The 576,716-nt window shown below is 40.1% G+C and overlaps 3 protein-coding genes and 1 long non-coding RNA gene across 5 annotated transcripts; 3 read left to right on the forward strand and 1 right to left on the reverse strand.

The window, feature by feature from the left end:
• Positions 1-2,361: 2,361 nt before the first annotated feature.
• Positions 2,362-2,831, forward strand: LOC137503017 (uncharacterized). Its single transcript, XR_011018990.1, has 3 exons — positions 2,362-2,393; positions 2,483-2,577; positions 2,679-2,831. It is a non-coding gene; the product is annotated as an uncharacterized lncRNA (long non-coding RNA).
• A 53,849-nt stretch (positions 2,832-56,680) lies between these two features.
• On the reverse strand, positions 56,681-290,764 carry LOC137503027 (inversin-like). 2 transcript variants are annotated; one of them, XM_068230409.1, is made up of 4 exons: positions 289,987-290,764; positions 97,585-97,735; positions 78,062-78,182; positions 56,681-58,375 (listed from the first exon to the last, which is right to left on the reverse strand). In XM_068230409.1, the coding sequence occupies exons 1-4, from the start codon at positions 290,045-290,047 to the stop codon at positions 56,933-56,935; spliced, it is 1,776 nt and encodes a 591-aa protein (XP_068086510.1). In that variant the 5' UTR covers positions 290,048-290,764; the 3' UTR covers positions 56,681-56,932. The 2 variants fall into 2 exon arrangements, with proteins under 2 accessions (XP_068086510.1, XP_068086511.1); XM_068230410.1 differs by lacking the exon at positions 289,987-290,764 and adding an exon at positions 162,032-162,124.
• On the forward strand, positions 288,164-343,211 carry LOC136885785 (ankyrin-3). The gene is made up of 4 exons (XM_067158522.2): positions 288,164-288,252; positions 293,296-293,421; positions 295,917-296,037; positions 340,251-343,211. The coding sequence occupies exons 3-4, from the start codon at positions 295,918-295,920 to the stop codon at positions 342,711-342,713; spliced, it is 2,583 nt and encodes an 860-aa protein (XP_067014623.2). The 5' UTR covers positions 288,164-288,252; positions 293,296-293,421; position 295,917; the 3' UTR covers positions 342,714-343,211.
• Positions 343,212-488,805: 145,594 nt separating this feature from the next.
• On the forward strand, positions 488,806-492,196 carry LOC136885500 (putative nuclease HARBI1). The gene is made up of 3 exons (XM_067158092.2): positions 488,806-488,885; positions 489,030-489,316; positions 491,545-492,196. Exons 1-3 carry the CDS (start codon positions 488,836-488,838, stop codon positions 492,138-492,140), a joined length of 933 nt encoding a protein of 310 aa, XP_067014193.2. The 5' UTR covers positions 488,806-488,835; the 3' UTR covers positions 492,141-492,196.
• Positions 492,197-576,716: the final 84,520 nt, after the last annotated feature.

The following is a 576,716-nucleotide window of genomic DNA, read 5'->3' on the forward strand; positions in this document are numbered from 1 at the left end:
ACTTCGATACGGTTTGTAGACTTAACCTTTGTGTATTCCTGTTGACGTGTATGTAATATATTTCTGTGTGTGTATTCTTACAGTGTAGTTTCGGTTTAGTCCGAAAAGTAATAGGAAATTTCAAGAAGGGAGTTGAGTTTTCTACACCAGGTAAACGCCGGAAGCATGAACATCCAGTGACCGGCATAGACAGTTTGTCTAAGGAAGCGATAGCAAGGTTTATTTATGATAAATTACATAAATGTAAGGTGACTTCATAAGGAATCTATTGCAACATTATTTATAGAAATTGGCACGCAGGTCAGATAAGCTCCTAGAAATGTTTTGTGCATGTATTGTCATACAGCTCTTTTGAGTCCCTTGTAACTCTCTTTTTTCTTCCCACAGGAGAAGTAGTAACTGTAAGAAAGGTTTTCGATCACATGAAAGCAAATTATGACACTTATTTGTACAAGGGCTCTGAAACATCATTAAGAAGAATTTTGAAGGCCATGGGGTTTGTGTGGAGTCAAGGTGATCCCTATGCGTATGTTAAAGAAAATGAAGACATTTGTTTTAAGAGATCCTGTTTTCTGAGAGAATACATGCATAATAAGGACAGTGAGAAACCAAAACCTGTTGTTTTCTTGGATGAGACTTGGATTTTTATGAATGGTGAATATATATGTTATATATTACATGTTATATATTACATTTTATATTAAAAAATCTTGGAATAATATATCTTCATCAAGTGTCTTTGGTTTCAATTGTGCATTTCTCTTTCAGGGTCACCCACATACTCCTGGAATAAACCACACAAATCTGGACATGATGTTCAAGGAGTAATTCGTCGACCTGTGTGAGGGAGGAAGACTGGTTATTGTTCATGCTGGAACGAAAGATGACTTTGTACCTGGTATGTTCTTACTTTATTTTACTTCATTTTATTATAGTGAGCTGATCTCTCTTTACATAGTTATGAGGGTATTTAGGGTTTGTAGTACGGATGTGGGGGGGGGGCACATAAGTCTCTGATAAGACCCCAACTTAAGTACAGTTCCTGTGTATGAGACCCTCACTAGGATTACTTGATTTGAGAACTGGAAAAGTTCAAAAGACAGAAGCACGATTTGTTGTGGGTGATTTCTGACAAAAGAGTAGCGTTACAAAAATTTTGTCAAGTTTGGGCTGGGAAGACTTGGGTGAAAGGAGACGAGTTGCTGGACTAAGTGGTATGTTCTGAGCTGTCGGTGGATAGGTGGTGTGGAATGACATTGGTAGACGAATACGTTTCGGTGGTATTTTAAAAGTGGGTAAGATCACAGTACAGTGATAAAGTTGATGAAAAGTGGGGCAAATATTTCTTTCTTTTTTAAGAAGGGAGTTAGGGATTGGAGTAATTTACCAAGGGAGATGTTCAATAAATTTCCAAATTCTTTGCAATTATTGAAGAAAATACTAGGCCTATCCCTGAAACTACATCTTCCACCTGGGCGACTGTCCCAAGTACAGATCAGTGGTGACTGATTGATTGAAATTGACTGGCACTAGATCGGAAGTGGCATTATAACTTACCGCTCATTGAGCTCTGTACGTGGTTTTTGATTTTGACTTCTCCACTGTTAAGGGATCTCTTGGTTATTAAAAAGACTTGCATGTATTCACTTTAGGCCAATGATTACTCAGTGTATTTTCATATAATATTACTGGATATTTGTATCAGTAAATTACTTGTATTGTAGGCCTATTTATTATGTTTATTCTGCATTCGACAATCTCCACCTGAATCAGTGCTTGATACCTGACTGTTAAACACCTTCCAAGCTTCTTATTTCTTACTGCCTGATATAGGTTCAGTGTTCGCAGCAATTACATTTGTTCTAAGGTATTGAAATGGGTGTTTATACTTATATCTTTAATGCAAGTGATCGTGGACTTCTAATCCAGATATAGGCCTACTAATGGAGATACATTCATGAGAGATGTTACGATAAAGTAGTGTAAGTAGTAATTCATTGACTTCATCATCAGGTGACTTTGCTACATAGTAGTTGGTTTCACTTAAAATCAGACAGCTTTTTGTATCATTCAACAGAAATCACATTTTTTATTAATAGGCCTATCCTTGAAGAGGGTTGATCTCATATTTTTAGGGAATACTTTTTTTAGAAGAAATAACTTCATACTAAAAGTTAAAATTCTTACAGGTGCTGATTTGATATTTGCTACAAACTTGAAGAGAAATCAGGTGCTATGAACAGCGAGAAATTTCAGATGTGGGTGTGAAGACGCAATTAATCGTAGGATTAAGAAATATAGGACCCTGTGTTATTGTAATGGATAATGCACCATATCACTGTAAGCTTGTTGAGAATCAACCAACAACGAAATGGAGGAAGGATCAATTAGTGGTAATTATACTTAATTGAATATTTCCTTCTACTGAATGATGTTTAATGATGTTACAGAAATTAATTTTTATTTTTCCTTTAATTTACAGTCATGGTTAAGGCAGAATGGAGTTTCTCCACCAGAAAATGCTACAAAAGATGAGCTGCAAAGGTTGTGTAATATGAATCGAAGTCACTTAAAGAGGTACAGAAGCACGTAAACATAAGTTTAGATATTGTTGTTTACACTCGTGTATTTGACTTTCATGTATGCATAACAATATTTCTCTGTTTCTTTAAAACCAGGTACATTGTTGACGAGATGCTGCACAGTGAAGGCCATACTGTCTTACGACTTCCTCCATACCACTCATTTTTCAATGCCATCGAATTTGTATGGTCTGTGGCAAAACAGTATTATAACAAAACAGTGGCTTCAAGACCTGGTCACGGATTGGACAGAGCTACAGCTGTGTGGAAAGAATCTCTTGATCAGGTAGGCCAAGTGGAAATGTTATTTATTGGATATAGGCAAGTGGAGTTTACTTGTCAGGTTGTGATACTTCAATATATCTTATAGGTGACAGCAGAGATGTGGAGAAATGAAGTGAAACACACTGAGAAGAAGATTGTCGAGTTCTACAATAATGAGGTGAGAGGTCTTTCTGAAGTGGAGGAACTAGTCATTCATCATGGAAGCAGTGAATCAGAGGAGGAAGATGAAGATGAAGATGAAGAAGAAGAAGAAGAAGAAGAAGAAGAAAGAAGAGAAGCCGAGGAGTTAGCTGTACCATTGTAAGAGCCATTCCATGAGATTAAGAATGTTATAACTTTGCTGGGAAATAATACATTTCTGATTGCCCCGTCCTTTCTGATATAACGAAGTTACATTTCAAAATTGTGGGAATTGTGTATCTACTTGTTACAGGGCGGTATAGATGTGCAGGTGGGGATCAGTGTCCAATCGGAGTGGAATTATCTAGGTTTTTTTTGAGACATCGAGGTGCTGGAATTTAGTCCTGCAGGAGCTCTTTTATGTGTCAGTAAATCTACTGACATGAGGCTGAGCACCTTCAAATACCACCGCACTGAGCTTGGCCCTGCCAAGTTGGGTTCAGAAGGCCAGCGCCTCGACCGTCTGAGCCACTCAGCCAGGTGTGGAGGCTAGAGAGCTGAGTTTAAGTAATTGTCGAACGTCAACTAGTTATAAAGATACTGATTGATCAAACTAATACAGTAATTAGAATAACCTAATTGACTACCTACTTACAACCTAGGTACTTTGGAATTGTGTTCTATCTTTTTAACACTGCAAATAAATCCATGTATTGTTTAAAACTCCCTGTAAGAAGAGGACAGTGGATGCGAATAGGTATTATTTTCAAATGAGCTGAGCTCGAGAGTCCATTATAGCATACGATTTTTTCAGTGTACCATGACTCTGTATGTATTGCTTCAGAGGAAGTTCGGCTCCCCGCCAATGTCCAGTGTACCGATAATGAACCGTGTGTGTGTTGTGTCTCACTGATCCATGACTGCGTACGATTCTTTCAGTGTGCCATGATTCACTGTGGCTCGCTGCAGCGAAAGCTCGACTCCCCGCCAGTGTCCAGTGTGCCTATAAGGAGCCGTGTGTGTCGTGTGGCTCACTGAGCCGTGATTGTGCATGATTTGTGTGCCGTGAGCTTGCCGTTCCTGTGAATCGATTCACTCGGACACTTGAATGAATCGATACACTGCTTCGAATCATGCACTCAGTAGCCTACACTAGTAGAGGTACATAGTACATTACCATTAAGATAGATAGCATTGCAAAGTAATTCGTCTTTACCATAATAATAATAATAATAATAATAATAATAATAATAATAATAATAATAATAATAATAATAATAATAATAATAATCGTACGGCCTCAGCTACCATGTGCAGACATTTCAAGTTGACGCCATCTGGCTGTCTGCTCGTCAATTTTGACGTTCCGTTATACTCTAGGCCCACTAGATGGCAGACCGAGTAAACCGAAACTCTCTTGGGCGTCTGTGGCTGAGATTTAATGAATTTTGTCGGGTAAACACCAAATGTGTCACCAGAGATCTTTTACATGCCGACATCGTACGACATGAAGTGTCGAATGGACTTTTTTCTGCCCTTCAAAAATCCGACTACCTCTGCCGGGTTTGAACCCGCTATCTTGGGATTCGGAGGCCGTCACTCTACCACTGATCCACAGAGGCAGCTGTCTTTACCATGAAATACATCGTCGTCGTACATGACTGAATTACTATCAATATATCTTAGAGAAACTGTAATGTACATGAAACCGAAATTGAGTTTAATTTCCACGATACATTCTTCCTATATAAAGGAGACCATGTAGCTTATCCACCTTCATTTCAGCCACATAAATATTCAGCAAAAATTGCAAAATCACATTAAAGGACAAATACAATTTTTTAAGTAGAAATAGTCTGGAACATAGATTAGTGAGGTTGGACATCCTGCCCGTCATCATTCAGGAGTCGCTGTTGAACATACTGTACTTGTCAAAACTAGTAAGTTTCCCTTTTACACAATAATAGTGAAATGTTGATGAAGACGACATACACCCAGCCCCCGTGCCAGAGAAATTAACCAACGGTGGTTCAAATTCCCCACCCTGTTGAGAATCAAACCCACACCCTGTGACCAAAGGCCAGCACGCTAACCATTTAGCCATGGGGCCAGACAATAATAGTGAAAAAGCATGTTCACTGCAGCTATTGTTGACAGGATATTTCTTCTCTTTAAAGAACAGTGAGTACCACGAATTAATATCCTGTTTTGTTGATTCCTGTAAACTTTGTATGTACGGTTTTGGTTCGCCAGTTCCTAGCGTATCTACTGAATGAAAACTTTGTAGACCAATGGATTCAGTTTTATGTTTATTGCCTTCAGTCGTCACGACAGTTTTTTCAATGACAACAGTCGCTCAATTACAAATCCTGTCGAACCTAACCTAACCCTGCGACAATCAGTGGTTTTCGATGGATCACTACCTAACCGGTCATTATAATTTGTTTTCGGTGGATCACAACCAAACCTGTCCCTATCAGTGGTTTTCGGAAGAATACAGTGGTTTTGTCACAAGTCAATACAGACTCTTGAATCAATGTGTGAAAATGGGAAAGTGTAGAAAACCCTCTTCAGGAATGCCAATCTCTAAGTCCATAGTCTTTTCAGCGTTGTCACACAGCTGAAATTCACTTTAGAAGTAATTGTAAAAAGTCGTATATAGGCTCTACAGATACATAGTACATTACCAATTCCATCTCGATTGCTATGATACGCACACTGCATAGCGGTTTTGCTCTATAGATAAATCATATTATAGTGAAAAAAAATTTGTTTAAAAAAAATATCTGTCTGGCATGAAGGTCCAGAAAGAAAATACTTTCATTGGAATTCTTATTTATGTGCTCACCACCCTAGTAGGTTTAAATAAACCTTATAAATACGTTGTAAGACCCATTCTCGAATATGGATCTGCATGTTGGTTTAATAAATTCCCTAGAGAAAGTTCAAAGAAGAGCGATGCGTTTCATAACTGGGAATAGAAGGAATACCATTAATTGGGAAAGTCTTGAATCTAGAAGAACTAGAGCTCGCTTGTGTGGTCTTTATAAGAGCTATACGGGAAGGGCTGCTTGGAGTTGTATTAGGAATAGGTTATAACCTCCCTCATACTTATCGAGAAATTATCATAAGCATAAAATTAGGGCCAGAAACCAGCATACGGATGTGGGCAAGTTTTCCTTCGTCAACAGGACCATAAGGGATTGGAATAAATTACCTGCGGCAGTCTTTGATAGATTCCCTTCTGGTATCAAGTCATTTAAGAAGACCATTTGTGTAAAATGAAAAGTAAAAGTTGTAAATTACGGGCACTGAATTTGTGATTTTCTGCTTGGTTTCGATTGTGAAACTGGGAGGCTTTTTCTTGTGGTATTCTCTTTCCAGGGAAGTGCTTGCTGTACTCATGTTTTTGTAATTGTTGTTGTTCTTGGTTAATTAACAATGCTTTTAACTTTATTTTATCATCACTTGTAACGTTAAGCTAGTAGTAAGCTCAATCTATAGTTTTGTAAGCCATAGTAGCAAGTATTGGACATAATTAAATTGTGTATGAAACTGTACATGATGCTGGATTTAGAATGACTAGTAGTATTTCTTGTAATATTTTTTTCCATGGAATTCCTTTTTGTACTTGAGTTGTTGTAGTTGTTGGGTAGTATGATTTAACTTTATTATCACTTGTAGTGTTAAGCTAGTAGTAAGTTCAATCTACAGTATTGTAATTTGTAGTGTTAAGTACTGGAAATACTTAAGTTGTGTGTGAATATGTATATAATGACACTGGATTTAGAAAGTTAAATTAGTAGTATTTCTTGCTTGTTGTAATGTTGTTGTTGTTGTAGGGTAATTACGGTTTAACTTCACTTTATTATCACTTATAATGTTAAGCTAGTAGTAAGGTCAACCTATAATAATGTAAGCCAAATTGTTAAGCACTGTAAATACTTAAGTTGTGTGTGAATTTGTATATGATGTTGCTCGATTTAGAATATCAAACTAGCAGTAATTCTTGTTATATTTTCCTTCCATATATCTGCTTCTTGTACTCTTGTTGTTTGTTTGTTTGTTTGTTTGTTTGTTTGTTTGTTTGTTTGTTTGTTTGTTTGTTTGTTTGTTTGTTGTAGTTGGGTAATTATGTTAACTTTATTATCACATTACTGTAAGTGACCGTTGCCACCGGGGTATTTCCCATTTGCAATTTATTATTAATAATAATAATAATAATAATAATAATAATAATAATAATAATAATGAGTGACAGAGGTTTAACGTAATTTGGAAGGAATGTTTTGCGTATGATAAATGAGTACCGGTACCAGTTAACTATTGGGGGCAAAGGCGGTCATGCGTTGAGCTAACCATTCCACCCCACCCCACCAAGTGCCAACGTCATGGATAGTGGAAGCCTTCACCTTCCCCCCTTCCAATGGCTTTCATGGTTTGTACGAAGATGACTTTGCTTTTTGCTTTTTAAATATTAGTATTCATGTTTATTATGTTTGTTTATTCATACCCCTGCTTTGTAATTCAGTGACCATGGAATGGCTCTAAATGTTGTAAATTATATTTATATTTACTTGTATTTATTTCCTTTTTCCTTATTGCACACGTTTGTTGTTGTTATTATTATTATTACTACTACATATCGCTTAACATGTAAACAAACTAATATTTAATGCAGTAAATAATGCTTATCTCTTCGGATTCATTTCTTCGTTGCATATTCGTTTTGCTATGACAACATGACTTTTTTATGATATAAATAAATATAAAATAAAAGTATTTCTTCCCAAACATATTTGTTATACATGCACCAATCAGAGAACCAACTAGGGAAGTACCTCTTACTAAGGTGCATAATGTTTTTGCATACATGTATAATTGAAGAATTGAAGATCCATATACAGGTAAGTGGGTCGCCCATGTGGTAGGCCTATTACGCGTCATAGGAAACTGAGTGAACTGGCTGTGCAGTTTGATCACATTGCTGTTAGCTTGGTTTCAGGAGATGGTGATGTATTCGAACCCCACAGTTGGCAGGTCTGAAGTTTTTTTTGCCCGTCATTTTCATTTCAGGCTAGTGCTGTGTCTGTACGCTTATTTACATTTTAAATACTAGCCCTCTTTCCTATCCAATTCTTGCATCACAACCTGTCTTCATGTGATTTAAGCCAATATATATGTAAAAATCTGGTAATGTTGTTTGACTCATAGTGCTCCTGTACATTGGTTTCCGTAATGTTGAAAGCTTGAGATACACCAACTTGTAAGCTGAAAATATGTTTAAAATGCCAAATGCCGAAAACCGTAAAAGTTCTTAGTGGGATGTAAAGCTGTTAGCATTATTATTAAAAGGAAGGACATATGTCTTATGTGGTAAGTCCTTGAACTTGCAGAAATCGCAATGAATTATTCAATCTATATTCCCTCCCCCCTAACTTTAAGAATGCAGTTATAGTAATGCATACATCAGAATCAGAATAAAGGCAGGAAATGTTTAACATTATTTTAAGCGAGTGAAGGAGAGAATGTATGACTAGCTCAGGTTGGCGGATTCGAGTTCGGCGGTATTTGAAAGTGCTCAAATACTCCAGCCTCATGTCTAGATCTACTGGTACATAAAGAACTCTTGCGGGACGAAATACTGGCACCTCGGTGTATGTGAAAACGATAGAAGTAGATAGTAGAACTAATATTCAATTCTGCAGTGAGCTTGAAAGCTGACCTAATTTCCGTTCACGTAGCTTGGCACATTAGTATTCCTATATGTTTCCTGATAACCGTGAAGATATAACCAGCCTGCAGGCTGAAAATATGCCCAATCTCTCTCCTTAGGCTACTGGTTACTGGTATTGAAGGGAGAAGGAAATGTTCGCGCAAAAGAAAGGGAAGTCATTGGACTTTCGAAAATCACACTGCAAAGACTTATTAAACAAATTGCATCGTTTAACACGCCCCTATTTTCAAGAATATGGTTATAGTACGCCTACTGCACATCAAAATACAGATATATGTAACATTAATTTGAGTGAGAAATGGTGTTTATTTCCTAAATTTCTCATTGAGCGTGGAAACCGACTTAATTATGAATATCTTGATTTATTTCATCTTAACTTTTATCATTTACTAGGGTAGGGAAACATTTATTATCGGTGTTTACATTGAGGTTAGTTTGTTATGGTTATGTCTGATGATTTTAATATGTAACCAGGCAGGTTGGCAGCAGTGATCAGCCATTAAAAAAAGAGAAAAGAAGAGCATCGGGCGGCGATATTTACTTTCTGTGGTATTTCGTTACGTGGCGATTACTATAAAGAGTGTAGCACTGAGGTTTGCGATGTAAGATGGCGGATGACAGCTGACAAAAAGCGCGTGAGTTTGTTTGCTAAACAAGAGCACGTGGAATTTTTCAATTTGCCGCCACCACATTTCAAAGGTATCTAGTTAAAGATGGCAGCACGGGGCTCTCTTGATTAAAGATGGCGGATGACAGCTAACAGAACTTTTCAAATTGCCCGCTACTACATGTCATAAAGAGGGCAGCACGGTGTTCTGTGGATGAAAGATGGCGGATGACAGCTGACGAAATTGCCCGCATGATAGCAGCACAGTGTTCTAATGATTAAATATGGCGGATAACAGTTGTCAAAAAAGCACGTGGCTTTGTTTGCAAGCAAGAGCACATAGAATTTTTCAAATTGCCGCCACCACATTTCAAAGGTATCTAGCTAAAGACTGCAGCACTGAGGTTTGTGATGCAAGATGGCGGATGACAGCTGGCAGAAAATAGCACGTGAATTTGTTTCCAAACAAGAGCACGTGGAATTTGTTTCCAAACAAGAGCACGTGGAATTTGCCGCCACCACATTTCAAATGTAAGTAGCTAAAGAGAGCAGCACGGTGCTCTCTAGATTAAATATGGCGGATGATAGCTGTCAAAAAAGCGCATGGGTTTGTTTCCGAACAAGGGAATGTAGAATTTTTCAAATTGCCGCCACCACATTTCAAAGGTATCTAGCTAAAGAGTGCAGCACTGAGGTTTGTGATGCAAGATGGTGGATGATAGCTGTCAGAAAAAAGCACGTGAGTTTGTTTAAGAGGGCAGCACGGTGCTCTCTAGATTAAAGATGGCTGCTGTCAAAAAGCATTTTTCAAATTATCCGCCACCACATTTCAAAGGTAAGTAGCTAAAGAGGGCAGCACTGTGCTCTATAGATTAAAGATGGCGGATGACAGCTGTCAAAAAAGCACGTGGATTTGTTTATCTCACGCTAGTGAGGTTAAGTTGGTAGCACTAAGGTTTAGGCCCGCCATGATGGCAGCACTGCGGATGACAGGTTACGAATTTGCAGCTACTGCGATAAAGAGGGGCAGCACGGTGCTCTGTAGTTTAAAGATGGCGGATGACAGCTGTCAAAAAAGCACGTGGCTTTGTTTACCACGCGCTAGTTAGGTTAAGTTGGTACTACTGAGGTTTAGGCCTGTCAAGATGGCAGTACTGAGGTTAGCGATGCGTTGTTGTCTGTCAAAAAGCACGTGGCTGTCAAAAACACGTGGATTTGTTTACCTCGCGCTAGTTAGGTTAAGTTGGTACTACTGAGATTTAGGCCCGTCAAGATGGCAGTACTGAGGTTAGCGATGCGTTGTTGTCGATGATAGCTGTCAAAAAGCATGTGGCTTTGTTTACAAATTCAAATTTCCCGCGGGTGGTGGGGGAGGCCTCTGGCTGTGGTGGTGGTGGAGGAGGCCTCCGGGAGGCCTCTGGCTGTGGTGGTGGTGGAGGAGGCATCTGGGAGGCCTCTAGCTGTGGTGGCGGTGGAGGTGGCCTCTGGGAGCCCGCGGTGGAGGTGGCGCCCGAACCCGCTTATTATACTACTATTGATGTACCTGGCGTTTCGTACGAGGCCTTTTCCTGTTCCTGAACGGCCCAATTTTTCTCATTTTTCTCTCCAATCCCTTTTCTGTCAATACATGACCCAGGCATTCAGCAGAGTTTGGTGCGAACCGACATTTCTTGAATTGGCAGGTAAGTCCATGAATCCTTATCCCCTCTGATATTCTAGCTGGGTATTCCAAATGGTCCGAAAACGTCTTGCTGTACACGAGGATGTCGTCCAGATAGACTTGGCAGAATCCTCCTGTGTATCCGGACAAGACTTCGTCCATCAAACGCATAAAGGTGGCTGGAGCATTTTTATGACAAAATGGCATGACTCTGAACAGATAGAGTCCTCTTGGGTGGAAAAAGCAATCATTGGTCGAGACTCTTCTTCGACTTCTACTTGTTAGTAGCCAGAGTTAAAATCTAGGGTACTGAAGACGTTTGCCCCATTCACTTGCTTTATCAGATGGTGAAGATCCGGCATAGAGTATGCATCCGATAAAGTCTTGTTATTTACCTGACGTAGCTCCACACAAAGTCCATTTTTCTTCTTAGGTAGTACTATTTGTGAAGCCCACCCTGACACTGAAGGTTCAATCAATCCTTGGTTCTCCATTTCCTTGACTATTTTACTGCAAATTTTCGTTTACCTGGGTTATATGGGTAGGACCTTTGTTTAACTGGGGCATTATCCTTACAAATTATTTTATGTTTTACCATTGTGGTAAATCCGATTCTATCAGTAATGACCTCAGTGATTTTATTTAGCAACTTCTCAAGGTCTTCCTTCTCCACCCTCAACAGTCCTGTTTCCAGTTCCTTTTCTTTGCAAGTTGCTTTACGTCGCACCGACACAGATAGGTCCTATGGCGACAATGGGACAGGAAAGGGCTAGGAATGGGAAGGAAGCGGCCATGGCCTTAATTAAGGTACAGCCCCAGCATTTGCCTTGCGTGGAAATGGGAAACCACGGAAAACCATCTTCAGGGCTGCCGACAGCGGGGTTCGAACCCACTATCTCTCGAATATTGGCCGCACTTAAGCGACTGCAGCTATCCAGCTCGGTTGTTTCCAGTTCAGCCAATACATTAGTTTCTAACGTTTCCGACTCAATGGCTTTATTTTCAACCCATGCCAACCTAATTATGTTTCTATTACCATATAATATTCCATTGGCTGTATAATTTATCACTACCCCATATTTAGCTAAGAAGCCGTAACCTAATATTATGTCAGGTATCAAATCCTTGACATCCCTCATCGGTATATCCATGACTTCAGTAGAGCACTTGGCCTGAAGAACGGTACAAACCTCAATATGGTAATGCATGTGATGGGGTGGACAAGGTTCATCATCACTACAGATTTGACCAAGATGTTTAACTTCTAGCCAGGTGTTATGTATTTGGGGCTTTTCCATTCTTCCGGAAACCTCCTTACCATTTCTCGAACGTCCCAAGCTAGTCTTCCGGGCATTGGCCTGTCAATATGTCCGGCCTGCCCGCATCGGTAGCATTTCCGTGGTTCCTCCGCTGTTGACGTTTTCGTTTTTGAGGCATGGTGACTTGTTTCTTCGTCTAATTTTGCTGCGATGTGACGGAGCTCTTCAAAGGTTTTCGATTGTGCCAGCTTAACAAGCGATTAAACCTTACCATGTAACAGTTCAATTATATAAGGGATGCTCGTATCAATATTTTCCCTTTCATGGACTCGCTTAAAGAGCTGGAGTTTTTTAATTACGAAAGCTCGTGCTCTCATTCCACTGTGTTGCGCTTCAATTAGGAACTTCTTTTGTACCGAAGATTTGACAGACTCCGAGTCAAATCTCTGGACATATTATTTCTTAAATTACTCCCAGTCGAGGCTGAGTCCTTTAATATTCTGCCGCAAACACCCTGCTAACGCTTTTAGCTGCTGGATGACAATTTGCAAGTATATATCCGTAGGTATATTTGTCCTACCCAGTAGAGGCTCCGATGCCCTTAGAAATACTTTAGGACACTCCTCGAATATCTCATGAAATTCCGGTAGACTGTCTTTGATTACTCTGGGATCGACCGGTAATCCAAGGGGGAGGTCCATACCTCTGCTAGATTGACCACTGCCTACAGAAATGATTTTCTCCAGTGTTCAAATTTTGCTGTTAACCTCGGATTCAATCTTCGTAAATATTTGGCCTACTTCGGTTTTAAAACTCTTGGGTTCCCACTCGAATTCTCCAATCTTCTCCTCGACTTTGTTTTCCAAGGTGTACATATGACTTACTACTTTATCTGCAGCCAATTCAGCGCTGCTGATTTTGCCTTTAATTTTTGAAATGTCTGTTTCAGATATTTGAGTCAGAAATTGATTCGGCCCTTTATTTCTTGAGACTGGGCCTCAATTTTCCCTTCGAGTTTTTCAGATTGGGTTTCGATGTTTATAGACTGGGGCTCTATCAAACCAGTTAGTTGTGCAAGCATAATGCTTACGCGGTCGTTGGTTTCCTTCTCCGAGGTGACATCGAAGTCGAAACTGCCAGGGTCCTCCTCGTTTTCTATCAAATCCTGACGCAGCCTCTCTTGTAACTCCGCCTTGCTTCCAGCCGTCGGCAAACCTCGGGATGCCAGCGCCTTCCGTAAAGTTACCACGGTAATTTGATCAATCTTCATCGCTGAGTTTCGAAAGTCCTGTCGCGGTCGCCAATGTATCGTTCTCAATATGGATTTCTTTACGAAAGGAAAATATCACACGAGAACACGTTTACTTCTTTATGTCACTACGATACATATACTGTTCGCTACATTCGTCCTTTTTTCTATTTTCACACTTGAGTTATCTTTTTATTTCCTAAAAACAATCGCTCTTTTTTTTAAACAATCTACAAAGAATATATACATGATTCACATCACTGACCTATTGTTGATGTTTCTTGGCACCATATTGGAAGTGTGTGTGTTCATACGTCCATTGCTATGTCACAAGTCCTCAAAAACCTGTCTACTGGTACATTGATCATCGTAAACTGAGCATGCTAATATATAAGCAGAAAAGTATATGTACGTTATACGTCCAGGGATACAAAACATTTATATACATTAGCACAATTTATAGATCATCGTAACTCCTATTATGTTATCCATTATATTAAATACGATTATTGAAGGTTTTACCAAAATTAGGATATCGGACCTACGACATATTGGCACCCACATTCGAGGACTGCCTGCACTGCTCTTGTCAGCCAAAGAGGGCAAGTTGGAGGCGGTGAGGTACCTGGTGGAGAAGGGAGGTATGAGTGAGGAGGTACTGGGCAGTGCCCTTGTAAAATCTGCATAGTGGGGCCACCTCGAAATAGTGACCTACCTCACCTCACTAGACCCCACTATTCTCAATGTTAAGACTAGTGATGGTCGCACTCCACTACATCTGGCTGCTCAATCTGGTCACGTTGAAGTAGTGAACTACCTCACCACACTAGACCCCACTATTCGCAATGTTAAGACTAGTGATGGCCTCACTCCACTACATCAGGCTGCTCAATCTGGTCACGTTGAAGTAGTGAACTACCTCACCTCACTAGACCCCACTATTCTCAATGTTAAGACTAGTGATGGCCTCACTCCACTACATCAGGCTGCTCAATCTGGTCACGTTGAAGTAGTGAACTACCTCACCACACTAGACCCCTCTTGTCTCAATGTTAAGACTAGTGATGGCCTCACTCCACTACACCTGGCTACATGGTGGGGTCACCTTGAGGAAGTGAAGCACCTCACCACACTGGACACCACTAGTCTCAAAGCTAAGGCTAGTTATGGTTATACTCCTCTGGCCCTTGCTAAAGATTATGATCACCATGAGGTGGTACACTTCCTAGAACAGTGCTCACCGAACAAGTAGTTTACTTGGAACGCATGGCAACAGTATTCTTGTGTCTCTCCCTCTATCAGCAGTACAGTTGCCAGCTGCTGCTTGGAGGTAGGGTGGGTCTCGTTCTATGCTCTCTGGAGGATCAGTGCTACAACAGTGAGGGATCCTACCATAGAAAGGCTCAGGTAACAGTAACTGTGTTGTGTCTTCACCCGGAAGTGGGTGGTCATCTATGCTAAGGTTTGTACCTATGTAAATAAATTATTGTAAGGTATTGAAATGAAAACCTACAACTAGTTTTCCAGTCTTTGGCCGGGTCAGAGATGTAATGATTGAACCATATATAGGCTATTATTACAATGGCGTCGCCTCTCCCAAGGTGATATATTAATTACTGATAAATGCTATGAAATGATAATGGAGAGTGTTGCTGGAATGAAAGATGATAGGAAAAACCGGAGTACCCGGAGGAAAACCTGTCCCACCTCTGCCTTGTTATTGTAAGGTATTAAAACTGTTAAATGTGAATTGTGTAGGCCCAGTCCCACCTTCATTGTGATTAAATTAACAGCCCGCTATCTCCTTTGATCTTGAGGAGTGTGGACCATATGATGCCTTCTGATTCATTGGGATTTGATACAGCAGTAGCTGGTGTCAGCAGTGAGTTAGTATCGTCAGAGGGGAGGATACAGTGTATTTTTTCCATTAAAGTTGCCTGAAACTTGGGATTACAAAGAAATAGAGCACTTGTACACGCCCTGTTGTCTTATAATCTAATTTGTTTCTTTAATTTCTTTAATTGTTAACAAACCGAGGTACTTTTAGTGGTCTGTATATATTTGCCTCCCCCACTTCTAAATCACATTTGCCACTCCTAGCTATTAGAAGGATAAGACTGTATATAGTGTCCTTGAGAGAAGATGGATTAAAGACAATTGAAGTGAAATACGTACCTCGATCTCACATAGGTTAGTGGTCTTAAGATGAAACACAGGCAAAGAAAATTGAAAACTGTACTTCAGTTATTCATCACACAGAAGACACTCAAGCAATTCGGTGTTCCTTTTGTAATATGCGTGATTTGCCACCACTCCAATTCATTCAGTTTCAATAGTTAGCAGCAAAGTACCGATGTTTAGGAAGACGGTGGTATTCTTCCACAACCTGGGAGAAGTTCAGGAATACACAGAATTATTTTACCTAAACCGAAATCCAAACCCCATTGTGCAACAGCCCTAAGGGCCGTGGTCAACAAAGCGACCGGTGCTCAGCCAAAAACCTGCAGATAATGATGTGTCGTGTCTTCTAGACTACTAACCGCCTCTGTCGTTGTTCTAGACTTTCTAGACCGGAGCTTCTATAGCTCCTCGATTGTAATGAAGTAGGCTGTGTGGTCCTTGAACCAGCTCTCAGATCCAGGTAAAATTTCTGACCTGGCCGGTAATTGAACGCGGGGCCTCCGGGAAAAAGGCACTTGCTCTAACCCTATACCACGGGCCGGCTGAACTATATACATCTAGTCTAGATTATTCAGTACCTGAATTAATGCCTTCATAATTGTTGGAATTATTTTTTAAGCAGCGGTGAAATTGCAGATGGAAGCAAGTGGTTTTGTTACCAGTGCATGAGAAACAGTTATTCACTTGTCGCAGTGAATGAAATGTGGTTCTACTAGGGTATAAAATCAGCCCTCAAATTAAAAACCATGTTGTGAGATTTATCACGTAATATTTATCAAAATAATTAATGACCTCAATAATCTTATCGCGATAGGAATACCCTTTGCAGTAAGTATTCGGCAAGCATAGTTTGCGTTGCTGTAGACTCGTGTCTTTGCCCTGAATTCCTGCAATGGAGGTCAGCTGCGTGTACCCCATACCAGTCCTCCTGCCATTCCGAAATTTCTGTCAATACAGGGGAACGAACCCGTGTCCCTGAAGACGGCAGCTGGTAGTGCTAACGGAGACAGACAGTTTAGTTTTAGTGAAAGAATTGATTCCAAATCGCACGGGGAGCTGACGGCAGTCGTACTGGCGTAAGTACAGACGCAAACGACCAACGTCATAACAGGCCGGTCGCCGCCACAAACTGTACGAAACTCGGGTCGATCACTAGTTAAACTTCTAGACATCTTCGATAGACAAAAGTGTTCTAAATATACGACGGCCACCCGCATTATGCGATTCAATATAACTCTACTTGCAACAAGTCATTTGCGAGCCTTCCCCCAAGAAATGGCTCATCTGATTCCTTGATGCATTTATGAATAACCGTGGTATTGGAAAAAGAGTGTGCCACCTTCAGTCAGTCTCCACTGATCTGCATTCAGGACAGGCACCCAGGTGGCAGGTTCACAATTAGGTACTTGCCTAGAATTTTCTTAAATTTATCGGAGAAGTCCCTTGATAAACCATTCGAATCCCTAACTCCTCTTCCCCATAACGAATATTTGCCCAAATTTGTCCTCTTGACGTCGAACATTATCTTCATGTTGTGTGCAAGATCAGATGAAAACAGAACTTGCTGATTGTTTTACGTTCAGGATCTCCTTTACATGTCGCCACATGATCACCTCCAAATAACACGTGCATATTAATACCTCGGTCATGGCTATGGCATCTCCAATACTATGAGCAATCTGAACCAAAGTCGTCTTTGCGCGCTGGCCAGTCTACCATTCGTTTTACAACGCACCGGCACGAACAGGTCTTATGGTGACAATGTGGCAGAAATGGAAGTAAGCCTTACCTTAAGTTTGTTACTGTGGAAACTAAAAAACCACAGAAAGTATTCAAGTACAAAATAAAACTAATTGGACGCATTTACAGTGATCAGAGAAAAATGATTACTCAATATTCTACAATGTGATCAGTAAAATTACAGTTATCACAGAACGCGAGTCTTTGAATAATCACTGATATTGTTTTCACATGAAGATGGAATGATACCAGTGGCGGCTCGTGGATATCAGCAGTGGGGAGTGCGCCTTACTTTCATAATTCCACAAATATCTCAAGTTCTTCAAACCATGTTATCAAGATACACACTTCGAACACTATACGGCGCAATGCATATGCAATTGTTTTGATTATGATGTTGATTATTATTATTATTATTATTATTATTATTATTATTATTATTATTATTATTATTATTATTGTTATTATTATTATCTGCCTGTTCTTGTCCACTATCGAATAATGTTTACGAATAGTTTCACTGTAGTGATCACTTAAACAAGACACGACATTGACTATACCAAGCATTTCAAAATCCATGGTACTATTGATATCACCCCTGTGGTGATCCATTTATCTCCTTTCCTAGAACGGGAGAATAGCAGGCAAGGAAAACAGTAAAAGGTTTCTGAGATATCACTTCCACATATCCGCGGGTTCTTGTTATATAATTTTTTTTTCTAGTTGTTTTACGTCGCACCGACACAGATAGGTCTTACGGCAACGATGGGACAGGAAAGGGCAAGGAGTGGGAAGGAAGCGGCCGTGGCCTTAATTACGGTATAACCCCAGCATTTGCCTGGTGTGAAAATGGGAAACCACGGAAGACCATTTTCAGGGCTGCCGACAGTGGGGTTCGAACCTACTATCTCCCGAATACTGAATACTGGCCGCACTTAAGCGACTGCAGCTATCGAGCTCCGTTTGTTATATAGTCACGAGAATTAATTTGTCTTTGGCAAGCCCTATTTTCATTGTCATTTTTCTTGGCCTCCAATTTTTTCAACAAGAAGTCTACCACACTCCTTCAGTTCGACTTTCTACTCGATAGAAAGAGAAGAAAACGTTAGTTCTTTAATATGTTCGACGGTAATCATACTGTACGAAGTGCAAACATAACACTACGACTACATATATATCACAACCTTTCTCCTAATTTCCCCTTTTCAGTCACCTCACGAGATCATTCATCAACACAAAGCTAAACATCGCGCTCTCCAGTGAGTATGGCCAACATGAGTCAAGTGCGAGAAGACAATAGTTACAATCGTTACTCGTTTCGTTAGTTAATAGTCCTAAAAATTACAAGACTATTTTAAATATATACCGACACATTTAACTCAGGTAAGTGCCTGAGTAAAGTAGTTCCTATTTTTAGGAGAGAAATGGCACAAACTGACCCCTGTTAAAAAGAAATAAAATCACCAATGTTTCGGGTAGGTTGGCTACAACGATAGGCCGCGGCAGAAACGCGCCGGAATCTCCGCTGGAACAGCACGTCTCCACTCTGGCTCTGATTGGCTCCCTCAAGGCCAGTCAAGCGAGACTCGGAGTATTTGGTCCGCTATGAGAGAGCGCCCTCCTGCGCAGGGCCAGCAGCGTATCGGGCCGCAGTACAGTACAACTCGCGCCCTTGATTAGAATCTTATAGTAAAATATAAAATATTTCCCTTGTTAACATTTAAGATTAAAATTCCCGAATTTAAAGGAACCCCGTGGGGGGCGTGCGCCTTAGCGCCTCCCAAACGAGCCGCCACTGAATGATACCAAAGTTTGCAAGGGAAATACATTATTACATTTCATGCATACAAACATTAAGTATCTATCATCGCTAGCTGAGACTAAACACACATTCAAAATGATAGCTCCCGAGCAAAATTAGAATGTCACTTTCGAGTTTTCAGGGTAACTTACTCAAATAGGGAAGTGGAAATGCCTTAATCCGTTCACCGTCACGTGTTTATTCTCGACGACGTGGGGGTGGTATTCCCTGCCTGCAGTATGGGGCGAGTACAAGGGAGACCAGTGACTGTCAACTTGGGAGGCTGCGTTAGCGACCACGGTTCCGCTAGCTGAGTCTGGCTCCTCCACGGTTTGAGAGTCCTCCCTTTCTTTTGCCGATAAATTCACTTCGCTCCACTTTCCCTCTGATTAGTGTTAATACAGGATGGTTCCCCAGTTGTACTTCCTCTTAAAACAATAATCACCACCACCACACGATTACCTAAATCTCAACAAACCGCGAGTAAATGAACGAGTGCTGGGGCTCTAAAGCTCTCCATGTGATGAATATCGATTACTTCAATGTAACGTTTACACTTTTATTTTCAGAAGTAAATTACGAGTAGAAGTTACTAAAACATTCTGATCGTTACAAGTAATTCAATTACTTCCCAATTCCGCAAGCAATTCATCAATTTAATACTCGTGCTCCTTTCAAAGACTGGCTTTTAACCAGGACAATGCAGCACGCAGGTGGAATGGACCGTTGTATCTCCTGCGTGGTGTAGGAAGACGAGTGATATCTTACAGAACTCGAGTTGGGGTATCTCAAGACATCAGTGCTGTCCATTGCAGTTATAAGTAAACAAACGATATTGAATATTAAGAAACCATGGAGCAATGAAGACATGTCCAGAGAAAACAAGGGATTCACTGTGCGTCAGAAGAGACCAAGACTTGACCAAGTGATATCAGTCAGGGAGTCTGTCATGAGTTTTGCCTTTGGTTGCCTGTAGTAATCTGTCAGTGATCCCCGGATCCTCTGCCATGAGCAAAACTATCTCTTCCTCTCGTTCAGTTACTTGACTGATACAGAAACTCTGCTATTCACAGCCCACCCACTGCCTGTGACTGATCAACGAAATGCCTTCCCTCCAACTCCCTTGCTCATGGATTGGTGTACGTTATAGAACCTCGTATCACACGGCCAATATTAAGTTCATGATCCGAGCGAGTGTTTCCATTATTCGTGTCAGAATCATTTATAGGAAGGGGAGTTAGGGATTGGAATAACTTACCAAGGGAGACGTTCAATAAATTTCGGATTTCTTTGAAATCATTTATGAAAAGGTTAGGGAAACAACACATAGGGAATCTGCCACCTGGGCGACTGCCCTAAATGCAGATCAGTATTGATTGATTGATTGATTGATTGATTGATTGATTGATTGATTGATTGATTGATTGATTGATTGATTGATTGATTGATTGATTGATTGATTGATTGATTGATTACATTCGAGTAATATAACACGAAAATAAACTATGTGGACCATTACGGGAGTTACAAGTAGTTCATTATATTCTAAGTGGTTAAAACAAGCAATTGTCGTACCTGCTCAATGTCCGCTGTGCTATGAATATCTTCTTTTCATTGTGATGTATGACTGCTGCTTTCAAAAGATGAGTGCCTCGTGCATTAAAAATGCACCAGAACTTGCAGTTTCTTCAACGTTTGTTAGATGAACACATCTGGAGATACTTGGTAGTTCTTAATCCTCTCTCGGCAAGAAAAGATCTACACACTTTTCTGATGTACTTTGTTATTACTGGTACCGTAATGTGAGTTATTTTAAGAAGTACAGTCATACCCGCGGTGTGGAACAGTTTACTACCATCGCCTTTCTTGTGACCACTCTGAGGATATTTAAAATATGTTTGTTCTTGTAACGGCCAAACGTGCAGAGTAAAATTTAAATTCCGCTCATTGTCAAATTACGACGAATGAAATGTATTTTTAGGGTGCTTAAACACCTATGTTGCCCGTTAGCTACGCCACGGCCATCTTGATATATAGAGGCCTGCTACCAATAGTTGTGACGCCGTCGCGTGTAATTCCTATCTTGCTGATACGATACTTTTTCTCACAATGTGGCAAAGAAAATGCAATAATAAGCCTATAAACACATAACATCGAAGAAACACTATCAAAAGAATACATACGACAAATATATTATTTATGAATAACTATTAAAGAAAATATTTCCCAAAATATCACAGATCTTGGTCACAACACTCATTAACTCAGCAGCACATACCCACTTGTCACAAGTTCTTCAACTTTCATTATTAAAACATTGAAAGAAACATCCCTACGATTTCTACTGTTTAAAAATGCATCATTGAATCAGGTGCTAAGGTCTCAGTTAATGTGTAGCTCTCCACAACAAATTAAAAATAGTATAATGGTCACTAGGCAAACTGTTGCTGTCTCAAATGACATTATATTACATTTATTTGAGCACATAGTCTTGAAGGTCATTCTGAAAATTACCCTCTCTCCTTTCTTCTGGCGATTTTCGTTTGGCAGGTGTCGGTTGAGAAATATATGACGGTTACCCAGGAAGTATAGCTGTCACAGCATCGTCAGTTAATTTTGGCTTTACCCTAGGCACAGTTAAAACTGAACAGTCTGATCTTTTTGGAGTGTCAACTCGAATAATGTGATTTTCGGAAAAATGTTTGATACAGACAGAGGCATATATTGGGATCAAGATTAGCTCGGTGTATAGCATGAATCCATTTAGCTCGCTTCTCCTTATGCTAGGAAACGCAAATGTTGAGATAGTCACCTCCTTGTTTGAACGGTAATTGGATGTACATCCAGGCACACTACGCCTTCGTCCCGTTTTGCAAAAAGGAGCATACATTACACTAACACATTATAATAATAATCATAATTAAATAATAAGCTTTAGAGTACTTAAAATTCATAATAGCTCAGTGAATTCACCTATCCTATCACATAACCTACGAATACTTCCTAACACTACGCTCCCGAAATTACAATGCTATAGTACTTAACACATACTACTGCTGAAAATACGTCTTTTACTGATGCGTTTTCATACAGTTGTCACTTGGAAACACCTCTAATAACGTTCAAATAACAACAACGTGCTACCAAACCACCACGAGAACAAGACTCGTACCTCCATACAATGCACTAAAAGGCTGACGTCATCACTATGGAACTGTCATGTGTAGCAGGCCGGAGTTTTGAGTTGGCCGTGGCTACGCCTGTTCAAGCGCCTAATACTTGAAGATTTCTAGTTGGTCGGCCGAGAGAGGTAGAAATATCCTGAAGTTACACCCGGCAGTTACCTGTCGTTACAGAATTGAGACTCACACATAGGCCTACAAATACCCTGAAACCTCTATTTAACAAGGGGTGCTCAGCCGAGGTGGTAAACACGCCCTCATGTCACTCGGAAGGGCGTGGGTTCGATTCTCGTCCAGGAAGTCGAGAAATTTGGTAAACGAAACGGCACATGGGCCAGAAGTTCACACAGTCTCCTCAAAAAATGAGTAGGATGTTAATTCTTGGGCCCAAAGGCGGCCGGGCGTACCTCACATAGAGCGCTCCTCCATAGACCTTCATGGCTCTCAGGTGAGGACTTAATACAACATCCGCCTCCATAGCTGAGTGGTCACCGGCGAGGACGTCAGTTGAGAGAAACCTGTGTTCGATTCCTAGCCGGGGTGGGATTTTAACAGATTCTGGTTAATTCCTTGGATTGAGGGCTCAATACTCACAACGCATGCGGTGGATACCCGCCAGTAAAACAGTTCTTAATACATTCGCGAACCACCAAGAAGAAGTAGCAGTAATTAGAGTGACTATTTTAGCAAATAGATACTCGTCCCCTTTTTACGTATTGTATTAAATTTTCCATCTCTGCAGAAAATATTTCGATTTCTTCATAAACTGCTGAACTAGTAGACACATCGTCCTGCACTATTGTGGTGTATATCCTAATCATAGTAGCTAACCCGCTGCCCTATTCACTGCATTCACCTGTTTGATTTTGTGTCAATAATTCTGTAGTTGCCTGGCCAAAAATTCTGTTCTTCCTGCCAACGTACTTCACTTATACCAACTATATCTAACTTTACTCCGTCAATTTTCCTCTTCAGATTCTTTAGCCTATCGCAATGATTCAAACTCTTAACATTCCACGCTCCGACCCGATGAATGTCAGTATTAATCTTCCTGATGATTGCCCCCTCTCGTGTAGTTCCCTACCGCAGATTCGAATGGAGGACTATTTTACCTTCGGAAGAAAAATAAGAAATAAGTTATGCATTTTCTCGGTCATTACTTTCGACTTTAGTTTCCCGTTGCTTTCATCCTTGTAGGAGTATCAACATAGCTAAGGCATGTTAAAATGCCACGTCAGACTCCCGTCCTTGCAACTTGCGAAAGGCTGGTGCCCTCTTTTCGATCCACTATTCTTTAGTCTGGTTTCTTGACAGACACCCATCCAATATGGTTGCGCCTACGTCTCGGCTATCTGCTTCAACGGGACGCGTGAGGTCACGTGGTTCACAGGGGAGGATGATGTTGGTAGAGTTTGAAAATCACGGCAAGTAGACAATTCTACCAACATGACGGGCTGAGTGGGTTCCAGTGGTGGAGGGCAGCACTAATCAGAAAGAAAAGTCCGTCACTTCTAAAAATAAAGGTATCGGCAAAAGAACGGGAAGCCTAATACTGTCGGGGTCGGAAAAGAACGAGAGTTGACCAAGGGAGGTCGGACAGGGTAGCTTGGTACAAGTAAGTGGAAGTAACGCCAGGATTCAGCTAAGGGTCCCTTGGTCGCCAACACAACCTCGCCCCTGGGGCCCCTTTTAGTCGCCTCTTGCAACATCCTGTTTAACTATTACTACTTTGCTGAAGACTAAGAAACTAGGAATGCAGGGGAAGTCCCGATAGCCTGGGTGACTGCCTGGTCTTCCACTGTGGGTGGGGATGGCATCTCCTGCCTCTTGCAGAAAGCCACTGAAAGGGGAACCTCATGGTCTCTCAACTTGGAAGCATGGGTTGCCGTTCACAGGTCCTCTAGCTGAGTCTGACTGCTGGCTCCTCGTTCTTATCTATCGCATCTGAGTTCCGTTAGTCTACTCCAATAATTTTATGTTTCCTTTCTTTAGCCGATACCGTCACTGACTGGAGAGAAGAGAAGAGGTTGGTCTTCCAACTAGCATCACGTCACTTGACACCAGAGTATTATTATTCCAGGTCTCAGTGAGCTCAGCAGTTTTACGGTGCTGCCCCTATGTGCTCACTATTACGTGTTTCTGTTGCGGGAGTTACGTAGTTTTAGCTAGATGAAGAAAGGTAATTAAACACAAACACTCAATCCCCGAGCAGTCAAAATCCCCGGTGTGACCTGAACCTCTGAAATGATGTCCCAGGTTTAAGCTACGAGCACCAGCCGCCTCCAATTCACCAGTTGTCGTGTTGCCGAGGTGCATCGGAAAGGACGTAGGTTCGATTCCCAGTAGGGGTTAATTTTCCTGGCCTAGCCTACGGCCACACGCGCGTATTTTCACGTGGAGTTTCTGCGCGAATGGATCACAGAAAGTTGGACGAATCCGGCCAGTCACAGCGAGATATCCCGCCGCGTCTGCATGAGAATGTGCCCGGGTCCATTCCTTGGCTGGTTTCCACGCTAGCGTTTGAGCATTTTCTCGCCGTACGAGCTGCTCTAGTATTAGGTAACCCACCTCTAGCGAACTGTGCGTTATAAAACAGGGTCAGCGTGGCCTGTACTCCGACCGACCAACCGAGCAGAGGAGGGCTGCCCACGGCTCTACGCCCCTGTATTCGAGAGACAGGCTGGTCCCCGCCGTCGGCTGTCTTGAGAATGGTTTTCCGTGGTTTTCCATTCCTCTGCACTAAGGGGAATGCCCTAATGACCTAGGAGACGGCGTTATCGTGTAGGAGGCCCGCCGTCCCTTTCAGGGAGTAGCAGTAGTAGTTATACAACAGTCTACATCACTTTCCTAGTGCTATTAGGAATATAGTATATTTTTAGACAGTCGTACGATAATTTTGGAGGATCAACACTACCCATGGCCTGTCCAGTTCGATGTCACTAACTCAGTACGTTCTTATTTAATGTTCATAATTACTACACACTCAGGTCTTGCTGCAAGTACTGTTCCCTGTAACACGCAGTACACGCAGATGATGGCCACCTTCGTCGGAGGATCTGCCTTACAAGACACCTTCTACTCCTCCACGAGCCTTCATATCTTCGATGTATTATTGTTATTATTATCATTATCTACATCGCACAGTATATAATATTTTACGCCATGTGTATTATCAGTCGCCGAATAAGCGAGAAATTTCCCTCCTAACAGGCGAGTTACGAGTCCTGCAGTTCAATGGCATTACGTACAAACTGCACTGAAGATCTCCGGAATTATCGCTCCACGCTAAAAATGTACACAACATAAATGATTCCTATAGCTTTTGTTACCGACAGTTTTTCGATAGAATTAGATAACTGAGAATTTGTTGAAGAAATGTAATAATGACGAACATGTGTGTTATAATCATGAATAGAACATAAAGTGCACTTCAACAGTCTGCATAGCCTGTGCTCGAGTTACGGACTGGAAATACTTTATAAACAAAATGTAACCTAATATAGAATTCGCCGTACGCAGTCTAGTGGCGAGTCTCTCAACCCTCTTGACGCATGTGCACCGTTCAGTCTGCAATCCTCTGTGAATTTACTAAACACCTCCACAATGCTGTATTTGGAACCAGTTCCGTGGTCTCGTTTAGTTCTATACCTACTATCTTTATCGTTAGAAACTGAGTCTGGGTCTCCCTCAACTTCCCTTACCCTCCATGACTGAGTCCATTATTCTCTTAGGTATCCTATCTTCCTCCATTAGTCTCACATGACCCTAACCGTCGAGTCGGTCAACGCGTACGCCTACATCCATTGATTTCATTACTAACTTTGTTTTCATCTCCTTATTCAGCGGACCTTCCTGCCATTGTTCCCACATATTCGTATTAGCGACCTTTCTCACTACTTTCATGTCTGTTATTTCTAATTTATGAATAACATACCCAGCTTTCACTCACGTACAGCAGACAGTTTCTTTCGGGTGCTGACTTCCTTCTGGCACTCGCTTCACCCGGAAAGACATGGGTTCAATTCCCCGTCAGGATGTCGAAATGATATTTCCACTTCCGAACATTCACATGGGCCTGAGGTTAACTCAGCCTACAACAACAATGAGTACCAGGTTAAGAGGTAACCACTCTACGCCACCTCACCCCTCCAAGGGCCTTCAGTCTCACGTACTATGTAAGATACTGCCATCCTGGGAGAACACACATCCTAAACACTTGAAATGATTTACCTGTGCCAGTTTTGTATTCCCTATCTGATATTCAATTCTCTTAGAACTTTTCCATACTGACATTACTTTTCTCTTGAACCTGTTTTCAAGTTTCCACGAACCTACTACGCTGGCGTAGGTGATACTCCCACGTGGGCGACTAAGGGATGATTGAATTAGAAACCTGAGACTACTTGTAATTAGTACAATCGCTCGAAGAACACCATGGGTTCGCCCTTACTTGCGAGTAGTACCACTATGTTCGGTACACAATAGGTTTCTAATTAGTCGCAGCGGAGTGTAAATCAGTATGGGTTTTACATTATCCGTGATTCATGCCATTGTGAGAAACACCAGGGTCGGGGCGTTGCCTGTGATTAGTAATGCTATATGAGCTACACCGTGGGTCTGCGTTGCTTGTGGTTAATACCAACTATATGAGGAATACTACGGGATAGTTCGAGTCCCTGTGATAAGTACTCCTATGTGAGGGACACCATGGGTTTGCGTTGCATTAGACTGGAGCCTTAATGTGAGGAACAGCATAGGTCTGCGATACTTCTGGGTATTACACTACCTGTACTAGAATGTGCGGAACACAATAAGTGTACGTTACTCGTGATTAGTACCACTACATGAGAAATACCATGGTTCTTACTTTCCTAGCGATAAGTACCATTATGAGAGACCGTTGTCCTAGATGTTGGACCCCTTTAGACAACAAGCGCCATCCATTCAGGATTGTGCCTTGGAAGCAGCCCCTTTGTCAGTATATACTGCTGGGAATGTGGGGCATTGCAGGTCAAATCCACTGATTGTTTTGAGTTCATGATCATTTTTATTCGTTTCTGGATTCAGTCGATTCATTTCGGAATTAATTGTAACTTTCAATATTGCGAGTTGGATCCGATGATCAGTTTGAATTCATATTTAGCCATGCATTCTTCATCATCATTTTTTAATTCTGGTCAGTTGATAAGTTTTGTACTTTTAAATTGTCATTACATTTCGTCTCATTCCGTGTTATTAGGGGCTGATGACCTAGGTGTTAGGCCCCTTTAAACAACAACCATCATCATCATCATTTTCAACTTTCTAGATTGCAGGCTTTCGGCGCAGTCTGCCATTGGAAGACCTAGTAGTCGGATTAGCCCAGACTGCTTACTACATTGCCACCTAAATGAATCTCTCCCTGCCACTTTATACCTTTCAGTAGATGAACCGTATAAACTATGAACAACGAAGGTGAAGGATTACAGCCGGGCTGAGTAGCTCAGACGGTTAAGGTGCTGGCTTTCTTAGCCCAACTTGGCAGGTTCGATCCTGACTCAGTCCGTTGGTATACGAAAGTGCTTAAATACGTCAGCCCCGTGTCGGCAGATTTACAGGTACGTGAGAGACCTCCTGCGGAACGAAATACCGGCACCTCGGCGTCTCCACAAACCGTTAAAGTAGTTCGTGAGTCGTGAAAGCAATAACATAATTATTCAAAGATTGCAACTTTGCCTGACTCCTGTAAGATACTTGAACAAGAACTCATTCTCCTCCCTGTAGCCCAATACCTTTGATTGCTGGAAGTCCTAAAGCGTAAAGGAACGTTTTGAGATGTTAGAGAGGTAGGCCCAAGGAAACGAGCAGCTCTGCACTCCATCATTCACCGTCCTGAGGATGATTTTCCGTGGTTTCCCGTTTTAACTTCCAGGTAAATGCCGGGCCACCTCCTTACCCAGTTTCATTTCACCGTCATCAACTCCTCCACTGCCATATAATATCCATTCAGCTCGTAGCAGGACCCCGTGATAAACATACACACATATTATATTTCGTGAGGGTATCTTCTTATTCCTGGTATTTTCCCAACATTACTTGGGTTTCCAGTTTAACGGGCAGATGTCACCATCATGTGGAGGGCGTGTCTTCAATATCTGCTAACTTTTAAAAAGGCGACTGGAGGGGGAACCATAGGGTCCCCTATCTGATTCCACTCACTTGATCCAGGCTCTGCGCTAGGTCAGCTCTTGTTCTCTGGCTTTAGAATTTTAAACTGGGGACATCTTTCTTTTAACGTCTTTGCCCTTGCCTTTCATTTGCCGACAGGGTACCTTCACTGCTCTTCCGATTGGTGCTCAAGTATAATGTTCTATACCGTGGTTCGAGTCCCGCTGGCAGGATAGGAGAGGTGGTGGCACACCACTAGATTGCTTGCCAAAAGTCTGGGTTCAATTCCAAACCTCTCCTCCGTCTTCGCACCCTGTGGATTGGGGAGGTAGAGTTACACCAACGGTATCCCCGGCCTGTCGTAAGAGGCAACTAAACGGGGCCCCAGGGGCAAGTAACTTGGGTGCGTGGTTTGACGATTACGGGGCCCTTACCTGAGTCCTCGAATTGTTTCCACTTACTTGTACCAGGCTCCTCATCTTCATCTATCCTATTCGACCTCTCTTGGTCAACTTTTCTTATCGACTTTATTAATGTGTACGGGGCCTGTGGAGTCTTTAGTTCTCACGTCCTGGCTTCTCTTTTGTCGATACCTTCATTTTTTGAAATGTCATTTCGAACTTCCATTAGTGTGCGTATTCTAATCTGTTCAGATGATGCGGAGTTCCCTGCTCAGCCAGGGGTGTAATGTTAGGGCCTGCAGGGCCTGCGCAGTTCCCTTGTCCTCAACCAGACCTTTCTCCTGCTCAGCCAGGGGCGTAATGTTAGGGCCTGCGCAGTTCCCTTGTCCTTGACCAGACCTTTCTCCTGCTCAGCCAGGGGCGTAATGTTAGGGCCTCGCAGACTCCTTTAGCCTTATGTCACTCTGGACGGAAATGGTCAAGGCGATTTTGTAGAATCAGCCTAAAGAGTTTGTTTTACAATTTGTACGTAGAGAAATTGCCATCTAGCAGCAGTTTGACTCTAATACAGCACGGCCGTCTCTCGCAACACCAATACGCTCCTCACAAGAGCTGCACCAAATTATTGAAAAACAATCACGGCAATGAAAACTGTTACGAAAATATGAATGGAAAGTGATACTTTCTTAATGTACATTGCATCTGAGATCGAATTATGCGCATATTTTTCACATCATTTAACTTTCATCACACATTTCTTCGACAACAATGTATAAAGCAAATAAGAAGTAGGTCTAATAACACTCAGTCAATTCAGTTTCGAACGAGCTCTCGTAATAATAGGCTTATTAAATCTGCTGTTTGATATTTTTCACACTTTATCTAAACAGTATTTGATTTAATTTTGTTGGCATATTTTGGTGTTATAGTAGAATATTATAAGTGAAACTTCGGTGTAGAGTACAAAATATAGGGTAGTACCGTAGTTACTGAAATGTGAAACCAATTTTAAGTACTAACAACCAAGTGGTGTATATGTAGTTTAACAGGAGAAAAACAAATAGAACCTATTGAGCATTATTTATTATTATTATTATTATTATTATTATACCCCTTTGTACTATTAATAATCTTACAGAAGTGAATAGAAAATTATATTTTTATGATGTGTATTGCATCTGAGATCGTATTATGCACAGATTTTTGGGGGAAATTTAACTTTTATCTTACATTTATTCCACAAGGATGTATAAAGCAAATAATAAATTAGGATTGCCACTGCACTTTTGATCACTTCACAAGAATTGAAGCATCATATGATCCAAAAGTAAAAAGCTACTCGTTAAAAGACACTGAATTAATAAAAAATGAAGCAAATAAATCGCCACTAAATATGCCAATGAAACATTATTACTTACACATGTTTGTTAGTGTTTTAGTATATTTGACAATATATTTCACAATATCTACCTGCTGTTATTAAATTTATAACAGTTGTTCGTATGTTTTACATTTTATTTGAGGGGCCCGTATCACATTCTTTACGTGACTTTCCTGCTGTGGGACTGTGGAGTGACAAGAGGAACGAGGTGAGTGTATTTTCAGGACGGGTCTAATGATGAGTAATGATGAGCGATGCAGCGATTTGTGAGTCACAGTGCGATTTGATACCGTGATTATTTTATGTCAGTGATTTTTAACCGTGACGTTATCACAATCACTGGACAGCCCATGCTGCTTCTTACTTGCAGCTTGCATTCACGAGAGGGCCTTGTAACAGTAACTATCTCTCTATGCTAATATTTTTAAGGAAATCAGTCACCTAAGCTTGCATTTTGGTTGCAGTGCAGAACACGACCGTTGCCAATTTATTTCTAGGCGTATAAACATAACACTTTTTGCGTCTACTATAAGTTTGTTTTTGGACATACTGAAATCCAACCAATAAGTCAACAACAACAAAAGAGTTAGGACCAACACTGGCACAAGTCGTGTCCTGTAGCGTAATCGATTGTTTGGTATGTGCTAGAGAATAAAAATGAGCACATAATGATGGATAACTCTGTTCTCAGCCACCTAAAGGTGAGGTTAGGGTTGCCACTGTACCATTGACAAATTCAACAAGTATTGAAGCATCATATGATCGAAAAGTAAAAAGCTACTTGTTAAAAGAAACTAAATTAATCAAAAACAGAACAAATAAATCGCCATTAAATATGCCAATGACATTATTATTTACACATGTTTGTTAGTACGGTATTCTAGGCGAATCTCGTAACGCGCCTTAAAAATAATCCCACACTAACGAGTCAACATGACAAATCCCTAAAATTGATATTACAAACGATGACGAATACTACCAAGGTTTTAAGTAATTTTTATATTCGGAGCCCAATTTTTGTAAATACTCTATACCGTACTGAATTTATTTGAAAAACAAATTACCAATATCATGGTGATGCTCCTCCCTTCGCGTGGATAGATATCGGGCCAGCGAGGAAGATAGCCGGTGAGAGGAAGTGTGCTGGTGATACTTCCCCTTCTTGCTCGGTGTTCTGGCGACCTACAGTTCACCCGAAATATTGTTATAACTGGAGATTATAATTGTAACCACTAAGCCAGGCACGTAGGCTCTTAAAATAGTAAAAGTAGGCATGTCATTAGGCACTAACGTGTAAAATAGGCAAAAAGTAGGAATGAAAAGTTACTTTTAATTTAATGTCACACTCGATTACTATAAAAGGAATTTACAACAAACAACGTTTCAATGTTTTCCGGTAACAGTCTCGTTCTCCTGACATGCAGAATGTTTTTGTACTGAGAGAAAGATCTCTCAGCATCACATGAAGTGATCGGACATAACTTCAATGAAGCCACTTCATCTGGTTCCATTGTTTCATATACCTCACCTCGGAGGATCTGGCTAGTTTTACCATCGCTTTCCATGTCCGCATGACGCCTATCGAACTTTTCGCTGACAGCGGCTACCTTCGCAGAGGTTCAGTCGAAACTTCCCCTGACTTCTTCCACAATCCTAAATTACTCCACCAGGGGCATTCCACTCTTCTCCAACTCGGTGATTGCTCCCGCCAGCTTGTTGAAGTTCGCCTTCAGGAATGCCCGGTCGGACGGAACCGATGGGCAGGACAAGGCTTTCTTAGCTGCTCTTATGCAGACAGCATTCTCTTCATCCATGGCCTGAATGACCTGCATGCAGGACAATGCTTTTTTAGCTTCTCTTATGCAGACACCACCCTCTTCATCCATGGCCTGAATGATCTGCAGGCAGCACAAGGCTTTTTAGCTTCTCTTATGAGGACAGCATCCTCTTCATCCATGGCCTGAATGACCTGCATGCAGGACAATGCTTTTTTAGCTTCTCTTATGCAGACAGCATCCTCTTCATCCATGGCCTGAATGATCTGCAGGCAGCACAAGGCTTTTTAGCTTCTCTTATGCAGATAGCATCCTCTTCATCCATGGCCTGAATGACCTGCATGCAGGACAATGCTTTTTTAGCTTCTCTTATGCAGACAGCATCCTCTTCATCCATGGCCTGAATGATCTGCAGGCAGCACAAGGCTTTTTAGCTTCTCTTATGCAGACAGCATCCTCTTCATCCATGGCCTGAATGACCTGCATGCAGGACAAGGCTTTCTTAGCTTCTCTTATGCAGACAGCATTCTCTTCATCCATGGCCTGAATGACCTGCATGCAGGACAAGGCTTTTAAGCTTCTCTTATGCAGACAGCATCCTCTTCATCCCTGACCTGAATGACCTGCAAGCACTGGGCAACTGTCAGGACAGTGCAATAAAATCATCAAAATTTGAACAGTAGTGAACCCAATTATCATTCACAGAGAAGATTGAAAGATAGGCTGAATCATCAACATCATAGGTGTTCTGTCATCCGGCAGGTCAAATCATGGCTGTGACCTCCATATCTCTCCATCTTGTACCCTCGTCTTCACTTCTGCATAACCACCACTGAAATGGTAATGGACCTCTGTATAGGTTGAATCTAACTTGGTATTTACTGCTATAAAATTACTCTTTAAACTTACCAATAACTACGATGACTGCAGGTAATTCTTCCGTAGAGCTGAGGGACATGGTATTACATTGATCGTGTATTTATTTAAATTCTTTGAATGTTGGATGCTCCAGTTTATGCAGGGGAACATTAGCTCCCACCATTGCAGTGCATAGATCTCAAGAAAATTGTTGCCGTTCACTGTTCACAGTGGACTGGTAGAAAGGCTGTGTTGATACAGCTTTCTGTAATCGTGTCAGATACATCTCAGCATTTCTATGTTGATCTATACGTGTTTTTTTCGCATTTGATCTGAAAAGTAATTAAATTGGCGTAAATTACAATATTCCTATACATTAATTTCCTACAGTTGGGCTAACTGGCAATAACACTTAGTATATATCTAGAAATTCCATTGGGAAAATAAAAATCTATTAGTGATGATGTGTCCAGAAGTACAAAACTTTAAAATAGGAACAAGGGAATTCTTAATATACATGGAAATACAGTATGTCCTGAAAAATTCTAAAGTTATAAGTTGCCAGTATCGTGCCAAGTTCACCGGGTGAAAGAAATAAATAGAAATGATGTGAAACGATACCTGAGTAGCGTAGGGGAGAGATCCTTCCTTTATGCTTGTCAGGGATCCACCAAGCTGCCCCCAGCCGTACGCTTACTTATATAGAGGAATTAAAACGAAGGCACTATAATTCTCATATTTGTGAAAATTTTGTTTGTTACTATTCGCCGGCTTCGGTCAGCCGGGCCAGTCTTGAAGACTATTTTCTGTTGCCTACAATAGATTCTGCATCGTGTGTGCCCACAAGGCTGCCACCCTCGTTGAAAATGAGAAAACCGCGTAAATTGAAACTGTAGTGGCATGCGCCCGTAACCTTACTTTTTGTCACAAATAAGCAAGACTCTAGAGGGGTTGCTAGAGGCTTGATCCCTAACCTAGTAGCTTACGTCCCCCAGACTCTCTTTGCTTGACCCCCAGCACAACGGTCTCTAACCGGACCTTACCAATCCAGACCAACGGTCTTTTCATTGGCCTGGTCTTGTAAATATAGTCTTGACAACCTTCTAAAACACACTGTGACATCGTCCTATCCGCACCACATTGGACCTGCAATCTGTGTTTCGCGAAGGCTTAGCAGAAGCGTAGTAAAGTTCACTAGATCCTACACATAGAGCTGGTGAATGTTACTCACGATATTTTCTTAAAATTGCATTTCAGTTCTAAATCTATATTTGCACAGGAAATCAATCACAGTTCAGAACACCGAATTTTAATTGTCATCCACTACCGGCGTTCTAAATCCTCGCTCAGTAATTATATGATTATTGAAAGTTCTCTACTAATACAGCCTTGCAACAATACAACTTGTCACAGTACATAAATTAATTGGCCTATAAATGCTACAATGAAATGCATCCACAGAGCAATCGTTCAGCAAAGCGCCATGATACAGAGGAGCTATTGAAAGTGATGAAACCTGCAGTAGTGACGTGGAAAGTGTGGTTAACGAAACAACGACGCTTCCGGAAGTTATGATGGATGAAACTCCTGGTGAGTTTCGGTTAATTATAATATATCTCTGGTATGTAAGCATCCAGTGATTATTGTAGGAAAGATCGTCCTTTCTTTGTTACACCAATGAGCGCAGTTAGAACAGGGGGATGCACTAATACTATTTTTACATCCATGTGGTAAGAATTGCTAAACAATTGTTTGTCACTTAACTATATTACTCAATTTTTGGTATGGATTTTACCAGAAATTCGTGCATAGTAACCAATATTTCCAAAGTGGCGAGGTGGTAGTCTGTTCATTGCATGAAAGACAGGCAACAATGTACAAGGAGTCGATGTTCACCCTCATTTTGTACCTTCCTCTCAGATGTATTTGGGACTTAGTGTAATGCAATTTATGTGTCAACCTGGCATCCTTTCAAATAGAGTTAAAGTCGCGGAATTCAACTGTCGTGTTCAACAATATTCTTGAAAGTATTTCGTTGTGGGATTCAGAAACAGTATGGCTTTGGAAATAAGGAATTCGGAGAACTAGGAAGTGCTTTGCTAGATAACTTAGTTTTACCAGATAATTTATTGTACCCAGGGATGCAGCGGTGCTGGAACGCACCGGAACGGAGTCTGAAACCTATTTCCCCTTTAATTGGCTGAATATTCTTTGTTTTATAAGATGTTGATGTTGTAAATGCCCCGCATTATTTCAAAGGCCCATAGTGAACAACCTGTGTACCTAATCAGTGCTGCCAACTGTATTTCTACCTACACCGCTTCATACATCTCTGGAATGTGCGATAATGATTATCACTTCAAACTGCCGAGTGTGACAGAACATATTATTTTAAATTAACGAATAAAATACTGGTCATTTTCAGTAGCGTGAAAATAATAAAAATTGTACCGTAATAAGAACCAAGAGATTTCCTTACACATAACACAACTGATATTTAATAATAGATAGCAGGCAAGGAATAGTTAATTATAATTAATATCATCAAGCGAAATAGATATGCATCTCACCGGGCGAGTTGGTCGTGCGGTTAGGAGCGCGCGGCTGTGAGCTGGCATCCGGGAGATAGTGAGTTCTAACCCCACTGTCTCCTGCCGTGAAGATGGTTTACCGTGGTTTCCCATTTTTACACCAGGGAAATGCTGGGGCTGTACCTTAATTAAGGCCACGGCCACTTCCTTCGCATGCCTAGGCTTTCCCTGTCCCCTCGTCGCCATAAGACCTATCTGTGTCGGTGCGACGTAAAGCAACTAGCAGAAAAAGAAGATATGTACCTCGTATGAAAATCTACAAATACTAAACCAAGTGGTTAAGAAGCTAATACTACAAGCAGTAACGTTTCCTTGTTTCCTTTTTATGTATACGTAGGTCCCACTTGGGTTAAGGAGTTCATTAATAATTCTAGGAAATCATCATTACAGTTAGGTTACCATTTAAATTTCACAACTATATCTCTTTCTTTTCTAAAAAAATAATGCAAACGTATACTTTTTTCAAGGTAGCCTCTGTATGAGAGGAAACATTTCATAAAATAAAATAACAAACGGACGGACTGTGAGGTATCTGGAGAATCTGCTCACCAAAGAAAGGTTAGTGCTGATGGCCACGTGGTTAATGTAAGTGTTTTAAATTCAGATGCCAGTACTAGCTCTAATTGTGAATTTACTTCCTTAGCTTCTCTACGTGAAAGTTCAAAATGCTCGACTGCCCAACAATCAGCAAATTTCTTGAATGCATACGCTTGGCTGTTTATAGAAGCTCAGAGAACTGTCTGTAAAGTATGTTTGAAGGAAGAAGGAAAATCAGTGCTCCACGTTTCTAAGGAATGGGTGAACACTGGGATTACGTATTATGGAAGCAAAACAGCGGAACAGCAAACATCAGTGAGGAACAACATACTTTATCATAAAAAGTCAAAGTCACATAGAACATTCTCAGAAAAAGTTAACCTTTACCAATTCCAATTTGTCAGCAACTTAGTAAACAGTACGCAAATACCAATAAAGTTTTTCGTACAGCAGACAGTGTAGCAAGAATGCATTTCATATAACAAATACCCTGATTTAATAGATCAACGGGCAGACAATGGTTTGGGTATGGGTGTGACTCCAGAGTCGTTCAGCATCTGCCAGTATAATGAACTGTGTCAGTTCAGAAATGCAAAATTAAAAAGGGCTATGCAAGGAAATAAATGCATCCGATTCTAAATTGTCGATTTTTATTGATGAATCCACAACAAATCCTCCAAAATAGGTTTATATCCGTGCATCGTTCAGTGGTGATTAACCAATAATATTATTCTTTAAATTGTTTGAACTGGGGTGTGATTCTTCTGAAAATGTGCTTATATTCTAGTGGTCCCTCGCATTAAATTTTAGAAAAAATATCGGTTGGTGTATGTAGTGATGGTGCGAGTTCTATGATCGGTAGAAAATCTGGTGCGCTGAAATTACTGTGTCGGAAGTACCCTAATAGTATCGAGTGGAATAGAACAGATCTGAGTGTTGGTAATACCGTAAACTCAGTTAATGCATTTGAGATTTTTCATGGAAACCTAAAAAAATCAGTACCAATTACAGGTCTGTGCAAACGAGTTTGGACTGCAAATAGCAAAAGTAGGGAGAATTTTAGTCTGTGCGCTGGGTAGCTTCATCTCAAATAGCTGTTGAGACGATTGCAAAGAGTTACAAAGCTCTGTATGAACATTTTATAATGGCATCAGATGATCACAATCGCAGTTGCGAAGAGTGTTTAATGTATACAGGTCTCTCTGTTTTCTTATTTGTTCACAAGAGTTTGTGTTTAATCTAGCACTACTAACTGATGATTTTGATGAAGTTGGAATAATTTCATAGTTTTTGCTGAAAGATTCTACTAGTCTAACTGATATCTCCTACAGAATAATTCATAGAAGCATTCGTGCTATTCAAAGAGTGCGAGAATGTCCTGGAAAACATTTGAATGGAACTGAAATTGCCAAACAGAATGGGAATATTCGAGATGTGCCACTTTAAAAAGATCCATTTATGTGGTGAAAAATCATGATACATTTCTCCATAGACTGTCTGAGAAACTGAAATCTAGATTGCCGACAATAATTTTCTCCAACTGTAATTCTCAAAGTGTTGTTGAAAATACAACAGAGTTCAAAGCACTGATTGAACTAATCCAAGTACCGGAACATTTTACATGGCCAGTAGATGTAGATATACGGTGGCGTGAGGAAGGGAACAAATTTCCATAACTACGTGGAAGGGTCTGCCTATCATTCGACAAGTTTCGTGAAGACGTTAGGAACTTCATAGACAGTAATGGTTAATGTGTGAAAGACAAGTTGAATATAGCTAAACTGGCAATATCAACATTGCCAGTAACTAGTGCTCACTATGAAAGGGGTTTTATCACTTTGAACACGATCACGATACCATCCAGGAATTGTCTGTTGATTGAAAATATATCTAGTTCGATGTTCATCAACGCATTAAGGCCACCGGTCCACTTCTGGGATCCAACACCTTACTGACAAGAATGGATGCTGAAACATAGAACGGCTGAAGACACAAAAATCAGACAACGTCATCTTCAAGAAAATGAAAGATACAAGATTCTTTGGAAGATCTTATGAATGTTTGAATGTTATGACTGTTTGTAAATAATTTTTCATATGAAATGTTCATGACAAAGTCTGTGCATCTTTTATGTTATGTTGTGTTATGCTATGTAGAACTGCATTATCAGTGAGATATTTTTGTTTACAGATAGGTTTTATGGCGACAATGGAATAGGAGTGGAAAGGAAGCGGGCACGGCCTGGTATAAAAATGGGAAACCATCTACAGGGCTGCCAAAAGTGGAGTTCGAACCCACTATCTCCAGAATGCAAGCTCACAGCTGCGCGCCCCTAACCGCGTGGCCAACTCGTTCGGTATAGGTCAGATAAGTTGGAATTGAACTTTTATGAGAATTTGAACATTTTATTTATTAATGAATTGCTATTATTATTATTATTATTATTATTATTATTATTATTATTATTATTATTATTATTAAAGGTACTGTAGAAAATGAATAATATATATAAAAACGAATTGATGATGCTAGTGGTAAATATACAGTATATTAATATGGAAACCAATTACAAATTACACAACTATTTGAATTAAAGATCAATCCTTGAGTTAAGATAACAAAACACAATAATTATTCTAATGTCTTGCTATAACCGTGCTGTGCACTTTACTTGCCCTTCTGATTTTGCATTTTATTAAAATAAACAGTGATATTAGTTGTCTTAAAATATATTTAAATAATTAACTAATTTAATCCATTGTATTATCTTCCTGTTTTAATTGGTCCACCCCCTTCTAAGCAACCCGTTACACGAATGTTCATATTCAATTTTATCATTTCTTCAGAGGGTCTGAAAGCTATTTCTGTTACCACTACAGCCCTGATTGTACCAATACCGGACAACATGAGATTTTCCTATCCATACGGCTAAAGGGGGGAGACCCAGCTTAACAAAGGAAAATAGAAGGTTAATATTCATTCAATTGTCAAATATGCTACAATTGTTGTTGACAATTCCTACACATATCTTAGTGTTGGCGTGCTTCCTGGCAACCGGACGCAACTTCAATAATGTCAGAATTTTAATAATTTTAATATTTTAAAATAAAATGTTCAAAATTTCGCGCCTTTTCAACAAGATATCACTGTTTCCCTTATAAATTCCGAGTTTATAAGAATTTTCGTACTTTTCCTTTTCTAAAGTGTGTATCAAACCTCCAGCTACAAAATGAACCTCAATCATTAACATAGACTGTAATTCGGATTTTTTGTTGGGTTTTTATTCCGAGCGCCAGAAAATATTAATATTTTTTGTAAATAAATATGTTATATAAAATCTAATTTCAATCCCATTGATCTGAATGAGGTACAGATTGTAGTACACCATGGGAGGAAACTCTGAAAAATTCATAATTATCCGTGAAACAGTAAGGGAGTTATGAAGGAAACCGTTAAAAAGGCGGGAAATTTTGAACATTTTATTTTGAAATGTTGTAATTAGAATTTTGACATTATTGAAGTTGCTTCTGATTGCTCTGAAGCATGCCAATACTGGGTTATGTGCAGCATTTGTCAGCTACGTTTGTAGCATATATAACAATCGAATGAATATTGGCCTATTTTCCCTGTGTTAAGCTAGGTCTCCCCCCTTAATGTGACTAACTTTTCACTAACATATTGCCACTTGTATCGTTCTTGGCGCACTGGCGTGTTGTTTGTAATTTATCACTGTTTGACAGTAAATAGTCTTACATTGTAATGATATTCGAAGAAAAATTCACTGAAAAATTTACCCAGCAAGGTAATGGCATGAGAGCTGATAAGGATAACAAGTATTGAAAACAAATTGACCTGCCGTCTGTATTGAGGTTTTATTTTATGCTATTTGTTCGGGGCTTCGGCCTAGAAAGATCTTTTGTCCCTGGTTGCACCACATGTTAGGAACCTGCGTGTATTTGGAAATTGCGGAACTGTAGAGTGTTGAATGTGAGGAAAGGAACGTTAAGGACGACACAGATACCCAGTCCCCGATCCAGGGATATTATTCATTTACAATTAAAACCGATGATCCGGCCGGGAATCGAACCTGGGGCCGCCGGATGACAGGCGGGCGCGTTGCCCCTACACCGCGGAGCCGGACTGTGTTGATGTTACTCTCTGCGCCCCTTATCAATCAAATTCTGAGCTGTCAGTGAGGCGTAAATGGAACTCTTAATGCACTCAAAGTTGAGGGTCCGCAGTGTTAAGTAGCACCATATATTTCACACGCTTTGGGCCTGTACCGCAACGGTTATCACGGTCGTTTTGGAGTTAAAAGCCATGAGTTTCTAATCCAGGCGGCTTCAATAATTTTTTACTGCGTAGTGGACTCACCTCATCGCCGATATCTCCAAGAAATGGAAATTAACCGCATACACATAACCTTCATATTTTCAACTACTACCATAGGTTGTGGATAGCCAGCTAATTGCTCTCTATTGTCAGCTGATACCCCGATGACGTCACGTTGCACAGCTGTTTCAACTGGCGCATGTCCTCGTAATATTTAAAATTCTTCCAGAAAGTCCTGGTCCTTCATCCCCTCATTTCTCCTCCTTTGCACTAGTGTATACAATCCAGGCTTCGCTCATATGCAAGTCATAGGGCGAGCTTGACTGTGCTAACGAGAACACGTACGTGTCTTTCGCTCCGCTGTACCTCTCCTCTCCAGGCGAACTCTACTTCCTAAGTGCAAGCCAGGCAACTGTATTTGTTGGTACACTTCCGAAGGAGCAATTGTCAGAGCTGAGCACTTCTCAGTGCTCGCTTTTCTCTTTCAGGATTTTATTTCAGGAGGACCAGGATGACTTCGGTGGACAAAGAGACGGACTGGGACGTCTACAGGGACGGGTGAGAACCTCCTGACTGCTTCGCGTTCCGAGAGATCTCCGCCACCCCGGTGGACCCGGCTCTCCTCATGTACTACAGGCCGGAGAAGGACGCAGCCACTGAGCGGGTCAATGTCCTGCACATGATGCGCCACCCCGTGTCCAAGGGGGCCAGGATCTCCCCTACGCAGCACGTTGAGAGCTTCCTCCTGGAGGCTTAATCATCAGGGACCACAGGCAGGAGCGCCTGGACAATATCGCGAGGGATCTCTCTCAGGTATACAAGGTCATCAGGCCGCCAGGCAGAGACGACACTCCAGGGATGTTCGACGCCTACAAATGGAGGCGCTTTACCAGCACGGCCGCCATCCAGACGGACAGGAGGAACCGATGGACGAGGAATAAGGCGGTTAATGTCGACTTAGTCCTCACGTCCACGCCGGAGACCAGTGACGCCACCACGAAGGTTGAGCATGCCACCCCCTGGTGCCGCGACTGTGCGACCCAGGCTGAGCGGCTCGGAACTGCGAAGTGGACGCAGACCGCTCCTCCAAGGACCACCTTCACGAAGTGGTCGCTGACGCAGGCCCAGCAGGAAGGGCCTGTTACCCGGGCGCAATCCAGGAAAGCGCCCGCGAAGATGGATTGCAGCACAACAGTGGAGCAGGACGCCCCCTGGCGTTCTGAGGCAGCTGTCGAGGCCCAACCTGCCAGCATGTCTGTCGAGCTGCAGATCTCGATGTGCGCCCCACAGGACCGGGAACGCAGTCGAGTGTTAGCACCGATGGACACCGCCGCAGCCAACCAGGAGAAGGAATAAGACGGCGACGCAGCGGAGCCAGCAGCTGCCCGGGGTCACCAGGCCAGGAGGAGAGCCACCAGGACAGGGCCTCTTCCCCTGCCGAGAAGAAACCCCCGGGAAGAAGACGACGCCAGACCAGGAAGAAGAAGGCGACGCCGGCCCATCAGGAGAGAGCCGTCCAGCCGCAACCCTGGACTGCTCCCAGGACAGCAGTCCAACGAGGAGCCAATCAGGAGAGGACCTCACCGGGTAGTGGCAGTCAGGTGAGATTAAAACGTCCCCCTCAGCAGCTCTTGCAGTATTTCCGCTGTCTGAGGTGGGCCACCGGCAGGAGAGGTGTGGGCTCCAAGTGAAGTGCAACCGTTGTGGGGGTGATCACCACTACACGGCCTGCGCAACACTTAAGGAGGCGCCGGTGTGCGCCAACTGCGCGGGGGGGTAACCCGGCCTCCCATCACAGTTGCCCAGTCTACCGGGCCATAGCGCGGGCAGAGAGGAAGGAGGCCCGACGTCATGACCCACCCCCTTCTAGGAGTCCCGCCTCGGCGGGCTTGGCCTCATTCTCCGGGATCGGAAACTGTGTACGATGGACCCCAAGGAGGTGGTGCCGTGCGGCGGGCCCTAGCGGTACTCGACGCATGGCTCCGCAGCCGGCAAGGCCCGCGCTGGTCACGGCAGTGCCCAGACGGACTGATCCCCTGGCAGATGGAACGACTAGACTACGGTTCATGGATTGCTGGTGCATGATACATTTTCTTAACTATCACTGGACCTTTTTCCAACCCACATCCTTACATGTGCTATCACAAGATGTCAGGTTTTACATGTAGGCTATTTCTCTTGTCTGCCTATGTGGTTTTTCCCTGACCCTTCAATACCATACTTCAACACCACCTTACCTAACACAAACTCTTGCCGTGGTAACGTGTCTGACATGGAAACCGGCAGATACTCCTTGTATCACTTCCCACTCTTCCCTGCTATCTCTCTCTTCTTATAAATAATAGCAAGTCGGAGGCCATGTAGATTGAGTCGATGGTCACGCGGAAGGGAGCGATTTCTGGGGCCTCCCCGAATGAAAAAAAATCATTCCTTGTCAGTATGCATCGGATCAGCTCGGAACTGGAACCTATTTCCACTCCGTCTACACGACGGCTCTTTACTTCATTCTACTTGAAGACTCTTCATTGACCCAGGTAGGGGGAGAGATCTGTCAACTTACTGGGTAAGCTGGTTCTTCCCAGTTTAGTTCTTTCTTATAAAGTTTTATTCGTAATCTATAATCTTCATTTTTTCCGTATTGACGAACTATACAATTATAAATAGGAAAGGATAAGGACTGAGAAGGTGGAATTCCTTTCGTATTTATAAAAGTTTTATTCTATATTGTCACTTTTCCTGAAGTGTTAGATGATCCTGGGGACCCTAATCCATAGACTGGTAAAATTTTCTGCTCTCCTTTATTTTTTTAAATCTTCGATTTGTGCCTTCAACCTAAATGCATACTATAGAACTCTAAGACTTTGCCTGTCGTGTCGATGCGCCGAACTTAGTGGGTTCCGTTCTTCCACTTTTTTTTTTGAACTGTTCGAGCATCTGTATTGTATGTGGTCATGTTGGCTGGACTGTTGTGTCATGGCTACTCTTATAAACAGTGTGTGACATTTCGCTTTTGAAAATGTTCCGATCTTACTGTAATTTCCCTAATTCTCAGTTATTTATTCACTGCGAGTATTTAAATTGTCGGTTCTTTTCTATTATTTGAAGAAGGAAAGGTTACTTCTCTGGTTATCGATCTTTCGTGTTTTCAGGTACCTAGGCTTTGTTATTGTTAAATTTTAAATTGTAAATTTTCTTTAACGATGTGCTACCCCTTCGGATTATTACTTCTTATTACGCATCGTTTAATTATATTTATCCTCCAGGCGAGGTTATTTTTCAAGTTTATATAACAGTCCCAACTATTCTTAATTTTTGCTTTAAAATGTCTTGTTCCATGTTAAAAACACTAATGATTGTTATTAATTTAATTTAATACTCATTGAAATATTTCGTTCATTCCTTTGTACATCAACGGATCCCCTTTGATACCAAATGGCCCTAGGAATAGTTACATGCTTCCACTCCTTTTTCTTGAATATTCTTGCAATTATACGTCTATTTTATCCTACCCCCTCTGTATGACCTATCAAAAATCACCATAGTACCTCAGAGGGTAAGGGAAGTAGAGGGACACCCAGACTCAGTTTCTAACGATAAAGATAGAAGTAAACGTGGCCACATAACTGGTTACATATAAACGAATGTGGAGGTGCTCAGTACATTCACAGAGGGTTACAGACTGAACGCCGCGCATGCGTCAAGAGGGACGTGAGACTCGCCACTAGAAAACGTACGGAGAATTCTATATTAGGTTAAGTTTTGTTTATAAAGTATTTCCAGTCCGTAACTTGAGCACAGGCTATGCAGGCTGTTGAAGTGCACTTTATGTTGTATTCATAACTATAACACAGATATTCGTCATTATTACGTTTCTTCAACAAACTCTCAGTTGTCTCCGGAAATATCAATTCTATCGAAAAACTGTAGGTAGCAAGAGCTATAGGAATTATTTTCCAGTCATTTTTGTTGTATACATTTTTTACAGTGGAGCGATAATTCTGGAGATATTTAGTGCAGTTCGTACGTAGTGTCAATGAGCTGCAGAACTCGTAACTCGCCTGTTAGGAGGGAAATTTCCAGCTTATTCGGCGACCGATAATACATATGGCGTAAAATATAATATACAGTGCGATGGAAATAATAATAATAATAATAATAATAATAATAATAATAATAATAATAATAATAATAATAATAATAATAATTATTATTATTATTATTATTATTATTATTATTATTATTATTATTATTATGGAGGCTCATGGAGGAGTGGAAGTTGTCCTGATGGTTGTCTTGTAAGGCCGACATCTTCCGTGCACTATGTGTTAAAGGGAACAGTACTAGCAGCAGGACCTGAGTGTGTAGTAATTATGAACATTTAATAAGAACGTACTGAGTTAGTGACATCCCGCGTGCTCCTACATCATACACTGAAAGAAAATCCGCCAACTCATGGGTCGTTATGATCCTCCAAAATTATCGTTTCACTGTCTAATATTTATGAAGACTGTTACAATGCTAGAACGTTCTCATTTCGTCCCTGATGGGGACGGCGGGCCTTCTGGACGGTAACGCCAGGAGATGCTCGGAGAAGGTGAGGAGGTTGGCGGCCATGGCCTATACTAGGAACTGTCCCGGCATTCGCCGTAGTGCAGGAAAATGGAAAACCACGGTAAAACATTCTCAGGACAGCCGACGGTGGGAACCAGCCCCTATCCGTTTCCCGAATACAGAGCCGTGCCACCCCTCCTCTGCTCGGTTGGTCGGTCGGAGTGCAGAGCTGTCGAACCACGGACCAGCCATGGCCACCTGAAGGCCAGCCGACCTTGTTTTATAACAATTAAAAGCTCCGAAGGTAACTGACAGTTCGGTAGACGTGTTTTGTCTAGTACTAGAGCAGCTAGTGCGGCGAGAAAATGCTCAAACGCTAGCGTGGAAATCAACGAACGAATGGACCCGGTCGCATTCTCCAGCGGGTGACTTTGAAGACGCTGTGACTGGCCAGACTCGTCCAAGTTACTGTGATGCATACACGCAGAAACTCCACGTAAGAACACGCACGTGTGGCCGTAGCCTAACCCAGCAAAATTAACCCCTACCCGACTGGGAATCGAACGCGGACCCTCTGAACAGGCCATTCAGCCGAGGAGCCGGCCAAGCTCACCACTGAGTGGACAGAGTGGTTACGAGGTACTCGTGTGCCCCTCCGAGAATGGAAATCTTGTTTCTGAAAGTGTTCCACTTCCTGATGGGGAATCGAACCCAAGTCCTTCGTGATGCACCTCGGCTAGGCAGCCCGCAACATAACAACTAGCGAATTGAAGGTGGATGGAGCTCGGAGCTTCAACACGAGACTTCACTTCAGAACTCCGGGTCGCGTCGGGGAATTTAACTGCTTGGGGAAAGAGTTTTTGTGTTCGTCTTAAATCACCTTTCTTCATCTAGCTGCAACTACGTAATAATAATAACAACCTATCCTCTCCTGTCAGTGACGGTATCGGCTAAAGAAAGGAAACATAGACCAACGGAGCTCAGATGCGATAGATGAGAACGAGGAGCCTGCAGTCAGACTCAGCTATCAAACCCGTGAACGCCAACCCATGCTTCCACGTTCCCTTTCAGAGGTATTTTGCACGAGGCAGGAGATACCATCCCCACCCACAGGGGAAGACCAGACAGTCTCACTCACGTGTCGGCGAGCGTTCGGGACTTCCCCTGCATTTCCAGTTGGTTAAGGGGCCCATAGACGTGCAATATTATTGCGCAAAATGGATTGTACAATATATTGTTAGCTGCCTATAGACGTAAAATATTATTGCACAAAAGTCGAATTTGTGCAATAAATAGAATCGTGTGGAGATAATATTGATAGTTGTGCAATATATTGTGCAAAGCGGTCATAGACGTACAATATGCGTTGCAATATATAGTCAGTCCATGTCGGTATTTTATTTGGTGATTATATTGAGTGACACTGATCTTTGCTGCGTTTTGATCGCCGTGGGCGTAAGTGCCAAAAAGAAGCAGAAACGGAAAAGAAGTACAAGGGCGAAACAGTGGTTTCTAGACAGAGAAAAGTACACTCATGAAAATGTACTCAATGAACCGAGAAAATGGGAGCCAAATGATTTTCGTAACTTTCTGCGCATGAATGTTGAATTGTATGATGAACTCCTCGCTTTGCTCTTAACGTCCCACAGAGCCGAAAGGCCATGGTACACTTCGATAAACTCCAAAATAAACTTTTTCTCCTCCTTTATGCCTGCCATCACGATACCTTTCTCCAACGCTTGTTGATACCAACTGGCGGGAGGACGGGATATTGCACAACCCTTCAATATTAAATACACACTATCAATTTTATTGCACAAACCCCGATATTGCGCAATAATATTGCACGTCTATGGGACCCTTTAGTCTCCAGCACAGTAGTAGTAGTTAAACAGGAGGCGACTAAAAGGGGAGTTTTTCATTTTCACGCCATTCCCGTTCTTTTGCTGATACCTTCGTTTATCGAAGTGTCTTCCATTTTCCGTCTGATTAGTGTTAATAGAGGATGGTTGCACAACACCACCACCACCACCGCATGTTGTTTTTGAAGTTACTATAATTTCATCAAATATGTTTAACAAAACCCCTCTAAGCCCGCCATGTTGCTAGAATAGCCATAGTTCAACCCAATGGCACCGCGCGACTCATATCAAAGTGTTAGCACACTAGTTTGTAGCAAAAATGGATAAAAACAATGTATTGGTATTAAAGCTTAAATGGAAGCGAGCATTTTTAGAATTTGCACAAATCAATCCTGTATGTATATCTGCATATATTACTTCTTGTAACACAGCTCTATCCGGCGATTTTGGGCAGCATAAATGTCTCTAACAAAATCATGGAAACCCAGATTGTTCGTACAGCTTTTAAGAAGGTTCTTCTCATTTTAAATTAATGGCAATTCTGATCATTTTTCTTGTATTTGCGTACTTTTTAAATAACTTTTATCTGTTTCATTGCCGAGAAGTATCGTTCGGCAGAGGTAATAGTAGCAGAAAAAGTCAAAATTAAAGAACAGTGTTTGGTAATGCCACATTTAATCCTGAACATGTTAAATATTTACAAAGTTCTAGTATGCAGGACTTCTTGAACTCTGTTGATGCGCAGATGGCTGAAAATTCAGTTTTGAGTACCAGGACGCTCAAGTAGCTACCATATGATTTAACCTGAGACTCAAATTGTCGAGCAGGAAAAGAGGCGATGTATTTTTCAAACAAGTCACAATCCAATAGCGAAAGAAATTCTAGCTTATTTAGTTCGGGAAAACTGGTAGGTTGGGTGTCGAACTATTGTATCACTACTTCAAAATGCAGTCTCAGTATTATTTCTGTTTGTCAGTTTTCACATCACCAACTCGCTGCATTTTATCTTTAACTTCATTTTCATCCGATAAAACTTAAGAACGCTCGTTTGTGCACTACTTCCAAAACAAATGAAATTGATCACGTTTGTCATTCAAAAATCTTTTTAATTCATCGTACTTGAGAGCACAATATCTTTATGCCAATGATTTTAGTTTGTAAAATGTTGAAGAAGATTTATGCTTGGCTCCTAAAAAGCAGCTCTTGATTCACCAGGACACAAGCAACATCTATTAGGAAACAATATTCTTCGGGGTTGTTGGGGGGGGGGGGGGCGAAGACCACTCAGCCCTGCGTGGCAATCGTCACTGTCCTACATTGCCTCCGAAATGTTATTAGTTCTGAGAAGAAAGAGATAGCAGGGAGGAGTGGGAAATTACCTGCCTGTCCTCATGTCAGCCATGCTACCAGGCAGGTTTATGTTTGTAAGGTGGTATTGATTAAAGGTCAGGGAAATCCACATCGGCGGAAAAGAAAGAGCCTACATGTAAAATCTGACTGTATTGTGATAGCGCATGGAGTCGTCCAGAGGTTGTGTGAGTTAGGAATATGTGTCATGCAAACATAACCATTTCCTTGCTTTATCAAGCCGGGTGTGGCTCGGGTCCACTAGCGTCCGGGCTTTGGGCCACGGATTGGTCCCACGGTGCAGTAGTCACTAGTCTCTGGTACCAAGTCTCCGTGTGGAGAAGGGGATTAAGAGCCAAGCCTTACGTGGTGTAAGGGGCTATCTTCTTCCGCCTGCCGATGTCCCTCTCGTGTGGTGTTACTGGTACACACTCGTCACTGCCGGGTGCGGCTTGGGTCCACTACCGTCCGGGCTTTGGTCTTGAGTTTGGTCCCACGGTCCAGCAGCCAGTGGTCCCTGGCGCCGAGTCTCCATGTGGAGAAGGAATTAAGAGCCAAACCTTACGTGGTGTAAGGGGCTACCTTCTTCCGCCTGCCGATGTCCCTCTCGTGCGGTGTTACTGGTACACACTTGCCGCTACAGAATTGTACCTGTACTAAGTTTATTAAATAGAGAATATTTACAGAACGTCCACTAGAGTGCAGGCATGCTCGTCTGCTCTCGTGTCCAGGATTCAACCTACATTGTAGAAACAGCATAGTAATACAGGAAAGTGAATTGGTACTACTTCCTCATTATAGGGTGCGGGCTGGTTTTCCGCTCCCATGTCTCTGTTGGAGGGCTGAGGTGGATTGATTCGTCCTTTGCCGTCTGGCTGCACTGTCACCGTCTTGTTGTGTTTCTGTCAATCCATCCTCGTCCGGGTCCCTCGGGATGAAGAAAGCTGTAACCATAAGAACATATATACCGGTACATAGTTACCTAGTGTCTGCAGTGTTGTGTATGTTGTGTAGCTTAGGGTGGCGGCCGGCCTTCATCCTCCTTCCTCCTAACCCTGTAGCTGAACAGAATGTGCTTCGGTATGGGGTACTTGTTGTAAAGATCGAGGTTTAATCGTCCTATCTCCCTAACTAGTGAACTGATCTTATTACGCCATGACTTGTTGTACATTCACAGTGTTTGTTTGCGGATGTCTTTTCGGGCGTGCGTTCGCTATTTTGTAGAGGTGCCGTAGTCATGTGTCTCTAGAAAGTTTAGCCGATGCTCGTATGCGTTTGTGTTGTACGTTTTCCAGCGTATCCAGTTTCGTCATCGTAGTGTAACCTCACGCAGGGGCTGCATACATGATTATTGGCCTAATTAAGGCCTTATACATGTTTATGGGTACCTTTGTGTTTATAATGGGCTTTTTGTTCAGTATTGGATGCAGCAGGCTTAGTCTTAGGTATACTTTTCTCTGGATGGCTTTAATGTGCTGGAGAATGGTAAGCTTTCTATTTAGGACTACTTCCAGGTATTTATCTTTGTCCTGCCATTAAATGGGTTTAGCGGCTTATTATTGGTTGACCTGTGTGTGCGTCTGTTCTTTCTCGTGAACAGCACAGCTTGGCACTTGTCAACATTGGCCTTAATGCGCCATTTAGTTAGCCAGGGCTCGAGAGTTCGTAGTGCTACTTGTATATTCTTCCGAGTGTACGCTAGCTGAGGGTGTTGAACTGTGATGGCAGTGTTGTCAGCGTGGAGGTGTGTGGGAGTAAGTTCCGCTGACGGCATGTCGTTCGTTATAGGACGAACAGGATTGGGCCTATAAGGGACCTTGGCTCTAAACCTTGTGCTCAATAGTGTATTGTGGATGTCTACTTGGAACTGCCGGCCCTCCAGATAAGACTTTGATAGTCTTATATAACGGGGGTGGAATTGTAGGTCTATTAGTTTCGCTAGAAGGCCTTCGTGCCAGACTCTGTCGAATGCTCTCTGAATATCAAGGAGAACTAAACCCGCGTCCCTTGCTTATTGAAGCCGTTGTAGTTTGTTCTAAGAACCGCGTAAGCAGTTTGGGGGGCAGAATGCCCGTTCTCAAAGCCAAATTGTTCGCTGCGTATTATTCCATTTTCCTTGTTGTTATATATGCATGCCCTCTTATATTTTCAGTAGTATTTTCTCGAATATTTTATTGAGGGCGTCTAGAAGACTGATTGGTCTGTAGTTGTTAGGGTCTGACTTGTCTTTGTCTGGTTTTCCGAATACGAGTATCCTAGCCCGTTTCCACTGTTCAGCCTAGTATTCAAGCCTGAACATTACACTGAAGATGCTGGTAAGTGGGGTATGGACTTTGAGGGTTAATTTCTTATTATAATTTTCTGGATCTCTTGGGGTTGATTTTGTGTATATTTGTCCTCTTAATCTTAGGAGGTACGTTTTCGAGGAACTCTGCTATCTTTGCCTCAGCTTGTCTGGTAAAGGCAGGGTCACACGGTGTTACGTTAGGGGTGAATGCCGCCTCAAGCGAGTCTGCTAAGACCTCAGCTTTGTCGGAGTCTCGTATACCAGACCGTTTGGTCCGTTAGTGGTAGGGATTATGTGTGGTTCTCGTGTGAAGTGTCGCGATAAATTCCACATCGGCCTGGTATTAGGGCCACTTCACACTAGGCGACCAGAATCGGCTACAGAGTAGCTCAGGTGAATTCCGTGTCGCCGGCCGCGTTACTTAGCCGCCTTCCCCGGCCTGGTGACAGTTTTGATAATGAGTTCTCAGGCAGAGGAGTGCCTCTTGCTGCTCTTATTATAGTCGGCAAGAAAGAAGGAAAGCTTGTAGTTTTTATTCACACCCTATGTTCAAAGATAGTTTGGAAAAAGTACTTTTCTATAAACTGTCCAATGATTTATGTGATGATGTTACCAAGTTCTTTTTTTACTTACCGGTACTTCATTTTTCTCTGTAGATTACTGAGAAGACGGTAATGTAGAGTTGTTAGTACACACAGCCGCATTTTGAAAATTAATGGTTGATTCCCTTCAACGCTCATTTTTAAAGTAAAATCAAGAACGCTCGCAACAAGGTGCCTTAAATATCGTTCTATCCACAACATAATAATTAAAAAATGCCTGCCTCTCCTTGTATTGGCAAAATCTCCATTATCTTCTTATTCTGCCGGGCCTTTTCTCAATCAGTTGAGGTCGGCACCTTATGTGGATCTGACCCAAATCCACGGAGCGATATTTTCACTATTGCGTGTATCTGTGATAGTTGGTAGTGTGGTGTGTTGTGTACAGACGAACAAAAGCACCCAGTCCCCGAGGCAGTGGCTTTAACCATACGATAGTGAGCTCGAACTCTACTGTCGGCAGTCCTGAAGATGGTTTCCCATTTTCACACCAGGCAAAGCTGGGGCTGTACTGTAATTAAGAACAAGGTCGCTTCCTATATCTTAATTACAAAGCTCGTTTCTTTCCTGGGATGTTCTTTCTTTGAAGTCGCCAAAAAACTGTCATTACTATAGCCTACTCGTCACAGTTTAAGTTCCATATGGATGCTGCTCAGTTTGTGTAAGTACTGAATGTGATACATTTATTTAGTGCAGTTTGTAATATTCTGAAACGGAATACGTAACGGGAAGGAACTTGAAATGCACAATGACACTGAAGGGTGTTTTGAATGGAACGCAAAGAGGACGAGTAGCTGGGCTACACAGTCGCCTAGTGTGAAGATTCCAATACAAAACAATGGTTCACCAGCTGTCGCCAGCCGGGGTTGAGGAATTTGCCTCGGCGACCGGTAGCGGGAGTGAGCTACTGCAAGGTCAGTCGCCGGGCTTCTTTCTGTAGCTCGGCTACTGAGTAGCCCAGTGTGAAGAGCTCCATTTGAAACAATGTTCCACAACCACGGGCGGCTAGTCGTCGATTCCAGTCGCCTAGTGTGAAGCGGCCATTACTGTCGAATAGACTTAATTTGTTGTGACCTGCATTCCTGTAGATGGGTTTGTATTTCTGCATTGAGCTATATTTCATTTCGCGATCGTGACCACGATGGAATCGCGCCAAGCTGCGCCTGTGACTATAACGCCTACGTAATAATTCCTTAACGTGAGCCGGAATTTCGAAGTGAGGGTAGTCTTTTGGTTTGTGTACTGGAATGTTCGCGGTGGCAGCTGTTTGGATTGCCTCTACTAGGGTTTTCACTGCTTCGTCAACTTGGCCCGAGTTTTCTAATAGCATGCCCTCTTTCTCCTGTAGTAATGTATCCATTTTGCATTAAAATTTAGACCATTTGGCTGCTTTGTAATTAAGCCTTCGTTTGGGGTTATTTTCGTATTCCTCAGGTGTATCATCCAATGTGAATAGCACTGGTTGGTGCCTCGACCCTAGGTCATTTATTGTGGTCTTTGAGTATTGTAATAGGGCTATGTCGAGAATTGTCCTTCGGGTGCTAAGAACGTGTGTTCGTCGGGGGCTGTTACCACGTATTCCTGTGATATCATGTGGTTGTACAACGTTATACCCTCAGCATTAGACTTTAGAGAGCCCCAGCTAGCATGTTTAGAAATGAAGTCTCCTCCGAGAATTGTGTATCTGCTTAACCCTAGTACACTTTAGATATATTTCGTGGTTAAGCTTTTTGGGCTGACGTATGCAGAGATGACATTACTTAGTGTCCCTCGCACTGTCATGCTAATTCCACATGCTTTTCGCGCTACAAGTTCTTGTAAGTCTAGCTCCATTATGTTTCTTAGCAGGAATGCCACGCCTCCTCCAATGGGATTAGCTTTATCACGTTTGTGAACACTGTAGATCTCATGATGAATTTCAACTCCGGTGGGAGGAAAGTTTCTGGTAGGAGTGCTACGTGTATCAAATTCGCAGCTAGGAAGGCTTCGAGTTCAGTTTTGTGGGTCCTGATGCCCTGATGGTTCCAGATGAGAACTCGAAGCCCGTGCGTGTTGGTATTATTATTACTACTGCGGTGTTCAGCCATTATGGGTTACAGAGGCCCGAGATAAGATTCGCTATCTCACCGAGCCAGGGCATGGACAGAGTTACGGCTAGTGCCCTCAACAACATAGCTCCTGTACTTAGGTCTGTGTTGAGGTTCAAGGTCGGGATGATGGTTTTCAAGAACTGGTCTATCCTTTCCCTGAACGTTCTCCCCTCCATGCTCCCTGCAGGTAGTTGCATAGTTGCACCTGGTTGAGTGTGGCTGTTGCTGGTGATGAGGTGGGTGAGAAGGGTATCGCGGGTGCCGTTTCAATAGTGGCAGGTTTCCTGTCGTTCCTGCAGGATTACAGCTGGCCACGGGGGCCCTGGGGCAGCAGTTTGCGTGGCCTTCACCTGCCTTTTGGAGGGGCTGGATCTTCTGATTGGTGTTTTTTTTTGCTTGGGGACTTGGCTTGGACGGTGGTGGTGGGCAGCTGGGCTGAGGTTCACCTTCCGTCCTTGGGGTTTGCAATTTGAGTCTGCCTGCGCCTGAAGGGCCTGGTTTGCTTCAGGGGCCTTTGGGACCTGAAGGGTCAGTTTTACCTGAAGGGCCTGTTTGGGCTTTAGGGTTGCCACGCTTGTCACCCTTTGTATTGAAATGCGGCTGGGACATTCTTTGTAATTAGCCGCATGTTCGTTCCGTGGGGACAGTCGCGAGACGGGTGGGGGGGTGGCGCATCTCCGACATCTGCGCTCCAGTCTGCACGCCGCACCTGAATGCCCATGCCTCTGACACGCTCCACATTGGGGGCGGCACGGCTTGACCGTCACCAGCATTTATTATAGGAGGCGCATTTTCCCCAGGTTGTCCGCCACGGAAAGCAGGAATAGGGTGCCTTTGCTAGGCCTACTCCCTGTTCGCATCCGCGACACAGCATAGCGCGAGGAGCGCCTAACCGATGTCCTCGGCAGAGTAATAAGTTATTGGGCGTCCTCACTACGAACCACGTGGCCGTACTTGTACAAACTTTACAATCATGCCCTTCACCACTCGAACGACGGTCTCGTAGCTCTTACCCCTACTGCTTCATGCACGTCGTATTTAGGCTTGCGGTAGCACTTTAATGGGCTCAATTTCCATTGCTTTGAGGTCGTCTGTGTAGACCGTAAGGGTTGGGGGTTAGTAGAACTGGATGACCATCCTCGATTAACACTTATCAGAGGAAAAATGGAGAAGATCAGACGCTTGGAAAAGTGAAAGCGTCGGCAAAAGGAGATGACTCCCCAGGACTCGAAAACCTCATACAGTGGAGGTTACAGAGGAACCTCACACAAGTAACGCCAGACTCAGCTAGCGGAACGGTGGTCGCCAACCCTTATATTCGCCTTATACTACAGGCAGGGAATAAAGCCACCATGTGGTCGAGAATGGAATCGGAATAAACAACCAACGGTGAACAGGTTAAGGCATTTCCACTCCCCTATTTGAATAAGTTATCCGGAAAATAATGAAAACTTGAAAGGGGCATTCTAATTTTGCTCGGGAGCTATCATTTCGAATGTCTGTTTAGTCTCACGTAGCGATGATAGCCACTTAATGTCACTATGATAAAAAGCACAAAAAGGAGTAATGTATTTCTCCTTGCAGACTTTGATATCATTCCATCCCCTTGTGAAGAAAGTCAGTGATTCTCTGAAGACGCGCGTTCTGTGAAGTAATTGTACTTTTACTGAATAAATTTTGAAGAAGTATTTAGGTAATAATGTTTTCTCCCATAACTGTAATTGAGCCCATTTACCTTCAATTTGCATGCACCTTTCCCATCACTGCTCACTTGCAGCATTACTAAAAGGTTTCCACTGAGTGAGTAACCACGTAGCTGTCGGGAGAAAAAGAGATCAGCAGACTTAAATATTGTTTTCCATGATTTCCAATTTCCATACCAGGCAATCGAAGGTCAGCGACTTCCTTCCCTATTCCATTGTCGGCATAAGACCTGGCCGTGTGTGCGACGTAAAACAATGGAAAATATACGTAAGTTGGCCCACGTGGAAATTCGTCCTTGGCTCAGATTGCGCATAGAACTTGAGGTTCCATGGTCCTGATCAAGATATTAACAACCAGGTGGTATTTGAAGGTGTTCAAGTGATATATCGACTCCTAAACGGAAAACAATCAGCAAGTTATGATTTCATCCGATTTCGCACACAATATGAAGAAAAACTCTGAATTCAAGAGGGCAAATATTCAATTAGAGGAAGTGGAGTTAGGGATTAGAAAAATTTACCAAGGGATATGTCCGATAAGTTTTAGAAAATTCTAGGTAAACATCTAGTAATGGACCTGCAATCAGTGCGACTGCCTTAATGCAAATCAGCGGCACTCTACTTTCCCAATATCACGGGTATTTCCAAATGCATCAAGGAATCCAATGAGGCACTTCTTGGGGGAAGACTCACCAACGATTTGTTGCAAGTAGAGTTAAAATGTTTATATTGAATCGGATAACGCGGGTGATCATGGCGTATTTAGAGCACTTTTAGCTATCAAAGATGCTAGAAAAGCAATTAGTGACACACGCAACTTTCGTACGGGAACAATAATTGTTTGTGATGACAGGCCTGTTATGACATTGGTAGATTTCCTCATGTATATAGCTCATTATGACAGCTGTCAGCTCCCTCCTTTCAGGCCATGTGAAGTTGAAACCAGTCCTGAGCTTTCGCTAAAACTATGGTAGCATAACGGTTTACACTATTAGAAAATGTCATCAGGGACACGGGTTTGATTCATGGTATATGTTGTTAAATGGTACATGCAGCTTGAAATGAGCTGCAGCCCTTGAGGGCGAGAACACGAGTTTACAGAAACGGCTTTTCAAACTGTGTGTGCCAATTACTTACTGCAAAGGGTGTTTTTATCATAAGATGATTGAGGTCTTCAATTATTATTTTGATAAATATTATTAGATTAAACTAAAAACAGGGTTTCCAATTTCACATCTGATTTTATACTCTAGTAGAATCTCATTCCATGCACTGGAACAAATGGATCATAGCCTGTCCCATCCTTTGTTAACACAGCCACTTGCTTCCACCTTCACTTTCACGCGTTTCAAAAGTAATTCATACATTTTTGGAGGGATCAATGCAGGAGCTACTGGAAGTGTGATTGTAGTGCAGAGAAGGCAAAACATGCAAATAACCAAAAGAAGAATGAATTGGCAGATTGCCTTCTAGACAACTTATGTACAGTCTTCCAAGTTTCTCATCTGTGCCTCATCTTAAACCCACTTACCTGTGTGAGATCAGGCTACATATTTTTTTACCAGTTTCTTTAACAGCAACTTTTCTCAAGGCCACTTACCTGGATGAACTATGGTGCTGACTATCCACATTGTCTTCAGCTTGTAGAGCAGCTTCAACCACTTAATTAGACGATACTGTACAAGTAGGTTACTCTACTCAACTCCCAATTAGAAATAATCATGTGGTCTACACTCCTCAGGAACAAAGAAGACAGTGAGCTGCTAATTTAATCACAAGGAAAATGGGACTGGGGTCAACACTAACTCACATTTAACCATTTTATTACAACAATTTATTTACATTGGTATAAAAAACTTAGCACAATCATTTTCTTCCAGGTCACAACACAGCACAGAGTTCTTTGTTAACAGCAGGATCCCTTACTGTTGTAGCACTGATCCTCCAGAGAGAAGGAAGGGCTCCTCCTCACCTCCAAGGCACATGTAGCAACTGTACTGCAGATAGAGGGAGACACACTAGATTGGTGTTGTCATGTGTTCCAAGTAATTTACTTGTTCAGTGAGCACTACTCTAGGAAGTGTACAACCTCATGGTGATCAAACCATTTAGCAAGGGCCAGAGGAGTGTTACCATCACCATCCTTGACATTGAGACTAGTGGTGTCTAATGTGGCAAGGTACTTTACTACTTCAAGGTGACCATACTCTGCAGCCATATGTAGTGGAGTGCGACCATTACTAGCCTTACCATTGAGACTAGTAGGGTCTAGTGTGGTGAGGTACTGCACTGCTTCAAGGTGACCATTAAGTGCAGCCAGCTGTAGTGGAGTGCAACCATCACTAGCCTTACCATTGAGACTAGTGGGGTCTAGTGTGGTGAGGTACTTAATTACTTTAAGGTGACCACACTCTGCAGCCACATGTAATAGAGTGTCACCACATTTAGTCTTTACATTGAGACTAGTGGGGTCTAGTGTGGTGAGGTACCTCACTATATCGAGGTGACCCCACTGAGCAGCTTTTACAAGAGCAGTACCCAGCAACTGCCCAGTAATACCTCCCTCCTCCACCAGGTACCTCACCACATCCACGTGGCCCTCTTTTGCTGCCAAGAGCAGTGCAGGCACTCCTTGCCTGTGGGTGCCAATGTTTACATCAATGTCACTCCTTCCAAAGGAGAGACAGTCCTCTCGACCCTGATTTTTTTCCTCTTCTACCAGAGCCTTCACGACATGCAGCTGTCCCCTCTCTGCAGCATGGTTCAATGCGGTGTGCTTCCAGTTCCCACAGGGATTTCTTGCAAGAAGGAAATGCACCACACTGACATACCCCTGATCAGCTGCCCAATTTAGAGTTTGCTGAAGGATTTCATGACTTCGCTCATACTGGGCGAGCGGTTCCTTCCACCACGGACCTTCCTCTCTGTCCCGCCACTCCCTCTCTCTCTGGCGAGAACGTTTCTCTCTCATCTCACACGCCAATTCTCGCTGCTGAACAACCTTCTCTCTGTGCCTACAAGCTCTCTCCATCTTCTCTTCTCTCTTCTTACATGCTCTCTCCACCTCATATTCTCTCTTCTTATAGGCTCTCTGCACCTCCTCTTCTCTCTTCTTCCATGCTTTCTCCAACTCCTCCTCTCTCTTCTTACATGCTCTCTCCAATTCCTCTTCTCTCTCCTTACATGCTCTCTCCAATTCCTCTTCTCTCTCCTTACATGCTCTCTCCAACTCCTCTTCTCTCTCCTTACATGCTCTCTGCACCTCCTCTTCTCTCTTCTTACATGCTCTCTCCACCTCCTTTACTTTCTTCTTAAATGTCCCCTCTCTTCGTTCTATCACCATCTCCCTCTTTTTCAGTACTTCTTCCCACATACTCAGGCTGTTCTCTGTCTCCTTAAGTCTCCTCTCCAATTCTTCCACCACCCTGGTGTCTTCTTTAAGCTGCAACTCCCTCATCTCCACATGTTCCACCAGTGATCCATAGAGTGCCGCACACAGTTCACACTGAGTCTGGAACACACAATAACACCACAAATTAACAGACAGTCCTCTTATGAGCCACACCAAATGGGATCAATTATAGCGACACTGACCACCATAAAAAATACCTGAAGAGATATTGATTCACCTACGAAGTGCTGGAGACATAGCAAACATATTATAATTTTCCAGAAACTCACTAGGTCAGCTGAGTAACACTGTAGCCAGGTTGTGAATAAAGAAATAAAGATAGAAAGGAAGAATGGAGGAAAGAAAAAGCATTGTACGCTAAATTGGTGAATTAAAAAGTTGAAGCTATTTGTACTGTATAGGCCTCGCCTGTCATTTTGAATAACACAGTGCCTACGTTTCACATTAAACTATCTGTATTTCCCAAAGCTGCCCAATGAATGTTTATTTTCAGGATTTTTACTACGTATAAATTAGGTATGATGATAATTTCTGTAGATTTGTTTGTGACAGTGACTGATATCTTAAAGATTGTTTTTAAAGCTATTGTTATATGTTTAAGTTTTAGATTATTCTGTTTCAAGTTTATTAAACTTTGTCCTTGTGGCAGCTCAGTTTGTCTAGGAAATAGTTGATCCACTTAAATTAATAATCAAATTAAGTGATAATGGTAAGTATTCACATAGATATGTACACAATTCCAACTGTTACCGGGACTGTCACTAATCAACCTAGGAACTTCAGAAACTGTATTCAATACTAATCTCTGTCAGTTTGGACATTTTCCTTTTCACCCCAAGTTGTTGGAGGCTGAGACTGGAACTCTCTATGTATTCTACGCTATTATCAATTACTTTTACGTGCTACCCTCTCCCCTACTGACCATAGGATTATTACTGGTATATGTACTGTATTACAGTATTCTTTCACAGATGGTAATATGAGTAGCAGGTTTTGCTGAAATAGGTCCTGTGATTTAGGTGGACATGTGAAACAACCTCCACCCTCACACACAAATTATTTACAATATATAAAGATGTAAATTTATGAAGGGGAATCAACAATAATAACAGAAGAGACACTACGTGCTGCCATATACAAAAAAAGCAGTTAGTAATGTAATTTGTCACAATATTGAGGCTTCCTGAGCTGTTTGTTCTCAGAGAATTTCAGCTTTTCTTTTCCCTCAACCTATAGTATCACAAAAATTCAAATAGATTCCCAGCAACAAAGGGGGTGAAAAGCTAATAGGCTACAACAGATAAGGTAGCCTCTTTGATCTTAAATTGAGCTTATACCCAATTACAACATTTGTAACACATATTTTAGATGGGAAACAGCTTCCTACTGAAATAGACTCGAATCGATTTATGTTTACAATTCCTATGGCCAACGTCCTCTATTTGCTTTTCAAGCTCCTAAAAGTTATGAAAATTATTATCAAGCCCTTCTACAGAGGATATACTTACGTCAAGTGTCCACTGCTGCACGTGTCTCAGCATTTCTAGGCACCACTTCACTGTGCTCTTGTTCTTCTCCTTCTTCCACTGTCAGGCAAGAGTCAGGAGGATTCCTGAACAATCCTGCTTTCAAGAAACAATTTGAGATCATAGGTAGCTTCACAACTTACCAAGATTTTATAATGAAGTGAAGCCCACCATAGATTGAAACTTTAAATGATGATTGAACCTTCCCAGCATCCATAAGGAATAAAATAGGCTGCACCACCTTCTCCCTATCGAATGACGTAAAGGGGTGTATAATACCTACGTCCACAGGCTACAGCTTGCTTGTGCAATTAGCAGGCTGGAATTCTATCTGCATGTTCCCCAAATTAACATGCATAGGATGTGTAGGATTTCGCACCCATTTTTGAATCGAGAGCAACTAACTGCTGTCGAACAAGATCCAGAGGTCGTCTAACCTTTACGATTGGCATCATAGCCTGTTTGAACTGATCGCACATTCTTGAAGCAAGAAGGCTTTGTACACGCACGCACATTAATGATGTCCCGACAAACAATCAACACTGCCCCACTCCAGTACTGAAAAGGAGGGGGGAGAGTGAAGGGATAGTGTTGAAGGCCACTCCAGTACTGAAAAGGAGGGAAAGGGAGTGAACAGTAGTGCAGAATACACAGTGTGTGTATTCCGGCGTTATACTGTAACATTGTAATAAGATGGCTCACATCCTATCACAGGTGAATCGAGGACGTATTATTGGCATGTGGGAGGCTCACATGGTCCCCCAAGCAATAGCACAATTAATACCATGCAGTTTTAAGACAGTTTGGAGATGGATAGAAATGTGGCAAGAACGAGGTGAAGAAGGATTGGTAGACCCGATATAACGCAGTTACAAAATATTCCTAACTAGTATAAAATACTTTTTGGTTAAAAACCTCCTTTACCTCTTAATACTGTAATTATCAGTGTAGGTTACTTTTTATTTTTTATGTTAAAATGCTATTTGGTCGGGGCGTCGACCTATAGAGTTCTTTTGCCCCTACTTGCACAATATATGAACCTGCATGTAATTGGAATTGCGGAAGTGTTGAGTGTTGAATGTGAGAAACGTTAAGGACAACACAAACACGCAGTCCCCAGGCCAGGGATATAATCATTTACAATTAAAACCCCCTGACCAGGCCGGGAATCGAACCCAGGGCGGCCGGACGCGTTGCCCCGTACACCGCGGGATCGGACGAGTAGGTAACCTAATGCTGTACTTCAATACATCCGCCACTGTGCCCATTTCGATCACAACAAAGTCTTGTAGCGGGCTGTCTGCATGCAGTCCATGCAGCAATGCGTTAATCAATCAATCAATACTGATCTGCATTTAGGGCAGTTGCCCAGGTGGCAGATTCCCTATCTGTTGCTTTCCTAGCCTTTTCCGAAATGATTTCAAAGAAATTGGAAATTTATTGAACATCTCCCTTGGTAAGTTATTCCAATCCCTAACTCCCCTTCCTATAAATGAATATTTGCCCCAGTTTGTCCTCTTGAATTCCAACTTTATCTTCATATTGTGATCTTTCCTACTTTTATAAATGCCATTCAAACTTATTCGTCTACTAATGTCATTCCACGCCATCTCTCCGCTGACAGCTCGGAACATACCACTTAGTCGAGCAGCTCTTCTTCTTTCTCTCAATTCTTCCCAACCCAAACATTGCAACATTTTTGTAACGCTACTTTTTTGTCGGAAATCAGCCAGAACAAATCAAGGTGCTTTTCTTTGGATTTTTTCCAGTTCTTGAATCAGGTAATCCTGGTGAGGGTCCCATACACTGGAACCATACTCTAGTTGGGGTCTTACCAGAGACTTATATGCCCTCTCCTTTACATCCTTACTACAACCCCTAAACACCCTCATAACCATGTGCAGAGATCGGTACCCTTTATTTACAATCCCATTTATGTGATTACCCTAATGAAGATCTTTACTTATATTAACACCTAGATACTTACAATGATCCCCAAAAGGAACTTATACCCCATCAACGCAGTAATTAAAACTGAGAGGACTTTTCCTATTTGTGAAACTCACAACCTGACTTTTAACCCCGTTTATCAACATACCATTGCCTGCTGTCCATCTCACAACATTTTCAAGGTCACGTTGCAGTTGCTCACTATCTTGTAACTTATTTATCACTCTATAGAGAATAACATCATCCGCAAAAAGCCTTACCTCCGATTCCACTCCTTTACTCATATCATTTATATATATAAGAAAACATAAAGGTCCGATAACACTGCCCTGAGGAACTCCCCTCTCAACTATTACAGGGTCAGACAAAACTTCACCTAATCTAACTCTCTGAGATCTATTTTCTAGAAATATAGCAACCCATTCAGTCACTCTTTTGTCTAGTCCAATTGCACTCATTTTTGCCAGTAGTCTCCCATGATCCACCCTATCAAATGCTTTAGACAGGTCAATCGCGATACAGTCCATTTGACCTCCAGAATCCATGATATCTGCTATATCTTGCTGGAATCCTACAAGTTGAGCTTCAGTGGAATAATCTTTCCTAAAACCGAATTGCCTTCTATCGAACCAGTTATTAATTTCACAAACATGTCTAATATAATCAGAAAGAATGCCTTCCCAAAGCTTACATACAATGCATGTCAAACTTACTGGCCTGTAATTTTCAGCTTTATGTCTATCACACTTTCCTTTATACACAGGGGCTACTATAGCAACTCTCCATTCATCTGGTATAGCTCCTTCGGCCAAACAATAATCAAATAAGTACTTCAGATATGGTACTATATCCCAAACCATTGTCTTTAGTATATCCCCAGAAATCTGATCAATTCCAGCCGCTTTTCTAGTTTTCAACTTTTGTATCTTATTGTAAATGTCTTTGTTATCATATGTAAATTTTATTACTTCTTTGGCCTTAGTCTCCTCCTCTATTTCGACATTATCCTTGAAACCAACAATCTTTACATACTGCTGACTGAATACTTCTGCCTTTTGAAGATCTTCACATACACACTCCCCTTGTTCATTAATTATTCCTGGGATGTCCTTCTTGGAACCTGTTTGTGCCTTAAAATACCTATACATACCCTTCCATTTTTCACTAAAATTTGTATGACTGCTAATTATGCTTGCCATCAGCTAGATTCAATTTTCTAGTAAGTTCCTTCAATTTCTCCTTACTTCCACAGCCATTTCTAACTCTATTTCTTTCCAGTCTGCACCTCCTTCTTAGTCTCTTTATTTCTCTAATATAATAAGGTGGGTCTTTACCATTCCTTACCACCCTTAAAGGTACAAACCTGTTTTCGCATTCCTCAACAATTTCTTTAAACCCATCCCAGAGTCTGTTTACATTTTTTATACCGTTTTCCACCGATCATAGTTACTTTTTAGAAACTGCCTCATGCCTGCTTTATCAGGCATATGGTACTGCCTAACAGTCCTACTTTTAAGCCCTTCCTTTCTATCACATTTATTTTTAACTACCACAAAAACAGCTTCATGATCACTAATACCATCTATTACTTCAGTTTCCCTATAGAGCTCATCTGGTTTTATCAGCACCACATCCAGGATATTTTTCCCTCTGGTTGGTTCCATCACTCTCTGAATCAGCTGTCCTTCCCATATTAACTTATTTGCCATTTGTTGGTCATGCTTCCTGTCGTTCGCATTTCCTTCCCAATTTACATCTGGCAAATTCAGATCTCCTGCTACAATCACATTTCTTTCCATGTCGTTTCCCACATAGCTGACTATCCTATCAAATAATTCCGAATCTGCATCAGTGCTACCCTTTCCCGATCTGTACACTCCAAATATATCAAGTTGCCTATTATCTTTAGAAATGAGCCTTACACCTAGAATTTCATGTGTCTCATCTTTAACTTTTTCGTAGCTTACAAATTCTTCTTTCACCAGAATGAACACTCCCCCTCCCACCCTTCCTATCCTATCTCTACGATACACACTTCAGTGCCGTGAGAAAATTTCTGCATCCATTATATCATTTCTCAGCCATGATTCAACTCCTATTACAATATCTGGTAAATATATATCTATTAAATTACTTAATTCTATTCCTTTCTTTACAATACTTCTACAGTTCAACACTAACAATTTTATGTCATCCCTACTTGATTTCCAGTTCTCTGTTCCCTTATCACCGCTCCCCAGGCCATCCCGTTTCCCTGAATGTACCTCCCTATTACCCTTCCAAACAAATTTCCTAACTTATATGTACCACTGCGGTTTAAATGAAGGCCATCTGAGCGCAGATCCCTATCTCCTACCCACCCATTAGGATCTAGAAATTTCACTCCCAGTTTCCCACATACCCACTCCATAGTTTCATTTAAATCCCCACTCACCCTCCAGTCAGTATCCCTCCTACACAGTATTCCACTAATAACAATCTCCGCTTTCTTAAACTTCACCCGTGCTCCATTTACCAGGTCCCACACATCTCCAACTATGTTGGTACTTATATCAGCTTGCCTTACGTTGTTGGTACCAACGTGAAACACTACCACCTTCTCCTTCCCCTCCTCCCTCTCTTCTACTTTCCTCAACATCTGCCTCAACCTAATTCCTGGATAACATTCTACCCTGGTTCCCTTTCCTCCACACACTTTCCCCACGTGTCTAACGATGGAATCCCCCATGACCAGAGCCTCAACCCTCCCCACCTCATCTGATCCCCTCCTCTCCTGGTCAGCCCTATCTATTCTCACTGCTGCAGAAGCTACTTCCTCCTCCCTTTTCTCCTTCCCATGACCCTGTTCCACCTGTCTTTTCCTATCCTCTACTCTACATTTCCCTTTCCTACCTTTTCCCTTCCTCCTACTTCCACGCATCTCAGCAACAGTTCCCTGTCCCTCATCTTCCCTCTGTTGTTCTACCTGGAGTGACTCGTACCGATTTCGCACAGACACCTGTCCTGAATTCTGATCCTGAATAGAGCCCTTAGCCTGCAATCTCCTTCACCTTAGAACATTAGACCACCTGTCTTCTACAACTCTTCCCTTTCCTTCCCCTCCCTCTTGTACACCTACTGTAACCTGTACATTGTTTGAGGGAGTCCTATCTTCCTTCCTGTCTTCTGTGAGAATCCTAATTATCTCCCTCAAACTTTCCAACTCCTCCCTCATACCCCTCAATGCCTCACCACACCCACAATAAGTACACTCGCGCTCCTTAGCCATTCTTTACGGGGGGAAAAAATTAAATTAAAAAATAAAATAACTTATTTGCAAAAAATAAATGAACGAAGGGATATATTGTCTGGGATAGTACACAACAATAAGGTAATTAATATACGGCTACACTACAATACTACTTAGTCGTGCTCTATTTTTTTTTAATTCAACAACCCCTAACAGGATAAAAACTGCTGTTAATTACTGAATATCTAAAGTAATACACAGGAACTACACAATTCCAAACTGCAATTAAGCCTATCCTAATTACAACAACAGTATTTTAGTAAGAGTTTCTACGGATACCTCTACTACACCAGTACTACACAAATATTTTACAATAATAAAATAAGCACACTCAAGGTGAGTCATTGTACCTTCGACACTACCTCATCACTCCCTTCCCCCATGTTTTGTACAGGATTGGCCTTCAACACTTCCCCTTCACTCTCTCCCCTTCTTTTCAGTACTGGAGTGGGGCAGTGTTGATTGTTTATGTCGGGACACCATTAATGTGCACGTCTGTACATTTCTCAATCTCAAAGGGCAGAGCTTCTCAGAACTATCAGCATGGGCTCACATCAATGTGAGCCTGAAATTCCTGAGTTTCTGAAAACAGCATATATCACCTTTAAATGCCAAAGACTTGCTGGGCAACACAATGAAAAACAGCCCAGTTTCATCTAGGTTAAAAATGTTCCTGGGTTCATATTTGTAGGTCAGCTCCTGCAGTCTTCCATAGATTCCCTCTTCCACAGATTCATCACTAACTGCATTTCATTTTCAATTATACGTACTAAAATTTTCAATGCCAAGAATACTTGCTACTTTACATGCACTATACAAAATGGTGTCTATCTTACATCCATAGGATGTATACTGGTTGAATGGTTATGGTGTCTTTTTTGTCCACCCTAATTTCAGATAGACTGCACCTTCATCCCCCAAAAAAACACACCCATGTGAATAATATATTGAAAAATAACTTGTTGGGTAGGCAACCTCGCTCATCAGAAATGTACTGCTTTTTGCGTAAATTTGTTAAGTAGGTAACCTGTTCATCATAATTGTTATGCAACTTGCATAATTTCCTCTGATATTTGCAATAGGCTAGTTCCACCCATGTTGTCATAACATGTGTGCTGTCTGGTTTGGTCATTGTGCCGTGGTTACTTGAAGCATTATAGGTTAGTCGGGACACCGTTATACTTTGATTTTTACCCATCTCGAGCAGCCTGACGTGGTGTAAATAGCAGGAAGCATAAAATGGCATCAACGTAAAACTGATGATTGTAATACATTGCGAGCACAGAGAAACTGACGGGACCAACAACAAATGTTTTAAATGATGTTAAAATGTAAAAGCGGGGCAATACTGTAATTACTTCCACTTTCATGAAAGGCGGAAGGAGGCTGCTGCCTTATACTGACATAACCCCAACAGCTGGAGAAGGACGATGAGCCTTCTAGGCCAGAATGGAGGGAAGAGAGTCAACAAGTCACAAAGAGAAACTTCTTACTCAATAAAAGTCGTGATGCGGTATGTGAAATAAATACAGAATCCAGCCCTGGTATCAATGAAGAGATTATGGGAGCAATAATACTTGAGAAGGAAGGAATAGACACCAGGATACGACAGAGACCTAATGGGAACAAATGTTCCATACACAGTTTACCTTTCGGAGTGTTCTTCCCATAAGAGAAGAAATTACTTATGTACAGGTTTTTTCTCAAAGATTCTGAAATGTCAATTGTGATATATTTCTTTCTTAGATTATAAGAAAGACTTTGACATAATGCAACTTTCTAGATTTATACATATCCTCAACGAAACTGGAATTGATAATGATATATGTATTTTCTAAAAACTTACACCTGAATTGAACATTTGCTATATGAGTTCATGGAGTTAACAATCAGCAAAGATTGGCATCCAGTCTGGTGACTGGCAAGGGTGCGTTTTGTCTCTGGTACTCTTATATTTATATTGAGGGAGTCCTTGGTAGATGTGCGCCAAGGAATACTTATTAATGGCGAGCTTCACAATATCAGGTACGCAGATGATAGTTCTACTTGCCGATTCCTTGGACGCTGTATAACAACTGATGGTTAATCACGGGTTATGCACAATCCCGTGGTGTTCCTCGCATAGTAGTACTGATCACAGGCAACCTAGACCCGTGGTGTTCCTCACACAGTGGTAGTGATCACAGGCAACCTAGACCAAGTGATGTTCCTCAAATAGTGGTAGTGATCACAGGCAACCTAGACCCGTGGTGTTCCTCACACAGTAGTACTGATCACAGGCAACCTAGACCCATGGTGCTCCTCATACAGTGGTAGTGATCACAGGCAACCTAGACCCAAGGTGTTCCTCACATAGTAGTACTGATCACAGGCAATCAAGACCTATGGCAAACTTATACAATCAGAGGCAATACAGACCTATGGTATTCCTCACATAGTGGTGCTAATCACAAGCAACCTAGACCCGTGGTGTTCCTCGTATAGTGGTATTAATTACAGGCAGCCTAGACCCGTGGTGTTCCCCACATAGTGGTACTAATCACAGGCAACCTGGACTCGTGGAGTTACTATATAGTAGTACTACTCAGAGGTAATGCAGACCCATTCTGAACACGGTATGTCCAACATATTCGAGTATGGGTAATGAATGCCATGGGTCTAGGTTGCCTGGGAGTATGGGTTAAGAATCAATGTGAAATAGTCGAAATTTATAGTTATTAGTAAACAACAACAAAATTTGGTACAATTTCTAAACGGTACCAAAATTAGAAAAAGGGAAATATTTAAATACCTAAGAAGCTATATGAATTCAGATTGAGACAAATCAGTCAGAATTAAAAACTGAATAGAATAACCATGGAATGTCTTTGTAACAATCAGTTAAATACTGAAAAGTAACCATTTGAACGTCCACACTAAGCTTTGATTGGTGAAATACTAGACCATCATCTTGCTACATGGTGTAGAAATAAGGACACTGACTGCAGCCACTGGAAACTACAATAATACGAAGCCTCTGAGATGTGGCTCTACAAATGGTATTACAAATTATTATTATTATTTTACAGAGACTCAGGAAGGATATAAAAATTACCAAAACTGGTAAGAAAAGAAAACAGAATCTGGGACAAATAGAGAAATCCTGAGAAGTTAGGCTTACTTCAGATTATACATAGAGGAAAAATATTTCACAGTCATGGTCGAGAAAGACCTCTGATGAACTCGCCAAATTTCTTTTGAGATTTGGCTAAATACTTCAATGACAAAACTTTTACAAAATGCATTTTTAATAAACTGATCCTCTCCCTTCCAAGGGCACCTGTGTTAAATATTTACTATCATTACTAACTGTTCAGAATTGGATCAACCCGGGATCAAGAAGTAGTTTCAGCAATCCCAAAAACATTGTACAGGCATTATTAGAGGACACAAGGAGTAAAGAAAACCAGATCATGATAATATTTGTTGTTAAAAAGGGATCCCAAAAAATGTACAGGCATCATTAGAGGATGCAAGGAATAAAGAAAACCAGATTATGATATTTGTTGTTTATAAGGGGCCTAACAGTTAGGACACTGACTGCCGATGTTAGGAGGTGCAATGAAATGAAATGACAAATAAAACTTCAAAATGTATCCACTGACTAGCATCTAAAATGAATGACGAAAAAATGAACATGAATCCAAAACAAGCAGTGAATCAAATTCACAAGGCCTTACTTTCTGAGATGATGTATGTTGTCCAAAGGGGTCCAAAATCCTGGTCACTGGCCCGTCATAATAGTATTAATCACTGTTAATCAGAACCATGGTGTTCCTCCTGTATTGGTACTAATCACAGGGAACCTGGACCCATCATGATCCTCTCATAGTAGTACTAATCACGGAAAAGGCACAGTCCCGTGTTGTTCCTCACATAATGGTACTACTCCCAGGCAACTTATACCCGTAGCATTCATTACATAGTGGTATTAATCACGGGTAATGCACAATGCTGTGGTGTTCCTCACACAGTGGTACTAATCACAGGCAACCTAGACCCATGGTGTTCCCCACATAGTGGTACTAATCACAGGCAACCTAGACCCATGGTGTTCCCCACATAGTGGTACTAATCACAGGCAACCTAGACCCATGGTGTTCCTCACACAGTAGTACTAAACACGGGCAATGCACAATCCTGTCGTTTTCCTCTCACAATGGTACAAATCACAGGCAACCTGGACTTGCGGAGTTACTATATAGTAGTACTACTACTCAGAGGTAATGCAGACCCATTCAGAACATGGTATAACCAACATATTTGAGTGCAGTGCTCGGCACATTCTCTTACTAGCACTAGTCTGTGCAGCCTCTGCATCCTCGGAGTGATGCACATGATAGTACCAATCACAGGCAATGCCCAGACCTGTAATGATCTTCACAAAATGGTACTAGAATAACAATGTTATTAGCATTACGTCAAGCTAAGTACTTTTTATGGTTTTTGGAGAAGCCGAGGTGCCGGAATGTAGTGCCGCAGGAGTTCTTTTATATACCAGTCAATGTACCATCACGAGGCTGATGTATTTGAGCACCTTCAAATACAACTGGACTGAGCCAGGATTGAACCTGCCCAGCTGGAGTCGGGAGGCCAGTGACTCAACTACCTGGGCCATTCAGTCCAGCAGAATGCCCCTACTCCTAGGTACCGTAGACCCATGTTGTTCCTCACATAATGTTACTAAGTGGTCTCATGGTTCTAAAGCCATCATCCCTTGGTTGCTCCTTTTAGTCATCTGTCATGACAGGCAGTGGATACTGTGAGTATTTTAAGTCTGCATCTTACACCCACAGGGGATCAGAAAACCAGACATTTCTGATTAGGCTGGTGGCAAGCAAAAAGATAATAGGTCCATATAGAGTATGAAGGCATTGACAATTAAAAAATACAATAGATATCACAAATTCTGAAGATCTTATTTCAATGCTCTATACATTAACCATCACCCCTCGAATTAAAGTTCTCTGTGTTGTCTCTACTACTCGTATTTTAACCCACTGACATGCTAATTTTAGTGTACTGAACATGTATACAATTTTTTCATGCATAAGACACAGTTTTATGCTACTAAGATTTATTTATTTACTAGCAAATGTACCCGTGCTTCGCTAGGGTATTCTACACTGTATACGGATATCGAAGTAAATTTCTGCACATGAAGTGAATAAATTTTTTTTAATTGAATGAAACTTGGCGTTATCCGAGAAAAAACATAGGGAGGTCCACAGACGTTGTTTCCAATGTGAAGTGCGAGTTGCAGAGTTGTGATGATAACGACACGTCCACTTGTCTGCCACAATTCACTATGCGTAGCGTCAGTCACATTTTGATGGGTAAATTTGTTTATAATTGGGGGCACCTATATCTGATGATAAAGAGAATCAGCTAAAAGAGTTTTTTTTTTTAAATGCACGCTCCCTTGCCTTCTGCTAGCCAAATCAAGAAGGGAATTATACATTACAATGGTACACAGGCGTTGGAGAAGGACCCCATTCCTATTGTTAGTTAAAGTCAATGTGGGGAGTACTGATTACAACAGCAGACGCCCTCCTGCTGACAGTCACTATTGATTTGTAAAGTATTAATTACAATGTAAGACACACCCCTTTCTACATCGCTACAAATCAACTTAAATTAATAAATGTAGATCAACATACCGAAGTATATGCATGTTCACCTTCATTTACAGAATAACTGCTGCTGAACGGAACATTCATATTGAAAAACGGATTGTATAAAAAGACGACTCTGGCCTCATTTAGCTATCTAAATGGCTGGCCCTATGATATTCCCTCGCATCTCATCTATTTAAAGGCAAGATTATTTTAGAATCGTTGCATAGGGTGAAATTTATGTAAGGTTTTCACACAGTGAATTACTTTTCAGATACTTACGCGACAGCTTCAAACATAGAATTTGGCTGGGTGGGCCAATATTCGTGTAGAATTTGATGATCCCATCTTTCCTATAAGCGACTCAAACCATCAATTATACGTGTATAAAGTGCAAAATTTAGGTAAATTCAGAAATAGAGCTAAATTTAACATAAGGGATAGAGATACGACAAAAAGTCATAGGACCAAAGTTGTAGATCACTCCAAATTGAACAGAGATTGTGCCATCTGTTTTGTGATACGACTTACCGTTTAGCCACCAAATACCTCGAAAGGAAGGTCTGCACCGTCATTAAAATTGCCTCCATATTTCGATATTTTCCGGGAGTAAAAAAAATAAATTTTTTAAACATCTCGTAAAATTTCTATCGGTTACAGGCAAAAAACTATTTTCCAACTCGTCTGGGAGATAGTGCTGCCATCGTGATATGGGAGAGGGGGTTAAAAATTAGGGCTTTCAGGAAACTTTTAAGCCCACGAAACCTATAGGTTATCGTTCTGGATAAATATCACCGACTATGTTCTTATCCAGATTTGAAACTCCAAACATGTCCCTCTCAGAAAATTCTGAGAATTTTAGATTTTTCTAGGGATCCTGAAGTCATCAGGTTGTCTGGTACAAAGTTTTAAGTTTCTAGGATGCCTAGAATGGTCTCATTAATTCACATCTGTTTTCATTTTTATGCCTCAATTTATATATGTATAGTACATTATATATAGATCGTGCCAAACTGACATATATATTAATATGGATTATATATTTCACCCGCTTCCGAAGTGGTTCTAGGGGCGTCTTACTCTCACAGTATGTTATCCAGGTAGTAAGTCATACTTGAAAGTCATACTGGAACATACACACGTCTACTACCTTGGGCATTCTTGACAATTTATTTTTCCACCTTTTCTCACCCTCTATGACAAAGGGGGGCATTTTTGACAATTTATTTTTTCACCCTTTCTCAACCTCTATGCCAAAGAGGGGGCAGAAGCTGGACTTTAAAAATCCGGAATGTTACTATTCATCTCAGCGACCCGGAAAACTATGGATTAGGCAGTATATTCGATTATTATATCTCACTCCCCCTCCCCCTAAAGGGGGTTAAACTTTAGAGTTTTAAAAAATCGGGAGTGTTACTATTCATCTCAGCATCCCCGAAAACTATGGCTTCGACACTATTTTCGATTACTTTAAATCTGAATCCCCCTCATCCCCCACCAGAAAGGCGGATGAACTTGGAAGTGTAAAATATCCGAGGTCTCACTATCCATCTAAGCAACCCTGACAACTATAGATTCAACATTATTTTCGTTTATTTTCATATATCACTCTCCCATCGCACCCTACCATGAAGGGGGCTGACCTTGGACTTTAAAAAATTTCGGAGTGTGACTATTCATCTCAGCGACCACGAAAAGTATGGATTCAACACTACTTTTGATGATTTTTGTATCAGAGCCCCCTTGCCCCACTGCCCCTAAGGTTTCTTGGGATGTATTACCCCCACATGGTTTGTCTCCTGATACTAAAAATCCTGAGTCACTATTCACCCCAGAGACCCCGAAAAGTATGGATTCGACACTATTTTCTTTAATTTGGATATCTGCCCCCCTCACACCCCACCCCTAAGAGTTTTTGTGCTGTCTTACCCCCACGTGGTTTATCTCGTGATACTAAAAATCCGAAGTGTACAATTCACCTCGGCGACCCCGAAAACTGTGTATTCGACACTATTTTTGTTTATTTTTATATATCACTCCCCCTCACCCCCAAAGCGGGCTGAACTTGGAATTAAAACACCCAGAGTGTCACTATTCATCTCAGTGACCCCAAAAAGTATGATTTTGACACTGATTTAGTTATTTTGTATATCTGACTACCTTGCAACCCCCCCCTCCCTAAGGTTTCCTGGGCTGTCTTCTCCCCACGTGGTTTGTCTCCTGATACTAAAAATCCGGAGTGTACAATTCACCTCGACGACCCCGAAAATTATGTATACAGCACTATTTTCGTTTAATTTTGTATATCAGTCCACCCCGGCCCCCCACCCAAATGGGAGTAGAAGTTTGACTTTTAAAAATCCGCAGTGTCCCTATTCACCTCAACGACCCCAGAAACTATGGATTTGACACTATTTTCGATTATTTTTTTACCTGACACCCCTAACCCCCACTCCTAAGGGGGCTAGAGGTGGCTTACTCCCACAGTGCTCATCTCCAGATAGCAAAGAATAAGTTTCAAAATTTGATTGAAATTGCTCCAGTGGTTTAGGAGGAGATGTGTCATTTACACACACACATACATACATTTTCGTTTATTTTTATATATCACTCCCCCTCCCCCAAAGGGGGCTGAACTTGGACTTTAAAAACCTGGAGTGTCACTATTCATCTCAGCGACCCCCAAGGAATTGTGGATTCAAAACTATTTTCGTTAATTTGTATATCTGACCCTCTTGCCCCCCCCCCTAAGGTTTCCTGGGCTGTCTTACCCCCGCGTGGTTTGTCTCCTGATACTAAAAATCCGGGATGTACAATTCACCTCGACGACCCCGATGACTATGTATTCAACACTATTTTCATTTAATTTTGTATATCAGTCCCCTCCTTGCCCCCACCAAAATGGGAGCAGAAATTTGACTTTTAAAAAATCCGGAGTGTCACTATTCACCTCAGCGACCCCCAAAAACTATATATTCGACATTATTTTCAATTTTTTTTTCCATTTACACACATACATACATCCATTTTCGTTTATTTTTATATATCATTCCCCCTCAGCCCCCCTTAAAGGGGGCTGAACTTGGACTTTAAAAAAACTGGTGTGTCACTATTCATCTTAGCGACCCCGGAAAGTGTGGATTCGACACTATTTTCGTTAATTTGTATATCTGACCCCCTAAGGTTTCCTGGTCTGTTTTACCCCCACGTGGTTTGTCTCCTGATACTAAAAATCCATAGTGTACAATTCACCTCAACGACCCCGAAAACTATGTATTCGACACTACTTTCGTTTAATTTTGTATATCAGTCCCCCCTCACCCCCACCCAAATGGGAGCAGAAATTTGACTTTTAAAAAATCGGGAGTGTCACTATTCACCTCAGCGACCCCAAAAACTATGGATTCGACACTATTTTGGATTATTTCTCTACCTGACCCCCCTAACCCCCACCCCTAAGGGGGCTAGAGGTGGCTTACCCCCACAGTACTCGTCTCCAGATAGCAAAGAATAGGTTTCAAAATTTGATTGAAATTGCTCCAGTGGTTTAGGAGATGTGTCATTTACACACATATACCTATCATCAGCCCCCTCCTCGCTCCCTTGCAAATGGGAGCAGAAATTTGACTTTTAAAAAATCGGGAGTGATTAGGAGCGGAGCAGGGAGCATACGCTAAGGGCAAGGGAGTTCAAAAGGTTAAGTTGCAAGCAATTTTCAATACTCCATGTGTATAAGTAATCCAAATCGTATTGTAATTTTAACATATCATCTACATTTTTTATCTCTTTATAAATTTGACATCATCAGCATATAATAACCACTGAGAAAACCTAATTCTAGTGGGCAAATAGTTAATATATAAAATAGAGAATAAAGGGTCAAGGTTAGACCCTTGTGGTAAACCAGAAGTAACATTGTATGCGTAAGACTCATGTTGATGATAGCAAACATATTGTTTCCATGCACTAAGATAAGATGCAAGCAGTTTTAACCAAGGAGGGGTCAGACCAAAGCATGACAATTTTCTCATTAAAATGCCAGGATCTAATTTGTCGAAGGCTTTGGAAAAATCTGTGTATATTACATCGACCTGACCTTGATTATTCAAAACGGCATATGCATATTGTATAAATTTTAATAGATTAGTCGTAGTTGATCTACCTGGCATAAACCCACGCTGATTATTATGTATACTGACCCTCATATGATTAAATATACGCGTGTACATTATTTGCTCAAATACTTTAGCCAGTGCACATAAAATACAAAGGGGGCGATAGTTTTCAATATTTTTACTGTCTCCACATTTAAAAACTGGACACACTTTCACTATCTTCCATACTTTTGGAAAGGTTTGCATTTTTACCACAATGGTATATAAGGCTCCTAAGGGGAAATCCAACACATTCAAACATGCTTTCAGTACGTACGTCAGTATTCCATTAACACCACATGACCTTTTAGGTTTTGATTTTTTAATAGCTAACATATATTCCCTTTCATCCACAAATTCTAAAGATAACTGATAAATAACATATACGTCAGATGAATCAGGAATATCATAGGTTAGTGGAGATTTCAAATATATCGATCTAAAAAAGTTTGCAAAGCCATCAGCTATACTTTTGTTATTATTAAGTACAATATCGTTATATTTCATGCCCTGTTGCAGACCCTCCTTGGTATTTCTTTTGCATTTTATGTAGCTCGAGAACTGATTAACATCACTTTTGATATTCTCTTCAAGTCTAGAAATATAATTATTATACGCGTTATTGATCATATATTACGTTACTCTCCTTAACTAGTTAAACATTACCCTACTGTAATCTGAATATTTCCCTCGCTTTATATGGATTTCCTTCGGTTCCAAGTTACTTATTATGTCTTTAGAAAACCATGGAGTATATTTTCTCTTTATATGAAAATTCTTCACTGGTACCGTTTCATGAAATACGGAGTGTACTGCTACTTCACCAGGTCGAGGACGGTAGACACAGACCAACACCCACAGGACAGCGAGAGTAGTATGGACGTACACCAAATATCGTTACAGATCGTGTGCAAGCTACCCATTTAGACGAATTTGAACACATTGAAACTCCCAACACAATAGTGTATCCTCCTAAGGCAAATAAGTTAAAGCAAGATAAACAACCTAGTTTACGAACCTTTAGAACAAGTACTTAAGGAACTTGAAAGTAAGTTTTATACCTGGTGGTAAGAAGCTAGACATTCAAATGAAAACAACGTCCAACACACTCCAACTATACTCAGTGAAAAGTGGACCAGTATTTTTAAGCATATTCACATTTTAAGCTATTTTAACTACCAATAAGTATTTTTAATATGTTAGACGCTAAGTATCACCAAGCAACCACCTTAACCTCTGCACAATCCACACACAACCACCTCCACCCAACACTACCTTCCTCCCTCTATTAGTTTATAAGTTTTTAGTTTCCCATGGGATACTTTTTTAAGATTGACTAAAGAACACACATGTGCTTACTTTTAATGTATTATCACCTAAGCTTCTGTCCGTACAGCTGCTGATGACTGCAAAGCTGTTGAAACGTGCTGTATTTGTTGATCTTCTTATAGATTTGCTAAAGGCAAAGAATAAAAAGTATCGATTAGGTGGGAAAACATTATTGTGATTAACAGAGGTGCTGTTATCAGTCGATAGAAAATACCACTGCACTAATTCGGCAAGAGAATCAGCACAGAAGTGACTAGTGATGCTCTGTTCCAGTCTGGAACAAACATACTTTACGAGTGTTTCGGGTACGGGGCATGCGTTTTCTGCTATCTCAAAACTGTTTGTTAGCCCACAGTGAGCAAGTATTCGAGTAATAATGTATCATATAAACTCGCAGTGATATGTTACGCCGAAATATATGGAAATAGGACAGCGGACCACAAGTATTCAGTGTCCAAATGCAACGTGCGCTACTGCGGTAACAGAGAAGTGCACTTCAAGCAACCAACCAACCAACAAGTCTCGCTAAACATTTCGCGGGTCAAAAAATGGCAAGTTTCCGCAAGTAGAGGAGGATCTGCTTAAATATATGATTTCGTTACGCAGCGTTGGACATGCCGTTTATCACAAAATAAAGGACGAGAAACAACTGCTGCACATGGAATCAGTGTCTCAGATTTGAAGGTTAGCCGTGGCTGGATGATTAATTTTATGAAGAGAGATGGACGGAGTGTTATCGTACACACTAACGGAAGCGAAAAATAACTGCAATGCTTGCTGTAACAGCTGATGGCAGAAAGTTTCCACCTTACATTGTTCTAAAACAAAAAATAATGCCTAAAGTAAAATTTCCGCAAAGGATCCACATTCATAGCCACATTCCATGGTAAAACATGTCTCTCGTACAAGACTGGATATGAACGGTTTGGGGAAATCTAGCAGGGTCCCTCCTTCAATGTCCGGCCTATCTCATGTTGGACAATGACTGTTTTCTGATTTTTTTTTGCCGGTATGTCATTATTACATACTGGCATGAATTGTACTTTCATTAGTTCAGGTTTATTTCACTTCGGGTCCTATTGTCAGCTCGTAACGGGAAGAATATTTTCCAGTGCCGGTACTTCAAACCCCCATGTCGAACTTACCTGATATACGGTACCTTATTGTCCTTTCAGAAAAAATCTCACGCCGGAATTTTACGCCAAATGATGATAACCACAAATGATTTGAACCAATTGCATTTATATTATATTTGACGCAAGTTTTAAATGCAAATGAATTGTAAATAATTTATAAATACCTGAATTCCTTGAATAATTTATGCATCCAAAGTTCTCCCCTGTATTTTTTTGTCAAGAATATGTGTTAATTAAGCAAGAAAATATAGTATGTATCCTAAATATCCTCTCATTTAATAAATACAATATTAATGTTTTTATGTGTACATTCATGTTGAAATAACGTAGATTCTTCAATAGGTTTTCCTTGCTATTGGCTTTATGTCGCACCGACACAGATATGTCTTATGGCGACGATGGGATGGGAAAGGGCTGGTAGTGCGAAGGAAGTGGCTGTGGCCTTAAGGTACAGCCCCAGCATTTGCCTGGTGTGAAAATGGGAAATCATGGAAAACCATCTTCAGGGCTGCCGACAGTGGGGATCGAACCCACTATCTCCCGAATACTGCATACTGGCCACACTTAAGCGACTGCAGCTATCGAGCTCGGTTTCAAAAGCTTTAGCAATAGGCCTTAAGAACTGACTTATTTCAATATAACAAAATTTCACTATAACAAATTAATTTCTGATGTCCCCAAAACTTTGTTATACTGGTATTTTACGGTAGTTGTAAAGGATATATTGATAGGGAAAATTTCATTTACCTCAAAGACAGGCCCAGGATTGCGTTCTATTCCTCCCATGAGCAGTAATGCGGAAATTAGTGCATACAGGCCTCTAGGCGTCTCCTTGGCAGGTAGCAACTTCACAGCAGAGTAACTCATTCTGCAACACAAACAGGGTACCATTAAGGATAACAGTAGTAAACCGACACCAGAAATACCATACTTATCTTTGTAAGGCATGCATTATTCCCCAAATTTCCATATGGAGAAGGTTGTATACATTAATAACAGCAACATGAATAGTGATAATCGTATGTGTACAACTACTGTGCAGGCATTTTAATTGGACACCATGGAGGATGCCTACTAGTTTCAGACTAGGGAATCAGGTAGTTATTTCAACCCATTTACACACTTTCTCTCTGTCTGCCTACGCCAGGTTGAACACTCCCAGAACGCAAAGAACAGAAATCAAAGACTCAGCATTCAGGCAGAAGACTGTACTTTCTATTTCCTCTTGCTAAACATAGCAAACTGTCTCCACAGAAAGTTATAGGATCTTTCCCCATTTTAGCTTAAAAATCTAACTTGTTTCTAAGGCCAAACTAGAGATCGCAACTAATTGTTTTTTAATATTAATTTTTTTGCAAAAATAACTTCCTTTGTTTGGAGTCCTTTTAGGAATAGCCATGAACACCTTTTCAGTAGTTTCATTCAGTTGTTGTTGTACAGATTTTGGTCTATTCTGCCTCCTCCTGTTATTAATAAAAAAGATGTTTGACCATAAGGTTTAAACATAGGACTGATTTAAAAAAAATAACATACCTAGTGGATTAATTGTCTACAGCTAAAATACAATTATTCAAACATGACCAAGGGACCAGAGTATGTACTTATTCCAGTTCAAATAGTTGAACATGTGGGAGAAACAAATTGCAGTAGAACCCCTTTTTAATGAATCTCAGGGGGATTTGATATTTCTTTCTTAAAAGGGGGTTGCCCTTAAAAGGGGGATCAAAGAAAATAAGCTGTATATCATAAGAAATAATAATACATTGAGTCTTTAACTAATGTAATGTCAAGAAATAATAAATGAACATATTATTGCTAAAAACTCAAGTTAACACAAGAATAACCAAAAACATTTACAAAACAGCAGACGTAACAAATTCCTTAGTGGACCATTGGGAGAACGACCTGCAGCGAGGAAAGGAGGAATAGGTATTACTGACTTGCAATTTTAAATTGAAGGAACAGACGCCTAACATGATTTTAAAGAGACTTGTGAAAAATAGACCATGAGAACCATGAGAAGCATATTAACCTTCACTTTCTGAAACAGTCCAGTACAGTGGTTTGCTTCCTCTTGCCCAGATGACGATCTTATTGTTTCTTATTGTTAGCAGCCATAATGAACGTAGTCCACCGTAACTCGCAGTACAACTCTTATCACAGACACAAATGTAACTCATAGCAAGCTTACAACACAGGAACAAAAACAGTGAATGAAGTTGGAGATATTCTTCAGTCTGTGCCCTCCACGTGATTCCAAAGCAGCGATTGGAATGCCCAGCCGGTGTAACAGCGCTGCGGCTATAGGCTCCAATGCGTATAGCAATGTGCTACTGCGAGTCAATACTATGAAAACTATTCAGAGGCATGTTCATAAACAACTGCCCATAAGGTGTTGGAGTACGTGTGATGTTTACATGCATTTATTCAATAATTTAATAGTGCTGTCTCTAGATTATTTTCTTATGCCGTAACTTTCTGGCAGAACTATATGCTTAATGTTGGGTGCATTACCAGATACTGTAATACAGATCATTCTTTCATGATCTACCAAAATTGATTTCAAAAGACTGTAATACAGAGCATTCTTTCACGATCTAGCAAAACTGATTTCAAAAGACTGTGGATCTTAGCAGTAAATTGCAAGAAATAACTGTTTAAGTATTTTAATTAATACAAAATAACCCTTTACAAAACTTACAGTACGGTAATATTTTTTCAAATAGGTAAACAATTACAAACAAATTATTATAGCAATGCTATATTTGCAAAGTAAGCTGCAGTAGGCCATCTGATCTTATTTAAAGCACGCTAGTAGACACACTATTGTAGTCTACAACCGTAGGATTAATGATACACAGTATAATAATATTTCAATTCAGAACAACGTGTGAAATTTTATGGTATTCAGTCACAACCTCACAAAATTAATTTTAAAATGCAGTACAGTCGAAGTCCGATAGTTCGGCACGTTCGGGACCGACCTGGTGCCGGATTACCGAAAATGCCGGATTATTGGGCGGCACCTCTTACTAGGATATAGGTTAAGGTATACAGCGAAAACAGTTGTAACATGCCGTTTTGCAGTAAAATCTCTTTATTTTTTTGTGTCGTAAATGGTCGACGAGCCAATTTTAAATTCATTCAACAAAATATTTCTATTCTCACCTTCCTCCAGGCGTTTGATGATTTCCAGTTTCTGGTTGGTGGTCAGTTACGTGCTTACGTTTCTCTCCTGATTTGGAACTTTAAGAAGGATTTGGTTTCGAGTACAGTGTCGCTGCTTAAATACCAAGAAAACTTCCACAGAGCACTTTGATATGTATGTTCACTACACTACTGCACTATTGTAGTAAGGATCCTAGATCGCAAGAAAAAATACTGCAGCTAAAAGTGTTCGCAATCAAAACAATGTACTGAACCTGTGTGTTGTGACAGCCAACAATGCAGATTGTGTCTAACAATAGCAGACACTTAGTGGACACTTCCGGGTGGTTTTGAACCGTTCCAGGCGCTTTAACCGTCACAAACGTAAAAAAATTAACATAAAAAATCCCTGAATGGTGCCAGACCATCGGGCGTTCCGGACTGCTGGATGCCGGACTAATGGAATTCTACTGTGTATATAAATATGCCTATATTACACAATACCAATAGCTAACAGAAATACCGTATTTTTCAAATGCCTAATCATACATAAACTTGTTTCCTCATCCCGAGGTGGTGCAACTCTTTTAGCCACAGCCCTGTTGGAAATGAGCTGCATATACAGTTTTAACTACATAACAGCCGTAATGGCAATCTTACATTTCTCGCAGTATCTGGAATCAAACCAGGTTCCCTATGGGAGTCAACATCTTTATCAAACTAGGAACCCAAGGACGGTGGCTAATAGCGCTAACCATTACTCTAAGAATGAAATATTTCATTCTTTTTTTTTAGTGTGCATTTTAATTTCTTGTTTGATAGTGTTCATTTTACAAGTAAGTTACTGAACTTGTGTGTTTGACAGACTGAAAAGCTTTTAAGTTACATTTAACTGAATGTACAATGGAAAGTATGGCTTCCTGCTTAACAAAACTTTCACAGTGAACTGCATAAATAACAAATATGCTTACATTTCTCTCATGGAGAGCATTCACAGGAAAAATTAATTGCCACTCTAGGAGCATTTACGTTCGCTTACATCATATTGCATTAGAAATAGGTCAAAACTATTTTTTTCTGAAGACAGCTTTGTTGAATGTGTACATGAACATTAATCTCATTGAACTGATGTTTCTCTTCATCACATTAACAGTAAGTCTATTGCTATTTCCTGAGAACTTTCTTCTTGTAAATGTGACCACTTTCTGAAAACATTGGAAGAATTAGGCTGAGAGCTGTCATATAAAACACTCTAGTAGTGGTTTTTCACAGGTTTGGTTGTCACCAACAACACCACCACCACCACCACCACCACCACCCGGCCTCTGGACGAGGCCTCCAAAACCCGGAATGTGCTGACAAACAGTGCATCCTTAACCTCACATGACCTTACTAGAGCAGTTGGCTAAGAGCACCCTCATAACCTTACATGACCTTGCGCTGGCTATGTATCCAGGCTTAACCTTACAGACCTCGGGTTTGACCCTAGTCTAAAGGGCGTTAACCTTACAGACCCAAGTTCCATGTCAAAAAGTGCAAGCTAACCTTAACAGCCAACGTGATTACGGTTAAGTGGGCAAGCTTTACCTAACAGGCATGACATGTCTAGACTTAACCTCGCAGATCCAGGGTTCAACTCCAGGCCTAAGGGCCTTAACCGTGCAGACCCTAGTTCAAAGCCTAAGAGTACAAACCTAAGAGACTTAAAGTTCAACACACGGGCTAACTGCAGGTTTAACGTAGGCGTAATACATATTCGTTATTCATAGGGGGCGTAACGTTCGAAAGCAACTTAAGGGAACTTAGAGCTGAACGTGGAAGAAGACTGTGCCTGACGCGCAGTGCGCTGTTCGTTTTTTAGTGCCTGGAACACTCAATTTTTTATTTCAACTTCAGAGCTTAAAGATTTGAACTCTACAGACTTAGTGTAGATTACAATATTGTTGATATTACCTGGAGACTAAACCCTTGTGTTCAGATCCAAAAACTGTTTTACGCTACTTACCGGTACCTAACAGGAGAGGTTAAGATGCACCTGATATATACCGACTTCATTTCCCAAGATATGGAACTGGAACATAAATAATACTTACCCATGCAACATTGCAAACAAATTATTCTGGGTAGCTGTGCATATTTTCATTGATGAAAGTAGAAAGTAGATTGCGGTGGTGAATAAAGGGACAGGCTTATTGACATAAATAACGTTTTTTAGTTTATCACATATATATTAACACATCTGAGATACAGCTTTAAACTACATTACTAATTCACGCATACACAGTCTACTGTCCTTAATCATTGGATTTAATCCATCCCAATCAGTATTACCATTTTACCTCAATTTTTGCAGTGTTGCTGGCAATGTCTGCATGCGGCTACTTCTAAAGACATCTTACAATGGAAAGGTATCATTCTCCAAGAGTAATGTATATCATAAGCAGCGTAGGTTGATAGAAAACCAGATGGTAAATATATAATCAAATGTTGTGCCATACAGTGTAAGCGTTTATGTTTACAGAAAGCTGTAATAGCCTCACTTACTAGTGTATCATTTGGTTCAATGCAAGATATGCTCAAACAAGTTTTTCTTACTTCATTGTCTCTGCTTTCTTCTATCCTATCCATAATCCTCAATGTAGAAGCACACACACACACACACACACACACACACACACACACACACACACACACACACACACACACACACACACACACACACACACACACACACACACACACACACACACACACACACACACACACTAGTAATAATGAGGCAGAAATATTTTTTCATAGTCTTGTGACGATATTCAATAGTGGATGGTAGGTTACTTCAGTCATGTGATTAATAGGACAAGAGGCTGTAGTGTTAGCTGGAATATTTTCAGATGTGTCAAACTCTAGGTGAATATCGACAGGAGATTCTTTAATAGACTCTTGATAATAAGAGCAGCCTGTAACAACAATCACAGCTTTATTTTAAAATTCTTCAGGACAAAATAGAGGGCGATCATTTTTCTGGTAATATGATGATTGAAATTTACAAAACATGTCAAGGAGCAAGCCAAATTAATTTTCTCAAAATTAATATCAATATTTTCGTAGGGGCAAGTAACTCCATTCAGGAATAGTGTGATATTTTTAATTTGCAGTGGTCAAATTAAGAGCTATCTTTTTCATGGTTGAATATTCGATCCGTTTGAAAACCATAAATAATGTACAGAGGTTTTGCAGTGAAACATGATATTTTACTGCCCAGCTATGGTTGTTTGTAGGTGGCAACACAGGATACTCATGCAGCTCCCAACTTCGAAATCATATTGGTAATGGTGTATCATTTCCTACAATCTTGAGCAATCAAAATCTTTTCTCCATCAGATAATGTTTCATGTGGAATCCTTCACAGGATACGTTGAAGGGTAATTTTTGAGTCTACAGGTACCGCTGCTGCTTTAAGAGCATTGTAATCACTGCAATCATGGATCAGAATTAGCTCTTGTTTTGCGTTGATTATAATACGTCTGTAGCATACCTGCCAACTTTTAGAAATCAAAAATAGGAAGATTTTTTAATTCTTGGATTTCATCAAGTGTATTGCGCCACGGTCTCGGTAAAAACAGGACAAGATAAAAGGCATACATATCTACAGTTACAATGCGAATTAACCATTACATTTAAAATCTTAAACTAAGAAAACAAAAATGATTGCAAGAAAACATACTTAATAATCATTCTCATTTATGACACATACATACGAATAGTAACATTTAGACAGATAAGTCAAGAACTGACTACAACTTACCAACTTACCAAATATACACAAATATATACATGTAGGTGATAGAGACTGCTGTGTTTACTTGTTTAGCGTTGAACTGGGAGTTAACTTTGCCCTCTTCCACAATGAACTGTCATACTGCTGCTCATAACACTTTCCGCTTAGACTTGATTTGACCACCAATAGTTTACTGAAATTTTCGTCATTCAGAGATGATCGGAATTGTGTCCTCGTCTTTTTTACCTGGCTGAACAATCTTTCACACTGGGCATTGCTGTGTGGAATTGTCAATACTGAGAGCATTACTTTTGCGATTCTATCATATTTGAAACACCCATCTGCACCTCATATATCCCCTATAAGCAGAACAATCTACTCTTTCTCCTTGCACAACAGACAATGGTAAACTGGCACTGTAATGCATCCATTGCTTCTTGTTCATCTTCACCATCTTTCACTGGCAATATAACAGGAAACTTTGAAACAAAATACTTTATGGCATTGAAGGAAGAAGTCTGCAAAGAATTTATCTGAGCTACTTGAGCATTAACAAAAACATCACTATTCAAATTAAATTTATGAATAATATAATCACAAACTGCAATAAAATAGTTATTGACGTGCAAATAAAAGTTTTTCTTCTCCTCAGGTGCCAGATTTTCTACAAAACGAGATGTTGAACAGGCAATTACTAAATCATCATCAGCTTTCTGATTCTCTCTCGTGTGATAGACCACTTCTAAAACTGTAGGATATTTTTTATAACCACTGGCTTAACAAACCTATACAGAATGTCCTTCAACATATCCGTCAGCATTGATCTTATGACATGAATCTGAGGTGCTTGCGACTGAAGAACTTTATTAGTTTTCTCAAATGTAGGGATGATAAATGCCAGAAATGAGCAAAATGCTTTATTAAAGTTTGAAGACAGAAAAAGAAATAGTCTCTCCTCTCGTGAAATACTGGCAGTGCAACTAGACTCCTTTATTTTCTTCACAGATGGAGATGAACTACTCTCCGCCTTCCTTTTTCCAGAAATAACAGAAGCTTGGTCTTGTACTCTACTGACACAAGGACCACGTTCCATTTCTGTATCTTCATGTGCCTTTAGCTTGGGAATTTGGAAATACTTCAGAGATGTGTCTGTGCTATTGGACCGTTTTACCTCATCCTTAAAAAAACTCTGAAGTGGCTCCCACTCTGAAATCAATCTTTCCAAACATTTCCCCAAGGATAACCAGCGTGTACACACATGCTTTATTTTTCTAACATCAGTTTGGTACAAAGCTTGATACATTTTGAGATGATTTTTTCTCTTCGAGCTTTTGTCTAAATAATAATAAATATCAATTAGCATCTCATCAATTTTGACAGGAAGGGAGTCTGCACCCTCCATGGCATCCAAATTAATCAAATGACATGGGCATCCCATAATAATGTTTTCGCACTGCTCTCTTAGTTTAGCAGCAACACCGTTTTTTCTTCCCATCATAACAGGAGCATTATCTGCGCTAAAAGCTATACAGTTTGCCATCGGAATGTCTTATATTTTCAGAACATCCAGGAGCAAATTAGCAATATTAATACCAGTAGAATTGCCTTCCAAATTTTCCATGGATAGCAAATGATTTTCAATCTTTTTCAATTCTTTGTTGAAAAACGAGACGACGATAGGATAGAGCTTACTATCTTTATCATTGCTACCATCAGTTGAAATCGCAAAAGGTTCAGTCTTTAAAGTTTGAATCACCTTACTATTTGCATCACGGGCCATGTTTTTGTTCTAGCACACACATATTTCTTCGCAATGTCTGAATCTGGAAACATCTTTCTGAACAATGGCCCTGCGAAATCAGAACAAGACAATGCAAGGTTATGTTCGACAATGAACGCCGTGAACAAACATTCTGCTCGAGTGACTGCATCATCTTCCTTCCCACCTACAAAAAAATTACTTAATGTTTTGTTCCTCTCGAGACAGCTAGCACTATCTTCGTGTTTCTGTGAGCTAGCATATCTGTTTTCCCTCCATGTGACCTATTAATATCACACCGACACACGGAACAAAATGCATAAGTTTACTTTATTAGACTGTAAAATGAACGGAAATTCAGTTTTATAGGTATCCCTGAACACTTGGACATAATGTTTGTTATGTTTTGTAGTCGTCATGTGAAGAGAAAATACCACAAACTGTCACCGACACGAAATCCGTTGAAGTCATTAAAATTATGAACTCTGGTCAACACAAAAGCACTGAAATACGCGAAACTACCACATACAAAACAGATCAGTATGTCTCGTACATTATTAACGCATGACTTCGACAGGGCGAAAAGCACAGAACCGCAAGAAAAAACACGTGGTCTAAAACTCCAATGAAACGAGCGCGCGAACCACACAATAACAAACTCACTCTTTCATTCCGATCAACGGAGACCCTAGCGGTCGCTAGTGCGCATGAACTGACTCGTAGGACGATTGCCATCCAAAAATTCCCACCTGAACAGCACACGCGCTGCTGTAGTGAGCGGGAAATATGATACACGAAGGTGACGGATGATCCGCCCGCCAAATAAAGCATCAAATACCGGTATATATGCTTAAAAATGAGGTTGCATAAATTACACAAACACATAAGAATTCGTCCTTGGGGAAGAGTACTGACTGTACTGGAGGTTATATTGGTCAAAAATAGGAAGAAATAAAAATAAATCGGAAAGTTTCCGGGTAAATCGGAAAGGTTGGCAGGTATGGTCTGTAGTCTTCAGCGAAGCCAAGAATATGTTTCTATGATAACATACCTGTAAATGTCCCGTCCTCATTAATCATCCAGCTGTTAGTAGCTTTTGGACACTATCCTGCCATCCATAAAAGATAACTTTCTTCAACATTAAAAGAAGGGTAGAGATTCACTGCACTTGTAATACCAACATTCTTCGATCTATTTCAACACTATTTACTTCACAACGCGCCTCCAAAAAGAGAAAAGCTAGACCATGGTTGATTAGTTGAGATGTGCTCGACCCACTCCCATCAGCCTTATCTATTTGTCCTTCGATATAGAGGTGGCTTTCATGAGGTAGGGTGTATACATCTTGCAGATTGATAATCATGTGAATTTCATCATTGTTACTAAGCTCAAACGTAAAAGGTTGATAAGAATGGAACTAACTTCATACTACACCTTCTCGAGTTTCTACTGTGTTCATGATGTCTAACATCTCTTCCATATTGTTGTTGTAGTAGCATATAACCTATGTTTTGGAGAATCTGCCTATGCACATCTGTTAACTTAATAATGCGTCGCAAACACGTAGCATGTCTCCTTGATGTACACCGTGCTTTATAGATTTGTTTCATATTGATTTAAGCTGAAGTTTGTAAGCTACATACATGTGACAATCTAAATTAGTGAGTTGATTATTCACAAGTCTAAGGGCAATGTTACTGATGTGTTTTACAGTCACTGAATGATAAAGCACAACTGATCATTTCTCACGAATACTGTAACCACCTTCTTCTGTAATGATAAAGTCATGCAGGACGTGTGAAGTTTGTTGATTATTATACAAGTCTGTAATGATATTACAAGTGATGTTACGTGATGGTCATCAAAAAGTGTTACAGGTTGATCAGACTCATGATGAATGTTCGGTGTTAGTTCTCTTGATGAAAATCTGAGCAACGGGCCAATCAAATCAGGTTGTGTCAAACTTGAAAGAAGATTCAATAACATATTTATGCATAATGTTGCTTACTGAAAGAGAGAACTTGTAATTATTGTTGCTAAATCTCTCACCACCAAACTGTTCAATCAGCACACTTACAATGTACTCATGAATATTGTCTACAGATGAAGTGCCTGACAGTAGGGTGAGACATACTCATCGCAGTAGAACTTGTTTCTGCCATCTTACACGTTATAGATTTTATTGTAGCTTTCAAATGAAACTAGTCCAGGACTATATAGACAATGATTGAGTTTGATCCATGGATTAAAGTAGACAGTTGTTCTAGGTCCTTCTCCATGTACAGTAAATATTCTTGCAACATTCATCATCACGTGTGCACTAATGTCTTTTGTCTGCAGTCTTGGTTTGATATACAAACATTAGTCATAATCACCCACACACTGGTGCATTGAATTTTTGCATATGGTTTTTATTGTCAACAATATCTGCACTACTCCCAAAATATTGTACGAGCTCAAATGGAGGGGGTAAGTCTCCATAACTATCTAAATACCATACTTTAGAGTTACGTTTTATGTAGGCAACATAATGACTTTCAGGTTCACGACTGTCATCTAGGTTGATTACAGCACACTCTAGTTTCCATGGGCATGCTGGTAGCGGATCTTGCATACACACTCCACGAAAATCATGAATTCCTAGTTGTTTGGCATACATAGCAACTTCCTTGTGGGTTCTCGATGTGGCAGTGCAATACGTAGATTTTCTTTGGCAATAGGTAGATACCAAGTACTTTTCTGTATGCACACCTTTACCTCGCAATACAGTTGCTTCCATTGTCTTATTATGGCACTTTCTTTCAACTGCTGCTCGTCTCTTTTACAGCCTCAACAGTTCCTACTACAGCACTGGTGCCACCTAGCTATTACTAAAGCACTACATGCAGCTAGAGCTATTTGTGGATTGTATTACCGTATCTTCGAAAAGATTTTTGCACAGCCTTTACAACTTCTTTCCACCTAACAGTCTAAGTTTTCTTGTGCATAATGTCAGGATACTTTTGTTTCACCATTCTGTACACGACTTCTCTTGCCAACAGTGATTTACAAACAGATAGTTACTTGTTGTTACATCATTCGTTATATATTCTTATGATATGCCACTTTTTTATTCAGTCAGCATAAAGATTACAAAGCAGCAAGATGCACTACCTGTCGGTGACACACTGTCACATTTCCTACCGAGCTCTGCTACAAATATGCCAGTTGTCATACGGCATTGTTTCCATCTACAGTTCGATGTATCATAATTGGGCCATCAGGATGCAGCTAGGCAAATCTTTTACTTACACTTAGAGACATGCCAACTTTCAAAAGGAAAAAATCAGGAGAACTTCGGCAGCAAATCATGACGTATTATGATACATCTCTGATGGCAGATTATGTACTAATTCATTAACAACTCTATTTGCCCTAAATATACAGTATATATTTTTCATTATTGATATGTGAATACTATGGACATATCTGTACTTTAGGAACATGCGACTTTTCATCCTTCTATATGCTGAACACATTAAAATTAATTGTTCAACACACCTGTAGCCGACTTAGCCCTCTTCAAAAACTTGGAACTAAATTTTTGCTCAAAGCAACTGATTTTAAGGTTAAAAGTCTCTCCAAAGTTTGTTCATAGAGCAAGGATCTGAACTGTGCTTTTGTCTTTGTGACTCTGCTAAAAATCCTTCTACATTCTGCATTGCTATGTGCAATTGATAAAATAGCATAGAGTCTGTCATATTTAAGTACACCATCAGCTGAATTCTTCTGACCTACCAATGTCCACTGAACATCAGTTCTTCCTTTTGCCAGGTCTGTTTCTCCGAGCTGAAAGTTACAGAACTGGGAGTGCAGAAAATCATTTTCTTTACCTAAATGTTCCGTTTCACTAGTCAGAATTTTTGGAAACTTGTTAATGAAAAATCTGAGTCTAGAAAATACCGCCTTACATATAGCAGAAATTAATTAAAATTTCATCTTTGAATGGAAATTTGTGTACCATGTACATCCAAAACTGGTTAGGATGTTTTTGTGGGGACCGAAAAAAATAACGTCATAAAGAGGGAACGTGCTAACAAAAATGAAGAACAATTCCGCTGTTAAAATTAAGAATAGACTTGAATGTAAAAATAATTACAATGAAAACAAAGAAACAAGCGTTTACAATTATAATTAATGAAATAAATAAATAATACATTTAAGAGCACCAACATAGCAAAACATTAAAAAAAAGTTCTTAGAAACATGAGCTATACATGTCACAATTATGTTTAAAGTTTTCGCAGGAAAGTTAAACATCTGGGCGATTTGCACAAGTTTCATGAGTGGTTTAGCATTCACTTTCTCAATAAACTTTAATTTGTTATCATCTATAAACTGCTTAGCTTTCTTCTTCCTCATAACTGAATGTCCTGCAAACCCACTGCAAACAACGATGCGTAAGTACAGTAGGCCTAATTGGTGTACATTCTTTCTCAAGTCACTCAGGCCTCTTTCAGACGGTGTAGGAGTAAAACGTGGTTCTGTGTATGCACACTGCACCCGCTCAAAAACACACACAGCAGGTCAAGTGGTGCAAAACTGCCTGCGCTTTCCAGCGGATCCTTTTCAATACTCTTTTCAGTGTGGGTAATAAATATGGACCTTCTTCTTCTTGTTTTCGAATAGGTCTACTATGGACCACGTTAAGTATCATTCATTTACGGTTCTTCCTCTTTCGATCGGCCCAGTACTTCTTCATCCTTTCGGAGTGGGCTTCTTTACGTTCTCGTGACCAGTTGTTGCCGGTCCGTTTTTTTCTACTTTGATCTTTGAATCCCTTAATTTTGTTGATGATTTTTCTGTATTCCTGTCTGTTGTATACTGCCTGCTGTGATATATTATTTTCCTCCATATCCTCCTTGACCCCTTTAAACCAGCTAGTTTGTGTCTTCCTGTTCTCCATGTATTCCAGAATTCGCTTGGCTGTTCTCTCTGGTGGCATTCTTTTAATGTGTCCGTAGAAGCAGAGTCTTCTCTTCTTGAAGGATGTTGTGATTTTTTCGGTCCTTTTGTATAGTTCCTCATTTGGTCGCAGTCTAAATTCTTGACCCACTTTCCTGGGCCCTAGTATCTTCCTCAGGATCTTCCTTTCTGTCTTTTCAATGTTTTCTAGTAAGCCCTTCCTGTTCAGTGGAATACATTCGATCGCATATAGACTTTCTGACAGTGTTGTAATGTCTGATTTTTGCAGTGAATGAAACTGATTTTTTATTGTAGACATTTCGACATAACTGGTATGCTGCTTCCATCTTTCTTGCCTTTTCCTGTAATGCTATTCCTGGTAGTCCTGTTGGGGTTATCCATTCCCCTAGATATTTAAACTTCTGTACTCTTTTAATTGTTCCATATTTGGTGACAATATTTTGTGTCGGATCCTTTTTGTCCTGAATCATTAGTTCCGTCTTTTCGAAGGATATCTGAAGTCCCGTCTTTACAGCAGTCTCTTGAAGTGTTTCAATTTGTACCTTGGCTGTTTCAGTGTCTTCTGCCAGTATTGCCATATCATCTGCGAATGCTAGACAGTCAATTTTGACTCCAGATCTTCCCAGTGATATTCCATTTTTCACCCCTAATTCCATCAGTCTCTTCCTCCACTCTCTGACCACTTTTTCAAGTATAACATTAAACAGAAGTGGTGACATCCCGTCCCCTTGTCGGACACCTGTTTCGATCTTGAATGGTTTTGACAACATACCCATAAACTTAACCTGTGATGTAGTGTCAGTGATGGTTTCTTTGATTAAATTTCTAGTTTTTTTATCTATCCCAAACTCTTCTAACGTGCTTATCAAGGTTGCTCTGTCGACAAATATAATCACTAGATTTTTGGCTGTGAGTGCACGTAGTTGTATTATGGAGATTAGGTTGAAAATTTGCTCGCTGCATGATCTCCCTTTCCGGAATCCTGCCTGGTATTCACCAAGTTCTTTTTCTATTATCCCTTCAGTCCTGTTTTGTAGTGCCTTGGATAGAATTTTAGAGGCAACTGGTGGCAATGATATTCCTCTGTAATTGTTAACGTTTGTTCTGTCTCCTTTTTTGTGCAGCGGGTGTATTAATGATGTCTTCCATTCCTTTGGGATGCTCTCCGTTTGCCAAATCTCCTCAAACAGTGCTTCTAGCTGAGTCACTAAGTGTTCTCCGGCATATTTCAATAACTCTGCAACTATTGAATCTTCACCTGACGTCTTATTGTTCTTCAGTCCTGTTATTATTCCCCTGATTTCTTCTTTATTAGGTGGTTCTGAGTCCGGTGTCTGGTTCTTGGGTTTCTCAAACATTAGAGTTTCCTCAGGTTTTTTACAGTTCAGTAGTTTCTGGAAATAATTTGCAAGGTGTTGGCAATTCTGTTCATTTCCAGTGATTAGATTTCCTTCGTCATCTTTGAAGCATAGGGTTGGCGGTTTGTATCTTGTTAAGTTCCTCCTGAATGTCTGGTAGAAATTACGTGTATTGTTTTTCACGAAATCTTCTTCTAGTTTCTTTAGTTGCTGTGTGTCATAATGTTTTCGTTCACCTCTTATGGTTTTAGCTGTTGTTTTCCTTTGTGCTTTGAATGACTCCCAGTCTTCTGGTTTCTTAGTTGAGTTCCATTTCTTCCATGTCTGAGCCCTTCTTTGTAGTGCTTCTTCGCAAACTTCATTCCACCACGGAAAAATACAAAAACAGTTCATGCATGTCCTTCATATTTTGTTAGAGAAGGAGATAGGTACAATTTTGAGGATACTTTCCCAATAATGGGTCTAAATGATATCACACTTTCCCAAATACGAGACCACTGGTATTTCCGACATTAGTACTCGATGTCTATTTCAGGTTCCTTAACAACCGCTGTAAATCACACAGGAAAAAGAAAGGACATGAATAACTTTTAAATTGAAAATATGAAATAAATATGTCAAGTGGGTGACAGTGGGCCTACTTTTGTTTATCGTCTACATCCATTTCTACTTTCTTATAGGTACACTATAGGGTTATGATACAGGTCACAGTACTGATGTTGCGAGCATGGCCGATCGGATGTGTATGATGACATGTTCAGTAACAAGAAACAAGTAACTCTGGGTGTAGGACCGCGACCCACTGCTGAATGCCCGTGCGAACATTTCTCCCATGCGGTTACCCTCTGCCTTCACATCATCGGAAAAATTCTATTTGCACAATCAGTTCTTAGTTTAGGCCTATGCGGACCGGCAGCTAAGCATGGAAATGGGTTGAAACCGTGCAGTCGGAAAGAGGCCCAACAGGTGTAAAATTAAGCACCAACACGTCAGGCGTAAAGAGAATAAGACTGGCTTGGGACTAACGCTCCCTGCAGCTGTAGGTCAACGCGCAACTGCCCTCCGGGGCATTAAAAAAAGACTTCTCTACCAAATTGTGCGCACAACGTGTGTGGGAACACTAATTTAAATTTCTTATGGTTAGGAGTTACGAACGTACTAAAGGGTGCCATACATGTGCTATCCAGTTTTCTTTAGCATCGATTTAATAGGACACATCCTAGGACATCAGAATAATGGTGTAATAACCAGGGAAAGAGGCTAGAGAGGGACATCTTAACCAGTTTCGTCTGTAGTCACATGATGAAGAGAAACACTTTCTAACAGACTCATAGATTATGCACTTTTCCTCAGACTTCCAAAACTGACTTCAATAAGTGGATGTACAGCATACTTGACTGAAGAGCTACGTTTGGATTTTCAAAGATATGCATAAAACATGTGAGATTTATGTAAATTTGATGGAAGGAACATGAATAGTCATTTTTTACGTGACAAAGCATGGCTCTCAGTGTCATCAATAGTTTCAGTTTTTTGATTGAAACTGATGACTGGGTTTTCCTTTTAGCTGAGGAGTGTGGTGAAATGTTATGACAATGCATCACCTTTTCTGACAAACAAGGCAGATCTACACTTAGACTGTAGTTAGGAATTTTGTATGTCTTCAAAGTTCCCATCTGAGAGTCCTTACTCACAATTTCACTCCTGAATAAAGTAACCAAAGGGTCCCACTGCAGCAAAATCTTACCTAAACACCTTCTTAGTGGTAACCATCTGTGATGTGTAAAGTCTGAAATTCTCTGAACTTTTCTTTCCTCTTTGCACTTCCTTCCAGATAATAAAATATATCAATTACACTTTCATCTACATTTTCAGGCAAGCACACCACACCCTTCTCTTCAGCAAGGTTAATTAGGTTACATGAGCAGCCTACGATGATTATGTTCCCATCTTTCTGCTTCAAACATCCTGCCACACAATTCTTTATCCCTAACATTACTTGAGCAATATCAGCACCAACAGATGGACAGTTTTTTAAGGGAATGCAGAAATCCCGAAAAGTTGAGAGCAAAAGATTGGCAATGTTAGCTCTAGTAGCATCCTCTTCTAAATTAGGCACAGAGAGTAGACAACCCTGAATTTCATTGAGTTCAGGCCTAAAAAAATGTTACAACAATAGGATATATTTTCAAGTCACTTTTATTGCTACCATCAGTAGCAACGGAAAATGCATTCACCTGCAAATGTGATATAATCTTCGCCCTTTCTTCCATGCACATTTCTGTAATAATAGCCGCTGTTTTCTTTCTAGCACACCCATAACGTTTAGCGATTTCTGAATCAGGAAACACATTGGAACGTGTGGTTGGCACAGTTTACAGGCAGCTTATGTTCTACGATATATGACGTAAATAAAGCCTTGGCAATCGACCATCCATATACAGTAAAACCTCGATTATACGTTCCCGGAAACTACGTTTTCCCGTATTATCCATTCAAATTACATGGTCCCGCGAGCATTCTAATTAAGTCATGTAAAAATCCCGCATTATCCGTTCCTCGAAGAAACGATTTCCCGTACCAACCGTTCAGAAATTCTTAGATGCGTTCATGGCGAACAGAAATTAGTTTTAATCTTCATTTTCATTGGTGTGTTGAAGCCTAAGTTGGTTATGAAATTTAATTTTAATTTTTCCTCTGGTCGACCAGTATTAATTTTAATTTTCGTTTTTCTTAATATGTCTATCCAAGTTAATTTTATCTTGTTAAGTTTCCCTACGTTGTTGATTTCTTCCCTAATATTTTAAAGATTTTTATTATTATTAGTTACTGAATAAACCTAATTGATTTAAATTTCCCTCTGAATTTGTTGTTCTTTCTTAAATTAATTGATACCAGGTAAATTTATTCTTGTTGGGATTTCCTGACACCCTTCCACATTTCTGGTAAGTTTTTTCCTTGTCCTTATTTGATGTTTGGTGAACGTATTGAAACAGGAACGCCCGTACTTCAGTTTATTGGAGAGCATGAGAAACGACAAGGCGTGTACGGCCCATGCTAAGAGAGTGAGAGAGAGAGAAGGGTAGTGAAAAAAAATTTTCATGATTAAGTGGATCCTTCAGTTTATTCAATAGATATGCAAAGAATTATGTCACCTTTTACAGCTGAATCGTGGAGTTGTCCCTGAAGGCGTGGAGGGGACGTCGTCCTGCGGCGGCTGCGTCGTCTTGCGGTCGGCGTCGGCGTTGTCTTCCGTCGTTGGTGTTTACTCTGTATTAGTGTTGATGACTCGAACCTGAGGCAGGAACGGGGAAATGTGGAGCTTCGACATCGGATGTCATGGGACACTGGTGTGACACCTCTCTAAGGCGAAGCACGCCGAAATAGTTCCCACAGTCAATGATATTGAATGCACTTTAGCAGCAAGGATAAAGTTAGAGTCACAGTTCCATGAGGATAAGATGGAAGGAATTATCGTATTTGGAATAATAAACAAACGAAAACAATCTAGGACCTTCCGAGGTGCAGTGATTAAGCACTTCATAAAGAAAATTAAATTCACCGGGTACAGTCTCTGCACTGTACTACATGAGCACAATATTCATACACTTGTTGAAATAAACGACAGTCCAAGTTCTGTTACGTCGTAATTTTTAGAAGATTATCACTGGCACTTAAGATCATACGTGATTCTGAACAGGTTATGATGGGAATTGGCATGGTTCCTCGGAAAGAAATCACGATACTGTATTCCACAAATTAATACTGACTTTAAGAGGGAATGTTGGCACAGTTTATTACGAACACAGTTCAACAGATAGACACAGTCTTTAAATGAAATGAAGGTCGGCACAGTTTTATTACGAACACAGTTCTAAAAAAATGGATAAACACAGTCTTTAAATAAAATGCAGGCTGGCACAGTCTGTGCTAGAAACACTATCGCTGTTTTCACACAGTCTTTAAATGAAATCAAGGTTGGCTAGAAACACTATCGCTGTTTTCACACAGTCTTTAAATGAAATCAGGGTTGGCTAGAAACACTATCGCTGTTTTTCACACAGTCTTTAAATGAAATCAGGGTTGGCTAGAAACACTATCGCTGTTTTCACACAGTCTTTAAACGAAATCGAGGTTGGCACAGTTTATGCTAGAAACACAGTCTTTAAATGAAATCAAGCCCACGGAGAAAGCTTCTAACACTAACGTTTCTGAACTCAAGTATACAGCCGGACCGAGTGACGAATTATATCGCGACGTGTTTACTTGCACACACACACACTGAACTCACGGCTTACTGCCGACTCCCCTCACTCTCTCTGCCTATGGCACACTTCAGCTGCATACTGCACACTCTCTGCTTTACCCCAGGCTGGCGATTCGCTTATATTGCCGAAGGTTGGTGGGCGTGGCTACACATGTGGGCCCCAAGAAAATTTTATATCTTGGCCATCTTTACACCGATTGACACGAAATTTCGGCTAGCAGCGTTCATTATTCCTGCCTGCAAGGTGACGTTATTGAAATATTGATATTACATTTCGTTCATGCAGCAATGCTATGGAACACGAAAGAACCTTCTGCGTGACGTCGCTTGTCCTTGGCCGGTGTTCTAGAACATCGCGAGCTTGCTTGCAGTTCCCATTATGCCTGTGCGCTCGGCGCAAGTTTTAAATGCTTACGGCCAGATGTTAGCGAGCTCCTCTTAATAAAAGAATGAAACGTGAATGCTCGAAGGGCGTTCCCGTTTCATCATGTTACACTTCCTGTTTGTGTTGCTTTATTTGGCTCATTTGAGTACCTGCTAATTTTACCTTTTCCTTGTCTAATTACTGCCGTGAACGTAGAGAATTGTGTATGATCTACATCGTGGAACATGTCCTATATATCAGAGCCATTACATAAGATACTACAGTTGTCCTTATTTAACTTCATAATCTCTTACTTCCCAGGAACAAACACATGCAATGTCTTTCAGTATTTTAGCACACTGCTTGTACTGAAATGTGGATTCGTGAAAATCAGGCCTACTTTGTAACGAGTCCTTGCTGCTACCATGCTCAGTCTTAAACTTGTTAGCATATTTAACATTTATATTTTTAATAATAGTTCATGGTGATGGGTTACTGAGGAGAATAATGGACTCAGCCATAGAGTGTAAGAGAAGTAGCAGACCAAGACGACGATGGTTAGACTCAGTTCCTAATGGGTTAAACATTAAAGGTATGAAATTTAATGAGGCCACAAAGCCTTACAGACTCACCTTATTCTCCTTCCAAGTTTCACGGAGAAGAAATGGTGCCACAAGCTGCAGGAAGTGATGGCCGATACACAGCTAGGCCACGTGTCACAGCTTATTGCTTCTCTTGCAATAAATGTAGCACTCAAAAGTACATAGGGCTGAATATAACACCCTATAAAGAATGAACGAGTGGATCAGTCACAATCATTTGGTAAACAACTTCAGCAGAGAAGAACTAACAAAACAAAAAATAGTGAAAGTAAAGAAATCTACGAACATCAACATTTGTTGCTGTAACATGAAAGATAACCACAGAAACACGTTATCTATTAGTCTCGGTACGGTTCAGTTTCCCAGCAGTCCACATATGGGACATACTGAAATAATTTGTTGTCCAGTCAGACAGCTATCTAGGAAAATACAGCGTCTTTCAAATAAACTCAAGACTGAATGTACGGTGTTTGCACTTTGTGATTAGGCAGCTGTCTCAGCCGAAATTATGTCGCATGCAGCCGTGCTGCTTTAAGCGATTATAGAGTCTTATCTTATAAAAGATGCTAGAGGTGTCAACCTTCCTGGGTTATACAGGCGCTGTATCTGGTAACTACATTCTGACTGATGCGAGTGAGTTCTGCCACTGTAATGTTTCTGACATCATATCTAATGTTTTCTTTCAGTTCCTGCAATGTGTGAGGATTTGTGTGATACACTCTCTTTCAGTTTACCCCACACTCTCTTATATCTGGAGAACGAGGGGGAGAAATAGACCAGCACGCATCACTCTGTCTGCAAACACTTCCAAGATTGTAAGAAGTGAATCTTCTGCTGTATCAACAGGAGTTGAACCTCGTTGAAACCACCCACACGTTTTCTTCTTTCATTAACTGATGGAAGAATGGCGTCAAAATGTCATCTTGGTACCTTTCTGCATTTACTGTCATCTCAAAAAAACCTAAGACCAATTATCACAAATCTTCCAATCATAATGAGGGAATTCATAAACGCCATTACAATTTTCTGCACACCACCAGCAAGAGGTAAGACTGTTCACACAACATGAATTCAATGTGTGTAAAAATCTAAAGAGGCTGTCACATGAATGCCCTGATATGACAAGCAAACATCAGAAAGTCCATGGAGACCCACAATATGACATGGAAGGACAGATACAAGCAAACGATGTTCAAATAAAATTATTTGGTGAACAAACCAATACATACATACATACATACATACATACATACATACATACATACATACATACATACATAATCATTATAGACCGTTATGCCTTTCAGCATTCAGTCTGCAAGCCTCTGTGAATTTACTAAACCATGAAAGACATCAGTATTCTGTTTTCATATTCATAGGGGCTTGTAAAATAATGTGCTCCATATTCTCATTGGGGTGATTAATAACCAAGATATTGATACTAACTCCATATTTTAAAATGGAACGGCATAAATACATACAGCTGGCCTAAAAGTTCAACTGTGTACAAGTTCAAATATGTAAGTATTTTCAAATTCAGACAGTTACTTTTTGCGATATTAAAAACCACATTTGGGCTTTTGCATGCCGCATCGGACAGCCTGCGGTTGGCCAATGACGTATAGGCACTCAAGCTGTTTCCTTGCATTGATTCTAGCCACAGAACTGATACCAGGCTTGTACTGTAAACTATCGTACACATAATGTGATATACTGTCCTTTGAAGTCGAAATAATTATTTTATTCCTTTTAAAAACATCAACCCTCCCTGTACTGTCATGAGTTTGCCTGTCAAACACATCTTGCAAACCCATCATATGTATGTGATATGCATACATGCCTGGTATTCATTCTGTGGCTGGAATCACACCCAGCAAACAGTTTGCGCAACAATATGTCCTTGCGTAACTGCACACCGTGGCACACAAAACCGCCCATGCTGTTCTTATTTATATCTCAAAAACTAACTGTCCGATTATCAAAATACATATTTGAACTCGTACGTAGTTGAACTTTTAGGCCAGCTGTGTGAATTTGTGCCATTTCATTTTCAAATATTGAGTTAGTAATAATATCTCGGATATTAATCACCCCATGACAATATGCTGCACATTATTCTACAAACTCCTGGGCAGGGGCGAAGCGTCAGGGGAGACAGGGTAGACAGCGTGTACCCTTAACATTTTGTGAAAGAAATATTGTCTAGTTAATTCAATTACTTTTTAGAACATTAAATATTTCCAGATTCGTGACATTATTGTATTCCCCGCTTTACTTATTTTCGTCTCACTTCGGCAATGCTAAGGCTCGCGTTAGTTACACGAAGCAGGTAGGTGAAAGTAGACGCTGTCCATTCTGTGTATTTTCCCTTTGATTTTCAAAGCTTTCAGATAGAGCAACACTAACACTATCTGTAGGTGTGGAACTATGACTTTCCTATAGCAAGATGACTCCGCCCAGTAGACAGACCAGTGTCTCTTCTTGCTCTCATTAGCTAGTATTTGGATCTCTCTTATAAGGGTGCTCTTATTGGCTACCATCTTAGACATGCTTTTAATGTTATTAATTTGAGTTTACTTTATTATAAGACACGTTTAAAAATAAATTTATAATATTTAAATACGAAGTATAGTAAACTTACACCCAATAAATGAATGACAGCATCAAAACCCTTCAAGTATGTGCATTTTCTTGCCCGCCAATGTTAGTTGCGGTATTATAACCCCAACGAGTATTGGCTTCCAGTCTTAATAAGGTACGGTACTCCAGAGTATGCATACGGAAAAAATTGCTTAACTTGATGCTGTATACTATAATCTAGAAGCAGATGCTTTTCCATTCGCTACAGCGAACATGTCAATGCCACTAAATATAACCCTTTTCATCCATAGGGCAACATGTTGAAGAACACAAGCATAAGTTCACTAATATCGAGAACGAAATGGAAATTCTAAATATGAACCCCACAGGCCCATTGCTCAACATAATGGAAGATTTTTATATCAATATGGACCAATACGCTAATCCCAACCTCAACTTAAATGAAATCACAGATAAAACTAACATCCTCTTCAACACAGCCATTCCCATTCTAAAAGACACATATTTAAAAAGAATCAGCAGACACAAACCCACACAAAACCCAAAAGACACAACCCACTTCACCCCACCCCATCCAGAAGCTGCTTCCCCCTCCCCACCACCTCTCAATCTGAACACTATAACAGCAACACGACGCACACGCAACAAGGTGCAGCAAACTACCGGCTTCACTTGAAGACATATCCAGCCCACACGTAAGTAACACACACTCCTTAGCACACAAACCATTTAGCAGGCACTCTCTATCAGCTATTCTAATTCCTACTTCCATTTAGCAGGCACTCTCTATCAGTTATTCTAATTCCCCTTCCTTTTTCTTTCTCAGATTTTGAATTTACCTGAGCACAAATGCAAGTGTGAAGAGGGGACTCTATCAACCTTTCTTTAATTTCAAAACTTCATCCATAGCATGACATGCCTCAACAAGGAACCTGGAAATTAGTATTTATCAGCAACATCATACAATAAGAATGAACAACCTACAGAACCTCAGTCGATTACGCTCCCCGCAAAATTGCGGCCCAACAAAGCACCTTGATTGTGTATTCACAACGGTTGGTCTCAGTGCTGACATGCTGCAAAGACGTTTCAACTTAACACCGAAACCTCAGTGATCCTCTATTCTATAGGAACTGTATTTTCAACCTCTGTTATACAATTTTTGGAGTGTGTGGCATTCAAGAGACTCCAGCAAGCCAAGCCCTTTATTGCACCATATGTATATATGTATATTGACATAATGTTGGCAACAGCACAGATTTTTGAATGGAACTCCAATGAGTCTAAGCCCCATATTGTACCATATGTATATATCTTAAGTAATATTATATTAGAATAAGGCATTCTTGTTAAATTAGTTTTAGTAATGTTTTACGTACTATCGCTATTAAGCAGGTTTACCAACAGCTGATGATGACCTTTTTACAGGTCGAAACCGGTACTGTTTCAATGTAGATAACTTCAAACATTTTGTAATAAAGTATTGATTAGGTGGAAATCTCATTCTTCATACTTGCATTGATGCTGTATATTCCGTTAAAGTTCTAGTGAACGCGCTATGAGTACATTCAAATGGTAAAACGTATTTAAGAAATTGGATGACCAACCAGAGACTGTCTAACTTGGGAACTCTAGCTATAGAGAAGAATTTTCTGTGGAATCTTAGCAAGACGCCTGACTTCAAGACGAGAGTAATAGATATATTTTCCGAAATGAAGGACAGGCAGATTTAACTCATATACAAGAATATTGTTTAAGGTGACTTGTACGAACAACTATTTATTTCTTATTTCTCTTATTAAATCTACATAACAATGAAATATATTACTATTTTTATTGTAAAAATATGTTGTTATTTGACAACTCCCGCGGCCTATTTCGTCTATATTTAAAAATAAAGCAAGTGCACGTAGGGTTATAGCAATACTGAATACAGATGTATGCGTCGAAAACAAAATTCCATATAATAATATGATTAAAACAGTTTAAATAAAAGAAATCTCTGTCTACCCAATTACTTAGTTCACGCTTCGCCACTGCTCCTGGGTACCATTTACGAATATGAAAACAGAATACTGATATATTTAATGGTTTAGACATTATTTCCGTTTAACATCCTAGGTGAATAACCCTGCACAATGGATGCAGAAATATTCTCATGGAACTGGAGTGTGTATCGTAGAGATAGGATAGGAATGGTGGGAAGGGGAACTTCTGGTGAAAGAAGTATTTGTTAGCTACCAAAAAGTTACAGATGACAAACATAAAATTCTAAGTGTAAGGCTCATCTCTAAAGATAATAGGCAACTTGAGGTCTTTGGAGTGTACAGACCGGTAAAGGGTAGCACTGATGCCGATTCAGAATTATTTGATAACATAATCAGCTATGGGGGAAACGATATGGAAAGGAACGTAATTGTAGCGGGTTATCTCAATTTACCAAATGTCAATGGGGAAGGTAATGAGAATAACAGGAAGCATGACCAACAAATGGCAAATAAGTTCATATGGGAAGGGCAGCTGATTCAGAAAGTGATGGAACCAACTAGAGGGAAAAATATCCAAGATGTGGTGCTGGTAAAACCGATGAACCCTATAGAGAGACTGAATTAATATATGGTATTAGTGATCACAAAGCTACTTTTTTGGTAGTTAAAAATAAATGTGATAGAAAGGAAGGTATTAAAATTAGGACTATTATGCAGTACCGTACGGCTCATAAAACAGGCATGAGGGAGTTTTTTAAAAGTAACTATGATCGGTGGAAAACGGTAAATAAAAATGGAAACAGACGCTGGGATGGGTTTTAAGAAATTGTTGAGGAATGTGAAAACAGGTTTGTACCTTTAAAGGTGGTAAGGAATGGTAAAGATCCACTATATTATAACAGAGAAGTAAAGAGACTGAGAAGGAGGTGCAGGTTGGAAAGAAATAAAGTTAGAAATGGCTGTGGAAGTAAGGAGAAATTGAAGGAACTTAACTAGCAAATTGAATCTAGCAAAGAAGTCAGCCAAGGATAAAATGATGGCAAGCATTATTGGCAGTCATACAAATTTTATTGAAAAATGGAAGTGTGTGTATAGGTATTTTAAGGCAAAAACAGGTTCCAAGAAGGACATTCCAGGAACCATTAATGAACAATGTGTATCCAAGGATCTTCAAAAAGCAGAAGTACTTTATTCAGTCAGCAGTATGTAAATATTGTTACTTAAAAGGATAATGTCCAGATAGGAGGAGGTTACTAATATGGAAGTATTAAAATTTACCTATGATAACAATATTTACAGGAAGATACAAAAGTTAAAAACCAGAAAAGCAGCTGGAATTTATAAGGTTAAGGGGTATATACTAAAGACAATCAGTTGGGATAAAGTACCATATCTGAAGTACTTATTTGATTACTGTTTGCATGAAGAAGCTATGTCAAATGAATAGAGATTTGCTACAGTAGCCCCTTTGTATAAAGGAAAGAGTGATAGACATAGAGCTGAAAATTACATGCATTGCATGTAAGCTTTGGGAAAGCATTCTTTCAGATTATACTAGACACATTTGCAAAATCAATAAACGGTTTGATAGAAGGCAGTTCGGGTTTAGGAAAGGTTATTCAACTGAAGCTCAACTTGTAGGAATCCAGCAAGATATAGCAGATATGTTGGATTCAGGAGGTCAAATGGACTGTATTGTGATTGACCTATCTAAGGCATTTGATAGAGTAGATCATGGGAGACTACTGGCAAAATGAGTGCAATTGGACTTGACAAAAGAGTGACGGAATGGGTGGCTATTTTTATAGAAAATAGAACTCGGGGAGAAGGAAGCAGGTAGGGGCCCTCTTTGGAGGCAGCCCTACCCAGGGAGTGGCACCCCTGCCTATGTGAGTCCCGGTGCACACTGACCCGATGTGTAACATCTGGTATGGGTCCCAGCTCAGGGTAAAAAGTGAAAACCTCAACGGTATCCAAGGCGGAGAAGGTGGACTTCGGTATGGTGGAGATGGCGGAAGGGGCAAAAGTGTAGTGTCTGTACTCCAGAGGAGCGGCTACGAAAGGCGTGTCTCCATGTTAGGGGCGGCCTAATTTTGAACCTGGCAGTAGGTATAAAGTGCCTTTGGGTGTAGCGAACCCATCGTAACAATAGCCCATATGGATAAAAGAGATCTGGTGCCTCGGAAAAGGTTAGGGCGTCCCTGCTAAAAGAAACGCGCAGCACTTTGGGTGCTGGGGGAACTGTGAGAAGTGGGCAACCAGCACTAAACTACAAGATTGTGACAATAAATGTCCTGACACTGACAGGAAAGACAGAAGAACTGGTTGACTTCATGAAAGAAAAAGATATAGCCATACTTGGACTGTGCGAGACCAAGAAGAGGGGCACGGGAGAGATTCCTCTGAAAGGATACAGACGGTATTATAGCGGAGGACCGGAAGCAAAAAATGAAGTGGCCATCATACTTAAAAAGGAAATCCAGGAACATGTGGAATATACAAAATGCGTCGGCGATAGGATGATGGTGATGAGACTCCAGATCTATTTCAGTTGTATGGTCCACAAATGGGTTGCATAGATGAACATCTAGAGGACTTTTTAGAGGAAGTCGAGAGACAGATAGAAGATAAGGAAGTGCTATTGATGGGAGATCTAAATGCACAAGTTGGAATGGAAGGAGAAGGAAAGGAAGATGTAGGGCCCATTGGACACGGAAATGAAAATCCAGAAGGCAACTTGGTGGATTTTTGGATGAAGAACCAAACGATTGTTGGAAACACCTGGTTTAGGAAGAACAGTCAGAAGATTACAAGGTATGGTTGGGGAGACAGATGAGCAAAGACCATGGTTGATTATATAATCATAGAGAAAGAACCTTTTAGATGTTACAGCCATGCCTGAAGAAACCTTTGGTGGAGATCATGGAGTTGTGATAAGAAAATTGAAAGTGGGAAAGATTGAAAAAGAAACCATTAAGAAGAGAGAAAAGAAATAAAGTATGGAAGTTGAAGGAGAATAGCATACAAGAAGAATTTCAAAGGGAAATAATACCCTTGGTACCCAGGACAGAGATGGGGAATGTTGAAGATGAATGGAAAAGATTTAAGTAAACACTGGTTGGATGTGCAGAAAAGGTGTGGTAGAATGTCAGGAAATGCGAAAGACTAAAGAAAAAGGAAAAGACAATGGCATGGAAAGCATGGAAAACATCTAAGACTGAAGAAAGTACCTAGGAAAAAATATATGTGGAGGCAAAGAATTTGTCCAAGAAAGTATAGAGGAAGAAAAGAGGAAAAGCTGGGTCTTATTCATACAGAAACTGAGAGATGATATGCAGGGCAGCAAGAAATTATTGTATGGTATCTTAAGAAACAAAAAGAGATCAAGTAAATACCTATTTGTGAAGGATAAAGATGGCATAATATTAACAAAGCCAGAAGAAATAAGAAATAGATGAGGAGAGTATTTTCAGAAGTTGCTGAACATGAGAACTGATGACAGTCATTCAATGGACAACAAGGAAAGGCAATTAGTTGATGAAGAAATGGATAAAGAAATTACAATGAATGAAATTGAAATAGCAGTGAGAAAGATGAAGAATGGAAAAACTGCTGGAATAGATAAAATTTCAGTGGAGATGATAAAGGCAGCTGGAGCTGTAGGCCTGCAGTGAACATATCGAATTCTCAGGAGTGTATGGGAGAATAAGGAGGTCCCTGAGGATTGGCAAAAACGGATAATCACCCCAATTTTCAAGAAAAGTGATAAGAATGTATTGATGAACTCCAGGGAAATTACTCTGATATCTCATGTTGCTAAGATAATGGAAAGGATACTGAAAGTAGGATAAGGTTGAGGGTTGAAAATTAGATATAGGAAAATCAGTTTGGTTTCAGAAGTGGAAGGTCAACAATAGAGCTCATTTTCATTATGAAACAACTGATGAAAATGCAACGGGATTATGGGAATGATGTGGTGATGACATTCATTGACACTGAAAAGGCATATAACACTGTCCCCAGGACAAAAGTTTGGGACAGTCCAGTGCAAAAAGGAATTGGACAGGGATTAATAAAAATGATCATGTCAATGTACCAGGAATGTTGTAGTTGAATGCAAACATAAGTTGGCAGGACAAGTTGGTTCAAAATCACTTGTGGGCTGACACAGGGAAGTGTTCTATTGCCGATCCTGTTTACAATAGTAATGAATGACATCATGAGAACAGCAAAAGCAACATATGGAGAAAGAGAAATGAATATCATATTATTTGCAGATGATATTGTGATTTGGGGAGAAGAGGACATGAAGGTTCAAGAACAGTTGGATGTGGTGAACGGAAGATCGAAGAATGTGGATTGAAAATAAGTGTAGAAAAGAGTAGAACTCTTGTTATGACTAGAGGGCAGAAAGAAGGGAAAGGTCAGATTAGACTTACATACAAACCCCTGGAAGTAGTGGAGACGATCAAATACCTGGGGAGTGAATTAATGGAGAATGCTTGACTGGATGCTGAGATTAGTAAGAGGATTCAAGCTGGAAGCTGTTTCTATCATAGTGTAAGAAACATGTTATGGGACAGAGATGTACAAATGGAAGCAAAGAAAACTATGTACAAGATGTATTATGCACCCATAACAACTTACGGTGCAGAAACTTGGACAACGACAAAGAAGGATGAGTGTAATACAGGCACCTGAAATGAAGTTCTTGAGGAGTATGATACGGAAGAGTACAAGAGACAAAATAATGAATGAGAAAATCCGGGAAGAAATTGGAGTGGAAAAATTAATGATAAAATAGAGAAGGGCCAACTAAGATGGTTTCGGCACATAAAGCGAATGAGTGATGAAAGAATGCCAAAAAAGGCAATGGAAATGTAAATGCAAGGAAGGAAGCCATGGACGACCACGATTGAGATGGAAGGACACAGTAATGGAAGAGTGGTGGAAAGACTGAAGAAAGTCGTGAGGAACCATATTTGCCCCTATAGGGCTACAGCTGGATAAAGGGAAATGATGATGATGATGATAACTCAGAGAATTAAAATAGATGAATCTTTATCTGACCCTGTAATAATTAAGAGGGGATTTCCTCACAGCAGTATTACTGGACCTTTATGTTTTCTTATATATACAAAGTGGAATCAGAGATAAGGTTTCCTGTAGATAATGGTATTCTGTACAGAGTAATAAATACTGGTAAGTTACAAGATTGTGAGCAACTTCAAAATGACCTCGATAATGTTGTGAGATGGACAGTAGGCAATGGTATGATGATAAACAGGGTTAAATGTCATGGGGTGAAAGTTCCTTTTGGGGGTCATTGTAAGTACATAGGTGTTAATATAAGGAAAGAGCTTCATTGGGGTAATCACATAAACATGATGGTAATTAAGGGGTTCAGATCTCTGCACATGGTGATGAGGGTATTTAGGGGTTGTAGTAAGGATGTAAAGTAGAGGGAATATATTGGCAAGTCTCTGGTAAGACCCCGACTGGAGTATGGTTCCAGTGTATGGGACCCTCAACAGGACTACTTGATTCAAGAACTGGACAAAATTCAAAGAAAATCAGCTCAATTTGTTCTGGGTGATTTCCGAAAAAAAAAGAGTAGTGTTACAAAAATGTTGCAAAGTTTGAGCTGGGAAGACTTGGGAGAAAGGAGATGAGCTGCTCAACCAAGTGCTATGTTGATATGGATGTTGATTCCCATAGGGAATTGGTATTATAAGTGGTATGTTCCGAGTTATCAGTGGAGAAATGGTGTGGAATGGCATTAGTTGACAAATAAGTTTGAGTGGTGTCTTTAAATGAAGCAAAGATCATAATTTGAAGATAAAGCTGGAATTCAGGAGGATAAATTGGGGAAAATATTTTTAGGAAGGGGAGTTAGGGATGGGAATAACTTATCAAGGGTGATGGTCAATAATTTTCCAATTTCTTTGCAATCATTGAAGAAAAGGCTAGGAAAACAACAGATGGGGAATCTGCCACCTCAGTGACTCCCCTAAATCCAGATCAGTAGCAACTGATTGAAAATAAATGTGCAACATCCTTCATTCTTCCATAGACACATTAAATGCTTTACCTGTGCTATTTTGTTTTCTACTTAATGTTTAATAAATTTTTCCCCAAAAAAATAAAACACAAAACATCACCTTTGGAATTTCATATCAACAAATCATTTAAAAAAATAACACTTTCTAACACGTCTACTAATGAGTTAAACAATGAAGGTATGAAAATAAGGCCACACAACCTTACAGACTTGCCTTATCCCTCCTTCCGAGTTTCACAGAGAATTGGTTCCATTAACTGCAGGAAGTGATGGCGTTACACACCTTGGTCATGTGCCACGGCTTATAGCTTCTCCCGCAATAAGTGTTGTGTTCAAAAGTACACAGAGCTGAGTATAAAACCCTATCAAGATTAAATGAGTGGATCAGTCTCAATCATTTGGTAAACACAACTTCAGCAGAAAAGAAATACCAAACATAGTTTGGGACAAAACAAACAATACTGAAATTACAAACAAGCTATGAACATCAAGATTCATCATAGAAACATGAAAGGAGACCACAGGGTCACATATCTACGAGGGCAGATCAGAAAATAAGTTGCACTTCCCAGTTATGGCTATTTATTACACCACCTATACAACAGCAACATAACAAGAACGACATACACTGTAACGTCACTTTTCCACATAGTTTCCAAGGGACTCCAAACATTTCTGCGGATGCACAACCAACTTGTCGATGCCAGATGCATAGAAATTTCCTCCAGCGTTCTGCAACCACTCGGAGACAGCGGCCTTCACCTCCTCATCGGTCTGGAAACGTCGACCTTCGAGCTCCGTTTTGAGCTTACCGAACACATGAAAATCACATGGCGCTAGGTTAGGACTGTAGGGTGGATGTTTCCAGACCTCCCACTTGAAACGCTGCAGCAGTTCTCTCGTTTGGCGGGCCTTGTGAGGTGTTGCGTTATCGTGCAACAAAATCACACCGGCGCTCAATTTCCCCCGGCGATTCTCTTTAAACGCTTTACGCAACCGGTGCAACGTTTGACAATACGACGCAGCGTTGATCGTCGTTCCTTTCGGCATGAATTCCACGTACAGCAAACCCTCCATTTCAAAGAACACTGTTGCCATAACTTTACCGGCTGAAGTTGTGGTGATGAGGGGCGCACCCATTCCATTGACGTTCGCTTCGTTTCGGGGGTGAAGTGGTGGACCCACGTTTCGTCGCCTGTGACGATTCGCCGCAGAAACCCGTTGCCGTCTGTGGCATAGCGTTGCAAAAATGCCAGGGAGGATTGGAAACGTCCCTTGTGCTCATCGGTGAGAAGACGTGGGACCCATCTTTGACACAGCTTACGATATCGAAGGTCCTCGTGAACAATGGCGATCACACTGCCATACGACATGTTCAGCTGTGTCGCGATTTCTCTCAGTTTAATGCGCCGGTTCTGTCTAATGATCACATTCATACTGTTGACCTTTGCACGGGTCCTGGATGTTGCGGGCCTGCCTTCGCGATGGTCGTCCGTGAGATCCGTGCGTCCGGCTTCGAATTGCTGACACCACTTTACGATACCTTGCCGGGAAATGGCCCTCTCACCATACACAGCACTAATTTCACCATGCATGTCCGTGCAATTCTTCCTTTTGGGCCATAGGAATCGGATTGTCGCAGGTACCTCATATTTGAGTAGTATAATTGGACAGTTCTGCGACCTCCTCCCGCGGGAAATTTGAATTCTGGCGGGAAATTTGAATTTTGGCAGGAGATTTGAATTTTTGCGCGAGATTTGAATTTGTAAACAAAGCCACGTGCTTTTTGACAGCTGTCATAGACAACAACGCATCGCTAACCTCACTGCTGCCATCTTGACGGGCCTAAACCTCAGTAGTGCCAACTTAACCTAACTAGCGTGAGGTAAACAAAGCCACGTGTTTTTTTGACAGCCACGTGCTTTTTGACAGACAACAACGCATCGCTAACCTCAGTACTGCCATCTTGACGGGCCTAAACCTTAGTGGTACCAACTTAACCTAACTAGCGTGTGGTAAACAAAGCCACGTGCTTTTTGACAGCCACGTGCTTTTTTGACAGCTGTCATCCGCCATCTTTAAACCACGGAGCACTGTGCTGCCCTCTTTATCGTAGTAGCCGCAAATTCGTCACCTGTCATCGGCAGTGCTGCCATCTTGGCGGGCCTAAACCTTAGTGCTACCAACTTAACCTCACCAGCGTGAGATAAACAAATCCACGTGCAGCTGTCATCCGCCACCTTTAATCCAGAGAGCATCGTGCTGCCCTCTTTAGCTACTTACCTTTGAAATGTGGTACGTCACAGCAGTCATCCGCCATCTTGCATCCGAAACCTCAGTGCTGCACTCTTTAGCTAGATACCTTTGAAATGTTGTGGCGGCAAATTCTTTATGCTCTTGTTTGGAAACAAAGCCACGTGCTTTTTTGACAGCTGTCATCCGCCATCTTTAATCCACAGAGCACCGTGCTGCCATCTTTAGCTACTTAACTTTGAAATGTGGTACGTCACAGCTGTCATCCGCCATCTTGCATCGCAAACCTCAGTGCTGCACTCTTTAGTTTGAAATGTAGTGGCGGAAAATTCCACGTGCTCTTGTTTGGAAACAAAGCCACGTGCAGCTGTCATCCGCCATCTTTAATCCAGAGAGCACCGTGCTGCCCTCTTTAGCTACTTACCTTTGAAATGTGGTACGTCACAGCTGTCATCCGCCATCTTGCATCGCAAACCTCAGTGCTGCACTCTTTAGCTTGAAATGTAGTGACGGCAAATTCCACGTGCTCTCGTTTGGAAACAAACCTATGCGCTTTTTTGTCAGCTATCAGCCGCCATCTTTAATCTAGAGAGCACCGTGCTGCCCTCTATGTGGTGGTGGTAAATTCTACACGCTCTTGTTTGGAAACAAACCCATGTGCTTTTCTGACAGCAGTCAACCGCCAGAGAGCACCGTGCTGCCCTCTTTATGCCGGTGGCAAATTCTACGTGCTTTTTGACAGCTGTCATCCGCAAGAGAACACCGTGCTGCCATCTTTAGCTAGATACCTTTGAAATGTGGTGGCGGCAAATTCCACGTGCTCTTGTTTAGTAAACAAAGCCACGTGCTTTTTTGACAGCTATCATCCGCCATCTTTAATCAATAGAGCACTGTGCTGCTATCATGCGGGTAATTTCGTCAGCTGTCATCCACCATCTTTAATCTACAGAGCGCCGTGCTGCTCTCTGTAGTAGCGGGCAATTTGAAAAGTTCTGTTACTTGTCATCCGTCATCTTTAATCAACAAAGCTTCGTACTGCTATCTTTAGCTACATACATTTAACATGTGGTGGCGGATAATTTGAAAATAAAAAACCTTCCGTTGGCTATCATCCGCCATCTTTATTCAACAGAGCATCGTGCTGCTATCTCTAGCTACATACATTTAACATGTGGTGACGGCAATTTGAAATTCTATGTAGATGCCATCTTTAATCAACAGAGCACCGTGCTGCTATCCCTTTGAATTGTGGTGACGGATAATTTGAAATTCCGTTAGCTATCATCATTAAACATTAGTGCATTCGCTAACCTAACCTCTCGTCTACTATCTTGAAGGAGATTATACGACACCTCCTCTACCTCATGCTCTTCCTCCTCCTCCTCCTCCTCCTCCTCCTCCTCCTCCTCCTCCTCCTCCCCTACCACCTCCGCCTCCTCCTCCTCCTCTGTCAAGGCATAACTTTATCGAACACGCATCGCGAAGGCAAGAGTGTGCAGCGATATGCATGTTTAGACTTGCGGATTACGAAAGAAACATAACAAGACTTGAATCGAACACTGCACTCGATGTCGTTAACTTCAACATGTGATTAAAACATTGTCTGGTGCGTTCAGAACACTACATAAGTAGAATCGAACGCTGTACAACATGTTAGGGGATAACTTTGTTCTAAGAAGATCAGATTGAAACATAACAAGACTAGAATCGAACACTGCACTCGATGTCGTTAACCTTAACATGTGATCAGAACATTGATTGATGTGTTCAGATCACTAAACAAGTAGAACCGAACACTGTACAACATGTTAGGGGATATCTTCGTTCTAAGAAAATTAGATTGCAACATAACAAGACTAGAATCGAACACTACACTCGATGTCGTTAACCTTAACATGTGATCAGAACATTGATTGATGTGTTCAGATCACTAAACAAGTAGAACCGAACACTGTACAACATGTCAGGGGATACCTTTGTTCTAAGAAAATTAGATTGAAACATAACAAGACTAGAACCGAACACTGCACAACATGTTAGGGGATACCTTTGTTCTAAGAAGATCAGATTGAAACATAACAAGACTAGAATTGAACACTGCACTCGATACAACATGTGATGAGAACATTGATTGATGTGTTCAGATCACTAAACATGTAGAACCGAACACTGTACAACATGTTAGGGGATACCTTTGTTCTAAGAAGATCAGATTGAAACATAACAAGACTAGAATCGAACACTGCACTCGATGTCGTTAACCTTAACATGTGATCCGATACAACATGTTAGGGGATATCTTTGTTCTAAGAAAATTAGATTGAAACATAGCAAGACTAGAATCGAACACTGTAAGAACATTGTTTGATGTGTTCAGTACAACTTCAATGATTTACCTAGTGTAAAAATCAAAAACACACACTGTGCACATATCGCATAGCTATCTCGCCTATCACTTGCCTAGTATGAAAATCAAAAACACACTGTGCACATATCGCATAGCTAACTCGGCAACACTTCAAATGATTTGCTTAGTACGAAAATAAAAAAATCTATACCGCGTAGCTAACTCGTTCATCACACTGCTAAGACGCTTAGTAATTGCAAATATACTGATATATGTCATACGAAAATCAATAAAGCATACTGCGTAGCCAACTCGCTCGGGTCACTCGCTTAGTAATTGCAACACGACTAGAACACTGAAACACGTTACTCTTTTTTTCTCGAAACACACACACACACACACACACACGGATAAGAATGTTCCGAGATACTACATACTTACATGTTAAAAAAATAGGGGGATGAAAGATCATAAATTATACGTACACATGTTGTCTCCTCCAAGTTGTAAGACGAAATAGACGCAGTACTGCGAGTTTCCGCTCTAGCTAGCGAACGGAAGTAGCATGATATCTCAGCAAAACAATACGCGTGAGCTTGCATACATGCAAGTCAGATACAATGATGGATACCGCGATTCAAATCCTGGCAACTTATGCCGTCAGGAAGGGCATCCGGCGAGCATCTAGCTGTAAATCCCCGATTCTCATGTTAGAAAGGGCAACTTGTTGTAAACATTCTTAATCCCAGTTCTTTGACGTCAGGAAGGGCAACCGGTCCAAATCAATAGTGTATGATGTAAGAGGCTAGATACTGCCAGTTTTGCGTCAGGAATGGCAACTAGTCTTAAAACAATTTCTTGCGATTTAAAATCTTAGTTTTGCGTCAGGAAGGGCATCCGGCTGTAAAACAATAGTTCGTGATACAGCGATTTAAAATCTAAGAAGAGCATCTATCTGTAAATCCTCGATTCTCGTGTTAGAAGTTGTAAAACAGATTCTTAATCCGAGTTCTTTGACGTCAGGAAGGGCAACCGGTCGAAAACAATAGTGTATGATATAAGAGGCTTGATACTGCTAGTTTTGCGTCAGGAAGGGCAACTAGTCTTAAAACAAATTCTTGCGATTTAAAATCTTAGTTTTGCGTCAGGAAGGGCATCCGGCTCTAAAACAATAGTTCACGATACAGCGATTTAAAATCTAAGAAGAGCATCTAGCTGTAAATCCCCGATTCTCGTGTTAGAAGTTGTAAAACAGATTCTTAATCCGGGTTCTTTGACGTCAGGAAGGGCAACCGGTCGAAAACAATAGTGTATGATGTAAGAGGCTAGATACTGCTAGTTTTGCGTCAGGAAGGGCAACTAGTCTTAAAACAAATTCTTGCGATTTAAAATCTTAGTTTTGCGTCAGGAAGGGCATCCGGCTGTAAAACAATAGTTCGTGATACAGCGATTTAAAATCTAAGAAGAGCATCTAGCTGTAAATCCCCGATTCTCGTGTAAGAAGTTGTTAAACAGATTCTTAATCCGAGTTCTTTGACGTCAGGAAGGGCAACCGGTCGAAAACAATAGTGTGTGATGTAAGAGGTTAGATACTGCTAGTTTTGCGTCAGGAAGGGCAACTAGTCTTAAAACAAATTCTTGCGATTTAAAATCTTAGTTCTGCGTCAGGAAGGGCATCCGGCTGTAAAACAATAGTTCATGATACAGCTATTTAAAATCTAAGAAGAGCATCTAGCTGTAAATCCCCGATTCTCGTGTTAGAAGTTGTAAAACAGTCTCTTAATCCGAGTTCTTTGACGTCAGGAAGGGCAACTGGTCGAAAACAATAGTGTATGATGTAAGAGGCTAGATACTGCTAGTTTTGCGTCAGGAAGGGCAACTAGTCTTAAAACAAATTCTTGCGATTTAAAATCTTAGTTTTGCGTCAGGAAGGGCATCCGGCTGTAAAACAATAGTTCATGATACAGCGATTTAAAATCTAAGAAGAGCATCTAGCTGTAAATCCCCGATTCTCGTGTTAGAAGTTGTAAAACAGATTCTTAATCCGATTTCTTTGACGTCAGGAAGGGCAACCGGTCGAAAACAATAGTGTATGATGTAAGAGGCTAGATACTGCTAGTTTTGCATCAGGAAGGGCAACTAGTCTTAAAACAAATTCTTGCGATTTAAAATCTTAGTTTTGCGTCAGGAAGGGCATCCGGCTGTAAAACAATAGTTCGTGATACAGCGATTTAAAATCTAAGAAGAGCATCTAGCTGTAAATCCTCGATTCTCGTGTTAGAAAGGGTAACTAGTTGTAAAACAGATTCTTAATCCGAGTTCTTTGACGTCAGGAAGGGCAACCGGTCGAAAACAATAGTGTATGATGTAAGAGGCTAGATACTGCTAGTTTTGCGTCAGGAAGGGCAACTAGTCTTAAAACAAATTCTTGCGATTTAAAATCTTAGTTTTGCGTCAGGAAGGGCATCCTGCTGTAAAACAATAGTTCGTGATACAGCGATTTAAAATCTTACTTCCTGCACTAAGAAGAGCATCTAGCTGTAAATCCCCGATTCTCGTGTTAGAATGGGTAACTAGTTGTAAAACAGATTCTTAATCATAGTTCTTTGACGTCAGGAAGGGCAACCGGTCGAAAACAATAGTGTATGATGTAAGAGGCTAGATATTGCCAGTTTTGCGTCAGAAAGGGCAACTAGTCTTAAAACAAATTCTTGCGATTTAAAATCCTTAGTTGTGCGTCAGGAAGGGCATCCGGCTGTAAAACAATAGTTCATGATACAGTGATTTAAAATCTAAGAAGAGCATCTAGCTGTAAATCCCCGATTCTCGTGTTAGAAGTTGTAAAACAGATTCTTAATCCTAGTTCTTTGACGTCAGGAAAGGCAACCGGTCGAAAACAATAGTGTATGATGTAAGAGGCTAGATACTGCCAGTTTTGCGTCAGGATGGGCAACTAGTCTTAAAACAAATTCTTGCGATTTAAAATCTTAGTTTTGCGTCAGGAAGGGCATCCGGCTGTAAAACAATAGTTCGTGATACAGCGATTTAAAATCTAAGAAGAGCATCTAGCTGTAAATCCCCGATTCTCGTGTTAGAAGTTGTAAAACAGTTTCTTAATCCGAGTTCTTTAACGTCAGGAAGGGCAACCGGTCGAAAACAATACTGTATGATGTAAGAGGTTAGATACTGCTATTTAAAATCCTAGGAGGGTATCCAGTTGTAAGACAGATTCTTGTGATTTAAAATCTCGCGTCAGGAAGGGCAACCGGTCGAAAACAATAGTGTATGATGTAAGAGGCTAGTTACTGCTATTTAAAATCCTAGGAGGGTATCCAGTTGTAAGACAGATTCTTGTGATTTAAAATCTCGCGTCAGGAAGGGCAACCGGTCGAAAACAATAGTATATGATGTAAGAGGCTAGTTACTGCTATTTAAAATCCTAGTAGGGCATCCAGTTGTAAAACGGATTCTTGTTATTTAAAATCTCGCGTCAGGAAGGGCAACCGGTCGTAAAACGAATTCTTGCGATTTAAACTCCTGCGTCAGGAGGACTAGGCTTTAAAACATATTTTTTATCCCGGCCCTGCTACGTTAGGAACCACTTCTAGCTGTAAAAACAGGAGCTTCAAACATTTACAGTTTTAAGCTTTAGGAACGGATTATGGGTTACATTTTCTATTCTAATGCATAGAACACTATCTTTGAAGTTGTATCGGCGCAGTCATTCAGAGCGAGGTATGGAATGCATGTGTTGGCTGAAATTGTACACTCGGCTTCCGGCTGTAGTAACCTTGAACGAAGACACTGCATGCTGATGAGCGACTTGTAACTCACGTAGCCCGTGAAAGCTCCTAACATAAATTATCATGATTGTACGGAGAGGTTAAAACACACAGTGCTAGCATATAGCCCCCCTCCTATCGAAAGAGCCTGCACGGCGCCGGCATGTAGGCTACTCCTGTTGAAGGAGCCTGTACAAGGTTTAACACCCCTCTATCAACAGCCCTTACTTAACGCTAGCTTTTTTTTGCACACCCGCCTCTTAGATCATACACCATAGTTTTACGACCGGTTACCCTTCCTGACTAGGATTTTAAATCGCAGTATACGCGATAAATTTGTTGTAGCGGGTTTTATAACTAGATGTCCCGGTACCGGCACATAGCCTACTCCTACCGAAGAAGCCTGCACACAGCTTATTGCCTCCATCCGACAAATGAATCACCCTCAACGTCTTGTTCTCAAAATCATTTTCGAAGGAGTCTGCACAAGGTTTAACGCCCCTATCAACAGCCCTTACTTATTGCTGGCTTTTTTGCACACCCCGCCTCTCAGATCATACACCATAGTTTTACGACCGGTTGCCCTTCCTGACTAGGATTTTAAATCGCAGTATACGCGATAAATTTGTTATAGCGGGTTTTATAACTAGATATCCCGGTACCGGCACATAGCCTACTCCTACCGAAGAAGCCTTCACAAGGCTTATTACCTACATCCGACAGATGAATCACCATCAACGTCTTGTACTCAAAATCATTTTCGAAGGAGCCTGCACAAGGTTTAACCCCCCCTATCAACAACCCTTACTTATTGCTGGCTTTTTTGCACACACCTCCTCTTAGATCATACACCATAGTTTTACGACCGGTTACCCTTCCTGACTAGGATTTTAAATCGATAACTAGATGTCCCGGTACCGGTACATAGCCTACTCCTACCGAAGAAGACTGCACACAGCTTAACGCCTCCATCCGACAAATGAATCACCCTCAACACTCTTCAATCATTCTCGCTACTTCGGAAGATAGCGGGTTCGATCTCCTACTGTTGGAAGCCGTAAAAAATAGCAAATGCTAGGCAAGGGGCCTGCGCGATCGTCATAACATGATCTAGCCGGATGCCCTTCCTGACGGCATAAGTTGCCAGGATTTGAATCGCGGTATCCATCATTGTATCTGACTTGCATGTATGCAAGCTCACGCGTATTGTTTTGCTGAGATATCATGCTACTTCCGTTCGCTAGCTAGAGCGGAAACTCGCAGTACTGCGTCTATTTCGTCTTACAACTTGGAGGAGACAACATGTGTACGTATAATTTATGATCTTTCATCCCCCTATTTTTTTAACATGTAAGTATGTAGTATCTCGGAACATTCTTATCCGTGTGTGTGTGTGTGTGTGTGTTTCGAGAAAAAAAGAGTAACGTGTTTCAGTGTTCTAGTCGTGTTGCAATTACTAAGCGAGTGACCCGAGCGAGTTGGCTACGCAGTATGCTTTATTGATTTTCGTATGACATATATCAGTATATTTGCAATTACTAAGCGTCTTAGCAGTGTGATGAACGAGTTAGCTACGCGGTATAGATTTTTTTATTTTCGTACTAAGCAAATCATTTGAAGTGTTGCCGAGTTAGCTATGCGATATGTGCACAGTGTGTTTTTGATTTTCATACTAGGCAAGTGATAGGCGAGATAGCTATGCGATATGTGCACAGTGTGTGTTTTTGATTTTTACACTAGGTAAATCATTGAAGTTGTACTGAACACATCAAACAATGTTCTTACAGTGTTCGATTCTAGTCTTGCTATGTTTCAATCTAACTTTCTTAGAACAAAGGTATCCCCTAACATGTTGTATCGGATCACATGTTAAAGTTAACGACATCGAGTGCAGTGTTCGATTCTAGTCTTGTTATGTTTCAATCTGATCTTCTTAGAACAAAGGTATCCCCTAACATGTTGTACAGTGTTCGGTTCTACATGTTTAGTGATCTGAACACATCAATCAATGTTCTCATCACATGTTGTATCGAGTGCAGTGTTCAATTCTAGTCTTGTTATGTTTCAATCTGATCTTCTTAGAACAAAGATATCCCCTGACATGTTGTACAGTGTTCGGTTCTACTTGTTTAGTGATCTGAACACATCAATCAATGTTCTGATCACATGTTAAGGTTAACGACATCGAGTGTAGTGTTCGATTCTAGTCTTGTCATTTTGCAATCTAATTTTCTTAGAACAAAGGTATCCCCTAACATGTTGTACAGTGTTCGGTTCTACTTGTTTAGTGATCTGAACACATCAATCAATGTTCTGATCATATGTTAAGGTTAACGACATCGAGTGCCGTGTTCAATTCTAGTCATGTTATGTTTCAATCTGATCTTCTTAGAACAAAGATATCCCCTGACATGTTGTACAGTGTTCGGTTCTACTTGTTTAGTGATCTGAACACATCAATCAATGTTCTGATCACATGTTAAGGTTAACGACATCGAGTGTAGTGTTCGATTCTAGTCTTGTTATGTTGCAATCTAATTTTCTTAGAACGAAGGTATCCCCTAACATGTTGTACAGTGTTCGGTTCTACTTGTTTAGTGATCTGAACACATCAATCAATGTTCTGATCACATGTTAAGGTTAACGACATCGAGTGCAGTGTTCGATTCTAGTCTTGTTATGTTTCAATCTGATCTTCTTAGAACAAAGGTATCCCCTAACATGTTGTACAGCGTTCGATTCTACTTATGTAGTGTTCTGAACACACCAGACAATGTTTTAATCACATGTTGAAGTTAACGACATCGAGTGCAGTGTTCGGTTCAAGTCTTGTTATGTTTCTTTCGTAATCCGCAAGTCTAAACATGCATATCGCTGCACACTCTTGCCTTCGCGATGCGTGTTCGATAAAGTTATGCCTTGACAGAGGAGGAGGAGGAGGCGGAGGTGGTAGGGGAGGAGGAGGAGGAGGAGGAGGAGGAGGAGGAAGAGCATGAGGTAGAGGAGGTGTCGTATAATCTCCTTCAAGATAGTAGATGAGAGGTTAGGTTAGCGAATGCACTAATGTTTAATGATGATAGCTAACGGAATTTCACATTATCCGTCCCCACAATTCAAAGGGATAGCAGCACGGTGCTCTGTTGATTAAAGATGGCATCTACATAGAATTTCAAATTGCCGTCACCACATGTTAAATGTATGTAGCTAGAGATAGCAGCACGATGCTCTGTTGAATAAAGATGGCGGATGATAGCTAACGCAAGGTTTTTTATTTTCAAATTATCCGCCACCACATGTTAAATGTATGTAGCTAAAGATAGCAGTACGAAGCTTTGTTGATTAAAGATGACGGATGACAAGTAACAGACCTTTTCAAATTGCCCGCTACTACAGAGAGCAGCACGGCGCTCTGTAGATTAAAGATGGTGGACGACAGCTGACGAAATTACCCGCATGATAGCAGCACAGTGCTCTATTGATTAAAGATGGCGGATGATAGCTGTCAAAAAAGCACGTGGCTTTGTTTACTAAACAAGAGCACGTGGAATTTGCCGCCACCACATTTCAAAGGTATCTAGCTAAAGATGGCAGCACGGTGCTCTCTTGCGGATGACAGCTGTCAAAAAGCACGTAGAATTTGCCACCGGCATAAAGAGGGCAGCACGGTGCTCTCTGGCGGTTGACAGCTGTCAGAAAAGCACATGGGTTTGTTTCCAAACAAGAGCGTGTAGAATTTACCACCACCGCATAGAGGGCAGCACGGTGCTCTCTAGATTAAAGATGGCGGATGATAGCTGACAAAAAAGCGCATAGGTTTGTTTCCAAACAAGAGCACGTGGAATTTGCCGTCACTACATTTCAAGCTAAAGAGTGCAGCACTGAGGTTTGCGATGCAAGATGGCGAATGACAGCTGTGACGTACCACATTTCAAAGGTAAGTAGCTAAAGAGGGCAGCACGGTGCTCTCTGGATTAAAGATGGGGGATGACAGCTGCACGTGGCTTTGTTTCCAAACAAGAGCACGTGGAATTTTCCGCCACTACATTTTAAACTAAAGAGTGCAGCACTGAGGTTTGCGATGCAAGATGGCGGATGAGAGCTGTGACATACTACATTTCAAAGGTAAGTAGCTAAAGAGGGCAGCACGGTCCTCTATGGATTAAAGATGGCGGATGACAGCTGTCAAAAAAGCACGTGGCTTTGTTTCCAAACAAGAGCATAAAGAATTTGCCGCCACTACATTTCAAAGGTATCTAGCTAAAGAGTGCAGCACTGAGGTTTCGGATGCAAGATGGTGGATGACTGCTGTGACGTACCACATTTCAAAGGTAAGTAGCTAAAGAGGGCAGCACGATGCTCTCTGTATTAAAGATGGCGGATGACAGCTGCACGTGGATTTGTTTATCTCACGCTAGTGAGTTTAAGTTGGTAGCACTAAGCTTTAGGCCCGCCAAGATGGCAGCACTGCCGATGACAGGTAACGAATTTGCGGCTACTACGATAAAGAGGGCAGCACAGTGCTCTGTGGTTTAAAAATGGCGGATGACAGCTGTCAAAAAAGCACGTGGCTGTCAAAAAGCACGTGGCTTTGTTTACCACACGCTAGTTAGGTTAAGTTGGTACCACTAAGGTTTAGGCCCGTCAAGATGGCAGTACTGAGGTTAGCGATGCGTTGTTGTCTGTCAAAAAGCACGTGGCTGTCAAAAAACACGTGGCTTTGTTTACTTCACGTTAGTTAGGTTAAGTTGGCACTACTGAGGTTTAGGCCCGTCAAGATGGCAGCAGTGAGGTTAGCGATGCGTTGTTGTCGATGACAGCTGTCAAAAAGCACGTGGCTTTGTTTACAAATTCAAATCTCGCGCCAAATTTCAAATCTCCCGCCAAAATTCAAATTTCCCGCCAGAATTCAAATCTCCCGCCAAAATTCAAATTTCCCGCCAGAATTCAAATTTCCCGCGGGAGGAGGCCGCAGAACCCCTGTATTATACTACTTATTTGGAGTGAACGTCCTGTTGACGCGCCACTGCATTTGGCCGCTATTCACACAATACTAGACGAGACACCACAGCGACCTGCCTAACAGACGTGTGGGCAGTGTCTGTCCCTTTCTCCGCTGAGCCCACACTTGCAACACACAGCGCGCTGCTGCGGCGCGTTAGTGCAACTAACCTTTTGATCCACCTACGTATATGCCTCAATACAGCACGTGTTCACTTCACAATGGTCCTTTGGAGATTGTTCAATTTCCCAGATGCCTACATATGGGACATATTGAAACGCCGTATCTAATATTGTACATGAATTATGAGAGAAGACTGTCTACAGTAACCAGTGTTCACAGATATGTTTGACAATCTACAAGACCCTCATGAACACTGCGAGACGCATTAGGCCGCACATTTTGATGGGCTTACATAGCAAAGTGTATTACCAGTTCTTGGCAGTGCTTCAAAAAGAATACAGACACTACCTGTCCAAATGTACAAGGAAAAGGATTAAGCAAAGGGGACTTTTTATGATACATTAGCCAGTTACCCAACCAATACTTAAGGGCGTTCTTACCTTTCTCAACGTCTTCACTGGAAAGCTCCCATAGTCAAGGTCTCATCTCTATTTTATTAATTAACAAGTCTCTCATCATTGCTCTACATCTTGGTACAGTAACAGTGATTGCACTCAGACCGGCTACACTATGCCCTGGAAATGCCGAGCTTCATATGCTTCAATTTATACCAACTAAATCATGTGATCACTATGGGACAAGTGGAGGCACGGACAGACAAGTGCCCATTGATAGCTGTGAACTACTATGACCCCTCTGTTTGCCAGTGTAAGCTGTCATGTATAGGGTAACTTTCCCAGTGGGTACTGCGGAGACCCGCTTCACTACATAACGAGCCTAACTTCTTTTCAAAATCTCTATAATTATTGTTATTAAGTATGCACACTGGTACCAGTCATGCGGAATGCAGACTCTTAACATATCAAACTAAGATATAAAATCCTAACTATGATTACAGATAAATAATATATAACATCACTATGATATAGAAAAGGAAAACATTTGAGTGATACTGTACATGTAACACAAATATTCCACACTTTTATGATTTGCCTTGGTTGTGGAAGTGAATTTGCAGATGAAGATGTGGCAAAAGTAAGTTAATAAACTTCATGAATTATTGTAATTTTCAATAGAAGTTTAGAATCGAGTTCTAAAAACTGACCATGAACGTCACATTTACTGTAAGTAAATATGTTTATACCCGTTTCCTTAGTTCAATTACATTTATGATACTTCATGAAAGGTGATATGTACTGTACTATCGAAATGTAGGAGATCGATGTGTGTGTTGTAAGATCAGGGCGAAGAGAATTGTTGTTTATACTTTGGATGTAATGGCGACTGTCAATAAAGAGATTGTTTATTTCGTTTAAATCGCTAATTATTCAGTACATTGGCACAGTCGGTAAAATCCGTTGATTAAATCCGTAAATTAAACCTTCAGAAGACACTAAAATGAACAGAAACAGCACTAGCCCTATACAATTTTCGATGTAAATGGAGATGTCACCAGCCCTGCTTCTAGATGGAAAAAATGGAAACGCTAGTCGAATTGTATATTGCCGCAAAAGGAATAACAGATTCTGCTAGAAAACAGGCAATTTACCTACATTCGGGTGGAGAAGACTTGCAAGACATTTTTATTCTATCCCTGAACACAACACTATTCCTACAGGTAAAGCTGTGCATGAATATACTTTAGAATTGTTAGATAAACATTTTTTACCGAAAAGCAATCCGCTATTTGAGCGGCATATTATGAACTCTGTTCAACAGGATGTTAGTGGAACATCCGATGCCTTCATATCTAGGTTGCCCCAACAAGTTGTCAAATGTGATTTTAAAGATACCACAACAAAAAAAGAATTGCATGAAATGCTTATTTGTGACCAGTTCGTAGAGGGTTGCAAATCAGCTGAAGTCAGAAAGAGAATATTGGAAAAATCCTGTCACACTAGAGGATTTGGTTGACATTGGACAGGCTCACGAAATGATAAACATACAGACAGCACATTTTAGTAAGGACGACGGTTCTGAGCAAGAGGCGTATAATGTGTCGAATAGGAAGAAATATGGGATTTCACAAAGAACTATTTCAGTAGTATAAAGGGAGAGTTCTGCGGCCTCCTCCAGCGGGAAATTTGAATTCTGGCGGGAAATTTGAATTTTTTGCGGGAAATTTGAATTTTGGCGGGAGATTTGAATTTGTAAACAAAGCCACGTGCTTTTTGACAGCTGTCATCGACAACAACGCATCGCTAACCTCACTGCTGCCATCTTGACGGGCCTAAACCTCAGTGGTAAAAACTTAACCTAACTAGGGCGAGGTAAACAAAGCCACGTGTTTTTTGACAGCCACGTGCTTTTTGACAGACAACAACGCATCGCTAACCTCAGTACTGCCATCTTGACGGGCCTAAACCTCAGTAGTGCCAACTTAACCTAACTAGCGCGAGGTAAACAAAGCCACGCGTTTTTGACAGTCACGTGCTTTTTGACAGACAACGCATCGCTAACCTCAGTACTGCCATCTTGACGGGCCTAAACCTCAGTAGTGCCAACTTAACCTAACTAGCGCGTGGTAAACAAAGCCACGTGCTTTTTGACAGCCACGTGCTTTTTTGACAGCTGTCATCCGCCATCTTTAAACCACAGAGCACTGTGCTGCCCTCTTTATCGCAGTAGCTGCAAATTCGTCACATGTCATCCGCAGTGCTGCCATCTTGACGGGTCTAAACCTTAGTGCTACCAACTTAACCTAACTAGCGCGAGGTAAACAAAGCCACGTGTTTTTGACAGCTGTCATCCGCCATCTTTAATCTATAGAGCACAGTGCTGCCCTCTTTAGCTACTTACCTTTGAAATGTGGTGGCGGATAATTTGAAAAATGCTTTTTGAGAGCAGCCATCTTTATGCACCGTGCTGCACTCTTTAGCTAGATACCTGTGGTGGCAGGCAATTCCACATGACAGCAGCCATCTTTAATCAAGAGAGCGCCGTGCTGCCCTCTATGTGGTGGCGGCAAATTCTACATGCTCTTGTTTGGAAACAAACTCACGCGCTTTTTTGACAGCTGACATCCGCCATCTTTAATCTATAGAGCACAGCGCTGCCCTCTTTAGCTACTTACCTTTGAAATGTGGTACGTCACAGCTGTCATCCGCAGTGCTACCATCTTAACGGGCCTAAACCTTAGTGCTACCAACTTAACCTTACTAGCGCGAGATTTGAATCGGTAAACAAATCCACATGCTTTTTTGACAGCTGTCATCCACCATCTTTAATCCATAGAGCACAGTGGTGCCCTCTTTAGCTACTTACCTTTGATATGTGGTGGCGGATAATTTGAAAAATGCTTTTTGATAGCAGCCATCTTTAATCCAGAGAGCACCGTGCTGCCCTCTTTAGCTAGATACCTGTGGTGGCAGGCAATTCCACGTGACAGCAGCCATCTTTAATCAAGAGGGCACCGTGCTGCCCTCTTTGTGGCGGTGGCAAATTCCACGTGCTTTACAAACTCACGTGCTTTTTTCTGACAGATGTCATCCGCCATCTTGCATCACAAACCTCAGTGCTGCGCTCTTTAGCTAGTTACCTTTGAAATGTGGTGACAGCAATTTGAAAAATTCTATGTGCTCTTGTTTGGAAACAAAGCCACGTGCTTTTTTGACAGCTGTCATCCACCATCTTTAATCAATAGAGCACTGTGCTGCTATCATGCGGGCAATTTCGTCAGCTGTCATCCGCCATCTTTAATCTACAGAGCACCGTGCTGCCCTCTATGAAGTAGCGGGCAATTTGAAAAGTTCTGTTAGCTGTCATCCGCCATCTTTAATCAAGAGAGCACCGTGCTGCCATCTTTAGCTAGATACCTTTGGAATGTGGTGGCGGCAATTTGAAAAATTCTATGTGTTCTTGTTTAGTAAACAAAGCCACGTGCTTTTTTGACAGCTGTCATCCACCATCTTTAATCAATAGAGCACTGTGCTGCTATCATGCGGGCAATTTCGTCAGCTGTCATCCGCCATCTTTAATCTACAGAGCACCGTGCTGCCCTCTATGTAGTAGCGGGCAATTTGAAAAGTTCTGTTAGCTGTCATCCGCCATCTTTAATCAAGAGAGTACCGTGCTGCCATCTTGAGCTAGATACCTTTGGAATGTGGTGGCGGCAATTTGAAAAATTCAATGTGCTCTTGTTTAGTAAACAAAGCCACGTGCTTTTTTTGACAGCTGTCATCCACCATCTTTAATCAATAGAGCACTGTGCTGCTATCATGCGGGCAATTTCGTCAGCTGTCATCCGCCATCTTTAATCTACAGAGCACGGTGCTGCTCTCTGTAGTAAGCGGGCAATTTGAAAAGTTCTGTTAGCTGTCATCCGCCATCTTTAATCAAGAGAGCACCGTGCTGCCATCTTTAGCTAGATACCTTTGAAATGTGGTGGCGGCAAATTGAAAAATTCTACGTGCTCTTGTTTAGTAAACAAACTCACGCGCCTTTTGTCAGCTGTCATCCGTCATCTTTAATCTATAGAGCTCAGTGCTACACTCTTTAGGTACATACCTTTGAAATATGGTGGCAGATAACTTAAAAAGAAAAATTCTAGATCAGCCATCTCTCGACGCTAATTGCACAAGATGGCGGCTATACATGACTCCTTAAAGGTGCTTATGTAAGATGGCTGCTATACATAGGTTCTTATGAGATGTCCTTGGGATGCTTGCGCAAGATGGCGGTTAAACAAGGCCCCTTATGAGACGCCCTAGAGATGCTTGCGCAAGATGGCGGTTGCTCTTATGGGACGGCTTAAGGGTCCTTGCACAAGATGGCTAGAGATTCCCTAAGGATGCTTGCGCAAGATGGCGGACGCAAGATGGCGGCTATACAAGACTCCTTATGAGACGCCTTAAGGGTGCTTGCGCAAGATGGCTGCTGCTCTTATGAAGAAAGCTAGCTTAGAGGCTAACGTGTCGTGCTAGTTCGATTCATTAAATTCGGGGCTTAAATGCATAATGTTAAATAACTCGAAAACGGTGCATCGTAGAGCAAAACGGACAAAATTTTTCTACCCAATACCTCGGTTCGCAGTATGGGGAACGTGATATTATAAGATAAACATAGTCTAATGATGAGATCAACGGTTCGGTTCTAACGTAGGCCCTTTGGCATTAGCTCTGTTTCAGCTTGTAATGAAGCAAGTCTTCGTAACATGATCAGGTCTAGCTATGGTAGAGAGTATAACGTACCGTGCAGGTTCGATTCATTACATTTGGGGCTTAAATGCAAAATGTTAAATATCTCGAAAACGGACAAAATTTTTCTATCTGATACCTAGGTTTGCAGTATCAGGAACAAGAAAAAAATAGTCTAATGATGAGATCGACTGTTCGATTCCTACTTAGGCCCTTTGGCATTGGCAGCTATCTATTTCTACAAGATGGCGGCTATACATAGCTTCTTATGAGACAGCTTAAGAGCGCTTGCACAAGATGACTGCTGCTCTTATGAGACGCCCTAGGGGTGCTTGCGGGAGGTAGCAGCGACAAGACGATGACTATACACAGCTGCTTATGATACGGCCTAGAGGTGCTTACACAAGATGGTGGCTGCTCTGATGAAGAAAGCTAGCTTTGCATCGTGCAGGCATTTTTACAGCACTAAACCTCATACCTTTGAAATGTGGTGGCGGGTAATTTGAAAAATTCGACGTGCTTTTTCATAAGCTGTTAAGGCCTCCTCTTATGTCAAGGCATAGCTCTATCGAACGAGTTTAAACCTGCATCGGAATAGCTAGAGTAAGCACGTGCTGCAGTGATGACGTCATTAAGCATGTTAAGACTTGCAAATCACAGAAGAAACGTAACAAGGCTGGAATCGAAAACTGCACTCTATGCCGTTAACTTTCTCATGTGATCAGAACATTGACTGAAGTGTTTAGAACACTAAATAAGTAGAACCGAACACTGTACTCGATACAACATGTGTTTAGAACATGTCAGGGGATACCTTTGTTCTAAGAAGATTAGTTTACCGCACATTCCTTGTAGGGCTAATAGGCTAAGGGGCTAATGGGCAAAAGGGCTGATGGGCAAAAGGGCTAAAGGGCTAAAGGAGCAACAACCTCATCGATCGCTATCAGCCAGAACGCTTGTACTTTGTTAAGTGTAGAAAATTGATCTTTATTTGTAAATGGTTTCATGTTCGGAACAAGGAATGGAACCTAGGGGTTACGTCTTACCTAATAAAATCCCCGAGGTGCGATGAGTTACGTTTTTCGAACTAGTGTTTGGAACACTGAACTTTTCAAGATGATAGCAGAGAGTTTAGCAATGTTCTGTTGTTGGATTATAAATTCCGCGCTACAACATGCATAAGGTGGCAGCCTTGAGGTTTACTGCCGTAAAGATGACAAGAGTGAGGTTAACGATGTTCCGTTGTTGGATTTTAAATTCCGCGCTATAACATGCATAAGGTGGCAGCCTTGAGGTTTACCGCCGTAAAGATGGCAGCAGTGAGGTTAGCGACGCTCTATTGTCCTTCAAGATGAGGTTAGGGTTCGTCAAGAAGACAACTGTCAAAAAAGCACGTGGCGCTGTTTACCAAACAAGAGCACGTGGCTGTGACGTCACGGTCACGTAATCAGTCCTTAGCTCGACGTCGTTAAGACCAGCATTAGGATTAGCTATGCTGAAAAGTCTTGGGAACAGAGCAGCAGTATGAATTGCCATGTTTCAGAGCGTGTACACATCACCTATTGATTTTACATGCATCGACCATCGAACTAAACTTCATCCGCTAGATCGTGCTGCTATCTTAGCGTAACCTATACCCATAACATTAAAGTACAATGAATAGCCATGTTTCAAAGCGTGTACACATCACCTATCGATTTTACATGCATCGACTATCGAACTAAACTTCATCCGCTAGATCGTGGTGCTATCTTAGCATAACCTATACCCATAAAATTAAAGTAAAATGAATAGCCATGTTTCAAAGCGTGTACACATTACCTATCGACTTTGCATGCAACAAATATCGTACTAAACTTCTTCCGCTAGGTTGTGCTGGTTTCTTAGCATAACTTATACACATGAACTTAAAGTACAAAGAATAGCCATGTTTCAAAGCGTGTACACATTACTTATTGATTTTGCATTCATCGAATCTCGTACTGAACTTCTTCCGCTAGATTGTGCTGCTATCTTAGCATAACCTATACCCATGAACTTAAAGTACAAAGAATAGTCATGTTTCAAAGCGTGTACACATTACTTATTGATTTTGCATGCATCGACTCTCGTACTAAACTACTTCCGCTAGATTGTGCTGCTATCTTCGCATAACTAAGACGCATGAACTGAAAGTACAAAGAATAGCTATGTCTCAAAGCGTGTACACATTAACTATCGATTTTGCAAGCATCGACTCTCGTACTAAACTTCTTCCGCTAGATTGTGCTGCTATCTTAGCATAACCTATACGCATGACCTTAAGGTACAAAGAATAGTCATGTTTCAAAGTGTGTACACATCACCTATCGATTTTGCATGCAACAAATATCGTACTAAACTTCTTCCGCTAGATTGTGCTGCTATCTTAGCATAACTTATACACATGAACTTAAAGTACGAAGAATAGCCATGTTTCAAAGTGTGTACACATCACCTATCGATTTTACATGCATCGACCATCGAACTAAACTTCATCCGCTAGATTGTGCTGCTATCTTAGCATAACCTATACCCATGAACTTAAAGTACAATGAATAGTCATGTTTCAAAGCGTGTACACATTACCTATCGATTTTGCATGCATCGACTCTCGTACAAAAACTTCTTCAGGTAGATTGTGCTGCTATCTTAGCATAACTAAGACGCATGAACTTAAAGCATAAAGAATAGTTATCTGTAAAAAATCTTGTGAACATAGCAGAATGTTTACTACGTAGGTGTAGACATTGAACTTTGCATGCTGAGGCAGCATACTCCGTGTCCGTGACGTCACGACAACGTGCTCTTGTTTGGTAAACATAGCCACGTGCTTTTTTGACAGCTGTCTTCTTGACGAACCCTAACCTCACTTTGAAGGACAATAGAGCGTCGCCAACCTCACTGCTGCCATCTTTACGGCGGTAAACCTCAAGGCTGCCACCTTATGCATGTTATAGCGCGGAATTTAAAATCCAACAACGGAACATTGTTAACCTCACTCTTGTCATCTTTACGGCAGTAAACTTCAAGGCTGCCACCTTATGCATGTTGTAGCGCGGAATTTATAATCCAACAACAGAACATTGCTAAACTCTCTGCTATCATCTTGAAAAGTTCAGTGTTCCAAACACTAGTTCGAAAAACGTAACTCTTCGCACCTCGGGGATTTTATTAGGTAAGACGTAACCCCTAGGTTCCATTCCTTGTTCTGAACATGAAACCATTTACAAATAAAGATAAATTTTCTACACTTAACAAAGTACAAGCGATCTTGCTGATAGCGATCGATGAGGTTGTTGCTCCTTTAGCCCTTTAGCCCATCAGCCCTTTTGCCCATTAGCCCCTTAACCTATTAGCCCTACAAGGAATGTGCGGTAAACTAATCTTCTTAGAACAAAGGTATCCCCTGACATGTTCTAAACACGTGTTGTATCGAGTACAGTGTTCGGTTCTACTTATTTAGTGTTCTAAACACTTCAATCAATGTTCCGATCACATGATAAAGTTAACGGCATAGAGTGCAGTTTTCGATTCCAGCCTTGTTACGTTTCTTCTGTGATTTGCAAGCCTAAACATGCTTAATGACGTCATCACTGCAGCACGTGCTTACTCTAGCTATTCCGATGCAGGTTTAAACTCGTTCGATAGAGCTATGCCTTGACATAAGAGGAGGCCTTAACAGCTTATGAAAAAGCACGTCGAATTTTTCAAATTACCCGCCACCACATTTCAAAGGTATGAGGTTTAGTGCTGTAAAAATACCTGCACGATGCAAAGCTAGCTTTCTTCATCAGAGCAGCCACCATCTTGTGTAAGCACCTCTAGGCCGTATCATAAGCAGCTGTGTATAGTCATCGTCTTGTCGCTGCTACCTCCCGCAAGCACGCCTAGGGCGTCTCATAAGAGCAGCAGTCATCTTGTGCAAGCGCTCTTAAGCTGTCTCATAAGAAGCTATGTATAGCCGCCATCTTGTAGAAATAGATAGCTGCCAATGCCAAAGGGCCTAAGTAGGAATCGAACAGTCGATCTCATCATTAGACTATGTTTTTTTCTTGTTCCTGATACTGCAAACCTAGGTATCAGGTAGAAAAATTTTGTCCGTTTTCGAGATATTTAACATTTTGCATTTAAGCCCCAAATGTAATGAATCGAACCTGCACGGTACGTTATACTCTCTACCATAGCTAGACCTGATCATGGTACGAAGACTTGCTTCATTACAAGCTGAAACAGAGCTAATGCCAAAGGGCCTAAGTTAGAACCGAACCGTTGATCTCATCATTAGACTATGTTTATCTTATGAGATCATGTTCCCCATACTGCGAACAGCGGTATTGGGTAGAAAACTTTTGTCCGTTTTGCTCTACGATGCACCGTTTTCGAGATATTTAACATTATGCATTTAAGCCCCGAATTTAATGAATCGAACTAGCACGACACGTTAGCCTCTAAGCTAGCTTTCTTCATAAGAGCAGCAGCCATCTTGCGCAAGCACCCTTAAGGCGTCTCATAAGGAGTCGTGTATAGCCGCCATCTTGCGTCCGCCATCTTGCGCAAGCATCCTTAGGGAATCTCTAGCCATCTTGTGCAAGGACCCTTAAGCCGCCTCATAAGAGCAACCGCCATCTTGCGCAAGCATCTCTAGGGCGTCTCATAAGGAGCCTTGTATAACCGCCATCTTGCGCAAGCATCCCAAGGACATCTCATAAGAACCTATGTATAGCAGCCATCTTGCATAGGCACCTTTAAGGAGTCATGTATAGCCACCATCTTGTGCAATTAGCGTCGAGAGAAGGCTGATCTAGAATTTTTCTTTTTAAATTATCCGCCACCATATTTCAAAGGTATGTACCTACAGAGTGTAGCACTGAGCTCTATAGATTAAAGATGACGGATGACAGCTGACAAAAAGCGCGTGAGTTTGTTTACTAAACAAGAGCACGTAGAAATTTTCAATTTGCCGCCACCACATTTCAAAGGTATCTAGCTAAAGATGGCAGCACGGTGCTCTCTTGATTAAAGATGGCGGATGACAGCTAACAGAACTTTTCAAATTGCCCGCTACTACAGAGAGCAGCACCGTGCTCTGTAGATTAAAGATGGCGGATGACAGCTGACGAAATTGCCCGCATGATAGCAGCACAGTGCTCTATTGATTAAAGATGGTGGATGACAGCTGTCAAAAAAGCACGTGGCTTTGTTTACTAAACAAGAGCACATAGAATTTTTCAAATTGCCGCCACCACATTCCAAAGGTATCTAGCTAAAGATGGCAGCACGGTGCTCTCTTGATTAAAGATGGCGGATGACAGCTAACAGAACTTTTCAAATTGCCCGCTACTACATAGAGGGCAGCACGGTGCTCTGGAGATTAAAGATGGCGGATGACAGCTGACGAAATTGCCTGCATGATAGCAGCACAGTGCTCTATTGATTAAAGATGGTGGATGACAGCCGTCAAAAAAGCACGTGGCTTTGTTTCCAAACAAGAGCACATAGAATTTTTCAAATTGCTGTCACCACATTTCAAAGGTAACTAGCTAAAGAGCGCAGCACTGAGGTGTGTGATGCAAGATGGCATGACAGCTGTCAGAAAAAAGCACGTGAGTTTGTAAAGCACGTGGAATTTGCCACTGCCACAAAGAGGGCAGCACGGTGCCCTCTTGATTAAAGATGGCTGCTGTCACGTGGAATTGCCTGCCACCACAGGTATCTAGCTAAAGAGGGCAGCACGGTGCTCTCTGGATTAAAGATGGCTGCTATCAGAAAGCATTTTTCAAATTATCCGCCACCACATTTCAAAGGTAAGTAGCTAAAGAGGGCACCACTCTGCTCTATGGATTAAAGATGGTGGATGACAGCTGTCAAAAAAGCATGTGGATTTGTTTACCGATTCAAATCTCGCGCTAGTAAGGTTAAGTTGGTAGCACTAAGGTTTAGGCCCGTTAAGATGGCAGCACTGCGGATGACAGCTGTGACGTACCACATTTCAAAGGTAAGTAGCTAAAGAGGGCAGCACTGTGCTCTATAGATTAAAGATGGCGGATGTCAGCTGTCAAAAAACCGCGTGAGTTTGTTTCCAAACAAGAGCATGTAGAATTTGCCGCCACCACATAGAGGGCAGCACGGTGCTCTCTTGATTAAAGATGGCTGCTGTCATGTGGAATTGCCTGCCACCACAGGTATCTAGCTAAAGAGTGCAGCACGGTGCATAAAGATGGCTGCTCTCAAAAAGCATTTTTCAAATTATCCGCCACCACATTTCAAAGGTAAGTAGCTAAAGAGGGCAGCACTGTGCTCTATAGATTAAAGATGGCGGATGACAGCTGTCAAAAACACGTGGCTTTGTTTACCTCGCGCTAGTTAGGTTAAGTTGGTAGCACTAAGGTTTAGACCCGTCAAGATGGCAGCACTGCGGATGACAGGTTTGCAGCTACTGCGATAAAGAGGGCAGCACAGTGCTCTGTTGTTTAAGGATGGCGGATGACAGCTGTCAAAAAAGCACGTGGCTGTCAAAAAGCACGTGGCTTTGTTTACCACGCGCTAGTTAGGTTAAGTTGGCACTACTGAGGTTTAGGCCCGTCAAGATGGCAGTACTGAGGTTAGCGATGCGTTGTTGTCTGTCAAAAAGCACGTGACTGTCAAAAAACACGTGGCTTTGTTTACCTCGCGCTAGTTAGGTTAAGTTGGCACTACTGAGGTTTAGGCCCGTCAAGATGGCAGTACTGAGGTTAGCGATGCGTTGTTGTCTGTCAAAAAGCACGTGGCTGTCAAAAAACACGTGGCTTTGTTTACCTCGCGCTAGTTAGGTTAAGTTGGTACCACTGAGGTTTAGGCCCGTCAAGATGGCAGCAGTGAGGTTAGCGATGCGTTGTTGTCGATGACAGCTGTCAAAAAGCACGTGGCTTTGTTTACAAATTCAAATTTCCCGCCAAAATTCAAATTTCCCGCCAAAAATTCAAATTTCCCGCCAGAATTCAAATTTCCCGCTGGAGGAGGCCGCAGAACTCTCCCATTATACTACTTATTTCCAATAGTGGCAAAAACACTGGTGCTCCGCTGAAAACTACTTATAATGGTTATCAAAATAGAGGAGAAAGGAAATGTTATCGCTGCGGGGAAACAAATCACTTAGCGAGTGACCCCCAGTGCCCTGCAAGAAACAACGTTTGCCGGGCTTGTAATTCAATGGGGCACTATAGGCTCCGTGCGTATAGCACTGTGCTGCCGCGGGTGGATATTATGAGAACTACTCAGAGGTTGATGTTTATAAACAGCTGATCGTAAGAAGGTGGATTATGTGTGTTTACATGTATTTATTCAATTCTTTTATAGTGTAATCTTGGCATTACTACTTTTAAAATGTCAAAACGTTCCGGAAATACTATGTGCTGTGTTGTTGGCTGTAATAATAGATACTGCAATACAGAACAAAGTGTGAAATTTTATAGTTTTCCATCACGACCTCACGAAATTGATTTGAAAAGACAGTGGATCTTAGCAGTAAATCGCAAGAAGTAAGTAATTGGGGATTTACATATTTTAATTAATACTAAATTATACTGTACAAAACCTATATTAACCATAAATTTTACAAAAAAGGTTATGAGCTACAACCAAATAATTTTAGTAATGAATTTTACAATTAGGTTAAGAGCTACAACCAAATAATTATAGTAATGCTATACCTGAAAAGTAAGCTCCATACACCTTATTTTTAAAGCACACACATCATAATCGTAGAGATATTATATTACACAATAGTCTTGATGAAAGCCAGGATAATAATAATAATCATAATAAATACCTTAATACTGAGCAAAGTGTCAAATTTTGTAGTTTTCCTAAGTCAGTGGATAAGTATATTTACAGATATAGGCCTACATGGCAAGAAATAGGAACACCATCTTAATAGCCTACAGAACTATTTTACAAATGTGTAATTATATATAAACATTAAATAAAGAAGCATTGCAGTATTTTAAGTAGTCCTATCAAAGTCATATTATAAAACCAGATAGTCACAAAATAATTTGAATTCATTACAACAGAAATTCAAATAAGTGTAATACAGATAAAACTTAAATTTTACAATATGTGTTCAGAATAATAATTCCATTTAGGCCTACAGATTGCTCAAACTTTATCACCACATGTACACAATTCATTTTATAGGGCAGATGGTACTTTGTGGACACCTTCAAAATCATCTAGAATCTGCAGCAAACACTTCATAGGAGGGTGTAAATCTCAACATCCTTCTAGTCCAGCATATGTACCAAGTATCTTTCCAGAATGTTACAGAAGAAAGTCAACAGGAACAGGCTCTCTCAACAGATTTGTAAGACTGAAGGAGAGAAGTGTAAATAGAAATTTAGTCATTTCAACATCTCATATATCAGATCTGCAAGATAGTGAGCCTGTTCTAGTGACCATTAAAGCTGATGCACAAACTCAGACAAATAGAAATAGTGGTGTAGAAAGTAATTTTGAATTCAGTTGTATTTTGGATGGAAATAGTGTCAGCTCACAAGCAAGTATATCAGCCATTCACACATTGCATGCTAAACCTAGACATGTTAGTAAACTGTCTGGGCCTGACTCCCCATATGAAGAAAGAGGATTTTTTGGTTATAGTTCAGTTTCTGATGAATCACAGTTAAATGTCCTCACTGGTGTAGTAAACAAAGAAATTTTTAATATATTTTTAAACATACTGCCAGACACTACTACACGCAAAATTAGTAAAGAAAATAGACTATTGGTATTCTTAATGAAAATGAAGTTAGCCTTGCCATTTGCTGCCCTTGCTGTTATTTTCAATATTCACCGTAGTACTATTTCTAGGATATTTCAATCGGTTTTACCTGTACTGGCACAAGCAACCAAAAAGTGGGTTTTCTGGCCTAGCAAGGATACTGTTAATGCTACATTGCCTTCTGTTTTTAAAGATAACTATCCAAATTGTAGAGCTATTATAGACTGCACTGAAATTAAAACAGAACAGCCTCCTGAAATCAGCCAGCGTGTGTAGGCCTATATGTACTCTAATTATAAATCTACATATACTGCAAAGGTCCTTATTGCAATTGCACCTTGTGGTATGGTGATATTTATTTCCAAATGTTATGGTGGTAGAGCTAGTGACAGTTTTATCACAAATGACTGTGGAATTTTGAAATTGGTAGAACCAGGAGATCAAATCATGGCTGATAAAGGTTTCCCTGGCATAAAATCTGTATTGGAGGACAGCAATGCAATTTTAGTCATGCCTCCCTTCATGCATGAAGGTCACTTGACACCTGAAGAAGTAGATGACACTTACAATATTGCTAGTGTGCGAATCCATGTTGAACGCTGCATTCAGAGAGTGAAAGTATATAACATACTTCAAAAAATTCCAAGTGAACTGTTATGTTGTGTTGATGACATTGTGCATATGTGTTGTGTTATGACAAATGTACAACCTCCCTTGATTTCTGAAGCTCATTATTAAATTTGCATGATAGTTCCTTTAAATAATGTGTAAAATAAAACTGTTGCAACTTTTCAGTACAACCCTTCAAGAACATATCATTTCTTTGAATTTCTAAAAGAATGGAACTATGGTTCTCTGTATAAATGAAAAAGTCACAAACATCAAGCCCACAACAGTACATCAACAGCTGACATTGAGTGAAATATGTATGATTTTGTTTCAGTTCCAAATTTCTTTGTGAATTTCTTGTAATATAGGGTACATTGATCTCATCATTATCACCTACAATTGGTTTATCTTTGCATGAAATAGGGCATTTAATTTCTAGTACCCTTTCTGGCTTCCCATCCACCATTACTATACCATCAGGACTAGCACATAACCAAGGATGGGTGAGATGAATTACAAGACCACATTCTACAACTGTTCTGTCATATAAATTTGTGTATTTGGCAAGAGCAGATTTTTCTAATTTATTTCCAAATGTGACATTTCTAAGGCCCCTACCATAAAGACATTTAGGATTAAAAAGTGTATTTACCAGTTTCATGTGATTTTTCCTCCTACTTTTAACTGAATGTGCCCTACTTGCAGAGATCCTTTTCTTTCTTTCTGAAAACCAGAGGTCAGACTTCGATTGATGTAAGGTTTTTACACAAATTTCAGTTGCTTGAGTCTTATTAATTACAACATGATTGTTATAAAAATGATTTTCTAGTGCAGAATTGTTGACACTACACACATTAATTACAGATGTAGTCTCCTGTTTCATTAATAATGTTGTTATTACTTGTTTACATGCATTATTCTGAACAGTAACTGTGACATCTGCTATTAAATATCCTAGCAATTCATTGGCAACTTTTACTGATTCTGATTTTTTCTCCTCATTTAAGACTTTGGAAAGTATACATGGGGTTTTTAAATCAGGAATTTCAGCTGCATTAACATCAAGCCTCTGCCTTTTTGTGGGAAAAAGTTCTTCTAACCTCTTTCCCTTGTTATATTTCTCTTTCCCCGCGTTTGAGATGCGAGGTCGAGACCATTCACATGGTTGATCGGTTCGCGAAGTTACATTTTCTGAGTTCACTGCATGAATAACAGCCGAAATATGCTTGCACTTCTCTGACGGTCCAGCAGGGCATTCACAGGAACAGTTAATTGTCTCTCTAGTAGCACTAACCTATGAGAACATGATATCCTATTAGAAGTAAGCCTAACATAGTTTCCTAATAATAATAATAATAATAATAATAATAATAATAATAATAATAATAATAATAATAATAATAATGTTATTTGTTTTACGTCCCACTAACTACTCTTTACGTTTTTCGGAGACGCCGAGGTGCCGGAATTTTGTCCCGCAGGAGTTCTTTTACGTGCCAGTAAATCTACCGACACGAGGCTGACGTATTTGAGCACCTTCAAATACCACCGGACTGAGCCAGGATCGAACCTGCCAAGTTGGGGTCAGAAGGCCAGCGCCTCAACCGTCTGAGCCACTCAGCCCGGCAACATAGTTTTCTAAAGTCAACATTGCTTATGTGTACATGATCATTAATCCCGTTATCACTTAAACTGGTACATAAATGATTAGGTACGTTACCTCTATCGTGACATGGTAAGGTTTCTGGCGAACCGATGTCTCTCTTATCACATCAGCAGTTATTACACTGTTGGTGGTATTTCCTGCAAACTGTTTTTCGAGTAAATCAATTACATGTCCACTTTCTGCAAGTAGACGGCCTTTCTTCGAAGAATTGGGCCGATTACTGTCAGATAAAATACTCTGAAATCCCACTGATATTATCAAGTCTGCCATGGCAACACGTGGTGAGATGACAGCTGATGTTTGTGCGTTCGCGGTATAACGCAATAACTTACAATTTTCGCCACTCGCAGCGCGGCAGTGCATTTCTCCTTCGAACGCACGGAGCCTATAGGAAGTGTTGTAGTACAAAAAGGACTTATACGTTAGAATCGGGGGAGTCAACTGTTGATGACGAAGTTTCTTACGTGGGCAGTGTCAAATATGAAGTCGGCCCTGGATGTAGTAGTGTTTTAGACTACACCTTTCTTACAAATGACGAAAAAACAAACAGGAGACAACGGGGAAGACCACTTGTCTATTGTCAGAGGTACCCTTCGTTTTTATTATTGACTCGGGATCTACTTGCGATGTTACTGACCAAGAAACTTGGAAGGAATTTAAAAGGAAGCAGGTAACCGATAAAGTAAAATTACTAAATAGTTCAAAAAGACTTTTCACTTACGGTAGAACTGATCCATTGGGTATTTTAGGAGAGTTCAAGGCGGACATAAAGCATTCCATTAGAAAAATTAGTACCACTGTTGTAGTTATTAAAAGGTAGGGGACCACCTATTTTGGGACGTTCCTCGGCTACAAAACTACGAATATTACAAATTTCTGACCAGGTTAACCAGATGGTGGTTTCTGACACATAGAAGGTGGCCAAATAAAGAATTTTCAGCTTAAATTAGCAATCGATCCGAAAGTCCCACCAGTTATTCAACCTCTGCGGAGGGTGCCATTGGCATTGAAACAAAAAATAGCACAACGTATCCTTGAGCTGGAGCAAAATGACATAATTGAAAACGTTGAAGGACCATCAAGATGGGTTTCCCCTCTTGTACCAATTCCAAAAGGTGACAGCGTTAGATTGTGTGTCGATATGCCAATGGAAAATAAAGCTGTACTAAAGGCTAGTCATCCCTTACCAACCATGGAAGACCTACTCCCTGAAATTAGTGAAAGCAAATACTTTTCAAAGTTGGATGTTAGGTCAGCTTTTCACCATGTGGAGTTGCATCCAGACTCACAGGAGATTAGCCCATTTAGCACACATTTAGGCTTATATACGTTCAAGTGACTAATGTTTGGTTTGAATCGGGCTGCTCCTGAGTTCCAAAAGATAATTGAGCATCTGATAACGAACAAGATTCCTACAGGAGTTTACGTATTTATTGATGATATTCCGGTGTATGGGAAAACTAAAGAAATACATGATTCAAGATTAAAAATGGTTCTTGAAGTTTTTTACAAGCACGGTATTGAACTGAATGAGGAAAAGTGTGAATATCGTAAAACTTCAATTAAGTTCTTGGGTCACATAATATCAGCTAACGGCATTAGGCCTACCGAAGACAGAGTGGCAGCTCTGAAGAATTGCAGAAGACCACAAACTGTGTCTGAGCTGAGAGGTTTTCTAGGCCTACTGAACTACGTAAGTAGATTTATTCCGAACATATCAACCATGACAGAACCACTACGACATTTTACACATAAATCTGCACAGTTTGTATGGAAACAAGTACACCAAGAAGCTTTCAATAAAATAAAAAAAGTACTTACATCTAGTTCAGTTTTAGGACATTTCAACCCCAAGGATGAAACGATAGTGATGGCAGACGCTGGCCCAAAAGGACTTGGTGCGCTGTTGATACAACGGAACAATGAAGGGATCCCACGCATAATTTGCTACGTTAGTCGCAGCCTGTCGGATGTCGAGCAAAGGTATTCTCAGACAGAGAAAGAAGCACTTAGGATTGTCTGGGCATGTGAGCGTCTAAGATTTTCCTGATGGGCAAGCAGTTTTGCCTGTATACGGACCATAAACCACTAGAGGTAATTTTTGGGCCTAGATCAAAACCAAGCACGAGAATTGAACTTTGGCTTCTGAGACTACAATCTTTTGACTTCCAAGTTAAGTATGTAAAGGGGAAAAATAACATAACAGATCCTTTATCACGGTTAAGTGAGAATTCAATCGGTGAAGCCAAGAAGGACAATTATCTGATGCACTTGGCTACGTATTTGGCACCAGTTGCATAAAAAATTGATCCCACTCTTAAAAAGGTCCGGTCACAGGGCGTTTGGTTCGTAATGATGTTGACCTCGTTCCATTTCGGGCGATGATGTTGCAATTATGCGTGATGGACAACATATTACTGAAAGAAACTAAGTTGGTAATTCCAAAACGTTTACAAACTAGGGTCCTTAGTTTGGCACACGAGGGTCATGCGGGAATTTTGGAAATGAAAAACAGACTCAGATCTAAAGTACGGTGGCCTGGAATGGACAAAGCAGTGGAACGGACAGTGAGAATATGTCTGGGTTGTCAGATTACCAGCAAACCCGAGAAGCCCGAAAAAATATCTCCGACAGTAATTTCTAAAAAGCCTTGGGAATGAATAGCTGCTGATATTCTGGATCCTTTCTCTAATGGGGTAATAGATTATTTTAGCCATTTCATGGAAGTAACAAAACTAAGTAGTACTGACTCTAAAAGCATAATAAAGGCCCTAGATGGTATTTTTGCAAGATACGGGTATCCTGAGGTTCTCTGAACCGATAACGGCACGAATTTTGTCAGCGCAGAGACGGAAAATTACCTGCAGCAGTGTGGAATTCATCACCACAGAGTTACCCCGTTACACCCACAAGAAAATGGCACAGTGGAAAGACTGAATCCAGGGATTACTCAACGACTACAGATTGCCAATGCCATGAAATTAGATTGGGAGTTAGAATTAAACAAGTACCTACTGATGTACCGGAACCACGAACACCACACTGCAGGGGTTAGTCCGGCGGAGTTATATTTTAACAGAAAATTGCGGGACAAAATTCCCAGTCTGGCCCCACACAAAACAGAAAAATATTAGAGGAGGTGGTGGAACGAGATCTTATTCATAAGTTTAAAAAGGGAGAATACACGAACATTAGACGTGGGGCCCGAGAAAATAAATTATCAGAGGGCGACAAGGTTTTGATGCGTACAGCAAAGTAAACAAATTTTCAACCACATTTGGACCCACACCTTTAAAAGTCGTCAAGAAGAATGGCAACACTGTGACAGCAAAGACTTCAGATGATAGACAAATAACTCGCAACTCTACCTTCTTCTGGCCTTTTCATGAGCTGTTGTCTGAGGACGAGTCGGAGAATGTGAAACAGCAACCAGAGGAACCAGAAGAAGAAGAACATCAACCAGAGAAGAAAGAAGAAGGGAGCCAGGAATCGGGACCGAGACAAAGTCAACGGGAGAGAAAACCCCTGGGATATTTCTCAGACTATGATTTTTTTAAATTAAAAAAGGAGTGTTGTACTGTACCATCGATATGTAGGAGTTCGATGTGTGTGTTGTAAGATTAGGGAGAAGATAATTGTTGTTTATGCTTTGGATGTAATGGCGATTATCACTAAAGAGATTGTTTATTTAGTTTAAATCGCTAATTATTCAGTACACGATATTTAATAGTTACAGTGAATTAAGTAAAAATTATAAACTTTCCATTATGTCAATTAGATCAAAAGGTAAGTCACCCCTAAAGATTTCACTTCCTGCAGTCTTATACCTTACACAGGATAATTCACTGTTTAACTGTCAAGACTCCAAAGGAGTAACAGGGGCTCATTAGTAACCCAAGTCAGTTATTCCCTGGATTCAATATAGTGGGATATGGTACATAAAACTAACGATCTAGTACGCTGGAATCATCATCTTGAAACATATTTTGTGTAAAGACTTACAATGACATAAAGAACTCGAAATAAATGTATCATAAGTCAAACAACATAGAATTCATTATAAAGCGCCAATCAGTGAAATGCGTTATCAGTATACTGGTATCAAGTGGCAAAACAAGTATGTAAATATGTAACAAGAACCATCAAAATATGTAATATCACACATTTAATATCAACTTTCCATTCTATCAGTTACAGCACACTTTATATTACTTTTTGTAGCACAGTGAACAATTATGTACTTTTTAATACTCTCCAAAGTATTATTATATAAATACTAGCAAATGTACCTGCGCTTCACTACGGTATTCTATGTTGTATACGGATATCAAAGTAAATTATTGTACACGCAGTGAATAAGATTCTTTTTAAATTGGTAGTCTCTTAGCGTTATCCGAGAAACAGAATAAGGTGGTCCGCATACGTTGTTTTCAATGTTAAGTGCAAGTTGCAGAGTTTTGATGATAACGGTATGTCGACTTGACCAATGCCTTACACAATTGAGTTGGGAACTTTCATTATAATGGCAGGTCCCATTTCCTACTTCCAGGAGATGACAGTTGAGGAATTTTTATTATAATGGGAGGCACCTTCCCTTCAGTCAGTCAAAACAGAGTTGTTGTTATCATTGACAGGCCCCTTTTCCTAATGCAGTCAGCTTACTGCCAATCACACGAAGTTGGTGAGTTTTCATTATAATAGCAGGTCACTGTGCCTAACATCAGTCATATTTTAGATTGGTAAATTTGTTTATAATGGTGGGCACCCTTGCCCACTGCAAAAACAATCGGTTAAAGGAGTTTTGAAAAAAAAGGCATGTTCATTAGGCTTCTGCCAGTCAAATCGAGAAGGGAATTATTCAGTACAATTGTTTAGGAAATTTTTTCCTTTTCTTGTAAATATTTGTGTTGGTACATATATCAAACAGTTGAATGTTAATAAATATGGTGTTCGAAGATACATTCCCAATATTGGTCCTCCGGCCTGGATATGGATTTCAACGGCAAACTCCATGAACCTGGCAAGTTTTGGTATTTACAAGGTATCAAAGGATATAATCTAATGAAATACTGTTACTTACTGCATCAATTTCGTGAAACATGTTGATTTTGTGTGTTTCAACGCATTGCCTTGGACATTTCGATTACGACATCCACCGTAGTGTTTACAAACTAACCTGTACCAAAGAGAATAAGCGACCTGTACAAAACAACGGATTGCACATCGTTATAATGACAAGTAGCGTCATCTAGTGTGACATATGAGAACTAAGATCCATGGCACGGAAATTCTAACACGGTTACATTCGTGCCGCATGATTTAGAAGACGGAATTGACACGTAAAGACGACACCAGTCATTCGTATTAATCTCTACAAATGCAACATGGATCCCGATACAAAGAGAGCACTAATGAAGAAAAGATCCGTTCTTAAAGCCGGTTTAACACGCATACAAAGCTTTGTGAGCTCAGAACTTGATACGGCAGACATATCTTTAATCGAAGTAAAACTGAATAGGCTACTTTCTCTTAAGGAAGATTTCAAATACAATCAAACTGAACTCGAGCTAAATGATGACGAAAATATCAATTCACATATCGATTACCACCAGGAATTCGAAAATAATAGCGATCTTCTGGAAGTTAAGCTTAGAAAGGCTATCATTTCCCAGACTTCACATTTACCTGACGAAGTACGTTCTCTTTCAACCAATGATGTAGGAAGGCAAATAAAATTGCCAGAAATCAAGCTCCCTACATTTGACGGTACATTAACAACTTGGCTTCACTTCAGGGACACCTTTCAGAACCTGATAGTTAATAACAATGATCTGTCAAATGTTGATAAGTTTCATTACATGTTATCCTCGCTTAAAGGAGAAGCCAAGGATGCTATTAGGAATATTGGCATTTCAGACTCCAATTTTACAGTAGCTTATATCCTTCTCGTGAGCAGGTATCACTCGCCAAAATTAATAGCTGCTGAATATATTAAACAGATCCTAGAATCACCGGGTAAAGTATGTTCAACCGAAACAGATATACGCCAACTCGTAAATAAATTCCGAGGTAGCACTGATGCGCTGAACGCACTAGATACTAAGATAAGCATTCTAGATCTTCTCTTAAACGAGCTCTTACTATCGCGAGTGGATAAGAAATTGAGACTAGAATTCGAAAATAAACATTCTCATCTCGAAGCTGTAGAGTTTAAATAACTTGTTAAGTTCTTGGAGAGACGTTGTCAGGCGTTGCAACTTTGTGCCTCCAACCCCTCTCCCAGCCTATCGCAAAACCATCTGACAAGTTCAAGGTCAAAAATCGCAGCTCAACAGTTATACATTACAACGTCAAGACAATGTTGCATCTGTTCAGATGAACATCAGCTTTATAGGTGCCCAGACTTTCCTAAATTAGATTGTGATGAAAGGTTCACAGTAGTAAAGGATAAAAATCTATGCAGCAATTGCCTGAGCTCATCCCACACTTGGAAGGCATGTACATCAAAAACATCATGTAGATTATGTAACAAATATCACCACACGTTGTTGCATCATGAGACTGACCATATATCATCTCCTGCAAATCAAAACAACAATCCACAACAATCATCGTATCATTCTCTGAGAAGCACATCCAAGAATCAGATACTTCTGAGTACGGCTTTAGTAAATAACAAGGACGGTCAGGGAAGATTCCATTTAGTTCGTGCCATACTCGACAATGGTTCGCAGAGTAACTTTATATCTGAACACATGGTGCAACAACTGAGACTGAAAAAGAAAAAGACCAGCGCCATAACACTGCAAGCTTTTGGTGAACTCACATCCCAAGCAAACACAGCAGTAAATATTGAGGTTCACTCAACAATGAACGATTATCACTTCAACATGGAATGTATTGTTCTTCCCAGAATAACTGGCAATATACCTGTCTCACATATCAATTGCAAGGACTGGAACATTACACAAGACATCACTCTCGCTGATCCTGACTTTCACATCCCTCAGGCTACCAATTTACTGATTGGCACACAGTTTTTCTTACATCTCCTGCAACCCGGAAGAAAAAGCCGACAAGGGTACCCATGCCTACAGAACACACAGCTAGGATGGATTCTCAGCGGAGAATATTCACAACTCAATCGAGAACGGGAAGAGGAGACACCAACCAAGTCACTCTTTATCAGATCTGACCTCAACTTAGAAATACAAATTCAGAAGTTCTGGAGCCTCGAGGAAGTGAACCATGTTACACACTCACCTGAAGAGAAGGAATGTGAAGCCCATTTCAAGGACACCACAAGAAGAGATGAAACTGGGAGATTCATCCTAGAGCTACCCCTTAAGAGAGAGTTGCAACTTGGAAACTCAATGCAGACTGCCAGCCGACGTTTTCATCTATTAGAATGGAAACTACAAACTCAAGACGACCTTCGTAAAAATTACATCACCTTCATGAGAGAGTACCAGACCCTTGGACACATGACGGAACTTCAGTCAGAACCCGTTGAAGGAGAAAGATATTATATGCCTCATCACGCTGTTGTCAAGCATTCTAGCAGCACTACTAAAACAAGAGTCGTATTTGATGGATCAGCAAGGACTGACAATGGTACTGCCTTAAACGATATCTTAACGGTAGGACCTACAATTCAAGAAGATCTTTGCTCAATACTTATGAGATTCCGCACTCACAACATTGCATTCACCGCTGATATTGAAAAGATGTACCGCCAGATAATGGTTCATCCTAAACATCGACACTTACAGTGCATCCTATGGAGAAAACATCCTCAAGATAATCTAAAATCTTATGCTCTTAACACTGTCTGCAGCATCGTTTCTGTCCACAAGATGTCTCCAGCAATTAGCACTCGAAGAAGCGTCCGAATTCCCGAGAGCGGCCGCGATCCTCAAACGTGACTTCTATGTTGATGACTGTCTTTCTGGAGCAGATACTTTGGAAGAAGCCCTGGAGCTGCGAATCGAGTTACAACAGCTTCTCAGTCGTGCAGGTTTTCCTTTGCGAAAATGGGGTTCCAATAGCCCTGAATTACTGAACTCCATCCCAGAAAGCTTACGAGAAACTAAGCACTCGTTAACTGACAACATTAGTGACACGGTAAAGACATTAGGGTTGACTTGGCATCCACCCACGGACAAGTTTCAAATAAACTGTAACGCAAATTTTCAAGAATTAATGGGTGATACGACGTTCACAAAGATAATGGTGCTCTCAACGATATCCTCAATTTTCGACCCACTTGGATTTATAAGCCCTGTAGTAATCAGCTTCAAGGTTTTCATGCAACGTCTCTGGCAGGAAAGATCAGAATGGGATGACCCTTTACCAGTAAACTTACTTGATATTTGGTTGAAATTAAATGATCAGATCCCCACGCTTAATAGCATCAAGGTCCCAAGGTGTGTTCTCGCTGAAGGGAAAATCAAGTCCATAGACATCCATGGTTTCTGCGATGCTTCACATCACGCTTATGTCGCCTGTATTTACGTGAGGTCTGTGAACAACAAGGGTGACGTTCTTATCAGATTGTTATGTGCAAAATCGAGAGTTGCACCTTTAAAGCAAGTCTCAATTCCCCGACTAGAGTTGTGTGGTGCCTTACTGCTCTCCCATCTCCTGAAGAAAACACTTGCCTCTCTACAACTGCTATTCACTAAGATACAGCTCTGGACTGACTCGACAATTGTACTAGCATGGTTAAATGCGTGCCCCACTAAATGGAAGACGTTCGTAGGAAATAGGGTTGCAGAAATTCAAGAAATTGATCCTCGAATCACTGGTCTCATGTTAAATCACAGGATAACCCAGCAGATCTCGTCTCGCGAGGCATTGAACCAACAGATATGAAGAACAACATGCTGTGGTGGCACGGTCCAGCCTGGCTATGCTTAGACCCCTCAGCTTGGCCGAAACAAGAAACTATCTCTGACCCTAACAAGATACCAGACAAAAGGCTTGTTATTGTGCAACATAACGACTCATTTCTAAACACATTCTCTTCGTTAAACCGACTAGCTATTGCCTCAGATTTTCTTCAAACTGCAGGAGAAACCCCGATAACCGCGACATGTCCCCGTTAAGGCCTCAAGAAATACACTGACTGACAGAGCAAATGCAACACCAAGAAGGAGTGGTCAGAACTTTATGCCAATTTCAGGGTAGACTGACGTCACTGAGGTATGCTCATGATGTGAAATGCGCCGCTGTGCTGCGCACGTAGCGAACGATAAATGGGACACGACGTTGGCGAATGGCCCACTTCGTACCGTGATTTCTCAGCCGACAGTCATTGTAGAACGTGTTGTCGTGTGCCACAGGACACGTGTATAGCTAAGAATGCCAGGCCGCCGTCAACGGAGGCATTTCCAGCAGACAGACGACTTTACGAGGGGTATGGTGATTGGGCTGAGAAGGGCAGGTTGGTCGCTTCGTCAAATCGCAGCCGATACCCATAGGGATGTGTCCACGGTGCAGCGCCTGTGGCGAAGATGGTTGGTGCAGGGACATGTGGCACGTGCGAGGGGTCCAAGCGCAGCCCGAGTGACGTCAGCACGCGAGGATCGGCGCATCCGCCGCCAAGCGGTGGCAGCCCCGCACGCCACGTCAACCGCCATTCTTCAGCATGTGCAAGACACCCTGGCTGTTCCAATATCGACCAGAACAATTTCCCGTCGATTGGTTGAAGGAGGCCTGCACTCCCGGCGTCCGCTCAGAAGACTACCATTGACTCCACAGCATAGACGTGCACGCCTGGCATGGTGCCGGGCTAGAGCGACTTGGATGAGGGAATGGCGGAACGTCGTGTTTTCCGATGAGTCACGCTTCTGTTCTGTCAGTGATAGTCACCGCAGACGAGTGTGGCGTCGGCGTGGAGAAAGGTCAAATCCGGCAGTAACTGTGGAGCGCCCTACCGCTAGACAACGCGGCATCATGGTTTGGGGCGCTATTGCGTATGATTCCACGTCGCCTCTAGTGCGTATTCAAGGCACGTTAAATGCCCACCGCTACGTGCAGCATGTGCTGCGGCCGGTGGCACTCCCGTACCTTCAGGGGCTGCCCAATGCTCTGTTTCAGCGGAATAATGCCCGCCCACACACTGCTCGCATCTCCCAACAGTCTCTACGAGGTGTACAGATGCTTCCGTGGCCAGCGTACTCTCCGGACCTCTCACCAATCGAACACGTGTGGGATCTCATTGGACGCAGTTTGCAAACTCTGCCCCAGCCTCGTACGGACGACCAACTGTGGCAAATGTTTGACAGAGAATGGAGAACCATCCCTCAGGACACCATCCGCACTCTTATTGAATCTGTACCTCGACGTGTTTCTGCGTGCATCGCCGCTCGCGGTGGTCCTACATCCTACTGAGTCGATGCCGTGCGCATTGTGTAACCTGCATATCGGTTTGAAATAAACATCAATTATTCATCCGTGCCGTCTCTGTTTTTTCCCCAACTTTCATCCCTTTCGAACCACTCCTCCTTGGTGTTGCATTGTCACTGTCAGTCAGTGTAAGTAATGCCCTCAATGTATGTATCAAGATTGTTCAAGCAATATCCTATCGTGAAGAAATTCGTTGCCTCGAGCAAGGAAAGAACATTCACTCAGCTAGCAAAATTAGGAATTTAAGCTGACTCTGGACCAACATGGCCATCTTCGTGTTGGTGGAAGACTGTACAATGCATCATCCATCTCTTACGAAGCTAAACATCAACTTATATTACCTCCCAAGCATCACCTCACGAGACTTATTATTTTAAGTGAACATCAAAGATTACTCCACGCTGGACCCCAACTCTTGATATCATCATTACGTGGGAGATATTGGATTCCAAGAATTCGACAAGTCGTTAAAGGGTGCATTCATTCATGCTTGCCATGCTACAAATTAAAATTAACAACAAATCAACAGAAGATGGGAAATCTTCCCAAAGAAAGAATTACCCCTGCAAGACCATTCCTGAACGTAGGGGTAGACTATGCTGGTCCATTTTTTATAAGAAATGGAACACTGCGAAGCAAACGAATGGGCAGGGCCTACGTCGCCATCTTCACTTGCCTTGCCACAAGAGCTGTACATTTGGAAGTTGTCTCAGACCTTACAACGGATGCATTCATGGCCGCACTGCGACGTTTCACGTCACGCAGAGGATGTCCATCAAATATCTATAGCGACAATGGCACTAACTTTGTCGGTGCTGCAAAGGAGCTGAAAGAACTGCAAGAATTTCTCCAAGATTCTGATCAAAACAGAAATATTGTCGAAGCTGCAACCACAAAGGGTATCGCCTGGCATTTCATCCCTCCATCAGCACCGCATTTCGGCGGAGTTTGGGAGTCCATGGTGAAATCTTTCAAGTACCATCTGCAAAGAACTATGGGTAGCACGGTGCTTACCTTTGAAGAATTAACTACCCTTTCTTCCCAAATAGAGGCCTGCCTGAATTCTCGTCCTCTAACAAGACTCAGAAATGATCCTACAGACTTATCTTGTTTGACCCCATCTCATTATCTAATTGGGGAACAAATCACTGCACTTCCTGATCATGACCTTGTTCACTTTTCCATAAACAGACTTTCCAGATGGCAACATCTTCAAAAGATTACACAGGACTTCTGAAAACAATGGCACATGGAATATATTAACACTGCAGCAGCGCCACAAGTGGACTGAGAAACATCCTAATCTTCGAATTGGAGATCTTGTGTTCATCAAAGATGACAACCTACCACCTCTGCAATGGCGAACGGGCATAACAGAGTCGGTTCAGCCTGGTGAAGACAACCTCGTACGGGTCGCCACTGTGAGAACAAACTCCGGTATCATAAAACGACCCATCAAGAAGTTGTGTGTTTTGCCTGAGAATGAGAAAGAATACTAAAAGTTTCGAGTTGCACAGTGATGTGATCTATACCCTTATGAACTCCCTGACTATCTGTGTTATGTGTTTATTCCTGAAGTGAATTATCTTTCTTCTTTCCTTCTTAAAAGGCCAGTGCCTTTTGGTGGCCGGTATGTTTGGGAAACTTTTTCCTTTTCTTGTAAATATTTGTGTTGGTACATATATCAAACAGTTGAATGTTAATAAATATGGTGTTCGAGGATACATTCCCAATAACAATTGTACACAGGAGTTCGAGGAAGACTCCATTCCTACTGCCAGTCAAAGCAGATGTGGAGAGTACTGATTACAATTCCAGACATACCCTTTCTAGATCGCTACAAATCAAATTCAGTGAATAAATACAGATCGACATACGAAAGTGTCAAAAGTTAGATGTATGGCTTTTCAGTCGTTTGCTCTATTAACCAGCGTTTCGTCTTAGGTCCGACACTAGACTCTTCAGAGTGGGATGTGTCAGACCCAATGCCTGAAAAGCCATACATCTTAATTTTTGATCTGATTTTGATATGCTCTATTGGTGGAAAACTATCTAATTCCCTCCATGGGAACTTGGAATTTCCATACGAAAGTGTACCGTGTGGTGCACCAACCCCGTGCATTCAAATCAAGAGCCTTGTGAACTGATATCTTACTCTGAAAGCTTGACACAACTAGTGCAAGAAGTTTGGACTTTGCTCACCAGATGTTGCTATTAAAGTGATAAAGCAATTTTGTATTCCTAGGTTGACTACACTGAGTTGATTCTTTTGTTTCTGGAACGGTAAAGTTGCCAACACTTCAACCTTCTTCCGCCAACTTCAAAAGTGGTGAATAGAGAATTTCCTGTATTTTATTTTCACCCAATCAGCATTTTCTTCTACATATTTAATTATCCAATAAAAATTGGGGGTGTGTCAGGCATTAGTCCAGATCTCTCTCGAACCTTCCTCTAGGGTCTAAAAGCTGGCAATATTTCGAGCTACCTTGTCTTCTTGATCATCCGGTGTACTGAGTGTGTGCTAATAGTGGGGGTAGGGGCGTTTCGCCCTTCATCCAGCAGCCCAGCCTAATAAGGTAATGGCAGCCAGTTAATCATTAGGTGATAGCCTCTGAAAACTAACCCGAGATGAAGGTTTCCTATTTTTAATTATGTAACCTTTAATTTCCAATCTTCAACAATGTAAACTTCATCTTCAAATGTAAATCTCAAAAAACTAGCCTAGAAACTCAGCCGAAATTCGGGAACCGAGTGCGACATCCTCTCGAAGTCCCTATCAACTTGTATTTGAGGTGACTATGGTTTTTTAACAGTTTTCTTTTGTGGTCTTGTAACTTTAATTTTCCCCATCTAGTCACCTCAGAAGAAGGGGATTAGCCCCTGTAACTTCAGGCCAGGAGCCCAAATAGGGTTTTAATCTTGTGTGCAAATTTCAAGGAGTGCAAATATCTGCCTCCTCAGCATTTTGATTTTTGGGCCAGTGTTTTTTCGCCCCTCACAACAAGGCTGTTTCTACAGACAGATTTTCGGCCTGAATTTTCAACACAGTGATTTCATCCTGTTTTGAATTGTTATAAAACCAATATTTTGTAAACTAAGAGGTCTGCAACCTCGTTCTGTGCACTTATTGTTCATTTCCATCTGTATAATTTGTTTTCATTTCTTTTCTTCTTAGGTTAACACAATTTTAAGTTTCAATTATGTTTTGTATTAATCCCTATTTTCACTGAATTTATCACAGCGTGTTGTTTTTTGCTCCATATGTTGATGTAAATATTGTATATTGTGCTAATTTTGTTTCCGCCATGTCTCTTTTGTTTTGTCATTTGTTCCTTCATTATGTTTTTTTTTTAAGTTTTAGCTCATTATGTAAATTATTTCAACCCCCACCCTTTTTTCACTGAAGGTGGCTCAAACGAGCCGAAACATGTTTGAATTCGATTACTCCATCTAATGATGGAATTATATGATGTATTGAACTAGGAGGATACACTCAATTTTTACCTTTGTAAAGTGAAAACCGTCAATATGGAATCACTCTAAAATCTTGTAATAAGCATTTTAAATGTACAAGGGGCTCGCACTTCTCAGTAGACCTTTCATATTTCCGTACTGAATTGTAGTAAATAAATAAATAAATACGGTAATAATAATAATAAATGGAGTATATTTGAAGGGACAAAATGTAGACAAGTTTAATACAAAACCAGTGATAGGCTGCATAAGAGTGCATGTCCAATATATTCAAGATGTTGCATTTAGCGACAATGGCTCAGTTGTGAGTGGACAATCTTATCATGAGTAAATTTAAAATAACATCTATATACATATAAAATAAGAGTTTTGTCTGTACATTGCTCAGAATGTGGAAAGAATGGTATTTCTGTATCGGTGATGTTCACAGTAACCAGGAAATGCATTTGTTACTTTTCCGTAATCTCTGTCTGTATGTATGTACACGCATCACTAGAAATGGCTAAAGAGAATTTATTGAAAATCGGTGTGCAAAGTCGGGGAATAAGTCACTACAATCTAGCCTAAGTATAATTTTATTCACACTGAGCGAAATGGTAGTTTAGGCGAAGGCCTAAAATTTAATTTTTAAATATTTATGTTATTAGTGGTCTTATTTAATTGAGAATTGGTTTGCAAAGTCGGAGAATGAGCCACTACAATTTTCAGCTATAAGTAATTTTATTTACGCTGAGTGAAATGGTAGTTTAGGGGAAGGCTTAAATGTAATTCTCAAATATTTATATTATTAGTTGTATCGATAAATACTACAAAACCAAAGTTATAGAGAATTAAATTTCCGACCATTTATGTCTTGTACATTTTTACCGTACCGGCTATGATAACACAGGTATTCATGAATTTGTATTTTTGTTGCTAAGTCCATATCAACGCCGAGCCACGAGAAAATGGGTTAACAGAATTTAATGAAAATCGGTATATAGAGTCGGGGAATAAGAAACTACAGTCTAAGCTATAAACAATTTTCTTCATCCTGAATGAAATTGTAGTTTAGAGGAAGGTGAATAAAATGTAATTTTTAAATACCAATGTTATTGGTCCTATCAAAAAGTAGTATATAAAAAAGTTATAGAGAATACAATTTCCGATCATTTATCTTTTATTCAGTTTTACCGTACCGACTATGATAAGAGTGATATTTCAGAGTCGGAAGAAAACGAAATGTGAAGGCCTATAATATCGAAAGTGCATAACATTGATCAACAATAACATTACATTGACCATTGTTTGTTGTAATGTTCTTTGTCTCTTATGCTGCCTCTCAACTCCGATAGATGGGATTACTCCTGTGTACCGAGTATAACAGCCTGACTGAATATTGGCGGGAAATAGCCGGGGAGTTAGAAAACGTTCTTCTTTAGCAAGTCATTCCTCTGGTTCATACATTTTCTGATACAGCTGGTACGTAACACTGGCTCATCATAGTATTTCAGATATTCAATCCCTACTCTGACGCGCTGTTTTGAATAAGCAGTGTGCATACTTAAGGCAGAGTCTCACTTAGTGGTGGTGGTAGTAGTAGTATGGCCTGGTCTAGAATAACAATTTAGGCCTTTTCCAAATTATAGCACCACAATATTCACTAAATAACTCAAAATTCAACTCTGTAAAGAGCCGTTTCTTAAGAAAAGCTTCTTTCTCTTCACTCTTATTAAATTCTATATTCAATTTATTCCAAACTAGCAGTGAAGAGGGGGAAAAATTTGCCTTCAAGTCAGATAGATATTTTCCGACACTTCAGGTACTCCTAGGAAACAGAATATTAATTGGGCAAAGTTTTTGCCCTGTGAGTCTCCACTATTCAACCCTCTCTCCGCCGAAGAAGCCGAAGAGTGTTCACGGATCACCGCTGTCTGCGGTTTGGTCATTCCAGGTCTGGAACTTTGGACTGTTAGATAGGCAGTGTAGTCCTGCTCGTTAAAAGTGAGAAAATGTGTGGTGTTTCATTTGAACGAGTATTTCGTAATATGAAAGCATTGCTTTTATTCACGCCATTCCTATTGGCGTCATTGTATGTTCATTTCAGTTGGGAAAACCACTAAGACAGTCTTTCTGAGGACGTAAAAAGGCATTATAATGAAAATATCCCAACCAGATTGTGACTGATGGTATGAAATTCGGTCTACCATTACAGTGAAAATTCCCTCAGTCTTCTTTTGAGAAAATATGTTTCCTGACCTCCCGTCGCGTTTCTAGGGTAACGTTAAGAGCCATAAAATTTAAGATAATCTTGCTCACAACATGTACACTACCCAACCTAGAATTCTTTATACAATGTAGAATCCCATAGTGAAGCAGCTAGTACAGAATAAAAATATTAGTTTTCATACACACACAAAATGGAGTGCGGAATGTCCTAAAATACCGTGAGCATATACAATCAGCATGTGCTAATAAGAACAATAAACATGTTATGAATAGGCCACCGAGCGAGTAGGCTACGCGGTTTAAATGTAGCTGTGAGACTGCATTCAGGAGTTCGTGGGTTTAACACCTCTGTTGCCAGTCCTGAACAATTTTCCCATTGTTTCCCATTTGTATATCGGGCAAATGCCAGGGCAGTACCTTAATTAACCCTTAATTAGTCGCCCACGGAGATTTCCTCCGGGCAGATTACATTTTGCATGGTACTGAACTTCCCAGTTGAACTGTGGGTCTGCCCATCCCTATACCTTTCTGCTTGTTCATTTGGACTCGTTCTGTCAGCATTTTGGCGCGATCGTGCACCCTGTGTGCGAGTGTGGGATCATTGTTTTGACGAGTGACATCGCCTGGACATATCCTCCATGTGCGATTAAGTACATTACCTTATATTTTAGTGCATATCATTTTTATTTTCGAGGTAGATGACCTTGTTGTTTTGTTATAATTTTATTTTAGAAAAATTTATTTCATATTATGTGATCGACATAGGTAATGGCAAGTCCCACGAATTTAATATCATAAGATCATTTAACATAGTTAAGGTCTACAGTATTCTGCTTTTAGATCAAACTGTGTAAAAATAACCTACAAGTACTTAAAAGGGTTTCTTTTGATTATACCGAAGAATACTGCAAACGAATATGCCAAAACAACACCTCAAAGGACAAAAATGACGCGCATTTTTAACCCCAGAAGTTACTTCCGTGCGCGACTAGTAACGTAATAATTTTCGCGCGACTAGACAGGGGTTAAGGCTATGACCTCTTCCTTCTCACTACTAGCCCTTTTCTATCCGACTGTCCCCAACAGACCTATCTGTGTCAGTGTGACGTAAAGCCAATAAAATAAATCAGATATAACATCAGTGAACAAAAAATCATACAGCCTATATTACAAATCATTATAAATACCTTTTATTGTGAAAATCAGGTCTGGAAATAATACACAAAACAAATAAGTTTTTAACATTTAATGACCTTACTACATAATATGCATAAACAACTTCTACAATTTCACATGACAACCGAACTTGTAATATCACATTCGGTGATCAGTAAATCAAGAAAGAGAAGGCAATACAAAATATCACACACTGGAACACCGCCACACATTTCAGGAACAAATTTTCAGGATGATTTTTTATAAAAAATGCCTATGACAGGTTGTGACAGTGATTGACATGACTGAGTTTTGCCTGTGAATGCGTTGAGTATAATGCCAATTTCTGCTCCAACATTTTCATTTAAAACTGATTGCATACTATGATGCAGTCATCTTTGTTATATTGTGAAAACTAGTAGAAATTGAAGAGGTTGAGTTTCAATGAGCTCCCAGATTTAGATTAGGATTTTTGACATGAGTGACTAAACTTAAAACAGCCTTTGATCTCGAATGTCAGACAATGTGAATTTATTCACAGTGTCATTTACTGAGAAATATGTCTTTATATAGGCTAACACGTGTTTGATCTTTTACTTATTATAAATCTGAGTGGAGACCTTTCGAAATGTTACGACTTTACAGAATGACGATATGCTTCGGGAATTACAATGCTGTGGCTGTTACCTGGATGGAATATTCGGTTGTGGTGCGACAGTGTTCCACAGAGCTGAGGAAGTTATATTGACATAACCCTCATTGCGATGGAACAATGTTCCACAGAGCTGACACCGTTACCTCGACCGAACAGTCATTGCGATGTATCAGTGTTCTTCAGAATATGACAACGAAACATATTAGAGGCATGCTACCGGTGTTACCTCAACAGAACTCTCATTGCGACGGAACAGTGTTCCACAGATTAAGACAGCATGTATGTATTGAAATACTACCATTAGATGTCTCATGAGTGGTACATGGTATGCAGTTGTTGATAGCCATTTGTTCCTCTACATTTTTAGCGGAAGTTGCCTAGTTAATTGAAGTTAAAATTTTAATATATTGCAATAGCAGAAAAGAAAACAAGAAAATTGTTTTGCCTTACTATTGCTCTATTTCAACGTTCCAAAATCAAGGTCAATTGTATTCATACCATCAATTTCCTAAGGAGGAGCCCTTCTGTAAAAAGTGGTTGCATGTTGTAGCGGTATAATTTGTAGGGAATATGTGGAATTACCGCTACACATGAATTTGGTACATGTGGAATTTAAAAGAAGGAAAAAAAAACTATCATTTAACTTGGCGCCATGTAATACAACATAGCAACTGACCATAAATAGTTAATTGTTATGCATTAAAAGACCTGATTGGAGTAAATTGTGAAATAACAGTGGGCTATTTCCTCACCATTGTATCTTTGGTGGAACTTTGTGGTTTATGTACTTGGTATTGGTTGGCTCGCCAACTGATTTTCAACTGCTCTGATGTCAGCTGCTGGAACTGTTGTTGTTGTCGTTCGGCAGCTTTCCTACTGGCAAGATGTCCGTGGTGTGGGCTCCTGGTGCTATGCTATGTAAGGAGGCTGTGAGTGTTTCCAAACCACCCTAGCATGTTCTTTGTGTGTGGCGTTACATTAAATTTAGTGGTAGGTGATAAATATTTAATGTTGGTCGAAAGTTTTTTAAGGTTATGTACCTTGTGACTCCTCTTCGTCTTCCTCGGAGCAAGCCTCTTACCTAGGGATTATTGCTAGTCACAGTAGTAGGTTTGTGAAGAATTTAACTTATGAAACAGCCTCATCACTTTGGCAAGTCCAGCATTGTATTAAATATACACTCGCTCGTCAAGATGTTAGTGCTTACATAAAATCAACTTCATGGCCCGTTTCGCACTTTTGACTAAGTATTTTTTACTTTCCACCTTGTCGATACATTAGTGGTACAAGTTTCATATGATATTAACATCTTCAGCCAAATAACGCAGTTTAGATGAAAAATTCATATATTGACAAAGTATCAATTCTTTGAGAGAAAGTGTCCTTAAAAAGCTTTCTCTCAAAGCACTGATACTTTGTCAATATATGAATTTTTCATCTAAACTGCGTTATTTGGCTGAAGATGCTAATAATATACGAAACATGTACCACTTTTAACCAATAAGTTGCCTTGAGCAATTAAAGTATCGACAAGGTGGAAAATAAAAATACTTATTTGTGAAGATGTTAGTGCATCACTTCGTTGAAGCTTGCTTCAGGAGCGAACCCAACATGTCGGCTCGGTATGTAATATTACCAAACACCAGCAAAACTGAGATGTCCTGCTTTCATCTAAATAACAAAATGGCAAACTTTACTCTCCAGATGAGCCCCAGATGTACTCGTAGCAGAACACAACAAATCTCCAAACATATCGGTGCACAACCTCCATAGCAACAACAATAACAACCATATAACGTGCATAGACAAGAAGTGTCACCATCAACTGCTCTAAAATTAAACCCTATCTCGCTGTATATATAAATCTTACTGGACTACATCAACAGTTGAATTGCACAGTACTCAATTTTCAAATTTTAATGAAGAGTTCTGATAACATACCAATACAAAGTATATCAGCCATAGAACATTCTTGATTATCACCTAATACAACTTAATCAACACAAGAACTACAAGAAGATTGAAGAATGAATGCAACGCAACATGAACTCAAATTATAATAGATGTTTTTAAAATATACCATGTTTTAATGTGTTTAATGTGCTATATTTTTTAGTGTCTTATGATTTGGCATATATATTTTAATGTGTTTATGTACTCATGTCCATGCTCAATCAATAGGTTTTAGTTTATTATAACCATCACCACTTTTAATAAGAGATATTTTAACGCAACATAGTGCAATATATTTTACTTCCATTTTTCATTAGACATCCGGATGCTCTAACGTAACATCTTTGTAATTTTGTCTAATGACTGTAAATTTGTGTGCTAGCTGAAGATGGCCAAGATAGGCCGAAACCGGTACTAGTGCAATAATTCATTCACAATAAATGTATTGATCGGTGGAACATTTTTCTTGTCTATTACATTGAATCCAATCAATACGGAATATGAAACTTATAAATAATAATAATTAGTTCTAATTAAGAAATAATTTTATAGAAAATTAGTCCTGATTAGTTATTATGACCTATTTAAATCATTTTAGCCAGGCTGAGTAGCTCGAATGGTAGAGCGCTGGCCTTCTAAGACCAACTTGGCAGCTTCGATCCTGGCTCAGTCCGGTGGTATTTGAAGGTGCTCAAATATATCAGCCTCGTGTGGGTAGATATACTGGCACATAAAAGAACTCCTGTGGGACAAAATTCCAGGACCTCGGTGTCTCCAAACACCATAAAAGTAATGAAGCGGGGTGTAAACAATAAAAAAATGTAATATTATTCAATGAGCCTCTGTGGCTTATGCGGCAACCTGCCGGGCTCTGACCGCTCAGTTCCAGTGTTCAAATCCCGGTCACTCAGTGTGATTTGTGCTGGACAAAGTGCAGGCGGGACATGTTTTTCTACGGGTACTCCGGTTTTCCCTGTCATCCTTCATTCCAGCAACAATCTGCAATTTCACTTAATTTTATTTCATTTCATCTGTCAGCCATTATTCAATGCCCCAGAGGACTGTGACAGGTTTCATCAGCTGGCACAATTCCTATCCTCACTGCTAGATGGAGGCCTCATTCATTCCATTCGTGACCTAGTCGAATGACTGGAAATAGGTTGAGAATTTTCATTTTCAGTATTATTCAATCATTTTAGGTGAAAGGCGAAGAATTAAGGAGAACGCGGTAATTCTTTCGCAAGCGGGCCGCGAATAGCACGATGTGACAGACATTAAACAAACAATAGGGCACGCCTCAGAGGATGTAACAGATGTTACACAAACAACATGGCACGGGTCGGTGACATCTGAACCAACTATACAGAGCTGCCAACCTAAGAATATTTAGTGACAAGACCATTAGGCTGGATAGGTTAGGTTTGGCTCATGACAAGACCATTGGGCTGGATTGGTTAGGTCCGGCTAGTGACAAAACCATTTGTCTGAATTATAGGAAAGTCCCTCAATTTACGTTAACCCACACACTTATTGTGTCAGAGACAGAATGATCAAAATGTGCCTTAATTATGGCAGGGGATACAATTTCAACTAACGTGGTAACTCTGTGGCCATTTTTCATGCGACCTCTAGCATGAAAAAAATTACATAGACTTCCTCACTACTGATCAGAGCTGGCCAATATGAACAAAGATAATGGTGGCAATTTGTTCTTTCATGCTGTTTCGATTTCAATTCTCCTATATAAGAATGTTTTCTGGAGTGAGATTACTTTTCAATCATTTGTAAGGATTTCCAATAGTGCCCTGCCTATGGAAGCGTCACCGAGAACGGTGTATCTTCCATATTTTCATGGAGTGGCATTGGTACCATGAAAATAATCCCTAGAGCAAGGAAGATTTAGAAGTAGGGAAGTAGCCAAAACTGTGTGCGGTGGTATACCCTGAATCACGAAGTGACCTATAATTTAACACTGTAGCTCCATCAATTTCAGACTTCCTGAACACGAAATAATTTATCAAACTTAAAATGTTTATATCTGCCTTATGACTTGAAACAAGGTCTAAAAACTCGTGCTTGAAGGAAAATTAAATACAGTAGTACTGGAGGTAGCCTCTGGTACTGCAGGTTTACTGTGCTTTATGTAAATCTCAAACCTAATACACACACACACACACTACGCATGTTTATATGAGGCTATTTGGATTTAAAAGCCGGCCCCGTGGTGTAGGAGTAGCATGCTTGCCTCTTACCTGGAGGCCCCGGGTTCAATTCCCGGCCAGGTCAGGGATTTTTACCTGGACCTGAGGGCTGGTTTGAGGTCCACTCAGCCTACATGATTAGAACTGAGGAACTATCTGATGGCGAGATAGCGGCCCCGGTCTAGAAAGCCAAGAATAACGGCCAAGAGGATTCGTCGTGCTGACCAAACGACACGTCGCAACCTGCAGACCTTCAGGATGAGCAGCGGTCACTCGGTAGATCAAGGCCCTTCAAGGGCTGTAGTTCCATGGGGGTTTCGTTTGGTTTATTTGCATTTAGAGAATTCAATCTTAACAAAAACACTAAAAGAAAAGGTTGCTACTTTCAGTCCTTTCCTTTCACTAAACTTGCCTCTTTCTGAATAAATTTCTGCCCTTTTCCTTCAATTCCGCAATCGTCATTGCACCTATATTAATTCCCACTTCTTTCAAAACATCAGCAAATAACAGTTTTGGTTCCATTATCATATGTAGAAATACTCCATATGAGTTTCATGTAAAACTGAGAAGCGAAAAGCGCACACCGTGTATAGTACGCGAAACTTTTCTTGAGCCCTGAGCTCCATAGTGCTGAATGGGAACTAGGGCTCAAGAAAAGGTTCGCGTACTAAACTACCATTACGTTGCCTAGCGGACAAGTTTTGCATGATACATCCCTACTGGAAACTTGCTATGACTGTTACGTCAGCAGAATACTTGTTGGGGAGAAACAGTGTTCCATGTTCACTGGAAACAGGCAGATAGTTCACCGCACAACACATCAGTACAGTATTAACACAATCAGCACACTGCAGTTATCACCTTGCTATTGAAGTGTGCTTGCAGAAGGTGAGCTACCTGGATAAACCACGAGTGAACGATGGTACGCTTTCGATTCACAACTAAGTATTTTTAATTTTCCTCTTTGTCGATACATTAGTTGTTTAAGGCAACACTTTAGCTCAAAATACCGAATGTATGCATGACACATGGGCTTTTTTTTTTTTTATAGTAGCTTTACATCACACTGCCACAGATAGATCTTATGGCCACGATGGGATAGGTAAGGCCTAGGAGTCGGAAGGAAGAGGTGGTGTCCTTAATTAAGGTACAGGCCCAGCATTTGCCTAGTATGAAAATGGGAAACCACAGGAAACCATCTTCAGGGCTCACGACAGTGGGATTTGACCCACTATCTCCCGGATGCAAGCTCACAGCCGCGTGCCCCTAACCATATGGCCAACTCGCACCGTAACACATGGGCTGATCGAATATGAGAAAGAAAAATGAATCATGCCTTGCTACTCCAGTGTGAAACCATATTACAACAAGGATAAAAACTGATTCACTCAAGAGCCACGCTGAGTCGTAATTAACTAAAATAACTTCAGTAATTATGTAAGTAAAGTAGAATGACAAAATGACTAATGAAAGGTTGAGGAAGAAATGCAACCTGTGACGAATACGAGCATGACAAGGTTAACAGAGTAACATATTACCAGGCTGGAACACTTGTTATTTTAATGTCCATCTCTACCAGTGAGAATCTCTCTAACAGGTTAGGAACCGCCGGGGGATTGTATAGTCCTCACCATCTGAGCACGAGGAGGACCACAATTCAGAATATATCCGAGATTGCCACTCATATTCCAAGTCAGGTGGTATCCTGATTCTCAGGACCACTAGGCCACTACTATTAATAATAAAACACAATAACAGAGTGAGTGCCTGGCCGGTTCGTGTCACGGACTGACAAAATGCATTCGGGACATAATGGGTTCGAACTCCATTTTCGGCAGCCACGATGATAGTTTTCTCTGGTTTCCCATGTTCACACCAGACTAACACCACTGCCGCATCCTTCCCAACATTAGCAGTGTCCTATCCTATCGCCGCTATAAGATCAGTCTATGTCGGTGCAAAGTAGTAATAATAATCACAATAAAAGGAAGAAGCATCTCGTCACACGACTCCGATATTAAAGTAGAATCACCTCTCCTTTGCGTACATACCGATGTAGGTACTAAAAGCTCACATACCTTTTTCCAAACGTGTACAGGCCCGTAAAAAGAAAATGAGCTAGAATGACACCACGCCACAGCAAACTCCAACAGAACTTAGCCTACAAGCACCGCCGTCTCGATCCTCTTATACTGCCTGCTCTATGCCACTAGTTTAACACAGGAAGGCGCGACTACCAATAGTTCTACAAATGGCCGTAAGAGTGCAGCAGTAGACGCACAATCTTCGCTGTCGGTGTGGGTGTAGCACTGCATGAATGTGCGTGAAAACCTGAGTTATTTTGTACAATGAGTAAACGTGTCTGGTCACTTTCGTTCGTACAAGATATATTTTGAATAGCACTGTGAAATGAATTAATCATGTTATATTTATAGATATTTCAAAAGTGATTTTAAGGTGTTGGTACTTGTTTCTTTCCGTTCGTGCAAGGTATATTTTTCGTAGAATTGAAACTTCAGATACTTTCCCCGAAATATTCAACTGTTATGTACCATGTTGCCAATCTCGGCAAGGTTGTTCGCAGCCAGAAAATATACGACTCCATGTAATACCGTCTAGAAGAGAATTGCGAGAAAAGCGGCTGTCGGCTTTATCTAGGCAAGGGACCTAATGAAGGAAGTAATTGGATATCCTCAGATTACTCTCGCATCTGTGCCTTTACACCTTATTTCAGAATTTGTTGGAGCCTCCGCGGCTCAGACGGTAGACGCCGGCCTCTCACCGCTGGGTTCTGTGGTTCAAATCCCGGTCACTCCATGTGAGATTTGTGCTGGGCAAAGCGGGGGCGGGACAGGTTTTTCTCCGGATACTCCGATTTTCCCTGTCATGTTTAATTCCAGAAACACTCACGAATATCATTTCATTTCATCTGTCATTCATTAATCATTGCCCCGGAGGGGTGCGACAGGCTTCGCCAGCCGGCACAATTCCTATCCTCCCTGCTAGATGGGGCTTCATTCATTCCATTTCTGGCCCGGTCGAATGACTGGAAAAAGCCTGCGGATTTTTTTTCCAGACGGTGATTAAAGCCGTGGAGGATATTGGATTCCTTGTGATAAAAATTGTGACGGACAATCACAAAACGCCTTCATGTTTAGACATTTTGGACAACCTCAGATATCCAGACGATAATACTCCAATCAAACTAGAAACAGGAAATCAAATCCTAACTTACGGGTACTATGTTCGTGTTGTTGAAGAGAGGATGGAGTGTGACATTTGTGTCAGCAACATCTCACTGCCTAGAGATTCGACACCTCTAAATGGAACTGATTATACATCAGGACAGAGGAGGAGTTCGATACCCAAAACTTAGTTTTGTTGCTCTGGTGAAGCATCCCTAGGAGTTCGTTTAAACTGATGTGCCCTATTGTCGAAGTCCTTCAAGCGTATGAGCGTAATACGAGGACTTGCGACGTCTTCCTTTCAGAATACCGGGCGAGTTGGCCGTGCGGTTAGGAGCACGCAGCTGTGAGCTTGCATCCGGGAGTTAGTGGGTTCGAACCCCACGGTCGACAGCCCTGAAGTTGGTTTTCCGTGGTTTCCCATTTTCACACCAGGCAAACTCTGGGCTGTACCTTAATTAAGGACACGGCCGCTTCCTTCCCATTCCTAGGCCTTTCCTATCCCATCGTCGCCATAAGACCCATCTGTATCGGTGCGACGTAAAACAAATATTTTAAAAAACTTTCAGAATGTGTTTTGTTACAGTGTGAGGTCAAAGAACATCAGAAAAATGTTAGTGATATTATCATAACCAAGTTCGTAAGACCTCTATTATTTGATATTGCGTTGGCAAGAACACAAAAAGTACGGTACCACTCCAAGCCTTCGTCCAGGAAATTCCTTTTAAAATTTAAAATTTGGGCTTGGAGCTGTCAAAACGGTGGTAGGGTGATAGTAATTACATTTGTATACAGGAAAAACTGAACAGTTTTTAAAGCCCGAAACTGAAATATTGATAGGCCTATTTGAACGGAAATAGCCAAATGAAGAGGCCAACTGCGACTTCGTGCAGGTAATATTGCCGATATTTAATATTACTGATGTAATTTACGAGCTTCAGTGAACATATGACCATACTGCATAGTGTTTTGTAGGCTGCCGTCATTAGAATAAGTTTAGACCATTGTGCGTCTATGTCTGCCATCTAGCGGAGAAATTATGTCGCAGCGTAGTCGCAAAAAGGCTGGCATAGAGCAGGCAGTATAGGAGGATCGAGACGGCGGTGCCTACAAGGAATACAAAGCCTGCCCAATAGCCACTCATAGCTGTCCGCCCTGTGGATGTTATATTTGCCGCTAGAGGCGCTGCAATTCAACCTCACATGAACACCTCGGTTGGCGGTATTTCGACACGTTGTATGCTTACTGGTGACGTTTACTACGAAAGTTGAATGTTAATATTGATAGAAATAATGAAATTAAATAATGATTTTGTTTTTGTCCGAATCCTTGGCTGAATAGTCAGCGCTGAGGCCTTCGGTTCAGAAGGTCCCGTATTCGATTACCGGCCGAATGCGTGATTATAATCACGTCTAATTAATTCTTCTGGCTCGGGGACTGGTGTTCGTGTTTGTTGATACAGTGATTACTAGACCTCTGATTTTTAGGTGCCAAAATGTTGTTTTAGCTGCCTAAAACAGGCTCTCAAATAGGGTCTACAAAATTTTTAGGCAGCTGCAGTTTTATGTATCTTAATATGCATTAAAACACCGTGTTGATTTTGCTAAATTGATAATAATTCGTTATGGGGAAATATAAAACAAGTTTCACTCACCTCTTGCTGCAAACGTCGCAGAATATAATTTTACCATCCGACGTGAAACGGGTAAATTCTTGTAAATTGAGGATGAATTAGAACCTGACACTTTCGGCTTAATTCACACACTGACCAAATTGGAAAAGGGTATTGTCAAAATGCGTCAATCATATTACAATGGTGTACTGTTGCGTACCGTGTTGTAAACAAGGCTCTAGAAATAAAGTTCCTGGAACTAGTTTCCATGAATTCCCTTGCCAAGAGCCAACTAGCGAATTATGGATTAAAGCAACAAGCAGATGGTAGGTTACTTATTATTATTGCTCCTGTTCTGATGATAATAATTTCCTTATTATGTTGTGTAAGTGGTACCAAGGATAAGTTATGGAACCCTAGTGACCTCTCCGTCGAGTGCTGCAATGGCATATATTGGAGAGTATTTGGTAAGAGTTGTCGAAGACCATATGCCATGTCAAGAGTGTGTTGATAAAATTAGTAGTATCCAGAGTCTATCTCCACTAACGTCATTAATAAAAATCAAAGACAGAGGTGGTCTCACGTCTCAGGTATCCAAAGCCAAGTCTTGTTTCACTGCTGATGAAACTGGGGCAAGTAAGGGACGAAATGTTATCGGTGACGCTAGGTAGTCCAAAAATAGCACGAATACTAACCGAAATACTGTTGCCACGTGTTGCTAAAAATCCTATTCTACAGTGTGGGATAAGTGATCATCCTGAGGAACAAAGCAGAATAATACTGCAGAAGTTTCTGCACTCCTCTGTCAATAACTGCGCTAATGACATGACAGATGAGTATCGCCGAGAATACTTCTCGAGAAGAAAATATCAAGGAAAATAGTTAGTCGTCCCTTTTCACTGAAAATCTACGGTGCGTTAGTAAAAATATCTAGTGCATACCTTATATCCTTTTAAATGCCAGACATAAATTGCGACAGTTTTACGTGTTATCTGAAATGAAAATCCACAGCTGAATTGAACTCCTAGGGGTAAAAGGTGAACATTTTTTATTTTCTACTTCATTCTGCTCAGTAACGTATATAATATACAGAAAGTATAGTGTATAGGTAAATTTCTGATGGTTTTAACTCCCGTTACCAATGCTACTGAGTGCTGATGTGAGGTGGTATACTAGCGCTGCAGCGGTCAAGACGCGCGCTGCCAGGCGGACACTGTTTCTGAAGAGAACACTGCGAGTGAGCAGGCTTTGTATTCCTTGTAGGCTAAGAACAGAATCAGGCGGCATTAGGATCAGGAAGTGAGATCAGCGGGAATCACGGCTGCCAATGTCCACGAACAAAATTATCGAAATCTAGCATCAAAAATTATGGCGTTTTCCATAAAATGATCGCAAACATCTTATTGTTATACTATTATGTTAGAAGGTACTATTCTTTTTGCCGAAAAAGTACCAGCATATCTGGTGTTAATTCTCAACATTTTTGAACTCTTATGTCGGCGTCGGTGACGTGATGTTCACTATTCACTGACGGAGTTTTGATAAGATTGGAATTTGAGAACACTCGCTCGCAATTAGAGATAGTCTGAAGCAAAACCAATTAATGTATTGTAGCAATACCGAACAACTCTATCTCAACAGAATTCGGCGAAGTGCGAACATCGATAACGTCTAGCCCAGGAACTTCATAACTTCTGTACGCTACAGTTGAGAGAAATGCGTCCCCTCTCATTACATACATTTGTGAAAATAACTGAGCATCCATAATAATAATAATAATAATAATAATAATAATAATAATAATAATAATAATAATAATAATAATAATAATAATAATTGTTACGGAGTTTTGGTGGATCCGCAGAGGTGAAAGAAGGTGCGGGCTGGAATAGGTCTCAACTACAAAATTAAAGTTAATTTAAAACGTTAACATAGGTTATATTTTCTTTTCGAAATCAACAAACAACAGAGTATAACAGGTACCAAGTAGCAGATCAACAAATTAAGAAATTACAAATTACAGTTCATTACAAGATTTGGGCTTCGAGCCGCAAGTATAATTTCTGAGCTCTCAGCTCACAACCACAATTGCTAAAAAGTAGAAAACACCTAAATGCATGAAGCACTTGCTCCCAACTTTTAACTCAAGCCTCCCAGAGGCACCTTTCACACACAAGAAAGAGCTGACCCGCTCTCAAAATTTTCAAGCCTATTTAAGAGGCCATAAACTAACTTTCCCCTAACTGCCCTCAAGGCATATATAATAGCACAGGGGTACCTCGTACCCAATCTACAGGGCCTTCTCGAGAAGAAAACAAAACATCAGGTTAAGTTACTGGCCCAAAGTACAGAAAGGACTGGAGGCGTGAACTTGCACTCCTAAATACACTTTTAAAACCTAAGTGGCTCTAGGCCGGTACACAGGGGCTAATCCCAAGCTAGGGAGGTGACCCGTATGAGAAAACTTTAATACATTACGGAAGAGAAGAAACGGTTATGAAAACGTAGTCACCTCAATTTCAAAATGAAGGGGAGCTCGAGAGGGTAAAGCACTCTCTATCCCCGCTTTACAGTTAAAGAGATTTGTAGATTTTACATAGACAGAAAAGGAATTTACATTTTTAAAAAGATGGGTTACATATTAAATGTTTCGAACCCTCCCTGAGAGTTAGACTGCTGAGCTAGCAAGAAATAAATATGTTAAAAGGCCATTACCTTGTAGAAGAACTGCTGCTTGAAGAAAGAGGCGCTTCCCGCCCCCTGCTACATATCCACACACACTGAGTTAGATGTTATACTAGTGGCCCCGAGACAAGAGAACCAGCAGTTTTTATACCCTCGTGGAAAATTCGAGACCTTTCAGGAATGAGTAGACACACCCTCTCACTTTTATTGGATAGCTTAGAGCAACATATCTGTATCGAAGAAGTCATGCATGACTGGGTGAAAATTAATTAAAGTAAATCGGGATTGGCTAAGTTCAAACCTGGCGGAAGGAAGGATTAATATTGCCAACCCAAAGATAAAAAACCAAACCCCATGGCACTACAGCCCTTGAAGGGCCTTGGCCTACCAAGCGACCGCTGCTCAGCCCGAAGGCCTGCAGATTACGAGGTGTCGTGTGGTCAGCACGACGAATCCTCTCGGCCGTTATTCTTGGCTTTCTAGACCGGAACCCAAAGATACCAAACCAAACCCCATGGCTCCACAGCCCTTGAAGGGCCTTGGCCTACCAAGCGACCGCTGCTCAGCCCGAAGGCCTGCAGATTACGAGGTGTCGTGTGGTCAGCACGACGAATCCTCTCGGCCGTTATTCTTGGCTTTCTAGACCGGAACCCAAAGATAACAGAACAAAATATAGTAAAGGCAAAACTTATGAATAAAAAAATTTCTTCCAGAGAGTTGATTCCCTTGCACCAGAGTGCATTGTGCATTACCATAGTGTTTTTTTTTGTAGAGACATCTGTTAGAGCATGTCCACACTTCTTGATTAACGAAACAAAAGCAAATTGAAAACACACAGTGACATCTTCTGACTAACAATAGAGTTAGTTCGGTTTTTAAAGTTCAGGGTTTCTCCTGTAAAGTAGATTAAATTGGCGCACGATTTGAACTTGCGTCGTGGAGGTGTACCACCGGTACAGGCCTGCCCCCCCCCCCATCAAAAGTCCTTCCAAGGGGTGACACAAAAGGAAACAATTTTTTTTTTCAAGGCAAAGTCCAAGTTTGTTGCTGAGTAGTTGAAGAATAATTTAGCAGAGAAAATACAAATTTCCAGTAGTCGAAGGTTTCTTAATTGTTTTGATATAGATGGGTGCGACTTAGATTAATCCAGTTTTAGAATTTCTTTGTAATTGTAGAATTGCGAAACAAGACATTAATTCATGGAAGAAAAAAATTTCTTGGTCCATCAAAGGTAGATTTGAAGCAGTTATTAATTGCAGAAATAAAGTGTCCATGTAGCAGAAAAAGTACATTGGTGCCGATTACTTTTGACAGCAAGACCAGCGGCCACTGCCTGTATCCAGAGGAGGCCGCTCGGACCCCTCAAGTACCCAGAGATACCTCTTTCCTGCTACTATGAGAGGGGTAGTCGTGGTGAAGCACGCCGCAGACGCGACGATTGTTAACAGTCCTGGAGCTGTTTGCGGGTGGTGCGCCGCACATCAGGCTTGGCCGGCATGAGGGCTACGGCTCGCCGTACACAGGTTGACCTCACTGGAGTGGAGTGGGCCCGTACCCCACCTCAGTGGCGGTACGGCGCCGCACGGCTGCGGGGCGCTGAAACAGTAAGATCTCGGCGGCAGAACTTTGTTGGACTTTTTTGTTTTTAGGGTACAGTCTTTGTGGTGAGGCTAAGGGGCCAGCGGCGTGGAAAGTTTTATTTTATTTTTAATGCCACTGGTGTGGTTTAGCAGGAGACGGGAGCGTGGTAAAGGCCGGATAAACAGGACAGCAGAGTAACTATGGGGAAGGTTTTACAAGGTGAATGAACTAACACAGAGCAGAAGGCCTTAAAAATGCCCCCCCCCAAAAAATATAACCTTTGGGGTTCTTACAAAATGTTAAAGATCCAATGAGCAAGTAATTTACACAGGTTTCACCTGAGACAGGTGAACCCTAAAGATTCTCTCGGAGGCTGGATTGTTCACTAACAATGTGACCGGCGTAAGAAAATCCAAGACGGTGCACGGCCCATGAAATCTGGGGGCAAGCTTGCCCGCGGGAACAAAATTCTTGACCATAACTTGGTCTCCTACCTTTAAATTGGTGGGCCTCCGTCCACGATCATATCTTTCGCTAACCTTTTCATGAGAATTTTAAGATTGGCCTTAGCCTTCTTCCAAAGATCTTTAATGTTATCTGGATCTATTGTCTCAGGTAGAATATCACTAAGAGACCAAAGGTTAGAGAGCGGCGTGTTGGGTACAAACTTAAACATCAAAGAAGCTGGAGTAAACTTATGGGATTCATGAACCGCCGAATTCAAAGCGAAGGCTAACCAATGCAGGGATGTATCCCATCTGGAGTGGTCGTCGTGATGATAGGCAATAAGAGCCGACCTCAGATTACGATTGACCCATTCAGCTAGAGATGGTTGAGGATAGTAAGCAGAAGTAGTCGCATGTGAGATGGACAGATCAAAACAGAATTTACGAAAGAGATTGGATGTGAAAGCTTCAGCATTATCTGAAACAATATATTGACACGGACCAAAAGAAGCGACGATGGAGTTTAAACAAGAAATGGTGGACTGAGCGGTAGCCAGCTTAGTCGGAAATAACCAAGAAAATCTTGTGAAACCATCTACATACCAAAATGAATTCGTTGGCGTTCCCCTTTGACTGGGGGAAGGGTCCTACGCAGTCGATATAAAGACGTCCCATGGGGCGCGACGCTTGATGAGAAGACAAAAGCCCTTGCTTAGTTGACATGGTGGGTTTACTAAGCCAACAAGTTTTACAAGCTTTTACTAATTCACGGATTTCTCCGTCCATACCCTTCCAAATGAACATCTCTCTGTTCTCGAGTTTTGAAGATGCCTAGATGCCCCCCTGCCAGCACTGGATCTTCACGTTGATATTTTTCAATATCCCTCAATAACATCGGAGCATCAGTCAGAATGGTATTAACCTCAGGTAGTATGGACTCGGGAGGTGAAGAACTATCAACCTGTTCACGGGTCTCTACGTCATTGGCAAACATACGGCTTAGTCCATCTGCCACAACATTTTCAGTTCCTCTTATATGCCTAACATCAAATTGGAAGGCAGAAATTCTGATGGCCCAGCGGGCTATGCGACCTGTACGACGCGGCCTACCTAAGACCCAACTTAAGGCTTGGTTATCTGTCTCCAAGTCGAACTTGACATGTTCCAGATAGAGGCGGAACTTTTCTAGAGCAAACAAAACTGCTAAACCTTCAAGTTCGTAGATGGAATACTTGGATTCTTGGGCCGGTAATGTCCTAGAGGCATAGGCGATGGGTCGCCTCCCTAGTTCAGTCTCTTGAAGAAGGACTGCAGCTACCGCCGACGACGACGCTTCGGTTTGGACGATGAATTTCTTAGAGAAATCAGGCATAATGAGGACAGGGGCATTACAAAGGGCTAATTTCAGATCTTCGAAAGCTGCTTGTTGAGAAGGCCCCCACTCAAATTTGACGCCTTTCCTGCGGAGTAAGTTCAAGGGCGCCGCTCTATTGGCGAAATTTGGAATAAATTTCCTGAAAAGTTCACCATGCCTATGAACCTGGCAATACCTTTGATGTCCTTGGGAGGTTTGAAATCACGGATGGCCTGTGTTCTAGAATGATCGACTGAGACACCATCGGGCGACACAATATGCCCTAGGAATGACATGGACGGTTTAGCGAAGGCAACCTTGGACAACTTCAACGTTAACCCTGCCTTACGAAGGCGACTCAGGACCTCTTCCAGATGATCTAGATGTTCTTCAAAGGTCTCAAAAAATACGACGACATCATCAAGATAATGGTATAAATACTCAAATTTGATGTCGCAGAAGACCCTATCTAGCAGCTCGTAAGTACAGCTGCTCCCGTGGGGAGCCCGAAAGGCACGTGGTTGTATTCGTACAAATTCCAATCTGTGGCAAAAGCTGTCAGGTGTTTAGATTCCTCTGCTAGCGGTATCTGATTATAAGCCTGATTCAGGTCTAAAATGGTAAAGAACTTAGCCTTTCGAAACCATGAGAAACAAGAGTGAAGGTCTTGAAGGGGCACCGATTGTAACACCACCTTTCGATTGAGAGCCCTATAATCAATCACAGGCCTGAAGCCCCTTGGGGTTTCGGAACTAGAAAAATAGGCGAAGAATACGCCGTCTTAGAGGGTCGAATAATGCCATCCTTCAACATCTGATCTATGATTTCTTTCAAAGCCTTCATTTTAGGAGGAGATAGCCTATAAGGTGGAAAACGGACTGGAATCGAATCTGTAACCTCAATCTTATATTCGATAAGGTCAGTGACACCAAGAGTATCAGAAAAACCTATGGAAACGACTGACACAACTTGCGAATACTCTCAGCCTGCTCCTCAGGTAGATGTCTAAGGTCTAACAACATCTCATCCTGGGTAGGCGAAACAGATGAACATAACACAGAACTACATTTTTTTGAAATTACTGACAAATTTGAAAGTGCACAACTGGCTCTGAATGTCGAGCACAAGACCGGTGTGTGACATGAAATCCGCTCCCAGTATAATGGGGCAAGACAAGTGCTTAGCCAAAAACAATTTAAATATCCAGGTAAATTTGGCAATTCTAATTTTGGTGTACAGAAACCCTAAAATTTCTAATGGAGAGGAGTTTGCCGAAACGCATTGAACCAAAGACGAACAATAATCAGGAAGCTTACACACAGATTTTAATTTGGAACACCATTCAGCCGAAATAATAGAACAACACTACCTGAATCTAAAAGAGCAGTTATGGGCTCATTATTCAATTCAATCTTGAGAAATGGAACAGGTGCGGGGGTATCCGCCGCAATCTTAAGACATTCTTTGGGACATTCAAATGGTAATGTAGAACAATACTGGCTTTTCCCTGAATTTTTGTCGGATTTAACCTGGGCTGAGCCTTGAATAGATGAATCTGCCGACTCAGCCGGAGCCACTAATGATTGTTGGTGGAAGTTGCACCCGAAGTTGAGCAGGAGGGAGTGCTATTCGAATTCGGGCAATTTTTGGCAATATGAGAGAAAGCGCCGCATTTAAAACAGCCTTGAGATGACCCTGCTCCCTTGTTTGTCCTATTGGATATAATCAAAGGGCACTTGTTTCGAAGGTGGACGGGTGACCCACAAGCATTGGATTTAATCAAAGGGCACTTGTTTCGAAGGTGGTCGGGTGACCCACAAGCATAACATTTACGGGATGTGACGGGTCGGCGAGGTGGAGGCCGAAAATTGCTAGAAGATGGAGGGGGTTCTTTCGCGACACGTAAGGTGTCAGCGTATCTAACTCCTTCCGCTGAGACAGCCATAGCCTCTAATTCGGCGAAAGTTTGAGGACGCGACGCAAAGCACAAATATGACCTGTACGATGGGGAAATGCCTTCCACAATGGCCTGTACAATCTGGTCTTCAGGAAAATGAAGAGCAAATACCCTGGTGTAGAATTTGATGTCTTGGATGAAGTCGGCAAGATTTTCATCCAGCCGCTGTACTCGGTAATAGTACTTCTGAATTAGTGATGACCTAGCTCGAGCCGGAATAAAATTAGCTAACAGATGGGCGTGAAATTCTTCTATAGATGATTGATCAGCAATTGCTCTTACTATTTTGTCGGATAGAACACCAAATGAATAGGGATAAATAATCTGCAGAATTTGACATGGAGAAAGAGAAAACACAAGAGCATGATCCTGAAACTCAACGAAAAATCTTAGAAAAGCAATAACATCACTGGTGGAATTGACTGAGAATTTCGAAATGCCTCTAAGCAACATTGCTAAAGGATGGGGCAAACTGCTGAAGCCAGGTGACATAGTAGGTAGAGGCCTAAGTGGCGGAGAAGCTGTTTCGGAAGGGGCATTATTCAACGAGTTACGACGCTCAGATTCGTTGTCTAATGGGGCAGAGGTTTGTTGAGCTCCCACAGATTTCCTATTTTCTTCTCCTTTAGAAGAGTCTTCCTCGCTAACTACGTTTACCGTAGCGGGATGGTCTTCTTTGGGAGGGACTGCCCCAGTTAACAATAGACTAACCTTACTGGACAATGTGGAAAGGTTTTCGAGGAGAGCACTAGCCTCCTTCCCTTGAATGTCACTCAACTTAAGAGACAATAGATCACTAACTCTATTAGAAAAATGATATAAACAAGCTTGTACACGTTTGAGCTGATTAGGTGATGGATCACCACCTTCAAAAAAACTAACAACCGATGCTAGCTCAGTAGCATTATCAGTGATCGTGGAGAGAGCATCGTCAATATCTTTCTCTCCCAAAGTTGGGATGGTAATAGGCAATTCAAGGGAATCTTTAAGCTTAGTGATGTCGGCCGCAACCGTGCCTCCAGATTGAACATTTCTAATTGTTAATTCATAGATCAACTCCTCCTTGCGCAAATAGCCGGGATGGAGGACATCGCGAGGGCCGGGCATGATGACAGAACTTTACAAATTTGGAAAAATCGAAAAATGCCAGCGACTGAGAAAATTGTTAGAGTTCAAAACAAACCAAGTTTTAGCCGTCAAAAGGGGCTAAATTGAGACCCATTCAACCATGTTCTGCTACCACTTGTTATGGAGTTTTGGTGGATCCGCAGAGGTGAAAGAAGGTGCGGGCTGGAATAGATCTCAACTACAAAATTAAAGTTAATTTATAACTTTTATAACTTTAATTTATAACTTTAACAAAGGTTATATTTTCTTTTCGAAATCAACAAACAACAGAGTATAACAGGTACCAAGTAGCAGATCAACAAATTAAGAAATTACAAATTACAGTTCATTACAAGATTTGGGCTTCGAGCCGCAATTATAATTTCTGAGCTCTCAGCTCACAACCATAATTGCTAAAGGGTAGAAAACCCCTAAATGCATGGAGCACTTGCTCCCAACTTTTAACTCAAGCCTCCCAGAGGAACCTTTCACACACAAGAAAGAACTGACCCGCTCTCAAAATTTTCAAGCCTATTTAAGAGGCCATAAACTGACTTTCCCCTAACTGCCCTCAAGGCACATATATAATAGCACAGGGTACCTCGTACCCAATCTACAGGGCCTTCTCGAGAAGAAAACAACACATCAGGCTAAGTTACTGGCCCAAAGTACAGAAAGGACTGGAGGCGTGAACTTGCACTCCTAAATACACTTTTAAAACCTAAGTGGCTCTAGGCCGGTACACAGGGGCTAATCCCAAGCTAGGGAGGTGACCCGTATGAGAAAACTTTAATACATTACGGAAGAGAAGAAACGGTTATGAAAACGTAGTCACCTCAATTTCAAAATGAAGGGGAGCTCGAGAGGGTAAAGCACTCTCTATCCCCGCTTTACAGTTAAAGAGATTTGTAGATTTTACATAGACAGAAAAGGAATGTACATTTTTAAAAAGATGGGTTACATATTAAATGTTTCGAACCCTCCCCGAGAGTTAGACTGCTGAGCTAGCAAGAAATAAAGATGTTAAAAGGCCATTACCTTGTAGAAGAACTGCTGCTTGAAGAAAGAGACGCTTCCCGCCCCCTGCTACATATCCACACATACTGAGTTAGATGTTATACTAGTGGCCCCGAGACAAGAGAACCAGCAGTTTTTATACCCTCGTGGAAAATTCGAGACCTTTCAGGAATGAGTAGACACACCCTCTCACTTTTATTGGATAGCTTAGAGCAACATATCCGTATCGAAGAAGACATACATGATTAGGTGAAAATTAATTAAAGAAAATCGGGATTGGCTAAGTTCAAACCTGGCAGAAGGAAGGATTGATATTGCCAACCCAAAGATAACAGAACAAAATATAGTAAAGGCAAAACTTATGAATAAAAAAATTTCTTCCAGAGAGTTCATTCCCTTGCACCAGAGTGCATTGTGCATTACCATAGTTTTTTTTTTTTGTAGAGACATCTGTTAGAGCATGTCCACACTTCTTGATTAAAGAAACAAAAGCAAATTGAAAACACACAGTGACATCTTCTGATTAACGATAGAGTTAGTTCGGTTTTTAAAGTTCAGGGTTTCTCCTGTAGAGTAGATTAAATTGGCAGAAGATTTGAACTTGCGTCGTGGAGGTGTACCACCCGGTACAATAATAATAATAATAATAATAATAATAATAATAATAATAATAATAATAACTGGGGTGGGGCCCCTCAACCCCGACATGGCGCGTCCGAATGGCTGTTAGGGAAAGTTCCTGTAGATATACAGTGCAGGTGCGAATAAGGCGTAGCCAAATAAGCACCCGCGCATCAACTGAGGGAACAAGGAAAATGGTCAACAGCCTCGACGGCATAAGAGGATTCATCCCGATGGCGGAGAGGGCGGAAGAACTGACTGAAATCCACTTCGCGTCTGACTTGCAACAAGCGGCAAAGTGGTCAGCGTCTGTTCACCAGAGGTGCGGCTGGAAATGTATGTTCTGGAACTATCCACTCCAGTCCTATGAAACTGGACTACGGTCCAATACTTGGATAATCAAGTACCATGAGGCGTGGCAGAAAACAAATTTGTACCCCAGGTGGTAACCAATCCACTGCTGACATTAGCAGCACGACCAGACTATCGGATTCTGGGGAGTCTGGCTGGACACGCAAACAGAGGGAGTCGGAGACCTCTGGCCAACTTCGCCCAAACAGCAAAACATTTTTCGGAACACTGAACATAAATTCTCTCTTGCGGGCAGGGAAGTTGTACGAACTAGAGCAAACCCTAAATGATCAAAAAATAGAAATACTGGCACTCCAAGAAACGAGGCTGACTGACGAACACGCAATGGATTTCGGGAACTACAGACTCTTCAAAAGTAAAACAGACAAACGGATTCTCATAAACACACCCCATTTAGGAGTTGCTTTTGCAGTCAAGAAGAGCATACTTAACTCAGTAACAGGTGTGAAATGTGTTAACCCTAAAGTGTGCAAACAAATCATACACACTGATCAATGCACATATGCCAGTCAATGAAGACAATAAAACAGATCGCGAGAAGGTAGACAAATCCTGGGATATACTAGCAGAAACAGCATCAAAAATTCCTCAAAACCACGTCAAAATTCTGTTAGGAGATTTCAACGCTCAGCTAGGCAAGGAAAGGAAATACAGGAAAACAGTTGGAAAATTCCCAGCACATAAATGGACGAACCAAAATGGACAGAGATTAGTCGAATTCTGCAGAGCATTCAACCTTAAAGTCATGTCGACTCACTTCAGGAAGAAACCTTCTAAACAAATGACATGGAGATCACCCAACTCCCTCTTGGGCGAGTTTCAAATTGACCACGTGGCAATTTCGTACCCAAACCACAGAGAAATTATGAATGTCCAAGTAAGGAAGGGTGCAAACATAGACTCAGACCACTATCTGACAAGAGTCAAACTACAGTTGATACCCCAAAGGTTCAGAAGAAGGAAGTAAATAATTCCGAATTTTGATACTAGTCGGATCCAGCCATCTCTCACTGAAGAATTAGAGAAAAAGCAGTCCAACAATTGGCAGCAACTCAAGACCAAACTTATTGAAACAGCACAAACACTGATTCCTCTGCAGAAAATAAAAAACACCCTTGGTGGAACGCAGACTGTGAACAAGCCATTCAATCCCGGCAGAATGCATACAATAAGTGGAACAGCAAAAAGACCGATAAGAATCACAAAATGTTTTTGGCAGTCAGGAAAGAGGCAGCGAAATTAATCCGACAGACCAAAAGGAAATTCGAGAAAGATCAACAACTAGAAATTGAAAAGGACTTCGGAAAAAACCACACACGAAATTTCTACAAGAACTTCAAAACAAAGCTAACAGGGTATCAGCCACAAAACCTTTGCTTTAAGAAAGTAAATGGACAATTTGCACTGAACAATCAAGAAAACTGCACCGAACTTGCAAGGTATTTTGAAGAACTGCTTAACTGCCCAGAGCCAACACAAAGATTTCCACCGCAGGAACCTGACTTCACAAACCCAAATTCAGTACCACCGGATGAAGAAGAAATTATCAGACAGATAAACGACTTAAAATTAATAAAGCTGCAGGTGAGGATGGGATCATAGCAGAAATTCTCAAATATGCAGGCCCAAATACTATAAAAGAATTCACCGGTATCATCCAAGAGATTTGGGAAACAGAACAAATTCCAGAAGATTGGAAAAGTGCACTAATTCATCCTTTACATAAGAAAGGAGACAGAACAGACGTAAATAACTACAGAGGAATCTCATTGGTATCTGTTGCCTACAAAATTTTATCTCAGTGCCTTCTCGATAGAGCCCAACAGCAACTAGAACCAAAAATTGGAGAATATCAAGAAGGTTTCAGACCAGGCCGTTCATGTCCAGAGCAACTTTGAACCTAAAGTTAATCCTAAGGCATCAGAGAATTTGTAGCAAAAATGTAGTTTGTACTTTTGTTGATTTCAAAAAGGCCTATGATTCAGTTGATCGCCAATCACTGTTTCAGATATTAAATGAACAGGGTCTAGACCGGAAAACACTCGCAATTGTAAAAGAGACATTGACAGACACAAAATCTAAGGTTAAATTCATGGGGGAAATCTCAGACCCTCTTCCGATCAAAACAGGAGTAAGACAGGGAAATGGGCTCTCTCCACTACTCTTCAACTGCGTCCTTGAAAAGGTAATACAGGAATGGCGCAAACAGAAGTCTGTCCTCAAGATTGACCAACCAATCACTCCTGGTAGGGGCAAATTAGCAGCAGACTGACTGGCATTTGCGGACGATCTGGCAAATCTTAACTCGTGACGTTTCAACAGCCATAAACCAGATCGAACTCCTGAAAGAAACAGCGGAAAAAGTCGGCCTCCAAATATCATTTGAAAAAACTGAATGCATGACTGCAGCAAAGAAGCCCCTAAATTCATGGAGACAAAATATGGCAAAATAAAACGGGTCCAGCAATTCAAATATCTCGGTGAAATAATTCAGGAGAATGGAATGGAAACAAAAGCCAATGAAGTTAGATGCCAAAAAATGGAAACTGCGTATAGACTCACCCAAAATATCTATAACAAAAAGTGTCTCTCCAAGCATGCAAAACTAAGACACTATAGTACAGTTATAAAACCAGAATGCCTCTATGGATCAGAGACACTAATTTTAAACAGGAAAACTGATCTAGAAAATATTCAGAAAAAGGAACGCAAGATCATTAGAAAAATTTTAGGCCCAAAACTCGTAGATGGACAGTACCGCCTTAGAGGGAAACAGGAAATCAAACAATTTTCTAACATTCACGGCGACATCAGAAAACGCAGATTAAGATTCTTTGGACATATAAAAAGGATGAACCCAGATAGACTTACCAAGCAAATAGTTGAATTTTATGAAAACCGAAGTAAAGCCAAAACGGACACAATAAAATGGATTGGCGAAATTAAAACAGATATCACACTGGCAGGAATTACACCTGAAGACATCCAAAGCCGGGTTATCTTCAGAACTAAAGTTCATAAGTGGCAAGTTGACCAAGAGGAAAAACCAAAGAAGAAGACCGGAACAACATGGTCTCAAGAGAGAAAAGAAGCACACAGCAAACGAATGAAGGAAGTGTGGGCACAAAGGAAGGCAAATGCCTGTCTCTAAGTACTTTGCGTAGTCCTAATGGGCTCATTCGCAAAATATATAATAATAATAATAATAATAATAATAATAATAATAATAAATTAATTCAATTAGTTGTCAAGTCCATGTTACATCCAATGATTCTACGCATTTGTATACACACTTCTTGCACACCATTTAAGTTAGGGTACCAGGACCGCCTCCATCTGGACCATCATTGTTTGCAATCGTCTGAAGTCGATTAGCACACTCTCACACGTTCCTTTTAGTACAATGGTCTGTAGGTAGGCCTGTAGCTGTTTACTCACTTCCAATTTGTCCATGTGCTTCTTGAACAAGTTGGTGACTATCCCGTCCCACGTTATTACCACAGGGACCATCGTCACCTTGGCTCTATTTTACATACGTGAGAGTTCACTGGCTAGCATCTCGTACTTTCTTCCTTTACTGGTTTCATTCTGTTTCAGGATATTTTTGTTTGTGATTCCAACTTCAAATTAATAGGATTTCATTCTTCACCAGGTCATGTATCATCAGATCCGGTTTACTGTGTTCAATGCGAAGCTCAGTCTGTATGATGACGTCTAACTTTATTCTAATCCGCTGATTGGATATGACATTTTCAACTTTATAGTTCTTTATTTTCTTAGAATTATTCAGCCCATGCGTTTTGGTGAACATGAAATGCATGCATCTGACAACGTCATTGTGGCGTTTCTTGTAGTCCAAATTAAGCATTCGTCCACATTGTGTTGCCAGGTGATCTAGTGTCTTATTGCCCTGGTTGCAGTGTGGGCACCTCTGGAATATACTCCCATGACTAAAGAAGATGTTTCTGTCTTGTATCTTACAGAACATTCCTTCTTCGTGTGGAGATATATTCCCCCTCATTAGCCATAACGATAACTGTTTTACGTCAACAAATTTCTCCTGTTGTTTGCGGAACAATGTGGAATGCATTGACTTAGCCATGATTCGATCCATTCGCATCTGTTTTTGTTTCTGCTTAACTACTTTTACCGTGACATCGTTTCCTTCCTCAATTAGGTACTCCCGTTTCAAATGTTCTTCAATCAGTCCAAGATGGGTTGCATTTCTTCTTTCACTTTCTGCGATAAACTTAGTTCTTGTGTTTGTTGACAAATATTTACATAGTTCAAGTAAAATCAATTCGGCCTTCTCAGAAACATTTTGTAGTCCTCTTCCTAACTCATGTCTTTTCAGGTACAGTCGTTCCATATTACCAGCTGTTCTGACGATATTATGCTCTCTCAAGATTCCTCTCACCTTCAGATCAATGTTGTTAAATTCTTCGTGCTCATACGGGATCAGGCCAATATAATAGTTAATAGTTGACAACGCATACTCATTTATTGCTGCAAACAGGTTTCTCGCGTTCAACTTTGTTTGGCATATATTTGTTACCCGTGATTCGATCATGTTGGCTATGATAACTTTATTCTCGGGTTTAATTACATTTCTCGAGTCTTCTAATATTCCTAGGTATTTGTATCCTTCCACGTCATTTACCTTCTCTCCAAAGGTATGGTTCGAATTGATATTGTTCGCGGACTTTTGCTGATTGATTGTAAAACCAATGTTGTTGAGACATTGATTCGTCCACTGGCTCAGCTCGTTCAATGTCTGCACATCTTTGGCGAACAATTTAATGTCATCGATGAAAATGAGGTGGTTGCACTCAATTCTTCCATGTTCATCTGCTTGGATCTTCTCGCAGTTCTTATTTAAAATTCTGCTTAACGATTCCATAGCAATTACGAACAACTTGGGTGATAGAGCATCTCCTTGTAATATTCCTCTATTTATTTTCACGTCACCGACCACTTTATTTCCACATATTAATGTTGTTTTCTGTTTGTCAAGTGTTCTATTGACAAATTTAATGATGTTTTCTGGCAAATGTATCTTCCGTAGGCATTCAATTAGGTATTCATGTGACAACGAATCATATGCTGATGTTTTCTGGCAAATGTATCTTCCGTAGGCATTCAATTAGGTATTCATGTGACAACGAATCATATGCTTTCTGAATGTCCACCCAAGCAGTACACAATTTATTATTGTACTTTTCGTTTATGGTTTTGCTTATAAGTGCTTGTTCCTTAGCGCCTTGACATCGGTTGCGTGTTCCCATTTGATTACTTGAGATAATATTGTTCACGTCACAGAAATCATTGACTATTACCGTGAACACTTTGCTGATTAATTTGAATAAATTTGAAAGGCATGTAATTGGCCTCAGGAGCTGCGGTATGTTTGCATTCTGGACTTTTGGAATCAAATATGTTATCCCAGCATAAAGCTCTTCATCGATCAAGTCTGGGTTTTGGATTATTTCGTAGATTAGTTGTTCTAACCTCTCATGTAGTGGATACATCCTCTTAATAAAGTAATTATATACAAAATCAGGTCCTGTTGCTTTCCAGTTCCCTAGGTACTTTATACACCTGGATATGACTTATTTTATCCTATCTCTATCCATGTCTACCTCCACTTCCGTTGGACTTAGTTCTTGGATAAGTTGTTCATAATCTTGTCTTTCACCATATTGCTAAACTGTAGTCCAAAAGCGTTTAGTTTCTTCAAGATTAATATCTTCACTTACTGTAAATCTGTCGCCTTCAAGGTCACGATAGAAGGTCTTCCTATAAAACTCAAACTTTCGGTTTGTGTTCCTAGATGCTATACGATTTTCAGCTATCACTATCTTCTTCTTGTAAATAGCTATTTTCTCAAGAATCGTATCACGTATCTTCTGAATATCACTACTCTTGTTTGAATGAATTCGATTTTCTCTACACATTCTAATCAACTCTTTACTTGCTCTTTCATTTGGGCGGTGGGCATCAATTATTTCCAATTTTCTATTCAATTTGTTGATCTTGGCTTCGATAGAGCTTTTCCAGCGGAGGGCATCAATTATTTCCAATTTTCTATTCAATTTGTTGATCTTGGCTTCGATAGAGCTTTTCCAGCCAGATACCTTATTTTCTTTAGCTGTCACCATCTTATACGTCTGTTGGCATGCATACAAGACATCATTCATTTTGGCGATCTGGTTATTTGCTGTTCTACTCGTTCCGATTTTATGATTACATTCATCATTTCGAGTATTTCTTGATTTATTTCCTGGCTAAATATTTTCTTAGTTCTTGTTTTTGCCTCTTTCTTCTTACAATATTCATCAGTATTTGTCAATAACGTTCGTTTCACTTTGAGGAACAAGTCTGTGTTCACCATAGATGGCATTTGTATTGCATTATTTTCTTTGAGGTTATCCGTTTCACATGCATTAATATTCTGTCTCTTGTGTCTGAATCGATTGTATAAATTCCTGACATCAATTTGACGAGCTCCTTGGTCAAGGCGTTGTTGAAACTACAGAAAATATCATAGATACCATCAGAAAGAGACGACTAAAATTCTACGGACACCTACACAGAATGGATAACAACAGGCTGACAAAGAAAGTTCTAAATCTAGCTCTAACCCTGAAAATCGGCAACAATTGGTTAGCAGAAATTCATGAAGAAATACAAGAAATGGGTATTGAGGACGAAACCATTCAAGATAGAATGAAATTTAGAAGCTTAGTAAACAAACATAAATTTGCAGAGAAACCAACAAGAAAAAATACAGCCTGGAAGAAACACGCAGAAAGGAACACAGTGAAAAAATGAAGAGGTATTGGGAAGAAAAGAAGAAGAAACATTGTGCAAAATAAGTTCAAACGCGCTCCACAGTTGGGCACAACGAATCAAAAAAATCAAGAATAGCATTTTAAAATATGGAATATCTCATTCGCAAATCCCCAAACGAGATTTTTAATGGCCGTGAATTTCGGTATGTCTTAAACAACTGAATGCAGAGTTCGTCTGAGGATCCAGCCAGCGTCAGGGAGGAATACATCACAACTACTCTCTCCTATTCTTCAGTTTCCTGGAATGAGCACTTTGTATAGACTTGGCCTAGTTTTACGGCCAGATGCCCTTGTGGACGGATGTATTCACTGTTGCCTGTTTGTCGTGTGATGTATTGTATTTGAAGAACACAGAATTTTGTAGTCCCCGATCCATAGGAATTAACAGCCGCGATTTAATCTCCGGCTCAGCCTAGTATCGTACCCGGTACCCTCTGAACCGAAGGGCAGTACGCTGATCATTCCGTGGTGGTGATTATTGTTTCAACAGAAAGTACAAGTGAACAACCGTTCTCTATCAACAATAATCAGAGTAGTATAATACAGGGATTCTGCGGCCTCCTCCTCCTACGGCTCCCAGGGGCCTCCTCCTCCACCTCCGCACGGGGGCTTTCCCAGGGTCCTCCACCTCCACCCAGGAGCCTTCCCAGAGGCCTGCTCCTCCTCGCGCGGGAAATTTGAATTGGTGAACAAAGCCACGCGCTTTTTGACAGACAACAACGCTTCGCTAACCTCAGTACTGCTATCTTGACGGGCCTAAACCATAGTGCTACCAATTTAACCTAACTAGCGCGATATTTGAATCGGTAAACAAATCTACATGCTTTTTGACAGCCACGTACTTTTGGACAGAGAACAACGTATCGCAAACCTCAGTACTACTATCTTGACGGGCCTAAACCTTAGTGGTACCAACTTAACCTAACTAGCGCGAGATTTGAATCGGTAAACAAATCCACATGCTTTCTTGACAGCTGTCATCCGCCAACTTTAATCAACAGAGCACCATGCTGCCCTCTTTAGCTACATATCTTTGAAATGTGGTGGCGGATAATTTGAAAAATGCTTTTTGATAGCAGTCATCTTTAATCGACAGAGCACCGTGCTGCACTCTGGTGGCAAGCAATTCCACGTGACAGCAGCCATCTTTAATCAAGAGAGCACAGTGCTGCATTCTTTAGTTGAAATGTAGTGGCGGCAATTTGAAAAATTCTACTCGCTCTTGTTTGGAAATAAAGCCACGTGCTTTCTTTTACAGCTACCATCCGCCATATTTAATCAAGGGAGCACCGTGCCGCACTCTTTAGTTGAAATGTGGTGGCGGCAATTTGAAAAATTCCACATGCTCTTGTTTGGAAACAATGCTACGTGCTTTTTTGTCATCCGCCAACTTTAATCAACAGAGCACAGTGCTGCACTCTTTAGTTGAAATGTGGTGGCGGCAATTTGAAAATTATACGTGCAAATTCGAAGTGCTTTTCAAACTCACGTGCTTTTTTTGACCGCTACCATCCGCCATCTTGAATCAAGAGAGTACCATGCTGCCCTCTTTAGCTACATACCTTTAACATGTGGTGGCGGCAAATTCGAAGTGCTTTACAAACTCACGTGCTTTTTTGACAGCCATCATCCGCCATCCTTAATCAAGAGAGCGCAGTGCTGCACTCTTTAGTTGAAAAAATGGTGGCGGCAAATTCGAAGTGCTTTACAAACTCACGTGCTTTTTTGACAGCTGCCATCCGCAATCTTTAAACAAGAGAGCACAGTGCTGTACTCTTTTGCTACTTACCTTTGAGACGCAAAAATTCTACAGCAGCTATCTTTAATCAAGAGAGCACCGTGCTGCACTCTATGTGGTGGCGGACAATTTGAAAAGCAGCCATCTTTAATCGACAGAGCACCGTGCTGCACTCTTTTTCGTAGTAGTGGGCAATTTCTACGTCACAGCTGAAATCCGCCATCTTGCATCGCAAACCTTAGTGCTGCCCTTTTTAGCTACTTACCTTTGAGGCGGACTATTTGAAAAATTCAATTTGACAAGCTGTTATCCGCCATCTTGCATCGCAAACCTCAGTGCTGCACTCGTTAGTTGAAATGTGGTGGCGGACAATTTGACAGAAGCCATCTTTAATTAATAGAGCATCGTGCTGCACTCTTTAGCTGAAATGTGGTGGCGGGTAATTCCACGTGACAGCTGTCATCCGCCATCTTGCATCACTAACCTTAGTGCTGCCCTCTTTACGACACTGCTGGTAATTTAAAATCTACGTGACAGCTGTCATCCTCCTTCTTGCATCGCAAACCTCAGTGCTACCCTCTTTAGTTGAAATGTAGTAGAGGATAATTTGAAAAATTCTATTTGACAAGCTGCCATCTTTAATCAACACAGCTACCGCTATCTTACATCGCTTACCTGCACTCTTTAGTTGAAATGTGGTGGCGGACAATTCTATTCCACAGCAGCTATCTTTATTCAACAGAGTACCGTGCTGCTATCTTTACGGCTACTACATCGCTGATTAGCACTTAGGTGCCTACGACGCAAGATGGTGGTAGTTGTTATAGCCTCTTCCTCTGTTAAGGTATAGCTTTATCGAACAAGTTTAAACAAGCATCGGGAAAGCTAGAGTAAGCACGTGCTACAGTGATGACGTCATTGTGCATGCTTATACCTGATCGTTTTCTCAAGAGTAAGTCGGTGTAAGGAATGCAATAAGTATGCATCATAAAAGCAAGAGTGTGCATGTGCTGCAGCGATGACGTTATTGTAGGTGTGCATGTATAAACCCGTTCGTTGACTAAAAGCTTTAGTCTTCGAGAAACAGTGATAGAGAGTGGAGTGCAAACATGAAGAAAACATTAATAGTTGATGTGCAAGGCTTTAAAGTAAACGGCAACAAATCTGTGTTTAAAGAGGTGGCTGTGTTAGATTAGTCGTATATTAATTACCTTATTGTTGTGTACTATCCCAGGCAATATATCCCTCCGTTCATTTATTTTCTTGCAAATAAGTTATTTTATTTTTAATTTCTATTTTCCCCGTAAAGAATGGCTAAGGAGCGCGAGTGTACATACTGTGGATGTGGCGAGGCATTGAGGGGTATGAGGGAGGAGTTGGAAAGTTTGAGGGAGATAATTAGGATTCTCACAGAAGACAGGAAGGAAGATAGAACTCCCTCAAACAATGTACAGGTTACAGTAGGTGTACAAGAGGGAGGGGAAGGAAAGGGAGGAGTTGTAGAAGACAGGTGGTCTAATGTTCTAAGGGGAAGGAGATTGCAGGCTAAGGGCTCTATTCAGGATCAGAATTCAGGACAGGTGTCTGTGCGAAATCGGTACGAGTCACTCCAGGTAGAACAACAGAGGGAAGATGAGGGACAGGGAACTGTTGCTGAGATGCGTGGAAGTATGAGGAAGGGAAAAGGTAGGAAAGGGAAATGTAGAGTAGGGGATAGGAAAAGACAGGTGGAACAGGGTCATGGGAAGGAGAAAAGGGAGGAGGAAGTAGCTTCTGCAGCTAACAGGAAAGATAGGGCTGACCAGGACGGGAGGGGATCAAATGAGGTGGGTAGGGTTGAGGCCCTGGTCATGGGGGATTCCATCGTTAGACACATGGGGAAAGTGTGTGGAGGAAAGGGTACCAGGGTAGAGTGTTATCCAGGAATTAGGTTGAGGCAGATGTTGAGGAAAGTAGAAGAGAGGGAGGAGGGGAAGGATAAGGTGGTAGTGTTTCACGTTGGTACCAACAATGTAAGGCAAGCTGATATAAGTACCAACATAGTTGGAGATGTGTGGGATCTGGTAAATGCAGCACAGGTGAAGTTTAAGAAAGCGGTGATTGTTATTAGTGGAATACTGTGTAGACGGGATACTGACTGGAGGGTGATTGGGGATTTAAATGAGACTATGGAGTGGGTATGTGGGAAACTGGGAGTGAAATTTCTAGATCCTAATGGGTGGGTAGGAGATAGGGATCTGCGCTCAGATGGCCTTCATTTAAACCGCAGTGGTACGTATAAGTTAGGAAATTTGTTTGGAAGGGTAATAGGGAGGTACATTCAGGGAAACGGGATGGCCTAGGGAGCGGTGATAAGGGAACAGGGAACTGGAAATCAAGTAGGGATGACATAAAATTGTTAGTGTTGAACTGTAGAAGTATTGTAAGGAAAGGAATAGAATTAAGTAATTTAATAGATATATATTTACCAGATATTGTAATAGGAGTTGAATCATGGTTGAGAAATGATATAACGGATGCAGAAATTTTCTCACGGCACTGGAGTGTGTATCGTAGAGATAGGATAGGAAGGGTGGGAGGGGGAGTGTTCATTCTGGTGAAAGAAGAATTTGTAAGCTACGAAAAAGTTAAAGATGAGACACATGAAATTCTAGGTGTAAGGCTCATTTCTAAAGATAATAGGCAACTTGATATATTTGGAGTGTACAGATCGGGAAAGGGTAGTACTGACGCGGATTCGGAATTATTTGATAGGATAGTCAGCTATGTGGGAAACGACATGGAAAGAAATGTGATTGTAGCGGGAGATTTGAATTTGCCAGATGTCAATTGGGAAGGAAATGCGAACGACAGGAAGCATGACCAACAAATGGCAAATAAGTTAATATGGGAAGGACAGCTGATTCAGAAAGTGATGGAACCAACCAGAGGGAAAAATATCCTGGATGTGGTGCTGATAAAACCAGATGAGCTCTATAGGGAAACTGAAGTAATAGATGGTATTAGTGATCATGAAGCTGTTTGTGTGGTAGTTAAAAATAAATGTGATAGAAAGGAAGGTCTTAAAAGTAGGACTGTTAGGCAGTACCATATGGCTGATAAAGCAGGCATGAGGCAGTTTCTAAAAAGTAGCTATGATCGGTGGAAAACGGTAAATAAAAATGTAAACAGACTCTGGGATGGGTTTAAAGAAATTGTTGAGGAATGCGAAAACAGGGTGGTAAGGAATGGTAAAGACCCACCTTATTATAATAGAGAAATAAAGAGACTAGGAAGGAGGTGCAGACTGGAAAGAAATAGAGTTAGAAATGGCTGTGGAAGTAAGGAGAAATTGAAGGAACTTACTAGAAAATTGAATCTAGCAAAGAAGGCAGCTAAGGATAACATGATGGCAAACATTATTTGCTGTCATACGAATTTTACTAAAAAATGGAAGGGTATGTATAGGTATTTTAAGGCAGAAACAGGTTCCAAGAAGGACATTCCAGGAATAATTAATGAACAAGGGGAGTGTGTATGTGATGATTTTCAAAAGGCAGAAGTATTCAGTCAGCAGTATGTAAAGATTGTTGGTTACAAGGATGATGTCGAGATAGAGGAGGAGACTAAGGCCAAAGAAGTAATAAAATTTACGTATGATAACAATGACATTTACAATAAGATACAAAAGTTGAAAACTAGAAAAGCGGCTGGAATTGATCAGATTTCTGGGGATATACTAAAGACAATGGGTTGGGATATAGTACCATATCTGAAGTACTTATTTGATTAATGTTTGGTCGGAGGAGCTATACCAGATGAATGGAGAGTTGCTATTGTAGCCCCGGTGTATAAAGGAAAGGGTGATAGACATAAAGCTGAAAATTACAGGCCAGTAAGTTTGACATGCATTTTATGTAAGCTTTGGGAAGGCATTCTTTCTGATTATATTAGACATGTTTGTGAAATTAATAACTGATTCGATAGAAGGCAATTCGGTTTTAGGAAGGGTTATTCCACTGAAGCTCAACTTGTAGGATTCCAGCAAGATATAGCAGATATCTTGGATTCTGGAGGTCAAATGGACTGTATCGCGATTGACCTGTCTAAAGCATTTGATAGGGTGGATCATGGGAGACTACTGGCAAAAATGAGTGCAATTGGACTAGACAAAAGAGTGACTGAATGGATTGCTATATTTCTAGAAAATAGATCTCAGAGAATTAGAGTAGGCAAAGCTTTATCTGACCCTGTAATAATTAAGAGGGGAATTCCTCAAGGCATTATTATTGGACCTTTATGTTTTCTTATATATATAAATGATATGAGTAAAGGAGTGGAATCGGAGGTAAGGCTTTTTGCGGACGATGTTATTCTCTATAGAGTGATAAAAAAGTTACAAGATTGTGAGCAACTGCAACGTGATCTCGAAAATGTTGTGAGATGGACAGCAGGCAATGGTACGATGATAAACGGGGTTAAAAGTCAGGTTGTGAGTTTCACAAATAGGAAAAGTCCTCTCAGTTTTAATTACTGCGTTGATGGGGTGAAAGTTCCTTTTGGGGATCATTGTAAGTATCTAGGTGTTAATATAAGGGAAGATCTTCATTGGGGTAATCACATAAATGAGATTGTAAATAAAGGGTACCGATCTCTGCACATGGTTATGAGGGTGTTTAGGGGTTGTAGTAAGGATGTAAAGGAAAGTGCACATAAGTCTCTGGTAAGACCTCAACTAGAGTATGGTTCCAGTGTATGGGACCCTCACCAGGATTACCTGATTCAAGAACTGGAAAAAATCCAAAGAAAAGCAGCTCGATTTGTTCTTGGTGATTTCCGACAAAAGAGTAGCGTTACAAAAATGTTGCAATGTTTGGGTTGGGAAGAATTGAGAGTAGGAAGAAGAGCTGCTCAACTAAGTGGTATGTTCCGAGCTGTCAGCGGAGAGATGGCGTGGAATGACATTAGTAGACGAATAAGTTTGAATGGCGTTTATAAAAGTAGGAAAGATCACAATATGAAGATAAAGTTGGAATTCAAGAGGACAAACTGGGGCAAATATTCATTTATAGGAAGGGGAGTTAGGGATTGGAATAACTTACCAAGGGAGATGTTCAATAAATTTCCAATTTCTTTGAAATCATTTAGGAAAAGGCTAGGAAAGCAACAGATAGGGAATCTGCCACCTGGGCGACTGCCCTAAATGCAGATCAGTATTGATTGATTGATTGATTACAGTGTGTTGTGGGCGCCAAAACTTGTTAGTTTAGTATTTAGCCCACCGTTCCCTTACTGTTTGCAAACAGATGAAGATAAAGCGCAGACTCAATGGATTGAAAACAATTTAGGTTTGAAGTGGGAAGAAAAAGGAATACCTCATCGTTTTCTACCTTTAATGATGAATGCACATTTGTCAAGAGCAGATCTTGTTCTTTTAAAGGGTTGTGAAAAGAAAGAATGGTTGCGTGTTTATCTACCATCATCGTGTGAAATTATCGACATGCATGAATTGGGGTGTCCATCATTTAAAACTCTTCCGAAAGAGCATAGTAGAGAAACAAATAAACAGTCTTTACAACATGTATGCATACTCTTTGATTGATGGTGTTGCAGTGCATGCCGGGAAGTGAACAACATATGTAAACTGCAGTGACGAAATAACCTTAGTGTAAAAGAAACATTTGAAGAGTAAAGACAACATGTCATTTCTAACAGATACTAAGTGTAACGCAGTTGAAAAGGCGGTCGTAAAATTTTAAGCATGCAAAAAGAAACTAAACACTTTTACTGAAGAAGAGTTAAGTGCATTACCAAAGGCATTTTTGGTTAATGTAGCTGCGAATGCTGTAAAGAAGATTTGGGATAAGGTGCCTCGTGAGTGGACTCAGGATCCTGTTTTGTCAGAGCTTCAAACGTGTAGTTTACATCATGAACACGTGAGTTTAGGTAGAAGACCTTCTGTGAGACAGTGCCTAAAATTAACGAGTTGTCTTCGCTTATAAACACTTACCATGGCTGCGGAGAGAGTAAACAAGGAAAAGGTGAAGAATCGTGCTGGGAAAAAGATGAGGAAGCATGTTGGGCGTGGACTCATCAATAAAGTGATTGATCTTCTTTTCTTCGAGCTTCATCTCCCCTGCGGCCCTAGAACACGTTCGCCTAACACGTAGTTACATGCTGCCTGCACAGAGTATGTTGTGTAGCTGTTAAAATCTGCTTCGTAAAGTCATGCTGTGTGTGTGTGTGTTATTACCTAGTGCTTCAGCTGCTCGGAATAAGATAGCAGCACTTGTCGTTGTTGGTGCAATAAAACGAAAACTGAGTGACAAAGACCGTAAAATAAACAAAGGATAAAAATGTATATATATTCTAAAATAAATATGAATTGTCAAAACACATTACAGGTGTTGTTTAATCCTACAGCATGTCCTAGTGACTTAGAAGAAAGGAGAGGTAGAGGATTAAAAGAAAACACACATAAGATTTAAAGTACATCCTCTTTATTAATCCATGAATTAAAGCTGTTATTAAAACCAAGCCATTTAACAGTGCATTCCCACGACGTCGAATAACACGTTCAACTAAATAGTGATCAGGATATCCTGTTTTCTTCAGTTCTTCGATATAGAATAATCCTTCAATAGGCTGTCCTCTGAGATCGCGAAGTAAATACGTAACTGGATTAGTAAGCTTAACACTTCTGATTTTTAAAAAATCAGTGCTCCAGTTAGGTGTGTATCCTTTTGCAAAAATAGACTTGTGTTTGCTGATGCGAACAAAATCACCTTCTTTAAAGCGATGGCGACGTGGATCAGCTGTTTTAATTACGAGATGAATAGCATCTAGACGAGTTGTATTCTTTGTAACAAGACGTGGCTTCGTTCCGATAGTGCGATGAGGTGTATCGTTGTAGGTAGATAAAAGTCTAGGTAGCAGATCAATCCAACGATATGAACCTTGTGCTGTAAATTCCCACCACATCATTGTTCTGAGTGTACGATTAAAGCGTTCTATAACACTTGCCTTGAGATTGCTGAACGTAGAGTAGTGTTGAATGCCAAGTAACTTGAGGTAAGAAGAAAAATCCTTGTTGTAAAACTCTTTACCTTGATCAGTTTGAAGAAGCCTTGGGCAGCTTTTCGATTCTTCAACAATATGTTGAAATGCTTCTTTAATTTGAGCTGCTGTTTTAGAACGCACGGGTTGTGCAAAACAAACTTCGAGTACACATCGATAACAGTAAGTAGATACTTATACCCCTTATTACTAGAGGCATATGGAATCATTTCTACTAAGTCTGCTTGCCAGAGATCATCTTTTCCTCGTGTAATAACGCGTCTGCGACAGTAGGTGCGACGTGCTGGTTTATGTAACTCATGTGCGATGTTAACCTTTACAGGTGAGATCTTCTCTTGACGAGCCATTACAAAATAATACCGGCAAAACGTAGTTCTCTTTCTATTTCTAGAATTTCTGATCCGTGACCTGTGTGACCAGCCTCTTGCGATGCTCTTAAACGTTGTAATCGTTCAACGAGTAAGTTTGGGTCATTCCATAATCTTACATCTACATACGGCAACAAAGGCTTGTAGATAACATCAAGACTACGTGCAGTCGGAAACAGCTTAGAAATAAACTCACGATACTTGTAACTCTTATTTGCATTTACAGCTTCTTTTCTCTTGTAATTACGTCGTGTAGCGTCAGTAGCGAAAAGTATTGCTTTATATTTTTAAAGATCATCTTGTAATATTACATCCTTGTCAGGTATTCGTGAGAAAAGAAGTTCTAAGGGTCCTTTCGTATGTTTATAGGTAACACATTTTACAATGAGTTTGTTGTTATTAATCTTAACATTTGAATTTCCTATCCAGAAACAGTCATCTTCGTAGCGAATACCGTAGGTAGTGTCAGTTTGTCCTGTAAAAAGTTTTCTATATAAGGTGCAAAGAGAGATCCATAGGTATTTTGAATAAAAGTTCTAAACTGATTGCGATACTCTGGTGTTATCAGAACCTCAGACAAAGATGGTAGATTTTGCGTCGATGTTGTAGGTGTTTCAGCAATAACATCTGTAGTTAAAAACTCAACACGCTTAGATGGTGATGTATCATTAAGTTCTTCTTCTCCCTTATCTTCCTCTTCCTCTTCTTGTTCTACATCCTGCTTCTTCTCATCCTTATCTTGTTCATGCTTTTCTTCTTCTTCATGCTTCTCTTTATGATATGATGTTTGCATAGAAGCAAAACTTGAAGTAGACTGCGGTAATGAAGTAGAATTAAAATTTCTTTGGGTGGTGTACTTAGTTGTGTTTTTAAAAATAAATCCGTGTCTGCTTGAATACGTTTAAGCTCTTTAAATTTCCGTCGAATATTGTTTCGAGCTTGGATGATATGTTTTGTAATCTCCTTGCTACATGTTAACATGGTGATGGTTTCTAATCAAGTAGTTACTGTAATTCTGTATTAATGTACATAAAATGATCGAAACCCATGAGATATAGTTCATGCTGAACATCACTTTCTTTATCAATAACTAAAAAGCTGTAACGGTGTAATGACCAACATTTAGCACACATACGTTTAAAGTCATCGAATGTCATATCAGTGTTAACATGATCGTTATACACATGTCGCGTGTTGCGCTCATCTTGCCGAAAAAACATAATAACATTTGCGTTGTCGCGAATCAACTGCTTAGGCACACGATAATAGGTTTGACACAAATAGATGCAATCAACATATTTATGCCGACCCATACTAAAGAATGCACGAATAACGTTTTGCTGTTCTGTTGCGACATCATCAAAGATCATAAGAGGAAGCACATCGTCTGTTGATGGTATTTGCTCATGCGAATTAAATTTAAAATATCTTATTCCATCTTTAACTAGATCGTGCATTACAGTTTGTAGAATAGTATATAGCGGTTGATAGAGTGACTTTGCAAAAACGTAAATATTCTCGAAGCGGACACCATTTACAGAAGTAATAAGTGTAAGTAAAAGATTTGTTTTTCCGCATCCCGACGGGCCTGATATAATGCATCGAACAGTAAAAGGAAACAACGTTCCATGACGTTTTCTTGTAGTTCGCTGGCGTAGCCAAGGGGGGGGGGGCAGTGGGGCCGGGCCCCTCCAAAATATTTCCTGAAACTAGAGCGAGGACCAGCCGTTGTTTTACGTACGGTACGAACAATTTAAAAACTTACGCCAAAATGTTAAATTAACGTAGCGACAAAGAATCTACTAGCAAGGCTCAATAGGGCTAATGATAATTCTCCATATTTGTACTGCTTAAATGAAAGGAAAACACTTAAGAATGTGATGCGCGGGGATATTTCCCTGTAGAGGCCTCAGTATTGGGAATGTAACTGTGTGTTGACAAATGTCAAGACATGAGAAAAAGGGCCCCAAAAAAATGAAAATGAAATGAAATGGCGTATGGCTTTTAGTGCCGGAGCGTCCGAGGACAAGTTCGGCTCGCCAGATGCAGGTCTTTTGATTTGATGCCCGTAGGCAACCTGTGCGTCGTAATGAGGATGAAATGATGGTGAAGACGACACATACACCCAGCCCCCTTGCCAGCGAAATTAACCAATTACGGTTAAAATTCCCGACCCTACCGGGAATCGAATCCGGGACCCCTGTGGCGAAAGGCCAGCACGCTAACCATTTAGCCATCGAGCCGGACAGGAAAAGGGCAATTACCAAGGGATTACTCAGTTGGGGGCCGGAACGAGACCACCGAGATAACTGGGGCCACGGCCAGAAACAGTTGCAAGCTTACAACATAGTGTCAGCTTTTGCACATCGGTTCTAGGAAACAACAATGTCCTAGGGATCCTCGGGTTATACCGTGGTTGAGAGAGTGCTGTGTTTAAGTTGCAGCGTTGGGAAGACTGTGACAGGATTTGAGCTGCATGTTAGTTCTCCATTTTGTGGCATATAAATTTTTTTTTTGAAGAGGGCCATTTCGTCACCGAGAAGCCAAAACTATGTACATCCTCGCTAAGTTATGAAAAAGTTTTAAAAAAAATTCTAACAGTAGCAAGACAATCGCGGATGCGTGCCTAAGTTCGATATGTAGGCCTATATATTTTGTCAAATGCCCGGCGACTGATTGGCACCTCAAATTGCACCATCAAAAGTGCGGGTAAATATTTTGTAATTGGCGGGCGTGATAACACAGTTCCAATGGTTCTATCTTCTCATCAGGACGGCCCAGGCTTGAATCGCAGTCGATGCATGAAACATTTTTAAAATGGGAAGTCACGTTCTATTGATACGGATTCTACTTAATACACAACATCCCGTCCATGCCAGTAGCGTGGATACAACTTTTCCTTGGAAGGGGTTGTGAAAGTATTTTTATTTTATTTAGAATTTGCTTTACGTCGCACCGCAGGTCATATGGCGATGATGGGAAAGGAAATGGCTAAGGCCGTGGCCTTAATTAAGGCACAGCCCCAGCATTTACCTGGTGTGAAAATGGGAAACCACGGAAAACCATCTCTAGGGCTGCCGACCGTGGGATTTGAACCCACTATCTCCCGGATGCAAGCACACAGCTGCGCGCCTCTAACCGCACGGCCAACTCGCCCGTGGATATGAAAAAAGCTGGTTCTACCGAGTGCGGTGACGGATCTTCAGTAGATATTGGTGGTTTTGATTGTTACCATGTACAATCATAGCTTCTGTACTCTTAACATAAACCGGCTGCATTACTGAAACTGTTCGTAAAACTGATAATATCGTTCTTCGTTTGAGAGGAAGTAGAATTTTCATTTAATTTCTCTTCTTAAAAAAAGAAGCCACTTTGGTACTACACCCCATGAAGGTAACTACCTTCCAGGTCGTAGATATTTCGATTACGGGAGACTCAAGGCCAATTCTACTGCACCCACAAACAAGGCTGTATCTTACCCATCCCATGCCTCTCTTAACTCTGTCAGTGTCGGGAATCGAATGCAGAATGCCTTAGGACAAATTCTAAAATAAGGAGATCTAAAAGTAATCAGCCGGCCCCGCGGTGTAGGGGTAACGTGCCTGTCTCTTACCGGAGGCCCCGGGTTCGATTCCCGGCCAGGCCAGGGATTTTTACCTGGATCTGAGGGCTGGTTCGAGGTGCACTCAGCCCACGTGCTTATAATTGAGGAGCTATCTGAGGGTGAGGTGGCGGCCCCGGTCTAGAAAGCCAAGAATAACGGTGGAGAGGATTCGTCGTGCTGACCACACGACAACTCGTAATCTGCAGGCCTTCGGGCTGAACAGCGGTCGCTTGGTAGACGATGGCCATTCGGGGCTGTTACTCCATGGAGGTTTGGTTTGGAAAAGTGAACAGAGGAGGCAGCGACATCTCTGCAAGGCTCTTCAACTTCCAGCTAGTTCTTCCGTCCGGTCTCATGCATTTAGGGCAGTTTAAAAACGTACGCCGTAATAAATGCTCCTCGTAAAACCTTTGTAAAAATACTAACTGCATCTATTTAAAACAATAATCACAAACGCTTCCTTTTCATGTGACTCAGTTGGTTGAGTCGCTGTCCTTCTGAGTCCGAGTTCGCAGGTTCAAATCCCGGCTTGGTTCGGTGTCCCTTGAAACGGTGTTGAAATGGCAACAGCTCCATGTCGTTGGTTTCTGGCGCGTTAATAAAAATTATACATACGAATATTAGAGTCACAAAACTGTCACTTTATACTACTATGTTCTGTATCCCAGGCTTTCGAGGGAAACTACAGTAAGTAACAATTTGCTTTACGTCGCACCGACACAGATAGGTCTTATGGCGACGGTGGGATAGGAAAGGCCTAGGAGTGGGAAGGAAGCGGCCGTGGCCTTAATTAAGGTACAGCCCCAGCATTTGCCTGGTGTGAAAATGGGAAACCACGGGGAGCCATTTTCAGGACTGTCGACAGTGCGGTTCGAATCCAGTATCTCCCTATGCAAGCTCACAGCTGCGCGGCCCTAACCGGGAGGAAAACTAATAGGACAAGGTAAACCCTACCTGGCATATGTTGTGAGGTGTATTTTTCTTTACCAACTAACAAAATATCTATACCCATACGCTTTACATTCTATATTTTTATTTATTTATTTTATTTATTTATTTATTTATTTATTTATTTATTTATTTATTTATTTATTTATTTATTTATTAGTGCCTTCTGTATAGTGGCGAAGTTGGGGCTCCAGGCCCTCTCGTACACTTAACCGCATACTAATCAGAATATTAAATAAGATACTGAGCTACTTAAAATAGTTAAAACTACATAAATTAATAGAATTGAAAATCAATTTAAATATATTATGAACTAAATTAATATTAAAACTAATTAATATTAAAAACTCTTAAAAATGACTAATCCTCTGGCACGCTCACATTCATACTTCAACCATTAAGTCAGCGGTCCTCAGCAGGTAGTCTTGGCAGGTAATCTTAAATCGTGATTTTAAAAAAAAGCTAGTTTCTCTGAACTGAGCTGGCAGGGAATTCTATAATCTGGCGACAGTCGCCACAAATGATCTATTAATTTTATTTGTGGGGTGCAGTGGAATGGAAAGAATGAATCTAGTACGTGTATTTAAATTGTGAAATAATGATAAAAAGATGAATTTAGAAGAAATATACAGTGGCTGACTTTCACCTACCATTCTAAACACCATCGTTAAAGTGTGTAGCTGCCGACGTTCATCAGACAACAGCCATGATACAGCCTGATAGTATGGGGTGATATGAACATCGTACCTGATACTGTAAATAAATAGCTGTCAGGAAATCAGTGCTCGTTGAAGTTTAAGTGTTTCTTCTCTCGTCATGTCAACTAAAACGTCACAATAATCAAGAATAGGGAGAATGAGTGTCTGTATGAGTTTGGCCTGTAGCTCAAATGGAAATACATCCCTCTGCCATTAAAGAGGGTGAAGCACTCCAAAACACTTATTACGTATTTCTTTCGTGTAATCAGACCAATCAACTGTTTCATTCATCATTACGCCGAGATTTGTAACCGTTTTACTGTAGGGAATAATATTACCATTCAGTAGGATAGATGGGATTGCGACATTGTTTGAGCAGCTCAGTAATTTTCGTGATCCAATTATAATTGCCTGATATTTCGTGCAGTTTATTATAAGAGTGTTTCGTTGTGCATATATATTGGGTCGTCGGAGGTCATTGTTAATATCTTGTCTTACAGTGTCGATATATTTGAAGATCGTCAGCATAGAGGTGGTGTGTGTTATTTCCTGTCACAGATGGTATGTCATTGATATAAATATAGAAAATTAGAGGCCCTGGAATACTGCCCCGTGGGACAACCCTAAATTTCATTTTCCATTTAGAGGCCTTGCCGTTTACTGTTACACGCTGTTGACGATTACTCAAGCAAGAACTAAAAGCCTTAAGCGCAGCCAGGTCGAAATTTAGCAGTTTCATTTTCTTTATCGTAGTCGGAATTACTATAGTGTCAAAGGCGTTACTGAAGTCAAGAAGGACAAGTATAGTGAGCAGTCGTTTGTCTATAGCGTTTCTAATGTCGTCAGTAACCTTCAAAAGTGCTGTCGAGGTACTGTGACCCTTCTTAAATCTAGATTGCAAAGGGTCCACAAGAGCATTTTGATTTAGGTATTCCAGAACTTGCTCGTATACTAAACGTTCAAAAGCTTTAGAAAGCGCAGGGAGTATACTAGATATAGGACAATAGTCAGAGGGTGATTGTGGGTCTAAACTCTTAGGTACCGGTATAATATTGGCTGTTTTCCAGAGAGTAGGGAAAGTTCCGTTTAGTAAACATTAGTTCAGTATATGCGTCAGTAGTATAGGCAGGACAGCACCCATAATGTTATGTATAAAAGTAATAGGAATATCATCTACACCTGTAGGCTTTGATTTAATGGAATGCAAAGCCTTTTCAACCTAATTTTCTGTGACACTGTGAAATGTGAATGGTGGATTGGCTGGAGGAGAGGGCGGTGAGTCGGTGCAGTTAATTGGGGTAGGTTGAATATTTATTCTATTGAAGTAATCGTTCAGTTCGTCAAGTGGAATGTCAGAAGTCGCCTGTCTCTGTTGACGTTTTCTTATTCCCAGAGCTCTAAGTTGGTCCCATGCGCGATTAGAATTTTAGTTGTTAGCTAAATTCCGGAAATATATACATTTTTAATTTCTGATTAACTGCTTTGTGCGATGTTTTAAAATGCGGTAAGATTCGAAGTCTGTGTCATCTAGGTTCTTTTATAATGTCGAAATAACGAGTCACAGTGGGCCATAATTCTCTTGGCTTCATCATCTAGCCATGGACAAGAAGGGCGAGAAACCTGTATTCGGCGTGTGTGTATGTGTCTGTGTATATTTCTTTGCCGCATTATTTGTATAAAATGTCACTTCTTTATTGCTTATCACATGACCATTATTATAATAACATTACCGTATTTATTCTAAAACAGAATATTGCATCTACACTCAGACTGTTTATTCGTGCATTCATTTCATTTGTACTCGGAATATATGAACTGCTGCAGTGATGTTGGGATGGGAGTAATAGAGGTAGACGGGGCTATGGTTGTCGTCCAAGGATTCCAGACACCCCTGGAGTTTTAACGAATCTACTTTTATTAAGCATTTTATATATAACGTATATTAATTAGCTACCGGAGTCCGACTCATTGGCTGAATGATCAGTGTTGAGGCCTCCGGTTCAGAGGGTCCCGGGTCCAATTCCCGGCCGGGTCGGGGATTTTAATGGAGTCTGATTAATTCTTCTGGCTCGGGGACTAGGCGTTTGTCCCAACACTTTCCTTTTCATATTCAGACAACATAATACACTACCAACCATCACAGAAACACGCAATAGTGCTTACATCCCTCCATACTTGGTTGGCCTCGGGTAGGATATCCGGCCGTAAAACAGGGCCAAATCCACATGATCGGCACAGTTCGCACCAGCGACCCCACAGATTTGGGAAAAGCGGGGAAGGAGAAGAAGCAGAAGAAGATTACTATTAGCTTCCGGAATCCGCACGAATCTACCACTTTTACTTGGATCCGAGGACACTAATTTCCTTTTTAGGTATTCTACACCACCTAAACTATGGAAGTTTGGACACCTATCAAAATAAAATTCTGGATGAATGCCCCCGCCCAAAACTGAAATCCTGGCTACGCTACTGTTGTAGTTGTACTAGAACTGGGTAAGAGATGTGGTACAATGTCGGTAACAGGTCGTGTGTCTTGCTGCTTTATAATCTTCATGATAACTGAATCATAAAGTACGTAATAGTAATATATATATTAAAAGAAACAAGAGGTAATAGTTAGGTTATGATTTGCTCTTGACTAGTAAAGTCGTGTACAGCATGGTGAAACAACGATATCCAAACGACATGAAGAAGAAGAAAATAAAAACTGTTGGATGGAAAGATGTTATAAAGGCTGCACAAAAAGCTATTCGAGGGGAATACAATCCTCGTGTAGCTATTACTAAGGCATTACGCGCAGCAAGAGCGAGAATTTCTCCAAAGTGCAGAGCGATATTTAGTAAACGTGCACGAATTATTCCTGTACCAAAACGAGGAGGATTTCTTCCTGCGCTGCTTGCTGGCCTAGCAGCTTTAGGGTCATTGCTAGGTGGTGCTAGTGCTGTAGCGAGAACTGTCAAAGCTGTAGAAGAAGCGAAACAATAGTTGAAAGAGAGTGAATCATAACAAGACGATGGAGGCAATTGCATTACGAGGCAAAGGTGTGAACATGAAGCTAGCGCCATACAAGAAAGGGCTTGGTATCTACATTTCTCCAAAAAATGTCTACTGAATGCACTGCCACATCGAGCTTTAACGCATGATGAAGTTTTTACGTTTGCGAAACAACTAGGAATTCATTATTTTCGAGGAGTGTATATGCGCGATCAAATACCAGCGCGCCCACGTGAACGTGAAAGTGCCGTAATTAACTTGGACAACAGTCGTGGACCTGAAACTCATTACGTTGCTTATGTAAAACGTAAATCTGAAGTATGGTATTTTGATAGCTATGGAGAATTACCTCCTCCTTTTGAGCTCATACGTTATTTCGGAAGCAGTGCAGACATTGTTTACAATAAAAACCGTGTGCAAAACTTTAATACACGCATGTGCGGACGATTTTGTCTTATGTTCTTATATCAAACCCAGACAGTAGAGAAAGAGCTTTAGTGTCTATGTGATGACGAACAGTGAAAGAACGTTTGCTGTACGTGGAGAAGGACCTGAAACAACCGTCTAATCGAACTTGGCTATCAGCCGCATAGTCTTGGACTAGTATCGTTTGAAATCTACAATAACATCTATAATGTGCGTGATGGTGTAAACAAGTTCTATTACAATGAGTATGTGCTAACACTACCCTCAGGTAGTTATTCAGTAGACGATATTCATGACTATATTGAAAATACGTTAATTGATCAGTTTGGAGAAGATAGTTTTAGTAGTCATAATTACAAGTTCTCAATCACTATAAGCAACATTACACATAAATGTGTCATTGAATCATCATTTAAGATTGACTTCAAATCACAACCTGATTCGATTGGACCATTGCTTGGATTTTCATCGAGGGAGCTCCTACCGAACGTACGTTACGAGTCTGATCAACCTATAACACTCTTCGATGAGGATCATGTGAACATTACTTGTTATACTATTACAGACTTGAATAGTAATCTACAACCTTCACACGTCCTGCACGACTTTATTGTTACAGAGGAACGTGGATATACTATTTGTGAGAAACCAGCAGTAGTTCTTTACCATCCTATGTCTGTAAAACACATTAGCAACATTACTTTTAGACTTGTAAATAAACATAATCAGCTTATTCATTTAGATCGGCATGCGTACGTAGCTTACAAATTACATCTTAAACCAGTATGAACAACATCTATAAAACACGGTGTACATTCCGAAGACATACTACATGTGTGCAGAGACTCATCGAGTTAGCAGATACCCATAAGCAGATACTCCAAGATTTAGGATATACACTACTACAACAGAATGGAATAAATGCTAGACATTATGAATACAGTAGAAACTCGATAAGGTGTAGTACGAAGTGAGCTTCATTCCTATCAACCTTTTACGTTTGGATTAAATAACAATGATGAAATTCATTTTATTATTAATCAGCAAGATGTATACACCTTACTACACGAAAGCTACCTCTATATTGAAGGACGACTAGAAAAGTCGGATGATAGTCGACCTAGCACTTCACAATTAAACAACCATGCTCTGGCTTTTCTCTTTTCTGAACCGCGATATGAAGTAAATAATGTTGAAATAGATCGAACGAAGAATGTTGGTATTACAACTGCAATGAAACTCTACCCTTCTTTCTGTGGTGAAGAAAGTAATCTTTTGCGGATGGCTGGATGGTGTCTAAAAGCTACTAACAACTGGATGATTAATGAGGATGGAACTTTTACGGGTATGTTATCACTGAAACATATTTTTGGATTCGCAGAAGACTGTACGCGTATTATAATCAACGCAAAACATGAGCTTATTATAATCCGTGATCGAAGTGATTACAATTCTCTTAAAGCAGTAGAAACACCAGTAGAATCGAAAATTACACTTCATCGTATACTGTGGAGGATTCCACATATAAACTTATCAGATCGTGAAAAACTTCGATTGCTCAAGATTGTAGAAAATGATACACCATAACCTATACGTTTTCGAAGTTGGGAACTGCATGAATATCCTGTGTTACCACCTACAAACAAGCATAGCTGGGCTGTTAAAACATCACGTTTTACTGAGAAGCCCTTGTATATTATTTTTGGATTTCAAACTAATCGTAAATTCAATCACGAAAAAGATAGCTCACTGTTTGATCACTGTAAATTAAGGCACGTTAGACTATATCTCAACGGAATTACATATCCCTACGAAAACATAGACATTAACTTTGAGAAAAATAAGTTTGTGATGCTCTATGACATGTTTTGTAAATTTCAATCATCGTATTATCAGAAAGAAGATCGTCCGCTATTTACACCTCAAGAATTTAAAAATAAAGCACCGATTGTAGTTATAGACTGCTCTTATCATGAAGAATCTATAAAAGAATCTCCAGTTGATATTCATTTAGAATTTGAAACATCTGAAAACATTCCTGCTAACACAGCAGCCTATTGTCTTATTATTCATATGAGTGATGTTACTTACCATCCGCTAACGAATATTGTTACGAGACTATAAATAAGAATAGCTCTTTATCATTTACATTAGTGTGTGCTTCGACGTCGTACGCTATGGAACAAAACTGTAAATGTGCATGCTGTTTGCATGCTCATACGCAACACCTTATTTATCTTACACGAGGGAGTGAGGCTATTCAGATGCTCTATAAACACAGATCGTCGATGCCGAAACATCTTATTCAATACTTACCACCAGGATTTTTATCTACGTACGCTGCCTCTTACGTACATAATTTTTGGGACATCCTTCCTCTACACAGTAAGATGTCGATCGATGTAGCTTTATGCAGAACTTGTCAACGACATTACAAGCATCGAGGAGAAAATGGTGATGATGATTGGGATGGACCAAATCCGACGATTGAACACTGTACACAATGTATGAATAAACTTTCTCTAGTACCTCATCATGATGATGATGATGATGATGATTCCGAAAAGGAATAACAACAAGGTAAGAAGTGTATTATCTTCTCTGTTTAATTTGAATGTTGCAGGAGGCATACTGTAAAACGTTGTTAAGAAGCATACCAACCTCTTCAGCAGCAAAACGAAAACTGTTGTAGTACATTGTAAATAAATATTTGATCACATTCCTTTCACCTACTTACTCTTAAGTAAACGATCAGGTCTAAACATGCACAATGATGTCATCACTGCAGCACGTGCTTACTCTAGCTTTCCCGATGCATGTTTAAACTTGTTCGATAAAGCTATGCCAGGACTAATAGAAATGAATAGTGTGACGACTCCCTCTGAATCACATGTTAACAGACACGGTGTACATGTTCCCCGCCACCTGCAGCGCTGCTGTCGTTAAAAGGGCCAAGTACGCGCGCTTTTTGTCGTCTTTATGTAGATGTGTGTAAACAGTTTGTGGCCTTTTTCGGTAGTTTTATACGTTTAGCAGTTTTATACGTGCAAAATATCTGGAGTTAACTTTTCGTGAACTAAAAAGTTAAAAGTATTTAGGCATTTGAGAAGTAGGACGTATACTTGGGCATATGCTTCAATTTACTTCCGCATCTAAATATGCCTGCAACTTGCCATGTCCTGGGTTGAAAGTCGGGTTACGATAAAAAATCGAATGAAAAACGGCATTTTTTTCACCCACAAAAGATCCCACTCTGTTCTCGAAGTGGTCGAAAGCTATCCCACGTCAAGATCTGCCTTTAAGTGATAAAAGTCGTGTCTGTGATCTGCATTTTGCGGCCGAACGTATCAAAAAATGTGACAGTTTCATTATTAATGGTGAAAAAGTGGAAATTCCAAGACAGAGATGGAAACTGGATCCTACAGCAGTTCCACATTTTTTTCCTAATCTTCCGAAATATTTATCACGAAACATCACAGTAAGATCTCCATATCAACGCCAGTCTACCAAATTAGATGTTCCTTCCACAGGTGATTATTCCACACTAGCCTCCCCTAGTTCTGTATGCTCTAGTGCTGGTAATAAATAACAGGTTAGTGCTGATAACAAGAGGGTATTTCTTAAAAAAGAGAATTTAACATCTCCAGAGGAAAGTTACTTTTTTAGCAGAAGATTAAAAGGAGAAAAGAAAAAGAATGCTGAACTAGAAGGGGAGCTTGAACAAATTAAATCACGCAAAAAAACAGGTAAATAACCCTAATGAAAGACTAAGTGGGAAAGAGAAGATAATAATTGATACCATACTGAAAAAGAGCAATACCAGAAGTTCAAAAGGCATGCGTTATGATCAGGAACTTCTACTGGAAGCACTCCTGTTGAAAATTAAGTCCCCGAAATGTTACAGGCATTGTAGACAGCATGACCTTCTGCCACTGCCATCGCCATCACATCTTCGCAGTCTGTTGAAAGGCCTGAAGTGTTCATACGGTATCAATCATCATTCAGCCAGTGTCATTTCTCAAGCTTTTAACACTTATGATGATGATGACAACAACAGGTTAGGAATATTAATATTCGATGAAGTTAAACTAAAAGAAGAAATACAGTTTAATGGCACTTCTTTAAAAATAGATGGGTACGTAGACTTTGATGATCTCACACCAGAAGATCAACAAGCAAATATTGCAAATCATGCCCTAGTGTTTATGTTTGTTCCACTCTTAAAGCACTGGGTGCAACGTATTGCAATATATGCAAGTCGCAATTCCACACCTGGTGACATACTGTCAAAAATAATAATCCAAGTTATTATTCAAATGGAAAATGCTGGGATTCACATTGTTGGATTTGTGTGCGATGGGAGTCAGACAAACAAGAAAGCTTGGCAAAATCTTGATATCAGTGGTAAACTAAATAACTTAAATGTAAGCATTCCCAATCCTGTGAGCTCCTCCACAAAGTTTTGGGCATTTTCAGATGCAGTTCATATTCTGAAAGGCATTAGAAACTATTTTCTTGCCAAAGAAAATTCTACCTATAAAGGCCACAATATTAGCTTCAACTATTAAGGCTAGTTTATGAAAATGACACCCTCCAGGATTCTGCAGGTTTGCGAGTATGTCCAAAAATAACCTCATCACATATCAACCCTAACGGTTTTCAGAAAATGAATGCTCGTTTGGCGTTCCAGTTATTCAGCAGGGCTATGGCAAATGCAATTCATTTTTTTAGAGACAGTCACACCAATGGTTTTGAAGGAAGTGAAGCCACAGAAATTTTAACAAGGGACCTCAATGATGTTTTTGATGCATTGAATGCCAAAACTCCTGACGAAGCATTATTTCCTGAATGTGAGAAATTTTATCGTTTGTGTGAAATGAGTTAGATCTTAAAAGCACCAAACAATACATTCGCTTCTGAGAGAACTCTTGAGTCCATGCGTGTGACACTTAAAAGTACAATAGAACTTGCACAGTATTTGTGGAGCCGCGGTTTTTCTTATGTGCTTACAGGCAAATTCAACCAAGATCCCTTGGAAAGGCACTTTGGTATCCTACGATCCATAAGCTGTGATGATCACCCTACTACAGTGGACTTTTTGCATCTGCACATGTTACAATCAGTGTATGTCCCACTAAGCAATGCTATACCTAAAGGAGGTAATTGCCAGTCTGAAGTTGAAGTACCCTTAACATCATTTTTCAATCAGATTAGAGCCATGGCAAAAGCTGTTGCCAAAGACAATGCCAAAATCATAAGTACAGCTCAGGAGAAAATTTACAGCAAGCTTACCTTTGATCAGCCATCCTTATCAAGTTGGGAAGATGAACAAATATTTCCTTTCACCAGTTCAAAAATGAATGTTATTCATCACTTCTGTGGGTATATTGTTAAACATGCTAGCAAAGTGACAGACTGTACAGCATGTATTGGGTCTCTGCAAAACAATACCGAGGAGGCAAAGGGTAGCCCGTTTTAAGCTTTAACAAGTCTACAGGAATATTGTAACTCATCCAACTATCTCATTTACCCATCAAGTGAATTATTATTAATGTTTTCTCATGTAGAGGAAGTTGTTGTGAGAAATATTAGTGTACAAGAAGCATTATGGGGCGAAATATTTCAAGAATGCCTGGATAGTTTACCTTCAATTACTGTTTCTCATAGACTTGGGTGCTGTTGGGTGCTGTACTGAACATGCTCAGGACTTGGTACCAAAATTAATTTTTCATTACATACGATGCCGATTTTATTTCCGTATAAAAGAAGTACGGAAAGAAATGCAAGCTTGTACGACCGCAAAACATACCCGGAAAATGTCCAAGGTGTCCAGTTAACTGACTGATGTGGTGAAGTGCTGGTAAGATTCATTAATCTGAGCATGTGAACATATAATTTAACTTAAATAGTTATGTAGGAATTACATATGTATGACATAACGGTACGTAACATCATTTAGGTGCCTGCAGAGTTTTAATAAGCTTATATTACGTAGCATGTACACTAACAGTTGAACATGTGTATTTTTAAGGTTATAATTAATAATTGCAACTGAGTTTGATTTCGTGGTGAATTCATGAAATATGACTTAGCTCTGTGCACACATGCCCGTTTGAGATATTCGTTAAGACACTGACGAACCAATTTCAGAAGTAATGTCATTAAATCATTACTAAATGTAAAATATTTCCTCCGAATTTGTCACATATTACTTTCAAAACAAGGAACTCTATATCTTAATTTGCACGAAACACAGATCGCACATAAACACAGTCATCGGTCAGCAAAGAGAATGCACATTCCTGAAACATAACAATAATAAACCCACGGTTTTAAATAATTTATTTAAAAGATAAATTCCGAATTAAGTCACATCAGATCTCATTTAAAATCACATGTTCATTGACAGCTGATCCCTCTTTACCTACACCAGCGCCGCGTAGTGTAGGAACATATCAAACAGCAGAAGTCGTCACACTATGTACTTCTATTCGTCCTGCCTATGCTTTAACAGAGAAAGAGGCTGTAACAGCCACCGCCATCTTGTGTCATAGGCACCTAAGTGCTAATCAGCGATGTAGTAGCCGTAAAGATAGCAGCACAGTACTCTGTCGAATAAAGATGGCTGTTGTCGAATAGAATTTTTCGCCACCACATTTCAACTAAAGAGTGCAGGTAAGCGATGTAAGATAGCGGTAGCTGTGTTGATTAAAGATGGCAGCTTGTCAAATAGTTTTTCAAATTATCCGCTACTACATTTCAAATAAAGAGGGCAGCACTGAGGTTTGCGATGCAAGAAGGAGGATGACAGCTGTCACGTAGATTTTAAATTACCATCAGTGTCGTAAAAAGGGCAGCACTAAGGTTTGCGATGCAAGATGGCGGATGACAGCTGTGACGTAGAAATTGCCCACTACTACGATAAAGAGTGCAGCACGGTGCTCTGTCGATTAAAGATGGCTGCTTTTCAAATTGTCCGCCACCACATAGAGTGCAGCACGGTGCTCTCTTGATTAAAGATGGCTGCTGTAGAAATTTTGCGTTTTAAAGGTAAGCAGCTAAAGAGTACACCACTGTGCTCTCTTGTTTAAAGATGGCGGATGGCAGCTGTCAAAAAAGCACGTGAGTTTGTAAAGCACTTTGAATTTGCCGCCACCACATTTCAACTAAAGAGTGCAGCACTGCGCTCTCTTGATTAAAGATGGCGGATGATAGCTGTCAAAAAAGCACGTGAGTTTGTAAAGCACTTCGAATTAGCCGCCACCACATGCTAAAGGTTTGTAGCTAAAGAGGGCAGCACGGTCCTCTCTTGATTAAAGATGGCGGATGATAGCTGTCAAAAAAGCACGTGAGTTTGTAAAGCACTTCGAATTTGCCGCCACCATATTTCAACTAAAGAGTACAGCACAGCGCTCTCTTGAATAAAGATAGTAGATGACAAAAAGCACGTGAGTTTGTTTCCAAACAAGAGAATGTGGAATTTGCCACCACCACATTTCAACTAAAGAGTGCAGCACTGTGCTCTCTTGATTAAAGATGGTGGATGGAAGCTGCCAAAAAAGCACGTGGGTTTGTTTCCAAACAAGAGCGAGTAGAATTTTTCAAATTGCCGCCACCACATTTCAAAGGTATGTAGCTAAAGATTGCAGCACTATTCTCTCTTGATTAAAGATGGCGGATGACAGCTGTCGAAAAAACACGTGAGTTTGTAAAGCACTTCGAATTTGCCGCCACCACATTTCAACTAAAGAGTGCAGCACTGTGCTCTCTTGATTAAAGATGGCGGATGACAAAAAAGCACGTGGCTTTCTTTCCAAACAAGAGCATGTAGAATTTTTTAATTGCCGCCACCACATTTCAACTAAAGAGTGCGGCACGGTGCTCCCTTGATTAAAAATGGCGGATGGTAGCTGACAAAAGAGCACGTGGCTTTGTAAAGCACTTCGAATTTGCCGCCACCACATTTCAACTAAAGAGTGCAGCACTGTACTCTCTTGATTAAAGATGGTTGCTGTCACGTGGAATTGCCTGCCACCAGATTGCAGCACGGTGCTCTGTCGATTAAAGATGGCTGCTATCAAAAAGCATTTTTCACATTATCCGCCACAACATTTCAAAGATATGTAGCTAAAGAGAGCAGAATGGTGCTCTGTTGATTAAAGATGGCGGATGACAGCTGTCAAAAAAGCATGCGGATTTGTTTACCGATTCAAATCTCGCGCTAGTTAGGTTAAGTTGGTACCACTAAGATTTACTCCCGTCAAGATGGTAGTACGGAGGTTAGCGATACGTTGTTGTCTGTCAAAAAGCACGTGGCTGCCAACAAGCACGTGGATTTGTTTACCGATTCAAATCTCGCGCTAGTTAGGTTAAGTTGGTACCACTAAGGTTTAGGCCCGTCAAGATAGCAGTACTGTGGTTAGCGATGCGTTGTTGTCTGTCAAAAAGCACGTGGCTTTGTTTACCAATTCAAATTTCCCGCGGGAGGAGGAGCGGCACCTGGGAAGGCCTCCCGGGAGGAGGAGGAGGCACGGGCCACTGTGAAGGCCCTCCGGGAGGAGGAGGAGGCCCCTGAGAGCCAGAGGAGGAGGAGGAGGAGGCGGCAGAATCCCTGTATTATACTACTAATCAGAAGAGGTCCGAAAATTCGAAGAATGAAAGTATCGTTTAAAGAAATGGAAGGTCCACGAACCACTGACCATTTAGCCAAAGCGCCGGAATGGGCAACATGCCTGCTTTATTAAGGTCTCGGATAAGAGAGGGTGTAACTAAGGAGCAGCAGTTTTGATCCCTTATTTCTTCTCCTTGCTCATTCGTCCTCCAGTACGGCCGATCATCCCGAGCTCTCCTCACGCTGCTTTCTCGCTTTTGCTCTACTTTGAATTTTCTGTTTTGTCTCTGAAGACAAAAATACATTATATTGTGCCATGTACATAATACGTGAGTGAACTACGATGTTCCTGACAAGAAAGACTTGTTCAGGATATCCTACAGTCTCTCTCGTAATTTTATGCATGCATACTTACTATACCTACATATTAAATTTGTTTGACTCGTGGTCAGTCCTAAGACAAAATACACTGAAATAATTTTCTTAGTGTAAAAAAAATTCAAGCCGTCTGAATTTGAAACTCATGGCTTTTAACTTCAAAACGAACGTGATAACCGTTGCGCTACAGGCCCACAACGTGTGAATTGTGAAATTTATGGTGCTACTTAACAATGCGGACCCTCAACTTTGAGTGCATTAAGAGTTCCATTTACGTCCCACTAACAGCTCAGTATTTGATTGATAAGGGGCGTAGAGAGTAACCTCAATTTAGATCCTAGGTCAATTTGTTTTCAATACTTGTTGTCCTTGTACCGGGAGGTACACCTCAACTTCGCTTATTCAAATAAGCGCCTTAATGAACTCCTCTATCGACCAAAAGGTGCAACTTATACTACATGAAGTTGGAACTTTAATCGGAAGATGTCACTACTGAAATATTAAGTCATTGCGTTATTGTGAAGTTTCCTAAACTGACTGAATTTCTGCTTGTTGTGCTATACATCAAGAAGTTTGGACATTTTTCCGCAGACGACACTACCAAAACTCTGATCATGCACTCTGGTGCAAGGTGGAAGAACTTATAATTTAAAGCTTTCGTATTTCCAGGTTTTCATAACTGAATCTAAGTTCATTTATTTTTGGGTTGGCAACACTTTTCTTTCTTTCCGCCAGTTTTGAATCTGGCCAATCATGAATTTTTGTAATTAATTTTCAACCAATCCTGCATTTCTTGTTCTCTTTGCATTAACCAATAAAAATTGAAAGGGTGTGTCAGGATTAGTCCTGAATTCTCTCGAACCTTCCCTGAGGGTATATAAGTTGCGGCTTTTCGAGTTTCCTTGCCTATTGATCGTCGTCTTTCCGAGTGTGTGTGTTAAGGTAGGAGGCGGGGCGCCTCTTTCTTCGGCCGGCAGAACATCTACCAGGTAATGGCCACGTAAATTCACTCTTTCTTGCTGTGTCCGCATACTTATCCGAGCGGAAGGTCCGAATTTCTAACTATATAACCGTTTTAATATACACTTCTTCATTTTCATGTACAAATTTCATAAAGTATTTAACTGGAAATCGGGGATAGAGAGTGAGTTACCCTCTCGAGCTCCCCTTCATCTTGGTTTGAGGTGACTACGTTTTTGCAACCTTTCGTTCCTGTAATATATTAAAGTTATTTCCATGCGAGCCACCTCAATAGTTTGGGACTAGCCCCAGTTTCATCGGCCGAGAGCCCTGTAGGTTTTTAATATTTCATTATCTGGGAGCGCAGTGTACGCCTCCCTTCAGTTTGTGTTCGGGCCATTTATTTAACCTGTTCTTTTCCGCAAAGGCCAGGTAGGTTGGGTACTAGATACCCCCGTGTAAAACTATTTCCTTTTGTAATGCGTGCCTTGTGAGGCCAGAGAGTATAATATTTCGATGTAATGTTGCCTTGAGTGGGCGATAAGAAATCGAGAGCATGTAAGCTCTTTTCAAAGTTTTGTAATAGTGAAGGGTGCCTCTGGAAGGCTTGATATTGTAATTTTGGGAGCAAGTGCTCCTGTATTAGCGGATTTCTGCCCTTGACTATATCATTCCTCATTTTGTGAATTTTGTAAACTTAAGCTTGTAACTCAGAAAATCGAGGACTTGAAGCCCAAACTTGTTAAATTCCCTATTCATGGGGTGTTCCACAATTATTTGGCATTGTACCTGAGATATTTTTGTTATCCAAGTGAAAATTTATTAAGTGAAGAGTTGTTAAGTTATTATGTTGTTGTTTTTGAAGAAATACAACCTTCAGTTCAAGTTTTAAATTGATTTTGATATTGTAGATAGACCCATTCACCCCAGCACCTGCTTTAACCTTTCTGTTCCACGGGTAAACCCGTAACAGTCCTTATCAGTTTTCATGCCATTACTTTGCTGGATAATTGCTTCAGTGAATAACACTCCTCTTCGAATATCATTGCAATGCAAGACTACTTACTGTCAAACACTGATGAATAATAAACAACATACCAGTTCGCCAAGAATGATACAAGTGGCAATGTACTATTGAAGAGTTGGTCACATCAACCCGTGTGGGTAAGAAAATCACAAGCTGTCCGGTATTGGTACAATCAAGGTTGTAGTGGTAACAGAAATAGGTTTCTGACCCACTGGAGATATATTATAAAATTGAATACGTTATGAACGTTTGTGTAACAGGTTTGGATCAATTAAAACAGGAAGATAATGTACCGGTATTGCATTAAATTAGTTGTAATGATTTAAATGTCTCTTAAGACAACTAATACCACTGTTTATTTTAAGAAAACGCAAAATCAGAAGGGCAAGGAAACTGCACAGCACGGCTATAGCAAAATATTAGAGTAATTATTATGCTTTGTTAACTTAACTCAAGGGTTGATAATTTATTTAAAATAGTTGTGTAAGTTTGTCCATATTAATACCTATTTACCACTAGTATTATCAATTAGTTATCATATTAATTTTCTACAGTATCACTAATAATAATTGTACCGGGAAGTACACCTCATCCCCGTACATTTAAATGAAGCGCCTTAAGGAACGCCATCTATCATACAAAAACTTGAAACATATAACTGCATGAAGTTGGGACATTGATCAGAAGATGTCACTACTAAATGACTGAGTAATATGTTACTTTAAAGTTTCCTAAACTGAATGGATTTCTTTGTTTTGTTTTGGTGTATCCCTGGTAGCAACAACAACTTTCAAGAAATTTGGATTTTTCTCCATAGATGTCTCTATGAAAGAACTGATATCATGCACTCTGGTGTTAAGTCGAATAACTAGCTAGATGTATTCTTGGTTAAACCATGGAAAATTGTTGATAAAACTGAGGTAATTGAAGGAATAGGTGACCATAAAGTTGTAAAAATGGATGTAGGACTCGTACGAAAAATGCTTAATAAGAGGGTCACACAAGACAAGAAATTATACAGAAAAACTAAATTTGATGAATTTGGGACTTACCTTAAATCACAATTCAGTTGTTGGATAAGTGAAGGGAGTAATGTGGATACACTTGGTCTGTAGATGCAGAGTGGGTTGTTGTCCCATATGTTCTGTACTCTGACCGGCCAACCGAGCAGAGGAATGTTGGCCGTGGCCTGGGGCACAGGGCACAGTGCCGAATTTCACGCCTGGCTCCACCCGTCGGTTGTCCTAAGAATGGTTTTCCGTGGTTTTCCATTCTCCTGCACTAAGGCGAATACCGGGACAGTTCGTAGTATAGACCACAGCCGCCCACCCCCTCACCTTCTCCGCACATCTCCTTCACCGTAACAAATCTCCCGGCCTGAGAGACGGCGTCACCGTCTAGGAGGCCCGCCTCCCCCTTCAGTGGAGGAATGAAAACATTAGGTAGTAATAGCAGTGGATACATTTTGGTCTAAATTTAAAGGAATCATTTGGGAAGGAGAGGAGAGATTTGTACCTGTTAAGAAAGGTAAAATTACCTCAGACCCTGTTTATTATACAAGGGAAATAAGAAAATTAAAAAGAAAATGTAGAATAGTAAACAGGAAAATCAAAGAGGGTAGGGAGAATAGAGAAACAAGTAAACAGCTAATGAGGGAACTGAATAGAGTGAAAAAGGCAGCAAAAGAGAATTATATGAATGGCATACTTCAAGAGGGTAATGACCACAAAGGGAAATGGAAAAAGCTGTATTCATATATTAGGAATCAAAAAGGAAAAGGAATAAAAATTCCTACAATGGTGGGAGAAGGGGGTGAACACTATTTAACAGACACTGAGAAAGCAAATCTCTTTAGTAGGAAATTCAGAGATTCAATAGAAGATTGTCAGGAGTTGGAAACCGTAACAGAAGATAGATAGGGAAACAAGAAGCTTCTCATTCACAAATGAAGATATGTTCAGAGAAATCCAACTGCTTCAGCAAGGAAAAGCAGCAGGAAGTGATCAAATTACTGGGGAGGTATTAAAGACGATGGGGTGGTGCATATTGCCTTATTTAAAATTTCTCTTTGACTATGTCATAAATAATAGTGCAATACCAAAGGAATGGAAGGAATCTATAATAATACCAATCTATAAAGGAATGGGTGATAAAAGGAAATCAGAGAACTACAGACCAATCAGCCTGACCAGTATAGTTTGTAAAATACTGGAGAGTTTAATAGCAAAGTACATCATAGGTATATGTGATGATAAAAATTGGTTCATGAGGAGCCAGTGTGGATTTAGAAAGAAATTTTCTTGTGAGGCACAACTGGTGGGATTTCAGCAGGACATATCAGATCAGTTGGATTCAGGAGGCCAGTTAGATTGCATAGCCATAGACCTTTCCAAGGCCTCTGATAGAGTGGAACATCGAATATTATTAAAGAAATTGGAGGGAATAGGATTGGACGTAAGGGTTATACGTTGGATAAAAACATTTCTAAATTTAAGGGTTAAGAAAGTAAAAGTAGGAAATAATATATCACAGGAAGAGAAAGTTTGGAAGGAATTGCACAGGGTAGTATAATCGGTCTGTTACTTTTCTCAATATACGCATATGATTTAGGGAACAATATAACATTGAAAATAAGGTTGTATGCAGATGACATAACTGTTTATAGGAAAATAAATACGGTAACGTTGAGGATTGTTCAGAATTACAAAGGGACCTTGAAAGTATCCAACAGTGGGTTGAAGAAAATAATATGAAGTTTAGTGGAGACAAATCAACTGTTACAACATTTACAAACAGGAGCTTTAAAACTGAATTTGAATATACTTTGGATGAGGTAGTTATCCCAAAACATGGCAACTGCAAATACTTAGGTGTGAGATTTGAAAGTAATTTGCACTGGAAGGGTCATGTTGATGACATTGTTTGGAAAGCATACAGATCATTACATATCATAATGAGGCTACTTAAAGGATGCAATAGAGAATTAAAAGAAAAAGTTACTTAAGTATGGTTCGTCCATTATTGGAATATGCAAGCAGTGTTTGGGATCCTCACCAAGAATACCTAATAAAAGAAATAGATAGTGTGCAGAGGAAAGCAACAAGATTTGTAACAGGGGATTTCAGGAGAAAAAGTAGTGTATCAGAAATGTTAGAGGAACTTGGGCGGGAAACTTTAAGTAAGAGAAGGGAGAAACCTAGACTTACAGAATCATATAGAGCCTATACAGGAGAAGAAGAATGGGGAGATATCCGTGAGAGGCTCCAGTTGGAAAATAATTATATTGGCAGGGCTGACCACATATATAAAATTAGAAGGAATTTTAGCAGAAGCGATTGGGGTTAATTTTTATTCATTGGGAAGAGCGTGAAGGAGTGGAACAGTTTACAAGGTGTAGTGTTTGATCCTTGTCTAAAATCTGTACAGATATTCAAGAAAACATCAAAATAGAAAATAAATGAAATGTTAGAGGGCATTCGACCAGTGCAGGATATTGTAAATAAAAAGTGTGTGTGAATAAATTAATTCCATCCCCTGATCTATGGAGTTTGGACAGCCAAAGTAGGTAACTGCCTGTAGGGGTGAAGTACAGTAGGGACTTCGAGGGCCCTGGGACCGCTACGGTAGCTGTGAAGGCCCTTCAGGAACTCTGAAAAGTGGTGGCAAAAGGGGCTCTGGTTAAGACGCAGCAGGTCGTTATGCTACTTAGGTTCCAAAATGGGTAAAAAGCAAATAAGGAAATAAATCCAATGTAAATTTTAATCTTATACCAGTTGTATAGTATTATTTGAAGTAATTCCACATATTGTATATGAGTTGACTATGTTTGTGAGTACAGGAGATATTATAAGTAGAATTTTGTAAAGAATATAAATTTATTAAGGATGAATAGAAAAAATTTTTAGTGTAAATTGTATACTATTGTATTCTAGGAAAAATATTTCTTCTCTTGTTAATTTAAAATTTAGAGCTTGACAGTAATGTATTTTAGTGTACCATTTGCCACCGTGGTAGACAACTCATTTGCAAATAAAGAGATTTTAATTTGATTTTGAAAGAAGTTTTGTGTTTATAGATTTCCTCAACTGAATTTACTTTCATTATTTTGATACTTCAAGGTTTGCAACACTTCCTTCTCATCCCGCCAGCGTTGAGTCTGGCCAATGGCAAATTTTCTGTATTTATTTTTCATCCAATCAAACGTTCCTTGTACTTATTTTATCTGCCAATAACAATGAGAGGGTGTGTCCAGATTTAATCCAGAGCCTTCTCGAAGATTCCCCTCGGGTATAAAAACTGACGCCTTTTCGAGTTAACTTGTCTTATTGATCATCGAATTTCTGAGTGTGTGTGTTTAGACAGGAGGCGGGGACCTCAATCTTCGGCAGGTAGAACATCACCTAAGATAATGGCCAACAGTTTTCCCATCTAAGTAGTTATCTCCGCAAGCTGACCCGAGGGGAAGTTTCTAATCTTTAACTATATAACCATCTGTTTTCTAAAATGTAAACTGTCTTCTTTCTCATGTAAAATTTCATAAAGACTTAAACTGTAAATCGGGGATAGAGAGTGCGTTACCCTCTTGAATTCCCCTTCAATTTGTCTTGAGGTGACTAAGATTTTGTAACTGTTTTTCTGATGTAAATCATAAATTAACTTGTCCTTCTAGTCACCTCAGTAGTTTGGGATTAGCCTCTGCATCATCGGGCTGCACGCACAAGTAGGGTTTTAAACTCGGTTTTCAAGGAGCGCAAGTGTACGCCTCCATACGGTTTTGAGTTTGGACCAGTAACATAACCTGTTCTTTTTCACGAAGGCCCAGTAGAATGGGTACTAGATACCCCTGTGTAAACAAAAAGATATTGTAAATTGTAGGATGTGCCTAGAAAGGCCAGAAATTGTAAGGTATTGTGCAAAGTTGCCTTGAGTAGGTCGTAAGGATTTGGGAGCGCAGCCACCTTGGTAGAATTTGTAGAGCATGTAAGCTCTTTTCTGATATTTGTGTAATATTGAGTGGTGCGTTTGGAAGGCCGTAAATGTGACTGTTGGAGCAAGGTGCCCTTGAAAAGTTCAATTCCAAATTATCTGACCTATACTGAGCGAGTTGACTATGCGGTTAGGGGCGTGCAGCTGTGAGCTTGCATGCCGGTGATAGTGGGTTCGAACTCCACTCTTGACAGCCCTCAAGATGGCTTGCCGTAGTTTCCCATTTTCACACCAGGAAAATCCTGTGGCTGTACCATATGTATGGCCGTGGCCGTTTCCTTTCCACTGCGAGCCCTTTAATATCCCAATGTCGCCATAAAACATACCTTTGTCGGTGCGACGTAAAGCAACTTGTAAAAAAAATCTCACCTATGATGGAGTTCTTCATAACATTATACAACCTAACATAAAAGATGCACAGTCTTCGTCATGAACATTTCATATGATAAAACAGTCATAACATTCAAACACTCACATTCATAAGAGATTCCAAAGAATCTTCTACCGGTATCTTTCATTTTCTTGCAGATGTCGCTGTCTGATTTTTGCCGTCCTATGTTTCAGCAACCAGTCTTGCACGTAAGGTGTTAGTTCCCAGAAGTGGACTGGTGGCCTTAATGCGTTGATGAACATCAAACTAGATGTATTTTCAATCAACGGACAATTCCTGGATGGTATCGTGATGGCGTTCAAAGTTGATATTGCCATTTTTGCTATATTCAACTTGTCTTTCACACAATAACCACTACTGTCTATGAAATTCTTAAAGTCTTCACGAACCGTGTCGAATGGTAGGCACACCTTTTCACATTGTTATGCAAATAGGTTCTCTTCCTCAAGCCACCGAGTATCGACATCTACTGGCCATGTATAATGTTCCTTTTCTTGGATTAGTTCAATCGATACTTTGGTGTGTGTTGTACTGGCAGCAACACCTCGAGGAAATTGTTCTCAGCAATCTAGATTTCAGTTTCCCAGACACTCTATGGAGAAATATATCATGATTTTTTCACCACAGAAATGGATCTTTCTTAAGTGGAACATCTCGAAAATTCCCATATTGTTCGGTAATTTCAGCTTCCCTCAAAATTTATCATAACGTTCTCGCGTTCTTTGAATAGCACGCACGTTTCTATGAATTATTCTGTAGACATCAGATAGACTAGTAGAATATTTTTACAAATACTCTGAAATTATTCCAACTTCATCAAAACCATCAGTTAGTAGTGACAGATCAAACACAAACTCTTGTGGGCTAATACAAAAACAGAGAGACCTGTATACATTAAACACTCGTCAGAACTTCGATTGTGATCATCTGGTGCCATTATAAAATGTTCATACAGAGCTTTGTAACTCTTTGCAATTGTCTCAACAGCTATGTGAGATGAAGCTACCCAGCGCACAGACAAAATTCTCCCTACTTTTGCTATTTGCAGTCCAAGCTCACTTGTAATTGATACTGATTTTTTTAGGGATCCATGAAAAATCTCGAATGCATTCACTGAGTTTACGGTATTACCAACACTCAAATAATGCCACTCGATAATATTAGGGTACTACAGACACAGTAATTTCAGCGTACCAGATTTTCTACCCATCATAGAACTCGCACCATCACTACATACACCAACCGACTTTTTTTCTAAAAGTTAATGAGAGAGACCATTAGAATATAAGCTGTTAACGGGGGTATTCAGCTCATTCTCAGAAGAAGCACACCCCAGTTCCAACAATTTAAAGGAAAAATATTTGTGGTCCATCACCACTTAGAGATTCATGGATATAAACCTGCTTTTGAGGATCTGTTGTGGATTCATCTATAAAATTCGACAATTTATAATCGGCTGCATTTATTTCCTTGCATAGCGCTTTTTAAATTTGCATTTCTGAACTGATGCAGTTAATTATACTGGTGGCTGCTGAACGACTCTGGAGTCCTATACCCATATACAGTACATTGGCTGCCCGTTGATCTATTAAATCAGGGTATTTGTTATATGAAATGTATTTCTGCTATATTGTCTGCTGTACGAAAAACATTATTGGTATTTGAGTGCTGTTTACTAAGTTGCTGAAAAAATTGGAATAGGTAATGTTTTACTTTTTCATAGAATGTTCTATGTGACTGACTTTTTATGATAAAATATGTTGTTCCTCAGTGATGTTAGCTGTTGTGCTTCCATAATACGTAATCCCAGTGTTCACCCATTCCATTGAAACGTGGAGCACTGATTTTCCTTCTTCCTTCAAACATACTTTACAGACAATCCTCTGAGCTTCTATAAACAGCCCAGCTAATGCATTCAAGAAATTTTATGATTGTTGGGCGTTCCAGCATTTTAGATATGAAGACAACTCTCACGTAGAGAAGCTAAAGTAGTAAATTCACAGTTAGAACTAGTACTGGCATCTGAACTTAAATCACTTACATTAACCACGTGGCCATCAACACTAACTTTTCTTTAATTTTTAGAAAAGAAATAGATATACTTGAGTAACCTAACTGTAATGAAAAATGAAATGTCGTATGGCTTTTAGTGCCGGGAAGTCCCAGGACGGGTTCGGCTCGCCAGTTGCAGGTCTTTCTATTTGACACCCGTAGGTGACCTGCGCGTCGTGATGAGGATGAAATGATGATGAAGACAACACATACACCCAGCCCCCGTGCCATTGGAATTAACCAATTAAGGTTAAAATCCCCGACCCGGCCGGGAATCGAACCCGGGACCCTCTGAACCGAAGGCCAGTACGCTGACCGTTCAGCCAACGAGTCGGACGCCTAACTGTAATTATTATTTCCTAGAATTATTAATGAACCCCTTAATCCAAGTGGGACCAAAGTATACATTTAAAAAGGAACAAGGAAATGTTACTCCTTCTTAGCCACTTGGTATATTATTTGCAAATATTCATACCTGATGGGTATCACCAAGGCGCCTCATGTTATAAATTGTAATGAACTATTCCTTGCCTATTATATGTTATTAAATATCACTTGTGTTATGCGCAAGGAAATCTCCTGGTCCTTATTATTATATAATATTCATTCTTTTCACACGACTGAAAATGACTAGTATTTTCTTTTCGTTAATTTATAAATAAGATGTTCTGTCACACTTAGAAGTTTTAAGTAATAATCATTATCACAGATTCCAGAGATGTATGAAGCAGTGTGGGTAGAAATACAGTTGGCAGCTCTGATTAGATAGGTTACACAAGCTGTTCAGTATGGGCCTTTGAAATAATGCGGGGCATTTAAAACATCAACATCTTATAAAATAAAGAATCTTCAGCCAATTAAAAGGGAAGTAGGTCTTAGACAGCGTTCCGCGCTTTCAGGTAGGTTTCAGGATCCGTTCCGGTGTGCCTTTCGGCACCATTGCACCCCTAGGTACAATAAAGATTTTGGTAAAACTAAGATATCTAGCAGAGCACTTCCTAGTTCTTCTAATTCCTTGTTTCAATGAAGATACTTCGCATCTCTTACCCAAAACCAAAATCCATCCACATCTTTAAAAAAATGTCTTGAGGAAATACTGACTAATCATCTCCAATGGTTGTCGATTTTTATATTTCAATTTCTTTCGGAGCAATTCTTGGAAGTCGTTTTAAAAGGACGAAAGGAATTGGCGGCCTACTTTCACTTTTTGAGAAACACACTTATGATGTTTGTACCGAAAGTTACACGCGCCCCTGTCATTCAAATGGAGTGACTTGAAGAATGCCATCTGATATACGAAGTTTGCAACAACTATTACAAGAAGTTTCTACTTTTCTCTACAGACGTCTCTACAAAAAACTGATGTTATGCGCTCTGGTGAGAAGAGGAACTATTCAAATTCTAAAGTATTTTTTATTTGCAGGTTTTCTACACTGAACTGGTTATTCTTTGTTTATTGATGCGTTAAAGTTTACAACACTTCTATCTCTGCGCGCAATCTTCAAATGTTGACCAATGGAAAATATTGTAGATTTAGTTTTCAGCCGATAAGCTCTGTCTAGTATCTATTTAAATTACCCAACGAAAATGGGGTGTGTCGGCTTTAGCCCAGAGCTTTCTTGAACCTTCCTCTCGGGTATAAAAGCTGGCACATTTTTCTTACTGATCATTCCAGTCGACAGAGGTCGGGGTGCCTCTTTCATCAGCTCAACGTAATGGCAGTCCTGGTTTAACTAAGTGATAGTCCTTTAAAGCTAGCTCGAGGGGAAGGCTTCCAATCTTTAATAATGTAACTTCAATGTTCTAAAATGTAAATTTAAAACATCTATATTTCAAACCTCTAATGCATATTTCAAACAAGCCAAAGGAACTTAAACATATCAGGGAATAGAGAGTGCGACACCCTCTCGTGTTACCTATCAATTTGATTTTGAGGTGATTATGATTTTGTAACCTATTTCAGGTTGTAATCTTGTAACTTAAAGATTTCCTCCCTCTGGTCACCTCGGCAGTGTAGGCTTAGTCTCTGTAAATTCGGGCGGTAAGCCCAAATAGGTTTTTAAGCTTTTCACTGTACATTTCAAGGAGCGCAAGTGTCCGCCTCCACACCATTTTAATTTCTGGGCCAGTTAATTTAGCATATTGTTTTTCGCTAAGGCCCAGTAGAATGGGTATTCAATACTCCAGTAAAATTCGATTTCATTCTTTTATGTTAAGTGGTTAGGCTGTTGAGCATGTAAGGCAGTGCATACTTTTTGAATTGTAAAATGCAATTTGTTCCCTTGATAGGCCTGGACATTTCTGGAACTAGGTTTCCAAGTGTAAAATTCTAATGCAGAAAAGACGCTCCTTCTATATAATGGTTAAATGGTGCCTTTCGAAGGCTGGTATGATATAATGTTTGGAGAGTAGCATCCTAGATAATTTTGATGGTGCTCAGGTGTGCTGTCATGAAGGAGAGTGGGCCAGAGCGGGATGGGCTCTTACCGCGCGCCAGTATCACTCGCCAGTTGCTGTTCCCCAGCGCTGATAATAATAATAATAATAATAATAATAATAATAATAATAATAATAATAATACTAATAATAATAATAATAATAATAATAATAATATTAATAGTAATAATAATAGTAATAATAATAATAATAACACCCGTGTGGGGATTTACCGGTTACCTCCATCGGGCGCGTCCCATTGGAATTGGGGAAGCTCGCTGGCTCTGCCGCCAGCAGAGTCAGAGGATAGTAGGGAAATAAAATACCACCGTGAAAAAAAAACTGGTCCCTTGCCAGAGTTACGGCGAAGACTGGTAAATGACCAGAAGCCAGAAAACACCTTGAGGCAACCTCTAGGGCTAACAACCCTAGTTGTAAAAGGATGGGTACCCGTCCAAAGCAAAGTCAAGTCAAAAAGTATGATGGCACAACATTTTCAAGAAACATACCCCAGGGGGTAAATCTTCGGATAAATCCCTCGTCGTGAACGCCACGGCGCACGAGTCTCATTCGGATTCTGAGGGAGACTCGACATCATGCAAGAGACGAGTCGGAGCGTCTCGGTGTACGCCGATGAGTCAAAAACTCAGGCCAAAATCTAAAACCTTTCTAGCAAATTTCAACATAAATTCACTTACACAAACTGGCAAGCTTAAAACCCTCACCAAAGCTCTTCACGAAAATCAGATATCCATAATGGCCCTACAGGAAAGAAGGTACCCAGATGAAGATATTTTTGAATCCGAAGGCTACCGATTTTTCAAGAGCAAAGCGCAAAGAGGAATCCTCAATGGAGCTGTGATGCTTGGAACCGCGTTTGCTGTTAGAACCAAGATCCTTAAATCGGTTGCAAATTTCGAACCTGTGAATGACAGATTGTCTATACTCACAATTAAATGCGCGAACAAAACCTACGCCCTAGTTAACGCACATGCTCCTACAAACGATAAGAACAAGTCTGATCCAGACGAAGTTGATAATTTCTGGGACCTACTGGATGAAAAATTAAACAAAATCCCCAAACACCATGTCAAGCTTCTTTTGGGTGACTTCAATGCCCAACTAGGTCGTGAACAGAAGTACAAGAAAGTTACAGGAAATTACCCTGCTCACAAAAGAACCAATCCCAACGGCAAAAGACTGGTGTCCATTTGCGAAAATCACAACCTGAAGGTCATGTCGACCCACTTTCGCCATCCACCCAGAAAGCAAATGACTTGGCGTTCTCCCGTCCAAACTATCGGAGAGTTCCAAATTGATCATGTTGCAATCTCCAGGAGAAACAGCCCTGAGATTATGAATGTCAAGGTAAAGAAAGGCATCAATGTGGCCTCTTATCAAATTCTCTTATGTCTCTTATCAAATTCAAACCAATTGCCGCAAACACAAGGAAGACAACCAAACAGATCACTCGCTTCGACAATGATAAATTTCGGCAATGGGTCGAGGAGTTCCAGGAGAAGGCTAGACCAAATGACTGTGACTTTAACAACGCCAAAAGTCTCCTTGTTGAGGCCGCCAAAGACGTTGCAGAAATCAAGAGAAGCAAAAAGCATGCCTGGTGGAATGGTACCTGCGAATCAGTCCTCCAAGAAAGACTCAATGCGTGGAAACAGTACTACTCTACGAAATCAGAAAATGATTGGGAAACCTACAAAACCCAACGTGCCCAAGCAGCTAGGGTGTTCAGAACTGAGAAACGTAAATACGAAAAATCTCTCATTGAAAAGATAGAACAAAACTTTAGGAAGAATGAAAGCAGAGAGTACTACAGAGCCTTCAAACGCAAACTCACTGGCTATAAACCACCATCTCTATGCTTTGAGCGAAAGGACGGCACACTGGCGACGTCAAATGAAGAAAATTGCAGTATTCTGGCAGATTACTTCAAGAATTTTCTTAATTGCTCTAAACCGCAAAGCGCCATTGAGACCAAGGAACCCTTACTCAGGTACACAGATTCCAGACCACCCGACAGAGATGAAATCAAGCGCCACATTGCCCGTCTCAAAAATAACAAAGCGCCGGGGGAAGACTCAGTAGTAGCAGAACTATGGAAATATGCCCCAGAGGAATCACTTGATATCTTGCAAAAGCAAATAGAAGAAATTTGGAACAAGGAGACCGTACCCGAAGATTGGAACATAGCTTTGATCCATCCATTACACAAAAAAGGCAGCATGAAGAACATCAACAACTACAAAGGAATATCTTTGCTACCCGTGACTTACAAAATTCTATCACTTGCCATCCTGGAGCGTGTGGAAGCACAAGTCGAACATCAAATAGGTGAATACCAAGGAGGGTTCAGAAAAGGTCGCTCAACAGCTGAACAGATCCAAAATCTCAAAACGATCATCAGATATTGTACACTAAGGTCCAAGCAGTATGTGTCTGTCTTTGTGGACTTTAAGAAAGCGTACGACTCCATTGACCGGGAAGTCCTGCTAAACATCTTAAATGAATTTCGAGTTGATTTGAAACTGCTGGAATTAATTAGAGCCACCCTGACCGATACAAAATCCAAGGTGAAATTCAACGGATGTCTCTCGCATTCCTTTGACATCAAAACAGGAGTCCGACAAGGTGATGGGCTATCCCCGATACTCTTCAACTGTGTTCTTGAAAAGATCATCAGAACCTGGCGGGTGAGATTACAGGAAACCAACTACAGTCCATTGAGAATAGGAACCAAATCCAAGGGGATCGCAACAGACTGCTTAGCATTTGCCGATGATATTGCTGTTCTCTCAAACGACATAGAAACCGCTAGAGCTCAAGTTGAAATTTTAAAGGAAATTGCCGAACAAACTGGTTTGCATATATCGTTTGAGAAAACTGAAGTAATGACTAACATCGAAGAGGCTGCACCAAAACTCCATACAAAATACGGGGACATCACCCGAGTAGACAAATTCAAATACCTGGGTGAGATCATCATGAAAAATGGAATGGACAAGGAAGCACTTCAGGAGCGAGTACGCAAACTGGAAATAGCCTACCAAACATCCCGCACAATGTACAACAAAAATGCCTTTCACAAAACACCAAGATATGTCACTATGAAACAGTTCTGAAGCCAGTAGTTCTATATGCAGCCGAAACCCTGTCTCTAAATGCCAACAAAGGACTCCTTGAAGAACTGGAGAAAAGAGAACGCAAAATTGTGAGAGGAATCTTGGGATCAAAGTACAGAAATGGAATCCATCAAAAGAGATCCAACAAGGAAGTCTACAGCAAAATAGAGAAAATTACCGACACAATCAGAAAAAGACGGGCACGATTTTACGGTCATCTGAAAAGAATGGACGGAAGAAAGTTAACTAAAGGAATCTTTCACTTTTTTGATTCAAACCCCAAAACCACAATTCCCTGGTTTAGAAATACCAAAGAAAACCTGCAAATGCTACATATCTCAGCTGAAGACGCCCTTAACAGAGATATCTTCCGCAAGAAAATATTGACGAACGGGCTAAACCGAGACGAGCAACCGAAGAGAAGACATGGTGCCCCTTGGACAGAGGAGCGTAAGCAGGCCCACTCACAAAGAATGAGGGAAATTTGGGCTCTAAGGAACGCCAAGTTCAGTGTCAAATGCATCAAGACTTAACGCAACGACATTAAAGATATATAGACTGCTAAACATACTCGTTACAGCGCCCCTGGTTGAAGCACAGCGAACTAACTTTTGCCTACAACTGTCATGGCGGCTGCCACGTCTAGGTCTTGACAGTTGGCCCTTATCAGTTCAATTAATCGATGAGATTATATACGTTATTGCAAATTAAAGATACCGTATATTTAAGAATAAACACGACATTTTCAAACATGCTTAATGTTGCATTGATGTTATAATGAAATAAGCGCAGTGAATATGGTGAGCATTTGCTTGGTTAAAACGAGAATTACGTATGTAGAAGAATGGATAATTCGGCGTCATGCACTAACAATAAAGTCATTCACTACAGAAAGACATGTTATACGTACAGCAGTTCATTGAGGAATTCACATGCGTAGAGAAAGATACCCTGCCTTTTCATGACATACGTTCAGTGTCATTCTGGTATAATTTTTGAATTTTGCTTCTTTGTCTGGTTTGTTACGTTGTATGCTTTTTGCTACTTACAGCTACTTTCTAAGAACTGCTGTGCGACATGTAACACAGACGTCCGTTGGTTGCGATGTACAATATCTCTACGGCATCCTCTGCCTGTCGTAAGGGGTCACTAAATGGGGGTAACCCCAGATTCTAAAGTTGAGAACACCTGACCCCTGGTTGAGTGTAGCATTCCTTCCACATACGGTATCCTACCACGTTTACCACTTTAATATTTCTACCGGACCTCTCTTGGTCAAAACTCGCCTGACTTCATTCGACTGAATTCATAGCCTACATTTATTTATTTATTTATTTATTTACCGTATTTTTTTAACCTTGCACACCTTCTCAAAGACCGTACTCCATCACACAACAACTTCTGCAGAGCCTTTCTATGGCAGAATCAGAGAAATAAGCATATGTTTTGCCTACAAGTGTCATGGCTGCCAGTGGTTCAAGTAGATTCAAAGATGGCCATCAGATTAGCAGTCTATATTTTTAATGTCGTTGACTTAACGTGGTCCTTGATGGCCCCAGCGAATTATAAATAATAATAATAATAATAATAATAATAATAATAATAATAATAATAATAATAATAATAATAATAATAATAATAATAATAATAATAATAATAATAATAATTTATGGGTTTAACCACCCTCTGAGCTGCTGGGTGCCTGAATTTTGCCCATAGTGGGTTCTTTAACGTGCCAGTGACACATACGCGTGTATAATTTTTACACACCATTAGATGCCAAGGACTCGACGTATTTGCCGGCCCCGTTTTCTTTTTTACGAGCACCAGTATGTATGCTGATGGAATTCAATTTCATACTGCCGATGAGCGGAGGAAGAATGAAGTTAATGCTCCTGCGAGCGGTTTGGACAGAAATCCTTTCTCTTTTACACAGATAATTAATATTTAATGAAATAGAAATTGTACCGTGAAGAACGGTTTCCCTCCTCCCCCTTCGTCTTATTTCATCTGCATTCTTCGTTTGTGATCGTGCTTGCAAGCTGTGTTCTTATTTGTACGTGTTATATTGTATTCCTTGGATTGCCGTTGTCTTCCTTAAATAAAGTCTGGTCCTCATTCCCTTATGGCCTCAGGGTAAAGGGAAGTTTCTTCCCGCCTTGGTGTATTTACCCGCCTTAAGTTGGCTATCTTCCTCTTGGCTCCACGTTCTGGTGAGAAACTCCCCGCCCCCTTTTGGTGCGCCAATCAGAGGTAGGTCGCCTTGCGCATGCCTTTCCCCGCTCCGGGCAGGGTAGTGCTCACTTGACCTTGTCGTCATTCTGTATTATTAGCTCGTTCGCTGCACACTTGCGGGCAGGTCCTGCCGCAGCCTCAACCCGAGTACTCACTAGACGTGGAGGTAAGACTTCTAGATTTTTCCCCTTGTGTAACTCGATATGAGTTTGAGGAAGCGGATCGCAATCTTTAAGCTATGTATATGTTGAGTAGGTGTAACGCCCCAGTTAATGAGTTTTAAAAGGGTTCTCGGCCCGTGTATGCTCCACTCCTGAACATGGTATGCATGTTAGATTTATATTATGGTCTTACGACCTGTGTATCGCTTAGCTATGTTGTCTCTTGAATATGGACAGATCACTTTTAGTTGTTGGTTGTAAATTTAAAGTTGCGTAAAGCCCATCCTTTTAGAAGTTTAAAGGATCTCTGTAAATGAGTAGAGTTACTGAGTATGTGAAAGTACCAGAATGTTTTGGTAAATATGGTGAATATTACGGTATTTACATTTCTAGTTGTAATGAGTTTACTTTCGAGGCATATGCTTTCGCGCAGCATTGCTAAGTCTAAGATTATTCTGGCGTGACCCAGAACTATCTGGTACTATCCCGGAAATCTGGGATACCAAGAGACCCTACAGTTTGGTGTTTGTGAGAAGGCGAGGTCTAACGTTTTTAGGGCTAGGCCCCCTGACTACTGAATAGTATGTTAACTAGTAAATTGTGCTGGGCACATGTGTTTATAGTATTTTAGTAAATTGGTTTGAAATGGGACATGTCCCTGTGCTGTTTGAAAAATTCTGTATCGACGTAATGCAATGGGTTCCATTTATGTAATAAATTATGATCTGGCAAACTTAACGTGCCTTTATGTCCCATTCCCTCGGTCCACCGCTTCTTCTCATAAAAGTTACCGGGTATAAACCCAGTACAGAAATCATAATAATGTTATTCTCTCCGTCATTTACAAGAAGCATGTTTTCTTCTCAGCTAAATCGTATGTCTATAATGGCCGGAGCATAGTGAACTTCTTTCATATTCTTAGATAGAGGTGGGAAGTTTCTCTACTTCTCGACCGCAAATTTTCTTTTTATTCCCCAATATCATTTGATAGTGAGCTGTCAGACAAGTGCTTAGGGGCAGCAAGTTCCTCGCAAAGTCCATGGAGCTGGAGAGACTATCTTAGTTGTGGAGTGTCATTCTCGCACAGCTGTGGTGTACTTGGATCGCTCACACCGACACCATGGTTTGATGTTTGTGAGAACTATTCAACTGAGGTGAAATGTAGCGGTCACCCATCCATGCGGTTTTTCTCCCTATGTTGCTTAACCATGAATATCAACGATTAATGGTTAAGAAATGAAATATTACGAAAAGGAGGGAATAATGTCAGCCTAGGGGACATTATAGTGAAATCACATGAATTTCAAAAAAATATCGAAATTAGGTTTATAACAAACAAAAAATACCCTGATGTGTGCTCTATCTAAAATACCTTTATTCTTTAAATGTCGCCATTTTAAAAGTCAGAGCGTTTCATTAAACTGGCGCTGCTCTACTGGACACGCCCCAACAAAGCAGGGAACGGAGTTCAGGTGAAAGCAAAGAGTAGAGGAAAATGGGGGAAAATGAAGAAGGTGATGGGAATATCACTAGAGGAGGGAAGAAAGAAGTCTGAAGGGTGCACAATTCTAAAGTGAGTCAAGTTGCATAGATTTTTATTTTGCATTTTATGGCTTAGCAAAATCTTCACGTTTTCTTTAAAAAAGAGTCCCTTTTCGTGCAATTTTTGTCTGATGCAGGTGAAATTTTACACACTACTAGTTGGATAGTTGGTGCATAAGTGGTAATGTTTCTTTTACGGTGGAAGGTGAGTCAAAATGATTTTGACCCATGAAATTTTGTTTGTACATATATTTTTAAAAGGAAATTCAAGCATTACACTTTTAAAAACTTTTGGAAGCCAATACATTCATCAAACAACAAATTTTGACACTGATATTTGTTAGCGTAACTATCCAGCAAATTTGTGCAGCATTTGGTGCCAAATGGAAAACAGTTGTGACGCCAGGGACTTCCTTAACTATACTGATAAAATGAAAGTAAAATAATTCCTACTCAAAAAGTACAGTATTGAAAGTTGGCAACGTTACTACATATAAGGAAATACTGTATACTATAGTGTCCCATTAAGAGTCACTAAGCTCAGTGTTTCAGGTGGTGGGGCGGAGGATGCAGAAAACAAGTGTAGTTTAGATGTTAGTCTGGAATTATAGTGTATTTCAGTTACGGTAGAGAGAAACCAGCTTTATTTGGAGTTTTACACCACGCTGATAACGTATGCTGCGATCAGTTCATATATTAAAATGCCGAGCGCGCGTCCTGATGGATTTTGCAGCTCAAGTTATAGGCCTGTTACTGATGGAAAATTAAAACTCTTCATGAATTACAAGTATTATGATTTCTAACATATTTGACTCTGTATTTATTTAATCGCAATTCAATAGTTGCCTGAGATGCAGAGTTCTAGTTTATTTCTAAATGACAGTATGCAACTGTCGCCTTAATGCTTTCCCTCAGCGGACAATTTCCTGCCTCGAAGCCAGTGCACAGTATATGAATTCTTCCTTCATCGAGTGAATAGAAACTGATGTAAGCAAAGACCATCATGTATCCATCCGAGGTCTTCGCGTTGAATGGAGAATGACCGGACTACTTCCGAGCACATCGTCATTACCTCGCCTGATTTCCACGATTACATAAGATTGCTGCTGGATGCCACTTATATCAACATGTACATGAATTGCAGTGATGATACGGATTATAATCACTGTCCGGGAGGAATACATAACACCTCAGAAACAGTAGCTGCGATTTGAAATTAAAAGTAGGGGGCAAAGTAACTTACAGGCAACAAGGTACTCAGGTTTGTGGGATAGCGGGGCGGGGGGGTGTTACATACATCAGAACCTAAAGAAATACTACAAAGATGTCACTGTTTGTGCTCACTGAGCAGGTAAAGCCTGCCAACTTAACTGTGATATTAATAGTGTTTTGAGATTTTGATCCAATACTATACAATAAATCAAAGGAACAGCATTACAAATGTATTACAATTAAATAGAAGTACGGCGTGATTGTACAATTAAAAATAATTCACTATTTGACTGCACACTAAGAATATGAAAGAAACAAACAGACACTAAAGAGACAGCCAGGTTGACGAATGCGCACGACAAGCGGGTGAATCGTACCTCAGTGTCCATGAACTCAGCAAGAAATATCCTCTGCTTCCCTTCCTCACAGAAGATGCAAAGTGTCCACTACTTGCTGTGGAGTTATACAAATAGGTTAACCACTACGAACGATACGTTATGCGTATTTCCGCTAATTATTTTGTTAATAATTAGTTGATATGACAACAGGGCTTGTACTAATTGCTTGTTCTAATAATTCCTTGTTTTAGCCAGCTAAAATTGAATACAAACGTAATGTTTTCTCCACAAAGAGGGGGGGGGGATTGCCACCCATCCCAACCCCTAATCGCCGCTACTGCTCAGAAAATAAATAATTTACGGAAGATTGATAGATTCGTGGTTATGTCCAAAATGTAAATACGTAATATATCATTCACAGCAGCACACATAAGGAAAAATTCACGATTTTGATAATTAATATTTCAATAAAACTAAATTCTGGAAGGGAAATACGGTTTTGAAAAGGCAATGTTAAAGAAAATTTAAATAAAGCACTTGACCTAATTAGAATCTGATAAAGGACGAATTACTAAGGGTAATGAGGTCATTACTGTATTAGTGAGCTGATAATGCAATATTTGCTGTGTGTTATGATTATTTATGTTGAGCTCACTCCACGAACTCGACAGGGACGCTCGTGAAGGTATGTTTATGTCTTATTTTTTCTCTGTGTTATTTGATTGGTTTCTTTTTCCGTGTTTGATTCTAATATTAATCTATAAATAAACCCTGTCCTTATATTCAGCGTTTCATTCATAGTAGTCTTGCATAATCGTCCTTGTTGGTTAATAACGAGGTTCATCTTCAGTTCATGGCTGTTTTACTGCTTTCCCTGAATCGCGGTCCGCAGCTCATTCTCCCGATATGCTTGTTTCATTAACTTCGCATGCGATCTGTAAGGGAGGGGTTCGGCACAAATGGTAGCAGAGGCGCACTCGAATAGGGTATCTCATCTGAAAGGAAGGAAATTCGGACGAGATAAACCTGGAGATGGAGATTATGTACATATTAGTCTAGTGCAAATTCCCATGCCTTAAGTTCATGAAGCCAATATATATAATTTAATTCTAACCTTCAGTGTTTACCATTATATGTGTGTGTTGTTTAATACCCCGAGAAATAATCTACATCATGGAAAACCCCAAAGATTTAGAGTTGAGTAAAGACAGCGAGGTATTCGCGGCAGATATGTCTAATCTTGAGAATGATAAGAAAGACCGTAGTGCTAGAATTAATGAAATGCCTGCTTCTGGTAGTAACAGTGATAGATGTACTGACGATAGGCATCCCATTGCATATGGTAATCGCGCCCTCGGCGAAAATCGTGTTGACCCTTTTTCTCCAAATTCCAGATTCACTAGCGATTATAAAGTTAATGTAAACCCTGTGTTCGATGCTGTACGTAAGTGGAAATTAAACTTCTCCGGGGAAGGGAACGGCTTCAGTGTAGTTGAGTTTTTGGAACGAGTAGAAGATGTCGCTCAGTGTAGCTCAATACCCCTTGACTTGTTTATCCCTGTTATTCCTGGAATGCTGGAAGGCCCGGCGTTGCGATGGTTCCGATTAATAAAAGGTAACATCCAGTCGTGGGAGGAGTTTGCTGCTCGAATAAAACAGCGCTTTGGATTGTCCGATATGGAATATTGTTTGAGGCAGGAAACTTTTAGAAGGACGCATGAGATAGGGGAAAGCATTGATGATTATGCTACAGGAATTCTCACCTTGTTTAATCGGATGTGCGTGAAGGTACCTGAGTCCGAGGTTTTCGATCAGTTTTACCGAAATTTAGCCCCTGATTATAAATTGCATATCAAGCGGTCTGAGGTCGAGTGTGTAGAGGACATCATAAACCTTGGTCGCGAGTTTGAGTCTGCCGTAAATCAAAATAAACTGTATCGCCCACCTCCTACCCCGTCTGATTGTTCTTTCCCCGATGTTGCTTGCCGTGCGCCCGCCAAATCCGTCTCCTTCGCTACTGCTCCTTCTGCATCCCCCTTTTAGTACCCCCAATCGTAGACCCGACTTTGCATTTGCCCCTCAGCGTTGTGTAAATTTTATCCAAACTTCTAAGCCACCCAGTGCAAGTGTGCCCGCGGTGAGAAATTGTTGGAATTGTGGGAAAACGGGGCACGTTTCTAAAAATTGTTGGTCAAGGTCTCCAGCTAAATGCTCGAAGTGTGGTCTTGCTGGTGTCACACTACGCGTATGCCCTCGGTGCAACTCCCAGCAGGGAAACTAGAGGCGCGCCGGCGTGATGGCCCGTCGTTGGCGCCTGGTGATGGTGTGTATAAGAGGATCTAGGGCCTTCCTTCATCTACACCCTGGGCCAAAATTCTTATAGCATCGCGCATATTCTATGCTCTGTTGGACACCGGTTCGTGTGTTTCGTTGGTCAAACAATCCTTGGTGTCTTCTGTCAATTTAGCGTATCTGCAAGGTTCTGAGGGCTTAGGAAAGTTCATGTCTGCTGACGGTCGTGAGGTATGTCCGGTGGGTCGAGTCATATGTCACATAAAATTCATGGTTTGTCATGGGATTGGACTTTCAATGTCGTTCCCGACCTGTCGGTACCGATGATTCTTGGAACTGATTTCATGCTAGCTACCGGCCTGTCTCTTGAATTTATCACTCGAACCTTTTTAAATTGGGCGTTAGCTACCCCTTTGAAGCCCCTTTCCAACGTGCCTCTGTGTGTACCCTAACTAAATGCCAACTTCCCAATGTCTCATGTGACCTTTCTGACAATCAAAATCTTATGTTAAACGGGCTGTTGGTAGAGTTTTGTGATGTTCTAAGTGTCGAGCTAGGATGTGCTAAAGATTTCTCCTACACCATTGAACTGAAAGATAATACCCCTGTAAGGTCCCCTCCGTTCAGTTGCTCGCCCCCTAAGTTATGCGCCATGCGTGAATGTATGAACGACCTGTTGGAGAAGAAGGTCATCTCCCCCTCCAAATCTCCCTAAAGTAGCCCCCGCCTTCCTAGTCCCCAAAAAGGACGGTAAACCTAGATTGGTGATTGACTATCGAAAAATAAATAAGAACGTCGTCTTCGACAACTTCCCGTTGCCCACTATCGAGAGTGCGTTTCAACATTTCCATGGGGCCAAATACTTTACTGTTTTCGACTTCAATTCTGCTTACTTCCAAATCCCATTGGACCCCAAAAGCCGCCCCTGCACTGCCTTTTCCACCCCTTTTGGCTTGTTTGAGTTCAATAAAGTCCCGATGGGCATCTCTATTGGTGGCCAAGCGCTCAGCCGCGTGATGGATTCGATCTTCGGCGATTTAAAATTTTCCTACGTCTTTAATTTTCTGGACGATCTTCTTATTTTCTTTGCCACTTTCGACGAGCACCTGGATCATCTGTGTGAAGTTCTCACTCGCTTGCGAAAGCACGGATTCACAATCAACCCCCCAAAAAATCTCCCTTTGCTCCAAACGCTTGAACTTTCTTGGGTCATGTCATTTCCGATTCTGGAATCGCTGTGAACCCCGACAGAGTTAAATGTATTAGGGAGTTTCCTCAGCCCAAAATGTCCGTGGCGTCAAGAGATTTCTCGGTATGGTCGGTTTCTACAGCCGTTTCATCAAGGATTTTTCTCAAATTTCGGCCCCCCTTAATTTTTTGAAAAGGAAAAATTGTCGTTTCGTATGGGAGCAAGATCAAACCCGTGCGTTTGAGCTACTGAAGAAAGCTCTTTGTGAGGCCCCAGTCCTCCACAGTCCTTCACGAGACTTTGTTCTGCAGTGCGACTCTAGTGAAATCGCCATTTCTGTTGTGCTTAACCAGTCCGATGTGGATGGGAAGCTAGACCCTATTGCATACTTTAGCAAACTGTTACGTGGAGCTGAATTGAAGTACTCAATTTACGAGAAGGAAATCCTGGCTGTTGTATTAGGTGTTGAAAAATTCCGCTCATACTTGGAACACCGTCATTTATTTGTCCATACGGACAACCAAGCCCTATCGTGGATGAGCGCTAATGTCAAGCGGCTCGGTCGCACGGCTAGATGGATCCTCCGGCTGTCGGCCTATAAATTTACAATTGTGCATGTACGTGGTAAGGACAATGTCGTGGCCGATTGTCTGACGTGAATGTTTGACGGGGAAAAGGAGAGTGAAGCCGAACTGGAGGAAGACCATTGTCAAACTGATAGTATTGAGAGTATCAATATCTTGCAGAATTATTCCTGGTCTTTCAGGGACATCTCCGAGCATCAGAAGGATGACTATGAGTGTCAGGAATTGTTAAAAGGAGTCACTGATGGGTCTGTCCGAGACAAGTCGTTCAGGGGTTTGTTGGTTCATCGTAATCGCAAAAAAGGAAAGGACAAGGTTTATGTCCCGGTTAAATTAAGGGCCATGATGTTGCATTATTACCACGATTCCTACCTAGGCGCTCACCTCGGCCAGTACAAAACCTTGCACCGCGTTTCTCGTGATTTCTTTCGGCCAACCTCAAAAAGGACGTACTTGAGTATGTAAGGAGCTGCGATGTGTGTCAGCGGTCCAAACCTGCTCAATCATCTCTAACCGGTTTCCATTCTGCCTATGTTGCAACATACCCGGGGAAAAACTGTTTATCGATTATTTTGGTCCTCTCACAAAATCCAAGAATGGCAACGTCGGAATCCTGTCCGTCGTCGACGCCTTTTCCAAGTTCGTATGGTTGTTCCCTGTGCGTAAAATGAATTCGAGCAATGCCGTTCAGCTTTTAACCCGACATGTATTTGGTGTTCATGGTCCCCCGAAAGTCCTAGTGTCTGACAATGCTTCTACTTTCAGATGTCGCCAATTCCGGCATTTGTGTTTCGGATGGGGTGTTAAACACGTTTTTCTGAGTTCCCACTACCCCAAGCCTTCCCACGTCGAACGTTTCCATAGAAATTTGAAAGCCTGTCTGTCAGCCTTTCACAGCGCGGACCAGCGTAGCTGGGACAATAACCCGTCTTTCTTTGTTTTAGCTTTTAATAATGCACTTCATGAGTCTCATCGCAATTCCCCAGGTGTTCTGTTTCTAGGGAGAAATCTTACTGATCCGCTCCAATTGAAATGGGACGTAAACTATCTGTCGGAGCCATCCAGAAACAGGAGCGTGGAGGAGAAATGGAAATAAGCTTTGGACCAGTTAGTGAGAGCCCGGAACCGAGTGGCTAAAAGATTCGACCAAGGCAGAAAAAGAGTCACTCTTGAAATTGGAGACTTGGTCGTGGTGAAGATGTTTCCAATAACCTCTGCTGCTGACCAAATTACTGGTAAATTGTGTCTGAAATGGTCTAGCCCCAAGAAAATCGTGAGATTCCTGGGACCAGTTACAGTGGAGTTAATGGATTTTGCCAATAAGAGGGTATCAAAAGCTCACGTGAGTTTGTTGAAGCCCTATCGTCAACGGGCCAGTAATGTTTGATCCTTTGCCTAGTAGTTTTGTAGCATCATATGCTTGGTTATTCTGTCATATCATTATTTGCATTCTAAAGTCCTTCCTTTTTCAGGGATAACGACGCAAAATGAAATGGATGGAATGGATGCTGGTATTTTTCGATGAAAATGAACCAAATGAATTCCATAATCTTGGCATAACAGGAGAAGTCGCACCTAGTTGCACCATTCCTCTTTGAAGACCGGACTCGGATTTATGAATGAAATGGATCGGTTAATGTAAAAAGCCATAGACTGATTGATTCAGCGTAACCCTCTGTGAGAAAATACACACATCAATTTGTGACGAACTGACTTATTTGAATGTTGTTGAAACATATGGTTAAAATCATTTATGTTGTGTTTGTATATAGGCATAATTTAATTTTAAGGTCTTAGTTGTAATAAATGCGCGCATTTATTTTAAGGGAAACCTCGTTTAAAACGTGTCTACTTGCTTGATCACCAAGATAAGACACATTTTAAACGTTATGTTATGTTTAACTACTCAAAAAAGTTGTGTTGACCTCAGTTCGAGGAAAAAGCTGTGTATATCCCTTGATAGGCCACAGAGCGCAGCGGTCTGCGTGATGTGTATTGACGATCTTTTGCCGTACGAGACTACTGTTTTCATCTTTTGACGCATATCTTTGCCTTCCTCATTCGTGATATTTTTAACAATGGAGGCTAAACGATGTGGAATCGCCTTCCTTTGCTTTAGGTGGATTTTTAACTTATTTAAATGAGCCTTTACCACCATTCATGTCGTAAGTAATGTATTGATTTAACAGGTATGTGCTTTTAGTTGTCACTTTATTATTACTACATTTGTATATCAGTTTTCACGATCCTTGATGACCGGTCGATGTGCATCTTGTACTTCAGTACGTGTATATGACGTGTGCGACTGTGAGAGGTTAATAGTATGATTACTGTTGATTTGGAAATTTGGTCTCGAACTCATCACATTTTTGGTGCACTTGTTTTGGTCGTACCTGGCCGTCTTCGAAGCAACGACTTTCGTGTTGACTGAAAGTTTTATTTGAGGTCGTACGAAACTCAAGCTTAATGTGCTTTGGTGCACGATCCTGCCTGTTTTGCCTGATTATATAAAATACATATACTCTTATATTGTGCTCCCATAGTGCACGCTATTTGTTGAACATGCGAGACCTGGAAACTGTGTTAAGGTGAGTCGTGATGTGCATCCCCACCTCGTGTGAATGTTATGAATGAATGCTGGTGTCTGATGCAAGTAAAAGATGCGCTATGGATTGGTTTATTCATGTTTTATTTCAGTGTCATTTTGATTTTGTTCCTGTACCCCATTTTCTTTTCTTGGTACAGATTTGTTATTTACTTGGCCATGTGTTTGTTTGGGCTCGGCCTAACCGCCAGTCGGCCATGATGGTGTTCTTATTTGTCGTATCTCTGCGCATGCCTGTTTAATATGTCTGGACCAAAAGATGCTGTACTCAGCGTTTTGGGTGATGCGTTCCTTTACTTCTTGCGTCTTATGTTGAACTCTCGGGTCACGTGGGCAAACTTTTGTAGTAGGAGGCTTCTGTTGTTGTCGCGCGAATTGAGAATGGAAAGATATGCGCTGTGAATAATGTAATCTGGAAAGAAAAAAGACATTGCTTGTATTACCATGCGCACAACAAATTTAATCGGAATACTAATGGTAATGAGGTCATTACTGTATCAGTGAGCTGATAATGCAATATTTGGTGTGTGTTATGATTATTTATGTTGAGCTCACTCCACGAACTCGACAGGGACGCTTGGGAAGGTGTGTTTATGTCTTATGTTTTTTCTGTGTTATTTGATTGGTTTCTTTTTCCGTGTTTGATTCTAATATTAATCTATAAATAAACCCTGTCCTTATGTTTATTCAGCGTTTCATTCATAGTAGTCTTGCATAATCGTCCTTGTTGGTTAATAACGAGGTCCATTTTCAGTTCATGGCTGTTTTACTGCCTTCCCTGAATCGCGGTCCGCGGCTCATTCTCCCGATATGCTTGTTTCATTAACTTCGCATGCGATCTGTAAGGGAGGGGTTCGGCACACACTGTAAATCTCCACTCAGGGCTCCGAAGATTCCCGAACTCCACCTTTTAGTGTGAAGGGACTCAACATCAGGGAGATATTTTTGGTGTGGGTTGGGGGGGATGACACTCTGCCCCCTATGATCATGTTTGAAGGGGCAGGAAATGCCTTGCTTCCCCCCCCCCCAAGTCTGTGCCACTTCTCAAGACAGTCGACGGTGGAGTTCGAAACCTCTCTCCTCCCGAGTGCAGAGCTGCTCGCTTCTTTGGACCTACAGAGAGAGGACGAGTGCTGGGTTCACGGTGCCTACGTGGGTTAGGCAACGCTGTAATCTTTCACCTTTGTTGTTCATACATTAATGGTTGATCTAATATAAGGTATAAAGTGGCAGGGATGGATTCAGTTAGGTGCAGATGTATTAAGCAGTTTGTCCTATGCTGATGACTTGGCCTTAATGGCAGACTGTGCTAAAACCTTGCAATCAAGACACTTGAAAATAGGTACAGTGAGTACGATACGAAAATAACCATATCCGAGGCTAAAGCGATATCAGTACGCTAGAAACCTATGAGAATTCAATCTGAGGTTCGTCATAAAACCTGGAGCAGGTTCAACTACGTGGATTATCCCAGGATGGTAGTAAAGCAGTGAGTTCGCAGTTACGGTCAACAGTATTCTTTTGTTTTGTTTTACAATTTGCTTTACGTCACACCGACAGAGATATGTGTTATGACGACGATGGGATAGGAGAGCATAATGTACAGCCCTAGCATTTGCCTGGTGTGAAAATGGGAAACCATGGAATACAATCTTCAGGGCTACCGACAATGGGGTTAGGATGCAAGCTGACGGTTACATGACGCTAATCGCGCAGCCACTGTGCTCTGTAAAGGAAGTCAGCTCCCGGACGAAACTACATTTATACCGGTCTGTTTGTTGTTAGAAACAGCTGGTTGGGAACAATGGCAGGAAGGTACTAAGACAAAGTTGGGAATGAATTCGATGAATGAAGCGATACACGTGAACAGGGATCGGTGGAGGGGACATGTGAGGCGAATGAAGGAAGGTAGGTTATCTAAGAGAATAATGAAGTAGGTATGTCCGGCTCCATGGCTAAATGGTTAGCGTGCTGGCCTTTGGTCACGGGGTCTCGGGTTCGATTCCCGGCTGGCTCGGGGCTGGGTGTATGTGTCGTCTTCATCATCATTGCATCCTCATCCCGACGCGCAGGTCGCCTACGGAAGTCAAATCAAAAAACCTGCATCTGGCGAGCCGAAATTGTCCTCGGACACTCCCGGCACTAAAAGTCGCACACCATTTCATTCTTCATGAACTAGGTATGACGGGTAAGAGAAGTACAGGCAGACTAAGAAGACGATGGTGAGAATCAGTTTTAAAGATAAGAATATGGAACTAAACGAGGTCACAGGGCTATTTACAAATGGAGGAATGTGGAGGCGTTTACTAGATTCACGGAGGCTTGCAGAGTGAACGCCGAAAGGCTTAAAAGTGTATAATAAAGATGTTCTTCCCCGGGGCAGTCACAGTGGTCCTTTGCTCTCACGGTTGGACGTCATACTCACGTCAAGAGAGCCGAGGGACTCACCACTGACCCCCAAACCGCGAATTTTATATCAGGTTGCGTCATGCTTTAAAAGTATTTCCGCTGGAGTTACAATCCATATGACCAGGGCTAGGAACTGATTTCTCATTAGCTACAGTGAACATTTTGTCATATCTTTACGAATCAGAATGTTTGGACTAGCAATCAATCAATCAATCAATCAATCAATCAATCAATCAATCAATCAATACTGATCTGCATTTAGGGCAGTCGCCCAGGTGGCAGATTCCCTATCTGTTGTTTTCCTAGCCTTTTCCTAAATGATTTCAAAGAAATTGGAAATTTATTGAACATCTCCCTTGGTAAGTTATTCCAATCCCTAACTCCCCTTCCTATAAATGAATATTTGCCCCAGTTTGTCCTCTTGAATTCCAACTTTATCTTCATATTGTGATCTTTCCTACTTTTATAAACGCCACTCAAACTTATTCGTCTACTAATGTCATTCCACGCAATCTCTCCACTGACAGCTCGGAACATACCACTTAGTCGAGCAGCTCTTCTTCTTTCTCTCAATTCTTCCCAGCCCAAATTTTGCAACATTTTTGTAACGCTACTCTTTTGTCGGAAATCACCCAAAACAAATCGAGCTGATTTTCTTTGGATTTTTTCCAGTTCTTGAATCAGGTAATCCTGGCGAGGGTCCCATACACTGGAACCATACTCTAGTGATTTAAGAAACATCTTGTTTTCCATATTCCTCCACATTTACAGCTTTAGTACATATTTGTGGGAAAACTCACAGATATTTACATCATATAACGTTTTATTTTAAATATATTCCACATGTTATGGTTTCAAGATAATTTAAAATTTAGTTTACGAACATCAATAATTCAAAGCTGGATTTTACAGTAGCATTTCTATAACGTGCGAAAGAAAGCTCGACTCTATGCATAATATGTCCTCTCACTGAACCCACTGACGCCCACATTCAAAAGGTTCAACTCTTGTTCTTTTCTTATCCGTGTGACTTTCAAGTTTAACCCTACGAATGCCGACCTATTTTTTATTCCATTGTACACCAACGGGGGTTTGCTTTGTGACCACCACTTAAAGTCAAGTTTCTGGGAATCTCTGATGTTTATTATTGGAGATATTTACCAACTTATTTTACATTCCTTACAATAAACTAAAGAGATCATTATTTCAACTTAGTCACATTATCAGCTGTCAAACCCCTAAATAAACAGCTGGCTGAGCTATTGTTGAAATGGAAATATTTACAATGTTCTACTTTCAGTCTGATGAATCATTTCTACGCGTCTGACGGATAACAGTTTAGGAATTGTGTTTCTCTGTGAATCTCTTGCGTGAAGGTAGTCTAGCACACTTTTTTATACATTTTTTGAACGGTATAGAGCTGTGATATCTCTAGTTCCATCTTCATTTTAACTAATAGTAATATCACTGTCGTCATCTTCAGATGGATTAGCAATCTCGGAGAATATTCCAGCATCATTCAGGTACACACAGTACTATGCAGTTAATAATGTCCAGTAGCATTAAACAAAGACACTATTTAAATTTTCCTCTGTGTGCCCAACAGTGCTGTAAGTAAAGAAAAAGCCTGCCAATACTAAATAAGTAATTTGGTACGGTACATCAAATACCGACCGGAGGGGGAGGGGGTTACTTCATGCCCACTCATGTTTGAATGACTGTGCCGCCTTCAGACAGTAAAAGTTAGGAAATCAACTACACCATTTGGCGTCATTTTTAGTTAGTAACAATAAATACATTTTATAGCCTTTTACCTTCAAATGTTAAAAGAAATAGAAGAAGAAATAGCAGATGGTGGGCACAAAGGACCCCTGTTGTTATTCCTATGGTTGACTATAAGAGTCCTAACTTCATCGCGGCTAATGAGAAGTCAATGATATAGAGTAAGATAAAATAATCGCAGGAGAATGAAAAAAGTACATTTTCAGCAACGATACTGAATATTTGTCTGTTAAGGGCTTTACGTACAACTAACTGCTGTACTTTTACAGTTTTAGAAGCGCCCAGGTGCCGGAATTTAGTCCCGCGGGAGCTTTTTAGGTACCAATAACTCTACCGACACGAGGCTGACGTATTTAAGCACCTTCAAATACGAGTACAACCGGAATGAACTAGGATCGAACCTGCCAGAGCAAACGTACATCAGTATTTGGAGAACCATATTATTATAACCAAGTCAAGAGTGTGAATTTAAATCCTTATTTGGCATCCAAAACAGAGAGATATTAATCCGCCTAAGGACATCCCACATACGGTATTCTTGTGATTTACACTATCAAAGGCTTTCTGATGATCAGTTCCTTTACTATCTCTACCATCCAACGCATATGTACAGCATATCTCACCTAAAACCAGCCTGACTTTTGAACATTTAGTTTCTAATCTTTGTTGTATGATCTTTACCAACACCTCACTAGCATGTGATATTGGCACGGGTGTACGGTAGCTCTCCCTTTTTCTTGGTATAGGAACGTAGATGATGGATCGTTTCCGATCAGTGGGCAATGTTGCTGTTTTCCAAATCTGCTGAGATAATACTGTTAAAACTTTGACAGAACCTTCTAGTGTAGCTTTGTATTAAATTTAGAATGCAATATCTCCTTAGCATCTACATTTTGTATGTTTCTAGACACAGCTGATATACTACATTGTCTTAAACTAGCTAAGATTCACCCATAAAACATCTTTTAACGTTTAGTACAATTTATTGTATAAAATAACGAATTTCTGTATGGACTGATTTCTTTGACAGGAGAAGTTTGACGTGGAAACAAACGACATTGGAATGATTGGCAATGTACATACGAAAACATCATATTATCTGCTGGCCCTGCATATGCGGAGAACTGCACAAAGATAAAGGTTAATTTACAGATAAATTATTTGTCTCCTTCATTTTATCAATATATCAGCGAATGTTGAAAATATGCGAATTCTATTGAGATATTACGAAGTCATGAGTTATTTGTAGGAGCGGATTTTTATTATTTTTGCGTATGTTTTAACACAATTTACAAAGTTTATTATTATTATTATGCATACCGAAGCGTAAAAATCTAATCTTATTTCACATAAAAACAAATATTTTCACATTATTTAATGTAAATACATATTTTAAGAAAATCCATAACAAGTACATAAATCAGCAATATTATATTTGTTACTCAATATAATTAAAATGCGTATTTGTTATAAAATGATGCTCACGACTACGGTATTATTTTTCACAGTGCATGTTAACACCATATTAGTGAATGTTGTGGCTATTTATGGACTTCCCTCCGGAAGTTGGAAGACTTGCTGGTCACTGACTTGGTCATTACGTTTAGACAGCGACTTGATTTGCCGCACTGGTGGCGTGCCAGATGCGACCCGTGCCACTAGCGACCGCATAATCTGTAACCGTGCCGGATGCGACCGGCGTTGACAACAAATTGTCATTTAATAAGCTTTGTCATCACCCAAGATAAGGTAAGCTAAACCAGAACTAGAAAAAGATAGAGAAAAGGCCAAATATTGAGAACACTGCTTACGGGGTAGGGAATGAAATTGTCTTTGTTCTGTTCAACTACTAAACCGCAAACTGTGCACAACATTAATGCACACTGAATTAGTCATCGGGAAATACAACCTATACAGCTCTTTACGGAGAACAATTCGAACGATTGCATGAAAGGCTCACAAATAATAATGAATGAGTACATTTCTAACGAAAGTTAAAATAAAACATACATTACTTCACACACACACACACACACACACACACACACACACACACACACACACACACACACACACACACACACACACACGTAATATCTAAACCCAATTCAAGAACTCGTTGAAATATGTCAGTGTAATGTATAATTTGGAATGCCATAAACCGAGGTATTCCTTCCCCAAAGAAAACACAGATGGGTCATAAATAGGCATAACGCAACAGATATTTCAAGGACAAAATCCTAAAAATTTGGGGGAAATGTACAACCAGGTAATCTTCAGCAGATTACTAGAATAACGCAAGTACGGTTATATTTTAACAAGGATTATTTGTTTTACAGTTAACTGATCTTTAAATACAGCTCTTGGGGATCATCAGGACCAGTCCCTGGATTTTTGGGAAACAAATAACAGAGAAGCATCTTCTTCAGTTGTTTTTCAAGAACTTTCCTGTGAAGTACCAGTACGGAGTGCAATGTCATTTCAACAGCAACTACTGCCCCTACTTTACGGAACACTTCTGGGGGAAACTCGTTGTCTTACAACACGAAATATGGTGATGCGTTTACGTCTTTTCCTAAAATATGTCCATATATAGAGCTGAGTTTCCTTGTCTGGGAGAAGGTACCAACCAGGTTAGGTCAGTACGTTGTAGCACGACTAGTTACAGCTACTTCGATAGGCTGCTAGGTTGGAATACCCCGTTGGTCATCCTCGAAAATGAATTCTCGTGGTTTCCCATTTTCACCTTCAGAAAAATGCCTTGATGGCACCTTCCTACAATTTCTAGCCCGTGTAATTACACTCACAGGCAACGCCATCACACAACACACATCCTCGGACACCCCTGGCACTAAAATCCAGATGCTAAAATAAAAAATGTTAATCAATCAATGATTTGTTGTGTCTTCTAGTGAGGAGTGTTGTAGCAGGTATAGGCCCTACAGAGAATAGCTGACATTAGAAACGTCATGCCCATGCGTGAAGCTGGTGGGTCTAAGCCTGATCTTCGTACGGAGGACCGTATATTAGAATTTAGTGCAGAGAACCCCCGACAGGAATACTCGCCAAATCGCCGCAGTGGTAGGAGTTGACCGTTCTACGAACATAACGGGAAGACGGACAACATCAGTACCATTTGTAGTGTGTTCAGCACTATTGGAGAAAAATTATGCACCGCAGATAGCCTTCTGTGAATAGGTCCATCTTGAACCCAAAGACTTCATGAATCATATTTTGTTCACAAATGAGGTCTCCTTTACGAGGAATGGCAGCTTCAGTTTTGACAACACGCATGTGTAGTCGGAGAACAAGCTCCATGCTATGAGACGTTCCCACCACAAGGTTCGGTTTTCCCATTAATGCTTGGACAGGGAGGAAGGAAGCGGCCATGGCCTTAATTAAGGTACAGCCTCAGCATTTGTGAAAATGCGAAACCACGGAAAACCATCTTCAGGGCTGCCGACAGTGGGGCTCAAACCCACTGTCTCCCGAAAGCAAGCTCACAGCTACGCTCTCCTAACCGCACGACCAACTTGCCCGGTGTGAAGATATTCCCGGAGTAGTATAATTGGATGGTTCGGGCGCCTCCTCCCGCGGGAAATTTGAATTCTGGCGGGAAATTTGAATTTTTGGCGGAAATTTGAATTTTGGCGGGAGATTTGAATTTGTAAACAAAGCCACGTGCTTTTTGACAGCTGTCATCGACAAAAACGCATCGCTAACCTCACTGCTGCCATCTTGACGGGCCTAAACCTCAGTAGTGCCAACTTAATCTAACTAGCGTGAGGTAAACAAAGCCACGTGTTTCTTTGACAGCCACGTGCTTTTTGACAGACAACAACGCATCGCTAACCTCCGTACTGCCATCTTGACGGGCCTAAACCTCAGTAGTGCCAACTTAACCTAACTAGTGCGAGGTAAACAAAGCCACGTGTTTTTTGACAGCCACGTGCTTTTTGACAGACAACAACACATCGCTAACCTCAGTACTGCCATCTTGACGGGCCTAAACCTTAATGTTACCAACTTAACCTAACTAGCGCGTGGTAAACAAAGCCACGTGCTTTTTGACAGCCACGTGCTTTTTTGACAGCTGTCATCCGCCATCTTTAAACTACAGAGCACTGTGCTGCCCTCTTTATCGTAGTAGATGTAAATTCGTCACCTGTCATCGGCAGTGCTGCCATCTTGGCGGGCCTAGACCTTAGTGCTACCAACTTAACCTCACTAGCGTGAGATAAACAAAGCCACGTGCAGCTGTCACCAGCCATCTTTAATCTATAGAGCGCAGTGCTGCCCTCTTTGTGGTGGCGGATAATTTGAAAAATGCTTTTTTGACAGCAGCCATCTTTAATCACCGTGCTGCCCTCTATGTGGCGGCGGTAAATTCCACGTGCTTTACAAACATATATGCTTTTCTGTCATCCGCCATCTTTAATCCAGAGAGAACAGTGCTGCCCTCTATGTGGTAGCGGCAAATTCCACGTGCTCTTGTTTGGAAACAAATCAACATGCTTTTTTTGACAGCTGTCAGCCGCCATCTTTAATCACCGTGCTGCCCCCTCTTTAGCTACTTACCTTTGACAGCTGTCATCCACCATCTTTAATCCAGAGAGAACAGTGCTGCCCTCTATGTGGTGGCGGCAAATTCCACGTGCTCTTGTTTGGAAACATATCAATATGCTTTTTTTTGACAGCTATCAACCGCCATCTTTAATCACCGTGCTGCCCTCTTTGTGGCGGTGGCAAATTCCACGTGCTTTACAAACCTATATGCTTTTCTGACAGCTGTCATCCGCCATCTTTAATCCAGAGAGAACAGTGCTGCCCTCTATGTGGTGGCGGCAAATAACACGTGCTCTTGTTTGGAAACAAATCAACATGCTTTTTTGACAGCTGTCAACCGCCATCTTTAATCACCGTGCTGCCCCCTCTTTAGCTACTCACCTTTGAAATGTGGTGGCGGTAAATTCTACGTGCTTTACAAACATATATGCTTTTCTGACAGCTGTCATCCGCCATCTTTAAGCTGTAAATCCCCAATTCTCATGTTAAAAGAGCATCTGGTTGTAAAACTGATTCTTAATCCGAGTTCTTTGACGTCAGGAAGGGCAACCGGTCGAAAACAATAGTGTATGATGTAAGAGGCTAGATACTGCTAGTTTTGCGTCAGGAAGGGCAACTAGTCTTAAAACAAATTCTTGCCATTTAAAAAAATCTTAGTTTTGCGTCAGGAAGGGCATCCGGCTGTAAAACAATAGTTCGTGATACAGCGATTTAAAATCTAAGAAGAGCATCTAGCTGTAAATCCCCGATTCTCGTGTTAGAAGTTGTAAAACAGTTTCTTAATCCGAGTTCTTTGACGTTAGGAAGGGCAACCGGTCGAAAACAATAGTGTATGATGTAAGAGGCTAGATACTGCTAGTTTTGCGTCAGGAAGGGCAACTAGTCTTAAAACAAATTCTTGCGATTTAAAAATCTTAGTTTTGCGTCAGGAAGGGCATCCAGCTGTAAAACAATAGTTCGTGATACAGCGATTTAAAATCTAAGAAGAGCATCTAGCTGTAAATCCCCGATTCTCGTGTTAGAAGTTGTAAAACAGATTCTTAATCCGAGTTCTTTGACGTCAGGAAGGGCAACCGGTCGAAAACAATAGTGTATGATGTAAGAGGCTAGATACTGCCAGTTTTGCGTTAGGAAGGGCAACTAGTCTTAAAACAAATTCTTGCGATTTAAAATCTTAGCTTTGCGTCAGGAAGGGCATCCGGCTGTAAAACAATAGTTCATGATTCAGCGATTTAAAATCTAAGAAGAGCATCTAGCTGTAAAACACCGATTCTCGTGTTAGAAGTTGTAAAACAGATTCTTAATCCCAGTTCTTTGACGTCAGGAAGGGCAACCGGTCGAAAACAATAGTGTATGATGTAAGAGGCTAGATACTGCTTTTTAAAATCCTAGAAGGGCATCCTGTTGTAAAACGGATTCTTGTGATTTAAAATCTCGCGTCAGGAAGGGCAACCGGTCGTAAAACGAATTCTTGCGATTTAAACTCCTGCGTCAGGAGGAGGCACTCGGCTTTAAAACATATTTTTAATCCCGGCCCTGCTACGTTAGGAACCACATCTAGCTGTAAAAACAGGAGCTTCAAACATTTACAGTTTTAAGCTTTAGGAACGGGTTACATTTTCTGTTCTACTGCATAGAAAACTATCTTTGAAGTTGTATCGGCGCAGTCATTCAGAGCGATCTGCGGAATGCATGTGTTAGCTGAAATTGTACACGTATCTTCCGGCTGCACTAACCTTGAACAAAGACACGGTGTGCTGATGAGCGACTTGTAACTCACCGTGTAAGCTCATAACATGATTGTACGGAGAGGTTAAAACACACAGTGCCAGCATATAGCCCACTCCTATCGAAAGAGCCTGCACGACGCCGGCATGTGGGCTTCTCCTGTTGAAGGAGCGTGCACAAGGTTTAACAACTGCCATCAACAGCCCTTACTTAACGCTAGCTTTTTTTTTGCACACCCGCCTCTTAGATCATACACCACAGTTTTACGACCGGTTACCCTTCCTGACTAGGATTTTAAATCGCAGTATACGCGATAAATTTGTTATACCGGGTTTTATAACTAGATGTCCCGGTACCGGCACATAGCCTACTCCTACCGAAGAAGCCTGCACACAGCTTAACGCCTCCATCCGACAAATGAATCACCCCCAACACTCTTGTACTTACAATCATTTTCGAAGGAGTCTGCATAAGGTTTAACGTCCCCTATCAACAGCCCTTACTTAACGCTGGCTTTTTTTGCACACCCCGCCTCTTAGATCATACACCATAGTTTTACGGCCGGTTACCCTTCCTGACTAGGATTTTAAATCGCAGTATACGCGATAAATTTGTTATACCGGGTTTTATAACTAGATGTCCCGGTACCGTCACATAGCCTACTCCTACCGAAGAAGCCTGCACACAGCTTAACGCCTCCATCCGACAAATGAATCACCCTCAACACTCTTGTACTCACAATCATTTTCGAAGGAGTCTGCATAAGGTTTAACGTCCCCATCAACAGCCCTTACTTAATGCTAGCTTTTTTGCACACCCCGCCTCTTAGATCATACACCATAGTTTTACGAACGGTTGCCCTTCTTGACTAGGATTTTAAATCGCAGTATACGCGATAAATTTGTTATAGCGGGTTTTATACCTAGATATCCCGGTACCGGGATATAGCCTACTCCTACCGAAGAAGCCCGCACAAGGCTTATTGCCTCCATCCGACAGATGAATCACCATCAACGTCTTGTACTCAAAATCATTTTCGAAGGAGTCTGCACAAGGTTTAACGCCCCCTATCAACAGCCCTTACTTAATACTGGCTTTTTTGCACACCCCGCCTCTTAGATCATACACCATAGTTTTACGACCGGCTACCCTTCCTGACTAGGATTTTAAATCGCAGTATACGCGATAAATTTGTTATAGCGGGTTTTATAACTAGATGTCCCAGTGCCGGCACATAGCCTACTCCTACCGAAGAAGCCTGCACACAGCTTAACGCCTCCATCCGACAAATGAATCACCCTCAACACTCTTCAATCATTCCCGCTACTTCGGGAGATAGCAGGTTCGAACTCCTACTGTTGGAAGCCGTAAAAAAAATAGCAAATGCTAGGCGAGGGGGACCTGCGCGATCGTCATAAGAAAACCTACAGCCTTGACCCATGTCAGTATTTTACTGCGCCTCGGTTAAGTTGGGACGCGATGTTAAAACACACGCAGGTGAATTTGGAACTGCTAACTGATATTGATATGGTGCACTTTATAAAATCATCTATTCGAGGCGGTCTAAGTCAGTGCAGCGGGCGGTATTCTAAGGCAAATAATAAGTACATCCCGAGTTTCGATTCTAGTCAGGAATCTCAGTATATCGTTTACCTCGATGCTAATAATCAGTATGGGTGGGCGATGAGTCAGCATCTACCGGTGAGTGGTTTCCGCTGGCTAACGCAGTGCGAAATTGATGCTTTACAGCTACACGCCCTAGGCGATGAAGCTGATAAAGGCTATTTCCTCGAAGTTGACTTACAGTATCCTAAAGAGTTACACACTTCTCATAATGACCTACCGTTCTGCCCTGAAAATATGAAGCCCCCGTACATCGCATCAACGACGAAAATGCTCATTGCTAATTTGTGCGATAAATCTAAGTATATCATTCATTACCGAAATTTAAAACAGTGTTTGCAGCATGGTTTGAAGTTATCCAAAATTCATCGCGTACTAGAATTTAATCAGTCACCGTGGCTAAAGCCATATATCGATCTGAACAATAATTTAAGAACGAATGCGGTTAACGAGTTTGAAAAAGATTTCTACAAGCTCATGAATAACAGTGTGTTTGGTAAGACTATGGAAAATGTTGACAAACGCGTTGATGTAAAATTGATTACAAACTGGGATAATATTAAGAAAAGGTATGGTGCTAACTATTTAATAAGTAAACCAAATTTCCACAGCTGCACCATCATACATGAGAATTTAGTTATTATACAGATGAATCGTGTTAAGGTTAAGTATGACAAACCTACCTACGTCGGCTTTGCAGTACTTGAATTGGCTAAAACACTCATGTATGAATTCCATTACGATTATATGATGAAGAAGTACGCGCATAATGCGCAATTTCTCTACACAGATACCGATTCGTTTATTTATCAAATCAAAACTGATGACTATTACAATGATATAAAGCCAGACTTGGGTAGGTTTGATACAAGTAACTATCCTGCAAATAATCAATATCATCTACCGCTAGTGAACAAAAAGGTTCTAGGTAAAATGAAAGATGAATGTGCTGGGAATATTATCGATTCATTTGTAGGTACTAAATCCAAGTCATATTGCATAAAACTCTTAAATGAATTACAAATAAAGAGATTGAAGGGGGTTAAAAAGAATGTCGTTCAGAATCAGCTAAGTTTTGAAAACTATAACAATTGCAGTAAAAGTAATCCACCTGTTTTGCATAAGCAAATGTCTGTCATTAGAAGCAAGAAGCACCAGTTGTACACTCATTTAATTAGTAAGGTAGCCCTTAATAATGTTGATTGCAAACGGTTTGTCATTCCAAATTCTACCAACACGCTAGCCTGGGGGCATAGTAGTATTGATAGGTACTGCTTTACATAAAGCAGATGTGTGTGTAAACATTATGCTAGAGGTGTGTACTTACGTTACGCTGTCTTACATCACAATTCACTGTACATATTGTAGGGAGAGGTACGCTGAGAGAGTAGTACGGCAGGTTTAAACTTGTACATTCAAGAATTGCATCGAGAAGTACGCAAACATCACTAGGGAAAAACGATTCGAGATAAAACTTGTACATACAAGATGTAAATAAATAATGTAGAATTGGCATATTCTTTTATTTTAGGTTAGGTATTACCTTCCTCCCGCTCCTTATTTGCAAGATAGAGTTTTTGTTTATTACTCAAAGAAGAAAAGCAAGAAAGAAGGTGTTGAGCAGATTCGTAATGATGTTATTGTCTAGCTCATGTTGAGAAGAGATTTTTATTTTCTAAACAGTGTTTGATTGCAATGCAGTGTTCAACAACATCGAACTATAAACGGTAGTACGTGTTCAAGTCTAAACTTGCAATACTCATGCTTTTGCAACGCACGTTCGATAGAGATGTAGCTTGATAGAGGAAGAAGAGCAGTTAGTAATGCACCCGCTCTTGCAGCGGTCAGTGCAAGATTATCCCGGTAGCTCATTATTTCTTCTCAGGGTATCCTTTTTCCGCCCATAAAATCTGAGATTTTATATGTAATTGTTTAACGTGGTTTCTGAAGAGATTCCGACCGCTGGGGTACGCAACATGTAAGTATCAGTATGCACGAGAACGACGACCGATAACTTAAAAGTATCTCGCATTTCATTTGTGAGAAGATATTAATTGCTTACATCTAGTAAACTTATCAACTAACTTAACTCTAAACGTTGCCAGAACAGAAATCATAACTCAGTCACATACTAAAGAAAATATATAAGATTATTTATTGAGAAAAATTAATGTTCAAGATATAGTGAAATCTGGGTAGTAATAATTCCGTATTATCTTATCATTTGAAATTAAGTTAGAGTCAGCGCTGGCTCATTTAAGATAAAATAGTGGAACTTAAAAAAATGCTAACACTTTCTCATTAATAAAGTTCAAATTCCAATAAATACACATCTGTACCTTCGTAGCCATGTTCCGAAAGTATTACATCTTTTTTTTAAATAATATTTACGATCATTGAGCATTCAAGGAATCAAATAAAATTTTCATATTGTAAATACTGCTCTGTTAATTATTAAAGTTATCCTCACAACATATAAGACATGTTCCCCAAGTATACACTTTCGCGTGTATTAAATTGTGGCAGTGTTCACCGACCTTCCATTCATAAGTTAAAGTCTTTCATAGGTTTGAACTCCGAGTGTTAGGTAACATCTTTCAAGTACGAACAAGTAACGACTTACGAGCTAAAGCAATACCACCCTCGTGCCTACGATATCTGGCTCCTAACTAACCATTGTAATCTTCTTCATTTTTATATACTAAGTTAAATCATATTTATCTGAGTAGAAACAAATAAAATCTAACTAACTCTTCGAATAGTTTCTAATCTACACACTCATCTATTAGTGGCTCAATGTACTCTTGAAATCTGCACTATCTCAATATTTCATTTATATACGTGCTACTGAACGTGTATGGATAGTATAGAATGTAGGTATTTCATATCAACCTGTAAGATCACCGCTCCACGAAATACTAGATATATAATCAATCATGAGTCTATTGCATCATATATAAGAACACTCTCTCTTACGCAGTACCTGTTATTCACCCAAGTCAAACACAATATCACTGTCACGATACACAATTCTACATAATTCATATTTACCTTACCTTGAAATGGTCATCTGCGCGGAATTCTCTTCTTGACGTATATTTTCAAACATGGCATATAAACTCACCTTATATTACTAATAAATCATTAGCACGTCAAATTGCAATTCTTACACTTCCCGTAGAACATTTCTAAATCTCTTCACTTAAACCATTCATCAATATATAATCACTTTTCAATACAATACCGTCGTCACATTAACATACTATCGGCTTCCATTTAGCCGCATGCATATAGCCATAACTCCAAAACCATATGCTAAATATTCAAGAATTGCTTAGCAAAATACGCAGTCAATAACCTCTATTTTTAATAACAGTAATACGAATTCATATGCCCTCTTTCTCTGACGAAAGGAATACTTAATTTGTCAATGATCATCGTATTGCGCAGGTATTTCGTGACGTAAACTATACTCAGGTAAAACGCGATTAATCGAACTTTTACTAGTGACTTAGACTCATTGATTCTAGCTCTACACAAGTAACACACCTTTCTCTTATCGGATATTAGTTCCACTGTCAATGTGCTAGAGCGGTATCCAGTATATGTCATATTATCATTCTAACTCATCACTTCCATCTAATCTTAAAATCTTAAGTATTTCACACATTACTTATATTACACACGCGTTCTTAATTACTTCATAAATCACCAAATTCTCAGCACATGCCAAAATAGATTGAGGGTGCAGATTACAAGAAACTACTCTACTATAGAAAAGTATGGACTTAGCTCGTCAGTTGCTACATCTGGTCTGGTGGTTGCTCCGTCCTTCTGTTGCTGCTAGACCCTCGGATCGGAACTGGATATCTGGCTGGGCTGGACGTTCATGGTCATCTGCTGGTCGTATAGCTCGTCAGACCACTCCATATCGTCCGGTCTTTTGGCTGGCCGATCCTCATCCAACGTCATCATCTCCACTGGTTGGCCTGTCCAATACTCTCCGGCTGGTCATCTGGTTCGACGGTACATATCCCCAGTTTAGTCCATCTTGATGAATTAGCTGACCGTCATCATCTTGTATCTGTAGACAATGAGAAGAATTCCTTGTGGGCAGTAATTAGTCATAATATTCTGCATTTTTCTGTTATTTAAAATAATCGTCAAAGTTTTTCTTTCTGTGAAATATTTTCTCCGTAAATAATTATTATTTTTACTGCTACGGAAATTATAATCTTCTCGTATGTAGATATTTAATATTTCACACAAGTGAATTCCGATTCTTCCGGTCGTTACGTTGCTGCTTATTAGCCCAAATCCGTCGTATAACACCAATATTTTATATATTTATATTTTTTTTCTCGGCTCTTCTACTTGCATACAGCGATGAATACTTTAATTATATGCTATCGTGAATATATATAATTAATATTCTTCTTCTATAGGTAAGTATATTCGTCGAATATGTAGATCCGCTTGCATCTGCGTCTTGTCTCCGTGAAGTAATTTTTTGAGAGTCTCGTTAAACAATTCACCCGCTGCTATATTTTTTTTAAAACAATTCAAATGAGCCTCTACTGTTCTGCACTGTCTTCGAAAACTATCCTTTCCGTGACGTACATAGCCTCCTATACGTTGCATTGATACGAAGTTCATTGCCTTAGTAGATCGCATGGGCCATACCTTCCTACGCCGCCATTTTGTTGTTGGTCTACGAGATGCGAACGGGCACATTTAATCCCCCTGGCACAAAGAAAATATATTGGTCACGATATATTTTCTCATTGTTAACTTGAATCTCAAATGTGATTTTGCATCTCGTATATTCTCTGCCATTGCAATATTATCTATTCGATTATCGAATATCAGCAGATTGATATCGATTTCGTCCTAGTTGCATTAATTTGTTTACATGTCCCGTAACCATGTATTTGGCAACTGCTTTTTCTTCATTCCAGTGGTCGTAATAAAGATATTTGTTCCTTCCTCTTTGCGCATTTCACAATGGTAGGTCATTTAATGGCTTTAGACTTTCTTATCTCTTAAGTTCTTATTACATTTGCTGATTCTCTTGGAAGTACAACTTGATATTGCATGCATTATGTACGTTACGATATTTGCCATTTAAACTTGCTATTTCGTACGCATTATTCCCAAGTACGCGTTCGATTCTGTAGGGACCATTGTATAACGGCAGAAATTTAGCACATATTTTTGCTGGTGCATTTGATATTGGTGCAGTCTTAACCAGAACTAGATCTCCTTGTTTGAAATGTGGATGGAATTTCTTATTCCGTAGTCTTCTTAACCGTTTTTGAGACTGATCCTTGAGTCTCTGTTGGATCTTTAGATTTATTTCTTGAGGATCTGGCTTTCTCTCCAGCTGCATAGTGAAAATGCTGTCCCATGTTCTCTGTGGGTGAACATTTTTATGAGCTACGCTAGGAATTTGGGCTATTGATTGATTAACCATGTTGTTTAAACTTTCTGCTATGATATCTAGCATATCCACCCATTTCCAATGTTGTTGACCACAATATATTCTCCCGAATTTAGCGATCTCCTTCATATATCTCTCTACGGGATTAGCTGCTGGATGACGAACTGAACATAACGTATGCTTGATGCCCTCATTTCTTATTCGTTCGCGGAACATAACTGAAGTAAATTGTGTTCCTCTATCAGTAAGGATCCTCTCAGGTTTTCCCATTTCAGGAAATGTCTTATTAATGAGGCCGTGTAAAACTTGTTTAGTATTAGCTCTCTGTATGGCTTGCAATGAAATATATTTAGAGAATACGTCGATAACCACTAGTATATATTTCTTTCCCTTCCTAGCAGTGGGCAACTTTCCAAAAATATCTATTGCATAAATTTCCTGAGCTCTAGATGGTATAATTGGGATCGGTTTATGTCCGCATGTGTAATTGTTATGCTTTACTCTCTGACACACATCGCATGTTTTCGCTATGTTTCTTACTGATCTTCGTAATCCATTCCACGTGAATTTCTCCATTATCGTCCCTATAACTTTGTCTATACCAGCATGTCCTGTCATCTTATGTGTATGCCAGATTAATTCTCTTTGTAGCCCTTCCGGTATTACAATTCTTTTGCTGTTACTGATCTTGTCCACTACTTTCAATAGTATTCCGTCTACGATTTCATATTTCTTTGTGAGTTCTGGCGTTGATTCCCTGTTAACCAAATTATCGATAATGATCTTTAATTTCTGGTCAGATTCTTGAAATTCTCTCAGATTCTCTAACTTTCTTAGTAGTTGTTCGTCTTGAGTATCCAGTTCGATTGCTAGCACATGTTCTTCACCTTCATGTGGGTTTCTACTTAACGCATCAGCTAAGATGTTTTCCTTTCCACTGCAATGTTCAATCTTTAAGTCAAACTGTTGCGTGAATAACATCCATCGCATTATCCTTTCGCTGATCATGACGGCTTTTAACCCAAAAGTCAACGCCTTGTGGTCTGTCCGTATTGTTACTGGGTAGCCATAAATTATACGTCTCCAATGTTGTAATGCGTGCACTATTGCGAGTAGTTCAAGCTCAGTAGTAGTATAATGTTGCTCATGTTTTCTAAGTTTCCTACTGGTAAATGCCAAATAAGTTCGTCTTTTGGTTTCACTATCTTCTTGATATAGGCATGCTCCTACACCAACGTGTGATGCATCAGCTTGAATTATGAATCTCTGTTGATAATCAGGATATCCCAGTTTGATACTTTTCTTCATCAGCTCTTTCATGTTGATGAATGCTTCTTCTGCCTCATCATTCCACTTCCATTTATTGTTGACCTTTAGCAAGTTCTGTAACGGTGCAGCCGTATCTGTGTAACCTTCACAATGGTCTGAGAAGAATCCAGTCAACCCAAGAAATTGCCTTATATGCTTTACTTTAGTCGGCCTAGGGAAATCGCATATTGCCTTTATTTTTACGGGATTTGGTCTTATCCCTTCTCCATCGATCACGTGACCTACAAAAAGTACTTGGCTTTGGCAAAATTTAGATTTTGATAAATTTATTTTGAAGCCAGTTCTCTGTAAATTACTTAATAGCTTTTCCAATTTGACACAGTGTTCTTCGAAGGTAGTGCTCGCAAAGACTAGATCATCAACATAACAATTTACAAAGTCCTTTACTTCACTCGTTAGGCTTCTATCTAGTGCCCTTATCAATACTGCCGAACTGACTTTTAATCCGAAAGGCAACCGACAATAGGCATATGTTTGGTTATTAAACATAAAACCTGTTAATAACCGTGACTTTTCTTCAAGTACAATATGGTGAAATGAAGCTGTACAATCCATACTCGTAAAATATTTCTGACCTCGAAATCTCTTCACAATGTCCTTAATTTTGGGGGCCTGACTATACTCTGGAATCAGTCTGGAATTTAGGACTCGTGCATCAAGGCACAAACGAAGTTTTCCGTTATTTTTCTTTACAATTACTATAGGGTTCAGAAATGGAGTGGTAGTCTTCACGATCAATCCATCAGCTAACATTTCCTCGATGATTTGTTTTACTTCAGTGAAATACTTCTCTGGCACATCATATATTTTTCCCTTATATGGCGTCCAGTCAGTAACTATCAGTTTGTACTTGTAGTTAGGAATCTGCCCAGGTTTATCACTAAAAACATCAATATATTTCTTTATGATGTTGTACAATATTCGTTTTTCTTCTGCAGATACCGCAGCTTGAATGATAGCCTCCCAAATTTCGGGTTTTTCGCAGCTTTCCTCTTCGATTGCAACTATCTCTTCAATTCTCATGACCAATTCCGGCTCTAATTCTGTGTTAAGATCTCTTTCTTCTAGTTCTTGGCTCTCTTCGTCCAATAGATCCACTTCTTTTCCCTCGATCTTTAACAATTCGTTCTCTTCAAGTGTGCTACTAATTTGAACTCTTTCTACAGTTCTATTTCCATTATTTTCTACCACTGGAAATCGAATTTCACCCTTATCCATATCAATTGTCATCCTAGAGCTTATCATGAAGTCTATTCCAAAAATGACGTTGTATTTTATTTTCTTCATAACCATGAATGGATGCTCAAATTCATATTTTCCGATCTTTATACTTAAGTAGGCTTGTATCTTGCATTCAACAGACTTGTCTGGAATTATGCCTCGGATTTTTACACCAGATACAGGTATGATTGGTATCTGTATTTTCTGATTTAACTCTTGGAATAAGGTATATGACATTACACTTATGCTAGCTCCAGAGTCCACTAAACAGTACAATCGGGTGTTGAACACTTTCACAACTATTACTGGTAACTTGAATTTAGGTTGAGTTTCGTGACAAGTATCTTCTTTTATTAAATCTTCAGGTTGAATGTCCCAATGATCTATTTGTGCTACTACCCAACTGCGAATTTTGACAATATTCATTGACGGTTTAATATTTACAATTTCGTGTTTAACTAGTTCGTCATCGGCGTTTTTTTTCCGCTCAGATGTTTGGGAAATTTCTGTGTTCCCATGATTTTCATGCTCCTTCCAGCCTTCTTCCTGTCTTCTTCGTTTATAATTCTGAAGTTCGAGACTTTCTGCGCCTTCGAGGTCGCCGTTTATATCCTTATTTTTGATGGCTTCCTCCCATCGGCTCCTATTTTGTCTCTCTTCTCTTAGCTCTTGAAGATATCGCCCATTCTCTTCATTTTGATTATATTGTGCAGGTCTTCTCCTCTCATCGTATCGCCTTCTGTTCCTCTGATATGGTCGACTTCTATTGTTCCCATATCGAGTATTACTCCTATACTGGAAACTATTTCTATTTCCAATTTGCCCACATCTTCCGTGCTGTTGACCACTATACTGACAATAACATTTTCTTGGTTCTTTGTTTTGGGCTCTAATACAATCTTCTGTCCTAATTTCATGACCCTTATTTAGTCCTTGGTTAGTGATTTCGGAGCTGAGCGTATTGACTGCTTCTATTTGTCTTATATTTCTGGGGTTTCTCTCTATTAAGCAGGATGACGTTAGGTCGATCTGTCTTAACCGTCTCTCCATGTCAATAGCAGTTTGTATATCAGAGACTGCTAATAATCTTTGTATTTCGAGTGGTAATTGCCTCTGAATAGTTTTAATTGCCTCCAGTTCGCTTGGTGGAGAATCTAAGTCCTGAAAACGATGAAATTGTAGGGAGAAGAAATCACTAAAGCGAGTTTGGCCTGCAGTCGAAAATTTCCTTGAGTACAGCTCTAATCTTAGCTGCTGCTGGATCTCAGGATCCCAGAACTTCCTCAGGAAAGCTATTTTAAACTCATCATAGTTATGGAATGTGTATTTGAAAGCCTGGAACCAAATATTTGGGTTCCCGTCCAGATGTTTTTCGATAATTCTCAATTTCTTTTCCTCCTGGATTTTTCCTTCCCTAAAATATTCCTCAATGTCCCTAAGGAATTGTTTTGGCGAGGTTTTAACCGAACCGTCAAAATGTTTTGGGCGGTCGTCGTAATTTTTAATAATATTAATTATCGTGCTTCCCTCACTTTGATTACTACCGTTCAATATTTCCAAATCTCTTCTACTTGGGTCGCTTATCCCTGAAGGTGTGTTCTCTCTTTCATTAATCTGTACTTCTACTGCTCTCTGCCTATCACTAGCGCTTGAGGCCATTGATTTCGCCGTGTGTGATTCCACCTTCATCTCCTGTATTTCCCTTCTGATCTGATTTACCACTTCTTCTGTCTTTTCGATTTTTCGTTCCGATTCCACCTTGTTATCTTCTATTTTCTGCTTCAATTCATCAATTTTCTGTGCTACTTTACTCGCAGCTTGGTCATATTTCTCATCTAAGTCTTGTTGTCTTAGATTTAATCCTTGCATACCAGCTGTTATATCATTTATTTTCTCTTCTTCCAATTTTCGGATTGTTTCCTGGCTCTCTGTTACCATCTCATTTATTTTATTTATTTCCTCGTGTATTTCCCTGTTTCTATTCTCCATGGTTTCAGTCAACCTCGTCTGCATGTTTTGGATTTCGTTCTTAACTTCATATACTTCCGACCGTGTTTTCGCTGTTTCTTCAGTCGCTTCTTCTTGTTTCTTGCGTAGCTCATCGATCATCCCTTTGTGTTCATCTTCTATTTTTCTAACGAATTCTTCTAAAGATTCTTTCTGTTTTAGCTGATCCTCTCTTCTTTCCTCTCTCATCTCAATGATGCATCTCTGGAATCTTGATTCCCGTTCCTGTTCTTTCTCTTCTTGTTTCTGTTGCCATTCTTCTTGTTTCTTTTCTTGTTCCTTTTGAAATTCTCTAAACAATTCTTGTAGTTTTCGTTCCTTTTCTATCCGTCTTCTTTCCTTCTCTTCTTCCAGTTTCCTCTCTTTCTCTTCACGCTCCTGTTTCTCCTTCTGTCTTTCTTCTTCTACTTCTTCTTCCAGTTTCCTTTCTTTCTCTTGTTGTTGCTTCAAATATTCGAGAAACCATAACGGAGCTCCCTCTTGTTTCTCTTGAGCTCTTCTCATCTCCTCTTCTTGTTCTCTTCTTGTCTGAACTCTACCCTGTGTTGCCATTTTATGTCGTTTAAAATATATTCGGTTCGATATCTCAAGGTTTATATTAAGCTCTCTATTTTGTTAAAAATCACTTATTTGCCTAACAGTCCTCTAAGTTCACAAAATATCAAATATTATATCATACACACCACAATAACTTAGTCTACAAGGTTTAAAATAGTTCAAGGTTTGCACTATATGCACTAGTTTGAAGTTTTCTCTTCAGTAGATAATAATATTGATGGACCTTCCTGGAGATCGGCACCATCTCACCAGATAAACCAACAACAACCAGACCAAGAGCTCAAACCTATGATTTCGTTCACATTTCGGAACATGTTACGAAATAAATAAATTAAAATTCCGTTATGCTGCATTCCATATTTATATGTATGGCCATCAGCCTATATCATAATTAAAATTAACTAAGTTTCATTTCATATTGACTTATAATCACCTTATCCTAGCTTATTATTATTAAAGAAAAGCAATCGTCTAATAAATACAATAATTCCTTATTAATATACCTTCACAGGTTCAGTCATGTGGTAATAATAAAATAAATTACTCAACACATTAGTGACATGTTTTCTATGCCCGATACCTACATTTCGAGCTTCGTCACATGATTGCCTATTAAGTAATATAAATTATCAGATTATTTTCATACACTCCCGCGATGTGTTTCTCTTCAGTCGCCAACCATTAATGCGACATTTAATTTATTTCAAAGTGAGGACCGTTTCCAATATTTTTTTTCACTTCATTTGGCGTTCCCACGGTGTATTTCTCTTCACTTGCTCCACTATTGCGGCATTTTATTACATCCTTTGGCAACCAATATTCAATGATCCCGCGGTGTCTTTCTCTTCAAATCGGCACACGTTGCGGAGTCATTTTTATCACTTTCCCACGGTGTGTTTCTCTTCAATTGCCCCACAGTTGGGCAGCCATTTTAATTACTTGCACCCGCCCTTGCAGCGGTCAGTGCAAGATTATCCCGGTAGCTCATTATTTCTTCTCAGGGTATCCTTTTTCCGCCCATAAAATCTGAGATTTTATATGTAATTGTTTAACGTGGTTTCTGAAGAGATTCCGACCGCTGGGGTACGCAACATGTAAGTATCAGTATGCACGAGAACGACGACCGATAACTTAAAAGTATCTCGCATTTCATTTGTGAGAAGATATTAACTGCTTACATCTAGTAAACTTATCAACTAACTTAACTCTAAACGTTGCCAGAACAGAAATCATAACTCAGTCACATACTAAAGAAAATATATAAGATTATTTATTGAGAAAATTTAATGTTCAAGATATAGTGAAATCTGGGTAGTAATAATTCCGTATTATCTTATCATTTGAAATTAAGTTAGAGTCAGCGCTGGCTCATTTAAGATAAAATAGTGGAACTTAAAAAAAAATGCTAACACTTTCTCATTAATAAAGTTCAAATTCCAATAAATACACATCTGTACCTTCGTAGCCATGTTCCGAAAGTATTACATCTTTTTTTTAAATAATATTTACGATCATTGAGCATTCAAGGAATCAAATAAAATTTTCATATTGTAAATACTGCTCTGTTAATTATTAAAGTTATCCTCACAACATATAAGACATGTTCCCCAAGTATACACTTTCGCGTGTATTAAATTGTGGCAGTGTTCACCGACCTTCCATTCATAAGTTAAAGTCTTTCATAGGTTTGAACTCCGAGTGTTGCATTGATACGAAGTTCATTGCCTTAGTAGATCGCATGGGCCATACCTTCCTACGCCGCCATTTTGTTGTTGGTCTACGAGATGCGAACGGGCACAGTAAGTATGTTGAGAAGATATTTTGTTTTTCTTTCTAAACAGTGCTCGATTCTAGTTATACAATGCAGTGTTCAACAACATCGAACACTAGTATGCAGTTCAAGTTGTAATAAGTTTTGAACAGTAGTATGTGTGTGTGTTCAAGTCTAAACATGCGTCACTGCGGGTATACGAGCGCATGAGGGCAGCATGGTGCTCTGTTCATTAAAGATGGCGGATGACAGCTAACGAAATTGCCGGTTTGTTTCCAAACAAGAGCGCGTACAATTTACCACCACCACATTTCAAAGGTAAGTAGCTAAAGAGGGCAGCACGGTGATTAAAGATGGCGGTTGACAGCTGTCAAAAAAAGCATGTTGATTTGTTTCCAAACAAGAGCACGTGGAATTTGCCGCCACCATATAGAGGGCAGCACTGTTCTCTCTGGATTAAAGATGGCGGATGACAGCTGTCAAAGGTAAGTAGCTAAAGAGGGGGCAGCACGGTGATTAAAGATGGCGGCTGACAGCTGTCAAAAAAAAAGCATGTTGATTTGTTTCCAAACAAGAGCACGTGGAATTTGCCGCCACCATATAGAGGGCAGCACTGTTCTCTCTGGATTAAAGATGGCGGATGACAGCTGTCAGAAAAGCATATAGGTTTGTAAAGCACGTGGAATTTACCGCCGCCACATAGAGGGCAGCACGGTGATTAAAGATGGCTGCTGTCAAAAAAGCATTTTTCAAATTATCCGCCACCACAAAGAGGGCAGCACTGCGCTTTATAGATTAAAGACGGCTGGTGACAGCTGCACGTGGCTTTCTTTATCTCACGCTAGTGAGGTTAAGTTGGTAGCACTAAGGTTTAGGCCCGCCAAGATGGCAGCACTGCCGATGACAGGTGACGAATTTACATCTACTACGATAAAGAGGGCAGCACAGTGCTCTGTAGTTTAAAGATGGCGGATGACAGCTGTCAAAAAAGCACGTGGCTGTCAAAAAGCACGTGGCTTTGTTTGCCACGCGCTAGTTAGGTTAAGTTGGTAACACTAAGGTTTAGGCCCGTCAAGATGGCAGTACTGAGGTTAGCGATGCGTTGTTGTCTGTCAAAAAAGCACGTGGCTGTCAAAAAACACGTGGCTTTGTTTACCTCGCACTAGTTAGGTTAAGTTGGCACTACTGAGGTTTAGGCCCGTCAAAATGGCAGTACTGAGGTTAGCGATGCGTTGTTGTCTGTCAAAAAGCACGTGGCTGTCAAAAAAACACGTGGCTTTGTTTACCTCACGCTAGTTAGGTTAAGTTGGCACTACTGAGGTTTAGGCCCGTCAAGATGGCAGCAGTGAGGTTAGCGATGCGTTGTTGTCGATGACAGCTGTCAAAAAGTACGTGGCTTTGTTTACAAATTTAAATCTCCCGCCAAAATTCAAATTTCCCGCCAAAAATTCAAATTTCCCGCCAGAGTTCAAATTTCCCGCGGGAGGAGGCGCCCGAATCATCCAATTATACTACTTCCCGGTGGGATTGTGTCACTCCTAAGAGTGCGGCTAGTTTTTCGTATCCACATATCATTCCCATGGTTGTATGATTTTGTCTGCATTTCTAAGGTAGAAGATCTTCCTTCAGTGTTTGCTGCTTTTCTTTTTACTGAAGCAGTGATTCACTGCAAGTGCGTGCAAATCAATCCCGAAAGTAAAGTCGACCACAAGATTGTAAAGATTGTTGGTTACAAAGATAATGTCCAGAAAGAGGAGGTGACTAATGATAAAGAAGTATTAAAATTTACATATGATAACACCGACTAAGCATGGCGGCAGTGAGTGTGTGATATATTAAGTGAAGTGACGAAATAAACAAATTTATGTGAGTAATATCCACAATTCTTCAGGAAGATACTGCAGATCAGTAACATTAATAACTCAGGAAACCATTAAAACAAAATCGAATTAGCACTCAAACAGCTACAACTAAATAAATAAGATAAACAACATCATGGTGTTCGTGTGCTCCCCGTGTGGCAAGAAAATAAAAAACAATCAACAGGCTGTAGGCTGTGATGGTAAATGCGAACGTTGGTTCCACGTAACATGTGTAAAAATGAACAAAGAAACTCTGCAAAATTTCCGTAAGGAAGAACAATTCCAATGGTCGTGTGAACGTGAAGACTGCATTGCACAACCTAACATAAATGAGGTTATGGCGAACTTTTCCAAACAACTTGAAGAGTCCCTCAAAGTACTAACGGAAGAAAACTAAGAATTACGGAAATTAGCAACCTTTCTTTCCGAAAAAATGATGACCTCAAGAACGAACTAGACACTTTGAGGAAAGATAAGAAAACTGCGGAAATTGCGACAACGGCAGCCGTGAACGAGCTAGAAGACTTGAAGCAGTATCAACCCAAAAACAATTTACTAGTGTATGGAGTTCCTGCTGAAAAGGATGAAAAAGTTTTCCAGAAGTAACTGAAGTTGGCAAGGCGCTGGGAGTCGATATAAAGCCCGAAGATTTTGACGCTGCACACAGACTTCCATCCACGAAATCTTTACCACAACCTATCATCGTTTAGTTTGTTAATCGATGGAAGAAAGAAGAAATCCTCAGTAGCAGACGACAAAAAAAGACACTAAAACGAACGAAATCGGATATAGTTCGGTTAATAACATCTATATCAACGAGCACTTAACGCCTAGGAATGAGAATCTCGCCAAAAAATGCCACGAGCTACGGCAACAGGGGAAAATATTTGGCACATGGGTCAGGGACTGTAGAGTGTATATCCGTAAGTTCCAGGAAAGGTCCTTCGAGGCTAGTGGCAAATCCTAAAGTTCTGCATGAACTTGCTCACTTCAGCTGATCTAGAAACAACGAGGTGACCTTTCCTTGTGTTGTACCCGCTTCAATTCCAAGCTTTCTTTTCTTAATTTCAAATTTTTGTTCTTACATAACCAAACATGGATCCTGAAAACAAATTTCTTAAAGTAGACGAATTTAAATGTGAAACCCTAAATAATTATATTAAAGATAGAGTTTTAGAAAGTAGATCATGCGAATTGAAAGGCCTAAACATAAATGCACAGAACATGAAAAATAAATTTGATGATATCCAAATTATCTTAGATCAGATTAAAGAAGTAGATATTCTTGCAATCTCTGAAAATTGGTTAACCAACAAACTAACCCACGCTTTTGAAATAAAAAAACTACACTTCTCATCATGTGGTAAGGGAGAAGATAGGTGGGGTGTTTCGCTTTATGTTTCAAACAAATGGAAAAGCAATGTCATAAATGAAATAAATAAATCTCATAGCATACTGCAAGTCATGATTACAAAAGGAAATCAAAGATATGAAATAATTACCATTTATAACCCACAGGAGAGTAACTCGCCAAGTTTTATGTTTGATCTAGAAAATATCCTAAATAGTAGTTCAGGGCATACTTCAATAATACTTGGAGATACAAATATAGACTTGCTTTCAACCTCCAGAAACAGAACTTTGTATGACAATTGAATAACAACTTACGGCTATATAACATGTAATAACAAATACCCAACTAGAGTAACGAAAACAACCTCCACATTAATTGATCACATACTTGTCACAAATAGTAGTAAAAACTGTCATGTATTCAATATAACAAATAACTTAAGTGATCACTACCTACTGGTATGTGAAATTTCTAGTGGAAAATCAGTTCCAGTAGTACCAATAGTCAAAGATAGTGGTAAGCAATTTGTAAATTACAACAAATTAAATCAGTATATCCTACAAAATAAATTGAACTGTGAGGAAATGGATATAAACACTTATTATAATAAATTTACTGAGTATATTAGAACAGGAATTGAAACCAGATCAATTTCAATAAAAAGAAAGAACCCCAAAGACATTCCCCTAAAACCTTGGGTTACCCAAGAATTACTAACACTGATACACAACAAAGACTCACTGTTTTCAAAAACTAAAGTAAAAAACCCCTCTGCGGAAGTAATTGAAGAGTACAAAAGAATCAGTAATAAAATAACGAAATTGAAGAGATAGTTACAAAAAAGGTATTATGAACACAGATTACAGAATTGCAAAAACCAAAAAGAAACATGGTATGCAGTCAATGAAGTGTTAAATAGGAAGCTTGGACATAAAAATGAAATCAGCCATCTGGTGGTAAATGATGTCAGCATTACAAACACAGAGGACATATGCAATAATCTAAATGAACAATACGTTAACGTAGCTGAAAATATAAGGAAAGGTCTTCCTGAAGATGAGCAAGTTCATGGCAGCACAACAGCTGAAAGTCAAACTAATAGTATTTTCATGTCTCCAACTGATGAATGTGAAGTGCTCAAAATTATCACTTCTCTAAAAAATAAAAATAATTTAACAGAAGATAAAATAACCAATGTCATGTTAAAAACCTGTGTTGAAAGTTTAGTGCCATGTATTGTGGAAAATATTAACCGTTCAATTCTCAGTGGAGAAATACCCCAATTACTCAAGTGTGCCAGAATTGTACCTATTTTTAAATCAGGAGATAACACAGATCCATCCAATTACAAACCAATTAGTACATTATCTGCAATTGGGAAACTCATAGAAATGGTAGTAAAAATTAGATTGGTAAATTTTCTGTGTAAAACTAATTACTTTTCCAATAAATATATGGGTTTCTCCCAAATAGAGGAACTGATAATGCTGTATTTGATACGGTAATAGATGTTCAAAAGACCTTAGATGAAAATAAATTAGCAGCAGGGCTACTCATAGATCTTAAAAAAGCATTTGACCTGGTTGACCACAAAATACTTCTGAACAAGTTAAAATTAGCAGGAATTGGGGGTTTAGCACACAAATGGTTCCAAAATTATTTATAAAACCGAACACAATATGTGATGATTAACGATACTAAAAGTTCTAAGCAGCAAACAAAAACAGGAGTACCGCAGGGCTCAGTACTAGGTCCTATTCTATTCTTGATTAATATTAATGACATACAATCTTTAACACTAAGGGGAAAATGTAAAGTATTTGTCGATGATATCTTAATAACTTACAAAGGACTATGTGAAACGCAAATTATGGGAGATATAAATTGTGACTTGGACAAGTTATTGTACTGGGCTTTATCTCAAAAAATGATCATAAATGTGACTAAAAAAATACTTAATCCTTCATAAAACAGCCCATAAGATCACAGCGGCTAACACTGTTACCCTGGAGGACCAAGTAATAGAGCGAGTCAACTCAGCTAAGTATCTTGGTATAATATTAGACTCAACACTTTCCTGGAAAAGCCATATTGATTATGTAATCAGCAAAATTACCCCTTTGATAGGAATAATGCACAGATTAAGATACAGTAATTTTTCTCATCAACAATTGAATGGTATATATTATGCAATGATCCACCCACATCTAACACAAGCTTTATTTGGGGAAGATGTAGGAAATATTACATTAATAATTCGGAAATCCTACAGAAATGAGCCATCAAAATCATGTATGGATTCCCCTTCCTCAAACCGTGACATGAAGTTTTTTCAGAGTCAAATATTCTGCCATGCCATAAACAAGTTGCATTTTCATCAGCAGTCTTTATGTATAAGCTAGACAGGAAATTAACCCATTCTACTGTTAACTTCTCCCATTTTAGTGAAATTCATGGATATGAAACTAGAGGATCATTAAGGATATACCCCTCTCACTCTAATTCAGTAAAGTACGGAGTGAAAGGCATAGAATCATCAATGTTTAGGGAATACAATGTGTTGCCTCCTGTTATAAAGAACTCGAAATCGGTTATATGTTTTAAGAAAAACTGAAGGAATATTACTCTTTTACAGATATCTCAATATAATCTATGTATAACTTGCTTTATTTAATACAATAATATATATATATTGCCCATATTTAATATATTACAGCCATGCAATATCTGAATATACTTCTGAAAAACTATGATCCTACCATGTAAAAAAAAAGGCAATGTCTTAGTTATCCAAGAATGTACTTGTCACTATACAGAAAAAGCTATTGTATATGAAATGTAATTATTATGTCGCCTTAAAAAAAGTATGTACTGTATTGTCCCTATCACGAGCCAGAGGCTCATGGGACCTTTAAAACCAATAAATAAATAAATACACTGACTGACAGTGACAATGCAACACCAAGGAGGAGTGGTTCGAAAGGGATGAAAGTTGGGGAAAAAACAGAGACGGCGCGGACAAATAATTGATGTTTATTTCAAACCGATATGCAGGTTACACAATGCGCACGGCATCGACTCAGTAGGATGTAGGACCACCGCGAGCGGCGATGCACGCAGAAACACGTCGAGGTACAGAGTCAATAAGAGTGCGGATGGTGTCCTGAGGGATGGTTCTCCATTCTCTGTCAACCATTTGCCACAGTTGGTCGTCTGTGCGAGGCTGGGGCAGAGTTTGCAAACGGCGTCCAATGAGATCCCACGCGTGTTCGATTGGTGAGAGATCCGGAGAGTACGCTGGCCACGGAAGCATCTGTACACCTCGTAGAGCCTGTTGGGAGATGCGAGCAGTGTGTGTGGGCGGGCATTATCCTGCTGAAACAGAGCATTGGGCTGCCCCTGAAGGTACGGGAGTGCCACCGGCCGCAGCACATGCTGCACGTAGCGGTGGGCATTTAACGTGCCTTGAATACGCACTAGAGGTGACGTGGAATCATAAGCAATAGCGCCCCAAACCATGATGCCGCGTTGTCTAGCGGTAGGGCGCTCCACAGTTACTGCCGGATTTGACCTTTCTCCACGCCGACGCCACACTCATCTGCGGTGACTATCACTGACAGAACAGAAGCGTGACTCATCGGAGAACACGACGTTCCGCTATTCCCTCATCCAAGTCGCTCTAGCCCGGCACCATGCCAGGCGTGCACGTCTATGCTGTGGAGTCAATGGTAGTTTTCTGAGCGGACGCCGGGAGTGCAGGCCTCCTTCAACCAATCGACGGGAAATTGTTCTGGTCGATATTGGAACAACCAGGGTGTCTTGCACATGCTGAAGAATGGCGGTTGACGTGGCGTGCGGGGCTGACGCCGCTTGGCGGCGGATACGCCGATCCTCGCGTGCTGACGTCACTCGGGCTGCGCCTGGACCCCTCGCACGTGCCATATGTTCCTGCGCCAAACATCTTCGCCACAGGCGCTGCACCGTGGACACATCCCTATGGGTATCGGCTGCGATTTGACGAAGCGACCAACCTGCCCTTCTCAGCCCGATCACCATACCCCTCGTAAAGTCATCTGTCTGCTGGAAATGCCTCTGTTGACGGCGGCCTGGCATTCTTAGCTATACACGTGTCCTGTGGCACACGACAACACGTTCTACAATGACTGTCGGCTGAGAAATCACGGTACGAAGTGGGCCATTCGCCAACGCCGTGTCCCATTTATCGTTCGCTACGTGCGCAGCACAGCGACGCATTTCACATCATGAGCATACCTCAGTGACGTCAGTCTACCCTGCAATTAGCATAAAGTTCTGACCACTCCTTCTTGGTGTTGCATTTGCTCTGTCAGTCAGTGTATATTGGATTCAGGAGGTCAAACGGACTGTATCACGATTGACCTGTCTAAAGCATTTGATAGGGTGGATCATGGGAGACTACTGGCAAAAATGAGTGCTATTGGACTAGATAGAAGAGTGTTTGAATGGATGGCTATATTTCTAGAAAATTGATCTCAGAGAATTAGAGTAGGCGAGGCTTTATCTGACCCTGCAATAATTAAGATGGGAATTCCTAAAGGCAGTATTATTGGATATTTATGTTTTCTTACATATATATAAATGATATGAGTAAAGACGTGGAATCAGAAATAAGCCTTTTTGCGGATTATGTTATTCTGTATAGAGTAATAAATGAGTTACAAGATTGTGAGCAACTGCAAAATGACCTCGATAATGTTGTGAGATGGACAGCAGGCAATGGTATTTGATAAGCGGGGTTAAAAGTCATGTTGTGAGCTTGACAAATAGGAATAATTCTCTCTGTTTTAATTACTGTGTTGATGGGGTGAAAGTTCCTTTTGGGAATCATTGTAAGTATCTAGATGTGAATATAAGGAAAGATCTTCATTGGGGTAATCACATAAATGAGATTGCAAATCAAGGCACAGAACTCCACACATGGGTTTAGGGGTTGTAGTAAGGATGTAAAGGAGAGGGCATATAAGTTTCTGGTAAGACCGTAACTAGAGTACGGTTCCAGTCTATGGTTCCCTCACCAGGATTACTTGATTCATGACCTGGAAAAAATCCAAAGAAAAGCAGCTCGAATTGTTCTGGGTGATTTCCGACAAAAGAGTCGCGTTACAAAAATGTTGCAAAGTTTGAGCTGGGAAGACTTGTGAGAAAGAAGACGAGCTGCGCGACTATGCTGTATGCTCCGAGCTTTCAGCGGAGAGATGGAATGGAATGACATTAGTAGACGAATAAGTTTGAGTGGTGTCTTTAAAAGTAGGAAAGATCACAATATGAAGATAAAGTTGGAATGCAAGAGGACAAATTGGGGCAAATATTCGTTTATAAGAAGGGGAGTTAGGGATTGGAATAACTTTCTGTACCGGGAGGTGCACCTCAACCCCGTGCATTTAAAGGATTTGAAGAACGCTATCAAAGACAAAGTTTGCAACAACTATTTCAAGAAATTTTGACTTTTCTCCACAGATGCCTCTGTTAAAGAAACTGATGTCATGCACTCTGGTGTAAAGTGGAACTACTAAAAATTTAAAGAAATTTTGTAATTATAGGTTTTCTAAACTGAATCGAGTGTTCCTTATTGTTGATATTTCAAAGTTTGCAACACTTCTAACTCATCCCACCAACTTTGGAGTCTGGCCAATCAGAAATTTTGTGTATTTAATTTTCAACCAAACACATGCTTCTTGAACATTTTCGATTGTCCAATAAAAAGTAGAGGGTGAGTCTGGACTTAGTCCAGAGCCTTCTTGAACCTTCATCTCGGGTATAAAAGCTGACGCGTTTTCGAGCTAACTGGTCTTATTGATCGTCTGGTTACTGAGTGTGAGTCTCATGAGAGGAGACGGGAGGCCTCATCCATCGGCAAGTAGAACATCAGCTAAGGTAATGGCCACAATTTTTCTAACTTAGTGGTTATCTCTGCAAGCTAACTCGAGGGGAAGGTTTCTTATCTTTAATAATGTAACCGTACATTTCCTAAAATGTAAAGTTTTCTTTTTTCTCATGTAAAAATTCAAGTAAGTCAAGAGTACTCAACTGAAATCCGGGGATAGAGAGTGCGTTACCGTTTTGAATTCCCCTTCATTTTAATTTGGTGGTGACTACGATTTTTTAACTGTTTTTACTATTGTAAATTGTAACATATATTGTCCATCTCGTCACCTCAGTACTTTAGGATTAGCCTCTGTATTGTCGGGCCACAAGCCCAAGTAGGGTTTTAATCTTTGATTTTGATCGTCTTCATAAGACCTAGCTGTGTTGGTGCGACGTAAAGCAACTAGCAAAAAATCTTTGATTTCAAGGAACGCAAGTTTCCGCCTCCATACATTTTTTATTTCTCGGCCAGTAATTGAACTGTTGCTTTCCACAAAGGCCCGGTGGAATGGGTACTCGATACCCCTGTATTATTTTTTCCACGTAACCGTAAAAGACAACTGATACGGTCTTGTGAATTGTAGGTCGTGCCTAGAAAGGCCTGAAAGTATAATTTTATTGAGCAAAGAGGCTCTAATCCCAAACGTACAAGTTAAAAGTTGGCTTGAGTAGGCTGTAAGAGTTTTGGAGCGCAGTCTCCTTGGTAAAATTATAGAGCATAGAGGTTCTTTCTTGTAATGTAAAAGATATTTGTGTGAATAGTGAATGGTGCTTTTGGAAGGGCGTAACTTGTAACCTTTGGAGCAAAAGGTGCTCTTGAAAATTGTAATTTAATTATCCAATAATGTAGAGTTTGAGGGTTGTTCCACCATTCAACACATTGCAACAATTTATTCAATTATAAGAAGACCGGTTTCGACTCCCATGGAATCATCATCAGTTCTTGGTGAAAATTAAATTAAGGGGAAAGTGATAACAAGCATCATAATGAAAAATTCATGCTCCTATAGGTGGCTGAGTTGATATATATTACCTTGAAATGCAACATACACCTGGCAAGGAGAACTTGGAGCTTAGAAAGTTCCCAGTTCTGGCTCTAACAGTCTTGTGTTCATAGAACACGGAACACTGGAATTACATGCACTGGATTGAAAATATATACAATAAGGACACTTATAATGGTGTGGAAAACTTGGCTCTCTAAGAGCATTGTTGGATTTGACAGTCCTGTTTCTGTCTGAAAAAATTGGATGAAATACACACAATGAAGCAAAATGTATAAAGACATAAATCTAGTCTAAACTGTCGCGCGTTCATGAACGCGGAACACTGGGAACACTTGTATTGTTTGATAACACACTCGTTCAAATGAAAACACTTATAACACTTATAACTTACAAGAACGTCCTGTCCTGCTTCCCCTGACTAAACTAGTGAAATAAATATACATTGAATGTTAAATATAAACTACTTACGATTTAATTATCCTGTAAAAGGAATTGGGAGATTCGTCTCCTTGCCTATCTAACTAATTGCAACAGTAGTGATGTTGGGACCTTTGTAAATTGGGAGGTTGAAGCTCAAATTGCAACTAACAATTTCTTGGTTTTTCTGTTTTTTCCTACCTTGTACTAAACTGGCTCTGTATCTGAAATCTTGTTCTGTCGCCTAGGGAATTGTTTTGTTAAAATTTAATATCTGAAGAGAAATATAACCTTTATTTTTAAAGTTTTGAATTGATCTTTGTCTGTCGTAGATAGACTCATTCATGCCAGTACTTTATTTCACCTCTCTGTGATCCACAAAAACACGGTAACACTTACCAAGGGAGATGTTCCATAAATTTCCAATTTCTTTGAAATCATTTAAGAAAAATCTAGGAAACAACAGGTAGAGAATCTGTCACCAGGGCGACAGCGCTACATGCAGATCAGTATTGATTGATTGATTGATTGATTGATTGATTGAAGATCGCGTCTTGAACAATACATAGAAGAATTCAAACATATTTTCACTACCGACGGAAACGAAATGTTTTGCCAACTGCTTAGTAAAGCAGTATGTGCAGATCAACGTTCTCTAGAAAAAATTTGTCTGGAAATAAGCATATTACGTCTGCTTTGGGTGTGCGTTCGCGACAATTAATAATAGATGAACCAGCCACTTCAAATGTAGGCCCATCCAAATACTCCCAGTATTATGTACAGCATCCGTTTGTGCCAACATTCCCCTTGGCAAAATAAATAATACGGGAGTGAGAAATGTCCCAACAAACTACATTAACGTTCAGTCACCAGAAGAACAAACTCTCTTACAAAATGTTACAAATAAATTTTACAAAGAATTAGGGCAGCATGTGAAGGCGAAAAACTGTGGTGAGCATTGACGAAGTCACTGATTCAAGTGGCAGAAAATTAGGAAATTTGTAGTTGGTGTGTTGAATGACAAAAGTGCTCGTGAACACATTCATTTGCTAGCGTGTACGGAAATGTCTGCTACAAACCATGTCACTGTAGCTAGGTTGCTTAATGAGGCCATACACTCACTTGGGTCAAAAGGTGTAAAATAAGACAATGTATTAGTTCTACTTACTGACAGTGCAGCTTACATGAATAAAGCAGCCGAAAGCCTTTCTGTAAGTTTTCCGAAAATGATACACGTAACATACATAGTTCATGCTCTACATAGGTTACGTGAAACCGTACGGGCACGGTATTCTAAAGTAGATACTGTATATAAGTGTCCATTGGTAAGATATGTCTGTGTAAAAGCACCCTCAAGAATCGATATATTTAATGAGAAAAACCCAGGTCTGGGGCTTCCTCCTCTGCCTACTGTCATGCGGTGGGGTGTACTACGCAGAACATTTCGAAAGTTTAGCATCCATTGTGAATGCACTAGATAAAACTACCCGTCGACAATTGCGATTCTTCAAGAGTTACTGAAAAACAGCTATTTGAAAAAGAAATGGCGTTTATATCTGCCAGTCTGAGTTTCTTGTGTAAAACAATAGACATACCTGAAAAATCGATTAACCTGTTGTCGAAAACAGTGAAGGAAATTCACTCTCGGCTTCGCATGTACAGGAACTGTTGAAAGGTCAAATATCAACATTTGTTCTGAAAAAACAGCGGGTTATAAAAAATGTGCGAAATTGCCGAAGTATTGGAGGGTGCTCATTTGGTGAAATTGATGGTGTTAGTGTTGGTGACATTCCTCTCTTTAACTAGGCACGTCTGACGTCCTGCGATGTGGATCCATCGTGTTCGCAGGATAAGGCGTTCTTTAGACATAATCGGCATGTGTTTGTGATGGACAATCTGGAGATGATTTTTTTGTTTTTGTTCACTGCAATTCTGAGACTATTTCTAGCAACTAATATTCCAGTTTGCGATTGGTGAGTACGAAATGGTACAATTGTTTCAATGATGATTGGTTGCTTTTGCCACAATTAAAGAAACTATTACCGTTTTTGTAAATACCATAATATCTACATCTGGCTCAGACGGTTGAGGCGCTGGCCTTCTGACTCCAACTGGGCAGGTTCGATCCTGGCTCAGTCCGGTGGCATTTGAAAGTGCTCAAAAACGTCAGCCTCGTGATGGTACGTTTACTGGCACGTAAAAGAGCTGCTGCGGCACTAAACTCAGGTACCTCGGCGTCTCCATAAACCATACAAATAGTTAGTGGGAAGTAAAGTGAATGACATTATTTAAATAAAGAAATGAATAAAAATTCAATAATTAACGATCATTTACCCAGCTACAATTTTGTATGTTTCTGATTTTTAATTATGAATTGACTTGATGATTGAACACTCAGCCCCGAGCGGGAGAAATTAACCAGACGAAGTTAAAATCACCCACCCGTTCGGGAATCGAACCCGCGAAACAGTCAGCAAAGGGCAGCACGCTAACCACTTAGCCATGAAGCCGGCTTCGCGGTACGTATAAAACATGAGCTAGGTAGCTGTTGACATACATAGTTGCTAGATACAGTAGGTAATCTCTCTACTATGCGGATAAATACACTATGTTCAAAGTATGATGTACCACCTTTAATATCGCCGTAACTAACTGTAAATGAAAAACGAATATAGACTTTGAGCTCCAGCAGATAACATAGCCCTGTGAACGTGATCCAAGTACAAAAGTATATTGTGTAACAGATACGGTACTTCCGTGAAGGGAACAATGAAACTAGCCCTAATCGGACTAGAATTCTGTGCCACCGACGCCATGTTGGAGTGGAAATGAACAGAAGCCAACTACGAACAGCGACATGTAGTGACAAGTATGGCAGTCCATGGCTTCCATCATAAGCTGTGTGCGACTAAGCGACTCCATGAGGTGAACGATGAGTGTGTGTGCTCTCTATGTGAGGAAGTGCGTGATTGCTACCATATACTTAAGTGCAAATAAAGAACAAGATCATTCAACGAGTAGCCTACAGTAAAGACAAGTACCCTTACCGGTAACTGTTAAACTCTTTGCACATTTGTGCGCATTTCACTTATTATTATTATTATTATTATTATTATTATTATTATTATTATTATTATTATTATTATTATTATTATTATTACTATTACCGTGTTTTGGTGGATCGCAGAGAGGTGAAAGAAGGTGCTGGGTGAATAGGTCTATCTACAATACCAAAATTAATTTAAAACTTGAACCGAAGTTTGTATTTGTTCAAAACAGCAAACTTAACAAATTTTCACTTAGTGAAATAACAATGACAAATTATGGGATTAAAAATAGAGAATAGAGGGAATTTAACAGCTTTGGGCTACAAACCTCAGAGTTACAAGTTCTGAGCTACCAGCTCAAGTTTACACAATTTACAATTTTATAAATGAGGTATAATTTAGGCAAGGGCAGAAATCCCCCAATTCAAGAGCACTTGCTCCAAAAGTTACAATCTCTAGCCTTCCAGAGGCACCCCTCACAATTACAGAAAACTTAGAAAAGAGCTTACATGCTCTCCAACATTAACACATTTCTAACAGCCCGCTTAAGTAAACAAAATATCAAAAATCTTGCACTCTCTTGCCTCTCTAGGCACGATTTATAATAGGAGTTACTTTTACACAGGGGTATTTATTACCCAAACTACTGGGCCTTCATGGAAAAAGAACAGGTTAGATTACTGGCCCGAACAGAAAATGAATGGAGGAGTATACTTGAACTCCTAGATAATGAAGAATAAAATCGTAACGGGGCTCTCGATCCAGATATACCGGGGCTAATCCTAAGCTAGTGAGGTGAGTCGAATGAAGGTTATTTTAAGGCATTACAGAAAAGAAGAAAAACATTTACAAAGTCGTAGACACCTCGAACCAAGTTGAAGGAGAACTCGAGAGGGTAACGCACTCTCTATCCTCGACTTACAGTTAAAGTCTTTATGAAATGTTTACATTAGCCGAACGGAATTTACATTTTTAGAAAATGTTGGTTACGTAGTTAGAAATAAGGACCTTCCCCTCGGATAAGTATGCGGAGACAGCAAGGCCATTACCTGGCTGATGTTCTGCCTGCCGAAGAATGAGGCGCCCCGCCTCCTGCCTTAACACACACACTCAGAAAGACGACGATCAATGAGACAAGGAAACGTGAAAAGCCGCAGTTTATAAACCCTCAGGGAAGGTTCGAGATCATTCAAGACTAAACCAGCCACACCCTCTCAATTTTATTGGCTAAATTTAAAAGAAACACTCATCATAGGACAAGAAGCCTGTGATACGTGGAAATTTAATTACAGAAATTATTGACTGGCTAGATTCAAAACTGGCGGAAAGAAAAAGGAAATATTGCCAACCCAAAAATAAGTGAACATTGATTCAGTTTTAAAAACCTAGAAACACAAGACTTCTTTAAATTACATGTTCTTCCACCTTGCACCAGAGTGCATGATCTCCGTTTTTGTAATGGCATCTATGGAGAAATGTCCAAACTTCTTGATGTACAGCCAAACAAAACAAAATAAATCTAATCAGTTTAGGAAACTTAGAAATGATAAACTTCTCAATTATTCACAAGTGACATCTTCAGATAAATGTCCCAAATTCCTGTAGTGGCAATTTCACGTTTTGGTCGATAGAGGAGTTCATAAAGGGGCTTCTTTTGAATGTGCGGGGTTGAGGTGTACTCCTGGTACAATTATTATTATTATTATTATTATTATTATTATTATTATTATTATTATTATTGTTATTATATATATATATAATTCGCTGGGGCCATCAAGGACCACGTTAAGTCTTGTTGCATTTGACACTGAACTTGGCCTTCTTTAGAGCCCAAATTTCCCTCATTCTTTGTGAGTGGGCCTGCTTGCGCTTCTCTGTCCAAGGGGCACCGTGTCTTCTCTTCGGTTGCTCGTCTCGGTTTAGCCCGTTCGTCAATATTTTCTTGCGGAAGAGATCTCTGTTAAGGGCGTCTTCAGCTGAGATATGTAGCATTTGCAGGTCTTCTTTGGTATTTCTAAACCAGGGAATTGTGGTTTTGGGGTTTGAATCAAAAAAGTGAAAGATTTCTTTAGTTAACTTTCTTCCGTCCATTCTTTTCAGATGACCGTAAAACCGTGCCCGTCTTTTTCTGATTGTGTCGGTAATTTTCTCTATTTTGCTGTAGACTTCCTCGTTAGATCTCTTTTGATGAATTCCATTTCTGTACTTTGATCCCCAGATTCCTCTCACAATTTTGCGTTCTTTTTTCTCCAGTTCTTCAAGGAGTCCTTTGTTGGCATTTAGAGACAGGGTTTCGGCTGCATATAGAACTACTGGCTTCAGAACTGTTTCATAGTGACGTATCTTGGTGTTTTGGGAAAGGCATTTTTTGTTGTAGATTGTGCGGGATGTTTGGTAGGCTATTTCCAGTTTGCGTACTCGCTCCTGAAGCGCTTCTTTGTCCAGTCCAGTTTTCATGATTATCTCACCCAGGTATTTGAATTTGTCTACTCGGGTGATGTCCCCGTATTTCGTATGGAGTTTTGGTGGAGCCTCTTTGATGTTAGTCATTACTTCAGTTTTCTCAAACGATATCTGCAAACCAGTTTGTTCGGCAATTTCCTTTAAAATTTCAACTTGAGCAGTAGCGGTTTCTATGTCGTTTGAGAGAACAGCAATATCATCGGCAAATACTAAGCAGTCTGTTGCGATCCCCTTGGATTTGGTTCCTATTCTCAATGCACTGTAGTTGGTTTCCTGTAATCTCACCCGCCAGGTTCTGATGATCTTTTCAAGAACACAGTTGAAGAGTATCGGGGATAGCCCATCACCTTGTCGGACTCCTGTTTTGATGTCAAAGGAATGCGAGAGACATCCGTGGAACTTCACCTTGGATTTTGTATCGGTCAGGGTGGCTCTAATTAATGCCAGCAGTTTCAAATCAACTCCAAATTCATTTAAGATGTTTAGCAGGACTTCCCGGTTAATGGAGTCGTACGCTTTCTTAAAGTCCACAAAGACAGACACATACTGCTTGGACCTTAGTGTACAATATCTGATGATCGTTTTGAGATTTTGGTTCTGTTCGGCTGTTGAGCGACCTTTTCTGAACCCTCCTTGGTATTCACCTATTTGATGTTCGACTTGTGCTTCCACACGCTCCAGGATGGCAAGTGATAGAATTTTGTAAGTCACGGGTAGCAAAGATATTCCTCTGTAGTTGTTGATGTTCTTCACGCTGCCTTTTTTGTGTAATGGATGGATCAAAGCTATTTTCCAATCTTCGGGTAGGGTCTCCTTGTTCCAAATTTCTTCTATTTGCTTTTGCAAGATATCAAGTGATTCCTCTGGGGCATATTTCCATAGTTCTGCTACTACTGAGTCTTCCCCCGGCGCTTTGTTATTTTTGAGACGGGCAATGTGGCGCTTGATTTCATCTCTGTCGGGTGGTCTGGAATCTGGGTACCTGAGTAAGGGTTCCTTGGTCTCAATGGGGCTTTGCGGTTTAGAGCAATTAAGTAAATTCTTGAAGTAGTCTGACAGAATGCTGCAATTTTCTTCATTTGACGTCGCCAGATTGCCGTCCTTTCGCTCAAAGCATAGAGATGGTGGTTTATGGCCAGTGAGTTTGCGTTTGAAGGCCCTGTAGTACTCTCTGCTTTCATTCTTCCTAAAGTTTTGTTCTATCTTTTCAATGAGAGATTTTTCGTATTTACGTTTCTCAGTTCTGAACACCCTAGCTGCTTGGGCACGTTGGGTTTTGTACGTTTCCCAATCATTTTCTGATTTCGTAGAGTAGTACTGTTTCCACGCATTAAGTCTTTCTTGGAGGACTGATTCGCAGGTACCATTCCACCAGGCATGCTTTTTGCTTCTCTTGATTTCTGCAACGTCTTTGGCGGCCTCAACAAGGAGATTTTTGGCGTTGTTAAAGTCACAGTCATTTGGTCTAGCCTTCTCCTGGAACTCCTCGACCCTTTGCCGAAGTTTATCATTGTCGAAGCGAGTGATCTGTTTGGTTGTCTTCCTTGTGTTTGCGGGAATTGGTTTGAATTTGATAAGGGACATATAATGATCTGAGGCCACATTGATGCCTTTCTTTACCTTGACATTCATAATCTCAGGGCTGTTTCTCCTGGAGATTGCAACATGATCAATTTGGAACTCTCCGAGAGCTTGGACGGGAGAACGCCAAGTCATTTGCTTTCTGGGTAGATGGCGAAAGTGGGTCGACGTGACCTGCAGGTTGTGATTTTCGCAAATGGACACCAGTCCTCTGCCATTGGGATTGGTTCTTTTGTGAGCAGGGTAATTTCCTACAACTTTCTTGTACTTCTGTTCACGACCTAGTTGGGCATTGAAGTCACCCAAAAGAAGTTTGACATGGTGTTTGGGGATTTTGTTTAATTTTTCATCCAGTAGGTCCCAGAAATTATCAACTTCGTCTGGATCAGACTTGTTCTTATCGTTTGTAGGAGCATGTGCGTTAACTAGGGCGTAGGTTTTGTTCGCGCATTTAATTGTGAGTATAGACAGTCTGTCATTGACAGGTTCGAAATTTGCAACCGATTTAAGGATCTTGGTTCTAACAGCAAACGCGGTTCCAAGCATCACAGCTCCATTGAGGATTCCTCTTTGTGCTTTGCTCTTGAAAAATCGGTAGCCTTAGGATTCAAAAATCTCTTCATCCGGGTACCTTGTTTCCTGTAGGGCCATTATGGATATCTGATTTTCGTGAAGAGCTTTGGTGAGAGTTTTCAGCTTGCCAGTTTGTGTAAGTGAATTTATGTTGAAAGTTGCTAGAAAGGTTTTAGATTTTGGCCTGAGTTTTTGACTCATCGGCGTACACCGAGACGCTCCGACTCGTCTCTTGCATGATGTCGAGTCTCCCCCAGAATCCGAATGAAACTCGTGCGCCGTGGCGTTCATGACGAGGGATTTATCCGAAGATTTACCCCCTGGAGTATGTTTCTTGAAATGTTGTGGCATCATGCTTTTTGACTTGACTTTGCTTTGGACGGGTACCCATCCTTTTACAACTAGGGTTGTTAGCCCTAGAGGTTGCCTCAAGATGTTTTCTGGCTTCTCGTCATTTACCAGTCTTCGCCGTAACCCAGGCAAGGGACCAGTTCTTTTTTCACAGTGGTATTTTATTTCCCTACTACCCTCTGACTCTGCTGGTGGCAGAGCCAGCGAGCTTCCCCAATTCCAATGGGACGCGCCCGATGGAGGTAACTGGTAAATCCCCACACGGGTTATTATTATTATTATTATTATTATTATTATTATTATTATTATTATTACCGAGCTCGATAGCTGCAGTCGCTTAATTGCAGCCAGTATCCAGTATTCGGGAGATAGTGGTTTCGAACCCCACTGTCGGCAGCCCTGAATATGGTTTTCCGTGGTTTCCCATTTTCACAAAAGGCAAATGCTGGGGATGTACCTTAATTAAGGCCACGGTCGCTTCCTTCCCAGTCCTAGCCCTTTCCTGTCCCATCGTCGCCATAAGACGTGTCTGTGTCGGTGTGACGTAAAGCCAATAGCAAATGCAAAATTATTATTATTACTATTATTATTATTATTATTGTTGTTGTTGTTGTACCGGGAGGTACACCCCAACGCCGCGCATTCAAATTCAGCGCCTAAACGAATCCCTCTATTGGTAAAACAGTGAAACTGAAACTACACCAACTTAGAACTTTACTCAGAGATGTCACCACAGAAATATGATGTAATTTTAATATTGTGCAGTTGCCTAAACTGAGTAAATTTATCCTTGTTTTGTTTGCCATTCATCAAGAAGTCTGGACATTGTTCCACAGATGATACTACTTAAACTATGATCTTCATATTATTGAGTGTGTGTGTCAAAGCAGGAGGCGGGCGGCCTCTTTCATCGGTCAACAGAACATCTACAAGGTAATGGCCACATAACTTCTTTCTTTCTTGCTACCTCCGCAGTTTAATACCAGGGAAAGTTCCGAATCGTCAACTATGTAACCTCCTTTTCAAAAAATGTAACTTTCTGCCGACTAATGTAAAAACTTCATAAAATCTTTAACTGTAAATCGGGGATAGAGCTCCCCTTCATCTTGGTTTGAGGTGACTATGTTTCGTAACTGTTTTTCCTTCTGTAAATTGTTAAAGTAATATCTATGCGAGTCACCTCAGTAGCTTGGGATTAGCCCCTGTTTTCATCGGCCTAGTGCCCTTTAGGTTTTTAGTGTTCATTATATTGGAGCGCAGTGTGCCTCCATTCTCCTGACGGTTGGGCCAGTTATCTAACCTGTTCTTTTTCCATGAAGGCCCAGTAGGTTGGGTATTAAATACCCCTGTAACAGTATGTTCCAGGGCCGGAACTAGGAGATTTGTCAGGGGGGGCAAAGATCAGTTTGCCGCCCTCCATCCCCCGACACCCTCCCTCCCCCTCTCCCTAACGCTAAAATATAATACCTCCGTAAGCTATATTTTTAGATGCGGCAGTTCAAATTACACACTATATGTATATTATTAAGAAGTTTTATTTATGAAAAACCACTTATATTAATATATACATATTAATACATACATTACACTTATATTGAAAAACACTTTTATTAATACACTTATACATGACCATCACAAATAATTTGTTTGTAGTGTAACTCAATTGTAACTACGCAGAAATATCTTATGTATTGTACCTCAAAATTGAATTCTTCGAGCCTTCTTAGCTGCAAATGTATTGATGATGTCATCAAAGTTGATAAAGGATGCTCGTTTGTGTTCAGTTGATATTATACTTAGATTAGAGAGTCCCTCCTGTCCCATTGTACTTCCCATGTAGTTTTTGGTGATTTTGAGTTTGCTAAAACTTCGTTCTCCAGGTGGAACTGTAACTGACAACGTGCGGAACATTCTCAGTGTAGAAGTAATGTTAGGGTAGCCTTCCTCTAGTTTATGTTTATAAATAAGACTTAACATTTCTCTTGATGTGGCTCCCTTATATTTCCGTCAACTGATAAAGCTTAGTGCTTGAAACTTTCTATTTCAAATTTAAATTCTCCATTGTTGAGATCGGCGTGTAGATATTTGCCAATTCTTCTGCTTTCATTTTTAGACCTTTTGTTTGCATTTCATTAATTCGAACTGCATTAAAAAAAATCCAAACTTGCTGTTTATGTTGTCCAAAGCCTTAAACCTGTCACTGAGTTCCGTAATCATCTCGTCAATAACCTCTAACATAGCTACTTGGTACACATTCTCAGTACTTGTCGGAGCTTCATCGCCACACAGCTCATCAGACATTTTTTTCTGTTTTCTTTGTCTTTTTTCTGAGAACTCAGATGGTAGATAACTCATGCTTGCTAAGAATTTACCCTCAGTAATGGCCTCAGATGGAGCAAACTCCCTGCAAGACTTCAAAGGACCTTGAAGGTTCCGGGTAGCCAAATCTACTGTTACACCTTTTCTTTGCAAAAACTCATTGCCATAATTGATCTTTTTGAAGAAAGCATGCCAAAAACATGTGAAAACGATGAATTCAATTTTCCCAATATTTTTCAAAAGGGAGCTGCCCTCACACTTAGTTTGAGATGTTGAGAGATCATGGTTTTTAAGATCCTCTAGAGCCTGCACAACTTTACCGTAATGTTTATACACAGCTTCGACCGCATCTAATCTTGCAGACCATCTTGTATTGCTTTCAGGTTTCAATGTCAGTGGCACATACTTTCGGAGAACTTCCCAGCGTGAAGTTGAAACCGCAAAGAAAGAATACATAACGTTCAAAGTTTCGAAAAAATTCTGAGCCTCAATAGTAGCACTGGCCGCATTACCACCAACTAAATTGAGGGAGTGAGCATCACATCGGACAAAATATGCTAGCTCGTTATTCTGAAGTAGTCTGGACTGAACTCCTTTTTACTTCCCGGCCATATTTGCCCCATTGACGTAGGGTTGGCCTTCACGGTTCTCTAAGTTTAGTCCATCTTTGTCTAACTTTTTTAGTATTTCTTGGCTGAGACCTTACCTGTTTTGTCACTAATTGGGAAAAAAATCAATAAAACTGTCTTCTACCTTTGATATATTTGCTTTGACGTAACGAACTACTTGAGTCATTTGCTCACTGTGGCTGATATCCGGAGTGCAGTAAAATATTAAGGAATACTATTTCGCATCCAAAATGTCTTGTATTATCTTTTGCCTTATGTCATTGGCAATAATTTCAAGGAACTCGTCTTGTATTTTATGTGAGAAATACGAGATTTGCCCTTTCTTATGCCACTAAATATGTTGGAGAAGAGGGACATTGTAATGCGATATAAGTTCTATTGTATTCAAGAACTTTCCACTGGATGGGTCGCTGAAACCACAGTCTTCTTTAGTTCCTCAGAATGGACTCCCTTTGATTTGCTAGGAATAGGATAGCATCGATAATGCAGCGCAATACCGCCTTCCAGTGAGACTCTTCTTGATGGATCTGGTTTTGGAGTTCTGCATCAATACATCTCTTTCCCAAACAAGATTCCAACGCTTTCCACGAACGAAAGCAAAGTTTGTGGATGGATGAATTTTCATGTTCAGGCAATTTTTCACTGAGTTTCCTTCAATTAGTAAGTCCTTTTTCTTTAGCTAAGGAAGGCACTTGATTTGATGCTAAGTGTGAAAACAGCCTGCAGGGAACACAATATAGATCTTTCTAACTTTCACTGTAGCCTAACCTTGATCTCTTAATTTTTCTCCATTTTTGAGAACTTTATCAAACCAATCTTTGGTTGAGTTATGTCCTTCTCTGCTGCTATTACTTAAATTTGCCTCAATCAGATTTTGAAAGCTCATTTTTGTTATGTAACACCTTTCAGAATCTGAAAAACTCTGTGGCCATGAACCAGGATCCCTAAAATCAAAGGAAAACTCGGATGTTTCTTCAAGACCAGTTTTTGCAAAGTTCGACATGTTGCGTACCTTCCTCTCCAGCTTCAACGTCATCTAAAATATTAAAAGCCGGCATTCAAATTCAATCAGTATCATGATATATTACAAAATGAAGTATTAAAAAAATTGTCGTCAAGTCCGATAAGGCACAATTAATTAATCTCTTCCCTAATGTGCTATAATTTAATTATTGAAATAAAAAATAATATTTACCTACCTGATTTTTCTTTTCAGCCTTCATCTTCATTAACATTGGTGTTTGTGACAGCACATCGCTTTCTTTCTTCCTTTTTCTTTGGCTCCACTGAGTCGTTTCTTGCCATCCATAATTTGGAAACTGATGAAAACGCAGCTCAAAGTGTACTAAACAATTCCGTTTTCCAAACGATGATACACGGTAACACTCCGAACACTAAACAGTAAATGCAAATAAAATAAAACTGTCGGTTCGTATCAACACACATGTGTAGCCGTCGATAACGACTGCAGGTGTCTGTTTAGCATGGCGAGAAAGGGGGTGCGGCTCGCGCATCGCGTCAAGGTCAGACTGACCCCGCTGCCGAACGCTCAATAGGCAGACTAACTTCAGAACCATGAAGTACGTTAGTTCTTGTGTCGTGTCTTATAATGAAGAGGCATACGGTGTCAGTGTAATAAAGTTGATAAATTGGGCAACAGAATTAAATGAAATTAAACAATACTAATTGTGGTATTATTATTTTGAAAAATTAAATAACTTATTATATTTTATTCAACTTTTCAAAGTTTTGCCGCCCCCTGAAATCTGCCGCCCGGGGCACGAGCTCCCCCTGCCCCGCCCTAGTTCCGGACCTGGTATATTCTATTTGTAAATGGTGGTTTGAGATATCAGAGACTGATGCAATGTTGCCTTGAGTAGGCAATATGGAACCTAGAGCCTGTTAGCTTTTTCAAATTTTGTAATTGTAACGAGTGCCTCTGGGAGGCTAGATATTGCAAATTTAAGAGCAAGTGCTCTTTGAATTAGGGGATTTCTGCCCTTTAATAAAGGTGTCCTTTTGTAAATTGTAAATTTGAGCTGGGAGCTCAAGAATTGTAAAGCGAGGGGCTTGAAGCCCATGACCTGTCGAATTCACTAATATTGTATTTTCTTTGACTGGGTCCAAAATTGCTAACTGTACCTGTTATATTGTTATTTGTTGATTTTTGAAATTCTAAAGAAATATGACCTTTGTTAAAGTTTTAAATTAATTTTTAGACTGTAGTTAGAGCCATTCAAGTCCGCACCTTCTTTAACCTCTTTCTGCTCCACGGGTATCCCCGTAACAATTATTATTATTATTATTATTATTTTTATTATTATTGTTATTATTATTATTGGCGAACGAAATGGAATTCGATGGGGAGCTATCAATATTAATGGGGCTTATGGAAGAAAGAAGGTAGAACTGGCTGAGTCAGCAAAGAGGATGCATCTGGATGTGCTAGGAGTAAGTGATATTCGGGTAAGGGGAGATAATGAGGAAGAGATAGGAGATTATAAAGTGTACTTGACGGGCGTTAGAAAGGGAAGGGCAGAATCTGGGGTAGGGCTCTTTATCAGGAATACCATTGCACGCAACATAGTTTCCGTTAGGCACGTAAATGAGCGAATGATGTGGGTAGATTTATGAAGCATTGAGTGATATCGTAGTCAGGGTCAACAGCAAGGATAGAATAGTGCTAATGGGCGATTTCAATGCGAGAGTTGGGAATAGAACTGAAGGATACGAAAGGGTGATTGGTAAATGTGGGGAAGATATGGAAGCTAATGGGAATGGGAAGCGTTTGCTGGACTTCTGTGCTAGTATGGGTTTAGCTGTTACGAATACATTCTTCAAGCATAAGGCTATTCACCGCTACACATGGGAGGCTAGGGGTACCAGATCCATAATAGACTATATCTTAACAGACTTTGAATTCAGGAAATCTGTTAGGAATGTACGAGTTTTTCGCGGATTTTTCGATGATACAGACCACTATCTGATCTGTAGTGAACTAAGTATCTCTAGGCCTAGGGTAGAGAAAGTGAAATCTGTCTGCAAACGAATAAGGGTAGAATGTCTCCAGGACGAGGAAATTAGACAGAAGTACATGGATATGATTAGTGAGAAGTTTCGAACAGTAGACAGTAAACAGGTTCAGGATATAGAAAGTGAATGGGTGGCATACAGGGATGCTGTAATAGAAACAGCAAGGGAATGCCTAGGAACAACTGTGTGTAAAGATGGGAAAAGGCGAACATCTTGGTGGAATGATGAAGTGAGAGCAGCCTGTAAACGTAAAAAGAAGGCTTATCAGAAATGGCTCCAAACAAGGGCCAAGGCAGACAGGGATTGGTACGTAGATGAAAGAAACAGAGCGAAACAAATAGTTCTTGAATCCAAAAAGAAGTCGTGGGAAGATTTTGGTAATAACCTGGAAAGGCTAGGTCAAGCAGCAGGGAAACCTTTCTGGACAGTAATAAAGAATCTTAGGAAGGGAGGGAAAAAGGAAATGAACAGTGTTTTGAGTAATTCAGGTGAACTCATAATAGATCCCAGGGAATCACTGGAGAGGTGGAGGGAATATTTTGAACATCTTCTCAATGTAAAAGGAAATCATCATGGTGGTGATGCAAACAGCCAAGCTCATGGGGAGGATAAAAATGATGTTGGTGAAATTATGTTTGAGGAAGTGGAAAGAATAGTAAATAAACTCCATTGTCATAAGGCAGCAGGAATAGATGAAATTAGACCTGAAATGGTGAAGTACAGTGGGAAGGCAGGGATGAAATGGCTTCATAGAGTAGTAAAATTAGCGTGGAGTGTTGGTAAGGTACCTTCAGATTGGACAAAAGCAGTAATTGCACCTATCTCTAAGCAAGGGAACAGGAAGGATTGCAACAGCTATCGAGGTATCTCATTGATTAGTATACCAGGCAAAGTATTCACTGGCATCCTGGAAGGGAGGGTGCTATCAGTCGTTGAGAGGAAGTTGGATGAAAACCAGTGTGGTTTCAGACCACAGAGAGGCTGTCAGGATCAGATTTTCAGTATGCGCCAGGTAACTGAAAAATGCTACGAGAGGAATAGGCAGTTGTGTTTATGTTTCGTAGATCTAGAGAAAGCATATGACAGGGTACCGAGGGAAAAGATGTTCGCCATACTGGGGGACTATGGAATTAAAGGTAGATTATTAAAATCAATCAAAGGTATTTATGTTGACAATTGGGCTTCAGTGAGAATTGATGGTAGAATGAGTGCCTGGTTCAGGGTACTTACAGGAGTTAGACAAGGCTGTAATCTTTCACCTTTGCTGTTTGTAGTTTACATGAATCATCTGCTGAAAGGTATAAAATGGCAGGGAGGGATTCAGTTAGGTAGAAATATAGTAAGCAGTTTGGCCTATGCTGACGACTTGGTCTTAATGGCAGACTGTGCCGAAAGCCTGCAGTCTAATATCTTGGAACTTGAAAATATGTGCAATGAGTATGGTATGAAAATTAGCCTCTCGAAGACTAAATTGATGTCAGTAGGTAAGAAATTCAACAGAATCGAATGTCAGATTGGTGATACGAAGCTAGAACAGGTCGATAATTTCAGGTATTTAGGTTGTGTGTTCTCCCAGGATGGTAATATAGTAAGAGAGATTGAATCAAGGTGTAGTAAAGCAAATGCAGTGAGCTCGCAGTTGCGATCAGCAGTATTCTGTAAGAAGGAAGTCAGCTCCCAGACGAAACTATCTTTACATCGGTCTGTTTTCAGACCAACTTTGCTTTACGGGAGCGAAAGCTGGGTGGACTCAGGATTTCTTATTCATAAGTTAGAAGTAACAGACATTAAAGTAGCGAGAATGATTGCTGGTACAAATAGGTGGGAACAATGGCAGGAGAGTACTCGGAATGAGGAGATAAAGGCTAATTTAGGAATGAACTCGATGGATGAAGCTGTACGCATAAACCGGCTTCGGTGGTGGGGTCATGTGAGGCGAATGGAGGAGGATAGGTTACCTAGGAGAATAATGGACTCTGTTATGGAGGGTACGAGAAGTAGAGGGAGGCCAAGACGACGATGGTTAGACTCGGTTTCTAACGATTTAAAGATAAGAGGTATAGAACTAAATGAGGCCACAACACTAGTTGCAAATCGAGGATTGTGGCGACGTTTAGTAAATTCTCAGAGGCTTGCAGACTGAACGCTGAAAGGCATAACAGTCTATAATGATAATGTATGTATGTATGTTATTATTATTCTACTTCAGTGACAGTGTATCTGATATATCGGTCACAAAGTAGCAGGCTGTGATTTATCGACCACCTCTAGTCATATCCATGTGAAGTTAGGGCATATGTCGCCGATTTAGCGTGAAGTTAGCGACGTAAACATCGCGAGTGTCCATTTGGCCGCGTTTTAAGCTGTTCACCCCAGCAAGAATATTATGCTGCGACCTGCGCAATACTGACGTCCTTGACCAGACCTTTCTGCGGCACGCGATAAGCTCTGTCACATGACCAAGGCCAACACTCCATGCTCTCTTCCTTGTAGCAGCTCTAGCATGGCAACGTGAGGAGTGACCAATGTGTTCTTTTCGAGTCGGGGCGGATATCGAGCTGAAAAACAGGTTGGCTTAGTTTTAATACAAATTATTTGCACTAATTTCATTATTGTGTGTGCCTCTTGGAGTTTCTACGTGACATTATTATTATTATTATTATTATTATTATTATTATTATTATTATTATTATTATTATTATTATTACCGAAGCGAACGAAGGGTGACAACAACAAGGACGCTATAGGCCTACAGTTTATTGACCAATCTAATGCTGAAATACATTGCGTGTGATTGATATATTTCCAGTTGAATCTACAAGACGTCGTGTAGGCCTAGTGCTGGCGTATCCCGCCACAACGTACTCTTCTTGAAATTTCACTTTTCCCTTTGTTCTACGATTATCTTATTTTGCTTCATGTACTTCTCTTTAGTAGCGGCGAAGTTAGAGCTCATGGTCCTGTCTTACAAGCCTCTTACAAACCTCTAAACACAAGACAAGGTCGTTTCCAACTACTTAGATCCAATATCGATCTGGTTTGTGAGATTTCAATGGTTTGATAGCACAGTAATAAAAGTAAGTTGAGGAGAATTTGTACCAGTACACACTTTGATGTTGATTATGATGTTTGTGTTATTTTGATACTTCTAAATACCGTATTCATGCAATAGTGCATCTCGAAAACACGTTCGATTTTGAAGTACCTATATACACTTTCGTGCATACGGCTATCTTATAATATTCATACACAGTGGGCGGGTGGGGGCAGTAGAATAACACCCACAGAATCCCTTGCCTGTCGTAGAAGACGACTAAAAGGTACCCCAGGGGCTCTGAACTTGGGAGCGTGGAATAGCGACTACGGGGCTCTTAGCTGGGTCTTGGAATCGCTTCCACTTACTTGTGCCAGGCTCCTCTTTTTCATACATCCTGTTCGACCTCCCTTGGCCAGCTCTTGTTCTTTTCCAACCCCGATGGTATTAAGGCATTCTATCTTCATTTATCGAAGTGTCAGATTTTTTTGTCTGATTAGTGTTATATAGAAGATGTATGACAATAATCACCACCCCCCCATACACAGTGGCAGCTTTGACAAAGTTTTCAGGGTGTTCACAACATCATTTTGTTCATGTCTCAAACGTGTCGAAGGATCCATTCTATCCTAAACTAATTTCTGGGTGTACAACAAGACTAATATTACTACCATCCCACCACTTCCCGAATGCAGGGCTGAAAATCTACCCTGCTCAGAGAAACTAAAATTTGCAGCAACTTTGCTACAATGGGAAACCATTGAAAACCATCTTCAGGGCTGCCAACAGTGGATTGGAATGCAAGTTAACCACACGGCCAAAGTTCTAGGTATGACAAGAAGCATAAAAATAATGTGTACTGGTACGACATTTATCGGTACTCAGATTAATTTCTTTTGAAACAATTCTTCACCCACAACATAAAGAAGGCATGAAATATCCAATATGGAGAGCAACATTACAATTAGTACAAAAGTGTGTGATAGCTTCATGACTGTTTGCACATCTGTGCTAACCAGAGTCCTACCTTTGAAATAAGTGGAACAAGGCCAGAATTCGCCGGCACAGCTATGACGACATACTTACGGGACCTCCTGGGAAGGAGGGGTTTCGGGTGGGGAGAACTTAAAAGATACTGAACAACTTTCACCTTGTATTTCCTCTCCCTTCACTTTCAGCCCCCGCCTGTATTTCACCGGCATCCATTTAACCTATTTTATACGTAGTTATGTCACTTATATATTCGCATAGTAATCTAATTTTACTTACCTGTTATAAATTCCTGGCGACAGGCCGTCTTGAACCAGCGATCTTCAACTCCGCAGTCCATCAGCTTATCCACTTAGCTAACATGTTACTTGATAATTTGAAGCGTAAACGATGTATATATAGGTACATATAGTACATTACCAGTAATAGAGATGGCATTGCAATTAATTCATATTTACCCCAAAAGATGACTCTGTCGTCTCTCTCTGAACTGTCGCCAACTTAACTTCTACGAGGAACAAAAATACATCAAACTGAAATCACGAGTTTCATTACCAGCAGTGTGATTATTGTTTGAAGAGGGAGTACAAGTAGACGAAAACAAACCAGTCGTGTGTCCAGCTATGTTATAGTCTTGATTGCTATCTTAAGAGGAAGTAGGCCTACAACTAGACGAAAACAATCGAGTTGTGTGTCCAGCTCTGTCATAGTCGTGATTATAGTTTTAAGAGGAAGTATAACTAGAGATAAACAGTCGAGTCGTGTGTTCAGTTCTGTGATAGTCGTGATGATTGTTTTAAGACGAAGTACAACTAGCCAAAACAATTATAACTCTCGTTCAGTGCTGCATCCATACTAGTAATTATTATTTTAAGAGGGAGTACATCTACGCAAACACAAGAAGTCTATCTTCTGTCTACTCCTGTGCCAACTTTTGGTGAGTACTCATAAATTCATATCCTGTCTCAGTGGTTGCAATATACTCGTGTGTATAGTGTTGCTTTCCTATTCGTGATGTCATCACCAAAAGTGTACTTCCAACAACAGTCGCTCAATTAGCAATGCTGTCGCACCTAACCTAACGTGTCACTACCAGTGGTTTTCGGTGGATCACAACCTAACCTGTCACTAACAGTGGTTTTCGGTGGATCACAACCTAACCTGACACTACCAGTGGTTTTCGGTGGATCACAACCTAACCTGACACTACCAGTGGTTTTCGGTGGATCACCCCGCTAAATTAGTAATGCTGTCGCACCTAACCTAACCTGTCACTAGCTTTGGTTTTCGGTGGATCACAACCTAACCTGACACTATCAGTGGTTTTCGATGGATCACCCCGCTAAATTAGTAATGCTGTCGCACCTAACCAAACCTAACCTAACCTGTCACTAGCTTTGGTTTTCAGTGGATCACAACCTAACCTGTCACTATCAGTGGTTTTCGGTGGATCACCCCGCTAAATTATTAATGCTGTCGTACCTAACCAAACCTAACCTAACGTGTCACTACCAGTGCTTTTCGGTGGATCACAGCCTAACCTGTCACTATCAGTGGTTTTCGGTGGATCACAACCTAACCTGTCATTATCACTGGTTTTCGGTGGATCGCAACCTAACCTGTCACTATCAGTGGATTTCGGTGGATCACAACCTAACCTGTCACTATCAGTGGTTTTCGGTGGATCACAACCTAACCTGTCACTATCAGTGGTTTTCGGTGGATCACCCCGCTAAATTAGTAATGCTGTCGCACCTAACCAAACCTAACCTAACGTGTCACTACCAGTGGTTTCTGGTGGATCGCAACCTAACCTGTCACTAGCAGTGGTTTTCGGTGGATCACAACCTAACCTGTCACTATCAGTGGTTTTTGGTGGATCGCAACCTAACCAGTCACTATCAGTGGTTTTCGGTGGATCACAACCTAATCTGTCACAATCAGTGGATTTCGGTGGATCACCCCGCTAAATTAGTAATGCTGTCGCACCTAACCAAACCTAACCTAACGTGTCACTACCAGTGGTTTCTGGTGGATCACAACCTAACCTGTCACTATCAGTAGTTTTCGGTGGATCACAACCTAACCTGTCACTATCAGTGGATTTCGGTGGATCACCGCGCTAAATTAGTAATGCTGTCGCACCTAACCAAACCTAACCTAACGTGTCACTACTAGTGGTTTTCGGTGGATCACAACCTAACCTGTCACTATCAGTGGTTTTCGGTGGATCACCGCGCTAAATTAGTAATGGCTGTCGGCAGCCCTGAAGATGGTTTTCCGTGGTTTCCCATTTTCACACCAGGCAAATGCTGGGGCTGTACCTTAATTAAGGCCACGCCCACTTCCTTCCCATTCCCACCTATCTGTGTCAGTGCAACGTAAAGCAACTAGCAAATAAAAGTGGTTTTCGGTGAATCACAATTGCTTTCGTAAAGGATGCTAGAGGCTGTTGGCCGCTTCGCGGCCCTAACATGGGGGCTTATGCCCACCGACTCCCTTTTGCTTGTCTCTAGACCAATGATTTTGCCACTAGCCGGACTTAACCAAACCAGATCAGTGTTTTTCCTACTTGCCGGACGTACTTAATATTCGTAAAGTTTTCGCGAAATCAAGTCAGCCCCATCATATCGCGCCGTTAATATCTATTTCACTATCCAACTAGTCAATTTTTAACCCAATCTAGTGCCAATCTTGTGGCTGTGAATTGTGTTACGCAGTCTCAAACAGCTAAATATACCAGACCATTAATTCATACATTTAGCGGCTGCTACACGTTCCTTCGAATTATCCGCCATGTTTGCAAACATCAACTCGCTAAACACGTCATACATGACGTCATATAGACGCACGAGCAGCAGCCGCGGAGCCCGTGCTCGCCCGTGCCGGCGGATCCTGGACTTATACCAAATAAGGCTCATTTAGGACAGTCCTGTTTTGTTTCTTGGCCAAGGCACAATGGTTGTAGTGTCTTTCTGTTGATATATCAATCCTCTTTCAATATTTTTAAGAGTAACCAACTGAAACTATGCTGGCTGTATCTATGAGCCTTTTTAACTTGTCAAACAGATCAGTGCCCCCAATACCTTTGGTATAATGTACTCATTGATTAGAGAAGGCTGTGTGAAGTGGAGTTTTATTATCAAGCAGGCGCTATAACGAGAATGCTTGCTTAGTCACTAAGTGAACGAGTTTCACTTCTATGCTTTTTGCCTTTAGACTTTCACAAGTCCCAGTGATCACTGGTGGATTGTAAAACCGTAGCCGCCGGAGCACAAGGAGGGTCATGACTCAGAGTATATCTGAGATGTCCCCTCGAATCCCGTACTTCGGGACCACTTACTAAGCCACTGAGCCGTTGCCCATGGTTAATGAACTAGGATATGACTACACTAACCCACACCCCAACCCCCAGTATTCTGTTGTGGTTTATATAATTATCTTTGATCATCTTTCCTGCTTGTAAAGCCATGATATGTAATACTCTGTTATGCTCACTATATTTGTTTTTAATCATCTTTTCTGCTGAAGAAAGGTTTGAGATTGATGCACCTGTTCATTCCTAATTGATACTTCTGAATCCTACAGGTAGTACGAGACAAGCAATTCCCTGTGAGACGTGATCTATCTCAATTACCCCACCACCGTGTTACCAGCACTTCCTGCTGTTTGTGGTGTCATTCCAACTGTGACTCTCTTCACAGGACGAGCAAGGTAAGTGCATTTTGAGTTTGGACACAATAGTTAAAGCCAGATTGTGCTGGATCAATTTTATGAGGACATGAACTGCTGTGGAAAGGACAAGTCCTCTTACCTTAGTCCTACACCTGAAGACCGAGCCTGGAATAATCATGTTGATATTTCACCCTTCCTTACGTTCTGGATTTGTCAGAAAGATCTGTCTACGGACACTCCTAAAGTCCTGTCCTCTTCAAAGCTGACTGTGATGAGGTAGCTCGCAATTAACTTACTTGGTTTCAGTACCACTCACAGAGGTTGAAATTGCCCACTAATATACAAGCTATGTTTTACATATCTTAGACTGAAGCTTCTGTCAAATTTACACTGTCTTCTAAACTGGCAGTCACTTGGAGGGAGGGTTTAGAGGGTGACATAGTGATTGGGTTCTCATCAATAACTCCTTGCCTGTAGTAGTTGGGGGAAGTAGAATAACACCCACGGTATCCCCTGCCTGTTTTAGAGAGGCCCCAGGTGACCCAAACTTTGGAGCATGGGTTGGTGACCACGTGGCCCATACTTGCTTCCGCTTACTTGTGCCAGGCTCCTCACTTTCATCTATCCATACATGTATAATTTCAGGAAAAAAATTAATAATAATAATAATAATAATAATAATAATAACACTGCAGAACTTTTCACAACAATTTACGGTATTTAACAAATTTTAGCCACAAATAAACATTGTTTTACTGATCACTCAGTTCTGCTGCATGATCTGATAATCAAGGTACATCATTGTAACAAGAAAGGTAACATGTATCTAACACTTCGTGCAGTAAATGTGCGGCTTCGTGTGTCATGTTGCTCATAAGGGTCCTGTGGACTGTTGAACATGCTTGTGAACACCGGTTGCTGCAGCCAGTCTTCTCTACATTACTAGTTAGAGTTATCTGACTGGAAAAGAAATTCTTTAAGAATGTCCCCTATGTAGGAATCTGAATGTTTGAGATCCAAGGAGTATGAAGGGTGCAGAAACTGAGCAATCTCCAAAGGACTGTTGTGAACACCGTAAGATAGCTCCTCAATTCTAATCACGTAGGCTGAGTGGATCTCGAACCAGCCCTCAGGTCCAGGTAAATATCCCTGACCTGGCTGGGAATCGAACCCGGGGTCTCCGGGTAAGAGGCAGGCATGCTATCTGTACAACACGGGGGAGTGCAGAGGAAGTTTTCAGAAAAATTAAAACTGCATAAAACAAGTTCATATTTCATATAACACCTATTGTATATTACTATAACAAAACTGAAAATAAATTATGTAGGTAAGTTAATAAGTATCTGCAATTGTCTGTAAGTAGGTAGGCTCTATGTCACCGTGTGCTCACCAGCTGCTAGATGGCACCAATTTGGCCTTGAACTCCACTCATTCAGGGTATCCTGCCATTGTTTCCACCTTCTTGTACAAGCAGTCATTCATATCTGTTATAACTCATGAATAAGATATCTTAAGTCCAACCAGCTTTCACTCCCATGCAGCAAAGTTGTTTTGAAAACAAATGGATGTAAAGATAGTTTTGTCCAGGAATTCATTCTCACAGATCACTGTTGATCACAACTGTGAACTCACTGCAGCAGCTTTTCACAAGGAGGGGCACAGCTCATAATTTGGCATAATGCCCACTCTTATTGTCCACCAATTAAAAATGGAGGAGTATTCTTTAGGGGTATAAGGATGTGCTCTGATGCATGAACTATATTGCTACAATAGTATTTTGGTTGTAGACTATTAATTAGTTCTCAGGATAGTGTTTTTTATTTACAAAATTGAATTTAGTCCTACATTAAAATTTTATGGCCACACCTGGTATTAATAATAGAAGGTATCCAAAATAGACCAAAATCTGTAAATGCCAACAAATGAATGTAGCTGTTGAAAAATTGTTGATGGCTAATCCTAAACGGGCCCTAAACAAACAAAATAATTTTTACAAAAAATAAAAGCAATTTTAAAATAAGAAAAAAGAATAAGATGCCATCTGCAGTTTGGACATAAAAGGAGTTTGATTGCGACATTAAAATAAGAAAACAACCAATAACATTCTGTGGCGACAGTTAGCTATTTTCAGTGAGAGGAAGCAAAAAGTGTAGTACACCATCTGAAGGCTGAAACTTTAATTTAATTTCTCCCCATGTGCTGCGAGTGTCCATCATGTTGTAGGCTGACAGCAAGAAAATGGGTAAATGGATTGAAATAACTACCTGGTTGAAGATCTGATCTGGTCTTCTGTGAGCTTACAGTGGTTTGAGTAAAACTAGGAGGCATCCTCAGTGGCATAATTAAAATGCCTGCACACAGTAGTTGTGCACAAATGAATATTATTATTATTAATGTACACAACTTTTTCATTAAGGATACTCCTTGCACAAAAGCCCTACTGATACACTGGAATTTAGTAATATAAATTGAGGTAAAATGCAAGTATGGTATTTCTGATGTCAGTTTAAACTGTTATCCTGTTTGTGTTGCAGAATGAGTTACTCTGCCATGAACTTGCTACCTGGCAAGGAGTCTCCTAGAGGCCTCTATGCAGTAATATCCACGCTACTGCTCATAGGAGGAGTAGAACCAAATCCTGGGCCTGTCTTTGAGGTAAATAAAATATTCCATGGTGGAAGTCTGCAACACATAGTTTTTGTGATCTTTTACTTTTTGAAATAATCAAGCATATCCTGGTATTAACTTTGATTTAATATATACAGCATGCAAATACTAGGGCAGATCTGCAAAAGGGGGGGAGGGGGAATGGGGGAAATCTCCAAAATGGTGAAATGTAAAATTGAGCCAGGCTGAGGTGCTCAGACGGTTGAGGTGCTGGCCTTCTGACCCCAACTTGGCAGGTTTGATCCTGCTCAGTCCGGTCCTATTTGAAGGATCTCAAATAATTATCTTGGTGCCAGTAGATTAACTGGCACATAAAAGAACTCCTGCAGGACAAAAACTCTGGCATCTCAGCATCTCCGAAAACTGTCAAATAGTACTTAGTGGGAGGTAAGAATAATAACATTATTATTATTGAGAAAATGAAAATTTGTAAATGTACAAACAAAAAGAGAGTGTCAGTGGCTAGGGTGATATGATAATATACATGTGACAACTGTTAGTTATGATGAGTGAAGGATTTGCATAGCAGCATGACCCACACTGTGCTGCTACAAAATTAAATGGCAAGAGTTACCCTCTTGTGTTAACAGCACCCGCAATTTGAACTTGGGGAGGAGAGGAGAGAGAAAGTTAGGAAAATGGTCCAAGCCCCAACCGCTAGTGAGAAAGTGTAATAAATGACAGGAGAAATACCACCACAGTCGAAGAGACATAGAGAGCTTGCATCATGAGTATCTGTGCTCCATCATTCTGGTTCCGCTGTTTGGAAGGAAATATATGGACTGAAATATACGTGTCTGTTTTTATGATTTTTTTTTTGTGATACCATTAGCTGTTATTATCATTGGCACATTCCAGCTCATAAAATGGTAAGCATAAAGTGCAAATTGTCTATATTAATATGGCAATTGCACTCTTTATTGGCATTTTTCTATTTTCCCCAGGTTTTGCATAAGCATATATAAATTAGAAAGTTTACTTGACAAAATTGTATTTCTTTTCCAAAAGCCCAATTATTGGGGATGGTTACCTGCACATGATCTACTATAGCATGTTTTATTGCTGGGACTGCTAAATCGGTTTGAAGCAAAGCAAGCATTGTGATCGATGGGGCCTAAAGCTGCAAATGCTAACTGCTACACTAGGGCCTCGCTTCATAAATCTGACAAATAATATTAGAACTCGTATAATACGTAATTATTAGTTAACCAAATTATGTTTCATACAGATTTATACATGACTGATAAAATGTCTTCACTCATAATATTAGTTCGTTAGTCTACTGATACAAATGGCGGTTAGAATAGGTTTATTGCATGCGTTCTTGGTTTGAGTTTGTTCCCAGCAGTAGGCTAGTCCTTGACTACAACCAGCTATTAATCCATACATGTTCAGAGGCTCACTTGATATTTTCATTCTGTTGACTTTGATATGTATGAGAATTGGTAAAAGAAGTGAAAATAATTTGAGAAAAAAATGTTTCTTTGCAGAAAGTGCTTGAGTTAAAGCATCAGCTATCTGCAGCCTATTGCACACTCTAAAACTCTCCTTCTTCTTTTTATTTGATGTTCTCCTAAAAATCTCTGTTGAGATGGACTAGCAAAATCTTAGTTTATTGGTGATATAGGTGGAGTATGCAAGCAGAACTGCACAAGGGAGAGGTCTCCAACCATTAGCCATCTTATTGTTCAAGTCACTTAGCCTTACAACCCTAGCATCACTGACACTACCTGAGAATTCGCACAAACATAGTAGAATTCTAAATTTGGTCTACATACGAGCATAATGTTCAAGGGATGTTTCTCATATCGACCAAATAATGCTGGTCCACATGCACTTGTAATAAACACAGCAGTGGTGTATGCTGCAATCAAGACATGGGCTATCACTAGACTTAGGTTACCCATTTTCAGTAGTTGGTTTAGTGAACCTCAAGCCTTAAGGGTTTTGAGCTGCAGCTAATAGCCATCGGAGTAGCCTGTCCTAGCCTCTACTACTGCCAATACTCAACACCTGATCAATGTAGATGGTAGCCAACGAATCATCCTCCTCGTACTCTTAATTTCCCTAGCTCGGGGGCTGGGAGCTTACGACGTCTTCACCATTCATTTCATCAGGTCACCATCAAGCCTTTCCAGAGGCTATGCATTATTATTATTATTATTATTATTATTATTATTATTATTATTATTATCATTATTATTATTATTTCTTAATCTGTTTGTCCTCCAGGGTTGGTATTTCCCTCATGCTCAGTGAGAGATCCCACCTCTACACTCAAGGCCTGTGTCCTGGAATGTGAGACTTTGGGTCAGGGGGATACAAGTGGGAAGGAGGACCAGTACCTCGTCTAGGTGGCCTTACCTGCTATGCTGAACAGGAACCTTGTGGGGAATGGGAAGATCAGAAGGGATGGACAGGGAAGAGGGAAGGAAGCGGCCGTGGCCTTAAATTAGTTACCAACCCGGCATTTCCCTGGAGGAGAAGTGAGAAACCATGGAAAACCACTTCGAGGATAGCTGAGGGAGGAATCGAACCCTCCTCTACTTAGTTAACCTCCCGAGGCTGAGTGGATCCCTTTCCAGCCCTCGTACCACTTTTCAAATTTCGATGCAGAGTCGGGATTCTGACCCGGGTCTCCGGGGGTGGCAGCTAAACACACTAACCACTACACCACAGAGGCGGACATTATTATTATTATTATTATTATTATTATTATTATTATTATTGTTGTTGTTGTTGTTGTTATTATTATTATTATTATTATTATTATTATTATTATTATTATTATTATTATTATTATTATTATTATTATTATTATTATTATTATTTTCTCAGTTGCAAACAATAAGCCTGGCCAACAATAAAGTTTGTGAAGTTTGCATGAGCCACATAACCACAAATACTTTTCATACTTACTTAAGTTGAAATACTCTTTGTATGGATTCTTGTTTTTCTCCTCCTTTTCACACTGTAACTGAGTACCATTTTTAATTATCAGCAGTATATCTTCATATTTCAGTTGCGAGAATAGTTTATCCAAAAACTTACACATGGTTCAGCCATTTCACAAAAGTAACATCACAAGGTCACAGTCGCGTTAAACACTATAACTTCAGATAAACTAAAATTGTTCTGAGATCAACTGAAATATACCAATAATTTCCAACTATAAGCAACTCATAAGATGTTCTGCACATGCAAAAACAAACTCGTGATACTGTAGCTCATGGGTGAATCCCATCAATTTGGACACTTCCGGAGAACTTCGAGTCTTTGGGCCTTCTCTTTCCACTGCTGTCTCTCTTGTTAGCGGTGGCAATTTGATGGACCGAAGCCTAGCACAGCTCAAGGTTAGTATCCCCTCGTTCCCCGCACCATCCGACATTCACCAGCAAGCCTCGTGCGGCGGGTCGAGGGGAGTGGGCCGAAGGCCTGGGCTGTGATGTTAGTCTCCGATGCCTTGCTCTCAGAAATACGAGCGACGTTCTTTCTCAATGCTTTCAAGTTTTGTAAATGGAAGAACATGTCAGATGCTTACATTATAATGAGATTTAGATTTCCATCGTTCTCATTTGAGGCTTGGGCTTCACTGATAGCCTTGGTAGTCCTCAGTATATGCCACTGAAACACAGTGATACTATGCATCACTACCAAGCCTTGGAGTGCAATCCGAAGCTGCTGTTTCATTCCTTGCAGCACAAATCCTATCAAGTAAATACTCAAAAGTTCTGTATCTGACGTAAACTGCTCATTGTATTCATATGTTTGTTACATACTAGTACAGACTGTTTCTGGCCTAAAATTTATTGGATGGTAAACACTTAGTATTGCTCATTTTGGTTTCACTAATAATATGGATAATGAACCAAAATACACTCATGGAGATAATTCCTATATTATGAGTAACTTTTATAAGTCATATTGCTATGAAATGATTTATTGGGAATATCTACTAATAATTGAACTCATAAACTAATTACTAATATTATTAGCTAATAACTCTATGAAATGTAAAATTAATTGTATTAATTAATATTATTGGCTTGTCATTAATAATATTAGAGAAAACTGTTTCATAAATCAGGGCCCAGAAGGCAGTCAATTAAAACATAAACAAAGTGTCAAATTAATTTTATGATCACCAAATAGACTTGAGTTTTAGATTATATGTTATGAGGCCCTCTTAATCCCAAAACAGCCTTTAAATTCCAATGAAAACTTATGACACGGTCAAGCAACAAGGACGAATGATGATTTAAAATATTGCAAATGCTCTAAAACAAAAGAGACCACAGCAAATAAATTATTTAAAAAATAAAATAAGTGATGTATCAATGAAAGAAAAGAAGTACTGACCAAGATTGGACTTGATCCTGCTTTGAGGTGATACCAAACAATAAGTCATCATCATTTTCATTTCCCCATGTCCAGCTCCCGTCAGGTCAGGATGTTGATGGCACTTCTCCACAGTTGCCTCTCCTTCCACCACTCCTCTTCAGTAATTGTATTCCAGTCCAGTCTTCTTTTTCTTGTACTGTTCTTGACAGAGTATCCACCTTGCTCTGGACCTCACTCTCACCCTGTTTCCTTCTATCTTAGCCTCCACCACTTGTCTGGGTATCCCTCTCTCCTCCATCCTCATAACATTTCCAACTATCTCAATTTATTCTTCTCCATTCTATCTCTTAGTTTTTCTACCCCTATCTCTTTTCTGACCTCGACATTTGCTTCTCTGTATCTTCTTGTCTTCCTACCATTCTCCTCAGGAACTTCATTTCACTGGCCTGAATGTTATTCTCATCCCTTGCTGTCAGTGTCCAAGTCCGATGCATGTGTTAATATAGAGGTACAGTACATCTTGATTCGAATGTATTTCCTACTTGTACCTTTCTGATGATCTTATCCAACCTTTCAGCTTGCATTATTTCACTTCCCTAATATTTGAAGTATTCAACAACCTCAAGGTTTGGTCCCCTGGTCCACGAACCTACTACGTTGGCATAGAAGCGGAGAGATGATACTCCCAACTGGCGCTTCGCAGGTGGCTTATAGGGAGGTCCTAATGAGCTTGCCAGCAGACCTGAGTGAAATAAAATAGCTCTTATGGGCCAAACACAAAACCCCTGTGGGTGGGGGATGCAGAGGAAGAATAGAGCCATGGTATCCCATGCCTGTTGTACGAGATAACTAAAAGGGGTGACCAAGGATGATGGTATTAGAGCCATGTGATTACTTGTGATTAGTACCATTACATGAAGAACACCGTGGGTCGACTTTACTTGCGACTATTACCACCTGGTGAGGAAAACCATGGGTCTACCGGGCGAGTTGGCCGTGCGCGTAGAGGCGCGCGGCTGTGAGCTTGCATCCGGGAGATAGTAGGTTCGAATCCCACTATCGGCAGCTCTGAAGATGGTTTTCCGTGGTTTCCCATTTTCACACCAGGCAAATGCTGGGGCTGTACCTTAATTAAGGCCACGGCCGCTTCCTTCCAACTCCTAGGCCTTTCCCATCCCATCGTCGCCATAAGACCTATCTGTGTCGGTGCGTCACATAGTAGCAGTACCAATATGTGAGAAACACCATGGGTCTGGGTGTTGTTTGTGATGAGTGTCATTGTGTGCAATCCATTGGTCGGTCTCACTGTGTTCAGAATGGGTCTGCGTTACCTATGAGAAGTACCACTTTATAAGAAACACCATGGGTCTACATTGCCTGTGGTTGATACCACTTTGTGAGAAAAACCACGGGTTTGACTGGCGCTCGTGATAAGTATCACTGTGATGAAAACTGTGGTTCTGTCTTGCCTGAGAGTAATATCATTATATGAGGAACACCATGGGTTTGTGTTGTCTGTGAGCATCACCATAATGTGTGATATACCATGATTAGTAGCACTATGTGAGGGACACCATGAAGCTACATTTCCTGTGATTAGTACCACTATTGGAGGAACTCCATGGTTCTGCTTTACTGGTGATTAGCACCATTATGCAGGGCCAGTGACCTAGATTTTGGATTCCTCTATATAAGTATCATCCCAGTACTTCAGGCGTTGTGAATAGGATTCATTGATTGTTTTTGTTTCACGATAATTTCATCATCATAATTCATTTTAGACTAGTTTTAAATTTCATTTTTTTTTACCGGGCGAGTTGGCCGTGCGCGTAGAGGCGCGTGGCTGTGAGCTTGCAACCGGGAGATAGTAGGTTCGAATCCCACTATCGGCAGCCCTGAAAATGGTTTTCCGTGGTTTCCCATTTTCACACCAGGCAAATGCTGGGGCTGTACCTTAATTAAGGCCACGGCCGCTTCCTTCCAACTCCTAGACCTTTCCTATCCCATTGTCGCCGTAAGACCTGTCTGTGTCGGTGCGACGTAAAACCCCTAGCAAAAAAAAAAATTTCATTTTTTTCACCTCGTACCATTTGGGGCCAATGACCTAGCTGTTTGACCCCTTTAAACAACAAGCATCATCATCATCATCATCATCATCATCACCATCATCATCACCACGTCCCTTGATACAGTTCCTTTTCTTTCTCCTCTTGTCATCACCATTGTTTTGCTCTTCTCAACACTGATTTTCATACCACATTTCTCAATAATGTCATTTAAAGTCTCTAGTTGGATTTACACTTCAGTATTGTTGACTTCCCAGATCACTGTCATCTGCAAACAGCAATATTTTCATATTCCGTCCATATCTTGTCTTTGTTTCCTTTATAATTTTGCCTACTACGATTATAAACATAAATAGAGACAATACACTTTCCTGTCTTCATCCAGTTTGGTTTTTAAACCAATCTCTTCTCTTCATTGCAGTCTGGTCACAACTGGAACAATTCTTAAACATTGCCTTCACTAGGTCTTTTGATTAACTTCCACATGCTTTTCTTTACAAGGTTTCCCCACACCTTTACTCTATTAACACTATCATATGCCTTCTCTAGATCAATACCATCACCAGAACTTTTCCATATTCTTGCTGTTTCTCCATCAGTAATCTCTTGGTAAATGTAGGGTCTATCATCGACCTGCCCTGTCGCAATCCATACTGCTCTTCTAAATTTCTTTCCACCATTCGACTCATCCACCTTTCTATTATTCTACTTGTGGTAACAGTGTAATTACTGGAAAATTGTCACATACCTTCCTCTCACCTTTCTTAATATTCAGCTTTACACCAATCTTCAGATACTTGCTTTTTCCTCCATATGTACCTTAGCAGCCTTTATAACCAGTAGGTCCTGCTTCCTTTATCATTTCCACATATTTCATCATTCCCTGCTGCTTTTCCTGTTTTCATTTGCACAGCCATTTCCACCTCTGCCATTCCAATATCATTGTTCTTTTCTGCATTATCCTCATTTACCATTACACTCTCTTCTCCATCATTTCTCACAATTGGTAATGATCATTAAACACAGGCATCCATGGATGAGAAAGTGTTAGTCTGCTAAAAATGCAGTTGGAAATAGTTCTGCCAATGAAGTATTAAGCCATATCACAACAGTTTTAAGTGAGGTATTCCGAAGTCTTTCTCGCCCATGACTGTTAACTACTGTACTGTATTTTCCCTTTATGTATTGGCTGAAGTAATCATAGGATGTAAATTTCTTATGTCTGACGAACCGGGAGGAATTTCAATATAAGGTACTCGGAACACGTCAATGCCCTGAAGTACAATAAATTTTCAGCTGTACGACAGCATATGCAAGACTATAATCACAAATTCACAGACATAAAACAAGATATGGGAATTCTCAAAATCATCAACAAAGGACCCCTGCTTAATATCACTGAAAGGTGCTCCATACATATAGATCAATATTTTAACCCAAATCACAATCTTAATGACATTTCAAAAAAGCCAAATATCCTATCTGACCTTCTAATTCCCAGTTTTAGAAACGTCAAACCAACAAGTCATAATTGACTTTTTCATAATATTCACAGCACATATCCTCAGCACCCATCTCTTTTCCCACATGCTTTGGCCCCGCCTTAATCCTCCCCTTCCCCTCCACCCCCTCTCCTTTCTCCGACCAATCCCCGTACCCCATCCCCTCTCCCCTTGCCCCAGCTCTCTCTCCTTGCCCTGCCCGTTCCTTTTCCTTTGAATCTCACAACTGTTAGTATGAGGCACACAACGCAACGAGAGGTAAGTCTCATATAACCTATGCCATTTGACTAACACTCTCTCACTCTCCTTCTGTTCACTAATTTTATCTAATTTTATCTATCATTTATTCAGGTTAACTTCATGGACACCGCATTGAATTGAAAATTTATACCAGACACAAATTAAGAATATGTCAGTTTTAACCATATCTTCATGTACTGTCCTGACGAATGTCCAACAGCATTTCAGCATGATTTTAACAAACACTATGGGAACATTTCATTTTATTTACATTGGTTGATGTGGAAACACCATCTAGCAGTTCTGTGTCTGCTGGTGCTTATTTACAGTGGCTTGCATACTGCTAACACCACTCAGTTAGATTTGGTGATCGATGATCTGACTACAGAATCAACATTTACCAGTTCCCATTTTCCAATTGAAATTGTAATGATTAGCAGTGATGAAACTAACAGTTCTATGAATATTAATGCAAGAAAGAGTTTGGATGATGCTCATACCCCAGATGCTAAGAATTTAGAGCCTAATTTACTTTTCATATTTAAACTCTTAGTTTACCCCAGATTTTAATGTCAATTGTGTGATTATACATTTGTCTTTAATGTCAATTATGTATTTGTACATTTGTATAGTTATTAGATGTATTACATTAAGGGTAAAGATGGCCAACCAAGGCCGAAACTAGTCCCTAGTTTAGTAATGTAATTCAAATATTCAACATTCAACAATTCAACAAACATTAAAAAATTCAACATTTAAGGCACTTTTATTCTCCATCCCACATAGTAGGGAAAATAATAGTAATCAGAATCCGTAAAAATCATATACAGTAACCACATTTCATTTGAGAATAGTAGTGTAGATATGGTATATTTAGATAGTACCGTATCTTGCCTGCTATATTCGTGTGTATCTTTGTGTGTGTATCTATTAGAACATAATACTAATAATAATCTGTCTAAGGATTTAGCTTTGTTGGTAATCTTTGAGTACAGTAGTTCTTGCAAGTTTCAGACGCACTTTTCATTTATATTTGTGCTTAGTAGTGATATACGGTACCAGTACTGTAATTAGGATTCATCTGCATGTAGTTTAAAATTATTGTAGTGTACTGTACAGTAATATACAAGTTATATATTATTAGATATTAGTGCGCTTATTTTATTATTGTAAAATATTTGTGTAGTACGGTTTAGTAGAGGTATCTGTAGAAACTCTCTTACTAAAATTCTGTTGTTGTAATTAGGATAGGCTTAACTGCGGTTTAGAATGGTGTAATTCTTGTGTATTCCATTTGGTATTCAGTAATTAACAGCAGTTTTTATCCTGTTAGGGTGTTGTAGGATAATAATAGTGTACGACTAAGTAGTATTGTAGTGTAGTCGTATATTAATTACCTTATTGTCGTGTGAACTTTGAGTACTGTCCTAGACAATATTCCCTTCCATTCTTTTTGCACATAAGTTATTTCTTTTTTCTTTTCTTTTTTTCCATAAGAAATGGCTAAGGTTTGCAAGTGCAGGAACTGTGGGTGTGGCGAGGCATTGAGGGGAATGACGGAGGAGTTGGAGAGTTTGAGGGAGATAATTAGGATTCTCACAGAAGACAGGAAGGAAGGTGGCCCTCAAACAATGTTCAGGTTACAGTAGGTGTAAAAGAGAGAGGGGAAGAAAAGGGGGGAATTGTAGAAGCGTTCTAAGGGGAAGGCGATTGCAAGCTAAGGGCTCTATTCAGGATCACAATTCAGGACAGGTGCCTGTGAAAATCGGTGCGAGTCACTCCAGGTAGAACAACACAGGTAAGATGAACAGGAAACTGCTGCTGAGATGTGTGGAAGTAGGAGGAAGGGAAAAGGTAGGAAAGGGAAATGTAGAGTATAGGATAGGAAAAGACACGTGGAACGGGGTCATGGAAAGGAGAAGAGGGAGGAGGAAGTAGCTTCTGCAGTTATCAGGAAAGGTAGGGCTGACCAGGAGGGGAGGAGATCAAACGAGGTGGGTAGGGTTGAGGCTCTGGTCATGAGGGATACCATCGTTAGACATGTGGGGAAAGTATATGGTGGAAAGGGAAGCAGGGTAGAATGTTATCCAGGAATTAGGTTGAGGCAGATGTTGAGGAAAGGAGAAGATAAGGAGGAGGGGAAAGAGAAGGTGGTAGTGTTTCATGTTGGTACCAACAACATAAGGCAAGCTGGTATAAGTACCAACATAGTTGGAAATGTGTGGGATCTGGTAAATGCAGCACGAGTGAAGTTTAAGAAAGTGGAGATTGTTATCATTGGAATACTGTGTCGGAGGGATACTGACTGGAGGGTGATTAGAGATTTAAATGAGACTATGGAGAGAGTATGTGGGAAACTAGGAGTGAAATTTCTAGATCCTAATGGGCAGGTAGGAGATAGGGATCTGCACTCAGATGGCCTTCACTTAAACCGCAGTGGTATGTATAAGTTAGGAAATTTGTTTGGAAGGGTAATAGGGATGTACATTCAGGGAAACGGGGTGGTCTAGGGAGGGGCGATAAGGGTACAGAGACCTGGAAGTAAAGTAGGGATGACATAAAAATGTTAGTGCCGAACTGTAGAAGTGTTGTAAAGAAAGGAAGAGAATTAGGTCATTTAATAGATATATACTCACCAGGTATTGCAGTAGGAGTTGAATCAAGGCTGAGAAATTATATAATGGATGCAGAAATTTTCTTACGGAACTGGAGTGGTATCATAGAGATAGGATAGGAATGGTGGGATGGGGAGTATTCATTCTGGTGAAAGAAGAATTTGTAAGCTACGAAAAAGTTAAATATGAGAAACATGAAATTCTAGGTGTAAGGGTCATTTCTAAAGATAATAGGCAACTTGATAAATTTGGAGTGTACAGACCAGGAAATGGTAGCACTGAAACAGATTCAGAATTATTTGACAAGATAATCAGCTATGTGGGAAACGACATGGAAAGGAATGTGATTGTAGCAGTAGATCTGAATTTACCAGATGTCAATTAGGAAGGTAATGTGAACGACAGGGAGCATGACCAACAAACAGCAAATAACCTAATATGGGAAGGACAGCTGATTAAGAAAGTGTTGGAACCAACTAGAGGGAAAAATATCCTGGATGTGGTGCTGGTAAAACCAGATGAGCTCTATAGAGAAACCAAAGTAATAGATGGTATTAATGATCATGAAGCTGTCTTTGTCATAGTTAAAAATAAATGTGATAGAAAGGAAGGTCTTGAAAGTATGACTATTAGTCAGTACCATATGGCTGATAAAGCAGGCATGAGGCAGTTTTTAAAAAGTAACTATGATTGGTGGAAAACAGTAAATAGAAATGTAAACAGACTCTGGGATAGGTTTAAAGCAATTGTTGAGGAATGTGAAAACAGGTTTGTACCTTTAAAGATGGTAAGGAATGGTAAAGACCCACCTTATAATAATAGAGAAATAAGGACAAAGAAGTAAGGACAAATTGAGGGAACTTTCTAGGAAATTGAATCCAGCAAAGAAGGTGGCTAAGGATAACATGATGGCAAGCATCATTGACAGTCATACACATTTTTGTGAAAAATGGAAAGGTATGTATAGGTACTTTAAGACAGAAGTAGGTTCCAAGAAGGACATTCCAGGAATAATTAATGAACAAGGGGAGTGTGTATGCGAGGATCTTAAAAAGGCAGAAGTATTCAGTCAGCAGTATGTAAAGATTGTTTGTTACAAGGATAATGTCCAGATAGAGGAGGAGACTGATGCTAAAGAAGTCTTACCATTTGCATTGACAACAATGCTATTTTCAATAAGATTCAAAAGTGGAAAACTAGAAAAGTGGCTGGAATTGATAATATTTCTGGGGATATACTAAAGACATTGGGTCGGGATATAGTACCATATCTGAAGTACTTATTTGATTATTATTTGGTTGAAGGAGCTATACGTAATGAATGGAGAGTTGCTATAGTAGCCGCTGTGTATAAAGGAAAGGGTGATAGACATAATGCTGAAAATCACAAGCCAGTAAGTTTGACATGCATTGTATGTAAGCTTTGGGAAGGCATTCTTTCTGATTATATAAGACATGTTTGCAAAATTAATAACTGGTTTGATATAAGACAGTTTGGTTTTAGGAAAGGTTATTCCAGTGAAGCTCAACTTGTAGGATTCCAGCATGGATTCAGGAAGTCAAAGGGACTGTATCGCGATTGACCTGTCTAAAGGATTTGACAGGGTGGATCATGGGAGAGTACTGGCAGAAATGAGTGCAATTGGACTAGACGAAAAAGTGACTGAATGGGTTGCTATATTTCTAGAAAATAGATATCAGAGAATTAGAGTTGGCAAAGCTTTATCTGCCCCTGTAATAATTAAGAGGGGAATTCTCCAAGGCAGTATTATTGGACCTTTTTTTTTCTTATATATGTAAATGATATGAGTAAAGAAGAGGAATCAGGGGTAAGACTTTTTGCGGATGATGTTATTCTGTATACAGTAATAAATATGTTACAAGATTGTAAGCAACTGCAACATGACCTCGATAATGTTTTGAGATGGACAGCAGGCAATGGTATGATGATAAACAGGGTTAAAAGTCAGGTTGTGAGTTTCACAAATAGGAAAAGTCCTATGAGTTTTAATTACTGCATTGATGGGTTGAAAGTTCCTTTTGGGGATCATTGTAAGTATCTACGCAGAGGTGCCAACTATTACGGATTGTCCGTAATTATTACGGATTTCCCCTCACGATTACGGGATTACGGTCAAAGGGGAAATTATTACGGAGAAGCTGACATTATCACGAAAAAATAATTTTCTACGGAAAGAAAGAAAATAAGGAAAAATGTTCAATCCTTTCGAGCCTTTCTCCTAAATGGTCCCCGTTTTATTGTTTGTGAGTTGGCAACGATACTTATTCGATCGTGAGTTCCTTTTGCTACCCGTAAGCAGTGAAAAATTCATTGTGAATGAGGGAGCTCAGGAGCTAATCTTTTCCACTATAAACCCTTCAGTAATGTTGCATTTGCTGTGTTAAGTGTACGGTACTGACAGTTGACAGAATGATTGAGAATGAAGTGAGGCCTACATTAAGCACATCTGCACTGGAATCACTTGTGGTTGAGAAGACGAAAATGTCATCACAGTGGGAAGGATGCTTCAAGAAAAACTACAGTGAAAAGGAGCTCCTGCGTGAGAAACAAGGTACAAGGAATATTTTTTTACAGAATTAACAGGTTGTGTGCAAATGTTATTGTTTAATATGATATTCTTTCGAATAGATTGCTAGAGGGAAGGGCAAAAGGGATGTCATTATCGAGAAGGGCGCTTTGGACTTCACTCTACATTTTTCTCGGGGACGGATGGCGATTACTGATAATCAGCTTCAAAGGTTGGCACCTCTGATCTAGGTGTTAATATAAGGAAAGACCTTCATTGGGGTAATCACATAAATGGGATTGTAAATAAAGGGTACAGATCTCTGCACATGGTTATGAGGGTGTTTAGGGTTGTAGTAAGGATGTAAAGGAGAAGGCATATAAGTCTCTAGTAAGACCCCAACTACAGTATTGATCCAGGGTTACATGATTCAAGAACTGGAAAAAATCCAAAGAAAAGCAGCTCGATTTGTTCTGGGTGATTTCCGACAAAAGAGTAGTGTTACAAAAATGGTGCAAAGTTTGTTATAGATATAGAAGATCTAGATTTTGATTCCCATAGGGAATCTGAAATATTTGTCCTGAATGAGTAAATTTATAATACCAATAAAAATGGTCTGTTATTGGACATTATAGGTGTGCTAGGTACCAATTGACGAGCCCAACCTAGCACATGGGGGCGAAACGCTGGCAACCAGGAATGGATTAGCTGGAAAATTTATAATGTCCAATAACGGACCATTTTTATTGGTGTTAAGTGGTATGTTCTGAGCTGTCAGCGGAGAGATGGTGTGGAATGACATTGGTAGACGTATAAATTTGAGTGGCGTCTTTGAAAGTAGGGAAGATCACAATATGAACATAAAGTTGAATTCAAGAGGACAAATTGAGGCAAATATTCATTTTTAGGAAGGGGAGTTCGGGATTGGATTAACTTACCAAGGGAGATTTTCAATACATTTCCAATGTCTTTGAAATCATTTAAGAAAAGGCTAGGAAAACAACAGTTAGGGAATCTGCCACCTGGGCAACTGCCTTAAATACAGATCAGTAGTGATTGGTTTAAAAAAAAAAATGTATTGCATATTATAGTATTGAAAAGGTGGACCATTTCAACATTAGTTTAATAATTATTATTTTATTAGCTGAAGTAGTCCAAACCTCACAGAATATCTCATTATCATCATCATCATCATCATCGGTTTGCCCTTCCAGCAAGCTGGGTAGGGTGTTTGAAAACAAGCCTCTTCCAAAGTTGCCTATTCAAAAACATTTCGTACCGGGCGAGTTGGCCGTGCGCGTAGAGGCGCGCGGCTGTGAGCTTGCATCCGGGAGATAGTAGGTTCGAATCCCACTATCGGCAGCCCTGAAGATGGTTTTCCGTGGTTTCCCATTTTCACACCAGGCAAATGCTGGGGCTGTACCTTAATTAAGGCCATGGCCGCTTCCTTCCAACTCCTAGGCCTTTCCTATCCCATCATCGCCATAAGACCTATCTGTGTCGGTGCGACGTAAAGCCCATAACAAAAAAAAAAAAAAAACATTTCGTTGTCCAAGACAGATTCCCAATTCCATCCTCTTCTGTCCACGTCTTCCCTCAGTTGGTCCATCCATCTTCTTCTTGGTCTTCTAGCTGGTCTTCTACCTGTTATTCTCTTTTCCAAATAAGCATATGGTAACCTTGTGCTATTCGTTCGTTTAACATGCCCAAACCATTTAAGTCTAGATGACCTAAGTCTTTCCTCCATCGATTCATTTAGACCTAGGTTAGATCAGATCTCATCATTTTTCAAATGATCAGGTCAGGTCTTTTGGAGGGCAGTTCTAAGAAATTTCATTTCATAGGCTTGAATCCTACCACAATCCTTTGCTGTTAGTATGCAGGTTTCCAGAGAATATGTAAGGATGGGAATGAAATATGACTTGTACAGGGTCATTTTTGTTCGTTGTAGGACCTTCTCATCCCATAGTAGGTGTTTAACGATACTGAAAAAGTTAGAGCCTTTGTTACTCTGTTTGTTATTTCAAACTCAGCTCTGTTGTTACCAGCCATTACGCTTCCTAAATAACTGAATTGGTGTACTACTTCAATTTGGTGGTCCTGTATTTTTATGTTGCATTCTGTATTATGTCTGCTGATTTTCAGTGGTACTGTTTTTGATGGGTTCAATTTCATTCCATAATAATCATACTTCTTACACCATGCATTCAGATTATTTTGCACTCCCTTCTCTGTTTCATCCCATATTGCCACATCGTCTTCAAACACCAAAGCCTGAAGATCTTTATTACCTTTTCCTTTCAGTTCCTTTAAAATTGTGTCCATAACTGCTATGAATAGAAGAGGTGATTAGGCACTTCCCTGTTGTACTCCTTTGGCTGTATTGAAACATTCAGAGTGACCATCTCCAATTCTGACACAGCTTTTACAATTAGTATATAGCATTTGGATCTTCCTAATAAGGTACTCTGGTACACCAAGTTTTCTAAGACTTTTCCAAAAAGTTGATCTAGGAACATTATCATACGCCTTTTCAAGGTCCATAAACACAATAATTAGGTCTTTACCTCTTTCCCAGTGTTTCTCTGCCAACATCCTCCAAGCAAATATCAGATCTGTTGTACTTCTTCTAGTCCGAAAGCCATGTTGTTCCTCTTCTAAGATAGGCTCTAGTATATCCCTTACTCTGGCTTCAATGATCTTCTCCATAATTTTAAGGCCATCTGATAAGACGGTAATGCCTCTGTAATTTTCACTTTTCCTTCTACTCCCTTTCTTAAAGATAGGAACTATCACCCCTTTTGTCCAATCTTCAGGTATTTCATTATCCTTCCATATTGTTATAAGAACTCTATACAGCCACTGTATTCCTGGCGGACCAGCAGCTTTAATCATGTCAGCTGTAACTTCATCAGCTCCTGCTGACTTACCACTTCTCATCCTATGGAGAGCTTGCTCTACTTCTGTCCATGTAATTGGGGTATCTTCCTCTATTGTTTTCTGTCCTACATCCTCAACAGAGATCTCTTTAGGGTCATTTAGCAGCTTCTCAAAATACTGCCCCATTGTATCCATGATATCTTTCATATAGCGAACTATATTCCCATCTACTGTCTCCAGAGCTGTAGTTGCTTCTTTATCTGATCTTTTACTTTTTACTATTCCGTATATCATTTTCATATTCCCTTTACTGTCTTCTTCCAGTTTAGTTGTAAATTCTTTTCAACTTTTCTCTTTTTCTTCCCGTACAATTCTCTTTACTTCCAACTTTCTGTATCCATATTCCTTTACCATCTCTTCGAATTTATTGTTGTTTATTCAGTCGCTGTTGATTCTTCTGTCAGACTTAGCCACATCAAGAACTTTTTTGGCTTTATTCCTTTTCATTATGGCTTCTTTCACTTTATCATTCCACCAAGATGTTCTTTTCTCTCTCACTCTTCTGCTTGTTCTTCCACATAGTTTATCTGCACTACCAACCAGATTTGCCTTAAAATCATTCCATTCTTCATTACCTTTCTTTGTGTCTGTTATTGGTATTTTAGCTCTGATTTCCTCTTGAAACTGCTGTTTGATCCACATCTCATTATGTGTCCCAGATATTCAATTATTCCTCATCCTTACTGAGTCTCCATAATCTATATATGTTTATATACATGTCGTATGTATAAATGTATGTATTACATCTCCTCCTAAACCACTGGAGTGACTTACACCAAACTTGATACACTTATGAATTAGTATCAAGAGATAAACCACATGGGGATAAGACACCCTGAGTACCCTTAGGAACGAGGGGGGTACCGGTAATATATAAAATTTTCAAAAATATTGTCGAATCCATACTTTTCGGGGTCGCTGATATGAGTAGTGACACTCCGAAATTTTCAATGTCCATGTTCAGCCTCCTTCAGGGTGGGGTGTGAGGGGGATTGATATATCAAAATAATTGAAAATAGTGTCAAATCCATACTTTTAAGGGTCACTGAGATGAATAGTGACACTCGAGATATTTTTTCAAGTCGATGTTCAGCCCCCTTTGGGGAGGGGATCGAGAGGGGAGTTATAATTAAAATTAATCAAAAATAATGTCGAATGCATACTTTTCATGGTCCTTGAGATAGTGACACTACAGATTTTTTTAAAATTCCAAGTTCAGTCCACTTTGTGGTGGGGGCCAAGGAGGAATGATATACGCAAATAATCGAAAATAGTGTCGAATTCATAGTTTTCATGTTCGCTGAGATGAATAGTGACACTCCGGATGTTTTATAAGTCCACGTTCAGCCTCTTTGGGGAGGGGGGCGAGGGGGGAGTGAGATATAAAAATAATAAAAAATAGTGTCGAATCCATTCATTTTGGGATCGCTGAGATGAATAGAGGCACTCTACATTTTTTAGAATTCCAAGTTCAGCCCCTTTGTTGTCGGGGGTGAATGGGGAGTGAGATATGAAAATAAATAGAAAATAGTGTCGAATGCTTTTCCCGGTCACTGAGATGATAACTAATACTCTGGATTTTTAAAGGCCAAGTTCCGCCCCCTTTCGGGTGTAGTCGAGGGTAGAGTTTTATATATATATATAAATGATCGAAAATAGTGTCTTTTGTATTTGTTCACGTCCACATGTAGACCCCTTTGGTATAGAGGTTGAGATGATTAATAACACCCTGAACGTTTTAAAGTTTGTGGTGGGGTGAGGGGAGAGTGATATATAAAAATAATTGAAAATACTGTCGAATCGGCAGTTTTCGTGGACAGTGAGGTAATTTGTTTCACTCCGGAACTTTTATTAGTTTACGTTCAGCCCCGTTTGGTCACTGAGGTGAATAATGACTCTCCAGATTTTTATAAGTCCACGTTCAGCCCCCTTTGGTATAGGTGTGAGAAAGGGTGAAAAAATGATTAGTGGGAGCACGGGGAGACTGATTTTTAAAATAATCAAATATAGTGTCGAATCGGTACTTTTAGGGGACGCTGGGATAATTAGTTTCACTCTGATGTTTTTCTATGTTCAAGTTCAGCCCCCTTGGGGTGTAGGCGAGGGGGGATTGATATATACAAATAATCAAAAATGGTGTCAAATCTACAACTTTCGGGGTTGCTGAGGTGAATAATGACAATCCCGATTTTTTATAAGTCCAGGTTTATCCCCAGCCTATGCATATATATTGTTCCAGGAACCGCCAGCGGTCTGGAACGTAATTTATTTCAGCGCGAGGTACTGCGAAGTAAACTAAGTCACAGCTGGAACTTTTGGTGAGAGAGCGAGTAACTAAGTCACGAGCTCCACGCAAGGAAGTGTCATTGCTGTGACGCGCCGATCACGTGTACAGCGCGTGATTGCATGGAAAGGAATGGAACTTATTTTTACAATATCTTGATCCGGATAAGCTATCAAATGGAATGTGTCATTTTGTAGCCCATCATTTGAAAGCAAACATAACCAAATTTCAAGTGAATCGTCCCACGGATTTACGAGTTTTTCCACCTCAAAGGAGATCGATCCTGCCTCGGCAGAATGGTATAAAAGGACAGGGATTCGCCAAGCAAAAGACAGTTCATAACTCGCAGCTGAAGGAACAACACGATGTTGTACGCGAGTGGCTACGCCGAGGTACGAACATAGCCACCGCGAGTGAGGTTCGCCGGTAAGAACTTTGCCGTAATTGTCGTCAAAAGACTTGTATTCAAAGTGCTACTTTTGGACTTACAACATTTTCGAAAATTAAAATACGAACTCAGTTGAAAGCGATTGTGCAGAACTTGTACTCCCACCAGATTCAATTTTAACTTGAAACGTTTGTAATTTAAAAGCGTGTGCATATTAACGCAATTGTCCAGTGAAATACTTAAATACGTAGTCTGTTAAAACCAATAACGCAATAAAAGTGCTTGAAGATTGGTATTTAATTAAAGTGTGATGAACTCTAAACAGCATCAAAACATTCGTCGCGGGTGAATAAGACAGTGCCGCATTAGACGATCTCTTCTTTGTAACACTCCAACTATTTGAACGTAAAAACATTCATGAGTTTAAAACACTTCTACTGTTGTAAATAGTACTTTTCTTCTTGTGTCATACCAATGATTATATTAGAACTGTGTTTTTCCTCTGAAAAATTCTTCCGATAAATGAGCTTTCATAATTTTGTTGCCAGTGTCAAGAACAGTAAATTCCGTGCATACTTTTATGAAGTTCAAATACGAGTTATTTTGAATAGGACACTACTAAGCAATCATAGTCAGTTGAACTTTCCCGTGTTCGCTAACACTACACAGTGACGCGTGAAATCGTGACAGGTCCCTATTTCTCGTAATTATGATATGCCTGCCGCTACACAAGCTGAATCTCGAATCGACGTGGGACGTGTCAACGAGGGAATGGAACTGCGGTATCAACATGGGATATGGAGCGTGGTGCTATGGTGATGACTTCACGACATCGGCTACCTATGGTAACAACTTGCTGTTCGCTGACCAGCAGCTGTCTACATTCCAGTCCTGCGTTCTAGTAAAAACAGGTGATATGAAGTGCATTTTAAACCACTTTTAAAACAAGTGCATAAGATTCCACAAAAACTAACTTTCTTCTTGCCAAGTGGAATAGTAATATCAGTGACTTCGTTTAGCAGCTTTGCGAACAATTATTACAATGCTCATTGGAAACTAGACTTTTACTAAATTCTAGTTTGCGTTATTTTCGAAGTGTTAAATTTTTCATATGTATAAAAACTTTTAGGGAGAACTTCATAAACTTTGAAAGTGAAAGAGTATTTATTTTAAAGTGAAGGAATATTTATTATTTAAAAAGACTGTAGGAAACAAGTGAAATTTATTATTCAAAAATACTGCAGGAAACAAGTGAAATTTATTATTTAAAAAGACTGCAGGAAACAAGTGAAATTTATTATTTAAAAAGACTGTAGGAAACAAGTGAAATTTATTATTTAAAAAGACTGCAGGAAACAAGTGAAATTTATTATTTAAAAAGACTGTAGGAAACAAGTGAAATTTATTATTTTAAAACACCGTAGGAAACAAGTCAAATTTATTATTTAGAAAGACTGTAGGGAAACAATTCAGTATTTGGAATTTTGAATTTGATCTTCTGGCGAAAGTCATTCATTTCAATTAATTTCTGGTGACTTACGTAAAAACAAATTATTTTCGAAACATCAAGATAAAGACAATCTTTTGCAGATATCATGTTTTTAAATTAGTCAAACATTGCATTACGAAAATTTCGTAAAATAACTTGCTTTAATGTTTAAATAATTTGCCAACGAAACAAATATTTCGTGAAAAGGAGCAGGAATAATACAGTAGGAAACATTGCCCATAAATACATGGTGGCAAATAATTTGAATTTTAAGCCCAACTATTATTTTGCTCTGCTTACGCCTCTCTGTTCCTACTCCATAAGAGCCGTCCACCCCTACGTGAAGATTCTCATACCCAGATCCCTGATCGTTTCCTGGTACAATATATATATGAATAGGATATATGAACAATCGAAAATAGTGTCGAATCCATACTTTCTGGAGTTGCTGAAATGATTAGTGACTTTTGTATTTGTTAAAGTCCATACGTAGACCCATTTGGCATAGAGGTTGAGAAAGGGCGAAAAAGAAATTGTCCAAAATGACCAAGATAATGGACATAGCATCCGCATGTTCCAGCGTAGCTATCAACCAAAATGTCAGATCCATAGTTTTCGGGGTCACTGAAATGAGTAGTGACACTCCGGATGTCATTTAAGTTCAAGTTGAGCCCCAGTTGGCAGGCGGGTGAGAAGGAGTGAAGAAAACTAAATGTCCAAATGACCGAGATTATGTGCACGTTCCAGTATAGCTGTCAACTGAACTTGGTACAAATATTACCTACTATCTGCAAAAAAGTGGGGGAAAACACCGCTAGATGCCCTAGGGAAGGGGGCGAAATATAATTATAACTAAAAACACCCAATTTTGGTGTTGAAACCATACTTTTCGGTTCCGTACTTTGGGAGTGATTTCATACAAATTTGGTACACTTATGACTAGGGTTCAGAAGTTTAAGACATAATGAAGTACAAAATATGCAAGCAAATATGCCCTAAAACTAGCTAAATATGACCTAAAAACTATAAAATATGACATGTTTTTTTTTTTTTGCATAGGTAGAGTATCACTAACATACAGAAAACGTCTTAAGTGCCAAAACGTTATCAGTGATAATACACCAGACACATTTAATCATACAAACTGACAGAGAGCTACAATACATTAAAATTTTCAACATTCATTCTGTATCACAGCCTTGAGATGCAGTTCTTGCTCGGTTTTACTAAAAGGAAACAAGAAAAAACCGAAGTATTAGCATGCTTTATGATAACTGTTGGCATTAGTTAGAAGACACTGCCTAACAGGAAGTTTATTTAGTTCATAATCGTACATACCTCTTAATCTTCTTTGCCAGCATTGCACATCACGACCATGTGCTTTATCGGGCTGTCGAAAAGAAATCTCCTTCGAAGGTCGCTCAGTATTTTTTTTGTACTGGGAGAAGCTCTTTTCTACGTCACATGATGTCACAGGAGCGTATTTAAACTTAGTTTACTGCTGCTTAGCTGTGGGTCGTTTTCGCCTAAACCAGATCCATTACCGTCTAAAATGGCACCAATTCTGCACATTGTTGCGTATCCTTAATATGCACTCGGCACCTTACTAAATTTGTTCTTCACCGCAACTGACACTGTACCTCCTGCTTGTTCTACTTTAAATACCATGTCTTTTACTCTTCCCAAATTCTCACATAATTCTAAACCAGCAGTTTCTAGGCGAGAGATAGTTTTCGATAGATCTCTATCATTTGAAGAAATATATATACTAACAGTCCCGACAAATCATTGGAAAATAGTTCCTGTGCAAATTTATTGACGATGCCTCACTACTGTCTAAAGTAGAAACAATTTCTTGCACAATTTCGTAGTGTTCACATTAGTACTGTACTGGTTTAAGCCACGTTCCCCATCGGGTGAGCACTGGCTGAGGAGGAAGAGGAAGCGAAGGCGCGTGACCTTTGAATTTTGCCACCCTCAGTGGAGCCTTCACAAATATTTTCTTGACGTTTGATATTAACCGGTCAACATCAGGAAAATTCTGCCGAATTTCTTCAACAACTCTGTGCAATCCGTAAGCAAGACACGTTAAAGGGACCATTTTTGGGTAAAGTATCTTAAGTCCCCTTGCTGCTCTCACCGTGTATTGTGCAGCATCGGTTAGTAACAGCAAGATTTGTTCTCGCTTAACTCCACCATCCCACAAAAGCTTCATGGCATTGTCAAAAAGCATTGAAATTGTGGAATGGTTAGCTGCATCTAGAACCCCCGAATGAAGTAAATATACATCGCCCGGACGATCCACAAGAAGCGTGCCAATTATAACATTCGCAACATACCTACCACAGACATCCGTAGTTTCATCAACGGATACGCAGACGCTATTATTGCCTACACAAATTCTAATTTTTCAAAGTGCGTCTTCATAACAGGAGATCAAACAACATTTTTGCAATGTTGCCTCGTCCGGGATTGACTGTGTTGTGTATTTAGTTAAGAATTTTCGGAACTGTTCGTTGTTCACTTTGTTAAGCGGAATATTGGTAGTTACCAACATTTTGCACAGGTCTTTTGAGAAATCGGAAAGTTTGTTTGACGAAAATTTTGCTGTGTCAAACAAAAGAGCCTGCGTGCTCTATTCAGAAGACTTTCGATTCACGCAGCTTTTACGCTTAGCTGTAGCACAGTGCTGTTGCACATTAAATCGCTTTATCGCCGCTACCTTAACTTCACACGCTTTACAAAAAAGAATTGTTCTGTCAGTACTGAACATCTCTTCACTGAACTCTTTCACATACTTTCTTTTCACTTTCGGCATGACGGGGTTCACTGCAGTACTACAAGTATGACCAATCTGTTGAAATCCGTTGGTAGTGAAAGAGCAAGGGAGCTTAAACTCGACCCTGAAGGAAGAACTGGGCGAGATATAACGTGGCATTTCCTTGTTTGCTAATTGCTTCTGAGCTAAATATACCTACTGGAGTGACATCCTATTGAAAGGCGCAAACACACTGTTGTCATGTTCCGTGATCTCGCGCGTATAGTGTCTCAATCTAACTTGTCCAGAAAGATGTGCTAAAAGACGTCCGTAGAGGAGCGCCTTCTTGGAATTAGGTCTTCTAAACCGGCTACCTGTCTGTTCCGGGAAAAGAAAGAAAAATATATCTACTACACTATTCGGAAATCCTGTGCTTGAAACTCGACGCAGATAACACGTACCTTGTTAACAATTATAACCAAATATGACCATCATCATCATCCTAAATCATCTCCAGTTTCCTGGGTGTGGTATATGTACCATGTATTATCCGCACACTTTATCTTGGTGCATTTACACCCTAGTGCTGAATCGGTCGACCTCGGCGATTTTCAAGATCCGTACTGGCAACCTTTGAAACACAAACTATGAATCGCTTAAGCATCGTTGTGCGACATCTGGCGTACACTTTACGTACTAGTACTGTTGTTGTTTACACAACAAAGCCAAAGCATGACGAATATAAGAACCAAGTGTGATGACTCAACTCTTATAGCGTGGTAGTTTGTGGACCCGCCACTGGGAGCACTGCAAACGTCGGTGTCCAACACGTGCATCAATAGACCGGCAAACCATGTGATGGAAAGTGCGGGAGATGTTATTGTGCGAGATATTTCAGGTCAACAAGTTGAATTTCCTTTGCTTTCAGTTCCTAAACTCAGTTCATTGTGTGTTGAGCACTTAAAGCACGTGTGTTATGTGGCCTGATTAAATTAATAGTTCAACACGCCGTACTGTTTTGTGCCTGGCTGTAAGTCAGGCTATGGTAGAGTAGTTAATGGTATAAAATTCTTTTCACCACCGAAGGATAGAAATAAATTTGAAAAATGGGCCAGAGCTATTCCACGAAAGGAATAGTAGAATTTATCAAGTTCATTTCTCTGATGATTTGATAGTAAAATCAGATAACTTTATAGTGAATGCTGAAAAAGTGGTTATGCCTCGTGAGAGTTGGAAATTACGTCCAGGAGCAGTGCCTCACATTTTCCCTAATTTGCCGAAATACCTTTCAAGTGAGATTAAGTCCCATGAAACTCCCAACAGGAAAAAAGAATCTAGACACCACTAGAAGAAGAAGAAAGATGATTGAAGACGGGAGTGTAGCAGCAAGTGGAGAATTGAAAGGTCAGTCTAATGTTGATCAAAATTTGGGTTATTCTAGTGTGCTTTCTGATGCCGAAAAGACAATATTATCGCTCACAAGGCGCCTAAAAATGCTAATCGAAATTTAAATCGAGCTAGATCCAGTCTAAACTCAGCAAAATCGAGAATTAATTTATTGGAGAAGCAGGTTAGAAATACACAGTTCGAAGCTTTTCGATTGAGAAGTGTTTAGTGTACCATTTGGCTGGGTACGATGTTAAGCATTCTTCTTAATTTGTTAAGTGTTCGCCCTGTGCCCATTCTCTACGTGAAAATAATCATAGTACATTTTCAGTTCTCTCCGAAATAAAAGACTACGGTGCAAGCAATAATGAACTGTGTTTAACACGCCCTTCGAAAAGTATATGTGACATTCTTTTCCAGGCCGAGAAAGTATTTAGTGAAAAACTGAACTCAAAATCGATGTGGAGCGAAATATTTTTTGATTGTATCCATTCTATAGGCAAAATTTCAGTTGATTCTTCAGATGCTGGCTGTTGTCTTCAACATGTTATGGATATAATCCCCAGCCTTGTTTATCATTATCTGAAGTGCCGATTTTTCTTCAGAGTGAAAGAAATCCGGCGAGATTTACAATCTCGAGCATCCGCCAAATCTTCACGCAAGCTTTCGAAAGTCCAGTAACCGACAAACTGAGATGGTAAGTAGAGTATTACCTTTAAATACTTCATGGGTGTTTTTTTAATATGCTGGGAGTTGTGTCATTTATGTATATATACACTCGAGTAACTTGTGCTTTTCGCAACATCTGTTGAAAGTCGTAGCTCTTATTTTCGTGTATGATATTTTTCCATTGTTCTCTGCCGTGGTATTTTGATTGTAATCTCTCATTTTTTTTATAAAAGACAGTGTATATACTTATCAGTTATGGAGTAATACGTTTCCTGTGTCACCATTCCGAAGACCAGCTGATAGATATTGTGGAGCTACCAAACTCTAGCGCTGCCTAGCGGGGCGCGCCTGAACTCGATGAGTCATCACACTTGGTTCTTATATTCGTCATGGCCAAAGTATAGAATTCATGCTAGGAACAAGATTCGCATCGAGAAATGTTTTATAATCTATATATATAAAATAGCTTGTCCTGACTGACTGATTCATCATCGCCGAGCCAAAACGACTGGACATAATGAAATGAAATTTTGGAGATGCATTCATATTGAAATGTAGGTGCTCGCTAAGAGAAGATTTTAGGATATTCCATTGCTAATGGGGTGAAAAGGGGGGTGAAATTTTTAAATTAGTGTATCTATATCTCAAAACTTTAAAAGTTTACAAAAGTAAAAATTGGCATATAGAATCTTCTTTAAAAATAAGGGAATACGTATTTTTTTGTTTTCAGAAAATCCCCATAGGACGGGTGAAAAAGGGTGAAAAAGGAGTTCAATACCTTTAATGAGGATACCGGTACTTATATCTCAGAAACTGAAGACATTACAGACCTGAAAATTGGTACTTTTGGTCTCTTTCAAAAATAAAGAAACACGTATTTTTTGTTTCTGGAAAATCCTATTAATGGGAGGGTGAAAAGGGGGTGAATTTTTAAAATGAGTGCATCTATATCTCAAAACTTTGAAAGTTTACAGATGTAAAAATTGGTATTTACAATCTTTATTAAAAATTAAAAAACACGTATTTTTTTTGTTTTCGGAAAATACCAATAGGAGGGGTGGAAAGGGGTGAAAAAGGAGTTGAATGCATTTCATGATGACACTTATATATCAGAAACTGAAGATATTACAGACCTGAAAACTGGTGTTTTGGATCTCCGTTAAAAATAAAGAAACACGTATTTTTTGTTTTTGGAAAATCCAATTACCTGGGGGTGAAAAGGGGGTGATTTTTTAAATTGAGTGTGTCTATATCAAAAAACTTTTAAAGTTTATAGATGTAAAAATTGGTATTTAGAATCTCCTTTAAACTAAAGAAACACGTATATTTTTGTTTTCAGAAAATCCCAATAGGAAGGGTGGAAAATGGTGAAAATGTGCTGAATGCCTTTAATGAGGCTAATTATATTTCAGAACCTGAAGATATTACAGACCTGAAAATTGGTATTTGGGATCTATTTTAAAAATAAGGAAACAGGTATTGTTTCGTTTTTGGAAAATAAAAAAATGGGGGGTGAAAGAGGGGTGAATTTTTAAAAGGAGTATATCTATGTCTTAGAATTTTAAAAGTTTACAAATGTAAAAATTGGTATTTTGAAATTCCTTTAAAAATAAAGGAACATGTATTTTTTGTTTTCGGAAAATCCCAATAGGAGGGGTGAAAAAGGGGTTGAATGCCTTTAATGAGGATACATATATCTCAGAAACTGAAGATATTACAGACCTGAAAATTGGTATTTGGAATCTCCTTTAAAAATAAAGGAACACGTATTTTAAAAAAAAATATTTTTGGAAAATCCAATTAATGGCAGTTAAACAGGAGTGACATATTGGGGTGAATTTTTTGAAAGACTATATCTACAGAATATCTGAGAAATGTAGAATGTAACAGACTAAAACGTGCTATTTGGAATCTCCTGTAAATGTAAAGAAACATACGTGATTTGTTTTTGGAAACTCCTCTTAAGGGGAACTAAAAAGGGGTGACATTTTAAATTAAGAATTTATACAGTATATCTCAAGTAACTTAAAAATGATACAGACGTGGAAAATGGTAGTTATTTTATCTCTATTAAAAGTAAAGAAACGTGTATTTTTAGTTTTCGGAAATACCACTTGGGTGGAGGGGGGTGTTAAAAGTGACTGAAAATGGTGTTGAATTCGTTTAATTAGGCTACTATTATATCAAAAATTATTTTATAGACGTGAAATTTGATATTTGCAATCTGATTTAAAAGTAAAGAAACACGTTTTCTCGGAAAATCCAATGAATGGGGGGGGGGGGGAGGAGGTGATAGAATTGAAAAATTAATTGACTTAATTGTATGAGAATACTTACATCTAATAAAAACTAAAGTTGTTAGGGTCCACAGACGTGAAAATTGGTATTTGGATCTCCTTTAAAGACAATGAAAAGCCCGTTTAGTTGGGGGGGGGAAGCATCTTGGGAGACGTGAGTGAAAAGGAGTTGAATTCCTTTCATGAGGACACATAAATCAAAAACTGAAGAAGTTACAGTCGTGATAATTGTATTTAGAAGATCCTTTACTATTAAAGAAACAAGTATTTTTTGCCGAAAATTCACTTTATCGTCAGTGGAGGAGTGTGAAAGTGAAAAAAGTTAATTATATTAATTTGAAAACTGAAGGTAATAGACGTGAACATTGGTGTTTGGAATATCCTTTAAACATAAAGAAAGACGCCTTCTTTTAGTTTTTTGGGAGGGGGGTAAATAAACTTAACGGCGGTGGGGTGTAAAAAAGAGGGGAGACCAACTGATTTTACTGTTCATAATGTATTTATAAGGAGCCTCCGTTGTTCAGGCGGCAGCGCACCGGCCTCTTACAGCTGGGTTCCGTGGTTCAAATCCCGGTCTCTCCATGTGACATTCGTGATGGACAAAACGCAGGCGGGACAGGTTTTTCTTCGCATACTCCGGTTTTCCCTGTCATCATTCATTCCAGTAACACTGTCCAATATAATTTCATTTCATTTTTCATCCATTAATCATTGCCCCAGCGGAGTGCGACAGGTTTCGGCGCCCGGCACAATTCCTATTGTCGCCGCTAGATGGGGTCTTTATTCATTCCATTCCTGACCCTGTCGAATGACTGGAAACAGGCTGTAGATTTTCGATGTACTTATTCTGATCATAAACCGATCATTTTTAATCTTTCCTGGGTTCGTTTTCAAGAGCCATCTTTTTCTTCGGAGAACGTTCTTAGATTACAGTAGATTCTCCTGGCATATAAATAAAAATTTAAACACATTTGAAATAAACGATAGGAATGAGATTGACCGTCGAATTTTTCACCTCTATAATAAGTTCAATAATGCACGGAATTACGTCATTCGTATGGCCAGAAATCCCGCACACTTGCCTACGCGCGACAATGGCGCTGGTCACATTCTCAACAATGACAACGGCAGCAGATGTAATTTACCGCCCAGTAGCGGTCTTGCATCTTGCTGTGGGGTCCAGAACATATCTAATAATAATAATAATGTTCTGGACCGTCGTCAAAATGTGCGGACCGTGCTGGAAACGGGTCCTGGACGGGTAATGACTACGATTGCATTCCGGCAGCCGGTTCAGTACCGCCAAGGCACCCAAGAAGTACGAAATCGATTGCTGGAAAGAAAGATTGAAAAATCGGTGGAAACTTGCCGTAATCTATTAGAAAACGAGTCAGATCGCTAATTTGACGGATTCTATCAGATAAAGAGTCAGATCGCGAATTTTGGAGGGTTATATATAGAACAATAAGCATTCAAATATAAATTTCAGTTTAATACCGTAGCGAAGCACGGGTATCTTGCTAGTGTTATATAATGTGTATGTGACATAGTTGTTGGCTTAAGATGAACGGTTTAGAAATTTCATATCGATCGATCATATTCTCGATTCAATTCAGATTTCATTTTCATTCAGTTGGCAGCACCAGGCAGCACTATCGATACCGGGCCAGCTCCCTCCTTACTCCTTACCCCCGTACACAAATGCACCAAGATAAAGTGTGCGGATAATACCTTGTACCATTCCTCCTCCACCATCTTGTCCCAATCATGACCTCTCAGCAGTACATCGTTCTTAACTAAATCTATCCATTTCCTTCGTGGCCTTCCCACGGGTCGTCTTCCTTCTACTTTTCCGTCAAACTCCTTCCTTGCAGTTCTGTTTACTGGCATCCTCTTCATGTGACCATACCATTTTTCAGTCTTGCTATCTGAATCTTATTGAGGAGAGAATCATCTATTCCTACTTCTTCTCTAATTTTCTCATTCCTAATCTTGTCTTTCCTGGTTTTCTGGATCATAGTGCGTAGGAATTTCATTTCAGCTGCCTCAAGTTTGGAATTATCTATATTGGTCAGTGTTGTGGTTTCGAGACTGTATGTAAGAATTGGTGTATAATAGGACTTGTACAATGTCATTTTTGTTTTCATGGGTATTTGCTCATCCCACAGCAGGTGTCTTACCTGGTGGTAAAATTGTGTTGCCATATTGATTCGATTGTTCACCTCATGTTTTGCTAGGTTGTCATTTGACATAACGCTACCCAAGTATTTGAAAACTGGAACGCTGTCCAGTTGGGCTTCATTTAACATGACTATTGGTTCTGCTCCTTCCCCATACACTTTCATCACCGCCGTCTTGGTCTTGCTGATGTTTAAACCATATTTCTTAAACTCCTCATTCCAGCTTTGTATTCTCTCTCCCAATTCCTCTTCTGAGTCACTCCAGATCGCAACATCATCTGCAAATGTGAAGGCTTTGATATCTCCATGTTCTTTCCTTTTAATAGATTCCATTACTACATCCATTACAATAATAAATAGAAGTGGTGACAATGAACTGCCCTACTTCACTCCTGTCTTTGTTTCAAACCAGTCCGACAAACCTTATTTCACTAAAATGAGCAAAATATGACCAGAACATTAAAAATGTACGAAATATGCCTTTGTAGGCAACATCATATTGCTTTAAACATGGTCAGGGACCCGTCATTCAAACTTATTTTTCAGATTTCGGGTAAAATGAGCTCAGGGAAAAATATGACCTTAACATCCGAACCGACTTACCATCAGAAGACAAACTTCGTGTAGATATGACAACCCTGGCACCTCTGCAATGGAGTGAAATGTAGAATTAATCAAAGAAAGTGTTGAATCCATTCTTTTCGGGGTCGCTGAGATGATAGTGATGATCCGGATTTTTAGAAGTCCATCATCAGCCCCCTTTCACATAGAGGTGAGAAAAAGGTGAAAATCAGTATTTCCGAAATGACCAAAATAATGGATGTACGTGTGTTCCACTATAGCTCTCAACCAAAATTGTCCTGGAAAATATACCTTAGATGTAAGAGAACCCTAGACCCTAAAGCACGGGTGAAATGTAAAAAATAACCGAAAATTACCAATATTTGTGTGTAATCCATACTTTTCAGGGTCTCTGAGTAAATCTGTGACATTCTGCTTGCCGTTTAAGATAATGTTAATACCCAATCGACAGGGGGATGAGAACGGGCGATGAAAAGAGAATGTCGAAAACGACCGAGTTTAAGGACGTATGTGTGTATATTGTAGCATACTTCTCAACCAAACTTGGTACACACATGACTTACTATATAGAAGACATTTCTATGGGAGTAAGATACCCCTAGCACCGCTTAGAGGTGGAAGTGAATTATAAACAACACAGAAAGACGGGTGAACTATAAAAATTATATACAATGAAAAATATTAATATACAATCCATAGTTTTCAGAGCTCCTTAGGTGAATAATGACACACCGGATGTCGTTCTTCATCCCCCATCTGCATGGAGATGAGGATGTGGAAAAGATAATATTCAAAATGACCAAATTTACCGATGTATGTGTGTTTCTTCCAGCATAAACCCCATACAAAATTGGTACATATAATGACTTACTGAAAACCTACAACCTGTTTTCCAGTCTTTGACCGGGTCAGGGATGTAATGAATGAATCAGATATAGGCTATTAGTACGATGGGGTCGCCACTCCCAAAGTGATTTCTTAATGACTGATGGATGTTATGAAATAAGAATGGAGAGTGTTGCTGGAATGAAAGACGACAGGGAAAACTGGAGTACCCGGAGAAAAACCTGTCCCGCCTCCGCTTTGTCCAGCACAAATCTCACATGGAGTGGCCGGGATTTGAACCACGGTATCCAGCGGTGAGAGGCCGACGCGCTGCCGTCTGAGCCACTGAGGCTATATAATGACTTACTATCTGAAAAAATACTGTTGGGATAAAACAGCCTAGGAGAGGTGGTGAAATATAAAAATAAACGAAAATGACTGATATTCATGTTGAATACATTGCTTTGGAGGTCGCAGAGTTGAACTGTGATACTCTGGATGCTGGTTGAGTCATACTCAGCCGCAATCGGAATGGAGGTTGAGAAGGGGCTGAAATGAACGTCAAAGTAACAGAGATTATTTATGTATGTGGGTATGTTCCAGAATAATTCTATAAGCACCACCACCACCACTCAAGGAAACTTGGAACATACAAGACTTATCATTTGAAAAAGAAAATACTATGAATATGAAACATCACAGCACCCATTGGGGAATGGGAGAGATTGACGTATAAAAGTAAGGTAAAATAACCTATTACACCATGCCCGTGTCCAAATAGGAATTCGCATAAATTCGCGGTAGCTTCTCAGGGTAAGACATTAACCTCGTCATTAAAACATTATAATATCGCAGGTTCCGCTGAAGAGTAAAGGCATGTCCACTAAAATATGTTTCAACCCCCAAAATCTGCCGGTGGACTTCATCATTTGTCATATATCATGAATAATTCCTGACATCAATGGTTATATTACCTTACAGCTACTTATCTAAACCTACATTTGAAATAATTCTTACACTAATTTATTAGCATGCTAATCTTGGTAAAGTAAAATAAAATTTAATTAAATTTGTAGAGAAAAGAAAATGGATATTTGATAATTAATCATCTTATCTACACTGATTCCTGTTGTTAACATAGCTGAGATGGGGTCTTCCCTGTTCATACATACACTATTTGCCAATAAACGCTTCATTGAATTAATTAAATCCATCATTTGCCTTCCAAACTTGTGATTCAGCTCAACGAACGGAAAACTAAAGTTTAACCATGTCGATAACATGAATAATAACATTCAATGTTCCAAATTGCTTAGTAAAATTGATAATTGGTCATGGGGTTATTCTTATACAAGGTCATTCTCTTTACTTTTTTATTTGGATATGGAGGATTTTTCATATTTGGGGCTTCGTATATAACTTACGAGATGCGAGATATAACAAGTTTCCTTATTGTGGCTATTAACTGTTACCATAGTCTAAAATAATTAGAAATAATCTATCAATATTAACTGGGAAATTGAGCCAATTATTTATATATGTCCTACCGTTAATTATGAATAATCTTGTTTCATATACCGCTGTGCCAATAATTCAATGCAATTTAATTCCTCAGTCTACTGTTTACTTGGGAGATATTAATTCTCTGTAGGACGATAATTGTTAATGTCCCTACATCTACACCAATAAGTATCTGAAGTTAAACAACTACACATAATATGTTGCATTATGTCACAAATTGACATTAAATCAGATGGACCCTTGCTCCCATTTCATCTCAACATGACCTAACCTTGTAACCTTCATTTAATTTATCATGCATTACCAACATCTATCATACGAATCCGTAACAACTTCCTCCATTTAACCTCACAACGAAACAAACATTACATCTCAATATTCTCATTACCACAAAATTCACATCCATCTCTTCTTATTAATTCTTCTACATATATAATCTAATTTCGCTTCCTTCAAAAATCATCTTTCTTACGGTCAGATATTCCCTCGACGATATATTCTTCATAATAAACGCATATTCGAAGTATGATCCATTTCTTCGTATTAATTTAGTAATTACGGCCATGTCTGTTGATCTAGCTTCCTCTAAAACTCGACTATGCTCTGCAGTTCATGTATTCTTCTCAATATCTCCCAGTTCATAGCTAACAAAACATTCCGTGTAGACTGGTACATTCAAATCGGTATACACACATCACATAAATTGACATAACCCTATCATTTCATGTTTGAGTATATCTGTTACTTAAATTACCACTCACTCGCGGTTAAATTCTTAGGACCTACCACTAACATTCATCATTTGGCACATATGATTCATTTATAGGAAATATTCCACTGATAAAAATTAACTTCAACAAATACTACTAATATTTTAATATAGGAAGCTTATCTCATATCTCGTCTCTGGCAGCTGCTGGCTTCTGCTTGCATGCTATGCCATCTCTATGTAGCCGGATTCCACCTCCGGAAACATCACGGCTGGTTTCTTGGCATGGCAATAATGGTCCTCGTTATGGTGGCCTGGGCAATCTTCTCCCCATCAGTTTAGACGGCTCTCGTCATATTGCAGGTGATCATGAAAGTAGAAAACGATATTATATGGGCAGAATAAATAACTGGGTCCTTCATGTTAAGCCTCTTAACAGATATGTATATATGTTAGTGTTTCCTTTATTTCTCGAAACTGCGCTTATATCTTTACTGAAACGTGGCTTATTTTATTAAATATATCTTTTTCTTCAGGATGATTGCTGCTTCTAGTTATTATTTTAAATATTCTTGACTATAATCGTTCGCTTGTAGTACAGGAATTCGCCCTTTCTCGTTTTCATGCAGCGGGTTGAATATTTTTTCTCTCTAATAATTGAAGGGCTCGGTGGAATATAGTCATAAGCCACAATAACATAGTTCTGAGTAAATGACAAATTAAAGTTCAGCTCAAATCTGTAAATCATCCACTACATTTGTAATAACTTTCCTTGTATAAATGAACACCTGTATGTGTTATAAAACATATGGGAGACTGTGAAACAATACTTTGCCCTAGTATATGATTTAAGAGCATTTTTGATGAATGAGGTAACTAACATGGGCTTATGACTTTATTTCCCGGAAAGAAATTTAAGTAATTGAGGGCGAATACATTTTTATGTATCAAGAATAGCACAATATTAGAGAATTAATAAGCCTACACTTAATTATAAAGACACAATATTTGAGAATGAACACACTTAATTTAAGAAAACACAATATTTGAGAATGAATACACATACTTTAAAGAAAAACAGTGCGCATCTCAAGGGAATTCTTCTACATCATTATCTTCAACATTATATTCTGTAAGGGGCATGAAGATGAGTTGATTGGCTACAGGAATGAATGACATGAGATACATGACATCAGTAAATTTCTTCTGTTTGACAGGGAGTTGATTTCTGTTTTTTACTCTGAGCTGAAATGAATCATGTTCCACAATCTTCCTTTCTTCTTGGTGCGAATGTTTGCATACTGAACTGGCCCTAATGTAGTATAACAGTGCTTGACACCTAGCTGAAAAGCAAAGCAAAGTCACCTCCGTACAGGCCATGAAGGCCGTTGGAGGAGTGGAACGTAAAAGCTTCCACCATTGTTAACCTCGGCACGTGATGTATTAGAGTGGTTGGCTCTACGCCCGGCTGCCTTTGCCCCCAGGAATTAACCTGGTACTCATTTTTTCTGTAGGCTGAGTGAACCTCAGGGCCATATGCACCTCCGGAAGTGGAAATCTTGTTTCTTAAATTTTACGACTTCCTGACGGGGATTCGAACCCACGTCCTTCCGAGCGAACCGAGCACGCCTTTACCGCCTCGGCCAGGCAGCCCCTACCTAGCTGAAAAGGGTCTTTGAAATTCAATTGAAATAGTGTAGCTTCACTGAAGTGAATTGAATCTCTAGTTGTGAATTTAGTGGGTATTGATAGCAATGACTTGAGATCATCTAAAGTTTTGAAGTCATCTCTTTTCATTTTTGTCACAATGAAGTTTTTTGGACTTGCTGATTTCACAACATCCACCCAATCATCTGGGGTATATACTATTGGTGATTCCTCAGACATTCTACTAACTTCAAGGTATAAAATTAGGAGTAACAAATTCAGACAATTTCAGATGAACATATTTATAAGCCACATCAACAGATATTTAATTGCTAATTGCTTTCACATGATATTCTATGTAAATATTATTGTTAATATTGATAGTTCTACTAAATTATTATTCTATGGTTATCAAATCTAACGCTATTGTTAATGCATTTTCATAAGATACGAGTTGTTTTGAAAGTAAGTAAAATGAGTAAAATACAGTCACAAGCCACAAACTAGAGGTTATCCATGATAAAATTTGTCTATACTCTTACCAAGTTGTCATTAGAGCTGGAACTGTTGCTTGATGGGTGCCAAGAATCATCACCATCTGTATCAAATGGATCTGACTCTTCACTTTCAACTTCATTATTCTCAAAAGTCCTATGAACAGGAGATAAATCTTCATTCACTCTTGATTTCGACGCCATTTTGGTGTGGCTTATGACTGTGTTATTTCTGAAATTGTCACTAGATGGCAAAGTAAAGAACTTCCACTTAATATATGCTGCCATCTTTTATAAATACAAAAAACTTCTTAGTGTTATATTAAAGAGGGAAATTTAAAGAATACGATGGCATGAACATCTCAAAAACAACAAAATGGTGGCTTATGACTATATTCCACCGAGCCCTTCAATTTTGAATTAGAAGATACTCGATTCTCTCCACAACTTTACTTGGTCTGTAGTTACTTATGTGTGAATCCTTCACAAATATCTATATATTTACTTCGCAGTTTTCTTGCCGTCCGCTGATTGAATATCTCGTCTTGCTTCTAAGTGGATTTCTTTCAAATGCGATCTTCTTTCTCAAGGTATTAAGAATTAATTGATTTCATTTATTTTTCAAAACAATACTTGTTCCATCTTGAAACTACTTTGCGAGGTCTTTATGACTCTGCGCCTTTTAACTGATATTGATTTGCACCTCGGTGATACCTCATATGAGGCGTCCATTTCCAAAGGCTTCCTTGTCCAAGAAGTGAAATTGTTGGGAAAACGCGAAAAATGTTTTTCAGACATACTGCTTATTGTATGTTCATAATATTTTGCACACCTTTCACTATTGATCATTTTTGGAGGGATCACAGCTTATAGAACCCAACGATTCTTCGTAAAATAAAAAATATAACTTGGACAAAGTGCCATTTGGAACTGCAAGATGGACAAGGGCTATTTTGGAACGGTATGAAATGGACAAGGGAGACTTTGTTTCTGTATGAATTAAAATTACTGTTTTAACGATAAGAATAACAATTATTCTTGATGTAACGTTAGCTAATTTATTCATAAAACTTGAAAATAGATTACATTGCTGTTTAGAAACCAATATATCCACAATTATTCAGCTGAATCAGCAACTTCCTTCATCAGTCCTGGAGTGGAGTAGAGATCCTTGCGGTCCTTGTGTTGGCAATCTGGTAATTTCGTTAGGCACTTTGAGGAGTAAAGAGTTCTTTTATGCACATTCTTCTTCCATAACACTGGATTTCGTTCTTTTTTTCTGGCCTTTCCTTTAGGACACGGTGTCACTGTTTCTTCTCGCCTAACCCCATTTTCACTGCGTGTTGATTCTTGCATCATGTCTGCAATTGATATTGACTTACATTGTAAAAGCAGAATTTTCGTTATGAACCCAATAAAGTACACTAAATAATGAATGAAGTATAAAACACATAAGCACATTGCAATTACTCACCTAATTCGAACCAATAATTCACATAAACATTACAGGCTTCCTGTTCGTTGAAAATAGAATGTTTTGATTTTATTTATCTACGAAAGCAATGCTGCCAACTGGAAAACACGTATTATTCATTGAAATAAGGCAAAGACTTAATAATTCCATTTATAATGAAGTATGGTAATAGGATATCAAAGACATGAACAAGGGTCACTTTGGAACTCAGTAGTGCAGCTTGCTTACCCTCGCAACGGGACAAGCAACCGTTTGTTACTGTATATTATTATGTCTGCCATATTGAATTTCTGGCATTGGACAAGGGTTACCTTGGAACTGCATAGGATATTCTAATGCAGTTTTCGAGGGTTTTGGGCCGTTTTGGTTCTGTAAGACAGGTATCAATCAGTAGATGATGCATAGACGAAGCCATTGATACCATAACATGAATTTTTCATATAGGTGGACAAGGAATCCTTTGGAAATGGATGCCTCATATGTGGTTGTGCTGCATGAAGCTGCCGCGCGCCATTTTGTCCGCTTTTTTTCGTGCATACCATTGCCTCAGTGTAACCTAATGGTACACCTTATCTATTGCAAGTAATCAGCTTCAATTTCCGTATCAAATTCTAATCACAGAGACTTACAATAATTGAAAACCTTCCACCTTTTTGATACTTTTTACCAAATTAATCAATTATAAACTGTACTGTTTCGTTCTTATTTGAGAACATCTTCAGCTGTTGTTTAACTTAGGTGAATCACTAAGTTTTTGAGTGCATTATTTTCAGGTACATTGTTCCTCTTAAAACTATTCGAATATAAATTAAAATGATGTTAAAACAATGTGGTAGTTAATGGGTTGATGAAATGAGACAGGATGATACATAGTAAACCTACTTAAAAAACTATATCTATTCGTTAGAATAGTTGTTGTTGAAAGTTTCAACTCGGTTACACTAAAAATATCTGTTTGTCTTCCGGTTAAAAGGTTTTTAAAATTATTGACTTTTTGACACTGTTCTAATTATTGTTGAATGTTTATTTCTTTCACTCCTTCCAGGTTGGCTGTTATTTATTTTGAGCTTACTTAATGTGCCTTAAATTGAGTCTAATGCGGAACTATGGAGCTGATTGCCGTTCACTTTTAGAGAAGGGAGCTTCGTCTCAATTTCTGCTTTTATAATGAAAACATGTGTATTTACATAGTAACTAAATGTATAAAATTGTTCCATACCTTACTGTTGTTAAACTCCAATTCTACCGTGACCCTGGAGGAGGTACGTTTGAAGCTGCTTTGCGCCTTGTATTATAATGATGTGTTTGTTCCGTTGTTTGCTCCTCCTTCCAGGGTGGCAAGGCTGTGGAGAGGGGAGGGGGCGTGTCACTTACTGTTACGGCTTCGGCTTTAGAAGGGGTGGGGAATTGGATGTACAAAATGGTGGAGGCTCATTCTTATTCATCCTTTTATTGTCTGTGTTGTTTCTTTTGCCTAAATTTTCAAGATTTGATGATATCCCTTCAAATATAGGGTTCCTATTGTCAATTATATCATTCAGGTTATTGTCCCGATTACTTTTTGTTCTAAATAAATAGGGTCAGATTCTCAAATACGGCCACCAAAGTATATTCGTATATTTTATTCGAAGGTGAAAAGGAGTACAAAGACAAATTAAAGTGGAAATGAAAGGTACATAACTACTAAATGTTTAGCATGCAGGAATTCAAAACAACTATAATATAGATGAATTTACTTGAACTTATTTAGGATCATTGCAAAATGGCCGTATTAGAAAACAGTCTTGTAAGATGGCCGTCTATGAATAATTCTGTTTATGAACACTTTTCACACACAAAATCTTTTACGCCATGTGTATTTGCACATTTCTCATGACACCACATAGTGCACTTCACACAACACACCCAGATTTGCCCGCCGCGGTCTTCGCTGAAGAGTCCATCATAATATCCACACCTGCTATCATCAGTGTTTCGTGCGGATTCATTATTCGCTTTCGGGTTCATTTTCGCCATTTTCTTTGCTGTTCGTTCTCTTATGTGTTGTAGGGAAGTAAAAACTGTGGCTTTTTGGCTTCTGCCTGTATTTTTCTTCCTTGGTACAGAAGGCGTAGGGCATCGTTGCTGCAGCTGCCAGGTCGCCGGCCGTGTTACACGTCCATGCACTTCCAAATATTTCACGACCTATCTCACATATTGCAGCACTAATCTACCGTAACGAACTACGCTTCTCTTCACTGAAGGCCATGCTTTAACAGGCATTGTTCACCTTTTATAATTTAAAACTCATACTACTAGAGCGAATTATATTTCAGGAACACGAAATATAAAAATGGCTTCGTCAGACTTACCTTTAGAATGTGGATGTTAAATAATCACTCGTAGAAAAGCACAAAACAGACATATGACAATAGCAGACAACTGAACGGAAGCCAAACAAGTATGGCAATGATTTTAACACATTCTGTCGGGTTCCTCACCAGACAGGAAGGCGGTAGATTTGAAAGAACGAAATATGGCCGTTTTACAAGAGCGGCCGTTTTACAAGACTTGACCCTATATAGATTTTCTAATGTATTTAGAAGAGCTCATTTGCTTATTTTACGTAATATAGTTAAATCTTGCTCTAGAGTTGTGAACTGATGTTCGGTTGTAGTGTTGGCCCATCGCGGAAATTTTTTTATGCCTCTCAGCATTGACATGTTCTAAGTATCTTACAGTAAAACTGCGCCCTTTTTGCCCAACATAAGTTTTTTTCACATTGATGACATTTCAATCAGGAGTTTATAAATCTTAACAAGAAAATGTTCTGCCTTTACGATGCAAGTTTTTCATTAAAATAAAATTAGAGAAACATGTTTTGTCCCTCTTGGGGATATGCTCAGCCTCATTCGTTTTGTCATTCAGTAGATTGTAACTTTTATTGAGGACGTATATTTTGGTATTATTAGGTATGCTTGTACCTTTACCTTGTAACTTTCATACACTGTGAGTCTGAAGATGTCCCCAAGAGAGATGAAACATGTTCCTCTAATTAGATTTTAATGAATATACTTTTAAGCATTGTAAAGGTGGATGTTTTTCTTGATAAGAATAAAAAACTGATCAAAGTTGACCATATGGGCAAGAAATGTCTTACATTATGTGTAACATCATTTTGTGCATATTACACACGATCGCACCTTCATGTTAAATGAACTGACATTGACGGTGTCTATGAGAGTTACATTGACATTCAGAATGACAAATGATGAAAAATGAGAATGATTATCCATCCTACCTCGCTTTTACGTCTTCCCTCACACTCAAACATAGCATACGAGAAGGTTGTGTCACTTAAATATATTTTTATGTTCAATCAAAAACGGAATCAAAAGATGATAAACACTCAAAACATTTGTCCAGGAAATATCATCATGGAACTTAAATATCAGGGCTGATTCAGGGTACAATGTGAATAACAGTGATAAGGTAGTCCACGGGTGTGGGTGTGTGTGTGGATGATGGTTTGTTCCACGTGTCCTGAATCACAGAACCAATTCCAAAGAGACTTGGTTCACATATTGCTATATTGAAAATAATATTGTGTGTAATTTAACACCCCTAGCATTGCCTAGGTTAGTACGGGAGTGGGTAATATGTGTAAATAATTTATAATAATGTAAAATCCATGAATAGTGATACTTCAGCCCCACCGGCATGAAAATTGAGATGGGGGGAAAATAACAATGTCCAAAATGACGGGTTATGGATGTATGTGTGTATGTTCCAGCATAGCTCTCAACCAAACCTTGGTCCGCACATGACTTACCGGGCAAGTAGCTGTGTGGGTTGAGTCATGTAGCTATCAGCTCGCATTCAATACGTAGTGGGTTTGAACCACACAGTCATAGTCTTGAAGGTGCTTGTCAGTGGTTTCCGTTTTCTTATTTAAGGTTGCGGTCGCTTCCTTCTCATTGCTAGCCATTTCATATCTCATCATCACCGTAAGTCCTGTCTGTGTCGGTGTGACAAAGAAAACAAATTAATTACAATCTGAAATAAATACATCCCTAGGGGACTGGGCAACATGGAAAAATAATGTAAACAGACCCATTTTTGTCTGGAATCCATACTTTACAATTTCACTGACACAAGTTATAATATATTGGATGCAGTAATTTCAGTGTCCTTCGGCATGGAGGTGAGATGGGAGGGCATACCTGCCAACCCTTCCGATTTACCCGGAAACTTTCCGGTTTTTAACTCGTCTTCCGATTTTCCGGATTTATTTTTACTTCTTCCTATTTTTGACCAATATAACTTCTAGTACGGCCAATACTCTTCCCCTACTATAAATTCTTATGTGTTTGTGTAATTTACGAAACCTCATTTTCAAGAGTATTTATTTGATGCTTTATTTCGTGAGTATTTCGTCCTGCGCCTTCGTGTATCGTGTTTCCCGCTCACCACAGCGTGGCGGCAATTGTCCTGCAAGCAAGACCGGCTGGCGCGCGCTAGCGACTCAGTTAATCGGGATGAAAGAATGAGTTTATTATTGTTGTTCGCGCGCTGTTAACATCGTTTCTGTGCGTAGTTTCGTCGGAGTTTTAGGCCCCTTTTTTTCTTGCACTTGTATGCTTTCCCCCACTGCCAAAGTCGTATGTTAATAATGTATGGGACATATAGAATGGTTTTGTATGTGGTAGTTTCGCGTATTTAAGTGCATCATTTTAATGAGTTGAATGTTTTTAAGTGGGTTGTGTCGGTGACAGTTTCAGGTCGTTAATTTTCTCGTTAAGGCCAAAAATATAACAAACGTTATCTCCAAGTGTTCAGAGATACCTATAAATTTCCGTTCATTTTACCGTCTGATAAAGAAACTACCATATTCTTTCGCGTAATTAACGCCCTTGCATAATTTACGCATCCCAATATTTTTGGGTCCAAAGAGGACAAAAAACAAATGTTCACGTATTTGACGCCCCCACAACTTCGAACATCCATCACGCAGCTCCGGATGCGTTTCGAAATAAAGATGTCAACTACTCAAGTAGCAGGCTTCCTATTGCGAAAGCGGACATTCCAGATACAGGGCAACGTGCCTTTATTAGCCGGCAGGAAATCCCACTGCACTAGTTTTACGTGTGTTTCAGGTGATCTCAAAATTGTTTGTCAGTCCACAGTATTCGAGTAATACTGCATCATACTAACTCGCGGTGATCAGTTACACCGAAACATACGGGAAGAGGGTAGCGAGTATTCAGTGCCCAAATGAAACGTGCGCTACCGCGGTAACAGAAGTGCACGTCAAGCGGCCAACATGTCTCGCAAAGCATTTCGCGGACCAAAAAGCGGCAAGTTTCCGCAAGTAGAGAAGGATCTGCTTAAATATATGATTTTGTGGCGCAACGTTGGATAAGCAATTTCTCACGAAATGCAGTATTTTAAAGAATGTGAAATAACCGCTGCACATGGAATCAGTGTCTCGAATTTGAAGGTTAGCCGAGTCTTGATTAATTTTATGAAGAGAAATGGACTTCCTCTTCAGCGAAGAACATCATCATGCCAAAAAATGACGAATGATTTAAACCATTTTCATCGTTTTGTGATTGAGAAGCGTAAAGTGAGGAATATTTGATCTCTCTTATAGAAACCGCAGATCAGACGCCAATCATTTTCCATATGCCACAAAGTTGAACAATCGATAAGAAAGGATCATACAGTGTTATCGTACGCGCTACCGGAAGCAAAAAACAACGATGTACTGCAATGCTTGCTATAACAGCTGATCTCAGAAAGCTTACACCTTACATTGATCTAAAACGAAAAACAATGCCCAAAGCAAAATTTCCGCGAGTGATCCACGTTCGTATTCAAGAAGAAGTATGGATGGACACGTCACTCGTACAAGATTGGATACAAACGGTTTGGGGTAATGTAGCAAGGTCCCTCCTTCGATGCCCGGCCCTTCTCGTGTTGGACAGTTTTTTGCCGGTATGGCATTACATGAATTGTACTTTTATTAGTTCATGTTTTCACTCCAGGTCGTATTGTCAGCTCGTAATGGGAAGAATATTTTCCAGTCGGTACTTCAATCCCACGTGTCTAACTTACCTGATGTACCCTATTTGAATTTTCAGGAAAAATCTCACTCCGGAATTTTACGCCAAATGACGATAACCGCAAACGAGTTGAACCAGTTGTGTTTTTATATTATATTTGATGCATCTTTTAAATGTAAATGAATTGTAAATATCTTAATTCCTTGAATAATTTACGCATCCGAAGTTTTCGTCTGTATTTTTCGTCAAAAAGTGCGTTAATTACGCGAGTAAATACGATATTATGCATTTTGTTGCGTGTGTCGGTGTGACATAAATATTATTATTCGTTTAAGTGTCATAAATGATAATGATAAGGTACATTTTCTTGTAACCATTTTTATTTTTTGGTAGTTTAAGATTTGAAATTTAACGGTCAATTCGCATTGTAACTGTAGATATGTATGCCTTTTATCTTGACCTTTTTTCACCTAGACCGTGGTGGAATATATGTGATGAAATCCAGGAATAAAAAAAAAATCTTCCTATTTTTGGTTTCTAAAAGTTGGCAGGTATGGGAAGGGATGAAAAAGAGAATGTGGAAACTGCACACAGTAATTGTTCAGACCACAGTTTTTATGCTTCCTAGGCCGATTTTTGACAGCCCAGTTCCAGTAACAATTGGCACTGTGTACGTGTCTATTACATGTCAATTGCTGTTACAATTTATTTTTATTGTATACTTCAAATTATAAACCACCTATTTTCTAGACAAATTGGGCTGCCATAAGAGGAGAGTTCAATTAACGTGAAGCAAAGTATTCTAAAACTTTATCACAATAATTAAATCTACAAAACCACACATCATACATAATTAACGAGTAGTAAAAATCCTAAAAGTAAACATTCATTTTTGTACCTGGCAACACTGAGCAATACATGTAGTTTAGAGTGTTCGAAAGGAGAGGTCTGGCCTCATTACTACACATAACTTCGACGTTTAATTCATCAACTGAGTGTACAAACATTTTCTGTCTTTGTTCACGATCTGGCTTTGATTTTATTCAGTTGACCTAGCAGATTTTGAGAGCAATTATAAGATATTTGCTGTGTCTGTGGCACATTGTAACTGAGTCCATTTCCTTTTAGGTAATTCTGAAAGTGACCTGTGTCACTAATATTCACCTCGTGTAAGCTGCCTTTTAGGACTGTTTATTACTTTGTGGTGTTATCATTTGTTTTAGACTCGGTGCGAACTGTGTGCGGCACTCTATAAATCACTGGCAGAACATGTGGAGATGAGGGAGTTGCAGCTGAGAGAAGACACAAGAGTGGTAAAGGAATTGGAGAGAAGTATTAAGAAAAGGGAGAACAACCTGAGGATGTGGGAAGAAGTGCTGAAAGGGAGAGAGCTCGTGATAGAACAACGGGAGGAGGCATTTGAAAATAAATTAAAGGAGTTGGAGAGACAATGTAAGGACAAAGAGAAGATTGTGGAGCAGCAAATGTTGGCGTGTGAGAAGAAACTAAAGGAGGTGGAGAGAGCATGTATGGACAGAGAGAAGGAGGTGGAGAGAGCATGTAAAGACAGAGAGAATGAGGTCGAGAGAGCATGTAAGGACAGAGAGAAGGCAGTGGAGATAGCATGTAAAGATAGGGAGAAGGAGGTGGAGGAAGCATGTAAGAACCGAGAAGAGGAGATGAAGAAAGCATGTAAGGTCAGAGAGAAGATTATTGAGCAGAGAGAGCTGTTGTGTGAGAAGAGAGAGAAACTTTCTCGCCAGAGAGAGAGAGATTGGCGGGGTGGTGAGGAAGGTCCACAGTGGCGGGAACTGCTCACCATGTATGAACCAGGCCATGAAATCCTTCAGCAAACCCTAAATTGGGCAGCTGAAGAGGGGTATATTAATGTTGTAAATTTCATTCTTGCAAGAAATCGATGTCTGGACTGGAAGCGCACCGCATTGAACCATGCTGCCGAGAAGGGGCAGCTGCATGTCGTGAAGGCTGTGGTAGAAGAGGAGAAGAATCGGGATGACTGTCTTTCCTTTGGAATGTGCGACATTGACGTGAACATCGGTACCCACAATCTAGGACTGCCTGCACTGCTCTTGTCAGTCAAAGAGGGCCATATGGAGGTGGTGAGGTACCTGGTACAGGAGGGAGGTATGAGTGGGGAGTTGCTGGGTACTGCTCTTGTAACAGCTGCTCAGTGGGGTCACCTTAATATTGTGCAGTACCTGGTAGAGGAGGGAGGCATGAGTGGGGAGTTCCTGGGCAGTGCTCTTGTACCAGCTGCTCAGTGGGGTCACCTCAAAGTAGTGAGGTACATCACCACACTAGATCACACTAGTCTCACTGTTAACATTAGTGATGGTTACACGCCACTACACCTGGCTATAATGGAGGGTCACCTTGAGGTGGTGAATCACCTCACCACTCTAAACCACACTAGTATCAATGTTCAGACAGCTGGTGGTTGCACTCCACTACACTTAGCTTCACAATGTGGCCACCTTAAAGTAGTTAAGCACCTCACCTCTCTAGAACATACTAGTCTCAATGTTAAGACTAGTGATGGATATACTCCATTAAACTTGGCTGTAATGGAAGGTCACCTTGAGGTAGTGAAACACCTCAGCACTCTAGACCACACTACCCTCAATGTTAAGGCTAGTGATGGCTATACTCCTTTACATCTAGCTGCAATGGAGGGCCACCTTCAGGTAGTGAAACACCTCAGCACTCTCGACCACACTACCCTCAATGTTAAGGCTAGTGATGGTTGTACTCCACTTCACCTGGCTGCACAATACGGTCACCTTCAGGTGGTGCAGTATCTCACCACTCTAGACCCCACTAGTCTCAATGTTAAGACTAGTGATTCGTATGGTGACACTCCTCTTCACCTAGCTGCATGGAAGGGTCACCTTGAGGTAGTAAAGTACCTCACAACTCTAGATCACTCTGGTCTCAATGTTACGACTGTTGATTGGTATGGTTACTTTCCGCTACACCTGGCTGCACAGTATGGTCACCTTGAGGTAGTGAAGTACCTCACCACTCTAGACCATACTAGCCTCAAAGGTATGACTGGTGATGGTGACACTCCACTACACCTGGCTATAAGGAAGGGCCATATTGATGTAGTGAAGTACCTCACCACACTAGACAACACTAGTCTCTTTATTAAGACTACTGATTCTTATGGTGACACTCCTCTCCACCTAGCTGCATGGAAGGGTCACCTTGAAGTAGTGAAGTACCTCACAACTCTAGATCACTCTGGTCTCAATGTTACGACTGTTGATTGGTATGGTTACTTTCCGCTACACCTGGCTGCACAGTATGGTCACCTCGAGGTAGTGAAGCACCTCACCACTTTGGACCATTCTAGTCTCGATATAATGACTGATGATGGTTACACTCCACTACACTTAGCTGTAAGGGAGGGTCACCTTGAGGTAGTGAAACACCTCACCACTCTGGATCACACTAGTGTCAGTGTTAAGGCTAGGGGTGGTTACACAGCACTACACATAGCTGCACAGTATGCTCACCTTGAGGTAGTGGAGCACCTCTCCACAGTAGACTGCACTAGTCTCAATGTTATCAACCGAGGTGGTTTCACTCCACTGGACATCGCTAGAGAGCGTGGCCGCCGTGATGTGGTTCACTTCCTAGAGCAGTGTTTAAGCGACATGTAAGTTACTTGGGCGTGTGGCTCCCTCTATCTGCGGTACAATTGCTCTCTTCTGTTTTACAATTGGCCTTACATCGCACATACTTGGATAGGTTGTGTGGTGGCAATGGGATAGGAAAGGGCTAAGAGGGATGGAATGGGCCGTGGTCATAATTTAGGTATTGCCCCAACATTTGCCTCGTGTGAAAATGGGAAACCATGGAAAACCATATTCAGTGCTGCCAACAGTTGTGTTCGAACTCACTCTCTCCCAAATGCCAGCTCACAGCTGCGCGCCCCTAACAGCACTGGCAACTCATTCGGACTACCTACTCCTTGGAGGTAGGGTAGGGTACTTTCTCCTTTCTCTGGAGGATCATTGCTATGACAGTGAGTCATCGTGTAGTGGAATGGCGCTAGTTACAAGAACTCTTTGACCTGTCGTGACATGAAAGCGGACGGTCTTCTATGGTAACATTTGTACATATGTAAATAAATTATAGTGATGTCATAAAACTGTAAAGTGTGCGTTTTGTCCACCCTGGCACCTATTTTCCTTGTGATTGACATAGCGGCTAACTGCCTCCTTTTCTTGGGGAGTGCAGTCCCTATGTTGCTTTCTGATATTGGGAGTCGGTACCTGCTGTCTGATGTAAGTTACTTAAGTATAGCATAGAATTGTCCAAGTAAAATAGCTGAAGTGTCTCTGAAACATGGAGCTGGTCCCTACAAGCTGAAGTCTGCTGTTGGCCAGCACTGTAGAACACTGTCCTTGAGAGGAGATGCGGTCTAAGGCTCTTGAAGTATTAGTAGTAAGTTATTCATCACCCTGAAGATATTCAGTCTTCTTGATACAATTTGTGTTTTGCTACCTGACAACTCCATTCACATTTTCAGAAGCTGGTAGAAGCTCAGGGTTACAGAGAATTTTTTTTCAGTTCCAGCATTGCTCATCCAAGAATTTTTAGGAAGGTGTTTGACTAGATTTTAAGTAGGGGCGAACGTGTGGAGTGTAAGAATGGTAGATTCAACACTGACTGTGGTGGCAGTGAATAAGACAGCCCAATTGAGTGAATTGTTGTTCTACCAGCATATACAATCAGCCTTTATATTGGAAACCACGTTGTGAGATTAATTATGTATTTAACAAAATGAACATTGACTTCAGAAACGTTATATATAAGGATAAAAAAGCCGTTTGCGGTAAGTATTTGGCATGCGTGGTTTGTGTTGCAGCTTTAGTGAATGCACAGACTTGGCCTAAATATCCACACGGGCCGAAAGGAGCGTGCTGACGGCAGGGCCTTTGAAGAACATCGTATTGAGCTAAGTTCAGGAGGAAAGCGACCATTGCCATAACGGGTCTCATGCCACAAGTCAACAAATTGGAGTGGTTCACTTGTGGTACTTGTAGCAACCTTCAATAGAAAAAAGTGTTCTAAATATGCGATGGGCACTCGCATTATGAGATTCTATCCTAACATTTTAACACGGCTTGCAACAAATCATTTGCCTTCTGTTGTGGGCCGTCCCCTAGGAAATGCTTCATTAGATTCCTTGATGCATGTAGGAATACCCATGGTATTGGGAAAGAAGTGTGCCACGTTTAATGAGTCACCATTGACCTGCATTAAGACAGATTCCCTATTACATGATTTGTAGTACACTGACTGTGACAATGCAACACCAAGGAGGAGTGGTTCGAAAGGGATGAAAGTTGGGGAAAAACAGAGACGGCACGGATGAATAATTGATGTTTATTTCAAACCGATATGCAGGTTACACAATGCGCACGGCATCGACTCAGTAGGATGCAGGACCACCGCGAGCGGCGATGCACGCAGAAACACGTCGAGGTACAGAGTCAATAAGAGTGCGGATGGTGTCCTGAGGGATGGTTCTCCATTCTCTGTCAACCATTTGCCACAGTTGGTCGTCCGTACGAGGCTGGGGCAGAGTTTGCAAACGGCGTCCAATGAGATCCCACACGTGTTCGATTGGTGAGAGATCCGGAGAGTACGCTGGCCACGGAAGCATCTGTACACCTCGTAGAGCCTGTTGGGAGATGCGAGCAGTGTGTGGGCGGGCATTATCCTGCTGAAACAGAGCATTGGGCAGCCCATGAAGGTACGGGAGTGCCACCGGCCGCAGCACATGCTGCACGTAGCGGTGGGCATTTAACGTGCCTTGAATACGCACTAGAGGTGACCTGGAATCATACGCAATAGCGCCCCAAACCATGATGCCGCGTTGTCTAGCGGTAGGGCGCTCCACAGTTACTGCCGGATTTGACCTTTCTCCACGCCGACGCCACACTCGTCTGCGGTGACTATCACTGACAGAACAGAAGCGTGACTCATCGGAGAACACGACGTTCCGCCATTCCCTCATCCAAGTCGCTCTAGCCCGGCACCATGCCAGGCGTGCACGTCTATGCTGTGGAGTCAATGGTAGTCTTCTGAGCGGACGCCGGGAGTGCAGGCCTCCTTCAACCAATCGACGGGAAATTGTTCTGGTCGATATTGGAACAGCCAGGGTGTCTTGCACATGCTGAAGAATGGCGGTTGACGTGGCGTGCGGGGCTGCCACTGCTTGGCGGCGGATGCGCCGATCCTCGCGTGCTGACGTCACTCGGGCTGCGCCTGGACCCCTCGCACGTGCCACATGTCCCTGCGCCAACCATCTTCGCCACAGGCGCTGCACCGTGGACACATCCCTATGGGTATCGGCTGCGATTTGACGAAGCGACCAACCTGCCCTTCTCAGCCCGATCACCATACCCCTCGTAAAGTCGTCTGTCTGCTGGAAATGCCTCCGTTGACGGCGGCCTGGCATTCTTAGCTATACACGTGTCCTGTGGCACACGACAACACGTTCTACAATGACTGTCGGCTGAGAAATCACGGTACGAAGTGGGCCATTCGCCAACGCCGTGTCCCATTTATCGTTCGCTACGTGCGCAGCACAGCGGCGCATTTCACATCATGAGCATACCTCAGTGACGTCAGTCTACCTTGCAATTGGCATAAAGTTCTGACCACTCCTTCTTGGTGTTGCATTTGCTCTGTCAGTCAGTGTATTTTGTTAACTATACTGAGCATGTCCCTTAGTAAATTACTCCAATTCCTAACTCCCCTCCTTGTAAAGGAATATCTTCCCATGTTTAACTTCATATTATGTGCGAGATGAAATTAAATCATAGCTTGCTGATTGTTTTCTGTTTAGAGTTACTTGATATGCTTTTACATGTCACTGAACACCTTGAAATAATTAAATTGCAATAATAAATAAGGTAGTTAAACCTATTCAATACAAATAAATACGAAATGTAGAGTTCCATTCCTATTTAATTATAAGCGGAAGCGGTACTGGTTTCGAACCCAATCCGGGTCATCACCAGCCGAATGAAACGCAGAGAAACAATGCATAGGTAAGAAAGAAATTAAAGATCAAGTCCCCATAAAAACAGTTGAAGAGGCAATATAAAACAACGGGGAGAGGCATTGTAAAATTCAGAAGAAGTAGAAGGTAAGTCACTTAAAGAAAGCAACGCGCAATCTTCTGAACAGCAGCACAGCACACGCAAAGTTTGGCATTGTCTCATAACTTTGCGTGTGCTATGCTGCTGTTCAGAAGATTGCGCCTTGCTTCTTTTAAGTGACTTACCTTCTACTTCTTCTGAATTTTACAGTGCCTATCCCCGTTGTTTTATATTGCCTCTTCAACTGTTTTTATGGGGACTTGATCTTTAATTTCTTTCTTACCTATGCATTGTTTTTTGCGTTTTATTCGGCTGATGATGACGCGGATTGGGGTCGAAACCGGTACCGATTCCGCTTTTAATTAAATACGAATGTAACTCTACATTTCGTATTTATTTGTATTGAATAGGTTGAACTACCTTGTTTATTATTTCAATTTAATTGTGATACATTTCAGTACGGCACATTATGAAATTTTTATCTTTAAACCTTGAAATAACTCGTGACTGTTAATATATCTGATCATGGCCATGATACGTCCAGTTCAACGTGCAATCGGAACCAAGGCTGAACTAATATGTCTACCACGCAAAACTTAATTGTTAGAAAAGTTGCCATTATTCAGTACTTGAAATCGTGATTTAACAATAAAAACAGAATTTTTGACGAAGTTCATTCATCCAAGAACTTCTCCTAACAAGCGAACAACCACCACACCTTTTTACAGGGCAATGTGCCCATTAATGTTAATGTGTATAAACATGTTTTAATGTGCATATCCTGTATAGCCTAGGGTCTGTGCATCATGTGTGTTAATAAAGGGATTTTTGACAAAGTTTTATTCACCTAAGAAATTTTTAAGTAAGCAAGCTAGCAACAATCGCACAGTTCTTACAGAATAATGAGCCTAAATATTTTTAGTTGCACAAAAATATTCCATTGTATATATCATGTTTTTAACGCGTCGCTGTAAGTAATTATAATATTTGATATAATCTACCTGAGGATAGTCACAAGAAGACCGAAACGTGTTCTAGTTTTTAATTGTTAAAGTTCAATTTTAAGTAATGAATAGGTCAAACCTTTATAAAGGTTCCCTCAAGAATTAATATTTGCATAATCTTAATGTCATACGGAACCAACCATGAAATCTATAATTTGGGTGGCAATGAAAATACGGGGTATAATCATAATTTGTTTTACGTCGCACTGAGCCGTAATTGTCTTATGAAGATAACAGGATAGCGAAGGAAGTGGCTGACCTTAGGTTGCCTGGCGTGAATGTAGGGGACCACGGAAAGGAATCCTCTAGGTTGAGGACGGCTTGGTTTGTCCGAGAGGTGGGAACGGGGCTGTATGGCCAGAGACCTTCGTCCCCACTTGCTTTTCTTCTTTCTCTCTTAATCCGGTTACCCTCCAGGGTTGGGTTTTCCCTCGGACTCAGTGGGTGATCCCATCTCAGCCGCCTCAAGGGCAGTGTCCTGGAGCTGAGGAAACTGGGAGGAGTACCGGTATCTCGCCCAGACTGCCTCACCACTTTACTGGACAAGGGGTCTTGTAGGGGTTTGGAAATATTGGAACGGATAGACAAGCAAGAGGAAGTAAGCGGTCATTGCTTTAAGTTATGTACCATGCCGGCGTTTGCTGGAGGAGAAGTGGGAGACGACGGAAAACCACTTCGAGAAAGGCTGAGGAACCGAAGCCCCTCTACTCAGTTGACGTCCCGAGGCTGAAAGGACTGTGTTCGAGCCTTCGTACCACTTTTAACATTTCGTGACAGAGCCAGCAATCGAATCCGGGCCTCCAGGGATGGCATGTTATCACACTAACCACTACACCACATAGGCGGACCCCACTTAATTTTAATATATAAATATACATTTGCGTGCAACATATTAATACAGCATGATGGGTCAAAGATCTACACAAATTATACACATATATAGAGAGAAGCTAAAAAGATTCAAACTATTGGGCTAAGAAAGTCAGCAGTGCAGTGAAGGTTACAAGACAGCGGTCCATGCAGGCTACGGCGATTACATGCTGTCCGTATTGAGGGAGTGGGGAAGAGACCATTTTATGTGGCTGAGGTTGCTGCTGCCGCCTGGGCCCATCGAGTGCCGCGGCATCCCTCACGTGTGGTGGTGCCCGGATGGGCTGTTCAAATTGGAACCCCGGTGGGAGGGACAGCATGCCGTCCTCCACCGCGGAATCTAATTACAGGACATATGACCAGCCTCTGTTGAGGGGATGTATAAGAGGGAGGCCAGCAAGTGCCAGAGCGCGTGATGTTGGACTCGTCCCACGGGTGTGGCTGGCGAAGAAACTTGAAAGCGTTATGCCTTCTCCGAGTCCCGCGCGGACAAGGTGTTCCCGTACTCCGATCGGTACAGCTGGCGCAGACATCAGTGCGATCGGTTTCTTGTAGACTGGCTGGTGGTCCTCCTCAGGATCGTTCCATTGTCATACTGGTCCAGGCGTTGAGGATGCCCTGCAAGTCTGCTACCATTACTGCGTGGTTCGAGGTAGCGCGGTGTTTGCCTGATGTGAAAATGGAAAACTACGGAAAATCCTGTGCACGTCTGTCTATAGTCGGGTTCGAAGCTATCATTTTCTAGCACCATGTATATGCATATTTCATTCATAACAGTTAGGTTCCAACGTGTCAATTTTGACCATGTATTTATCCTACGTGATGAAAGAAAAGCGTAAATATATTGGACGACCTGTTTAAACTTGAGACGTCCCATCAGAGAATCCTTACATGCCAACATCTTAGGATAAGGATGGACCCAAATCCCCTGGCCTATAATGCCGTGCCAAGCCTCCTGAAGTTCCGAGCTCTGGTCTTATTTGAACAAGAAGGCTTTGTCCATTAACCAGGACGATGCAGCGTGCAGGTAAAACAAAAGAAGATATTGGATGCAATAATCTTCACAAGATGAAATGATCCCTTGAATCCCCCGCAAGATGTAGGAAGATGTCTGATATTTTACAGAACTCGTGTCGGGGTATCTTGAAAGATAGCAGCCTGGTCGCAAATCGAACCCAAGGCCCTCTGAACTGTCCATTACAGTGTGCAGTAGATCACGATTAAAACTATGGATGAGAATTTCTCCATTTTATTCCTGTGTACAGGAACGTAGGCTTTTAAGATACCGTACCTGGTTTAGGCACTTCTATCAATACCGGTAATCCATTGGTTTCATTGTTTCGATAAATGCCTATTTAGGTGGTTCGTGCCTATTTGGAGTAGCCTATATTTGCCTATTTAATGCCTTTTGAGAGTCTTTTAAAGAAGATACTTTTCCAGTGCATTATATCCTGGGTAGTGCGGTCGAAATAACTGGTAGGTGGGTGGGTAGTGAGCGTTAACTTCACAAATGGCTGAAATTGAGTTCTCAAGTACGCTTTGTGGAAAATTGCAAGTCGATGCTAACTCCAGTCTCAAATATAATTGAGGATATGACATGCTTTCTGCGTCGATTCGCTAAAATAATGTTTGTAGGTGTGTAAAGAACGTTATGTCCAGCAGGTTGTAATTAAAACGATTTTCACCACAGTAAATGGTATTTTATGGCTGCTTATAGAGCGTTATCTCCCTATCCATAGGAGTTCCTGTCTGTATGATTTCATAACGACACATGTCAAGCCAGAGGTCAGGAATCTAACACATGTTAAAAACAAAACTTGATGAACTGAGTCAGAACATTCAGGCCAATGAATATCAATTCGTGGCCCTAACAGAGACTTGGCTGGACTCTACTGTGTTCGATAGTGAGGTCTGTAGTGAGCAGTACAGAGTGTACAGGGCTGACCGTAGCACTAGGAGGGGTGGGGGTGTGCTCACTGCTGTCAGGAGAGGATTAACTGTGCTCAAGGCCGAACAGGTCACAAATATAGTTTTGAGGGGCTCGTACTGAAAGTTGTCAATCAAGGAAAGGTATGGTATTTCGGTAAAATGTATGTGCCACCTTCCTCAAAATCATCTGTCTACAGTGAAATATTTGGATGGCTAGAATCCCATTACGAACTACACAACAGTAATGTCGTCATTGTCGGCGATTTCAACATACGGTACCATCAATTAGTAACATGAACAGTGATTCAAACACAAATACGCAAAGTCAGCAATTAAGAAATTTTATAATCTTCATAATCTCTCCTTATGTAATTCAGTTCCAAATTGTAACGGAAAAACTTGAGACTTGGTAATGACTAATCAAAATATTTCAAACATTGAATGCACAAGGAGCACAAGCCCGCTACTGACAGAGGATATACACGACCCGGCCTTAGAAATAGAGCTACGAATTACATTGCATCGGACTAAACCTAACACTACTCCCCACACTTCATATAATTTTTAAAAGCGAACTACGAACGACTGTTCATGAGCCTTAGAGACACGAATTGGAACTCTCTCTATGAATGCACTTAAGTTGATGCTGCAGTAGACTGTCTTTACGGCAACCTTTATTCAGCTATAAACGAAACGGTTCTCACGAAAAAAAAACAGGTAACGGCAAAATATACCCCATTTGGTTTACAGATAGCATAATTCGAAAATTGAAAGAAAAAGAATATTACAGAAAGCGGAAGCACATTGCGGAACATTATGATAGTCAATATAAAATTCTGAGAGCTGAACCATGCTCATTTTGCATGTTTCTCATATGTCATGTTTATTACTCATACAAGTCTTGTTGACTTCAGTTCGAGGAAAAGCCTGTGTATATCCCTTGATAGGCCACAGAGCGCAGCACTCTGCGTGGTATGTATTGACGATCTTTTGCCGTACTAGACTACTTTTTTTTTTTTTACCGGGCGAGTTGGCCGTGCGCGTAGAGGCGCGCGGCTGTGAGCTTGCATCCGGGAGATAGTAGGTTCGAATCCCACTATCGGCAGCCCTGAAAATGGTTTTCCGTGGTTTCCCATTTTCACACCAGGCAAATGCTGGGGCTGTACCTTAATTAAGGCCACGGCCGCTTCCTTCCAACTCCTAGGCCTTTCCTATCCCATCGTCGCCATAAGACCTATCTGTGTCGGTGCGACGTAAAGCCCCTAACAAAAAAAAAAAGACTACTTTTTTCATATTTTGACGCATATCTTTGCCTTCCTCACTCGTGATTTTTTTTGAACAATGGAGGCTAGACGATGTGAAATCGCTTTCCTTTGCTTTAGGTGGATTTTTACCTTATTTAAACGAGGGTTTACCACCATTCGTGCCATAATTAATGTTTTGATTTAACAGGTATGTGCTTTCTGTTGTCACTTTATTATTATTATTACGTTTGCATTACTTTTTTACGATCCTTGATGGCCGGTCGATGTGCATCTTCTATTTCGGTTCGTGTAAATGGCGTGTGTGACTGTGAGAGGTTAATATTATGATTACTGCTAATTTGGAAATTTGGTCTCGAACCCATCACCTTTTTTTTGGTGCACTTGTTCGGGTGCATTTGTTTTGGTTGTACCTGGGCGCGTTCGAAGCAACGACTTTCGTGTCGACAAAGTTTTATTTGAAGTCGTACGAAACTCAAGCTTAATGTGATTTGGTGCACGATCCTGCCTGTTTTGCCCGATTATACAATATACGTATATTCTTATATTGTGCTCCCATAGTGCACGTTATTAGTTGAATATGCGAGATCTGGAACTGTGTTAAGGTGAGTCATGTGGTGTGTATTTGTACCTCGTGTGAATGTTATGAGTGAATGCTGGTGTCTGATGCAAGTAAAAGATGGGCTATCGATTGGTTTATTCATGTTTTATTTCGGTTTCATTTCGATTTCGTTTGGGTACCTCATTTTCTTATGTTGGTACAGAGTTGTTATTTACTTGGCCATGTGTTTGTTTGGGCTCGGCCTAACCGCCGGTCGGCCATGTTGACATTCTTATTTTTCGTATCTCTGCGCATGCCTGTTTTATTTTGCTGGACCAAAGATGCTGTTCTCAGCGCCTTTGGCCGATTCCTTCCTTTCTCCTTGCGTCTTATGTTGATCTCTGTGGTGACGTGGGTTAAAATGTTCTTTGTAGTAGGCGGTTTCTATTGTTGTCGTGCGAATGGAGAATGGAAAGATATGCGCTGTGAATAATTTAATCAGAAGTTTAAAAAAAAAAAGGGAAAAGGATATTGCCTGTACTACCGTGCACACGGCAAATTTAATCGAAATATTAATGGTAATGAGGTCACTACTGTATCAGTGAGCTGATAACGAAATATTTGGTGTGTGTTATGATTATTTATGTTGAGCTCACTCCACGACCTCGGCAGGGACGCTTGTGAAGGTATGTTTATGTCTTGATTTTTCTTTTTCTCTGTTATGCGATTGGCTTCCTTTTTCCATGTTTGAATTCTATTATTAATTTACTAATAAACCTTGTCCTTATGTTTATTCAGCGTTTCATTTATAGTAGTGTTCTATAATCGTCCTCGTTGGTTAATAACGAGGCCCATCTTGAGCTCAGGGCCGTTTTCTGCCTTCCCTAATCGCGGTCCGCACCTCATTCTCCCGTTACGTTTGTTTCATTTTCGTCATATGCTATCCGTAAGGGAGGGGTTTGGCACAAATGGTAGCAGAGGCGTACTCGATTAGGGTATCTCATCTGAAAAGAAGGAAATTCGGACGAGATAGAGCTGGAGATGGAGATTATGTACACATTAGTCTAGTGCAAATTCCCATGCCTTAAGTTCATGAAGCCAATATATATATATAATTTAATTCTAACCTTCTGTGTTTGTTTGTCATTATATGTGTGTGTTGTTTAATATCTCTGAGAAATAATCTGCATCATGGAAAACCCCAAAGATTTAGAGTTGAGTAAAGATAGCGAGGCATTCGCGGCAGATATGTCTAATCTTGAGAATGATAAGAGAGATCGTAGTGCTAGAATTAATGAAATGCCTGCTTCCGGTAGTAACAGTGATAGATGTTCTGATGATAGGCATCCCATTGCATATGGTAATCGCGCCCTCGGCGAAAATCGTGTTGACCCTTTTTCTCCAAATTCCAGATTCACTAGCGATTATAAGGTTAATGTTAACCCTGTGTTCGAGGTTGTACGTAAGTGGAAATTAAACTTCTCCGGGGAAGAGAACGGCTTCAGTGTAGTTGAGTTTTTGGAACGGGTGGAAGATATCGCTCAGTGTAGCTCAATACCCCTTGACTTGTTTATCCCTGTTATTCCTGGAATGCTGGAAGGCCCGGCGTTGCGATGGTTCCGATTAATTAAAAGTAACATCCAGTCGTGGGAGGAGTTTGCTGCTCGAATAAAACAGCGCTTTGGATTGTCCGACATGGACTATTGTTTGAGGCAGGAAACTTTTAGAAGAACGCAAGGGATAGGGGAAAGCATTGATGATTATGCTACTGGAATTCTCACCTTGTTTAATCGGATGTGCGTGAAGGTACCTGAGTCCGAGGTTTTCGATCAATTTTACCGGAATTTAGCCCCTGATTATAAATTGCATATCAAGCGGTCTGAGGTCGAGTGTGTAGAGGACATCATAAACCTTGGTCGCGAGTTTGAGTCTGCCGTAAATCAAAATAAACTGTATCGCCCACCTCCTACCCCATCTGATTGTTCTTTCCCCGATGTTGCTTGCCGTGCGCCCGCCAAATCCGTCTCCTTCGCTACTGCACCTTCTGCATCCCCCCCTTTTAGTACCCCCAATCGTAGAGCCGACTTTGCATCTGCCCCTCAGCGTTGTGTAAATTTTATCCAACCTTCCAACCCACCCAGTGCGAGTGTGCCCACAGTGAGAAATTGTTGGAATTGTGGGAAAATGGGGCAAGTTTCTAAAAATTGTTGGTCAAGGTCTCCCGCTAAATGCTCTAAGTGTGGTCTTGCTGGTGTTACACTGCGCGTATGCCCTCGGTGCAACTCCCAGCAGGGAAACTAGAGGCGCGCCGGCGTGGTGGCCCGTCGTTGGCGCCTGATGATGGTGTGAATAAGAGGATCTGGGGCCTTCCTTCGTCTACACCCTGTGCCAAAATTCTTATAGGATCGCGCATATTTTATGCTCTGTTGGACACCGGTTCGTGTGTTTCGTTTGTCAATCAATCCTTGGTGTCTTCTGTCAATTTAGCGTATCTGCAAGGTTGTGAAAGCTTAGGAAAGTTCATGTCTGCTGACGGTCGTGAGGTATGTCCGGTGGGTCGAGTCATATGTCACATTAAAATTCATGGTTTGTCGTGGGATTGGACTTTCAATGTCGTTCCCGACCTGTCGGTACCGATGATTCTTGGAACTGATTTCATGCTAGCTACTGGCCTGTCTCTTGACTTTATCACTCGAACCTTTGCCTTCCGTTTTAAATCGGGCGTTAGCTACCCCTTTGAAGCCCCATTCCAACGTGCCTCTGTGTGTACCCTAACTCAATGCCAACTTCCCAATGCCTCATGTGACCTTTCTGACAACCAAAATCTTATGTTAAATGGGCTGTTGGAAGAGTTTCGTGATGTTCTAAGTGTCGAGCTAGGATGTGCTAAAGATTTCTCCTACACCATTGAACTGAAAGATAATACCCCTGTAAGATCTCCTCCGTTCAGTTGCTCGCCCCCTAAGTTACGCGCCATGCGTGAATGTGTGAACGACCTGTTGGAGAAGAAGGTCATCTCCCCCTCCAAGTCCCCCTATAGTAGCCCCGCCTTCCTAGTCCCCAAAAAGGACGGTAAACCTAGATTGGTGATCGACTATCGAAAAATAAATAAGAACGTCGTCTTCGACAGCTTCCCGTTGCCCACTATCGAGAGTGCGTTTCAACATTTCCATGGGGCCAAATATTTCACTGTTTTCGACTTCAATTCTGCTTACTTCCAAATCCCCTTGGACCCCAAAAGCCGCCCCTGCACTGCCTTCGCCACCCCTTTTGGCTTATTTGAGTTCAATAAAGTCCCGATGGGCATCTCTATTGGTGGCCAAGCACTCAGCCGCGTGATGGATACGATCTTCGGCGATTTAAAATTTTCCTACGTGTTTAATTTTCTGGACGATCTTCTCATTTACTCTGCCACTTTCGACGAGCACCTGGCTCATCTGCGTGAAGTTCTGACTCGCTTGCAAAAGCACGGATTCACAATTAACCCCAAAAAGGTGTCCCTTTGCTCCAAACGTTTGAACTTTCTGGGTCATATCATCTCCGATTCTGGAATCGCTGTTAACCCTGACAGAGTTAAATGTATTAGGGAGTTTCCTCAGCCCAAAAATGTCCGCGGCGTCAGGAGATTTCTCGGTATGGTCGGTTTCTACAGCCGTCTCAAATTTCGGCCCCCCTTAATTTTTTGAAAAGGAAGAATTGTCGTTTCGTATGGGAGCAAGATCAAACCCGTGCCTTTGATCTACTGAAGAAAGCTCTTTGTGAAGCCCCGGTCCTCCACAGTCCCGACTTTTCACGTGATTTCGTTCTACAGTGCGACTCTAGTGAAATCGCCATTTCTGCTGTGCTTAATCAGTCTGATGAGGATGGGAAGCTAGTCCCCATTGCATACTTTAGCAAACTGTTACGTGGAGCTGAATTGAAGTACTCGATTTACGAGAAGGAATGCCTGGCTGTTGTATTAGGTGTTGAAAAATTCCGCTCATACTTGGAACACCGTCAATTCTTCGTCCATACGGACAACCAAGCCCTGTCGTGGATGAGCGCGAATGTCAAGCGGCTCGGTCGCGCGGCTAGATGGATTCTCGGGCTGTCGGCCTATAAATTTACAATTGTGCATGTACGTGGTAAGGAAAATGTCGTGGCCGATTGTCTGACGCGTATGTTTGACGGGGAAATGGAGAGTGAAGCCGAACTAGAGGAAGACCATTGTCAAACTGATAGTATTGAGAGTATCAATATCTTGCAGAATTATCCCTGGTCCTTCACGGACATCTCCGAGCATCAGAAGGATGATTATGAGTGTCAGGAATTGTTAAAAGGAATCGCTGATGGGTCTGTGCGAGACAAGTCGTTCTGTGTCAAAAGGGGTTTGTTGGTTCATCGTAATTGCAAAAAAGGAAAGGACAAGGTCTATGTCCCGGTTAAATTAAGGCCCATGATGTTGCATTATTACCACGATTCCTACCTAGGGGCTCACCTCGGCCAGTACAAAACCTTGCACCGCGTTTCTCGTGATTTCTTTTGGCCCAACCTCAAAAAGGACGTACTTGAGTATGTAAGGAGCTGCGATGTGTGTCAGCGGTCCAAACCTGCTCAATCATCTCTAACCGGTTTCCACTCTGCCGATGTTGCGACATATCCGGGGGAAAAACTGTTTATTGATTATTTTGGTCCCCTCACAAAATCCAAGAATGGAAACGTCGGAATTCTGTCCGTCGTCGACGCCTTTTCCAAGTTCGTATGGTTGTTCCCCGTGCGTAAAATGAATTCGAGCAACGCTGTTCAGCTTTTAACCCGACATGTATTTGGTGTTCATGGTCCCCCGAAAGTCCTAGTGTCTGACAATGCTTCTACTTTCAGATGTCGCCAATTTCGGCACTTGTGTTTCGGATGGGGTGTTAAACACGTTTTTCTGAGTCCACACTACCCCAAGCCTTCCCATGTCGAACGTTTCCATAGAAATTTGAAAGCCTGTCTGTCAGCCTTCCACAGCGCGGACCAGCGTAGCTGGGACAATAACCTGTCTTTCTTTGTTTTAGCTTTTAATAATGCACTTCATGAGTCTCATCGCAATTCCCCAGCTGTTCTGTTTCTAGGGAGAAATCTTACTGACCCGCTCCAATTGAAATGGGACATAAACTATCTGTCGGAGGCATCCAGAAACAGGAGCGTGGAGGAGAAATGGAAAGAAGCTTTGGACCAGTTAGTGAGAGCCCGGAACCGAGTGGCTAAAAGATTTGACCAAGGCAGAAAAAGAGTCACTCTTGAAATTGGAGACTTGGTCGTGGTGAAGATGTTTCCAATAAGCTCTGCTGCTGACCAAATTACCGGTAAATTGTGTCTGAAATGGTCTAGCCCCAAAAAAATCGTGAGATTCCTGGGACCAGTTACAGTGGAGTTAATGGATTTAGCCGATAAGAGGGTATCAAAAGCTCACGTGAGTTTGTTGAAGCCCTATCGTCAACGGGCCAGTAATGTTTGATGCCTTTGGCTTGTAGTTTGGTAGCATCGTATACTTGACTGAACTGTCATACCATTATTTGCATTCTAAAGTCCTTCCTGTTTCAGGGATAACGACGCAAAATGAAATGGTTAGAATGGATGCTGGTATTTTTCGATGAAAATGAACCAAACGAATTCCAAAACCTTGGCATAACGGGAGAGGTTCACCTGTTTGTACCATTCCTCTTTCAAGCCCGGTCTCGAATTTATGAATGAAGTGGATCGTTTGATGTAATAAAGCATAGACTGATTGATTCAGCGTAACCCTTTGTGTGAAAATACACACGTCAATATGTAACGAACTGACTTTTTTGAATGTTGTTGAAACATGTGGTTAAAATCATTTATGTTGTGCTTGTATATAGGCATAATTTAATTTTAAGGTCTTAGTTGTAATAAATGCCCGCATTTAATTTAAGGAAAATCTCGTTTAAAACGTGTCTACTTGCTTGATCACCAAGATAAGACACATTTTAAACGTGGGGCTGCTGGATGGTGAACCATGCTCATTTTGCATGTTTCTCATATGTCATGTTTATTACTCATACAAGTCTTGTTGACTTCAGTTCGAGGAAAAGCCTGTGTATATCCCTTGATAGGCCACAGAGCGCAGCACTCTGCGTGGTATGTATTGACGATCTTTTGCCGTACTAGACTACTTTTTTCATATTTTGACGCATATCTTTGCCTTCCTCACTCGTGATTTTTTTTGAACAATGGAGGCTAGACGATGTGAAATCGCTTTCCTTTGCTTTAGGTGGATTTTTACCTTATTTAAACGAGGGTTTACCACCATTCGTGCCATAATTAATGTTTTGATTTAACAGGTATGTGCTTTCTGTTGTCACTTTATTATTATTATTACGTTTGCATTACTTTTTTACGATCCTTGATGGCCGGTCGATGTGCATCTTCTATTTCGGTTCGTGTAAATGGCGTGTGTGACTGTGAGAGGTTAATATTATGATTACTGCTAATTTGGAAATTTGGTCTCGAACCCATCACCTTTTTTTTGGTGCACTTGTTCGGGTGCATTTGTTTTGGTTGTACCTGGGCGCGTTCGAAGCAACGACTTTCGTGTCGACAAAGTTTTATTTGAAGTCGTACGAAACTCAAGCTTAATGTGATTTGGTGCACGATCCTGCCTGTTTTGCCCGATTATACAATATACGTATATTCTTATATTGTGCTCCCATAGTGCACGTTATTAGTTGAATATGCGAGATCTGGAACTGTGTTAAGGTGAGTCATGTGGTGTGTATTTGTACCTCGTGTGAATGTTATGAGTGAATGCTGGTGTCTGATGCAAGTAAAAGATGGGCTATCGATTGGTTTATTCATGTTTTATTTCGGTTTCATTTCGATTTCGTTTGGGTACCTCATTTTCTTATGTTGGTACAGAGTTGTTATTTACTTGGCCATGTGTTTGTTTGGGCTCGGCCTAACCGCCGGTCGGCCATGTTGACATTCTTATTTTTCGTATCTCTGCGCATGCCTGTTTTATTTTGCTGGACCAAAGATGCTGTTCTCAGCGCCTTTGGCCGATTCCTTCCTTTCTCCTTGCGTCTTATGTTGATCTCTGTGGTGACGTGGGTTAAAATGTTTTTTGTAGTAGGCGGTTTCTATTGTTGTCATGCGAATGGAGAATGGAAAGATATGCGCTGTGAATAATTTAATCAGAAGTTTAAAAAAAAAAAGGGAAAAGGATATTGCCTGTACTACCGTGCACACGGCAAATTTAATCGAAATATTAATGGTAATGAGGTCACTACTGTATCAGTGAGCTGATAACGAAATATTTGGTGTGTGTTATGATTATTTATGTTGAGCTCACTCCACGACCTCGGCAGGGACGCTTGTGAAGGTATGTTTATGTCTTGATTTTTCTTTTTCTCTGTTATGCGATTGGCTTCCTTTTTCCATGTTTGAATTCTATTATTAATTTACTAATAAACCTTGTCCTTATGTTTATTCAGCGTTTCATTTATAGTAGTGTTCTATAATCGTCCTCGTTGGTTAATAACGAGGCCCATCTTGAGCTCAGGGCCGTTTTCTGCCTTCCCTAATCGCGGTCCGCACCTCATTCTCCCGTTACGTTTGTTTCATTTTCGTCATATGCTATCCGTAAGGGAGGGGTTTGGCACAGAGCTCAAATTAAATCTGAAATTAAGTCCGCACACAGAAGATACATTGAGACAGTGGAACAAGGTATCAACAATGACGCTAGATCTTTGCGGGCATACGTTAAAAATAGGAGAAAGAATATGAGGGATTGCGACACTTAGAAATATGAAGATAACGTACTAGATACTAAGGATGAAATTGTGGAAGGTTTTGCGGACTACTTCCAATCAGTATATTCCCCGCACAGGGCACAATATCGCATACCTGACGATCCATCTTTCACTAACGATACGTTGCATGTTGAAAACTTCGCTCTAGAAGAGGTTGAAGTAGCACTTAAAAAGCTGAAAACTAAAGCATCTGCCGTACCAGACCAAGTACCTCCGTATGTGATAAAAGGTTGTTCAGATGTTCTTAAGCATCCACTTCTATTTATTTTTAATTTGATTCTTAAAACATCCATATTTCCATCCGTCTGGAAGTTATCACGAGTGTGCCCCATACTCAAACCAGGAGATCCCACACTAATTAACAACTACCGGCCTATTTCTATTTTTTCCGCGATAGCAAAAGTTTTCGAATATATGTTATGTAATCGACTAACAACATATTTAAGACCTCTTATTTCAGACAAACAACATGGTTTCCTTTCACGACGTTCCACAGTCACAAACTTGGTTAACTTCACTCAGCAAATGTCCACAGAACTTGACACGGGTGGACAAATGGACGTAGTATTTACAGATTTCGCAAAAGCATTCGATAAAATTAATCACGATGCCCTGCTAAGTAAATTAAACCTGTTCGGTTTCTCGAAACAACTGTTGCATTTTTTCAGTTCCTATCTGGGTGATAGGAAGCAGTTGGTTTCTTTCCAGAGACATTCTTCTCGGGAATACCCTGTAAATTCAGGAATAATTCAGGGGTCAAATTTAGGCCCTTTAGTTTTTCTCGCATTCATCAATGACTTGCCTGAACAAGTGAAATATTCCAGCTGTCTGCTATACGCCGACGATTTCAAAGTGTTCAAAACCATTGAAAACATAAACGACTGCAAACAGCTTCAGCTCGACGTGAAAAGTGTATTGGAGTGGGCGACTGAAAATAAACTGTACTTAAATGCAGAAAAATGTGTATCGATGTCGTTCACCAGAAGGAAAACTCCCGTCCACTATACTTACAAGCTAGATGACAGTGATTTACGATCGGTTTGCGAGGTGAAAGACCTCGGGGTTTTATTCGACCGCGAACTTACATTCAATACGCATATACTGAAATTGGTAGCTGAATCGTACAATACCCTAGGATTCATTATCAGGAATATAAAACCCTTCAAAAACACACAAACTTGCATTAATCTCTTCAATACCATAGTAAGACCAAAAGTAGAATATGCCAGCATCGTTTGGAGCCCTAGGTGTCAATCATATGTCTATCAGATTGAAAAAATACAAAAAAGATTTTTAAAATACTTACAATATAAAAAAACTGGCTGCTATCCCCGTATGGTACCCTATAGTGATATCCTTTTAAATTTCGGGGTGGAGAGTTTAGAAATTCGCAGACGGAAGGATGCAGTAAAATTTGTTTTTAAAGTTGTAAACTATGCTATTGATAATCATGAATTACTGTCTCTCCTAAATTTCCATGTACCTCGCTTCAATTCCAGAAACAACATAACATTTTAAAATGAAAAAAACAGGACGTGTCCCCATGATAACTCGCCGGTAAACAGGATCTGTAGTATCTTCAACAGTGCCATTCAGAAAAATAATGGCCTTGACTTCAGTCTGCCATTGCGTGAGTTTGTAACTGAACTTTATCGCGCAATTGTATGAAGTCCTAAAAATAGGGGAAATTGTAAGGCGAAGTTCTATAATATTATGTTTGTACGTGTATTGCTTCATTTATTTTGTCATTTTACTTTGTCGTGTTTTGTTCCATCATATTAACATAAGTTTCTTTAGTATTAAGAAAAATAGTTTAATATTTTATATCAATATTATAGGAGATTAGATAAAATTGAAGAATATAGTTTAGATATAAGTATCACCACGTTAATTGCAGCTTATCTGACGTAGTTGCCACTGTAATTGGGACACTAAGTCCTGTAGTGTGCAATAAATAAATAAATAAATAAATAAATAAATAAATAAATATACAAACGAAAAACATTCATTTCAGAGCCATCTGCATGGCTGCCCTACAGGATGTAGCCATCCTTGAGACTATTGACCACAAATTCCTGGTGCCCAGTCTGCCGAACACACACTGCCGCATACACACACTCACTCATGCCTTACACACACTCTGCTACCGTAGACACGCACACGCACACGCATACATACGCACACACGCACGCATACACACACCAACAGGTCCGTGAATACTTACCAACTTACCTCATGAGACGAGGCCGTGGACGGGCTGGAACAGACTAAAACAGTCTGGAGCTGGACTCGAACCAAATTAAACTAAAGGGAGGAGCGGGAGACGGAAAGAACCCAGAACCCTTCCCGATAAATGAAAGAACGGGGTCAAAATACATGGGGGTTTATTAATGAAAAATAAAGCGAAAGAGATCAAACAAAAAATAATAAAATCAAGCTTGAAACATTACTCACGGAGATATGCGTAGAAACTTATCGTGTAGGTTATTCATCCAATCATATCAAGAGGCAGATTGAAAACATATCAAACTTGGCCACACAAGCTTCTTTCAATCACAAACTTGTAACATACGATTTACTTCCTCCACATAATTTCACATACGCGACATATGACACATTCGTCCTCGCAATGAACTAATATCAGTGGACATACATCGAAAGAACTTACACGCACATCAAAATAAAACATACACGTTACATCTCACACATCTCCATGTATATGGACCAGCATCCCAGAGAAGAGATCCATCACGCAACAATCCCCCATTTGAAAAGCACAGCATCCCAGAAAGAAATCAAAGAATAAATATGGCTGCCATAGTTACGAGGCGAGTAAACAATGCTAACAATGAAAGAAGACTCATTCAAATGAAAGCAACAAACGTAAATATATTAATTAGGCCAGCAAATAGCCTGAGGAATGAAAATAAGAAAATGTAAATAATACTTTTAAAAAAATAACACTGTAAGAAAAGGAGAATGCTGTTAATCAGGCAAGCATACAGCACAACCACACGTACACACTCACCATAGAGACCCAAAAGAAATGTATACGGGTAGAATAATCAGTTTTGTCCAGACACATAACGAACACAGAGAGATCCGCATAGCAAGACAAGTGCTCTCATGGACTCATGAGCTCAATACAGGACGCGTAAAATAAACAAAGGATTGCCGCATCAAGGCAAGGCATATCCCCACATAATTCACAGTAGCTTCATCGTAACCATCACGCTTGCAACGTATTCATATCGCCTCACCACGGACGAACATGAATACCAGTCATAGCGTCAAACACAACGTCACGCATCAAGAGCTCGGCCATGAGAGAATCGACGAATAAAAATAAATGGCAATAGGTCTCGAACTTCAGACCACATACACACCAAACAAACACACCATTTACTAAAACCATCCTCCATCCTTACGGGTTTAAGTCACACAAAAAACAGAACACACAAGATCAGAGAAAACTAGCAATAAGACAAAATGCAGCATTAACGGTTAAATGAACATAACTAATACGCCCACGCAACCATAGCAAGCCAAAAAAGTTACCTTAATAGTCGGGCGTTGCTCAGAGCATTAGGTAGTCACAAAATAGCGATAGAGATAAAGAGTCGGGCATTCAAGTAGATAAATATACTGCAGGAAATATAAACGGCACAGGTCAAAGATCTCGTATCTCAAAAAGTACATAGTTGTCTCGACCGCCATGTCGGCTACATCCGTCCTGCGAACTTGTTTCAAAGAAGGCGGACACGAGACTGACTAAGAGGGCACTTCGGCTGATGGCCGGAAGCGCACACTGTCAAGGAGAAAACGAGTCATACGTCACGTCCAGGGATAAATCGACCGAAAGGTCGATAGTGGTCAAAGAATGTATTACATACAGTGGAGTGCGCCACCAAGGGAAACTTGGTGCGGCACATCTTCCCCACACCCCCTCGAAAATGAGTCCTTACTTGGTGATCAGGCAAGAAAGGCTCATTTTACCACGGGCAAAACTTAACACTAAGTGTGTACACACTGTACAACTAAGCGTATCAATTAAACAATAACTTCAAAGCATTAAAATGGACAACAGAATATGAAAACATCTATACACACGTCATAATTACACCTTATTTTGAAGATATACAATATAATAAACGTCCTTTCGTTATCAAACACAGATTCATTAAGAGCTAAACAGGCATCAGTGTCCTTTCACCGAGCAGTAATTGACTCCAAGGAGAGTTATGGCAAGTCAGGCAAACATATGTATCTGTCGATTAATAATCCAGTGAATTAAACAAGTTCAGACCACAGTACTTCAACACACTCCGACCTCTTCTCAGTCACTGAGGGTGGATTGCGAAGGAATTTGGTCGAGCTATCAATACGTTTCTTTTCCTTACAATACAAGTGTTTCTCACAGGGCAATCATTACCTGAAACACAAAACAATATAAGCATACGTGCTTGCAACAAGTCAAAGTTAACTCCACATTATCAAGTCCAATACATCTTAAGGGTGCTAAATAAATCAATACTACGAACTTCTGGAGTAATACTTTTTTAACATGGAAACGTGTGCCTTTGATTGCACACGGCCGGAGAGATCCTCCACTTTTACCGTAACAGGTCCCAGAAACTCAGTGATCTTTCTGGGCTCAGACCACTTTTGACACAGCTTTTTACTAATGTGATCCATGGTAGAACTGACAGGGAACCTCTTTACCAGGACCAGATCTCCGACGCGGAAAGGCACAGGCATTCTTCCCTTGTTATACCTCTGGGCCACCCTGTCTCTGGCTTTAATCAGTTGCTCGGAGGCTATCTTCCATTTCTCCAGGACATCCAGACGTCGGGAGGGTTCGGAGAGATACTCCACATTCCATTTCAAAGAGAGTGGATCGTTGGGGACCCTGCCCAAAAATAATTCGGCAGGAGTGAACCGGCTGGACTCGTGCATGGCAGTGTTGAAACCTAGGCTGAAAAAAGAGAGATAGCAATCCCAAAGGGATTGGGTGTTATAATGGAAGGCAGACAAACAGATTTTTAGATTTCTATGAAATCTTTCAACAAGGTTCGGTTGAGGGTGATGAGGGCTTAGACGGATATGTTTTATACCCCAGGAGAAGCATAAATTACGGAACTTAACGCCGGTAAAGATCGAAGAATTGTCAGAGACAAGCGTCCTAGGTGGACCAAAAACTCCGAAGATGTGTTTAGTTAACAAATTCACCGTGATGTTAGATTTAATTTTACGAACTGGGAACAGCCAAATGAATTTAGAAAAACCGTCGATAACAGATAAGATACCCACGTTGCCAGATTGAGATCGAGTTAGGGGTCCAAAGAAATCAATGAATAGTTTCTCACCAGGAGAATTGGCAACATCGGCGGAATGAAAACCGATCTGAGTATTCTGAGCAGGCTTACATTTTTGACAAACATCACAGGTTTTGACATACTCGAAGACTTCCTTTTTTAAGTTCGGCCAGTAATAATTCCGGGAAATTTTATGAAAGGTTTTTAACTGACCGAGATGAGCGCCTAAATGAGAATCGTGATAATAATTTAAGATCATGGGTCTCAGATTCTGGGGGAGGAAAATTTTAGAAGTACGGTTGTGAAGACTTTTGTGACACAAAAGGCCCCTTTTTATTTCAAAGGATTCCCAACCTTGTTCCTTCTTCGAAAGTCTATCGGCTAGACGGATACATTCATCGTCTTTCTTCTGGAACTCAGACAATTCGGTAAAACTAAAGGGGTAGTTTCGAAGGATGCAGACCGGGAGATGATTATCGGGGCTGCACCCGATCTCGTAATCAGTTGTCTCGCCACCTTCAAACATGCGCGACAAACAATCGGCAACAATATTATCTTTACCTCTTACATGAACAACAGTGAAATTATAAGACGACAGTCGGAGAATCCAACGAGCAGTCCTCCCTAACCTTTTGACATTGGCAGCCATCCAAGATAATGCTTGGTTATCAGTATGAATCCAGAAATGTCTGTGTTCGAGGTACGAGTGAAATTTCTCGACACCAAGGACAACAGCCAGACATTCTTTCTCGTACGTGGAGTACCTGGTTTCAGAGTCGAGCAATTTCTTACTGAAATAAGCAATGGGGGCAAGATGATCGTTCTCCAGTCTTTGGTTCAATACAGCAGAGACAGCAATATCACTAGCGTCACACTGAAGGACAAATTCCCCGTTAAAGTCAGGGTTGTGCAATACGGGAGCTTGACAGAGGGCATCTTTAAGTTGGCAAAAAGCTTGCTCTTGAGCATCGCTCCAGAAGAAACGAACATTTTTCTTTTTCAGCGAGTTCAGGGGGGCTGAGATTTCAGAAATGTTGGGGATGAATCTAGAATAAAATCCAATCATGCCAAGAAATCTACGGACAGCTCGTAGGTTCTTTGGCCTGGGAAATTCACGAATGAATTTCACTCTCTCAGGATTAACAGATATGCCGGAGCCGGAAACGATATGTCCTAAAAACTTTATCCTTCTAGAACACAAAGATGCCTTCTCAGGATTGACAGTGAATCCGTGCCTCTTCAACCTAGTGAAAAATTCGCGAAGATGAGCGACATGTTCCTCAAATGTGTCAGAAAAGATCACGACGTCGTCTAAATACGAGAATAAACAAGAGAACTTTAAATCACCGAAGACGGAGTCAAGGATGCGACTCAGCGCTTGGCCGCCTACTGAAATACCCATGGGAACTTTATTAAATTGATATAAGCCAAAGGGAGTGGCAAAAGCCGTAAATTCTCGGCAACTAGGGTCGAGAGGAATCTGGAAATAGGCAGAATTGAAGTCGAAAACAGAGTAGAACTGGGCCTTCCCGAAGGATTGCAGGGCAGATTCGATGGTTGGGAGAGGGAAACTGTCAAATATAACATTGCGATTCAAAGATCGATAGTCAATCACAAGACGAGGTTGGCCATCCTTTTTGGCAATCAGAAAGGCGGGGCTACTAAAAGAAGACTTTGATGGGCTAATGACGCCTTTCTCCAGCAGTTCATTGAGACACTTTCTCATAGCGGCGAGCTTGGGAGGGGAGCAACTGAAAGGAGGGTGTCTAACGGGAGTACGATCTTTCAGATCGATGCAGTACGAAAATTCTTTGGCACACCCTAATTTGGCAGTAAGTACCTCAGGGAAATCTTTTAGAAGATCATTGAGCACGGAGACTTGGTCATTGGAAAGATCAGACGGGTCAATAAGGGGAATGCCGTTCGATACAAGGCATAACGGATTATTACCAGAAGGAACCTCAAAATGGAAGTTTTCATTGGATCGAAAGCGAAAGGCAAATGAACAGCTGATAAAATCGATAGATAACCCGGCGGCTAACATGAAATCAGATCCAAGGATGAGGGGAACAGTCAAATCGGGAACGACGTTAAAATTCCAGTCCCAGGAAAAATTGTGAATTTTGAAATGGATACGAACACGTCCGGTGGGACACATACGATGGCCATTGGCAGACACGTAAGTTGCGGAACATTCACTATCTCGAAGATGTTTCAAAGCCATGCCTTCTACCACAGACTGATTTATGAAAGAACTCGAGGATCCGGTATCCAAAAGGGCATATAGCGAGCGCGAGCCGGAAATAATTTTGGCCCAAGGAGACGCAAAGGGAAGACCACAAACTTTGCGGTTTGAAGAGGTTTGGGGCACCAGCGGCGGGCCTACACGCTGGCGCGGGATCAGTTTCCCTGGTTTCCATTGCATCGAGGAGAGATATCACGAAATACGCCAACTAGACCACACTGACAGCATTTTACTGGGGGCTTCGAGTTACACTGCATGAAGACGTGTCCATCTTTTCCACAATTCCAGCATTTAATGGACCTAGACGTCCTCCTACGGGGTACGTTTTGATTTTGAAGACTGCCAGCCATATTATTTAAAGAGTGAGGAGGTTTTGACCGATAATCAGAACGATCAGAGCATGACGCAGGGGAGAGGGGTTGGGCAAAGGAGACCGATTTAGAAACAGAACGACAGGCGGTATCAGGGAAAGAACAGGTATCGGGCGGAGGAGGGGGTTGGTATAAGTGATTCAGTTGAAGAGTAGATTCGTATTCGCGCCCTAAATTGATTATATCATCCACACAATTTACCTCAGATCTCTTTATGAAGAGTTTATAGTTAGGAGCCAAATTACGGTAAAATGTATCAAATATTTCAGTCTCATGAATGTCAACATCAAGACGGTTAAACAAGGTAAGGATACCAGTCGCATACTCATCAATAGGTTCGTTAGGACCTTGGGTTCTCCGTAGGATCTCTTGTTTAAGAACAAAATTCATGTCTGATAGACCAAACCTAATTTTAAGTTCTTTTGAGAAATCGGACCAACATTTGACTTTAAATTTATTTAATCGGAACCATTTACTTGCACGCCCCTCTAACATACCGGGGATGACAGGGACAAATAGGTCTAGGGACATAGAAGCACACGCAGCGACGTCTTCGACTCTCTCTAAGAATTCGATCACGGAGAAACCTCTTTCTTCGCCGGAAAATTTCAAATTCCATTTTCGAATAACATCAAGCGCAGGATTAAATTGAGATGGCCCACTCACAATAGGCTGAGGAATGCGATTTACAGTATGAACATCCATGCTAGAGATAAACTCATTAGGGCGATTGTTTACAGCAATACTCGCATTGTTGTGATCAGAGTTTGAATGAACGGAATTACCTTCCATAGACGTGCCTGAATTATTTTGCATATCAACACTGGGGAGATTTTCACACTCATTGTCTTGTATGTTCTCCATTGTTTACAGATAAGATAAATAATGCAAGAGCAACAGTCAACAATGACAAAATCACAACCAAAGTTATACACAAGATTTAACGAAAGTATGCTGTGAAATAGCATCAATTAATATATATATTATTCATGGCACAGTATAGACACAAAAAGGAGGACTTAATTTTAAAAGAATCCAGCTCTGCTCCACCGAGAATCAGCCCCTCGGTGAAATTTTCCAGCCACGAACCACGCTCTGCATAGCATCTGCCGAACACACACTGCCGCATACACACACTCACTCATGCCTTACACACACTCTGCTACCGTAGACACGCACACGCACACGCATACATACGCACACACGCACGCATACACACACCAACAGGTCCGTGAATACTTACCAACTTACCTCATGAGACGAGGCCGTGGACGGGCTGGAACAGACTAAAACAGTCTGGAGCTGGACTCGAACCAAATTAAACTAAAGGGAGGAGCGGGAGACGGAAAGAACCCAGAACCCTTCCCGATAAATGAAAGAACGGGGTCAAAATACATGGGGGTTTATTAATGAAAAATAAAGCGAAAGAGATCAAACAAAAAATAATAAAATCAAGCTTGAAACATTACTCACGGAGATATGCGTAGAAACTTATCGTGTAGGTTATTCATCCAATCATATCAAGAGGCAGATTGAAAACATATCAAACTTGGCCACACAAGCTTCTTTCAATCACAAACTTGTAACATACGATTTACTTCCTCCACATAATTTCACATACGCGACGTATGACACATTCGTCCTCGCAATGAACTAATATCAGTGGACATACATCGAAAGAACTTACACGCACATCAAAATAAAACATACACGTTACATCTCACACATCTCCATGTATATGGACCAGCATCCCAGAGAAGAGATCCATCACGCAACAATCCCCCATTTGAAAAGCACAGCATCCCAGAAAGAAATCAAAGAATAAATATGGCTGCCATAGTTACGAGGCGAGTAAACAATGCTAACAATGAAAGAAAACTCATTCAAATGAAAGCAACAAACGTAAATATATAATTAGGCCAGCAAATAGCCTGAGGAATGAAAATAAGAAAATGTAAATAATACTTTAAAAAAAATAACACTGTAAGAAAAGGAGAATGCTGTTAATCAGGCAAGCATACAGCACAACCACACGTACACACTCACCATAGAGACCCAAAAGAAATGTATACGGGTAGAATAATCAGTTTTGTCCAGACACATAACGAACACAGAGAGATCCGCATAGCAAGACAAGTGCTCTCATGGACTCATGAGCTCAATACAGGACGCGTAAAATAAACAAAGGATTGCCGCATCAAGGCAAGGCATATCCCCACATAATTCACAGTAGCTTCATCGTAACCATCACGCTTGCAACGTATTCATATCGCCTCACCACGGACGAACATGAATACCAGTCATAGCGTCAAACACAACGTCACGCATCAAGAGCTCGGCCATGAGAGAATCGACGAATAAAAATAAATGGCAATAGGTCTCGAACTTCAGACCACATACACACCAAACAAACACACCATTTACTAAAACCATCCTCCATCCTTACGGGTTTAAGTCACACAAAAAACAGAACACACAAGATCAGAGAAAACTAGCAATAAGACAAAATGCAGCATTAACGGTTAAATGAACATAACTAATACGCCCACGCAACCATAGCATGCCAAAAAAGTTACCTTAATAGTCGGGCATTCAAGTATATAAATATACTGCAGGAAATATAAACGGCACAGGTCAAAGATCTCGTATCTCAAAAAGTACATAGTTGTCTCGACCGCCATGTCGGCTACAACCGTCCTGCGAACTTGTTTCAAAGAAGGCGGACACGAGACTGACTAAGAGGGCACTTCGGCTGATGGCCGGAAGCGCACACTGTCAAGGAGAAAACGAGTCATACGGCACGTCCAGGGATAAATCGACCGAAAGGTCGATAGTGGTCAAAGAATGTATTACATACAGTGGAGTGCGCCACCAAGGGAAACTTGGTGCGGCACACCAGTCATGCACATATGGAAAGTGTTATAGAAAAATGAAAGAGAAAGTTCAAAGGTGACACTGAGCACACGCATGACTGGGCACAGATGATGAGACAGGATGCAGAGTAGAAGCCATTCATAATGAAAGAAATGGAAGTAAATGAGTTGCTTTACTTTGTATCACTACCGGAAGGTCCTCTGCAACATCGACGGGTCAATAACATTTAAGGAGGGCAAAAACCAGTTCACTTTCACTACCGAAGATATACAGTGCATCTTTACCAATCTCTTTCCTGAAAAATAAAACCGACTTGCTTTATTGAAGTTTGCATCTAATGTTTTCCATCCCTTCCATTAGGTGGTCGCTACAAGCGCAAGTGTCCGATCAATTGTATCCAGACACAGTCCTAAAAGATGAGTTTATCCCAAATAATCATATACTGCTGTATAATAAGACAGCTCTGCATAAAAACCCACACAACTACTGCATGGCACTACCTCAAACTGAACTAAGTGTATACACATTTGTCTACTAAGTTACAGATATTATCAATTCCATTCAATCTGTGCCCAGTTTCCTTTCAAGTAACTTGATGTTTTCTTTACCTTCTAAAATTAAGAGTAACGATGTGTAACTTTTATAATAGAACCAATATGTATTGTATTACGCTGACTGATTTAAGAGTACAGTAATTTGCCTGATTTTTAAGTCACAGGTCTAATTTAATTTCAAGTACATAGAGTTTGTTACCGTTTTATTTTTCGATCATCAAACAAGTTTAAAATGTTTATTTTTATAAATATATCCCATTGCCACTGCATTTTCATTGTTTTGCAATGTGTCCTAGAAGAAAAACAGATAAAAATAATCATTTGCAATAATAATATACATATTGAACCAGGAATGCTGATACAGCGCGCCGTCTCGAAGTATTAAAAAATACCCGGTGAGGGCAAGATTAGTCGACCGCAGCTCTCGAACGAGGAGCGAGGTCGGTGCTGGTCGGTCAACGACAGGCTACGTCATATAGTTCCATGCCTGATAACTCAATAAATAAAATTACTATCACACGTCGCCTTCTTGCCAATGCAAACTGCATAATTACCAAGTCTCGAACAAATCCATGGAAAATTGACGAAGTTATTGCAAGTTGAACTTATAGTGAAATCTCGTGCCGCGGTCAGCTGATTTCTTATAAATTGAGGACCAGGCGACACGATAAACAGTGTGTGATTCCACAGCCTAGCCGTGCTGGTGACTGTAGGACGGTCGACGACGGAATTCTACCAGTGTGTTACTATGAACTTCGTATAAAGGTGACTGAATATTTCATAACAGTTCATATTCCGAGTAGTGTATGTCGGACTCGCATGTTTTAAGTTATATTAGAACTGTGATTCCCAACTTAATTGAATGTCGAGTGTTAATATTAGGACTTATATTTCCAAGCGAAATTAAAATTCTTTATTTCTTTCTTCGAGTGGAGTTGTTGACTCAGTATTTAAGACTTTGAATAATACTATGAGTTCTTAAATACAGCTCGAAAGCTGACTAACATCAATTCTACATTAGACTTGAATAGACTTAAACAAGTGGCTTCAATAAAGAGAAATTATTTTTTCGTACAAGTGGTTGAAGGTCATGACAATACTATCTGCAGTATTAGACATAACAGAGTTGTCTCAGTGAACAAAGCTCTATTTACCTTCGTAACTAAACATTATCGCGTGTGAACGGAACTAGATTCATACATATGTAATTAACATGTTGTAGTCTCACCGACATTTAAATTATTCTAAAAATAATGGGATGTAACGAAATTTCTTACGCATTTGTGCATGGCCGGACTACACTATGGCCGTGACATTGGAGATCCGACAACGTCGCTTGGAATAAAGCATGTGACTTCTGTGTTCGTAATTTGTAAACAAGTCTAACGTGGTGAAACATTATATTTTGTATTGTGCGTGAATTAACTTGATGGCATTGTTTCAAATTCAGAGCATACTGAAGATATTTTATTAGTTATAGTTTAAAAATTAACCTACACGCTATTTGGTATCGTGGAACGACATTAATTAACGGCAAAGGGGAGTTTTCTCATGTTGCAGTGCGTATAATAGTGGCAATCCGTATAGTTTTTAAAGCCATTCTGTGTTTGTATTTTTAAAATTGAGTAGTTTAAAAGATCGGCATAATTGTGTTACTTTATTTTACGTTGCACAAGTATGACAACCACAACTAAAGCTAGGCTTAATTTCAGACGCACTTTGCTCCTGAACATGTGGAAATATTTGAGACTTATTGACATTTGAGACACTGATCACAATGGTGAAAGGAAAATAAGGAAAAAGGTAGGCCTCTATTTAATTCTGGTGCTCTCCCTAGTCCCAAACCTTCTCTATTATTTAACCAAGAGAATAGGAGGAATTTCAAAAACTTGTTGAGTAAGACAAAATTGTAGATTTTGTAGCCTTAAAAGATTGTAAAACTCTCCTGGCTGACTGTTTAGGAAACAGATGGTTGACAGAAAGTAGTGAAAATGAATTTGTATTTTACACTCTGTCAATCAATGAGGTACAAGTTGAGGTAGCAATAAAAGTGTCAGTGTTGTTGGAGTTATCAGTGTTTGTGAAAGGGAAAAATGTAGGTAAGGATGATCCCATATTAAAGGGAAAGTTACAGAAGTGGTCACACTCAAGGACATTCTGAACAATTATTGTGTATGCCATGCAAATAATGAGCTGAAACCTCAGGTGCACTACAAGAAAATGGTTAACCATACCAAAGGCCAGCTGTCAGATCCTGAGGACTCGAAACAAGCAGTGTTTTAAGCCATCAGTTTCAACTCCTGTGTGTGTCCGAGAAGTTATATTCCCGCCTTCTTTTTCAGTTTTCATTTCTAATTTACTACATATCTTCTTCTTGTTATGCTGCTATTCGCAATCAAAACATTATGTTCCTTTCTCATCATGGACATCTCAAACGCATAGCAAATGCGATATGTAAATCACCTTATAGATGAAATGTACGTGAACTCATATTGCCAGGATAAGTCAAGTGTTGTGCACGACAATGTTCAGAATCAAACAGGAAAGTTAGCTAGAATCATTCAGGCCTTTATGATAACTTCTGTTTTTGGGAGTGTTTCAGCTGTAGTTGCACGGGTGCCAGTAAAAATTTAACAGGTGATGACTTAGCTTACTTGACAAAAAAGCTATAAGTACTCTACAAAATAGCGGTTTTACTGTGCTTAGCATTATTTCTGATAATAATCGGATAAATCACAACATGTTTTCTTTTCTAGGTGGAAATTTAAATTATAAGATGCCCAATACGAAGCTATAAATACTGTCCAAAATTGCGGTTTTACTGTGCTTAGCATTATTTCTGATAATAATAGGATAAATCGCAACATGTTTTCTTTTCTAGATGGAAGTTTAAATTATAAGATGCCCAACCCAAAGTATGATTCTTATATTTACTTTTTATTTGATACTGTTCATCTCCTTAAATCTGTCAGAAATAATTGGTTAAATCTGTGTGATGAAGCTAAAACATTCTTTTATCCAATGTTTGATCATGTCGTTGGTCATGTTTGTTCAGTTTTCAAAGCCCAGTTTTCAGTGTTGAGAGAACTGTACAAGTTAGAGTCCAACAGGTTATTGAAGTGTGCCTCTAGACTTAATTACAAGTCAGTGTTTCCATCAGTCATAGAGAGGCAGAACGTGGCTCTTGCTTGTATATTTTTTGTAACGAGACAATTACAGCAGTGTCTACAAGGAGCTTCTGAAGTAGAACATTTTCATAACTTGATTGATAGATGGTGGACAGTTATGAACATTAAGAGCAAATCAGTTGGAAGCAGAAAGAGAGAGTGGATGCTTCTCCATTCACATCAAGAGATGATATCAGATTACAGTTTCTTGAAGAATGTGTGAATTGGTTGAGAACATGGTTTAGTATGACCTTGCAATACGGTCGCCTTTCAGTAGACACTTTCAGGGCTCTCATACAAACAACATGTGCCATGATAGAGTTGATAAGCTTTTGTTTAAATCTACCTCAAGTTGAGTAGGTGTTGCCAGGAAAGTTCTAAAGTGATAAACTTGAGAAGAGATTTAGTTCTTATAGACAGTTGTGTGGTGCCAATTATAATGTATCTGTTTTACAAGTTTTTGAAGCTGAAAAGAGGATGAGAGTGCAGTGTTTGCTAGGATAAATGTCTACAAAATATAAAGAAAAACATTTAAGCAAGGACGTGTTTGAATTAGATTCCGATTCATTGAACATAACTGACGAAACAGATATATGCAGTGAACTTTCCAGTGTGCTAGTTGAAGTAAATGAAATAGAAGTAGACTTCGATAACATGTTTCCTGTCATTTACATTAATTTTCATGTTATGTAGCTTTTAAGTTAGCCAGTAAACTTAATTGCAGGTACTGTATCTCTAACATATCAAGTGAAACAGTGGAAAATGACATGTTTGATAACTTAAAAAGAGGTGGGTTATCGGTCCCATCAGAATTGTTTTTAAACATTTGTACAATGTATATAAGATCATGCAGATTTTCATCTGTAAGGAATATGAAGTAGCATTTCTTCAGAGTAAGAATGAGATGTGTGTATTGATTCAGCTTGCTAGGCAAAGTGTAAGTGATACAAGGGAGTGCTGCGCAAATAGTGAAAAACCTCTATATGAACTTCTCTGCCTTATTTTGCAAATATTTTAATCAACAACTACACAATACATGTTAATGATGCTGATGCAATATTTAAGAGTTCTGACAAGAAAAGGAAACGAATGTTGTAAGTTGATTTCTATTGTAACAATGGATTTTGATGGACATAGGGTTGTATATTTTTCTAGTTGTAGCCATACGTTTGTTTAATCTCATATTTACATTGACGTATTTATTTCAATTTTCACCTTGTTTTATATGTATCTAATGAAAACTGCTCTTCAAGCAATGTTATATTTGAGAAAACATCATAGAAGGTTAACTTCCCATACGTTACAAGTAAGACTCCAAGGAGTAGCAGTACAGTGTTGCCAAGTTTCAGTGTCACGGCCTTAGTGTAGTCTGGCCATGATTTGTGTCCTCTTACTTAATGCACTGTGAAACTCACAAGTGAATCACTGCTTTGAATTTATATAACCCTACACTGCATGATTTGTTTGTTTTTTGTGAATTAATAATGCGGGTTGAAATATACTGTATGTATCTCCACTCTATATTCATAGCCAATAACACCATATGTGATTAAAATTTTGTATACCCATTTGTGGGGCTTATCTGGACATTTACTGCTTCAGGAAGTGCCTGGCTTTACTTGAACACATTTATTCATCAACTGACAAGGACTCCTCCGTACAAAAAGCAGAGAGTTTCTTATTTAGATAATCCACAAGTGGCCATTTTTTATGCAGTCTGTCATTTTCAGGTTCACCAGAAGGAAATGCTAAATAATTATCATTGAAATGAAGGAAACGAGTCATTTTTCCAATTTGTTGACAGACATTGCTTCCCAAACGGTTGTCTTGCCAGTAGACATTCACACTGGGAACTGACTGGTGATTTATTTACATGCTGGCTCTATTTATAATCATTAGTGTGGTTTCTTATGATATTTTTACATCGTTACTGAGTTTCTTGTGACTTCAGTGAGAAGTATTTCATGTTTTATTGAACAGTCTTCTGCTCGTTGCTTTAAAAAAGTTATTATGTGATTTTATTTTGTAGGGTTTATTTTGTCTACATCGTTGCTACGAAGTTGAGGTTCGAAAATTACTATTTTTTAAGTTAATTGGTTCCCCTCATTGGTTTTATCTTTTGGATTGCTTCGTTTCGAGGTTTTTACTCGTTTCTTTTTGAAAGTTCGTAGTTTTTGCAGACTCTGTTTGAATTTTGATTGCTATCTCTATGAATGTTGGGTACGTAACCTTACACCAAGGATGGACAGAAGAGATACTGAGCTGTCGCAGCAAGCTAATTGTACACTGTGTAAAAGGAGTTTTTAAAATATTACTGGTCTGCGTATACACTTGTGAAAGTCGCATCGAGAAAATTAACCTCTGAAATTATAGTTTATCATGCTAGCCACACTGATTAATTACTACCATCATGGACGTTGGACCCACCGTCAACATCATCTTTGGACACAGGAGTCAATTCTAACCTGGGCAGATATCATCGTCCTAATTATAGATAATGTGATTTAGAATCAGATGATAGTTTAAATTCTTCTATCAATAATATATTTGAATTTATCAGCAACGGCGAGGAACACCAGAACCGTAAATGGGAACAGAGTAATCCTGAATTGAAAGAACCTGATACTTGTCTGTATTGTGGTAAAACATTTCGTTGTGTCAATATCCATATAGTTCGTGCTCATCCCGATATACACAGGCAAAACATTACCCAGCGATATAGGGTGCAGAATGATCTGACACCCCGTCCTGTCATAACGTACCGGTATAATACGGACGCGAATTCCGATGATGATTATTTGATGTTTTGGGAGCAACAGTTCTTTGACATTAAAAATGGTATTAAAGAAAGATTTGACAGTGTAATAGAGAAGTTCACTGGATTTTTGCGCAGGGCAACATCTAAATGCAAAGGTCCTGAACATCCAGCAGTAAAATAATTCAGAGCTCGAAAGGCTAGGCAAGTTAAACGTGAACCTTCAAAATATTCTAGCAATCCTCAGCGCCGTGATAAACGAAATAGGTATAAATATGATCTGATTCAACATTATTACTATTATAGAAGAAAGAGGGTTGTTCAAAATATTATGACAAATACTGAAGGTGCTGCTTCGGAAGTATATATGACTTCTATTCAAATTCCATAGGCACAGAAAATCCTGCTGTTCTAAGTAACTACACTTCTTTTGATGATGAGGATAACGAATTTGACTGTTCAGTGACAGACGAGGAAATTCAACAAGCTATGAGGGGAATAAATATTGATACTGCTCCTGGCCCTGATCGAGTATCTCTTAAGGCCATAAAGGAAATCGAATGTTCGAAAATCATCAGTATTATAGCAAATATAATGATGACCTGGGATTATGTTCCGCGAAGTTTTAGAAGAGGTCGCACTATCCTGTTATTTAAATCAGGAGATCCAAACATAATTAGTAACTGGCGTCCAATAACAGTATATTCTATTTTAAGAAGGATCATTGAAAGGAGTCTGGAAAGAAAAAATAGACATTTCATTGACTTGTCCGCCCAGCAAAGAGGTTTTGTGTCCACACCAGGTACATTCGTAAATTCATCTTTGGTCAACAGTTGTCTTCAAGAAGTGAAACTAAAAGAAAAGAGCTGTTGCATCACTTTTCTAGATGTATCCAAAGCGTTCGATAATATTGGTCATAACCATTTGGAATATGCATTAAATTCGACATCTGTTCCCAAGAAGCTAAATTTTTTAATAATATCTCTTTTCAGGAATAATTCGATTCATGTGGAAATAGACGCGATCACTCGAACTGAGGATATTGAAGTTCATAGGGGAGTAGCTTAAGGGTCGCCTCTTCTGTTTAATTTGGCAATTGATTTCATATTAAGGGAGTTAAACGACTTAGAACACGCTTCTCAATTCGGCTACAAACTTGTGCAAGATATCGACAACGTGGCAGCGCTAGGTTTGGCTGATGATATTGCGTTAATATCTAAAGATAAAAAATCAGCAGCGCTTAAGATTGATACAGCAAGCCAATGCCTTTCCAATGTAGGGCTCACAACGAATACTTCCAAATCCAAAGCTATAGTTATTGAGAATGGGAAACTGATAAACTTTGTTATTAGGACTATCAGTGGACTTCAGGTGTCATCTATTGATAAGCAGGAAAACCTTAAATATTTGGGTGTTTCATACAACAACGAAATAATATTAGATGAAAGGAACATTATAACTAAACTAAGCGTTAATTTATCTAGAATTGTGAACTCAGTTTTCCACAAACCAGATCAGAAAATTAACATTATAAATCAATACATTTGGCCGAGTTTGATTTATCCTTTACTTGTGCAACCTTATCGAAACACAGGCGCGGGTTTTTAGATGATGTCGATAAATTAATCAGAAATACAGCAAAGGAAATAATTGGCTTACCAACGGATTATCCAGATTTTATGCTCTACAGCTCAAAAAAGTTCGGGGATTGGGCATTATCACAGCGTCATTGAAAGCTTGCCCTCAACACATTAACATCTGTAACAGACTGGACTTTGTTGTTGACCCACTTCTGGTACAAACAAGAAATTTTCAACAAGAAATAAAGGGTAGTCTGAGAAGCCTTGGCTTCGCTCCCGATGAACAACCTAAGGTACAGACTCTTCGGAAGAAACTGAGAGATCAGCAGTTTGAAACATAGAAAAAACTACCACACTGTGGAATACGTGTGTCACATTTTTCAGAATTGACACAATAAAACACCTGGATTACAACGAAGAAAGGAATTTGAAATTCCCAATGGACTAACGCCATTAAAATTAACTGCAATGTGATAGCAGTCCGAAGCGTTCCCGGTAGAAGCCAAGAAAACCGTTGCCGTCTCTGCAACGAGATAGAAACCCTCTCTCATGTTCTTGGTTTCTGCTCGAAAGGGTAACTATTGAGAAATAAGAGGCATCATAGGGCCAGGAGCAGTATTGCAGAACTTCTCAAAAAATCTGGCGGATTTGAAGTCTTTGAAGAAGTGCACTGTATTTCTAGCGATGGATCCAATAAACGTGCAGATATTGTCGCGATGAGCAGAAAGAGAAACATCGGCGTTGTTATTGATCCAACAGTTCACAGTCCAAGGTAGTTGATTCTGAAAAGAAGAGACACTACGAACCCTGTTTTAAGTACTTTCAAGAAAAGTATCACATACCCGCCAGTTGCTGTGAAGTGATTGGGTTATTCTTCGGTGCGAAGCTGTGAAATATACCAAAAATTGCTGCTCTAACACATCTTACTCCATTAATAAGGAAAACGAACAGATGACTGAGGAAATTCTCGACATAATGGAAAGTAGGCGAGGGATGAAGAATATTAGGCAAACTAGTTACAAAACCAACGATAGGGAATTATACAGGAAAATTAAGTCGAAAGGAAACAGGGTTAAATAGAAATGAGAAAAAATGTACACTTTTCAATGGACCCAAGGAATACTGGTGTAAACAGGGGGAAGTGGATATAGTGGGAAACAACTTCTAAACTGCATATAAAACGCTCTGGAAAAGGATGTAAACATTACACAAAGACATATTATTAATTTACGGTATTTTAATCTTAGTCCTGTTAAGAGTTCTCACCTCAAATAAAGGTCCAGTGTAAATTAGCTCTTGACACTACACTACCTTTGTAACTTCACTCATCAACTGACCATTAGAACGTAGTTACAATATTATGTTATACAATGTATTATTTTAATCTGGGTATCTTTCTTAGAACTGCAACAGAATTATCTATCAGGCAATAAATTTTCTCTCTTCATGAAATATTTTTATTACTACTTTTGTACCTTATTATAACATAAACACATACTTATTCCTGATAAAAGAACCCACACAAACACTACTTTCTACTAAAAAGACCGGAATCGATTTCTGTTCACACTTCTTTTCTCTAACGTCCTCTATTTGATTTTCAAGTCCATAAAGGTTATGAAAATTATTTTCATGCCCCGCTACAGATGACAGATATCTATGTAAAGTGTCCACTGCAGCATTTGCCTCAATACTGGTAGGCATAACTTCACTGTGCTCTTCTTCTTATTGTTATGCTACCAACTCCTCCACACTTCTTTCCTCTGCAGTTATCACAGAATCCTCCACCCAAAAGATAGTTCAGCAATGTAGTTTGACTGCAACATTCTCCGTTCTTTTACTGGCTGGCAAGAGTTGACATTGTAGTCTGCTTCACAACTTTTCAAGACTTTTGAATAAAGTGAAGCGCACCAAACATTGAAACTTAAAAAGATAAGGAATTAAATATGCTTCACCACGTTCTCCCTACAGAATGACTGAAAGTTGGCTAACTCCCGGGTGGGAGCGATTTCCCTGATTGAAGAAAATATTTAATTACCGGTACTTGCTTAGAAAAAATCTTAGCCAAAAATGAACTATAGAAGGGCCCTAAGATAAATATCTACTTGAATATAGTGTATTTAATAGCTTTTTAATTTTGAATTTCCTCTGTACCCCGACCAGGAAAACTTTATTTTTCTTTACACATACCGAACAAATGATGATTTACCATTGCCAATGAATCTCTTAAAATATCTAAACACATATATTTTAGGAACGAAACGGGAATACCAAAACGAAGGAAGAAATTAATTGAAAACTATATATATATACGGGATCATTTTATACTAAGATAAATAGTACGAAAATTATTATGTACTTGAAGCTGTTACCGTACGGTACCCCTTGTTCTCGGGCAGCTATCCGTTGTGGATTTTCTCTCTTTATCTCTACGGGTCACGATCAGTGGCGGTTCGTGCATTAAAGGCTTTCGGGCGCCGCCCCGCCGCCTTTACTAAAACACGTAACATAATTTCACTCCGTAGCTGATTATATAAAGAGACGGACAAATGTAGCAAAGTCTAACTTACGGTAGTGTGTAATTCACTTATACAATGTTATCTTTATTCTATATTGTTTTGCCTCTCTCAATATCAAAATTCTCAAGAAATGGCTACGCCTATGAAATAGCGCAGGAAACCTTCTTCGTGGAAGACATAAAGCACATTTTTAGTCTACCGGAAACGCATGCATATAAAACTGTCATCGAGGAAAGACGGAAAAATGCCGACGAGATACACCAAGAAATAATGGAGACTGATGCAATGAACTCAGAAATTTGAAAGGGACCGAATTTCAAGCTTCGACATCTATAACACGATTCGTTGTCCACGGGCTTCGTGGAAGGATTTGCCAGAATGAGGCATTTCATGAACCCAAGGAGGGTTGCGTCTGCAAGAAATGCAATAATCCATGCTCTAAATACCATTTAGTGGAATGTGTAAACAGACCTCAATCTCTAATCACAGAAATGACAGAGTGGTGAAAAGCTTGATTGTACTTATTGTGTTTAATAAATGAATTAAATTGTTTTGGCTGTAAACGTTTCGCTTTTTTTTTTCAAAGACATGGCAAATGCTGTCTGACTGTGGCATCCGTTCAGCATGCACGATGTTTTATCTTTAGGCATTAGGTGGTCGGGTGCTGGCAGGAGAGCCCCCAGTAAGTTCCTGGAGTTTAACAAGAGTGAGGGGTGCGGGAAGAGACTTGGAAGACGATTTGGGCTTGTCAGGGGAAGGAAGAGTGCAGGCGGGGTGTATGCTTAGAGCATTTAATACTTGGTCTGTCCGGCAGAGCCCGTAGCAACATCGCCAACCAATTTACAATGTAAGTAGTATAATTGGATGGTTCTGCCGCCTTCTCCTCCTCCCGCGGCGCGGGAAATTTGAATTTGTAAACAAGGCCACGTGCTTTTTGACAGCTGTCATCGACAACAACGCATCGCTAACCTCACTGCTGCCATCTTGACGGGCCTAAACCTCAGTAGTGCCAACTTAACCTAACTAGCGTGAGGTAAACAAAGCCACGTGTTTTTTGACAGACAACAACGCATCGCTAACCTCAGTACTGCCATCTTGACGGGCCTAAACCTCAGTAGTGCCACCTTAAATTAACTAGCGTGAGGTAAACAAATCCACGTGGTTTTTGACAGCCACGTGCTTTTTTGACAGCTGTCATCCGCCATCCTTAAACTACAGAGCACTGTGCTGCCCTCTTTATCGCAGTAGCTGCAAATTCGTCACCTGTCATCCGCAGTGCAGCCATCTTGACGGGTCTAAACCTTAGTGCTACCAACTTAACCTAACTAGCTCGAGGTAAACAAGGCCACGTGCAGCTGTCATCCGCCATCTTTAATCTATAGAGCACAGTGCTGCTCTCTTTAGCTACTTACCTTTGAAATGTGGTGGCGGATAATTTGAAAAATGCTTTTTGACAGCAGCCATCTTTGAGCACCGTGCTGCCCTCTTTAGCTACTTACCTTTGAAATGTGGTGGCGGTAAATTCCACGTGCTTTACAAACCTATATGCTTTTCTGACAGCTGTCATCCGCCATCTTTAATCCAGAGAGAACAGTGCTGCAAACTTTGTGGTGGCGGCAAATTCCACGTGCTCTTGTTTGGAAACAAATCAACATGCTTTTTTGACAGCTGTCAACCGCCATTTTTAATCACCGTGCTGTCCTCTTTAGCTACTTACCTTTGAAATGTGGTGGCGGTAAATTCCACGTGCTTTACAAACCTATATGCTTTTCTGACAGCTGTCATCCGCCATCTTTAATCCAGATAGAACAGTGCTGCCCTCTATGTGGTGGCGGCAAATTCCACGTGCTCTTGTTTGGAAACAAAGCCATGTGCAGCTGTCATCCGCCATCTTTAATCAACAGAGCACCGTGCTGCGGGCAATTTCGTCAGTTGTCATCCGCCATCTTTAATCCACAGAACACCGTGCTGCCCTCTTTATACCTACTACCTTAAGCACGTAGTAGCGGGCAATTTGAAAAGTTCTGTTAGCTATCATCCGCCATCTTTAATCAAGAGAGCACCGTGCTGCCATCTTTAGCTAGATACCTTTGAAATGTGGCGGCGGATAATTTGAAAAATGCTTTTTGACAGCAGATATCTTTGAGCACCGTGCTACCCTCTATGTGGTGGCGGTAAATTCTACATGCTTTACAAACCCACGCGCTTTTTTTTTTGACAGCCATCATCCGCATCTTTAAGCAACAGAGTACAGTGCTGCCCTCATTGTTGTGGCGGCAAATTCCACGTGCTCTTGTTTGGAAACAAAGCCACATGCTCTTTTGACAGCTGTCACCCGCCATCTTTAACCAACAGAGCACTATGCTGCTATCATGCGGGCAATTTCGTTAGCTGTCATCCGACATCTTTAATGAACAGAGCACTGTGCTGCCCTCATGCGGGGCAATTTCGTTAGCTGTCATCCACCATCTTTAATGAACAGAGCACCGTGCTGCCCTCATGCGGGGCAATTTCGTTAGCTGTCATCCACCATCTTTAATGAACAGAGCACCGTGCTACCCTCATGCGGGGGCAATTTCGTTAGCTGTCATCCGCCATCTTTTAATGAACAGAGCACCGTGCTGCTCTCTGTAGTAGCGGGTAATTTGAAAAGTTCTGTTAGCTGTCATCCGCCATCTTTAATCAAGAGAGCACCGTGCTGCCATCTTTAGTTGAACTGTGGTGGCGGCAAATTCCACGTGCTCTTGTTTAGTAAACAAACTCACGCGCTTTTTGTCAGCTGTCATCCGCCATCTTACATCGCAAACCTCAGTGCTACACTCTTTAGTTGAAAAATGGTGGCGGATAATTTAAAAAGAAAAATTCTACAGCAGCCATCTCTCGACGCTAATTGCACAAGATGGTGGCTATACATGACTCCTTAAAGGTGCTTATGCGAGATGATCGCTATACATAGACTCCATTGGGATGCTTGCGCAAGATGGCGATTATACATGGCTCCTTATGAGACACCCTAGGGATGCTTGCGCGAGATGGTGGTTGCTCTTATGAGGCGGCTTAAGGATCCTTGCACAAGATGGCTAGAGACGTCCCCTAAGGATGCTTGCGCAAGATGGCGGATGCAAGATGGCGGCTATACATAGCTCCTTATGAGACAGCCAGTACTCGATACATGTGATCAGAACATTGATTGATGTGTTCAGAACACAAAATAAGTAGAATCGAACACTGTACTCGATGTCGTTAACTTCAGCATGTGATTAAAACATTGTCTGATGTGTTCAGAACACTACATAAGTAGAATCGAACGCTGTACAACATGTTAGGGGATACCTTTGTTCTAAGAAGATCAGATTGAAACATAACAAGACTAGAATTGAACACTGCATCGATGTCGTTACATGTGATCAGAACAATGATTGATGTGTTCAGATCACTAAACAAGTAGAACCGAACACTGTACAACATGTTAGGGGATACCTTTGTTCTAACAAGATCAGATTGAAACATAACAGGACTAGAATTGAACACTGCACTCGATGCAACATGTGATCAGAACATTGATTGATGTGTTCAGATCACTAAACAAGTAGAACCGAACACTGTACAACATGTTAGGGGATACCTTTGTTCTAAGAAAATTAGATTGAAACATAACAAGACTAGAATCGAACAAGGCACTCGATGTCGTTACATGTGATCAGAACATTGATTGATGTGTTCAGATCACTAAACAAGTAGAACCGAACACTGTACAACATGTTAGGGGATACCTTTGTTCTAAGAAGATCAGATTGAAACATAACAAGACTAGAATTGAACACTGCACTCGATGTCGTTACATGTGATCAGAACAATGATTGATGTGTTCAGATCACTAAACAAGTAGAACCGAACACTGTACAACATGTTAGGGGATACCTTTGTTCTAACAAGATCAGATTGAAACATAACAGGACTAGAATTGAACACTGCACTCGATGAAACATGTGATCAGAACATTGATTGATGTGTTCAGATCACTAAACAAGTAGAACCGAACACTGTACAACATGTTAGGGGATACCTTTGTTCTAAGAAAATTAGATTGAAAACATAACAAGACTAGAATCGAACACTGCACTCGATGTCGTTAACCTTAACATGTGATCCGATACAACATGTTAGGGGATACCTTTGTTCTAAGAAAATTAGATTGAAGCATAGCAAGCCTAGAATCGAACACTGTAAGAACATTGTTTGATGTGTTCAGTACAACTTCAATGATTTACCTAGTGTAAAACACACACACTGTGCACATATCGCATAGCTATCTCGCCTATCACGAAAATAAAAAAACACACTGTGCACATATCGCATAGCTAACACTTCAAATGATTTGCTTAGTACGAAAATAAAAAATCTATACCGCGTAGCTAACTCGTTCATCGCACTGCTAAGACGCTTAGTAATTGCAAATACACTGATATATGTCATACGAAAATCAAGAAAGCACACTGCGTAGCCAACTCGCTCGGGTCACTCGCTTAGTAATTGCAACACGACTAGAACACTGATACACACACGGATAAGAATGTTCCGAGATACTACATACTTACATGTTAAAAAAATAGGGGGATAAAAGATCATAAATTATATGTACACATGTTGTCTCCTCCAAGTTGTAAGATGAAATAGACGCAGTACTGCGAGTTTCCGCTCTAGCTAGCGAACGGAAGTAGCATGATATCTCACCAAAAAAAAAAAAAAACATACGCGTGAGCTTGGGTGTCAGACACAATGATGGATACCGCGATTCAAATCCTGGCAACTTATGCCGTCGGGAAGGGCATCCGGCGAGCATCTAGCTGTAAATCCCCGATTCTCATGTTAGAAGTTGGAAAACAGATTCTTAATCCCAGTTCTTTGACGTCAGGAAGGGCAACCGATCGAAAACAATAGTGTATGATGTAAGAGGCTAGATACTACCAGTTTTGCATTAGGAAGGGCAACTAGTCTTAAAACAAATCCTTGCGATTTAAAATCTTAGTTTTGCGTCAGGAAGGGCATCCGGCTGTAAAACAATAGTTCACGATACAGCGATTTAAAATCTAAGAAGTGCATCTAGCTGTAATTCCCGATTCTCGTGTTAGAAGTTGTAAAAGAGATTCTTAATCCAAGTTCTTTGACGTCAGAAAGGGCAACCGGTCGAAAACAATAGCGTATTATGTAAGAGGTTAGATACTGCTAGTTTTGCGTCAGGAAGGGCAACTAGTCTTAAAACAAATTCTTGCGATTTAAAATCTTAGTTTTGCGTCAGGAAGGGCATCCGGCAGTAAAACAATAGTTCGTGATACAGCGGTTTAGAATCTAAGAAGAGCATCTAGCTGTAAAACCCCGATTCTCGTGTTAGAAGTTGTAAAACAGATTCTTAATCCGAGTTCTTTGACGTCAGGAAGGGCAACCGGTCGAAAACAATACTGTATGATGTAAGAGGCTAGATACTGCCAGTTTTGCGTCAGAAACGGCAACTCAACAAATTCTTGCGATTTAAAATCTTAGTTTTGCGTCAGGAAGGGCATCCGGCAGTAAAACAATAGTTCGTGATACAGCGATTTAAAATCTAAGAAGTGCATCTAGTTGTAAATCCTCGATTCTCGTGTTAGAAGTTGTAAAACAGATTCTTAATCCGAGTTCTTTGACGTCAGGAAGGGCAACCGGTCGAAAACAATAGTGTATGATGTAAGAGGCTAGATACTGCTAGTTGTGCGTCAGGAAGGGCAACTCGTCTTAAAACAAATTCTTGCGATTTAAAATCTTAAATTTGCGTCAGGAAGGGCATCCGGCTGTAAAACAATAGTTCATGATACAGCGATTTAAAATCTAAGAAGAGCATCTAGCTGTAAATCCCCGATTCTCGTGTTAGAAGTTGTAAAACAGATTCTTAATCCGAGTTCTTTGACGTCAGGAAGGGCAACCGGTCGAAAACAATAGTGTATGATGTAAGAGGCTAGATACTGCTAGTTTTGCGTCAGGAAGGGCAACTGGTCTTAAAACAAATTCTTGTGATTTAGAAATCTTAGTTTTGCGTCAGGAAGGGCATCCGGCTGTAAAACAATAGTTCGTGATACAGCGATTTAAAATCTAAGAAGAGCATCTAGCTGTAAAACCCCGATTCTCGTGTTAGAAGTTGTAAAACAGATTCTTAATCCGAGTTCTTTGACGTCAGGAAGGGCAACCGGTCGAAAACAATAGTGTATGTTGTAAGAGCTTAGATACTACCAGTTTTGCGTCAAGAAGGACAACTAGTCTTAAAGCAAAACAGATTCTTAATCCTAGTTCTTTGACGTCAGGAAGGGCAACCGGCCGAAAACCATAGTGTATGATGTAAGAGGGTAGATACTGCTAGTTTTACGTCAGGAAGGGCAACTCAACAAATTCTTGCGATTTAAAATCTGTAAAACACATTTTTATTCCCAAGGGAATCGAACCCGAGACTGCCGGGTGAGAGACATGCACACTAAACCAAACTGTAGGCTATGGGTTACATTTTTTTTGTTCTACAGTCTTTGAAGTTGTATCGACGCAGTCATTCAGAGCGAGCAGCGGAATACATGTGTTAGCTGAAATTGTACACGTATCTTCCGGCTTGTGTAACCTTGAACGAAGACACAGTGTGCTGATAAGCGACTTGTAACTCACGAACGTCTTCTCAGCTGAGTAGCATTCAGCCCATGTAAGCTCCTAACATATTATGATTGTACGGAGAGGTTAAAACACAGTACCAATTAAGGTTGTAAAATATTCTGTTCTGTAAAACTGAAATAGTCCTCTGTGGTGTAGTAGTTAGCTGCCACCCCCGGAGGTCCGAGTTCGATTCCCGGCTCTGTCACGGAATGTGTAGCATTTAGCCTATGTAATTTCCTAACGTAAAATATCATGATTGTACGGAGAGGTTAAAACACACCGAGTGCCTACTCCTATCGAAAGAGCCTGCACGGTACCGGCATGTAGGCTTCTCCTGATGAAGGAGCGTGCACAAGGTTTAACCCCCCCTATCAACAGCCCTTACTTAATGCTGGCTTTTTTTGCACACACCCCCGCCTCTTAGATCATACACCATAGTTTTACGACCGGTTGCCCTTCCTGACTAGGATTTTAAATCGCAGTATACGCGATAAATTTGTTGTAGCGGGTTTTATAACTAGATTTCCCGGTGCCGGCACATAGCCTACTCCTACCGAAGAAGCCAGCACAAGGCTTATTGCCTCCATCCGACAGATGAATCACCATCAACGTCTTGTACTCAAAATCATTTTCGAAGGTGTCTGCACAAGGTTTAACGCCCCCTATAAACAGCCCTTACTTAATGCTGGCTTTTTGCATGCCCTCGAAACTACCTAAGAATGTAATATACAATAGTAGGGAGAGGGTAAAACCCGGTACCGGCACATAGCCTACTCCTACCGAAGAAGCCTGCACACAGCTTAACGCCTCCATCCGACAAATGAATCACCCTCAACACTCTTGTACTCACAATCATTTTCGAAGGAGTCTGCAGAAGGTTTAACGTCCCAATCAACAGCCCTTACTTAATGCTGGCTTTTTTTGAACACCCCGCCTCTTAGATCATACACCATAGTTTTATACGACCGGTTACCCTTCCTGACTAGGATTTTAAATCGCAGTATATGCGACAAATCAGTTGTAGCGGGTTTTATAACTAGATGTCCCGGTACCGGCACATAGCCTACTCCTACCGAAGAAGCCTGCACACAGCTTAACGCCTCCATCCGACAAATGAATAACCCTCAACACTCTTCAATCATTCTCGCTACTTCGGAAGATAGCGGGTTCGAACTAGAAGCCGTAAAAAATAGCAAATGCTAGGCGAGGAGCCTGCGCGATCGTCATAACATGATCTAGCTAGATGCCCTTCCCGACGGCATAAGTTGGCAGGATTTGAATCGCGGTATCCATCATTGTGTCTGACTTGCAGGCTCACGCGATTTATTTTTTGCTGAGATATCATGCTACTTCCGTTCGCTAGCTAGAGCGGAAACTCGCAGTACTGCGTCTATTTCATCTTACAACTTGGAGGAGACATCATGTGTACATATAATTTATGATCTTTCATCCCCCTATTTTTTTAACATGTAAGTATGTAGTATCTCGGAACATTCTTATCCGTGTGTGTATCAGTGTTCTAGTCGTGTTGCAATTACTAAGCGAGTGACCCGAGCGAGTTGGCTACGCAGTGTGCTTTCTTGATTTTCGTATGACATATATCAGTGTATTTGCAATTACTAAGCGTCTTAGCAGTGCGATGAACGAGTTAGCTACGCGGTATAGATTTTATTTTCGTACTAAGCAAATCATTTGAAGTGTTAGCTATGCGATATGTGCGCAGTGTTTTTTTTATTTTCGTGATAGGCGAGATAGCTATGCGATATGTGCACAGTGTGTGTGTTTTACACTAGGTAAATCATTGAAGTTGTACTGAACACATCAAACAATGTTCTTACAGTGTTCGATTCTAGGCTTGCTATGCTTCAATCTAATTTTCTTAGAACAAAGGTATCCCGTAACATGTTGTATCGGATCACATGTTAAGGTTAACGACATCGAGTGCAGTGTTCGATTCTAGTCTTGTTATGTTTTCAATCTAATTTTCTTAGAACAAAGGTATCCCCTAACATGTTGTACAGTGTTCGGTTCTACTTGTTTAGTGATCTGAACACATCAATCAATGTTCTGATCACATGTTGCATCGAGTGCATGTGTTCAATTCTAGTCTTGTTATGTTTCAATCTGATCTTGTTAGAACAAAGGTATCCCCTAACATGTTGTACAGTGTTCGGTTCGACTTGTTTAGTGATCTGAACACATCAATCAATGTTCTGATCACATGTTGTATCGAGTGCAGTGTTCAATTCTAGTCCTGTTATGTTTCAATCTGATCTTCTTAGAACAAAGGTATCCCCTAACATGTTGTACAGTGTTCGGTTCTACTTGTTTAGTGATCTGAACACATCAATCAATGTTCTGATCACATGTAACGACATCGAGTGCAGTGTTCGATTCTAGTCTTGTTATGGTTCAATCTAATTTTCTTAGAACAAAGGTATCCCCTAACATGTTGTACAGTGTTCGGTTCTACTTGTTTAGTGATCTGAACACATCAATCAATGTTCTGATCACATGTTTCATCGAGTGCAGTGTTCAATTCTAGTCCTGTTATGTTTCAATCTGATCTTGTTAGAACAAAGGTATCCCCTAACATGTTGTACAGTGTTCGGTTCTACTTGTTTAGTGATCTGAACACATCAATCATTGTTCTGATCACATGTAACGACATCGAGTGCAGTGTTCAATTCTAGTCTTGTTATGTTTCAATCTGATCTTCTTAGAACAAAGGTATCCCCTAACATGTTGTACAGTGTTCGGTTCTACTTGTTTAGTGATCTGAACACATCAATCAATGTTCTGATCACATGTAACGACATCGAGTGCAGTGTTCGATTCTAGTCTTGTTATGTTTCAATCTAATTTTCTTAGAACAAAGGTATCCCCTAACATGTTGTACAGTGTTCGGTTCTACTTGTTTAGTGATCTGAACACATCAATCAATGTTCTGATCACATGTTGCATCGAGTGCAGTGTTCAATTCTAGTCCTGTTATGTTTCAATCTGATCTTGTTAGAACAAAGGTATCCCCTAACATGTTGTACAGTGTTCGGTTCTACTTGTTTAGTGATCTGAACACATCAATCATTGTTCTGATCACATGTAACGACATCGAGTGCAGTGTTCAATTCTAGTCTTGTTATGTTTCAATCTGATCTTCTTAGAACAATGGTATCCCCTAACATGTTGTACAGTGTTCGGTTCTACTTGTTTAGTGATCTGAACACATCAATCAATGTTCTGATCACATGTAACGACATCGAGTGCAGTGTTCGATTCTAGTCTTGTTATGTTTCAATCTAATTTTCTTAGAACAAAGGTATCCCCTAACATGTTGTACAGTGTTCGGTTCTACTTGTTTAGTGATCTGAACACATCAATCAATGTTCTGATTACATGTTGTATCGAGTGCAGTGTACAATTCTAGTCATGTTATGTTTCAATCTGATCTTCTTAGAACAAAGGTATCCCCTAACATGTTGTACAGTGTTCGGTTCTACTTGTTTAGTGATCTGAACACATCAATCATTGTTCTGATCACATGTAACGACATCGAGTGCAGTGTTCAATTCTAGTCTTGTTATGTTTCAATCTGATCTTCTTAGAACAAAGGTATCCCCTAACATGTTGTACAGCGTTCGATTCTACTTATGTAGTGTTCTGAACACACCAGACAATGTTTTAATTACATGCTGAAGTTAACGACATCGAGTACAGTGTTCGATTCTACTTATTTTGTGTTCTGAACACATCAATCAATGTTCTGATCACATGTTGTATCGAGTACTGGCTGTCTCATAAGGAGCTATGTATAGCCGCCATCTTGCATCCGCCATCTTGCGCAAGCATCCTTAGGGGACGTCTCTAGCCATCTTGTGCAAGGATCCTTAAGCCGCCTCATAAGAGCAACCACCATCTCGCGCAAGCATCCCTAGGGTGTCTCATGAGGAGCCATATATAATCGCCATCTTGCGCAAGCATCCCAATGGAGTCTATGTATAGCGATCATCTCGCATAAGCACCTTTAAGGAGTCATGTATAGCCACCATCTTGTGCAATTAGCGTCGAGAGATGGCTGCTGTAGAATTTTTCTTTTTAAATTATCCGCCACCATTTTTCAACTAAAGAGTGTAGCACTGAGGTTTGCGATGTAAGATGGCGGATGACAGCTGACAAAAAGCGCGTGAGTTTGTTTACTAAACAAGAGCACGTGGAATTTGCCGCCACCACAGTTCAACTAAAGATGGCAGCACGGTGCTCTCTTGATTAAAGATGGCGGATGACAGCTAACAGAACTTTTCAAATTACCCGCTACTACAGAGAGCAGCACGGTGCTCTGTTCATTAAAAGATGGCGGATGACAGCTAACGAAATTGCCCCCGCATGAGGGTAGCACGGTGCTCTGTTCATTAAAGATGGTGGATGACAGCTAACGAAATTGCCCCGCATGAGGGCAGCACGGTGCTCTGTTCATTAAAGATGGTGGATGACAGCTAACGAAATTGCCCCGCATGAGGGCAGCACAGTGCTCTGTTCATTAAAGATGTCGGATGACAGCTAACGAAATTGCCCGCATGATAGCAGCATAGTGCTCTGTTGGTTAAAGATGGCGGGTGACAGCTGTCAAAAGAGCATGTGGCTTTGTTTCCAAACAAGAGCACGTGGAATTTGCCGCCACAACAAAGAGGGCAGCACTGTACTCTGTTGCTTAAAGATGCGGATGATGGCTGTCAAAAAAAAGCGCGTGGGTTTGTAAAGCATGTAGAATTTACCGCCACCACATAGAGGGTAGCACGGTGCTCAAAGATATCTGCTGTCAAAAAGCATTTTTCAAATTATCCGCCGCCATATTTCAAAGTATCTAGCTAAAGATGGCAGCACCGTGCTCTCTTGATTAAAGATGGCGGATGATAGCTATCAGAACTTTTCAAATTGCCCGCTACTACGTGCTTAAGGTAGTAGCTATAAATAGGGCAGCACGGTGTTCTGTGGATTAAAGATGGCGGATGACAACTGACGAAATTGCCCGCAGCACGGTGCTCTGTTGATTAAAGATGGCGGATGACAGCTGCACATGGCTTCGTTTCCAAACAATAGCACGTGGAATTTGCCGCCACCACATAGAGGGCAGCACTGTTCTATCTGGATTAAAGATGGCGGATGACAGCTGTCAGAAAAGCATATAGGTTTGTAAAGCACGTGGAATTTACCGCCACCACATTTCAAAGGTAAGTAGCTAAAGAGGGCAGCACGGTGATTAAAGATGGCGGTTGACAGCTGTCAAAAAAAAATGTTGATTTGTGTCCAAACAAGAGCACGTGGAATTTGCCGCCACCACAAAGATTGCAGCACTGTTCTCTCTGGATTAAAGATGGCGGATGACAGCTGTCAGAAAAGCATATAGGTTTGTAAAGCACGTGGAATTTACCGCCACCACATTTCAAAGGTAAGTAGCTAAAGAGGGCAGCACGGTGCTCAAAGATGGCTGCTGTCAAAAAGCATTTTTCAAATTATCCGCCACCACATTTCAAAGGTAAGTAGCTAAAGAGAGCAGCACTGTGCTCTATAGATTAAAGATGGCGGATGACAGCTGCACGTGGCCTTGTTTACCTCGAGCTAGTTAGGTTAAGTTGGTAGCACTAAGGTTTAGACCCGTCAAGATGGCTGCACTGCGGATGACAGGTGACGAATTTGCAGCTAATGCGATAAAGGGGGCAGCACAGTGCTCTGTAGTTTAAAGATGGCGGATGACAGCTGTCAAAAAAGCACGTGGCTGTCAAAAACCACGTGGATTTGTTTACCTCGCGCTAGTTAATTTAAGTTGGCACTACTGAGGTTTAGGCCCGTCAAGATGGCAGTACTGAGGTTAGCGATGCGTTGTTGTCTTTCAAAAAGCACGTGGCAGTCAAAAAACACGTGGCTTTGTTTACCTCGCGCTAGTTAGGTTAAGTTGGCACTACTGAGGTTTAGACCCGTCAAGATGGCAGTACTGAGGTTAGCGATGCGTTGTTGTCTTTCAAAAAGCACGTGGCTGTCAAAAAACACGTGGCTTTGTTTACCTCACGCTAGTTAGGTTAAGTTGGTACCACTGAGGTTTAGGCCCGTCAAGATGGCAGCAGTGAGGTTAGCGATGCGTTGTTGTCGATGACAGCTGTCAGAAAGCACGTGGCTTTGTTTACAGATTCAATTCTCGCGCCAAAATTCAAATTTCCCGCCAGAATTCAAATCTCCGCCCAAAATTCAAATTTCCCGCGCCGCGGACGGAGGAGGAGGCCGCCGAATCCCCCTATTATACTACTAATATACCTAGGCCTTTTCCCACACGTGTTACGTTAACTGTTGTTAGAGGTTAATTCCAAAACTGTTTACAAAACAATGGATTCCATTAGACTGACTATTTAAACAATTCAATTCTAAAAATTTAGCTAAAATAAAGATTTAAAATCTAATCATAAGGTGACGGCACTATTTGTACGTTGGTCACATTGCTATGAGGTTTGAGAAGCCGAAAGGAATTCGGGCGTACATTGTTTATTTGTTCTCGTGAATGTCATTGTCGTTTGTAATCAGTGAAACAGTTGAGTGTCACACTAGCCGTGATTGCAGTAGCTGTTAGCCGGCTAATGTGTGTGTGTTTAAATGCCAGTGTAGTGTAGTGTTGCTGTGCTAGTGTTCAGTAGATAAAACTGCGGTTCCATAATAGTTTAAATAACGTTGTAAATTCTACTTTCAGTTTTAAGTGTCGTGTTAATATCTTCATTCTGTGTTTAGTACTTATCTGCCCATTTGAAAACTAAATGTTACAGTCTTAATTTAGGAAGACAAGGAAGATGAATTCTGGAAATAGTATTTTAAGTAGTGACGGGAACTTAAGTTTTGAACATCATCATCATCACAGGCATGTATTCGTCAACGAATATGTAGTATATAAATACAATGTCATTTGGACATTTTAATTGTGTCGTCTCAGGTGGCTGAGCAGTCCGATTCTAGATGGACAGATTTTATTGCAGTGACAGCACACACCAGTAGTTGCAGCAGATGTTTGTGCGAGAATGCCATCCCTCGCATTCGCTCGTTCCTTCCTGCGGTTCCTCCTCTCAGCTTCTAATCTTCTCCTATCATTTTTAGATGTTCAACTCCATTGTATACAATGCTACTCCATTTTGGCCTATCCTCGGCTGTAGTTTCTCACTTGATCGTATCAATATGACATCTTTTAATATTATACTTTAGAACATCCTTATATCGTTTAAGCTGCCCTCCATAGTTACGTTGGCCATTCTTTAGTTGGCAGTACAATATTTTCTTTGGGAGGCGTGTATCTGGCTTGCGGACGATATGACCAGTCCAGCGTAGCTGATGCCTGACTATGTTTGCCTCTATGCTTGTAGTGTTGGCTTCCTCAAGGATGCTAATGTTCGTTCGACGATCTTGCCATTTAACTTTCAGTATTCTCCGCAAGCATCGTTGATGGTATTTTTCCAGGCATTTTAGGTTTCTCCTGTAGGTTGTCCAGGTCTCGCAACCATAGATAAGAGTAGGAATTACAACAGCAGTTTGCTTCTTACTCTGATATCATGATTGTCAAACACTCTTCTCAGGAGACGACCGAAAGCCGCACTAGCACATCTTAAACGATATTGGATCTCTGCATCATTGTTTGCACATGTCGAGATATGGCCTCCAAGGTAAGGAAAATGATTTATGTTTTGCAGAGATTGGCCATTTATTGTAATAGTCGGAGTTCTCTTATTGGAATTTGGTGCCGGCTGGTAAAGGATCTTAGTTTTGAACATAGGAGAGAATTAAAGAAATGAGGGTCTGCTCGACCGAATTTAAATATTGCACAAGAGCAGAAGAGTTACAAGAACAGAAGTTCATATACTAGGAAATTCAGTCCGTCACTTTATAAGCAGGCTGACTGGCTGTGCGGATGTGAGATAAGGAATGCGTTCTTCTGTTACTATTGTTAAGCAATGAATGTTGACGCTTTATGGACATCAGTCGGGGTATCAGAAATAAAACACCTACGTGAAAAAGTGAAAAAGCATAAAATGTGCGAGATACATATAAACGCTGGCATTGAATTTGCTATGCTTGGTAGAGTAGATATTCGATGCCTATTAGACAGTGAAGTTATGCCTACCACTACTGAGGCAAATGCTGCAGTGGACATTTTATATAGATATCTGTCATTTTCATAACCTTTATGAACTTGAAAAACAAATAGAGGAATTTACAGATAAGAGGTATAAACAGAAATCTATTCTGGTCCTTTTCGGTAGGAAGCAGTGTTTGTGTAGATTTATATCAGGAATAAGTATGTGTTAATATTACAATTAGGTACAAAAGTAGTAATTGAAACATTTTTCCTGACGAGAGAAAATGTATCGCCTGATAGATAATTCTGTTGCAGTTCGAAGAAAGATAAGATACCCATGACATAATATTGTAACTACGTTCTAGTGGTCACTGGATGAGTGGAATTAAAAAGGCAGTGTAGTGTCAACAGTTAATTTACACTGGACCTTTATATGAGGTAAGAACTCTTAACAGGCCTAAGATTAAAATACCGTAAATTAATAATATGCCTTTGTGTAATGTTTACGCCCTTTCCAGAGCGTTTTACATAGAGTATAGAAGTTGTTTACCACTATTTCCACTCTCCCCCCTCCCGCCTGTTTACACCAGTATTCCTTGGGTCCATTGGAAAGTGTACATTTTTTCTCTTTTCACACCTTGAATTAACCCTGTTTTCTTTTGACTTATTAATTTTCCTGTATACACTGAAGAAAATGGAAATTGCAACACCCAGAAAGAATGGTGCTAAATTGCTGCAACTGAACACGCAGGACGACTGTTCAGTTGTGCTTCGATGACTACACGTTCAGGTCCCTCCGACCGCACGTTTGGACAACAATCAATACAGGATGTGCCCTCCAACAGCTGCAATACATTGATGAATTCGTCGAGGCATGGAGTCAATAAGGCTCTGGATCGCTTCATGAGGAATTGTGGCTCATGCTTGCTGCACTGCACGGGTCATTTGTTCCAGAGTTGTGGGTGGCTGAGGACGGTTGGCCAGTTGTCGACCCATCATATCCCACACATGCTCAATAGGACTGAAGTCCGGAGATCTGGCGGGCCATTCTAAGGGTGTGATGTCATGGAGAGCTTCTCTGGAGATGCGTGCAGTGTGACCCCGGGAATTGTCCTGTTGAAAGATCCAATTAGCAATGTTCGCCATCATAGGGACAACCACTGGATTGAGTACCCTATCAACGTACTGTCGAGCAGTCATAGTGCCCTCAACAAGCACTAATTGTGATTTCATATTAAAGCCAATAGCTCCCCAGACCATAATGCTTGGTGTTGGCCCTGTGTGCCTCCCGACAGTAAGGTCTGGGCGGCCCCTCTCCCCGGTACGTCGGCGCACACGATTCCGACGATCACTGCGGGCAAGACAGAAGCGCGATTCATCACTAAAGACGACCCTATGCCATTCGTCGACCCACGTCGATCTTTCTCGACACCAGGCCAGCCGCTCGAATTTGCGCTGCTGTTGCATGGGGTTCCATCCGGGCCATCCGAATGATGCGGCGATCCTCTCTCACAGTTGTCTGTCGCGCTGGGCCTGTGCCAGGTCTACGAGTGTGGATACCTTCATTCGACCACTGCTGCCATACACGTTGTACCGTAGATGCCTGTCGGCCAACACGAGCAGCGACAGTCCTTAGCAATAATCCAGCCTCACACAGCCCAATTATCCGAGCCCTCTCAAACGGCGACAGTTGTTGGTAGCGTGCTCTTCTCTGTCGTCGAGGCATGTTTGACGGGGAACACTTCACTGCACAGACTGCAAGTCAACTACGCTACACCAGAGTCCGTATACCGGAGTTGATTCCTCCGCGACCAATCACGTGAGGAAACCTGTAGCAACAATCCAATGGGTCTGAAACTTTGATCGTTTACATACCTAGATGGCATCGTTCCATATCTTGAAAATCAAGACAAACGACCAATGCCTTCATGGTGTTGCAATTTCCATTTTCTTAAGTGTATTCTCCTATCGTTGATTTTGCAACTGGTTTGGCTAATTTTCTTTAGCTCTCGCCTACTTTCCATTATTTTGAGGATTTTCTCAGTCATCTGTTCCTTTGTCTTATTAATGGAGTGAGATATGGTGGAGCAGCAATTTTTGGTATATTTCACAGCATATTTTGTACTTTTTCAATTTCGGGGGAAATTTGTTTTTTTTACTTGAAATAACTGATTACACAATAAGATCTTTGTAACTTTGATTTTGATTTCATCATCCTTCATTGCAAGTGTCTCTACATACTTGTTGATGCCAATGGATTTTATCAGTCTTTTTGACATTGCTTTATCTGTACCAAAAATTCGCGCATGCCATAACAGATATCAACACCCGACATGTGTTCTAACATGGAGGAAACTGTTCGGAAATCTTATATTAACCAAGGTAAGAACTATTTTGTTCCATATACTATTATCCTTTGGTGTCAGCTGGTGATTTACACATTCACAGTTTGAGAAAATACAACATGAAGGATCTATTCGTTACTGCAGGTTGAAAGGCATCACGAAACTCTTATGAAGTGGTCATCTCGAACCAATTCAGAACGACCAACTAGATCTTAGTATTTTCCCTGGCCAACCTTTGCATTAAAGTTGCCCGTTATTATTCCCATGAGTAATTTTGCCATTACTTTACTCTATTTCATTCAGCAGATGGTAGATTCGAGCCTCACTACCATCACCAATGAGAGAATGGTGCCAATAATACAATAAAGAAATTCATGTTTACTTGTAGCATTCGGAAGGTAGCTATTGTGAGACCTGGAGATGATTCTGTTTGGTTTCTTATTCTTACACCAGTCTCAATTTAAGTCCAAAGCAGCTACCTTATCTGTTGTAGCCTCTTCGCTTTTCACCCCTTTGTTGCTGGGAATCTGTGTGAGTTATTGCGATATTTTGCTATATTATTTTCAAAGGAAAAATAAAAGGTGATATTCAAGGCTACTGTCAGAAATTAATGCTTAGCAGGTCCGAATATCCTGCTACAAATTAAATTAATAACTGCTCTTTTGTGTATGGCAGCATATAGTGAGTCTTTAGTTAATATAAATTGACGTCTTAATAAAACTAAGACGTATGGTTTGTGTGTGTGTGTGAGAGAGAGAGAGAGAGAGAGAGAAAGAGAGAGAGAGAGATAGAGAAAGAGAGAGACGTGGGGAGTTGTTTCACATATCTACGTAAACCACAGGATATGTTTTCCAACAACACATTTTACACATATTTACACCTGGGAAACAATACTGTGGGAGGTAAGACACCTGTGGAAAGCCTAGGGTCACTTGGGGGAATGTATAGCTTTCAAAAATAAATTGAAATAGTGTAGAATACACCACTTTAATTTGTTTAAGTTCAGTCCTAGCCACCAACAACTTGGGATGAGGAGGAAAATGTCTAAACCGACCCGAGATTAGTGTTGAGTCCAGTTTCTGCGCTTCCTAGGTACATTCGTGACAGTCTCAGTAACAGTTGGAATTGTGTACATAACTATGGTGCAACATGTCAATACATATCATTATCACATAAGGTTGTTATTAATTTGAAAGGATGAACTATTTTCTAGACAAACTGAGCTGCCAAAAAAAGTTTAGTAAACCTGAGACAGAATAATCATTTTTTAAATTAAAAATATAATAACTTTAAAACTAAAATTAAAAAGTGAAGAAGATTAATCACTCACACAATAAATAAATCTACAAAAATTCACATCATGGATAATTAACAGGTTGTAACAATCCTAGAAGTAAACATTCGACCGTCAACATTGAGAAATATATAAATATAAAATATGTGGCATTCAAAATGACAAGTGAGGGCTCTATATTACAAACAAATTCAATGTTTAAATACCGATCAGCATGCAATGTTTTCTTTCCTTGTAGGCAACTTGGCTACAGTGCCACTCAGCTGACGAATTAAGTTTCTAGAATATTATAATAGGGTTGCCTTGTCCGCAGCACTTCGTAACTGAATCAATTTCCCTTCAGATAATTCTCATGGTGGCCAGTTTCACTAAAATTGATCACATGTAAATCGGCTCTAAGGAGGAATATCTGTTAATCTGTGGTGTTATTGTGTGTTCCAGCCTCGGTGCGAACTGAGTGTGGTACTCTATGGATCACTGGCGGAACATGTGGAGATGAGGGCACTGAGGGAAACACCAGAGTGGTGGAATAATTAGAGAGAACTCTTACAGTGACAGAGAACATCCTGAGTTTGTGTGAAGAAGTGCTGAAAAAGAGGGAGATCGTGATAGAATAAAGGGAGGAGGCATTTGAGAAGAAAGCAAAGAATGTGGAGAAAGCACGTAAGGACAGAGAAGATGAGGCGGAGAGAGAATTTAAGAAGAGAGACGAGGAAATGGAAAGAGCATGTAAGGACGGAGAAAAGGTTGTTGAGAAGAGGGAACTGGCGTGCGAGATGAGAGAGAGACTTCCTAGCCAGAGAGAGAGAGAGAGAGAAAGAAAGAGAGAGAGAGAGGGAGTGGAGGGAGAGGGAGAAAGGTACACGTGGAGGTAAGTACTCGTCCAGTACGAACCAAGTCACGAAATCCTTCAGCAAACTCTAAATTGGGCAGCTGATCAGGGATACTCAATGAGGTGAATTTCCTTCTTGCTTGCAAGAAATCCCTGTATGGACTGGAAACGCACCGCGTTGAACCATGCTGCAGACAGGGGTCAGCTGCATGTTGCGAAGGCTCTGGTAGAAAAGGAGAAAAATCGAGGTCGAGAGGACTGTCTCTCCTTTGGAAGGAGTGACATTGATGTGAACTTTCACACCTATAGTCAAGGAGTGCCTGCACTGCTCTTGTCGGCCATAGAGGGCCACGTGGTGGTGGTGAGGTACCTGGTGTAGGAGGGAGGTATTACTGGGGAGTTGCTGTGTACTACTCTTGTATAAGCTGCTCAGTGGGGTCGCCTTGATATAGTAAGGTACCTCACCACACTAGACCCCACTAGTCTCAGTGTTAAGACTAGTATTGGTTACTCTGCACTACACCTGACTGCATGTAAGGTCACTTTGAAGTAGTGGAGTACCTCACCACACAAGACCCCACTATTTTCAATGCAAAGATTATTTGGTTACACTCCACTACAGATGGCTTCTCAGGGAGGTCACCTTGAAGTAATGATGTACCTCACCGCACTAGACCCCACAAGTCTGAATGCTGAGACTAAGACCCTTGCCAAACGGAGGGGGGACGGCCCCATGAGGTGGTACGCTCCCTACAGCAGTGCTCACTGAACAAGTAAGTTACTTGACACACAACAGTAATCTAGTGTGTCTCCCTCTATCGGTAGCACGATCCTTAGCTGCGCCTTGGAGGTGAGGAGGAGCACTTCCTCCTCTCAGGAGCTTCAGTGCTACAACAATGAGGGATCCTGCCGATAACAAAGAGCTCTGTGTTGCGTCGTCGCCTGGAAGCGAATGGTATTGTGTGCTAAGATTTGTACCAATGCAAATAAATTGTTCCAAAGTAATAAAACTGTTAAATGTGAGTTAGTGTTGGCCCCAGCCCCATCTTCCTTGTGTTTAAATTAGCAGCTCTCTGCCTCCTTTGCTCTCGAGGGGTGTAGACCATATGACGCTCTCTAATTGGGAGTTGAGTAGAGTAATATACTTGCACAGTATCGTCCAATTAAGTGGCTGAAGCCGCTCTACAGGCTGAAGACAGTGTGGATAGTCAGCACCATAGATCATCCAAGTAAGTGACCTCGAGAAACGTTTCCGCTGAAGACACCGGCAACGAAATATATAGCATGATCTCATATTAGTAAGTGGCCTTCAGATGCGGCATTTGAAATGTTGTACGTAATTTTCCCATCACACAGATGACAAGCACTTCAGTCTTCTTATAATTTTAATGTTTTCACTCCTCACCACTACATGAATGCTTTCAGTAGTTCCTACATTGATCCCTGCAGAAGTATTTGATTCACCTTTTAAACAGGGGTGAAAGTGAGAGTCGATGCAAGTGACTGTGTCAGCGGAGAATACGGCAGACTAATGATCCACTTATCCCAGTGCTTGAAATGCGATTTTACCAGAGTATAAAATCAGGCTTGAAATTAGAAACCATATTCTGAGATTAATTACATAGTATTTATCAAAATAATAATTAATGATCTCAATTAACTTATGACGATAAAAATATCTGTTGCAGTGAATATTTGATATAAAAAGCCGTTGGCTCAGTAAACTCGCGTGCTCAGCCTGAAGTAGTGCAGCTAATTTCAGGTGCACCCCCCCCCCCCCGCCAGTGGAGCTGCATATACCTTTTTAATCACGTACCTGGAATCGAACCCGGGCTAAAAGTTATGCTTCCGTGGTTTCTTTGAAATGGCAGAATGGGTTTGAACATAACACAGGTTGAAAGGAGGGAGCTGACGGCTGTCATACTGAGTTATGTACAGGGGGGAGAACGGCCAATGAAAGAAACTATTGATCCCATACGAAACTTGAGTGGGTCACTAGTTGCACTATGCGATATTAAGCAATTCAATCTAAACATTTTATCTTATACTTCCAACAAATCATTTGCGAATCTTCCCACAATATATGCCTCATTTGATTCCTTGATGCATTTGGGAATAAACGTGGTATTTCAGTCAGTCGCCACTGATCTGCATTTAGGGCAGGTTCACTATTAGATGTTCACCCAGTATTTTCTCAAACCGACACGGACAGGTCTTACGATGACAATGAGATAGAGAAGGAAGTTACTCTGGTGTGGAATTTGGAAACCACAGAAATCAATATTCAAGTTTGCTGGGGCGGGGTTTGATCCCACATTCTCCCGACTGTTATGTGGTCACTAGCTCTGTGGAAACATTTTAGTTATGCTGTAACTAAGCTCTGATCGGAAAAGCGTAAAATAAAAGTGATTGGGCTCAATTACTTACCCGAGCAAAAAATAAATTTCAGAATGTAATCAGTAAAGTTACAATCATCGTAGAACGCGAGTCTTCAGAATGTAATCAGTAAAGTTACAATCATCGTAGAACGCGAGTCTTCAGAGAACCACTGACTTTTTCACATGGGTATGCTAGAAGGGAATACATTAGTGTGTTTTTACCTTTTAGTATAAGGACATTAAGTGGCTATCATTGCTGCGTTAGACTAAACAGACATTCAAATTGATACCGTTCCATACGGTTAATAACACATAGAATAGCATAGACTAGATGTACTCTTATAAATATATATATATATAGGCAAAACATACACACAGACTTACGAGCAGTTATGCTACGCCAGAGGTCTTTCATTCACACAGACTTGAGGCGTTTATAGCCATGCCAGAGGTCTTTACATTCAGGCCGCATACATACACACACACACACACACACACACACACACACACACACACTTACTGGCTAGTTATAGCAGCGCCTGAGGTCTCTTTTATATTTAGCCTTAAGGTTTACAGGTATTTTAGGCTTGCAGGCGTTTATAGCCGTGCCAGTGGTCGCATACCCACACACAGAGAGACTTACGGACTAGTTAAAGCTGCGCCAGAGGTCTCTTTACATTAAGCCTTAAGGTTTACAGGTATTTTAGGCTTGCAGGCGTTTATAGCCGTGCCAGAGGCCGCATACCACACACAGAGAGCCTTACAGGATACTTATAGCGCGCCAGGAGTCTCTTTACATTCAGGCTTGCGAGTGTTTACCACTACGTCAGAGGCCTTCGTTCACACAGACTTACGGACTTATGCATTCGCGCCAGAGGCCTTCATTTATACTTTTCGAAGCCAGCGCTGGTTTTCTAACCCCAGGGTTTTTTATTCGCTCCTTTCTCCTTCTTCTTCACTCCTTCTCCTTCACTCTTTCCTTTCCTTTCCTTTCGCCCGGAGAATCTGTAACGTTTCCAACCAGCTTCGGTTGTTAAACCTATCTGATAACGACATACAGTACGCAACGGGCGAAGTTCCTTTGAGAGGCCTCTCGTTCCATCATCTCTCATCTCTCCTATATAGCTCAGTTTTTCATTAGAAGTACAAACGAAACTAGGATTCGAACCAGTCAGTCGAGGCGCCTTCGACCGAAAGAGAGCAAATTTTAGCCATTTATACAACATCAAACCACCTGAGCTAACGTGGCAGACAAATATTCTCGTTCTGTTAGGGATATATATATATATGAACTTAATGTTGAGTAAATCTTAAAAAAATATTTCCAATAGTTGTACTCGAACCGTAGTCTTTGCAGTTACCAGTTGCACACGGTACTCACTGCGCCACGATGCTTGTTGAGTGAAGGCCAGATTAACTGGGTATTATATGATATAATATTAATACCAGTATATTTCTGAAAGTTCAATCTGTACTCGTAAGAGTGCGCTTTGATAGCCTTTGTCTAAGTATATATCATCGGTAGCTACTAGAGGGCATTACTAAAAGCATCTAGTAGTATCTAGTATTATCTACAAGAGGGAAGCACATGCGGAAAAACAAGATTACACACCGCTGTGCGCTTACGTCACCGGAAACAGTGTAGATGACATTGAAGAATGATTAATACCGCGAGCAGTAATTACATTGAGGAAATGACCTTGTTAGCTTCAACAAGATAGAACGTTGCTCCGGGAAGGTCGTTTCAACAGAGAACGAGTATGAATGAGTACTGTCAATTAATAATAATAATAATAATAATAATAATAATAATAATAATAATAATAACAATTGTACCAGGCGGTACAACTCCGCGCCGCTAATTCAAACTTTGCGCCAGTTGAAACTCCTCTACTGGAGGAAGCCTGAACTCTAACAACCATGTTAGTTCTAAAGGTTATCAGAAGATGTCGCTATCTGTAAATTTTGAAGAGTTCTGAACTGTGTCTTTTTCGATTTATTTTCGTTTTCTCTGTAGTGAGAAGTGTGAACATTCTCTTCTAGATGGCACTACTGAAGAAATACAACGGTGTACCCTAGTGCGAAGTGAAATAACTTTTCTTGAAGAATTTTAGTATGCATAAGTTTGTTCTTTGTTAAATTTCTTTCAGTCATTGTTTAGGTTGGCTGTATAACCCTTCTATTTCCACCAGTTTTGAATTCGACCAATGAGTAATTTTGGTAATTAATTTTCCACCAATCCTAGATGTCTTCTTCAGTTTTGACTTGTAATCTTTTGGCCGTCCAATAAAATGCTTGTGGGCGGGTGTTATCATTCATGAAAGGTCTCGAATGTTCCGCGAGGGTATATAAACTGCTGATTTTCGGGTCCCTGCGCCACTTCAGTAACATCTATCATTGTTTAAATTATGTAGCAGGGGGCGGGAAGCGCCTTTTTCGTCGGGCAGCGGTTCATCAATAAGGTAATGGCCTTTTAATAACTTATTTTCTTGCTAGCTCAGCAGTTTAACTCTCGGGGCAGGTTCGATACCTTTTATCATGTAACTTTCCTCTAAAATGTAATAGACTCTTGGTATAAATTCTATCTCTTTAAACTACAAATTGGGATAGAGAGTGCCTAACCCTCTCGAGCTCCCTTTCATATTGTTTTTGAGGTGACTACGTTTTCTCAACCATTTTTCTTCGTTTCGTAATGTAATAAGTTTTCCTATCGTGTCCCCTCTTTAGTATGGGATTAGCCCTTGCATAAGCGGCCTAGTGCCAAATAGGTTTTAAATAAAGTGTATTAGGAGTGCAAGGACGCCTCCTCTCAAGTTTGTATTTTGGAGGCCATATAATTGTCCTGTTTCTTTATTGAGTAGGCCTCAGTATGTTAAAAATTAAATAATTGAAAAGGAGGTTCAACCTATTCAATACTTAAAAGAAAGAAATGTAGTAATTACATTCTTATTTAAATGGGACCGGTTTCGACCTTAGTCCAGGTCATCATCAGCTGTAAAAACATGTACAATGTTTATGAATATTGGAGGTCAGTTTCACACTCTGATAGGCACAAAGACACGACACCACATTCTGTCATGCACAAAGTCACAGCACTATCAACTAATATACGAAGATCAAAAATAAATTGAAGTCGCAGACGAATATATTTGTAGTAGAAAGCCGCCAGCTCCTGGTGATCAGCGCGGCACATTCAAGGTCATGCGCTGCGGTCGAACGCCAAAGTAGAGTGGAGAATGTTTTGAAGGTCCGGAATTTGTCACGGTTGCGGGAAGTTAAGTACGTATATAAAAATATACGACGCAAATCATTATAATTGAATGAGTACTTGTACTCCTGCTAAGTTCTTGGAAAACAGTTGACTTGAAAAAACAATTGTAGAGAGAAGAAAAAAATGTAGTAAAAAGCGCAATATCGGAAAACAAATGAAAACTTATATGCACTACAAATCTATTCGTCTGCGACTTCAATTTATTTTTGATCTTCGTATATTAGTTGATAGTGCTGTGACTTTGTGCATGACAGAATGTGGTGTCGTGTCTTTGTGCCTATCAGAGTGTGAAACTGACCTCCAATATTCATAAACATTGTACATGTTTTTACGGCTGATGATGACCTGGACTAAGGTCGAAACCGGTCCCATTTAAATAAGAATATAATTACTACATTTCTTTCTTTTAAGTATTGAATAGGTTGAACCTCCTTTTCAATTATTTAATTTTTAACATCAATAATTTCAATACGGAACAATGAAATTTTTATCTTTAAATAGGCCTCAGTAGGTTGGGTATTTTTACCCCTGTTTTCATGTGCTTGGAGGTCAGCTTGAAGGTGGAGTTTGGTGTGGCCTTTGATAGGCGTGAACTTTAAGAGCGGGTTGCTCTTTCTTAAAATTTTGATTTCTGTGTGCCTCGAGCAGGCTTTACTGAGTAATAGGGAGCAAGAATTCCTGGGCATGATTGGGGTATTCTGCCCCTTTGTCAAACCTGGCATCTGGCTACAGTTGGGCTAATTGCTCAAGAATTATGTGTCTGGCTCTCGGAGCCCAAATCCTGTAACACTGTAATTGTACATTCTCGATTTGTTGCAAGGCTACTGAGTACCTGTTATATTTGTTATTTCTTGATCTTAAAAAGAAAATATAACCTTGTTAAATTTTAAATTAACTTTAATTTTGTATATTGAGACCTATTCATCCCAGCACCTTCTTTCACCTCTGCTAATCCACCAAACCACGGTAACAAGTGGTGGCAGAGCGTGGTTGAATGGGTCTCAAATTAGCCCCTTTTGTCGGCTAAACATTAACTTGCTCTTGAACTCTAACAATTTTCTCTGTCGCTGGACTTTTCCTTTTCATTTTTCTAAATTGTTAAATTTTTGTCCTCCATCTCAACTATTTGCGCAAGGAGGAGTTGATCTATGAATTAACAATCAGAAATGTGCAATCTGGAAGCACGGTTGCGATAGACACAAATAAGCTTAGAGAGTCCCTTGATTTGCCCATTTCCATCCCCACTTTGGGAGAGAAAGAAATTGACGACTCTCTCTCCATGATCACGGACAATACTACTGAGCTGGCATCTGTAATTACCTTTTTTGAAGAAAATGTTTCTTCTCCCAATCAAATTAAACGTGTGCAAGCCAGGTTATTTCATTTTTCTAATAGAGTTAACGATCTATTGTCTCTGAAGTTGAATGACATTCAGAGGAAGGAAACTAGCGTTGTTCTTGAAAATCTTTCTGAATTGTCCAGTAAGGTTACCCAATTGTTAACTGGGGAGGTTCCTCCCAAAACCGACCAACCTGCTACGGTAAACGTAGTCAGCGAGGACCGTTCTCCCACCGGGGAAGAAAGTACTAAATCGATAGGAGTTCAACAAACCTCTGCCCCATTAGACCATGAATCTGAACGACGTACCTCATTGAATAATGTACGTTCTGAATTAGCTTCTTTGCCACTTAAATCTTTACCTACTATGTCACCCGGGTTCAGCAGCTTACCTCATCCATTAGCAATGTTGCTCAGAGGTATTTCTAAGTTTTCGGTTAACTCTACCAGTGAAGTTATTCCATTCTTAAGGTTTTTATTTGAATTTTAGGACCATGCTCTTGTTTTTCCTCTTTCTCCATGTCAAATTTTTCAGATAATTTATCCCTATGCAATTGGTGTTCTCTCGGACAAAATTGTTAGGGCAATAGGGGAACAGTCATCTATTGAAGATTTTCATGCACATCTTCTTGCAAATGTCGTCCCTGCTCGTGCGAGGTCATCTCTGATTCAGAAGTACTATTATCGAGTACAGAGACTGGATGAAAATCTTGCTGATTTCATACAAGACATTAAATTCTATACCAGGGTGTTTGCTCTTCACTTCCCTGAAGATCAGATTGTACAGGCCATTGTGGAAGGCATTTCTCCATCTTACAGATCATACTTGTGTTTTGCGTCGCGTCCGCAAACTTTTGCCGAGTTAGAGGCTATGGCCGTCTCCGCCGAAGGAGTTAGATACGCCAATACCTTGCGTGTCGCGAAAGAACCCCCTCCTTATTTTAGTAATCCCCGGCCTCCACCTCGCCGACCAGTCACACCCCGTAAATATTATGCTTGCTGGTCGCCTGACCATCTTCGCAATAAATGTCCATTGGTCAAATCTAGTGGGGCTTTCTCACATATCGCCAAGAATTGCCCAAATTTGAATATCACCCCCTCCTGCTCAACTTCTGGTGCAACTTCCACCAATGCCAATAATAATAAGTGACTAGTGGCTTCGGCTGAGTCGACTAATCCATTTCCCGAGGCTCAGCCCTTTGTAAACATGTCGAAATTTCAGGGAAAACTCAGTCTTCAAATTTATCTTTTGAATGCCGCAGAGAATGTCTTAGGATTGCTGCGGATACCCCCGCATCTGTTCCTTTTCTCAAATTGAATTAAATAATGAACCTGTAACAGCTCTGTTAGACTCTGGCAGTGTTTGTTCTATTATTTCGGCTGAATGGTATTCGAAATTGAAATCTATGTGTAAACTTCCTGACTATTGCTCATCTTCTGTTCAATATGTTCCGGCTAATTCTTCTCCATTCGAAATTTTAGGTTCCTTAAAAGCCAATATTCGTATTTCTAAATTTACTTGGAAAGTTAAATTGTTTGTGGCAAAGCACTTATCTTGCCCCATTATATTGGGAGCCGACTTCAAGTCCCATACGGGTCTAGTGCTCGATCTTAAGTCATGCACATTCAAATTTGCTTCTAATTGTAAAATCTCTTTATTGAAATGTAATTCTGTATCATGTTCATCTGTTTCGCCTACCCAGGATGAGATGTTTTTAGATCTTAGACATCTACTTGAGGAGCAGGCTGACAGTATTCGTAAGTTGTGTCAGTCGTTTCCAGAGGTGTTATCTGATACTCTTGGTGTTACTGACCTGATCGAATACAAAATTGAGGTCACGGATTCGATTCCTGTCCGTTTTCCACCTTATAGACTATCTCCACCTAAAATGAAGGCATTAAAAGAAATCATCGATCAAATGTTAAAGGATGGTATTATTAGGCCCTCTAAGTCGGCGTATTCTTCACCTATTTTTCTAGTCCCGAAACCCCAAGGTGGCTTCAGGCCTGTCATTGATTATAGGGCTCTCAATCGGAAGGTGGTGTTACAATCTGTGCCCCTTCCTGATCTCCATTCTTGTTTTTCATGGTTTCGTAAAGCTAAGTTCTTTACCATCTTGGATCTAAATCAGGCCTATAATCAAATTCCTCTGGCTGAAGAATCTAAACATCTTACAGCGTTTGCCACGGATTGGAATTTGTATGAATACAACCGCGTGCCTTTCGGGCTCCCCACGGAAGCAGCCGTACTTACCAGACTGCTAGATAGGGTATTCTCCTACATCAAATTTGAGTACCTGTACCACTATCTGGATGATGTCGTCGTATTTTCGGAAACATTCGAAGAACACCTAGATCATCTGCGAGAAGTTCTCAATCGCCTTCGTAAAGCTGGGTTAACTGTGAAAATGTCCAAGGTCGCCTTCGCTAAACCCTCTATGTCATTCCTAGGGCATAATGTCTCGCCCGATGGTGTCGCAGTCGATCACTCTAGAACACAGGCCATCCGTGATTTCAAGCCTCCCAAGGACATCAAAGGTATTGCCAGGTTCATTGGTATGGTGAATTTCTTCAGGAAATTTATTCCTAACTTCGCTAATAGAGCGGCGGCCTTGAACCTTCTTCGTAGGAAAGGCATAAAATTCGGGTGGGGGCCTTCGCAACAAGCCGCTTTTGAAGACCTGAAATTAGCTCTCTGTAATGCCCCTGTCCTTGCTGTGCCAGATTTCTCGAAGAAATTCATCGTCCAAACCGACGCGTCGTCGTCGGCGGTAGCTGCAGTCCTTCTTCAAGAGACTGAACTAGGGAGGCGCCCCATCGCCTATGCATCTAGGACTCTATCGGCTCAAGAAGCCAAGTATTCCATCTATGAGCTCGAAGGTTTGGCAGTCTTATTTGCCTTAGAAAAGTTCCGTCTCTATCTGGAACATGTCAAATTCGACCTGGAGACTGATAATCAAGCCTTAAGCAGGGTCTTAGGTAGGCCGCGTCGTACTGGTCGTATAGCCCGGTGGGCCATCCGAATTTCTGCCTTCCAATTTGACGTTAGGCATATCAGAGGTACTGAAAATGTTGTCGCAGACGGACTCAGCCGTATGTTTTCCAACGACGTCGAGACCCATGAAATGGTCGATAGTTCATCACCTTCCGAGTCCATACTATCTGAGGTTAATGCCATCTTAACAGATGCTCCCATGCTCTTTAGGGATATTGAGAAATATCAACGTGAATATCCAACGCTGGCTCCGATCATAGAAACCCTTTCTACTGGGGAACATGTTGTCCCTTATGTACTGAGGAATGGTGTTTTATGTTGCCCTTCGAGGCATGATCAGATGATGAAAGTTGTAGTTCCAGCTGTTCTTGTACCAATGATCTTCAAGTACTATCATGAGACCCCATTAGGGAGGCATTTAGGCATCTTTAAAACCCGTGAAAAGATCCGTGAAATGTTTATCTGGAAGGGTATGGACGGTGAAATTCGTGAACTAGTAAAGGCTTGTAAATCTTGCTTGCTTAGTAAACCCACCATATCTACTAAGATAGGCCTTTTATCCTCTCATCAAGCGTCGCGCCCAATGGAACGCCTGTATATTGATTACGTAGGACCCTTCCCCCAGTCAAAGGGGAATGCCAACAAGTTCATCCTTGTATGTGTAGATGGTTTTACAAGATTTTCTTGGTTATTCCCGACTAAGCTGGCTACCGCTCAGTCCACCATTTCTTGTTTAAATTCTATCTTTGCTTCTTTTGGTCCGTGTCAATATATTGTGTCTGACAATGCTAAGGCTTTCACATCCAATCTATTTCGTAAATTCTGTTTCGATCTGTCCATATCTCATGTGACTACTTCTGCTTATTATCACCAACCATCTCTTGCCGAAAGAGTTAATCGTAATCTCAGGTCGGCTCTTATTACTTATCATCATGAAGATCATTCAAGGTGGGACACGTCCCTGCATTGGTTAGCTTTCGCTCTGAATTCGGCTGTTCATGAATCACATAAATTTACTACAGCTTCGTTGATGTTCAAGTTTGTTCGCAACACGCCGCCCTCCAACCTTTGGTCTTTGAGTGATATTCTACCTGAGACAAAGATCCAGATAATATTAAAGATCTTTGGAAGAAGGCTAAAGCCAATCTTAAAGTGTCTCATGAAAAGGTTAGGGAAAGATATGATCGTGGACGGAGACCCACCAATTTGAAGGTAGGTGACCAGGTGATGGTCAAAAATTTTGTTCCCGCGGGCAAGCTTGCCCCCAGATTTCATGGGCCGTGTATTATTCTCGGTTTCCTTACACCCGTTACCTTATTGCTAAGCAATCCAGCCACCGAGAGGATATTTAGGGTTCACCTGTCGCAGGTGAAACCTGTGTAGCTTCCGCGCTAACGTAGCTGATTTTATATTTGCTTCAACATTTTTGAAAGAATTCGGAAGGTTATATTTTTTGGTTGCATTTTGAGGCCTTCTGCCCTTGGAGTCAGGTTCTTTGTATTTAAGCATTTAATATACACCTTCCCCGACCAGTTAAACTGCCATCCTGTCCTTGCCATGGCCATTACCATGCTCCCGTCTCCTGCTCTCATAAAACTGTGGCTAATTGGAATGAAATAAATATCTCCACGCCGCTGGCCCCTCAACTTCACCACAAAGCCTGTACCCTAAAATCATTATGGTCCAACAAATTCTGCCGCCGAGATCTTAATATTTCAGTGCCCCCGCAGCAGTGCGGCGCCGTACCGCCACTGAGGTGGGGTATGGGCCCGCCCCTCTTCAGTGAGGCCAACCAGTGTACGGCGAGCCGGAGCCCTCCTCCCGGCCAAGGCTGATGTGCGGCGCACAACCTGCAACTTGCCCGTGACCTGTATCTTCGCCGCGGGCGCGGCATGCTTCACCTCCACGACTCCTCTCATAGTGCGGGCGAGCGGTATCTCAGGGTACTTGAGGGGTCCGAGCGGCCCCCTCTGGACCCAAGCAGCGGTGGCCGGTCCGGCCGTCGACCTTAATCAACATTGAATGTACTTAATCAGCTACATGGACATTTAATATCAACAATTACTACATTTTTTGGATTCAACTGCAATATTTGGTGGACTTAGAAAATTTTTCTTCCCTTTCAAGAATTAAAAGTTTTTCCTTATGAATTCAACTTCTACAAGCATAAAGACATTACATCAAAGATAACTACAAAGAATTTTGAAACTGGATCCAATCATTTAAGAAAATTTTGTTGTAAATTCTTCTGCAATTAACGTCTATATCAACATCATAACTTGGACCTTATTTTAAAACAAAGTTTATGTTCTTCTGTGTTACCCCTGGGAGGGACTTTTGTGGGGGGGGGGGGAAGGTCTGTACCGCGCCGCTAATTCAAACTTTGCGCCAGTTGAAACTCCTCTACTGGAGGAAGCCTGAACTCTAACAACCATGTTAGTTCTAAAGGTTATCAGAAGATGTCGCTATCTGTAAATTTTGAAGAGTTCTGAACTGTGTCTTTTTCGATTTATTTTCGTTTTCTCTGTAGTGAGAAGTGTGAACATTCTCTTCTAGATGGCACTACGGAAGAAATACAACAGTGTACCCTAGTGCGAAGTGAAATAACGTTTCTTGAAGAATTTTAGTATGCATAAGTTTGTTCTTTGTTAAATTTCTTTCAGTCATTGTTTAGGTTGGCTGTATAACCCTTCTATTTCCACCTGTTTTGAATTCGACCAATGAGTAATTTTGGTAATTAATTTTCTACCAATCCTAGATGTCTTCTTCAGTTTTGACTTGTAATCTTTTGGCCGTCCAATAAAATGCTTGTGGGCGGGTGTTATCATTCATGAAAGGTCTCGAATGTTCCGCGAGGGTATATAAACTGCTGATTTTCGGGTCCCTGCGCCACTTAAGTAACATCTATCATTGTGTAAATTATGTAGCAGGGGGCGGGAAGCGCCTCTTTCGTCGGGCAGCGGTTCATCAATAAGGTAATGGCCTTTTAATAACTTATTTTCTTGCTGGCTCAGCAGTTTAACTCTCGGGGCAGGTTCGATACCTTTTATCATGTAACTTTCCTCTAAAATGTAATAGACTCTTGGTATAAATTCTATCTCTTTAAACTACAAATTGGGATAGAGAGTGCCTAACCCTCTCGAGCTCCCTTTCATATTGTTTTTGAGGTGACTACGTTTTCTCAACCATTTTTCTTCGTTTCGTAATGTAATAAGTTTTCCTATCGTGTCACCTCTTTAGTATGGGATTAGCCCTTGCATATGCGGCCTAGTGCCAAATTGGTTTTAAATAAAGTGTATTAGGAGTGCAAGGACGCCTCCTCTCAAGTTGGTATTTTGGAGGCCATGTAATTGTCCTGTTTCTTTATTAAGTAGGCCTCAGTAGGTTGGGTATTTTTACCCCTGTTTTCATGTGCTTGGAGGTCAGCTTGAAGGTGGATTTTGGTGTGGCCTTTGATAGGCGTGAACTTTAAGAGCGGGTTGCTCTTTCTTAAAATTTTGATTTCTGTGTGCCTCGAGCAGGCTTTACTGAGTAATAGGGAGCAAGAGCTCCTGGGCATGATTGGGGTTTTCTGCCCCTTTGTCAAACCTGGTATCTGGTTAAAGTTGGACTAATTGCTCAAGAATTATGTGTCTAGCTCTCGGAGCCCAAATCCTGTAACACTGTAATTGTACATTCTCGATTTGTTGCTAGGCTACTGAGTTATATTTGTTATTTCTTGATCTTAAAAAGAAAATATAACCTTGTTAAATTTTAAATTAATTTTAATTTCGTATATTGAGACCTATTCATCCCAGCACCTTCTTTCACCTCTGCTAATCCACCAAACCACGGTAACAACAACAATAATAATAATAATAATAATAATAATAATAATAATCTTAAATGATTGTTATTTTATATTTTTTCGAGTGGCACACTTAGGACAAATTATAGGTACTTTAATAGTTTTTTCACCATTTTTGGTATTTAAACAATTTTTTCGTTGGGGGTATTCAGGACAGGTAGGAAAAAAATATAGGTATTTAAACATCATTTTAGGTATTTAAACAAACTTTTTTCGTTGGGAGAATTCAGGACAGATAGGAAAAATATGTGTTTGGGAATCGGCATTCGACGGAATTCCGGAGTGTCCTGAATACGCCCATATACTACTCGGAGAAGACCCTCTCCAGCTGTCTAGTAAGGACAGCTGCACACGTGTGGATCCCAAATGGGACACGGTAGTATTGATACAGATTCCAATCCGTGGCGAAAGCCGTCAGGTGTTTGGATTCTTCTGCCAGAGGTATTTTATTATATGCCTGGTTAAGATCTAAGATGGTAAAGAACTTAGCCTTTCGAAACCATGAAAAACAAGAATGAATATTCAGAAGGTGTACAGATTGTAACAAAACCTTACGGCTCAACGCCCTGTAATAAATCAGTGGCCTGGAAACACCTTGAGGTTTCGGTACAAGGAAAATGCCCGATGAATACGCTGACTTGAAAGGTCGAATGATAACATCCCTTAACATCTGCTCAATGATTTCCATAAGAGCCTTAATTTTAGATGAGGACAGCCTATAAGGAGGAAACCTGACTGAAATAGAATCGGTTAGTTCAATCTTGTACTCGATAAGGTCAGTGACGCCACGGGTATCTGAAAATACGTCAGGAAAAACTGACACAACCCTCTATTACTTTCAGTCTGGTGCTCAGGTAGATGCCTCTGATCTAACGACATCTAACTCTGGGAGGCGAAATAGATGAAAATGACACAGAATTACACTTCAACAACGGGATAGTAATGTTACTAGCAAACTTGAATATGCACATCTTACTCTGAATGTCGACCACAAAACCTGAATGGGACATAAAATCGGCCTCCAGTATTACAGGGCAAGACAATTGTTTAGCTACAAATAACTTAACCTTCCTGGTAAATTTTGAAATGCGAGCTTTAGCGAAAAGGAAGCCCAAAATTTCCAATCGTGACGAGTTTGGTGGGAAAATACACATACATAATTCCCTATTGGTCAAGTTTGAAGTTGAAGAAAGAGGTCGAACTGTTCACAACTGTTATGCACAAAAAAGACAAATCAACTCAGTTTAGGAAACCTTAACATAACAAATTACTTTGTAGTCTTAATCGGTCCTCTTCACACTAGAGGGCTTAACATAAGTTTTTCTTGGTAGAGACATGTGTAGAGGAAGATCCAAACATTTTGAGCAAGATGTTGCAAGTTTATACTGAAGATGGCATTCTTCAAGGCGCTTCATTGAATGAACGGTGCGGGTATACCTCGTGGTACAAATAGTAAATGTTTTTATAGAATGGGGGCAATTAACAATCTCGGTCGTTTCGCAGGAAAACCAACGCGCAGACTTTCCGAACTTCCTGTTGAACAAGCATTTAGTGTTATTCCGCTTCAAGGAATATCAAAAATAATTGGAGAGTGAATTTTATGTACATGTCAGGATTTGAAAGTGATTTTACCACATAGATGTAATGTACTTTTCGATTTACGTCTGGAAAATATCAATTAACGAACTATTCCAATGACGTGGTATAGAAAACAATACATGTATTGTTAGTTTTAACGATATGTAATTGTTTAATATAACACGTAAACTACACCACACACAGAACATGATTTGATTACGAATTAATTAAAATATTACACATTTTATTTTTTATGAAATAATAGAAAGGTTTTTTCCGTGGTTTCTAATTGGGAAACTACTAATACATGTTTTTCTTCACGTATAACAAGTGGTATTAAAAAATTCATTGGATATTTTTGATCTAATTTTGTTTTTTATATCATGCTATGATGTGTTTAAAGATAATGTATCTTCTTTGCTATCTACACTTTATGCACTTAAGCTAATTGCAGTATTAACATGATCATTAATTCTTTCTAAAGGTAATGATGGCTTTCATGGAACTTCTTAAACAAAATCGAAAATGACAAAAGGCTGAGTGATACAGCCCCAGCATTTGCTTGGTGATAGCGATCTCTGACGTCAGGGGAGGAGAGAAAAGCATCTAACCGTATAACTGTGTGAGATCAGGAGGAGTAGTGAGTTTAGGCCCTCCAAAGTGCCGTCTGTGAGGGGGTAGGGCATCTGACCGAATAACTTCGCCCTGTAAGAAAAATGACGTCTGTGAGGAGGGAAAGGCATCTGACCGTATAACTGGGCCCTGTAAGAAAAATGGCGTATCTGAGGAGTGAAGAGCATCTAAGCGCTTAACTGGGCCCTGTAAGCAAAATGGCGTCTGTGAGGAGGGAAAGACATCTAACCGTAAAACTACAACAGATGAGGAGGCCGGATAGGCCCCTGAAAAATCGCGCCTGTGAGGGGGAAGGGAATCTGACCCTAACATTTGGCCCTGTGCCTCCAAAATTGCGACTGTAAGGTTAGGCTTGCTCTCGTGCGCAAATCCTTAGATAGGAAGGGAATCTTATTCTAGAACTAATTCTGATGAGGAGGTAAGGGCATCTGACCGTAAAAATGGATCCTGTCACCTAAAAATGACGACTGGAAGATCAGGCTTAATCTATAGGAGGATGGAAGAGCATCTGATTATAAAACTGGGCCCTGACCCATCAAAATGGTGACTGTGAAGTTAGGCTTGCTCACGAGGGGGAGGGAAGTGTATATGTCCGTAAAACTGGGCTATGTAAGTAAAATTACAACTGTGAGGGGAAGGGCATCTAGGCGTAAAACTATGTCAAACGTGGAGGGAAGGGCAACTGATCATAAAACTGGGCCCTGTGATGTTGGACCACTCCATGACGGCGACTGTGAGAAGGGAAGGGCATCTGGCCGTAAAACTGGGCCCTGTGAAGTTAGGGCTCTCCAAGATGGCGACTGTGACTAGAGAACGGCATCTGGCCGTGAAACTGGACCCTGCGAGGTTAGACCCCTTCAAGACGACGACGACGACGACGACGACGACGACGACGACTGTGAGTAGGGAAGGGCATCTGGCAGTAAAACTTGGCCCTGTGAAGTTAGGGCTCTCCAAGATGGCGACTGTGAGTAGAGAAGGGCATCTGTCCGTGAAACTGGGCCCTGTGAGGTTAGGGCCCTCCAAGATGGCGACTGTGAGGCGAGAAGGACATCTGGGTGTGAAACTGGCCCCTGTTAGGTTAGGGCCCGTCCAAGACGACGACTGTGAGGAGGACAGGGTATCCTGGCCGTAAAACTGGGCCCTGTAAGTTTAGACCCCTCCAAGACGACGACTGTGAGGAGGGTAGGGTATCTGGCCGTAAAACTGGGCCCTGTAAGTTTAGACCCCTCCACGACGACGACTGTGAGGAGGGAAGGGCATCTGACTGACAAGCTCGGCCCTGTAAGTTTAGGCCCCTCCAAGATGGCGACAGTGAGGAGAGATGGGCATCTGGCCGTAAAGCTGGGCCCTGTGAGGTTAGGCCCGTCCAGGATTGCGACTATGAGATTAGGCATGCTTTCGTACGCAAATTCCTCGAACCACCATAGTCCTACTACTGAACTAGGGGTCAATGACCTCGGGTCATTGGTCCCTACCCATACTAGTAGGGGTCAATGACCTCGTGGGTACTTGCTGACTCAACTGGTGTGAAACACTATGCTGACAGTTTCATTTCTACCTTACATACGATTGACACAACAGTTCGCTAGGGATGAGCATACATCCCTTGAATTTTAACTGCTGGACCTGTCCTGGCTGTTGACAGCAATAGGCAACGACAGGCAGCATGATTACCTTAGCGACCACACGGGTACAGTGCTCCACAAGAAATTACGTGCTACTTGCATTAACAATCACTGTTAATGTGTTCCAAAAGTAGGTTTATCTCACAAATAATAACATAAAGTTTACTAATTTCTTTGCGATCATCAGCAAACGTAAATTTTTGTAGTGTTTCAATTTAATAGTATTTTGAAAAGCTAAAACATGAAGCATAAGATAAAACATGTCAAAATTCTGAAGTTAAGGCTTCTTCAAGTGGCGCAAGGATGATTGCTCTGAAAAAGAGAAATGATCTGCAGATGCTGGAATACGGACAAGCCCTCCTAGCATTCGAGTTGAAATAGTTAACATTTCAACCGTCTCAAATGATGTTGAGATTATCGCAGGAAAACAGGTATTAAACAGGGACTGAGTTCACTAGTAAATAACTTTTCAATTTCCGCTAAGCGGTTAGTCAGTGATGAGCAGAATAATTAATAAAGTTAGTCAGGTGTCATGCATGAAGACCTCTGTATTGAATTATTATTATTGTGCCAGTAGATAGATAGATATATATTTATTGAATATAACAGGTGAATTTGCCCCAATACATGTTCACATGGACAACTCACATAATAATAATAATAATAATAATAATAATAATAATAATAATAATAATAATAATAATAATTGTACCGGGAGGTACACCTCTACGCCGAATATTTAAATCTTGCGCCAATAGAACTCCTCTACAGGAGAAACACTGAACTTGGATCTAGACCTACTCAAACTTTTCCTCAGAAGATGTCACTACAGTAATTTTGGTATTGTGAAGTTTCCAGTACTGTTTTCCGTTCATCAAGAAGTTTGGACATTCTCTCATAGATGTCACTGCTAAAAAACTATGATCATGCACCCTGGTGCGAAGTGAAAGAACTTTTTTGAAGAAATTTTGTATTCGTAAGTATTTTATTACTAAATTTTGTTCATTCATCTCTAGGTTGGCAATATTTATCTTTTCGTTCCGCCAGTTTTGAATTAAGCCAATCAAGAATTTCTGTAATTAATTTTCAACCAATCCCGTGTTTCTTCTTCGATTTTGAGTGTAACTTTTTCATTCATCAATAAAATTCTGTGGGTGTGTCTTGATTATTCACGAAAGGTCTCGAACCTTCCCCGAGGGTTTATAAACTGCGGGTTTTCACGGCTCTTGGCCATTTGATCAACAGCTAACTTAGTGTGTGTGTCAAGCAGGAGGCGGGAGGTGCCTCTTTCTTCAGGCAGCAGGTCTTCAGCAATGTAATGGCCAGTTAACATCTTATTCCTTGCTAGCTCCGCAGTTTAACCTGCGGGAAAAGTCCGAAACCTTAAATATGTAACCTACTTCTCTACAAATGTAATTCTCTGCCGGGTTATGTAAAAAGTTAATAAAATCTTTAACTGTAAATCGGGGATAGAGAGTGATGCACCCTCTCGAGCTCCCCTTCATTTTTGTTTGAGGTGACTACATTTTGTAACTGATTTTCTTCCTTTCCGTAATGTGTTAAATTTCTTTATTATACGGGTCACCTCCATAGTTTGGGAATAGCCCCTTTTTCATTGGCCTAGTGCCCATTAGGTTTTAATATTCACATCTAGGAGTGCAAGAATTCGACTCCTTTCATTTTGTGTTCGGGCCATTTATTTAACTGTTATTTCTTGTACACGAAGGCCCTATAGGTTGGGTACAAGGTACCCCTGTTTCAATTTTGTAAGCTGGGCCATGGAAGGCCAAAAGATGTAAGATATTTTGGGTGTTGCCTTGAATAGGCTTGAAAACTGAGAGCCTGTAAGCTCTTTTTCAAAGTAAGATTACTGAATGCCTTTTGAAGGCTTAATATTGTGAGTTAGGAGCCAGTGCTCCAGGTATTAGGGAATTTCTGCCCTTATGTAAGGTTATGATTTTTGTAAAGTTAATGGTGTAGCTCAGAAAGTGTAAAGTGAGGGCTTGAAGCCCAAGTTCTGTTTATATCACCATCTTGTCTTTCCTAGACTTGTTTATTGCTACTGGTATCTGTTACATTGTTACTTTTTTTTAAAAAAGAGAAAAATATAACCTTTGTTACCGTTTTAAATTAACTTTGATTTTGTAGTTAGACCCATTCACCCCGGCACCTTCTTTCACCTCTATTATTATTATTATTATTATTATTATTATTATTATTATTATTATTATTATTATTATTATAAACAAGAATCTAATGAACATAATCATGATGTTACTATAATAATAATAATAATAATAATGATAACGATCATAATAATAATCTTCAACAAGTATAGAAAGTACTAACCTATCCCCCGTCTGACCTTTGTACACACCACATGACCGTCACAACAGATTATGCTGCAAGAACCGCTGACTGTACTTTACAACAGTTTCGGCACACGCCCTTGTAATCACTACTGCTTACTCCGCATTCTTTATTCCGTGACCTAATTCCTTTGGATTCAAGTAAACCAAGTGAGAACAATTGCATACAATCCTCAATAACGCAATCGGTAAGGCATCTACATTTCCAAGTTACCATAGCATTTACTCACTCAACTACCTCGCCACCCTAACGGCCTTTGTTATCACTTGGTCTTACTTAGCTTCTAAATTTTCCAACAGAATCTATCGACTAAATATCCTCATACTCTTAACCACTTCTCCCTTACATCCTGACTTATCGTCCTATGCCCCTTCCTCCTCCATTTTTCTCACACAAGAATTTTTTTGCCGCACATAAATACCTGTTCAGTTCTCCTCCGTTTTCCCATTCCTTAATATTCCACCTTATGATACCTAAAATTTTCTGATGTTTGGCACTCAGCAAACTGTTTCTAATCTTACTTGTTTCTTCACACTTACCTAATAAGTGAAAATCATCGTACTCCGTCCCACAAAGTATACATACTGCCTTATCTCTACCTTTCAGCCAACCCCTATTTTTATGTACCCCAACAACCACCATACCAACCCTCTCCTTCTCAACCTATCAACGTATCTAATATTTATCCCCGTTACTTCCTCAACTTTATTAAAAACACTAAGGGAATTTCTTAAAATATTTTCGGCCAATAATTTCTGCCTACCCAAATCTCTAATCCTCCTTACCGGTACCTTCATCCCTCTAGCTTCTGTCTTCGTCCACACCTCTTCCCACATGTACCCCAGGCCTATCATCTCCAAGTATCCCTTAATTTTATCTAGCCAGCATCCCTTATACAAACTCTTCCGTTGTTGTTCGTACGCGGCCTGTAATACCCTCGCTCTTTCCTGTCTTTTCAAATTCATCCAGTATCTAACTATTCTTTTCACACACTCAGATTCCAAATCCTCCCCATACATCAACGTCACCCCTGTATTGGCTGTGCACATCGGGAGCCCATCACCATCTTACCGAAATTACTAATAATTCGTCTTAATTCAACTCTTTTGTCATCCAACCCCCATATTCCGCGCCATACAATACCCTACCGAAAATCACCGATCTTAGAACTAACCTCAGGGTTTTATAATTGATACCCGGATATTTCGCTAACAAGTTTTTGACTGTGGCTAGGACGGCCCACCCTCTGCTCCTCGCCCTCCTAATATGATCATTCCAGGTGCCTTTACTATTAATAATGACTCCTAGATATTCCAACTTGCTTACCAGTTCCAACCGTTCTCCCTGCACAACCCATTTCCCGTCATCCCTTCTTCCTTCGTGTGCCTGGGCTACTAGCATTTTAGATTTATTCCCATTAATTTTCAAGGCCCATTTCTTCGCAAAATCCGACACTGCAATTAAAGCTTTCTGCATTCCTCCTGGGGTTCAAGTATTCAAAATCACATCCTCAGCAAAAATCAATCCTGGGACCTCCACCCCATTAATTGCCGGCACTGCCCAATTGCTTGCCCCATGCCCCTCCAAGGTATCGTTAATAAATAAAATAAAAAAATTGGCGATAATTTGCACCCCTGCTTTAAACCCACCTTGGACTCTAATGGTCTGCTCAACCTATCGTCTCCCAATTTTACTCAAAACCTAACTACCCTATATATCCCCTCTACAGCCCTCATCATCTTTCCCGAAACCCCCAAGCTTCTCTATCCACGTTATCGAACGCCTTTTCAAAATCCATTGCCGCCACATACACCTTCCTTCCTGACAGGCTACTATACTTTTCCAGAACTGTCATCACTATCATTAAATTATCCACTGTTCTTTTCTTTCTTCTAAATCCTCCTTGGAAATCTGACAATATTTCATTTTTTCTGCTCATTCACTCAACCTGTTCGCCAACACCCCTGTGTAAATTTTACTTAAGGAATCTAACAGAGATATTCCTCTATAATTATTCAAACTGTTTTACCACCTTCTCCCTTGTATATTGGACATACAATTCCTGTTTCCCATGCCTTCGGGTACTTCCCCTGATCAAAGATCTTAGTAAATAGTTTCACTGTGCCCTCTATCATTGTCTCATTTTTGCTAATTTCTTTCCAAAACTTATTATTGATCACATTACAAAACCCCGCCGACCTGCCCCTGATTCTTTTTATTACTCTCAAGGTTTCCTTCCTCGTAATTTCCTTGTCCAGTTCGTAATTTGTCACTCTTCTATTCCTCCAAATTACTTCTTTCCCCGTCTTCCTCCAGCATTCTTCCTCCTTACCCCCGAGTAATTCACCAAAGTAGCTCACCCACTGTACATCTTCAATGCTCTTTACCTCTAGATTCCTTCCACCTTTTATTATTCTGTTAATCCTTTCCAACATTTTTCAATGTTGTTAGTCTTACATTCTTTATTTATGGCTTCAGTTTGTTCCCCTAACCACTTCTTCTTTACCTCACAAATTTTCTTTTTACACTCTTTCCTCAACTTGCAGAAGACCTCCCTTTATACACTCCCTCCTTTTTTTCTATACTCTCCTAACGCCCCCAGCACCCTCTTCCGCAAACCTTCACACTCCCAATTAAACCATTCTTCACCCTCTTTCTTTTTCCTCCTTCTACCTTTTACCTTCTGTGCTATCATCTCTATTGGATGTTGTAGTAATTCCAAGGCTTTATCAATATTATTCTCCTCTAACGCTCCTTCCCATCCGTATTTCAGAATTTGTAATTCCTCTTTTGCTACCCTATCCCAGTCTCTTTCCACTTTCTTCGACCATTTTTACTTCTTATATCCACTCCCTAGTTCATCCTTCATCTTAATTTCGTTTCTTATATGCTTATCCTCCCCTCTTTTTAACATAACCAACAATGGAAAATGGCGAGATTCAATCCACTCTCCTATTTCCATCCTTGCAATATCCTCCAACACTCCCTCCGAGCTTAAAACCATATCTATCACACTACCTCCCTTATTGGTAATATGGGTCTACTTCCCCGTACTGTCACCCTCTTTCCATCCATTCAGAATATACAAATTTCCCGCCGCGAACATCTCTAGGAGCTTCTCTCCATAGTTGTTTACAATGTTATCCTCACTTCTTCTACTTTTCAACAAATACTTCCCATCTTCCCTACTATATACTGGGCTCTGTTCCCCTATTCTCGCGTTCCAATCTCCGAATAGCAACATATCCTCTTCCTCTGCAAACCTCTCTCTTATCATACTAATATCTACCAGTAGCTCTTCAAAAAGATGCTTATTAGCATATGCGGAACTACTAGGGTGACAATAGACGAACGCTATATTTATTTTCTTCATCCTTCCCTCTACCCATCCCATATTAAATCTCACCCATATGGTCTCTTCCATATCTGTCAAGATGTCCTCCACTAGTTCACTAATGTCTTCCTTAATTAATACTACGATCCCCCCTGTGGCTCGTCCCTTAGTCCTCTCCTTCCTTCTATATTTATATTTAATCACAAACCCCTTCCATGAAATCTCTTTCCCTGTATCCAGCCACATGTCCAAAGATGCCACAACGTCAAAACTTTCTACTACTTCCCGAACCTTTTTATTTCCTAGTTTGCTTATTAGTCCCTCAATATTCACACATCCTATTTTCCAATATAGTTATAACTTTCCCTCCCTTCTAAATTTCCTCCCCTATTCCTACTCCTTGTAGTACTCGTCTCCTCATCCTCTATCTTCATGCCTCCTTTTTTAGCAACCTCTGCCATTCCATGCTCTCCGTATCCTCCATCCCCTTAGTTACTTTACCCCATAAGTCTTTCAAACTCCTACTTCTTACTTTGCTCATAACTGTTTTACCTTCCTGTCGATCACTCTTCTCATGTCCTTTCTTGTTCACTAAAACACTGCACTCAGCTCCTGCCGTTTCTTGCTGTTCACCCTCCCTCACCCCTTCACCCCTTCACTGCTCTGATCTTCTGTATCCACACGACACTGTCCAATTCCACCTGGGTTGACCTCCTCTCCTCCCTCCGCTACACTCCTCATTGTTCCTTCTTCCTTCTCTGTCCCCTCGGCACTCACGCTTTCGTCCATCTCTTTCAGCTTCGCCACTGAGTACGCTCTTACGCATCTTCCCTTCGTCACAACTAGCCTCTGACCTATTATTCGGGCCTTAAGACCCTGTAGTCTCGCTCTCCAAAGGTGTCTGTTCAATATCTTCATAATTTCACTGTCTTCTCTTCCCAAGTCTCTTTTCACTCCTACTTTCCGGCCTTGTAAATTGTTCCCGTTTCTTATCACAATTTCTGCCATTAGGGTAGAGAAAAATTTTACCCTGATAGGCCTCCGCCCTTTAGTTTTTCCAACTCTCTCTACATCGTCTATGTCCACTTCACTGAAGTTTATCTTCATCCTATCTCGTATCACCTCTACAACCTTGTGAATTAGTTCAATCTTGCCTTCCCTCTCACCTTCTCCCACACCATATATAAATATTTATTTATTTATTTATTTATTTATTATTTATTTATTATGCCTTTCCAGGTGGCGAAGTTAGGGCTCTTGGCCCTCTCTTACACTTAACCACTGTAGTGATACAGTTTGAGTACATCATATTATACAGTAAATAATAACCTACACAAAAATACATTACACTTTTCTAACTCACATTCATTCGATCTTCCAGTCATACAAGTTAGTCAGCTGCATTTAGCAGGTAGTCTCGGCAAGCAGACTTGAATTTAGGTAATGAGGTGGAATTTATGACACTGACTGGCAGGGAATTCCAAAGTCTAGTGTGCCGCACCAAGTTTCCCTTGGTGGCGCACTCCTCTGTATGTAATACATTCTTTGACCGCTATCGACCTTTCGGACGATTTATCCCTGGACGTGACGTATGACTCGTTTTCTCCTTGACAGAGTGCGCTTCCGGCCATCAGCCGAAGTCTCTTCAGTCAGTCTCGTGTCCGCTTTCTTTGAAACTAGTTCGCAGGACGGTTGTAGCCGACATGGCGGTCGAGACAACAATGTACTTTTTGAGATACGAGATCTTTGACCTGTGCCGTTTACTTTTCCTGCAGTATATTTATCTACTTGAATGCCCGACTCTTTATCTCTGTCGCTATTTTGTGACTACCTAATGCTCTGAGCAACGCCGACTATTAAGGTAACCTTTTTTTGGCTTGCCATAGTTGCGTGGGCGTATTAGTTATGTACATTTAACCGTTAATGCTGCATTTTGTCTTATTGCTAGTTTTCTCTGATCTTGTGTGTTCTGCTTTTTGTGTGACTTAAACCCGTAAGGATGGAGGATGGTTTTAATCAGTGGTGTGTTTGTTTGGCGTGTATGTGGTCTGAAGTTCGAGACCTATTGCCATTTATTTTTATTCGTCGATTCTCTCATGGCCGAGCTCTTGATGCGTGACGTTGTGTTTGACGCTATGACTGGTATTCATGTTCGTCCGTGGTGAGGCGATATGAATACGTTGCAAGCGTGATGGTTACGATGAAGCTACTGTGTATTATGTGGGGATATGCCTTGCCTTGATGCGGCAATCCTTTGTTATTTTACGCGTCTTGTATTGAGCTCATGAGTCCATGAAAGCTTTGTCTTGCTATGCGGATCTCTCTGTGTTCGTTATGTGTCTGGACAAAACTGATTATTCTACCTGTATACATTTCTTTTGGGTCTCTATGGTGAGTGTGTACGTGTGGTTGTGCTGTATGCTTGCCTGATTAACAGCATTCTCCTTTTCTTACAGTGTTATTTTCTATAGTTTTATTTACATTTTCTTATTTTCATTCTTCGGGCTATTTGCTGGCCTAATTATATATTTACGTTTGTTGCTTTCATTTGAATGAGTCTTCCTTCATTGTTAGCATTGTTTGCTCGCCTCGTAACTATGGCAGCCATATTTATTCTTTGATTTCTTTTTGGGATGCTGTGCTTTTCAAATGGGGGATTGTTGCGTGATGGATCTCTTCTCTGGGGTGCTGGTCCATATACATGGAGATGTGTGAGATGTAACGTGTATGTTTTATTTTGATGTGCGTGTAAGTTCTTTCGATGTATGTCCACTGATATTAATTCATTGCGAGGACGAATGTGTCATACGTCGCGTGTATGAAATTATGTGGAGGAAGTAAATCGTATGTTACAAGTTTGTGATTTGTAAGAAGCTTGTGTGGCCATGTTTGATATGTTTTCAATCTGCCTCTTGATATGATTGGATGAATAACCTACACGATAAGTTTCTACGCATATCTCCGTGAGTAATATTTCAAGCTTGATTTTATTATTTTTGTTTGTTTGATCTCTTTCACTTCATTTTTCATTAATAAACCCCCGTGTATTTTGACCCCGTTCTTTCATTTATCGGGAAGGGTTCTGGGTTCTTTCCGTCTCCCGTTCCTCCCTTTAGTTTAATTTGGTTCGAGTCCAGCTCCAGACTGTTTTAGTCTGTTCCAGCCCGTCCACGGCCTCGTCTCATGAGGTAAGTTGGTAAGTATTCACGGACCTGTTGGTGTGTGTATGCGTGCGTGTGTGCGTATGTATGTGTGTGCGTATGTGCGTGTGCGTGTCTACGGTAGCAGAGTGTGTGTAAGGCATGAGTGAGAGTGAATGAGTGTGTATGTGAGTGCTCGCGGGGTGTTGTGCACTAGAACCCGCCACAACAAAGGAATTGTTGTACATAGAGGATCGGTGGACAGGAATAGAAAGGGAGGAACCAGAGCGGGTATTACTGCTGTGAAAGGAGGACAAATACTTAAGCTGGGAAGAAATGTATAGTGGTCTGTCTTCAGAGAGCAGTCTGTATATCTGTATCAGTATGTGATACGTTCGTCGTTTGTCAGGTTTCAGCCATGAAATAGTGTGATAGTATGGGGTGATAAGCGTATCATAACTCAGACTGTATATAAATCTAAGGCAACAATTAAGCGCTCGCTGAAGTTTCATAGTCTGCTCTTTTGTAGCGTCTACCAGAATGACGTCACAGTAGTCGAGGACGGGAAGCACTAGCGTTTGCATGAGTTTGACTCTCACGTTACAAGGTAGAATATCGCTGTTTCTTTTAACCGAATGGAGTATCGAAAATATTTTTTTACACACATTCTTAATATATTCAGTATAATTTAATGTTTCGTTCATTGTCACTCCAAGATTTCTCACAGTTTGGCTGAATGGAATAACTCTACCATTCAGTATAACTGGAGGAATAGTTTCGTACCGTAGTGTGGCCAACAATTTTTGAGAGCCAATAATGATTGCTTGTGTCTTGGAGGGGTTAAGAACGAGGAAATTTTTCAAGGAGTAAGCATTAAGTCGCTGAAGGTCAGCATTGATGCCTGTTATGGTATGAGACAAGTCAGAGGTCTTACAGTGACAATAAATTTGTAAGTCGTCCGCATAAAGATGGTAGCTACAATTCTTTAAATTAAATGAAATGTCGTTCATGTACAAAATAAAGAGCAATGGGCCTAAAACACTACCCTGCGGCGTGCCTTCCTTCCTGGTTAGCCAGTGAGATGTTTGATCAAGGGTTATGGTTCGTTGCGCGCGATTTTTGAGGTACGATGAAAAGAAATTAATAGTTCGTTGATCGAAGTAGTAAGATTGCATCTTATTTAGTAGAGTCTGGATGTTTATAGTATCAAATGCGCTACTGAAATCGAGGAGAGTAAGTACTGTCAGCAGTCTTTGGTCCATTGCGTGTCGTATGTCATCAGTCACTTTAAGCAGGGCAGTTGCTGTGCTGTGTCCCTTCTTGAAGCCAGATTGCAATTGGTCTAGCAGAGAATGGTTGTTTAGGTATTCCAACACCTGCTCATGAACCAGACGCTCGAGTGCTTTGGAAATCGCAGGTAAGATAGAAATTAGTCTGTAGTCGGATGGTAGGGAGGGGTCAGGCTTCTTAGGCACAGGGATAACATTGGCTAGTTTCCATAGTGAAGGAAAGGTTCCATTTTTAAGGCAGTAGTTAAAAATGTGGGTAATAATTGGCAAAACAGCACCAATAATGTTGTGTAAGAAAGTTATAGGGATAACATCCACTCCTCTAGCTTTTGATTTGATGGAATATAATACCTTTTTAACTTTATTAGCAGTAACGGGGCGAAATGTAAAATGTTCTTGGTCAGGTAAAGGGTTCATAACGCAGTCCGGTACTGAGTTTGGGGAATTTAGTACATTAGGTGGTATTCTTTCTTCAGTAAAATATTCATTTAACTTATCGAGTGGTATGTCTGGCACATGAGGTTGTTGTTGAGGTTTCCCTATGCCTAGGGAACGAAGCGTGTTCCAAGCACTGCTAGAATTCATGTTTGCAGTCATGTTTTGCAAGTAAGTAAATTTACGTTTTCTAAAGAACTGTTTAACACTATTTCTAAGGACCCGATAATTTTCGAAGTCACTTTGGTCACGAGTTCGTTTAAAGCGGCGGTAAAGTGCATCGCGGTGGGCCATCATTTTTTAATTTCATTATTTAGCCAGGGACAAGATGGGCGAGTAACTTTTATCTGTCGCTTAGGGGCGTGTTTATCGTACAGAGTGATTACAAGGGAGTTAAACTTGTCTACTTTCGCGTCTATATCGTCCAATAAAAGTATGTCATTCCAGGGTAGATTGTAAGCGTCATGTCTTAACTCGTCCATATCAATGCCTTTTGTGTTTCTGTAAATAACATACTTAGGTTTATATTTTGGCATTCGAAGGGAGTAGGATAGGTAGATAAGGTCAGGAGTGGAGATGGCTGGGACTGGTAACTGGCCATGAGTTATAACTTTGTTTGGGTTATTTGTCACAATGTGGTCAATGAGCGTGTGTGTTTCGTTGTTTTCTGTGTAAATGTGATTAGTAGGCTCTAAATGGAGGATGGTCATATCACAGGAAGAAAACATGTCAATAAATTGTTTAGTTTCGTGCGTTTTAGTAAGTAGGTTAATGTTAAAGTCACCTATGGCAATAATATGCTCGTAACTAGGCAGTAGGTCAAGTAAACGAACTTCGAATTCAGTCATATTTGTTATTTTGGGTGGCTTGTATACAATAACTATAAGGAGTTTCTGTTGGTTAATAATGACTTCAACAAACATGAATTCTGGCCCTAGCTGTGCATTGTTAGATACACATATCACCCGGCTTTTTAAGTCGTTTCTGCAGTACTTTCTTCATTCTCTCCTGCCTATACCCCTCTGCTTCTCTTTTCAGCATCAACACCTCCTCTTCTAGATGTATCACTTTCCCTCTTAATAACTCTATTTCCTTCTCATCGTTGTCCATTCTCCTGTTCGATTCTTCAGTCTTCGTTTCTAACCATTTCTTCATGTTCCCTACCTCCTTCTCTGCTCTTCCATCATGTCCTTTATTTCTTGTACCTTATCCCATTGACAATTTTCTTTTAAAACTTCTCTCACTACCACTTTAAGTGCTGCCAAGTTCTACCCCAAATCACCAGCAACACAGCTACCACTGTCGCTACCAGCACCGCTTCACCCATTTTAACTTCTTCTTTTCCTCTCACCAGCCCATTCTTGGCCTCTTTCCTCTGCTTCACCTGCCATTTCCCAATCGCGGCCCGGTACTGCTCAGTACCGACCATGCTGACGGCACGCACTGCACCACGCGACTTCACGCCTCTGTTGCTCAAGGCAGACTGATTGTGCCAGTAGTGCGACACTTTCCTGAGTTTGAATTGCCGCTCATCGGCTGTCAGAAGTTTAACCTAACCAAGTCTGTTTGAACCCTGCGATGTTAACAAGGTTTAGTGTATCTTCACAAGATAAGTGCCACCTCGTGGATTGAACGGTAATGAGCATGATCACCGTAAGATGTTGTTGAGTTAACCAACCAGTCTGCTATCTGCCTTAATGATGTCATGTTCCACCAACCAGACTGTTTAATTGAGTCATTTTCTAGCCCCCTTTACATACAGTAAGTGGGAGTTTGAACCTCAAAGTGTCAATCTTCATCGGAAACGTTCAAAGTGCTACGTTAATTGAGGAGATCTCCTCCTGAGCCTAACGCGTAAAACTGGCATAAGGTGAAGTAGAACAATCACCTAACTAAGTTATGCGAACTTTTATCTACTTATAGCAAAAGGGAGATTCTAGCGTTCCCTTTCAGTATGTAACCGTTAGGTCGATCTGCGTTTTCTCAAGTTTAAATGTATGGTTTCTCCCCTACGTGCTGGAACTTAAAATGTAAGTTTTCTACGGACTTAATGTAAAACTCCTACAAGGGACGCACGAGTGTGTAACCTCGTTTCCCTTATCCACTTCATTGTCTGGTGACTGAGCTTTCAAATTCTAAATGTTCTTCCCTTCTCTTCGGTCTCGTAATTTTCTTATCTTAGTGTAACCGGGCCTTGTACTAGGAGTGCCTCCATTTAACTTTGGTTCTCGGCTCTTCTTGGCCGTGTGGCTGCTGATTTTCTGGCTCCCCAGCATTTAAGAGCAGAATTCTACTAAATGTAACTAGAAGTGTTCTGATGTGAAGTCATTAACCTCATGTGAATTCGAGGCCCATCAGGACACTGTAAAATATTAATTGTGAATAATTTTAGTTCAGGGTACGGGACCCATCCGATATATGACTTTGAATCTGAGTGTTCGATTCCCCAATTGGTAACTTTGTTCCAGAAACCTCTGCTTCTTCCTTTTTGATCAAATTAAGCTTCTGTATTCCCTCTGATGGGGGACTTTATTTTTAAAGTATATTGTCTCACTATTTACGCCAACCAATGAAAGTCGAATGAAAGTCTTGTGTGAAATGGAATTCCTTTCTCCCTTGGATACGAATTAACTAAGCTTCTAACTTGTCCGTTTGTTATCTGTTGATAAATCTCTATTTGTTTTCTTGTTGTTTTCTCAACATATTTTTTATCAGTAAAGAAAAGGAAACAACGGTAAGCATACTTTTCAAAATTTAAATCTGGCGGGATTAAGGACAATTAATTCTTAATGGAAAGTTAATTTTCAGAGGTGGATAACCTCAGTTTTGAAGACTGTTTTTTTCTTGTGTCAAGATCGTCGCCAGTTCTGCCCCCTCAATCGCCTGTATCTATCAACCAAATATAAATTTTGTGCATATTTTCTCTAACCAATTAAAATTGGGGGTGTGTACAAGCATCCAGCCTATCTGTAAAGAGTTTTGGAAAATTTCTCTCGATGTACTACAAACGCTGGGCGCTTTAAGGCCGTATTGTCATTGTCATGGCTCCAGCTTATTGTGTGCGGCGTATACTAAAGTGGCAGGGCTCGCAGATCGGCGTTCGTAAGGCCCAGCGACTCAAGGTAATGGCAGAATTTTCTTAACATGTGATAGCTCCGGCAGATAGCTTGAGGGGAATGATTCAAAGCTCTTTTATTTCATGTACATTTCTAAACCCGGTGGTTTAAATGTAATATTTTCGCCATTCAAAGGGCTCTGTTTATTCCTCACTGGGAAATATGTAATGAAGGGGACAAGAGTGATTACCCTGTGTTGACTACCATTCAATTCGGTATGGGATGACTAAAATTTCTTATCCTATAAAATTATTAACACTATTTTTGTATTTAGAGGTTATCATTTGATCGCCCTGGCGTAGAATAGGCTCAGCCTCTATATCTTCGGACCATAAGCCCACTTAGGGTTTTAAGAGTTTTCTAGAAGGTGTGCTATTTCTTTTACTCCCTGCATTTTGTTTTTGGCCGGTAATTATCAATGTTTTCTTTTTAAATAATGGCCATTTAGTATGGGCACTTATTGCCCCTCTTCATGTTTCCGGAATGGAAAATTAAAAACTGTTGAGCAGAAGTGACTGTAATTACCTCATTTGAAGATTGTCCTTCTATAACCTTGTGCACTGTAAGAACTTTATGTGTCTGAGAAGCTGAACTGTATTCAGTTATGGAGCTCACATTTCTAGGCTATGAAACTTAGTGAAGCAAACCTGCTCTTAAAAATAGTGTACCTGTTTCGGAGCTATAATACTCATCCCTCGCACATCATCATGCTGATAATTCTCTCTACTTTTGTACCTGATTATGTATTTTAAGTCGTTGTTGATGGAGCTAACGAGCTCGTTATTATATTGTTATTGTTTATTCAGATCTTCTACTTACCAAATTTTGAATGAGAGATAAAAGAAGGAATAAAATTTCAAAATTCAGTGCATTAAATTATGCTCTGGTCAATTCCTTCTACGCCAATTCAGTTCAGCACCTTCTTACACCTCTGTGATCCACGATATTTCCGGAACAAATGGTAGCAGAGCGTAGTTTTATGGGCCTGGACAAAGCCCCTTCTGACGGAATTACTTAAAATTTGAAACTGAACACTAGAAAATTTTCGGTTTACCAATTTTTCCAAATCATGGCAAAATTGTTTCATCATGGCTCGTCCTAGAGAGGTTATGGCTCGTTGGTGTTTGCGCAAGGAAGAACTTGTTTATGAACCAAATGGTAGAAAGTTTCAGTCTAGTGGCACGGTTGTGACAGAGGCAAAGATTTTTTGGATTTACCTCTTAGTATTTCTGTACGGAGAGAAGGAAGTTGGTGACGCTTTATCCACGCTCACCACTAACATTACCGACCTCGATTCTGTTTTGAGTTTATTTTAAGCAGGTGAGCCCTCTCGTAACCAGCTTAAACGTTTTCAGACTAGACTCTTTGATTTCTATAATAGAGTAGGGCATCTAATGTCGCTTAAAATCAGTGATGGACACTCAATTGTACCAAACTCCTTAGTTCAACATATATCTGAGCTGTCTAATAAAGTTAGTCAATTGTTGTCTGGGTCTGCGGGTGGAAGGAGTGACTTTGCTGCCCCATTAAATGTCAATATGGAGGAGGATACGAACGAATCCTCAGACAGCGCGGAATCAGTAGAGCAAAACCAACCTTCTGCCCCAACCGAAAAATTTCGTTGGCAATCCACAAAATCATCCGCCATTTTTCATTAGTAATGCAGCTTTGAACCTCCTCATAACCCGGCTACCCCTCCGGTGATATCTACGGGTTTTGGCAGGTTACCCCATCCGTTAGGCATTTGCTCGAAGGATTTCCTAGATTTTCAGTTTACTCAAATAATGACGTAATAGCATTCTTAAGATTTGTAGAATTTGAGGATCAAGCCTTGGAGTTTTCCCTCTCACATTCACAAATCTTACAGATCATTTACCCTTACACTGTTGGGGTTCTATCAGATAATATTGTTTAGGCGATATCGGAAAGGAGTTCCATTGAAACCTTCCATGCCCACTTATTTGCAAACTTCTTCCCTGCAAGTGCCGTGTCCTCCCTAATTCATAAATACTACTTCCGAGTCCAGAGGCTAGATGAAAACCTAACGGACTTCATACAGGATATTAAGTTTTGACTAGAGTATAGAACTAAATGAAGCCACAACACTAGTTGCAAATCGAGGATTGTGGCGACGTTTAGTAAATTCTCAGAGGCTTGCAGACTGAACGCTGAAAGGCATAACAGTCTATAATGATAATGTATGTATGTAGAGTTTTTGCATTTCACTTTTCTGAAGGCCAAATTATACAAACTATCTTCGAAGGGATGTCACCATCTTATAGATCATACTTGTGTTTCGATTCCCGTCCGCAAACGTTCAGGGAACTTGAGGCTATGTCAGTGTCAGCGGAAGGAGTGGAATATGCAGATACTCTGTGAGTCGCTCGAGATCCATCACCCTCTTCTAATATCTCTCAGCCACCACTTCTTAGAACCTTCTCTCCCCGTAAATATTATGCGTGTGGGTCGGTGGACCATCTAAGTAATACGTGTCCTCCAAGGTAACTAGAATATAAGGTAGTCTACTCCGGCGGTTGAAGCTTCCATTGGCTGGAGCGCTCTGACGTCACGCGGTATGAACGATAGCGAGTAAGGTACACAGTCGCAGTACAGCAAGCCTGTGAGTTCCCGTGCCTGTGAAACATCTGCTCAACCTTTCATCAAATAATAGTCTGGTTTAGTCCGATTCGATAAGTAACGGCACTTCCAATAGATTTAAAAACGTGAAAATGCGTTAAATTTCGTCACATGCTGAGCAGGTAGAACATCAACTATTAAATACATGACATATACCGGTAATACGATAAGAAATAAAATATTGCCATGCAACTCAAAATAATTAATTTATTTCCTGATGAAGTAAATATTTAGATCAAATGGCATAGGAAAATATGCATCATATCGACATCTTTATGGAATTATATTAAATTATTAAAACGTACGTGTCAGGAGACTTAATTACTTGATGAACGAGCCCAAAGCTTAGCCTTCTTATTGGCATATTTTCTCAGTGCTAGCTCCTTATTCTTTGCATTATAATGCCATATCCTAATAACTGTCCTGGTCCTTACATAGAGACAAATTATTTTGTCATGGAATACTGGAAATTTTGACTTAGTAATAGAAATAAGAGTTTTTACGTTTTTGCATCTGGATACAGTCTTACCGTGAAACACACCAAATTAAATTTCGAACTGGGCTATATTTTTAACCACTCATGACTGGGATGGGTGAGGCCCCCTTTTGAAATAACCGAGATCCAGTAACAGGTCTCTTCTCGCACGACATTTTTTTTCTCTTTCTTCGTATTTACTGTATATCGGATCACGGATACTGTATTATTTCAGGAGCTTCGAAATATATTCAGAAATATAAGTTATTAGCACATAATGATGGTAATGTTATTGGATTTTACGTCCCACTAACTATGTATTTGAGCACCTTTCACCACCGGACTGAGACAGGATCGAACCTGCCAAGTTGGGCTAAGGAGGCCAGCGCTCTACCATTTGAGTTGCTACTCAGCCCGGCTATTAGCACATAACAATAATTATAGAAAATATGATTTTCATTCAGTCATTTATATCTGACACCTTTTTACCGTACGAGCTGTAATAATGGAGATATTCAAGAGTTTATTACAAAGTGTTTCAATAACCGAGCATTGCTGACGAGGAAGTATTGTTATGCCATCACAGTAGCAAACTAACTGGCTTGATGGTTGTTGCCGTTATTGTCTTTATAATATGCGAAATAATAATAATAATAATGTTATTTGTGTTACGTCTCACTAACAACATTTACAGTTTTCTGAGACTCGAGGTGCCGTAATTTTGTCCCACGGGAGTTCTTTTACGTGCCGACAATTTATAGCGCCACACACGTTTCTATAATATGTTGACTGCGTTTTAATCAGTACCGTAGTTCTACTTCAGATACTGACAACACGAACACTGTTCACGTAGTGAACCACTATAAAATTATCATGTATCCGTGATCCGATATACAGTAAATACGTAGAAAGAGACAAAAATGTCGGTCGGTCGGTCACTTGCTTTCTTGGCTTACGCTGCGTGAACCATCAACTATAGACCCCAAGTGTAAGCGTATGAAATGTAGAGCATCGAATCCTCTACAAAAAAAGTCCGCGATGGCACATACCTATTTCCAACCGGCTGCCCTCTAGAAGCGATTTTATGCTACAGTCCGCGGTAAAAAATATAACTCCTTAAAATTAAATAAATTTTTCAATATTATCCTCGAGTTCCTCATCAAAATAAATTGTTTGACCTCCTCCAGTATTTTGTAAGGATTACAATAACCTTGTCAGGACATTATTTGCATGAATGAATCAGAAGTTATAACCATTTAGACTGTAGTGGTAATACGTGTCAGGAACGCTGTCTCATATCACATGACGTCACGCAGAAGGCGGACAGGGAGAGAAACAAGTGAGCGCAATGCGGGAAGAGACCCCTCTGAGTGTCCTCTATTAAAAACTAACAGACCTATAAATGGAGCGTCGTATTCTGAAGGATGGATCAAATGTGGGCCATTCACACACCTGGCTATTAACTGTAACTAATCAAATAGTACACCTCCTTGTCCTACTTCAGGTTTTACCTCTGCTAACCAGAGCAAGAGAAAATGACGAGGCTGCAAGCTGCTCGATACCATCTGCATCTCAAGGCTAGCCCAGTTTAAGTCTGGAATCATATGTTCTAAGGAGGGAAGGTCCCAAAGAGTGCCTCAAGATTGCCTCTGGTACTTCACATTTTGTTCCATTCCTTAAAATTGAAATAAACATTGAACATGTTACTGCCCTCTTCGATTCCGGAAGTGTTAACTCCATTATTTCAGAAGAATTGTATTCCAAATTAACGTTTTGTTGTAAATTTCCTAAAAATGCTTCATACTCTGCAAAATGTGTTTCGGCTAACTCTTCTCCACTAGAAATTTTAGGGTTTATTCAGACGAAAATTCGTATTTCTAAATTGGCATGGAAGTTTAAGTTTTTTGTTGCTAAACAATGTCATGCCCTGTGATATTAGGGGTAGATTTCATATCACATTCCGTTAGCGTGCTCGATCATCAAAGTAAAGGCTGCACATTCAAATTTAGGAGTGATTTCCATATATCTACCTAAAATGTAATTCTGTATCAACTTCTGTGATTTCGCTTACCCAGAATGAGATACCATTAGACCTTAGCCATCTACCTAAGGATCGGGCTAATTGGATTCGTAAATTATGTCAGTCAATTTCCGACCTTTTTCGGAAAATCTTCGTGTTACTGACTTACCTGAATACAAGTTCGAGTTTCCGGATTCCGTCCCTGTAAGATTTCCTCCATACAGTCTATCTGCACCTAAAATGAAGGCCCTGAAGGAAATCATAGACCAAATGCTGAGGGATGTTATCATTCCACCCTCCAAATAAGCGTATTCCTCACCCATTTTTCTGGTTCCGAAACCTCAAGGCGGATTCAGACCAATAATTGATTAGAGAGCGTTAAACGTTAAGGTAGTTCTATAATCAGTGCCCCTTTTCGACTTGCATTCATGTTTTTCTTTGATTCCTAAGGCTACGTTCTTCACCACCTTAGGTCTTAACCAGGTACCTCTGGCGGAAGAATCGAAATATCTGACTTCTTTCGCTACTGAATGGAAACTGTATGAATAAAATTAGTTGCCTTTCTGGCTCCCCACGGACGCGGTGGTCCTCACTAGGCTGCTAGTTAGTGTCTTCTCAGATATTACATTTGGATATCTGTACCATGATCTGGATGATGTTAAATCCACCGAGACCTTTGAAGAACACATCGCTCATCTAGAGAAAGCCCTCAAACACCTTCGTAAAGCTGGATTTACGGTCAAGTTGTCAAAGGTACATTTTGCTAAACCTTCTATGTCCTTCTTGGGGCATACTGTGTCACCTGATGGAGTTTCGGTCGATCATTCCAGAACTCACGCAATCCGTAACTTCAAGCCTCCCAAAGATGCTAAAGGGGTTGCCAGATTCATCAGCAAGGTGAATTCCCAACCTTCGCTAGTTGGACGGCAGCCCTAAAACTTTTCGGCAGGAAAGGTGTCAGGTTTCAATTGTGGGCTTCGCAGCAAGTTGCGTTTGAGGATCGGAAATTAGCTCTGTATAACGCCCCGGTCTTGGCAGTGCCATTTCCTCCAAGAATTTAATTTTACAGACAGACGCCTCTTCATCTCCGGTCGCGGCAGTTCTTCTACAGGAAGATGAACTCGGAAGGCGGCAAATTGCCCATGCGTCTAGAGCCTTGTCACCTCAATAGGCCAAGTACTGTATATACGAGATTAGGGGATACGGAACGGTTAAAATGGTCAAAAATATCATTTTATAATGTTTTTATATTTTATGAATCTCTGAAGTTTGCTCTTTAAAATGTTGTATAATACATTATAGTTTAACCATTAAAAGTTCCCACAATTTTAATTTAAACTTGCGCTAACAATGGCTGCGAAACCGAGTTGAATTACATTGCCATATCTACGAGCAAAAGAAGAAGACATTCCCTACGACCATTCGAAGCACACACACCTTCCTCTTGCCAGTATGGAAGAAATGACGCCCACTTTTAGAGATCTGTCCAGCCCCAAGTTGTTGGAGAAGTGTCTTCATGGGAAAAGTCAAAATCGTAATGAATCGGTAAACAACGTTATATGGTCTTGCATCCCTAAAGGCACTTTTGTGGGCATAAAAACACTACGATTTGGAGTTCTTGATGCAGTGGCCAATTATAATAAAAGGAAATATTGTTAAATGTCTGGTATTGCAGGAGTTCGGATTGAAAATAGGAAGGAATTGTGTGAATGCCATGAAGGAGTTGGACCGAGAAAGACTACGGAAAGCAGAAAGTAATGGTACAGGAAGTGCAGAAAAAAGCTAGGCAGTCCAGGGACAAGGCTAAACGGAAACTGGAAGACCTATATGAATCACAAGAAGATCCAGATTCTCCTTCATATGGTCAGGGATGCACTGAAATATGAAAACATGAGTGGAAAAATTTAACTGCAGTTTTCCCAGTTTCCAGTTTTTTCAAATGTACGTTCCTTTTTCCAGGTGACTGTTTATCAGAGAGCTGTGTAATTTTCATCATGAATTTGTCTCATATTGGTTAACATTTTAACGGAGGGATTTCCTGATTTATATAAAACTGTTTGTGATTTGGCTGTTTTTTAGGAAAAGAATTCTACTTATTGACTGTTTAAAAAATATGTATCTGAGTCCGTTTAAGTCCAGTATGTCAAGTAAGGTTTGAATAAAATGTGGCATAAATTTCATTTTTATAACTTTATTAGATCCTGAGAAAAAGGAACATGAATTTAAAAATTTAACATTGGTAAGATGGGCGGCTCCATATCCTCTGAATACGACTGGCCGTACTATTTGCCTTAGAAAAATTCCATCTTTATCTTGAGCACGTTAAATTTGATTTGGAGACCAAGAAACAGACTCTGAACTAGGTTTTGCATAGGCCCCGTCGTACCGGGCGCATCGCCCGATAGTCAACTAGGATTTCAGCTTTTCAGTTTGACGTGCGACACAATCGGAGGTCCGAGAATGCAGTCGCAGGGGCCTTAAGGCGAATGTTTTCCGGCGATTCTAATTCTGTTGGTCCAGAGGAAAGACCTTCGCCTTCTAATTTCAAACCAACTAGCATAAGTGCCATTTTGACTGATGGCTCTTTGTTATTACACGATATAGCCAAATATCAACGTGAAGATCCGATGCATTCTCCTATTATGGAAACCCTTTCTTCTGGGGAATATGTCGTCCCTTTTTTTTAGGAATGGAGTTCTGTGTTGCCCTTCGATGCACGATCAGGAGATGAAAATTTTCGTTCCAGCAGTGCTATTACCTATGATTTTCACGTATTACCAAGTGGCCGCATTAGGGGGACATCTAGGCATCTAAGAAATAAGATAGAAGATAAGGGAGAAGTTTATCTGGAAGAGTATGGGTGGCGAGATTAGGGAACTGGTAAAAGCATGAAAGTCTTGTTTGATTAGCAAGCCTACGTTGTCTACCTATTTAGGACTATTGTACTCACACCAAGCATCTTGCCCTATGGCGCGAGTGTACATCGATTACGTCGGAATCTTCCCTCAATCTAAAAGGAATGGGAATAAATTCATTCGTGTGTGTATGTGAATGATTTCACACAATTCTCATGGCTTTTTCCGAGTAGGCTTGCCACTGATCAGTCCACTGTTTCTTGTCTCAATGCAGTTTTGCCATCTTTTGGACCCTGTCAATATACTGTTTCTGTTAACGCTAAGGTATTCCCCCCCTAATTTATTTCTTAAGTTCTGTTTCGATCTCTCTATCTCACATGTCACGGCGTCCGCGTACCACCCACAGCCACAGCCACAGCTGAGCGGGTTTATCATAATCCTCGAACTGCCCTTATTGCTTTCCACCACGAAGATCATTCTCGTTGGGACACTTCCTTACACTGGTGATCATTAGCATTGAACTCGGTCGTTCATGAGTCCCACAAGTTTCCTCCAATTTCTCTTATGTTTAAGTTTGTCCCAAATTCTCCTTTGTCAAATTTGTAGTCGATCAAAGAACTTTTGCCAGAGACAATAAATCCAGAAAATATCCGGGATTTTCGGAGAAAAACTAGAAATAATCGTAAGGCCTCTCATCAGAGAGTAAAAATGAGGTATGACCGCAGAAAAAGACCCACCAATTTTAAATTTAGGAGATCATGTATTGGTTAAAAATTTTCCTCCTGCGAGCAAGCTTGCTCCCAGATTTCATGGACCTTGCATTATCCCCGATTTCCTTACTCCTGTCATCCTTTTGGTGAGTAACCCGGGAAATGAAAGGATTTTAGGGGTACACATGTGTCACGTAAAACCTGGGTGAAGGCCTTTGATTTTTCATTATATGCAACCAAGTGATGATGTGGCTGATTTAATTCTATTTATTTCCTTACCATCTTATTAGTTTAAGCTTTATGTAAGCAGGTTGGAATAAGAGGCCTTCTGTCCCTATGGGTTGTGAAATATTTTATGTAATTAAGTTGCGAACAGCCAAGCTCATGGGGAGGAGGAAAGTGATGTTGGTGAATCACCTTTGCTGTTCGTAGTTTACATGGATCATCTGCTGAAAGGTATAAAATGGCAGGGAGGGATTCGGTTAGGTGGAAATGTAAAAAGCAGCCTGGCCTATGCTGACGACGTGGTCTTAATGGCAGATTGTGCCGAAAGCCTGCAGTGTAATATCATGGAACTAGAAAATAGGTGCAATGAGTATGGTATGAAAATTAGCCTCTCGAAGACTAAACTGATGTCAGTAGGTAAGAAATTCAACAGAATTGAATGTCAGATTGGTGATACAAAGCTAGAACAGGTCGATAATTTGAAGTATTTCGGTTGTGTGTTCTCCCAGGATGGTAATACAGTAAGTGAGATTGAATCAAGGTGTCGTAAAGCTAATGCAGTGAGCTCGTAGTTGCGATCAACAGTATCCTGTAAGAAGGAAGTCAGCTCCCAGGCGAAACTATCTTTACATCGGTCTGTTTTCAGACCAAATTTGCTTCACGGGAGCGAAAGCTGGGTGGACTCAGGATATCTTATTCATAAGTTAGAAATAACAGTTATGAAAGTAGCAAGAATGATTGCTGGTACAAACAGGTGGGAACAATGGCAGGATGGTTCACAGAATGAGGAGATAAAGGCTAATTTAGGAATGAACTCGATGGATGAAGCTGTACGCATAAACTGGCTTCGGTGGTGGGGTCATGTGAGGCGAATGGAGGAGGACAGGCTACATAGGAGAATAATGGAATCTGCTATGGAGGGTAAGAGAAGTAGAGGTAGACCAAGACGACGATGGTTAGACTCGGTTTCCAACGATTTAAATATAAGAGGTATAGAACTAAATGAGGCCACAGCACTAGTTTCAAATCGAGGATTGTGGCGACGTTTAGTAAATTCACAGAGGCTTGCAGACTGAACGCTGAAAGGCATAACAGTCTATAATGATAATGTATGTAAGTTATATCCTAAGTTAACTTTCATTTTTTGTTTAAATCCTTTTTTAAGGCCTTCCATTCAATGATATCATTACCATTCTGCCATAAGGACCCTGCCTGCAAACGTGTGTCAGAAATTCCGTGCACTAGTCCTTCAAAGTCGCCAACCTTACCTGCACTACATGCAACACTGTCTGCGAGTAAGTTACCGTTGCCCCAATGTTCAGTGTCCTACATTGACCTGAGGCCACGTCGTGTCAACCAGAGAGAGATGCCGGGGCGGGGTATGGACCCGCCTCGTTACGGCCGAGACTCCGTCTGAACTGACTCCTTTGGGCCTGTCATCCTTGGGAGTGTCTTGGATGCTGGACTCCAACCGTCCACTCTATCCTTGGCTCGAACAATGCTACTTGGTACTTTGGGACCAACGTCTTGGTTGCTCCCCACAATATATGGGAGGATGGTATCTCAGAGTACATTGTGGGTCCAGGCGTCCCCAAACTGACATCGTCAGCGGCAGCCGCTCTTGCCATCGACTCTGGGCGCAACAGCCCGACCTTCTACTACTTCGCAAACACTATCTAAACTACCTTGCTTCAACAAATAAATAAGAAAGGACTCTTTATAAAGTGATACTCCTACTTTTATATGTTTCCTCAAAAATTATGTATGGCAAGATTCAAGATCTCAAAGCTGTTCATACCGTGTTAGAACCTTACGAGGTGTCCGGCTGTATCGGGGCTTAACCTTCTCCGTCCAGTTAAACTGCGTGTACCGGGCGAGTTGGCCATGCGGTTAGGGGTGCGCAGCTGTGAGCTCACATCCGGGAGATAGTGCGTTCGAACCCCACTGTCGGCAGCCCTGAAGATTGTTTTCCGTGGTTTCCCATTTACACACCAGCAAAGGCTTGGCCTGTACCTTAATTAAGGCCACGGCTGCTTCGTTCCTATTCCTAGGCCTTTCTGGTCTCATCGTCGCCATAAGCTCTACCTGTGTCGTTGCGACGTAAAGCTAACATCAAAAAATAAAAGTAAAGTGCATGCCTTCTATGAGGCCACCTATGTAATCGACCTTGAAATAATGTTATGCAAGACACTTAGATATCTCTACCATCGGCCTAATTGCCAACTCTGGCAGGATTGAAGACAATTATTTTTAAAGAGGAAGCTAACTTTCAGAGGTGGCTAACCTTAGTTTTGAAGATTGTTTTGCGCTTGTGTCATGGTTGTCAACAATTCTTCCCCCCTTCCCCTCTCTCTCTCCTGTACTATCAACCAATTAGAAATTATGTGAATATTAATTTCTCTAGCCAAATAACATTTGGGGTGTGTACAAGCATCCAGCCTACCTCTAAAGAGTTCTGGAGCTTCCCCTCGAGATACAATAAACGCTGGGCGCTTTAAGACCGTATTGTCATTGTCATGGCTCCAGTTTTTTGTGTGCGGCGTATACTAAACTGGCAGAGGTCGCAGATTGGCATTTGGAAGGCCCAGAAACTCAAGATAATGGTAGAATTTTCTTAACGTGTGGTAGCTCCGGCAGATAGCTTGAAGGAAATCTTTCAAAGCTCTTTTATTTCATGAACATTTCTAACCCTGGTGGTTTAAATGTAAAATTTTCGCCAGTCTAAGGACTCTATTTTATTCGCTACTGGGAAATATGTAATATAAGGGAAGAAGGGTGATTACCCTCTGTTGACTACCATTCAACTCGATAGGGGGTGACCAAAATTTTTATCCTCTGAAATTATTGACAGTTTTTGGTATTTAATGTTTATTATTTAGTCGCCCCGGCGCAGAATAGGCTTAGCCTCTGTATCTGTTTGCCATATGCCCAGTTAATGTTTCAACAGATTTCTAGGAGTGCTGTATTTTCGCCTCCCTGCAATTTGTTTTCCCCCGATATTTATCAACCTTTTCCTTAGTACATTATGGCCATTTAGTATGGGCACTCATTGCCCCTCTTTATATTTCCGGAAAAGAAAATGAAAATAATTGAGCAGAAGTGACTGTAAATACCTCATTTCAAGATTGTCATTGTATAACCTTGTAAGAAATGTATGCCTCTGAGAAGCTGAACTGTTTGGAGCTCAGACTCTTAGGCTATGGCAGTTAATGGAGAAAAGCTGCTCTTAAAAAATAGTGTGCCTGTTTCGGAGCTGCAATACTCATGCCTCGTATATTATCATGCTGATGATTCTCTCTATTTTTGTACCTGATTTTGGACTTCAAGTCGTTGTTGCTGGAGCTAAAGAGTTCATTAATTGTGATTGTTTATTAGATAATCTATTTACCAATTTAAAAAAAGAGAGAAACAAGAAGGAAGGAGAAATTTCAAAATATTGCATTAAATTATGCCCTTGTCAATTCCTTGCCCATTCATTCAGTCCAGCACCTTTGTATATCTCTGTGATTCGAGATATTTCCGTAATAATAATAATAATAATAATAATAATAATAATAATAATAATAATAATAATAATAATAATAATAATAATAATAATAATAAATAATAATAATAGTGCGGATTTACCAGTTACCCCCATCGGGCGCATCCCATTGGCATTGGGGAAGCTCGCTGGCTCTGCCGCAAACAGAGTCAGAGGGTAGTAGGGAAATAAAATATCACCGTGGAAAAAACTGGTCCCTTACCAGGGTTACGGCGAAGACTGGTAAATGACCAGAAGCCAGAAAACATCTTGAGGCAACCTCTAGGGCTAACAACCCTAGTTGTAAAAGGATGGGTATCCGTCCAAAGCAAAGTCAAGTCAAAAAGCATGATGCCACAACATTTTCAAGAAACATACCCCAGGGGGTAAATCTTCGGATAAATCCCTCGTCGTGAACGCCACGGCGCACGAGTCTCATTCGGATTCTGGAGGAGACTCGACATCATGCAAGAGACGAGTCGGAGCGTCTCGGTGTACCCGGAAGAGCCAAAAACTCAGGCCAAAATCTAAAAACCTTTCTAGCAACTTTCAACATAAATTCACATACACAAACTGGCAAGCTTAAAACCCTCACCAAAGCTCTTCACGAAAATCAGATATCCATAATGGCCCTACAGAAAAGAAGGTACCCAGATGAAGAGATTTTTGAATCCGAAGGCTACCGATTTTTCAAGAGCAAAGCGCAAAGAGGAATCCTCAATGGAGCTGTGATGCTTGGAACCGCGTTTGCTGTTAGAACCAAGATCCTTAAATCGGTTGCAAATTTCGAGCCTGTGAATGACAGATTGTCTATACTCACAATTAAATGCGCGAACAAAACCTACGCCCTAGTTAACGCACATGCTCCTACAAACGATAAGAACAAGTCTGATCCAGACGAAGTTGATAATTTCTGGGACCTACTGGATGAAAAATTAAACAAAATCCCCAAACACCATGTCAAACTTCTTTTGGGTGACTTCAATGCCCAACTAGGTCGTGAACAGAAGTACAAGAAAGTTGTAGGAAATTACCCTGCTCACAAAAGAACCAATCCCAATGGCAGAGGACTGGTGTCCATTTGCGAAAATCACAACCTGCAGGTCATGTCGACCCACTTTCGCCATCTACCCAGAAGGCAAATGACTTGGCGTTCTCCCGTCCAAACTATCGGAGAGTTCCAAATTAATCATGTTGCAATCTCTAGGAGAAACAGCCCTGAGATTATGAATGTCAAGGTAAAGAAAGGCATCAATGTGGCCTCAGATCACTATATGTCTCTTATCAAATTCAAACCAATTCCCGCAAACACAAGGAAGACAACCAAATAGATCACACGCCTCGACAATGATAAACTTCGGCAAAGGGTCGCGGAGTTCCAGGAGAAGGCTAGACCAAATGACTATGACTTTAGCAACGCCAAAATCTCCTTGTTGAAGCCGCCAAAGACGTTGCAAAAATCAAGAGAAGCAAAAAGCATGCCTGGTGGAATGGTACCTTCAAATCAGTCCTCCAAGAAAGGCTCAATGCGTGGAAACAGTACTACTCTACGAAATCAGAAAATGATTGGGAAACCTACAAAGCCCAACGTGCCCAAGCAGCTAGGGTGTTCAGAACTGAGAAACGTAAATACGAAAAATCTCTCATTGAGAAGATAGAACAAAACTTTAGGAAGAATGAAAGCAGAGAGTACTACAGAGACTTCATACTCAAACTCACTGGCTATAAACCACCATCTCCTTGCTTTGAGCGAAATGACAGCACACTGGCGACGTCAAATGAAGAAAATTGCAGCATTCTGGCAGACTACTTCAAGAATTTACTTAATTGCTCTAAACCGCAAAGCCCAATTGAGACCAAGGGACCCTTACTCAGGTACCCAGATTCCAGACCACCCAACAGAGATGAAATCAAGAGCCACATTGCCCGTCTCAAAAATAACAAAGCGCCGGGGGAAGACTCAGTATTAGCAGAACTATGGAAATATGCCCCAGAGGAATCATTTGATATCTTGCAAAAGCAAATAGAAGAAATTTGGAACAAGGAGACCCTACCCGAAGATTGGAAAATAACTTTGATCCATCCATTACACAAAAGAGGCAGCATGAAGAACATCAACAACTACAGAGGAATATTTTTGCTACCCGTGACCTACAAAATTATATCACTTGCCATCCTGGAGCGTTTGGAAGCACAAGTCGAGCATCAAATAGGTGAATACCAAGGAGGGTTCAGAAAAGGTCGCTCAACATCCGAACAGATCCAAAATCTCAAAACGATCATCACATATTGTACACTAAGGTCCAAGCAGTATGTGTCTGTCTTTGTGGACTTTAAGAAAGCGTACGACTCCTTTGACCGGAAAGTCCTTCTAAACATCTTAAATGAATTTGGTGTTGATTTGAAACTGCTGGCATTAATTAGAGCCACCCTGACCGATACAGAATCCAAGGTGAAATTCCACGGATGTCTCTCGCATTCCTTTGACATCAAAACAGGAGTCCGACAAGGTGATGGTCTATCCCCGATACTCTTCAACTGTGTTCTTGAAAATATCATCAGAACCTGGCGGGTGAGATTACAGGAAACCAACTACAGTCCATTGAGAATAGGAACCAAATCCAAGGGGATCGCAACAGACTGCTTAGCATTTGCCGATGATATTGCTGTTCTCTCAAACGACATAGAAACCGCTAGAGCTCAAGTTGAAATTTTAAAGGAAATTGCCGAACAAACTGGTTTGCAGATATCGTTTGAGAAAACAGAAGTAATGACTAACATCAAAGAGGCTGCACCAAAACTCCATACAGAATACGGGGCATCACCCGAGTAGACAAACTCAAATACCTGGGTGAGATCATAATGAAAAATGGGCTGGACAAAGAAGCACTTCCGGAGCGAGTACGCAAACTGGAAATAGCCTACCAAACACCTCGCACAATCTACACAACAAAATGCCTTTTCCAAAACACCAAGATACGTCACTATGAAACAGTTCTTAAGCCAGTAGTTCTATATGCAGCTGAAACTCTGTCCCTAAATGCCAACAAAGGACTCCTTGAAGAACTGGAGAAAAAATAACGCAAAATTGTGAGAGGAATCTTGGGATCAAAGTACAGAAATGGAATCCATCGAAAGAGATCCAACGAGGATGTCTACAGCAAAATAGAGAAAATTACCGACACAATCAGAAAAAGACGGGCACGATTTTACGGTCATCTGACAAGAATGCACGGAAGAAACTTAACTAAAGGAATCTTTCACTTTTTTTATTCAAATCCCAAAACCACAATTCCCTAGTTTAGAAATACCAAAGAAGACCTGCAAATGCTACAAATCTCAGCTGAAGACGCCCTTAACAGAGATCTCTTGCGCAAGAAAATATTGGCGAACGGGCTAAACCGAGACGAGCAGCCGAAGAGAAAAGACGGTGCCCCTTGGACAGAGGAGCGTAAGCAGGCCCACTCACAAAGAATGAGGGAAATTTGGGCTCTAAAGAAGGCCAAGTTCAGTGTCAAATGCAACAAGACTTAACGTGGTACTTGATGGCCCCAGCGAATTATATAATAATAATAATAATAATAATAATAATAATAATAATAATAATAATAATAATAATAATAATAATAATAATAATAATAATAATAATAATAATAATAATAATAATAATAATAATAAATTTATTCAATTAGTTTTTAAGTCCATGTTACATCCAATGATTCTACGCATTTGTATACACATTTCTTACACACCATTTACGGTACCAGGACCGCCTCCATCTGGTCCATCATTATTTGCAAGTCCTCCGTCCACAATTCATTATCCAAGTTGCCTCGTCTGAAGTCGATTAGCACACTCTCACATGTTCTTTTTAGTACAATGGTCTGTAGGTAGGCCTGTAGCTGTTTGCTCACTTCCAATTTGTCCATGTGCTTCTTGAACAAGTTGGTAAGTAGCCCGTCCCATGTTATTACCACAGGGGCCATCGTCACCTTAGCCCCATTGTACATAAGTGAGAGTTCGTTGGCTAGCATCTCGTACTTTCTTCCTTTAGTGGTTTCAGTCTGTTTTAGGATATTTTTGTTTGTGATTCCAACTTCAATTAATAGGATTTCATTCTTTACAAGGTCATGTATCATCAGATCCGGTTTATTGTGTTCAATGCGAAGCTCAGTCTGTATGATGACGTCTGACTTTATTCTAATTCGCTGATTGGATATGACATTTTCAACTTTATAGTTCTTTATTTTCTTAGAATTATTCAGCCCATACTTTTTGGTGAACATGAAATGCAAGCATCTGACAACATCATTGTGGCGTTTCTTGTAGTCCAAATTAAGCATTCGTCCACATTGTGTTGCCAGGTGATCTAGTGTCTTATTGCCCTGGTTGCAGTGTGGGCACCTCTGGAATATACTCCCATGACTAAAGAAGATGTTTCTGTCTTGTATCTTACAGAACATTCCTTCCTCCTGTGGAGATATATTCCCCCTCATTAGCCATAACGATGACTGTTTTACGTCAACAAATTTCTCCTGTTGTTCACGGAACAATGTGGAATGCATTGACTTAGCCATGATTCGATCCATTCGCATCTGCTTTTGTTTCTGCTTAACTACTTTTACCGTGACATCGTTTCCTTCCTCAATTAGGTACTTCCGTTTCAAATGCTCTTCAATCAGTCCAAGATGGGTTGCATTTCTTCTTTCACTTTCTGCGATAAACTTCGTTCTTGTGTTTGTTGACAAATATTTACATAGTTCTAGTAAAATCAATTCGGCCTTCTCAGAAATATTTTGTAGTCCTCTTCCTAACTCATGTCTTTTCAGGTACAGTCGTTCCATATTACCTGCTGTTCTGACGATATTATGCTCTCTCAAGATTCCTCTCACCTTCAGATCAATGTTGTTAAATTCTTCGTGCTCGTACGGGATCAGGCCAATATAATAATTAATAGTTGATAACGCATACTCATTTATTGCTGCAAACAGGTTTCTCGCGTTCAACTTTGTTTGGCATACATTTGTTACCCGTGATTCGATCTTGTTGGCTATGATAACTTTATTCTCGGGTTTAATTACATTTCTCGAGTCTTCTAATATTCCTAGGTATTTGTATCCTTCCACGTCATTTACCTTCACTCCAAAGATATGGTTCGAATTGATATTGTTCGCTGACTTTTGCTGATTGATTGCAAAACCCATGTTGTTGAGACATTGATTCGTCCACTGGCTCAGCTCGTTCAATGTCTGCACATCTTTGGCGAACAATTTAATGTCATCGATGAAAATGAGGTGGTTGCACTCAATTCTTCCATGTTCATCTGCTTGGATCTTCTCGCAGTTCTTATTTAAAATTCTGCTTAACGATTCCATAGCAATTACGAACAACTTGGGTGATAGAGCATCTCCTTGTAATATTCCTCTATTTATTTTCACGTCACCGACCACTTTATTTCCACATATTAATGTTGTTTTCTGTTTGTCAAGTGTTCTATTGACAAATTTAATGATGTTTTCTGGCAAATGTATCTTCCGTAGGCATTCAATTAGGTATTCATGTGACAACGAATCATATGCTTTCTGAATGTCCACCCAAGCAGTACACAATTTATTATTGTACTTTTCGTTTATGGTTTTGCTTATAAGTGCTTGTTCCTTAGCGCCTTGACATCGGTTGCGTGTTCCCATTTGATTACTTGAGATAATATTGTTCACGTCACAGAAATCATTGACTATTACCGTGAACACTTTGCTGATTAATTTGAATAAATTTGAAAGGCATGTAATTGGCCTCAGGAGCTGCGGTATGTTTGCATTCTGGACTTTTGGAATCAAATATGTTATCCCAGCATAAAGCTCTTCATCGATCAAGTCTGGGTTTAGGATTATTTCATGGATTAGTTGTTCTAACCTCTCATGTAGTGCATATATCCTCTTAATATATATTCGTTTACGGCCGTTAGAGACCACGTTAGATAACAATTACATGTTTCTGGAAGCCTTCCTCACAGCCCAGAACTTCAGCATCCTCTCTCTGGCAGCCTGTCTTCTTTCGTCCGTCCACCCACGGTTAAGTTTTGGTTCGTCATGGAATCCCTGAAATCTGTCGATCACTGACCTAAACTTTGTTCGGTTTGAGATGTCTTCCGAATTTAGTCCCACCTGTCTGAGATCCTTTCTCACCTCCCTGAACCATTTGTCCGACACTTTAGGTCTGCTGTCTAGTAATTATATACAAAATCAGGTCCTGTTGCTTTCCAGTTCGCAAGGTACTTTATACACCTGGATATGACCTCTTTTATCTTATCTCTATCCATATCTACCTCCACTTCCGCTGGACTTAGTTCTTGGATCAGTTGTTTATAATCTTGTCTTTCATCATATTGCCAAATTGTAGTCCAAAAGCGTTTGGTTTCTTCAAGATTAATATCTTCACTTACTGTAAATCTGTCGCCTTCAAGGTCACGATGGAAGACGGTTTGTGTTCCTAGATGCTATACGATTTTCAGCTATCACTATCTTCTTCTTGTAAATAGCTATTTTCTCAAGAATCGTATCACGCATCTTCTGAATATCACTACTCTTGTTTGAATGAATTCGATTTTCTCTACACATTCTAATCAACTCTTTACTTGCTCTTTCATTTGGGCGGTGGGCATCAATTATTTCCAATTTTCTATTCAATTTGTTGATCTTGGCTTCGATAGAGCTTTTCCAGACAGATGCCTTCTTTTCTTTAGCTGTCACCATCTCATACGTCTGTTGGCATGCATACAACACATCATTCATTTCGGCGATCGTGGTTATTTGCTGTTCTACTCGTTCCGATTTTATGATTACATTCATCATTTCGAAATTTCTTGATTTATTTCCTGGCTAAATATTTTCTTAGTTCTTGTTTTTGCCTCTTTCTTCTTACAGCATTCATCAATATTTGTCAATAACGTCCGTTTCACTTTGAGGAACAAGTCTGTGTTCTTCACCATAGATGGCATTTGTATTGCATTATTTTCTTTGAGGTTATCCGTTTCACATGCATTAATATTCTGACTCTTGTGTCTGAATCGATTGTATAAATTCCTGACATCAATTTGACGAGCTCCTTGGTCAAAGCGTTGTTGAAACTCTTTGGTTATTTTCGGCCACCATCCTCGGGGCATCCTGCTAAACCGTGCATCAATCATCTGCTGCAATCTTTCGATCCATTTTACTTTGTCGCATTCTTTAATCTCATTGACTAATGTTACAAATATAAGCTCTTTGTTTTGTACTTCTGCCGTCTCGACCATGTTTGGGTCATCTTCCCCCTCTCCCTCACCTTGTTCCACAGCTGTAGATAGGATAATTAGGTCGGTATCTCGCGAGGCATCGTTTGATTCTTTCAGTTTATTCGATGATTCGATGCTCGGAGTAACCATTTGATTTTGATCACGCGTGATTGTGTTAGTAGATGTTTCCATTTATCACCAGAACATTACGCGAACGACCCACATTAGCACTAGGTGTATAACTGCGCTCTAGTGTTGTTTCCTCACAACTCAAGTGATAGTACCACAAAATTATTGTTCCAATACGCCTTTAGCGGTGATCTTGTGAACTACTTATTACGTTTCGATGTTGTCTAAGCTTCGAACCTAACTCTTATTCGTTTAGGTTAAGTACCTTCATGCAACCGTAGTTCGTGATTCTTAACGACACTAAACATTTCACACAGACTCACCTTAACGTCCGTTGATCAGCGTTTGCTTCTTACACTCTTCATAACTAATACAGTCTGTATTGTGAAATATTGCTCTTATAAGTACCAATTCACTATCACTCGCAAACGATACGTCCTATCACACAGCCGCCATCATTGAATAATAATAATAATAATAATAATAATAATAATAATAATAATAATAATAATAATAATAATAATAATGTAGGTTGATTTCAACATGATATCAAGTTAAAAGTATTGGGGACATCGATCTATGTCGGTGTCATGGTTACAACTGAAGTAGTGAGCTTCAGAGGTTGCTGAAGATGTTCGCGAGATGTATTTTATTTCCCTCAGACCCTCCGCACAAGTCCGGCGAGCCTCGCGATCCGCCACTTGCGACGCGCCCGATAGGGAAACAGGCTGAAACCCCCAAAACAGAACACTAGAACTTTCCTACTCACAATCCTTCGAACTGGTTAGAACTCAAAGACATACTTTTGAAGGCTTCTCGAAATGTTGGCACACCACCCAGGAAACGCAAACATAGGTGGTGGAATGAAACCTGTGACAAGGCCATAAACTTTAGAACTAAAGCCTGGCAGAATTGGAATTCTCATAAAACTGAACAGACCTGCAGGAATTCACTAAAATACAGAAACGAATATAAAGAATTATCACGTCTGAAAAACGCAAATACGAACACTAGAGATTGGCAAAAATTGAACAAGATTTTACAAAAAACAATGCACGAAACTTCTACAAAACTTTCAGAGAAGAATTATCAAATTATCAGGCACCTGGTTCTTGCTTCAAACGCCCAGATGGGACATTGGAAACGAATAATCAAGAGAACTGCAAACTTCTAGCAGTTTATTTCCAGGATCTTTTAAACTGTGAATCCCCTAAAGAACAACTCACCTATGAAAAACCCTTATCTAAACAATATTCAGAACTCCCAACACTGGAAGAGGTCAAAGAAATTATCCATGGACTCAAAACTAATAAAGCCCCGGGGGAAGATGGTATAATTGCAGAAATGCTGAAGATCGGAGGTGACAGCATAGCCCGGAAAATCGACTCGATTCTTGAGAACATCTGAATCACTGAAAAAATTCCAGAAGATTGGAAATGTGCGCTAATCCATCCACTACACAAGAAGAGGGATAAAACGAACATCAATAATTATAGAGGAATTAGCTTGATACGGTACCAGTTGTTTACAAATTTTTTTCCAAAGCCTTGCTCACTAGACTTGAGAAACAAACAGACCATCTAATTGGTGAATACCAGGCAGGTTTCCGAAAAGGAAGATCTTGTACTGAACAAATCCTCAATCCCAAAACTATCCTCCAAATGCGCAAAACTAGACAAACAGTCATTACATTTGTAGATTTCAGAAAAGCATATGACTCTATAGACCGACAAACACTTTTCAGTACTCTAGAAGAATTTCAAGTGGATATAAAATCAAGAGAATTAATCAAATAATCATTAACTGGCACTACTTCAAAAGTTAAATTCCTAGGCGAAATATCTGAGCCTTTTCCTGTTAACACCGGGGCCTGTCAAGGGGTTGGTTTATCGCCGTTACTGTTTAACTTGTACATGAGAAAGTAATCAGAACCTGGGAAAAGGAAACTAAAAAAATAACCCTTGGAAGACTACGTAAAAACAGAATTCACGTGCAGTGTCTGGCCTTTGCTGATGACATAGCAATCCTTTCCAATAATAGGCATGAAGCAATTCATTCCATTGAAAAAACTGCATGAAATTGACATCAAAACAGGACTTCAAATTTCATATGAGAAAACTCAGTACATGGAAGGAGCGTCACGATACTTAGATGGACAACCTATGAAAAGTAATGTAGCAAAATTGTTCAAGTGAACCAATTTAAATATTTGGGAGAAATTATTCAGCCCTCTGGTTTTAACCGCGAAGCAAATAAAGAAAGAATTTCCAAATTACAGAAAGCATACAGGATCACTTAGAACAGGTATAACAAAAATCAGTATCTCGGAATGCAAAACTTAGACACTATACTACAGTGATGAAACCTGAAACCTTAATCATTGGTGGCGGATCTTTAACCAAAGACATTGAGAAAGAAGAAAGGAAAATTTTACGAAAATTTGTATAGATGGAATATGGAGAAAAAATCATCCCAGGAGATATATTGTCATTCTGAAAAAAATTCTCACACCTTTTGTAAAAGACGATTGAAATTTTATGCACACATTATCAGAATGAACACTAACAGGCTAACTAAAATCATTCTCAAAGTGTCCCTTTCGTCTAAAACCAAGAACAGCTGGTTTCGTGAAATTGAAACAGATCTCCAGGAAATAAACATCTCAGAAGACATTGTACAGGACAGATGTAAATTCAGAACCAAAATTGACAATCACCACTTTGAAGACAAACCGAACACCAGAGCTACTATAACTTGGACAGAAGAATGAAGGAAGAAGCTCAGCGAGAGGATGAAGAGATTTTGGGAGGAAAAGAAGGCCAACACATCAGCTAAGCAAGCTCAACCGTGCTCCTGAGTAGGGCATAACGATGTAAAAAATAATAATAAGTCAGAGATAGTTCCAGGAATGCGGAAAAGATCTGAGGCAGATTGGTATTTCAGACTAAGAAATTCCTGACAGGAACGCATTCAGAAGTTTGGTGAACAAGGGCGTATTTTCCTTGCATGCAAGGCATTCATTGCATGCGTTATGATAGCGCAAAGGACTGTCTGAAGTATGATTTTAGGTTTTTTCAAGGCAAGTGTTATTAATTTCATCTCTCAGAAGTGCAAAAGTTCCGCACATTTGTACTAGTTCCGTTGCTTGACTACGTATGGCGCTGGTGTAGTCTCGCCATCTAATCTACTGCAGAATAGCTGCCTCTGTGGATCAGCGGTAGAGTGTCGGCCTCCGGATCCCAAGATAGCGGGTTCAAACCCGGCAGAGGTAGTCGGATTTTTGAAGGGCGGAAAAAAGTCCATTCGACACTCCATGTCGTACGATGTCGGCATGTTAAAGATCTCTGGTGACACATTTGGTGTTTACCCGACAAAATTCATTAAATCTCAGCCATAGACGCCCAAGAGAGCTTCGGTTTACTCGGTCTGCCATCTAGTGGGGGCCTAGAGTAAAACGGAACGTCGAAATTGATGAGCAGACAGCCAGATGGCGTCAAATTGAAATGTCTGCACACGGTAGCTGAGGCCATACGATTATTATTATTATTATTATCTACTGCAGAATGAAAGAGACAGCAAATGGAGGAGTTAAGGACGTAACGCATTCAGTTTTCAAATTGCATTCAGTGGTAGACATAGTTCTGAAACCCTCCAATGATGTCATTGCACTTGACACTTTGTCATTATTTACGTGCTACCCGCTGCCGTCTGTCAGCAGCTTCGGAGTAGGTCGGAATGCCCAAGGGATGAAGATAACGGTCAAGCGGCAAGCACGGATTATCCCCTGGCGAGATGAGCTCTCTTCGGTACGGATCCAATGTGGCTGCTCCATTTTGAAAGACCGGCCTTACGACGATAGCCAGCCGAAAGTTTTGTGGAGTTTTTTTTTTAATGTATAGGTCTCCATAGCGGTCTTCGTGAGCTTTATAAATTGTGTACATTGGCCCTTCCGACCGCAATTCTTAAAGTCAAAGTCGTCTCTCTGCATTAGGAATGATGTCTATAGTGGGGATGGAGGCACATTAGTGCATGTGGGGCTATGCCCTTTCTCCATTCACCACTCCTGAATTGTATTTACATTTTGTAGAAAATAATACTATGAAAATAATAGAGAAGGATCACCTTGTTGAGTTGAAAGCATGTGAGGACTTATACAGCGACGTCACCAAGGAATTCTGAAAAAAAAAAAAAAAAAAGAATCGCAGGGTCGAAACCACTATCATGTAATTAGGGTGAGTAGAATTGGAATTTACTAAATACATTGTGCTACTGCATGGTTACTAGTTGCATGCCTCCGTGGGGAATCCAGGACACGCCACTGTTGGTGAGCAAGTATTAAGGTATCAAAATGAAATCAACTTGCAGAAGAAAGGCTTTCTTGCATAAACAAATAAGGAAATAACACGTATTAATATCACCGTACTCTTAAGAATGTTAATGTGGGCAAAGAAAGTCATTCCATTCGACTGAACACAATTTATAGATCAATCTAATGGAAACGTTAGGTCATATAAGGTGGAATAAAAACATTTAAACCGGACGAGCTAGCCATGCGGTTAGGGGCGTGCAGATGTGAACTTGCATCCGGGAGATGGTGGGTTCGAGCCACACTGTCGGCAGTCTTGAATATAGTTTTCTGTGGTTTCTCATTTTCACACCAGGCAAAAAACACACCACAGCCAATTCCTTCCAACTCCTAGCCCTTTCCTATACCATCGTCGCCATAAAACCCATGTGTGTCAGTACGACATAAAGCAAGTTGTAAAATAAAACAATTAAAGAACATACAACGCAGGATGTCATTTCATCAGATAAAAGAGCATATTTCATATTGCATAAATCACGCCGAATGAAAATAAAACCAATTTGAAAATATATGCATGTACCAGGCTATATAGCCGTTGCGCCTCAAAACATTGCTACGTGACAATGCTGACACGTAGCACATATATAGTTATGAACGGTAATTTCTTGATAGAAATTCGTGCAATATTGAACCTTACAGGCCAGAGTTCTAAGCTGAAATACTTCACACGACTTTTTGGGCACCACACAATGATTGCAAGAAATGTTCATTTGTTTTGTGATTGTCCTAAAAAGTACTTCAGCAAATTGATCGAAGTATATGGAAAATATTTTTAATATAGTACGACTTAAATACGAAATGAGGGCAATGTTCACTTCTGAACACTTCTGAACTTCCGGATTTGGGCCACAGTCTTATCTTTGAAGTGTTCAGAAGATGGAGAGGACCTTTGTGTGAAGAGCATAAACAGACACTCGTCGCTGGGCTCAGAAGATACTGGCAGGAAGTCAAAGCCGGAACAAGAACAAGATCTAGACACTAAAATGATGTTGGTTGTTACCACGCGGTCCATAGAGAATCAACTCGATGTATGTAAAAAAATATAACTGATGGTTCGTGGTGTGGGTTACTGTAGCCATTTTATAGTTCGTGAACCATGGGCAACGGCTGAGTGGCCTGGTAAGTGGTCCTGAGGGTCGGGATACCAGTTGCTATGGAACGCGAATGGGTTCTCGGACATATTCTGTGTAATGGCCCTTCTTGTGCTCAGCTTCTAGGACTAGACAATCCACCGGTCACCCCAATGGTGTAATGGTGTCCCACTCTCATTTGAAAGGCGAGGGACTCCTTGGAAACAACTTGGCGAACGAAATGGGGAGCTATCACTATTAATGGGGCCTATGGAAGAAAAAAGTAGAATTGGCTGAGTCAGCAAAGAGGATGCATTTGTATATACTAGGAGTAAGTGATATTCGGGTAAGAAGAGATGACGAGGAAGAGACAGGAGATTATAAAGTGTACTTGACGGGTGTTAAAACGGGAAGGGAAGAGTATGGGGTAGGACTGTTTATCAGAATTACTATTGTACGCAGCATAGTTTCTGTTAGGCACATAAATTAGCGAAGGATGTGGGTAGATTTGGCAGTTGGATTAATTAGGACGAGAATTGTCTCAGTGTATTCACCATGTGAGGGTGTAGGCGAGGATGAAGTTGACAAGTTTTATGAAACATTGAGTGACATCGTAGTCAGAGTCAACAGCAAGGAGAGGATACTGCTAATTGGCGATATCAATGTGAGCGTTGGAAATAGAACTTTAGGATTTGAAAGGGTGATTGGTAAATGTGGGTAAGACATGGAAGCTAATGGTAAAGGGAAGCGTTTGCCGGACTTCTGCGCTAGCGTGTGTTTAGGAATTACGTACACATTCTTCAAGCATAAGGTTATTCACCGCTACACATGGGAGGCTGGAGGTACCAGATCCATAAAATAGACCATATCTTTACCGACATCAAATTCAGGAAGTTTGTTAGGAATACACGAGCTTTCTGGGAATTTTTCTATGATACAGACTACTATCTGATCTGTAGTGAACTAGGTATCTGTAGGCCTAGGATAGAGAAAGTGAAATCAGTCTGCAAGCGGATAAGAGTTCCAGGACGAGGAAAAATGAAATGGCGTATGGCTTTTAGTGCCGGGAGTGTACGAAGACATGTTTGACTCGTCAAATGCAGGTCTTTCAATTTGACGCCCGTAGCGACCTCCGCATCTTGATGAGGATGAAATGATGATGAAGACAACACATACACTCAGCCCCGAGGCCAGCGAAATTAAGCAACTATGGTTAAATTTCTTGACCCTGCCGGGAATCGAACCCGCGTCCCCTGTGACCAAAGGCCAGCACGCTAACCATTTAGCCATGGAGCCGGACCCAGAACGAGGAAATTAGAAGTACATGGATATGATTAGTGAGAAGTTTCGAAGCGTGGACAGTAAGCAGGTTCAGGAAATAGAAAGAGAATAGGTTGCATACAGGGATGCTGTAATCGAAAAAGCAAGGGAATGCCTTAGAACGACTGTATGTAAAGATGGGAAAAAGTAATCAACTTGGTGAAATGATGAAGTGAGAGCAGCTTGTAAACGTAAAAAGAAGGCTTATCAGAAAAAGCTCCAAACAAGGCCTGCTAAGGACAGGTAATTAATTGCACGTAGATGAATGAAACAAAGCGAAACAAATAGTCGTTGAATCCAAAAAAGGAGTCGGGGAAGATTTTCGTAATAACCTGGAAGGCTCTATCAAGCAGCAGGGAAACTTTTCTGGACAGTAATAAAGAATTTTAGAGAGGGAAGGAAAAAAGAAATGAACAGTGTTTTGGGTAATTCAGGTGAACTCATACCGGTAACTCATGCTCATAAATTAAGGATAACTGCATATTGTGGTGCCACACAGCGTGGCACTACACAAAACTGGCGCTAATAGCATAGGCACATAGTGAAAACAAACGAAACATATCTTAAGCCACAGTATTGGTGATACGTTGAGAAAACCGTCCCAAAACACATGTGCTACAAAACGCCACTGTTTCCGGCGCATTTACCCCGACATCAATATGGGATATTTATTTATGTACTTACTGCGCACTACAGGATTTCTAATCACAATTACAGTGGCAAATGTCTACACGTGCTTTTTTAATGCTTCGATCAGTCTAATATCATAATATATAAACTATTCTAATATTATATTTACGTTGAGGAATAAATAATATTACATATCTAATCCTTACAAAAAACAAGTAGATAAAACATAATTTCGTACCTAAACTAGTCTAATAACCTAATACCTAAACTATTCTAATATTATATTTACAATGAGAAAGGAACAGTATTTCACACCTAATCTAATTTCATCTTTACACGAAAGAGGAAAAAATAAAGAAATCGTAATTTCATATTTAAAATATTGTTTTTTCTAGTTCTAACACTTATAATTACATTTATGGGATAGGGCATAATGTAGAATGTTTATAATACATTTTTGGTTCAAATCAGCATTACAGAGTTTTCACGGAGATAGTGAATTGTTGTAAAAACAGGTCTAGAGGTACACAGAAGTCTAAAGAATTATTTTTCTGAACTGCACTGTTGTAGACATTGCATAGCCTGTAGAGTGGAGAATTTTTGTGAGCGGTTGTTCTGAATTTTTATTATGAAAAGTTACACTTGTCCTCGCATTAAAGAGGGGCACGTGGAAGCTCAAGAGGCATAAAAAGTCAGTGTTGTCAATAATAGAGTTTATTTTTTACAAAAACTTCATGTCATCCTTTTGTCTCCTCACTTCCAAGCTTTCTATTTCAAAATTTAGGAGAAGTTCGTTGTATGCTACGTGTGGATAATTACCGGTTTTTTTGAAATGTAAGTATTTTAAATATCTCTTTTGGATTTTTTCGGTCTGTGCAATATATATTTTGTTTGCTGGATTCCATACAACGCTTGCGTATCCTACCTTGGGCCTGACGAGAGAGCTGTAGAGGTGTATACAGGTTTCTAGGAGTTTAAAGGGTTTGACATTCCTCATCATAAATCCTAATGTCCTGTATGACTCAGCAACTACCTTCTGTATATGTGGAGTGAAGGTGAGTTCTCGGTCTAATAATATCCCGAGGTCTTTAACCTCATTTACTGGTTTCAGGTCATCGTAACCTATTTTATAGTTAAAGGAAATACAAGTTTTATTTCCAGTGAACGACATGGATACACATTTTTCTATATATAGATATAGTTGATTTTCAGTCGTCCGTTGTAGTAAATTACTTAAGTCAGTCTGGACAAGTTTGCAGTCTTTAATGGTGACAATCGATTTGAATACCTTAAAGTCATCGGCGTACAAGAGAGAGTCCGAGCATTTTATTCGTTCAGGTAAGTCATTGATTAGCACCAGGAACATCCACGGCCCTAGATTAGAGCCCTGGACTATTCCTGAATTTATAGGCTATTCTCTGGATGAGTTTTTTTATATAATATATACTGCTTTCTATCACTTAGGTAGGAGTGGAAAAGACATAGCAATGGGTAAGATAATCGAAGCATATTTAATTTTTTTAAGGAGAATGTCATGGTCAGTTTTGTCAAAGGCCTTTTCGAAGTCAGTAAATATTGCATCTATCTGGCCATGTCTATCAAGTTCTGAGGATACTTATTGTGTAAAATTTATGAGATTTGGTACTGTAGATCGTCCTGAAATAAATCCATGTTGCTATTCTGGTATTAAAGGTCGTGTATAGACTGTGAATCTACGACATAATATAAATTCGAAAACCTTAGCTTAGCTGAAATAATTGATATTGGTCGGTAGTTTTTTATTAACTTTGGATTGCCCGATTTAAACACAGGACATACTCGGGACAGTTTCCATACTGTGGGAAATACAGATGTTTTGAGAATTAAGTTATAAATGAAGAGGAGAGGATATTTCAGTGCATCTTTGCAACCTTTTATAACATACGGCGGTATCTGATCTGGTCCCGCGGAAGACTTTGGCTTGAGCTTTTTTAACGCTAGTTCAATATCTTCTACAGCAATGCTGTCAATGTGGATATTGCCAGTGGTTCCTGATAGAACGTTTGGAATGTTATACTGAGCTCTATATTGGGAATATACAGACTGAAAGTGCGTTGCAAACCCTTCCGTAATGTTCCTACCATTCTCTAGAGTCGTATTCATAGGTATTGCGATTATTGTTTATTTTTTCTTTTATTCTTTACCCACCTCCAAAAGGTTTTGGTTTTATCAGTGATATCCTGCTCTACAGTTTTTACATAATCGTTGTATGAGGATTTAATTTCAGACTTAGTTTCGGACCTTAACGTTTTAGATTGCCTATTGTAATATTCTGAAAGGTGCCTCCATTTTCGGTAGTATTCTTTCTCTTTCAGTTTTTGTTTTATGCTCTCTGTGAACCAAATTGGGTATGTCCTGACCTTCCACGAGCCGCTTTTAGGAACAGTCTCATTTAACACTGCGTAAATTTTAGAATAAAGACAGGCAACTGCTTTGTCTACATCAGTGCGTTCGTAAAGGTCTTCCCAAGTAAGATCACTTAGTCCTGTGAACAACTGTTCAAATTTAGCTTTTTTGAAATTATAAGTATTTTGAGCTTCCTTTTTGCAGTTTCCACGGTTTGGAGTGATATGTACTTCTATTTCTAGGGCGGGCTGATGGGAGTCCTCAGGTAGCAGCGGATCAGTGTTCTTTTTTACAGGTGACATTCGTTATTGTCTGACTGGCGAATACTAAATCCAAAGTTTTACCGTTACTATTGGGAACGGAATTATAGGAATTCAAGTCGTGTAAACTGAAGAGGATTTTAGTTCATGGGTTTGTCTCGTTAAATTTAAGTCACTGTTTTCATTAATTACTGTTGGCATGTTAAATGCTCCAGTAATGATCACATTACTATCTATTATTTCTATATGATCACCATGCACACGTACACAGGCCGCACAACGGGTTGGCATACTCTGGATCAAGTGGTCGAGCAGCTGCTGGGGTACAGCCTCCCATTCTTGCAACAGTGCCTGTCGGAGCTCCTGAAGTGTCCTAGGGGTTTGAAGACGTGCAAAGATACGTCGACCGAGAGCATCCCAGATGTACTCGATGGACTTTATGTCTGGAGAACAGACAGGTCACTCCATTCGCCGGATATTTTTGTTTCACGGTACTCCTCCACGATGGCAGCTCGGTGGGGCCGTGCGTTATCATCCATCAGGAAGAAGGTGTGAGCCACTGCATCCCTGAAAAGGCGGACATACTGGTGCAAAATGACGTCCCGATACACCTGACCTGTTACAGTTCCTCTGTCAAAGACATGCAGGGGTGTACGTGCACCAATTATAATCCCACCCCACCCCACACCGTCAAACCACTACCTCTATACAGGTCCCTTTCAAGGACACTACGGGGTTGATATCTGGTTTCTGGTTCACGCCAGATGAGAACCCGCCGAGAATCACTGTTCAGACTATACCTGGACTCGTCCGTGAACATAAACTGGGACCACTGTTCCAATGACCATGTACTGTGTTCTTGACACCAGGCTTTACGGACTCTCCTGTGAACAGGGGTCAGTGGAATGCACCTTGCAGGTCTCCGGGCGAATAAACCACGTCTGTTCAGTCGTCTGTAGACTGTGTGTCTGGAGACAAGTGTTCCAGTGCCTGTGGCAAGGTCCCGAGCAAGGCTACGTGCAGTAATCCGTGGCCGTCTGCGGGCACTGATGGTGAGATATCGGTCTTCTTGTGGTGTTGTACACTGCGGACGTCCCATACTGTAGCGCCTGGGCACGTTTCCTGTCTGCTGGAATCGTTGCCATAATCTTGAGATCAAACTTTGTGGAACACGGAGGGCCCGTTCTACGACCTGCTGTGTTTGACCAGCCTCCAGTTGCCCTATTATTCTACCCCCCATAACGTCATCAATATGTGTTCGTTGAGCCATTTTCACCACACAGTCACCATTAGCACGTCTGAAAACATCTGCACACTTACTCGCTGCACCGTACTCTGACATGCACCCACACATCTCTGTGTATTTGGACTGCTTCCAGCGCTACCATGCGACGACCGCAGGTCAAATGCACCACATGGTCATACCCCGAGGTGATTTGAAACCGCAAACCGCCCATCATCGCGTTGTTTCACCATGTATCAGCATTATCCTTAATTTCTGAGCATGAATCACTGGACAGGTGGAGGGAATATTTTGAAAACCTTCTCAACGTAAAAGGAAATCTTCCTGGTGGTGTTGAGAACAACCAAGCTCATGGCGAGGAAGAAAATAATGTTGGTGAAATTACTCTTGAGGAAGTTGGAAGGGTGGTAAATAAACTCCATTGTCATAAAGCAGCAGGAACAGATGAAATTCGACCTGAAATGGTGAAATATAGTGGGGAGGCAGGGATAAAATGGTTTCACAGAATATAAGATTAGAATGGAGTATTTGTAAGGCATCTTCAGACTTTACAAAAGCAGTAATTGCACCTATCTGTAAGCAAAGGAACAGGAAGGATTGCAACAACTACCGAGGTATCTCATTGATTAGTATCACTGGCATCTTGGGAGGGAGAGTCCGATCAGTGGTTGAGATGAATTGGATGAAAACGAGTGTGGTTACAGAGAACAGAGGGGCTGTCAGGATCCGATTTTCAGTATGCGCCAGGTAATTGAAAAATCTTACGAGATGAATATACAGTTGAGTTTATCTTTCGTGGATCTAGAGAAAGCGTATGACAGGGTACTGCGGGAAAAGATGTTCACCATACTGGGGGGCTATGGAATTAAGGTTAGATTATTAAAATCAGTCAAAGGCATTTATGATGACAATTGGGCTGCAGTGAGAATTATTGGTAGAATGAGTTCTTGGTTCAGGATACTTACAGGGATTAGACAAGGATGTAATATTTCACCTTTGCTCTACTAAGTTTACGTGGATCATCTGCTGAAAGGTATAAATTGGCAGGGAGTGATTCAGGCAAGTCGAAATGTAGTAAGCAGTCTGTCCTCTGCTGGCGACTTCGTCTTAACCTTGGTGCCGTACACCGGGGCACTGTATGCCCCAGAGATTTTTATTTTCGTAATAGATCGCTGTTGGCAAACCTTGCGGGTTCCCGCCGCAGTGACTTCTCCTTGACCTTGACGAACCTTCAGTTGGTGTGTTTCCCTCCAGCGAGTGACGTCTGATTGTATTTCAAGGTGTGTGTGTGCGTGGCGGGGGGCATACAGTATCCTAGTGTACGGTTAATGACACATTTTAATTATTATAACCACTTTGTTTTAAAGCGCACTCGAAAGAATAACATTTTGTTTGGTGTAATGAACGTGAGATATGGATCACCTAGAAAGTGAAGAGCAAATTTTGCAGGAATTGTGCAGGCCTGAGCCTCATACCAGTGATGATATTTAAGATATCTCGGATGATGTTTGTAAAACAGACTTCATTGAAGAAGACGATGTGGTAGAAGATAACTTTTCCCCTGATACTTCAGAAGATGAATACATCACTGATTCAGGAAGCCAAGAAGAAGAAGAAGAAGAACGATATGAGAGAAATAAGCCTAGAATTATGGACACTAGTATTCAAGCCGGAAACTTCACCGACCCATCTTCTAGTCGTATGCAGGTGCATTGTGCTCAGGAAGGGCAGATTACGAAGAGTCTATTTGATTACGTTGTAATGCCAGACAAAACTTCTCTAAACAGAAAGAATGGTTATCGGTGGTCATCACAAACCCGTTCAAGAACTGGCAGAACCCCCGGAAGAAATATGGTTGCCATTAGGCCTCGCGCAGAAGGAGGTGCAAAGGCTGAGATAAATGAAGTAAACATCCTTGAAGTGTTTATAAAAAAAGTATGGTTGATATTGTTGTAACATTTACTAATCAGGAAATTTCAATTCAAAGGGTAAAATATAATGATCAAAGTTGTACTGGAGAAACATCAGCAGCTGAGATTAGAACATTGTTGGGTCCCTTTCTATACTTTGGTGCCCCAAAACAGAATCACACCTCATCGGAAACTCTTTGGCATGATACCAGAGGACTTTGTGTAACGAGAAACGTTATACCTCAGAAACGCTTCGAATTTTTGGTATACACATTACGTTTTGATGACAAAACGACACGGGCTGATAGAACGGAAATTGACCCTCTTGCCCCAATCTGTGATTTGTGGATAGAATTTATCTACAATTGTAAGGCGTATTACACTCCAGGAGCCTATTGCACTATTGATGAGCAGCTCTTGGCATTCCGTGGGAAAGTGTTCATTTAGGATGTACCGGTATATACCTAGCAAGCCTGCGAAATATGGACTGAAGATAGTTGTGATGTACAGTACTTCAAATGGGTATATGATCAATGCTATACCATATACTGGAAGGAAAATGGATACTGGAGGTAAACCTCAAGCAACTTTCCTTGCAGAGAAATTGTCTGAAACCTGCTTGCTTGTTGTTTAAAGGGGCCTAACATCGAGGTCATCAGCCCAGTCTGAAACCATTCATGGCAGTAATCGGAATATCACACTAGATAACTGGCTTTCGTCAGTTTCCTTGTTCAATAACATACTCCAACAGCATAAGCAGACAATGGTGGGGACATTGAGAAAAATGGACCACAGATCCCACAGGAGATTCTTCAGACGAAACAACGTAAACCAGGATCAACTATGCTTGTTTTATCCAAGGAACTCACATTACTTTCTTATGTGACGAAAAGAAATATAAATGTACTTCTGCTTTCAAATATGCATCAGGGTCATTGCATGTTGAAATACTCAAGCCTGTCAGAAGGCATCCACTCCTATAATTGCACTGAAGGTGGAGTTGATGTTCTAGATCAAATGACTGCAACATATACCTGCAGTCGAAAAAACAAGGTGATGGCTACTTTGCTTATTTTATGGTATTTTGAATATTGCATGTCTGAATGCCCATATCATCTACAAAGATACTACTGTTCTGCAAACCACATCGCAAAACCAAGAGCGGAATTCCTTTTTACATTGGCAGAAGAGCTAATGAGACCCTGGATATTGCAACGGCTGGAAACACCATCACTCCGCAGAGGAATCCGGCTTTCCAACGCATAGCAACTGGGAGTTGAATTTCCAGTTCAGGCAGCAGTATACAGTCGGAAGTCTGGTCGATGCAACGTCTGTCCAAGATCCAAAGACACAAAAATAACGATTGTCTGCGAGGAATGTGAGGTGATTGTGTGCAGAAACCATATGGTGGTGATATGTCCAAATTGTGCTAAGTAAAATCTCAAAAGTGCAAAAGAAGTGGAAGGCCTTCGAAACTTTGAAAAAATGGCAAACATAGTGTTTTACTGTATTTTTAGTGATTGTAGTACAGGTACTTTTCTCATTTGAAAATTGTTGATAATATATTCAAAGGAATATATTTCTTCTGTTTTGAGCATGTTCATCAATAAATCTTTGATCATAATGTATAAAATAAATTTTCTTTTTTGGGTACCCAGTGATACAAAAATGAAGGGCTTAGTGGAAAATGGGGGTATCCCTCCAAAGTGTACTTTTGAGATATTTAGCATTTTATTAGATTGCCTGTAACTTTATCAAAACAATAAGAATCAGAAAATGTTTTAAGGATTGAGTGATGTATGCACTGTATTAACTTCCTGCAAATGTGGGGTAGAATACGTTGATTTTTATTGTAAAAAGGTTCACTGACATATAGATGATATTGTAAATAAAACACAGATTTTCAAATACAACAGGGAAAAAATAACTCTAATTAACCTCATGAACATTAAACACCCTAAATAACATCAAGCTCGTTGGTTTCTTCTATTTCACTTCCATTGTCTGATATCAAATTCTGATAATAGCCATGGTGTACGGGAGGCACAAACTTCAACATGGACATTATATCACGCAGTTTAGCCGCATTGATGGGCCTACCATTAGGATACTTTGGTTCCAGAACAGTGTAATGTGTTTTCTTTGCCCTTCCCTTACCCTTCTGCAAACTTATGGTAGAATATTAGCCTATATCACTGTATGTGAAACGTACATACAATTTATGCCCTCCCTGGAACCTCGTAACAGATGCCTCTCGGAAGTCCACGCTTATGCCAGAAAGGGTTTTGTTTCTTTTTGTTAGCTTCTTTGTTAATGGAGTTAAACTAACAAAATCCTCTCTCTGCATTTCCACTACAGTGAACGGTTTCTTTCTCCTTGCATTTCGGATCAGGTTCGCCCATTCTTGAGGGGTGCAAACGTATTGGGTATGTCGCTATAACTTTTCAATGATGCCAAAATCTGCATCCGAAGGCAAATATGTATGGCCAGGCACCAAAAATCTATGTTCTATGCTCTCAAACCAGCCCATTTCAATCATATAGATCCACACACACATAATGGGAGAGTTCTTAATATGTACCATGCAAGAATCACTATAAACAATAAGGTGTTTCATGTTTCGTCTAATTTTGGGGATAATTTGAAGCAAACTAACTATTTCATCTGCTCCACATCCTGCCATACACCCTGGCCAAACATCCAAAAAGATAGGCATTTTGGATATTTCGATCTCCTAATTTATAAAAAGCATTAAAAAGTGCTTTCTTCCTGTCTTCTGCAATATCCTTGTAGCCACACCATTCTGTTTTACAGCACTGGATACTGGTACACACTTTAGCAGGTATAACTGCCCTCCGCATGCAATATATTCTTCTCCACCGTTACGTGCCTTCTTCCTGCTATTATCTTCCCAATTTTCTGGATTTCTATCAGTGGCGAAGCTAGCTATATTACTTGGGGAGTCTAAGAATATTGTTCAAGCTTACCTTAAATTCTTTTATACAGCAAGTGTATGCGGCGCTCCTTTCTCTCTGCAAATGCATCAATGATACGGTCCCTGAAGCTCTGATTATTTGACAGTTCGTGCAATAGAGATTTCTCTATCGCATGTGTACTTAAATTACATAGTCTACTGTTTGTCATTGAATTCCTCAGGGAGGTTTTTATGCGTTTTAGCGCACTCATACTTCTTTCACTCGAACATGTTGTCACTGGAAATGTGAGAACTAAACGAACCAAACGTGTTGTTTGTTCGTAAACCTTGTCCAGACCATTATCCAATATATATTTTAGCAGTATTTGTGGAGGTAGATGTTTAGCTTCATCAGGGTACACATTCTTAAGTTCATTTGTCAGTTGTTCACTTTCGAAAAAAGGGTACATCTTCAGGAGTTGTTTCATTTTCATTGAGGGAAAACTTGTGTTGTAAGCCTTAAATTGATTCTCATCCAATAATTCTGCAAAATGGAAGTTTTCAAAGTCACAGAACCGTATTTCCATCTGTACCACGGTGGTATCAATTATTTCATATGCTAAGGCTGTGAGGGTTGGCACTACAAATGATTCTGTTGCCATTGCGGTATTGAGAGCTTTGCTGGTGTCTATGCATTCATTCACTGTTTCTTCATTTCTCAGATTTTTAAAGTTATTTATGGTTTGCTTTATCTCATGGTTGCAGATATTTACATTAGATGTGCATTTTGCTTGCAGCACCTTCAATAAATGATCCGTGTAGCAAAATATCTTGTTGTAGACGCACAACAGGAAGAGGAAATTAGGGTCATCTAATCTCTTAACCAGTCCCATAGCACAATTAACAGATTCGCCATCCCATTCTTCATCTTTATCAACAATGTGTGTAAGAGCTTCTTTCAAGTCCTTGAAATGGGATGCTATTGTTAGTGTTGCTCTGGAGTGGAAGTTCCAACGTGTCGTACATGCCGGGGGAAGTTTAAAGCCTTTATCTCTTAGGACTTGAGTTCTCTTTGATGACTTGCTGAAATATGTATGGAAGGCAGTCAAATCATAAGTAAAGAGACGCACTTTCTTTATAGCTTTTGCTCCATACAAGAGTACCAAATTAAGCTTATGTGCATAGCAATGTATAAACATTGCATGTGGGCAAACTTGCTTTACGATAGTTTGAACACCCCCTGTAGAACCCGCCATTACGGAAGCCTCGTCGTATGTCTGACATATTAACTTCTTTTCTACGCCCCATTTTCGTAAGATATCCAATATTACGGCTGACAGTCCAGTGGCACTTTTATCTTTTGAGACGTCGTAGAACCTCACAAACCTCTCGTGAACGTTATAACCAACACAATACCGAAATATGATGTTCATCTGATTCTGACAAGATATATCTAATGTTTCATCCGCCTGAACTGATACAAATTCACAAATAGAAATTTATTTCTGAATCTATTCATTCATCACTTGAGTTACACAGTCAATAAGTTCATTCTGAATGTCACTCGAAGTTCCTTTAAATCCCGAAGTTGCTCCCAGATGCTCTCTCATGAATTGTTTTTCTTGTGCTAGCAATTCCAAGGTCTCGAGGTAGTTACCTTTATTTACGGAGTCACTACTCTCGTCATGCCCACGGAATGTAAGTTCTTGTTTTCCGAGAAAACACACCACTAGAACTAACCTGCCAAGAACCCGTCTATTATGATTTACTAACTCATTATGCTTTAGAGCTGCAAGACGAGCCGCTTCTGATATCGCATGATCTATTCTACTCCTGCCGAGAAGAAGAAAACGCTCACTGTTCTGAATATGTCTTTATGAAATCTGGTGTTTACGTGCTCTTCTATGAAAATTTTCTAGGGTACTGATGCCACCCTCATTCCATTCCCTATCACCTCCAAATAATATGCGAATGTAACAATAAAACTTACAATCTGTCACACTTGCTGTAAGCCATGTAGGCCCTATAATCCTTATACCATTGGGACTGGAAAGTTCTTATTTGGTTTCCATCCTTTTGCACAATTTTCAATAATGGCTGTGGCCGCTTGTCTTTCAGGGCACATTTTTCTTCGAAAGACATTATACACGGATTTAAAAAATACTGGCAACTCTTCACAAAACACAGACCACTAATAATAAGTTGTAAACTTCACAGATCAACAGATCAGAACGTAAACATTAACTCGTAACTCGCGACTTGGAGACTAGACTCCCAGCTAGGTTTCAAAGCGAGCACTTACCGCTGCATGACGTCATACGTTGTCATAGCAACCAGTACAAGCCCCGCCCGCTAGCAGAAAGATAAGAGTCTGGCTGAAGCCAGACTCAACGGCTAGGCTCAGTGCTCTCAGCTCTGCGGGTAGTGCGGCAGATCGGAGAGCCGTGAAGTCTATTAAGTTTATTAGACATAAGTTTCGTGCCTTATATCAATAATTTATTATTCGTATTTCGTCTGGGGAATCTGAGACTCTTAGGTTCCCCCCAAGCTTCGCCACTGATTTCTATTCCTCTTTTTTGCTTTTAATTTCTAGATTTTCTTCATTTATAAACAAACCACTACTTTCTGCATCGGCCATATTGATTATAAGCCCACGTTTGCATCCTGCTCTCCCACTGGTTGGTTAGGTAATCATTTAGCCAGTCGGAACCTAGGCATCAGAGAGATTTGGGATACCTCCTTATTCCACTCAGAAGTGCGAGACTGCTCTGTAAGGCCTGTTATATTATCCTCTTTAGTACTGACATGGAGCAATCCTGCACTCTGATAGTTCAATAAACAGATGCCAGATGGATCCAGCTCACATAATATGCACTTAGCTCAATTTTCACCAAAAGGGGTACCCCCTTTTTCCATTAAGCCCTTCAAGGTGTACGTCACCAGGGTTAATGGCAGATTGTGCCGAAAGCCTGCAGTCTAATATCTTGGAACTTGAAAATAGGTGCAATGAGTATGTTATAACAATTAGCCTCTCCGAGAGTTAAGTGATGTCAGTAGGTAAGAAAATCAACAGAATTGAATGTCAGATTGGTGATACAAAGCTGGAACAGGTAGAGAATTTTAAGTGCCGGTATTTGCGTGTTCTCCCAGGTGGGTAATATAGTAAGTGAGACCGAATCTAGATGTAGTAAAGCTAATGCAGTGAGCTCAGAGTGACGATCAAAAGTGTTCTGTAAGAAGGAAGTCAGCTCCCGGACGAAACTATCTTTACATCGGTCTGTTTTCAGATCAACTTTGTTAAACGAGAGCGAAAGCTGGGTGGACTCAGGATATCTTATTCATAAGTTAGAAGTAACAGACATGAAAGTGCCAAAAGATGGGAACAATGACTGGAGGGTATTCGGAACGAGGAGACAAAGTCTAAGTTAGGAATGAACTCGACAGATGAAGCTGTACGGTATGCGTAAATCGGCTTCGGTGGTGGGGGCATGTGAGACGAAGGGAGGAGGAGAGGTTACCTAAGAGAATAATAGTCTCTATTATGGAGGCTAAGAGGAGTAGAGGAGACCAAGACGACAGTGGTTTGACTCAGTTCCTAACGATTTTAGGATAAGATGTATAGAACTGGATGAGGCCACGGCACTAGTTGCAAATAGAGGATTATGGCGACCTATAGTAAATTCACAGAGGCTTGCAGACTGAACGCTGAAAGGCATAACGGTCTATAATGATAATGGATGTGTGTATGAAAGCTGCACGATTTTATTTCCGTTAGTAAACGAAGAATTGGATCATAAAGTTCAGTCAGTTGATCGCTCCTTCCATGGCTGTCGTATTCTTTTACTCACGTGAAGCAACTGACGTCGAATTAGTATATTCCCGTCTGTTTATAACCGGAGAGGTTTCTTCTCCCTTATAAATCCTCTTTGAGCCAGACATAAGGGGCGATTGCACCCAGTGCCGCCAGTGCTCTTTTCATTAAGTATCGTATATTGGAACTGGGTGATAAGACAAGCCCATTAACATTTCAAGAAGAAGAAGAAGTGTCGTATACTCTGTAGTTTTCACGTTGCCTACGCTATAATACAAGGCCTTGAAATGCACTCGTGGAAACGGGTAGCTTCCTAGTTCACCATTTAGCCGCTAGGATCGCGTTCTTGCCCCCTTGTATTCGCATGGCCGTATATGTCAACAAGTAAATTGTATCCTAAATAAAAAGAACTGAATATTTTTGCGAGTATTGACAGTACTTTATTTATAGAACGGTGCTGCATTGGCTTGGATATGTCATTGAAGTTTCAAAACTTTCCTTTTGAGGGGCTTCTTATCAAGTTTCAAAACTTTCTCTTTTCTACTTGAGTGGCTCAAAGCAATGTTGTCTAATAGAGGTCTCAGAAATTTTCATAGTAGAAAAAGAGGTGGCTTGTCGCCTTTACACTTTCCATACTTAATTTCACTGTTGAACATGTCTTGGAAAAAATATACGCACACCTGTAAGTAACTCTATTCGGGGCAAGTACTGCGTAGCGGAGGTGACAAATTCCGTCATTCAGTGCAGAAGTGCCTCAGACGATTTTCGGTATCTGAGGGCTCCTCGATCTTGAAAACGAATAAGACACAATGTTGGACTTTGAGTAGCTGGAGAAGAGATATGTTCTAAACAGGCTTTACAGTTTTTTTTTAAATTTTGCCACACGAACCATAATGTAATTTTTTTCCGCTTGGCGTCTTATTTAGCTGAAGAAGAGTTCGATGTCATAGCTCGTTAGGTTCCTCGTCAATGCATAATGCAAATGTATACTTATGAGGTATTTTACGCAGGCCACAGTGGATAGGATAGTCAAGATCTATGCCTGATACATTTCTCTCATGAATCTTTTTTACTTTTTCTGAATGCATTTGAAGTTTCTTAATATATGATAGGAAATCATTAATTAACCAACTGAGGCGTTCATCTTCAGTACTAAAAGATGCCTTTTTTTGCTGGTGGCTTTACGTCGCACCGACACAGATAGGTATTATGGCGACGATGGGATAGGAAAGGCCTAGGAGTTGGAAGGAAGCGGCCGTGGCCTTAATTAAGGTACAGCCCCAGCATTTGCCTGATGTGAAAATGGGAAACCACTGAAAACCATCTTCAGGGTTGCCGACAGTGGGATTCGAACCCACTATCTCCCGGATGCAAGGTCACAGCCGCGCGCCCATAACCGTACGACCAACTCGCCCGGTTAAAAGATGCTCGTTTGTTCTTGTTCCTGGAATTTGTCCCATGTGAGGTGATGCAGACGTCATGCGCATCGAACAATTTCATAAAATGCTCCATAAAACAAATGGCTTATTTAAAACTGTATTTAATGCTCTCGGGTCAAACCACCTCTATACTTTTCAAACCAGATCAGTGCTCTTCCTACTGGCCGGACGTACTTAATATTCGTAAAGTTTTCGCGAAATCAAGTCAGCCCCATCATATCGCGCCGTTAATATTTATTTCACTATCCAACTAGTCAATTTTTAACCCAGTCTAGTGCCAATCTAGTGGCTGTGAATTGTGTTACGCAGTCTCAAACAGCTAAATATACCAGACCATTAATTCATACATTTAGCGGCTGCTACACGTTCCTTCGAATTAGCCGCCATGTTTGCAAACATCAAGTCGCTAAACACGTCATACATGACGTCATATAGACGCACGAACATCAGCCGCGGAGCCCGTGCTCGCCCGTGCCGGCGGATCCTGGACTTATACCGTGCTGCGTTTGGCTGCAATAACTATGAAGTTCATAAGGATTCGCGGTCTTTCTTCCGTTTCTCTCGTGACAAGAAAATGTAAGTAAATACCGTGTTTGCATACCTATTCTTCCAGTTATAAATATATTTTATAGAAGGCCTACTTCCTAAACATCTGACCTGCGTGATCCATATTTTAGCGGGCTTGAAATATAATAAGCTTGTTTGATTGTATTAGTGCAGCAGTTAAGCTTCAATACCGATGTGTTGTTGTAGGTGTCATCTGTGGGTTTTGGTTCAATTCAGGAAAATGCATATGTGTGTGGCTGGTTGTGTTCCAAGTTACCCCATTTGGAATGCCGTAATGAGTTGTCAAGCACTGAAGAAAATATGGGTGATTTTAGAAATGTGATGATGATGGTGCAAATTTGTTTTACCCTAATGTAATGGCACGCATTGTTTATAGGGAAGTTTTGAATATTTTTGCGGCTAAATTTATAGATTTTCTTTCTGTTGGTAGGCTTCAAGTTAAAAGGAAAATTGTCCAGCTCTTAAATGTAAATTCATTGTATCACGTGTGTAAGGAATGTACCGATGTTTTTATTGACAAGTCCGCTAATGTGATGTACAATGCTTTTAAATGAGAAAAAAGACAAAGTTCAGGCAGGTATGCTAAAGCTGAAAAAGTAATGCATAAATGAAAGCTCAAGCCCTCTCACAGCAGTCCATTTCACATCTTGATTATATTTCAGTCTTTCGGTCTTTAAACAATAACCTGTTAAATAATTCCTCATTCATGTATCCAGAATTGCTTTAGTAACTTTGAAGTTTATATTTTAGCAACACTTTCTTCCCAGACTTAATTTATTTATCCATTTCCGTATAAACATTTCCATTGATATTTGAATTTAGCGCGAATTTTCAGCTAATGCCACTAGGAGCGCCACTTGCGAAATGTCTCCCATTTTAACAAGGCTAAATCAGGAAGTGTCGCGTATTGTCTCTACTGTATTTAGTAATACATCCTTTCCTAACAGCCTATTCCACTGACGGGTCAAATCAAATTTGTTCTTCAAGTGTTTGTTTGGAAACAGAAGATAGTAATCACAGGTAGGCTGTGCATTGGTAAAAGGCAGTACATTCGGTGTTCGGCTGTTGTGCAGTGCACACGTCTCTCTCCGGTCACTGGTGCAGCGGCTTTTTCACGTCTGTAGATAAGTAGAGTGTTTTATGTTTGTGTTTGTACCCTGGTAATTTTTCTCTTGTGTTTGTTTCGGTGCTAGTATAGTGTAATCCCCTTTCGGAGTACTATGTCTGTAGATAGTGGCGTTGGCCCTTTAGGAAGACCTCCTGATATTGGTAAAGATGCCGTGAGTGAGGACTTACACATGGACGCTAGTAATACTGATACCCAACGAGACAGTTCTCAAGATACAATACGTGACATGGATCAGCGCCAGCACGTTCCTGTATCTACCTATTCTAACACTCATCTTGGCCCCTACATAGTATTTGTCGAATCGACCGAATCTCAAAATAAAATAGGACATATACACCCTATGACTCTGGGTCGGATTTTCTACGAGAGGCAAATTGGTGACGTCAAGGCCATCCATAGGAAGGGAAGAAATAGGATCCAAGTTACTTTCATGTCTAGTAAGGCTGCAAACGCCTTTCTTTCTCATCCCATTCTTAAAGAAAAGAAATTGACAGCTTTTATTCCGTCCTCGAATATTCAGCGAGTAGGGGTAGTACGGGGAGTAGACACTACTATTTCCGAATCCGACATTCTCACCTATTTAGACTCACCATATCCTGTAGTGAAAGTACAACGTCTAAATAGACGTTCATCCAAAGAAGGAAAAACTGAATATTTTTTTTTCCCTACAGGTACTGTGAAGGTTGTATTCGAAAGTCAACAACTTCCGAAAAGTGTGTCCATTTTTAAAGTCATTTTAGAGGTTCAGGCCTTTATATTCTCTCCTTTATTATGCAAACGATGTCAGCGGTATGGACATACCGCTACTAATTGTCGTTCCAGGGAGCCGAGATGTGGAAAATGTTCCCTTACTCACTCTACCGAAGATTGCACTCACCAACTAGTTAAATGCGCTAATTGTGCCGGAAATCATCCTGCGGGAGCAGAACATTGTGAAATCCACAAACAACAGAAAGAAATTAAACGCATTATGAGTGTTGAAAACAAATCATATTTAGAAGTGAAAAACTATTTTGCCCCATTACAGTCCCTATCCAACCCCCTTCTGATGCCACAACATTTCCCTCCTTTACCCAACAGACCATCCCAATCGGAAGAAACTCTCCCTCGAAAGCGTAAATTTACTATGGTGGTTAGTAACCCTCCCCGCCCACCCGTTAAACCAGGTTATGACAGGGCATCATATCTCAATTTGATAATTAATCCGAAGACGGTTCCAGAACATTCTGGCACTCCAGTCGTGCGTTTGATACCTGCTACTCCTAACGAGCCTGCATCTACATCACGGAAATCAAGTCCCCACGGGCAACCTTCGGATTCCCACGCACCACTATCAGCATCTCCCTCTGTCACGGCTTTACACGGTAATTCAAATGTTACTTTTACCGACCAATGTCGCAACGTCTCTAAGAAATTTGAAGAGTTAATAGCAAACATGGGACAAAATGTCCAATTGAAGCATTTGTTAAAGTCATTACAGGATGAGACTCTTCTTTTATTGGGACACTCCACTCCTTCCAAGTAAAACATACGGCTATTGCAATAGAATTGTAGGAGCACTCTCCACACATCCGACTCCGCCTAAATCGTGTCTGTAAGCTTACACATCTCTCTTGCCTTACTCTTCTTGACAGTACCTTCTGTCCATGTGGCCGAGCAGTCGGTACTGTAACTCCCATCTTTTTTCACTGTCAGACATATGAACATCACCGTCGCGAATTCATAGGTAAGCTTTTTCATGAGTGTTACCAACTGCCGTTAAACGTTTCGTGTTTAGTGTCCTAACCGACTTTTCACGTTGTAGACTTAATCATCAATTTTTTCGTTGTATGTAACATCCATTTGTAACCTTTTCCTTTCCTCTAGGTACGGAGTTGCACATACTAACCCTTATATGTGGTCCGGTCTTGTTTGTTTGTAGTAAGACGTCGTGACAGACCATACAGACGTGAAGAATTAGAACCCTGTGTTCCAGTGTTTTTGTGTTCCTCCCTGATCGTTTAGCCTATATATCATTGGTATTTTCCTAAGTTTCATCATTACCTGTTGCAATTAGCTTCTTTACATAGCTAACCCTTCTCTTTCGTAGTGTACTACTTTCTTCTACTGTTGGCACCTCTCCCAGACATTAATTAACCCGCAAACCAGTGACTGGACGTAGCGTCTTACGACGATGTCCAGCAACTAACCAAGAAGAAGAAGTGTTTGTTTTAAGTGATTAAACTACATTAAAATATCCGGTTTTCGCATCCCAATCTTTTCCCCGGTAGTTTGCTAACTTTGTGTCTTTGAGTGTGTGTTTTTGTGTTTTTGTTCCTCTACCCTACACTTTGTATCCCTTCTTCATTAACCGTCCCTAACCTTTCTATGTAGGCCCGGTCTTGTGTGTGAAAGTAGAAAAGACGTCGAGACGGGTCACTCTGACGTGAAGACTAGAACCTTGTGTCCCTGTTATTATGTGTGCTCCTTTAAGACTATCTCGAATAATCCCCACTCTGCGTAATGATACAATTATTGGGTTGGCATTCCGATAGGAAGACAGATGAAGAAGAAGTTACTCTTGCGCAAGTGCTACTAATGTTTCGCTTTTCCTGTGTATCTTGCATATCTAACTATATAGTTTCCATTCGTAGTGACCATAAGGACTCCATTGCATGTTTTTCTTCTCTGTTGCTACCTTAATGGGCATAAATGTAAACCAAGAAGCCCAATATATATCAAGAAGAAGAAGAAATATCCGGTTTTGTTTCGAACTGGCAGGTATGTTGTTGCATAAGACGCGTATAAGCCAGTTGTACAGCTTATTCCGTTCATTATGTTGCGGATCTTCTTCATTGTGGAATTGTGATTTCTATAATTTTACACTGTGTCCACAACCTCTAACATATTGTCGGTAATGTTCAAGTTTAATAATTTACGTTTGTGAAATTTATAGAGCTCTGTTGAGGACAGTAAGAAGTTAATGCTAACCTTTCTCAGTTTCAGCATTCTACATATTTTTAATATTTAATGTTTTTAATTTTTATTTTTAATTTTCTTGACATTTATTTTTAGTGGAATGAGGAATTTTTCTGAAGAGCAACGTAGGTGCAGAAATGCGGATGGTAGTCTCGGAAATAAATTACAATATGTAGTGTATGGTATGTATTGTGTTGCTGTGTTATTTACTGCTCTGTTCAATTTAATAGTGACGCTGGAAATGTTAAGTTCTTCTGTACACTGTAGGCTGCGACATATGGTAGTAGAGTTCGAAATCTTTAGAGGTTAGCGTTTAGGATAACTGTAAAATTATCACATGTAGAATTCTTGTTATATCAATATTGTTATGGAGATTCTTCTGTATCACATCATTACCCCACGTCAGCTATATCCGGTATTTACTTGTGATGATTTGATTTAGGTAAAAGTACGTTGCCTCTCTTTCCTAAGGTATTTTCTGATGTATTGGTGTGTAAAATAATTTTACTGGCGAGTGGCGGTGAGTTTGCATGGGTTCGAATCCCAGGATTGGCAGCCCTGCAAAATGTTTCCGTGGTTTTACCATTTTATCATTAATGAACCTTAATTAATGCCACTGAAAACCTAATCCTACCCCTTTCCCTTGGCTAGAACAAGTAAAGATGGCACACTTCATTATTGTCCCCTACGTTGAAATATACAAAGTACACTTGATCATAGTTTCCTGAATAGATATGTGTTTACATAGAAATCTTTTCCCTGGCAATGCGCATGAGTCGGCTCAATTGGTGACAGGAACGAAGCTTGTCTTACCTGTATGAGAAATTGTAGTACTCGTTGTTAGTGCAGTATGTTTACTTTTACAGTAAAATATCACTAAGTGACTAACAAACACTGCTATTGGCTGAAATGATTTATGTGAGGCACTACTCGAGGTATTCAAGTTTGTACCACATGGGAAACAACAAAAACTGCTAAACATTTAAACCAGTTGTTTGATACAGAATTCCCTTCAAGGGGCGCTCTGGTAAACACCACTCGGTTGTGTCATTAGACATGACATGCACAGAAAAATAAATAAAGGGCATTTAAGTAAATGTTGGTGGGATTGTTCGATGTAATGGGCTGTTAGCAGTATTGCATAGATTTTTGTCTTCAGTTCAATATATTCTTCTACATTTCCCGTTTCCAGTCTTCTGAGTTGAATTGTGAGTCATGAACATCCTCAGATTTTTTTGCTCTCCACCACTCCCTTCCTTCCTCAAATATTTTTTCTTCTTTTACTCCTCTCTTCTCTGTATACTCCTTTACCAAATCCATTCACCCCTTTCTGGGCATTCCCCGATGTCTTTCTCCTATGACTTTTTCTGTAAATACTCACTTTGGAACTCTGTCCTCTTCCATTCTCATCATGTGTCCATACCATTTCAGCTTACTTGTCTCCATCTTGCTTTGCATTTCAGGGAATCCAATTCTCTCCCTGATTTCTATATTTCTGATTTTACCCCTTCATTTCTTCCCTGTTATGTCTGTAAGGAATTCATCTCAGCCTCTTGGATTCTGCTTTCATCATGTTGTTGTCCATCTGCCTGCTGCATTTGTCAAAATTGGTATGCAATACATTGGGTGCAAAATTTTCTTGCATTCCTTTGGGATATCCCAGTTATAGACTATACATCTTGCACATTAGTAAAACCCATTGGCTTGTTCAATTCTCTTTCCAGTTTCTTAACTTATTTTCCCATCTTATGCAGTTATTCTCCCCAAATACTAGAAGCTCTCCACAACTTCTAATGGTCTTCCATTTCCTTCAATATTCCCAATTCCTTCTCTACTACCTCTCATCACCACTACTATCGTACACTTTTCCACACTTATTTTCATTCCATATTCCTCTATCTGCTGATTCCATACGGTATCTTGTTCTTGTACTTCCATTTCATCTCTTCCCCATATTACTGTATCATCTGCAAAGTGTAAGGCCTTTGCCTCCTTGGTTCCCATTTTTTGTGGTATACTATTGTGGATATCATCCATGAAAGTAATGAAGATTGGAGGAAATAAAACATATCATTTTTGAAGTCCTGTTTCTACTTTGAACCAGTTTGTTTTTCCTATCATAGTATTCATGCTACTTACTCACTTTTCTTTCATGGCTTTTATAATTGGTTTTTCTCCTCTGCCTGCCTTGTTTTTTATCAATGCATCCCAGACTATTTGCTGTGGTACACTGACATATGCCTTGTCAATATCAATTAATATCATCACTAAATGCTGCCTAAACTCCTATCTGTTCTCCATTATGTTCTTTAGGTTCAACAGATTGAAAAACTTAAAAATTATGTTTACACTGAGTGTGAAGTATGACACCATATGGAAGTGAAACGTAGATAATAAGTGGTGCTGAGAAAAACAGAGTTCAAGCCTTTGAAATGTCCTGTTATTAGAAGTTGTTGAAGATCAGATGGATAGAACATGCCTCAAAAAAAGAGATAGTGAATCAGCTTGATGACAGGAGAATGGTTTGAGAAAATTTGATCCTTAGAAGAAAAATTGTGATAGAACAAATCTTCAAGGCACTGTGAACTTGTTCAGTTAGTTTTGGAGTGAGGTGCAAAGGATAAAACTGGTAGGAAGATTCCACGATATGGACCTGGGTTTTCACAGTGATATGCAAATGGAATAATCACTGAATTTTGATCAAAAGCGATGTATGTTGGATTTTTAACAAGAAAGGTCATCTTGTTGTGGATTTATTTCCATGTAAAACTGTATGTTATATAGCTATGATTACTGTATAAGGTGTCATGAAAAACTAGTGGTCCTTTGACTATGACTATGATCTTGATTTTTAAAAAAAATATCGACAGATATGTTAAATTATATTTCCTATCAAATTGATCACTATTTTTAGAAGTCATCCTTAACTATGATCATAGAAAACTCAAGGCCCTATAGGTATGATCACAATATCAACAGTGAAGTAAAATATTTGAGTGTTTTCAGTATGATCATTATATGAATGGTCATGTAAAATGACAAACTTGTTGCTCAGTCTGATGACAAACAATGTAAGTAACAATGACAGCAATAATGTATTATAATTTTCTGGCTTATGTTTCAGTGTAAGGTCATTAGAAGTAATCGAGAATCCCAGTACCTTCTAACTACTTCAGTTCTAGTGTGAAATGGACCTGGAAATAAGGATCAAGGAAGAACCGGCCTGGCTTGAAGGAACAACAAATGCATCACTTGTAAGTCTCATTCCAAATAACTTTACAGAGGTCAGAATTTAACCCTTAGTAGCTGAATAAGTTTGGCAGGGGCATAACTTACTACATACATACATATCTTTATTACCCACCCTAGTGTACACCATCGGTTTACAGGTAATAAAGACAGAGACAGAGCAAAACACAGAACAAACAAACAATAGGCACTATATCTCTCCTAGAACTACTTAACTAAATTATCTACCTCTATATCTACTCAATGTCCTCCTATACGTACGTGGATAGCCAGCATACGTGCAGGAAGCACCGCACTACAAACTACCCTATTCCCCTACTCCCACCTACCACCTAAAAAGGAAACTTTAGTAAACTGGTCGCTGCGCCAGCCCTGGTATGGAATACATGCCCACCAACCCGTTGACCGGAGCAACCAGCCTCGCCACGTGAGAACTGATTTCATATCTCACCTACACTTGCTGACAATGTATTCCTACCCTACCATATGTGACAAGCCAGCTTGGCGGAAAGCAGACCTAACACATCGCCCGCCACACACTTCCGTTATGTACGTCACACCTACTCTGTTCATTGTCAGCTCTCTATCTTCCCGTGCAGACATGCTCAAGTCTAGCTTCTTTGGATTGGGTCAAGGCCCAACCCCTCCCTCTTCCCTCGATACGTCACCTTCTCCTCTCTCGCACTATTTTCGCCCACTACATCTCACCTCATTAAGCTTAAGACTTTAACATCAACTAACAATCATTTTACATCCCTCATCATCGCACTTCAAACAATTTAACTTTTTTTTTGACTTACACACAAACAAACAGTTTCCATTCCAAGTCCATTAGTTCATTGTCTTCTCAATCTACAGCACCACACTTACATCAAACTGTTAGACTTATCCCATTTCTTCCATCCTATTAAACTTAGTATATAAACATCAAGAATCCATCAATTTTTACCCCTGGCATCTACACCATTTAACTTTTTTTTTAATATGACCTACGTTCAAAATTTCCATACTGCCAACATTTTTTCCTTAACTACAGTCCCACTTAATCTAGCTCAATTCTATTACATACACCTTCTTTATACTCCCTCCTCACACAAATACACTTAAACAACACTTTAACAATCCATTTTTTTTTCACTCCTCATTTACACACAGACAGACAGTACTCCATTCCAGGTCCATTAGTTCACTCAGTCATCTCACATTTTTTTTCATTTCAACTATCCACTTGAACTATATACCAGCTTCTAAAATTTACACTACCCTCAAGCCTACTCAACCTCCCCTTTTCTCAACTCTTACCTAATTTTCTCAGGCATTCCCTTATTACCATCTCTTCTCATAAACACATCTACTCTCATATATCAAACAGTCTCACCTTATTAAGCTTAAGACTTAAACATCAACTAACAATCATTTTTTTGACCTATCTGTGTCGGTGCGACGTAAAGCCCCTAGCAAAAAAACAATCATTTTACATCCCTCATCATCGCACTTAAAACAATTTAACTTTTTTTTTACTTACACACAAACAAACAGTTTCCATTCCAAGTCCATTAGTTCACTCCGTCTTTTCAGTCTACAGCACCTCACTTACATCAAACTGTTAGACTTATCCCATTTCTTCCATCCTATTAACTTAGTACATAAACATCAAGAATCCCTCAATTTTACACCCCTCATCAAGTCATCTACACCATTTAACTTTTTTTTTATATGACCTACTTTCATAATTTCCATACTGCCAGTCCCACTACAGTCCCACTTAATCTATCTCAGTTCTATTACATACACCTTCTTTATACTCCCTCCTCACACAAATACACTTAAACAATCCATTTTTTCCCCACTCTTCATTTACACACAAAGAGACAGTACTCCATTCCAAGTCCATTAGTTCACTCAGTCAACTCACTTTTTTTTTTGCGCTTCCACCTAAGCTTCATTTCAACTATCCACGATAAACTTAAACTATATACCAACTTCTTAAATTTACACTAACCTCAAGCCTACTCAACCTCCCCTTTTCTCAACTCTTATCTAATTGTCTCAGGCTTTCCCTTGGCCCCAGGCGGATCTCCTTTCAACAGAGCAAGGTGCTCTCCCCCTTTCCCCTAACACTGCAGCCCCCTCTTCTGATATCATGGTTACCATGATACCCTTCCCGCATCTGCTCAGGGTGGATATCCATTCCTATGAGCAGAATGCCCTCCCCCTTCCTCCCTCGGCAAGAACCACATTATCTACACAACCCCTGTTACTCCCTCAATTTCTTTATAAATATAGCTGTGGCCACATTTAAAAATTTCGCTATATTCGTTCCTTTCTCCCATTCTCTACATAACCAAGATGTCATCTTATCCTCCCTCGGCAAGAACCACATTATCTACACAACCCCTGTTACTCCCTCAATTTCTTTATAAATATAGCTCTGGCCACATTTAAAAACTTCGCTATATTCGTTCCTTTCTCCCATTCTCTACATAACCAAGAACGATATGCAACTCCTTCTTACTTGGTAGTTTGATCTTTATCTCCGCCAAAGCTTGGCATTGATTAAAAATATGCAGGTCCTCCCACTTCTCTCCACATAACACACATCTATCCCTATTCTCACTACCTACCCATCCCCTATTCCTCGGAACACCCAATATCCTCCAATACAAACCTCTCTTATCCCTTCTACACTCAAACTCCGTTTTTGGGTTTATTACTTCCACCAATTTATTTAATACTGATAAAGAGACTCTCTCTCTACATTCCCCTATTAAGCTCTGTCTTTCAATATCTAGTAGTCTTCCCTTTATCCTTTCCCATACCCATTTATTCCTACCACCCCCCAGATCTCTCCATATACCCCCAATCCAATTTTTGTAACCATTTTTTGCACTTATTCATTTGTCATACCTTTCTGAAAACTAAACGTTTCTTGTACTAACGCCCCACCCTTCCCTTCCTCCAATCTAATCCAGTACTTGAACACCCTCTTAGCTATTTCAACCTCTATCGATTCTTTACAGACTAATCTGGCCCCGGCATTGGCTGTAGAGTTCGGGAGGTCCATCATGATCTTACTAAATTTTTCCACCACCTGGTTTAGTTCACCCCTGTCCTCCTCCATTCCCCATACTTCAACCCCAAATAACATTTTGCCCATTACCAGTGATTTAAACACCGTTTTCTGAATTTTGTATTTAATGTCTGGAAATTTATTTTCTAATACCCCTACTGCCGCAAGCCCTCCTCTTCCTTTAAATTTTGCCCTCTTACACTGATTTTTCCAAGAAGCATTCTTGCTAATTATTACACCTAGGTACTCAATTTTTCCCCCTGGTCTAATTTCTTCCTGCTCTAGCCTCCAGTCTTCCTTATTCTTTCTCCCACCCCTTTTCCTACACACCATTATCTGAGTCTTTCTTACATTTACTCTAAGTGACCATTTCCTAGTATACTCAACTACCTTGTCCAACCCTTTTTGCAACCCACTTGCCGTCAAAGCCAAAATCAATAGGTCATCCGCGAATAGCAACCCTGGAACCGCCATTTTCCCTAGCCAAGGGCATTGCCATGCGTCTCCACCATGACCCTCTAAAATATTATTTATAAATAATATAAATATTATCGGGGATAGCTTACACCCCTGTCTCACCCCGCTTTTCGATTCAAAACACTTACTCAACCTTCCATCCTGCAATTTAATCATCACAAGCACTTCCTCAAAAATAGTTTCTGTTGCCACCCTCATTTTCTTCGACATTCCAACCTCCCTTAATCTCAAAAATAGCACCTCCCTACTGACCGTATCGAAGGCTTTTTCTAAGTCAATCACTGCTATAAATAATTTACGCCCTGCTATCCTCACATACTTTGTAATCAAAGTGTCCAGAATCCAAATATTATCGACTGTATTCTGTCCTTTCCGAAATCCATTTTGGAACTCAGATATCCTACCATACTGTTCCACCCAATTTGTTATCCTATTTGCCAAAACCCCTGTGTACACCTTTGACAGCGAGTCTAGGAGTGTAATTACTCTATAGTTGTTAGGATCACTACTAGCTCCTTTATTTTTATAAATAGGGCATAATACCCCCTTCCTCCATTCTCTAGGAAATTTCCCCGTTTCCAGCAACCTATTAAAGAATTTCACAATCCCTCTCAACATCGGTTCATTTGCCCCAACCTCCTTCCATACACTATTGGAAATACCATTCACACCTCCTGCAGTCTTGGGTCTACCATTTTTTAATACTGTAATTACCTCCTGCCTTGTTATCTCCCCATCCAATATTGTAATGACTACTTCCAGTTCCCTTCCTATTTGTGACTTGTCTATTTCTCTACCCAATTTCCCCTCCCCTCCTAAAAGACTTTTAAAATGCCTAACCCACTCGTTTTCTCCTATTTTATCCCCTTTCCCACCGGTTTTGTTCTTCTGATCTTGTTTATTGACTCCCAAATCTCTCAAATTTCTTCTCTCTACAATATATATATATTTTTTCAGCTTCCGCCTCCTTCCATCCTCTTTTCTTCTCATTCAATACCTCCTTATATTCCCTTCTCAATTTACAATATTCCTTCCTTTTTTCTTGCACACCCTCTTTCCTAAACTCCACTAGGGCTCTCATTACAACCTCACGTTTTCTCCTACAGTCTTCATCAAACCATCCATTCATTTTATTCTTTTTTAGGTGGACGGGTGCATTTCCTCTACCCTTCTCCTCACTTTCTTCCCCACCCTTCATACAGGGTGTTCTATTAATTTTAGCACGTTATCCATATCATTCCCTTTTTCCGCCCTTTCAGTTCCTACCCTTAATATATCTCCCTCCTCTTTCAAATGCCGTCTTAATTTCTCTTTAGTATTATCATCCCATACATACTTCCATCCTCCATTCCTATATATCTCCCTACTTTCCTCCATCTTTCCCTTCTCATCAGCAACCAAAGTTCTCAATTTTATTTTGATAGGCATATGTTCCGTTAACCCACATTCTAACACCTCAAAACTTATTATTCTCCTTAACGCTATCTCTGAGCTTATTCCTATATCCACTACACTCCCTCCATTTGTTGTAAAATACGTCAAATCTCCCACACTATCCTCCTTCATCCACCCATTTAAAATAAATAAATGTTCTATAGCACATAACTCTAATAACCTTTCTCCAGAACCATTTACACCGTTATCCTTATTCTTTCTTTGCAGTTCCCCGTCTACTTTTACTTCTTTCCCGTACACCGGTACTCTATTGCTCACTCTCGCATTCCAATCACCCAATAAAATGATCCCATCTTCTACAAACATCCCTTTAATTGTGTTTATTTCTTCAATCAGTTTGTCAAAAAAATGTTTATTTGCATAAACTGAATCGCTCAGATGGTTATAAAGCAGTGCCAGACAAATTACTTCCGCTGCCCCCTTCCCCATTTTTACTCTCAACCACACTACCCCTTCTACCCTAGTTTGTAACGTCTCCACCCATTCAGCTATCTCATTTCTTCTTAAAACTACTATGCCCCCTGGGTTTCGGCCCCTCTTCCTATTTTTTTCCTTAACACATTAACTACTCTATAACCCTCCCATGTAATTTCAACCCCCTTCCCTAACCACATCTCTACTAGAGCAATAATCTCAGAATCTTTCACTAAATCCACAATTTCCTTATTCCCTAACTTCCCCATCAACCCCTCAATATTCAGCATCTCTATCACCATATCTAGTTATTTATTTCCTCCCCCTCCCTCCCTATACTTCTGCATTTCACCAATCCCCCCCTTACTTCTCGTGATTCTTCCTTTTGGCTCCACCCGATCCCTCTCCCCTTCCCTCTCTTCCTTCTCCCCCCCATCCTTCCCCTTTTCCATGCCAGAGCCTTTTTCCTACCCCATAGATCTTTTACACTTAACAGTCTCGCTTTATTTAACGCCAGCTTTCTCTCCAGGTTTCTTTCTGCATTTCTCTTATTCGGGGAGGTTGAGTCGCTACCCTGACTCTTTTCCCTTCCCGTCACCTCTTCACTACCTGTATCCACTTCACTTCGGTCTAGTGTCCTACTTTTAAAGATAAAAATTTCATTGTTCCGTATTGAAATTACTGATGTTAAAAATTAAATAATTGAAAAGGAGGTTCAACCTATTCAATACTTAAAAGAAAGAAATGCAGTAATCACATTCCTATTTAAATGGGACCGGTTTCGACCTTAGTCCAGGTCATCATCAGCCGTAAAAACATGTACAATGTTTATGAATATTGGAGGTCAGTTTCACACTCTGATAGGCACAAAGACACGACACCACATTCTGTCATGCACAAAGTCACAACACTATCAATTAATATACGAAGATCAAAAATAACTTGAAGTCGCAGACGAATAGATTTGTAGTAGAAAGCCGCCAGCTCCTGGTGGTCAGCGCGGCACATTCAAGGTCATGTGCTGCGGTCGAACGCCAAAGTAGAGTGGAGAATGTTTTGAAGGTCCAGAATTTGTCACGGTTGCGGGAAGTTAAATACGTATATAAAAATATACGACGCAAATCAGTATAATTGAATGAGTACTTGTACTCCTGCTAAGTTCTTGGAAAACAGTTGACTTGAAAAAACAATTGTAGAGAGAAGAAAAAAATGTAGTAAAAAGCGCAATATCGGAAAACAAATGAAAACTTATATGCACAGTGCGCTATTTTTTAAATGAAAAATTTTTAGGTTATGATTGAAGTAGTTGAAGTTGGCGCAAGACAAGAGTTAAAATTTGAAAGAGGAGAACCGAAATGAAGGTCGTGGTTTTTTTTTAAAATAGAGAAGGAAGAATAAATTAAACTAGGAAGAGTGATAGTGAAATAAGAGAAAGAATAAAAGAAATTGAAGTTAGATGGTAATGAGGAAGGATAAGATAGGGAAATGAAGGAGGGGTAGTTTAGGGTGGGTTAGGAGGGTGGGTTATTGGAGGTAGAAAATGTGGGTGGGAACTATGTAAGGCATGGAAAATAGAATTGGGGTTTTGGAATTTGGAATTTTTGAGAAGAAGAATTAGGAAGTCAAAAAGGATATTGGGTTTTTCAGAAATGTCGTTTAAATTGAAATTAGGGTTGAAGTACTGGTCAAGGTGGATAAAGCAATTTTCAGTAATGTTTAAGAGGGGGCCTTTGTTAATGATTTTAAGTATATTTATGTCATTGTCAATACTGGTGAAACTATGCTTGGAGTCTTGTATGTGCTGTCCTATGGCAGAGAATCTGTTGTATTTAATGGCGTTGACATGTTCAGAGTACCTGATATTGAAGTTGTGGCCAGTTTGTCCGACGTAGGAGGAATTGCAGTTGTTGCATTTAAATCTGTATACACAAGATTTAGAAAAAGCATTAGACTTATTTAGAGATTTAGAGTTGTGTAAGATATCAAGACTTCTATTGTTAGTTCTAAAAGAAATTTTCATATTATGTTTTTTAAAAATATTAGTTATTTTATTAGCATCCTGAGTGAAAGTGAAGGTGGAAAAAGCAGTTGGTTTAATTGTGTCTTTAGATAAAGTGGTTTTTGGACGGTGTTTGAATTTGTTGATGATGCGGTTAATGAAGGAGTTGTTAAAGCTATTAAATTTAGCAATGTTGCGGATGGTGTTTAATTCATTATTTAAATCTTTTTTGGACATAGGGGTGTTGAAAGCATGAAAAATTAAGCTGTTATAAGTAGCACGTTTATGAGCTTGGGGGTGCAAAGAATCTTGTCTTATTGTAGTTGCTGTTAGGGTTGGTTTTCTGAAAATTTTGTAAGATAAAGAAGAAGGATGTCTAGTAGTCTAGAAAATTAAGAGTTTGGTTGTGTTCTGATTCGAGGGTGAATTTAATGTTAGAGTCTAAGGCCCGGTTTCACAGTATACGCTTAAGCCTCGGATCGGGCGTAAGCGGGAGCTTAAACTCTGGACGAGTTTCACAGTGGGGAGTGCAAGTGGTAAGCCGAGCTTATCTGTGACTGGCTTAAGCTGTATGCAACTGAGGTTTAAGCTAAGGATTCAGTCTACCGCGATGTTTTCTGAAGAAGACGACTTTGATGACGAGGAAATGCAAATTATTTTAGCTCATATGCAGCACAGAAGAAGACCAAGACCAAGAATATTTAGAACGCGTCCAAATCATTTTCATGTGTGGAATGACAGAGAATTCTACGACAGATTTCGGTTAAGTAAAGAGTCAGCAATGATGGTACTAGAAATGATTGGTGATGCTATTAAACATAAAACCGACTGGTAAGTACCTACGGTATATAATAGATACAAATATAATAGACCTATTAATTAATATATACCGTACATGTATGATATCACATTTGCAATTCATTCTTTTATCGCATTCATGTCGTCGCATAACCAACAATTTACTTTATATTTCAGGAACAAGGCCCTCTCACCCGAAACAATCCTCCTCTTAGCATTGAGGTTATATGCAAGTGGCAGTATGTTAATTACGGTCGGCGATTTCTGTGGCGTCTCGAAATCGACAGCATGCAGAGCTGTCCAAGTTGTTTCACACCACATTGCTCTGCTGAGGGATAGATTTATCAAGTTCCCTGCCACTCAGGAAGAAAGGATTAAACTGAGGGAACAGTTTTATAAAATAGCCAGATTTCCTCGTGTTGTCGGAGCTCTAGACTGCACTCATGTCAGAATTGTATCACCAGGTATGCATTATGATCAGTTATTATTATTATTATTATTATTATTATTATTATTATTATTATTATTATTATTATTATTCTCTTTTCTCTGTACAAATACATTTTGTGTCACTCCTAGCTTTGAGGTTTTGTTGCGCTAAGGTGAACAGTTGCAGAATGGATACACTGATGTACACATTCAACTTCCCCGCTTAGAACCTAACATTGGAGTTTAACATTGCAGTTGAAATGCTGCACACATGCACTGAAGCCTGTGGTAAATGTGTGTAATACAGTGCATGAATAACCTTACCTTTCTACCCTAGGATGAGTACTCGTGCATGTATCCATTCTGTATTTGTAGGCCTATGGTATGTAACTGACCTTTTCCTGTTATGATGGGCTTATGTTGTGTTCAGCTAAACAGCTGCAGGATGGATACCTCACTAATGTACACTTTCAACTTCCCCTCTTAGAACCTAACATCGGAGTTTAACATTTCAGTTGAAATGCTGCACGCATGCACTGAAGCCTGTGGTAAATGTGTGTAATACAGTGCATGAATAACCTTACCTTTCTACCCTAGGATGAGTACTCGTGCATGTATCCATTCTGTATTTGTAGGCCTATGGTATACAACTGACCTTTTTCCGTTATGATGGGCTTATGTTGTGTTCAGCTAAACAGCTGCAGGATGGATACCTCACTAATGTACACTTTCAACTTCCCCGCTTAGAACCTAACATTGGAGTTTAAGAACATTTCAGTTGAAATGCTGCACGCATGCACTGAAGCCTGTGGTAAATGTGTGTAATACAGTGCATGAATAACCTTACCTTTCTACCCTAGGATGAGTACTCGTGCATGTATCCATTCTGTATTTGTAGGCCTATAGTATGCAACTCACTTTTTCCCGTTATGATGGGCTTATGTTGTGTTCAGCTAAACAGCTGCAGGATGGATACCTCACTAATGTACACTTTCAACTTCCCCGCTTAGAACCTAACATTGAAGTTTAAGAACATTTCAGTTGAAATGCTGCACGCATGCACTGAAGCCTGTGGTAAATGTGTGTAATACAGTGCATGAATAACCTTACCTTTCTACCCTAGGATGAGTACTTATGCATGCATCCATTCTGTATTTGTAGGCCTATGGTATGTAACTGACCTTTTCCTGTTGTGATCAGCTCGACAGCTCCAGGAAGGCTATACCGATGTGTACATTCAGTTTAAACAGTTAAATTTTAAACTCCAAGGCTGGGTTTTCATTTTGAAGGTTGCACTCATGTATGGAAGACTGTCTTAAGGGAATCTGGATGTGAAAAAGTTATCAAAAAATAGTATTTTGGTTTTTCAGTTCTGTGTACAGACTGAGTTTTCCTGAATTCATAGGTATATAATGTGTATGGGGTAGCACAACAAAAGTTTATTTTTTTAAATATGGTTGAACCCATGACAATCCCTCTCATCTGTCATTTATCATTACAAGTTAAATACCTAGTTTTTGTCTTGTACCAAAAAAGCTGTGGTCACTGGAAAGCATTATAGCCACAAACACTTCCCCTCCTATGAGGTTCTCAAGGCTATTAACACCAATTTAACCAAAATAGGATGAAAGTGCATATGGAGCTGGAAAATTTTGAAACAGTTAAGAGTGTGTTGAACATCATGAAGTGTCTGCTTTGAGCTTCACCAAAAGTGATGTTTTTCAATTTTTAGGTTCAGTTTCCTCTGGAACTGTAAGATCTTGTGCAAGAAAACTCAGCACTCTTCTTTAAAACCCTAATGGCTACAATAGAGGCTTATAGAAGTTAATTTCCCCAAAATATTAGTTACATGATACTCACTCTCTCCAACTTCTTGAAGGAAAAAAATATTTTTTGAGAACCTATTTCAGTAAGGTGCAATAACTATTTGGATACAATTGTAAGTCTTTATTTCAGGTAATAGTGTTATTAACTTGCATAAGAAGAATTATGGCTGATAAATTAAGACAAATGCCATTAATTTCATGGATATGGGTCTTCAGAAATAAGCCAATAAACATACAGATTCACATCCAGGTCACCTTAAAGGGTGAATGATTCTATGAAGAAGTTTAGGTTAGATAGAAAAGCAGGTAGCTTAGCTTTCTATCTGTTCATGGCAAATTTGTGCATGTAACCTTTCTGAATTTTTATTACTACTCCATGTAACTTACATTCTTGTACTCTGACATATTAACTACCACTTGTCATTGTCTCATTTTAGGAGGAGAGAATGCAGAGATTTTCCGAAACAGGAAAGGATTTTTTTCCATGAATGTTCAGACTCTGTGTGATCCTGACTTAAAGATCACTGACATTGTTGCTCGATGGCCTGGTTCAACACACGATTCTACTATATTTAACAATTCTGTTATAAGAGCTCGATTTGAGAGTGGTGTTATCGATGATGGTAGTGTAATCATTGGAGACAGCGGCTACCCAAACAGGCCATATTTGATAACGCCACTAGCTGCACCCGATTCACCTGAAGAACAATTGTTTAATGAATCACAAATTCGAACCAGAAACTGTGTAGAAAGGAGTTATGGTGTATGGAAAAGAAGATTCCCAATACTCTCCACAGGCATACGACTTCACCATAACAAAGTTCAGAGTATAGTGGTAGCAACAGCTGTACTACACAATATATGCTGCCTTAATAATGACATGAACTTACCAGTGTTGGAGCCACATATTGAAAATGCAGTTCATGTTGTGAATAATGTACCTAATGCTAGGGAAACTCAGAATTTCAATAACTCTGTAAGAAATGCAATTATTTATGACCATTTCAAAAATTTAAGACAAATTCAAGGTTAAAAACATGTTTTAATTGTCAAGAATGTAATGTACAATATACTTCATAAATAAATAAAAATATCACAGGCTTTTTTTTAATATTTCTAACTCTAATTTTAACTTTTCCTTCACTAAATTGTGTTCATCTTCATGTAGTTTCATTTTCAGTGCATGACTCTCCAGTATCAAATCGTGCTGTTCTTTCATTTGCTTGATTTTTAATTCATGTTCTTTTTGAAGAAGCGTGGTTTGTAAGTGGACAAGTTTCAACTTTGCTTCTGCCAGTCGATCCCACTTTTCACTGGTCATTAATTGCCCAGTAGAGTCTTTGACTTTACCTGTAAGTATAATACCACACATTAAAAAAATACTGTTAATTTTACCAGTAGGTAATGTACATTACAACAAAACATGAGAAAATCTTGGCTGGCACATTGTGTGGAAGCACTAACTGGAACACTTTTTTCTGTGTTCTGCATTTAATCATTAACAGTTTAAATAAAAATACCTGTGTTTTTCTTAGTTGGATTCTTCTGATTTGCCTTCTTGACATCCGGTGATGTTGTAACTAGAAAATAAATGTTTTTCATCATCCTTCAGAATTTACTATATTGCTTTACAAACATTAATTCCCACATACCTAAATATGCATTCTAAGCCAGCAATCATTATCATGTGTTTATCAGCTTATTATACATTCCCATATGCACACCATTTTTGAAGAAATAGGTAGGAATATAAATTTAGTTTGTCATGAGGTGTGTGAATTATTACATAAAAACCAAACAAACCTAATGGTAGAAATAAGTAATCCATTCTTAAAATGCATGGAACTTAACAATATAGCAGATGTATGAATAATAATTATGAGGTGAATAATTATTATTCACCTAATATGCTGCAACTATGAAATAGGACGTATATTATTTAACATTCATAGTTATTTTTTATTCAATTGGTCATGACATAAACCTAAAAACTGATATTTACCTAGCAGAGAAATAAGCATGCTAACAGTATGTACAGACTCACCACAAACAGTAGGTTCAGGAAATAAATAATTCCCATCATCATCATCATCATCCACTACAAATCTCAGTTCTTTGGACATCGGTTGCCTCAACATAGCTGGCACATATTTACTCCAGTCATTGCTGGGAGTTCCTAAAATAATAAATAATTATGAAAATGCATCCAACAAACTTTAAAAAATTTCATAGATTGCTATATGTGCCACTATGAAAGTCTATTTTTTTAACAATTAAAAGGTATCATCTGGGTCATTGAACAGCAAACTGATATGGATTGCCTCAAAATTGATGGCACAGTTTAAAAAAAAAAGCCCTTTACAGATGTAATACTGAAAACTGGTCCTACAAATTTCAAGCAATTAAAATCATTTTAAAATTTGAATAATGCATTCTTGTACAATATTATAACTCTCATTACCTATACCTTTGATATGTTCATGACAAATAAAGCAATCCCTCTATGCATATGATTCACTTTACAGAACAATTACTGACCTGATAAGCTGCTGTCTTTCCCAGTGTTACTACATTCTGCAATGGCATTATCACTGGAACCTGAAATATTAATATATGAATTAGAGCAGCACAGTGAAAAACATGTAGTTTTTTAAATATTCAGACACATTATATTTATTTAGGCCTACCACCATAACTCAATGAATCGCAAATATGAACCAGAAACTATATACGAAAGACTGCCAGTCTATGGAAAAGAAGATTCAAGTGAGGTAAGCTAGGGTGGAGTAAGTAAAATCACCAACTTTTTTGAAATCCTTCTTTCTTTCTTAATCCGTTTACCCGCCAGGGTTGGTTTTTCCCTCGGACTCAGCAAGGAATCCCACCTCTACCCCTTCAAGGGCAGTGTCCTGGAGCGTGATACTTTGGGTCGGGGGATACAACTAGGGAGGAGGACTAGTGCCTTGCCCAGGCGTCCTCATCTGCTATGCTGAACGGAGGCCTGGCAGAGGGATGGGAAGATTAGAAGGGATAGGCTAGGAAGAGGGTAGGAAGCGGCGGTCATGGCCATCGCGACATTTGCCTGGAGGTGAACTGAGAAACCATAGAAAAACCACTTTGAGGATGGCTGAGGTGGCAGATAATCACGCTCCAGGACCACTACACTACAGAGGCGGACTTTTTTGAAATCATTTCAGAAAAAAAATAGGTAAAGAACTGACAGGGAATCTCCCACTTGGGCGACAGTCCTAACTGCAGATCAGTGGCGAATGGATGAATCTTAGGTTGGAGTATATAATAATTCTATATTACAACAAACAAATCAGCAATGATCCAGTTAGGAAATGACACACCATGTAAGATGAAATACAGATACGGTAATTTTTGTGAAGGAATCATTAGCCTACAAGATAGAGAAATGAGATACAATTATATAAATGTATGGGAAACTAGAATAAAAATCTACCGAAGTATAATATCAAGGATTAAATTAAATGAATGAAGCCTCTTTTACACAGAAAATAGAACACTGATATTCACTCTACAAAATAAATTCGTCGCCATAAGATCTATCTGCGTCGGTGCGATGTAAAGCAAATTGTAAAAACAAAAAATCAGTTACTGACCTGACACACAGTTATCTTTCTCAATGTAGCTGCAACCAGCAATAGCAATATCACTCGAATCTGAAATTAAAAACAGAGAAATATGTACAATATTTCAATAGTATCGAGCCACTTATTAATCCAATGCCTACTTCCATTTAACATGCAGTAGAATAGCCTATATAACATTTTACAAAATGAAAGAAAATGGAATATATGCCTACTTACTTTGCACTACATTAATGTCGTCACAGTCATAAACTGAAACGAACCCATCAATTTGAACACCAATTAACTCTTTCAGTTCTTCGTCGACTGGTGTTATTAGCAATGGCTTACTTGGACCACCACCTGTACCTCGAAGAGCACATTTTTCGTCTGCATACTTCTTTTTCGTGATTTTCTTCATATTTTCATACTTCTTTTTTAACACATTAGCGTCTCTATGCACTGCACCACTCCTGGCATTAAATGTATCCGCAATTTTGTTCCACGTTTGAGCTTTCCTATTCCACAATAATTTATCTGATTGTTTACATTCTATTATATGCTTATAAGTTTTTACAATCTCCAATAAAATGCGAACTGAAGTTTGCAGTACGCTTATTTGAATCACAGTTTCCGTTCATTTTTCTCAATTATCTTGGCTGGTAAACGATGTATAACCTACAAGTCAATCAATCATACGCTACGGATGTAAACAAAGATGAGAATTGAATCATTGCGCATGCGCAAGCATTACCAACTTCGGAGATGTTCAGCTTAATAAAGCTGCACATGGTCCCCCTACTGTGAAACTCGTAGTGTTTAAGCCAAAGAGTAAGCCTTGCTTAAGCGGCGTGCGTGGCTTACTAAAGCTTCGGCTTAAACTTAAACTGTGAAACCGGGCCTAAGTTGTTGAGATGAAGAAGTGTAGAGGCTGCGTTGGTTGATTCCTCATTTAATATTACTAATGTGTCATCGACATATCTCGCCCAAAAGAGGATGTTGGAGAAATTATTATTATTATTATTAATTCTTGTGTTTTCTAAGAAGTCGAGGTAAATTTCAGCACGAATGCCAGAAGCAGGTGAGCCCATAGCCAAGCCATCTTGTTGATAAATGGTGTTGTCAAAGGTAAAATAATTATTGTTGAGTTAAAATAGACATGAAGTCTTGAATTTCAAGTTTACTTAGGTTACTGAATTTGTTTAGGTTGTTGTTTATAATGGGGAATAATTTTGGAATTGGAATACTAGGGTACATGTTGACAATGTCAAAAGAATGGAGAGAAAAATTTGGTTGGATTTCAAAATTCTTTAATTTGTTGATTAGATCAGAAGTGTTTTTGATAGATTTGTTGGATAAAAATCGATAATTTTTTAGTAAAAATGTTTGGATGAATTTAGAAGTGTTGTATAGGGGACTGGGTCTGTAATTGATAATTGGACGGATAGGAATGTTAGTTTTGTGAATTTTAGGGAGGGCTTTGGCAGTGGGTAGTCCAGGGTTCATGTTTATTAGTTTAGTTTTTTCTTGATCTGTGAGGAGAAAGGAAGCGTTTTTTAAAGTATGTTTGTTCTCCTCACATAGAGAGTGCCTAACCCTCTCGAGCTCCCTTTCATATTGTTTTTGAGGTGACTACGTTTTCTCAACCATTTTTCTTCGTTTCGTAATGTAATAAGTTTTCCTATCGTGTCACCTCTTTAGTATGGGATTAGCCCTTGCATATGTGGCCTAGTGCCAAATAGGTTTTAAATAAAGTGTATTAGGAGTGCAAGGACGCCTCCTCTCAAGTTGGTATTTTGGAGGCCATATAATTGTCCTGTTTCTTTATTGAGTAGGCCTCAGTATGTTAAAAATTAAATAATTGAAAAGGAGGTTCAACCTATTCAATACTTAAAAGAAAGAAATGTAGTAATTACATTCTTATTTAAATGGGACCGGTTTCGACCTTAGTCCAGGTCATCATCAGCTGTAAAAACATGTACAATGTTTTGAATATTGGAGGTCAGTTTCACACTCTGATAGGCACAAAGACACGACACCACATTCTGTCATGCACAAAGTCATAGCACTATCAACTAATATACGAAGATCAAAAATAAATTGAAGTCGCAGACGAATATATTTGTAGTAGAAAGCCGCCAGCTCCTGGTGATCAGCACGGCACATTCAAGGTCATGCACTGCGGTCGAACGCCAAAGTAGAGTGGAGAATGTTTTGAAGGTCCGGAATTTGTCACGGTTGCGGGAAGTTAAGTACGTATATAAAAATATACGACGCAAATCAGTATAATTGAATGAGTACTTGTACTCCTGCTAAGTTCTTGGAAAACAGTTGACTTGAAAAAACAATTGTAGAGAGAAGAAAAAAATGTAGTAAAAAGCGCAATATCGGAAAACAAATGAAAACTTATATGCACTACAAATCTATTCGTCTGCGACTTCAATTTATTTTTGATCTTCGTATATTAGTTGATAGTGCTGTGACTTTGTGCATGACAGAATGTGGTGTCGTGTCTTTGTGCCTATCAGAGTGTGAAACTGACCTCCAATATTCATAAACATTGTACATGTTTTTACGGCTGATGATGACCTGGACTAAGGTCGAAACCGGTCCCATTTAAATAGGAATGTGATTACTGCATTTCTTTCTTTTAAGTATTGAATAGGTTGAACCTCCTTTTCAATTATTTAATTAGTGTCCTACTTGTTGATTCACTCCTTCCTGGGTTGTTCTGACTCACCAAGGACTCTGCTGTCTCCGCTACCTGCCCGCTGACACCGCAGTCCCGTCTTCTCTCTTCCTTCTCCGTACTGATGTTGCCCTGCTCTCGATTTCTGCAACTCATTTCCTCCTCACATTTTTCCATCCTCAGCAGTTCCTCCTGTGTCCACGATCGCGACCAATTTCTGCCTGAAGTTACCAGACACCTCCCCGCTATCTTGACTCGCAATCCCTGTGCTCTAGCATGCCACATATGCCGCTTATAGACATCCAACCGCATAATGTCTTCTTTCTCTATCTCAGCCTTCAAATAAATGTAGATCCTTTCAAATTTCCAGCATTCCTCAGAATTATATCAGTCATCAGGGTTGATATTAATCTTAACTTCACCGGCCTGTGTCCCTTGGTCCTTCCCAATCTATATATATCATCTATATCTACTTCAGAGAAGTTTATCTTCATTTTGTTCGAAACTATGTCCACCACTTTCAATACTCATTGCACTTTTGATTCTGTTCCTTCCTCAGGTACACCATACACAAACACATTTTTCCTTGCTGATTCGTTCCTCGCTAACCTCACTTCTCTCTTCATTGCTGTTAATTCCTCTTCCAGTGCCACCACCTTCTTTTTCAAGCTCCCTACCTCATCTTCTATCTCCGCTAATATGTCATTTACACCTCCAATTTCTTCTTTTATAAAAATTTGTAAGTCCTTCATCTCCTTCATTTGGGTTGCGTGGTGTTCCTGCATCATTTCCTTTATTTCTTCTCCTTTGCTCGCTTCCTTCACCACTCTCTTGATCTCTTCAAGCTCCTCCCAACCGAACGGTCCCTGGTTTGGACCCGGGTTCTTTTCTATACCTCCTACCACCAGCAGCATCGCAATAACCATCGCACACAACATATTCTCCAACAGTCCTTTATAACCACTAATTTCTCTTCCTCTCTCAGCTCCACCTTCCTCCCAACACTGCCTTGCACCATGCCATCTTCCAATTCTTAGCCTGTATTGCTGTAGCGTTATTCCCATATTGCGCGCCTCAGCTCACTCACACGTCCGCACTTCCCGATGTCTCGCTCGTGACTGTATAACTTACTACGTGCTTCCCCAATATTAACATCAGCAGTCACCATTTGCTACATGGGCATCTAGGCATGTTGTGCCTCTGTTTTGTTTCTTTGTCTAGAAATATGTGATAGCACGCTACGCAAGGCAGCCAACTCTTAGGAACTACAAACATCAGTATTGATGTATATCTATGTGTCCGACTAGTGACAGAAACATTGTTCGTATGTCAAGGAAAGGTGTTCTGGTGGCATAAGGCACGAAATAAGTGCTGCCAAGTAGATAGTTTCCCTCTAGTATTTACTAGGGAGATGGCAGTGCATTCTATGTGTCATAGTGGCATAAAGTTGAATCAATGTTGTGGGCTTGATATTGAAGGAGCCTTGGTTAGGTCCAGCTAGTGACAAAGTTGTGATTAGCACTGTCTCAAGATTGAGGCTTCAGGGCATTTCATGTGTTAAGTACCCATTGACTGACTGTCTGTTGTTAATTGTTTACCGTTGTAGGTTATTGAAATGGATTTCTGGAGGTTATGCAGATGTGTATTTACTCTGCATGGTTTGGTGTTGCAATCTTTGTGGGATTGACATCATTTTCTATCAACAGCCAAATGTTGCTGAAGTGATGGAAAGTTGTGGGTGCTAGTTTGAATTGGGTTATGGCCAGTTGGTCCCTGGCTCTCACGATGAAAATATTTTTCCTCCAAAAGAAATTCCATGTCTGATTTGCATCCTTTAAACTTCTTTACAATGACATGAATGTTGGGTGAGCACATAGTAAAATTCTGCCTTGAATGTTTGCTGTGATTATAGCTCATCTAAAGCAAACACCCTGATGAAGGTGGAGATGCAGTTAAAAATTTTGGAGATGATGCTAGATATTTTCATCATCTTTTCTTCCTCTGTCTGTTGCTACTCTAATTATAGTCCATTGCAATCTTCTGAGTTTGTGGCTTTCAGTTCAGTAGCTCTTCATCTGATAGTTCAGAGGGTGAACAGATAACATGCTAATTTCACGCCAGTGAGTGTGATTCGGTTTTGGTCTAGAGGTATTTGATGAAGCTGAATTATCTCAGCATATGTCTGTAGTTTTCCTGGCATGAAAGTGAATTCCTGAAAAACTTTCTGGCACCTCAGAGTCTTTGAAAACCTTGACAGTTTGAAGAGAGATTTTCAATGAATAACTGTGACTTAACAGTAATAATATATTGCAAACAGATCCATATCTATTGTACATAGCTCGGATCTTTGTAATTTGGTGTTATGCTGTTGCTGATACTGAATAAATAAAATAAAAATAAAATAAGAAACTGCTAGTTTACAGGTGAGATACTGCCCAATTGTTGCTTAAAGCTAAAATTCTGCAATTAATGTTCGCTATTCTCAGAATAAATGTGTGCTTTTTGAGTTCTGAGTTACAGGCACTACAGAACTGAATGGTGTCTGAACATATCCAAGGTGTGAGTGTACTGCTGTTCAAGATATTTTATGTTTCTTGTTATGTTCTGTGTCAGACTTGAACCTGTCATATGAGCGCATTTCTAATCAAGAACTCTAGGTTTAATATTTCTTATTACGCTACTGAGTCAAACTTGTACAGATATGAAAATTATGTTAAAGAAATGTGTGCCAATATTGGAAACTGTTAGCGAATGCGTTAAGTTTGGGGTTGAATTAGTCTGTACTTTTTAATGTCGGTATCAAAATTTCTGTGGCTTAGGGGTTGCACCTCTTCTATTTTTCCCCTTTGATTATAATAGAGAATGGTTGGCCCATGATACTTTTCTTAAAACTAATATCTACCAACACTACTGCACCACCATTAGCATCACTTGTTAAAAATTATTACTCCTATAATAATTGGTGTAGAAGAAGTTAAATCACAAATCTTCCGTCAGTATTTTTGAGACTGCATACACCAGTCTGCTAAACAAAATGTGAACACAGGTGTGATTACACTGGGTTACCCTCACATCCACGATGTGTTGGAAGATATGTGTGTTGAGGAAAGAGCAGATTTGCCTATGGCATACGAGAGATAAAATAGCTCAAAATCTTAATGTGTTTTCTCTCAAAATAAGTATTTTGCTCAGACGCTGAATTCATTTAGAAGGGCAGAATAGTGATTAGCTGTTTTGATTCCTGAAATACAGGTCAGACTTTATGTTATATGGAGAACCATGTCTAAGGGCTCTAGAATCTCTAGAATGCATGATTTCTGAGAAAAATTTCTTTAATAAGCCCCCTTCTTAGTGGGCTCATATACTTTAAGGACTAAAGGAACATTAAACAAAACTGTCTCTCTTTTTCATTATTTCTCTCTCTCCTTCTTGTGTATCTTTTTCATCCATTCCTTAGTTGGGCTACTGTTCTCTTTCTTCTATATTGAATGGGTTAATTCTATATATTCTAGAATTTTATTTTTTAATTCACTTTTATTAGTAACTTATATTAGAACATAAACTTTTGATTACAGTCCCTGCCTCACCTTCAGTGCCGACAAGGTTTTATGCGTCCAAGTAGGGAATTTAAATGTCTCGTTGTAGATCATAAAAGAGCTTCTGAAACGGCAGGTGTACACTCCAACACTGCTGACTCTCCACTGACAGTGTTCTCCTCCCTACAGTTCTTCACAGAACACTACATAACATCTTTGTAGTAGTAAAATATTTCACTTTTAGTTGCTTTGGTTTTGGGCTACATAACATCTTTTGCTGGTATATGACTGCAGTAAGTCTGCTTCTTTCATGTTTATTATTTTATTTTACACTTGGAAGCATAGAAATATGCTGTTTGAAAGAAAACTGTTTTAATGCTTGATGAGCCCCTGTGAGCTCGGCAAAACCTGAACAGAAAATTTGATTCTAATATTTCAAGATGTTTTAATCTGTCTGTAAAGAAACTCTAAGCTGAGAACAAAAAATGATTTTGAACACTTGTAATACTTGTAAGTGGTTCAAACAACTTTTAAGATTTGATTGATATAATTGTACATATGAAAACAGTTCGTACGATTAAGTGTGTATGGCTGTTTCCTTCCAAATTCTGTGCGAGGTGGCCCCATTTCCATCCCTGGTAGGATATTTGCTGATATGGTTAGAAGATGTTTCTCATTTGATATTTTGTTCTTAGTCTCATCTTTTCCCTGACATAAGTAGTGAGCAAGAACAGTAACACCATTCTCAGTACAGTGTTTTTTTATAACAATCCTCTGCTGGTAGAAAACTTCCTTAAACTTGAGTGAAATTTTAAAAATAGCTGTATTACTGGCAATTAATTAATTAATTAACATGCTAATTTGTTGGTGACCATATTTGTAGATGTGTGTTATGAGCACACCTAATATATCTTATTTTCCACAGGATAATATTGAACATGTATCAGAAGTGATAGCTCTGAAAGAAGAAGTTAAATCAGAGTTAACAGAGCCAGGGTTAACACAGGAAAACTCTCTTGAGGTAATGTACATAATTAGATTAGCCATCATAAGGTAATGAAAATGGTTAGAAAATTGCTCAACAGAAGCCAGTGCCGGTCAAGATGGCCGTGCAGTTAGGGGCGCGCGGCTTTAAGCTTGCATTACAAGTTATAAATCTCATTTTCCAACCGTATTGGAGTTCAGAGTATCAAATTATTATAATTAATGAACCACCTTTCCAATACACAAAATCCTTATAATTAGGATGAAACTATTTAATCACAAATTGGACATGTTTCACTCAACTTTGTGAGCATCATCAGCAATAGTTAACATAAATCATTGGTGGGTCAAGGCCCTGATCCTGGTGTATATCACAAAAGAATGTCTAATATACATTGATAAAAATATATAAATTTAACACTTTAAAAATAATCAATAAGATTATTTATGTCTATTAAAACAAAATTTTTTTTAAATCATTCAGATTGTTTAAAATGTAAAACGGAATGGATGGCTTAAATGTTAAAAATAGTATATGGTAATTAGATGTTCTTAAAAATCGTCCAACATATCTACGCTCGATTATATTAAGATTGTGGGTTCGAATCCCACTGTCGGCAACCCTGAAGATTTTTTTACATGGTTTCCCATTTTCACACCAGGCAAATGGGGGGGCTGAACCTTAATTAATACCACAGCCACTTCCTTCCAACTCCTAGGCCTTTCCTATCCCGTCATCGCCATAAGATTTATCTGTGTCAGTGTGACGTAAAACCACTAGTAAAGAAAAAAGCAGATATCAGTGTTTGACACTACATTTCCTTGCACACGATTGATAGTCCTACAGAAAATGTCCTGTTTTATGAGATTGACTGTTTACTTACCTAATTTTCACTTTTCCTTCAAGTTGTTCCACGATCTTGCGTTATGATTTGTGCAGGAGTTAAGATTGCTCCAAAGACCTCTACTCTATATCATTTGGGAGCTGGCATAATTATTACTAATACTTTTGACTTCAGAAATATTTTCGAAAACAAAGTAGCTATAAGATACATTCTTTTGTTACTGTTAGAGGATAATATGCTAGTTGCTTCCAAACGAAACACCTTTGTAATCTCATAGATAATACTAATTATTGATTTCTAGATAATACAATTATATGTAGATACAAGTTGCAGGAGATATGCTTGTTTAGTGTGAGTGTTCACTTATATACTACACACATTGTAACCATCATGTGGCAAGTGAAAAACATTCTTATTGTTTCTGATGTGGTCTGTGGTGTTACTAGTCCATTGTGTCTTAAGATATTACTTAAACATACTATGCGTAAATGAGTCATTCAGTTGTTATCTGGCCTTTCTGTTTCATAGTTCGTAGGGGTTGGGGCTGCCTGGCCGAGACGGTGAAGGCATGCTCGGTTCGCCCGGAAGGACATGGGTTTGAATCCCTGTCAGGAAGTTTTAAAATTTAAGAAACAAGATTTCCACTTCCGGAGGTGTATATAGCCCTGTGGTTCACTCAGCCTACACCAAAAATGAGTACCAGGTTAAATTTCTGGGGGCAAAGGCGGCCTTCATGGCCTGTACGGAGGTGACTTTGCTTTGCTTTTACTTCGTAGGGGTTAGTGTTGTTGAATAGCCCTTGTAATTCACCGTTACTCACCTGAACATTCGTTACATGAACGGATTCGTCACTACAAGGTTGCACATTTGATAACTGCCTCCGTCCACTTCATAGCATGTGTGTCGCCTTCTTTCAGTATGACTATGTTGCTATGTGGTATTCCATTGCCCATTTATTGAGATATTCATTTGACCATCTCTTCCAGGAGTTCTGGATTTGTTGCTGAATATATATAGCCATGTGGGCAAGTATAATCATGATCAGGGAGTGTAGTAATTGGCCTTCCTATAAGGAAATTGGATGCAGTTAGGTAAGAAATGTCAAAAAGTTCATCATTTAGCTTTGGTGAGAGGATGTGAGCATGTGTTTTAAGAGTGGTCCATTATTTGTTGGTGAAGCCGTAAGAATCCATCACTCGTCTGAGGTGATATATCAGACTCTTGACAGATGCTTCCCAGATTCCACCAAAGTGTGGTGCTGCAGGAGTGATGAAATTCCATGTCAGTCCCATGCCTGCAGTTGTGTGAAGAGTTGGTTTTCTGAGGTTTGTTTTGTAGAAAGGCCTTGATTTCTTTAGCTGCTCCAAAGAAGTTTGTGCCATTATTGCTGTAAATATTCAGGGGTTGACCTATGAGAACTACATCGGTAAAGTGCGGAGAGAAAAGTTCTTGTGGTAAGATCAGGTATCATGTCTATGTAGACAGTCTTGGTAGCTAGGCAGTCTAGTCTTGTTCAATCTCACACCATTTTTTATGAGAATTGGGCCAGCATAGTCTATGCTACTTTTAAGGAATGTGTACATTGGGGTTACATGCACGCTTTATGTATTTCGTGATAATTGTTCTAAGATATGTGCGTTCAACTTAGAACACTTGAGATATGCATGAGTGTGGCTTCATTCCATCCCCCTTGCTGATGAGATCCTAAACATGTCTCTCAGAGAGTTGAGCACCAGGATGAAGTAGTCAATGGTGTTCCGCCATCATCATTCTATCTGTGAGATGGTATGATACTGAATTTCTTATGTTTCACTGCACTAGAATTGGAGTATTGTGCAGTCTTCTGCTGACAAGAAGATTACCTTCTTGACCTATTGGATTTATAATCTTAATATGAGTTGATAGTCTCCTACACAACATTAATCTAACATTTGTGTACAGGGTTCAACTCCAATATGAACAGTGGACTTGAATTTCACTCCATGGTTTGTTTACGACAATGTCAGATAATTAAATGTTACAAATCTCTTGACTGCTCCATATTGAAATGTACATTAATTCAACAATGTTACAAACGTTTATTGAGATCCACCTATTCAATACACATTGGGTTCTTAAAATTAAGGTTTACATCTTGCCATACTAATTTAACGGGACATGTTTAGCTCATTGCATTAATATCATCAGCTGTGTCCTCATGCCTAAAGGATAAAAATCAGGAACCTGATTACTCTAGCCGAAGTGTAACACAGAGAAACATGTGTGTTAGAAATGAGGAAACTTGTAGTAAGTTCACAAACGACAGTACCGGGCGAGTTGGCCATGCGGTCAGGGGCACGCGGCTGTGAGCTTGCATCCGGGAGATAATGGGTTCGAATCCCACTGTCGGCAGCCGTGAAGATGGTTTTCCGTGGTTCTCTATTTTTAAACCAGGCAAATATTGGGGCTGTACCTTAAGTAAGGCCACAGCCGCTACCTTATAACTCCTAGGCCTTTCCTATCCCGTCGTCGCCAAAGACCTATCTCTGTTGGTGCGACGTAAAGCAACTAGCAAAAAAAGACAATTTACATAGTTAAAACACGTCTAAAATATAGTTGGCGAGAGGATGTGGGTATGTGTTGTAAGAGTGATCCATTCTTTGTTGGTGAAGCGATAAGAATCCATCACTCCTCTGAGGTGATATATCAGACTCTTGACAGCTGCTTCCCAGATTCCATCAAGTGTGGTGCTGCAGTAGGGATGAAATGCTATGTCAGTCCCATGCCTGCAGTTGTGTGAAGAGTAGGTTTTCTGAGGGTTGTTTTGCAGAAAGGCCTTGTTTTCTTTAGCTGCTCTGAAGAAGTTCGTTCTGTATGTGGTCAGCCTATAGCCAACAGCGCATAAGCTACATGCTCCACCCATCTTCTCTCCTACACCACACCCCGTTCCTCAATTCCACACAGATACTATACAAGAAGTGCCAGTGTCATTTGTTTTGATGCTGCAAAGGCAACTAGTTCATACCAGAGAGGTTGAGGGGGTAAGTAAATATATACATAGCCTTTTTAGGTCATATTTAACCCTTTTTTCTCTAATCTTAGAATTACTTCTACCCTCCTCCCGTTACAGATCCTTCACCACACATCCCTCAATGGTTGATTTAAACATTCAAGATGTAGCCAATTTCAAGCCTGAGCTTCCCCATTTAACTAATAGTACAAGAGGAGGCTATCACATCAGCTAGTAAAGACATACATGGCAACACACAGTCGTGAAGCTTTTTTTCTTGGTAAAAAATAAGAAGACTTTGAACTCACCATACAAATACGGGTTTAATAACAATAACAACTGCATCAGTCACACACCTGTACTCTATATGATAACACTACAAGCTTCGTACAAGAATATTCAGTGTCATCATTGAATGATTAAACTATTTAAGGTTCATAGTAACCATAGGTTCATAGTAACCATTCTGTGACTTCAAATTGAGTTGCGTTAAACTAGATTCCATTCATACTTTGAACTTGTAACTTGAGGCCATGATTTTAGCCATAGACATTCTTATCATTCATGTAAATATAGACAGATTGGCTATTTTTAAAAATATTTTAAAGATATCAATGAAATACTGCACCAACATTAACCATTATTCTCACACATTTTTTAGAGATATATTAATTGTGTAAATTGTTGTGTGTAAAATTACAACAAGTTTCCTCATTTTTATAACATGCATGTTTCTGTATGTAACAGTGTGACTAGAGTATTCAGGATTCTGATTTTTATCCTTTAGGCATGAGATCACGGCTGATGATACCCGTGCAATGGGCGAAACATGTCCCGCTAAATTAGTATGACAAGATGTAAACCTTAATTTTAAGAACCAAATGAGTGTTGAATGGGTGAATCTCAATAAACGTTTGTAACATTGTTTAATTAATGTACATTGTAACATGTAACATGTAACGTCAAAGACAATCAGGCTCCCTATGAGTTAAACAAATACCTCAACCTAAAGGTGAAGGTCTGTAAAATAAGTAAAAACAAAGCTTATTTAAAAGAATGTCTGCGACTAAATTTTGTCCCTAGATTTTTGAGACATGTTCAGAAGAAAGGCATAACTGCTTCCAGTTTAACTAAAACCTAAAGTACCGGGCGAGTTGGCCGTGCGCGTAGAGGCGTGCGGCTGTGAGCTTGCATGTGGGAGATAGTAGGTTCGAATCCCACTATCGGCAGCCCTGAAGATGGTTTTCCGTGGTTTCCCATTTTCACACCAGGCAAATGCCGGGGCTGTACCTTAATTAAGGCCACGGCCGCTTCCTTCCAACCCCTAGGCCTTTCCTATCCCATCGTCGCCGTAAGACCTATCTGTGTTGGTGCGACATAAAGCCCCTAGCAAAAAAAAAACCTAAAGTAGAACCTATGAAATCTGGCTTAAGGACGAAATCAAAACATTCTATCGGAGGAAATCGCAATTAAATTTACAGTTATACAAGATACACTTAGCAGTATCTCAATACATATCCGCAATAGAGTGGAGCTCCTTTCAGTTACATGTAGATTACAAGGTAAATGATACCTTAATCAGGAAAGAAACAAATTTAGATAATAAACTTGCTTACTTAAAAGAAACTCGACTGCAGTTACCCCCCCCAAAAAATGTAGAAAAAACAATCTGCCTTTTATTAACTCACCAGCCATAGTTAATGTGACAAACACAAACTTCTTAGAAAAAATTGACCTGTTAAGCAAAGGATTAAAGCCTAATAGGCCCAGCACACAAAAAGAAATGACCTGATGAACACTGTAGCAGAGGTTGGGTCGAATACAGTAGAACCTCGATAATTTGAAATCAGTTAATGTTAAATCTTGCCTAATTTGAAGCAGCTCTTGTTCCTGGAAACATGAGGTACGGTTTTGCATGTTACTTAAATCATTTAATTTGAAAAATGAATAATTCACAATTCGAAGAACAATGTCGGTCCCATTACCAAAATTCAGACTATTAATTTGAACCTGCCTTTATATTTTGGAAATGTAGTTATATTACAGAGTAATTTAAATTCAGTATTTCTCCATGTCATGAAAGAACGCGTCTTCCGGAATGTGAAGGGATAACTTTGCGCACTTTCACCTACTTCAGCTTGTCGACAGTGTGCTTCCTCTCTGCTATGTTCGAGCGGAATCATAATCATTTCGTATTCAGCGTTTTAAGGAACGCCACATTATCACGTAGCAGGCAGTGTGCGGGGAGGTAGAGTCCCCGAACACTGGCGATGCGGACAGTTGCTGAAAAAGCGTGGCATATAGCCTATAATCAATTCAAATGCACCAAACAATATTGTCAATGCCATTGAAACTGCATTGTTTGTTTTCTTATTTTTTTTTAAATCCTAAGGCCAAACGGTTTTATGATTTTAAAGGAGAGAATTGCCAGCTAGGATGTGTAATGTGTTGCTATGCAGTGCATGGGAAAGTTCGTATAGCCACGATGTTTTAAGGGCGTCGGGCACTTTCCATGCCAGTACAAGGCATCTAAAAATGCAGACAGTACAGTAATCTGAAAGAGAAGGCATTTGCACAGGGGAACCAGCATAATTTTGCCTTGTCTTTGAATCATGTTGTTCTTTCTTTCATTGCGTGAGGTTATGTTGGCATTTTTATACAAGTGCAGTATTTGAATAATGTAAATGCACCTTGTTGGATAAATTCCTGAAAGAGTGTTTTCCATGGCACTTGAGAATTTTAAACTGAGGATCAAGGTGCTTGCATGCATTAATGGGTCTTCGAAGTGCCATGGCGAGAAATCGTACAAGTATAGTAACTTCACTGTTATTGTTATGTGGTCGGAGGCGAGAGATGTTCTTCCCTTGCAATAGGAAAGTTCGATAAGCCGCTATGTTTTAAGGGCATTGGGTACTTTTCGTGCAAGCTCAAGGCATTTAGAATTCACAGAGTACAGTAATTCAATGGATAAAGCACTTGCACAGGGGAGCCAGTTTAAATTTCTCCTCGTCCTTGAATCATGTTTTGTTTCTTTTGATATCATTGCATGAGGTTATGTTTGCCAGTGAATTATCCAGGTGCATTACTGGAATACTGCAAATGCACCTTGTTGGATACGTTTTGGAAATAGATTTTTTCTATGGCATTTGAGAGCTTTAAATTGTGAATCAAGGTTAATTGCCTGTAGTAACGGGTCTTGTGATGCCACAAGTGTTGGCAGTTAATTCATAATCACGTAATTCGAAGTCTGATTTTTGCATCCCAATGACTTTGAATTAACGAGGTTTTACTGTATTTCAAAATTACCCTTAGATTAACAGAATGGTACCAGGTACAAAATAAAAAGAAATTGCTGACAGTAACTGAGAAATTAAATAAAACTTCTGATTCCAACCACACAAATCTAATAAAAGGATTAAAAAGCAAAATTATTGACAATGACATCATAGTAACTAAAGCGGACAAATGAGGGACCAGAGTTTTATTAGACAGGAAGGAGTATATACAAAAACAGAAAACTTTTTTGCAGATGCAACATTTTCAGTAGTCAACAAGGAACCCAAAACCAGAGTTGAACAACATTTAAAAACTTTAATAAAGAATTCAACTTTATTATTCAATGAGCGAGAGCAGCAGAAACTAGTCCACATGAATTTTGTTGTCCCCATGGCTAGAGCCTTACCTAAATTATACAAGAAAGGCACACCCATGCGTCCCATCATCAATTGCAGAAATAGCCCGAATTATAAGACTTTGAAGTACATTCACTGTTTTCTCATAAGACAATGTGGATTTAATAAAAAATTCCCATATAGGAATTCAGTTGACTTTCGTGGTACCTGAAGGAAATTTACCTTACTACCCAACCACATTATGTGCTCCTTTGTCATTACGAACATGTATTCTAATGTGTCGACAAAGGAAAGAGTAAACAAGGACAACCTTTCCAATCACAGTAATCTTAGCACTTTTGAAATAGATTTCACTAAGATTCTTAACTTTAACTTTCAGTGGCAAAATTTATTGCCAGGATGGCCTAGCAATGGGTGATCCATTGTCAGGCATCTTGGCTGACATATACATGGATTTGTTAGAATACCATAAAAGCCTGTGGCGTAGGTATGTAGACGATTTGTTTGCAATAATCAATAATAGTCTTCACAATAGTCATGAAATTTTAGATTTTTTTAAACAACCTCGACTAAAATATAAAGTTCGCCAAGGAGGATGAGGTCAATGGATCCATTAACTTTTTAGACATCACAGAGCCACGCGTTAACAATACATTTGATTTCAAAAATTTTAGAAAACTCACTTGTACCCCACTAACAATTAAAAATTCATCAGTACACCCTAACTCCCACAAATAGGCCCCCTTCTACATTTTAATATACAGAACATTAAAAATTCCTTTATCACCCAGGAGCCTAAAAACAGAAATCAATTACATAAATTATTTGGCAAAATTTAATAGTTTTAAAACAGAAACAGTTAACCGAATAATCAACAAAATCAAGCTTAAATTAGCAACAAACCTCGTCCCAGATAAACCCCAAAAATCTAAGTTCGTCACTTTCACCTACAATAATCCATGTATTTACTGGATAACAAACCCCTTAAAAAAGCAAAACATCAATATTGCCTTTAAGACAACGAATACCAGCCGGGGCAGATGACCTTCGATGTGAGGTCTCTTTAAACTACAAGCATAATTATCTTCAACAAATACCAAACAAAACCTGTTTCTCAATCACAACACGGTCAACTCAAACAGTAGCATCTGTTCCGGCTCAGGCATATGCGGGCTCATATGCATGCAGTGTGATGTCTTGTACATTGGACAAACAGGCTGAAGTTTCTTTACAAGGTATCAAGAGCTTTATAATGCCAATAAACACAACAAGTTCTCAGCCATGAACGGTAAAGGGCATCAATTAACAGCTATCAAACATGACCTTACAATTATCAAAACAGGGGGGAAAGGGAAATTAATGAATGAATTAGTAACCATTTATATACATTTCGACCAATCTTTTAACAAAGACCTAAATCTCAACAATTAAATTGTAGTAAAGAATCCCTTATACAAGATTTTACCCACTAAATTTAAATCAAAGTCAAATTCTTAAAAATCTTAAACTAACATCCACAAACGCTCCCACCATTCCATTAAAGGTAACTACGTCTGTGTCCGCCCCTACCAACCTTCTTCAGCCAACAGTGCATAAGTTCAGTGCGGGCCCATCTTCTCTCCTCTGCCACACTCCCTTCTCTCAATTCCACACAGATACAATACAAGAACTGCAAGTGTCATTCATTCTGGTGCTGCAAAGGCGACTAGTTCACAGAAGAAAAGTCAAGGGGTAACTTAATGTATACACAGCGTTTTTCATCATATTTAACCCTTTTCCCTCTAATCTTAAAAATCCTTCTACCCTCCTGTCATTACAGATTCTTCACCACACATCCCTCAATGGTTGATTGCAACATTCAAGCTGTAACCTACTTCAAGCAAGAGTGCCCCATTTCACTAATAGTACAAGAGGAGGCTATCAGATCAGCTAGTAAAGGCATGCACAGTAACACGCAGTCGTGAATCTTTTTTCATTTCTTGAATAAAAATAGGAAGACCGTGGACTCACCGTACAAATACAGGTTTAATAACAATAAAAACTCCATCAGTCACACAGCAGTACACACTGTGATAACAGTACAAGCTTCCTACAAGAATATTCAATGTCATCTTTCAATGATTAAACTACTTAAGGTTGCCTTAAACCAGATTCCATTCATACTTTGAACTTGTAACTTGAGACCATAATTTTAGCTATAGTCATTCTTATTGTTCATGTAAATGTAGACAGATTGGATATTTTAAAAAATGTGTTAAAAATATCAATGTAAGACTGCACCAACAATAACCAACATTCTCATACATATTTTTAAACGTGTTTTAATTGTGTAAATTGTTGTTTGTGAACTTACAAGTTTCCTCATTTTTATAACTCATGTTTCTCTATGTAACACTTTGACTAAAGTAATCAGGATCCTGATTTTTATCCCATGCGGTGCGTCCCATTAAGTTAGTATGACAAGATGTAAATCTTAATTTTTTAATTTTAAGAACCCATTGAGTATTGAATAGGTGGATCTCAATCAACTTTTGTAACGTCGTTGAATTAGTCTCAGATAATTCACTAACAATATGCAGCTACTCTCTATACCGTGTTTAATCTTGCAACTCTTAGTATGAACAGATCACCATGCATGGCTGTAAGAACCATTAGTGGGATTTTTTGAATTGAGAGATTAATTTGATCATCATATTTTCATTTTTGGCTACTCAAGGGATCTTGATTCAACCATCTAGGACCATGGCAACAAACTTTATTGTTGATGATTATTGTCCATTTTTAGTCGTCTGGACACTAAGTCAGATGGTTTCTCCTATTCTTCTTTTTCTACAATATCCTCCCTAATATTTCTTATTTCTCATTGTACAGTTGGTTAGGAATCATCTGCACTTTGTAATGAGTCTAATTGTAAATGTTAGTGTCACTGTCACTGATCTTTGTAATATTTCCTTTGTGATTTGTTCTGAAATATTTTTTGATATTTTCAATATTTTTTGTGCTCTACCATTTATGACTTGTTGTCTCTTGTGCTTCAATACATTCAAAGTAACCAATTCTTCTTCATATACTAGTGTCCTTGTGTTCTTGTGACTGTTTGAGCATTATTGATATGTTTCCTTCGTGTACCATTCATGGTTTACCCCTTTTTGTCTGGCACTTGCATTTCTCTCTTCAACGATCATCTTGTCTCTTTTGTAACTAACCTATTCATCACAGATTTACCTCAATTTTGTGTTGGAGAACTGGTTAGGATTCGTGAGTTTTCTGATCCATTATTAAATGCTGTATGAAAACTTCAGTTCCAGGTAATACGTCTGTTCGAGAAGTGTGGAGCATGAGATCAGCAAGTGTTAAGTCTCTAGAAATGTTCCAGTAGGAAAGTTATGATCAGTATTTTAAAAAAGAACAAAGCAGTCATTGTTGAAGATTTTTTTTTTTTTTTCAGAAGCTCACTAGCCAGGGTGAATCCGGTGAAGAAATTGTATGTATTGACGATTCTTCCTGTTCCATTAATATTCATGACAAGTCTCAATACCACATTATTCTCTGGTTCTCTTCTTTCTGTCCGTTTATTGATTTACATTGTAAACTTCAGCGGCGCACATTTAAGCCGTGTCCAAATCTGAGATGAGCCATAGATATATTCCATCTTTTGTACTTCGTTTTGTCAGTAAATACTACTTTAAGGGCCATTTTTCTCCCAAAGCTAACCTTCTTTTCATCCTCAGTAATATTTTTGTATGGAACAAACACAAGCATTATAGCTCGAAGGATAAGACCGCATGCTTCGCTCAATAATTCATGAAGTGATTCGCCAGCTGATTTTTAGACTCCGGCTAGCAAAACCAAGCCTGTAAATATAGATAAGTTCGTGTCATTGTTGTTTGTGATTATTAGCAGTCAACAGTGAAGACAAAAACTGCTATTATTACTAAATTGTATAAATCGTACATACCTAAAACTGCTTCAAGCTTTATCAAATAAATGGGCTTGTAGGTTTTCCTTTATCTACAAAAACCCTCTCCATTTCACTATTTGTTTCCTCTAAAGTGGTTTCCATCATTTTATCAATGATGAATAACTTCATTGCCAACACCTGTCCTCTGACGGGCATATCTCGTGGGTCCAAGTGCAATTCGCATTATGTTACTCAATCTGGAATACAATAATTAAAATGTACATTTCCATGAAGTATTATAAAGATAACCCACTGAAATCTTGATGAGCTTATAGGCCTATAGTTTTACATAAAGTAAATGAAGAAGTAACATAGTTCATTCTACAGTATAACTGCAATTTTGCATGACCTTGATTTAGCTTAAACCCGGATTTAATGGAGGAAATTTCCAGTTCAGAAAATTATTCCATAACAGCAATACAATCGTCTATTTGAATTCACATAATTCAAAATAGGGCAAAACTCGCATTTAACATTAAGGAAATGTTAAAATTCTCAAATATTTTTTTCTATTAATTTTGGTTGTGGGATATTAAGAACCTGTGCTAAAGATGTCATGAGCTTGCTAAGGATGATTCAAGGCAGAAAAGGAATTTAGAGCACGGGCACGTAGGTCAGAAGTGAGATGTTGGACTCTGATATACCTGACTGCGGCCACTGTTATTGAAGAGAACCCCCATTTTAATGACAATGTTATTATAACCTTTGAAACTTCCTATATTAATCTGTGCAACATCGTTTGGTTACAGTGAAGACTCTCTTACTGATTCATCCATTGCCCATATCAAGCAGTGGCTTGTTGTTAGGACAGTAGGGTGAAATTTGTACCAGTTGTTCTTTCAGGCATTGCTGTTACAAATTGAGCGAGTTATCTTCACTATTTAAAGATATGAACTTCAAGATTGTGTCTTTGCTTATATATTGTGATCTTTTTATGGCTGATGATGACATATATGTCGAAACCGGTCCCAAAGTTGAATAAAAAGTATTTGTAACATAAACACATACCTAATTAGTATTGAAAAGGTTGAACCTAATAGATATCTTATCGTTTATCTTCACTATATAAAATTTCTTGTAATAATCGGTACTTACGAGGTCATCCCTATCCATGTGATCATCTGACAAGGAACTGCTTGGGTTGACCAGACTGAATGCAATGGAAACTATCAGGATTATCGCTGAAGAGTGTAATACTGCAAGCACTTAAAAGTAGTGGCCTGGAGTATCAAAGATATGCTGACTCAGATGGTCCACCTTTGGATTCCCTGTGTTCACCAATTGGGTGGAGAGTAGCTTGGGGTCAATATATTAACATCCAAGCTATGCAGAATATTTCAGGCAGTTTTAGATGTGGCGGGACCTGGAACGTAACTGGCAAATGAAACACAGTACAACAGAGACTACATTTATTTTAAAACATAACTGCTCAAAAATTACAAAAATTAAGTCTTCTTGATGTTGTTCAATATTAAAGTCTCTTTGAATTGAAAATCAACACTCACAAATTTCTACAATATAAGTATATAATACTTTGAAGATATTCTTCAGTGACCTTGGAAGGTATGGAATGTGGTTGAAGTATTCCTGAAAGAAGAAGGTATTTGTAGATATTATTCACAGGTTTGCTGGCCACTGCCACCAAACGCCTCTGGGAGAGGCCTCTGCCACACAGAATGTGCTATCTTAAGAGTGTATGCTTAACCTCATCACCTTACTTGGCAGGAGATGGGAACATAGGGCTTGGCGAAGAGTGCATGCTTAACCTAACAGGCACAGATTCAACTTTAGGCCCCACCTCACAGGCCGTGGATTCAACCATAGGCTTAACTTTACAGGGGCATTACAGACTCGAGTTTGAGTTTCGATCCCAGGCTTAACCGTACTAGACAAGATGGGGCAAGGTCCAGGGTCTTTTGGATCTGTTCTTGGAACAAGATGGTGGCCACATATATTGTTTTAATAGGACTGAGGAATTGGTATTAAGGCTTAATACATATGCTTCATTCATAGGTTGATAACGTTGAAAGTTGGCCTTAGGTCATGGGAAACTGCAAAAGGGCCAAAGGGTTTGATGGTTATAAGACAAAAGGGCTAAATGGCTAAAGGACTAAAAGGAAAATTGCTAAATGGTGGAAGGGCAGAAGGCCTAAATGGAATGAGCTATGGTGTATGGCTCAGAGCTGAACTTGGAACAAGATGGTGGTACAGGACTGGGGAGATGGTGAATGGTTTAATACATTTGCATTATACATAGGGGCATACCTATATAAAGTTACTTCAAGGTGTTGAAGCCAAGTGGCTGTAGAGCTGAAGCATAACACGCTGTTTGTTTTTAGTGTTTGAAACTCTTGAATTCTTTATTGTAACATTTCGATTTGAAATCTAAGCGACGTGTAGTAGCTGACAATATTGTTGAAATCACTTAGGGAAGAAAACTTTTTGTTCAGACTGAAAAATATGTTTGCATTGCACATGATTTGGAATGGAATCCAGGGCTCTTCACTTTTTCACTGCTGAGTATCGTGCTAAGGAAATGACTGCACATTGAAAGCATCCATTTAATTCAAAACACCTGATGTATGAGCTGCGAGACATTAAAAATCCCATCCCAACTGGGAATCGAATTCGGCACTCTTTCTCTTGGACTGCTGACTTCATAGTAAATAAATGATTGTACATTAAATTCGATACAAGAAATTAAATAAATCGCCGACCCAACTAGGAATCGAGCCGTGGTCCTTTATTTGGGAAGCAACCATGCATGGTAACTAAATGACTGTATATTAAAGCCTTGTGTGCTTAATCGAAACACTTCTAGTTCGACTTCCTTTCGAGGTGGGGACAATAATAATATTAACTTTACGTCTCACTAACTACACTCCGTTTGAAAAGTTCGCAAATCATAATAATAATAATAATAATAATTGTAATTTTGAGGATCCAAGCTGCTTTCATGCTGAATATTCAACATACATGCAAACTAAGAAAGAAAAGGGCAGCACATAACTGTTTGAGCTACTCAGCTTGGCAATTAATTTGCTAGGTGCTGAAATTGCAATTCCCACTTCAAACAGTCTTCGGAGACGGTTTCGTGCTAGAATTTAGTTCTGCAATTTTCCTTTTACGTGCCAGTAAATCTACCGACACTAGGCTGATGTATTTGAACACCTTCAAACACCATCGGGCTGAACCAGAATCGAACCTGCCAAGTTGGGGTTAGATGGCTAGCGCCTTAACCGCCTAAGCTACTCAGCCCTTCATTCAACTATTAAGTACCAACTAATAATATGTCCCGCAGGAGTTTGCGTCTTATCAGGATTACTCATTAAAAAGTAAAATCACAGACTCAGCCGGGAATTTAAAAAATCTAGAATATTTAAATCAGCCTTGATGACACCTACATGCACATTATTTCTGTGATATTCAATCTTTACCAAGCAATGTGCTAGTCTTGAACCAAAGAAGTGTTCCACACTCAGTTGACAGAGACCAAAGGTATTACTGTTTTGTAGTTTCTAACAACTAGGCTCACAATAATAATGCTGCCAAGCACGAATAGTTTTGGAGTTTCATGCGCACATCTAGCTTGTGAAGTCCAAAGAATGCAGTAACAAGGAACTTCCTGTTTACTTGCCAGCATTATTATTGTGAGCCTAGTTGTTAGAAACTACAAGGGAGCAACACCTTTGGTCTCTGACAACTGAATGTGGAGCACGTCTGTGGTTCAGGACTTGCACTTTGCTTGGTAAAGATTGAATATTAAAGAAATAATGTGCATGTAGGTGTAATCCAGGCTGGTTTACATATTATAGATTTTGTAATTCCCAGTTAGGTTGGGGTTTGTATTCTTATTGGGTAATTCTGATAAGACGCAAACTCCCGTGGGACTAAAATCTGGCACCAGAGTTCTTTTTCTTATTAGGTATTCATGTAGAGTATTCAGTACAAAGGTGGGTTGGATCCTCCAAATTATTATTGTGTGTGCGTGTAATCAAGGCTGATTGAAATATGTTAGATTTTGTAATTCTCAGCTGGGTCGGGGATTTTATTATTTATTACCAGGTAGGTGATTATGATAAGACGCAAACTCCTGCGGGACTAAATTCCGGCACCAGGTATGTTTTCTTATTGGGTATTCATGTTGAGTATTCAGTACGAAGGTGGTTTGGATCCTCCAAATTATTATTATTATCTTCATCATTATTAGTGTGTGTTTGTTTTCGACACTTAATAGTTGAATTGTTGGGCTGAGTGGCTCAGACGGTTAAGGCGCTAGCCTTCTAACCCTAACTTGGCAGGTTCGATTCTGGCTCAGCCCAGTGGTATTTGTAGGTGTTTAAATACATCAGCTTTGTGTCGTTAGATTTACTGGCACATAAAACAAACCTTGCAGGACAAAATACTGGCATGTCAGCATCTTGAAAAACTGTTTGAAGCGGAGATTGCAACAGGCGGTTAAAGTGCTGGCCTTATCTTTCTTATTGTGCATGAATGTTGAGTATTCAGCATCAAAGCAGCTTGGATCTTCAAAATTATTATTATTGCACACTTTTCAGTTCTTTAAGGTTTTAATGTACAGACATTTAGTTAGCATGGTTTATTCTTGCCCATGTAAAGAAGCCACCGGTTCGATTCCAAGTCTGGTCGGTGATTTTTTAAATATCTTTTAGCTAAAAAGGTTGTGTGTTTTGAATTTAATGCACAATCCTTTAGTTATTATGGTAGTGAGCAGTCCAAGAGAAAGTGTGCCAAAATTGATTCCCAGGCGGCCTGGGGATTTTTAATTGCTCGCAGCTGTAATGTTAGATGCCAAGTGATGTAAACAATAGAGCAGGCAGTTACACGTCTCCAATCTAGTCAAGTCTAGTCAAATTGCTCGTACCGCCAATGTCGTTTTGCTGAGATGTGCATACTAGGCTAATTGTAAAAACAATGAACTTTGTTTTTATTGTCACAGCAAATACTTCCAAGTCTAATCAGCATGTTCCTACAGTCATTTTTTTGCTGAGACGCACATATGTCACGACCTCACTTTATACTAAATTTGTTGCATTCTTTCTCCACATTCAGTTAACGTAGTTTGTGCTAATCGTTCACACTTGGTCTTCAGTGAAAGAAAAGCTCTTCATCGATTCCGGGTCGGGTTGAGGATTTTAAACATTTTTTCTTCCTATGAACTTAAGGCACTGGGTCCTCCAAGGGTACTGATAACTTATTCCATGTGTGATGGCATCGGCACGTATTAGGAGCGAGTGGCGTCCAGGGGTATAGCCATTCATGCTGCATTCACCTGGTTCCAAAGTACACCGTTAGTAGTTAGCGTTGTGTCACAGCGCCGCACCCGTCCTTTCACCACATCCCACATATTTCCAATTAGCGACAAGTCCGGTGATCTGGTGGGCCAGGGCAACAGTCTGACATTCTGGGACAATAAGAAAGCACATGTTTGTGCAGCGACATCTGGTCGCGCATTGTCACGCTGAAATAATGCGTCTGGAGTGTAATGTAGAAAGGGTATAGCTGCGGGTCGCAGGATGTCATTCACATAGGCCAAAGTGACCTGTACATGCACCAACTGTGGTTGTGGTTGTACTCAATAGTACCCCACACCATAATGCCTTTAGTTGGCGCTGTATGTCTTGTGCGAAAGCAGTCAGTGTGATGCTTCTCCCTGTTTGCGGTGAACCAAAATGCGGCCATCATTTTCAAACAGACAGAACCTCGATTCGTCCGAAAACATTATCTGCTGCCATTCCTGTCCCCAGGGACGTCGTTCCATACACCATTGCAGTCTAGCATGTTTATGCACATTAGTCAAAGGTAAGCGGAAAATGGACGACGCGCCGGTATCCCAGATGGTAATAAAAGGGGACGGACTGTCACTCCTGATGGTGTACGATGTGTTACACTGTTTCAATGTATCGTCAGAGCCAAGGAGGACGCAGATCTGTGCTGCAATGCCATTTAGATGAGCTGTTGATCTAATCGGGAGGTGGGACGGGGGGTTGGATGGTCTTGGTGGTGCGACCTTACTCAACTCGTTGTGTTCTACGGCCTTCTGTGACGTTCTTTACACACTCGTTGAACTGCCAACACACTCATTCGCACACGAGCAGCAATTTGCCGGATAGATGCACCGCGTTCCCTCATGCCAATAATGCGCCCGTTTTCAAACTCCCTCATTTGACAGTACTTTTCTAGCATACGTCTGCTCAAGTTACACTGATCCATTGCCTTCGGTTTACGTTTATAGCGACAACAAGAGCCGGAGGCACAATTGACCAGTCGGTGGTTGTGCGCAGGGATATCGCTGTGGACCTTGAACCTGAGGGTTGACATGGTTCAAATGCTAAGCATCTGTTCAGAATATACTAGAGCAGATGTCCTGTCTCTAGTCTTTCAAGGTGCTCTGGATTTTATGGACGTGAGTGCATTTCAATCATTCACGAAATTTACCAACACCAATAAGTAGATCAAGGGGTATCAAGATGGCCGTGAGCAACGAACATGCAAAACTTTATAGCTCAGCTGAAAAAGAAATCATAAACATATTTGATGTTCTAAACAGTGACAAACGACTGGGTAAGAAGTGGAATGAAACTATTACTAACTCCGTGAGTATAGTTAAATCAGTATTAGCAAACATTCATGAGGAATTGATCAAACTGGAGAATACCTTAATCTCCACACCAGGTCAACACGAACAACAGATCGACGAACACGAACAGCCGCTTTATTTTGACACAGTATCTCGCACTCATATAAATAAACAAAACATTTAGAAGACTAGAAATGTGGTATTCATCTCACCAAGGAACAAAGACGCGGTATAGAACTGCGAACAGACTTTACGCCTATTGCAAGCGACAACTAAATCCAGTTCTCTAAATGCAGGAGTAAATAAAGTGAAGAAAACTAGAAATGGAGTGTTATTCGAATTAAGGAATCATGATGAATGCACGAACCTAGTCAGTGGCATTAAAGATACTTCCCCGGACCTGGCGGCTGTAATACCAAAACACAAAAATTCAAGACTCAACATTGTTGGTATTGAACCAGACTTTCTGGAGGAGGACCTTGTGGACGCCATTAAAACCAGAACCCGTGCATAAAGCAGTGCCTACTACATCGTACGCAAGTCTTGGACAAAAGATTTGTGAAGAAAGATCGGAGCGGCGACAGCCAGTATGTAGTGATAGAAGTGACGTCTAAGATCTACCATGCCGTGATGAAAGAAGAGGAGCTATATATTGGCTACCAAAGGTGCAATGTTAAAGACTATTTCCCTGTCATATGTTGTCACTCATGTTGCAGTTATGGCCATTTTGCAGCAGACTGTAATTCGCAAAGATGCCCAATCTGTTCAGAGGAACATACTGTAGATGTATGCCCCCGAACAAGAACTGAATGTGCCGATTGCAAATCATATAACCAAAATATGGGGAACAGGACATCTTTTCAAGCCATAGATACAAATCACACAGCAACATCTTCACAATGTCCGGCCTATTTTAGAATCTTAAACATAGTTAAATCCAAGATTAACTATGGCTAAAATAACAGTATATCAATATAACTTTCACAGATCTCTTATTCCTACACAAGAATTACTTATTGACGCCGGAAATCTATCAGATACACAGCGCATCAAACTTTTGTGCATTCAAGAACCATACACTCGAAATAATGCTGTTAAGGGACTAGGCACAAATTTGAACATTCATTCTGCTGATCCATCGGAGCACAGAGTAAGAGCTGAAATAGCTGCAAATTACCCCAATGTTTTGAAGTTGGTACAGTTCAGTTGCCATGACTGTGTTGTAGTGTGTGTGAGTTGGCGGAGCACAACCCTATATGTGTGTAACGTTTACCTCGATCCAGATTGTGACTTTGACTATGCTTTGTGTAAATTGGATCTTATCTGTAAGTCACTAAACGGAAGTCTGTTACTGTTACTAGGGGATATAACTGCAAAACACCAAGCATGGGGAAGCCCCATTTCAGATGAAAATTGAAAGAAGTTATATGATTTTTGTTGTACACATCGTCTTCATACACTAAATGACGGTACTAGGCCAACCTATCGCCGTGGTAACTCCGAGAGCTTCATTGATATCACCACCTCCAGTGCTAGGCTCTTTCCATTTGTTTCTGATTAGATTAACAAATACCCAACGACTGATCATAGGCTAATTAGAACCGAAATTAGCGATACAAGATGTCCTCCGGTTATTCCTGCAAACGCTCATCATACACGTAAATTAAAAACTCAAAATGTGAAGTGGCTGCAATTTGAATTATCTGCCAAAAGAGTTCTCCAAAATTCAATTGAGAAATTGGAGGCTATCTCGACTGCACTAGAGTTAAACAACTTTACGCAAGATATCACACAACATATTTTAAATCTGTCCAACTCCCACCTTCCTAAACAGTCACACAACCACCCAAAGAACTACTGGTGGACATCTCAACTTACAGTACTCCGAAATCGCTTCTTAGCAGCTCAGAGAAACAAAAGATGCACATGTGACACTCTCAAGCTTACATATGAAGCCTGGTATAAAAGTATCAGAGAACTACATAGAAAGACAATTATGCAAACTAAATTAAATAGTTGGAAACAGTTCTGCTCCTCGGAATAAACTAGAAATCCCAGGGGAAAATTTATGAAGTTTGTCGAAAAACAGGTAACTTCAACAGTACTCTGCATACTATTGACACTGGCAATGTATTCAGAACACCGCCATTAGAAACTGCAAACGCCCTAGCAGAGACATTTTTTTCCTAGAGACGATGCTGATAATGAAAGGCAGGCTGCACTTCGAAAGGAAACCATGCTTATACCAGAAACAGAAGATGAAAAGCCTTTTAGCATGAAAGAAGTTAATCATGTGATCTCGAAGTTAGATAAGAGAGCCCCAGAAATTGATGCCATATCTGCAAATATTGTGAAACATATTCATAGTGCCTGTCCTGAATTTCTCGTGAAACTGTTCAATAAATGTTTAGAACTTTTTGTTTTTCCAGGCTGTTGGAAGGAGGCCACGACAAAAGTGATCGCTAAACACGGAAAGCAAAGTAAATATACAGCCAATTGTCTACGCCCAACAAGCCTACTCCCTGTGTTAGGAAAAGTCTTAGAGAAACTCAAAATTAATATAGTGAGGTTTAACTTCATGACAAAGAACAGTTTACATGGAAACCAATTTGGGTTTATGCCATCAAAATCTACGGAAGATGCAGTACATAAGGTGACACAATGGATGAAATCTATATACGGTTGCAAAGAATTCGGACTACTAGTATCATTAGATATCTCTGGTGCTTTCAACTTTGCTTGGTGGCCTAAAGTGTTGCATCAGCTGAAAGTGAAGGGTTGTCCAAAAATCATTTATAGGCTAATGCAAAATTACTTCTCAAATAGAAAAATGCACCTGGCCATTTGTGGCACAACTGACAAGAAACGTAGATCGACGATGCCCACAAGGCTCCGCTTGTAGCCCAGGTCTCTGGAACATACTCTATGATGACATTCTTCAACAGAAGCTTCCCGATAATTGTTCTCTAACTGCTTATGCAGATGATGCATTACTACTAGTTAGGGGTAGAACAACAAATACATTAACATCTGCAGCAAATGAAGCACTTGACATACTTCTAATGTGGGGACAGAACAACAAATTGAAATTCAACGCATCTAAGACTGTTGCTATGCTAGTCACCAAGAAAAGGAAATTTGAGACACTGGTGGTTAAACTAGACCGCCAAAAATTAGATATTGTAGATAGCATGACATATAGGAATAATTTTAGACAGCAAACTTTTATTTAGACCGCACTTTGAACATTTGGAAACTAAAACAGCCAAATTGTATGGGAGCCTGACAATGGTAGCACGACCCACCTGGGGACTAAACTCGGAAATTTTGAAGATTATATATCGTGGACCTGTTGAACCAATGGTGCTTTATTGTGTCACTGCTTTCGAACATGTTCTGCATAAAAAATGGGCTAACAGAAATTGTCTCAAATTCAAAGAGGTTTCGTGTTACGCATCACACGCGCTTACCGTACAATATCGACAGGCGCTGCCCTTATTATTTCTGGTACAGAACCTCTGCGTCTCACAGGACGCAGCATGTCAACTGTAAGAAGAACAGAATACATCCGCGGGATTTGGAAGGAGTGGAACTTGAACTTCCTGCACATCATACTGCCGCCGGACATCCAGCAGATTATATGAGCTCTGTACTTGACCAACCATGTACCAGAGATCACAGCTATTCAATATACACAGATGGGTCTCGCATTTCCAACAACGGAACACTAGTGGGCTTGTTATTATCCACTCTCTATTTATGCTATAATTTTTCGTCAGTAGTAACCTTAATTAATTGTATTATTGTAAGTCAGCCCAATAACAGTAATTGATTATAATGATATTTTAGATTAATACTGTAAAAATAAAAAAAATGTACGTGGTTAAGTGTACGAGAGGGCCAATAGCCCTAACTTTACCACTTAATAAAGGCACAAATAAATAAATATATGAGGGTGAAGACGAAGTTCATTCTGAGAAAATAAAACTAAAGGAATACTGTTCCGTGTTTCAAGCCGAACTGCTTGCAATATTGAAAGCAGTCGAGAGGTGCATAAACAAAAATACGTGTGCAACTATACTCAGTGACTCACAGGCGGCGCTGAACTCCATAAAAGATAAGTATAACTTACATAATTTAGCAGTACATGTAAGAGAGAATATATCAAAGTACAATAAACATATATGTTTCGGTTGGGTGCGAGGTCATTCCGCCATAAAAGGGAACGAAACAGCTGACTAATTGGCCAAAGGAGCTTGTAATTCTAACTTGTCAGAGAGTTATACTAAATGCCCAATTTCTTTTGTCAAAAGAACCGTAAAAAATGAAATGCTCTCTCGCTGGAATGAACTGTGGTTAGCAAGTAAGAATAGCTCAGTAACCAACGACCTGTTCTTTCCAATTGTATATATTAGGCTGGGATGTAAATTTATAGTGTGCAACTTTCATTTAACTCAAGTGTTATCAGGTCATGGTAAATTCAATGCTTACTTCGAGCGATTCAAAATTCCAACACAAAATGTCTCACTGTGCTTCTGCACTGAAGACATTCAAACTGTAGAACACATTCTGTTCAACTGTCCTGCTTTTGAGAGAGCGCGTTCTGAACTTAAGATGCATTTGTTAACTTGCAGTTGCTATTTTGAAAATTCACTAAATTTCATATTTCATAAAAAATGCTGCACTTCTCAGTTTTCAGAATTTATTGACTATGTATTTAAACATATATAATTTGATACTGTCTGCTTATTAGCTGCTTAACATATGTATTGTATATATTGAATATATATATATTGTATGTCTGGTATTTTCAAATATTAGTACGGTACTCTTAGTGTTAAGGATTGTATATATCATACTTTTATTTTCCATTTCTGCTCAGGTCTATTTTGCTGTTTATGTATTTTGAATTTTATCAGAGAAATTGTATATTTTGTATAAACTACAACCCTAACATACTTATGGTAAAATAGGGTTCACAGCATTTTGGAGATTAAATAATAATAATATTAAATGCTGTATTAAAACCTGGGAATAGGTCCATTTGAGGAGTGTGGAGAATGGGATCAGCAAGTGTAATGTCTCTAGGAATGTTCCAGTAGTAAAGGTGATGATCAGTTATTTTATCAGTTATGAAATTGTGGTTCTCTTTCAGAAGCTCACTAGCCAGGGTAAATTCACAAATAAGTATTTTTTTATTTTCCACCTTGTCGACACATTAGTTGCTTAAGGCAACTTATTGGTTAAAAGTGGTGCATGTTTTGTATATTATTAACATCTTCAGCCACATAACACTGTTCAGATAAAATTTCATATATTGATAAAGTATTGATCCCTTGAGAGAAAGTGTCCTTAAAAATTACATAAGTATATTAAATGACAACATTAAAAACAAAATACTCGCGAGAAAGTATATACATTCTTTTTACAATATTGAAAGCGGTTGTCAAGGAAACACTTATACAATAGTCCATAGAGAATATGTCCTGATAAATATTCTATTCTTAAAAAGTTCCTGTTAAAGATTTTTTACATTTTTTAAGCCAAATTGACTGAGCCGAGAACATGTTAAGCAAGCCTTGGACCTATGGGAGCATCGGAGTCCCACTCTCATTTGACAGGCGAGGGACTCCTTGGAAACAACTTGGCGAATGAAATGGAATTGGATGGGGAGCTATCAATATTAATGGGACTTATAGAAGAAAAAAGGTAGAACTGGCTGAGTCAGCAAAGTGGATGCATCTGGATGTGCTAGGAGTAGTGATATTAGGGTAAGGGGAGATAAAGAGGAAGAGATAGGAGATTATGAAGTGTATTTTACGGGCGTTAGAAAGGGAAGGGCAGGGTATGGGTTAGGGCTGTTTATCAGGATTAACATTGCATGCAAGCTAGTTTCTGTTAGGCATGTATACTCCGCACGGCCTTACTTCTAAATTTAAGTTTCGCAAAACAAATGAGCATCGCCTTCCCTCTGTTGCCAGCGCGCTACTGCCGCGGGAACAGCTGATGCAACACAACCGCGATAAACAGCCCTTTTAAATTGCAATACAGTACTGAGAAAAACGAATGAATATGGATTGAAAACAAATTCACAAGAACTACACTTTCTAACAATATCTGGCACTAAAAGAGAATATATTATTAACAATAAAATAGAATGAGGAAATAACACATCACTGACGGCTAATGGCTGGCACAGAAAGGAGGTTATGGCCTACAAAGGGAGCACTCCACTGATCTCAGTCACTAGAACCCTCCAACAATATGAAGAACACACCAATTACTGAAGGAAAATGCAAAAGATCGCGAACCGTACCGAATAGCATACACGTTGAGTGAGATAGGTTAACCACGTGGCGAATGTAAATATTAGAGAAACAGCAAGGGAATGCCTAGGAACAACTGTGTGTAAAGATGAGAAAAAGCGAACATCTTGGTGGAAAGATGAAGTGAGACCAGCATGTAAACGTAAAAAGAAGGCTTATCAGAAATGGCTCCGAACAAGTGCCGATTCACACGTAGATGAAAGAAAGAGAGCGAAACAAATAGTTGTTGAATCCAAAAAGAAGTCGTGGAAAGATTTTGGTAATAACCTGTAAAGGCTAGGTCAGTCAGCAGGGAAACCTTTCTGGACATAAATAAAGTAAGTTAGGAAGGGAGAGAAATAGGAAATGAACAGTTTTTTTGAGTAATTCAGGTGAACTCATAATAGATCCCAGGGAATCACTGGAGAGGTGGAGGGAATATTTTGAACATCTTCTCGACATAAAAGGAAATCATCTTGGTGGTGTTGCAAACAGCCAAGCTCATGGGGAGGAGGAAAATGATGATGATGAAATCACGCTTGAAGAAGTGGAAGGATGGTAAATAAACTCCATTTCTATAAAGCAGCAGGAATAGATGAAATTTGATCTGAAATGGTGAAGTATAGTGGGAAGGCAGGGATGAAGTGGCTTCATAGAGTAAGATTAGCATGGAGTGTAGGTAAGGTACCCTCAGATTGGACAAAAGCAGTAATGGCACTTATCTATAAGCAAGGGAATAGGGAGGATTGCAACAACTATTGAGGTATCTGATAGATTAGTATACCAGACGAAGTATTCACTGGCATCTTGGAAGGGAGGGTGCGATCAGTCGTTGAGATGAAGTTGGATGAAAACCAGTGTGGTTCCAGATCACAGAGAGGCTGTCAGGATCAGATTTTTAGTATGCGCCGGGTAATTGAAAAATGCTGTGAGAGGAATAGGCAGCTGTGTTTATGTTTAGGAGATCTAGAGAAAGCATATGACAGTGTACCAAGAGTTAGGTACATTGGTTAGACAAGGCTGTAATCTTTCACCTTTGCTGTTCATTGTTTACATGGATCATCTGCTGAAGGTATAAAATGGCATGGAGGGATTCAGTTTAATGGAAATATAGTAAGCAGTCTGGCCTATGCTGACGACTTGGTCTTAATGGCAGATTGTGCCGCAAGCCTGCAGTCTAATATCTTGGAACTTGAAAATAGGTGCAATGAGTATGGTATGAAAATTAGCCTTTTGAAGACCAAATAGATGTCAGTAGGTAAGAAATTCAACAGAATTGAATGTCAGATTGGTGATATAAAGCTAGAACAGGTCGATAATTTCAAGAATTTATGTTGCGTGTTCTCCCAGCGTGGTAATATAGTAAGGGAGATTGAATCAGGTGTAATAAAGCTAATCCAGTGAGCTCGCAGATGCAGTCAACAGTATTCTGTAAGAAGGAAGTCAAGCTCCCAGACGAAACTATATTTACATCGGTCTGTTTTCAGACCAATTTTGCTTTATGGGAGGGAATGATGGGTGGACTCAGGATATCTTATTCATAAGTTAGAAGTAACAGATATGAAAGTAGCGAGAATGATTGCTGGTACAAACAGGTGGGAACAAGGGCAGGAGGATACTCAGAATGAAGTGATAAAGGCTCATTTAGGAATGAACTCGATGGATGAAGCTGTACGCATAATTCGGCTTCGGTGGTGGGGTCATGTGAGGCGAATGGAGGAGGATAGGTTACCTAGGAGAATAACGGACTCTGTTCTGGAGGCTACGAGAAGTAGAGATAGACCAAGACGACGATGGTTAGACTCGGTTTCTAACGATTTAAAGATAAGAGGTATAGAACTAAATGAGGCCACAGCACTAGTTGCAAATAGAGGATTGTAGCAACGTTTAGTAAATTCACGGAGGCTTGCAGGCTGAATGCTGAAAGGCATAACAGTCTATAATGATAATGTATGTATGTATATAATTTATAATTAAAAATTATACTTTTTTTTTGTAACTGTCGAAGTGAAGAATTGTATGTTTCATAATGTTGCTCCTATTACTATTGGAGATGCTAATATCACTAATTCGTAGTTGTCAATTCTTTTTAATCCCGCTTTCCTCTGGAACAGTATCTCTTGTATTTTTTACGGTCTTGTGTCTGGTGTAGTAGTGATGTGTTTGTTCTTGTTCATCTACGTGAGGAGGTGGAGGAGCAGGGGATATTGGTGAGTCATTAGTATCCTTGTTGTTGCCTTCTGCTTCAAAAGGGGAGGAACATGTCATGGAGCTATCTGGAAGTGGAGAGATATCAATTCTTTTCTTCGTAACATTTGTCAAGTATTTTCAAATACGTAGAATTTGTTCAAATAATGGGTCCTTTCAATTGTAAAAATTATTTATTTATTTTCACATAAATATTTTGTTTTTAATGTTGTCATTTAATCTTCTTATGTCATTTTTAAGGACACTTTCTCTCATTGCATCAATATCTTATCAATATACACATTTTTCATCTAAGCAGTATTATGCGGTTGGAGATGTTAATAATATACGAAACAAGTACCACTTTTAACCAATAAGTTGCCTTAAACAACTAATGTATCGGCGAGGTGGAAAATAAAAAATACTTACTTGTGAATCTGTTAAAGTGCGATGCGGATCATGAAGTTGATTTTATGTAAGCCAGGGTGAAGTTGGTGAAGGAATTGTCTGTAGTGACGTTTCTCCTTGTTCCCTCAATGTCCTTGACAGGTCTCAATACTACATTCCTTCCGTGGTTCACTTCTCTCTGTCTGTTTTCTGATGTACCATTCTAAACTGCAGCGGCCAAATTCGAGAGGAGCCATAGTTTTATTCCATATTTTCCTCTTGGTTTGGTAGATAAATACTGCTTAAAGGAGCATTTTCCCCTAAAGGGAACCAGCTGTTCATCCGCAGTAGTGTTTTCATATGGAACAAACACTTTAGGTAGTTGTGAAACGAACATGTCATGAACATCCCTTATTGCTGTTAACTTATCATTTTGTCTATGGGCTGGTCTTTCTTCCTTATTATCGAACCTCAAAACTAGGTTATCATTTGGAACCGTTGAAGAGATATTTTTGCTCGAAGGATAGGGCGACCGTCTGCTTCATTCCATAATTCCTTAAGTGATTCGCCTGCCGATTTGTAGACTCCGGCCAGCAAAACCAAGCCTGTAAATATAGATAACTGCATGTTATTGTTGATTCTGATTATTAGCTGCCAACAATAAAGACAGATACTGCTATTGTTACTAAATTGTGTAAATCGTACATATCTAGAAATGCTTCAAGCTCTATCAAAGGAATGAGCTTGTAGGCTTTCCCTTTATCTACAAAAACCCTCTCCATTTCACAATTTGCTTACTATAGAGTGGTGTCCAGCATTTTATCAATGATGAATAATTACATTGCCATAATCTGGGAATTACCTGTCCTCTGAAGAGCATATATCGTGGGTCGAGGTGCTGTTCTCATTATGTTACCAAATATGGAATATGCATAATTGAAATTTATGTTTCTCTGAAGTATTATAAATATAACCTACTGAAATCTTGATGAGCTTATAGATACAGGTAAATGAAGCAATAGCATAGTTCATATTACAGTACAACCCCAATTTTGTGTGACCTCGATTTAGCATAAACCCACATTTAATGGAACAAATTTCCAGTCCTGAAAATTATTCCATAAGAGCAATGCAATTTTATAATCAGTTTCACATAATTTAAAATAGGGCAAAACTAGCATTTAGCGTTAACGAAATGTTAAAATTCTCAAATACTTATTTCTATTCATTTTGGTTATGGGGTATTAAGAACCTTTTAAGACGCCATACGCTTGCTAAGGATGATTCAAGGCAGAAGAGGAATTTAGAGCACGGGTACTTAGGGCTAATGTGAGATATCGGACTCTGATACACATCTGATCGCAGCTGCTGTAGTAGAATGGCAATGATATTATAACCTATGAGTATTCCTATATTAATCTGTGCAATATCCTCTGGCTACAATGAGAACCCTTTTACTGTTTCATCCGTTATCAGGGGTAAATTCAGGCGTGTTAGTTTTTATACGTTATCAGCCTTCATATTCTCTACTCCAGCGCTTATATTGAATGCGATCAATTGTCGTCCATATCGATTCCTTGCTACGCGCGAGCCAATCAATCTTGAGTGAGCCTGAGGTCTTCTCATAAAGATGGGCACTATCGACTGAAAACCACTATCGACTAATTTAGCGATAGTCCCTTCGTACTATCGACTGAATAGTCGAATGTTTTCAGTCGAACGAAAGTATTCATTACTTCCTGACTAGAAGACTGAATAGTCGAATGTTTTCAGTCGAATAAAATATTCATATAACTAAGTAGTCAGTCGTTCCATGAAAAACATTCGAATGTTTCCAGTCGAAACTCTCCGTATCAAAAGTGGAGTGTCGTACTTTTACCAATTCGACTTATTTTAACGCAATCTACCAATAATTAGAAATCACCTGTATAGACACCCATTAGAACAAAATTAATGTTATATTGAGTGGCTTACAAAATTTATTCAAAGGGACCCACGTTCGCAGCTGAGAAGTCCACTCCGCTCCACATTACGAATACGAAGCTGCCCCACTCGTAGATCTCAGGTTCGTATTCCATTCACTGACAACGGTTACCGTAACTTTAATGTAGTTTTCCATGGGGTTTTCTGCTTTCATTCCTGTCAAATGCCACAATAGTAATGAACCTTGGGTGCATTCCTCAATTTCGGACTTAATCACACTATTGTGGAACTCACTGTTGCGCAGATTAAAATCATATTTACGCATTCGTTCCTACACGGGGCTAATAAATAGATAGATGCTCATATATGAGCCAACATCATACGAATGGCCTTTCTTGGTGCTAACTTGACAGTGAAACGTAGAAAGACGACAATGAGGGTCTATTATCGAACAATGCTAACAATAATATGTAAAACTTGTTGCTGTAGTACACAATCTGGATGTATATGAGAACAGCCAAACACACTACTACGCTACTACTGTATTTTCAAGATTGTTATTATAGTTATGCCTTATTTATGAATAACGTAATTAATGTACACATGTATACAACGAAACAAAGAGCACATAAACGACAAGAGAAAATCGCCATATCAAGTAGGTACTGTACCTACCTCTGAAGTTAACATAAATATTAACTACATTTCCGAAGTGACCATAAACCGATAGTTTCATTCGCTTCCGCCTCGCTGTGACGGCAATGCGACTGAATTCAGTCGACTTGTTTTATGCTGACTGGAGAGCAAATCGTGGAGAGATCCGTGACGGAGACTGCGACTGAATTCAATCGACTTGTTTTTTAAAGTAGTCGACTATTACGATAGTTTAAACTATCGACTAGTTCGATAGTTATCAGTCGATAGTGCCCATCTCTATCTTCTCATAACTCCGACTGGTGTACTAAACATCGGGATAACATGTTTTTGCAATAAGTGTAATGACAACAGTTGTTAACTCCTTAGAAATAACAGCTGAAGTAAAAGATTGCTTAATTTTATACTATGTACTGAAATAAAATGAGAATGTGATACTTCTTAAGATACAGCGGTGTCCACAACTAGTTTCAGAGGTTAGGTTATGTACTTTCGCATCTTGTTGAATTTCAGAATGGCTGTTCCCACGTAAATTTATATTGAAAATGTTATCATACTTGTAAAGGGAGCTTGAAATATATTTTCATAACACGTGCTCGGTAAACATAGGTTAGGTGACACCGTTCGAAAGATGAAACTCGAAATGTTTGCAACAATCTTCTGGACTGATGCTATTACAATTCTTAAGAAGGAAACGGGATATGCATATTCAGACTACTGGAATTAGAAAATATGTGCTAATGAGTAAGCCGCTGCTTGGGAAACATCTGAGAAAAATGCTTAAACAAACCGATTGCTGTTTCATACTAATTTTAAGGTGTTTTTGTGTTTTTGTATGAGTTTGGTATCTTTCTCGACTTTTATGGAAAATCATGCATAACCTTATAATAAAAGCCTTAAACTGAACTGATTTGCATTCACCAAGAAAAATTTGTCAAAATGAAGCACAAGCTGTAACTACATTACAGTAAATGAAATGAAATGGCGTATGGCTTTTAGTACGGGGAGTGCCCGAGGACAAGTTCGTCTTGCAAGATGCAGGTCCTTTGATTTGATACCCGTAGGCGACCTGCGTGTCGTGAGGAGGATGAAAGGATGATGAAGACGACACATACACGCAGCCCCCGTGCCAACGAAATTAACCAATTAAGTTTAAAATTCCCGGCCCTGTCTGGAATCGAACCCGGGACCCCTGTGATCAGAGCCGGAATACATTACAGTGCAAATAAAAGAAGGAGATATCTACATTACAGTGCATAAGATAGATATCTCCTTTTATTGCTGACATTGTGTAAAAATGTATGATGGTACAATTTATGTTAATACGTACAAAAATCTCTGGAAAATGTGTGCTTCCTACTGAACCCTCGATTTAAGGTAAACCTCCATTTAAGGTTAAAAAGTCGGGTACCTGTATAAACGTTAAATAGAGGTTCTGCTGTTTATGTTGAACGTATCTCACATATGATTGTCAATAGTGTTGTTTTCTCCATTCTGTCCCATTTCGAGATATGTACACTTCTTGTTGTACAGAGTCAACCTTATCTTGTAGTTCATTATCAGATACTTGCAGCTCATCATTTTCTTCTCCCTCAAGAGGAACGTGATCTTCATCATCAGTTTTTTCGGGAACAACAAAATCAGGATCAGCCAGTGCATCATCTGCTTCCTCGTCATGTTCACTCTCACTAATTTCATACCATATATTTCATATAGATTTCTTATTAACCACTGATGACCAGCCATATTTGAACACAGAAACAATCCAGTACTCCCTAGTCGTGGAGGTAGTCGAACGTTGTTTTTTTAGTGACCAACGGGTAGAGCAGCATTGAAATTAATGTATGGGTCCATTCGATTCATTCATCATACATGTAATTTTTTGAACTGGTAGAGTAGTCAGCACATGAAAATATTTTAAAATCATGTCAATAACTAATATAGGAGATGATAAAATACACGAGGTTTTTGGTATGTACAGCCCATATTTTATGAGTTATAGGCAATTGAAAATTAAACCAGGGTCAGTGCAACACATTCAGGGTAGAAGGATTAAACGGGGTAGAGACGAGCCTTATTGAACATGTCCAGATGACGATGATGATAATTTCTAACTTCATTATAACGCAAGAAGTTGGGTTCAAATCCCCGTCAGGAAGTCGAAAAATTTAAAAAACGAGATTTCTACTTCCGGAGGTGCACATGGCGCTGATGTTCACTCAGCCAGTGAGTAGCAGGTTAATTCCTGGGGGCAAAGGCAGCCAGGCATAGTGGATAGTGGAAGTCTTTACCTTCCACCCCTCCAAGGGCCTTCATGGCCTTTACGGAGATGACTTTGCTTTATTATAATGCTATAAGTAGAGCAGAGCTTAATCGTACATTCCAGGAACGTCTTCACATACTCCGATGCATTCAGCTTAGGGCAGTGGTAGCGGTTACAATATGGTGATATTGGGTTCGATCATGGCAATGTGTTTTCATGGTTTTCCTTTGTCTAAACTTTCAGCGATAAGGTGATATATTGAAATTTTTTGATTCCAGTTAGGCCTTAATTTTAGTGATCATATTTTCAAAAGTTCCCTTGAAGTATAGTCACAACATTATGTCTCTGTTGAAACTTGGTGATTTACCGGGCGAGTTGGCCGTGCGCGTAGAGGCGCGCGGCTGTGAGCTTGCATCCGGGAGATAGTAGGTTCGAATCCCACTATCGGCAGCCCTGAAGATGGTTTTCCGTGGTTTCCCATTTTCACACCAGGCAAATGCTGGGGCTGTACCTTAATTAAGGCCACGGCCGCTTCCTTCCAACTCCTAGGCCTTTCCTAACCCATCGTCGCCATAAGACCTATCTGTGTCGGTGCGACGTAAAGCCGCTAGCAAAAAAAAAAAAAAAAAACTTGGTGATTTTATTTTTGGAAGCCAGACCTTTGTCTTATTGACCAATTCTGTTGATTTAAATAATGTTTTGTTTCAGTTTCATCATTAGTAGCTACTGGTGGTCCGGCTCCATGGATAAATGGTTAGCGTGCTGGCCTTTGGTCACAGGGGTCCCGGGTTCGACTCCCGGCAGGGTTGGAATTTTAACCTTAATTGGTTAATTTCTCTGGCACGGGGATTGGGTAGGTGTGTCGTCTTCATCATCATTGCATCCTCATCACGACGCGCAGGTCGCCTACGGGAGTCGAATCAGAAGACCTGTACCTGGCGAGCCGAACATGTCCTCGGACACTCCCGGCACTAAAAGCCATACGTCATTTCATTTCATTTCAGCTCCTGGTTTTATGGAGGTTATCATTTTTGCCTCCAGTAAGTCTTAAAGGACTTTGATGCCTTTTTGATATGTGTCATGTCCATGTCATTGAGACACCACTTCTTTTAGAAGATGGTTATGTAGTTGTATTTCCCCTTAAAACATCATTCAACACTACTACCACACCCTTTATTTTAAAACATTAAATCTGAAGTTCCTTAGAAAAAAATGTAGTTTTTATACGAATATTCTCATTTTCTTCAAGTAGTTACTGTGTCTTCCACAGAATACTGTAATACACCGCTAGCTTTGTTCCAAGGCCATACAACAGCTGATACTGTTCCAAGATTCTTTGCAGTATACATAATCTCTGGCAGTTGGTATCATTGCTACTTGTGGTATATTGCAGAAATTGCCCATTTCAAGTAGTGGCATATTTGCTTGTTGTTAGGATGGTAGTGTGAATTTTGTACAAGTCGTTCTTTCAGGCTTTGCATCTACAAATTTAGGGAATTATATCAGTATATAAAATTTCCTGTACTAATTGGTACATACATATGATGACGTCCCCATCCATGTGGTCATCTGATGAGGAACTGCTTTGGTGCTTCCTGACACAGCTAGAATTATCACTGAAGAGAGTAATCCTGCAAGTACTTAAAAGTAGTCTTTTAACTGTAACCTGGAGTATCAAAGATATCTATGGCGGCCGGAAATCAAACATAATTACAAATAATGTGGATAAAAGGGAAAATATGTAAATGTATGAAAATCAAACCAGTACACGTGCTAAACCTATCTTAGTTTAGTTTATTGCCTTCCTTGTATGGCAGGGCTCAGGCTATAAAGCCTGCTGTTATGCCAAACCATATTATACAACAGCTTTATAGAATTTATAGAATAACGTACATAAAATCATTTTGTACACATATTTCTATAAGTCACTAAAATTAATTTACTTAACCTGTATAATTTTGTATCCTTAATGATAATTAAGAACTAAATATTACATTTTAAAGTTACTGAGATCTACTATTTACAGATTTGAGTAACACATTAAACATTTCCTTTTAAATAGCCTCAGATTGCCTGTGCCTCTAACTTCCGCTGGGATTGAGTTGAAGAATGTATGGTAGAAGGTATGAATGAGTTGTTGTATGAGTTACTGTGATGAGTGGAAATGGCCAAGACTGAACATAGGCCTATGGATGACCTTGAGGGTGCTCTATTGGAAGGGGAGAGGTATTTAAAGTCTGTCCTAAGATAGTCTGATTTGCTTGTTTGCAGAATACTGTGGAAAAGGGAAACAGGGTGGTATTTACGTCGTTCAGACAATCTTAGCCATGACAGCTGAGAGAGGAAAAGGCTAATATGAATTTGGATTGGAATATTTAATACGAATCAAGCACAAGCATTGTAGGCTCGCTGTAGTCGACATGAAAGTGTTTTGCTCATACTATTATAAACTACATCTCTGTAGTCAAATATTGGAAATATTAGACTGTGAAATATTAATTTTCCTGTGCTTCTTGGAAGGAAGTCCCTCAACCTTTTTGTAGAATGTAACGAATAGAACACTGACAAATTTTTGTGAAATGTTCTGACCAACTTTAATATTTATCGAATACTACTCCAAGGTTCTTTACATGATCGCTAAATTTTGCTGGTATTACACTGGTCGTAGCACTGAGTATAGATGTGTTTTTTATTTTAGCATGATATTTATACATACCAGTTATGATGGCTTGTGATTTTGATGGGTTCGTTTTCAGGCCATATCTGCTAGTCCAGTCATTAACATTTGTTAGGTCTTCGTTTAACTTAGTGATTGAACTGTTGAAGTCATTAGACTTTGTGTGAATATATAATTGAACTAGTTGATGTACCCATGCTTCGCTACGGAATTCTGCATTGTATACAGAATTCTAGGTTAGGTAGTGTACAGGTTGTGAGCAAGATTGTATTAAATTGCATAGCTCTTAACATTACCCTAGAAACGCGACGGGGAAGTCACCAAACATATTTTCTCATATGAAGACCGGGTTAGGGAATTTTCATTTTAGTGATAGGCCCACTTGACTACGATCAGTCACAATCAGGTTGGGAGGTTTTCATTATAATGGCAGACACTCATATTCCACACGCCTTTTTACATCCTCAGGAAGACTGTCTTAATAATATCCCTACTGAAATGAACATAGGTCATTACAATGACGTCAGTAGAAATGGCACGGTTAAAAGCAATGCTTTCATATTAAATACTCGATCAAATGAAAAACCGCACAGTTTCTCAATTTTAACGATCAGTACTTCGCTGTCGATCTAAACGTCCTAAATTCCAGAGCAGGGATGACCAATCCGCAGACAGCTGTGATCCTCGAACACTCTTCGTCTTCTGTCGGCGGGGGGAGGGAGTATAGTGGAGAGTCCCAGGGCAAAGCTATGCCCATTTACTAACCTGTTTCCTAGGAGTACCCGATGAGTCGGAAAACTCAGTTCACTACACTGGCGGCGGAAAATTCTACCTGACTTGGAGGCAAATTTTTCCTCAAAGCTAGAGGAGTAACCCCCTCTTCACTGCTAATTTGGATTAAAATGAATATAGAATTTAATAAAAGTGAAGATGAAGAAGCTTTTCTTAAGAAACTTCTCTTTTCAGGGTTGAATTTTGAGTTGTTTAGTGAATTGTGATGCTATTATTTGGAATAGACCTAAATTGTAATTCTATACCAGGTCATACTACTACTACTACTACTACGTGAGCCTCGACTTGTGTGCACACTGCTCATTCAAAAGAGCGCGTCAGAGTAGGGATCGACTAGCTGGAATACTGCGATGAACCAGTGTATTACGTACCAGCAATGTCAGAAAATGTATGAATCAGAGGAGAGGCATGCTAAAGAAGAAAGTTTTCTAAATCCCCAGCCATTTCCCGCCAATATTCAGTCAGGCTGTTATACTTGGTACGCAGCAGTAATCCCATCTATCGGAGTTGAGTGGCAGCATAAGAGACAAAGAACATCACAACAAACAATGGCCCATATAATGTTACTGTTGATCAATGTTATGCGCTTTCGATATGATAGGCCCTCACATTTAGTTTTCATCTGACTCTGAAATCCCACTCTTATCGTAGTCGGTACGGTAAAAGTGAATAAAACATAAATGATCGGATATTTATTCTCTATAATTCTTGTTATGTAATTCTGTTCGATAGGACCAATAACATAGGTATTAAAAATTAAATTATAGGCGCCTTCCCCTAAACTACAATTTCATCCAGTGTGAATAAAATATTTCATGGCTTAGACTGTAGTTTCTTATTCCCCGACATTATATACCAATTTTCATTAAATTCTGTCAATCCATTTTCTCGTGGCTCGGTGTTGATATGGACTTAGCAACAAAAATACAAATACAATCATAATTATGTGTTATCATAGCCAGTACGGTAAAAGTATATAAGACATAAATGATCGGAAATTTATGTCTATATAACTTAAGTTATGTGGTATTTATCGATAGGACTACTAATAGCATAAATATTTGAGAATTCAATTTTAGGCCTCCCCCTAAATTACGATTTCACTCAGCGTGAATACAATGATTTATAGCCTAGATTGTAGTGGCTCATCCCCCGACTTTAAGGACCGATTTTCACTAAATTCTCTTCACCCGTTTTCTCGTGGTGCGTGTACATACAGACAGATAGACAGACAGAAATTATGGAAAATTAAAAGTGCATTTCCGTGTTACTGTGGACATGACCAATACAGAAATACCATTCTTTTCAAATTTTGAGCTGTGTACAGTAAAACTCTCATTTTATATGTATAGATATCATCTGATACAGGTGATATTTACAATTGGTCAGCATCTCAGATAAGTCGTTCATGTATAATGAGAACAGAAGTGGCGACAATACTTAGTAGTTTGCCACGAAGATGTATCGTTTCCCACTGATACACGCTGCTGAGGACCACCAATATAGGATTGTCCCCAGCTTAAAGTGCTGTAAGAAAATTTCAGCGTCTTATGTTTAGCGAGTAATATGTCTCTATCTACGCAGTCGAAGGCTTTGCTTAAGTCCAAGAGAACAAATATAGCCATTTGTCCTTTATCTGTAGCTAGTCGCATGTCATTTGTCACTGTAACTAATGCCGTGGTATTACTGTAGTTTTGTCTGTATCCCGATTGATATTTGTCAAGTAAGTTGTAATGTATGTGATATGCAGTCATTTGCTTATGTTCTATTTTCTTCAACATTTTTCCTAACATAGGAAGGATACTAACAGGATGATAATCTTCGGGACTGTTGGGGTTGTTTTTGGGAAAGGTTGGATGATTGCATGTTTCCAATTCGAAGGAAAGACTCCAGTCATGAGTGAGTTATTAATGATATGTGTGACCTTTGGAAGTAATATGTCTATGATTATTTTTAAAAGAGACAGGTTGATTCCATCATGGCCAGTGGACCCTGACTTTATTTCACTGAACACCCCTAACGTCACTGGGGGTCACATGAGAAAAGTAGAAAGGCTCGCCTTTATGTCTTACTTTTGAGGTTCTGTTAATTACTGCTGCTTTGGTCTGTTCGTCAATCTGAGAGGATTGTGAGCTAAAATATTAATTTAGTTCAGCTAGTGGTACATTACAGTTGTTGTCATTTGTCTTGTTTTTGCATAATCCCATTCCGCAAAGAGATTTCCAAATCTGAACTAGAATTTAGTGTTCAAAATATCATAAGAGTGGCGTATTTTAGCATTCGTAATTAACTGTGTTGTTCCGTTTCGGATTTTTTTATACTTTCCAAAATTGTCAGATGTAGGATATTTCACATAATACATATAGGCTGCGTCTCTTATTTTCATCTGGTCGCGTATTTCTTGGGACAGCCATGGGTTTGAAGTTCTCTTTACCCTAACAGTGCGTAGTGGTGCATGTGTGTCATACAAAGTCAGAAGTAGTTCGTTAAAATTATTTACTTTTCCGTCAACTGAATGTTGTGCCATGGTGTGTTAAGAGCATCTTCGAAAAATGCGTCTTCATTAAAGTTTTTAAAATCTCTATATGTAATTAATTTCGGCTTGAATTTAGGGCACTTCAAGGAATACGCAGCGTAAACCATGTCATGTCGGGAGAGACCGAGAACGGGCATTTGTCCATGAGTTAGGATTCGGTTGGTATTATTAGTAATTATTAGATCGAGGAGCGTACATGAGTTGGCAACATGGTGTGTAGGGTTTAGGGGTAGTATTGTAAAATTAATGGATGAAAACATCTCAGTCAATCGTTTTGTTTCGGTAGATTTGTTTGTCAAGTCTATTAGAGTCTCCCATTAAAATCAGATGCTCATACCTGGGTGTTAGGTCATGTAGGGCTTCCATCAGATTTGTAATGTTACCAGTCTTCGGCGGAGATACACGTCACCAAGCAAGCACTTCGTACCGCGAACTATGAGCTGAACCAACAGGAATTCAGGGTTATTGGAGAACTCACTGGGGGATCTTAATATCACCTTATACTTCACATCATCCCGTATATACAGTACATACTGACACCTCCACCGAGCTTACCGCTCCGGTCATTCCTAACTAATAAATAACCATTCATACTAACAAGAGATGAAGGTATAGATTGACGTAACCATGACTCGGAGAATAGTATGGCATGCAGGTTGCAGGTTAAATATATTTCAGAGAATTCCGGGAAATGTGGGAGAATGCTCTGAGTGTTGACATGAGCTGTTTGTAAGGAGGTAGGGTTAGGCGAAATAATGTCTTGAAGGTCATTAGTGGTACTTAGGATGGGGGCTGGGAGATACAGGTAGTGACCTGCGTGGGACTGGGGTGGAGAGGCTGAAACTAGAGGCGTTTGTTTCCTGGTTGCTTGTTGCTGTCAACTTGAAATTTAACTGTAGATATAAAAGGAAAAACTACACTAGATAAAATTAAAAACCAACAACTGAAATTAATGATAAAAATGTAGGCTATAGCTACAGTTGAAATTCTAATTATAGTTCTATGCAGTGGTATATTTAGTTTACAGAATGTCGGCTCATGGTTAGCGAATACGATCGAGATCATCGCGGTTTGACACATCTATTTTACATAAATTATTCCATCCTTCGACCAGACGTTCCGAGGACTGAACTTCAGAAGCTGCAGTCTCTCTGGGGTTAGGTCTTCTCTAATAGTCTTGTTTGTACCCTTGAGTTTCTTAGTTTAAATGACAACTACGGAAAGTGGCGTGAAAACCCTGCTGAGGGCCGTGAGATCGTATTTGTTGTGGCGAAACGGAGGAGACCGGCGATCACTCTTCAGTCTTCTTCTTCTTCTCCTTCTTCCCTTATTCATGGGATCTCTTTACAAGTTCCTTTTAGTGTCGACCTCTAAGATCTTTTGCTACCATGTGTTTTCCTTCATTCCCACCTAGTTATACCTGCTCCCTTCGTAAAGTTGCAGGTTCTCCTCATTGGGTCTTCTTGGATGTTTGTTCTCTCTTCACCTGGTAATCCCAGTGTGGAGATTCTGATTCTTCCCAGTACCTCACATTCAAAGAGAATGTGTTGAGCTGATTTTTCCACGTCATTGCATTTCCTACATACTTTGTCTCTTACTACTCCAATTCTGTGTAAGTGCTTTTTAAGATGGCCGTGTCCAGTCAGCAGTCCTACTACCCATCTTATATTTTCTCTGCGGAGTTCCAGCAGTTCCTCAGTATGCTTCTTGTTAGGGCTCTTTATTAGTTCTTTCGCAAGCCTGCATCCTGGAGCATTTTTCTACTTTTCCATTAGTTTCTTTTGTACCCAACCGCCTATGTAAAGTCAGGCTTGTCTATAAGAGATCCCTCATACTGGTTCTGGGGCCACAAAGGGTGTTTAAGACCTTTTTCTTGCCAGTTTGTCTGCTTTTTCTTCACCTTCTATACCTGCATGCCCTGGTAGCCATATTATTTTGACAACATTGTACTCTGAGAGCTTCAGGAGAAGTGTATGACAATACCAAACAATTCTGGATGTAATTCGGACAGTGCCTTAATGTCTGTAAATATGAAAATGTTTTTATCTCTATAGTTCATTTTCAGATTTTCCTTGAATCATGTTGTGATATCTATCACTTCAGCTTGGAAAACTGTGGTTTGCCTGCCTAGGCTCATTTGGAATGATCTCTCAGGTCATTCCTCGTTGATCCCTCCTCCTGTTCCTTTCTGTCCTTGTGCTATCTGTCCACCACACAATATCTTCCCTACCAGTTTTCCATCTGTTAATGTCCCAGTCTTCCTTTGTTTATCTGGGTCTCAAATGGTTTCTCAGAGATGTACTTTGGAATCAAATTATCAGCTGGCGTGTATAAAACTTCCCCTGTTATTTCTCTGTTATCCCCCAATCTTAGTTTAATGGTTAACAAAAGAATATAAAAGTACAAAACAAGTTAATGAACCAAATAATTAACATAGTAGATGAAAGTTAAGAAAATGGAAAAACTAATACACACGAGGTATGCAATATTAATCTTCAAATCAAATGATAAAAAAAGACATTAACTGAAAAATCAAACTCATAAGGACAGAAGGAAATTAAACTTCATCCAGATGCTGACGCATAACTGCGGGAGACAAACTCAAAGGAAAACAAAATTTTACAAGTGACTGACGATATCATAAATCTAGAAAAGAAAGTTAAATTTACATTAATTACAATTCACTGAGCCAGAAAAGAGAATTGCTTCCGCAAACAAATTTGATGTTTAAATTGGCAAATGTGGATTATCAAAGGTAAACATCGATGCATGAATAATAATTTAAATTTTAACAGAAGTTACATAAAACACTTTAAAGCCGAAACACAAGGATGAATATGGCTTACCCTGGGCTGGAGTCTCGAGACGTTCGCTAGGTCGGTCAGACACTCAAACACGCTCCCCACACACGGAAATCCTGCGACCAATCAGCATGCAGTAATATTGCGTACGACACCCACATTCACCAATAAGAAACATCGTCATTTCGGTCAATACGTTATCCTAATTTTTGATGAAATAAGTCCTTAAAAAGTTGGAGAATATTTCTTACGGATTAAACTGGAAATAACAAGGAACATCCTACCGACGACACGTGTAGCTACACCCTGCCACAAAAGTGAATACCTTAAAGTATACAAATGCTAGTTACAATAACTTTCACATATAATTAATGACAATACTAATTTTGTACATTTATCCTTCTTCATGGGCGTAAAAACATCATTGTAATTAAAATTTTCCTATACTGATAATTTTCAAAAGTTCATGAGTCCAAAAGTCTTTATCCTCCAACACAATCCAAAACAAATACATGAATTCCCCTCAAGAACTCCCTTAACACCATAACCAACCTCCACTAGAGATTTCGATGACTTCTTGGTGTCCCAACCGGTCACAATATCGATTGTTTTAAAACTTGGTAGGATGCTCAATGCAGGCATCAAGACATCACCTGATTCATGTAATTGTTACACCGTTGTCCACAGCATGACAAAATGAATAATTTTGAACACTTTTAGTGTTGTTTGTACTAATAAAATGTTATCTTAATAGCTTGCATGTTTTTGTATTGCCCCCAAACAACTCTGCACCGTATTGGTGAACACAAAGGAGTCCAGAGATGCACCGTATGTGTTGGCAACGTTTAAATATTTCAGGCATTTTTAGGTGTGGCGGGAATAGGAACACGCCTGGCAAACGACACAAAGTACAACAAGAGACTACATTTATTAAAAAAATCACTACTGAAAATCACAAGAATTGCAAAAATTAATTCTTCTTGAATTGAAAATCAGCACTCACACATTTCTACAGTATAAGTATATAACACTTTGAAGATATTGTTCACTGTCGTTGGAAGGTGTGGAACATGGTTTAGGTAACACTAAAAGAAGAAGATATTAGTAGATAATATTCACGGGTTTGCCGGCCACCTCCACCACACGGCTCTGGGAAAGGCCTCCGCCACACAGAATATGCTGACTAAGAGTGCATGCCTAACCTCACATGACCTTACTTGGCTGGAGATTTAAAACATAGGGTTTGTCCAAGAGTGCAAGCTAAACCTAACTAGCACAGATTCGACTCGAGGCCTAACCTCACAGGCCCTGCATTCAACCCTGGGCTTAAACTTACAAGGGCGTTAGCTTTAGAGACTCAAGTTTATTGCCAAAGAGTGTTAGCTTAACCCAACTGCCAATGTGAAAGGACAAGAGTGCTAGCGTAAGCTAACAGGCACGGATTTGATGCCCAGCTTAACCATACAAGGACGTTACAGACTCGAGTTTTAGATTCGCTCCCAGGCTTAACCTAACTAGACAAGATGAGAAATAGTCCAGGGGCTTTTGGATCTGATCTTGGAATAATATGGCAGCTACACACATTGTTTTAATAGGAATAGGGAAATAGTGTAAGGCTTAATACATTTGCTTTGTACATAGGGCCATAACTTTGAAAGGCGACCTTAGGTCATGGAGCTGAGCAACTGCAAAAGGCCAAAGGGCAAAAGAGTTAAGTGGTTAAAGGACAAAAGGGCTAAATCGTTAAAGGACTAAAAGAAAAAGGGCAGAAGGGCTAATGGGACTGAGCTATTTTCTAGGTCTCAGAGCTGAACTTGGAACAAGATGGTGGTATGAGACTAGGCAGATGGTGAAAGGTTTTTTGCTAGTGGCTTTACGTCGCACCGACACAGATAGGTCTTATGGTGACGATCGGATAGGAAAGGCCTAGGAGTTGGAAGGAAGCGGCCAAGGCATTAATTAATGTACAACCCCAGCATTTGCGTGGTGTGAAAATGGGAATCCACGGAAAACCGTCTTTAGGGCTGCCGACAGTAGGATTCGAACCGACTATCTCGCTGATGCAAGCTCACAGCCGCGCGCCCCTAACCGCACGGCCAACTCGCCCGGTGGGTGAAATATTTAATACATGAGTATTATTCATAGGGATATACCTTTATAATGTCGGCCCCGTGGTGTAGGGGTAGCGTGCCTATCTCTCACCCGGAGGCCTCGGGTTCGATTCCCGACCGGGTCAGGGATTTTTACCTGGACCTGAGGGCTGGTTTGAGGTCTACTCAGCCTACGTGATTAGAAATGAGGGGCTATCAGACGGTGAGATAGCGGCCCCGGTCTCAGAAGCCAGGATCATCGTCGGAGAGGATTCGTCGTGCTGACCACATCGCAACCTGCCGGCCTTCGGGCTGAACAGCGGTCGCTTGGTAGGCGAAGGCCCTTCACGGGCTGTAGTGCCATGGTTTTTTATATACCTTTATAAAGTTATTCAAGTTCTTGAAGCCCAGCGGCTGCAGTGTCAAAGACGCTAGCATGTGAGCTGATGCGTAACACGCTGTTGGCTTTCAGTGTTGGGAAATCTAAATTTCTTTGGTAACATTTCGAGGTTATAGATTTGAACTCTAGAGACTTATAGTAGAATGTTGTTGACTTCAGTCAGAGAATAAAACTTTTTGTTCAGAACCAAAAAACTGTTTGTACTACACATGACTGGGAATAGAACCCAAGGCTCTTCCCTATTTCACTGCTGAGTATCGTGCTAAGGAAATGATTGCGCATTGAAAGCATGCGTTTAATCCAATACATCTAACGTTTGAGCTGCGAGAAATGTAAAAATTCCCGCTGCGACTGCGAATCGAACTGTGCACTCTTTCCCTTGAACTGCTGACTACCGTAGTACCGGTAACTAAATGGTTGTGCATTTAATTTAAAAACACCCGAGTTTTGAGCTGCAAGAAATTAAATTGCCGACCTGACTAGGAATCGAACTGGTGGCTCCTTTACTTGTGAAGGAAACAAGCATGCTAACTAAATTACTGTGCATTAAAGGTTTGCGTGCTTAATTGAAACACTTTAAGTTCGACTTCCTTTCGAGGTTGGGGACAATAATAATATTCACTTTATGTCTTACTAACTAAACTCCAGCGTTTGAAAAGTTTGCAAATAATAATAATAACTATAATTTTGAAGATCCAAGCTGCTTTCATGCTGAATACTCAACATGCATGCACACTAAGGAAGAAAAAGCTATCACTTCAACTGTCTGAGCTACTCAGCTTGGGAATTAATTTGCTAAGTTGCTATGTGCTGAAATTGCGACCCCCGCTTCTGACAGTTTTCGAAGATCCTGATGTGCCAGAATTTAGTCCTGCAATTTTTCTTGTAAATGCCAGTAAATCTATCGACAAGAGGCTGACATATTTGAACACTCTCAAATACCATCGGGTTGAGCGAGAATCGAAACTCAACCGTCTAAGCTACTCAGCCTGACAATTCAACTATTTTGTGTCGAAAACACACTAATAATAAGTCCCCAAGGAGTTCGCGTCTTATCAGAATCACCTAATAAAAATAAAATCTCCGACCCCGCCGGGAATTACAAACTGTTGAATTTTTAAATCTGCCTGGATTACACACACACACCCAATAATAATCGTAATTTGGTGGATCCAATCCACCTTCGTACTGAATACTCCACATGCATATCCAATAAGTAAACGTTACCTGGTGCCGGAAGTTAGTCTCACAGGAGTTCGCGTCTTATAATAATTACTCAGTAAAGAGTAAAACCTCCGACTCAGCCGGGAATTACACAGTGTAGAATATATAAATCAGACTTGATTACACCTTGTTACGGTGTAACGCAATTTACCCTACCCTGAGAACCTATTTTGAACTGGCAACATCGCCGTAGAAAAAAAACTTAATTATTCTATACGACTAAGCGTATGGTTTCCCTCGTGCACTAAGAGTTTTAGTGATACTCATTGAACATTATTTATATGCCTTATTGTGGACTAATGACTACGTCAATACATTCTCGCAATTATGTATGGTGTGGACTGTTTCATTCCTCGTCTAATATGTGCTGCTACCTTCTGTCAATCACCCACAATAGAGTTCCCCTCCCCGCGCGCTCTTCTACCTATCGGAGCGCGGCTACTGCCTGAGGGAGCAAGCCTCGCCATTTTGTACTATCAACAGATCGTTGTTGGGAGTCATGGCGTGCAGTTGCGTTAATGGGATTCTCAAGATGTTGGCGTGTTGTTGGAAAATAGACCCCGGCTGAGGGACTTGAGATATGGGTTTGAAACCCATTTTACTTCATCTTCTGCATCGTCCTATTAGAAAATGGTTTTAACTAATTCTGTCCTGGGAAACCAAATTCTTCTGTAAGCGTCTGTAAGTATGTGAGGATCTAACTCATCTTCGCTGAGCGTCTGCTTCACTCAAGTAAGTGGTTCAACATTTGGCAAGTTATATCCTGTGATTATGAAACTGCGAGGAAAATTCATGTGATCCGTGTTTCGAAATTAACTATTTCATGGTGAAGTTTGTGAAATTAATTTTTTTTGGGAAACTACAAACCGGACGGTCGTGTGGTTATTTCTACTAAAATATCAAGCTTATAGGCATGTAAAGACTATGAAAATAAGGAGATTTTACTTATTAACCATCATTTTCACCCGTTAATTAATCATGTAAATTCAAATTGTGTCGCGGCACTCTGTTGTCTTTATTTGTGCGAGGTTTTGCAGTAGCATATAATTCTAGTTTCCTTGTTCTTTTTAAGGGAATCTTGTTTTTTCCTGTGGTTCCGGTATTTTATGTTTAGTGTATTTCTAGCTTTATTTTGGGTTTCTCGCCTTGGTAGTGCCTTGTACCTTATTGGGGGACGCGGCGTGTTTTGGGGTTGCCATGGCAACGCTTTTCTTTTGGGGCGGAGTTGTTAATTGTTGCCGGTGGGTTTGGCGTGTTGGTTGTGCGAGCTAAGATTACTGATGTATTTTCGACTGATGTGAAAGATTTCCCTATCCTCGCTTGGTCTCTTCTTGTTTTCCTCCTGTTTTTCTGTGTGATTATCGCTCGTGGCTTGAATTTTTGCCCTTGTAGTTTTTTAATTGGGCTAGAGTTTTATGTTTCTGCGAAGCCTCATTTGCTAACTATTTCAATTAAACTGATCAAATGAGTGGGTTTTCCCAAGGTTTAAACTTTAGTTTTAACTTCATTTTAGTTACGTTAACAAACGGGCCCGTGTACACTTTCTGTAGTCAATTTAAGTTTTTATTCGTATAATTATCTGTAATAGTAAGGTTATCAATCCGAACTTTTCTTGTAATGAATTTGGTGTTTTGAATTAGAGCCATTTCTTTTTAGTCACTGATTTCCATCAGTATTATTACCTGATAGGTCTACGTTTTCAGTCTGTGTTATTCTCATTTTTTTTCACTGTTCATTTTCAAACTAAACAATTTTATTCTCTCAGATGGGACGATGTTAGTTTTGGTTAATTGATAAGATTTCATTCCTTGATTAAAGTTCTTGAAAAGTTAATCAAGAGTTTTCTTTCATTATCCGATGGTTCAGCGCCGAAACAAGGAATTTTATCCATTTCCTCTGGGTGATTTTATGGGTCCCATGGTAAGTACCTGATTGGTGTAATTTTCCTACCTTGTTTCTGACTTTCATCTTGCTTTTGGTACTGTCTATTTCACACCGATTCATAGGTTGTACCGACCGGTGTTTGTTTGCTAACCGCTAGTGTGGTGACTTACTGCGCTGGTGGCTTAGTAAAGTGGTAGCAGAGCGTTTCAGTGAGCTAATTAAACGATTAACACGTTACGGTTTATTGTAAGTGTACTTGTCAGTTTCATTTAGGTACATGTTTCTGTAACTTTGGAACCTAAGGTTGTTATGCTTCTATTTGTTTTGGTACTGTTGATGTTTCAGGTGTGAACATGGTGGTTTGGTGGTGTGTGGAATTTATCACATGTCTGTTTCTTGGGGTTTGTTACCAATAAGTTTCCTGAGCTGTACACCTAATATCTTACCTTTTCTGGGTTTAAATTTTTATTTATCATGTCAATTCTGCCTTGGCTGTGAGTAGGATTTGATAATGAATTCTTCGAGTCTGCCTTTTGTCATCCTTGATACTCATACTGTGGTATTGCAAAAATGTTATGACCGTGTCCTGTTGATATGTATTTATCCTCCTGTGCAGGGTATGTAGTTGGTAGCCTTCTGAACTATTGGTTGCTCGTTTTAATTTTGTCACCTGGGTGATCGTTCTAAAATATATTTTTTTTAAAAAATTGGTCGAGTTCTAACTATCTGGTGGTTGATTTAATCATGGAATATTTTGTTCATATCCTTGACTTGTTTCTGGTGTTGGTGATCTTATCATAATTTATCTCTTTGAAATTAGGTTTAATATCTTATTCTGTATCTTGTTGGTGGGGCTACTATCGACTTTCAATAATAACTGTGCCTGAGTGCCATTTGTTTAAGCTTCGAAGATTAACACAGTTACTTACCGCTGATCAGTTTCTGCAATCCTTTTGTTTTGGTGAAATCCTTTGGGGTGGTCTGTTAACCTGTGTCGGAGTTGGTAGACCGTTTGCTTCGTGCATGGATCTTGGATCTTTATGGTTTTTCCATCTCTAGCTATTGGTTTCAGTCCCTCTTCATATTTAATGATGAGTTGCCCTTTGATAATTATTCTAAGAACTGTCAGTAGTACCTCTATTCTTAGTAATCTCAATTTATTCCTTATTTGGCTTATGGTTTTCCTTTGGTTGAATGTATTATCCCATCGTTTTGAAATTTGGTCCTGTTTTAAAACTACTCTTCCTCTATGGGTGGTATTAGGTTGTCCTTTATGATGTTTATGGATCTTGTTGTATTTTATTCCACGCATTACTATTATCGCCACACTACTGAAATATTTTCTTGAATTTACTATCTTCTTGTTGATCTTATCGTTCTGTGCGAGTTGTCGAGTGTATGTTGGGGTGTTAACTGTACCATCTTCCATCTATTGATATTATGTTGAGTAGAGAAGTCAATACATGGACTTGAAGCCTGAGAAGTTATCTTCTTTTACCTTTGTGCTTGGTTTCCTGGTCCTGAATTTGGTGGTGGTGTGGTTTTGCACCATGAATTGGTTAAGATGTTGTGTGGCATGTCGTGGTAGAGGGATCCTGTTATATTGTCTCTTAGTGCTGGTTACCATTGCTCCTGTGAGGATTCTGTGAGTCAATATTAGTTGTGTTATTGCACTCTGGTGGGTGTTTAAGCACCTTTGATTGAACCATTGTGTCTTGGTGAAGATGGAAATTAATTAAGCAGTTTGTGCCTGCAACTCGTATGGTATGTTATGGACTTGGTGAGTGAAAATTGTAATTACCCGCATAACCTATTGCCCTGATGTCATCCATATTTCCACTTACAATATTGTAAAGTTCAATTTTGTTAATCCTGCCTTCTATGGTTATTTTTCCTTTGGTTAATTTGCTAACATTTGTAGTTATCGTTGATTTGTCTGCTTACCGTTCTGCATTCTGGATTGTTGAGCGTGTTATTGCTTACCTAGGTGCTATCACCTTTTGGAGTCATCCTGCCTATTAATTTGATGATCCCTTTGTGGAATTTATCCTCTCTTCTGTATGTTGTCTAGTAAATTATTATCACCAACATCGTTGCCTACTATATATATGTAATATTTCCACTCTCCTGTTGGTGGGGGAAGTGGTCCTGCTTACTGATGGGCAGCAGTGTGTATCTACGGATATAACCTATTTTTAAATAACCGCGTAGTGGCGAGGTTCCTAGGGCTATCAGTTACGTGCGATGTTGGGTTATTGCCCATCACGTCCCCAGTAGTCATCTAATTGAGGTATCGCATTACCTTTTCTGTTTTAATTGGGTGTACTATTGTGGAAGGTGTTCTAGTTTTTCCTCTTCCAATGTGGGTTGGTTATGTGACTCCGTGTTATATCCTCCTGAAGCCTTATCCATCTATTCTTGAATGGTACTTTCCTCTGTGCTAGTTTGTTCCTTGCTTAGTGTACCCCCGCGGAATGATTGTCGATGACAAACTGTTGCGCTCCCTACACCTGATAGTACTAGAGGTCTCCAACTCATTCTACCTAGGGTTTCCTTTGCTTGGAAAGGCAGTTACCATTAACTCAGTTATGGCTTCACAATGTTCGTGCCCTGGTCGGTAGTTGCTCAGCTTGATGTGTCCTTTTTGAATAATCTCTTCTTCTGGGTTATGCGAGGTCAATTACTTATGATTTAAAATCTGCCATCCTTAATGGTCTAATTAGTTATTTGGGTTGAGACATGGTGGGTTCTTAAAAATTAATGAACCAGTGGCTCACTGATCTGTAGATCTCAGTCTGTTTAAAAAAAAAAGAATAAAGGGGTTCTTACTCATCTTATCCGTCTGTGGGTGTTTAAGTAAAGCTGTGTTTTGGGGGATTGTACCTTGGTATATTGCTGGTTTTGGGGATTTTTCTTATAGCGGTAAGGGTTCTCCGGTGGAGCACGTGAATTGATTGTTCTCCTTGTGGCTCCCTGTATAGGTAGAAAACCTTAGTGGATGTCACGCCCATTGTTCTCATTCACCTCCTACGTTTAAGTTTAGTGTACTGAACCATTTGGTACATTGAGGTAAGTACTGTAAGCTTGACATTTATGTTCCACCCTTGGAGTAGGGTGGGTTAAAATTACCCTTGTCTGTGTCTATCTATTATGGGTAGTAATCTTGTGTTTTTTTTTTTGGGTGCTGGTAGATTATTAGGTTCGTACCTACTTAGTTAAACCTAATTTGTTTTCTTGTGTAATTTAGTTTGGTGGGTCAATTGGTATGATTTAGTCTTGAGTCCGCCTTCTACTAAGTTAAGCTATGTGTGATTTATTATTGATTTTATAAATTTTCTTTACTGTATGAATCACCGGACTTGTTTCTCTCCTTGTGATTTTCCTTTTCTTTTGCTTATATGTTTGACTATTATGTCAAAAGGAAATGGGCGAGATATTGCATTTCTTCGAAACCTAGAGAATATTTATTTCCTAACCTGTAATAAAGTACTTAATCTTAATATTCTTTAAACGGGTGAATTGTAATATGTAACTGACTTTACTAGAAGCGCACTGCCTAAAGAGTGTAAATTCAGCTAAACCTAGCTGTTATAGACGTTAGGTATATGGGACCCTGTTTGAGGGAAGCGTGATCTGTTTACTAAACTGTGCCACCACAAACTTGAACTGAAGTGAGGATTGTGATACTAAAATGACTCAAGGTCGGTGTGTTATTGTTATGCATACATGAAGTCGTCATTGGTGGTCTCTATCTAATGTGGACATGATTTGAAATTTAGCTTACTTCTTGACCACTAAACTGAACTGGAAGCTATATCAGTGAATACTCTTGGCTTCGGGGGGAGAGGGCTGTTACGGTGTAACGCAATTTACCCTACCCTGAGAACCTATTTTGAACTGGCAACATCGCCGTAGAAAAAAAACTTAATTATTCTATACGACTAAGCGTATGGTTTCCCTCGTGCACTAAGAGTTTTAGTGATACTCATTGAACATTATTTATATGCCTTATTGTGGACTAATGACTACGTCAATACATTCTCGCAATTATGTATGGTGTGGACTGTTTCATTCCTCGTCTAATATGTGCTGCTACCTTCTGTCAATCACCCACAATAGAGTTCCCCTCCCCGCGCGCTCTTCTACCTATCGGAGCGCGGCTACTGCCTGAGGGAGCAAGCCTCGCCATTTTGTACTATCAACAGATCGTTGTTGGGAGTCATGGCGTGCAGTTGCGTTAATGGGATTCTCAAGATGTTGGCGTGTTGTTGGAAAATAGACCCCGGCTGAGGGACTTGAGATATGGGTTTGAAACCCATTTTACTTCATCTTCTGCATCGTCCTATTAGAAAATGGTTTTAACTAATTCTGTCCTGGGAAACCAAATTCTTCTGTAAGCGTCTGTAAGTATGTGAGGATCTAACTCATCTTCGCTGAGCGTCTGCTTCACTCAAGTAAGTGGTTCAACATTTGGCAAGTTATATCCTGTGATTATGAAACTGCGAGGAAAATTCATGTGATCCGTGTTTCGAAATTAACTATTTCATGGTGAAGTTTGTGAAATTAATTTTTTTTGGGAAACTACAAACCGGACGGTCGTGTGGTTATTTCTACTAAAATATCAAGCTTATAGGCATGTAAAGACTATGAAAATAAGGAGATTTTACTTATTAACCATCATTTTCACCCGTTAATTAATCATGTAAATTCAAATTGTGTCGCGGCACTCTGTTGTCTTTATTTGTGCGAGGTTTTGCAGTAGCATATAATTCTAGTTTCCTTGTTCTTTTTAAGGGAATCTTGTTTTTTCCTGTGGTTCCGGTATTTTATGTTTAGTGTATTTCTAGCTTTATTTTGGGTTTCTCGCCTTGGTAGTGCCTTGTACCTTATTGGGGGACGCGGCGTGTTTTGGGGTTGCCATGGCAACGCTTTTCTTTTGGGGCGGAGTTGTTAATTGTTGCCGGTGGGTTTGGCGTGTTGGTTGTGCGAGCTAAGATTACTGATGTATTTTCGACTGATGTGAAAGATTTCCCTATCCTCGCTTGGTCTCTTCTTGTTTTCCTCCTGTTTTTCTGTGTGATTATCGCTCGTGGCTTGAATTTTTGCCCTTGTAGTTTTTTAATTGGGCTAGAGTTTTATGTTTCTGCGAAGCCTCATTTGCTAACTATTTCAATTAAACTGATCAAATGAGTGGGTTTTCCCAAGGTTTAAACTTTAGTTTTAACTTCATTTTAGTTACGTTAACAAACGGGCCCGCGTACACTTTCTGTAGTCAATTTAAGTTTTTATTCGTATAATTATCTGTAATAGTAAGGTTATCAATCCGAACTTTTCTTGTAATGAATTTGGTGTTTTGAATTAGAGCCATTTCTTTTTAGTCACTGATTTCCATCAGTATTATTACCTGATAGGTCTACGTTTTCAGTCTGTGTTATTCTCATTTTTTTTTCACTGTTCATTTTCAAACTAAACAATTTTATTCTCTCAGATGGGACGTTGTTAGTTTTGGTTAATTGATAAGATTTCATTCCTTGATTAAAGTTCTTGAAAAGTTAATCAAGAGTTTTCTTTCATTATCCGATGGTTCAGCGCCGAAACAAGGAATTTTATCCATTTCCTCTGGGTGATTTTATGGGTCCCATGGTAAGTACCTGATTGGTGTAATTTTCCTACCTTGTTTCTGACTTTCATCTTGCTTTTGGTACTGTCTATTTCACACCGATTCATAGGTTGTACCGACCGGTGTTTGTTTGCTAATCGCTAGTGTGGTGACTTACTGCGCTGGTGGCTTAACCTACACACACATTATTTCCGTAATATTGAATTGTCACCAAGTAAAGTGCTAGTCCTGAACCATAGACGTGTTCCACACTCAGTTGACAGAGACCAAATGGGATTCCGTTTTGTAGTTTCTAATAGCTAGGCTCACAATAATGATGCTGGAAAGCTCTAACAGTTCTGATGACTTTTGCACACATCTAGCTTGTGAGGTCCAAAAATGCAGTCACACGAAACTTCCTGTTTACTCGTCAACATTATTATTGAGAACCTAGTTTTTCGAAACTACAATAGAGGAACCCCTTTGGGCTCTGACAACTGAATGTGGAACATGTCTATGGTTCAGATTTTGTAATTCCCAGCGGAGTTGGGTTTTCATTCTTTATTTGGTAATTCTGATATGACGCGACCTCCTGCTGGACTAAATTCCGGCACCAAATTACTTTGTCATATTGTGTATGCATGTAGAGTATTCAGTACTGCCCCCTTCTTACCGGGCATAGCTCAGCCGGAGAATGAGAGTCCCGAGGGTGGACCGTTCGTTTTCTGGCTTTACTTATTTTTGAAGGCAGGGAAAATGACAAGGACTAGCGACAATAACACTAAATATAAAACAACAGGTTTGGACATTTATTGTGGACTAACACATTTGACAACAACAAAATTTAATTAATAATCTTGTTAAAATAAAATTTTATTCTTGTCCGCCAGTTTCTTTTTTTTTCTGCCTGCACCAAATCTCCTTTATGTTGGTTGACATTATTCTGAAAAATATACACCTAGATTAGCCTACTTCTGGCTCAACGAAATCATAACAAAATAAAAATTATTTTGTAGGAGGACCTCCTCTCAATAATAAATTATTCTTTACAAACTAAATGAAAGTGAAATTAATCTGATTTCCTTTCATCCTAAATGTCAAATAACCATATTCATTCATCTCAACATCTACCTTAAATAAATTCTTCCTTCCTTGGAATGTCGAATAAAAAGGTCATTACAATGAAATTGAAAAATTAATTAAACCAAAATCTTATCAAATATTATTCAAAAATGTCTCCATTGGACTTAAATTTTTGCACCATTGTGCCTGTACAATAATTAGTTCTCTCAATCTTCCTCTGATATTTCGTCTGACCAACGAAAAGTTACTTTTTAATATTTGACACTTCCTGAGAATTTTTTTTACGTAGTAGGTTTTACAAATTTAAATGTTGAACCGAGTCCACGGAAATGATCCTTCCTTATTCATTACCGTGGGATACTCTAAACGTTTCTTTACTTAAATAACAAATAAAATTCATTAAAAGTTTAAATTCCAAAAATTTATACTGTCACAAAGAATGACGCTAATAATCAAGACTCAACGTAGCGAACACGTGGTCTGGCAAAAATCATGGTCAAATAAAATATTACAATGCACTGAAATAACATTATTCACACACACAGCATTCACACTAAGGCACATGAGAATTATTTACACTATTTACAGCGAATTCTAGCCTTTGAATATTAATTTTTGATTTTTAATCCTAAATATTAGAAATCTCTCGATGACAGTATCGGACAGAGAAAAATTTATTTTACGTTCTTCAGAAATGTGATAAATAAATTAAAGAAAATAAATTAAGAACTTTGTTCATGGTAATATCGGCGGTTGATGCCTGCAGGAATAGTCGACTACAAAAATGCACATAGAACAGGTCAAATACAAGCATTCGCCTTAATGGTTCATGAGTCACGACATTATTATTACTCAACGACACATCTACCGATTGACACGTGCTCCACCTGAAGAAATTACGTTCCACAACGTATTCTCCAAATAAGACTCAATAAATGGATTCACAACTCACAAACATACAGAAATAATCCATCCACAAGTCAATAAATTATAAAATGATCCGACGAGAATCTGCCATATTCCAGGCTCATGTTTATCCTAATTGAGCACACATTAACATTATACACATATAATCAAGCAATATTTAAACTCATGACCCTTATTCATTTATTTAACATGAGATGAAAATTCATCATCATCATCATTATTATTATTATTATTATTATTATTACATGTGCGAGATCTAAAATTGCGAAAACTGGAATTCGACAATATGTCAGATGACACTAACACGCTTTAAATCACACATGAAGAGAATTTTGCATAGAAATCCGGCGTAACACAACATGCCGCAAGTCTGTCCCACACGACATCCGAAAAAAAATATTTTTCAAAAATTAAATTGTTAATTATCTGTGAGGACAATGATTTTTAAACACACTAGACTATTAAATGGGACAGTTGGAATAATCGCAGAAGACACACACACACGTTCTAGCTAAACTAATAGAGATAAAAAATCACACACACATGAATGACAAAAACTACCATCTCCCATCGGAAAGAAGAGTGAAAATATTGAAATCTACTAATGAATAAGAAAGCATTATTTCTACAAAGATGAACAGGTAAACATTATTAAAGTGTACTTAAATGCATGATGTAACTGGATCTTCGCCGATGGTCTGGAACATGTGGTCGGTCATCTGCCCGGGGTTGCTATCTTCCCATGACGAAGATTGCCTACATTTTTAGCAGGTCATCGTAGCACCAATATTCCAAATGAAGTTGTTGCAGGCTTCTTCTTCATAATAAGACAGCATCTTGAGGCACTCGTTCCAACACGTGGCGATTTCTTCTCTCTTCTCGTTGAGTAGATGCTGAAACTAACGAACAGTTTTAAAATATGTTCAACACACACACGCGATGAAATTAATTATAGAAAAATACGTAACTTGTGGTGAGGACAATCTGCCGAGCTCGTTGATTTAATTATAAACGAGGGATGCCTGGCTTTACTGTTAGGCAATTGCTTTAACAAACAAGCATCTTGAAGTAGAGAGTTGACATCACTTCGAAGTTCACAGCACGCAGACGAACAGCAGAGCGCAGATTACGGAACAGCAGAGTAGCAAAGCAGCAGAGAGCAGATTACAGCAGAGCAGAGAGCTATTTTTCCGGAAACACGGGTTTTTATGCATATGCATATCCAGGGAAAGGGGTGTGGCACTATAATTGTCCGTAATTGGTCGACGTCTAGCGTTCATTTCTAGAAATTACTTCTGCTTGAGACTCACATGTACAGTCCGCATGTGTCTTGGTGACTTTGGCTCACTCCCTTTACTGTGTCACGTGGCCAGCTGATCGCACCGCAGAGAAAAATTAATACATTTCCCCCTTGCCAATAAGACCGGTTTTTGACCTGCTGGGATCTGTCTCTGTTATACAAGGCTGGAAAATATCGTCCACGTTGATGAAATAAAGTCTTACACAGGCAAATACAATAAATGCTTACTGTAGGCCAAATTTGAAGGGGACAGTACGAAGGTGGGTTGGATCCTCCAAATAATTATTATTTTGTGTGTGTAATCCAGGCTGATTTAAATATTCTAGATTTTGTAATTCCCGGCTGGGTCGGGGATTTTGCTCTTTACTGAGTAATTCTAATAAATCGCGAACTCCTGCGGGACTAAATTCCGGCACCAGATAACTTTTCGTATTGGTATTCACGTTGAGTTTTCAGTACGAAGGTGGGTTGGATCCTCCAAATTATTATTATTACTATCATTACTAGGGTGTGTGTTTTCGGGACTTAATAGTTGAATTGTCGGGCTGAGTAGCTCAGACGGTTAAGGTGCTAGCGTTCTAACCTCAACTTGGCAGGTTCGATTCTGGCTCAGCCCGATGGTATTTGAAGGTGTTCTAATACGTCAGCCTTGTGTCGGTAAATTTACTGGCACATAAGAGAAAACTTGCAGGACTAAATTCTGGCAGTCAGGATCTTCGATAACTGTTTGAAGCAGGGATTGCAGGGATTGCAGCTTTGATCTTAAAAATAATAATTGTTATTGCAAACTTTTCAAATGTTGGAGTGTAGTTAGCAAGACGTAAAGCGAATATTGTCCCCTTCTCGAAATGAAGTCGAACTTGAAGTATTTCAATTAAACACACAAGCTTTTAATATACAGTCATTTAGATAGCATGCTTGTTTCTTGCCCAAGTAAAGGAGCCATGGGTTCGAATCCTAGTCTGGTCAGTGATTTTTTAAAATTTCTTTTAGCTCGAAGTTTGTGTGTTTTGTATTTAACGCACAATCATTTCCTTATTATGATAGTCAGCAGTAGAGGAGAAAGTGTGCCGAGTTTGATTGGTTTTACAGTAAAATAATGATAATAATTTAATTTAGGATTTGTTAATTGACCATTCACCGATGTGTCATTGAAATTTGTTTGATCCAACCCAATCTGTTCCCTTTGGAGATAAATTGAGATATGTGCGTTTCCTATGCTCAGATACCTTTGATCCATGATTCCCTTTTACAGCATTTTACCCTGCAATTTACTTGTGTTTTCTTACCCTTCTCTGAATATTAGCTTCGAAATATTCCATGGGATTAATCTGGATGACGATTTAACTTCACACAAGTGTACGCTTATTTCTTAATATGGATAGATCTGTGTTGATGTTGGACAGTCTAATTTCATAGAACTATTGTGGTAAACCTATTTCTTGATTGTCGTCTCTTTTTCACAGTCTTTCAGTGAGAGTATTTGTTTGTTGTATCGTGTGGTGCTGAATGTTCACATTGTCGAATGTCAGATGAAGTTAATTGTGTTCGAGCGTTTTACACCAGCTGAAGTTCTGTTAAGATCAACTTGCGTTAGCTTGATCACCTCAAGAATCGTGTCTTTGGCGGTTTTTCTCAGTAGGGAGCTTCTGTGGGGTTACTTCGGACAGTGCTGCAAGAATATAAGCATAAATTTGGAAGCATGGTCTATCGTAATTACAGTGCCGATATGCTTGATAAATCTCTTAAAGGGATGTTGGATGAATCATATACGTAGAATATGCCATGAAGTAAGGGCAACCTTGATCCTGGAACCAAATTGTATAGGGAGGCAGCCCATATTGACTTCAAGGGAGGAAAGCATGCTCAACGTGGAATTTTGAAGTCTGTGCTTTGGGGGTTCTACTTTACTCTTTATTTTTCCAATGTATCCCCACGTATCATAAAATTGTAAACATGTATATGAAAACTTGTATCCGAAGTTGCGTGTAAAGCTGGGTAACAGAGACTACTCAATTTTTAAAATAAAAACTTACTTTTTAACGTATTTTTTAAATTACACAGTAAGATGCTCTCACAATAAACATTGGAATAGGAGCCAGGGACTCGACGCCGAGTGTTGGGCGGCGGAAAATAACCTGACTCCCCACAAGAGCCAACGGCTTCGGGCGGATGAGCTCTTGTGGGAGGGTAATGGGCCCTCAGCAGAGGAAATGCTGCTGAAATACCATTGAGCTGCAGCGTCTGTACCCCAGAGGGGCGGCTGCAAAAGGCGTCTGTTCTCCAGGTTAGGGGCGGCCTAATTATATGCTGGCAGTAGCTATAAAATGCCCTCAACGACAGACGAAGCGACCCGTCGGTTGAGGAATCATTTGTCGCATCTATGGCTACGTCTCTTCTAAATTCGGAACATACTAGGGCGTCCCCTCAAAGCGACGCGCGCCACTTACGCCCGAGTGACGTGATAAATGAGCAAGGGTTACCTACTCATGGACGGGGTAGGCTAAAGAAGCTAGTTCAACCCAAACAACTACTGAGATTTGCTACTCTCAATATTGGTACGTTGACAGGCCGACATCGTGAACTAGCAGAAATGCTTAAAAACAGACGTGTCAACATTGCCTGCATCCAGGAAACCAAGTGGAAAGGTTCAAAGGCAAAAGAAATCGGAGATGGCTACAAACTCATCTATCATGGTACCAGTACACGAAATGGTGTAGCAATAGTCGTCGACCAGAACTACTGCAACAATGTCACCAGTGTCAACAGGGTGTCAGATAGGCTTATGTCTATCAAGATTGACTCAACTTCCATCACTGCCCACATTGTATCTTGCTATGCACCTCAAACTGGATGCACTGAGGATGAGAAGGATGAATTTTGGAACAGTCTGGATGCCCTCCTTCGAGCAATTCCCCAGGATGAGTCCATTATTCTTGGAGGAGATTTAAATGGACATGTCGGGTCTCACAAAGAAGGATATTTGCGATGCCATGGAGGACATGGGTTTGGTGTGCGAAACGATGACGGATGTCGGATACTCGATTGCGCAGAGGCTCATGATCTGATTGTTACCAACACATATTTTAAAAAGAGCCCAACACATCTGGCTACTTATACAAGCGGTGGTCATGCTACTCAGATTGATTATTGGCTAATCCGTAAACAAGATTTTAAGCTGGTAACGGACACTAAAGTAATTCAGTATGACAGCATTGCCCCTCAACACCGATTGCTTGTCCTCGATATTCGTAGCAATGTTACACAACCCAAACCTAAACCTAAGACTGGGCCTGACCGAATTAAGTGGTGGCGGATGAATGCCCAACGAAACGAGTTGATGACAGCCTTGGCAAACTTCTCCGTGAAGTCCGATCAATCGGTTCAAGACATGTGGAAAGATGCTGTGGAACAAATACATCAGGCGGCGACAAAAACGTTGGGAAAAACCATACCCGGACGAAAATATATTGATAAACAAACCTGGTGGTGGACAGACGAAGTCAAGCAAGCAATCAAGGAGAAAAAGATAGCCTACAAGACTTGGTGGAACTCACGTCTTGATACTGATCTTCAGCAATATCGCGACCTGAAATCTGCAGCAAAAAGAGCTGTAGCTGCAGCAAAGGACCATTATTACCAGTCACTATACGACCAGCTTGACACACCATCAGGAGAAAACAATATATATCGTCTTGCTAAGTCCCGTCACCGTTCAACTCAGGACATTGGACACGTAATGCACATCAAGGGAGCCGACGCCAAACTGCTACGAGATCAACAATCCATTCTCCAGCGTTGGGCAGATTACTTTAATAACATCAGCAACAAAGAATTTACGCATCCACCAATTTCTAGTCCTGATCCTATCGTAGGCCCTGTTCCCTCAATTACATCCGAGGAAGTAATGCTTGCCATTAGCAAAATGAAAAATGGAAAAGCAACTGGTCCAGATGACTTACCAGCGGAAATCTGGAAAATGCTCGGAAAGCCTGCTTCAGAGTTCCTTGTCTCACTCTTCAACCAAATCATCGCCGAGAAACAGCTTCCACACGCATGGACAACTAGCACAACAGTTCCAATCTGGAAGGGAAAAGGAGATGTGAGTGATTGCTCGACCTATCGCCCTATACGACTCCTCTGTCATACTTTCAAGATCTTTGAACGTGTACTTGACAGCAGACTCAGATGTATTGTCTCTGTAACACCAAACCAGTGTGGATTTATTAAGGGATGCAGTACCACCGATGCAATCCATGCCACACGCCTCTTGATGGAAAAGCACAGAGAGAGACAGAAGAGTGTACACATGGCATTTCTAGACCTAGAAAAGGCTTTTGACCGTATCCCACACGAACTTATTTGGCGAGCTCTTCGCTGTCATGGCGTCCCTGAAGAGTATGTAAGCTGGGTGCAACTTCTGTATCGCAATTCCACTAGTGTTGTCCGGAGTCCTGCTGGAATCTCTCCGCCTTTCGATATCACTGTGGGTGTTCATCAAGGTTCTGCCCTTTCACCATTGCTATTCATCCTCTGCATGGATACGGCAACAGCTGACATACAGACTTCACATCCCTGGACCCTTCTTTATGCCGATGATGTGGTACTTGCACAAGAAACCCGTCCTGAACTCCAGCATCAGGTTCAAACGTGGAAGGACAGACTGGCTGAAAATGGACTGCACCTCAATATCCAGAAGACAGAATACCTGGAATGTGGCCCCCAAACCAGAGGTACCATAAGTATCAGTGAAGACGACCTGCAGAAGACCATGCAATTTAAGTACTTAGGATCCGTCGTCACGTCAAACTGTGACACCACTCCTGATACTCGGATGAGGGTAAATGCAGCTTGGCTCAAGTGGAGACAGGTCACTGGAGTCCTCTGTGATAAAAAGATGCCTCAATATCTAAAGGCAAAAGTTTATAAGAGTGTGGTACGGCCAGCAGCGATCTATGGGACTGAATGTCGCCCCATGACGAAACAACAGGAGCAAATGTTGACAACCATGGAGATGAAGATGCTTCGATGGTCCATGGGGCTGACCCGATGTGACCACATAAGGAACACGGACGTCCGGCAAAGGTTTGGTGTCGCGCCCATCATAGACAAAGTGAGGGAAGCCCGTCTCCGCTGGTACGGCCACGTCATGAGAAAACAGGACGACTCAGTTGCCAAAACAGCGCTCCACATCAACCCAGAGGGAACAAGACCACGAGGAAGACCGGCAAAGAGATGGACTGACAACATCAGGGCAGACATGCACAGTGTTGGCTTAACACCAGAAGATGTCAACGACAGACAGAAATGGAGGAGATGTAGCAAAGCAGCAGACCCTGCAAGTCGGGATTAACGCTAAGAAAGAGAGAGAGGAGCAAATCAAGAAATTGTTTCTTTGTGGTACTGAACAACTGTCCGTGTAGCTAATGGCCTGCTTTCGGGAGATGGTGGGTTTGAACCATCTGCCGACCGTCCTGAAGATGGTTTCCAGTGGTTTCACATTTTCACACCAAGCAAATGTTGGGGCTTTACCCTAGTTAAGCCCACAGTTGCTTCCTTCCCATTCCTAGCCCTTTTCTATCTCATCATCGCCGTACAACCTGTCTGTGTTGGTGTGATGTAAAACTAATAGTAAAAACTGTTCTTTGGTGAAAGAGAAACCACAGTAATCATCCAAAAAACCAATCACCCATTGGTTGTGTTTAATTAACTTTAGTTAGAATTCAACCGGCCACTGTTCTTTGACTGTTAATTACATTCAGAATTTTCACCTTTTTGTCTCTTTCATGCACCAAGGAAATATTATAAAATTAAATGGTATGTACATAGTCAGTGGAAAATTCAGTCACATGTTCCATAGGTTATTAGTTTTACGTACGCTTGTTGTTTCAGTTAAACTATTATAATTAGGATACATCTAAGTGTGGCTTAGAATTATTGTGGCACAGTTATTTTATTAGAGAATATTATGCTTGCTTTATTATTACACAATCTTTTCATTGTAGGGGAGAAATCTCTCTAGAAATTTAGTTCTCACTAGAATTCTGTTGTTTCAGTTAACCAGTTGTAATTAGGAAAATTTAAGTGTAGTTTAGGATTGAACATTAGTTATTGTAATTAGATAGTAACTTGCTGTGTTTGGAAAGGCCAGTCATCTCATGACATCGGAGATGTCTGTGAACTAATCTACCAGGGTACATTCAGCAGGAATATCGTTGACTTCATTGTGTGCACAAACATGCAAGATTGATTTGCTGAGGTTCAGCTTTATTCAGACAGCCTTATGTCAATTACAGTCGGCATTGCATATTCTCGACCTTTTTTCTCTACATATGTACAACAATCTAGCTGTGATGGCATAGAAAATGAGCAGTGTTTGGATGAGCTACGAGTTCATGTTTCAACGTGTCCTTAAGATGAGTTCCCACTTCTCTGTGGTTATCCTTATGCGCATATTGGTCACACCAAGAATGGTTATAGCTGCCATGATGTTAATACCTATGGTATCTGAAATTATGATGGTATTCATATTTTGGTTTTCACCGAGGCAAAAACTTGGTTTTATTGGTAATACGTTCTTCAAAATTGCATCAATTACCCTATCACCTATACCAGTGGTGACTGCAGCAACCAAATTGACATTATCTTTGTTTCGCACCGTGATCTCTGACTAGTTAAGGATGTGAATGTCATATCACCTGACTGTGTACCACCTACATATGGGTGATCATAGCAGATTTAAGGACATCTAAGCCGCATAGAGGTGGAGGATTAAATGCCCCCGAGAAGGTGAAGTGGTAGAAGCTTAAAGACCAGAAGGAGACCGTACCAGACAGTATTAATTTTCCTCCCATTTACCTGAATGCGATTGACAACACTTGAACCACATTCTACAGATCTTTCACTGCAACCGTCACAGTAAACTTGGCTACAAGAAAACCTAGTTCCTACTGTATTGAACAGCAAACGTTCATACTGAATATAAACTGGGTTTTACAAAAACTGCATAACACATGAAAAGAATTGCCATTGCCGAACGTGTGGCTAAGAAATCTGTCGCCGAATAAAGGCGCAACCACTGTAATGCCCTATGTACAAGGTGAGTCAGAGATATACCGGAAAAGATATCAGGCAGGCTCGTCGTGTGATGTTGAGAAAGATGGTGCTGTCAGATGTCCGTGGAAATGTTTCTTTTTGAGGAAATGAAGTGACATTTTACTTCCGGGCGCACGATTCAAATTGACGAACTTCCTGTATTTGTTATACCAGAGGGTCAGCCGCTGTGCGTCAGAAGAGGGAAGGGAGGGGAAGTGAAAAGTGGGAGGCAGAGGTAATGCTTGATGCAAATGCACAAGTTTCCCGTTCATTTCGCATAGTCGCTTCCGAGATCCCGTAGGCACTGTACAGTTTCTTTTACACAAATTTATTACTACGTAAACCCCCAAAATACAGGCAGCTTTGTAAGTCATTCGCCACACACTACACATACTGAACAGAGCCCAAGGGTCACTCACTACCACACAGTTGTGAACTATGCACCAAAGTAAGAGGGGGCCACATTGAACATCTACTGTAATCAAACCATTGGGCGTATTCTTTTCCTTCGTTCAGTATTTCATTGAATTTACAATGTTATGATTGAAGGAATACACACTCCTGGCGCGGCAGTATTCCAACTTCGAGCATGTTAAAATAATATAGAACATTACTGCAACACACAGACGAGAGGAGAAACAATATGGTGCTTTCCTTGACTGACAAATGTTTTATAATTACAGTGTGTTCTTGCACTATGTGTGCGGTTACAGCTATTTTATAAATGAGCTGTGGTTTTTGCCTGTTAGAAACGATTCTGTCCGTGTCGTATGAGAAAATTTGTCATATGCTCGAAGCATTATCTCTGTCTGCATCATACACCCCACTATCCCTCTCTTCCATTGTCTTCCATGAAATTCGGCAGCATCTCGTCAATTTGAATCCCGCCAGTCTGATTGAACCGTAACATAACATGGAAAGCATCCTTGATTCTCTTGTTGGAATAGTTCTGATAAACATTGTAAACCGCTGTACTCAAAGGAAGAAAAATCTATTTTCCAGCTGCTCAAAGTTGAGACAAATATTGAGCACTCTCTGTGCATTAGAGGCAAACATGTCCAGTGATTAAAGGACAAACAGGACATCCTCGAACGTTGGCAACATTTGTAGAGATTTCCAGCATTGGGTTTGCAGAACACCCTGTTGCCGATGGTAAGTCCTATCTTGTGAATCACATCATAGGAAGTCGACAGTACCATCAGGGGTATGAAGAACCGAAAAGTGCCAGGACCAGGTGATCTTCCAGCAAACTTCTGTAGATTGTAACTATTTAATGAACTCATTATAAGCTGGTTGAATAGCTTGCTCAGTGCCAGACTTGACTCTGGCTCTGTTACCAGTCATTGGGCTACAAACATCCCTGTGCCTATTTTTAAGAAAAAATGTGATCCAGCTGAATGTGCAAATTACCGTCCAATTTGCCCTCAAGTGCACATGAGAAGTTATTTGAGAGTATCCGCCATTATTGACTGGGTGAAATCGTTGGCTTTATTGCTAACAAGTGCATCTTTATCAGGGGTACAGTAACAACTCATACAAATTTCACTGCCAGAATGCTAATTGAAAAGCACTCTAAGGCTCAACAGGCAGTGTACTTTGCCTACCTTGATCTTGAAATTACTATCGACCGTGTTCCACACCGTGTGATCTGGTCAGCACTCGTGACCTTGGTGTATCAGAAATGCTTATAATTAGGAGTAAAATGCTATACACGAACACCAGAGGTTGTTTATGTTGCGCTGTCAACGTCCCGGAGAGATTCTCCGTGAAAGTTGGTGTGTACACCAATGTTCCACTCTGTCCCCATTGCCCTTTGTCCTCATCATAGACACCACTACATGGGACCTGCAAAGGAGTGTTCCTAGGACTCTCTTATATGCAGATGATGTTGCACTTGCTGATAGACCGAGAATTGGACTGCGGTATCAAGGTGAAAATTGGAATTTATCGCAATACAACTTTAGAATGAACAACAAGAAGAGTGAAAACTTGGAGCCATCCGAACCATCTAATGGCTCCATTCAAGTTGATTCAGGTATCTAGGATCTTGCGTGCAGAGTGATAGTGGGGTAATTGTTGAAGTGCGTATTATGATAATGACAGCATCGATGAGATGAAGGGAAATCACAGGCATACTCTGTGACTGGAGTATGCCACTACATCTGAAGTCCAGAGTATAGTGCATGGTACTACGTCTTGTTGCTGTGTACGGTGTTGAATGTTGACAGACTGAGAAAGGTATGGAGTAGCAATTATACAACATGGTAATGTGTATACTCCGTTAGTCAATGGGCATCGCAGCCGTCACTCACGAGGCATAGGATATGTCACCATTGGTATGGTCATGTCCTTTTGTAGTACCTGATGCAGTTGACAGTTTCACCCAATCCTTTCAAATTACTTTGCAATGCCCACATTGACCTACAATAAATATAGACATTGAAAGTAATATACAAAAATTTAAAACTAGAAATGCTGCTGAGATAGGTAATATTTGTGGGCATATACTGAACCCTTTAGGTCCATATTTAGGGATACCTACCTTCCTTACCTATCAGCAAAGTTCATGAGATCTGTCTCTTGGGTCGTATCGGGTTCTTCGTCACTTGCTGAGGTAAAGGTAGGGTTCAGTATTTCTAATCTATATACTTGGATGAAAGGTCTGTTTAAAAGATTTCTATTTATTATTATGTTGCGCTGTCAACGTCCCGGAGAGATTCTCCGTGAAAGTTGGTGTGTACACCAATGGTCCACACTGTCCCCATTGCCCTTTGTCCTCATCATAGACACCACTACATGAGACCTGCAAGCATTCTGAAATGTCAACGGTATCATAGAAGTCAATTGTGTCCACTGGACACCACAATCATTTTTACATAAAGGTCAGAACACTGGTGTGAGACTTTGACGTAACTGCCTGATGGGCATTCTTACTAGAAACCATTGTCTCAATTATTAATTATTTAAGAAAGGAAAGTCTGGAAATCCTTAAATTCGGCTTCCATGAGAGACCACATGTACCATCATTGTGATTCGTTATCGTCCAGCCCTCGTAACACGAACTCTGGACTCTGGGTATAATTAAGGCCGTCCAATCGGTGTGTGCCACACAGTGGTTCTACGGCATGGACCCTTAATTGAGTCGATGTGACCTGCGTCTATGTCATGGACCGACGTCTAAACTTCTAAGTTACTTTAAAGTCATTGTGGATGATGACCGCAAGGAAAATGAGGCTACAGTGGCATATGGCCCTAATCTGAGTCACTGAGGTTGATGACCCCCTGACCATCCAAGTTTCTAGGCTGAAGGCTAAACACAATTAAATTACATCGGTTGATGACCAAAGTTTCCACTTTACTATCCCCAGCACATTCACTGCTCAATCAATCAAAGTTCAATAGTTACAACAATGGCAATGCTCACAAACTATGTGGCAATAAAATCCATTTCCTTCGGATATGTCCCCTTAATCTTTACTTTACCATTTAAACATTCCCCAGAAAACAAACTAAGATTTCCAGAATGCATCTCCAAGTTCTTCGCTTGATTAAAGTTATTTCAAAATGCGGTTTCACTGAATTTAATAATTAAATAAATTTAAATGATTTAACGAAATGTTAAAGAACGACAATTTCTATCTTCGCGGACTCTGGTTTCTTCACAAATTCCTACGCAGCTGTGGTGTAAATTCAATCATGTGATGTTCATCTGGCTGGAAAAGAATTGTTACATTTTCATGTCCAGTTATATATCTTGTCTCATGATCTCACACTTTAAATCTAATCTAGTCCTAGCCATTATTAACACTTGGATATCCTAATAATCTACGTACAAACCAAACAACTCGCCATATAATTACGATGTCATATCTCGTCATACCATTTATAAATTTTGCGCACCCCTCACAGACAAACCATAATCACAACCATCGCTCTATATTTTGGACAACCCTGAATTTGGTTACTCGTACTCTTCGTACTCTTAAGTTCGTGGTTTCAAATGTTCATTACATCCCCAATTAAACAAATTTACAGTCTTCCACCACTCAGGTTATTACCGGATAAAAATTTCAACTAGATTCCATAATTATTTGTCTACGTCGCCACGAATGAAATATCAATCCTACACGTGTCCCGTTATCTTATGGTGAAACCCTCTCAGCTGAGGCCTCTCGTCCCCAAGTTCGCTTGGCAGTAACATGAAACACCTGGTTTGTTCTACTTGACTGGCTGCTCAAAATGCTCCCTTTTAAACTCTGCCGACATAATTAAACAAATACGATATTCTAACCAACAAAATGCACAGATTATGCTTCAAGATGCCCACACTAATTATACGCGTCGCAAATTAATACCGCTATGGATTTCTATATATTTCTTTCCATTCCGAACATTATAAAATATTCCTCGGGCTTCCATGTCCCGGCTTCAATGACAGGTCTAACCTGACTCACACATCTCACCTCAACTCATACGACAAAACTAACCTCTATTTCCCAACTCCACAACTATCACCGACAAAGAACCAGAATAAAATCCTTACTAGAATTCATGACGTCTAATACGCAAATGCATTAGAGATGAACAGCTTCGCATAACATGATATCGTACTTTTAATAACTTGATTTTTACGAAAAATGACTGAAAATTTCTACTAGATCTTTTTATCGTCAGTCAGACACAGTTTAAAATGGGCCTAGAAAAACGTTTCTCTCCGTGAACAAATTCATCACACTAGACTCTCACCCGACAGCGCGCTTCCACTCGATTGAAAATGAGTAACCATGGATTTCTAAATTATTTACGTCAAAATTATAGACAGAAAAAATTTACGTCGAATGAACATCTTAATTTGACATCACAAAATATAGGCAATACACACACACGGAAATGGCGATCTACCTTGGACGTGATATCACTTCGAAACCTTATTCAATAACTTTTACAACATTATACGGCACTCGCAAGACTTCAAAAATTTATCCAAGTGGAAAATAAAACAAACGACTCTTTTGGTCGTATTCTCACATTTACAAAACTTAATAGGGGTGACCACTGCGTCGTATATCCCCATTCAAAATACACTTTTAGAGATCATGAAACAAGATATAATAGGTAGTAAGATGGAAAGTCACATTACCTTACGTAGTCTCACCAGTGTTCGTCATATGGCTCACCTGCGACCCTGGCATTTTATTTAGCCATTTTTACATTCATGGCTTTACAGATCATTATTATATTTCACCGACAAAGAACCGGAGTAAAATTAATAAAAAATGCGTATAAAGCATAAAAAAAGAAATGCCCTTCACTTTCTTGTTGAGCGCACACGATGGACTGTAATTTCTTTCCGCACACGAATTACTTTCTTTACAAATTTATTCGGTACCTTAACCGTCCTATCTGATACAATTATTTCACTCAAGAAAACTATCTCCTCATGGAGTCAAGACCCCAGCCACAATGGCTAAAATCTGCAGTTGAACTCAGTCTACTTTTGTTTGATTTCGCAGAGCAGCTCAACAGTTTTTCGTCCGCTTTGTATCACAAATGCCGGAGGAGGAGACTTCGTCATGGCGTCCCTTCATATTTATAGCAGTTCCCCCTCTCTTCGGGCATCTCCCTTTGTCGCCAAGAAAATTTCTATAAATTTTCTGACAACTGTAAGTACAAGAGTTTTGAAAGTGACTACATACTTGCTACATTTCTGGCGGTAGTGTACATGGACATTTAAAATTTATACGGGTTTGATTTGTGGGATAATTGACCTCCTTTGATAGGCACTATATTTTTTTGACTTGGCTTGGGTCACGCCATGTACACGCGCTTTGAAATAGTTCGCAAAACTGGCTTAAGATTCTTCCGCCGTTAACACGTGTGGCTGACGTCACGTGTCCCAGAGCGTGGGACCGAAGGTAATCACCCCCTCGTTACGTGTCAAATCCATGCTATCAAGAATCCAACTTTTAATTGTCGATTTATGCATAATGTTCTTAGGGCACAAAGGTCATGGGTTCAATACGAAAGTCAGTTCGTTTAGATATAGAACCAGATCTTTAGTGCTTAATTGATTAGTGTGTGTATGAAGCAGCTGTACCGGATAAATGAAGAATTAGTGTAGTTGCACCCTGTGTATAAAGAAAATGTGATAAACATAAAGCCAATAATTGCACACTAGTCATCTTAACTGGTGTTGTATGCAAGCACATGGAATGCTTTCTTTCTGATTAAATTATACACATTTACAAAATTACCAACTGGTTCGATAGAAGGTAGTTCAGGGTTAGGAAACAGTATTCCACTGAAGCTCGTATTGTGGATTCCAGCAAGATATAGCAAATATATTAGATTCAGGAGGTCAAATGTATCACGATTGACATATCTAAGGCTTTTCAGAGGGTAGATCCTAGGAGACTGCTGACAAAAATTAGTGCAGTTGGGCTAGATAAAATAGTGACTAAATGGGTGGCTATCAAGACGTGGCCGGATTATTAGAGTAAACATTAAAAAGATTGAGAATTGAACACATAAGATGTTACCAATTTTTAAGTTGATGACTTTATTAGTTTGTTTGCATCCCCTTAGCTTTCATGAGTGACTTGATTTGACTGGGCATACACTCAATCAGTATTTTACACTGACCCTGAATCGTCATCATGAAACCAGATCTGATCGAGGTTGTCAATCAAGCCAATTTTTGTTGTTGTATGTGTTTTTTCGGATTGTTTCGTCGCTATCGCCCAAAGAGTTTTATGGGGTTCATTTCTGGACTGTTTGGGCCCGTCAAGCACATTTACATTGTTTTCCCTTAAGCATTCCATTACTTTTTCGCTTTGTGGCAAGGAGCCCCACCTTGCATAAAAATAAATTCACTTTGGCCAATCCACTCTTGCACCTGAGGTTGCAAACAGATTCTTAATACTATATTGTTCACGTCTCATAGTTCCTTCGACAATGTATAGTCGTCTACATCCGTACCAAGAAATCACACTCCAGACCTTTGCTGAAGTTGGATGCTTCACTCTCTGCTCAACACAGTGTGGATGGAATGCTTCTCCTTCTTTCCTTTTGACATATTGACTTGTCTCTTCTTCGACAGGAAATGCCGACTCGTCGCTAAAACAAACCTGACATAAAATAAATAAGCCTAGCACTAAATGCAATAAGCTGTACAGTTTCAGTGAAAATTTGCATAATTCTACTGTACTGTATGGTTACAGCATTTAGATTGGGTTAAAATAGAATAATGAATGATCATTTAGGAATTACAGTAACTGCCATGGACTTGCCTTTTTCATTCATGAGATGACCGATTCTGGAGAGTCTTGTCCCACTAGAATCTCTTTGCAGCCATAGCAGGAGTAATCTTTCCTTTTCATTGAGGTCGTCTTGCTTTCATTCCAGCATTAAACAGCTCTCGTCTCATAGTCCTGGCTGATACGAATGACCTATACTCTTTCAGTTTCTTACATAAATCCGAACTAGTAGCCTTGCGATTGTTTACTGACAAATTAATCAGTTTTCGCTTACTCCTTGGGGTTAGTTTCTTCTTTTGCCCACAGTCTTCACATTTTTAATTCTACAAACATTTTACTGTGATATTTGCAATCTAGATGATCTCTTGCTGTGAATAGCGTTTCCCAACAAGTAGCTCTCTGACAGTGCCTATCTTTCTTGGAGAAAAGTTTTTTCATCTCCGCATCACCTCAAAATTTGACAGTTCTCTAGAACCATTCTTAAAAAATATCAACTGAACTCGTGAATAGTATCAATAATGCATGCAACTTACAGAATGCGCAGTCTTAACAATAGGTCATATTACTTCCATACATCAACGATACGCAGATATAGACGATAAACAACAGAACATGTGCACTAACCAAAATGACACAAAACTACGTGAATAATGAAATTACATTGTGGTTCTCACTGTAGCCCCTATATGAAAAAATCATTAGTGAGGATAAGGATATCCCAAGGGGTAACTTTACCACCAAACACGTTCAAGGATTAGGCTATAAAGGTCGATAATTTACATAAAGATAGAAATATGTCTTTTACCCTAATAATTTGGCCACGTCTGGTGTATTTATAAAAAAATAGAACTCAGAGCATTAGAGTAGGTGCAGCTTTATTTCATCCTGTAAAAATTATGGGATTGGGTCCCACGGACTGTATTATGAGATCTTTATTTTCTGATATATATATAAACAATATGAATAATGAACTGAAATCAGAGATAAGGCTCTTTGTAACAAATAAGTTTCAGGATTGTGAGTGACTGCAAAAAGTCCTTGACAATATTGTAAGATGGACATGAGGCAATGTTATTTTGGTAAATGGGGTGAAAAGTCAGTTTGTGTTTCACAAATAGAAAGAGACCCCTCTGGTTTAGTTATTGTGTTGATGGGGTGGAAGTTCGTCATGGGGATCTCTGTAAGTACCTAGGTATTCATAATAAGGATAGATCTTCAATTTGGTAATCACATTAACAGGATTGAAAATAAAATTTACAGATCTGTTAACATGGTTATGAGGTTATTTAGGGGTTGTAAAGGGAGGGCATATAAATCTCCAGCAAGGCCACAATGAGAGTATGAGACCATCACCAGTATTACTTGATTAGAGAACAGGAAATAATCCACAGAAACAGCTCCATTTCTTGTAGGTGATTTCTGGCAAAAGAGTTATGTTACAGAGATGTTGGAAAGTTTTGACTTGGAAGATGTGGAGAAAGGAGGCAAGTTGTTCAGTTAAGCAGTATATTCTGAGATGTCATTGAAGAGATGACATGGAATGGCACTATTTGATTAATACACTTAAGTCGTGTTCTTTAAATGTAGGAAAGGTCACAACATGAAGGTAAGTAGGAATTTAAGGGGACAAATTTAGGCAAATGTTCACTTACAGGAAGATGATTTAGTGATTGAAATAATTTACCAAGGGAGTTGTTTCATACATGTCCACAATCATTTTCTACATAACTAACCAACAGCCCTAAATGCTGTTGCTTCATTTGATTGATTGATTGATTAGTTGATTGATTGATTGATTGATGTTATTGTCTTAATATGATGTACAGAGGGGGATCATGGATATTTCTGTAGTTATGATTTAAGCGTTGTCCTCTTAATGGGAAAGTGGTAGCAATAATGTGTGATTATTTGATGTTACAGTGAATTGTTTTGTGAAAGAAGTATATAGGAACATGGAAATGAACAAAGAGGTGACAAATCAAGCCATGTATAGGAAGATGGGAACAGGGGAATGTGAATATGAGAGGATAAAGAAAATTGCTAATCATTGTGTAAATAGGGATCAACAGAAAGAGAAAGAGACACATGAAATGGTATTGGGTAATGACTTTGAGATAGTAATTATTATTATTATTATTATTATTATTATTATTATTATTATTATTTATTTTCCTTAAATTCTACATATACGCATATACGGAAGTGCCTCCATCCCCACATGTATTTGTACATATACTCTGCTGAATATTCACAAAAGTGTAGGCGATTCTTAATTTTCATATTTACAAATGTTCCTCCTTTTCTATTGCTCCCTTGTGTACTGCTATTCTACAGTGTGTTCCTTTTCAAGTTCTTATCTCTCTTATCAGTTATCCGAAAAGCAGTGGAAAGGGACTAGGGTTATGACGCAGCAGGTCATTATGCAAGTTAGGTTCCAAAAAAAAAATGCAGTGTAAATTTTAACCAAATAGTGGTTGCATTGCATTATTTGAAGTAATTCCACATGTTGTATATGAGTTGATTATGTTTGTAAATACAGAAGATATTATGAATAGAATTTTTTAAATATTATGAATTTATTATGGATGAGCTGTGTGTTTAACAGAAAAAATTTAGTATAAATTGTATATATTTTATATTGTATATATTTTAGGAAATGGTATTCCTCTCTGTTCATTTAATATTTAGTGCTTAATAATAATGTAATTTTGTGTACAATTTGCCACCAAGATAGACTCCTCTTTTGCATTTAAAGTGATTTTGATATGATTTTTCCTTTCCATTCTTATGTTTCTAAAATGGGAGATAAACTAATTATACTCTTCATGTTCTGCTATGAAATTTATTTTCTCAGCTGTTTCTTGTTTAGGCTTATATATTTTTGCTCGCTTACTTATTTATTCTACTTTTCTTATTTCTTCCTTATAGCCTTCCAAAGATATTAAGGAGGAGATATTCATAGAAGAACATACCGATGATCAGCTGTTGGCATACATCAAAGAAGAAACAAAGTACGTACACTATAAGGCCTATAAAATATGGAATATGTTGTAACTATTCACAGTTGTGTTCAGTAGAGGTTGGTTTATCTCAAAAAACTGGCAATTTTCATCAGTTTAATCCTTTCTTCACAAGGTTACATTTAAACAATAATATCTTAAAATTCTGTTGGTTAAAATTATCTAAAATTTCAGGAACTTTAAGATCATATTTAATGTTCTGTCATGTAGTTGTATGGAATATAGAAAAATAATCTCTTGTAAAGATATACATTTTTGAAGTGTATTTCTTTACAGTACCTTTAAGAAACCATGAAAAATGTGTTCTTTCTTTCACGGTCACTGCATCATTTGCTCTTCACATTCTTATCATCTGAAATGCCATCTGAAACCATTACCTCCAGTTATTCTCGGTAATTTTGTATGTTCATACCAACAGTGACACACAGAAAAAGCCATGTTCGTAGATTATAAAATAATAATACAAATTCAATTTTTTTAGTTTTATGTACATTTTAAACAATATAATAATTTCAAACTAACATAATTAGGTTCATTAATTAATAATATATTGGCTGACTTCAATAATGCGATAGCTCAAAGAATGTTATGTTATTTATTTGGTTAGATTCCTTTTTAATGATTTTTCTCTTCTCTTGTGTGTTAAGTCAGATTTGTCCATTTGTGAGCGTCAAAGCAGATAATGTGCTGTAGAAATAAGTAGTGCTACATCTTAGATATCATAATTTTCAAATAAAACTTTCACATTGTTGTAAGTTTAAAAAATCACGGTATTGAATTTATGTTTGTTCCAGTTTTGTGGTCACACTTGATAATTGTCGCCAATTTCCACTTTTCATTTTAGTGCTCATTGTCAGTCAATTGCTTGTAACGTGTTGATTGTAAGCACATTTACACAATTAGTATAAGCTAAAAAATGGACAGCTACAAGTGCAGTTTTTAATTCATGCAGGTTGTCTAAAATAATTTCAGGATTCTTCAAGTAAGTGAATTTATTATCTCGTAAAAGTAGGGTATATAATAAGGTAATAATATAATAATTATTATTGTTTCAAAATTGTAATTTTTATCACTGACATTAAAAAGTTGCACAAGTGTGTATCCTGTTTTCAAACACTTAATGCAGTACTTATTTTTGAACAGTAGGTGTGCCATTGGACTACTTGCTAATTAATTTTTAGCTGCCACGCTTTTGTTGGTTACTGTGTGAGACGATCTTTGATAATCCCTGGGAAATGATTGTATAATCTCGGATCGGTGCTCTTGACCGAGCCCTTGTATCGGCAGGTATTGCAACGGCATTTGACTTCAAACCAGATTAGTGATGGAAACTATGCATTCTGGAAAGTTTATTTGATTTTGTGGGTGGTTGGAGTCTTCTCGACTGTCATGTGACACATTGACTTGTTCCCACTGTACATTCACAACTAGTGAGTAGTATAATACAGGGATTCGGCCGCCTCCTCTTCCTCCCGCGGGAAATTTGAATTTTGGCGGGAAATTTGAATTCTGGCGGGAGATTTGAATTTTGGCGCGAGATTTGAATTTGTAAACAAAGCCACGTGCTTTTTGACAGCTGTTATCGACAACAACGCATCGCTAACCTCACTGCTGGCATCTTGACGGGCCTAAACCTCAGTAGTGCCAACTTAACCTAACTAGCGTGAGGTAAACAAAGCCACGTGTTTTTTGACAGCCACGTGCTTTTTGACAGACAACAACGCATCGCTAACCTCAGTACAGCCATCTTGACGGGCCTAAACCTCAGTAGTGCCAACTTAACCTAACTAGCGCGAGATAAACAAAGCCACGTGCTTTTTTACAGCCACGTGGTTTTTGACAGATTTGTAAACAAAGCCACGTGCGTTTTGACAGCTGTCATCGACAACAACGCATCGCTAACCTCAGTACTGCCATCTTGACGGGCCTAAACCTCAGTGGTACCAACTTAACCTAACTAGCGTGAGGTAAACAAAGCCACGTGTTTTTTGACAGCCACGTGCTTTTTGACAGACAACAACGCATCGCTAACCTCATTACTGCCATCTTGACGGGCCTAAACCACAGTGGTACCAACTTAACCTAACTAGCGCGTGGTAAACAAAGCCACGTGCTTTTTGACAGCCACGTGCTTTTTTGACAGCTGTCATCCGCCATCTTTAAACCACAGAGCGCTGTGCTGCCCTCTTTATCGTTGTAGACGTAAAATTCGTCACCTGTCATCGGCAGTGCTGCCATCTTGGCGGGCCTAAACCTTAGTGCTACCAACTTAACCTCACTAGCTCGAGATAAACAAATCCACGTGCTTTTTGACAGCCACGTGCTTTTTTGATAGCTGTCACCCGCCATCTTTAATCCATAGAGCACAGTGCTGCC

Source organism: Anabrus simplex, chromosome 14, assembly GCF_040414725.1.
Source record: "Anabrus simplex isolate iqAnaSimp1 chromosome 14, ASM4041472v1, whole genome shotgun sequence".
Taxonomy (NCBI): Eukaryota; Metazoa; Arthropoda; class Insecta; order Orthoptera; family Tettigoniidae; genus Anabrus; species Anabrus simplex.

Excerpts from the sequence above, each read along its gene's own strand:
- LOC137503027 (XM_068230409.1), bottom strand. The coding sequence starts at position 290,047 with ATGGACTGCGGAGTTGAAGATCGCTGGTTCAAGACGGCCTGTCGCCAG. Across the intron at positions 97,736-289,986 it reads TCGCCAGGAATTTATAACAG|GGTGTTATATTCAGCCCTAT; the intron begins GTAAGTAAAATT and ends CATTCTTTATAG. Across the intron at positions 78,183-97,584 it reads AAACTTGGAAGGAGAATAAG|AATGAGTTACTCTGCTGTGA; the intron begins GTGAGTCTGTAA and ends TTTGTGTTGCAG.
- LOC136885785 (XM_067158522.2), top strand. The coding sequence starts at position 295,918 with ATGAGTTACTCTGCCATGAACTTGCTACCTGGCAAGGAGTCTCCTAGA. Across the intron at positions 296,038-340,250 it reads ATCCTGGGCCTGTCTTTGAG|ACTCGGTGCGAACTGTGTGC; the intron begins GTAAATAAAATA and ends CATTTGTTTTAG.
- LOC136885500 (XM_067158092.2), top strand. The coding sequence starts at position 488,836 with ATGATGGTACTAGAAATGATTGGTGATGCTATTAAACATAAAACCGAC. Across the intron at positions 488,886-489,029 it reads ATTAAACATAAAACCGACTG|GAACAAGGCCCTCTCACCCG; the intron begins GTAAGTACCTAC and ends TTTATATTTCAG. Across the intron at positions 489,317-491,544 it reads TGTCAGAATTGTATCACCAG|GAGGAGAGAATGCAGAGATT; the intron begins GTATGCATTATG and ends GTCTCATTTTAG.